Source organism: Centroberyx affinis, unplaced genomic scaffold (assembly GCF_046629955.1).
Source record: "Centroberyx affinis isolate AG114_WGS23_722 - 3 ecotype Tasmania unplaced genomic scaffold, CSIRO-AGI_Caff_v1 ptg001199l_1, whole genome shotgun sequence".
Taxonomy (NCBI): Eukaryota; Metazoa; Chordata; class Actinopteri; order Beryciformes; family Berycidae; genus Centroberyx; species Centroberyx affinis.
The window spans coordinates 1-440,239 of NW_027279721.1; the positions used below are offsets into that span (position 1 = coordinate 1).

General features: G+C 43.9%; 2 protein-coding genes across 2 annotated transcripts; one reads left to right on the plus strand and one right to left on the minus strand.

The window, feature by feature from the left end:
* The first annotated feature begins 94,271 nt into the window (after positions 1–94,271).
* auts2a (activator of transcription and developmental regulator AUTS2 a) lies at positions 94,272–403,818 on the plus strand. Its single transcript, XM_071524536.1, has 18 exons — positions 94,272–94,541; positions 170,082–170,294; positions 231,850–231,951; positions 303,203–303,232; positions 368,819–368,867; positions 389,871–390,459; positions 392,233–392,528; positions 393,860–394,098; positions 395,770–395,814; positions 397,821–397,916; positions 398,126–398,197; positions 398,387–398,416; positions 399,114–399,185; positions 399,343–399,484; positions 399,910–399,990; positions 400,109–400,192; positions 400,424–400,664; positions 401,128–403,818. The coding sequence occupies exons 1-18, from the start codon at positions 94,272–94,274 to the stop codon at positions 402,380–402,382; spliced, it is 3,906 nt and encodes a 1,301-aa protein (XP_071380637.1). The 3' UTR covers positions 402,383–403,818.
* An 11,519-nt stretch (positions 403,819–415,337) lies between these two features.
* Positions 415,338–433,636, minus strand: LOC139648419 (coxsackievirus and adenovirus receptor homolog). The gene is made up of 7 exons (XM_071524535.1): positions 433,573–433,636; positions 430,005–430,174; positions 425,447–425,651; positions 420,899–421,054; positions 420,348–420,470; positions 419,699–419,837; positions 415,338–418,543 (listed from the first exon to the last, which is right to left on the minus strand). The coding sequence occupies exons 1-7, from the start codon at positions 433,634–433,636 to the stop codon at positions 418,258–418,260; spliced, it is 1,143 nt and encodes a 380-aa protein (XP_071380636.1). The 3' UTR covers positions 415,338–418,257.
* Between the last annotated feature and the right edge of the window lie 6,603 nt (positions 433,637–440,239).

Consider the following 440,239-nt stretch of genomic DNA (forward strand, 5'->3'; position numbering starts at 1 on the left):
TACACTATTTAAGAGATGACAAGGTGGATTTAAATTAACTTGAATTTAAATGGATTTGATGTCATCCCCGGTGTTAGTGTTTAATTACATATAATTTATTCATCACACCAGCTGTGCTTTTATTACCAATGGTCACTGGCATTTTGCATTCAGCATTTGCCCTCAGCCTGGCTCAAACTGCAAACCCTCCACCCACCAGCACCACATTATTAGGAAAGCTGAATATGCACTGTGCTATCTTGAATGTAATTTGGGTGGCAAGGAGAGAATTTCTACCAAGATGCTATACCATGTTGTATCAACCATGTTACACTTTGAACTCCTTGAAGAGGAATCATTGCATAAATCAGAAATGTCTTTCTACATGCAACATATCTCCCTTTGCCTGCCAAACTCTGCATTATCCTTCCCATATATGCGCTGTGGTATCGCTGTGTTTGTACGCTCGTCTTCATCATTTCCAGGCAGTGTCAGATTTCCCTGTTTTGTGACAAGCTGAAAACCCACCATCATCTGCTGCTACTATGCTTCACTTTCCTCCTCATTTCTCCTCCCCAGGATTCTTCAGTCTTCCCCAGTGAGCGTTGTTTTCCATGAGTAAATAACAGCTTTAGTGTTGATATTGCTTTTAGTAGTGGCAAAATAAAGCATTAGGCACATTTTACAAAAAAACCCCCCACAAGTTTGAAGAAATCCTTGTATTTCACTGTTCATCGTAGTTTCTTCAGAACTGGTGCACCGTGCAACATTGCGAGGCTGGGTGACGACATCATCGGGGTTTCCTCAGCTCTTTGACAAGGGCCCCCGAGGAGCGTTGGTAGGGATCCGTACACTGGGAGCCCAGGGATCAGAGAGCTCCAGCTGGGCTCAGCAGCCCGCCGGCTCCCCTGTGACAGGCGGCGTAATAGTGAAGCCAGTTAGTTTTCTTCCCTAGCTGCATCCTCCAGTCCCATTGGGTCTGCTCTGGTGAGAGAGAGGGAGAGAGAGAGAGAATGAAGGAAAAGAGTAGAGATTTCAGAGCCACAGTAGACCGGACCTCCTGTCATCTCGGGGTCTGGCAATGTGTTTCTGATTGGTGGGGAATAGCGCTTGTCAACTCTCTCTGGGTTGCAGCGTGTGCTCTGTATGCAGGCGAGGTTGTCTCCCCCGTTGGCCTCATTGAACCAGTGCTTACAGATGGCTGGCCTAAAGCTCACCACTGGGTCCTGGTGTTCCCTTTAACTGTGCTGGTTAATGAGCGGTCCTGTAGCCCCTGGTGGTGCTCTGACCCAAGAACAAAGTTGGTGGTAATTGGCCGACTCTGGAGTGCTTGCGTGCGAAATAGGATTTGATTGGTAAATTGGTCTTTTGAAATAGACTAAACATGAAGTTTGTTTACAGCATTGCACAAATTAAGCCTAATGAATGTTTTCTTGGATTGAAACTAGCTGTGTGTTTGCGCAATAGGTCCAGATGAGGGGTAGGCGTAGAGCAAGTATCATTAGCTGTAATAAAAATATCCCATTCCATTTAGCTTTTGCTGAGCTCTCAAGAATCCAATTCCCACAGCACAAATGAAATATTCAGTAATGCTTTCAACTCAATTATGTGCAGCACACTACTGTATCCCGCAAGGTTTTTGGTATAGCGTGAGTCCATGCAGGCTGTAAGCCCTTTCCATCAACTCCACTGAAGAGAGCCGTCCCACCTTGTTCTTGCCTCACTTTGACAGTAATGCCTGTCAGGCCCACTGTCTACCCGTCTGCCTGTCATACGGGGTCGGCTCTGACCACGGAGCTAAGAGGATCTCCTCTCCTCCTCCCAGGCAGACTGTGGAGAGAGAGAGCCTTGCTCTTATCCTCTAAAGGCTCATCAGATAAGATGCGGGCAAAGGCACCAGAGAGTCTCTTTCCCCGGAGGAAAGGGATTTCACTTTCTTGTGCACTTTCTCCTCTGCTTTCTCTCCCTCTCCATTTTCCCTCTCTCTCTCTCTCTCTCTCTCTCTCTCTCTCTCTCTCTCTCTCTCTCTCTCTCTCTCTCTCTCTCTCTCTCTCTCTCTCTCTCTCTCTCTCTCTCTCTCTCTCTCTCTCTCTCTCTCTCTGTCTCTCTCCAGCTGGCTGAGGGAGAATCCTATCCTCCCAGGAGCCTAGGATAGAGAGAAATCTCAGTAGTTCAGAGTATAAACAGTTCCTGTTAACATTTGAGATTGTGGGGGCTTGGAGCCTCAAGCAGTTCAGTTTATATTTGAAGGAAATGGTTCCTAGCTACATTCTGTATTCTTAACTGGTGTCTGCTTATCAGTGTTCATTGATTATATCGTGATCAGAAATCATTGTGATGAGTTTCACTGAAGGTTTAGTTTGTATGTGCTAGGGCTGGGCAATATATCGATATTATATCGATATTGTGATATGAGACTAGATATCGTCTTAGATTTTGGATATCGTAATATCGTGATATGGCATAAGTGTTGTCTTTTCCTGGTTTTAAAGGCTGCATTACAGTAAAGTGATGTCATTTTCTGAACTTACCAGACTGTTCTAGCTGTTCTATTATTTGCCTTTACCCCTTAGTCATTATATCCACATTACTGATGATTATTTATCAAAAATCTCATTGTGTAAATATTTCGTGAAAGCACCAATAGTCATCCCTACAATATTGTCGCAATATTGATATCGAGGTATTTCGTCAAAAATATTGTGATATTTGATTTTGTCCATATCACCCAGCCCTACTTACAACTGAACATTTAGCCCACTTCGTAGAAAATACCGATTGCCATTCAGCCTAAAAAATACCGAGATATGATTTTTGGTCCATATCGCCCAGCCCTAGTATGTGCACCATATTGGTGCAATTAAGAGAATCCCAATTGTGAATTACTCTTTCCATTAGTACTGAATGCCTGGGGGATTTGCTAGGCATGTGCTGAAGTGCTTTTTTAAAATTTCTTTATGCATAAATGACAGAATTACAATGATACATCCTCAACAAGCTTTTAGAAAGTGTTGGCTCTCGCATCTACAAGGGGCTGCGAGTGCCCTACTGATCACACAGTAACAACATGTTGGGATACCAACTTCCATGTTTTCTGTGTTTTGCCTACCCAAGGCGATAGCACAAGGGACACTGACATCAGATCCCATCTATTGGTAAATGTCTCAGCTAGATTTGTGACTTTTGCGAATAGGGCAGCTGACAACTAGGGAGAGAGCATGTGACAGCTTGGAAAGACAGCAAACAGGAAGAAATGGACCCCACTGGGGCCGTCGCAGGCTGACAACTCATGGCAGCAGCATCCAAGTAGATTTGCTACACCTTTACTGATACAAATACACATAAAGGAAGAATACTCCTTGAGTCTGCAACAGCAGAGGTGAAAGATGACTCACAGACAGAACACGCAGAACCAGACAACAGCATGGTCATGATAACAAATAGGATAACAAATGGCAAAAAACTAGCTGAAGAGTAGTAGGGGGGAAAGAGACACCAGGTCTTCTGCTGGAGATGGAAGAGAGTAACAACACTAAAGGGGCTAAAAATACACCTGGTAAAGACATGCTTGACAGTCCAGGGGCCTTGCAGGGACCTTGCATTAATTGTTGCCACTTGATTCAGAAGTGCAGGAGGAGGAAGCTTGTTCCAGAGGGAGCGAGCCCTATAGGAGACGACTGCCTCCAGCTGTTTTCTTTTGAATGCATGGAGTGACAAAGAGTCCTGCATCCTGCGAGTGGAGAGTATGGCTAGACTTTGTCAGGATATCAGTATCGCTGTCACTGAGGAGGCAAGCATAAGTGCTAAAACACAAGAGGGGCAAGAGGGTCAGTCAGGTCAATTGGCAAAGAACACAGACAAAGAAAAAAGACCAGTGGAAAAACGTTAAGAAAAATGGCCTGGGGATACTGAAAAAGTGGGATTATATCAACAAAGATTTGAAACAGGCATTAGTCAATTTATGCGGGTCAGATGAGGATGAAGTAAAGAAAAAAAGGGAGGTATTATCTAAGACTATGGAGCAGGGGAGTTAGGAAGACCCAGGAAAAGGGAGATGGCACTATCAGGGCCAAAAATGTGAAGAAAAGTCAAGGTGCAGGGGAGGAGGGAGCTCAAACAGCAATGGAGGAAGTTTTCAGACAGCGAGAAAGAAAGAATGAATTTAGGATAGTCTGGGCTTCTAGAACATGACACAGCAGGAAGGATTTAGATTTCAAAACAGAAACACTATTTGTCTACTACAGTATGTGTCTCCTGAGTGTTAAAGTCTTCTTCAGTGTGGTAGACAGGATGACAAACTACTTAAAAAAGAACAAGCGCGCCGGCTTGTCTTTCTAAAGGGAGGTATACCAGGTTTCTGAGGGTGCTCAGAATACACAAGCATGACTTGACATCAAATCCGCTTTGTCAAATGACAGAAGAGAAATCTTTATTTTATGGACCTTGGAAAAGTTGTATTTTTGGACCCTGTAAATGTATTCATTTCAGTACCACAGAGTCTTTTCTGGGCAGCATTCTTTAGCGAACCAAACAAAAACCTGGCCTACTTCCAAGATACACAGCTATGGTTTGCAACACCAGAATTTACCACAGCATGGCAATTTTTGGAAAATAGCATCAAGGCAGGGTGTGCAATCTCCCTTTTAGCATTAACTGCTGCTTTCACTGTGGTAGTAATCATTAAGGCATTAAAACATGTTGTGGGTTGGGAAATGCTGCAGGGTGGGCTTTGCCTGCCATCAGTCAGGTCATACATGGATGATATGGTAACTACGGTATGACTGCAAAAGTAGCGCGCACAAAACGACTGCCTGCAAAGCGGAATCACCTCAAATTGCCCAGGATGAAAGTAAAGTCATGCACATCAAGAAGTGCCTATTGTTAAGGGGGAACAGAGAAAAGATTGAAAAACTGTCTCACAAAAGATTTGACATTCACAAGGAGGTAATTCTAATTTCCAACAGTAAGTGAGAAGTCTGTCAAATGTTTAGGGAGATGGCACAATATGAACTTTAAATACAAAAAGATAGTACAAAGTAGTGAGGAGAATTAAGGGTTGAGGTAGGACACAGTAGCTATTGAGTGTATAGAGATGCCACTGTTGTGAACGACAGGGAAATTAACTTAAGCTATAGAGCAAAGGGAAACAACATTGTAGCAGCAGCTCATGACAGGCCCTACACCAGCCGTGTCATCCTAGTCCACACAGACACAAAATGTACATAGAGTTCCATCTGAGGCCTGGCTTTTCTGTGGGCAGCTGTCAGAGGACAAGGCCTGAAAGCAGAGCTGGAGAGAGTCAAAACAGATGAGTGGCCAACTAAAGCAGGCTCGGAGACTTGGTGTCAGAGCAACCTGGGAGTCTCTCTTCCATCTGTTCAGATCAGACTCATTAAGTCGAACAAGGGGCCCTGCGCTCTTCCACTCAGCGCGCTCTCTCTATCTCTCAGCCTACTGCTGTCCAGGGGCAATGATTACATGAAGCCTAACCTTGTAGAAAATGACATTAGAGAAGGCATAACTATGGTAATGGCTCGGCCGCACGGTCCACTGGCTGTCAGTTAACCCTGGCCCAGATGAAAGCATCAGCTAACATGTGCATTGGGTAATGGCTTATGGTTTGTAGAACTTTTATTTCTTCATTGGTTGTTTATGTGTCAGATTTAATGCTGTGTGTCTCTATTTGAAAGTGAAGGTACAAACATATTACAGGGACTATAGTACAGTACAAGGATTTGTATGCTGCAGTAAAAAACTATCTTTCACACCGATTTGGTCTATACTGCAAAAAATCTTCATCTAAACAAGTCATTTAGTCTATTATTGAGGTCTAAAATTGAATAGTTTTAAAATAATTGAAAACATCTGCCAATGGGGTTAGATAATTCCACGTGTTTCCAATGCAAATCAACTAGTTACAAGAATTTTGTAGAATTAAGTCATTTTGTTGATAGTAGTGCAGTCTTGTTGTGACTTGTTTTAGGATATTCACAATCATTTCTAGAAAATTCCTGAAACAAGTGAAGCTGCATTTGAAACAAGTTATCTCACCTCATTGGCAGAAAAATAAGATTTGAAGGCTGAATATGAGACTAAATGACTTGTTAACATGGATGCTTTTTGCGGTGTATGTGTGTATGGATGGGGTTGCACAGAAGCGTGCACTTTGCTCCAGTACCATGGAGGGGAGTAACGCTTAATTTATCCCCTAATGGAAAGCATGTGTGCAGTGATAGGAATCAGCAGCATGCCACAAAAAGGTCGGAAAGACGCACTGTGTGCATCCTCAAAGATCGCAGCGCGCAGCGTTGAGTGGTTGCTATGTGGTTACTGAGTGAATACAAGTGGTCTGATTAGTCAGCTGTTCACAAAGCAGGAAGGCAGGACAGCGGAGTGCAGGAACGGATGTTTGTTGACAGAGAAAGTCAGGCTTCGTAGGAGGCTGTCTAGTGTATGATGAACGGAGTCTTTGAAGAGGTCAGCTGCTGGCGGTGATGTGGATGAAGTGACTCCCCCTCTGGGAATCCTTGGTGAACTCTGGATAAGAGAGATGGAGGAGAGGGAGTGGGATGTGATTGCAAATGTCCCCATGTTACTGGTGCAGGCTATGTACTGTGAGATTTTTACTTTATATTTTTGACGTTCTGTTCCATGAAGGACAGATACTTGCTGTCACAGAGGGTTGAACCTTAATCATTACACCACCCTGCTGCAAAAAACTTGGACAGTTTGGTTTTTGGAGATCATTGTAACTGAGCATAGGTATGTAGCACTGGTGTGTTGCAGGATTACTAATGAGAAAAGCTGGCTTCCCTGAAAGAGGAAAGAGTCACAGGAGCAAATGTGAGATCAGGTGTCTCCCATACATCTCAATGGGGGTTTAGAGTGAAGGGTGGACTGTTTCAGAATACTCAAGCATCTTATGAATCACAACTAGTACAAGTCCTGAAGTTTCAAAAAGCAAAAATACTGTGGGTGATTTTTCATTGTACTTAGTCTTGTCTGTTAAAATACAAGTGGGGCGATTGGAAAATGAAAGATACACCCTTTGTGTTTCAACAAATGGCGGCAGTAAAGAATGGAACTCCCTACACCACAAAATCTCATTAAGATTTACTGAAAAGATTGGATAATACTGCAAGAACGGCAGGATTAGAGCAATAAACAAAAATATTGTTAAAATGAAGTCTGAGATAAGATGATGATGTTGAACAAATCTTTACAATTAAGGCAATTTAATGGACAGCTACTATTAGTACTTACTAGAAGATTTGTATTATTTCTGAAATTTACAGCCTTGCATATATTTATATCCTATGCATCCAGTCAAATAAAATACATTGCATAGATTTAAAACAAAAAAACCCTCAATAAATGCATTTTTGAAATAGTTTTTTTAGCATAAAAAACGAAATGGGCAAAAAGTCAAACTGGTTGAGCACTGTTTCTTGTATGTGATACAGAATGATTATTGGATTAGGTTTTCACAATGAAAGCGTGTGAGTGACATCACTACAGATACCCAGCTAAAGGCAATATTGGTGATTGCCTTTGCGTGGAACTCAAATGAATGTGTGCATGTTTTTTTATTCTCTCTCTCTTTTAAATGAAAATATTCCACTCAAGTGAAAAATCGCCTTAAGCAGCATTTAGTGAGAGACCATCTGAGCATGATAGATTAGCATGGCTTTGACCCTTGCAGGTAGGGGAGCAGATTGGTACAACTAATGAAGCAGTTGGAAAGGCTTGTCTGGCTCCGATGCCTGTAGACACCTGGCTTCTCCACTGCACCGCCCCCCCCCCCTCCTCCTCCTCCCAGCATGCTAACGCTAGCCAGGGCTGGAGCCTCTGCCAGCTGCCCAGGAAACACCACTACCAAGGATCAGGCTATTGGAGACTTTGTTGGTATGAAAGGCCTCATACTACACAGCATGTAGTCGGCACCTTCCCAGGTCTTAAATGTGAGCCCCGTTCCAGATCAGATGATCATCATGCCTACGAGCCCAGGATCCCATTTGGGAGCCAATGGAAAGTTCTAAAATCCAGAAATCGGAGTGTGAGAACCCACATGCAAAAAATCCCATTCTAAACTGGTTCCTTCCTTCCTTCTTTTTCTGCATTCTGCAAATTGCATTTGTTGAGGGAATCTCAGAGCCTAATGAAGCTTGCATTAGTTCAGGCAGGACACACATAAGTCATCAGCTGACCGTCTGCTGATCCAAACAAACACCAATCACTTGTGACACTTCAAACAAGGAGGTCTATTTAAGCTGTCAGCTTTCCCTGTGGTTCCAACACTGCTGTTGACTGGTTGTGCTGTTTTCTCCCTCCATCACGTCAGCCTCACCTGTTCTGGTTCCTTATTAATCAAATAGACTTGCGATGGCATCTTCTTGCATCATGCATTATGTAATTTCCACATCTCAGTGATATGTGTCTTGCTGGGTTCTGCTTTGTATTCCCCTGTGGGGCTTTGATTGCGCTCCCCGCTGAATCTTTAGCATGCTGCTTGGATTCATGCAGGGAGCAGAACCTGTGCCGCCAAATACAAAAACCATTTATGCAATTATGGTTTTATCTTCATGATGAGAGTGTTCCCGAATTAAATAAATATTTTTGTAGTAGTCCTCAAAACTGTTTTTTTTTTAATGAAGCTTTTAGTTATAGTGAGGGGTTTCAGGTGACTTGTGTGTATCTCTTGGCTGGAGGAAATGTGAGGTAGGTTACACACACACACACAAACAGGCACAGTTTGGCAAGCAGCAGTGCAGAAATAACACAGTAAAGTGAAGAGAAATCCTGGTCATTCATGTCTGATCCCTGGCATGCGGGTCCGACCCAGTTGGGTGCCAAAGAAAATTTTATATTTCTTATTTTCAGAGTTGTGATCCAGCTTGGTCTGGGCTGTATTCTCTGGTTTTCAGGAGAAATGGATAGCCCCGAAGACCTCTCAGAATACATTTATGTCAGTGAGGTTTTAGAGTGAAGTGTGGATTGTTTCTGAATACTCAAGCACAGTGTGGAATAGCTTGGTCACTTATGGGTGGCTGTTGAGTGCGGCACCCCAAGTTTCATATAGGGTTAGGCTAATATATTGCGTTGATATTGGCCTTTTATTAATTATTGAATATTGGCAAGGCATGTCATCCCCCGCCGATATGATGGAGGTTTCTCCTTGACCACAGCTACATAAAAACAAGTCTGTAAAACCTGCAAATGAAACGATTTTATTTTGACATTTTATGAATTAATTGTATTGTTCAAAATTTTATTGGTATCGGCCATCAAATACCCGTATTGGTTGAAGCCTATCAAATAAGTAAAAATACCATGGGTGATCTGTCAGTGTGTTTTCTCTTATCTAATTGCACAGTGCAAATCATTGGGGAAATTGGACTGGACAAACTTCCTATTCTTAATTATCTCTGCCAATGAAATTAGAGGGTTATTGTTTTACTCCTGTCTGTCTGTCTGTCTGTCTGTCTGTCTGTCTGTCTGTCTGTTTTGTATCTCAAAAAATGTAATCCAAACAGATTTGGGTTAAATCTGGTGGACAGATAGCCCAAGGATCAGTTGATTAGATTTTGGTGGTGATCTGATTTTTCCTTTTTTTTTTTTTTAGCCATAACTATTATGCTGCGCTCATGTGCAGGTGGGAAAGTCCGTCATCCAGTACTTTCAAGTCGGCTGCTAAACAGCATTGTATTCATGTGCTGTTTTCTCAGAAAGACAGCGTTTGCGGAGGTTTGCTCTGTACTGACTGCCTTCTAGTTACTTTATGTGGTGCTAAAGAGCCAGGGTTGATGTTGGATGATCTCACTGTCATAGGCCTTGGCCATGGATTGATTATTTATAGTGGACTGCTAATGCCATAATGATTATGAAGACACTGACAGACACTGATGCTACAGTAGCTCAGAGCGGCCATGTGGACATTTTTTAATGGCCAGTATATAATATATGGAAACCCCACCTGCCCACTCTCAACTACGGCCTCCCTCTCTGTCCCCCACCTCCCACTTTCTTTTCTGTCGATGTGTCTGCGGTAGAGCAATTTTCTAATCAAGGTTTAATTAGAGAAGGGAAGCTCAGCGTCTCCCCTCTTAATGATCGACAAAGCAGCTAAATTGTCATGCCTGTGGAGTCTCTAATGGGAAAAGTTGAGGGGCCCTGGGTGGCAATGCAGCCAATGAAACAACAGCCTTGCAAGAAGGATCATGAATCTTCACTCTGAAGCAATTACAAAAGCTGCCGGAAGGACATTCTCCAACCATTCGTCCTCATAAAAGCCACACAGAACTCTTAATTGTTACTTCAATTGACTTTGTGGTGGGCTGTTTTTATAGGCAACCAAACCTCATTGAAATGTGAACTGTAAAAATCAGAGGAGATGGGGTGAGGTGGAAGGAAGGGACTGTGCGATCGTCTCCTTTTTGGTTGAGGAGCCGCATGAAACAATGTGACAGATGTGGCTGGAGTGGGGCTAATACCCGCTGAATGCCACTGCACTTTGGGTAATGCAAAGTAGCTTGACATTTAAGGAGCGGAGGCTGCATGTAATTGGAGCTGTGGCCTTTCTGTGGCGACTCTCCTCCCACTCTGTCAGGACAAAGCCAACAGGGCACCTCTCTGTGAAAAATACAGAGTCCGCTAAATGAACAACTAAGAGCCAAGTCAGGGCAAATTGGCCACATACCTGTTTTTTAATGAAAGGAGAAGCCAGACTCAGCGTGGCAATTTACAATGACAGTTCCATTTTAAGTAAGGTGCAATTTTTACATCTGGGCTTTGTGGTGGCTCTTAGTGGCGGGGAATCTGTGAAGCTCGTGGAAGATTAAAGAGTCACATCTAACATGGATAGGGAGCAACATCTCATTCTTGATGGTTAACCCCGCTAAGAACCTCAATCTAGAGGCTTTACTTAAGACTTGGCTTCGCTCCGTCCCGTTCAATTTGTCACCCCCAAAAGAGTAAGAAAAAAATGTAATTTCAATGACATCATAAAAGGGCAATAAACTGACATTAAATGGCATATTCATATGTGATCTTGCTCGTAAAATGACTGTGGATTGATTGCCCCTCTCTCTGGGGAGAAAGGGCAAGGGGCAGGAGAGGATTTACTGCCTTAATGACCAAGGTGACATAACGCTGTTCTTTCCCCTTGTCTGCAGGCTCCCACTGCACATATATCATCCATGAAAAGATGTAGCCAAGTGAACAAATCAAGGACAACGATCACAATGATAGCTAAAGTCATAATTTTATAGATGACATTGCACACACCAACACTGAGACTCCAGGCCGGTATCCAGAGGCCAGTGGTCCATTAACCCATTAGGCTGCTCCTTATCAACATGTACCTCCTGCCATGAAATCACCTGTTTCAGTGTAATCTTAATATGCCAATACAGAAAGAGCGTGATGCAGCAATATTATACACCCTGACTCTGCTGACATTCAACATGAGTGATTACTTCAAACCCATTTTAAAGCAATATTCATAGTGCCTGCATAAGCAGCTTCTCGAAACTCCATAGTCCACTGTCTGAAAATTTTATGGAATAGTGATTTAATGAAATACAGTAGGATAGTCAGTGGTGGAAGAAGTACTCTGATCCTTTACTTAAGTAAAAGTACCAACACAGCAATGTAAAAATACTCCACTACAGGTAAAAGTCCTGCATGAAAAATCCTACTTAAGTAAAAGTACATAAGTATTAGCAGCAAAATGTAGTTAAAGTATTACAGTAAAAGTAGTGGTTTGGTCCCTCTGACTGATATTTTATTATATATGACATCATTAGATTATTAATACTGAGGCATCAGTGTGTAAGCAGCATGTTACTGTTGTAGCTGCTGGAGGTGGAGCTAGTTTGAACTACTTTATAGACAGTTAGCTAGTTTAGTCCAGTGGTTCCCAACCTAGGGGTCGGGCCCCTAGATCGGGTCACCAGATAAATCTGAGGGGTCGTGAGATGATTAGGATGATTGGGAGAGGAAAGAAGAAAAAACAAAGTTCTGATACACAAATCTGTTTTCAGTTTTTGGACTTTTTCTCTAATCTTTGATTTTTGCTGAAATATTGGATCATTTGAACATTTATTGAAATGAAACCATGTGAGGTTTAGAGGGAAAAATCACTTCACTATTTGGTGGAACTGTTAACATCTCATAGCATCTGAAATGTGACCCCGACTACACACTGCTTTTTGTAAGACGTCAAAAGCCAAAAAGGTTGGAAACCACTGGTTCAATCTTTAACAATGTGTTGTATTTTAAAAGCTTGTTATATTATCCATTGTGTCAAATCTTCATCTGAAAAGTAACTAAAGCTGTCAAATAAATGTAGTGGAGTAGAAAGTACAATATTTCCTTCTGAAATGTAGTGGAGTGGAAGTATAAAGTAGCATCAAATGGAAATACTCAAGTAAAAGCACACGTATCTCAAAATTGTAAAGTACAGTACTTGAGTAAATGTACTTATTTACTTTCCACCACTGAGGATAGTCATGTAACATCTATGTCATGTTTGACAGAAACGAATGATGAGCCAATTTACAAGGCAGAAATTTCAAAATAAAAGTCCATTGCAATAGGCCTACGGATGACGATTAAATCAAATCTGCACAAGTAATGTTAGCTAGCTGTAATGCCTACATTAAGATCCCTGTAGCCTGTGTGACCAAACCGAACTGAGATATTGGTAACATAATGCAGTTATGACCCGGGCTGACCAGGGTGGTAGGTGGCACACAATTTATTTTTGTCCCAGAAGACATAGTCTAAGACATAGACGTCTACTAAACTTACACTTTTAAACCCTATGTAGCCTCATTTTAGCCTAGACATGTATAACCATTTAGACTAATTAATAATATTTTACACTAATAAGCGTAAAATTGCTCAGTGGGATAACATGCAGGGTCAACTCAAACAGGCACAAAGTTTTCACAATATGATATTATGAAAAAGTGAAAAATCTATTAAAGTTACTTTGGAAACTATTTGAACTGATATAAAGAATATTCCAATTTCACAAAATGATGCAGCATGATAAGATCAAATCTAGTGTTGAGACTAGATGTGTTTGGCCCAATGGTTGAAAAATCAAAGCTACAAATGAGCGTTCACCGTACTATATAAAATATATTGCTTTGCAAAAAGGAGGCTTGACCAGAGTCTGTGCAAAGGATATTTTGTTACTTGACCTTATTTGGAGCCAGTTTTAATTGAAACCCTCAGATGAAGAGCCATACTGTATATTCAAAGTTTTCTGCTGAATATTGTTTTTAAAACCCATCATCTAGAGAGTATGAGTTGGAGTGTTGTGTACATTCATACTTAAAGACAGTAGAGGCTCTGTACATTTACACAAATTGAATGTGCAAATATATCAGCTGTAACATTTTTTTCAAAATTGACTTGTATGACTCTTCATTGGGAGGCTTGAGTACCTGTGAATGCACAGTAGCAGCTCTGCTCACTGATGCTTTATGAAACCGCTGGGTAAAATACACAGTCATTTCCTCTGACTGTCTGGGTTGAGGGTTGTTAGAGTCCATGACCCTGTAATTCCCCCTCTCGCTCCTGGAGCAGCCCACCCAATTACACTTTTACAGACTGCTACTGACTCCCCCTGCTTGGCTCAATTCTTCTCAATTTCTCCTGTCTGTCAATACGAATTGAGATCTTGTGCAGATGGCCCCATTGTGGCAGTCAAAATGATATATTATATTCAACGAGTGTCATATCAAATTACCTGCGAGGAAACAGCTCATATAGCATGCCAATAAAACGTTGACTGTGTCCCAAGGCTGTCACTGCAATGAGTCCAAAGGGACTCTGGTAGGAGGATAGATGAACTCTGAGGACCATAATGAGATGTTCTCTGTATAGAGTGGAGTGATCTCCGCTCTGTGTAGCCATCACATAGCTACACCTCCTCGCTATCAAATCAAATGGCTGCCGGCTAATAAATTAAAACAACAGGCGGTGCAGCCCCCCACCCCGTGACCAAATCAATAGTGTCCCCTCTTGGCTGACAGCTTAATCGCCTGTACTGCCTGACCCAACAAAATAAAAGCCCATTGTGCTGGCCCAGCACTTTCTCTCCCCCCCCCACCTCTTACCTTGCTAAAGCCAATAAACTCCCCCCAAAAACTCCCCCTCCCCCCTCCTCCCTCCCTCCTCAATATACCAACACGTTGTCTCATTCAGAGGACAGAGGCCAGATAACGCATGTAATAAGTGCGTCCATCCTCTCTGTCGATGGAACCACCGATCCAAAGTAGGTATTAATAAAAGAATGGGTGCTTGAGTGAGGCAGGCCAATGATTTAGCTGGACACAGATATCGATAAGAAATTCAATAGAGACTGTTGTCAGAAGAAATCAGGCCTGCTATTGGTCCATTGTCCGCCTAAGGACCTCTGGCATGTTTCGCCTGATAGCGAGACAGAAGTGACCCCAGTGCAAAATCGATGCAGCCGCAGCATTCTAAGAGTAAGGCTGTTTTTTCACTCGACTGCCTTTTTGGAAAAACACAATCCAATCTGGCTTTTATTGGCCCCACAGTAAGTGTTAAGGTGATTGCCGCTGATCTGGTCTGTTGGTTAATGGACCACAAACCTCAGCCTTTAATATGTTTACTCTTTTTCAGATGGCAGCGCTCACAGGTCCATACCTCCTGATTTGTGTCTAAAGCTGTGAGGAATTCATGAATATGACCTGTCTCGAGTCAAATTACCACCTAGGTGTGAAAACATGCACATTGAGCCATCATACAACCGCCCATTTTGCCGTGTTTGTTTTGATGTTACTCTGGGGACCTCGAAGTGCGATGGATTAACATGCGTTGTGAATGCAATTGGTGCTCCTCCGAGTCCACAGATAAAAGTGCAGTCTGATAAAAGATGTTTACTCCCCCACGTCCGTCTGCCCGCCTTACGGTCTCTCGGCTTGTTCTGCTCCAATTAATACCCCACTAATTCTATAAATATAACAACAGCCTTAATTAGGCCTGCCTGTAATCTCAGCGCCGTGAAACGGATTGCCACAGGTAAAGAAACACTCCACGGTAATGACACTACATCCTGTTGGGAGGGGGGGAGGGGTGGGAAATGAAGTGGAGCGGTTAAATTGAAATACGATCCCAATGGAAATTAGCACGTTAAAACTGGCCTGAAAATATTTATGATCCCCATAGTGTGCAAACAGCTGTTTGTTTGTTTTTTTACTGTTTTTTTAATTACATACTACCACTGCCTCCAACACGCTGTTCAGAAGTGCATCACACATGCTGTACATGACTGCACACACACTCGCACAGATTGGCAAATACACATCAAGATGCACAGTATCTTGTTAGAAATACTACTTCAACAAATGTGTCAAAATAAAATACTGGTGGGAAGCAATGGATATAAATAAAATACAGATTTTATATTTTCAAAATACTGAAATTACATATTTGATATTGATTTACATGAACAAACAAAATCCTGATTGTCTCATGCCAAGTAAATAAAAAGTGATTGACACAAGAAAAGGTATGCAACCAGCGAGTTGTGTAAATTTGTCTTACTGCTCAATTAGGCTAGCATGCATGTATTCATATGGAAGATGCTGTTCATCCCTTTGGTCTGGATTCTAGGGGCCGTATTCACAAAACATCTTAAGGCTAAAAGTAGCTCCCAACTTGCTGATTTAGGAGAAACTCCTAAAAATAATGGCCGTGTCAGTCCTAATTTTAGGACTCCTAAATTTTTGGTCTAAGAGTATTTCACAAAGCGTTTTAGTGCTAAAACCAGCTCTGTGAAAAGTTAGGGGTAGTCAAGAGGACTCCTAAGTCACTAAAACCAAATCACAAACAATCCTAAAATGACTGCTGCCAGCAATCCGCCTCGTAATCGGGTCAACATTTTAGAAACATTTAATGATACCGAGCTTTTAAAGCAGTATCGCCTTAATCGCAAGGGTATTATGATCATAGTAGAGCTAGTCAGGGATGCAGTCACTTCACCAACAAACAGAAACAACCCAATAACACCAGAGATCATGGTTGTGACAACTCTATGCTACTTGGCCACAGGGAAAATGCAGCTATGCGGTGCAGACGAACTAGGTATATGTCAGTCATCTGTCAGTAGAATATCACATCAAATAATAAATGCCCTCTCCAGACCCCACATCGTCCGGCAATTCATACGGTTTCCTCTTGATGTTCGCCAGCTACAAAGACACAAAGTCGACTTTATGGCCATAGCTGGACTACCCGGTGTAGTGGGTGCTATAGATGGGACACATGTCTGAATTATTGTACCATCACAAGATGAACACGCATTTGTCAATAATTGATAATTAAAAGGCTGCTTATATGAATATCCGCTAATTGTTTAACGACAGACATGTAAGAGGCTGACAATTAGCTGCACATATACTTGACTAGTCAGTATATTATTCTTTGTTTCATGTTAAATCAGTGACACTTAGCCTACATTTTTATTTTAAAATCTGTATTTGAATATGGCAACATGATACCTCCTACAGTATTTCTATGATGAATTCACTGACAGAGACCCATCCCCTATCAGCCAATCACTGTTTCATGAAACACGACATCATCCATAGCAACAAGGTCAACCCCGCCCTTTCTCTTAGCTTAAGATTTCTCCACATTCCTTGGTAAAATTTGGTCTCAGCAGCTTCATGAATAGGTTTTAAGAGGAAACTCTTAGCTAGGAACTTTTAATGTTATTCGGGAGTCCTCCTAGTGGTAAGATAAAATGTTTTGTGAATACGGCCCCTGGTTTTGAGTGGTTGCAGGTTGGAACACCCAATGATATGAGGGCATGTGGGTCCTGAGATGCACCATCTACATCTGTAGTGAACCATAGCTTATCAGTGAAAAATGTATTGCTTATCAGCCTGCTATCCTAGCAATGAGCTGTTTAGGTAGCTCTTCAAGGGCTTTTTGGTTTTCTGCATACTATACAAAATACCAAAATACTCAAATGATCAGACGTATGTTATTGTAAATTACATGATGATTTGAATTACAAAATGTAAAATACAACAATATGGATACTCAAAACTTATGATTTATTTTCTTTTTCATCGATGACGGCTCATTTTCCAGAAAGGGGTGAGGCACACAACAGGTCAGTTATTAAGTGTGGCCAGTTAAAGTGTGAAACTAAAACACAGGCCTGGTGTATGTATTTATAAAGTCTCATAGACAGTTCATATATAGGTAACTGCTGTTCAACGCTAGTGAAAGTCAGCTGGACCCCTTTGCATCATCAGAATTGTGCAAATTGTGGAGATATTTTGCCGTTTGTGCTTCATTTAGCTGTAGCTACTGAGACGTAGCAGGTAAAGGGGGCTGTGTGGTCAATGACATGGAACATGCTGGTTGGGGTAAACAAGGTGAATGGTCGGCCTGCTGGGACCGCTACTATTCTCTACTTTAATTGAATTTAGAGACATAATATTCCCTCATCACCCTGGCCTTTTGCCTTTCAGAGTCAATTTAATTGAGTCTTATTTCATAACAATTTATCTGACAGACTGACAGAATGCATACTGCATACACCGTGGAGATCCTCCCATGTGTTGCCACCCAAAGCTCTTTTCATAAACTGCACATTGCATATTCATCAGTTAGAATTTGCCTTTATCTCTCAGGAATATCTGAATAAAATGCATTCTCTCTCTTCCCTTCCAGCTGGCCTGCTCGCTCTTGTGCCGGCTGAGAGGCAGGAAGGGTTTTCATGCATAGCGTGTTGCCCTCTGCTCTCTGCATGTTAATTCACCAAGGTCACCGAAAGTCCGTAGCATGTGCTATTTTGATCCTATAGTCCTCTCCAACAAGACTGGCCATCCTTATTAGGGGAAGCGCAGCTCTGGTGATCATGTGGTGATTAATATGCATGAGCAGGGAGGCAAGCAAGAGCCTCTGACTGCCTACCAGCTATTTTACCTGAGCCTACATGGGTTTTTATGTAAATGGCTTTCCAGCTCTGTATACATTATTGAGATCAACTGGGAAAGTCAGAGGACATATGCTCCCCCACAGATGTTGTTAAGTCTTAATGGGGATAGTGCTTAAGGTCTGTGCTGTCACAGTTTTGCCTGCGTGTAACGAGCTCCTCACATCCTTTCGTCTACGGCTCGATAATCTTTAAGTGATATTTCACTTAAGGAGATTTTCATTTTTTAACATGTGCGCCGTCATAAAGTGAATGTTCACCAACAGTCGGCCGCTTACATGGGCTGCTCTGGACTCACTTATTCGCTGTTAACATGTTGGTAACACTTTACAATAAGGTACACAAAAACGTGCGTAGTTACCAAGGAACGAGTAAGGAACAAATCAGGAACGAACTGCTAGTTAACGAATAGTTAACAGGGAGTTCCTGAATGACTCTGAATCAAGTACTATATAGTACATAATGACAAGTTACTTAAGAACAGACTATTAGATACCATGTTAATGAACCAGTATCTAATGATTAGTTCCTGGATATCTGAATGCACATAATGACAGCTTACTTAATGTATCGTTCCTGATTAGCTCTGAATAAGGTACTAAATGGCATGTAAACAATAACAAATCATTACTTCCTTATTACCCCCATATTAGTTTCTGTTTTTGTGTCCCCTCAAGTAAAGTAGTGCATCATACTGAGTTGCTACTAACAATGCATCATTATTTTCTGATTATATTACCATTACTTACCATTTCTGTGTCCCCTCAAGTAAAGTAGAGCATCATACTGAGTTGTTACTAGGGAATGCATTATTTCTTCATGATTATCTTACCATTACTTACCATTTTTGTGTCCCTTCAAGTAAAGTTGAGCATCACCCTTCCTAACCGACAGACAACTACTGATTTGTTCACGGGTATGCATCATTACTTAATGATTATGTTACCATTACTTACAATTTCTGTGTCACCTCAAGTAAAGTAGAGCATCATACTGAGTTGTTACTAGGGAATGCATTATTTCTTCATGATTATCTTACCATTAGTTACCTTTTTTGTGTCCTCAAGTAAAGTAGAGCATCACCTTATTAACAGAATAAAGCACCAACTGGTCCTCACCAAAATAATGCAGTTTAATGCTGTAAATTGTGAGCTGGCTAAATTGTGAACTATTTGGTTACTAAGTCATTACTTTATAATACCAATTGTCAAGTTTAATTGAGAATAGACAAGTGCATGACTAATACACAGTAGATGAACATTTTTATGCAATGTAATATCAAATGTAATAAAAATCGTATTAACAACAATCACCTACACAAATTTAAAAAACAAAATAACACCCATTTTACAGACATCAGAGATAAAAAAAAAAAAATACTAACAAAGTCTATGAGTTTTAGCCTTTTTAAACACAAACACAACAACATGTACACATGTGCCATCATTGATGCATTGATGCATCATTGATGTAATGATGCATTACTAGTAACAACTCAGTATGATGCTCTACTTTACTTGAGGGGACACATAATGGTAACTAATGGTAAGATAATCATTAAGTAGTGATGCATACCCGTGAACAAATCAGTAGTTATTTGTCGGTTAGGAAGGGTGATGCTCAACTTTACTTGAAGGGACACAAAAATGGTAAGTAATGGTAAGATAATCATGAAGAAATAATGCATTCCCTAGTAACAACTCAGTATGATGCTCTACTTTACTTGAGGGGACACAAAAACAGTAACTAATATGGGGGTAATAAGGAAGTAATGATTTGTTATTGTTTGCATGCCATTTAGTACCTTATTCAGAGCTAATCAGGAACGATACATTAAGTAAGCGGTCATTACTGTATGTGCATTCACAGATATCCAGGAACTAATCATTAGATACTGGTTCATTAACATGGTATCTAATAGTCTGTTCTTAAGTAACTTGCCATTATTCAGAGTCATTCAGGAACTCCCTGTTAACTATTCGTTAACTAGCAGTTTGTTCCTGATTTGTTCCTTACTCGTTCCTTGGTAACTACGCATGTTTTTGTGTACCTTATTGTAAAGTGTTACCAACATGTTTATGATGATGCCAAAACAGGAGTAGTCTTCTGCATGGCTCTTTTTAAAAAGTACTTCGCTTATTTGCAGTTATTAGTATCAAGTGTTGCCTGGGCATTAATGGTGACTACAGATTTCCAGGGGAGTTGGTGTCAGAGGTGAACTGTTCACAAAAATGAGGTGTGTGTGGGGAAAAGAATTTACCAAATTGAAGTATGGTCTTTAGGTTACTGGAGGTTTATGGTGCATGACAAATCATCAGGCGCGTGTGTATGGGCACAGGTCTATTCAAATATTAACACACCAACTCAATAGCTATCTTAATTGCATGAAATGTCTCACTCTGGCTCTTAATAAGACATTCATATCTGAAATGGATAGTAATGGCTTCAGGGCATGGTACTAAAATCCAGGACCTGTCTTCATCTGTGCTGAATGACTAAATTCTCCTGTATGATTCAGAGCCTTTTTCAAATGAACATTCCTGTCACTTTTTAAGATTTAAGTATAGTGTTGAATATATGATTGCGTTGGAAGTTTACTTTTCGTAGCATGCTACACACATAAGCATTTCAGGTCAATACACCTATTTGAGTTTGAACCACATTGCCGGCATACTTAACTCTGAACTCATCCAGTGCCTGCACAGCATTTTGTCTGTAAACATTCCCCAGATGGCGGAGTACCCAATGATATGATCATGGCCTGAAGCAACAGCCTTGTCTTTCCTCTCTCTCTCTCTCTCTCTCCCCCTCTCTCTATGCACCGACAAGAGGATCCATAAAGATAAGCATCAGCGCTACAAGGGCACAGGGAGGGTAGTTACATCAAAACATACATCACACTGTACTGCATAATCATATTTCATCATCAGCTGTGCTCATTTTACTCATCCTGTCTCCCCTCTGCACTCCCACGCATCAATGAACCCTTTTCTCATTTGTAATTGTAACCGCGGTTGTCGTTATTGCCGTCTTGTGTTTACCGGTGGGAGACTTCTGTATGTCAGCTTTTCAATCTCATTCACTACTTTTTCACAGGCCACCTTTTTACATTCTGGAATTAAGATATGATTAAATTAACTGGATTAATTCATATCTTAACTGGATATGATTTAACTGGATTACATTTACACCTGACATTAAAATACGTCTCCAGTATACACATTAAAATCATTAGAATTCTCTTTCCTGCAGCAAAATTCAGGTTCCCAAGCATGGCACCTCCTCTTATAATACTCTTTAAAATTTACAGTAAATGCCTCATATGGCTTGTTCCCCATCCATAAGTATCCAGACAATCCATTTTTGACAAGATGCATGTTACTATCCAAGCTGCCTAACATGTCTGATTTTGTGTAAAGTTATTGTGTTATTTCCATTTTCATATTTGCTATTCCCTTTGTTATTGATGTGGTCAAATGTATCTCTGACCATCTCCAGACATTGGCTCTTCAATGCGTCTCGACTGCATTTACAGCCTGATTCAATGTGTTTCGCTCTGTCTGATTACAATCCGATCGCCCAGGACGCCTGCTGTTCCCAGGTGTAAAGGGGGTCACGGACATACAACTTCGCTATCTGCAGCAGTAAAAAGGTTTGACCGGCCACTGCGTGGCATACAGTTATGCATCTCTGTTTAGATAAGAGCGCCGGAGTTGCCCCGGGCCTCTTCACCACCTCACTTCCTCTGATTCCCACCGCCATGTCTCACTGGTTCGGCTTATTAAAATGCAGAAAGGGCCACAGGAACACGGCTGAGCTCAGGACCTGCTCTCTGTCAGAGGCAGGCTTTGAATAACGCATGCAGCAGTGGGTTGTCTTTTTTGTTGTGTTCCTCTGGGTAATAAGAAATAAAATACAAAGAGATAGCATTTGGCCTCCTCACTTTGTAACAACCTTCGCTTTTCATAGAAAAGCTTTTTATTTTCTCAGGGGTTTGATCCATTGTTAGCTCACTGTTGGCTGCTGCACATTGGGGAATGTCTTTTGTACTGATTTGCAATTGCAGAGTCATTTTCATGCTGGGTGCTGTTTGTGTGAGTGTTGATGCTCGGGGCAAGGGATTATTGGTTTTTGAATTTACACCAAAAACTCTCTTATAAGTGGAGGGAATCATTTTTACATTACATTATCTAGGGTCCAGTACACAAAGAGGAATTTAATTGCTGTTGGTTCTCGGCTGGCAACTATTGTGTAGATCCCTAGAATTTAGGTAACCCTAAATGTTTTGTGTCTTATTCTCTCCTCATCACATCTCATTTGATTTGAATTTTGACATGCACTTTTCATGAGATTTGGATTCTAGTTTTACTCATGCAGATTGTTACTTCATGAATTATGTTGTCTTGGTCAGATTATTAATTTCAGTGGGACTTCTTGGGTAAACTAGAGATTCTATAAATTTAAAAGAAGTCCATATTAACTGGACTCGCATTTCTCAGCTTTCAGCCTCGCTCTCTCTCTGTCCCTCTGTGCACTAACAGCTCTCCTGGCCCATGATAAGAAATCTTTAAAAGTGGCCTGATGACATTGAGATCCATGACTGCGGTCGAGGCAGCCACACATGAACAGCCAGGCTGACATGTTTGGTCCATATCAGGGATCCTCTGGCAAGGCGTTTTCCCTGTGCGTCAATGGTGCCAGAGCCACAGCTCATTAGTTTGGATTATGGAGCTCTGCCAGTGAACAAGTCTCTTTCTCTGATGTAATCTGACTGCAAATACAGTACCGAGAGAAATGCCGAGGCTTATTATGAAGACTGCTCAGTCAAGATGCCTTTTTATTGTTTCAGTATCCATAAGCTCAATTTGTTAATTTGTTTATTGAAGTCCTCAAAAAAAATTCTCCAAATCCTCAAGGGTATTGTGCTTTTACTGTATACAATAGTTACCAATGCATATGTACTGTCTGGAAATGTTCTTTACATAAGAATTAAAACAGAAGAAAAGTGTTAGCATAGCAACCAGTGAAGTGCTTTATGGGAATTATCAGAACAGTTAGAAATGCGTCTTTGACCAAACAGATGGCTTGCATGAAACTACCCGTGTTATAATGTAGCTTTTTAATTTCAAAGTTGAGCGAACAGTTGTGAAGCAGAGAATATACCCATATGCCAAGAAAATCACCCTGAGTGCTGACGGTTAAGAGTTTACTCTTTACTCTCTTGGATCTACTTTTTGAGAAAAACTTCAAAAAACTACGGTTCAAAGTCATACGATTACCATACAGCAGGGTTTTGTGGGTGGGCTTTTGCTTTAATATCCTCCTGTTTACACACATTAGAAATATCTGTAAGGTTTTTTGGCTAGAAAATTGTGTGAACAATTGGATATCAGAGTAGATTATTAGCAGCCACAGACTGGTTTTGTTTTCCACCGCACCTCTGCACTCAAGGCCTCATTAAAGTGCTCTCACAATTGTTTTTGGCTAAGCTGCCACCGCCGACACTTTTGCACCCAATAAGCACTTTTTTTTTTAATATATTGAGCCCTGGGTTAAAGAATAATCATCCTTGTCTCATTCTCCTCCTCGTTTTCCCGCAAAAGGATTTCACATAGCCAGCTAGGAAGTACAGTGCATCGCTTAATTAACCTTTTGAATACTACGCTGTTTAAAATGCTTCAAAGTTGACTTTATATTGCATTGAAGAAGGGATCCAGGAACTGCCTGTTCTTTTGTTTTTCTTTTGTTATAGAGCGGTTCGCCTCTTTTTGACATTCAATGCAGCCTAACCCAACATAAAAACAGCACATAAACTCTCACAAGCATTTACAGTGACAGTTACCACGATGGAAAAGCTTTCAGGAGGACTTAATGTGTTTTTATGACCCATCCCCTGACATCCAGTGTGTCAACAGGTGATAGGTGGAAGCATGCTATACTGTAAGTTGCAGATTGGCGAGGCAGCTGGCACAGTCCCATGGGTGCTGCCACTCCACCTGGCATCTCTCTGGGGTTCCACCTGCTGTTCCCGGGGAGAAGACAGAGCGTCGCAAGGTATCGACTCTCAGTCAGCTCGGTGCAAAAGATCAAATTGCCGGTACAATCTGTCTGACTCAAAGGGGGGCTGACACTTAATCGGGTTCATTAGTTGTAAGTCACCTGAGACTGAGGCTGAAATGGAGATGGGAGGTTTATGGGAGATTTTCAGGGTGTTGTTCAAATGGTGGCGAAACCTGTGTGTGTCTGCGGATGCGACGGGGCAGAGCTCTCAGAGTGAGAGCAGAGAAAGCAGTAATGGCTTTTTAATAGTCACTCTGTCCGTGACCTTCTCTCCAAATTTCCTACTGACAGCTCTGTTTAAGTCTTCAGTGTGGCGCCGGCCCGAGCCAACTGATGGCTGTGACAGATGGCAGTACACTCAATCACTTCAACAGTGTGACAATACAGTACATGAGGAGCGGTTACAGCGGCTGCAGAGGGGGGAGTTCATCATTAATGTGACGTGTCAAAATGAGGATATACAAAATAGGCTATTGTTGGGGGATTCATATTGTAGTGGCACTCTGAGAATAGGTGTAAGAGATGCTTTAGCCAGTTTGTTCATGTTCATTTATTGCCTAAACGGCTGCGGCAGTGAATTTCGATACTGTTACCGAGCGGTTCATTCCCCTGCTTGTGTAGGCTATATAGTTCAATGCACAACATCTACGCAAGATACCTGTAGACAGGCGCAGCAAAACCCGAGACGGGTAACGAAATTGGTCCAATTCAGATTTTATAGAGCAGCTTTTGTTTTCTATTGTATTCCATTATCGGGGGGCTTGCTTTAGTGGCTCGGTGGCCACTGATTTTCTGCCAGAGCCCGTCACATTCAATAGGCTCCGGCTCCCCCTCCTTCCAGATAACAGCAGAAAGCATTTCTCAGGGCTTTTAAACACTTCTTGGAGACTTATCTATAGCCCTGATGGCCTGTCCACACTAATCCATTTCAGCTCTGCACCTCCCTTACCCTCTTATTGATAAAGTGGTACTATTTTATTAGACTTGACTCTTAGGGGAAATATCTTGTTTTTTTTATTTGGAATGGGTTTAGAGGGTACGGAAAAGCCATTTTAATTTTATGAGCTTTTATATCATAAACTCAACATCCTCCTTCCACTTCCCAAATATCGGCCGGGGTATATAGCATTTAAATAGACCCCAATAAAATTCTTGTTTAAGTTAATGTATCATTAAATTGAAATAGAATGGTTTATACAGTGTAATTTTTCTCTATTGTGGCAGAGGAAGGGGAAGAAGGGCCTGAGCCGCCATCAAATGCAGTGGCGGGTTTATTGACACTTAGCCAGAGAGGAGTAATTGGAGCTCTGAAGAGAAATGAGAGAGAGGCAGAGAGAGCGAGAGAGGAGGCAAGAAATAGAGAGAGAGAGGGTGTCTAATCTGTGGGGTGTCAGCCCAATGCCAGATGAAATCCACCACTCCTTTGATGAAGAAAGGCCTTGAGGTACAGATCTAATAGGAGAGAGTGGGAGAGGGATGGCTCCAATCTACAGGTCAATCCTGTCCAGGATTCCCCACCACTGAAAGAACAGAGAGATTATTAGAACTGTAGGCTCAAGAGAAACTATTTGGCTGAATTTGAACACCGCTTGTTGGAGGTTGAAGGTGCACCTACCTGGGTGGCTGTGGAGCCGATTTAGGGAAATTGTATCATTCAGGCAAATGACTCATTAAAAACTTGTCATCCAGTCAGGAAATACAAGCTATGGGAGCGAGGTCACGGCAAGGGGAAAGAAGAATTGGGTTGCTGTAAGCAGAGGAGGATGGAGAGGGCGTCCGTGGCCAGCAGTCAGCTACGTCTTTAAGGAGCTAATGCTGTTATCTCAGTGAGTGTACCTGTCACTAATCTGATTGTGGTCCTTTTATTCTCTCCGTGGCAGATTGATGTTGAATAATGAAAGGTGGTGGGGCCCAGACAAAACACAAGGCCACAGGGATTAGTTGCCGTCCGGGAGACATTGATTTGGTTTTAATGCCCACAAATATTGATGGAGTGGAGAGTGGAGGGGCTAAATATGGGCTGAATAAGGCTGAGGTTCTCTGTTTCCCCCATTGGAGTCTGTGGTCTTATTCAACCACCACCACCACAAAAAAAAAACATCACCAGCGCTGCGAATACAATAAAAAGATGTGTTATTACCGCTCTGCCATTTCTAATGCCTGCTGATTGTGGGTGGCCCTACCTGGCTACAGTGGAGTTGGTGTGTTGCCATGTTTGCACACTGGCTGGTAGCAAAGTAGGCACAGAGGGGGCAAAGATCTTTTGATGATCAGTGGAGCAAAAAAGGGAGAAAGCCCTCTGGAGGAATGGCTTTCATCTTCTCGCTATCTCTCTATCTCTATCAATCTCTCTCTTGTTATTATGAGTGGGTAGCAACCAGCAGCATCGAATATACTGAATCATAGAGGGCAGATCTGAACTCTATCGCATGCTGTACAAAAGAGGTTTTGTATTCAGCACGTATAAGCAAGCTGCACATCAAAGGTACTCATTCAGATCACTTCATTCGCACTATCCACCCGCAGGCCATGCCTCTTTGTGCTTGTTTATGCATTACCTGTGTGTGTGGTCGTGTGTACGAGCTTGCATTTGTGTGTGTCTGTGTGTGTGTGTGTGTGCGGTCTTGTAAAGGAAAACTGCCAGCCTGCCCGGGGAAACCAGTGAGACATCAAAGGTGGGGGCAATGTAGGTCACTCCCGGGGAAAATCTGAGGCTTCATGGAGTTAGGCCTCCATGCCCTTGAATGCCTCCATCCTTCTCTCCTCCCACTCCTCCCCAGAGTCAACTCAGCCCAGTCAATGCACAATACATCCAGGCAAACCCCCCCCCAAGAACGACGTGCCCCTGAGCAAAGGGCCGTTTAACCTGCGAGGAAATTGCTAATTACCATAGACTCGCCTCCCTTTCTGTCCAAGCAGGTGTAACGTTATTAAATGTTGTAGCTCCCTACCACCAGTTCTGCCGTAGTGCTCTGCCTGAGCCTCGGCCCCAACCCAGCCACCGCCTGCCTTGCACTCGTCTCCTATGGCGTCATCACTCAGCTCTAATGATGAGTCGATTGAACCGCGGCTGCGATGACAGATGCCCGTCAGACTCACTGTGTCTGACGGATGGGGAGTAGCTCTCGAGTCGACATGGGAGGAATTGTAAGAGTCCCCGTCTTTATCCGCCCACAAAACAAAGGGGTCACTATAACTGAGACTGATTGCTGAGAAATAGGTCGCTAACTTGAATGCACAGCAGATTGGCACTAAATCTAACAGAGAATATATTCTTCCAATTGCATTTTTATCTCCTCCAACAGCTGGCACAGGGTTTTTTCCATTCCATAAACTGTGGATTAGCATGCCTATTTCTCATGCCTCCACTGCTGTAAATCCTTGGGTTGATGAGATGAGGCACACCAATAAATTACCTTGACTTTGTTTTTACTTCCTTAAGGCCTTATTTTCTGTGAAATAAATAACTGCAAACACCTGCTAAATTGGCTTCAAAACTAGGGATGCACCTTTTTTGGGGCCGATTCCGATCAATGATTTTATAACAGTGTGATCGCCTGATCAGAAATATGATCGGCAATTGAAATTATGCATTTTATCCAGACTTTCTACTAACAGCGGCACATTGTGTTCAAGTGCACAGCCGACATAAACAGCAAAATTTCAATATTGTAAATACATCATAGTTTTCTTTATCCAAACATAGGTATTATGTGTTAGTGTGTGCTTGATGACTGGGGTGTTTACTCGCCTCTTGCCACCAGTCGTGCATGAAGAAGATTTTATTGAGGCAGCACAGGCTCTGCCTTCCGTCCAATACTTTTAAACGGTTTCTCATCAAATTCACAACACAATGTCAGAAATGAACATAATTGAGCTGTCAGTATTTATTAACTGTTGAAAATGGCAAATGAATACAATAATCTATCACTCTCAAAATGCTCTGTTCAGAAAGGAGCAACATGAAATGAAATGAAAAGTCTTTCTCTGAAATTAAAAGCAGCAAGGCCACTTAAAGAACAGATGGGCCCGTTCATTGTCAAACAAATATAAAGTCCATATTCATTTACTGTCAAATGCAACATGAGCATAAACAAAGAATGTACTTTTTTATGCTTCATGTTTTATTTATTTTTATCTTATTTATGACAATGCTGGACTCTTGAGTATGTTGTACTCTTTTATCATGTTTTGTAAAGCACTTTGTAACTTTGTTTTGAAAAGCGCTATACAAATAAAGATTGTTAGTATGTGATTGGGCACATCTCTAGTCAAGATCCACTTTCACCTTTCACTGTAAAGTCTTACTGTTGTACGAGGCAAGGACTCTTGAAGTCTCAATGTTGATTGTTATCCATGGAGTTAGTTCACCCACAGTTCTGATCAGACAATGGGTGCCAACATGGTTCTTTGTGGTCATATGGCAAAGATGTTAATGTGCAAACGTGATCTTGAGTGTCCAAACGTGGACCTTGGATGTGTTGTAGCAGCCACTTTGTCACAGACAGTATCAATCCCTCAGACTGAGTTTGAGCCAAGAAGTGCAGCCACAGTACTAAAGTACTGACAGTGCTGCAGCGATTGATTTACATACTGTTAATACCGGCGCCTCGGGTGGGACCTTGTGGTTCCACATGACAGTGAACTTGACACTTCAGTAACCGTCTGGTTTAGCAGTGGGCCTCTTGTCATCTCAGTGCCGCAGATACCTTGAAATAATGAAAGCTTCAGCTGACATCAAGGAAAAAAAACTGTGAAAGTACTGATCCGAATTTTGTTTGAAGATAAAGTTTCCCCGAGGATCTCCAGACTGGAGGAATAGAAACATCCTTTCATTCCGGTGCAAAATGGCTTTCTGTCTTCTTCCTTTTCTTTGGCAGGCTTGTTCATTTGGTTCCGAACAGATAAGAGGGCATTCATCTTTTGTCTCTGTAGAGTAATAAAATGATTAAGTCAATTAAAAGCCAGCCAAGTTTCTCTCTGTGAAAAAAAGCTTTTGTTGCATTGAATTATCAAGCCATAGCTCTCTCTCTGTCTGTCCGTCTCTCTCTCTCTCACACTCACACACTTTCATTCAGCTGTGTTAATCTGCGTAGGTACAAGAGCAGACCGTGTCCAACATTGACCTATAAAGTGATATGCATGAAAACAGATAGGGTTGCATATTGTTTGAGCCTTGACCATCTTCACTCCATTCCAATCCCTAAGCAGTTCTGAATGTGCTCCATCTGAAAAAAGGGTGAATGATTTGCTCCTTAAGGCTGTTTCAATTGAGATCTAATGGGATGGATGCTAATTATGCAGTTGCGGTAGCCTCACCCATCTAACTATGAGGAGGCATGGGGGAGTTACACCATGCTACATCACCAGACAATACCAGGAAAACAAATTGGAATGTAAGAGAAAAGGATGTGTCATTTTGCAAAGATCATTATCAGCCTACAACTATTTAAGGGGCTCCCATCCTTCGCCCCTGTCTGTCTGGCTGTCTGTCTGTCTGTCAGCCTTGCTGCAGTGACAGAGACGGGGCTGGGAGCCATCACTCCAGATGACAACAAAAGCCATCTGTCCCTCTGCTCATCATTAACCCTGCTGGCTGTGTCCCGGCCGCTGTGCTGACACAGATAGAGGACAGATATGGATGAGACTCCCCGCTGAAATAACTGGCAAAGCCTTGACACATCCCGGCACAGGCGGACGATTCCATCACAGCCTGGCACATTTTGTTGTAAGCAGCAACAGAACAATTCTTGACATTTGCTTTTTCCAGAGTGCTCCAGTGGAACTGCCTGTAGAGAACGTCTTCCAGGCTGATGTGGATATTTCTGTCAGGGTTTCAGGATTTCTCTCTCCATGATGTCAGCTGTACAGGATAAAGTTATTCTAATGAGTTTTATTACTTTATGCTGTTGTGATTACACATGATTGCATTATTATGCATCCATTATCTTGCATTGCCCGTTATCTGTATAAAAATCTCAAGGGAATCCAAATTGAAGGGCAGTCTACCATTGATTTAAACTATGCTGCTGAAATCATCCCAGTGAGATAGTGTGTTTATGGTAAGCCCTCATTGTCCTGCTCAGGCCCAAATCACTATCCTCCAAGTCTTGTTTCAATCCCTGATAAGTTATCTGTTTGGTGTAAGATCATCTCTGCCTAATTACTGTACTTGTTCTTATCAATCCATCCGAATTCATCCCTTCTCTCAACATTTGAATAGCTACACGCCCCACAGTGGTGGAAGAAGTACTGAGATCTTTTACTTAAGTAAAAGTAGCAATCAGGGGTGGGTAGTAACGCGTTACAAGTAACGCACATGAGTAAAAAAGTAATGAGTACTTTTAGTTCCTTTTTTTAAACTGTACTTCTACTCTTTACTCGAATATATTTATGAGCCAGTAATCTACTTTTTACTTCACTACATTTGCCATTTATACCTTCGTTACAACTAGTCTGCTCTAAATGTGGGGATTGAGTGTAGGGGGGGAGAGCGCGCGAGAAGCACCTCTACTGCAGATGCCAAGTTGCCAGCTGCCTGGAAGAAAAATAAGCACCACCTGTCTTTTGACCACGATGCGATGATGACGGAGCAAAACCCAGAACAAGAGGCAGCTTCCAACAAATGGGTATCCCCAAATGAAAAATGTAAATGGAGAGAAGTTGTCATCCTCTAGTTGATTGACTGAGGTCTTGTTACAGGGAGTAATACTACAGAGCAGAAAATCTGAGTTTTAATTAATTGTATTGTATTCGGTATCTACTGCATTTTGGGGCTGTAATAGGTTTGGTTACTTTGATAATGTCTGTAAATACTAGAGTTAAACAGACTTATATTCTGTTTTATAAAGGGCTAAGAAAGTTTTATCAACAAGCGCTGTTTTTTCATTATTTTGCACTGGCAAAATAATTAAAATGGAAAATATTAAAATGGAAAGTAACTTGTACTTTGAGTAATTTATTAACCAGGTACTTTTTTACTTTTACTTGAGTAGGTTTCTCAAATGGTAATTTTCACTTTTACTTGAGTCATTTTTTATGGGAGTAATTGTACTTTTACTTGAGTATAGATTTTCAGTACTCTACCCACCACTGGTAGCAATACAACAATGTAAAGATACTCCATTACAAGTAAAAGTCCTGCAGTTAAAATCTAGAGTATCAAAGTAAACATACTCATTATGCAAACTGTCCCCATTTAGAGAGTTATATTGTTCATAAATTATAGGAATATTAATACTGATTTATTGACATGCATGTACATGTAAGCAGCATTTTAAAGTTGTCAACGTGCTTTAGCTATACTTTTGAGTAGTCTAATCTATAACAATGCTATTTTATAGTTATTTTATAAAGATGATCAAATGTTTTAAATATAAAATATTGATCGGAAAAGTAACTAGTAACTATAGCTGTGAAATAAATGTAATGGAGTAAAAAATACAATATTTCCCTCTAAAATGTAGTGGAGTATAAGTACAAAGTAGCATAAAATGGAAATACTCAAGTAAACTACAAGTACCTCAAAATTGTACTTAAGTACAGTACTTGAGTAAATGTACTTAGTTACTTTCCACCACTGACGCCCCAGCACCATTAGATTTGAAATATGAATAAATTAAACTAGCACTTAAACAGCATGGTGCATCAAAACATGAGTCCTGTAGTGGAAAACTTCAGCATTGTAGACTGTGCTTTAAAATTGCAAATTGTATCTCAGTTGAATAGGGAGTCAAACTGCGAGTATAAGCCTCAAAATAAATCAACTACATGAAGAGATCTTTTAGCCAGCAGAGACACCAGCATGCCCCCCACTTGTTGATTAAAGCCCTTTCATTTAGTGTATTTACCTCAAATTAATTTTGATAGCCCCATTTAAATGGCTGAAGAAAAATGAGACCATCACAGTAAAAACTGGTTAATTTTATGTTTTGTTCTTTGTGTGTTTATTATATTTGTCCCCAGGTACGATTTGGCGCGAAATGTAGGATTGACTTATGGGACAAAGATAGAGCCTCAAGCAAAACAGAAATTGGACTCACTTTGAATTGCTCTGCTTGTGTGTACAGAAGCAAATACACAGACAAGTACAGATGCTGTACAGTCCTACAGCAGCAGCTAGCTAAGTGTGCAGCATCAACTGTTGTTGTAGTTGAAGTTACGATAGTCCTGGATGCCATGAAGATTTTGTGTGTGACACATTTCTCGTGATTCATTGCTACATTCATTAAAATTTTCAGGGGCCCACTTTTTTCTCTTGGCTGCTGAATTTTACTTGCAACTTGCAACTGTCATCTCAGCTAACTTCTCCTCACTCACACACTCATTGTGTATATCCACTTTCTCAGCCAGAAGAAACGGAAAACACACGTGTTTTGCACACGTGCAGTGTTGTTGCTTTATCTCCCCACCGTGAATCTCTCTCTCTCTCTCTTTGTCTTTTGAAGTCTTTCTCATTGTCTGTCTTTCTCCTCTCTTGCACAAACACGCATTTCAAAACTATTACTTGAATGCTTAATTATTAACGTGGCATGAGAACCTATGGAAGAATAAGCATGAAAAGGAACAACCAGCGCTGCCTGTGATGAGGAGTGCCCTTGATTGGCCATCGGTGCAGTGAACACCTAGTGAAGCATTCTCATCATGTTGCCTCTCCACCATATTGACAGCACTTGGCAGAAGGGCCTGAGAAATTGACTTGCCAGTAAGTGGAGTGAGGTGAAGTGTGTGTTTGTGTGTCTGTGTGTGAGAGAAATTCATGCACTTGCGTCGTTATATTGTGAGGTATAAGAGTCGTAAGAGGTTGAAAAATTTGCTACTATGATGAATATAAAAGCTCTCTTCCCCATTGAAAGCCTGCATCTACTGCAGGTGAGACAATTTATTCCTCAGAGAATGTTGCAATACATTGCCAGTTGTTTAATTGGCTCAATATAAATAGGGACAAAAAAAAAAAAGTCTGCTTTTAATTAATGCATTGATAATTTCACTCCAGAAAGAGGTGTCTCCGCTTTGCATTTGCAGCAACAAATAAACTGTGCTGGTGTAATTCCACACATCTGTTTATTGTATTTAAAACATTGTCTTTAATTAGATGCTGCCTATTGCCTGTCCTCCAACAATGTAGCAAAGGAAAAGAGACAAAAAAAAAACCCCAACAAAAAAACCTGCACACCTTACTCTGCTCCTGCCATTAACAAATTTATTAACACCCAAACCATTGGGGTGCTAATAAGTTCATATAGCCTATCGTGGGAGCAGAACAGACTGTGCGGGCTCCTGTTTTTCTTCCTCATTTTGGATTCTGTCCAGGACCTATCACTGAAGATTAGGATCTGGGTGTTTTCACTCCTCCTCACTAACTCTGAACAGGAGTATTTGATACAAAGGAATTCGGCTGTGCTACCAAGTTGGAGTACTGTTCCACCTCCATGCTGAGATGAGCAAACACCTAGCAGAAAACGGCTGTACTCTTTGTCCCATACTGTAGGTCTGGCCAGAGCCATGGGTGCACCGCGTTTAGCCCTCTGCGAGGCTCTCTGTTTGGCCCAGTTGGCCCAGTCTCCAGCCTCGAGCTGATCGGGGTAATGACCTCGGTGAGAGAGTGCAGCAGAAATCAATATGACAGCCCCAGGTGTTTATGATGTGTGGATACACTCTCTGGCCCTCTGGCTTAGGGAGGCTAGTGTAGATGGAGAAGACTCAGGTTGTTCATTTTTACAACTGTTATCTCTTCTGGTCTCAGAAGTGCTAAAGCTCTGCATCGTACCACTTGATATCATCGTCTTCATATACTCACCGCTTTTATGATGACTCAGAAAAGCCGATTGGAACAAGTGGGTGAAACTTGATAGAGTTCCAAATAAGAGTACAGTGTGAGTTGTATCTGTATCGTGCAGGAGCTCGGTGCAGACTGAACTCTTGAACTTATTTGCAAGGAGTTTGCCTCCACCGTGCTTGGCATTTTGTATTGCTTCCTCGCTGACAAAACCACAGAGTCAGAGAAGCAGGTCTGATTGGAGGATCTGACCCAGACACACATCAGTTGGAGAAACCACAAGCCTGACCAGTTTTTTTCACAATTACAAACAGGGTGAAAAGGTCAACAGAGTGTGGGCAGGAGGTAGGTCTGTACTCTGAGTATTTAGAGACTATAGAGCTATATACAGAGTGATATTTTTTTTTAAGCTATTGCATAACTGGGTCGCCTGCCAGAGCCCCCTGTCTTAGTGAGGAGCTGCGTGGCTGGCCCTCTTTGGCACTTAGCCAGTAGGTAGCCACAGGTCCTGCCCCCTGGTGGAGGCTGGCCGGACCTGCAGCTGGAGCATATTGAGCTGGCCGGCATGGCAGCCACCTAGAGGGAAGAGTGATTAATGGAACCAAGGGCTGGAACACCACCGTATTAGATCCTGGAGAGCTAGGGGAGTGCGGCCTCTGTGTGTGTGTGTGTGTGTGTGTCTGGAGTGCCGGGTGTCTGCGGTGGGGGAGCAGAGATTTCATTCCCCATCAGCCCCATCTCATCTCAGTCCACCTTTGTTGGTTCTCTGATTAACCGTGTAGAAATCAAAGTCAGTTGAGCAGTGGTGCTTTGACAATATGGAGCTCTATGCATACTGTATGTGATCCTCGAGATCCTCTTTGTCTTTAAACGGTGAATCAGCAGTAAATCATGGTTTTTGAGCTGTAACCACGGTTAGTGAATAGTATAAATCTTGTACTGAATGAACAGTTTTCGATTTAAGTCCTAAATCCACTTCTAGGGGCAGAAAATCATTGTTGCACTGCTCTCTATGGGCTGAAACTTGTTGTGTTTTTGCACTGCACTTCCCAGAGATCACTTGTCAAACAGTGAGTCCAGTACTGTGACGTCTTTTTCCTTGGATTTTCTGTTGATGCAGTTTGAGTTTCTGTAGGTGTCGCTCTTTTCTCTGTCTGTTCAGCCATGGTGGCTATCACTGCTCATGCTAACCAGCGAGTTCTTCTTCTGTTTATTCTGTGCACCAGAGGATTTTTCCCAGGAAAAAACCTACCCAACACCAGGTGTTTAGAAAAGCAATTGTGAAAGCTTTCATAAACTGGTTATAGGTTAAATCACTATTGTGTTATATCAGTCGGCAACAGAGAGTAGCAAAACAAAACCTCATTTATATGAAAATGTTGCAGATTATTTCTGCTAATGTAAGTAGTACATGAAGAATATTTGAACAGAAACTACTTAAAAACAAATCACTTTGCAAACAAAAACATATGGTTTTCGCTGTGTAGCAGTTTATTTTGATTTGATAGATTTGATTTGATTGATGTGATAGTGTGTTGTTGTTATTGCAGAGACAAGCCCCGCTCCGCCAGTAACTCCCAATGGCAATGTAATGATTGATGCAAATAATGTCTGTCCTCTTTCTGAACTTTCCCATGTGCACACTGGGGGATGTCAATCATCCTCAGAGTCCACAAAATATGCAGTGAGTGAGTCAAAACTCTGAATTTGTTGTCATCACACAGACATTTCCTGTTCTGCTCAGAGAGAGAGAGAGACAAAATGCCTGACTGGAAAGCCTCCCAAAAAGGATTGCAGGATATATTATAAACACAGTTATTTCCCCTAGCAAAAGCAAAATCTTATACTAAGCCGGAGTTGCATAATAAGGCAAACAGACTGCAGGCTACATATTTACACAAACAGGGGTCGTAAAAACAGCCCTCCTGAGTCATTTGTGCTCAGGGCAAAGTGCTCTCAAGGAAAGAGATTTATTTGGCTTCATTATGTTTGCATGGGGCGGCTGGCGCAGCAATCATTTGTATTAGACACTTTTCTGGCCCATTAAACCTCATTACATATTGATCCTGTTCCTCAAGATGATAACGTACCATTCATTTCCATCGGTTCACTTACCACCTTTTTATACTGCCATTGTTCATTAAATGTCATTGAGCGTCTGTTATTTAGAGATATGCACAGTGGGTTTTGGACTAGGTGACAACTCCCACTGTCAGGATACATTTACATTTTACAGCAAAGACACATTTTAGATTGTCTTTGACCCTGAAGGAAACATCTACTGTGTTTTTGGCCCGCCTTACTGTAATGTGTTGACTTTAGCTTATCTGGCAGTCACCTCTGCAAATGGACTATAAATTTGAACTAATAACTGCACAATGTGCACAGTCATGAAGAGAAGCTGAAGCTAGCCAGTTAGCTGTGTCTGACTTCTTCGGATTGAACAAAGGACATAGTGTAGTGATTGTTTTCGATTCGAAGATAGAGGGGTGCCTGACATAATTTATATTAACAAGAGGGTATCCGGTTTTACAGTGCTGCCTCTGCCAAGTAGGAGGGTTCCTATGTTTCTATATGCTGAACTCTGGACTGTATGTACATCTGGATATGTAATGGATACATTTAGGTACATTTCTGTACATATGCTCTAGACTATTATGTACATTTGCATAGTTACCCTGCTTGCAAAATCTCATGTGTGTCTGTGCACCGGAATGGCTGATAGCATTGCTCATATCTACATACTGTGGATGAAGTTCACACATACAGTGCATAGTCACATCCATATGTTACCTCCATCTGTGAGGTTTGTACATTTGCATATTTGCATTTGCCCTGGACAGTATACCTGGGTAACTGCAACACACCCTTGCATCTGTAAAATTCCTGGTAGCGAGCCGAAGATACCACTTATTCTCTGTACTTTTATTTATGGTAGCAACTTTATTTATTGTATTGCTATCTACATCTTGCTCTCTGCAGCTTGCTATCGCTATCTATATCCTAGTCTTTGATTTGTTTGATTTTTTTTTTTTACTTCAACTCTGCCGCTGCAACGATGCAATTTCCCTGCGGGGATCATTAAAGTTTCATCTCATCTCATCTCATCTAAACCCGTTTCACCCCCCTCACCCCCCACCCCCCACCCTCTTAAATCGCCCACTGGTTGTCCCTCACACAGTCGCACCACATCAGCTGTGTCCTTCAGAAACCTTGCTTTTTCCAAAGGTTCAGGAAATTCCGGAAAAAAAAAAAAGATTGAGTTTCGAATTTATACCCATTTTCTACAATATATATATATATAATTGCAGTGGTTTGGCTTTGTTCAAAGGTTCTGAAATATTTTCCACATGTAAAGAAAATGTCTGCTCTGGATCATAGTACAAAAAAAAAAAAGTCCAAGTATAGCATGGGTCCACATGAAATTGACAAATCTTTCTAGCAATGGCATTGACTTGCTAGAATGCACAATTTAAACAACAACAATTTACAAATGTCATTACAAAGTGCAAATAATGTAATTTTGATGGAGAGCTTGTGTCATTATGATCGGCAACTACAGCAGAATAAAATTTAGCGATTAATTTTTCTGCCTCACAATACATAGTGACATTTTTTGTATAGCGATATATTGAATTTCGATATATCGTCCCATCCCCATACAGCAGTATTGCATAATTGTGCTATCCATTGCATCACATTAAAAATGCAATATTCACTAGTCAATATATCGCAGTTTCAAATCCAATCCTATTGTCGTTTTCACCGATCAACTGGTACGCTCGCTGGTTTGCTCATATGGAGTTCTGCAGCTCGCAGTTTAGACAGAGAGAAAAAAAACTCAGACTGTTTTTAGGTTTCTGTCGCCTGCACTCTGCCCCAGTTGTACCAGCTGAGTAGTTTCCTCCTAGCCTGTCAGCTCACTTCACTCTCAACCTTTGTTGTTTATCCACTGCATGATCAGCTGCCTACGAAACAGCATGCAATGATTTTGTGTGCGTGACAGCGACATGAACACGGTGACAACCCTTCAGTGGTCCTTCTCGCTGTCACGAGGGCGAGGTCTCTGTCATAGGCCACCTGGCTTCCCTCGGGGGACATAATTTATGATGCTAATGAAATGTGAGCGCGCATCGGCCATCGGAAAGGGAGTGATGAATCCCCTAGACCGCGCTCGTCATCCATCACAGGCTCGGTGGAAGCCTACAGGAGGCCCGAGCCTGTTCTCCTCTGATTAATGTTTGGACTGATGCACCACCAAGATTATCTCTTTTGATTGTGTCATCTCTTTGTTATTGCCGCTGCAGGTTTTCTCCGATTAGATCATGGACTCCAGGCTCTTTTTTAATACAAAGTCATTGTGAGAAACGTTTGACTTTGCCTAAAGAGGAATTAAATCATCAAGCAGAATAGCACATCCACCGCTGCACTGCAAGACTGTTTGGTAGAGTAGAGACTGCACCAGATCTGTTGCTGCTATTCCCCTATTATTGCTCAACCTTGCTTATTTTCCATTAGAGAAAAGTTTAGTTACATGCCAATTATGCCAGATAAGTGCCATTGTTTAAATGCAGATTGGACCCATTTATTTCTCTCAAAGACAGAACATTTAAACCGACAGTGGGGGATTTTTGCAATTACATTTATCTGAGAATGTCCGTCGCTTTGTACACTGAAAAGTAATTTTGCTCAGCGGAGATTTGCTGCTACTGCTACAGCTGTTGAATTTAAACAGTCTTTTAGCCGTGTTTATTAAAGCCTAGCAGTGTTTTCTGTCTGAAAAGTTTTTACCCTCTAGAATGGCTACCTTAAAAAAGGTGATTCCAATATATGCAAATTCAAATGCCCCCCTCTATGTCTCTCTCTCTCTCTCTGTCCCTGTCTATTTGTCTATAGACAAATTTCATGCAGGAAACGATGCAACCATAGACACCAAACAGTTTGATGCTGCAGGGATAGTTTACTCTTTGCCTTGCGAGTTGCGAACATGTATCTTTGTCCTCATTTATACAGAGGGAAAATAGTAGTAATGTTCCTTTTAACTATCTTCAATCTAGATGCCTTTGACAGAGAGAGAATTAAAATCTTAAATGAAGACTGATATTGGTTGCTGTCTGATTGTCTTGTCTGTGATGTGCAATTAAATCAGAGAAGACAAAAAAGGAGATGCATAAAAGCTTGATGTTTATTCAAATATATAAGACGAGCTTTGGCGTTGACCCTGTCGCAGGAATAATTTATAGGGGATAAAACCCTATGAATGAATTAACTTCTGAAGGTCACCCTGGGGAGCCATAGACAGGGCCTTCACACTGGTGATGGAGGGGTGAAGTGGCGCACACACTGAAATAACAGTGAGGGGATGCATCAGGTAGGCAAATGTAAATACCATCCAGCAAGCAAGATCATTTTCTGATAGAAAGCCGAGCAGATAACCAAGTATGTGCAAAAAGAGAGCATGAGAAAGTGAAAGGGAATTGACTTATATACCAGTGACACCCCAGTTTGCCCAAAGACTGATCTTCCTGTAGAGATGACTATATTAAGAAGAGATAGCACACAGGAGATACAGACTAAGACCCAGGTTAGAAGCCACGTTGCCATAAGCACAATGGCATGCATTTTAACCTGCTGAGCCAGCCAAGATACCTACTTCAACATAGTGTGTGTCTGCAACCGCGTGCCTGCATGCTGGATACACTTGGACGAGTGTTTGGGTAATTGGATGAGAGCGGTGAACTAGTTAAGACTACTGTTTGAACACCCTTCTCCTCATATCAGCGGCTACGGTTAATCCGAGCAGCGCCGTTCCAGTTCCCCCCAGTGCGGAGCGGTCTCTCTCCGAAGTAAGTCTGCATGAAACAGCCACTGCCAAGACCCCCCCCACCCCGCTCCCCCCTCCCCAGCGCTGTCATCTCCAATAGCTCTCCGCCGCGCCGTGATGAAGTGTCGGGCCCTGGCCCCGTTGCCCTCCCCTCCGTACAGGCGGCCCGGTGAACCAGCAGAGTAGAGAAAACAGGCACAGCTGGTGCGAGACGTGAGGCAACACTTTCTGCAGCCGCTGCAGAGTGACACGTCAGCGGGGCTACACGCCATCCAAAGTAAACCACTTCTAAATTAATTAGCTGCAGCCGGAATAATAATGAGTCTACAAGTGCCAGGGATTTACTTTGTCAGAGTTAAAGGGGGCACTTGGAGGGAAATCTGTGGAGGAACAGAGCAAGTTAAAAGGAGAGGAGGAGGAGTTGACAAGTACCTGTGTTTACTCCTCGCCATTCTCTCAGACAGCGGTATTCGTGCTCGTCTTTAAATATCAGCCATTTTCCACTTATCCTCCTGCCTGTCTTGTTGCGACTCTGTCCCACTTATCACAGCTTTCTTATCTCGGAAACCCCTGCATTTCTTTGTACTTGCTTACCTATGCTAATATTGTTTCTGAAGATATAACAACCTTGAGGCTGACACTAATTAAAGACAGTGAGGGAAGAAAATATAACACACTTTCTCTTGTAAACAAATTTTAATGAATTCCTGTGGAAATGAGATGAAGGGAGGGGGAGAAAAAAAAAATCCCCTCATCGTTAATTACTCTAAGTTTCCTTTCTCTTTGAGGATCTTGTTTGTCGATAATGTAGCATGCGTCGTGTAAATGAACAGCCCTGATGCAGAGGAAGAAAATAAATGAACAGAGGGGTTGTGAATGCCGGTGCTGCAGTTGGAATCAAAGCAGGGCTTGGCACGGGAATCAGCTCCATCTTATTATTTCCTGGTCTGGAAATAGAATAGGCTCTGTAGGCCGTGTAGAGCTGAATAACATATCAGTTGTTTGGGTGCCGCCTGATAAAAGGGCTGGGTGGTGTGAGCATGTAAATGATATGTGAACTAACAAGCCATGTTGACTGGGAGATACACTTCAGATGTGTTAGTTTACGACAACACTGCATCCGCTGTTGCACCAGCTTTGGCTTTGTCAGACGAGGCTGTTTCCCCCCCCATCCCTTCCTGGCCCCAGGTCATGCTGTCTGTCAGGCACTCCGCTATTCATAACATGTACATTTTTGCTGTGTGGGTGCTTACATGGAGATTTTACTCACAATGACTTGTGGCATAACTCCATTTTCCAGCCGTCAACCACAGTCTGTCACCCTGCACAGAAAGTAAATGTGAAAAGTGTGTTCCTTGCTGACACATACATAACCACTTCAGGTTTGAATAGCTGGTGCAAAACACATTATTTAACATTTATTATCCAGCTTACACAACCAATTTTATTCCCCCCCCCCACACACACACACACACACACACACACACACACACACACACACACACACCCCCGCCAGTATATCTTACAGCAGCCCAAGCTGGGCTATATTGTACTAGTAATTATATAGCCAATTATTTCAAACGTAGGCATCTGTACCATAATTCTTTTTGTTTATATGTAAAGCAGCATGTTTGCCAAATATGCACAGCATGTATGCATATGTGTATACTTTGTGTGCTGATTAGTTTTAGATTACATGACATGATTATTTTTATCTGCACAGAGAGTAATATTATTCTGTGATTAAGAGCTGTGCCACTTGGCCCATCATGCCCAGACAAGGAGTGCCCACACATAACTCTTTAAAATAGCTTTATGTTTAAATACATATTTGATCAAACATAATTAATATAGACACTGTTAAAATTTGATTTAGTTCGAGTGGTTACATTTAAAGTTATTGCATTTTCCAAAATCCATCATCCATAACTCCTGATTGGCTCCCCTCACTAAAGAAACGCTAAAATCCTTTCCATCAGTCATTTTTGCAGTGTTTGAACTGACACCCCTACTGGAAAGACTCTACTCAGCAGATTTGCCTCATTTGAGTTGGAGGCACAGGTGTTGTCGCCCAATCAGGGTCCAGTGTTGTGATGGTTCTGCCTATCAGGACTTCAAATTGATTCAGTAAATACACTTTTAATTAAACTACATTTATTTGCAAAACATCATGAAGAACATTATAGTTATTCTGAACCACCACCTTTAATTGAGCAAATCCCATGTTGCTGGCACAGTGGGGGATGAGCCAGTGTGAAACCAGCCAGAAAACAGATGCTAGACCAGAGGGCCCACATGGACCCAACAGTGGCCTGGTAGCAAGTCATCACAACAATTAATAACATTACTGTAGCACATAACTAACGTGTGTGTCAAAATATTATTTTTCACACCCCATTTGCACAGTTTCCTTGATGGTCTGTGTCCTGTGGTGTAGAGAATTTAAGGGTCAGGGGGTCACGGGGGCTGTGTAATGGAAACAGATCTTTGTTGAGGCTCAGCCCACAAGGCTTAGGGGGTGTAATGCCACATTGCATAGTACCTGCGTCCAGAAATCCACTCAAAGCTAGGCAGCTAGCCCTCATGTGGTCAGCGTGATTACACTAATACGATTAGCCTTTGCTTTTTTATCCTGTCTGGATTAGAATATTGGACAGCTGAGTAGAGGGAAACATATTTCAGACCTGGTGATTTAAGAGATTACCAGCTCCAATCTGGCCGTACCCTCCTCCACACACACACACACACACACACACACACACACACACTGACATGCACGGTTGGTGAATGCATGCAGACCAGCATTATGCACTTATAAGCTTGATGAATGATGAATGAGAGGCATAATATCTCAACATCAGTCACCTAACTCCTGCTGTTCGTCGAAGGCAGACTGGAGCTCTGCTATGCTTTGCTTGTTTTTCTTCATTTTTGTGACACCTTTGGTAATAAGTGATCATTGCTTTCCACTCAATCTAGGCACTGGCCCAACATACTGTAATAATAAAGACGCTCAATGTAGAGCGCGCCCTCTTATTTTTCTTCTGCCTTTCAAAATGTATTCCAAACAAACCACTGTTGCTTCCGTAAACATAAAACGCATCACTTCCCGTGCAGCAGAGGATTTTTCCCCAGGAAAGCGGGACGCCCTTCTAGGTGTTTAAAACAGCAAATGTAAAAGCTTTCATGAACTGAGTCTAGAATTAATCACTATTGTATGGGATCAATTGGCAGTAGAGAGTAGCAAAACAGTCATTTATTTATATAGAAAACCTGCTGATTATTACTTTAAGGGAGTATTTGTGGAGTTGTTTGTTTGAACTATTGACTGACTATTGTATCTGGAAAAGAAGGGACTCCAATTACCCCACATTGTGTGCTGCTCCTAAACATACACTAAACACACACACAACCTGTTGTCATGATGTCACCCCTGTTCTTGCCACTGTTTGGCAGCGGTGTGAAACCCTGAGCTCCCTTCTCATCCCTGCCGCCCCAAACCAGCTCAGTACAATGCTGCTGATTATTGACTTGGCTTGCGGTTAAGAGGAAGTGACAGTGCGCAGAGTTTCTCGACAACACACAGCAATGCGGGGTAATGCCTGTGTTTGTAGCCCAGCGGGTCGAGCCATAACACTTACCGTTTAATAAGCAACAGCCTGCAGGGAGCCCTGGGCTTATTCATCCTCCAGTAGCTTTCTGCTGAACGCATGGCACTCTAGTGGGAGAAGGAGCGGACCAGTCAGCTGTGAGGACACAATAACAGGACTGGACTGGCCCGGCTGGGGTCCGATGTTGTGGCTGATGGTGTGGTTGACTGGATTGCACAGGTTAACCGCTGTGAGGAGTGCGTGTATGTGTGTGTGCGCTCGCCAGTTTTATGTGTTCATTCGTGTACACCGCCTGTGTCTGGATTTGACACCCTAGAGTGGCTCTTGTTCAGTTTACGCTACAGTGACGGCAGCTCCGTATCTGTGCCAGTGCCATAGACCGCATCAGAAGCTACATTGACATGTACATGAGTATCTATAGGCCACACTCCAGTTAAGGTCTTACTTGGGTTCAGCTGTTTACATGCACCTTTGATACCCTGAGATCAAGTATAGTTGCCATGAATAAACCAGTTAAAAGAATATTCCTGTCTACTTGTGGTGTCCCATCCATAGACAGAACAGTCCGCCAACAAAAAAGCCTCTCTTTGACTAAGTGGTAGGTTATTTCTAATAAGATAGAAATTAAAGAAATGATGATCCCAATAGTAATAGTAAGTATTACTCGCTGTCATGTTTTTTGTTGACATCAAAATGTTCCCATAATGCTGTGTGAGTCTAAGTTTGCAGTGAAAGGGATAAGATGTTTCCATGCCACAATAACTGATTTGTTAATTGCAGTGTGTGAGCTTAACTGGGTTATTCTGAAACCCACTTATGACATTTACATGCCTAAACATAGCCAGTGTTGCTGCCAGTTGGTTGCTGTAGTTACTGTAGAGGTGAGGGACTGGTGTGCTACTTTGGGAAACCATATACATCACTTTATAGGTTTCCCCAACACATCCCCTTGGTTAAGCAGCCAGATAACGGTTATTTTTTGCCTCATTAAATGATCAGTATTCACCGCAGAGAATCACTACGGGCTCCTCTCTTAGTCAACACATTCTTGCATTGAGGTCTCATCTCTCTTTCTGTCTTTGCTTGATGGCCCCCTATCTCTCTGCTTCTGTCCTCTTTCTTCTTTTTCCCCTCCGGGCAACGCCTCTCTCCTAATACGTGGATGTGATGGAAAGTACTTGTGCGGAAAGAGCGATGGAGCTTTAGCGACACAGCAGATGTAGAGTAAAAGCAGCTTGTCACACCAGGCACTTTTTCCCTCTCTAACAGATGGCAGATTTGCTATCACAAGTCTTTGTCTTCATATCAGAAGGAGAGATGGCTCCTGTCAAACACCCGGGAAAGGTTACGGGATCCTACAGTCTCGTTTCTCATTGGCGATATGGCAAGAAATCAAATCTCATGATTTAACCTAATTGTAATTATCTGCTGTAGGATCTATCAGATGTTCAGATGTACTGTACAGCATGCTGACAGAGCAGAGTCCATCGACCCTTTATCCTGTCATTTATCCTCCCCTCTATTTTCTTCATTCAACTGTACTCGGGTAGCTAAGCGCTTTCCATTTCCATCTGGACTAAAACTTGTTATATAAAAGATGTTCTTTTGCACTCTCCCTAAGGCACAATTCCTCTTCTCTTCAGAGGTTATTAGCAAGGATAAAGCACTACCAGGATAAATCCAGCGCCACCGTGACTTATAGGCCCTAATCCTCCACTTATGCATTGACAAGGCATTCCAAATACACAAAACGTATCTTTCTCTCTCTCTCACACGCTCCATCTGAAAGGATGGAGAAAATGGGACTGAATTTTCTACTGCCTTTTATCCTCTATTCTCCTCTATCAAGTTCGCTTTATCCTCGACAGGCTCTGGCGTGCTGTCCTGTTACATTTGTGGCTGAAATTAGATTAGCTTCTTATCAGATGGAGCTTATCCCCCATTGAGTTTCACCTTCCATGTAGGCGGTGTCAGGGTTGAAGCAGCGAAGCTTACCCAGCAGCTAAGAACACTCCAGAGAAAGGTTTGGCCTGGCCTATCAATGGAGGTATAGGTCAGTTGGAGGGGGGCATCCACTGTAGGCTTTCCTGGTATTCCTTTAATAGGACAGACTGAGCCCCACTCCAAATGAAACAATGTCATATAAACACTTCAGTCAGACTAGAGTAACTTCTGCCTCAACCAGGCTGAAATTTCATTTTGATGTGTGCTTGAGCCAGAGGATCAGAGAGATTCTCAGCTCTTAAAGGTCTCAATGCCAGTCTTTTCTCATGTGCCCGTGGATCATTGCCAAAATCTGCCTGAGCTGAAAGAGAACGGAGCTGAACAGAGGTATTGTCTGGGCGGACACCTGATGGAGAGATAGCTGTCTACTGCATTCTGAAACAGACACTGAAGAGTGGAAAAGGTGAAATACACAGAGCTGTAATGTAACCTTGTACGGGTCTGTCAGCTCAGAAGATGAAAAAGAAGACCATGAAGATGAAAAGGAAGACAAGAAGACAGCCAGGATGAAAACAAACAGGGTCTGGGAGCATAGCACCCACAGAATTTGTATTATCACTTTATCTACCTACCCAAGTGACGTAACTGCACTGATTATTCTGTAAAGCCCCTTTGCGACTTTGATAGATGAATGCTTTAACGCAGCAGTTACTCTCTCCACTTCACAATACTATTCTACTGATGCTAGTTAGCATATTGCACTGCTGTCACTGCGATACACCAAAGGTCTGCATTCACACTGTGCAGTAGGGAAAAATCCCATCAGAGAGAGCCTGGATGACATAATAAGGAGGCTTTGCTTGGATTAGACAGCCACAGAGCATCTCAGCCCTGCTGACATCACTGGGTTTGTTTACACCAGCACGGCTTACTATAACTCCATTGGCTTAAAGGTCCTAATCCCGTTGTCAGCATCCAATGGCACAAGACGGTATAGCCAAACATGGTCATTAAATGTGAATAAAACCAAATTTGTAATGACTAAACCAAACATTTCAAAAGCAATTGCCAGGAGGACTTCTGTATAATAAACTAAAGCACTTGCTCCATTGCTGTGTGATCAATGACACGAGTTTTACAAGACCATCTAATGACAGCTGATATAAGAATTGAATCAGTACTCATGGATGTAAGCTGGAGTATTGCTATCAAGTATTACTAAGGTGTGCCATGTTGAGCACAATGTAATATCAGTCAGTATGAGTACAATGCAATATCAGTTTAAAAATGGAGCATGTCAGCATATAAAGAGATAGAATTTTGCAACCATAAAACAGTTCAATTATGATTAAAGTGACGAAAATAACCGAAAACACTGGGCAGAAGAGGGACAGCAACAAATAAGAACATTATTCATAAACTGATATTTCATCAAGAAGATTAGCTGAGTTCTAAACTGTGAGGTGGAGGTGAGCTTATTTAAGTTTCATGCGAGTTAGTTCTATTCTTAAGTGCAAAAATAGTGGCGTTTCAGGTCTTTTCAGTGCCTGTTCAGCAAGGTGCATGAACAAGTTTATAAATAGAAACACCTTTTGGCCTGTGATTGAGACATGGGAGCCGGTTAGAGCTATTTGACAGAGATGGAACCATTTAGAAAATGACGGCACTAACAGCAGCAAGCACTACTCATACTGTTGTCTGAATTGTCTTGCTGGTGAACTCACTCAACATGCAACCCAAGCCCATTTTCTAACTCAAAATCTACAGGGAATACAAGAGTAGGTAACTACTCTCTATCAGTTGCATGTAGATCTGAGTTTATAGATCTACATGCAGTTGATCTAAGTTATTAAGTGATATTGTATATCACTAGGTCACTGACGCAAATATGTTGCTTTGTATTTATCTCCTGGAGACTGGTGGTATCATGCTGTCATTGGAGGTTTTACTTGATACTGGCAGAGAGACGCTCTGAGCAATATTTACTCAATGGATTCCGCCTCCTTTGAAATAGCCTTTGCGCTTCCAAAAAATGTGGAAGTTGTCAATAGCAGTGACGTTAACGGCGCTGCACAAGGCCTTTAGCTACATGTGCAGTGATAGCAGCCCGCTAAACATCTGAATCAAGACCAAGAATGGAAAGGGGGCCTGAAAGAAGCGAGCCCACTTGCTTCCATAAGCTTTTCTCTGACCCAATTAGATTAGTAAAATCCATTTTCTGTCTTTGAGTACTCCTGAGTCTGGTGTCATTAGAGCACACATGCAGGATGAAGAAGAATCCATTCCTGGAAGTGGCTGTTGTGAGATAGGTAGATGGTTCAGTCTGCTCTCCTGAAATTTTGTGACATGCCCAAAGCCTTTCCCTAAGCTTAACCAAATTGTTTTAGTTGCCTAACCTTAACCAAAACATTAACCCAAACCTAACCAAAGTTGAAAAATCCAAACCAAAATCTTTAGCTGAAAATGCCGTGTCCAATTTGTGCTATTGTCACAGAATCTAATTTGTGTTGAAGGAATGTAACCTTCACATAATTTGTGTCCGCAGCAGGTAAATCTGCGTTTCACAAATTTTGATGAGATCATGTTGAGATGGTTTCAAACAAAAAACGAGTGCTGCCTCTGATGTGGTCGAGAGGCATTGGAGAAAGGCTGGGCAGGCTGTGAGGCAGTGAGGCGGGCAAGCGGTTTGGTGTCAGGCGATCTGCGCTGGGTTAGGTGAAGATGGAGGAGAGTGTGGATGTCAGCCTACTGGACTGGAATGAAAGCAGCTGGAGGGAAAGGAGCTGAGTTTGAGTGGTAGCCAGGAGCAGGAATAACTACATTCTGCAGCACGACTGTGGCAAAGGTGTAGAACAACTGATCTATCCCAGGGCTGAGAAGTGAAGAGGTGTATTGGACCTGAGTGAGAGCAACGTCGTCGAGTTTCTCAACGGCTGTGTTCACATGCACGGATTAGCCCAACTATAGGCCATACTCTGACTGAGGTCTTATTCACGCTAAGCTGTTTACATGCAAATTTGATGCCCTGTAAATGAGTATCCCTGTGGCCATGAATAAACCAGTTAACAGAATATTCCCGGCTGCCAGCTATCCCCTCCCTCTTTGACTAAGTAATAGTAGGTTACTTTTAATACAGGGGAAAGAAATTTTGATCCTAATAATGATAGTAAGTACTGCATGCCACTATAATCTTTGTTGAAATCAAAAGGTCCCCATAACGTGCAAGTCTGAGTTTGCACACGGTGAAAACCAAAAGTCAATGGAGTAAGATCTTTACCTGACATATGGGAGTAAGCCAGGCATTTTAACCAGGTTTCTCATGGTCAGAGTATGAGTTTAACCGTAATGACTGAAATCCAATAAAAGACAGATTGATCAAAACCAAGGCATACATTTTTGATAAAAAAACAAACTTCCGGGCTTATTTTCTGATTCTCATTATCAATAATTGTAAACAGGAAAAATGACTTTCAGACAACACAAAAAATATTAACAAATACTGAAATACTAAAATATATTACAAATTCTAAATAAAATAGCATTTGTTTTAATGCAATTCTAATCATTTTTGCTGACTTTGAACACAGGATGCCATGTACAGTAGTACTGTAAATCTGTAAATCAAATGGAACATAATCGAAATAACACATAAAAACAATAATAACCCGGTAACACATAATCCAACCCAGTCCACCCATTCACTGTACATTTCTAACAGACATTCGTTACATAGCAGGCTGGAAGAGCTGCACACACAAACTTGCAGACACACACACACACACACATACACACACACACACTCACATACATGCCCTCGGTGGCTGATTAATAAGAGCACAGCCCAAGGCATTTACCACCACTCCATTATTCAATTTGATTATCTGGAGGAAATGATAGAGTATTAGAGCTTTTAATGACTTTGGCATCCCCTCGTGTATTACTTGCTGATGAGGACGGTTTTAATCATTGTGCTGCACTAACTTGGTCCAGAATCACACCAGCATATTAATGCAATGTGTTGAAAACGATACACAAACACAGGTTAAGGGGCCTCATAAGCAGAAAAAGAGCAACATGGGGATGCTAGCAAATTAAAATACATGATTAATACCCCGATACTTAGGAGGAGCTGGGAATTTGTTGTTTTGGACCTCTGACACCGTGGGCTGGTAAAATTATACTGCCTGCAAAGGTAAATAAACTAACAAACGCTGACACTGGATGCACAGATCACTCCCAGTTCCCAAGGTCTGACAATATACTACATTATACACAAGAATGTACAAAAACAACACTGTGTTTGATGAATGACAGTCACTGAAACAAGCTAAAAAAAAAAAGTATGCTTTGTACCTTTGTGTTTGTTTCTATCAGTGTTTCTCTCACAGTGTGTACTGCATCTCGGAACTGTAACAGGGCAATGGGAGTGGTGAGAGAGACTGCTGGAATTCTCTCTCTCTCTCCCTCTCTCTCCCTCTCCCTCTGATGTGCTGATATTCACCCTGGTGTTCATGCATGCAACAGTACATGACTGTACATGCCGGCATATATTCATGAATTTGTTGATGCCTGATTATATTTAAGCATACAGTATGTGCACAATTGTGTATGCTGCATGCGTGTGTGTGTGTGTGTTGAGGAACTCCTCATTGCTCCTCTTTGGATTCAAATGTGAAAAATAAAGAAAAATATTGGTGATATGGAGTTTTTTTTTTTTCTGAGCTAAACAAGGTTCATGGCATGGATCAACAGTGGACTAGAAACTTTGAACACCTTGTACTTTATTATAGTGTTAATGACCATATATGGACTATATGTTATGTTTGCCGCAATATTCATAGTATGATATTAATATTTGCTAGAATTAAGATCAGCAGTATTGTTAAAAGTAATACAATGTACCCTGTGATCTTAAGTGCCATGTTGTTTTAGTATCCAGCTGCATGCATTGAAAGTTGGACAAAAATTATATTTAATGCAGTTGGACACTTTCATTGCCTCATAGGACCGCCAACATTTTGTATAATGTATTAAGATTGTGATAAGTTATTACTTATTATTGGTGTTTAAAAAAGCAAAGCTGTCATGATCTTTTCTACTGACTGGACCCATGCAAGAGGGTGTCTTTGCTGCCTGCTGTAAAATCCTGGTCAGATGTCAAATCTCTACAAACAGACTAGCCAGGCAGAAGTATTGCCACTAATGAGGACAGGGTCACTGGGCAGAGAGTAATATCTGCCATAAGAGAAGAAGCTGGTGGACATGTACTGTCTGAGAACTTTAATTTTCAATTTAGCTCCCTCGCATCCAGAATTTCTTACTGAACTCTGCTCCATCTGACCCGATGGGGATCAAACTCTGAACTTTGTCGCTGCTAGTGCAATTCTCTATTGAGTTTCGCAGGACACCATATCCCATATGGTATGTAAAAAGAACACAAATGACATTACAGTTTGCAAAACTCATAGTACGTACTGGCACAGTGTATTCATTTAAGATTACCAGTTCAAATAACCACAGCCACATGTTTAATGCATTTGTTGTTTCTAACCTTTTTACAAAGGCTGTGAGTTCAAATTACTCTGTAATGAAATACAACATGCTTTACATGCATTGTTTTTTTTTTGTTCTTGTCCTTCTAGATGTATCTACTAATATATCATTCATAAATGCCACATCAAACCCTGGCACACCATGTTAACATGGTTGAACGTGAAATCACAGCTCACTGGTTCTAAACTCACAGGGGAGAATGTGACTCCCGTCCTCCTGTCTGGCTCCTACACATAAAACACACTCATCACTGAGGCTGCACCTCAGGCGTGTGCCTCCCATCATCATCAACACATCTGTGCAGTAGTAAAATGATAATGAAGCCTGGCACTGTGGCGTCGTAGACAGTATTGACTCCCTCTCCCTCAGGCTACAAAAATGACCGGTATGATCTGGAACTATAACGGCACTCTCCGACTGAATGTAATGGCAGGATAGAGGCCCGATATAATTGACTGAAGGATCCCTTGATTGCGTGAATGTGACATTCATTTACACAGGCAAAGTGATGTAAAAAGGTCATTTTGACAGTTCAGTCAGGTGGATGTGTTAGCGCAGTGACAGCAGAACCCTGTGAGGTTAATCCCGCCGTCACTCAGCGGGACAGCGGTGCAGGAATTAATGTGACGCGTAAATGACAGTGGTTTCCTAAAAAGGGGTGAGAATCAATTTTCAATATGCAGCAGTCTGGTTTGACCCGCACTGGCAGCCCCCCCCCCCCCTCCTCCCAGCAGAGTGTGAGAGTGTTAAATCCAGTCCAAGCGCAGGGCTTGAATAAATCTGCATTCAATTAACGGATTAGCCACTGTTTAAACATGGCTTCCTCTCTTTGCCACTAATCCGCCAAGTGGGTGTCTGTGAATGACACAATGTGCCGTTTCAGCAAGTTTGTATTTGAAATGGTTGGGAAGATGATTGGAGTCAACCGCACCGTGTGTGTGTGTGTGTTTGTGTCTGGGGGAGGCGGGGGGTGATTATCAAGACCTTTACCTGTTATACAATCAGGAGAAAATGGTATCATGTTTGAATTCCGACAGCGACGGAAACCCCAATGTGTTGAATTTGCCTGGTGATAAATCATTTTGGACCGCTTGGATGTTGTAATGTGAAAGAGCTGACTGAGACAGGGTGGCAGTTAAAGGGAATGTCAGAATACATACAGGTTATAAATAAGGATGTCTGATGAATTTTGGAAAGTTTTATAGTCGTTTGCTCATTATTTCTTTACACTGACACATTTTCTTCATCTCTCACTGTCTTTCTCTCTCTCCCTCACTCTCTCTCTCTCTCTCTCTCTCTCTCTCTCTCACACACACACACACACACTATGGCATTTATTGGCCATGCATACCACTGGCTGCTGCTCCCTCTCCATTATTCAACCTCCCACTGTGACGACATTTCCACCAGACCTCAGTCGCCTGTCATCAATACCTGTTCAGGAGTAGGTCCACTCCCATCAGGGTCCCCCCCCCCCCATCCTTAGCCCTAACCTCATCTTCTCAGAGGGCTGAGGAGGGCTGAGGCCGCGTCATCTCGGCCTCTCTTCTGCCCCACACTCATCCATCACCCCGTTTCCTCCTGCCTCCTATTGATTGGACATTACAGTGAGCCATGACACCATTGATCCCCCTCTTCAAGGGGAAAATTGCAAAAGGCATAGAGAAATCAGTTATTTTTTCATCCCCAGTAGAAAAGCTGTGGGTCAGACAGACTGCTATTCTACATTCATGTTCATGCGTTAATTTTTATGAATTTTTTGAGTTTCTGTTGGTGGCGCTCTTTTATTTGTCTGTTCAGCCATGGTGGCTTTTGCTGCCCATGCTAACTACCCAGTTCTTCTTCTGTTTATTCTTAACAAACTGCTGTTGCCGCTGCTGGAAACGTAAATGCATCACTTTCTGTGCACCAGGATTTTTCCCAGGAAAGACCTACATGAATTTAACACAGCAAATGGAAAAGCTTTCATGAACTGGCTTGAATCACTGTTGTGTTATATCAATAGGCAATAGAGAGTAGCAAAATGAGCATTTATCTATCTGAAAATGTCAAGGATTATTACTTTAAGATGACAGGACTGTGATATATTCAAGTGTGTCTTATGGCAGGGAGTGTGTGTGTGTGTGTGTGTGTGTGTGTGTGACAGGGTGTGTTGGGAGGGATGTGTTGGAATCCTTTAATCACCATGCCAATGTTAATGGAGCCTGCTGCTTTAGCCCCCAACTACAACAGCACTCCAGCTTTTCAATAACAGCTAATTAATGGGGCCCCTATCTACATCCCAGGATGGAGTTAAAAGTGTGTCACGTTCAATTTATTTCTTCAATAAGACACCCCATAGTGTGAGGAATGGAGACTGTGCGCGTGCACACACACGCACACAGTCACTCACTCACAAGGACACACATACACTCTCACACACACACGTATATATGTCTGTGAGGACACAAACAGTTCAGCTAAAGAAATAAATGCAGACTATTTTTGGCTGGCTCTCAACGTTTTGAAATGAGCTCTGTGTCACTGCACAGTACACACACACACACACACCATACCCACATGCATGCACAATGACACATGCCCATGCACATATTCTCACACCCCATTTTGACAGCTGACTTCACACAACCATACAAATATCCATTTGCTTGCATACATGCAGCCCACATGCATGTCCACACACGCACACACACACACACACACACACACACACACACACACTCTGTCTCTCTCTCTCTCTCTCTCTCCCCGTGTCCTCAGTGTGAAGACAGATCTCTTGAGCTGTAGCCGACATCATGTACTTAGCGTGTCATACAGATGTCACAGCGATGCTGCTCAGACTGCCAGTGTGCAGTGAAGTATGAATGGCAGAGCCTGCAATGAATTCCTCCGTCTGCCACAGTCAGCGGACCGTTTCACGCCCCCGCACCCCCCATGAATTACTGAGATAAGTGGCTTTCACAGGCCTTGTACGCCGCAGCGCTCCTCAGCTGATAAGAGGCCGTATCACATGCCTGGCGATAAAAGATGTTGCATGCCCCGTTCTATACAAACATGAAAAACAAGAGAAACAGCACATTATGTCGCCAACTTAAGTGCTTAATCTTTGAGGGTGTGTGGTAGAAAGACACAGAGAGAGAGAGAGGCTGAGAAAAGCAGTAAAGCCTAGAAACATCTTTCATCAAACCTAAATGGCTTGAAGGTCCCTTGTGCACTTAACTTCAGCACTGAAATTCTTCTGTACTCAGATGAACTTCCACAACCCCGTTATCTTATTCATGCTCCATATAGCTGCTGTGAGGCTCGGTCTAATTCTCCTGGCATTTGCCAACCTCCTTCTCTTGAAAACTCTCTTTCTAAACTCTCATAAATGATTGCCCTCACGGTGTCAGGCCAATTACTCTCTGTTGGCTCTGCGCTAAAAAAAACAAAATAATACTTCTAATAATGATAAAAAGTAATTGAAGAAGATAATAAATGCTCGGTGTCAGTAGTGGGCTGAGGGAAAGAGAAAAAAAAACGTTTGATGACTAGCTTCTTTCCCTGCCGCAGCTCTTGGCGTGCAGACAAGTCCGGTGCAATGACACTGTAATAGGAGCTAATGAAGCATTCATCAGGGGAGATAATCTGCCACCTAGATGTGGTGGTAATATTGATGATGGAGGACAAGGTAGCCACAACAACGCATCAGACCACCCACCACATCCCACCGCCCCCACGGGGAGGAAGAGTCCAATTAATTACCGACTGTGAGTTTAACGGCAATTAGAGCGCTTGTAAACGGGTATCCACTCCACTCCACTAGCTCCTACCTCTCGGTGCCTCTTTTCCAAGCCTCCTACTAGGAAAATGATCCAAACTTGACTTGAACAAACCTCTTGGAAAAATGCTGTAAGCATGAGTTGAGATTCAAGAACAGAAAATAGGGAGCGAGAGAGAGAGAGAGAGAGAGAGAAAAATTGTGTGCAGCGAGACATGGACAGAAGATCCCAGAGGAAATGAGACTGGATCTGTATTTAGGTGAAAAAAAAGAAAAGAAAAGAAAGCTATTTAGTCATCCTTTGGCAGAGCAATAGTGGAAACGATGCTGTTGAAGTTTGCTCTAACATTCAGATGCATCACAGAGAAATGTCTGTGGTGTAACATAATTAGATCATACTGTTGTTGTCTTTTTTGTTGTGGGTTATGAAATCCATCCTGTGTTTATGTGAGAGATTATGGATTGGCACAGTCTGGGCTTCCAAAAGGGGAGATAAAGAAGTGGCGGAGACAGATTGTGTTTTTTGCCCACAGGAACACAGAGCTGTCCCACCATAACCTCAACCAGATTTCTAGTAATGAGACGCAGCAGAGCCCAAGGAGGAAAAGAAAGTCAGTTTCTGTGAGTTCAGCGAGTTCATCATAGAGCCACAGACACAATTCTGCGCCTTTTTATGTGATTTCCAAATCTGCAAGTAAAATCCATATATCAGATTAGATTAAATTAGACCTATCATACTTTTGAGTTTAAACCTGCAATAAGCGATATCAGACCTTATAACCAATCCTGAAACTAACGTGTGCTATGTGGAGATTTCACTGAGACATAATGATATAAACCAATATCCACACAGCAGCCAGCTGTGTTGCTGTTTTCACCTGTTTTCTAGATCTTGTTGTCAAATTCTGCCCCGGAACAAAGCTCCTCCCGGTCCATCCACTAGCTTTTCATTTTTTTTAAAACTAGCTTGTCTCCTTCCTCGCTGTTTGAATGCAGCTCTCACCCCCCCATTCCTGAAAAAAATTCACGTTATGGCGGAATCGATGAAGTGAGTGAGTAAACTTGTTAAACTAGTGAACTTGCTACCTACCTCTTCACTTGTCTTTGTGGGACATGTAACCTTCAGCGGGAGAAAGTTCTGTCAAAGTGAGACTGGTAACCGGCTACACTTATCTGTTGGTACGGTTAGCTTAGCTGTTAGCCTTTATGCACGTTGCTTTGCCGGGTTTGTCCTTAGGGGCCTCCGTAGTGCAGTGGCTTTGCTGTGCTTTATTTACAAATCTGTTGCAGCTTCTGTCACCCTCTAGTGGTCGGAAAATCGCTTATTGCAACTTAAAAATTTTGACCTTTAATTATAACGTCCTAATTTAGGCCAATCAGTGTAATTTGTAAGGATATTTATGCAGCATGTTTTGTGTCAATCGGACTCATAGTATGGGAGCTGGGGCCTTTCAAAGTTAGAAATTTTGAGCTTTAATTATAGTGCCACCTTTAGGCCAATAAGAGTATTTTTTTAAACAGCAGAACACAGTGCAAAGATGCATCATCCCACCAAATTCTGTGGAAATCCGACCAGTGGTGCCTGAGGTATCACCTGAGATATCATGTTTGATGTGCTGACAGACACAACCCCATCCAAATCCCCCCCCCCACCCCAGGATGTGAATTGCATTGCAGAAGTGAGGAAATGTGCAAATGATACTCTATAACACAATTTGTGTGCATGCATTCTTATGACATTGCTTGCATACATCGGTACTGGCACAGAGTATATTGTGTGTAGTATTGCATGTGCAGTTATTGGCCCTCACCTCTAGCATATTAATATGGATCATATCTTTGTGTCTGTACCTGCACCGGTAGCCGCTGAGTTCTGCAGATGGTCTGTAATCTGAGGCTGTCCTGTCTGTGATGACTGAGTCTAAGACCTGTTTGATCCTGCTCTCCTCTGAATACAGTTTCTCTTTGAGGCGCCATCAGCCCAGCCTCTTATCATCTGGTTGAGTCAGAGCATGAAGGACTTCATTAATCCTCCATAGAGAGCTCCCAGGTGTTGGTTTCAATAGGAAGAGGTGAAACACGTGTTTTTGGCATAGAGTGGAGACATCTCCATGCCTCAGAGGTGTTTAGAGAGGAGAGGGATAGAAATGTTGATGAATGACTACAAGGGTCCAGGCGCTTTATTTTACAGCCCGCTAATTACGGTGTACCTAGTTTGTAACTATGGGGTACAAATAAAATAACAATGCTGTAGTTACAGGGTAACATGTATTTTTCATTTTATTATTTAACAGGAAAAGATTAGTACAGAGGAGACAGTCAGGATAGACAAGTTGTTTGTGTTGAGGGATTTTCATTTGTGTCCAGTTCTTCCATAGTTTGATTTACATTACAAACTATGATGAAAGACATAAGATGAAGCTGTGATGAAGCATGTTGACCTTGAATGAAGCTACATCAGGTGGCCTGATTGTTATTTGATTATTAAGATGTTGCCATTGCATTTCTTTCAGCATCCATGCAAATGGTCGCTCGACTCAATGCCCTTCATGACGATCGCCATGAAAACATCAACTGCATGTTTGCGAAAGTCCTGAATAAGGAGCAATACCTTTATGCTGAAGCCTCTAGTTTCTCTGGAGTGCCTGCTGAGCTCGACTGTGACCTTTCACCTCAGTCTGCTGTTGGTCTCGGCTCCAAACCTGCTTGTGGATTTGAGAGCCTCAATATATGGGAACCAATAGCCAGTGCAGCTTCATCAGCATGCAAACTTCTCTTGGATATGGACAAAGGAGACCTTCCTCCCACAGAGAAAGAGTCTCCTCTCATGACTGAAGTCACAGCGTTAGGTGCTGGAGCATCCATCCACCCAGCTCAGCATGTTGAGGCTCAGTCCAACCTGCTCCACCTTGTTGAGGCTCCATCCTATGAGGCTCAAACTGATGAATTCAAAATCATTGAGAGATTGAGGCTGCTTCAGCAATCCCCCATTGGTTTTGACGATGACTACCACCTGGAGGCAGTTGGAAAGAGATACCTCTATGCCCCTCCATGTGACTCATCTGGATTTGTGGCTGACTGCTGCTCACCCTGTGGATCCACTCTGGGCTGCCTGGGTGAGTGGGAGCCACTGGTCAAATCCCACTTTGACTTGGAGAAGGGGGGATTTGGTGAGGAGCTCCTCTACGCTTCATCTCATCTCTCTAGATTTGCAGTTGACTGCTCCCCACAACATGGGCCATCTCTGGACCATCTGGACAAATGGGAACCTCTAGTCAGCAATGATTCTCACCTGATGCAGTTCCTCTTTCTCCTGGAGGAGGAGGAACCTGGTGAAAAGCACATGAATGCTTCCTCAACAGTGATTTCTACATTTATGGCTGCCTGCGCTGAACACCATGCCCCTGCTCAAGATCATCTTGATGAATGGGAGCCAACTGTCAAAGCTGATTCTAAACTGATGCTGTTCCTCCAGGACTTGGAGAAGGAGGAAGAACAATGTCCTTTTATCATCAAGAGGGAAACGGTCGACTCATGTGCACAGATTGAGGCCACTGCTGAAAGCTCTGTCACCGTCCTGCATCAACCTGAATGTTGTGAGGGAACAGAAGTCACTGTCCTCTCTGCTGGACCTGACAATATCTCCACCTCAGAGGAGATTCTACCCGTCTCACCTGCTGAAAATACCCTGATTCACCTGCTTCAGGAAGGATCAACCAACCTGCTTCAGGAGTCCCAGGCTCCAGTCGACTGCTTGATAGCTTGACTGCCCTCTCACCTGCAGTCCACTGCTGAACGTCATCTTCCTATCCTACACTATTGAACAACTGAATCATTTTATTTGTTCAATACATTTATTTGCACACTACAGTTACAGTGTCTTTCTTCAAAACACACCTTTATTCCTGCAGTAGCCTAAAGCAGTGAAAGTGTAATGGAATTAGTAAATATATGTTGGCCATTAACATTTTCTATACCTCTATTACTAACAATATAATCAATATTTATTCTAAATGTGGCTGTTTTTTCACTGAGAGTCCATTTTGCTTTTAAGATACCACTTGTTTTCTGTAAAAAACAAAAAATAAAATTATTTTTATTATGGTAATGCTGTAGTTATTTTTTAAGTATGCAGTAATTACAAAAATATTTACACCACAACTACCTTATAAATCTCTCATAACTACAAAATTGTTATCCCTTAATTTCCGGACTTCTTGTTTTGTTACCCTATAACTACAGCATTGTTTTTTATTAGTACCCCATAATTACAAACTAGTTACACTGTAATTAGCGGGCTGTAAAATAAAGCGTTACCGAATGTACATTTGATTTATTTTTGTTCTAACTCCTACTGCTGCATATTGTGTGAGACTAAAAATGTAATTCACTGATGATAAATTAATTATAAGGATCTCAGTTGTATCATAATTTAAAAAGAAAAAAATCCAGTTTCACCCATATGCTAAATGTTCCAGACCTATCCAATGCTCAAAAACATGAAAACTTTTTTTTTTATGTGAAATAACACATTTAAGTGGCTGAAATGCAGCCAGGTGACATAACTGTAGCAATTTTTGGGAAGATATTTTTGTTCACCTAGTAGACCCGGGCCTTGACACCCTGCCAGATAGACTGGCTGAATAGTTTGCAACTCGCTGTATGCTTTGGTTGGAATGAACAATACTGCTGTAGGGACCAGACACTAGCCAAAATTTGTGCGATGTGTTAATCTAAGAGATGATGTAACAACCCTTCTCAATGCCACAAGTGTGCTTTGCAATGCAGAGTAGAGTAGGCAAAACAAGAAGTGTGGTGAGTTGCAGCAAGAGAAAGTTTTAAATTGGCTTAGACTAGTCACATTGCTAAGCAATCTTAGATCAAAATCACCTTGCTGCAGGGCAGAACAGACTTTATCCACTTAAGGATACTAGGAAGAAGAGGTAATACAGTTTGCAATATCTAGTGCTTTGTCAAACAATTAAAACATTTTTGGAAAAAACATAGGTATTGGATGAAGTAAGCAGGCTGAGGATTTCACATCGCCCAATTGTCCCTTTAACCAAATGTCTAATAAGGTCAAATGAATCCATGACCGTTCCTCAGTTACTGATCATGTCCAAGTTGCTCATCCAAAGTGGGATTCACTCTGTAGTTTGACCCTAGAAATCCTTTGAGATCCTGATAAATCTTGTGGCAGCGAGTGGGTATCATAACGTCTCTCTGACAAAGAATACACAGCTCCTGAAATCAATAGACACTTTTCCATCCAAACAGCAGACTGAGAGAAGAGACGGCCTGTGACTGAGAGGAATCTTCAGAGGATAAAATCAAAGCATCAGCTAAAAAATGCTGAGAGGAAAATGGCCGGGGATGAACTGGGTAAGAATTGCTCTAAGTTTGCACGACATTCACCTCTACTGAGCTGTCATCCGTTGACTTGTGGGGCTTAAATTATTAATTCATAACAATATACTGAAGAATGGAGCGTATTGGTGGTGAGCTGGAGAGAGGGAGGGAGAAAGAGGGAGCGTGTGAGAGAGAAAAAAACAGACAGAGAGAAGATATCGATTGCTTGTATATTAACTCAACTTCAGCACTGCTATTTCAAACTGAATTACTTTGCCTGTGCCCAAAAAGAAAAACAGCGAAAGCAAAACCATTCTATATTGATTTCATCTCGACACCACGTGTACAGCCGGCTTATTAGATCTATAATAATTAGCTGCTATATTAAAACCAGCAGAGTTGCATTACCATAACTATCACATGTAAGTCTGTGTGCCTGTGTGTGTGTGTGTTGCGTGTCTGTATGTAACTGCATGCAACCCTTTATCCTGTAGACATATTTGGCAGCAAGTATGTACCGCATGCCCCTCGTTATTAAGCCGCTTGCATCTGCGTGTGTGTGTGTGTGTGCGTTTATGAGTGTGTATGTGCGCCCATCAGCATGTGCTGTGTTAGAACGGAGTGCCATCATGATGTATCTGGGCTGGCCACCTGTCTCTGCGGCTGACAGGGGTGTTTTCTAATCTGACAGGTAATCTGCCCAGCAGACACGGTGACAAACGACTCCCAGTGACACCGGCACCTCCCCCTGCTCTCAGGCCAGGATTGAATCAGTCACACAGCCAAATCAGCCCGCAGGTACACAAAAAAATCTAATAGAAGCTTGATAGTGTTACCAAGAAGCACATGTGCACCCGTGTGGCCACTGTAGGCCTATTTACCGTTTAGATACCCCGCCTTATTAGTGGCAAGTAGATCCAGTATGATTATGCCTGATTTATATTGCTCTCTCATAAGAGAGAGGGGAAGAGAGAGAAAATATTCTCTTGGGACGTTTGATGTAAACTGTTAATTGAATATTTACAGGCAATACAGTTGTGATACATAAATGAATAGCTCAGCAGCAGCCTGTTTCACTTGGGAGTTCATTCCAGGATTCTCTTTCAATCCGTCTTAATGAGGTCACTCTGCTAGTCGTATAACCTTTCATTTTCTCTTTCATAGTTTATTGGGAAACAATGATCTACCTTTGCTGTATGAATGATGACCAAGACCTTACCAGAACACACAGCATATTGATGCAGCACATAAGTGAGTACTTGTGAACAGCCTTGGTGGGGCTCCTTTGGGAGAAGGGAAGCTATCTCATGTAAGGCAAATTGAACAAGGGAACTAGCGTTTCGCTGTCTAAATTTACGCTGTGAAGGTAAATTGCCCGAGGGGCAAGCACAGCCACAAGTTCATTTTCCCAATTATAAAATGGCTTGCCAACAAAAACTCCCATAATTTAGTAAAAAACTTGCTTGAGGTAGCTGTACCAGAATTTTAAAGAAATTGCTAGATATCTTGGTTTTCCTGCAACACCTGAGGGTTAGGGCTAGACTTCGATTAATGACTAATATCTAGGTTGAGTATTAGAGTATTTTCTTCTTATGTGGAGCACAAAAACTCCCATCCCATAATGAACATAAGAGGCAAAGGACGCGCCAATGGACTAACGAAGTGCTGATGTTGTTTTCTACAGCCAGGATAGCCATTAGATACATCCAACTGAGCAGACAGTGTGATCACCCTAACAAAGTCACAAAATTTAATGTAATGAGCTCGAACTGTGAAACACGGATTATGTGCTGTGGACACGAATAAGGTGAAGGTTACATTCCTCCACCACAAAGAGATTATGTGAAAATAGCACAAATACATGGCATTTGTCATGTGAAAATGTTAGCTAATGCTTACGTTTAGGCAAGTAAAACAACTTTGGTTAAGATGAGCCAGTTTGGTTAAGGTTAGAGAATAGTTTTGGTCATGGCTAAATAAGAAAATGTATTTAAAATGAAAACATCACTCACAGTAGAAAACTTCTTCACATGAGTTGGGAATTGAACCCACCCCAACCCACCCTCCCCCCCACCCCCTTCACACCCCTACCTTTCACCATTTCTACGTGTGTCTCCTCCATGTAATCCTTTTATGGTGGGCAAACTGAGTACATTATTTACATTTTAAGACATCGTGCCCATGAGACCAGGCTGCATTGTCCATTGTAAAAGTCCAGAGAACTTGTATTGATAACATAATGTTATTCTACTGCTGTTGCTTGTATAATGCTTTCTCACTACCTGTCAACTGGGATGAGGAAGGCAACATGAAAAGCAATTTCTATGCCTCAGAATTAATCAGAATTGAGCATTCAGGACAGCCGTTGTGCAGCAGGCAGAATGGCAGTCTACAGTCTCCATTGTAATGCTTCTTCCTCTTGCTGCTGTATGTGTTTTATCGTAAACCAGCTGCCCAGACAGGCAGGTTTAATCCATCAGTTCATTTATGAAGAAGCCATTACCAAATGTGGGCCTGGTGCGGCAGCTTGGCCTCTCTCTCCTCTTTCCTCAATCTCCTGTGCTTCGCTCTGTAAAGGCTTCTCATTTCAGAGTGCATTGCTCTGTCATTCCCTCAATAAACAGTATGGCACAGACAGAATGAGACTGGTGCCTATCTGATCTAATGTACCAATGCTGCCTGGCTGGGCTGAATTAACAGAGGCTATTCCAACAAAGAGCATTATTCTATTGATAGGGTTTCCCAGTGCTGACATGTGTTGCGCAGGATTACTCTCAGCTCCGTCTTAAATTTGCTTTGCTCATCTATTGCCGCTGTAAGATTGGTTATCTTCATTTACATATATGGCAAGAATATGCAGGCAAATAAGGAGGGGAAATTAGAAGAAAGGGAAGCCAAAGTGGTTCCAGGTGGTGCGCTGTGATTTTAACAGGGATGGAATAATTGGATGTATTATGAAGTCATAAAAGATTCATTATAGCCGCTATGCAGGAAATGGGATGATGGAGAGCGCTGTTTGTTCTTGTAGATGTGGATGTGCAAATCAGGTTACATATATAGTAGTATGTGGTACATGCAGCTCAACTCAGTGCTAAGTGGTTCTGTGACAGGTGGATTTTATGCCATGTGGTAGGTGTGTTTATATAAAACTCTGCACTTTGGGTGCGTACATTTTAAGTATGGGTGGCTCCTGTGGGAATTAAACCCCTAACCTGGGCAGGATTGGTGTCATACTCTACCCATTCATAGAGAATCTTTTTATTGTGTATGATGTATAGCATTAAACAGCAAGCCAATTCAACTGCAAATCAAGACTTTTTTTTTTTTTTTTTTTTTAAACATTGTAGATCAAACCAAGCTGTCAACGTGAAATGAACTCTACACGTAGAGCAGCAACATTTCAAGAGGTTCAGGAGAGCTCACACACAAGGTCTGCTGTGGAGAATGAGAATCTGCTGTTGTCAGAGCTGTGTTAGCCTACTTGTCTGTCTGGGAGCAACGCTGGGGTCATCTGTATTGGGTATCTGCCTAATTCACTTGTCAAAATCACTTAGATAGACATACATTGGGTGCCAAGTTCCTGTCCACATTGCAAGATCTTAAAAGGAGGAGGAGGAGGAAAAAAAAGTTGGGAAAGCAGGCATTCGTCATCAAGGAGAATGTCTCTGCTGTCTAAATGTATGGAGAAGTAAAATAGAACAAAGCATAAAAAAAATGCATTTTATGGTGAATATGTATTTAGCAGTTAGATCCACCAAGACCTTCCTGCACATGATCATTACCAGTTACTGAATACCCACCGTGAACAAGATTAGGCTAATATCTAAATATCCGGCATCTGTGGATTGTGAAGAATTTATGAAACCTAATTAAGTCTTGTCGGTTTAATAGGCATGGGGTATGTTCATCATTAGGAGACTCATCACATATTAATTAGCGACCTAATTGTACGTCTTCCTTCCAGCTTTGGTCCAAAAAAAGCTTCTGTATCCGAAAAATAACTGCACTGCTTCAGTCTGGAGCTTATGAAATCTCTTTAGGACGCATGTGGAGATGAGTATTATAATGGTGTTCCTCTGGGCAATGTCCATTGAGTGGCTCTCCCTTGTTCCTGCTGACTGCAGCATTGTAGCCTAAGGTGCCTGCTTTTATGAATCATAAAGTGGTATCGTATACTAACAAGCAATGAATGGAAGCACTTAGGTACATACTATTGCAAAGTATACTCGACTTTTAATACAAAATATTGTATATCCTGATGCTATTGTCACTGAAGGGCTATGTAGTTCAGCTAGCTATTATTTCACATATCTGCAGATGACTCGCATATGATTTTTTGTTTTTGTTTTATTAGACTATAAATGGTTCCTGTGCACTAGTACAAGCATAATCCAACACTTATCATTGTAACACAGCACTGCCATTGACAATACACCAATAGCTGCGTTTTTACCAAGGGGGGGGGGGGGGGAATAAACAAATGGTTATGAATAAAACCCCTGATCCCTGAAGGAGGGAGGAGGGGTTGACGGGGGGGTTGATCATGCAAGAAAACCTTTAAATCATGCCTCTAAGGCCAGTTAGAGCTGTTCACATGCGGGGCTCCACTCTCCCCTGTGGCACATTGATTTCCCATGTTCCCTTGAGCTAGGCTATAATATAAAATACCTCTTCTCCAAATACTTACTTTTCCTCAGGTGCTCTATCTGCAGTCTGTGTTTTTAGCTGCTTCAAATGAATTAATTTATCACCTTTCTAATCCGATTGCAGTAATTGTGTTGCATGTGGTCTTTTTCTCAAAGCAAAGGACTGTAAACTACTGGAAAATCACAATGCGTTTTGTCCATGTAATTGTTTGATTCTGTACTCAATGTATTTGATAGGAAGGGAAATATTCATCACTGAGTCATGGTTTATGAGAACATGTATGGTTTTATCTTACCTGTTACCTATATCGTATTAGGAATGTCAGACAATGGACAGAGTACAAATTCTGGTTTTAAAGCAGCATTCTTTCACTGAGGGAGAAATGAAAAACAGTGTGGCTGGATAATCTCCGGCTGCAGATGGAAGTTCCTCTCCACTTAATTAGATTGCTGCACCACTATTCTCCAGCAGGACTGTGCCTTTCAAACATTAGCCTGAAGAGTTTAGTAAGTGAAAGTTTTCCAACACTAGGAGTGCATCTCTTTCTCTCTCTTTCTCTCAACTACTCTCCCTGCGTAGGAAGGATCCCTACATATTCAAGACACCTTTCAGCATTTACAGATTGCTTACCGCACGCAGACAAGCATTTAACATATGAAAGAACCAGCTGTTGTGTTCATAGAGATGTGTATAAATCCTATTCAGTTAGTGGATGTTGATGTTGTCATGCTGCTGTGTATCAAAGCAGGAGGTTAAATCCCCCTAGCACTGGGCCCATGTAAATAAAATACTGTTACTATTGCTGACTACACCACACGGATATTCAGACATTTGTTTTCTTCCTCTGCGTGATGTATTATTGCATGAGCTATAGGGCAATACATGAACCTTTAGCTTCAGTTCTATGGCATGCCGCATGATTTTATAGTCTAATGGAAACAATAACTTTGATGTGGGGGTGGTATAAATAATGCATTTCATGAGCGAATGCACAGGGGATTGCGAAAGGTCAGGGAGAGTTTACACAGCAATATGTGGCAGATGGAGGGCAAAAACCAAGAGTGAATTATTTAAAGGGGGAATTGACAGTGCAGTGACAGAAGGACAATTCAGAATTAATCCAGTTTACTAACCTCTGCCAATGCATCCCAGGCATCTTCAAGGACCCAATAGCAAAACCTGATTTGATTTAACCTACTGTCAACTTTGTTTACATTCAATGTAGCTCGATGTATCCTTCACACAGCGGCTGATGTACGTGAATAGTTTGCATAATACTTAGCAACCCACTGAGCCGTTAAAGGCGAATACAGCGTCAATACTAGTGTACTAGTGTTTGTGATAATTGAACCAGCCCGCCCTTTAGCTGGCAAACACTTATCAGACAAGCACATTCACCAGCACTTGATAACATGCTGCATTGTGACACCAAATTCCCTATTGATTTCATGTGGCATGCCATGCATAGCATTGAGGAGAAACAAAAGCTGTCTGTCACACAATAAAATCTATAGCAACAATACGTCGATTCTGCTTGTCTGTGGAATAACTGCCCGTGCTTTTTCTCCTCCTATCACATAAAGCAGTGCAATACATTTAATATGTCGATGTCCTAGCATGAGCCCCAAGTGTACAGACTCATCGAGCGCGTGCCTTGTTGTAACTCGACTGGAGACCCTGTGTGTTTGTGCGCGTCTATCTCTGGTTGTACCTGCGTGTGTCCTTGTCTGCTTGAGGCTGCGACTGTGCGCCTTTAACTCTGCTGAAGAATTCTGGACACATGTCAGGTCCTTTCATGTTTTATGAGGGCGCCGGCCGAGGGCTTGTTCACAGCGTGAGCTAAAGGCACAACAAGGGCACCTGTCACTTGATAGCACACCTATTGTGCTTTCCTTTCTCCCAGCCAGGTCTGAAAGAGAAGCCCTTAAGAGATGGAAGGGGGGAAAGGAGCAGGAGAGGAGAGGGAGGTAGGTGGAGGCGTGTGGGGTGAGAGGAGAAAAGAGGAGTGGTCTTTTATCTCGTACCTCGCTCCCTGCCGTCTTGACAATAGACACAGCTATAATTGACCATGTACAATGAAAAGCGCGACCGCACCGATTGAATGGTGGCATATTTCAGACCAACAGGAGGGACTGTCTCAGGCGGCTAGGAGGAGCTTTCATATTAAGATCCCATGCTGAATGCTTTTTTCCCCCTGGCTTTCCATTTTAACATTGGACAAAGATATACTTTAACTGCTCCACTTGTAACATTAGGCAGTGTGATTTTAAAGCAGTAAAGGTAAATGTCTTTAAACATAGCCAAATATGAATTGCAATAATAACCAGTGGCACACATTCTATAGGGGCTGCTTGATATACAGCTCTGGAAAAAAATAAGAGACCACTGCAAAATTATCAGTTTCTCTGGTTTTACTATTTATAGGTATGTGTTTGAGTAAAATGAGTAAAATGAACATTTTTGTTTTATTCTATAAACTACTGACAACATTTCTCCCAAATTCCAAATAAAAATATTGTCATTTAGAGCATTTATTTGCAGAAAATGACAACTCAAAATAACAAAAAAGATGCAGTGTTTTCAGACCTCGAATAATGCAAAGAAAACAAGTTCATATTCATTTTTAATCAACACAATACTAATGTTTTAACTTAGGAAGAGTTCAGAAGCAAAGAAGAGCCAGGTTGAGATTTGCAAAAGACCATAAGGATTGGACCGTAGAGGACTAGAGTAAGTTCATCTTCTCAGATGAGTCCAATTTTCAGCTTTGCCCAACACCTGGTCGTCTAATGGTTAGACGGAGACCTGGAGAGGCCTACAAGCCACAGTGTTTCGCACCCACTGAAATTTGGTGGAGGATCGGTGATGATCTGGGGGTGCTTCAGCAAGGCTGGAATCAGGCAGATTTGTCTTTGTGAAGGACGCATGACTCAAGCCACGTACAAGGTTGTCCTGGAAGAAAACTTGCTTCCTTCTGCTCTGACAATGTTCCCCAACTCTGAGGATGGGTTGTTCCAGCAGGACAATGCTCCATGCTACACAGCCAGGTCAATCAAGGTGTGGATGGAGGACCACCAGATCAAGACCCTGTCATGGCCAGCCCAATCTCCAGACCTGAACCCCATTGAAAACCTCTGGAATGTGATCAAGAGGAAGATGGATGGTCACAAACCATCAAACAAAGCTGAGCTGCTTGAATTTTTGCGCCAGGAGTGGCATAAAGTCACCCAACAGCAATGTGAAAGACTGGTGGAGAGCATGCCAAGACGCATGAAAGCTGTGATTGGAAATCAGGGTTATTCCACCAAATATTGATTTCTGAACACTTCCTAAGTTAAAACATTAGTATTGTGTTGTTTAAAAATGAATATGAACTTGTTTTCTTTGCATTATTCAAGGTCTGAAAAAACTGCATATTTTTTGTTATTTTGACCAGTTGTCATTTTCTGCAAATAAATGCTCTAAATGACAATATTCTTATTTGGAATTTGAGCTGCTTTCTATTGGCACATTTCATAGCTTCCCCTCATTGCTGCTGTTGATTCCTAACTTACCATTCAGTTTTGGGTTTTTTCAGACATTGGGGCTACTGTTTGAAGTGATCATGTTTTAATATTTTTCTAGCATGAGAATGTGTTAACATCACCAATAATTTTACAGTGATACGAACAAATAAACAGCACATAACACCTTTAATATAGACACTAAGGTAGCATTCACACCAAGCATGTTTGGAGCGGTTTATTCAAACTCTCGATTGTTTTCTCCTTTTGTTCGGTTCATTTGGCAGGTGAGAATAATGACAGGTTACCCAAACTCTGTCCAATAAACAAGCTACTTGTGAGCCCATGTGACGTTTGTTTTCAGCATGGTCACTTGTAACTGCACAGTGTGAAACCAAATACAAAAATGTAACGAAGTCAACTTCTCCACTATGGTTTGAACCGAAAAATAAACAATCTGTAGGTGTGATTGCAGCCTTAAAAAACTATTATACAACACCAAAGTGTGAAAAGATGTGAAATAAGCTGCTTTTTTCATGGCAACTAGAGGAAGCTGGTTTGCGTTTCACTCACACAGCACATGCTTCATCGGCCTGATAGAGCCATGCTTGCTCTCAGCAACCTGTCACATTCCTTTAGATGTGACACTAGAAAGACTCCAAAAGCCAAAAGTTAGTATTCTGACCAATAGTACTGTCATCAAATCATTCTGACATCTCATTCACTCACTATGACAGCACCCAAAGGGCCAATGGGCAGAGTCCTGATATACCAACAGAAGAGATAAATCACACCCAGGAGCTCTGAGGCCGACCCGAGGGCAGTGAAACAATATGCAGGACATCTCTGTCTGAACTCAGCATGCTCATAAAGCCTGTGCAAATGAACTGATTCACTGGTCTCATCCTCTTTTGAAGGAGGGGAAGCTGCTCAGGCAAAGACTGAACACTTTTAACAAGAGGAAACTAGATGACATTGATAAGGAGGAGCTTTTTTGAGAGGCACTCAAGGGGACTTTTAAATCCCCTGACACGTGTTCTTGTTAGTGCATTAAAACGCTAATAGCCCTCGTGTTATTTGGAAGCCGCAGAGAAGCTGCAATGGGCTTTGGAGATCATTCCTGTGCCTTTCTAACCTAACAGTACATTATAGGGCCTGAAATATAATACGCAAGCAATGCGGAAAGCTCTCGCTACTGCCGTGAACGCAGCTCCCTCTCTCCATTGTAATTTTATCCAGATTGCTTTAAAGCTTTTATTGCAAATCATCTGCTTAGCTATTAGGCTGGGTTGTTACTGTGGCATTTATGGTTCATAAACAGTGTTTCTCTTTCACACACTAATGATCATTATACACTGTTAAAACAAAGTGTCAAAACACCATTTCTTGGCACTACATAGCTGCCACAACAAATGGTTTCAGAGCAGTAAGTGTAGTGGTGTAATAAAACTCTATGTGAAGTTCAGGACAATTCAACATCATACGCAAGTGCTACTGTATATGTTGCCCTGAAACATACAGTAACACCCGGTAGGATACATTATGATGTATTGTATGTATTATGACTCATCTTTGTTCATAGGCTTACTAAGATTACACTGCTGCAAATCCAAATTTATCCAAGCCATCATTTAATTAGATAGCAGAAATAATCTAATGAAGTGAATGCTTGTAAAAATTATTCTGCATGCTGATATGATTCATGTATTCAATAAGCTGAAGGCCATTCCCTTCTCTCTTTGGTAGTTCTAAGTGTGAACTCCTTTTGCATGGAAAAGAAAGATGTGTTTTTAACAATAAACAGTAGTTTTCCACATTGAGCATTCATGTGACTGAGTGTGTGCAGAGGCATAATAGTGTATTTCAGCAGCTGAGTATGCCCGTTTGTTTTGTTCTGTTTTGATGGGGTTTGGCTCACAGAGGGAATGATCTGGTAATGGGTGTCATCATGCAACAGAGTTAAAGAAGTCAGCTAAACACACTCCGCTGGTATAAAGACTATCCTTCATCCAACTAAAGACTGCGCTTTTGAATCGTCTTGATCCTTAGCCCAGGCATCTATCAAGCTGGCAGGCAGAGAACTCATGGGTTGTAGACTGAAGAGAGACAGAGAAGACACTAGTTCCTGCTTGGATAAGTGACAACTGTAACACTGACACACTTTGTCTTAATGCCGCATACGAAAATGAGTGATGTAAGACTGAAAGCAATATGCATTGTGCATGCATTATCCCTACACACATCCCTCACAACACACAAGCATGACTTTTAACTTCTGGATTTGAGTTACGGAAGGAAAATGGGCTCTTCGCTTTTTCTTTCAACCAGCGAAGAGGATTTATTTACTGTGACAGGTGCACATCTCTCTCTCTCTCTCTCTCTCTCTCTGTCTCCATCTTTCTATCATTTTCTCTCTCAGCTGTTCACATCGGGCTAGGTGCGCTGTCAGCTTGCTGCCGCATTGTGGGGAAAGCCTGGCGGCAATGGGATCTGTGTGAAGCTTCGCAGGCGTCAACAGGGAGCTGTGAGTGATCTCCTGGAAGAAGATTTAAACTCTGAGATCTTTAATGTGTTTCTGGGGAGGCAGGCAGGCAGGTGGGTACAGAGGCCCATCATCTCCCCCTGGAGATGGTGTGGATGGTGCCTGAAATGTGAATAAATTAGGAGCGAGGCGCTGTGTTGATGCTCCGGGAGATAACCTGGGAAAGCGGTGAGAGATTCTTCTGCAAATAGTTCCCCAAGGTGGGGAGCCGTGTGAGCAATAGCAAACTATTCATCTTTGCACATTTAAGCGAGGCATGGTTGTGGTCTGGGCTTAGGGCGGTGCAGCAGTGATTTATTTTCATCTTCTTTGCTTTGGGTTATTTCTCCCTTGCCTTTTCGTTCTTTTCCTCTGGGTAAATTGCAGCTTTGGAACAGGAGGCCAAAATGTCCTGTGTCAATACAAGGGCTGTGAAGTAAACTTAATGAAACAGCTATTAAACAAGGAAGCGCAGATACTAGAGAGAAAATCTGAAGAATAACATATTATCTTTCTGCCGAAAAGAAAAAAAAAAAAAGCCCAAAAGTCTCGTTAAACTACCGCCAAAATGCAAATGACCGCAAGGTATGCAGGAGACCTTATCAATAATGCATGAATTGTTCCCATAAGCAACAACGAATCAATAATATTCCCCCGTCCTCTGATCTTGGAGAGCTGTATCTGGAGTGCGGTTCAAAAAGAACTAAACAAAACCTTGCTTCACAATTAGAACAAGAGTGAAGGAGCATGACTTCAAACCGCTGAACCAGCCTTCAGTCTCTCTAATGTGACCCGAAGATGAAACCCAAAGATATTCTCTGATACACACAAAGCCTTCAAAAAAGATACAGCCTTCAATGTCTCTAATGTGACCTGAAGATGATAACATGAAGATACGCACAGTCTTTTAAACAGTATGTTACAGCGGGTTTTTGAAGCTGGGTTCTATCACCAGTTGGACTTTGCTCCTTTTATGTGAGATTCAATGGAAACTGAAAGTGCAGCACAAACATCCTGATAGATGTCCTAGGATATACCTGCAGTACGTTCGGGTATATTCATTTTCCCCTTCGCTGTCATCATAGCTGTCATCATCACCATCAATACCGCTGTGATCCCTCTCCTCAAAGTCAGTAATGTCTTGATTGAGAGCGGCTCGCCCCGCAGCAACACCGCTGTCTAATATTAACAGGGCGATCCTGTCGGAGCCATATGCTTCACATGCCTCACCTAGAGCTGTGCAGATGTTTAGTATGCGCGAGCTCGCAGTGGAAGACTGATAGCCGTCTGCCTCGGGCCTTTTAGGGTTTTTTTTTTTTTTTTTTTATACAGCCTCCTCCTCCATGTGTCCCTATCATCCTTAATGATTCAGCCAGGACCTGATCTGAAAATAAAATCCCACGGCAAGGTTTTGGAATACGGCGTTAAACAAGCAACGGTACATTATACCCAGGGTCAGTCAAAACCATTAGCGGAATTGGATCAATTTTTAGGTTCATTACCTCTGTGTGAATTGGATGGCCTCCTAGAACATTTCGCTCTCTAGACGCGTCCTGTTTTAGGCCAGGCAGCACAGGTGCTTCGCCCCGCCGTATGCATAATACACCACACAAATTATTTACTCAAAGCCATATAATTAATTGGCTAGATGCCTTCGCTCCGCCCGGAGTGCCAGCTCTCAGAAGAGATTGTTCGACTGCGTGGCTCCTCGGTAATAAAAAAAGATAGACTACATATTGCACCGATGTCATTACAATTCTGTACATCAAGTCTGAAAACGTGAAAAGTCATAGGAGAATATTTGGATAATACCATGAACACAACACAGTAATTGTCTTCACAGTTGAAGCTGAGGTTTTTAGATTTTGAGGTTTTTAGATTTTTTAGATTAGTTTTGAGAGACATGATGAATAATATCCACTGACTGAAGGTAAAATGAGATTAAAAAGGAATGTTCCATATACAGTACATTGTATAACAGATAATTAAATCTTCCTCCCGTTTTAAACACACGCTCTGTATGACAAATACACTCTAAGGCCTGTTGCTTAATATGTTACTGTTACTGAACACATTCATGAATTCAAACTACCTTTATGATTATTCAGACACAGTTGTCAAACAGCCAACTTAAGTTTGTTTTTGAATCTGAAATGATAACGGTGAAAAGTCATGTGGATGACTTCCGCAGGCAAGTGGCCTTTTGTTATTAGTGATAATGAAGTGACCTTTCCCCAGTGTCCTCACCTATTTTACCCACTGCCACCTAACCTATTATGTTCTGGGAATATCACCAACAAAAAAAATCCAGCTGTTAGGCATCTATGACGTCCATCGTTTGAAGCCTTCAAGTCTACGAAGGCAATTTCACTTTCATCACATTTGTTCATAAAGCAACTGTCAAGAAAAAGACTCACTCAGCCGAAAATTGAAAAAGTAAATGGTATTGCTCGCAGAGTAGTACTAATGGCGTGAGCGCAAGCATCTCCAGCATTTCATTTTTCCCCCCCAAAAAAATGCAATTCAATAATAGACGAGAGATATAACCATCCCTCTCTGTCATGACTGGCGGTCTTCATGATAAACACAATGACAGAGATTGCATTGCTTTAATGTCTGTATTGTAGATTACAGCTCATATCTCAGGTCAGTTCTTGTTCAGGATGACTTTATATGCATCGTTCATGCCCCAGTCATTAAAATCCCTGTGTGCTGTAATGAAAATAGTGTCAACATACCTTCAGAATTCATGGAAACTGAGCTGACATAGGCCACAAACTAAACAGTAAACACATCGCAGTGTATTGATCATCCCAGCTAATGTCAGCATATCTGAGGTATCTTACTCTGGTTTCTTCTATCTGGGATAGAATCTCACATGGGCAATGAGTATGGAGTATAATGGAAATATGCACCAACACAAAAATGGAATACTAGAGAAAGCTATTATCCCAAATAATACACAGATATTGCAAATCTTGTGGGACCGCAGTCGTACACATTGTTGCAACATTAGGTGACTCAGGCTGCTTGTTTCAGGCTTATTGCATCATATGTACTGTAATATATCACATAGATAGTGTTGCTCTCCCAGGGAGTGGGGCAGGGGGTTGGGGGGGAGGGGGGAGGTCCTTTGTATTGAGCATTACTATACTGTAGGTCTGTGCACATCTCTGCTGGGAGAGGGACCTTGTTAGTAAGTGTTTTACTGCTGGATACCTGAACAACCTTCTAAGACTGAGGAAGAAAGATTGGTTCCAAACTTGGGAACAAGATTAAGATGGTATTCTGCAGCGATTTGTACTGAACAAAAACCCCCAATGTGATCCAGTTAGATTACATCATGATGTAGATTCCATTGTACTTCGGAAACCATCCCAAAGGACTTTCTTTTTTGGGATTCCTGATTTTTTTTCTTTTTCTTTTTTGACAAGTAGAGGGGAGGAGGAACAAAAAGAGAGAGAGAGAGAGAGAGAGAGAGAGAGAGAGATGGGGATGTGGGCCCAGCTACACAGCATTACAATCTCAGCGCTGGAAATGTATGCAAAGCTATTCATGTGCTGCAGCTCTGCTGATCCACACAGATGCACAGCGGCACTCACAGACGCAGCAGCCTGGAAACAGCAGATCGACGTTCTTACACGAGACGTCGATTGATCGCGTTCGAGGGTGGGATGAATACTTCCCAAAGTGTTAATAGTGTTAGACAAGGCATCGAGGGGAACCCCATGCAAGCGCGGTTCAGTTTGCGCTTTCAGAACGTCCTGGGATTTTTAGGCTTTCAAGCAGAACGATTAATAATTTAGATGTGTGAGAAATGACACGAAAAGGTATGCTGGAGTCCAATCCCAGAGATTAATACGGACGGATTAGTAGCATCTTATTGGTTTAGTTCAACATGGGCAACAAATTGTGAGTCGACATACCCACAGGCAGATTTCTATTCTCTATCATTCTCTACTGCAGCGCTTCAGTAACGCTGCTCTTGGCTGTGTGAGCCTCCCTTCCTTGCAGTAGGTAACAGTTCGAGCGGCAGTCTCTGATTCCCGCCATCCTGCCATTGTGTTTATTTCCATATCCGTCAACCGCTCTCCCCGACAGTGCCTAGTTTGTGTTGGAGAGTGCTGCTACAGCCTGACATTTTCCTGTGGTTTGCCGCTCTGCAGGAAGCCAGATAGAAGGCCCCGAGATAAAACGATACGATGAGTTATTATTGGTGCGCACGTGTGGGTGAGTGTGTGTGTGTGTGTGTGTGTGTATTGCGCCGCTTTATACAAATCTCCGTTTTATCTAGTTTAGATCTACTTCGAACTCTGACATTTATCCTCACTGTATCTTTCATAGTCGTGCAGCATCCGGGATCGGTGTCTTCTTCGTTTTTTTCTGCCGATGGGCAGAAAGTGTTGTCAGCTTCACCCTATCAAAGCAGGGGTCACCGCGCCAAATAGACAAGGGCAACAGCCACCTTTTCATTCAGCTCCCAGCAGGTTGTTGACATGAATCAGTGAGCATACAGTATGAGCTGCTTGACACATGGTTAGCTTGGCAGAGAAGCAGACAGTGGTGGTCCTTTCCTATTACAGTTCAAACATCTAGTCACAAGTGTTTAGAAAACATATTCCAGGCATCAAAGTTTGACTGCCAAAATTACATGCTATGGAACAGAGAATTGTCAAATAAATGCTTCCCTGTGAAGTGTGTTAAAGGGATGTCAAAAGAAACTGTTTCAACTTGTGGGGAGTCGCGAAATTTGCCTATTGTGCCGCGCGGAATAGATTTTCATAAGCCTTCAATTGCAGACAAAGCTCTGGCCTTGCCTTTGACAGCTCTAAAGATGTCAGTCTCCTTGTGTTCTGAAGTGATGCAACGTCTACCAACAATATGCATGAGCTTCGTTATGCTGAGAAACCTGGCCTCCTTCCTGCTTCTGTGTTTCCTCCCATCTCTCTCTCTCTCTCTCTCTCTCCCTCCCTCTCTCTCGATCTATCTTTTCCTGACATAGCTCATTACTTTAGCAGGGCTGCTTAGTTATCACACACACACACACACACAGGCGCGCGCGTACTGTACGCGCACACACTCCGCTCAGTGGGCTATGGCGGCAGTGCTGTCACGCACGGGGGTGGGTAAAGGTTTGACAGCAGACAGCGGGCTGTTGCTTAACAGACAGGCAGTGAAATGCATGGCAGTGTAATTGCAATGAAGGGATAATTTGACATCCGCTTGGTTATGATCACTCGCAATTCTCTGGTTCTTGCTGAAGCCTTACACTGACACACACACACACACACACACACACACACACACACACACACACACACACACACACACACACACACACACACACACTGCATACAAACAAGGTGCAGAGGCTATGCTCTCAGCAGCACTACAGAGTTAGTTTAAGGTAAAGCCCAGTCATGTCTTTATGTTTTTCCCTCTATTTCTCGTATGAAATTCTCCCTTGTCTAGAGGATCATGATCGGCATCAAGACAATTCACAGTCCGTGCCTCTGTCCCACAGTGGTAGGTATTGTTTTTCCTGCGAAAGGTTTCACTTCTCATTTCATTGAGACTGACAGCGCAATTCATCACTCGCAGGTCTATGCGAATCCCTTCTTTAAACAATGCCAGTGCATCGTCGCTCAAGGACGAAAAGCACAAGCACCAGATACCAGCCAAAACCACCAATGGTTTTTTTTCTTTCTTCTTCTCTCTCTCCCTCTCTCTCATTCTCTCTTTCTGATTTATTTAGCGAAATGAAGCTGTCGTGCTTGTGCCCCTGTCTCCTTAGGCTCCTGCTCCGCTTTCATGGATGAAACTGAATAAAACATGACTGACATCTTGTCATCTCCGAGAGGACAGACTGAGAATGGGAAGGGAAATAGAAAATCTCACCTCTACACATTTGTCGGTATGGACATAAGAGGGGAAAATAACATGGATATGCATGTAGAGGGAGACTACACCTGTCTGCTCCAATGACACTTTTGCATGGATGTGAATCTACAGTCAGCACTTGATATTTGACGGTTGAGCTAAAGCACAGTTCATCAGACTTGTCTACCAGCTACCACCCTGCTGTTATCTCACTTATCAGTGGATTTCCTGAGCTTCTACATTAAAATTGTAGATCCTTTGATTGCTCGGCCGATTGCCTTGCCTTGTCTGATCTCTGTTAATAGTAATGCTTGATGTCCTGGTAATCACGCTGTAATCTTCTTCTGATCTTAATCCAACACTGATCCGTTCCCTTGTTGATCATTCTCTCTTTCCATCCCCAACCCATCTATGCCTTATTCCCTCTGGCTGTCTTTTCTTCTTCATCTTCTCTCGCTCATTTTTTTTTTTTTTGCTCTTCCAGATACATCAGATAGAAAGGCTTCCCCACACTCCCTCCCACCCCCCACCACCCCGCCCCTCACCCCAGTTGAAGTGGCATGATGTATGGCTTTACCCTGGGCCTTGTGGCCCCGCCGCCGTAGCTGCAATCACAGGGAGCTAAAGTCATAACCCGGGAGGAGGGAATACACTGCCAGCATGCTGCATACACATGTACTGGGCCAGCTGGATGCACAGGTCTTGTTCAGGATACATACAGGGTGCCGACTCTAACTGAGCAGCAGACAGACATTAGGCCTGTGTAAAGACATGTGAATGGGAAGACAACTGACCAAATTGGAATTAAATTGTGAGATTTCTTTTAAGCAAAAAAATCCACAGCTTTAGAGGAACAAAGTAGCACATCCACAAACATACTACTTTTATTTTTGGATGTGCTACTTTTTTCCTCTAAAGTTCAGTGTTTTTGATTAAGCACTCCAATCAAGTCTATTTTTGTTGATGCACACTTGCACCTCCACTGTTACTGTTTAACAGCTGTTGATGATGTTTCTTGCATTTCTGGGTCCATTTGGTATTTTTTTTATTCCCGTGGATCACTGGCCAAACGAAGACAACATGATGTCATGTCGAGATATTTCCAGCACAGCTGGAACAGCTCAAAATTTTTCTGCTATCCAAAACATCAACGGTAAATGTCAAGTTTTTCTGTCAGCCTCTCAGAATCAAAGAGCGAAGGCTTCTATCTAGACTCACCATTTTGCACCAATGTACAACAATCATACAGGGAGAAATCCATCATAGAAGAGGCAGATAGACCAGTTTCTCTACTGACAGCTGCCTCAATAGACCAGAATGCAATGCAACCACAAGACATGTGTTTTGATGAAGGAGTGTGATTCTCGCTTTTTCTTCTCTAGAAAAACTCTCTTACTATGCTACTCCTATCACTCTCTCCACCTTCACCTATAACCAACAGCTGAACGCAACAAGTTCAGACATGTTTTCTGTGGGTCGTCTAAAGGCATTCTGGGAAATCACTCGTAACTCAACTTAAGTAGAAATAGACAAGGCAGGTTGAGGGAAAGTGAATACACCAAAATTGTAAATTACGACACTTCATCACAAAATAATTCCTGGAATGTATTGGACTTCACAGACTGATAATATCTAACAGCGTAAGCGTATCCAAGAAAGGATTTTTCCTTTAAAAAAAACAAAAAAACAATTAAGATGTAGTTTTTCATTACAAATTTCTTGATGTAAAATGACTGATACAATCGCCAACTTTGCTGATTGCTTGGCTCTGAAATGCGAATCGCTCATTTCATTTAAACTCTCTTCAACAGCTGTGCCGCTGACCTTACAAGTCAGTCGGAGGGATTTCTCCGACTAGGGCAATTAAAAGAACAGCGGGACATAGATTTCCGTTGGCTCAGATAAATGTGGTAGGGAGAATTATAATGTGTGTGACTAATGGTATGCTCACAGTATTTAAGCATGGTTCTCATTAATATGCTAAGCAACCGGCGCTAGCTTTGTCTTCGGCGCTCCTGAGATCCATTGTTCAATACTGGGCTCAAACGATTTGCCCTCCCATATAGATGGACGTGCTCATTGAGATTTCACACATTTAAAATGACTTTTACAGGATATCAAATGGATACTGAACAGCCTCTTGGGCTGTGGAGAGTAGTTTCTCTAGATGGTATTCAGTGCAGGCACAAAGGTGACAGTGCAGGATCTGATACTGTAGGCGAGTGATTTGATGGTATCCAATGGTCCCCCAAATCATCCTTCAAAATCACATAGGATGAAACAGCCATAGTTAATGATGGATGGTTTATTGATAATGTCACACGGGGTTATTCATCCCCGTCAAGGCTGAGATCTGCAGACCTGAGCTGTACCTTGGCTCTGGCAGGCACATGACAACCTGCACTTTTTATTAACATATCTCTAGTCTATCTGCCAGATTGGATCACTCCGCCATCCATCTGTCACCAGCGCTCTATCAATTTGTTTTCCAGCCTGCCCGTTCAGTGCGGGTTGCTGTTTCCGGCACTCCAGTCAAATAGGTTTCTAATGTAACTGTCAAGATATTGTGGGCCAACAATCGATGCCCTCGCCCTCCTCAACGTATTCATTATGCCGTACGGGGGCTATCAAAGCCTTTAGAAGTATCCCATTACCGCTGGGCTTGCGAGACGCCTGCATGTAATTACAAGCTCTGTGTGATCACAACCTGCAAGCGCCGAGATAAAGAGCAGAATGCCACGTATACGTAGGATCTGAGACGGATTGCCATGGCAACCCTCGGCACTTTTTTAAAGAGTCGAAACTGCTTAATGAGCCCCAATTTACCGTGGTAAGTAATATTCAAAATCCATTTACAGCAAAACCAATAGCAGCATGCAAATTTAAAAAGCCAGACTTTACTCCAAATGTTAATAGAGGTGATTAGAGATGATTTCAGCGAAGGTTTGAAGCTGGAACTCTGACAACAACCCCTGTTAGGAAAGATTAATATTGATATTAATTTGTGGGTGCTGACACAAAATGATATCAATATTGGTTTGAAGTTGCAAATACCAGTATAGAAAATAGATAGTAGGTTGACTTCTTTCCACTTGAAATGTGGTGATTTGTGAAAATGTGAGTCGGCAGTTTGTGCCTAGTGACCTTTGAACATTCACAGATATTTTTGTCTCTGCTTAGAGCGGACATAAATTAATAAGTAGTGCATAGAAAGGAGCAAGCTGACAAAGATTAAAGTTGAATCAAAGAGTTTATAAAGTTGAATAAAAGAGCTAACAGAAAAGCTAATTTGCAGGCAAATTCTAATTATGGATTAATTACCGTGTTAACACAAGATGTCAAACTTTTTTTCCTCAAGATCACGACAGATTTTCCCGTTATCTCAAGATAACAAAAATGGTTTTATTGAGATTACGATTTAATTATCTTCTTATCTCGAGATAACAAAAAAATTGTTCTTATCACAACTTAGGTCATTGTCCCATGACGGCGTTTGCATGGCATGTGGTATAGCTTTCTGTGGCTGAGCTTATTGGATAGAAACCAAAGTAGTGGAAGAGGATAGAGAGACCACCATTGATCAGCACATTCGATTTTGCTTCCATCAAGGTCTAACACAGGCAGAAATTGCATTGTGCCTTTCTATTATCGATAACATCCACATTTTACTTGAACTGAAGTATTCCATCTAGATAATGAGATAATGAAGTCCTGATCTCAGGAAAACGAGGTCTTGTGATATCTTGTGATAACAATAATTAATTTGTGATCTCAGGATAATGGAATCAATCATGCAAATATGGCCGCTCTCGGCTTACATGATGTAGCAGTGATTTGAAAGTTTTGTTTCTGGCTGAAGTTGAGGATGGATCCGCCCAGTAATCATCAGTTTGTAAATAATTCATATTGAGTGCCACCAGAGGCCTGTAGTCCATGCAGTGCAAGTAAACACATGTTGTCAAATAAACATTTGTGCCCTTGAAATGCTCTTTTACACAAACAGATACAGTCATTATTAATAATGTATGAACACAGTTAAACGCATGTAAACTTGAAAATCCACATTGTTTTCCATGTGCGAACAGAAACAGGATTTCCACTGATTTCAAATCTTTTTCCACAATCCAGTGTTTTGCTTCACTGGGTGTCAATGTCCTGCCTTGCTTTCTTAGACCGAGGCCCTTATCAAGGCTGAACCACTTACATGGTGGAAAAAAAACCCTGTTGGAGACACTTGAGCATGGCGCTTTAGCTGCCTTGTCAGCCATTTTACCTTGTGCGATGCATTTGTGCAGATGACGGCGTGGTTATGAGGGTAATTTTTCATCTGATTTGAGAATTCCACGCTCGGTTCAGTGCAGAGCGGCCCGTGAAGCGCTGCAGTCTCCACCTTGCCAGCAGAAACCTGTGAACCGTGTACCAGCTCACTCACTCAGACAGCAAGGTCAAGGGAACTTGACTCTGTTACGGTATAACTCTACAGCGCCTTACCTTCGGGGTAAACAACTCATTTTTGCCATATAAAGATGCTGGATGGTTTTCACATTTTCCTCTTCTGTCCACATGATGATCCATGTGATTAAAAGACATTATTATTTGGGATTATTTGGGAAAACTCAAGTGAAGCATGAAGTCTTCATGGCTTTCTCTCTGTCTCTCCCAAGCTGCATGCTTTGGCATAACTGAATCTTTTCTCTAGGCTGCTCTTCCACTCTCATAAAAGATTTAACAGGATTTATGTTTCATGCTGTCTTTAGTAATTTTTTTAGCAATCGTTTGCCAATGCATCAGTTTGAACAAATGTTTTTAGGAAGTTTACGTGCGTGTGTGTGTGTGCATGTTGAGTTTGCATATGTATCCAGTATGTAGGTTTGCACAATGTACGCCATGCACTTTTATGCCAGCGAATGATTGTTTGTTTATTCTTCTTCCAGCTAATGTAATTGCACTGTCTTTGCTGTTATTTGATGCTCTTTTTATTCTCTGTTGGCACTGTAGGAACTGTAAACCTTGAAACATTTCTGTTATTAATCATTCTCTAGCTCTATATCTGGAAAAAAAAAAAAGTACAGCTCCCAATCAAGCCTTATTGCAAACTCTGGCTTGAACCATTTGACCTCATTCAACGATTATCTGGCCTCCATTCCCCGAAATTGGAATGTCAGTTGTGTTGAATGGAGGTCAGCAGCTTCATATTAGCCAAATGGCATTTTTAAATTTCTATTTAAATTCATTTGTTCTGCAGACAACCATAAATTCCACTGTGTCCCCAGATGACAGCCATTGGTATTCTGCAGCATCGGGATGGGGCTGAAGTTGTGAGCACATGCTGTCATCACAGAGTTGTCATTTATCTCAATAAAAAAGAAAGTGTGCCTTGAGAGTAGCCCGTCTAAACTGCAGCACGCAGCAAACCGGCTCTGTTGAAATGGAGATATTTTCAGCAGCTGGCATATGGAAGAGATCGAGACTGAGACAAACTGAGCCGGTGCAGATGGAGCTTCACGTTGTTCACCACCAGCATGCATTCTTCGCCGTCTCCTGGGAATCTGATTGGAGGAGGAAAGCTTGGCATGTAATAAAAATTTGGCTGGAACACTGTAATCGTCACCCTTCATAAGCCGCTCTTGATCGTGGGGGTTTTAGTTGGGGTGTGGAGAATGGGTGAAAGTGAAGAGTGTGGAAATTTGAGGATTGAAAAGGGCTCATTTACTTTGAATAAATTACTGAATTGATGAATTGATAACTCAAAAAAAAAAACACTCCAAAAAGCATTTTAAACTGGAGAAGGTATTGGCGCGATTTGGTATTTAATATCTTTCGGAGATCTGGAGGTTTCAGGTAGTGGGCCTTCAATTTCATGAGTCTGAGATAATCCTCATGAGTTCAATTTGCCATTGAAGACAATGAGGCAAAACAGGGAAAGTGGGTGTTTCTAACACAGTGTAGCTTTGCTCCAGTGACCTGTCACATCATCACATGTGGAGGCAGGTAGACTCACTGGAACGTATCGCCAAATGGTTTTATTCATGGACTACTGGTGCTGCAGAACAATGTAATACCCACAGCATGCAGTTTTTTTTATGATATACAGTATGTTTCTCAGTTCACAGGAAATGTATTTTCTGGGCTGTATGAAGTGTCATAAAGGTATGGACCTATTTAAAGGTATGTAAAGGTATGAGCCCATTTACAGTTTGCACTGGCCTTAGGAAATGCCAAATACTTAGAACTTTTTCATTTCAAGTAAGATAAGCACATTTAAATGTATCATGGATTAATGTTATTGAAGTGAGTGAGTTTTTCATAAAGTGAATTGTGATGGTTGCTCTTAAAAGCAAATGTGTAGTACAGAGGGCAAAAATGCTATCAGGGAATTGAAATCACTGAAGTCTTAGCTTTTATTTGAGCTATCATGTGCTTCTTGAACATTTAAGATAAGCAAGTAAGAGGTGATGGAAGCCGATCACAACCCTCACCAGCTATTTTTTGTGTTGTTGTGGTTTATACTGTTGCACTCCACATTGTTGCATTTAGTTTGACATTTGGTGTCCTTTTGATGACATATACTGGCACCAAATGAAATCCTGGGAAGAAGAGTATACTGCAGAGAGCACCAGATCATCCTTCTGATCCCCATAATCTGTCCAAATCCTTGGGAACAATGCCTCTCCATTATGGAAATAGAAAACATGAGCATTACAAGTTTTATCCCTTGGGCTGCCTGCTAGTCTGTGTTATTTGCGAGACCACAGTTGTTGCATAGACCACTGTTTTTATCACCGCTAACAGTTTCCATATTTACATTACATTGTGTGTTTATGGGTGCCTAATGAAACGCATGTTGTAAAAGCACAGTCACCCCCGAGGTTCCATTCTGATGACGCTGGCTCCTTCCATAATGGACTGCTCCTGTAGGTGGGCCAGTAAATTAATGGCTGTAAAACGTCTCATCTCCAATAATGCAAGCCGGCAACTCGTTGCAGTGGGAGAGAAATGAGAATCAAATGGAGTCATAGTGTATTCACCTCCCTCCCACTCTCTCTCTCTTTTTCTCTGTCTCTTAACCACCTCGCCGCTCATCCACTCCTCCCTATAGGACCCTGCACCCCCTGCAGGCCCCCCCCCCCCCCCCCCCCCCCCCCCAAAAAAAACATTTCTCATGTCATTTTGTCTTTTTACAATCCACTTCATTCGGAGGCTTACAGATTCTATTAGGGCGATCTTGTGTGCATGGCACGGTTGCTGCGAGGAGTGCGAGGGAGGGCTGCCTGGGAGGGGGGGAACGAGCCCCTAATACTAATAAACGAGCTCGACTTTGCCTCCCCTTGCCCTGTGAGATGTGAGGGAGAAGGGGGCCGAGTAATTGGAAAATATCCCTGCCTCCTGTTCCAGAGAGACCCCCCCCCCCCACCACCACCATCTCCTCAACCACCCCCTCCCTCCCACCCTCCCATGTATCTACGGCAAGAGGAAAGAATTGGTTCCTTGTTTTAGTTCGGTTCACAATTAGTTTGATTTCAGGAGTCCTGCCTCTGTGTGTGGGGGAGGGGGAGGGGGGGGGTCCAAGGTTAACAAAGAGGCAGAAGATGTTTTGTGTGGCTTTCTGCATGTCATGCAATCTGCAGAGTGGGATCAACGAGAAAGGCAGCGTGGGACTGGGCTGCCTGACTGTGTGCCTCTGTGCATGCAGAGGACACTTGCCCTGGGCTAATAGGGGCATAATGTCAGCGAGAACTCAGCTCACATCCAGAAAGCTACAAGAAAAAGCAAGACACAAGGGGAGTGATTAATCTCCTGCTATCGGTAACAGTAATGAAAAAAGGAGAACAACAACTCGTACCTTACCTCCTCCTATACTCCATGTATTTACAGTGGAAGGTAAAGAAGTAAGAACCGGGCAGAACAAGTGATCCATGTCTGAGGAATAATTTACACACCAGGTTGTACAAGATTGTAGCTTTAATTTGAGACTTTCATAATTCATGAACTTGACATTGTAATAGCAGAAATACTGCACCCCCCCCCCCCCCCCCCCCACACACACACACACACACACACAAACACACACACACTCCACGACAGGCCCTGTGAAGACCCTCCATGACTTCATTATGTTGAAAGTGAAACCACATGCTTCTATTAGGCCCTCCATTATACTTAACATAAGTAACACATGCTGAAATCATTCCCTTTAATCTCAACTGGCTGAACTTGATGTTGAACTTGTCAGCTCATGAATTAGTTAGAGCTCAACAACGTTTCTATAATTGAGGTATAGATATGCTATTCAAACTGTGAGAAGACCTCTTTTTTTTCGGGGGGGAAAAATACCCGTTCTTTGCAATGCGTACATTATGCGGCAACGGCATTAGTTTAAGACATGTTGTTTTTGTAGGTCAGCTATCATTTTCAATATCCTTGATGTCATTCTAGTTACTTACAAATAGTGTTTTACTTTGGTTCCACATTGCTCAAGGTAAACATAGCGGAGTGTCGGCTTTGTGTTATTTTCTCTTTCTATCTTCTTTGGTTTTTTGGAAGATGTTTTGGTTTATTTGCACAGATGACAGATATGGAAAATTACAGTACTCCCCAGTGCCGGGGGGGGGGGGGGGGGGAATCACAGCTTAAGTGCATTGACTTATCTATTGAAATAAAGAACACACGAGGAAATGATCTCCTCTTCGAGCTGAGACAAGTCATCCTTGGCATTTAAAATGAGGGGAAGTTCATAGAGAGACCTTCAGGTCAACTGAGATCACACCATGTATTAAAAACTCTCAAGAATTCAGCTGCTGAACATAATACGTTACTATTCATAATACCAACACGGCTCAAAGACCTGTGAGGATGGACCAGTAGATGTCAAATGCAAATTGTTATTTCTTCGGTCTTACTTTGAGGTCAGAATGTTCTCCAAAACCAGTCTGCTGTATCCTCATATATGAACATTTCCAAACATCTAAGGGAAACATATCTTATGCAACTGCCTACTAACTGTGCACTAACTGTTCCCTTGATCCAGCAATGTTTTTCTAGCTCTTGCAACATGCATGAGGTACAGCTGTAAAGATATTATCAGAATTTTTAGTCAGACCTTGTACTAATGTTATCAAATTTACATCCCTACAATATCCGCAATAGTGGGCAATAGTTATCATACATAAATAGTACGATGATTTCTAGAAATAAACTTTCCTTCCTCGTGTCTGTGATGCTGCATGCAGGTATCACCCAAAAGGACATTTTTTTTTTAATGATTTATTTATGGGTTTTTCAGGTTTACAAATCAAATACAGTATGGTAGCATTATATCACAAACAAAACACAGGTACATCTCAATACAACACATGGAGCTTCACAGTTACAACAAAAAGAGAGATTAAGAAACAATATACTGCCGAACAAACTAAAAGATAAATAAGTAAAAACATAAAAGAGGAGGAAAATATATATATATATTAAAAAAAGGGTGTATTAAGTAAGTTATGGTTAAAGAGAGGTCGTGGTGTAAATATACAAAGGTCAGATAGGCACAGTAGGTTGGTCAAGGTCAATACTAAATCAAGAGGGGAGAGAAGAGGTTTTTCAGTCGGGAGGTAGCTGGATAATTTGAATGCTATCTATATATTCTGAAAAGGGCTGCCAAATTTTATCGAACTTGGGTAGGGAGGCTTGTAGGGTATGCTTGATTTTCTCCAGCTGCATAAAATGCAGCACGTCCCCAACGCAACAAGAATGAGAATTCATAAGAATGAACTGCCTTGCCAATAGAGTTAAATATGCCACAAAATCCAAAACAATATTTGGGCAGAGGTGACTTGGCTGGCAAGACTCCAAACATAGCAACAATTGGGGAGGGTTCAATGGGGACAGAGGTGACTTTGGACAGAGTGTCAAAAACAGACTCCCAAAATGAAGAGAGAGAGGGACACAACCAAAACATATGATAAAGATCAGCAGGGGCCTGCCGACATCTATCACATGTAGGATCAATGTCAGGAAAAATCTTTGCCAGCCTACACCTAGACCAGTGTACCCTATTGTTTTATTGTTTTATTTAGGACCCTATGAACCACCTTACACTGCAGCACCCCATGTCTGGCACATATGGAGGAGTGGTGAACTCTGTAGAGGATAGCCTCCCAGGTCTTATGATGTAATTCTTCCCCCAAGTCCTGTGACCAAATTGTACGTAATGTGAAAGAATCAAGGGATTGTAGCATGGATATCTCATTGTATAAACATGTAATGTCACCTTTTATAATTGGATCTTGTTTCAGAAGTGAATCAATGGGAGAAATTGGGGGAACTGCAGGGAAGCCTGAAAAATGTTTGCGGACAAAATTACAGACTTGCAGGTATCTGAAGAAATGGGCTCTTGGAAGATCATATATATTTACCAGATCATTAAAAGAAGCAAATATGCCATCCACATACAGGTTACTGATGGTGGAAATGACCCAAAAGGACATTTACTGTAGAAATAGTCAACTGTGATTGATAGTGTGAGCCAGTGGAAGTACCGTGAGCAAAGAGGATTTTGACAGGTCCCATACATTAAGACCAGAGAGGCTTTTCTGTCCATGCTGTCATTATCACAGGTACAAGCCTCAGTCATATTGATCTTGTATAATCAATCATATTAATTCACATATCTGCTGTAAGGACAATTTCATCTCCTCACAGTATTCAGTGGTACATGCTGCTTCTTTCCTTAGCCTGACAGAGGAAACAGTGGCAACACTTTGGCACTATTCATAATTTAGGTCAACTTTTGAACAGGGGGTCATGAGGCACAATTTAGCAATTAATATGCCACCCGCTTGTCATGTATTAATATGCACTTTAAGGGCATTAACTAAGCAAGGACTATTGTTCTGCACTCAGTGCAAATAATAAGGGCTAGTATAGGGCTTGTAGGCAGACCTGTAGGGGGAGGAAAATGAGCTCATTCTTGTATTGAGAATCTCTTTGTTGCCATAAGTACCGAGCCATCAGAAGCAATTGAAATTGCATTATGTTCGCAGTGTCATCACATCCCACTTGAGTTTCATTCCTGAGGATAACTACAGATAAAAATGAACGTAAACAAATAAAATCAAGGTAAGAGATAAAAACAGACAAGCGTGAGATAATGTGGGGAATGTAAGCTTCTATTTGTGAATGTGATTCTCTAATTACCACCATCTGCTGTGCGAGTGAAACGTGGAGGAGAGAAAGGGAATGAAGCTTTGCGTTCTGTCTCGGCCAATCAAAGAACGCTGTACTAAATACGGGCTGTAAATGAGACACGCATTCTGTTTCTTTCAAAGGCAACACCGGTTGCAGAGTGGTTGCAAATTTTGGCCTGTGAGTTGACTTCTCCACAGGGTTTTATCCTATTAGAGGCTCTTTTCAGGGCTTGCATGCAGAAAATAATACCATAAAAAAAATCACACAATCTTCACAAAAGGCTGCTAAAATTTGTTGGTTTATTGGGAAGCTTTGAGGTAAGTGTATTTTCTAACACCTTCCTACTTCTTTTCTCAAATTTCCTCCCCCTCTCTCTTCACAGTTTATTTTCCTCCTATCAGTTATCTTTTCCATCGTAAAGCCCAGTGTGTGACCTTTACCTTGGGCGCAGATGGAGGTCAAAGGATCATTATTATAGCTGGTTAGAAAAGCTACATCTGGAAGGGATTAGCTTTGACCCTTTTGTTGTATTGAGAGAGCGCTATGAAGGCTGGAAACCACAGCTTTCCTTCCTCGTGGTCAGTAGTACTAATGTGTCCAATTAGATGGCCTGATAGCTTCATCTTCATCACTCACCAGCACTTTGATGAATGCAAGAATTGTGCCAATGCCAAAAATACATTACAAAAATCTGGCTTATTCAGATACAAAAACCCCCCCACTTGTGATCATTTATTTCTCTTTGTGCCAAAAATACCACACACTCCTTTGTTTCTCAGCGGAGCACAGTTAAAATCTTCAGACCCAGAGAGCTCGACGACAGTGAATGAAGCTGTGGAGGCAGAGAAAGTTAGGGCGAAGGTGTAATTAAAGCTGATTATGGCAAGGCAGAGGGGAGGGTAGAGCAGCACATTTGTCTTCCCTACCTAATGAGTGGAGGCCGGGAGAGCTGAATTAGCTGCTTCGCTGTCGTCTCTCCCCTGCCATGCCACTTTGTCAAAAGGACACTCCTCCTGGAAGATGAGGCAGGGTCAAGTGTGTGTGTATCCCCGGGCATTATTCTCACAGGCCAATGGGATCCCTCTTCCGCTGGGCACTGGGAATAGAGGCACTCTAGCAGGCTGTGAGCCACGCCACCCAGCCACTGCACCATTACACCAGGCTAAAAATACACAGCCTACCTCTGGTCTCCTATTCACAAAGGACCAGCCCATATCGCCACACTTAAACAGTCACTGACTCCTATTAACGTACAGTGTGATATGATCATTTTTCACTCCCTCTTTTATTTTGATCATTGTTATGAGGCTCTATTAATACAGTAACGGTACATTCAACAACCTGTTATTAAGCCCCCTTCTACCTTGCCCTGTAATTCATGTGATCACTATTGATGCTTCTCTTACAATACAAATTCAAGCTGTTGTGTTTGTTCAACAATACATGCTTTTGAGGCTGCTGCTTCATCCCAAGGGCATAAGTAGACCTAGAAATCAATACTGTTGGTGTCATGCTGGTATAATGAGTGACATCTGCTACAGGGCATCCACTTGGTACTGATGATGAGTCGCACACCACATATACTGTGAAACCACAGTAAAATGAGGGACAGCTACTGTAAAGTATTCAACAATGCAAAAAATCAAAAGTTGTTCAAATAATTAGCAAATTAAGCATTTGAGGTGCGTATCTCGGTATGATCGGATAAAGGAAATGCAATCGACACTGTTAAGTGATTATGGTTTTGTGAGCCAGTTTCAGGACTTCAAGCCAATTTCAGGACATCAAATCAACGCTGCTCTTTACGAGAGCGAGATGACCTCTCTGAGCCAAGTTAAACAGCTTTGCCTCCATAACATTGTGTGAATATATTCATTCCGACCAAATGATGCATTTTATAGATTTTGAATAACTACAATCTTGCATAATCGTGTTTCTCTCTCTCGGCAATAGAATATCAATACAGTAAATTACTCAGCAGTAATGAATCAGTTGCGGCATCCTAACTTTATGGTTATTGTTGGCCCAAGTGTGAAACATCTTCAGATCAATCATTGAGTATCACTGGGTATCTGGTATGAGGAACATTTGGTTTTGATTTGTTCTCACATATATTGTTTAGATAAAAAGAATGCAATGGGCACAGCAAAAGCATAATTAACCACACAATCCATAGATGGAAGTAATTTTCTGTGTGATTGCAAAGATGCTGTTTGCATTAGTATTGACTCAATGCAGAGAATTAGATGTTGTTGAACTAGCTCTTGATTGTTATTCTCATTCATTGATAGCAGGCAGCACGTATTGTCTAATTCACCCTCTCTGCTGTATTCTAGCAATGAATAATAAAACACTGAATAAAGCGTGAAATGGCTACACTGAAAATGTGAAATGCTTTACTCAATGTTTTATTATTCATTGCTACTGTAAGGTCAGGCTTCCCTGTCAGTGTTGACAGGGGAGATGAGTTAGTCGGCCCCCAGGTCTCCCTGAAGCAAAAGCTTATAGTCAGTGTCATAAGCCTAATGATAATCTGACACCTGAGCCAGGCTATACACAAAGGGGCAGATTTTCAGTAATATGCTATGTGGAATTTCATAAGACCTTCTGATGAGGGTGATACATCGGAAACTAGGTGACATTGCAGTATGGTGAACTGAACCACTGAGTAAATAAGGTAAAGCAAATATTTTTAGACAGACTATTCCACCTGTGATCTAGATATGAATGAATTACTTCAAAATTGGGATTCTTTTTTGCTCACTTGTTGCCTACTGTAGCCCAAAAATAATGATTCACCCCGGTTTGGTGTAGAAGCCTATTCATAAACAGTGTTGTTGTTATTACTTTTCCCGGTAACAAGCAGTGTAACGAATTGCTATTTGAATTTCAGTAACAATGTGACAGTTATTCAAAAATAAGTTATCACCCCCTCTGAACAGCACATTGGAATTTTATTTTCCTCATAAAGTAGTCCCCCTCTCTATCACTCTAAGGTAGTTTATAGAAATGTCTGAAAAGTTTACTCTCTCTCTGGGTGGAAGTGTTCCCACTGCTTTTGTTTTATTGAGTAAAATGATGACAAGAACATTGGACATAAACATAAGCTATATTATACCGCTTTATCCTGTTGCATTTTACTGAGTTGTCCTGGTTTTTGAAGGTAATTAAGCGAGGACGCCAACCGTGAATTTTGAAAGGTAGGATACATAAAGTATTACAGTTAGAAGTTGTGTTTAGACGTTTTGGTCCCAGGGAGTAATAGGTAATTTGTTTATTAATTTTAATTAAAGTAACGAGTAATAAGCAGCGCGTTACTTTGTTTAGCAAGAACCCAGCACAGGTGATAAGGCTGAGGTAAAACACTTAATTTTTTGATGTGTGTTGTGATGTGGCGGTAAATAAAAAGATGGGTGAACTATAACTTATTCTAATCATCACAAGGCAATAGTAATTGCCAACATGCACAAAAAATCCTTTATATTTTCAGAAAAGCATTTATTCATGCTCACCTGCTAGCGCCATTACATATATCAACTGTATATTACTTAAGAGTACTAGATGATGTATAGTATGAAATTATGCCCTAACTGTTTATGCCAGCCTAAGAAGGTGGACAAACTTCATTCCGCAGATAAAATGGTGGGTAAACTGACTTAAAGAGGGTTGAAGCTCCGCTACACTGCTGGTTGTACCTTCATTTCATGCTTGCACCTTGATTTCAACGCGTACCAAATGTCCGTAGACTGCACTTATTTGCGCCGAGGAGGAAGCGTGCAGCCTGTAAAGCGGCACTGCGGCATTGCCGTATCACTGCGCCCCGGTCCCCCTTCTCCGGGATCCTGAAGCTCGGATCTGGGGAGAGGAGGAGATACCCTATGGTCTTCCTTTGCGGGATTTATTTTGTCAGCTCAATTCCTTCTTGTGTTTTATCTTTTTAGTGACCGAAGGCCTGCAACTTGTCCGGACGGTCCTTCCCCACTTGCAAGGGTTTGCATTTCTTGGTTTTGCATGACGTGTCTTGGAGCAAAAAAAAGAAAAAAGAGGCTCGCTTTTGTTGTGTGTCTTATAGTGGAAAATGAAGCTTGGAGAGCCGGAGCAGGAGGCAGTGCCAGTCCGCTGCTGCTGTTGTGGGCTGGACTGGATTACAGCCTGAGATATGTACTGACAGCACAGGCAGACAAAAAGGGACTGTGAACGAAGACAGGAAAAAGAGTCTTTTACAGGGCTAGAAAAGCCAGGGCGAGTGGTAGAATAAATGTTTTTTTTCAAAAAGCGATATTTTAAGAGCTATTTGTATTGTATATGTGTGTCATTAGATGAGTGCTGGCACGGGGCATCAGGTTAAAGGGATAGGTACTGGGAAAAAAGGCTTAGGACCGTTATTGTAGTAAAGGTGGATTTGCCTTTTGGGTAGTTACAAGGCAAAACAGCTGCATGGAGGGAATATTTTGAATGGTTGCTGCATAGAAAGGTTGGCATGCTGGCTTGTTGGATGTGCCTTTGTTATGCATCCATTTGAGATGAGCCAAAATTTTTTTTGCAATGATTGTAATTGTGCATGTTTGCAACATTTGCCACTTTGCAGGATGCAGCAGAGTATTTGTAGACTGTGTTGCAGAAATCCAGATCAGCTACATTACATGGCAACCTGTGTCCAATGAGATAATGTAAAGTTGAAGATGGTGGTTGACTATGACAGATTGGTTTTGGTTTGTCTGGTGATGCGAAAAAGGTGTGTTCCTCTGTCTTTGAAATGTCCACCGGCATTTGGAGGTATGATTATTTAAAAAGGCTTTAGCAATGCCTGTAGTTTTGTTGATTCAATTCCCTTCCAAACAGGATACCATTTGTGTGATGTCATGGAAAAGAATTGATATTCTGGACACATACAGAAGCCATATGTGTTTTAGACTACAATGCCAGAGTGACTTTCAGTGGCTCTAGGCCTAGACTGTAGGCTGTGCCTTGAGAATGATTCAGAATAAGATTGCAAGCTGTTGAATCCTAATATCATAGCACTAATGTTATGACATAGAAAAGCAGCCAAATGCCTATGGTGTCAGACAGTGGAAGTATGACCTGCTGAGCCCTATGGTTAAGTGCAGGATGAGATTGTCTGAGGGTCTTGTCATCTGGCTTGTTTTCTTACCAGAATTCCCATTGTGAAACCTCAAGGACAGTGTGCATTCAATTAGGCTTGTATTCATTTATAAAGGGAGAGAAAGATTATAGTTTTTGATGTGTGAGGTGACAAATGAGTGAGATGCTACAGCTAAGATGATATATTGGAAATGAATGTGACAGTGAATTGAGATTATAAGGGTTGTAGAGGATATGATAAATGAGTTAACTTAGACATGTGTGCATGCTATGGAAAAGAGTCTACAAGCCAAAATCATTTTATTCAAAGACAACTTGCATATGGCTAACCTTAGAGTTAATAGTTGATAGTTCAGTTATGTAGACAGTGAGGAATTAATCAAATTATTAAATTTAATACCCAAGATGTAACACCATGCATAATCACTGAAGCTCAATTTGATATGTGTCATTATGGTACATGTGTGCAACTGAAATGCACTTTGATATGATTTAATTATGCAAATTGATGCAATTAGCTAACAAATAGGAGTAGGGAAAGTGGGAGGGGAGATTGTATTGACCTGTAATGGTTTTTAATACAACTATTGATTCAATTAAGGCTATATCTCAGGCTCAAAATGAGTGTAATTATAGTAATAGGACCAATGTTGAAATATGTTACTGATACAGTCACACTTTGCACTTACTTTGTATTACACTTAAAATTATGTTAGTAGCGACCATACAATTAACAACATTAAGTTCATATTGAGAGGCTCCAGACAACAAGTAACAAAGAGTAATATACATAATTAATTGAAGAAAATACTTCATCATTAAAAGGACAGTGTAGGTTACAAGCTTGGCAAAAGCTTTAGAGACACTAGTAAAGGAGCGCTTACAACACATAATCACCTCAGCCTAGGGCTTAATGACTTGGCAAAGTAAGAAAACACAATATAGTCAGCAGATGAGTCTGTAGCCGCCCTAATGAAACATTCATCTTGCATTATGTAGAATGGCAACAACCTTCTGTATAATATCCACCACCTTCGGAAAATGGTTCATTGCCTAAATGTACAGTTGAACTTGCTGAGTGAACATGTTGCAAATGCATGCTCTCTCTCTCTCTTCATCTTGCAGGAGGGAGAGTTTGCTGACTGTGGGTAGGAGGCGTAGATTCCTTGAGAAGAAAGATGTGGCGTCACCTGCTCACCTCACCATGGCGGGACGTGTTCACTGACCAGACATTTTCTTTAACCTGAAAAGCTCCTTCTCTGGTGGAATTGACAGCTTGGTTACATTTTAATAGATCGTTTTACACCTCTGTCATTGGATTTGATGGACTGCCTTTGGGGATCTTTGCTTGGAACCTAGTGTGGTTCAGTGACTTGATGCAGCTTCACGTTTTCTGCACAAGGCTTCATTCATTGGATATTACATGGTTACCTTGGATCTAATACATTAATATTGACATTCACTTGGATATTGCGGAAATTCTCCTTTGGAGTTCTTACACAGGTGGAGGTTCAGCAGTGCCAGTGGTTGGCCCTCGAAGGGCTTCATTCTCGACAAGAGGAGGGTTTATCTGGATGTTTTCTCTCAAGGACATGGATGGCCCTCGATCCAGTGGCCTCCGCAAAAAGAGGAAGTCCAGGTCGGAGAGGGATCGGGAGCGGAGATCAAATGGGATAAGGAACAACCATGTCCGGGGCTCCGTCTTCCGCTTCTCCTCAGATTCGGAACGGGAGGCGGGCAGGCGGCCCTCCTCGTCCCGTCCCAGACCCCCGCGGAGAAAGCGAAAGGAGTCTACTTCCGCTGAAGAGGACATCATCGATGGCTTTTCTATCACGGGCTTCGTGACGCTGGAGGCGCTGGAGGTGAGTGCTGAACCTCGGGGGTGCTTAAATGCCCGCTGCTCTCCAGCCCTGGGTTGAGCTTTGCATGGATGAGTGTCTCCAACCTTCAGTCCCTATTTCAGCATCCGGATGGGGTTGGAAAGCTCTTAACGCTGTGTAAAGATGTGTTTATTATTGTATACAGCTCAGTGCATCCCTTAGTGCGCCGGCCCAGCATTTGGCTCCCGCCTGCGTATTTGGTTGTTGTGTGAGCTGGAGTTCAACAGATGTAGCTTTAAATGTGGCGCTGCAGCCAGAGATTACTATCTATGTCACTGAGAGGCTGTTGTTGTGTATACCGCTCTGGACTTGTTTTCATAAGGGTTTGCCAGCAAAGGCTTACACTAGATGAGGGATGTGCATCTATAGTAGTAGTGGCTGTTGTTTCTTTTGCACACTTACTAATGAAAAAACAATTTGATCCATGTTACAAGGGTTTATTCAAAGTGGGAGTGATTTATTGTGCGCACTGGCTATCCATTTTCCTTTGAATGCACACAGGCTGCCTTCTGACTCTATAGCTCTGACTTACAACTAAGCCACTATAAAATACATATGCCACATCTCTCTGTAACAGTACTTGCATATGTAGGCTATCGGTATTAGCTATTGTTATTTTACAGTAAACACCAGCATTTCCCAGCAGAGAATTTTGCATTAGATATCACAGCATAATTTCTATTAATTGACCTCTGAGGACTTCAGAGTTTGACTTTACCTTGTTTCAACAGGATCTGATAAGGGTGTGTCTCTTCACAAGGTCAGACTCTGGGGTGTCTGGGAATGACACAGCCTGGCTTGCAGTTTGTAATGTTTGTGGTGACACCAACCTCTTGTGTGCTGGTCTATCTCAGGCAGATGTACTGTAGCAACTGTCTCCTATATATCCTTAAGTGACTCAGGTGTCTATGGAGTAACACTTTACACAGCTCAAGACTGTGCTTCACCTTTTACAATCATGTGTTTTCTCACAGTCACTATTCAGCAGTCATGGGCCCTTGTGCCAGTACCTCTTTTTTCTCTCCTTTTGTTTTTGCGTGACCTTTTTGCCTTTTTGTTCTTTTCATCAACGTTGTCTGCTTCAGTCTATTGAAGCGCTGGCATTCATGGTTTGAGTATCAAGTCAGACGGCAACTCAGAAATTGATGTGGGAATGTTTCAAGTGAGTAGCTCTCGAGTTTGACAACGCAAGGTCAGTATAGGTATATGAATAAATTGATTAAGAAAAAAAGATAGAATTTTTATCAAATTCATTTTCTTTGTTCAACTTTATTGGTGGCCTTTCTCATTAACCGTAATCTCCGTCTCTTTTAAACAATCTGCATTTCAGTTTCTTGATCGTAATCTTCTCAATTTGAACCTTGATTGCCCTTTCATAAGAACCACATTCAAGTCATCTTCACTAGGCTCAGGCCGTTTTATATTGGTATGAATTGCCACAAGTTGCACCACTTTTTGTAAGGGTGGAGGAAATTTTCCTTATAATATTACGACAATTTCCCCCCGGATATTGTGTTAATATATTGATGCCTAGTACTGTGATACTTTCGTTCACATTTCAAGGCTATTAATTAAAGGGCACATAATGAGGTTCTATCAACTGTTATGAACTTTCAGTGAAATTAAATGAAACTGGAAATAATAGCTTTTGAAAGGCTGATTGTAACTGATTTATGACTTAATACATACACTATTAGTATAAATGATTTTGACATTTTATTACCCCAAGGGATGTTGTTCCAGCTTTTTACTGCGGTCAAATGAAAAAAAAACAGAGTAATAAATCACATTATATTGCAGTATCAAATCAAATCAATATCAAATCAAATTTATTTAGAAGGCACTTTTTACAAAACTTGTTTGTCACAAAGTGGCTCACATAGTAATAAAAGGACAGAGTTCAATTAAGAACAAGAGAAAAACAACAGCATGTGCGAGTGTGTGTGTGTGTGTGTGTGTGTGTGTGTGTGTGTGTGTGTGTGTGTGTGTGTGCGCGCACAGGCGTGTTTGTGTGAGAGAGAACTCCAGGGCAACAGTAAGGCAGTATCATCTCAGTGGGCCCTCAAGCAGCGAAGTGAAGGAAGATCGCAATATTAAATTGCAATACTTGAGTTACTGGAGAGCATTAAATATGGCAGTTTGTCGTATTGTGGCCCAAGTATGATGACAATATCATATCAGGAGCTGGCTAGTGATTCCTATCCCTATTAGTCTCATGTGCCACTTGGAGTGTGATAACCAAAAGAAAGACTGACCAGTTGTTGTAGGATCTGCACTGTAACCATGACTCAGACCCACAAAACTCCTTCCACCATGTTGATGAACTGATGTACTCGGTCAGTTCCATACCTCTCTGTCTGTCCTCAGGCTGTCTTTTGCTCTACATTTCGCTAAACTCTCCCCAAACCTTTTCCTTGTCCAGATTCATCTGTTTTCCAAGGTCAAGATTGTGCTGTACGCTGCAGTAGTCTGCTCTTCAGACCGAAGCTTTGCATCCTCAACACATTTTGGCAAAAAGGCAGCAGCATAAATAGGCTTGATGAGCAAGTGATGTCTTTTTGTTTGTGAAGTTTAAAACTGCCTTTTCTTCTGCTTTGAGGGTAACAATAGAGGACAGTAATATCAAGCAGTGCAATGGTAGCCTAAAGGTTAGAGAAGAGGGCTTGTGACTGAAAGGTCAGGGGTTCAAGTCTCTGCCTGGGCCGGGGAAATGCAGGCATGGAAGAAGAATGAGAAACACTTTCCCCTCCATCAACAACTACCTTTGAAGTGGCCCTGAGCAAGGTGCCTGACCCCCAGCTCCTCCAGTGGAGCTGCTCAGGGGCCAACAATAGAAGACTGCTATTGTACTGGGCAGCTCTCAGGTGTGAATGTGTTCAACTGAATGAGTGTGAGGCAGGGTGTTGCTGAAAAAGAAAGAACACATTGCCTGGGTAAACAAAGGTTAAAAACATTGCTAATGATAAAAATCGGCAAATGTTCCCATGGTAATAAATACAGGTTAAAAAAAAAAAAAGCAATATGCTCCCAAAAGGCATCTTTGAAGATTGTCTTCTTGATGTTAGTCTCTATGTCTAATGACTCAGAGATTTCTTGAGGAGATATTTTAGTGATAAATATCAAGAAGGCTTCTGGCAAAATCACACGTACACCCACCCCATCTGGTTTTACATGATGGTTTGAGAGATGTGTTTTTCCTTCTCTTCCCTCTGTTTATCTCTGATCATGGACGAGGCGTCTGGGAGCTTTTGATATATTTGACCGCCTCTAGCTTTGCTGCGAGATTTATTCAGTAATTTGATCTCTTTTATTATAATATTTAATTACCTGATAGGCAAAATATTTCTTCAGTTTATTCAGGAATTATCATTTTGTAGCTTTTCTTCAATAGTAAATACTTTTCCTCAAAATTAAAGTCTTGTAATTTACATGTTATATTTGAATACATGCTATATTTTGCTATTCCCTTGCTTAGTAAGCCTGATTCTGAACTGGCGTATGCGGCTAACGTGTCGACTACAGTTCTTTCCCTGCGCTGCACTCCAGGGTCAAGCCATTCATCTGCATGCCTATAAAACAGCCTTTCGACCCTAGGTGGTTTGTTTGCCAACCCTTTTTTTGCCATAGTGAGCTCTGATTTATTGTTGGTCTCTGCCATACTGTGTTAACATGCTGCCGATATGTGAAACTTATCACAAGCATATCGCAGCACTAGTGGCCCTTTTGCTGTCGGGGTATAGTTAAATTCTGATGAGGTCAGACCTTGGAGATGCATGCTAGTGCTCTCCATCTGTCACCACAGTGCTGGAACAACACTGCTCCCAAGCCTGCTTTTCATGTGTGTATGCTGATATCTTGGCTTTGCATTTCTCCTATGTAATCTCTGGGCAGAAGCTTCCATGATAAGGTTCTTGAGATACTTGAATTGCCTTTGGTAGATGTTGTTCTAAAGGCATTTTGTTGTGCTGCATACTAGACTATTTGTTTGTGTGGTGGTGTAGCCATTTTTGGAATAAATTCGCCCATGCTGTTTACCATAGCTAAGAAGGGTTAAATAGGAAGTGGTTGTTGGACTGAGACTTGGCCATTGGTTGACACCAGCCAGTCAGAAAGCATATGGCCCCTGGCTTCTGTTGCTTGTTCGCTCTCTTTCTGATCAACTTGACCTCAGACAGTGGCCCTCATTCATCAAGCTATCGTGGAAAAAAGCGCAGAATCTACACTTGTCCAGGCTGGTTCATGAAATGTTCTCATGCCACCACCAAATTAACGCAAATTATATCACAGATTGATAAATCAGAGGCAGCCATGGAATGAGAACTATGTGGAATCAATTGATCATTTACATGTGGCACAGCAAAAGATCCAAGAAGTAGAAGTTGGCGTTTTGGTTGCGGAGGTTGCCACCAAGAGGAGTGCTTTATTTGGCGGTCTTAAAGTGGGATTAAAGGCTGTCATAAAAACAAAATTTGGCAAGCAATTGCATTATCTGTCAGCAGTGATTCAACTGAGAAAAGGACCCTCCAGGAGGTCTGTTTCTAAACTTAAATATGCGTAATTCCACAAAGATTCCTGTCCTAACCATACCATACTAATTCTGAGGTCAGAAACAAATGGTCTCATATTAAACTTGGCACCAATACAACTGTGGCAGCCTATAATGCACGTAATTGCAATACTTTTCCATGCGCACAATACAGTTCATTGAAATGAGCATACAGGTTTTCCTATCTTGATCTTAGGGCTCCAACAAAGATGGAATTGATAAATAGCAACTTGGCGGTGAAATGAGCGCACACCCACTTTAAGATCAGATTTGATCGTACAATGTCTTGATGAATGAGGGCCAATGTCTCCACCCACGGCCAAATCTCAATCTAGCAATGACTTGCTTTCCACGACACAAATCTACTTGTGTGCCAAGACACAAACTGACAAATAGCTGTCCACAGACATAATGTGCATCTGTGTAACTGCAAGGTGATACAGATACAGGAGTTGCATCTAAAATACAGAAATTGCATTTGCAGAAATTCTTTCGTCACACATTATACAAGTTAAGAGCTTGTGTGCAAATTGAAATGTGCATGTGAAACACCACAATACTTACAATATTTGCCACTTGTGACATACATATATGACACACATATCTCTCAGTTACAGGTTTTTAATGGATTTGTACCCCATATCAGAAGCATCACTTTGCAAAAGCCCTTAGCAAAAACCACCATCATGGCCGTAATACCCAAGATATTGATTTTGAAATGTTTTTTGCCTGTAATACCCCTTGAGGTGTGCTCTTGATTCCTAAAACTAAATTAGTATTTTCATACCTGCAGTGTTCAGTTTAATAACACTTATAGCATCAGCTGACTGTATATACTGTATATGTGTGTGTTATAGAAAAGCAAGCACAAAGTCATAGGCTACAGGAAAAACTTGGGGACAGATTAAATAGGCTTAGAATAGAATAAATAGGCTTTCTTGCCGCATGCTTCACTAGTTTTGGGCCATCAATAAAAGCTGATCTGTTCACTGTGACTTGAAAGATTTCTGGACTAATTGTCAGATAGATTCATGCATATTTGAACCAGTCCCTAGTATCAAGTGCAAGAAGTTGAGGTATAGCCATAAGGCGTGCTAACCATCTATTCATTGCCTATGTAGTTGGCTGGATTTAGAACGTTGATACAGAAGAGATGTACATTAATTTGATATGATATGAGCATGTTGGTGTATTAGTGTGATGCTAAGGTACTTTTACTTCATGCTTGATGTGATTGATTTGCTTGCTGTATCTGTTATATCCATTACCAACCTTACAGTTTCCACCAATTCTTTTTTGTCAGAGTTTATGCCCGGCGTGATGGTTTTCTTTAACCTAAACTCTTTCACTTTCAATTTGAGCATGAATTGCTTGTCAGTTTTCAGAAAAGCAATCTTGAATGTTTGGAGTTCTCATTCAATGCATTGAAATCAAAAGCACCCTGCAGCAGCTGTCCTTTTAAAAGAGGAGTTGTGGAGGCAGATTTTATTGAGAGAGGCACAAGGCTTGTGCAGCAGCCTATTACAGCACTTCAAGAAATTACTAAATTATTGAGCTCCTTATCCTCTAAAACCTTTGCTATGTTTCACCCGTTTTACTTGAAAGGGGTCCCGAACCTCAGGAGGCCGCCACTGACCAAAATTGATTTAAAAACGTTGCCTCAGTTAACCCACTGCTCCATTATTTCCCCACAATTAGTACTCTGATGTCTGTATGTATGTACCACCACCACCACCACACACTCCTAAATACTCCTTAACCCCCATCTCTGCATCTAATAAAGGCTTAATCAGGCTCCTTTCCAAGTCACGCCCCGCTTTCCCAACCTTAATTTCATTGGTGTTCAACATTATACAGCCTGATGTCAACATATGGATAAAGGCCGGACTGACTCCCATCTCCGATAAGAACGCCTCATCTACTTGCTCAGCAGGTTAACAGCAATCTATTACATGATTGACTGCCTATGATAATACGATGAACAACACAAACGTAATACCATGTAAATTGGTACATTTGTAGGGTGTATTTTCTTCTAATTGTGCATAAAAAAGGCCTGTAAAGATTTCTTGTCTGTTAATTCACAATGCCCCACAGAGCTCCTGCAGGTTTTGTTGTCCCTCTAAATAATTCCCCCTCTCCGCCTTAATTTGCTACACACCATAAAAGCAGAAGACAACAGATTCACCTAATACGCGAACAGCATACAGAATGGCACTGTGCACATAACTGCATAACACCACATAAGGGCGAGATTGGGAGAGCAGCCTAGTATTGGGATGGACATGCAGAGCTGACACAAGCATTTTGGGGGCCTGTAGGGTGGAGTTTGGACCGGTTCCTTCCATTAGTCACATCAAAATTGGAAAAAGAATACCATTTAAAGAGAATAACAATCAATTCTCACTTAGATGATCGGAAAACTTTGTGTGCGATTGGTGTAAGAAGCTCTGAAACGTATGTCAGATAGGAAAAAGAAGACAAACTATGTGCTAAACCTATTTTGCCTCTTATAATATATACTGCAGCAATTTGGGCCTTGGCACGGGCTTTGTCATGTCATGCCTGCCCGCACCAAACAGCATATTACTGGCTGCTGACCACCACAGAGTGAGGAGAATGTCAATCGATCACAAACAGCTCTAATGCCTTTCACTGCAGGCTTCAGATCAAATTGACAAAAAGTCCATAAGGGGGATATGTCTAAACCATGTGCCTACTGGAGCAGAAATGTTTTCATACGAGGCGTGGAAATCCTCTGTCTCCCTTTTACCTGCCATTTTCATATTCATTCAGTTTCATTGATATACCACTAGGATGTCGTTGGCTCCATTTAGGTGCCATTTTCTAATTTTGATTCCTGCTGCACCCATCAATCATTTAATTTTAGGCATGAGCTTCGCACCCGTCTGTCACACCCACATTGGCCTCGGAGATGTGACAGATGCATGCTGGGGCATAGTGGAGCATCATAGCTCATGGAATAAGTTGAGTCATGAGGGCCGGTGGGTGTGGGTGGTGCTGCTGTGGAGGGACGGGGTTCAGCAAAATGATAATAGGCTCATTGATAAGTTGTCAGACCTTCGAATAACAAATAACAACTACCTAATTAATGGCTATTGACATTTAAAGTGGAGCAGGAGTTAAAGGAGAGGTCTCTGGCCTCAGCTGAGAGGATCAACCGCGGTAATTATGTCAACAAGGGGTGTTCTTCTCATATCGCCAAATGAAGATGATGAATTACAGTTTAACAGTCTGGCATTTTTCTCTTCTTGTGTGCTTTTCGTGGGATGATGCCGTTGGCTTGCCAACATTTCAAAAACAATTGATTTTCTCTGGCACGGCCCTCTGAAGTCTGCCTGGAGGAGGAGTTGGAAGTGCAGGGAGAGAAGAACACATTGATTAGTACTTCATTGTAAAGAAGAGGCTAATGTGAAATCAAATGTATTGACAGGCTGTTTCCAAAAGCACAGAAAGAAATGCCATTTCAAACAATTAAAGAGGCGTAAGTATCAAGCCAGGTTGTCTCAAAGCTTTGTTTCTGAGAGAATGCAGGTTGATGAATAAGGACACATTTTCAGGGAGCTTTTTTATGACAGTCCTCCTTGTGCCAAGCTGCCTTGACAGATATTTCTGTCTTGTGAATAATACCACTTTTCCAGTCTTTTAATTAATTTTCCACCTTCCACCACACATGTGCTTATTCCAGCCTCTCGGCAGTAATGGCAGATATTCATTTAGCTGCATTTTGCAAGTGTCAGAGAGTGATGTATGGTATGCATTAATGTGCTGTGACAGCCCAGTGACTGACACATTAAATGAAATGCGCTGTCATTGCTGGATGTCTTCAACAACCGCCGCCAGATTAGATAATCCAGCTGTAGGATTTTTGGATGGCCTCCAACAACCGATGACACAAACGCACACATGCACACAAACACACAGATACTCATCAAATTCCCTTGACATTCCTGTGTTAGTGTGCAGTCACTTTAGAGGACGGGGAGGCGTTTCATGGGGACATGAACTGAGTCAGTGCCCTATTTAAAGCCTCATTGATCTCCTCTTACTAGTTTACATAGCTTGGCTGTCTAGTCGACCACTCAAGGAGCCAGCCTACTGTGGAGCTCCTAGGGGGGTGAGGAGTGGGGAGGGGGCATCACCTCCATGATATTTTTGTGCAGATATTTTTCTCCCTGTAGATTAATATCCTACAACTTATTTTGCCATAAATTGCCCCGCAACCTAACAGCATATGCTTTGTGGCTCTACACAGCCACCTTCTTTCCCAGCAGGTTTGTTACTTTTCTTGCCTTGGTTGGTACTTTGACACCCTTTCCATCTGTCACTAACATGCATCCTGGGTGAACGGATTGTAATTGGATAGAGCAACAGACCATAAAATCCAGGTGTAAATGCACCCAAGACACGTTCAAGATCTGATCACCCAGCTCAGGAGGTGCTCAGAGATGCATTTGGCCACATTAACAGCGCTAATCCACATATGGCAATAGCGAAAATGGAAATAAATGTTCACATTTGGATCTTACCAGGAGGTGCACTTGGGACCTAAATATTACGTGAGAAAGTGAAATCTGATTTCACTGTCTATAGCGGAGATGCTTCTTAATTCCAGGTAAAATTGTAATCCAGCTTCATCATATCTAGGCACAACCCGCATGAAAAGTAATGGGGGGCTTTTATTGATGTCATGATGCCCGGTTCAGCTCATAAATGCTTGAGTCAGGTGCCCAACACCGGTGCTGTCATCTCACATGTTGAGGGAAAAACTGACGTATTCATGCATTCATATGAACTCAGGTAAAACAAATAGTCCAACAGCAGGGGAAATGTGTAACAAGCAGCAAGACATACAGGCAGAAGCAATGGGTATGTGGGATGTCGGGGTAAAAGCGGTGCGATGACAAGTCTCTACACACTCCTCCAAACTCCTAACAGAATTACGATATTCTCCGAGACAAGTCTCCGACTTTATGGTTTATGGGATTGAATTTGGTATTGAGGATGTTAATGGCTGCTCAGGGTCAGTCTAGCTATTCTACTGTATCTCAAGTGAATAGTGTTGGCTTTTCAGCTGTAGGGCCTGCTAAGTATTTGGAGGATGAATATGTCTTCTTACAATACTGAATTTAAGGACAATATGACAGGACTTGACCAGACACTTTTATTACTTTGTATCAAGTTATTCAATTACCAAGTATCTATAAGAATACACCGTCAAAATTATTTTCTCTGCCCCGCTTAAAACATCATATTATTTCTGCTCAGTCTAGTGCTCAAGATTTTCCATTTACTGTACTGACAATTGGTTAGACATGGCACCATACAGCTTGTTGTATAATAGACAAGCTGGTTTCACTAAGGTCAGAAAGGAGGAATTATTTGTTTGCAGACAGTGTTTTCTAAAAGACTGAATGCTGCTCCAGCAGAGATGGAACGACTTTATGAATGACAAGCAACAGCAATGAATGCAGAAAGTCTTCCAGCAGCTTATGTCTACATTAAAGGGTGAAATACTCACCAAAAACTAATACAGCACACAGTGTACTTTTTCCTAATCTGTGGCTAATGGCACACCCGGAGCGGCTGAAGAACATTGGATTAATGGTTCCACAGTACTTTTCTAAGACCTAAGTCTCCCAGACACTTGTTAATGCAGCGCACAGCTATGAAACAACATAGCAGCGTATCTTCACCCAAGTATTAGCACAGAGGCAAATCACATCCTCATTCCCATATAATTGACTTGCCTTGGTTCAGAATAATAAATTTCATTGGTCTGCATGTCACCATCTTGCTGAGCCCAGGCCATTTTCTTTTCCCATTTCATTTTTGTCTTTATGCTGGCAGGCAGTGAGAGATGGGAGGAAAAAAGACAAATGTTTGCCGAGGCTGATTGTAAAATGCCATCCCTGAAGTAGAGGCATGGCCGGAGTCACACTCTCTCTTTTGTGTGTAATTGCCCCCATGATGATGCATTTGGACAGATTTTTTTTCCACTTGAGAGGAGACCCTTTTCATGCCTAACTGCACAGTGCATACTAATCGTGGTGTACTTAGGGATGCGTCTGTGTGTGTGTTTGTGCATGTGAGTGTGCGTTTGCACCACAGGGCCTGCAGACTTATGGACAGAAGCCTGTAGAGATCTCTACCTGCAGCTTTGAACCTTTGATCCCCTCTCTCTTCTCTGATCCTTCTTTCATAGCGAGCCAACCTACCACTGTTTCCATTTCCATCTGCTTCCATTTCTGCACTCTCAGATAAGCTTTGCTGAATAATTGCAGTGCTTTAGTTTCTTTAAAGAATTGTTGACACAAGCCAGAACGCCAAACTATAATCCATAATCACATGCTTCTGCCTTATTTAGAAAATTGGCATATTCCAAATATTTCAAAACGGCTGATACCAAACAGTTTGCTTTGGTCACACCACCTTGGTTATTCCTAGGCTGGGCTATGCAATGCAGGATGCAGTTGCATCTTTTCCAGGTCAAATGATGTTGAAGTGCTAATTAAAGGCTCCATGGCTGTGTCTCAGTATGATGTCATCCCCCCCTGCCTTCGCCTGTGGAGCGAACTGGTCTAGATGCTCAGCGGGAGGGTTCATCTGGACTGGAACTGCTTTAGACGACACAGGCACACCGGTCCATTAGATACAGTTTTTCAGTTAACCATGGCATGTACATGTTCAGCATCCACTGCCAGAAAGCTTTTGGGTCATCCGCTTTATGTTTGATCACTTCTGAAGCAGATGGAAACATTTGGCTTTTTGAAGTGGCATTTGATACTATACCCAGTGGAAGCCTTGGCATGTAGTCCAGCTAGCAGCAGTCTAATGTAGCCTGATTTTAGTTTTTCAGTGCTTCTAAACCGTTTTTTCTTCAGGACTCCTTGTGAAATGCAATGCCTCATCCCCCCACATCAACTCCAATCCTGTAGTGTTGGTGCCTGTCACGCAATAATCAGCATTTTTAGACCACTTTAGGGCAGAGATAGCAGGATTTCATGTTATTTTAAACGGACTTCAGATTATGTGTATAAATAAATGGATGACAATAGGCTATTTTGATGCCCCACACCACAACAGATCTTCGGAGCCCAGGTTAGGAAGCACCAATCTATGTGATTCCCTTGGTGACTTGACCTACAATGATATGTAATGCACCGATGTAGGCCTATGTATATATTTTTGTATTTTTTATACACCATCTTCATTTATTGCCTATAAAATACATTTTCTACAATAGAGCATGAAGGAACAGGCCATACCTACGATTCAATTTTCATGTTTACATGGCTAGAATATTAAACATGAAAGCCCAGGCTTAGGAGGAAAAAGTGAGGATGACAGTAATACTTTATTTGAAAGGCATGAATCCTGTGACAAATGCTCTTCCTGGGAATTCCTGACAAGGTTTGGTGGCACAGTGAAGGGAAAGCTGCAAGTGCATGTCTGTCTTGAGCTGTGTGCTGTGTGTTTGTGTGTGTATGTGTGGGTGTGTGTCTATGTGAAAGTGCTTGTAGCTAAGGGTTTGGGCCTGTCATTCATCACCTTGTTATTCTCCATATAGGATTGTTGCTATTTATTTCATCACTGAAGATGAATCCATAAACTCTGTGCGCATGATGCCTGGGTGAATAATGTATTAGGTACATTTTGGTTTGTTATTGCTCCAGCTATTGCTCTAATTGATACTTGAAGCAGAAGCGAAGTGATTTTTTTAAATATTTGAAAGTGATAAATTGAACCTCAGGCTATATTAAAGCAAAGCATTTTTGTTATCGCCAAACATATACAAGTACCATTTTCAAATGGAGGTATAGTAATGTTGGCTCATGACATCACAGGTATTTACCCAATCCTTTTCATGTAAAGCTGAATGAAAAGCCTTTAGACAATGAAGTGTGAAAGATCTCCCCCCCTCTCCTTATGTAAACATTTCATATGTCAACGTAGGATTAACCGATACATTGACTTTTGTCAAGGTCTTTGATCCACCTTCCTGATGAGAGGTTTCACCTCTGTGCCTCAAGTAGAACGTTTTCTGATGTGTGCCTACTAATGCTTTAGCCCACAATCTGTTCAATTCGCAGTACAAGTTAGCATTACACAAAAGTCAGGTAAAAACTGGCATGGTTGCTATAGGGAAGTTTCAAAAGCTCAAAGTTGGGTTTGCAGAAGACAATTGAGGATAGCTGTGATAGATAATATTTGGGGATGGGTGTATATGTGTGTGGGCCTACCATATACATGCCTATGAATGAGTGGCTGAGCAAGTAAGAGAAAGGGAGTGTGAGAAAGACAGAAAATATGTGCATGCATCAGGGTGTATGAGAGACAAAGATAGACAGCGAGAGTGTGTGTGTGTGTGTGTGTGCGTATGTGTGTGTGGGATGGCTACGCTCCAGAAAGCCAGATGGATCTGGAGCTATCTACCCCAAATGAAAACATCGGCTTATATTGTTTTCAATAAGTGCCATTCGGCTCATGTGCCTTCTGCTGTAGGGAAAAGAGAAAAGAAAGCTGGGATAACGGCAACATCACATCTCAAACAGCACATCTTAAGAAAAAAATTAAACCTGGATAAGTGCTTGCCTAAGGACGACTTTGCTTATGATTCGAACAACCATAGACTTGCTTAGTGGTGTAATTTCCCACAAAAAAATACTGTTAGAGAGTTGCATTCTGTGCAGTAGTTCCATTATTCACAGTTGTCAGAAGTGATCATCTGACAACTGTTTTAGGACCCTTTGTCTACCCTTCTGCTGTTTTTTCAAGTCTCCGCTCCTTTATTGTTGTGTATTAAGTAGTTTGACAGCAAAAATAAGTGGTAATGCTTGATTTCCTAATTCTGGAAACATCTTTGGTGCTAAGCGGCCATAGAGAGGCATTATCAAGGTAGATGTGACAATGTATTGTGATATGGTTATAGATAGGATTTGCTGTGTAGTCAAAATCCCTGTGTAAAATATCAATGGGATTTTCAAGAAACACCAAAAATCTGTGTTACACAGAGGTTGACTAGCTATACTACGTTTTGTTCCATGAAATAAAAGCAATTGAGGGATTGTGGACAGGCTAGTGATGAATTAAATATTAGCATGGCTAGGAATGAACATGATTGTTATGAAATGTGAGCTACAGGCAATGATGGCAATGCCCAAGCTCACCGAAATACGCCAAGGCTAATTAATAAACATTAAAAAGCAGCCAGCCAAATCTATGTAATTTCCTGTAATCTGTAAGAATGTGTGATGAAGCCTGAACATTTCGTTTTTATTGATTTTGAGGTGACATTATGTACTGTCTTTAGTAAGGAGTCCCTCCGGTCTTTCTTCTTCTGCTCTATTGCATTGGATAGAAGCCTCCTGGCCCATTTCATTATAGCTGAGGCAGGTCAGGGTATCAGGGCTATGGACGGCCTGTCTCTGTGACCCCCTCAGGGCTCCGGTGTATCGCTCACCTCAACCTGCACGCACTTCCGTCTATATGGCTTCGGTCCCCTGGTGGAGTTTTTTTTTTGTTTTTCATTGAATGTGTGCTGGAGTTGTGTAAATGCGAGTGTACACTGAGACAAAAGGTGCTCTTATGTAAATGCCAGCGCGGTCTTGTTGGTTTAGTACACCCCTGGCTGTGCGTGAAGCATGTACACACGCACACACACACACGCGCCGGCATGCGTTCGCACACACAAACACAGACGCGCACGCAAACACCACACACGCCCCCTAGCAAGGCAGGGTTTTAGGATGGATTTAGTTTTGCCAGCTAATAGCAGGGTATCAGCTGTAGTGTACAAGCAGTGAGTGGAAGCAGCCCGTAGGCTATCCACACAGGCCTTATCACTCAGCAAGCAGACCCCATGATAAGGTATTATGTTTTCACAATAGTCTGCTGTTTTTTTTCCCGTTAGGGCCTGTTTGTGCAGTTTTCCCGTGGTTCGCGCTGTAATAACCCAAGGCTGCTATGTAAATAGAGAAAATTACATGTGGGCTAGAGGTGGAACCGAGTATGTTAGTCGTGTTAAAACCTCTTGCGTCATTTCATTTGTATTGAAGGTACTGGTGCATGATTTATCAGCAGATTTTGAGTGACAGTGAGTGATTTCTAGAAGGTTGAATGTCTAGGTCTATGCCGTTTCGTTTACAGGATTTCACCCCTCTGTGATCTTGAGAGCTCGGTTATTTTGCGCCCCTGCTCATTTATCTGCACTGCAGGATCAGTCCTGATGGAACTGTGCCTGTCTGATCCTCCGTATGGATGAGAAGCTGTCTTGTCTTCCCCGTCATATCGATCTCTTTCACTCAGAGGTGTGGGGAGGACTTTGCCGGCTTCTGAAATCTGATGATGGAAAATTGTATTCAATATTGTAATTCCTCTTTTCCCCTTCATCGGCACAGCCTTGCACCTACTGGCACAATCAGATTCCTCCTTGTGTGATGTTTTTTTTCTCTGTACGATAAGGTACGTAGGCACAGGACAATCAAAATTCAGTTTTACACACTCTCTCTCGCACACACACACAAACACACACACACTCATTTGACAGACAAACTATACTCTCCACTCAACCTCTGCGAGGCCATTTTGGCTTTTGTAAAATCAGAACTGCTGGGGTAAGATTTTGAGTGTGTGTTTCATTTTAAACCGTGCTGTTACCCAAGGTCAAGGATTGTTGGCCTATTGTTGTTTTTTGTCATTTTCAATTTCAAGGTGCATAATGACCAGCGCATGAAAAAAGTGCTGCTCTGCTTCGCTTCTGCTTCAGCAGTGAGATGAAACAATCAGCATGGGTTTTCAGCATGGGCAAGCTACCGCTGCTGAAGATTGGCTGGCAGAAATATGTTGACACTGTTACTGTTGCTATGTGAGGCAGCAAAATGGTCAACAGTGGAGAGACTCACTGTTGTTTATATAGCCTATAGCCTGCTGCTGGTGATGAAAAGATGACATTTCACAATGCAATTCCAGGTTCTTTATTGATTAGTCGGCATGGATTGCTCTAATACAGTGATGGCAATATAAAGATATTGGCATTGGCAATATAAAGGTATGTGTGTATAGCTAAATCTTTATGATTGTAAGAAAAAGGATGAACTGACATTTTATGATAAAGCACTTTGTTGTACAAGAAGTGCTTTTATTTATGTATGTATGTAATACGTTATTATTATGTTAGAGATGAAGGCTGCTGAGCAATTAGGGAACCAGAGAGCTGAGATCACATTCAAGTAAACTGATAATTAATGAATATTATGAGTGATGGTTTGTTTTAATGAATGAATATTCATTTATGTATAGAAAATCATCATGTCAGTGCATGTAGAGAAGCAATGAGGCTTTTGCAGCCAGTCAGAAAAGCGAGATACGGTTGATTTAATGTTGTTCCATCATAAAAACACACAAGCGCGGTGGTGATTTGTTGGCTGCCAGTCTTTCCCACTTTCAACATGAGATGAAGCATCAGGTAGATGGATCAAACCACTCGCTTGTTCCAACTCCTCTATTGTTTTAAGTGATTAATCCAGGCCTGTCTTTGTGCTTTTCGCCTTGTCCCCAATCCGTTTCCTGTGGGGAACTGTTACAGAACTGCTTGCAGCTCCAAATACAATTTCTTTGGAGTCACTGTATACTCAATTTCCCACTGTTCTCGACTTTGTAGCATTCACAATCTCTGTCAAGTGGAAACTGTAAATGCCTGGTTTTGCAGTTGTTTACAAACCGCTTTGACTTATGTCTATATACAATACATAGATCAGTATGTCAGTGCTGTCTGTGAATATTTCCAGAGTAGGCTTCCTTCCAAACCTCACATTTATGGTAGATTTGCTTTATGTTTAATATAATTTGACATCTTTGAAAAAGCGTGCACTTAATCTGTGTCCATGTAACCTCATGCTCCCTCCTGGGTGGAAAGTGTTTTGTTCCATGCCCTCAAGGCACTTGACATTAGATAAGGCAGCTGGCATGGCTCCATGTGCAGTGAAAGTGATTTACTGCTGGCTCTGCAGCCTGTAAAAAATTCACAGTAGAGCACATATACAGTACCGTGGCGGAATAAATGCACTGTCGCTCATCATGTCTCCCATGGTCTGTACATTAGACTACAGTGTCACAGCGGAGTGCTTCTCTCTCTCTCTCTCTCTCTCTCTCTCTCTCTCTCTCTCTCTCTCTCTCTCTCTCTCTCTCTCTGTGGTAGCCCTGTTCAGAGTGTTGCACAAATGGCCTTGTAACTGCAGTACTGGGAGCAGGGGGAGTGGGGGGTGGAGGGGGGGGACTCCTGCTTGTCAACAGCTCCTCGGTGTCTGCGGGCCGTCGTCATCTCCCTCTCCCACAGGGCTCAGGCTTCAGCTCGACACTGGAGACCCGTGCCAGAGAGGAGACCCGTGCTGTCTGTCTCTCTGGCTGTCTGTCTGCCTGCCACTCAGCCTTTCTGTCCTCCTCCTCCTCGTCCTCCTCCTCCTCTGTGCTGCCTTTTCCCCCAAAAGGACTGCTGTGAAATGGAGCATTGATTGCACCGGTGCAGACGGAGCGTAATGCATAATATTATTGCTTTCCCACCCCCCCCACCCTTTCAAGGGTTAGACAAACTGATATATCGGGCCGATATTGGTAGAAGTAGGGGCAAAGTCCGAAATTAACTCCTGCCAAATGCCAAATGCTGGAAAAAAAATATTTTTGCCGGATAAATCAATGAGACAGTAATTTTTTGCGACAATAACCTTTGAATGCCTTGATCATAAAGTGGCCCTGCTGGTCAGCGTACACTCTCTCTGACCATGAGCAAAAACAATGGCTCTGTATCAAACAGGGTCTTGATTGGCTGCCTGGTAGCTGGCTCTGCACAAAGCAGTTGGGTCTAAACTTCTGCCAAACACTGTTGCCAACCTGCCGACTTTGTCACTAGATTTAGTGACTTTTCAGACCCTCCGGCACCAGATCTAGCTACTTTTTCAGACGATGGGGAACAATGTTAGTGTATTGACTCCCAAATTGTTTGGCAACAAATCAGTACGGCTGATGCCAATGCAGGTACATTTTTGCTAATTGCTTGTCTAATCCAAAGAGGTCTGATGAACGTAGCACTTCTCATACACAGCGTAGCTCCTCCCTCCTCTTAGAGCGGGGCGCTGTAGCAAATGTATTCGTATGCAAATTAGCGGATGACGTCATCTGGCGGCTGCTAGCGACTTTTTGAGCGGGCAATAGCTACTTTACTTTAAAGTTGGCAACACTGTAGCCAAAACCCCCCAAAAAATCCACCTGTTTCTCCACTGCCTGGACGGTTAACTAGCTTAACATTAGTTGAAACTTGTGTTATTCCCATTTGGTGACACATAGCAGGTGTGAGGCCACCAAAAAGAAAAAAATAAGACAAAGACAAAAAAGATCCATTGTTTGAGTAAGCAAGTTTTAGAATAAAGTTCTAAATCTGCTCATCTCTATACACACAGTAACTGATTCTATACACAAAATACCATTGAACACAGGAATTAATTGTTTTGGCCAGTAAAAAATTATTCTTGGCAATTAAGATTTTTTTTTAGCATACCAGTCCTGGCAGGCAGGTGAGCCAGAAAGTTAAATTGGGACGCTGGGTAGGGGGAGGAACTGGAGGAAAGAAGGAATTTGACGGCTCACACATCCGGCCTGGTTGGTCCTCTCTGTTCAGCTCTGCTCTATTAGTTCCATTACTGATTAGAAAGCTGCTGCTGCTGCTACTGCTACTGCTGCTAATAAATTATTGAACATCTCTGTTTCCTGGTGTAATTTTAACCTCAGGCAAGCACTGATAGATAGATATTCAACATGTTGGGTGTTTGTGAAATGGAAACTGTTTGGAGAAGTCATTATTTTTGCTGCACCGAATTGCCACCTTCTCACCTTAATTATTGGAAATCTTTGACTCTCTAGATTTGAAGATGCTACTTATAGGATTTTCTTAGCAATATATCGCTGTTAGTTGAAAAGACACATTTCATTGTAATCTGAAAAAGCAGCAGCCTCAGTGATCTGTTTCATGCTTTCATTTGGTCCAATTGAGGAGTTCCTGGGCTTAGTGTCTGCCCAAAAAATCCTTTTGGTAGATGATTCGGTTGTAAAAGCAGCAGAAGGAAGAAATGATGAAATATGCTGATGGAAAGTAATTCACAAGGGCTTTAGAATGTAGTACCAGTAGTTGTTATAATGATTAATTCGGCGATATATATTTAAAAAGAAGTCCTACACGATTAACTTAAAGTATAATCAACTCTAAAAAAATCTTTCTTGAACCGTTTTGTGCTGTTGCTGCCTATCAGATAGTGAGGACATGCTATCCAACAAGATAATCTTGATTATCCTATTCACATCAAATTGTTCTTCCAGTGCCATGTTTGTTATTCTGTTCATTAGAAGTGATAAACTGTTTGCAGTGGCATGTTATTGAATGCCAGCCAACTGTTATGGTTAAATGGCCTATTACCTCCCCCTGCTTCTACAAAGTGGCCCAATGAGAGGCAATATAGTTCCCCAGGTCATGTCTAGAAATCTGTTAATGATATGCACAGTGGAAAGAAACACACACACACACACACACACATACACATACATACACAACTGCACATACACACAGTGCATTCATTGCATGCCAAGTAAACAGCTCTAATATGAAAATTAAATTGTGAGAGTGCAACTATGCTGTAATATTGCTCTATTTCATACTAATTTGCTAACTACTGTGAGTTACAAAAGTATTTGATCAGTAACTCGTGTTTTCAGGCCTGGTGATTTCATGGCTCACCGTGACACCAGTTAGGACATGTGCTATACATCTTAGTCGCATTTCTTGAACTGTGGTCAAGCTGTGCAAGTGCCCAGGCCATCATGTTATGCGGGGTAGAAGTGAAGAACTGAGATTAAGGGGGCATTCTTTCTAAACTCTGTCATTCACAACTGTTTATAGGATGAATGAAGGCCATCCCTTTCAGTTTACAAAATCCCTATAGCCATCTGAAGGCGGCAGGACAAGGTGTGTGTTCCCTCTGCAGCCTATAATTTGAAGGATGTGGTGCACAAAGCGCTGTGCAATTGCACACACCTCATCCAAGGTGGGTACCTCGATTAAGTCTTGTGCAACCAGCACCAGGCTCTTGCAAAATAGCTACACAAACTACTTTCTGCAGTGCTTTTCAAACTGGTTGGCTATAGCTCGCTATTCTGCAAAGCTTCCAAGTTCATGTAAATGTAGTTAATGACTAACTGAATGCAACTCTTTTGTAGTAAAGTAAAACAAACTACAGGCAACCGACAAAATAACAGAAACACATTTTTATTGTACTACAAAGTTAGTTGTATCTGCACATATGGTTGTTGTGTGAAGCATTCAACCTTCAACAGAAAACTGTTGGTGCGCATCATTAAGCTCAGACAACACAGTGACAAGGATTTCAGTGTCTCCAGAAACATGGACATCATCTGCCGTTTGCAGCATATTTAGGGTGCTGTATATCGACGCCTTACGAGTCTTCACCTCCCGGACAAGGAAATCAGTTTCCTCTTGGTAGAAGCTTTGTTGGCGCAGCTGGTCTGGACTCCGCATCCATTACAAACTGTCAGTGCGCCGTGGTGGGAAGTGCACTGCTTTCAAAGGGAATGAGAGGAGCTGATTTGATTGGCCATGATTGACACAGTGGCTCTATTAGCCTGTAATCCATTACCACCATTAGACTCGATTACGGCTGCATGATATTGGAAAAAACTGACATTGCAATATTTTTTTTTCTGCGATATATATTGCAATATGAAAAAATACAGGAATTTTCACCAAATGACTTGAATAGCTCTATCAAGCCTTGCCCCTTTAAGAAGGTGGCCTTGTGGGTAACCTGCGCGGGTGACGTAGCAGGAAGTGAATGTGTTTTTAGCCGCAGCCAGAGTGAGTTGCAGGATGCTAAGTAAAGTTAGCATAGTTAGCGGGAAAAGAGCTTAGCACGTCACGGAGTGGCCGTGCATTATGTTCTCTGCTGTACCAAAATAAAGTGCCAGTTCTCCACTGCAGAGTTGGTCTGGACTTTAAGTAAAAAGCTTGTTACCAGCTATGAGCCAGGCTAAACTAAAATAAGCTAGCACAACACCAGAGGCTTCCCAACTACGGTTCGGAGCCGCGAAAGCTGGAAAGGTAACATACGCTACTCTTATAACAAACCCTTAAATCGGAGTAAATTATGTTATATCAGACAGACTTCTCTTGTAGATTAGTCATGGAAAATGAGAACCGTTCGAGTTTTCCTTTTGTATCAAGCAGCAAAAAAGTTGTAGCATGACGTGTTTGAGTTAATTTGCCTTACTTGACATCGCACGTCCTGCGATGTGACTATTGCACATCGCGATGACGATGCTGAAACGATACATCGTGTAGCCCTAGACTCGATATATCTGCCATGTGCTCTTCCCAGAATTCAGGTTGGCTCCAACTTGCACTGAGGCAATATGGACTACATCATTGGCTAAATTACTTAAAGTAAACAAAAGTTTGAGTTAATACATCAGCCTCAAGTCATCATTCTCTCGCTTCAGAGCTTCAGAATGAGTCTGTTTGACGTTATCAAGTTCCTGTTGAGAACTATGGGGAAAGTAGTATGGGGAAAACAACTGCCAAAGTCAACCATGCCTGTCCTGAGGCTTTGTAGCAGGAGCATGATGATTTGAAGCGTTATATTGAAGTTTTATAACTCTGACCCCCAGAAGTCAAGACTTGACTTGAGTAGGTGTTCAGCAAGGGCTTTTTTTTTTCCTCTCGGGCATTTTGCTCTGACCACAGCGTACTTTGGTTTGCGAGTGCATGAAAGTGTTTCACTGGTGGTACGGTTCAGAGAAGTGTTAAGAAAACAATCTGGCAAAGCTTCGCCTGGATACAGCCATAATTACAGGGTTATTATTTTCTTACCCTGCCATCTGTAAGCCAAAGCATTTGATATGTAATGATCTTTTTAAAGCAGTTCTTGGGATTGGATCCAGCGGGGAGAAAGTACTCCGCAGGTTTCTCCTTGTTTAATATAGGGGAAGCCTAGTCTAGAAAGGTGTCAAAATGATGGCAAGAGGTGCAAATTATTTTGGCTCTAAGGTGCAATCACGCCTAAGCAGTGTAAGGTATCCCCTAAAACACCAATGCTGTTTTTTATCATCATCATTTGGTTTTTAAAATGTAATCTAGTCTGGTAGTCTGGATGCTGAAACTGCTGAAACACGTATTACGGTTGCCAGATAGACCACTGGTTTCAAACCGATGTTGTTGTTTTTGGAGCGTCCTGGTGGCTTGGCGGGCCGAGGTGCACGTTGAACACTAACATTGTGCATTTAAATCTGACTGAGGAGCTGTGCGGTATGTTATCTGCTCTCTCCTGTCTTTACTCTCCATTTCATTCTGTCTGGTAAAGCAGAAATGCCTTTAAAATAGTATTTAAAAAAGAACATCCCTCTAGAGTGAAAAAGCAGACATTTGCGCCTGGTTTCAAACTGAGGACCTTTTGTCTGCTTGGCAAACACGATAACTATCACACTACATGAACTAGCAGCATCGAGCCACCCTCACCCTCCTCTTTTGTGTGGAACTTAAGCCTCTCATCCCGCTGTCAGCTGAGACCAAGGTTTGTACATTTGCATGCTGATTAGGACCGGGAGTGAGTGAGACTGAGGGTGGTGCACAAGTGTGTCTGTGTGTGTGTTGGGATTGTAATTGGGTGTGAGTGTTGGCCAGATTGAAAGCCCCACTGAGCAATTAGTTCAGCAGTGAGTGGCACTGTTAGACAATTTTCATTAGTTGTCAAGGAATTCAGCAAGTGAATTAGATCAAGAAACTTGTTTTATTTAAAGCAACCGTCAATTATGAGCTAAGAAGCACACAGTTTATCTTTAGCACCTAGAACGCTGACTACAGTATGGAAATTTATAAAACAGGGAATATAATGGCATCTGGACTATGTTGGTGAACCGCAATAGCATATTAGTTACAAATGTCAGGGAAACTAAATGAGTCGTGTCCCAGTCAATTAGTAGAACTAAGGTGTAGGCCTATACCATTCCCTTGCAAGTCCGCGTGTTCAAATCTAGCTCATGAAATGAAATGATGAAATCTAGCTCTTTCTTCCATCTCTCCTGTCACTGTACCCCAAAGCCAAAGATAGCTTAAAAAAAAAAAGGAATTCAGCAGCTACAGAGAAGGGTTCAGCGACCGCAGACAGGGGAGTGACACAGTGCTTCGTTTACCATAGTCTAATAAACTGTAACTGTCACATGATGACCTTGGTGACGACAGTGAAGATGGTGATGGAGGGGGTGTTGCTGTCCCCGCACCAGATCCGGGTGTTCATGCCAGTGTTCTTATCCTACTCATCCTGTCCATTTTATCTTTATGCTCCTGTTTGGTTTTCAACATTTTATTCTTTGTCCCTGTCCCTTCCCAAGTTTCTTCAGTTTCTCTCAGGTTTTGGTGGGAGTTCCTATTGAGTGTCTTAGGTTGTCATGAGGGGGTGTTGTTTTTTTCATTTATTGTTTCAGAATGCGGGCGTTGTGAAGCCCTTTGAGAAAATAACTTTGATTGGTAATGGTAATTTTGTCAGATTTTAAAATCACAACATAATTGCATAATAGGGCCTTAATATTATCTTGTTATAATGTAAGCAGACTTTTGCATGTAGTTTACTCTATCCAAGCATTATTTGGTTCACCAGAAATTTTGTCTTAGATCAGGTTGGAGTGTGAGTATATATTGACAGTGCTGAAGCCCAGGTTCATTAGGGGAAATGTACTGACCAGGTAGAACAATGCTTTATTAGTCCCATAGTTATGAAAAGTGCTCATCACTTTTGTTTCTGTTTGTTACATGTTTGACTAATTAGGTTTGGCTGAAGTTCATAATTAGGCCGATGAATAAATCCTTAAAGGTCAAGTTGAACTGGCTTATCTACTTGGAGCCATGATGGATAGAAGTATGGTTAATAGGGAAGTCAAACAAGAGATAACAAGAAAAGCCAAGTTTGACCACAAAAAGACTGATGAAGAAAAGTTAAACACTGGAAATATTAGATCTGTCCGGTAGAGTGTCGAAATCATAATACGTCTGCAATCAGGCTCTATCGTCTGTTCTGTGCCTCCTTCCCATGTGATGTACAGCTTGCCAATGACGTGAAAAGTTTAAAAACAGGTTTAATTGCTGTCTCTGATGGATGTATTCTAAAATGCTCTCTACCTCCCAAAACATCATACTTTTCTGAAATGTGATATAAGGCTTTTTCCTCCCTTCAAGTACTCCAGTAATTGACATTTAGCAGCTGCTTCTATCTGGGAGCCATATTTTCTCACAGAAAGTGAAAATGCCGAATGTTACAAGCTCCAACAAATACTCTATTTGTCCACAACTCCAGGAAAGTTCTTTATCAGTACAACACCTCCAGGTTTTATCCCTTAATGACATTACAGGAGTCGAACGTAGGAAGTGCTGGTTTCTAACATTTGAAGAGGGTTGTTCAAGTTCACAAATATTAACTGGAAAAAGATCATAAGACGGAGATTCATGAATTCTGTTTTAGGGTTGCTTGAAGCCCCTCATTCCTTTGCTTTCATTTAAAAGTGAGCATTGTCGATTTGAGCTGTATTTCTATGACAATAGCATTGTAACGTCTGCAGAGGTATACCCAGAGCTGAAAGCAAATTACTGAACACTAAAATAAGATCAAGTGTGGTAGTTGAAAGTCAGTGAGCCTGTGCTAATAGCTACTGTTAAAGGCCAGTTAAGTACAGTCTGAAATACAGCTACAAACTTCTCCTCTGTCTCGTCACAGCTCTGCTCTTTTTTGCTTATTCCCATCCATCCATCCATATGTCCATATACTTCAGTGCTTCTCTTGCTCAATTTACAGTGAAATCCACGACAGTTTGTTCCTGTACTCCGCTGCCACTGTAGCATAAGCATAGAGAGCAAAGTGGTGGTGAGTGACATGGAAAGAGTGTTTCATATTTGAAGAGTCATGTTGAGTGAGAACTCTTGAATGATTATGCTTAGCAGAGCTTTGCATGAGAGGGTGAGCTGTAAAGACTTGTCACTCCGCAGACAAGCCGAGAGGATAAATTCTTTGCAGAAATTTTGAAATGGATGAAACAAACCTTTTTCCAAACCATACATTCATTTACAGGACACGTTGTATGCCATCTCTAGACACTGACGTTCACTAGGAAATAAGTCTTCTTTTCGCAGGTTGTTTGGTGTCTGACGGTGTCTCTGGCTGCCTGCAAATTTGTGTGCATATTGTGCGATTGTGTACGCACACACTTTTAGTTGACGTTGTGAATGTCAAATCCAGCAAAGCTGGAGCCTGAAAGCCTGAGTTGTTGAATGTGCTTCTTGTCATACCCTGGTCTTTCATCTCTGGGTGTCGAGAGCTGCTTTGCAAGGGAAATTGGGGTTTGGCAGACAGATCTGTAAAATATAATCAGAGACGCCAGAGTTGGAACTAGTTAGCTTGCCTACAGTCTGCCAGCCCACATTCTGTATGCTGTCACCATCATAAATATTTTGTACGCCTCTCACAATATTGAAGAAAGCAGTAGAAATATAGCACTACTGCCTATTGTCGTTTGCAGCGGCGGGTATGTTTATGCATTAAAGCACAAATCACTGCATGCGGTTATGCTAACAATATGTTATACTAAATGGAGATTAAAGGAGAATGTGAAGTGGTTCATGGAAGTGCTTGTTTGACAAGCATAATGGTTTCATATGTAACCTAATCTGTATAGAGCAGAAGTGGATACTCTGAGACGCTGTCTAAAAATTGATTTCAAGGTTATTACGTTTGTTACAAAGATATTTTTACAAGGGCTCAAATCTAGTTTCCTGGACTTGCTATGTCTTTAAACAATCTAGTGCAGAGAATTTGGATCATGATCTAGCCTATATTGCTTCTTCCTAGGCAGGCTAATACTAGTTCATATGTGCTAATGCCTTCATAGGCCAAACCTCTTGAGACTCCACCAGTGTAATGATGTGCTGGAGGACTGTTGAGCCTCTGTATTAAATTAGCCTGATGGTCTGCAGTGGGAATGTGAAGAATCCTGCCATGCCTGCCTTAGATTAGTCCTGATACAGATACATACAGACTTCTTGTGTGCAGAGCCAACCTGTATCCAACATGTCATTAGCCACTCTAGACTGTATGTTCAGGCTGTAGTATTTGTTATAATGCTATTTGTATGTAAATCATAGGTCATCCAGACTCTTTGTCCTGTTTAGTCACTAAATGGCTGATGGATGAAGGGATTTCTAAAACATTCCAGCAGAACTGGTCATACCAGTTAATGGCTTGTAAGACATCATAAATACATGACAAATGAGGTTATGTGTTTTTATATGTAGATTACGCCCATTAGTGATGGATTCTGGAAATTTGGTGATAGCCTATGACCTCCCTTTTTGACTCCAGCTATTATGCATAACCTTCAACAAGCAAAATAATAGTGGGGCCTAATGGCCACTGTTTTCTCAGTCCAGGATTTCTCTCATATACATAACTGTTTTTCTTGACATTGTGCGTACATATTGAAATGTGCAATATGCTTATTATTAATGACTTATATTGTGAACTATATTGTGTAAGGAAATGCACATCGTCATTGTAGCTGTTTGCATGTTGTCTATTTGCTTCTGTCCAATAAAGGATTCAAGCATTTCTCCATTGCCAGTAACCATGGTAAGCTTTTTTCACTTGACCGGTATCTTTGCCTTCATGTCTAATTCTAGTATGAGAGACATTTTTCTCTAAAAATGTGATGGGACTTAGAAGCAGATGAGTAATCCTGCTGCGTAAGGGCAAGCAGTCAAATTTGCTTTAAGTGATATTTAATTTTGGTGGAACATTTTCACTTTAATAGCACCTAGTCAACTAGAGATATTGGCTGCCCCGGGTGTCCATATTCACTTGTTTTCATTTTAAGAACCTTGTCCAAAAATTGTATTTCTCACAGATATTTAAAGAGCAGCAGTGTGGTCCCTGATAAGATTATTTTTTCTATGCCCATGGTAGTCATTTTCAAGAAGTAATTTTGCCTTTATCTGTTTGCAATTATTGATCAAGAGAATTGAAAAAGCTTAAACTCTGTATTGGACAGCTGAAGATACAGGAATAAGGATTCACAAACTCATCTGGGGGTATGCATACAATATAGTCGACCAAATAGAAATCTTACTTGTCGGTGACAGACCAATGTATTACAGTTCAAATCACAAGAGCTGTTAGAATAATCTTTTATATTCCAACCTTTTCATTTTATGCTTTCCTACGTTTCCCTTTCCTTTCACATGCTTTACTATGTCTCGCCTTGGGTTTCTATTCTATTCTTTAATCTTTCATTTCAGACAGGGCAGCGTGTTGTCACCTGCCTGGTTCACATTCTGACTGAAGGCAGCCATTCATGACTGTTAGTGTAATTAGATTGCCCAGAGACCAAGGTTGTAAACTAAATAAATGTCTGGCAGATATTTCCCTCCCTTCCCTAAATACATCTTTTAGCAACAGTAATTGATATTGATGCCTGCTGTAGGAAGTGCTCCTAAATCACAGCCGGAGTTGGGGAAGGCTGTGGGTTTAGCAGTTCCAAATAGTGTGAGCTATGTGTGAATAAGTACCTGCCGTCTTTAATGATGTGTTGTTGCCATGTGCTCCTGCTGGGGAGCGCAGACCGGCCTGATGGATGAAGTGGTCTTGATGTGCCCTCCTGCAATCAGCTATATATGTGGTTTCAATCAATGCTTCATTACAAATTCTGATCGCTCTCCAGCAGCAGGGAAATTTTGGAGTGATTTGGTTGAGTTTGTTTTTCATGATTTGCCATGCATGCCAATGTTTGTTTAACAGTGAAAACATAATCAGTCACTCATACAAATGTGTATGTTTAAACATGTTTGCTATTCAATTTCACCTTTTAAAAATCGTAGAAATAGACTAGATTTTTTTTGCTCAGGGAAATAATTGTGTTATAAATCTGTCTCCCCTACGCATTCATTGTATGTCGCATTCACTTCATTCCAGCGCTCAAGTTGAGAAGGTACTCTATATTATTCACTGTGAAGCACACTCTTATTGTTGAGCTGTTTTTCACACACGGGTTGCAACTATGTGTTAATCAGTCTGCTCAGAGCCCGTGTTAAACAACACCCCCCTCCCCCTCCTGATTTGCCCTCCAAATGAATGGAAAGGCAAATTAATTTGTGCGCTCCGTTGCTTACGGTATCGACTTGTTTCCAGTTTGGCCCTGTCATTAGCGGCTGATAATTTGAGCAGGGGGGGGCGTTTAGGGACCAGGGCTCAGGCTGCGCCAACAGATCCATCTCATCTGGTGAGCAGATCAACTGGAGGACGAGTGAAATTGTTCCTTTTGGCTTTAACCAGAGGGTGAACGGCCCCACTCGGTCACTCAGGGTGTGTTTATGTGGTTTCCATGCCAGGTAGAGTTGGTTGCGGCTTGTGAGTGGTTCACAGTGACCCTGTGTCCTTACACTTCACAAAGGTTTATTTGGGTCCAGTCACCCTTACACAGTTTATTGATAGTCTAACCACAGCAGTGTGAAACAACATGGAGGTGGACCGGCTCTGTAGTGCACTGTGTTTGGCATAGGCCTAGTTGTTGTACCTGTTTTGAGGTTGGTTTTTTGACATTTTTTGCTTTATTGGACAGTTTACAGAAACAGGAAAGATGGGAGAGAGAAGATCCTAGTCTGGATTCAATAGGGCATTGTGGGTACATGGTATGCACTTTGATCAACTGAGCCACCAGGACTCCCCATGTTACAAGTCATCTGATAAATCATTGTTAGCCTGTGCTTACTTTGTCTATGATCATCACACTGATTTATGATATTGTGCAGTGGGATTGTATCTAGGTTCACTGTCATCGGCACTTTACATTAGAATAACAGCATCATCAACGTATGTGGAACACTCTGGATGGTAAGTGTATTGTAGCTTGTTGAGTTACTCAGAAACAAAAGCAATGTTCTCACACTAATGGGCTGAGGTTAATTAAATCACCTCTTTGTATGCCCTAAGGTGCTAATCTGCTCTTAATTGAACGGATTGCCGTAAATCAGAGGAAAACGTGCCCCTTGAGCTCTGAATTACACAATCCTCCCTAATAGTGATTGGATTTAGCAAAGTAATTTAACTCTTTATTGTCTGTTAGGTGTCACAGTATGGGGAGGATAAAAGCTTGGCTGGACATAAAGGTAATATATGGGTTTGTATGGAAGCAGCTTGTCTTGTTCAATTAAGAAAGACACACTCTGCTGGCCTGTGTGATTCCTTACTAGGTCCCAGTGTTTGCTAGCTGGCATGTCTGTTTGAGTGTGCTGTGGGGAGAGGAGCTACTGCTGGGCTTTGGGCTGTTTGACAGGATACAGAGCGAAGTGAGGAGGGTAGGGATAGGGAGGAGGAGGAGGAGGAGGAGGAGGAGGAGGAAGGGGGAGTTTGCTGTGGTAGCACATGACATTATTTGCTTTGTGGAAGGAGGCTCCCAGGGACGCTCTGAGAGGAGAGGAGGAAAAGACTGATGTTTGTTTTCCTAAGAGGCTTTGCTCTGTGTGTGGCAGAGAAGGCCCAGTCAGCAGGGAGAAGGAGACGGGCGGAGCGGCTGGCAGACAGACAGACAGACAGACATGCAGACAGACAGACAGACAGACAGAATGGCAGGTGAACGGACAAGAGAAGATAGAAAGGGAGGGAGAGGCTGACTGACAGGCAAACATACAGAGACAGAGAGAGGCAGACAAACTAACCGACACTCCTGACAATCAGGCGAGCTCCGGGCTCATCTCAGCACGCCCAAGTACAGTCAGCAAAGATGGACAGCTCATTCCCTACACTATCCGCACTGTGACAAACCTCTCCGCCAAAATAGAAGGGGAGAGAGAAACATGTTTGTTGCTTTCTCATCTTATCTGCAGACAAAACAGAGAAAAATGTCAGCTCACATAAAAAAAAAACATTCGCCTAGTCTTCCCCTTCCAACCATAACAGCAAACGATGCAAAGTAAATATCCACAGTGTAAGCACTTGGATCCCGGCGGTCTTTTCTGCTCTGAGTTTACAATAACTTGCATTATAGGGCTGCACAATTATGAGATAGTAATACAGATTATTTTGCTAGATATTGCGATCCTGACTGTCAATTGTGATTCTAGTCGATTTGGGGGAATTAAATTATTTTGCTGCTTATTTTATTTGTGGCGTCGTATAATCAACATATTAATCATCAGGAGTCCTACACAGGTCTGGAAAGTCTCTAAAAGTATGGACAATGAAGTTATGGATCATTTACAAGTCTTAGAAAGATTGATGAAAAAGTATACATTTTATATAGCCAGAGGTTTACTGTCATTTCACATACAGTGTGATGTTTGTTATACCTATAGTGATAACTCCTATTCTCCAACCACTGTTGACATTCATCATATTGAACACTGACCACAATCTTCAAACTGAAGGAAGAAGTCAAGGTCTAGAAAAAAGTGTGGAATTTTGAATGTGTGGGAAGTGTGAATAGTGTGATACTTTATTGATTGATCCCCATAGGGAGATTCTGTTTTCTCTTTCCTCCTCCACAGGGAGGTCAAAGGTCAGGATCGGCTACAGAACAGCCTCCCTGGAGCTGATAGGGAATCAGTGTGTTGCTCAAAGACTCCTCAGCAGTGTCTCTTCAGGACACTTCAGCAACATCGCTGAATCCTCAATCGCTGAAACTGATATATATATATATACGATTATACAGTAATTGAAGAATTGTGCAGCCCTATTGCATTATTATGAGTGTGGCATAAATCATGCGGAAAACTCCTTGTGCAGTGTGGTGTACAAACATACATGCATGGATGAACACACACACACACACACACACACACACACACACAGCCCATACATATGCTGTCACAGGGAGAGAATTGACCATTTTCTGCAGTAGGACTCTTCCACGCTTTCCAGGTAATTGCAGTATTTGTTTCGGCTGAGGGATAGTGATTCCTGAGATGTGTGAATTGCGTGTGTGTGTGTGTGTAATTCGGCTTGTGGGGTTGATGTCAGCCCCAGGCGGCGCTGCCTCCCCGTCCCGCCGAGCGTTCTGATTAGACTTTCAGATGTGTGATTCGATGCTTTCATCGCCGTGTCCCAGCATCCATCTGAGCGGGGTCCCCTCTGTCCCACCTCCCGCACCCCCGAGACGACTCCCTTCGCACGGCTTCTGTCATCGCAATCGCAGCTCGCTCTGGACGGGCGTGTTGGGGGACACACCGGCCCACAAGTTGTTGCTAAACAAACATGAACAATACGCCGCACGTTTTGCTGTGATTACACAGGAATTAGGCCGCATATGGTGTTGTGCTGTAATGACATCTCATAGAGTAACAGATGGGTTATAACATGCCTAATGCAATCATATTGGTTTAATATATATATTTTTTTTTATGCCCTACCACTTTAAATGGACAGTGTTTTTTTTCTCCATAGGGAATAGAGCAAGAATTAGCCCAATGTCTTTCCTTCTTTAATTCCTTTAATGAAAAATGGGTCAGAGAAATTGTAAACTCAAGAGATGTGTGTGATTACACGCATGCGCTTATGTACCCGAGTGTGTGAGTGTGTGTGTGTGTGTGTGTGTGTGTGTGAGAACTCCCAGCTATAACGCCTAAGTGGAGGAGCGGTGGCAGTAGTGCAGACCATTAGCATTATTGCTCTGAGTGTATGAGCCTGCTTGTCTGTGTCTGTGGGGGTGTACATGCCAACAACGGCTGCTGGGACACCTGCCTGCATTTGACAGCGCACATCACTCAAGTCAGTGAGTTGAATCTAAGGGCGAGGAGTGTGCTTTCAACACAGGGTAAAGTGTTTTGCTGAGGTCCCAGTGGAGGTCAGCTGGGACACGGTGGTCTCTGCGGAGCACCATCATGTTCCAGTAACACAGGTCTAGCTGGAACACAGATCCACGGTCTTGTTTTCTTGCCACTATTGTTGTTTACACTAGCTGGAAATTCTCACTCATTTTGCTAGAGGATAAATAATGCCCTGACAAAACTAAAAAAAAGAGTTTCCCAATTTAGAGGGAGTTGGCACCAGTGGATTTACTTAATTTACATAATCTGGGGTTTTGTTGGCAAAAAGCCACTGCATAGCAAACAAAACGGCCCCGTCGGAGGACCCTGAGCACAAGTGGCTGGAAACGAGGCAGCCTAACTGCTCTGCACTGGCGGGTTTTACCCTTCTCGTGAGTAATGGGATGAAATAAAATGAAACAGTTTTGGAGTGGTCTCAATGTACAAGCTGTTATGGTTTTCTGTCCATGTGGTGCTATTATTCTTAGGACAACTTATCCAGGAATCTGCTTTTTACTGTGCCCTCATGACAACCCTCGGAGCATAGTCAAACCAAATAAAATTTTGACAGACGCGACGTGTAAGTGCATTTGACTGTGCAGGGTGACGAGGTTAGCGTAAATCCCAATTACATTCGGCTGCACTCGGCTCGTAGCTAAAAGCGAGATTAAGCTTTGCTCCTCTCTGGAAGCGAGACCTTCCTCCCAGCGTTGTCCTCAAGTGCTCTGCTGATGAAATGTGGAGTCTTGCCCTCCAGGGGGACACACGCTGTAGCACTTGTAGTGTGAATTACACAGTTGGAGACAGAGCAGCTCCCATATGGACGGTAATTTCTATTCCATAAACTGTTGGAAAGCAGCGCAGTTGCCATCACAATAAGTTCACCCAGAGGTATAACACCAGCAGAGGCTTCTACCAGTATGCAAAAAACAGGCTGCTGTAAGCACAGATAGGCTGTATTGATTAAATAAGATTGATCTTTAAGGTTCCGAAACTAAAGAGCATTGCTACAGTTAGTAATGCTGTCGCTTTACACTGAAAAGTTTGATGGTAAATCGTCTTAATCTCCACTATTTCAAATGCTATCTACATGTATTTGGCATTTTCACAGATGGCATACAAGTCCATGAACCTACTTGAGATCATGACTAATGGCTTTAGTGTAGCTGATACAAATACAGGTAAATAAATTCGACTTTTTGGTCTCATTTCCAGCCATCTGTACTGCATTTGTCAAAATAAATTCAAATTTATGCAACTTTGAGGGTAGGGAAGGGTAAATGTTGAGATGGTACATTTTTCTAAACAGTGTAACATTTAACTGACCCTAACTGAAAATGCATGGTGAAATTATCATTATTAAGTTAACAGCTAAGAATGCTAATAGATGGTTTTTAGAACCATAAAATCCCAAGTGCATTTTGTTTTGACCCACCGAACACTCGCTGTGCAGCCAGGCTAAAGTAACCTTAGTACCTAAACCGCATATGCCAACTGGAGATCAACAGTGCTTACGCTTATTTATTTCTATTATGTAATGCTGTGGTGTATTTTGTAATTTAGATCTGGTGGGTGTGAGAAAAAAAACATTATGCAAGGTGCTTTTGAGGACAGTATTTTTATGTCAAAAAGTACTATACTTGGGAGGTGTTTCTTAAATAGCAGAATATGGCATTTCCCAAATATATTCCCAAACTGCCACATTGGAACACAGATCATTGCTGTTATTTGAGGCTGATGATACTTTAACATCCAGTTTATCACATGATTATAGGTTGACATTGGATGTGTTAGTAAAGTATGGGTCCTAGATACAGTATGAGTCTAGCATTCACACCATCATTGTGGTATAAATCTGAATAAGCTAATCAAGTATTCTCATTGCTGTGAGATAGCCTCAGAATACAAAGTGATCATTGTGAAGTAGTTAGTTGGGATGAATGCCCCTGCTTAACATAGATACCACATCATTTATTCATTAGCCTTCCGTGGCATTTTACCCTCTTAACTAAATTGCTACATTTATGTTGGATCAAGTTGAGTGAACTTATCACAGTAGATGTTTAACAGTATTGGCGGGTCTAACATTACATGGCTTCTCAGCCCTAATTAGCTCGTGGTTCTCCAAGCTCTTCTTCTACCAAACATGGTGCGCAGCGTGTCAAGTCGCTGTTGCACACATAAAACTGTCTTGTACAGTCACAGCGACCTGGAGCGTTAACTCATTCCTAATTGCAGTGTGATTGTAAACGATTCACGGTTGGATTGATGGGTCATTTACTTTATTTTGACATCGGTAATTACATACTGCATGATTATGCACGAGACAAAGCGACATGCTTGAATCACCCCAACGCCCCATAGACAGGAGTTTCACATGGGAATATTTATGTCAGATTATGTCAGATTTGCTGCAGTAGAAAAAAATGAGGTTCTTCAAATATAATTACAAGATTCTGTTTTTTCTTTTCAAAGCACATGGGAGCACGTTCATACATACATGCTGACACACACACACATACACAGGCACAGACACACTACAATCATTTCTGTAAAAATTGGCTGTTGCAGCCCTATCTAGATGCAGAAAGGCTTTGACTTCTCCTCTGCTCGCGGCTGCTATGCTCAGCCAGGAGGGCAGTGTTTGTGCCAGCCAGCCAGCAGATTACCAGACTGTCCTTCCTCAGCATTCAGTTCACATACTCTCAAGGACAGTGCTGCCTTGCCACCAGTAGTGTACCCTGTCTCTCTCTCTCTCTTTCTTGCTCTCTCTCTCTCTTCCTCTCTCGCTCCCTCCCTCTCTCGCTGCTCCCATCAGGTAGTGTGCTGGCACTACAAACGAGCCAGAAAGATTATATTCCATTAATTGGCGCCACTGTGATCATTAAGAGCTCATAATCCCTGAGTAACTATTGCTTTTTATGACAAGCATTTGGTTTGCCTCATTACATTGCCACTGTGTTTTGCCAGCATACTGCACAGATATGGAGGTGTGTGTCTGTGTGTGCTCGTCCAGTGATGATTCTCAGTGGTTAGTTTAATTATGCCTGCAAGGAGCGCAGCATTTCACCGGGCCAGCCTAACTCTCTTGCCACCGCTCAGCTCGGCCTCTCAAATTCTAGAGATTGCTGCATTCACACTGTGGCGGTATACGATAGATGATAAACCGGAAGTTCATTGTTTTCGGTTACATTTTCCCACCTTCTGTCTTCTGCCATTGCGCCGAACACAAACTGGATGTGGCAGAATGGATACAGTCACATACGTTGCTCTTCTTGCCTCCTCCAATGAACATAAAGAAGTGAATAAGCAAAAGTTTTCTTCGTGAAAAAGGTGTGACGCCGAAATTTGGTTCGGCTGAGCTATTCTAATTCCCTGCTCGGCTTCATATTCATTTACAGTAGGAATCAAATTTAATCATTTCTGCAAATTACAACCTACGAGACATTTTGAAATGAATTGAGATACTGAAAATGAACAGTAACACAATACTGCTATGCACACGGAGCAGTCAAACCTCTTGTTTGTCAAAGTCAACTTGGCAATGAGAAGGCAGTTTGACATTGCAGTTGACTGACATTCCATGATGTTGAGCAATACGGCTTTTTTTTTAGGCCACAGTGTGAACGCAGCATTTGTATTACTCGATATAATGATGGCAAAAGTGTGATATCTTGACCAGAGATTGTACACTGTCCCAGTTTAAAAGAAGACTAAAAGTTATTACCTATTATGATGAATGTTTGTGACAGCATTTAATAAAGATTGTTCTTGTAGTACACATAATGTTCAGAAGTGGCAGAAAACCAAATTCTCAGACTGACTCAGCCTGTGTGCTCTGTTTTAATGGCTGTTTTCGATGAGGGGCTGCCAGCTGAAGTTGCCATCAAGTTGCCGTACCTCATCTGTTCTTCGTGTGCTGAATGTATTTCAAACTACTGCTGTGTTTTCTCTCTGCGGTGACGAAGGGTCATCCTGTTATGATGAAAACAGCTCAGCGGCGTGAGTCTCCTGTTTCTGTCTCACCCCGGGCTCTGTAACTCTTCTAAAGACACAAACAGCTCTTTCCCCTCATGGGGACATTTTAATGGCTGCAAACCACACATCCATCTCCTCCTACATGTCACCTTCAAATAGGCTAGGAGACAGCGAGGGATGGAGGGAGGCATGAAGGGAAGGAGCGTGCTTGCTTTTGCGCGTGTGTGTATGTGTGTGTGTGCGTGCGTGTGAGGGAAAACAGGGGCAGTCTGGGTAGATTTTTCATTTCTGAGCCCTTCACCCTTGGCAGTCACAACAGACCATTTCATCTTCCTCTTCATTCATCCTGGATACAGAGAACCATGAGGAGCAGGGAAGCATAAATAATGCACTTTTTTACCACTGGGCCCCTAGACGATGTAACAATGCACATGAGCTATACAGTACATCCAGTTGATGATGCATTGGTCCTTTTTATGGTCAACCTGTATATGTTGCCATAACATATCGAGGGCTTGGAGCCAAAGGGGCGTAAGTGCGTTATAGTAGATTTTATCAGCTGCCGTTACCACATACTAAGCATTTTAACTTTTTGTGTTATCAGATTGAGCATTACTATAAAAACAATACTGCTAAAGTTTTAGTTGAATTATATTGTTGTAAACTTTTTTAAAAATGGCAAATGAGTGAAATACGCCTTTTTGGCACAAATATTGTCCCAATACAGCCATGCAGAATATGGGCGTATGTAAGTAAACAATTGTAAAACACATTCATTTTAATATAAATCTAGCAATTACACTTCAATCAACACTGAAATATAAAACAAGATCAGAATGAATATCTTTATCTTGAAGTAATGCTCAGCAACTTTCACCAAGGCCTTTAAAATTGTAGGCTACATGGAACATATCAAATTGATTGATACATTTGTTCTGTTAAAAACTTTTAATAAACCTTTTTAATAAACTTCTATAGACATAAGAAACTACTTTTGATTCTAAACTACTACTTTTTTTTTCTTTTGCTAGTATAATACATTTTTGTATGTAACCCTGGGACACATTCACAGACCTGTAAAACTCCTCATAACACTGAGGGAGTACTTCAGCTAACAGCAGTCTTACTATCAGAGTTCATCTTGACCAGTTCACACTCCTAACATTATAAAATAATATTTTGAATCTATAGGCCTAAGTATTTAATGGGAATATTAACATATTTACATTCATCTAATATTGACCTAGAATATTAATTAGGATATGAATAGGATACTAAAAATTATGTGATCATGCTGCCATGCTAGCATTACTTACGTCAGCATGTATTTTGAGTTAGAATACTCTACCCACAATGCTTGTTCAGTGTCAAAAATGGGGTTTTGCTTGGTGTCAAAAGGGCGTACGTGCAGTTATGCCTTTTTGGCAGCAAACAAAACCCAGTTTTACTGTTACGGCTTTCAGTTTTTGTTTAATTAAAACTTATGGGTCATGATTTCAGTTGTGTCCTTTTGGCACTGAAAAGATCTCACTGAGACCTTTCAGTTGATATATAATACTCATATTCGCCCAAAATCGCACTTACTTTGGCTCCAAGCCCTCAATATACGGATACAAGAGTTTCACTGATAAAAGGCCCACAGAGTGCAGTAGTAGCTGTGTTTCGGAGGTGTCTCACTGTGCAGAAGCGAGCAGTAATCTAATGGTACACTTTAGTGCCTTGTAAGCAAAGCAAGGAGCTGTTCAGCTAAAGACAGACATGACTATACTGGCAGACCTGAGATCCAATTACATCACATCAGCCGCTCATTCAAGCTAATGTGCCTGTATTTGTATCTTTGAATGTCACCCGGTGTCAATATATTTTGTGTAAACATTAAGTCGCAGCCTCTCTGTTTCAAATACGAGCTTCTTGACATAAGCGGTCCTGGAATCTGTTCAGCGATGTGGGAGGGTTCTCCAGATGACGACTTTTGCAGAGCGAGAATCAATCAATCTGCCAGTCGCTCAGCTGACAGCTTTATTGTGGGGAGAGAACAGTGTTTGAGATCCGCTCAGATGACAATGATAGAGACAGACAGGGGCAAATCACAGAAGGGACCGGGTGATGATGATAGTGGGGGGGAAGATGGAAGAGGCAAGGGCACTATATTTTAGTTTGCTCAGATTTATTCACCCCCTTTTTTGTGTCTTTGACTCTTTCTGGCTTGCTAGCTGTCACTTAAGGGTGTGTGAATGCCATCGTTGTATTTCGTTGTCACCACTTTTGATAAGGTCAAGATTTGAGATAGAAGTCGTATACTTGTGTATGATCTGTTATTCTGTGAATTTATGTTCCCACACTGATCAAAGCAGAGTTATAGTGTAATGTGCGTACATCATGTCTAATCAGGCAGATCACAGCACTCACGATATCAAGTGTTGTGTCACCGGACGCACAAATTATTTACAAGTATGCATGTTTCATGTTTTTTTTGGGGCAGATAAGCCTAATTGTGTAAAATGCTTATTTGATCAAAATCCACATTTCATTACAATAACATTTCCATAACATTATATTAAAGACCCAATCAGTTCCCAGCAAATATTTAGAAATGAAATAGGTGTTGATACAACAGCCTGCAACAACCGTGTAATAATGTGCCAAAATTAAATTTGAGATGACATCTCAAACGACACGATCAAGTCACCGGAAGTCCATTAATTTCCAATATAGACTAGTAGGAGTCTAGTTGGACTGGCCAGCTCCTGCACCGCCTGAGCAATGTTTGCTGGGTTGCTATGAAAGATTCCTCCCCTTATAATATACAGCTACATCTTCGCTAGCGCTCAGTAGCTGTTTCTTTTGTGTTAGTGTGTGTTTCCTCAGATGTAGCGAGCTAGTGCAACCCCGGTGGCTGGCAGACGGTGTTCTGTGGTGGCGAGTGTTTGTGTTTACCTTGGCAGACACCTCTCCGCTGCAGGCTGATGGGACCTGACTGTCTGGATTTGCAGGAGGGCCTTCCATTTGTCTTCATCAGGGGCTGAACACAGATAATGAGAAGGGAACGCTGCAGAAGAAGTGATTAGCTGAATTAAAAGGGCAATATTGCTCAATTAGAGAATTCACATCTGATATTCTTATGGCCTTGGACAGTCCAATAAATATTTGTGAACACAACAAGCTTCGCTTCAAAGCTAGAAAATACAGATCTGAGACTACAATGTGTCATACCGAGGTACATTTTGGATTTGTTCCATTGACAGTGATGAACCACGCCCACTCAGGGAGGCTCAGGCAATTGCTTGACTTCTGACTGTTCCTATCTACAGACTTGTTGAACCTCTATCATCAGACTGCTGCTCGCCTTAAAATGACAAATTTGAAGTTTGAATGACAAATTAACAAATGATAGAAGGTGACTAATGATGAAACCTGGCTTCAGCACTGTTTTAATCAAATGATAATTGGATCTATCAAGTCACTTGGCAATTTATCACTCAGTTCACATGCATTTTCATCTGTTTTTATCATTTCTTTTTTGATAAAAACATTGTGGAATTACTGTGAATTTTTACATTCAAATGAGTGATACATTAGAATAGTACTGTTAGTAGCAAACTAGAAAATGTCCTTACATTCTTAGAAAATCAGCATGCAAGGTGCCACTGCGCAGTCTTTTCCAATGCAAATCTCTATGGAGAGGTTCATTGGTGTGGCATCACAGATTAGAGACACTCTTCTCTCTTATTTGTGGCTTAAAAAAGCAGTGGTGAATGTTCAGTGAAACAGGACGAAGTGGCCAAGGGAACCGGCTAAACATATTTCAAGGATGAAAGTAAATAGTATTTCACTGTAAAAATGAAAAACCTAGCTAACTGTTTGGTTTAAAATCTCAGTCATTATAGCAACCGATAGCTAAAAACACAGTGATACTGTAGAAGATTGCAAATCAGTCTGAAGCCATGCGGGGGCTAATGTCATAGTGGACATAATGAAATAAAAATGAAACTGACAGCAAAGCGGGGCCCTATGGCTGCCTTGAGGAGTGGGATCAGGTTATCATTGCTTTCCTACATCTAGATGCAAGTTAGCAGGCTGTTACAAGCCAAGATGATTGTAAGTTCTGACAAGATTTTGTTACCTCCAACGTTTTCATAGGCTGTTAACACAGTACATTAAAGGAGCTTCAAACACTTGGACTTGTGTTTGAAGTGAATTACGATCTCTCTCACCTCAAAGCAAGCAATTTTGCTTCACTTCATAATAATTCAACACATGGAGGCAGAGACGGCAAACCCAGGAGTAACTTGACTATTGCAATCTCTTTTTCTAAAGAAAGCAAACAACTCAAACACGCTGTGTGGGTGCTTGCGAGTTTGTATGCAGCAAACCCCTACATCTGTGTGGCTGTGTGCATTCTTGTGGGAGTGTGTATCTTATTTTTTTGTGTGTGTGTTTGTGTGCACACACTCTTGAGAGCCCATCAGCATACCAAGTATCATCATCCCTCCGCTAAGGTCGCGACCCGCAGACTGCATGGAGACTAAAAAGAAATAACAGGCTGCTGAAAGTGTGCGCTCGGTCTGCTGCTCTATCCCTCTGGGAGCTGCCACACATGTGAATCCCTCCCATTAAAGCGTCCTCCTTTGTGTTTGTTTCTGTCTGCTCCGACGGTTGAACCCTTACTGTTCAGGTTCAAGTGATTTTACAGGCCCGGCTGGATGTAAATTGCACTCCGTTCCAAGACAAACACAGGTAATGAGCTAGATCCAGCCGAAAGCAGAGACATGGTCTGTGTCGCCGTTCCCACCCACTCCTTTTTGTGAGTGCTTTCAGCGGCTGCCATAGTGTTTGAATGGGTTCAGCTGATGGGGTATTCTCCAGTTAATCCACCCTCAAGACATCCATCAGTCCATCGCAGAGCAGTGGGGAAATTATCACAGACGAAATGGCTGGTAGCTACATCTCTCTCTCTCTCTCTCTCTCTCTCTTTCCCCCTTTCTGTGATTTATTTTTCACTCCTGTCTGCCCTTAGTAAAATCAGTGATGCATTGTTCGGCTTGCCAACTCACTGATTGATTTCTCCCTCTGTTAAGTTTTCTATTTGTCTGTCAGCCAGGCTTAGCGTTCCTGTTCCTCGATCCATACACTTGTTAAATTCCCACTCTCTACCAGCTTATGAGGCCATTTTGCCTTTGTGCAGGAAATAGGCTTTTGGCAATACAAACCAAGAGGAAAAAAAACCCATCTCATTCATAGGAGTGGAGGATAAATTGACACAGAAGGGAAATCACAGTATAGATGCCAAGTATTAACATTTTTATTTACATTCAAAGGCTAATATGAAAGCCCACAAAAAGATGCTCTCAAAAATGAAAATAAGGCTTTGGAGGAGCGTTTGAATGTCTGAAAGGCCTTCAGTTTCAGTTGACTCATGTCCTCTCGCTCAACTGTAACTGATCGATGTTTTGTTGCTCGTACGGATATTATTTCCCGCGAGCTTTTTAGACTGCAGTGAAAGAAATATTGCGCTATTGAATCAAAATACCCACAGTGCATTGTGCCCCTTGTGTCTCCAGCAGTGCTCTCAGGCCAATGAGACGGGTCTGGCCCTTGAACCAGAACCGTTGAAGTGGTAATGACTCTGGAGAGGGCTCTTCTTTGACCAGGGGGGCCTGCAGAGGGCTGGGGAGGCTAGGGAGCACCTGTACAGCACTGTAGGAGCCAAGGCCTGATAATATGAGACTGCTAGGGTATGAGCCTCAGGAGGGGGGAAGGAAGAGTGTGTGTGTGTGTGTATGTTGGGAGGAGGGGGAGGCGGGTATTTTCATTTTGTAGCGTCCCTCCCCCCCACCACATACGCCCCCTCCCTTCATTTTTCTCTCTCTCTGTCTGTCTCCCCTCTGTATCCTTGGACTGCTCCCAAGCCTCTATGGTGCTTTAGAGAATTTCACAGAGCTCTGTTTTTGTGTGTGTGGGCAGGCGAGGCGTGTGTGTGTGTGTGTGTGTGTGTGTGTGTTTTCTGTCAGTCCCATTGTTCTACTCACCTTTAGGATGCAGTACAGCTGTGGGCACATACACACACACACACACACACACACACACACACAAATGGGGGGAACTGGATGTGCCAGGCAGTGGAAAAGTGCTGAGCTTAGCCCGGGACACAGACGACAGGGTGTGTGTGTTTGTGTGTGTGTGTGTGTGTGTTGCCACCTACCAGTGTGCATCCTGTTATGTCTGACACGCAGGGACAATGTTTTGTCTTCCCTTTCCCTCCATGAAACACGTTGAGCGGCTTGACTTTAAACTGTTCTGTGTTCCAAGCACCTCCTACATCACGTTTGTCTGTTTTCCAATGTTCTCTGTCTTCATAGTCCTTTCACTTGCTTTGATCTTCACACAACAGCCTCGTACTGTGTGTGTTTGTGTGTGCGCGCTGCTTGAAAGGCTTCACCATTCATCTGTCTACAATACCAAAGCACCAAACGCTTGGCTGCATACAAAGCACACAGTTATTGGATATTGCAATTCCTCTGCGCTTACTTACAAATGAAGGATGTTGTGTTCTTTCAGTGAAGTGACAAAGTCTTGTCTAGTTTTAGAGTTTTCTAGTTTTTGAGTTTTCTTTATTATGGCTCGCCAGGCAGAAGGGTATGGAAAATGATATTCAGTGTTGTGATTCCTCAGTCCTCATCATTGGTACAGTCTCAGACCCTTGTATACAATGTAATTTCAAGTACAATGTTCTCCGCATTACAGAATAAACACAAGGTGATCCATAGTGCAGGATGTGGGAATGCCTTTGAAGCCAAGTTTCAACAGACCCAACACACACTAATGCAAATCAAATGCTGGCCAAAGGTTAATCATCTTGGTTGTAATTTCTTTCATTTGGCTTTAATGTATGGATTTGATCCCATTTAGGGTTTTTATGCTTCATTGTCTCAATTAAATAATCAAATGGTTCAGAATCTGGCAGTTGCCCATAATTCATTGCTGCTCTGCCATCTTGGGCCGGAGCCGCAATTGACTGTCATGTTAGCGGTGTAACAATTCACAGTTTCAAATCAATGTGCCGGGTTTAATGTCTAAGATACGGCTGCATCGATTCAAACAGCTTGCATTGGGCAAGGGAATCACACCTAAATTGCCTTATGTCGTTTTTTTTTTTGTGTGTCATTTACTCCTTGTGTGTTCCTCTCTCTCTGAGTCTATATGCTTGTCTGTGCCAGTGTTGTCAGCCCAGCGAAGGTTCATTCCCCCGCTCTTCAGTCAAAGAAAACAAACTTCCCCCCTTCCCCCCTTCCATGCTCCTCTGAACATTGTTTTGTCAAGAATGTCCGACCGACAGAGAGCAAATTTACGATGCACAAAACACCTATAAATCGCAAGTCGGGACCCACCTTGGGCTTTGCAATAAAGAGATGGTAAAACCTGATAAGTGTGTGGCAATATGCAAAACATGCCGAGCAGCAGTGAAATACACAGGCAGCGGTACTAACTTGTGACTCATTTGAAGAGACACTATGAACTCGCTGTGGGAGAGAGTGTCCCTACTTGCCCTGTTAGTGCTCGTGATGAAAAAGGTATCAAAATGTTCCTCCATGCTCCACTCGCCAACGACGATGTACGGTCAAAATCTTATTACTGAAGCCATTGCATATGTGAACATAGCAGCAAGTTGACTGTTTTCATTTTTTACTATCAACAAATGAGATTCCGGATAGAATGCTATCATGGCCATCAAAATGTGAAGCAGACCGTTTGAATGGTGATGAATACATCTTTCTCTCTCGCACATAACCGAATTGACTTATGCCTAAAGATTCCTTCTTGCGCCAGTGGCAAAGCTGTAGCAGAGATATAATGCACTATACTGAATTGCATTGTATTGCATAGAGACAAGGCTGAATGCGTATCGAATCGGACTCAGAAGGTGAGGAGAGATACACGCCCCGATCTCAAGTTAATCCACTTCTTTTGATTGGTAGAGTGAAGTACAGGCTCTTACTTCTGATTGGCGGAGCTGACTGCAGACGCTTGACGATAGGGTTACATGATTTGTGATTGGTGGAACAGGCTCTTGACGCTCATACAAAAACACCGCTGATATAGCAGGTGCAGGCCACAGTAAATTGGCTGCAGGAAGATGGAAGTGGTGATGAAAACTGACTTCAGTTTGTGCTGCAGGAATGAAAAACTGAGGCTGCATCTTTTTCTTACGTATATCAGCGGGTGAAGGGCGCATTGCCCCGTGGAATGCTTTCGGTAGTTTTGTTTTCTGCTGTATTAGTTCATATACAAAGGGAAGTGGAGACAGAAAGAATATTTGACATGCACTGTTGGCTGTTAAGTCGGATTCGAACCCACAAGGCTGCATTATAGTTTGATGTGTGTCATGCCTTGTAATACAGCAGGCTGTGCTCAACAGCAATCACACTAGCCCAATAACACCTGAAGCCTGATTTGTTTTTGTTGAACTGCAGGCGTTTCAAACAATTTCAGAGACATTTTCTGTTAATGGTGTCATTTATTTTAGTTTATTTGCCTGTCAGCTAAACCACTGTGAACACTTCTCAGACTGTTCTCTGCTTCTCTGTCTCTATCTGTCTATGTTGTCTGCCTGTCTGCCTGTCTGTCTCTTTCAATCAATGCCTCTTTTGTCCCTGTCTGTCTCTTTCTTACCGTTTCCCACATGCACACACTTTGTTTCTCTCGTAGACACGGTCTTACTCACCTGTTTCTCTGTCCCTCTTTTTCTAGCGCTCTACCTTTTCGCAGACCTCATTTATACTTTCTGTCTCAGGCTGTGGACTTTCAAGTGCCAAACAACAGTGTTGGCACACAGCATTTTCCACTTATCTCCTCTACTTTAGATTTTCTCGCTCTTATCTATCCCTGTTAAAGTAATGCTTTCCTGAAGCAAAGGGGAGCTGTTCTTGCCCAGTTTCACACCGAGGACCTTTTGTGTGATTGCACAAGGTGTAGTGATAATCACTTGCTTTGGCTACTACTTTTCTCCCTTTTTCCATTCACACCGTCCCCTCGCCATGTCTTTTAGCAGCCACTTACCTCTCTCCCTCCCTCTATCTTTTTTCCCTCTCTCTATCCGTTTGCCTCGCACACTCACCGACTCACTCACCGCACACTCTAACTGTGTCTTCTCTGTGTGACGGGTGTCTGACAGGTGGCCCACATTTCACCAAGACGGGGTGTCACCGCTGCAAAGTGCTGCCTCTCCTCGCCTGATGTATGGGGGAATACAGCGCCCCGACAAGCCATTAGTTATGCTCAGACACAAAGCGCCGAGTTCATCAGCGGCATACAATCACTTTGATAATTTGATAGCCGCTAACTATAGCGAGGCGAGTTTCTCCCAGGCTGATGCGCCATGCCCCCCCCCTCCCCCCGCCTCTCAGCTGGGGTAAAAGCTGTCAGATCCAGTTAGTGGTGACCTGGGGGAAGCTTGACGGACAGGTAGGGGAGGGTGGAGTGGACTGCCATCGGGGTCACGGAGCCCCGCGGCGTCCTCTGGCCGCATAGCCCGTCCTCCCAGGAGACATCACTGCCACAGAGAGGGGGAGAGAGAGAGAGAGAGAGAGAGCAACGCCTCAGGGGCAACCGCGGACTTGCAAGTCCAACAGAGTGACAGCTCCTTAAAACGTCTCCGATTCCACTTCCCCCCGCAGACGCAGCAGCATAACCCACAGGATATTGGTCGTAAATGTGGCAAACCCATATTTCCTGCCGGTGCACTGTATATATCAGGCCCGTATAGTGCGTTTTCCAGCAGTTTCTCGCGAGCCGTAAAAGCCGTAATTTCCTCGGCGCTCCTCAGCTTTCCCTTATCCCGTAAGCACACTCCCGTGAACATTAGTACTTTGAGCTAAATCAAGCGGCCAGGCATGCATGGTAGAGCCAGAGGGAGAGCCACAGCTAGTGCACACATCACTCTGAGTAGCTACCAAGACCCCCCCCATCTTAGACCTCCCACATCCCCACTGCAATCATACTTCTCTGTGGTCTAGTGGAGATAGGGATCAAGCCAATATGGGACCATTGAAGATAAAGGCGATAGTACTTTTTCTCCCTGATGTTTCTTCCAGCCGTTTAAGTGGGTGTTTCATGTTTCCGTTGAGGATGCTTTAGTGTGCTGTTGGATGTGGCACGCCGTTTGAGATGTTGGTACAGTTAAGAGAGGTGGTTTCCGCCACTGGGCGACCTTGAGGGTGGGGCGACTCACCGTCGGGCTCAATGAAATTACTCCGAATTGCCACCGCGCTCCGTCACTCTGTGTCTCTCTTTGTCTGCGCAGGGGTAAGGGAGATGAGCTGAAATGCATCTTTTATTCAGCAGAGCTCCACACAAACATTTTGTCACAATGAATTTGAAGCCACTGTGTGCCTCTTCAGCCTGCCGCAGAGGGAGATGGTGACAGACAAATGGCGCAATGACATGTTGGATCGGCTTACAAGGGCAAGGCAACGGGTTCAGTCTATAGGGTTTGGCGAGTGAAATCAATGCATTTTTTATAGTGATGATACCATATGCTATATTTAGTCTTAAATCAAATAGCCTTGTAAGGAAAGGGGAAGCATCCTTGTGAGGCCAGTAGAACCAAGCTGTCTCTGTCTGTCTTTGTTCCTTCTCTTTGTCTTTTCATCTCTCTCTCGCGCTCCCTGTCTCTCTCACTGTATTTTTGGATCTCCTCCCAGATTGTGTCTGTGGTCTGTGTAGATATATATCACTGTATATATCTCACACATTCCTGAGTCTGCATAACCTGTCAGAGTAATTGATTTGGCTGATTAATGGCAGGGAGAGTGGAAACTGTGCCGTGTAATAAAGAACCAGGGGAGTGGCATAATGATATTTTCCTCATCTGTAATATTTCATTAGCCAGGCTAATTGAAAAGGAACCTTTTTCCACCTGATTCTGAAGCACTGTACTTGTTGTCTGGGAATATTAATTCCCAGGCTTAACACAGATGCTTCACTCTGTCAAGATTTTTCATGGCCCTATTCTTTAAACAGAGCTGTTCTCCTTGCCCAGGCTCTCTCCTTATTCAAGCAGTGCTAAGTGTTTTGATTTTGATTTATTGAATGCTAAATGATGCGGATTGGATTGAGCACTTAATTGTAGCATGTATTTCTATTCTGCTTAGAAAGACATATGACATGTCAATCTGTTCGTCAATATCCAGTAGGCTACATCTTGTGCTCCCGTAATTGCATTCTGTTGGAATTTGATGATGAAGGGAAAAAAGGCGCAGCCTGAGCGCAGTCCCCAGGGACTGGAACACAATGGCTGCTAGAGATAACATAATTAGACAGACTGTTAACTAATGTTCAGATCTGCTAACCTTAGCAGTGCTTCAATGATTTATTTATGTTGACATACCTTCTGTTGTTAAGTGAGAGTGGGTGTGGCTACTGAGGAGGAAGGACAGACCTGAGAGCAGCTTCCATGGGAGGTAAAGGGACAGTAAGCGTGTTGTATGACCTGGATTGTAATACTGAAACACACACACAGATACACCAATAGATGGTTATTTTTGCTTGAATTTATTTTATGCAAATTGCTCGCTATCATTTCAGTTGACCTGACAAGGCTAAATGAGCCAAACTCTGTGTATTTTTAAACAAACCAGGGAGGAGTGAGCAAACAGACTCAGTTCTAGTTTAGTATTCAAGGAGTTCTTTCTCCTGAACTCCTCTTCCCACTCATACTCTCATCTTTCTCTAGGACACATCCCCTTTATGGCTATTATGGTTTCAATGTAGGCTTCATGATGTGAAAAGAAGCTAATATTGACAGAAGGCAGATTGGCCTATTATTGAATTTTAATAGGCTTATCATGGGATGAATCTGACTGGCTAATCAAGATTTGTTTTCAAACAAGAGCCTTTTAAAAACTAGCTAGCTTGACAGTAATCGTGGCACTTTATTCATCTCCAAAACAGTGATATTAGAAAATCACAAGGTGTTTTTTTGTTGCCTTGAAAAAAGGCACTACTGAACAATCAACATGTATTTTATTCAGTGATTTTACCACCAGTGATTTATACCACTAATGCCAACTAGCTTGTGTTTTCAAGTCATTAATAAACAATCCACCCAAGCGCAAACTATAAATCAGCTGGAGGCAGTTGGAGCTCACAGTGCACAAATACAGCCCGCTAACGAGCAGGGAGCAGGTTCAAAGACGAACTGAGGAAGTGGAGGAGTGCATTTCAACAACAGAGACAGATGAAGGGTGAACACCCTTGGTTGCATCTTTTGTCAGATGAACACAGAGGTGAGTGGAGATCTTGGAAGTGACCTTCCCTCGATATATATATCCCGTATTTTCACCTATACTCTCGCTTTGCTTCTGCTGTGACCTCCAAAAATGTCCGAGAGAAATAAATCTACAAAAGTCATACATTTCATCTAAAAATGGCAGCTAGTGAGATAAAATGCAATATGAAATATTACAAAAGAAATATTGTGATTTGATGATAAAAACTTAAACAATGTAACCATACGTGAGTGACCTCAAATTGCACACTTATGCTTTTGAAGTCCCCTCCTAATAATACCTTCTGCCACCTTGGGAAATAACATATATTAGTGTCAATTTGGAGGGAGTAGGAGGAGTGGAGAGAAGGGTGCAGGTGGTGAATACCAAACGGTTGGGGTGGATCATCATTGTAATTTGCTGGCGTAGTGTGAATGCAAGTGCGATTGCATATTCACATCACTCTTATACTCCATGGTGGACAGCTGCTGTGCAGAGTGGTTCTGTCGAACTATTTTCAAATACCTGATGGCAATCAATTAAAGTTTAATGAATCAATAAAATGCTGGTAATTATGTCATTAAATGTTGTTTAAATGTGTTTTTCAGCACTTGGTATGGAGTTGCAGTTCTGCTGTGGACACATTCCTCTGTTGTGGTTATGGCTGTTTTCCTCTGTATGATTCAGAGGCTTGTTATCAGTTTTGCATTTATAATTTCTGTTGGGAATAATCCCCCCCTAAAACACTAACACTTAAAAAAAAGGAGCTATTGGTGATGTACCTTGCATTTCCTGGCTCATTTTGTTGTTGGTATGTTTTTCTTATTCCCTTATTCACTGGCCAAACTACGTGACGTCACATCGAGATACTTCCAGCGCAGCTACAAATTTTTCATCTATCTAAAACATCAACGGTAAACGTCAGTCCCTTTTGCACCAACGTTCAACAATCATACAGGGAGAAACCCATTGTAGAAGAGGCAGAGAGACCAATTTCTCCAATGACAGCAGCCTCAATAGACCAGAATGCAATGCAGCCACACGACATGCTGTGTTTTGAGTAATGGGGGTGCTCACTTTTGCTCAGCTGGAAAAAGCTCTCACTCTGTTATCACGGTTGCTCTTTCCGCCTACATGTGTAACCCACAGCCGAAATGCTCAGGCATGTTCTCTGGGTATTGTTGAAAGGCATTCTTGGAAACATAGGAAATTACAGCAAAGTAGAAGTAGACGAGGCAAGTTGAGGGAAAGTGGGTTCACCAAAAGGTTAAATTACAACACTTCATCACAAAATATCTCCTGGACTGCATTGAACATAACAAATTGATGATATTTAGTGTAACAGCATCTGAGGGTGAACTTTCCCTTTAATGGTTAGATTCTCATTGATTTTGAGATGCACTTTTAGGCAAGACTGGGGATGTGACAAAGGGAATAACTTCTTACTTTCAGCTCCAGTTGGTTTTCCCCTGACCCTTCACCACACTCCAAACCTGCTCTTTGTTTCTAACTCAGTCATCTTCTGTTCTGCACTGGCAAAGGCCAGCAAATGTACACATAAGACAATATAACCAGAGCCAGAAGTCTTGGTTCTGAATGGTTTTGGATTGTGATTGGCTGAAGAAATGCAGACACTCGCTGGAATCGTGTCTGTCTTTATTCCAGCTGACAAATGACTTCAGCTATCCGTTTCTCTTGTGCTAGCAGAGATATATACGCTAGACTACAGTTTAGTATTTTAACTGTACAGTTAATTCTCTACTCGTTTATGGTTAAATGGCAAACCAATAATGTCAGGCATAATCCATTCCATTTCCCCTCAAGGACGTCCTTAAGAAGAATGGAGCATGGTTTATTAGAGCATGTTTCAGGCTTGTAGTTCATAGTGTTTTTGGAGCACTTAATAGGCCTCCTCCTCTTTCAGATATGTTAGACTCTGTGTAAAAGGTGTGAAAGCAGACAGATGGCAAGTATATATCAGACTGATTTATCATATGGAGAGAGAGAGAGAAAGTTGAAGGTTGAAGGCTGTTTTGTTACCCCACATCAGAGCTTCCCTCCCTCTGCTGCTCTCACTGCTATCTAATTAGTTCTCGGTGGCCTGAATTGGATTGCCATGCCATTCACTTTGACTGGCAGGCATAGCCGAAGCTGCTGTCCATTACGTTGTTTATTTATTCTTCACCTCGATGTGCCTCAGCTTAAAAACTCATCCCAAGTGAGCCAAAATCATGGAGCATAATGGCCCTGACTGTGTAAATGGTGCTTTAAGCATATTCGCCTGCCTTTCTTTATTTTAACAAGAGGAACAGAAATGGCATTTTGGCTACATTGTCGATTAGTTTGTTCTGTTAACTGTGTAAACTGTGTGAGTGGATAACATAAATTAAGAGGTCGCGGAAGGCAGGTTGTGTAAATACACTCATAATATTTGAAATTCCCCTCCTATTGCACACCGAGGTCTTCTGTTATCATTGGGAAATAACAACAAAGCAGACAGTAAAGGCCACCCTTGGGAGAGAGGGGAGGCGGTTGTGCTGGTGTGTGTGTGTGTGTGTGTGTGTGTGTGTGTGTATATGTGTCTTTTGGGGGCATGTGGATGACTGTGCAGTACTCTAAGCCGTGTGTTTAGCTACCATCAAGGGCTATAATTGGCCTAGACTCCAGGGAGAAGTTGATAGGAGAGAGAGAGGCTATATTTCATCTGTGAGTTTGTGTTATACTCCACAAGTGGTTTCATCTGTGTGTTTGGTGTTAGATGAAGGTTTGAGATATAGTAGCTTAAACTTAGCAGTATGACCGAGGTTGCTCTGTGGCAATGGGAGTCGGACACCTACAACGGAGATAAGGATTCAGTCGGAGCAGATTAGCTGGAGTGATTCACAAATGGTTCGGTACGTACCTTGGCGGGGCGAGGTCACAGTTAGGAGTGTTTTCGGTGCAATGGGGGGAAATAGGGTCAGTGCCGGCTGGTTGCATTCAATCCTGAGAAAATTGGCATTCATTTTCCTATTGTTTAGAACAGCAAATGTAAAAGCTTTCAGGAACTGCAGGTTGAATCACTGTTGTGTTACATCAATCTAGAACAGCGAGTAGCAAAGTAGACATTTATTTACCTGAAAATGTCACAGATTACTGCTTGCTAATGGTTGTCTTAATATAGCTTCATTGCCAGGTGTTAACGGAGGTCTTCATTGCCTTCAGAGGAAGCGGGGTTTGATCCAGTTCGCCCAGAGCTCAGACCTTCACTGCTAATGAGGGGAACTCAATAAGGTCAGGCTAATTGTTGGCAATGCTTTTGAGTGTTGATCAAGAGGCTTGGCGTCCTCTTTCCTTGTTCCCTACTCACACTTGATCTTTTCCATTGAAAAAGCAGCTTGTGTACGCTAACGGAAAACACAGCACAACAGTGGCTAGATTGGTGGTTACATTGATTGAGCATGTCATTGTAACTTTCACAGTGTGGAGCAGTCAGGGAAGAGGTTGTAATAACAGCCTGTGTGTGTTTCCCTGCTTTACTGAAGGATTTCGCCTCTCAGGCGTCTATATTGCTCTCAAGAGCATGGGAGTGTAAAAAATACCATCAGTGGCCATAAACTCTGCTTTGTCTATGACACTGTTGGACAAACACTCGTCTGCGCTGATAAATCAACCGGTTTGTCCGTTAAATGTGTAAATGAAAGCACTTGAGTTGAGCTATAGAATTACAAACTGAGTCACACACTCTCCTAACGACTCAGGGATGCTCTTAACACAAAAGATGAAGCGTATTATCCAACTATTATCACCAGATGCTTGCAATAAATATTTTAATTGCCTGTTTGTATATCCCTAAGTACTTCCATGGGATCAACCACTCCTGTTACATCTGGCTCACAGTAGGGCAATGCAGTGTCAGGCAACTGCTTTTTCAGGAGCCTCCTGTTCTGTGATGTTGTTGAAAAGTAGAAATTCTTATTATACCTGTGGTGTAAGAACCTCATAGGTGACAATATCAATGTGTTTTATGTGAGAATTCAGTCACAGAATGTTGTAAATTAATTAGATGTTGCATGTGCTTTAATGTCCAACTTGTTTTGGAAAGCACATTCATGGGGTTTTTTTTCTGTGGGTTGTGTGATAATGTGGTAATGAGAAAAACTGTGTAGGATTTAGTTTGATATAGTTTGATTTGTTGGTGGATCACATTTTATATGGCTGACATGATGACCTGCAGTGTTATGAGGGCAAGATGTCAATAAAGCTGGTCAGAAGAATAATTTGTTTAGAGCAACTAAGAAAGGTTAATTGAGGAAGGTGAATTTATAACTGACAAACTTCACACACACGGTGGATATACTTTTCTCTGAGTTGTGAACTCGAACACCCGAAGCATAATATGTACTGTTTGCAAATGAATTCACAAAATTCCTCCCAATTTTTCGAATTACACATCATGGAATATTGCGTTTTGTGCAATGTGTGATATCCATCTGTCTCCAGCATGCAACCCTTCCTTGTCAATCACTGTTGTGAGAGCAGCTCAGCCTGTGTCCCTAAGCCTTGAATCAGCCTTCTAATGTAGTTTTGGCAGGAGAGCTGTGTGTAATCAACTGACCTCCTGCTCATAGCACACACACGGGCTGACGTGCCAATACCCAGCCCAGCGCCATGCCTCTTATCCCATTCACCCAGGGAAGACAAACCTGATCCTCTCCCATTTCTCATTTTCCAATCACATTATCCTCATTCAATATAGAAACCTTATAATCCTATAAGCCTGCCTTCTCCTTCATTCAACTCATCTCATACACCTCACCACCGCCCCAGTCTCATCCTGTTTCTCTATTCAGTACTATATACTAAAGTTGGAGATACACTACATGACTAAATGCACTGTGAAAAGATTGGTCTTAACTTGACATCATGATTTTTTTTGTCTTTTTTGTCTTATTACAACACACAACCAAAACACACACAGAGGCATTTTTCTTGCCGTTGGCCAGCTCTGATATCAGCTAATTTTCACTGCAGTGTAATCTGTGTTATTTGTCTGTATGTGCTTTTACTTTACTTTGCTCTTGTTATCATTCTTGCATAGTATGGTGTAACAAATAGTGGCTCTTTATGTGTGATATTGTAGCTCATAATTTGGGAGGAAAATTAACAATATCTAAATATCTGCCCCAATTTTCTTTGGTGGTTGAAGATAAATGTCTCCTTAAGTATAGCTCACATATGGTTCTCAATTAGAAATTAAAGCAATTTGACGACTAAAATTTATTGTTGCATGAAATAAGTCGTCTTTACAGCTGTGCTTCGCTGTAGTATGACAGCAGCCTAAAATTCATAAAAGTGCCAGGAATTCACTTTCATAAACATGGAGCTCTAACAGATCTGAAAGGCGACACTAGCTGAGGCAGACTGGACCTGTTTTCTGGCACATATATACCCAGTGTGTCTTTTCTGGCAATGTCTCCCTCCTCCATTGTGAAGATGGTGAGCTTTCACTGAGTTTCTAATTACCAGTGGAGGGGCAGGTCTGCGGTCTCTCGTTACACTGTTAGCTTTAATGTCCATGGGCTATAAATAGTGCAGGTGTCGGCTCTCTGGTGAGCAGCAGCCTCTGCTCACGGTCTTTATGGAGGCAGGAAATAGACCCCTGCATGTGCACACACAGCATGCCCTATTGATTTAACTCAATGTTAATTGTGATGAGGCAACCTATGTTTGTGCCATGCAGTTTCCGTATGCAGAGGATTTTATAGCCCTCTTTATTTCCCTGAGAGAGAAGTGAGATGCGGCCTGGAATATTCCTTGACTTTGAATAACTTCACCTCAAATAATCCCAAACCTCATTATTAGTGTACAGTTGGTTTGCAGAACCCAGTGTGGCACTTTTTATAAAAAATACTTAGTCGCGTTTTATCAACTGACATCCTTTTGTGGCATCATCAAATCAATTTGCAGATTAATTTGGAGGGTTTCATTCTGAACCAGCACAGTATATAATCATTTTGAAAAGTAAATACATCCTGAAATTCATTAGTCAATATTTCATCCTCAAAAGTGTCACTGTTTTTATAATCAAAGGGTTTTGGTTGGCTGACAACTTCAACGGTATTCTATAATGAGGTGTACTTTCATGCTAGTGATCATTTTAAAAGTGAAGGTGTCACTTTTTTTCAAATGGTGGCTATCTTATTTGAGGAATCAAACTCTTCATTTGTAAAGTATCAATATGAGGTGCATGGGCAGGTGATACAGCTTTCAGAAAGCATTCTACTTAATAGTGTGTTTTGTATGGTTATTAGTCATGTCTAATATGTTCACGAATGAAAAAAGGCAGTAAATTAACCTGTGTTGCTTTCATGGGAGATGGAAGGTGTCTTTGTAATGATGATGATAAAAACTTGACTTTGAGGGGGTTAACACATCTGACATCTCATATCTTCTGGCTGCTGCAGAGCACTTCTTAGACATCTAAGTCAGACTGGGGGAAGATTCTCATTCGCTGCTGGTGGGAGCAACAAGTACTCAGATACATAACGAAGGACTGAGTGAGCATCAGTGCAGTTTAATGATCTTCTTTCTGTACCCAGTTGCTAAGCAACCTGCGCCGTTCTGTCTGAAGCCATGGCGTCCCAAAAGAAGCATCACGTCATTGGTCTGGAGTTGGATACGGGAGAGCAGAGGAATGATAGCAGGGTACGCAGTACCATTGGGCTTTAACCACAGACTTGTTTCCGCATGGTGGGTCTCAAGGTGCCCTCACGCTAAGTTTTCAATAGCCCCTCCGTATGCCTTGGAACAAATATTCCCATGTAACCAGTAGATGTGATAATATGGAGAGAGCTGCTTGTCCCCCGCCCGGTGGTCTGAGCATGAAAAAGTGACTGTTACTGTAGTCAAGGCTGGAGCCTATTGTGTAAGCCTGCTGGGCTAATCTAACAACCATTCCTCGGCTGGAGAGCCCATGGAGAGAGGCCTCTTTTGTTCAGATGCCATTAACCAAACACTGGTGTAGCATGGAGCGAGAAAGGGAGAGAATTACACCAACCGCTATAAGTTTCTCCCTCCGAAAGCGCTGCTCCGGCGCCTGACAGCAGTTTGGTTTTAGCGGTGAGGAGGAGAGAAACACATTCAGGACAAGAAGACTTCAACATCACCCACTATTCACTCCCTCCCCAAGTCAATTTTCTGCTGTGAATCACAGAGGTGGAGGGGGAAAAAAAAGAGAAAGCAAGAGGGAGCGAGCGCTGTTGCTACAAAGCCGCAGCTTGAGCGAAATCAAGCATTTCTGTTTCCCTTCTCGCCAAATCCCAGGAGAGGCCTGTTTTTCCTTCTGTGGTTGTTGTCCTGGCTCCACCGCATACAGAAAACAAGGGCATTTTTTAAACAACAATGGACAACAAAAGGATACACAGAAACTCCTGGAGAGTAATACACTTTATTGAGTGACCAAGTGAATGAGCATTGGTATACTTCTTAGATGACAAAAGCCAGAATTGCGCTATTTATCCATTTTTCATCTTCCCAGTCTGAATCAGGAGGGAATTCCAAAGGCAGCACATGTTATCAGTGCGTTCAGTATGGCTGTGCATATTAGGGGGTGTTCATTAAACTCATTGGGAGGGTTAAACTGGCAACACCCTCGTTTTTTTATTGTTTTTTTATTGTTTTTTTATTGTTTTTTTCGGTCAGTGCGCTCATTGCTGTGGTGTTTCTGCACTGCACTTCTCAGAGATCACCTGTCAATCAAACAGTGTGTCCAGTACTGTGGCGTCTTTTTCTTTGGATTTTCTGTGGATGCAGTTTGAGTTTCTGTAGGTGGCGCTCTTTTCTTTGTCTGTTCAGACATGGTGGCTATCACTGCTCATGCTAACTACACAGTTCTTCCTCTATTTATTCCAACAAACTGCTGTTGCTGCTCCTGTGCACCAGAGGATTTTTCCCTGGAAAGAGCCACCAGACACCGGATGTTTAGAGCAGCAAATGTAAAAGCTTTCATGAACTGACTATAGGTTGAATCACTGTGTCCTATATCATTCAGCAATAGAAAATAGCAAACATTAATTTATTTGAAAAGGCCACAGATTATTATTTTAACATGACATTAGGGGCTGAGACTGTCATGGTTGAATGTTTTCTAATTCATGAACATGGATTACCAGTTGCACAGTTACACCACTTTCATGTTGGAGGTTGGGGGTGGGGATTTGGCCCCATCATCCCATTTGGTCATTTGCATATTGCGAAGGTTATTCATTTAAGCATGCCACGGTGGAAAAAATGCCACCTGCTCCATTGTTGTTTCAGTCAGATGGCATATTTCTAGGGCTGAAATGAATGTTGAATATGAAAAAAATGTATATTACAAATGTTTCAACAAATTATGCTTATGACAATGTGTCATTGGGTGTCATGTTGTTGTCTCTTAACCCCAACATACCTAAATTATTTTTATTCTACTCTATTCTGTATTCTGCAGCTGCACATTGTTTTTGGTCTTTGCAATGTGAAAACAAAAAAAATTGACAAAAATGACATCTTCTTAAAAGTGATATTCTTGGTGAGAGGAGTGTGCTGATATAACCCCGTGTTGCCAGTTTAGAATTCTGGGTTTAGCTAAGTTGAATGAAAAGGAGACAACACAGCAGCTCTACCGTCACGCAAAATAACATTACCTATGGAGATCAATGTTGTTACATAACTGAGATGACAACATAACATAACATTTTGGCTCTAGATGAACAAATCCTGCCTTTTATCTTACTGTTTAAAAAAAGCTTCCTTTTTCATGTAAAACATTGGAAAACAGGACAACCTTATTGTCACTGATAGTAATGAATAGGTCTATTTTTCCTGTTAGGCTATCCTGTGTCTCTTTATAATAATTTGTTATCAAACAGTACAGTATATTACAGTATCTACTCTTTCAAAATAATAAAACTTGTAGCTGACATTTTTCTGTAGTTATTTAGATATTCACATTGGAATAACATTTCTGTGAAAAATGTAATAAATTCCAGGTACAGTGCCAGTATGCCATGGGCTTGTTGTATAGTTAATGTAGTCAGTGCAGTCCATTGAACTTGCACATAGGCACAGACAATGTGTGGCATGTTAACCACAGAACGTGAATGGATAGAACGGTCCTTCCACTGTTTGTCATGGTAATTTTGCTTGTACAGCATGAAATGGCAATTATGGAATTTTGGGGAGTTAGGAAGGGAGGGTTAGTTGCTATGGTGACAACGCAAGTCTAGGCATTAAGGCCGTAAAGTGTGTCACACTCGTTTAAGAACTGTGCAATGAGTCTGTTAGCAAACTGTCAAAACTCAACTGAAATCTAACGTTAGCAACAAGGTTAACGTAGCATTACCGGAGACTGTACTTCTCTCGCTAGCTCTTCTAGTCAACATTAGCATATTAACAATCCATGGCAGCAAGGCGGCAAAGAAGTTCCTTGGTACAAAACATCTCAACTTGCCGTAAGTCAGTTTACATGGAAGCTAGCCCAGTGGTACATTAAAATGGCCGAAGCTCCGACCATCCAGGAATGTTGTTTTGAATGGGAATGACCGTTCTATCCATTCAAGTTCTGTGGTGTTAACATACTGTATGCCACACCTAATTTCAATCTGACTCCAGCATAGCAATTAGGACTGCACAATTTATCAAATTAAAATTGAAAATGCAATCTGAACATGTGCAATATCTAAATCACATGCAAGCAATTTTTAAAAATAATTATTCTCGTTCACACACTACCAATTAAATTAAGGTTGTTAGCCTGATATGTCTGTTGGAGAATCCAATGTCATGCACTATGCACATACACAGCCAAGACTGACTTGATGGCCAATCAGAGGCCTCCTTATCAGTAGTTAACCAATCATTTCTGAAGGAAATGAGTGACACTGAGGAGGAGGAGGAAGGTTGAGGAGGACATTGTTGGTAGTGATATTACAGTGAGGTTTCATAAGTAGGAAATACTTTGGGTATTTCCTACTTATGTACATAATAATATTGTGTTTAGTAGAGGTGTTGCTGTTGAAAATACACTGAATGTACAAAATATTAGGGACACTTACTTTTCATGAAGTCCACTGATAAGGTGAATCCAGGCAAAAGCCATTATCCGTTATTGATTTCCCTCATTAAATCTATACCAATCATGGGCGGAAATTACAGGGGGGACAGGGGGGTCCGGACCCCCCCTTCCTGGGAAAAACAGCGAGTCGCATTGTCCCCCTCAATATATCATTGTAAACATAACTATATCATTTTAAATAATATAATAATATGCATTGAAAGCACTTGTGCTAATTATAGACGCAAAACAATGCGTTTTTAAGTTTTGAAAGATTGCGTCCCCACCTCATATGCCTCACAGGGGTTTGGTCCACTGCCTACCATCCCCGAACCCCCACACACATGAACCCCCACACACATGAACCCACACACACATTAGCCCTTGGTACGAGTGTCTGTGGAGCAATCTCTGGAAATGTGTCAGTGGTGACTGACCTCCAGTAAGTAGCTACTTTGCAAAGGTTAACTTAAAACAAAGGATGTGTCAGACATTTTTCTTTACTTCTACCACTCAATAGAATAAAACACATTTACAATTGTAACCAGACTACATTTTGTTCGCTCCATTACCTCGTGGTTGAATCTTGTGCGTCAACGTATTGGTACGGGGCAGCCGCGTCTCCCAATGCATGTCTGTCTATGGAGGCAGGAGGTCTATCCACAATTAAAATCATCATAACCCGCTGAATTTTCGACCGATTTTCAAGAGGTTTGTTACAAATGCCAGACGTAATATTCAAGATTAACTTACCCTAATACCCTTCATAATTAGGTTCTAAGTATATTCTTTTTTTCTTACTGCTTGTAAAATGGCTGCCACTATGTAATTTTGTTTATAATTTTGGAAATAAATGAAGACTTAATTCATAAAAAAGACATAATTACAACAAACACTATGTTAAAATATTAAGTATGTTTCTGGCAGGCTTCATAGCGTTCTGGACTTTTACACATTGACAGCAACACATTAGAGGTCTGCTTCTTCGGGAAAACTAAATCTAATTAAGCATATATTAGCTTTTGTTCAGTTAATAATAATAAATAACCTGCATGCTATGTGTGTGTGTGTGTGTGTGTGTGTGTCTATTTGTCAGCCAGCCAGGTCAGTTAAAATGGCAGAGAAAAGAAAAACAGACATCTGATCATTTTTCAGTGCACCGAAACGCCAAGTAAGTAGAAAGACCCCAGTAATATCAAAGGCAATTTGATAAAATCTTCATAAGAAAGGAATGAAGTGCTTATGGAAATGTTTCATAATGGACCTCTATATACATTTAATACAACAGTACTTTTGGCGGCACCTTTGATGTCCCCTTCAGGAATTGCTCATGAGAAATTTTTCTGTTTATTGTCCTCCCCAACAGTGAAATTAAATATCCGCCCTTGATACTAATCACAAAGGAGGAGGTGCAGATGGAGAGAAGCAGACAAGTTCGAGAAGGAGTTTTAAGCTTTGAGACGATTGAGATGTGTTGTACAAAAGGGGCTTCAACTCAATATCAGGAAGATGTACCTAATATTTTGTACATTCAGTGTAGCTTGAGCTATATAAGGTTATTTATTCATTTTTGTTAATTATTTCATATTTTTCATGTATTCCAGGTACAATGCCAGTATGCTGTGTATTTTTGACAGCTGTATTTTTCAGCAGTTGTTGAGTGCTTCATCCAGTAACAGAAAATGAACGTTTGAAAATAGCGTAAATGGTTTCAGTTATTATTATACTGGTCTATTTATTACAATCTATTTCAAGTAACAATATATTTTTTCCCCATTTGTGCAGCCTTAGCAGCAATCACTGTCACAGCAATTTTATGAATTAGTTGAAATTAACGGGCCGCACAATGCACTTTCTATAGTGGCTTATGAATAACCCCCATTATGCCTGGCCAAGAGCTGATTTCTTTCTTTGCTCAAAATGAGTGATTTGTCAGTCGTAGACAGCTAAACAAATTGGCCCGTTTTGTAGAAAGTGAATTTTCTTTGGTAATAGTGAATGACAGAATCCAATAAAAGCCCTGACCCGGTGCAGTCACTGTGAGCAATCCCTCTTTGCCTGTTTAAGCCAATGGCTCATTTGCCTTTACATCTGTCAGCAATTAGGTGTAATTATTTAAGCCGACGAGGGCAGCTTCAAAGGGTAAAATGCACCGCACAGTGCTGGACTGGGATTGTTTTCAGTACATTATTTGCTTTCTTGTTGTTTGCTCTCATCTGATCAGGACAATCTGCACTTTGTCTTGTTTGGCATTACGCTTTACTTATTCAAGTTGCCAACCAAACGGCTGGTGTACATATTATCTTGGTTCATCACACAGCACACAACCTGACGTATGCGTCTAGAATATGCTAACATAGGCTTCGACGACCCCGCCGCACCTCCCCATTACTGTATGTTCTCTTATTCTGTAGCACAGCAACACAAACACTGCTGGTTGACACCCTTCTGTGCCCATTAGAGGGCCACTCTGCCCACTCTGCTTACTCAGTGATTAACATGAGAAACCCCAGGCTGACAGGCTGGATCTGCTCCTCATGTTTATTTAATCAGGGTAAATGTTGTGGGTTCTCGCGGCTCACGCTGAATGTTTGTTTTTCATTAAGTCCTGTGCTTTGCTGGCGTCACTGCAGAAGGCCTGATTTGCCTCCTATTAAGATGTACTGAAAGAGTACTGAAAAAGCACGTAAACATACACGTACGCAGAGCCACACACACAAGCGCTCATGGATACAGATCTGTGGATACACATGGATGCGGATCTGTTGACTTTGGTGCCGCTAAGATCTCCTGTTGCCAATATGGCCAACGTTGCAACGCAGAAAGATACTTTTAGCTAGTTTTAGGAACAAGTCCAACCTCCCGTCTGCTCTGACAGGCTGTGTTGTATTGTCACTCTGGACATGTCCCATCCTCTGAGTCTGGTTATTGTGCCCACGGTGCAGCCATTTGATCGCTGTCTTTGATATGACGTGCGTGGCCCCCGCGCCGCTTTGTTTTATTCGGGCCAATCGGTTGTTGTGCTCCTCTCAGGACGACTGATAAGAGCGGAAGATACAAATGGAAGCCGGTCGCTGACATCTCCCCATTTCCCCAGCTCCCCTCGGTCCTGTCAGCGCTCCCGCAAAGCAATGAACTGACCGGGAATCTGTAGTTGTTGAGCAGCCAGACACAATCAGGAAATCAGATCGCCATACACAGGATATCCCCTTGTCTTTTTTTTTTTTTTTTCACCCTCTGACTCAAATGGAAAAATCTCTGCTATGATGAGATATGTGCCAGGAAATTGGCTAGGTGTTGTGTGTGTGTGTGTGTGTGCATCAGTGTGTATGTGTGCATGTTTTCAAGTGTAGGCTATTTTTTTTTTTTTTGTCAGGCCCCACTATTGCTGTGAGAGTGCTATCATGAACAAGGAAGAGGGAAACAAAGGCAGGTGAACAAATATCTTGTAGATGGTATGTCTGTGGGGGGAATAATTTACTGCCTGCCTGCAATGCTCTGCTAGCTTCAGACAACTCCCCCACCCCCTTCTGCGTACACTGCCGACATTGGCTTATCTACACCTGAAAGTGCTCACCGGCTGTGTGTGTGTGTGTATGTGTGTGTGAGAGCACCTGCATGCGTTCTGAGACTCTACAGAAGGTAGACAGACCTTCAGAATAGGCTTGTAGGAAGGAAGAACTGAACTGAGAGGGGTTTCCAGTTTAGAAGTTTGGTTCCAGCCTGCGGTTTCCCCTCCGGCTGCAGCTCCACAAAGATAATAGAGCGATATGAAACACTTGATGCTCCCAGCAGCTGATCTCATCTGCGGCTGTTTTTTTGTTAACTAGTAAGTAAGTGTCCCGTCCCTCCTTCCCTCCATTCTCTACACATCTGCTGGTTTCCTCAGCATCCCTCTCTTGTTTCCCGGGGAATGTGGGATTTCAAATCATTTAGCCTCCCTCGTTTAGCCTTTTCAAGCTGCCAATAAAATGCTCTCGGTAGGAATTATATGCTGCTTTCATGTCTGTTGGCACTGGGCATATACCGCTAGACTGCTAGGTAGTATGTGACTAAGCAGACTAGACCAGGAATCTCCTCTAGAGTAATGTCTTTTTTACAGATTGAGCTCTTGACTGCTCCACTTTCTACCGTGAAATATCGTTTGACATGTTCCTTCACTTTTTTTAGCAACAGAGTGAGGCAAAATGACAAATGATAATTCACCGTGCTGGGCTTGTCACTTACAAAATAAGATGTTACAGTTTTAAACTCGCATGATGATATTAAAATGCCTTACATACTTTGATGTGAGGTTTTTTTAATATATTTGTGTCCCTGCTAGCTGGCGAAAATGTGGTAAGCAATTGGAAAATGGATATGTTTAGCAACAAAAACATCAAAGTGGTGCACAAAAGAGGAGGGAGTAAATTGAGCAGGGCTGAGGGAGCAGCAAAGCTTAAACAGATGTTTTTTACTGCTGCTTTTTCGATGGATACTACTAGGTAGGACATCCATAATTCTGGCTGTTTGGGATGATTATGCAGAATGGAAGGCCCATCGGGTGAACATGTAATGAATGAGTACAATTTTCTGTTTGTTTTGGAGTGGAATAGTGGATTTTATGATCAGTGTAATGGCCACTACTCATATGACTGCTCTCAACGTGCAGCCAATAATCTCAAAGAATGTTTTCAGCTGCCTTGCCAACGATGATGAATGATGATAATGTTATGCAAATGTGTGATCAGGTGCAGCAATCATTCATCACCTACTGTCATGCCAGTAGGCCTATATTGGAGGAATGTGTTCCTGTTTTTTTGCTGATACTTGATGGATTGTTGCCATACTGATAAGCCTGTGTGTGTGAGCAAGTTTTATTAGTTTTGCTCTGTGTCAATATGTGCTTGCCGTGTCAATAGGAGGTTTGATGATTTGATCAGACAGATGAGGCGGCGGTGGTTGCATCGCTAGATTGAATCAGTAGATTTGTGTGTCTACCATACTGACCAGCAGTCACTGTTTGTGGGATGTGAGTAATCACACCTTTATGCTTGCTGCTATGCCTCTGCTTTATGTAATGAGGAAGTGTTAGGGTGTGTGTCTGTGTGTGTGTGTGTGTGTGTGTGTGTGTGTGCATTGTCAGACTGCTGGAGCTTAATTGTGTGTGTCTCTATGTTACTCAGCTAACACTAAAATATGAACATGGTCAGATCTCAGACTGAACAAACTACCTGAAGCCTGGAGCATTGACATACAGGTTTACTTGACTATCTAGAAATATTGACATCTTTGGCTGTAAAAAAAATAAATAATGCAAGGGATGAGCTGTATTCTGTGTAACATTCAAGTTCAAGTTCATTTATTTATATAGCCCTTTATCAAGCATGTCTGAAAGGACTTTACAGAGAATGAGCCTAACCAGGTCTAGAACATTACAAGCATTATTTTGGTGTTAGCACGCTCAACTCTGAACGAGAGCTAAGTCTATTATCTCGTCTCTCTCCCTTATTCATGTAGGCCAGTCATTTTCTTAACATTAGCTAATATTCTAACACTAAAATGCCCAGATTGGAAAACAGCGTGTCCATTAAATGCGACAGGAACGTGGAGAGTAATTGTTTAAAATACGCCCCTAAGTGAGAAACTGAACGCCTCTCTGCTCCAGCTTTGCAGCACTCTGCACTTACTGCTCTGATAAAATGTGTTTAAGCCTCTCACTATTGAGGCAGTGGAGGCTGTCTTTGTGTGTGCCGTGCGTATGTGTGTTTTAATCCTTTGCAGTGACATCATTTTTACCACACGCAGCTCTAATACTTTACTGTCACTACAGATAGTAGTTTGGAAATGAAGTATTTTGTGATACAGCTGTGTTGTGATAAAGCTTAATGTCGCTGTGCTGTAAACCATTCACCTCTTCATGACAGAAAATGGTTTTATTGTTGAGGTGACTGATGAAGGTAAACCATTCCCAGTGGTTCATGTAAAGCAGAGATACATGACACCGGATTGAGATGAAGATAAATTGAATAATAGGCAATCTACTTATCATATTCACCAAATCCAGTGATACCTTTGCAGGTCAGAGAACCTCTCTGGTGACCCAGCACCACCTCCGGCTCAGTCTTACTCGCCACACACAGGTTTAAGAGAAAAGGACTCAGGAGACATTCAAGTCCATCATGCCCCCATGGGAGGGATGGAAGCTGACACCTTTTTGGCTTGCAGCAGCAACAGGCTGCCCAGGCTGTCAGCCAATAATCCACTAAGGCCAATGCACAGTCTCTATGGGGATTCCGTTTGGCCTATTTTCATAAAGGCCGATACTGACTACGGTTGGTGGAGGCGGCACACCAGAGCTGAATACAGTTCTTACTAATGTTGCTCTTGCTGAATGATGAATTGATGAGTTGTTATTTTTTAAGTTATGTAAGCTATGCACAAAAAAACGAGAACATGTATTTGTGGCTGCATTTTTCTCCCCACACCTGGCAACCACCCAAAATGATCTTACCACCGCTCGGGGGGTCGCGACCCCCACTTTGAGAACCACTACTCTAAGGTTGGACCCGCACCTCAACCTTTCCACAACATTTAGCCTTAATCAGGCTGAAATTCTTCAGTGAAATTATGAGCGTAGAAATTCTGCTTCAAGGATTTTCTCCAAGGCTTTCTCACCTACTTTGAGAATGTGGCTCTAAATACAACTTGAGTGTTTCATTAGTTCAACAGACCTTGAAGTGTGTGTGTCTTCACTTATTGTGTTGTCTTTGTTCACCATCAGTAACTCGGTCTGTGTTTGGTCAGCAGGCTTGCGTAGCCTCTGTCACCTAAACCAAACAAAAGGGGTGAAGTCCTCTCTCATTCTCTCCATTATCCAGTTCCTTTTTCTTTCTTTCAGGAGCTGCAATCCTCTCGTCCATTATTTTTGTTTGGTCTGATTTCCTTGAGCTGCAGGTTGACTTGCTGGATGGACTGCTGAATGGTTTTGTGTTGTTTGTTTTTGTCTCAGTACATACCTGTTGTACTTGGACCCACAGAGAATATTGACTCCTGAGTCAGCTGTCTGTTGAAATGATGAGCTCCCGTTGCTCGGCCTCTTGCTGCTAGTGATGAGTCCAAATGGAGTTTGTCAAAATATCTCGAAATGGGCAGTCTTCGAAAATGACATGGAGACCAACCGACGTATTTCTATCCACAGCCCGGAAAGCAGCAGCACCGCACCATTTCCACTCAATGGATAGTCCTCTACCAAACTCTACTGTTTACAATCTGAACCGACTGATATACTTTCACCCCACAGCGGTCTGTGCTGTGGCAGAGAAAAATAGTTCCATGATTTCCTGATTAGTGAAAGTGTGCGTGATGGTGGAACTGTGTCATGAAGTCAGAGCTAATTCTAATTTATGTACTGTCCGTTTACTCTCAACTCCCCTGTGGAGCCTACAAATGGCTTTTTGTAGAGTAATTTTGACAAACCCCATTTGGACTGCTTGTTAGCAGTAACAGGAGCTCGCCGTGTCAACCGACAGCTGACTCAGGAGCAAATATTCTCTGCAGGTCCAACTATTGCAGGAATGTAAGACACAAATTATATATACACTAGGTCCAAAATTGATGAACTTATCCTTTAAACTTCCGGCTAATTGACAGTAGTAGTGCTAGACTGTATATGGATGTCCTTATGGTTGTCTGTTTGGTTGAATTTGTGATACTTACTGCACAGCTGTTCATAGCTCTGAGGACAGATATGGGTCGAGTTGTTACTCTAGCACTGTCTTTAATTCAAATAAATATCGAGCTGGGACCATGTGGAACATGGTCAAGCATTGTTGAGAGCTGCTCTGTCCTAACACTGAGGATTAAACTTAGCATTCTTTTATAGGCTGTTTAAATTGAATGTACTAAACAGTGCTACACCAGTGAAACTCACAGGTATTTTCATTTCCTCTTTAAACCAAACTGGGTGTTGTGGCTTTGCTGCATGCTGAGGAACGAATTGCAGATGATGTGGTGTTTATTTAGCCATGATATCATGTTACGATACGATAAACAAAGATTCATTATACCAAGGAGGGATTTAAAAGACAAAAATTGAAAGCATGTATTCTTGCATGCTAATTTTGAAATAAATAAATGAAACTCCTGATTGCGGGTCATTTAAAAAGTTGTTCCTTGTATGGAATCATGACCATTGCCTTTGGACCAACGTAGTTTGGCCAAAGATTGGTTGAAATGACATCACTAGTGTGCTCATTCCTACTCAAAAACTCCCAGTGGTAAGTTGAAAGTTGTCCTCCATGATGACAATGAGGATATTTATTAAGTGTTTGGTGGAATTTATGAAACTCAGTGATCCTTTACTGGCACAGGTCCATGGCTCTGAAGACAGGGAGTTGAGTTGTTTTTCTATCTAGCTGTATGCTTAAGAAATATCCAGTAGAAAAATCCATCAGGAACACAATACTGTATGTGCTGATGGTGATAGATTTTTCTGTCGTACTACCAAGCATTGAATTTAGCACTGTAATACAGGCTCTATTTTAAGTATATTATTGTGTCACCAGTGAAGCTTACAGGTGCTTTTTTCTTCTGTTTTTTGGCCAGGTGGCTTTGGGCTGTGTGTTGCACCCTGCGGAAAGAATTTAGGAATTTTAGGGGCATCAGAGCTTATTCAACCAAGTATACAATTTCAATTTTAGGTTGAAATCTCATCACTGGCTGCATATGATGGTTTTTTTGGTATTCATGTCTATGAAAGAAATGGAGAAACATCAAAGTATATATTTCCTGCACAATATAGAACACAGCTGCCAATGTACTGTTCAGTAAAATGATACCTTTGTCACCAGTCTCATGCACTGTATCTATTGATGCTGGATCAATGTTTATTTATGTCAAAACATCATTGACATTGTTGTGACATTATGAAGTTCTATGGCGGACATTTTCAGTGTACCAGCCAAATGAATGTTGAAGAATATCGACTTGAAGGGGAAGTCTTATGTGTTCATTATAATCCTTGTGGTTGAGGGTTAAAATAATTTTTTCTACCTAGAGAGAGAGATACTGTTTGTTGCCAAACAATATAGAAGTAGCCAGTGTTAAATGCAAAGTGTAAGACAAAACCTTCAACTGAAGTGCATGTCAATATCCAGTTTAATTATAATTGGGGCTTGAGGCCTCTTTTATAATGACTCATGGTCAAACACCATGAAACTTGACATGAATACTAGGTGCACCATAGGGAGCATGCACACCAAAGTTAATGCAAATTAATCTTAATATAGATGGATTTGGAGATTATAACTGTCACAATTTTACTGGATGGATCATTTTCGAACATTCCCATAAGGTTCTGAACCGCTGACAACCATAAATCTTAAACATTCCCATTTATTCGCTCTATTTTAACGCTGCTATAATCACATCTGTAATTGGTTACATTACCACAAAAAGCAGCAATGAATTACTTTGCAATGTGTTACACCCAACACTCATAGCTTGCTTAATGTTAATTTGCACCCACTGAAAATGTGATAATTAAGTCAAGGAGTCTCTAAAGAATGGGAGACAATTCAGTACTCAAGTTAACCAGATGGCTGGACATAATATGGGCTGTTGTCCTAGAGTATCCCACAAGGAGAGATTGTACTTATCAGTCTTTATTAGTATTCATTAGATCGCTAATTATTGTTTACTTTGTTTATTGTTGTATGGAGTTTGCTATTTTATTGTCAGCCAGACAGTTCTGAGACGTGTGTGTGTGTGTGTGTGTGTGTGTGTTTGTGTGTTTGTGTTTGTGTGTTTGTGCATGGTTGCAGATGCGCTTTCAGTTTGGTGCTGAATGCAGCAGTATCGTGGGAAGCCAGATTCATTAAGCCTCCGGTGCGTTGGAGTGCTCTCTCTCTCTCTCTCTCTCTCTCACCCTCTCTCTCTCTCTCTCTCTCTCTCTCTCTCCATGTCTGACTATTGCTATGTCTGCCACCCTCTGTCCCTCTCTCTCTCTTTCTCTCTCTCTCTCTCTCTCTGCTGGGAGCCCAGTTTGTGTAAACTAATTAAATTGTCTGACTGAGAGAAGTTGATCAGACTCTTTTGATCAGACTCTCACAAACCCCGTCTCTTTGGCAGCTTAAATGCCAGCAGGCTCTGGGAGACCAGAGAAGGTCCATCTTGTTAAAGCTACTACTGTAGACACAGGGAGTTCAGAGTGCTCCAGCACGAGGAGGGGTGGCTGGGGAGGTTCGCTGGGGCAGCGTTCAAGTGAGAACGAAGAGGAAAAGAGGGGAATCGCAGAGCCAAGCAGGGAGAGTGGGATGTGTGGACTGAAATTAAACCCCTTGAAATGACAGAGAGAGAGAGAAATGAAAGAGAGAGCTGATGGTTTTCCAAGAGAAGCTGCTAAAAATGTAATCAAATGCCTCCCAAATGGAGAACTCTGGAAAGTTATTGCAACCCAGTTTGAGAGGGTACAATAGTGCAAAAGCAGTGTTTTTTTTTTCTGATAATTTGACATGATTATTTTGAAGCATGCAGATCACTGATGGAAGTTTTTTAATGGGATAAAAATGTAAGACCTTACATGCTGCAATGATTATTCTTCTGCTTCTGGACTTTTAATCATTACATTCTGTCCACTCAGTTCCTCATCTTTATGCATTGACTTATTTCACTTGATTACTTAGAGCCATATTTTTCTTTTGGCAAGCTTCGCTTTCCATTGTTTTCATTCAAACCCTCCTTGACTGTGAAAGTGCCTGTGTAGAGTAGTCTTGCTGCTCCACATTTATTGCAAGCCCCAGACAAAGCACTGTAATTTGTCGCCTGTTCTGGAAGAGCCTCTTCACTCTTCTGTGTGAATTGTTAATGAGCTGCTTTGCCATATTCAGCAGGAAATTGCATCTAGCTCACTATATTAATCTACTGCAGGCAGCTTCTGCCCTTAGATAGTACACAACTTTGGAAAGACTTCAGCTTGAGTTGGCAAGCATGTCTGCTTATCTGCTCTGACAACAAATGAGTAGTGGAAGTAAGACTAAAATCACTGCAGCTTGAATGTAGACTAAATAACGGGATGTTTCACATGGAAAAAGCTGTATCTCATATTAGATGTAATAAATTCATTATTGACATTTTATCATTTCATGTAACAGGAAAATATTAACTAACTTCAGATAGGCTGTGAATTGTGACCTATTGTAAGAATACCTGCACACATGAGTTGCTCCAAAATGCCACAGTATGATTCATTTGTACAATGCCAGACAATCACAGCTATGAAAGCTTCTGGAGAGTGAGCCATATTGAGCAGTTATTTTCCTTTCAAAGCCATCACAAGAAGCTGAAATAAGGAATTTGTCTTGCCATTGTTCGGTGAACAAGCAAAACACATTGTGCATAATTTATTCCAGGCAATCAGTTGGTTTAGAGGCTTAGAACCACACACAAAGCTGGCACAATGGGGCCTCTCTCAGCCCCGTCATAACTTTGTCACTTATTTTCTGCACTGACAATGCATGTCATGTTGCATTATTTGCGTTGGATGAGTGTGGGAGGAAAAGGCAAACACGATTAGTTGACGCATGCACTAGTGTGTCTATGAGAGAAATGAGGCCTTTAGAAATGGTTTAGTGAGTCATTGCCGGCAGCACACCCACCAAACTCATTCGTCTGACACCACTGCAGAGCTCGAACACTGGCACTCAAAGGTAATGCTCTGCATACAGGCTAAGATGGCTTCAAGGTGGTCCGGCAGCTAGCAACTGTTGCTGCTTGAGACACTGTGGACATTTCTACACCGGCACTGTAAACATCTCAGTGAGAAATCTGTCGTTTTAAATTGTCTTTTAAACTGATCCTGTATGTCTATTGTAAACCAAACATAAGAGTCTCATATTAATGGCTTATATGTGGTCAGAGACAGCGTCTTGTAGGTTGGTGCTCAGTCCAGCTTGGAAGTGCCTTCCAGGAAAACTCTGATTGGGTGAAGAAATACAAACACCTAACAACCCCAAGGATGTTTTTTACCCTTTGGTTCACTGCCAAATGGACTGAGACAGAATGAAACAAAGCAGAGAAAGATGTCTCAGTATTCCTGAGACCAGGGTGCACAATGAAGTCTGAAGTCAACTTACGTAGCACAGTTATGGAGAATCTAGAAAGACTGGTTGTGATATGTGAGGTGCTACAGCATTAGTCTTTTTTATCGTTTTTAACACCACAAAGGCCATTCTGTTGATCCCTGTTCTGAAGCCAAGCAACGTTCAGAGGCGTAAGGCCTGCCCACTATTACTGTGTTGAGGGTTATATCCACTGCAGCCTTTTAGACTCAATGATATGAAACCATGTGGTGTAAAATTGAGAAACAACCCAAAAGAGGGCAAAACAGAACCAGTCTGATTTAGAAAAAAACACGTGTTTAAAGATAAAATAAGATAAGAGGATGAGGTCACCATCTGCTTTGTCCTGACTCAACTCTTGTGTCACTTGTCCCTGGTTTTTGAAAATAATTTCGCAAACTGACTACTGATTTTGGATTACGGACCTCGGACTATCTACAACAGAAATATTTGGCTTTGACCAATGCCTGGAGTACGACACTGATTTTCGGAAGACCGACTTGGACGACGGCCGGTGGCTGGCTAAGCTAACTAGCTAACTAGCTGGCTAAGCTAACTAGCTGGCTAAGCTAACTAGCTGGCTAAGCTAACTAGCTGGCGTTACAACAACAAAACGCCATGGGACCGATAAAGAATCCCGCAGATGAGGAAGTCGACGATATAAAAAGATCGCTCAACTTTATTTTTGACATGTTCGAAATAAAAATTATCAATCAATCAATCAATCAATCAAAGATGATGGGCCCTATTTAAATGATCCATAGCGCATGGTCTAAAGCGCATGGCGCAAGTGCATTTAAGGCGTGTCCAAATCCACTTTTGTTAGTTAAACGGCGGATAATCTGGGCGCAAAGTAAGGTGCACGGCGCAAAGGGGTTGTACTTAGTCTCTTAATTAATCATAGGTGTGTTTTGGGTGTAACATGAATTAAACCAATCAGTGTGTCATCTCCCATTCCCTTTAAAAGCAAGGTGCGCTTGCACCTTGGCGCATTGCTATTTAAATGGCGGATTCGGCAAGTTGGAGAAACGAACGTCCAAAAAGCATCTATATGTCATTATAGGCTGACATGGTGTGAATTAGTCTCAAGTAGCCTAAGTGCATTACAGTCTTTTAGACCCAGTTTGTCACAATTAAATCCGACAAATTAAAGGTGTTAGGCATTTGGACTGAATGTCTCAAGGTAATAAATACTGATGCGTTATGACGCACGGGGCGCATTGGAGACGCCGGTGCCAGGCGCAGCGTCCTCTACAGCCTCCTCTTCACCGCGGTCTCACACTGTCTGATCCCCCAAGTCAGAAAACAAGAATACAGAACTTGTCTATGCGTTTTTTATTCATATCGAATTAATGTGAAATGTTGAGTGTGTGGTTACGTTCACTCTTTCCAAAAACAAAAGGCAGATTTCCGATACCTGGGTCAGGAAGATACTGCGCCAACTGTCGGTAACTGTCTGTCGGTTCTGAAACAGCAGCACTATGTTTCTATAGGGCACATAAAATATGTATGTAGGCTATTGACCAATCAAGGCTGATGTGTGTGTGCATCGCATAGGCCTATGTTGTGCGTCGAGTGAAGGTAAGATGCCTTTGCAGTTTATTTTCATGACTTTTTGCTGGGCTGTGCTTTTTACATGTTTACTGTGTTATTTTTCTTGGTTGTAGGTTGAGTATTTAGCAATTGGCAGTGTGTGATGATGGTTAACGGGACATGCACGTTGCACATTTGGCATTGCGTAATGGTGAGAGAGACACATAGTTTTTGGCATCTGGCATTGCGTAATGGTGAAAGCATATGGCAATTTGGCAACAAAACGCATGTCAGGAACGAAGCAAAGTGCAAATTTTCATATTAGATTATCCTATTTTTCTATTTTGCATGGTAACGTTGTGTGTGTTTGTTTGAGAGAGAGAGAGAGAGAGAGAGAGAGAGAGAGAGAACTGACTGATGCTGTGGGTCATTGTGTGGCAATAACAATGGGCATCATATTATTCTTAGTTTTTGAGTTTGTATAATACAACAGATGTAGGCACATCTTACTATCTGAATAATGCGCACTTTAAATAGCAGGAAAATACTGTGCCATTGACTTTAGAGTTAGTTTTTGTTGGTCAATGACGCCTCAAGATATCAATGCGCCAACAATGCGCCTGACCACACCTCATTTTAAGACCAACACGCCCATGGGCGCCCAGATGGGCACAAGTACATTTGCTATTTAAACAACGTGGGCGCTGGGCGTGAAAATGACAACTGCGTCAGTCGGAAACTAACAACGACACTTGCGCTGCACTTTGCGCCGCTTTGCGCCGGGTGTAAGATAGGGCCCCAGGTCAGATAAGATCAGATCAGATGCAGCACCAAGGACATAAAAACAGTCTATGAAAATAAGAGCAAACAGGAGTGTTATAATTGTTAATGTAATAAATATCATACACCCAGCATCATGATGTCGTCTGTCGTTATTTGTCAGTTGTAACTTGTGTCTTATGTGTGCATTAAGTTGTTTTAAGCTGTGTGTAGTTATATGCTATATGTTATTGTAATCAGGGCGTCATTGAAAAAGAGAGCTTGCTCTCAACTTCCCCTCCCTGAATAAATAAAGGTTTGGGAGAAAATCTCAACGCCTAATGGTGTGTTGGATCTTGACCTTTCTAGTGTTAATGTGCCAAGGCATGAGTGGTGAGAGTGACACCAGATTCAAACATGCTTGCCTTCCCAGCCTTGAAACAGTATTTGGCAGGGTATTGACATGTCATTAGTGCAGTTGTGGCAGCTTCACACTTTGCCCTTTGACAGTCAGCTGTTATGCCGGCAGCTCAGCCTCCACACTGAAGTGTCATGGTGGCCTCACTGGCTGCTTCAGGAGCTTAAATGTTTCCCTGAGGGTGTTACACCAGCGGCTCTTTGGTCTGCAGCAAACCACAATGGAACAAAACAAGTTGCCCCGTCCAAATAATGGAGCCAATATGTTCCATAAGTTTTACCTTGGATGGCTGCGATACATTACACAGCGGCAGATGAGTTGTTCTATCGATCGGCCCTGTCAAACTGTATAACCCCATCTGTTTAGAAAATATCTTGCAATACTGGAGTTGTGGCTTATTGTATTGGTTTGTTTTCAGAATCCAATTTTCTCTATGAAGAGAAATGTCCTCCGGTATAGTGGTTGTGTGTTGACAGGCAAACTGAACTTCATGTTGTGATGTTTCTCGCTGCGCTTGTGCTCATCTGTTTCCCTGCTGTGAACATATGCCTTGAAGGTAAATACAAGTCCAGTAGAGGTTTCTGCTCATCTCCACCATGCCTCCACTACTTCAGACTGACCTTGACTGTCGTGCAGTATCTACAGCATGCTGTAGTGACATATGTTATTCAAAGTCACATTACCTTCCACTGCTCAGGCGCAGTTTGAAACTCCCATCAGTCTGACATCATCATCCATCACGGGGAATTTCCTTGTTCTTTTGAAGCAGTAGCCTAAGTTCAATAGTAATTAGAAAACTAGCGGTGGATTCTCAGACAGCAAAAACAGTATACACTGCTCCATCAGCATTTAGACGGCGGCGTATTGTATTGACTGATGTTTTGGCGCCATTCTTGTATGTATTACTTTGGGTTTGAAATAACTCAGTGATGATGAGGTTAAAGTGCCAGAACTGTCAGAAGGTAACAAACATGTAAGTTAAACACTGTGACAGTCTTGCAGCCTAATACCACACATTCATCCATTTAATCATTTATTTATTTAGACATACAAAATGTAAACCATTAATTGTTTTTAAAATTTTGTAACTTGAATGTTTAATATATTTGGTAAATATTTATTAGACTTATAAAAATATTTGTATAAAAAAAATTCTGATAGTAGTTCTCCAGTATGACCTTATCCTCACTATTGTTCAGTCCAAACCCCGCCCCCAGGCCCCCTAAAACAACCGGTCAGCTCTGTATTTTCATGCTGGTGAATCAGCAGTCCTACTGAATTGCTTCTCTATCCCAGTGGCCCAGGTTGCCATGGTAGTTAACAAGGCTCATTTAGGTCAAAGCCAAAAATACAACATTGACTCTGAGAGAGAAAGTGCACTAACTCTGAGATCAATTAAGGTCAAGGCTTTTACACCAAAGGGACGGGGGATTTTATGCATACTTCTGGCATAGTTGCACTATAAGCCCACCAAACAAGCTCCGCAATCTCTGTGCCCAGGAGGAACAGACTGATTGTGGCTGTGGATCAGATTGATAATTAGAGATCAGAGAAGCGCCAGATAGAGACATTAGTTGCAGACATTAGTTGCCATTTTGCATGATGTTTTTATGGATTTCAGAACTGAATGTATTAAAAATAAGTTGCAATAGTCTTCAATTTGCGTTGCTTTCACAAGTTGTGTGGCAGTAGAGGAATTTACCCAATAAGTTCCCTATGTCCAATTAAATATTGAGTTCCCTGTAGTTAGAATCAATTTTATTTATTTTTACTTTTATTCAGCTTTTTTTTCTTGTGTTTAACCAGGTTGTTTGATTAGAAACATATTCTCATTTAGAGTGATAGTGAATAGTAATAGTGATAGTGAAGAGTGGTTGCAGTGTGAAGGTTACATACAGTACATACTCATATTCACACCTGGAGGTGTCCTGTACAACAAAGTGGCACTTTGAAGTTTTGTTGTTAACTTTCTCTGCTCAGTTTTTCCTAGCTGGTCCAGAGGATTTGAAAGCAATAATCTGTGACATTTCCCTAAATGTCTGTTTTGCTACTCTCTATTGGCGACTGATAAAACACAATAGTGATTTAACCTATACCCTGTTCATGAAAGCTTTTACATTTGCTGTTCTAAACACCCGCTGTCTGGTAGATCTTTACCGGGGAAAAATCCTCTGGTGCTCTGATGCGTTTTATGTTTCTGGCAGCAGCAACAGCGGCTTGTTGGGAATCAATAGAAGAAGAACTGGGTAGTTAGCATGAGCAGAGATAGTAACCATGGCTGAACAGACAAAGAATAGAGCAAAATCCAAGGAAAAAGGACACACTGTTTGATTGACAGGTGATCTCTAGGAAGTGCAGTGCAGAAACACCACAGCAATGAGCGCTTAGCACCGAAGATGTCGCCAAAATAATATTAAAAAAAAAACAAGGAGCTCAAGGATTAATACTGTGAACTAGCGACCCTTTTGTCACAAGCTCACTTCTCTACCTACTAGAGAAAGGCCAGTTTACTGTTGTTTTTACTGCATGCATCCTGATGACACTATGTCTAAACAGAGTCCTTAGTGCTTAATGAGCACAAGTGCTCCTCAATTTGGAGAAAATTCTCTGAGCACTGCACACTGGAGAGCGGAGATTTGCTATCCATCAAAATGGGCTTTTATGAATGGGCATTGAGCAGTTTTTTTTTTTTTTTCAAGCAAAGCTCTCCAGTGTCCTAATGAGGAGGTTTTCTCAGGTATAGAGCTTTAATGAAACATTGGTTTGACTGTTGGTGAACCATATAATCGCAGAATTGAAATAAAAGCACAGAGATTCTTCAAGAGGGCGCGTATTACAGCCGATACACGCTGTAAAACGCAGCTGCGAGCGCCGCTGATAAAATGTTCTTTCTCTTCGGCTCTAATGTAAGCACTCTCTTTTCTGCTCGTCCCTCCAGAAGGACATGACGCTGAAGCCCCAGGAGCGGAGGGACAACCAGGCGGGGCCCCTGCACAAGAAGAGGCCCTCCAGGGTCCCCAACGGCCTGAGCCTGGAGCCCTGCAAGAACAATCACCACCACCACCAGCCTTCGGACCAGGAGAACAACCCCCGCCTGGCGCACACACAAGGCAAGAGGAAGAAGAAACACCTGCACAAGAAGCACACCATGGTACGTTTAAAGAGCACACTACACAAGAATAATCATATTGCGATATATTGTATATGGCACATCTAGCCGAATACTGTGATTGCGATATGAATTGTGATATGTGCGGATACAGCCTTTTTGACACACTGTAATTTCAGCACACACATTCCAAAAAACTGAGTGGGGGAGAAAATGAGATGCTAATACTGAGGATTTAGTCAGTGTGAATAAAATGAAAGATTTTCGCTGACATGCAACGTGATTTGTGCAGCAAGGGATTCTGCACAACTTCAGAATACCTTGTGTTTTTTTTATGAAGCTGAGAAAAAAAAAATGTACATCCTCTTGCCATTTGGAAATGACTGTCATCAATATAGTGACTTCAGTGTTTTTGAAATGATTGTGCCGCTCTGTTTCCTGCCTCTTATTTCAGTGCTCTCTGTTTTAGTGCAGTTTGTGTTTGATTAAATCTGTAGTTAAGAGAAATGTGAAACCACCTGGATTATGTTGCTGAATGCAAGGCACTGCAGTGGGTTTGTTCAGTTCATTGTTCAGTCTATAAGCACTAGAAGTAGACCTTAGATGTAGATGTTTAGCCTTGGTCAAAAGATAGAAGCTAGTTCTGAAGGTTTTGGTACAATGAGGATCAAAAGACACTTGACAGCCTCACAGACTTTTCACTGCCTATATGCTGCCATTTCTTACAGTTTCTCACAGTTTCTTACAACTAGGCTTAGGTGGTGTTTAATACCGTAGGTTTGTACTGAAGCTGTGTATAGGCATTGTACAGGAAAATTGAACTCTATCAACTCAGCTGTTAACGGCATTGATGCAGAATTCTCCAATCAACGTCAATTAGGACAAAATTGAACGGATTCTATAACTGTAGCTGGTTCTCAGTGGGGCCTGTATGCCTGAGCAGTTCAATTCAGATGTAATTAATTAAGTCAATTAATGTTGCATTGTTTGCAATAAGTCACAATAAGGCTAAAGATTTGTGCAGAGCATGCCATACCATTAGAAAGGAACAGTGACGCTATATCAATCTCCTGATGCAGCAGACTGGTGTCGCAGCAAGTCTCTTGATTAATGGAGTTATTGTCAACAATGGGTGCTTAAACGTATGACTTTGGTTTAAAGAGATTACCGCTGTTGGCTTTCGGGAGTGTTCAAGTGATTCAACATTTTTTAGAGCATTCTCAGAAGATTCGGTAGACCATTTCCAACACTGGCTGCCCCAGGAATTTATAGTCACTATCCATGTTCAGCCGCCTGTTACCGGTGATTGCAAACAAGCAAGACTGCTTGGTGAAAAATCTGAGGCAGAATGCAAATGATCACATTTGGATTTCGTGAAAGTAAGACTTGGACTGGCTGTACAGGATTAGTGATTGACTGCTGAACTTATGTTGCACTGTTTGACTGCATTAAAAAAGGTCTAAATGTTCTACCAATGTGAAATATAGCTTCAAGGGTGGAGTGTGTATATGTGTGCATGCTTGTACGTATGTGCGCGTGTGGCAAGGTGACAAGTTCACTAATGAATATTTATGGTGCACTGACGCAGTGGTGTCTCTCCACCAGCAAGGGCTATCTGTTACAGCGCTACCCACTGTTCACACACACACACACACACACACACACACACACACGCACGCACATGCAGAGAGAATCAGAGGTTATGGTTTGCCATTTCTCCAGTAGAGGGTCAGTCTTCCTGGGGGCTGCATTACTTTCAAGGGCATGTGTTTCTATGGGTTGGTACAGCAACACCACAGACATGGAAAAAACACTATTTACTCCATACTGGTTTTGTAGTGGTGATATGTGTTGGGGTTATGTTGTTTTGTTTTGTTGTTTTGCTCTCAGATTTGGCAGATTGAAGCGCAGGTTGTAGCCAAGAATCTGCTCGTTTTTTTAGGGGGAATTTGATTGAAATTTTGAGATTTTGTGGAGAAACTTAAGTTTACACTCTGTGGCTCCTCAAACAAATTTCATTTTGGAAAAAAACATTCTTGGCCCGCCACACTAAAACCAGATTTTCTATGCTGGTTGCAGGCTATACCTATTATACAAGTGGAAGACTGAATGCCAGTAATATTTAATATGCTAGACTTTTTTTTTATTAAACACTTTAGCAGTTGTGGTCGTGCTTTGAAAGGCTCCCATTTTCCACAGGTCACGTGGAAGAGAAGGTATAGAAGTAATGTAGTTTGGTGAATGCAGTATGACCTTTGCAGCGGGCCTCTGTTGTGAGGGTCACCACTGCTGCCTGTGTGTCATGTCTCTGCCTGTACTGGCTAATGGACAGATGGTGCTACCCGCCAGCTTCAAGGTTGTCTGACACTGCTGTGATGGCTAGTGTGCGCATACAGTACATAAATTACTGCGTGTAGGCATGTGTACATGTGTGAGTGTGTGTGTGTTAATCTGTGTTCATCTGCACCTTGTGTCTCGTTGTGTGTGTTAGATACTTTGGCAGATGGGCGTGTTTGGCTGTGGTTGTGTGTGTTGGTCACGAGTGGTGTTCAGGCTGTTGGCCGAGGGGGCTCACACATACACACACACACACACACACACACACACACACACACACACACACGCTTGCAGATGCACACACACGTGAGCACACACACACACATGCAATCTCATACAAACCACATTTTCTCTTCTCTCTCTTTCGTTCTCACTTTCTCATGCACTTACACACACACACACACACAAACAGACCACACTTTCTTTCTCACTCTCTCTTTCTCATCTCTCACCCACTCACATACATATGCGCACTCACACACCAACACACACTCATGGCATGCGTTGCCATAGTCCTATACACACACACTGAGGGTAACTACGGCACTACAGCAATAACAGTGGGTGTCTACATGCAAAGCGTTTTGGCAATGTCATCAATGTAAACTTTCTAAATTGCAGTGGGTCCCTTTAATCTCAATAATTGTCAAAATGAGGGTAACAGTAATATTGTAGATGATTATAATAACCTATCGTCTTTGGCTTTGAGGGCAACTAAAGCCCGCAGAGCTACACATTCACTTTCCTCAATAACGCAAAATTGTTTTTGTTCCCGGCAAGATGCAGATTTACCTATCGACCCTGGTACTCAATAACACCCTAATCTGTCACGCTTTATGACATATGCATAATTGAAAAGATCATCATCTGCGCCCTACGCCGCCCCCTTTTGTCCTTTCTGGGGAGAAGAGGGAAACAAGCTGCGGAGTTATCTAGCAGAACTATTATCTTTTCTTTGGCTTGGCTATAAATAATCGTTAAAGCATTGTCCTCCCACAAGGTTACACTTTAAATGTCAGAGGTCCGTCTCAAGGTTTAATTCTCCATTTAGGAAAGCTGCAGTCTGGGGAGAGCGCCTGTTATCTGTACTTTTTTTTTTTGCCTCCGACTTTAAGCAGAATGAGGGAGGGAATAGAGAGAGAGAGAGAGAGAGAGAGAGAAATTGGTGTTGAATAAAGCGAGAGGTGTTTTTCTTTTTTTTTTTTTTTACTCCCTCTTCCAGTCGAGCACACAGATTGCAGCAAATGTTTTCGATCTCTGGCACTGACCCAATGTACTGAACTCTGAGATATTGTAAGCTCAGGGGGGGGAAATAGAGAAATGTTTATAAGCGCCTCTGACATATCGCCTCACAGTGAAAAAAGAGCCCAGATAGAGGAAGCTCCGGTGGAAATGGATGAGAGTACAGCAGCGAGACACAAATTATACGACTCTGGTTCTACTCTTCGTTTTTCATATCGGACAGGGGGTTTTTCAGGGTTGTGTGTTTTTTGTTTAATAGTCACCTGTGACATTGCACTACTGGATATTACACTACCGGGTTTTGTAAATAGTATTTAGGGCTACATTTAGCGTCGCTGTAAAGAATTCAATCGGAGACCTTGAAGGTCAGGGAGTATTGAACTAACTATTGCTTTTCAAGGTCATTCCGCTCAAGGCAGTGTGTTTGTGTGTGTGAATGGAGGCTAAATTGGACATCTCAGGAGAACAGTGTAAGGCAATGTGACTGAGGAGATTTGGCATTCAGCCTAAACTCAACATTGTGTGTGAGTGTGTGCGTGCGTGCGCTTGCCTATTTGTGCATATGTGTGATATAACATCTGAATACCTGAATGTGTGTATCACAATGTGTGCTACTAGGACTAACTTTGTTGCTTGTGTATGAAAACTTGGAAGTGCTGGAATCTAGAGAGGTGTATTCCATCCAGGGGAAGTCAGGGAATTTGGTAAATTTTTCTTGGGGAAGTCAGGGAATATCAGGAAATTTTACAAATGGGCCTCTTTACAGGAATTTAGCAAATGCACTGTATAGCTTGTTTCTCACATTCATTGCATTAGATGGTTTTCAACTGTTTTCCTGCACAGCGAGCCCAACTGGAGCACAAACCAGATTGTTGATCCCTTCAGAACTTTTCTGAGCTGAAAAACAACATTAACAAACCAGGAAGGAAAAAACATCTTCGGTCTGTTCGCTCATGTGTCACAAGCCATATCTCAGACACCACTGAACAGATTCTGACAAAACTTGAGGAAATGATGCATTTCACCACTGCTTTCTGGCGCTTTTCAAAATCGGGGGGCTACAATTACAGGTCAAAACAAGGCGACGTATTTGTTACTGAGTGGCCCGGAGAGGGACAGCATCTTTCAAAGGGGGGGGCGACATGTTTGCTGTCACCTTGTCTAAAGATGGATGGATGTTTCCAGCACTGAGGTGTGTGTGTGTGTGTGTATGTGGCGGGGGGAGTTGTTCTGTTCTGGTAGTGCTCTGTTCTGTTCACTGATGTCGGAGTGGTGGCCTGTGGCGAGTGGCGCTTTGTAGTGGAGCTCTGGTGAACAGAGGGGCGTGCTGTGAGGCCCATCTGCTCTCTGGCACTGGGGGAGTGGGGGTGGGGGGGGGGGTGGAAGGGTTGGGGGGGTTGGGGTGGGAGGACTCAGGTCGGAGATAGAGAATGTTACCCCACCCCCCACCCCCCAGTCTGCCTGCCCACCTGTCTGTCTGTCTGTCTGTCTGTCTGTCTGTCTGTCTGTCTGTCTGTCTGTCTGTCATTACATTCAGATGCAATGCTTTGTTACACTTGGGTCACACTTATGCCAGTCAGCATGCGTTAAATGCATCACTTTCCAGTCAAGGATCATTCATTTATTAGTGAATCCGTAAAAGTAAAGTTTTGCAGCGTACATTTTTTTTTGCTCGCTCTATGTGAAGTTGCTGTACGGAAAACATTTTGTCAGCTGCATCAAAAGTTTATGTTGCAATGCTACAATCGACAACGACGTCCAATCAGTTCCATCTTAATATGTTTGCGCCACGATATCCTGGTGTAAAAACTCTGCACTGTTTGCAGTAAAAACAAATGGCTCATGGATTAAGTGTGATCCTGGCGTCAGGAGCTGTCAGCTGCTTGTGATATTGTACTAACTGGGACTGTAGGATGCAGAACGAGATAATGGGGCCAACAAGGAGTTTCTGTCTTTGAGCAAGACCGGCCCGCCGTTGCCGTTAATTGTTCTGGGAGCTGAGGAGGTTTTCATGTCGCTTATGAGCCTTTTCTATGTCAGTCTCTGGAATTATGATACCTCTTTGGCAATTAAGCACCCCCCCATACACTCCCCCCCCCCCCGCCACACACACACACACACCACACACTCACACCTCACCTCACACACAGACACGCATACACTCACTCACACACATACGCACCTCTTCTAGCACCTCTGATTCTCACTTGGTATATTATTCAGTTTCACCATTCACCTCTCTACATTATGTAGCTGTACGCGTGAGTGATGCCGCCTGTTCTCTCGCTCACCGTTTCCGGAGCTATAGTGACGCGCCGTGTGTTTTTCACAGCTCACACACATCCGCAGGACGCTCTGTCCTCTCTTTCCACCTGTCAGACAGAGAGAGCTTCAAGCCTGCCGCCGCTTTACAGTCGTCCCCTTTTGTCGATCACGCCTCAAAAACGGGGGGGGGAGGAAAAAGGGTCTGCGGTCTTCAGTCTTTGTCCCGGTGGTGAAAGGTAATTGCTGCGGAGACTGCTGAGCGGTGTCTAGCCCCGGGGTTTGAAGTCGGTTCCCTGAGAGGCTCCGACCGGGTCAGCCAGTCAACTGGAGGGCTCCGGTCTCTGGCTCCCTGAACCATCACACTGGAAAGATCCTCACACTGTCTGCTCTGATGGAAAACCCCTGCCGTAGGCCTGCCAGAGGCTGTATTACCATTCAGTGTCAGTCTGTTATTTAGTCTCAACTGCTATTTCAGCCTGCTGGTGGCGAAGACGTAATGAGATCAAGCTAAAAGCACTAATGGCAGATCTCCCAGGTCGCTCGCATTGTGTGTGTCTGTAAATATTTGGACCATAAGCGCCGATTTTGTCGGGATGGGGGCAAGCTCGGCGCCTCGCATGCTTTTAAATCTGCTGCGCAAATGTAATATTACGTTCAGCAATTTCAGCTTCGCGGGTCACCCATAATAAGCTTATCCGCTAAGCCAATAAGCGATTCAAAGAAAAGCAATGTCCTGATTGTCAGATAAGATGCTAAATCCATTCCGGTGGGGGGCCCCGGTTTGCGGGGATGATAATTGTTGCTGTCACAGTGCCGGTTTACAGCACTGGATCAAATCAAATCCAATCGTGACGGCTTGTTTTGTGGTCTTTGTCTCTTTGTGACACACACAGCAACAATTGGTAAACATTTTCATGCATGTGGAGGCTTAACAAGGCTCTGTGTAATTACGTGTGCGTGTGTTAAAACAGCTCAATACGGTGTAGTCATGTTTACTCAGAGAAAAAGGTGTGTGGCGTTCCAAGTGTCATTACCGCATTACAGTTAGACTTTTTACTACAGTTTATTACATTTAGAAGCTGGTGTCATCCATCAGCTGTTGACAGGGGTTGGAAAACTACAGTGTATATCAATACCCATGTAGACGTGTTGTTAGGATCTTGAAACATTGGGGGCTTAGCCCAGCCCAGAAATCTTTAGATTTTCACCCGGTAATTGCACCATTTTCAAGTTATTTCAGAGTAATGTGTAGCACCAGGTGGGTGCTACACATCGGTGGTGGATGAGTTGAGTCCCCCCCCCCCCCGATATGTGAAGCGCTTTGAGTACCTAGCGCTATATAAATGTAATCAATTATTAGTATTATTATTATTATTATAAGATGTGAGACACTGTGCTCTACCAAAAGGTTCCGGTCAGGTGCGTAGGCTGGCTTTCACAACATGAAATCAAAATAAACAAAATAGTGCAATCTGAGTTCTCATTCAACTTCGTTATTATTTTTATTTTCAGCAGCAGGAGTAAAACCCTAAGAAAAAATAAGAGCCTTGACGTTGATGAAGCAATCATATGCTAGATTGTATGTTGCCAATGCTTTATTCAATTTTGAAAATTGACCAACCCTCGTCTCATAGCTTCTGCTTCTATTGTGTGACAAGGGCTCCTTTTGAACTGTGACAAATGTGAACTGTGACAAACTGTGTTAACTCTGTGTCTTGTCTATCTGATGCTCTCCTCTTCTTCACCTCTCCAGTAGCTTTTTTAGTGTCTCATCTGTCTGTCTCACTCCTCATCTCCTCTGCTCTCTCCTCCTCTTCTCTTCTCCTCTCTCCTGTCCTGGTCAAAAAGGATGCAATCAGCATATGCCAACCAAAATCTAACCAAATCTCTCATTTTTTGATGTGATGATTAGATCATAAACACATGTTATTTATCAATTTATTTTATACATATACTTAACCAATTATTTGAACACACCAACCAATATCAGATTATACAAAAGCAAACCATTAATGCACTATTCTATCCCATAGGGGCTAAATAGTCATCAATGCTCATTATTCCATATGGGCTGACAGTCACACAACACAGCAACACTATTGGATGCCAGCTACAGGCCAATATTCAATGCAGCAACTGATGTACATCAATCAGCATTCTATTGCTATTATTACTTTCAGTCGCCAAATCAGTTGCAGAGATGCATATGCTTCATACATATGCTTCAGGGGAAATGAATTATGGCTCGAAGACTTATCAATTGGATTGGCACACTGGTGTGCCTTGGAATTAGTCTTATTTATGATGATTTGCATAGCTATAATCATATGTAAAGGTGGGCCCTGGAAATACTTGTTTTCATAAGTGGTGTGCCTTGTGACAAAAACTTTTGAGAACCACTGAGCTAGACTAGCTAGCTAGCTAAAGAGCCTCTTCTTCACCAGCCTGAGCTTGTAGATGAGGCAGTGGCACTCTCACGTCCGGACTCATCTGCTGCTACAGCAACAGGAGATAACTCTTCCTCCACCTCCTCTAGCCTCGCCTGCGCCTCGTTGCCTTCATCCTTTTTCTTTTTGAAAAAGCTTCTTATATCCATAGCCTTCAAGTCTTGCCTTAGTGAATTAGCTAGCTAGCTACCACCAGATGCCAACAACGACAAGCCCTGTAACCGGTGCGCTCTCTCTCTCTCTCTCTCTCTCTCTCTCTCTCTCTCTCTCTCTCTCTCTCTCTCTTTCTCTTTCTCTCGCACTCACACAAAATGCGCGCGTGCCAATTGTGAAGTAGATCTGCTGCTTGAATGACACACAGAGGACCCAAAATGTACTTGCGTTTTTGATCGATCGTTATCATATTATTTTCGAGGGCTTTAATGCATGATCGAAATGACAGATGAATAGATCCGGGGCTATTTTTTTATTATTCTTATTTTTGTAAAAAAAAAAAAAAATTTAAATTGAGATCCGGGGCTATTCATAAAACATTCGGGGCTGTAGCCTCGGACGCCCAGGCCTAACGACGCTGCTGCTGTAGACAGTGGTAGAAAAAGTACTTAAATCCTTCACTTAATCAAAAGTATCAATACAATAAAAGAAAAACACTCCAGTAAAATTAGAAGTTCTGCATTCAAAAGTTTACTTAAGTAAAACTATAAATTATTAGCAGTAAATTGTACTTAGTATGAAAAGTTTTCAGTAAATGTACTTAGTTACTTTCCACCTCTGGCTGTAGACCAAACACAGCTCACTTTGTTCTCCACCATGCACTTCATACACTGTCCTGTTCATAGGCTGTATTGGTGTGTAACGGTGATGCCATGTCATGTGTGCATGTGTGTGCATTTATGTTTGTGTGTTTGAGACAAGGGAGCTGCTAGAAATCCAGGACCCTCTGACAGGACACTGGGGCTCTGCAATCCGGCCCATGCAACTTAACACAGTGTCACCTCTCCTCTGTAGACCCCCCCCCCCCCCCCCTCCTGCTGGAGGCCCCTCTGAAAGCAACCCAACACCCCACCCACCCAGCCACCCACTAGCTGCGCCCCTGTGTGTACATGTCTGACTGACGGCTTGTGTGTTTACCACGTCGCCCTCCGCCAACCGCCTGTCTTTACCACGCGCCCCTGATGCTGTTTGACAAGTCTAGGCCAACATGTCTTTGAAAATGGTTTAATGTTTTTTTTTTTTTTCCCGTTTTTTTTTTTTTCTCTCTGCCTCCCTGCCCTGTGTTGAGAAACCTTTTTCTTTTGAAGTGTCACTTTTCTCTAAGGGAGGACAGGGGGGGAGGAGGGCGGTGGGGGGGGGGGTTTGGCTCCCTGCTTGCACGACTGTTAAACGGAGGCATTTTATTGCGCCCGTGCAGTGAAGGGAGCGGCGGGGGGACAGACAGACAGACAGCTCCTGACTGTCCAACCTGACGCTTGCCCCCCCCCACTCTTGACAACCCTCACAGTCAATTTGCAAAAAAAATTAAGCGGCAGCACTTTAAACCAAAGTGTCGGCCACTTAAAGCCCGGGCCCATCTAAGCTGTCAGTCAGCAGCAGGCAGCGGGCCGGAGGTGTTTTAAGAAGCTTTTATCACGGCTGTCCGGCCCCCGTCGTACACAGACCACTCCAGCGCTGCAGTCAGACTTAAGTCTAATCCAATCTGCTGCCGTTTTACGACACACAGGCCCAGAGATGAAATGCTCAAGATAGTTCAAGTCCGTCTGGATTTTGAAGTTTATTTATTTTATTTATTTTTTTCATTTTCTTCTCTCACCAGAGGTAACTTAACACTGTGTGGCCGTGTGAAGTGCTGTCTCCTCCTCCAGCTGCCCAGGGCTCTCTGCTGGCTGAAATATAAAAAAAAAATAAAAAATAAATACAACTTTCTGAAAGTTTCCGCTTGGTGAAAGAAAACACATTTTTTTTCTGTTTGTATTTGAGTGTGTGGAGAAGAAAGAGAGATTGAAGTGAGTGGGGAGACAGAGCAAAACCTTCTCATCACTTGTGTGTGTGTGTGTGTGTGTGTGTGTGTGTGTGTGCGTGTGTGTGAGTGTGTGTGTGTGTGGTGGCGGTCATGCACAGACCCACCACCTCTGTCCAAACTGCTTGAGCTTTGATAACGTATCTCACTCTCACAGTCCTACTCTTTCCTGTACATACACACACACACACACACACACACACACACGTACACAAACACACCGCTGAGCCTAGGCTTTTTTTTTTTTTCCCCTTATTGGCTGTTAAGTGTTAATGTGGAAATTTCAGCCATGTCTGAATTCACTGCATAATGGACCACCTGGGATGTAGCCACTGCACACAAAGCATACACACACATTCACGGATGCACACACGCACTATGCCCTCCTCTAAGTAGCAGTGCACTAATAGGTATTAATAAGGTGTATAATTGCCATAACCCCCTTCTCCGCTGCTCTTTGAGTTCAGAGGCAATTGCTCTATAAATATCAATTAGGCGCATCCTAGATTTCAGCCGGGCCAAGATACATAAGAGATCGGCTTACATCATGTAGTGTAAGAGGTGTATGTGTGTATGTGTGGGTAGCTGGGTGGGTGGACAGAGGTCTGCAGGTTATTGGCTATAGGTGAAATGCATGCTACACCTCCTCCCTCTCTTCCCCTCTCCGCACCTTGTTGCCCCCTGTAAAAGAGGAGGTCAGGCAGCAGGTGTTGGCTGGGAAACTGGAGTATTTATGGGAGCACCAAGGGTCCATGGAGTGAAATATGCCCTTGTGGGGGGCGACCTTAACATTTTAAGTGTGTGCTGCGACTAATCCAGTTTAAGAGGAGGAGATAGCGGGGGCCGCCATTTACCCAGTGTGCGGGAAACCGAGATATTTGAAAATAACAACAGTGTCCATTTCAATACCATCATAATATTTCTGCACCATATCTATCGAATAAACGGCCAAATGAAGAGCTGTTTGTCCAGTCACAGAGTATAGCAGTGCTTCCCGTGTGGTCGGAGACAGAATTACACTGTTTCACCTTGTGTAACTTTCGTTGTACTCCACCTAAGGTTAGGTAAGAAGGAGAATAGAACTAAATGGCAGGTGCAAGCGACCAAATCCCGAAGAAAAATGCTGCTTCTGCAGTTTGGCAGAATTTCGGATATCAACCTAATGAAAAAGAGAGCCAGCGAATTTAGATGAAAACGTCACGGCCAGAGATGGAAATACTTTAAATTGACTGCAATGTAAGGTAATGTAATTCATTTATCCAGTCAAGTGGAAGCCATTTAGTTAGTCATGAAACTTCTTGAATTTAGCCATTGTAACTTATTTGCTGTAGGATTATCTGCAATATGCTGATTCAGTTCCTATCTTTTGTGAATGTAATTAAGACTCTAGATACATGGAATAGTGTGGAAACAACTTCATTCCTGTCAGTGGGAGATGGTCTAGGTCTAGCCGCTGTGACCACATCAATTTTGGTGTAAAAATAAATAAATGTTGCTCTCTTCCAGCCCAGGAATCGTCTTCCTCCCCACTAGCCAGGCCCGAGTGGTGACTGAGATGCGGCTCGATTACAGGGCAGCTCCATGCCAAAACACACCCAGCGTTTTTTTCAAAGTGTGTCGAAATAAATCCGGGGGGATTTCCATGAACTGCCCTCCATCCCCAAAGTCCTTCTCTCCCCTGATTTGCTCCAGCTTCGAGCCGCTCCTCTCCACCCTGGACGCACTCTGCACTCTGGCCCCGCATCTCGATCCAGCCAGCATGTGTTTTGGATTTTTATCGTGGCCGTCTACCAGTTTTACAAACTCATGTTTGCTTGAGTTCTGACAATTAGTGCAGGCGGTGAGTAAAATAAGCATGTGAAAGTAAAAGTAAACTCTGTTCCCGCTGCTCCAGACAACACAGACACTCGTTTGCTCAGCGGTGAAGCTCTGAGAAATTTGTGAGAGTGCAGTGTTAGAGCTATTACGAGCAGTTTAATCTTCCTAAAATAGTTAATGTTAGGAATGATTAAAGCCAGCACAGCGTTCACAAAAAAAGAAAATGTTTCATCCTACTTGGATCATATCCAGATATTACCAGTGGAAATTTAATGAGGAGTTTTTGGATAAGATATAAAGCAAACATAAAAGCAAGTTAGTGAGCTATTATTTTCCCTCCCTTTTGCTTTAACTCTTTTTTTTTTATTATTCAATGTACTTCATTCTGTCCCAGTTTTGCACACTGCTTGTGCCTGTGCCTGTAATGAACTCATTTTCCTGGGCTGAACTTGGTTTTTTGTAATTTACCACAGCTGCTCAAATTGTCATTAACTAAATCGTCCTATCCAGCAGAGGTGATTTTGAAGGCTGATACTGATGCCTATATTGTTGTTGGATTGAAGCTCTCAATAGCCGATGTTTAGTGGAAATATTCGATATCTTTAAATTTGACCGTTTCATGCCAAAAATTCACAATGATTCAGTGTTTCTTTCAGAATGTTATTCTTGGCAGTGCGGAAAAGCAAAACTGAGCAACATTCAGACCATGATGTGATATGAAAACTCTCCATTGAATCCCATACAAATGACATTCTCTTAGGTCGGTTAACAGCTCCTTAAGGTTTCATACAACTGACCTGGACTAGCTTTGGGCAGGAAGGGAGTGAGGGAGGAGCCTCCATCATATCAGAGGTGGACAACATGAACAGTCGATTTTTCATAAAAGGCCAATATCTGCCAGGTGTATACACAAAGCCATGTATCGGTCTGAAGCTAATCTCCACATCATTGCTTATATCCTTCAAGACAAGGACAAGGACACTTGCCTGTTTGGCTGATGTGTAGGACGGCAAGATAATCGATGCTGCTGGGTGAAAAACTTGCTGCTCTAGTTTTGATGTGTTTTCACTGTATTGAAAGTTTACACAGTCCTCTGTGTACTATGAGCAGGTCCATGACCCCAAGACCCATAAAACGCCACTCAGTCCACCTTGTATAGTTTCAAAAATGCATGGTCATCAGTTAAACAATAAGCTTGGTTTTCTAGTATTCTGGAAAATAGACTTTAGTGGACTTACTTAGTGGAATACAAGTGTAGCATTTACATTGAATCTTGCACACAAGAACACAGACAAATCCAAAGTACTGTCTTTATTTTGTCCTTTACCAATTCACAAGCACCAAAAATACTAAAAACAAATTACTTGGCAAACTCAATCTGGCAGCTCATCCCAACTCTCTGTGCTTATTGATTTCTAAATAAAACAACAGCGACCAAAAAAACACTTTTGTTACAGTGTCCATTTTGTTATTATTTCCAACCAAAGCCACTTGAATGCGTCACAACTCATGTCCCCAACTCCCAAACTTGGAAGGAGGATCTCACAAGGAGCACTTGAAGGCAGGATAAGTAGCCCTTCATCATGCAGGAAATGAGAGCAAGGCTTTAATGAATGTGGTGAGCAATGGCTGTGTGTGCATGGGGGGGGAATTATCTGAAAGCTCATATTTGCGTGTGTTGAGTCATTGCTGGAAAGTCCTTATCTCTTTTCGCTTTTCATCAGATCCACATTCCCTGACGGGGTAAAAAGAAAATCAATCTCCTTCCATTCCCTTCCGCCTCATTTCCTTGGTTTTGATAACATGGTAGACCATATCCTTTTAGTCATTTGCCCATATAGCTTTTTCTGTATTCCCAGCGAAATGTCTCAGATTTTTGATTACTCCCCGTCCGATGGTGATGGTAACTTAGCACCATTAAATTGAGTGTAATAATGGAGGATAGCGTTCGCAGGATGTGAGCCATGCTGTGCCTGATAAGGGCCCTCTCATGACTATTGTATCATTACTATGTGCCATCTCCCAGCTAATTGTCTGTAATGTCATCCTTAGTTACCCTATCGTCTGACAACTGATCATGTCGGCAGCAATGCAAACCCGTGCTTAAGGCAGGGAATGTACACTAGGAGGAAGGGTGGCACTTCCAGAAATGCTTCCAGGTTTGGAACCAAAATATGTCGCTGCCCATTGTGTCCAGATTAGGGCAGGATCTTTTCAGGCAGGATTTGCCAAGTGTTGTCAGCTAGTTTTCTATTCCACTGTGTCATCTGAGGGCAGTTAAATCCCTCTCTCACATTGCTACATCTCCCATACATACATGCACAGGGATGCACACACAATTCCTCCTCCCTTGCTTTCTTTCTCTCTTCTTGCTCCTGCTCCCACTCCCTCTCTCTCTCTCTCTCTCTCTCTCTCACACACACACACACACACACACACACACACACACACACACACACCTACACACCTTATTAATGGGTAAATAGAGGCTGAGAGAAAGCAAACACCTGTGGAAGTCAGCCGACTGGGGCACTCATTTTACTAACAGCCTCCACTTCTTGTGAATAGAGCTATCACCCTGGAACAGCGGACAGGAGATTACCGTGACTGTGGGAAGAGTACTACATTTGTCTCTTTCTGCCCCCCACCTTGGTTTGCATAATGTTTGCATGGGAAAACAGAGGGCTGTTACGGTGGAGTTCAAGAGCACTCTGCAACCAGCTGTCATGGCGGCAGTTGAGCTGAGATAATATCCCCTCCTCTCTCCTGGTGGGATGGATGTCCTGCATGACGCGGCCCGTTGGAACCCAGATAAGGCGCTCTACATGACTGCTTTGGATACAGGAGTTAGACACAAGGCAGAGCCTGAACCTTCTATAAACCTACTAGAACACTGTATCATGTAATCACAGGTTGATTACATATGGTGCAAGATGCATTCGAGAAAAGTTGCTCTTAGTTTAGATTCTGTACATTCGTGCGGTGATATAGTTGTTTCTGAATACACAAATACACGAATACACAAAGACGATTGTTGGAGTTGTATGGAAATTCACAGTTAAGGTGTGAAGATGCAAAGTTGAATTTAAATACTGCTCAGTGTATCAGATTTCCTCAGACACTGTAAACCGTGATGAAATTTACGCAGCTATAGAGGAGTGAAGTGTCTCACTCCTGACTGACTGACCTGGATTTCCTCTTGATGTCCATGGCGCCGTGGCAATAGCGGTGTACTAAAAACAGCAATGCTCAGAATGTAACGTTTCTGCTTCACCATTGTCACAGTAAAGGCTTCCTATCATGTCACTGTATTGACCGGATCCTGTTGTTTTGATTGTCTACTGTACCAATTTCATGGTGGAGCCAAACAAGCTGTTAGGAGCCAGAGAGTGGAACCAGATATGAGAGCCCGGCATCTGCCAGATAACATCAGAACACGTTCTTTCCGTTCCATTTCATTTCATGCACTCAACATGCAAACACCCCGCAGCAAGTTACCATTATCCCTTTATTCACAGCTCATCACGCGCTCGCGGTCTTGGTGAACTCGGCGCTACACCTCCACTTGAATCCCGACAGATCTCAAGAGGAGAAGGGATAAGAGTTATTGTCCCTTGACCTTAAGCTCAACCTCCGCCGCCACTAGCTCTCTTTTATCAGACCAAGCCTCAGCCTTAACCAGATCTGTTTGGAAACTCCTCGCAACCTGGCACACAGGCAGGGCTCCGGGGCAGAAATGTAGTATTGATCCTCTAACCTTACAGGCCACTGGAGACTTAGGAGTAGAGCTACAGAACAGAGTTGCAATGCACTGTCAAAAAACTGCATGCACTTAACAGAAAAATACACCGTCAAATACACTTCCATTGTTAGCTCTCATCAATTTGTGATGTTCATTGCATTCCTGGAGTTATTTTGTGATTACCTAAGTGTTGTAATTTACTTTTTTGGTGTAGCCACTTTCCTTCAACTTGTCTCATCTACTTCTACTTCAGTTAGTGATTTCCTACATTTCCCAGAATTATTTTGAACTTGATGCATTCAGCTGCAGGTTATACAGTATGTGTAGGAGTTGCAGTAGCAATAGTGATAGCAATAGCAAGAGGTTTTCCAGTTGAGAAAAACTGAGTTGTGCCCCTCAAAACACATCAGGTCTTGTGGCTGCATTGCATTCTGGTCTATTGAGGCTGGTGTCAATGCTGAAATTGGTCTCTCTGCCTCTTCTACAATGGATTTCTCCCTGTATGATTGTGGAACTTGGGTGTAAAATGGTGAGTCCTGAAAGAAGCCCTTGCTCTTTGATTCTGAGGAACGGACACCAAAACCTGATGTTTACTGATGATGTTTTTCTTGAAGAATTTTCTTCCATCAAACTCCATTGTAGATGTGCTGGAATTATCTCAACGTGATGTCACATTGTGGGAATAAGAAAAATACACCACCAAACAGCAAAATGGACCCAGAAATGTAAGATACACCACCAATAGCTGTTTTTTAACAGTGCTAAAGTGTTTTAAGGTTTCGTTTTCCTTAAGTTCAACGCACACTCACACATACACCCACACTGGGAATGCGACTGTGAAGTCATTCTGCATCCTGAAAAACATCGGCTGTGTCCCCAGTGCATACTTTCATTCACATATAGTATAAAAGGGAACAGTGAAATCTGTTTACTGTCAAACTTGGCCCAGATGAGCAGATGGAGATGATTTCTCTGAGGAACCCGCAGGGAAGGCCAGACTCCATCCTTTCCTTTCCTCTCCCTGTCCCCTTGTCCCTCTGCCAGGTCTTTGCCACCCTGGGCTGAGGAGGTGGCAGTCTCCGCCAGGTTTTCGTCCTGCCCCAGGGCAGAGCGAGAGAAATAGCCATCTGTGATTTGCCCAGTCTCCAGGGCCTTGTCTGCCACGGGTTAGGGGAGGGATGACAGACACCAAATCCTTCTGAAACTATTCATACATTTCTGAGTGCAGTCCAAATCGCTGTTTGGACAAATGCATCTATTTGGCTCTGTACATACTCTGGACATCTGTTGTTGTAGTACTATATTTTTTCACATGTGCAGTAATGCTTTGGCAGTAAGTGATGCATGTACAACTTAGAACTTACTATGTATACTACTCATCTTGGGACCTAATGACAAAGACCATGTACTCAGCTCAGACAAAATGCATCCAGAATACAGCTCCTCTCTTTGTGCAGAAGCCACATCAACTTCCCTTTCAACAAAACTAGAATCACTCGACTCTGTGCTTTAGTTTATGGTATTGATTAAGTCGCCATGTCCATCTGAAACAGCACTATAGATTTTCCTGGAATAAACACAGTATGTCTAGACCATGTCCTCTGAGGCTGCCAGGAAAGATGGAATAACACGGTTGAATCCTGACCAGAATGGAAAAACCACAGCAACGGTACACCAACAATGGGTCCAGTCTCTCTCTCTCTGTCTTTCTCTGTCTGGTATTTTTAGATTAGTAAACTGGACTCGCAGTTCTCTGGAATGTGCGGCATGCCAGGGCCCTTCGGTGCTTTCGTGATGTGCTGGCACCCTCTGCTGCTGGCCGAGGAGAATGCCTGGGACCCGGTATATGGAGGAATCTCATTTAGGGTGTGCATGTTTTACCACTAGAGCTCTCCTTCTGCCGTCTGCTGCTCAGACTGTGGTATTTTAGAATTATGTGTTACATACTTTCTGAGCAGGCAACACCCAGTAAGGTTGAGCGAAGAGGGGGAGTTTGATCTCTGCCTTGGCCCGATTGTATGCCACTCGAGCCTCGTGGCTAATTGCTTGGTAAATATCTTGAATGCAAAGAGTGGCAATTGGTACCCAGTCTGTTATTGAGGGGGTGGGGGGTGACGGGGCGGGGTTGGGGGGGTGAGGGGGTGGCGGCTGCTGCTGGCATTGCTGAATAATTGACAAACATTGGCCACAGATGCTCGATTGAAAAAGGCCGCGCTCAGAACAAAAAACAGCATTTTCATTAAAGTACGTACCTTTGGGTTTTACCTTATAAGCCAATATGAGTTTCCTGCGCACTTCGTTTGATTAACTGGAAGCACTGAAGGGCACACACATGCTGACACACACACACACACACACACACACACACATTCTCTGTCTCTCTTACTCTCTTGTTACAGTCTATCTCAGAGCCAATTTGCTGTGATGTTCCCAGATGCAGGGGAACTGGTTGGCGATAATGAAGCTAAAATAAGTAGAGCTTATTATATAGTGGCACAGTGGAACTATACACAGCTCTCTCGACACAGCTGCACACACAACAGTCATTTCTCCAACAAAAATATGCCACTCGGCAGGGATCGACTTGCGGGGACACAGCCTTGTTAGTGTAGAAGCCTGAAGTGCTGTGTGTGTGTGTGTGTGTGTGTGTGTGTGTGTGTGTGTCGCTGAGATGGTTGCTTCTATGTAATGTAGAACTCTTGTGTATTAAGCGGGCGTAATGAACAAAAAATGTCGCAATGCAAAACTAAATTCTTTTGATTGTCTTCAGTCGCTGAAATTTCCTTGCTGATGTCGACAGATATTAACAGGGTTTGCACAGATGCTTTGCAAATCTTTGAAAATACTGTTGTTGATTTGAAATATTGTTGATGTTAGGAAAGGGTTTGAATGATGAATTACATGCTTGAAAGTTGTTTTAAGAATATTGCTGTCATCCTGATCCTCATCCACTTGCAAACTACTAGGCTATATAGTGTACTGTAACAATACAGGTGCTTCTGTCCTGCTCCACTGCTTATTACACTCTCTGCTTCTTGCACCTCTGCTTGTTATAATAGATATATAATATTTATGGTGTACTGTATTATACTATACCACAAATTAAACAAAAGACATGATACTTCAGTAAAGCTTACCATCAAATGGTATACTTATGTACAGTATGTCAAAACCTTGACAACAAATTATGGGCCAAAAATGAGGCACATGTATACCAAGCGTAAAGGGCCATTCCACCACTTAATTTCGTTAAGAAGTTGTACATTGCAATAGACCGCATTGGAATAGATCGCAGTACTGGACAACTTTGCCCCCAAAAGGGTAACTCTATACCAAACCCAACATATAGAAGCGCATTACTGTAAGTGGCTCACTTAAAAATAGGAAGATGTGCACAATTACTATGGAGCTTTAAGGCAAACAAGATGTGGGGGCAAGATAAACGTTTCTAGAGTGACATTGTGCTGATTACGCTGCAATTTATAGATAGCAAATTTGAGTAAGCACATAGAATAACTGTGTTGTCGTGTTGTGGCAACTTTCTTGCCACAACACAACTGCGATGAGCTGAAACCAGCTGCTCACTTGTACTGGAAAAAGCTCCAGTCAATACCATCAATACTAATCAAGTAGCTGGAGCTACCGCGGGGAGTCGTTTTTGGCCCAGTCTTTGGCTTCTCTCCCTACATAGAGTCCGCGGTGGCTCCAGAGCAACAATTAGCAAACAGCTCCACATAGCCTCAGCTGCTAAAGTTAAATTAACTGGATGGATGTTAATAACTTGTATTCAAAGTGGGATCACTGAAGCCTGGGGACGTCCTGAAAGTTGGCTCAGTCATTTTTTTTTTTTGTCTTTTTTCTGAGAAAAAGACATGCAGTGGGAATGGAATATGAGCTCTGATTGGTTGATTGACAGTTGATTTGCACTGTTGAACAACTTGAACTCCAAAGTGTGACTTAAAACCAAACTCAACACACAGAAGTGCGCTTTAAGAGGTAGATTTGACTGCTGAAGTACATGGAATAATGATGAAAAGATGATGAAGTGTAAGTTAGCAATGAATTGGCAAGATTACTGGCTGAAAAATGACAGATTAGAGTAGACTGACTGAACTGTGGTAGATGTGTACTCAAAGACTGCCTTCATTTGTTTTCCAATTAGTGAAAATGTAAATGTACAGTTTTTGTCACAATTAAAGGAAAATATTTGAAATTAAACAAAAATTTCTGTGGCTGTTTGGTGCCAGAAAACTTCAGTGATTCACACTGAAAGGGCTTGAAAAGTTATTAAATTTAACTTATGTAAAGCTGCACAAATCCTATAGTTGAACTGCAAATCAGACTGTACAGTTATTTCAGAATGTGTTTATGCATGTTTAATAGGACGAAACTTGATCTAAAGTACGTATAATGTCAATGCATTTCATTGTTCCAATTTCATTTTTCCAAACAACCTCCATTCCCAAAGGAGTTAAGGATAATTGAGATTCTGTTATATATGCAGTATATAACCTCTGATGTTTGAGCCCTCATCAAGCACATCTTAGTACCATTTACCAGTATATGCATTGCATATTTACATGCACAATGTCAGAGTCTCAGCAAGGTCTTCAGCTCCACTTTGTGCAGGAGGCATGATATACTGTCATACTGTAAAATTACACACTGCCTTCATGCTTTGAAGGGTTAAGGGCAACCATCATTAGTTTTGAAATACGGATTCGCCTTTGCACAAAAGGTGAGGTTCACACAGATCAATATGGCAGTTCTAATAGGCTCGATCTTGATTCCTTTTAACTGTGCTTTAGATCATTTTGATAGCCCCCCCACCCCACCCCCCCCCTCAGCTGCCGTTAACCTTGATTCAAGTGTCTTTGGCTCTCTGCTATCTCTTTGAGTTGACCCGCTAAGAGCTGGGGTGGAGACGGCTGCTTTGATGCCTTTATACTGCATCTGCCGTTTCTCCGAGACTCACCTCCAGCTATACAACACACTTACACACACGGCTGTCAGAAGAAATGGTGGAGAGAAACAAGCCGAGCAGCGGGAAGGGCGTAGTGCTTGTCAGGGAGCGTGCGGAGCGAGGATGCCTGCGTGTGTTTGTTTATGTGTTTATGTGTGCAGGGTGTGTTGTGTGTTGTTTTTCCCTGTTTCTAGGTATTAGTGAGTGATGTGGGAACCATCAGAGGCAGGCGGAGTCAGAGGCCGTGTACCGCACCGCTTCACTTTCATCCCGCCACACCCCCACCCCCCACCTACCCTGATGCATTCACCCTGTCAATGCTACACATGTAGTTCACGGGTTACGATCAATAATCTGTACTCTCCACCCCTTTCAAAGAGATGTGGCCCGGCCTCCACCAATCCACGGTAATGCCTTTGCTAAGGAGTGTGGGTAATGGGATGCAGTCTATTTTTCAGGCATGTTTCAGAGTTTTTAATGGGGCCGCTCCCACGTAAGAGCCCCTGCGTGGATTGCGGTAATGGGCAGCCAAATGAACAGGCATCCTCTCCATACTCTGGAATCATGAGTGTTATAGCTCTGAGGTCATTATCCCATGCTGACTTATCCTCCGCCATGGAAAAATAGAGCGAGAGAGAGAGAGAGAGAGAGAGAGAGAGAGACAGCTCTGAGGAATGGATTTCATTGCCTTTACATGCATAGCAACTCAGCCAAAATTGGTAGAGAGCAAATAGACATGCACTGGTATTTATCTGTGTGTTTCAGTGGTGTGGCAAAAAATCACTCTTGCTACCACAACTAGATGGAATATGCCAATGTTATCTTTAAAGGTGCTATGTGTGTCTAGCATTTTTAAACATCATTATATCATTGTCAAATTGACTGTGATACCTATAAACTAAACTAACTATAAAATAATTACCATAAACAAATGGGACCATGGTGGAGATGATTGGTAGCCTCTATCTCATGCCAGTGGTATTGCTATAGTGCTAGTGTTAATCAAAATTAAGACCAAATTTCCCATAGACCCCATTGCATCCTGTCACAAAGAGGATGTTGTCTCCCTTCCCTCTCCCTGATGTGGCTCTGCATGTGTTTGTTTTCAGCTTTACTGAAGAGCTGGAAGTCAAGTCAAGTCAAGTCAAATTTATTTGTAGAGCACATTTCATACAGAAAGCAACACAATGTGCTTCACAAGGCCAAGAGCAATACATGTATAATAAAATAAAATACGAACATACATATCATCATACATAAAAACATAAAAACATACAAACATACATATGCACACATGCGGAGGACATAGAAAATTTAAAGTGCACATAAATTCAGGTAAAACAGGAACAGACATTTGCTCTAAAAACGCAACATTGGTGTGTTAAGTCAAAAGACCTAGTTAAAAACAACAGTAAAAAGAAATGTTTTAAGTCTACTTTTAATAGAACTAAGCGTTGAGGCATCTGTCACTTGGCAGGGCATTCCATCTGTTTGGAGCATAAAAACTAAATGCAGCTTCTCCTGCTTTAGAGCGCACATGGGGAACAACAAGGAGACCACTGGCTGATGATCTGAGGCTTCTTGTTGGTTGATATGGCACAAGCAATTCCTTAATATAATGTGGACCAAGGCCATTCAGAGCCTTGTAGACAAGTAGGAGGATTTTAAAATCAATCCTAACATTTACTGTGGTTTTTATTTTTTTTTGTTCCCATTGCAACAAACTCTGAAAGCTTTTGGTCCGTTTGCGTTGGAAGAACAGCACTCTCTTCCTGTTCTGTGCCCTAAAGCGATTTCCTTTGGTGTCGTAAAGCAATCCAACAGATTTTCTGTGAAATCTGACCCGGTGGCACACAATATAAAATGCATTGTAGAGGCCAATATAAGCTGACAATCTTCTTGGCGATGGTCTTGTTTGTTTCTGGTACTGTTGCAAAATTCATATGGTAATGATTTTTTGATGTTAAAATGCTACACGCTGATAGAAAACAAATGATACACTGATGAAAGCCATGGACTGAAACGTCTGTGTCCATGTCTGTTTTCTGCTCCTCAGTAAACATTATTTGCCCTTTACACATGCGAGCCTCATGGTTTAATTTGGAAAATGCTACACAGCATAATCATTTAGTGCCCTGGCCTCCATCTTTGAAATTACTTAATTCATTTAATTATTTATTTTTCTACGGGCCCACATTTTCAAAATACTTTCTTTTGAACAAAACCTGATTTTTGTGGGCTATTACAAAATTTACCATGTTCTTAGTCCACTCATCTACAAGCCCTGTGAGCAACTTGTTTGATGAGCCGCTCTATTCTGACTGGTTGTGTGCGGTGCGAAAGGCTTCAACTGCATCTAAGTAGTGGTCTTATGCAGCTACAAAGTTTTAAACAGGCAAATCATGTAGTTTTCACTGCTTTGGTATTGCCTTTCATAACTTTATGTCATTTTAACAAGTTAACATAGGTAGTTGGCAAGTGCTTATTAGGTAGCATTAACCAAAAATATACCATCGGAAATTAACTTGTTGATCATGTTGCTCGCAGTGTGAACACACAGTTAGGCTGATAAGCTTTGGCATAACATAACACAGCCATTAACTTGTTTCCGTGTGGGGTGATAACAGTGGGTTAGAAATCTTTGATCAGTATACCAACTTTATCATAGTTCTTATTAATAAATGAAATAATTGGGGGTTTAAAAACCCTTTTGCTCTGGATAGCTCAACCTTGATATAATGAGGCCCAGTTGTACAGTATAATAGGTCACTGGGTTTTAGATAAATCTCTCAGGGATTGTCTGGTTGTTCATTGCTTATCCAACCCTCTCAAGCTTCTAATTATGATATTGCTTTTTTATTTTCTGTCCTTTGCTTCAGTAGATTTGTTCAACAGCTTGTGCTTAATCCCCTCGATATTTCTGTCTGGCTCCAAGACACACTCTTGTGCACAAGGACACACACACACATGCATGGAGACACACATGCAGAGCAATCACATGAGGATTTACGGAGGTGGGTCATATTCCATTTGAGTATTATGTTTATATATTGTAGAGTTACCGAAGGTCAATGTGATATTGCTTCATAATGACTGAGTTGAAACTCTTTATCCCACATTAACCTTGCAGCTAATCCTGCTTCTTCTTCTTCTTACGTTTTGCAGCATTTGCCTATTTTAAAACACTATTTTAGGCGATCTGAAAGCAGTGGCTTGGATGGCCTTTTTCTGGTTGATGTTAGTATCTCATGTGGTTGTGTCTAGTGGTTGAGTTGCAGATGACCCGAGTCCACCCTCTCCATGTCCTGCCTCCACTCAGCCCGTCACAGCTGGCTAAACACACCAGACTCCGGCACACATGTGGCTTGGCTTATTCTCCCGCTAGACGTTATTGTGTAAGATTTAGGCAGGAAAAAGTGTGTGTTTGTGCATGTCTGAGTGTGTGTGTGCATACACAAGTACCCATATGTGTTACACAGGACTGCACATCGCCAAGGATTATCTCATAGGCATTTGAAAGCTTATGCCATTATGCCGTGAAGTGCAGTTATCACATACAATATGTATTGTGATTATGGCTTGACCGATGGGTTTTTGAAGGCCGATACCAATACTGATATTTTTTATTTGAAGTTGCCAATAGCTGACATTTTGTGTTGATATTCAATATTTTTCAATTTGACCATTTTCAAACCAAACCATTCCAAAAATTATATTATAACAGTCATTTCATCTGAATTTGATTCTTTGCAGGGTGAAAAAGCCTCTGAAACAACATTTAGACCATGGGACACTAAAACTCTCTATTGAAACCCAGGACAATAATAATTATGAAACCGAACACTTAAGTATGAATGAATCACATTAGAATCAATTCTGGCTAAAGGTTAAAGGCATAGACCAGTGCAATATCGATATATTATATAATAAATATGTATATGTGTAATATTCAACATATCAGAGGTGGATGACATTGACAGGCTGCGATCTAATATTTAATGAAAGTCCAATATTGGCAAACCAAAATATTGGTATAACCCTAATTTTAACAAGGGTTACTGTGTTGAAAAACTTTCTCTCTACCAACACAAGCTATTTTCTAACATGACAATATCTTTGGTTCCACCTGCAGTGCTCTCTCACCTTGCGTGGCTTCTGAAATGAACAGTGGAAGGATGCTGTTAACGCAGTTGAAATTCTTGTTGTTAGTTAAAGACTTCCTGCGTGCTCACTTTCTCTGGCTGCCAGCAGTTTCCCTTACTTACTCTCTCATGACTCACTCAGTGATTTTCACCTCTGCCTTTCCCCTCTCTCACCCCCCCGTCCCCCTTACACACACACAGACATACACACACACACACACACACACAGACACACACACCATCTCTTTCTCTCCGGTAATGCTTCGGCTGTGTTGTCGTCCAGGTCTTGGGTGCACACGCGAAGGATTTCGAGGCCCTGGCTAGCTACAGACAACCCAGCAAGCAGTCCAACTCTGGTCCGACCTCCCCCACCCCCACCCCCCCAACCATCCTGTTTCTAAACCTTAACCCTCCAACCCCCCTCCCGCCTCCTCTACTCGCCCCATCCCAAGTCTCCCTTGTCTGCGAGCAATTACACTGTGTTTATCTCTGTTTCCTGCTTTCATCTGATCCGTTCGCCTCGCCGATGCTGGGACAGCTGGGTCTGTGGGCTGCTTCCCCTGTGGTGGAGAGGAGAGGAAAGAAGAGGGGAGAGGAGAGGTGAGGAGAGGAGAGGGGGAAAGGAGGAGAGAGGAAAGGAGAGGTGAGGAGAGGAGAGGGAGCGTGCGTGCGAAGGCGTTTAGGCAGAGAGGAGGTGGGCTGGAACATCACGGAGTTGGCATCGGCTCCTGCATCTGAAAGTCATTGGAACGTGGAATTATTTCCCCTCCTTTTTTTTTTTTTTCTTTTTTGCCTATTTCTCTCTGGAGCCTATTTTTTCCCCTCCTCAACTAGTCCCCCGTCCAAATCGCCTGCTGACTTGTGTTAAGAAATGAGTTCCAAATGAGGGGCTGGCTTGGGACTCAGACAGACTCTGTGTGTGTGTGTGTGTGTGTGTGTGTCATGTATGTACGTATGTGTGTAATCTGTATGTGCAATGTGTGTTTGCATGCTGGCATCCACCTGTAGCTGTCTTCACAGGCCTTTTCCAAGGTCACAGTTACATATAAACACATTGCTTCATATTTTGTTTCAAACAGCTCCTCACAATACTATTGGATTGTAAAGTTGGAGGGGAATAAAAAACTCTCCCATGGAAGCAGTTGTGTGAACGTAGTAAAAGGTGAATTGTACTGTCATGGAGGCGAACCAATGGCAAGGTTTTCTTTTTTCATATAAACACTTTTGACACATTCATCCAGAGTGACTGAGCAGGTAGGGGTTCAGTGTCTTGCTCAAGGACACTTTGACAGGACAGATAGCTGTTGATGGACAGATAGCTGTTGAACCTTCAACCTTGTAGTTATGGGACTGCCTCTCAAGGAGTGTGTGGCTTTTTCACCTAAACATTAATGGCAACCATTTTCCCATAGTTGTACCCATGCTTTTCACTCGAATCACCATTCCCTCCACTTGAGAGTGCTCTTTAACGCTCAAATCCATCATAACCATATCCAGTCATGTACACACACCACTGCTTGCACAGGCGTACGTACGCACATAGAGATACAGACACATGAATAGTTACAGTGCAGTCACAAAGATTAGTTACACACACACACACACACACACACACACACACACACACACACACAAAGGACACACTGTGGCAAAACTAGTACGAAACAGCTTTTCCTTCTCTCTCTTCTAATCTCTCCTCCTTGTATCCCCATCATGGCTCCCTTTGCTGACATTCTTGGACAGTGGTTAATTGATTTTACAGTTGATATTTAAAAGGAACCAAGCCACTAGTATGCAAGGATAATCCATTGTTTTTGCCTTAGCTACACCACAAATAAATCAGATTATTTCATCAAGTTCTTATTGAATCACAGTCCACATATGGTTTAAGCACAACAAATATATATATATATATATATATATATATATATATATATATATATATTCTTTCCTCTGAGTGATGATTTCAGTTCAGCAAACATTTCATTCCTTGCCAGTCAGTGCCTGGCCCTCCCAAAAGAGGAAATTCAGGTTATTACCGCGCCTCATGGACCTTAATTCCAGTTCCCGCGCTGCTTTACAGCAGAAGTCATCTGTGCCAAGGCAGCCTGGTGCCATAATCCCCAGTATTAGCAGGGAGGTGGTGGTGGGGGAGGGAGGTGGAGGGGGGACTAACGTGATTTCCTGGCTGTGGCCTAGATGGGACTCGGGCCTGTATTATCTGGCCATCAGAGAGACTCAGCTTCAACTCTAATATCTGTGTGTGTGGAGGGCAGGAAATGGCCTTTGTGTTGCCGGCCAATACAGCCTGCGGAGAGGAAGAAAGGAAACATGCACTGTGTCGTGCCATGTCGGGCCACTGCCTCTCGGTGCGTGCAGCAACATTAAAGAGAGAGAGGGAGAGAGAGAGAGAGAGAGAGAGAGGGAAGTCTAAGACTCCAGCAGACACGCTCATTTCACATGTGTAAACCCCCCTCTAACCGTTCATAATCCAGGTAGAGGCCCCTAAGAGACAGAGGGGGAAGAGGCACTGGGAAATGTGGCGGATATTTAAACAGGTTTGAAGAAGTCCACCCTGTTCATTCTCTCCCGCCGGTCTCTCTTTCTTTGTCTCCCCTCCTTGCTTACATTTGATTATGTAAGGGCCCGTGTTACATTCAATAGCGTAGAGCCGCATTAGCCCCCGAGGGCTTAAAAGATTAAAGCAACCTCTAAAAAGCATTTAGGGATGTGGAGAGAAAGTTTTCTGCAGGAGGACTCTGTGTTTTTCTCCTTCGTTCGTGTTCGCTCTTCTTCCGTGGCAGCAGGTTTAATGGAAAGTTGGAGTGGGGGGTGGAGGGTGGGGTGGGGGTGGGGGTCGAACATCTGGGCTGCTGTAGCTGGGAGAGAGAGAGAGTCTGCAGCTTGCTCGCACACCTCGGGCACCAGCTTAGGGCGTAGGGACACACACACACACGCAAAATTACTCACTTACACATGCCCACACGCACAAGGACACACTTGCACAAGCATATGCAGTCATGGATCTCATGTATGCAAACACAAGTACGCCCATACACAAATGTACATGTGCATGTACACACACACGCACACACACACACACACACAGGGTCCCTCTCTACCCCCAGGAGAAGCAGTGCCTGCAGCTGGGAAGTGTGTGTGCAGGCAGGCAGCTCCGGGGCCTGTGCAGGCTTCTTAAGCAGCTTCTCTGTTTGGCCCTGTGGGGAGGAGGCATTTAACAAGGAAGGAATCAAAAGAAAACACTTTTCCTATCGTCAAAGCACATGCACCTACCACTGTTTTAGATAACTGTCCAAAAACTGGAGGATGAAAACCCATTGCCCCTCCTCCTCCCCCTCCCCTCCTGCTCCTGCCTGGTGATAAAGCCATGCGGAAACAATGCTCCTTAACCTCGCGTTATTCCACTCTGCTCCCCCTGAACTTAATTGTTTTGATATGATCTCTTTGCATGCTGTGTTTAATTGTTCAACTACAGATCCAAGAGGATCTGAAGATAACCTTTTCATCTCTGGCAAATGCACATTATACTCACCGCATGCAACAACTCTCGCTAACACATTCATTACCACCAGAGCACCGAGTTCATCATCTGTACTTTCTGCCTTGTTCAAAGCTCTGTGTAGTGTCTGCTAATGCACACCAGGCAGTGGAACGGATACTCTGAGCTTCTTTTTTTTCTTTTTTTCTTTTTTTTTTTGGCTTTTTGTCCTCCAAGCTCTCACAGCCCTGTGATCCAGGCACAGTTATGGCCATGGGGGACATGGCCAAGCGTAGGCATGTGTGTGGGAAGTGAGCAGGCAGGCAGCCTGTCACTTAGCATTACAGCACTACAGGCTCCCTGTGGGTGACATGAGGAGAGAGGAGAGTGAGAAGAAGGGAGAGAGAGAGAGAAAGAGAGAAGAGGAAAGCGGAGGAAACACGAGTGGAGAAAACGATATACAACAGCCCACACACCAAAACACCACCCGCCCCCAAGCATCCCCAAGTCTTGAAAAACCTGCTGTTTGTTTTTCTTTTGGTTAGACCAACCACTGAAGATGAGCTGAGCCCAGCTGACAAGACTTCACTGCCGGTCTCTGAAAAGAGGAACTGAAGTGAATAGATGCCAAGAGACGGGAAGGATGGGTAGTAGTCTGTCTTAGTAGTCTTCTTAGTATTAAAGGATACGTTTGGTGATGCTTAGCCTACATATAATTTGTCTCTCACTGTAGTACTTGGACCCACAGACAATATTGACTCCTGAGTCAGCTGTCAGTGTGAGCTGAGCCAGTTGAAACAGTGAGTTCTCATTGCCTCTTGCTGCTAACAATGGGGTTTGTCAATATCTCTCCAAAAAAGCCATTTGTAGACCCCATAGGGGAGTTGGGAGTAAACGGAAAAGTTGCAAAGTACATAAATTAAAGGCAGCTCTGATTTCATGACACAATTCCGCCATTACGCACACTTTCACTAATCAGGAAATCATGGAACTATTTTTCTCTGCCGCAGCACAGACTGCTGTGGGGTGAAAGTGCGTTACTGGCAGCGTGATCTAGTTTTGTGGACCGTCAGGTCAGATTGTAAACAGTTGCACATGGAGCTGGGTAGAGTTTGGTAGAAGACTATCCACATTTATATTGTGAGAACAAGAGCTTCACAAGAACCGCATGGCACATTCAGATGAATACTGAATCGGTCCTTCTGTTAACTCGGTGTTCAAAGGTTTTCATGTACTATGTCATCATTTTAATAGAGTGCACCAATTTGATTTTAAGAGTCTTTCCGGTGAGTCATGCTTTAACTGAAAACAGGTCTTTTGGTCAAACTGTTCACTGTTCCCCTCACTTGCACAACAATAGCAAATGCAGTAGCAAGTCATGTCACTCAAAGAGAAAAAAATCACTTGTGTGTAGTACAGTACATTACTGTGTTGATTCCTACAGTATGGTTCTGTCTAAGACGTCTTATGTCAGCAACTGTTAGAATGTGACCTTATTGCGACAACTTTACTGTCAACGAGCTGCCAACACTCTTTGTAGAAACCAAAGCCTTGTTGTGCGACACTGTGGCTTGTCATTTATTTATCTTTTTTTCCCATTTGTATCTGCAGACCTAGATGTGTCTCTTTTCTTGAAGATTAATTCTCAAGTTTTGAGATGCCAACATCTCAAGTTTGCTGATGCTATGTGAAAGTTGACTATCAACCTTGTGACGATGAGTGTGTATTTTGGTTTTCATGGTTGTTTCCTTGTTTCCACTAGTCTGACTTACAGACTATCATCCCCGTCTTTCAGGTACATATGTTCCACTACCAAAACAGTTTGGCCCCGCACGCCATTTTGAAAAGGGCACCGCTACAGCGTTTTGGCTTAAGCACCACCCCCAACGTGTGTGATTGAGAGATACAAACAATCCAGAGTGTGTTTTTTCCCTCTTATCCTACAACGACAATGGGTTCTGCCCAGACCTTTCTCTTGTGCTGGCACAGCGCTGTGGAGACTGGTCTGGGCAAGCAAGACTATGTTTCCATGGATGCTAACACAGTTATATACTTGCCGTTACTGAGTTGATTGCTTTTGTTTATAACCTACTTCTGTCCTATGATTGAGGGATTGCCTCGGTGTAACTTGGGGGCTGCCAAATTTGGCTAATTCCCATGGGATAAAGGAGCCCATTCTAGCTGGCAGACATCTCAAGCCATAGTCAAGGATGACATGATTATATACACAGCAGTGTTGTGTGTATGGGATCTGGGCCCCATGTGCCGGGGAGAGTGGCAGAATGTAAACATTGGCTGGGTGGCCGAGCCTCCGCTCTGGATGTGGCCATTTTTAGTCCTTCTGCCTTTGCAGTAGGCTACTGGTTCTTTCAAGGTCCATAAGTGCAGCATGCTGCCCCCTGCTGAAACCCTGTTGTCTTAAACTGGCTGTGTTTACATAGTGATTTGTTGGATTGAAGAAATTTTTTCACACTTAAAATGCGGTTGTGCGATAGTGTGCATCGTCCTGTCAGCCAATCATCACATATATTGCTGGTCCCCAATGTAGGGGGGTACAGATCTTGAATTGAAACGAAGCTTTTAAATGCTCAAGGAAGGGGCATTTTGACTTTTTAGTATATAGTAAAAGTCCTTGCAGTCAAGAAAAAACTGAACAAGTATCAAGTGGCATTGCATTCCCAAGAGGAAGCAGTAGCATGAGACAGTCAAATGGGACAAAACCAGCACACCCTGAGGAAGGCTCAGGGAAATATCGGATGTGTTTAAGCTCTAAATACATTTTAAATCAGCTCGAGCAGAGTTTCTGTGCCGGCGTGTGCTTCCCCTTGTCACAGTTTCCTGCATGTGTTAGTCAAGGTGGTAATGGCTGACTAGCGTAATGGCTGCCTACTGTAAATACCTAAATCAATAACGTCCACGCTTAATCACTTAAATCTGTTGAAAATGCAAGGGTAAATTACCTTGACTAAATTAGTTGTGTGCAGTGTGCCTGAAAAGTCAAATTCATATAAGCTTACTTGTTGACCTAGTGTCTTGCACTAGGCTACATTTTAAATTGCCTTGAATTGGTCATTTAAGTTCAATAATGATTGACAAGAGAATTTCTACCACCCATTCAGTCGCTCAATCTTACTAAATGTATTGTCTGACTGTATGTGGTAGCTGAACATGAGGTTTATGTGCAGATTTTGGCTGTAAAATTTATTTTTATTTGTAATTTAACTTATTATAATTTAACTTATGATGGTTTAGAAAATTTTAAAATGCCTTTTTTTATGTACAAGTTAATTTTTTTTTTACCAACACAAATGAACAACACAAATTTGTTAGAATTCTGGGTCGTATCTGTAAAACCTTGGATTGCAAACAAGTGAGCCAGTGTTTGCCAGGTTATGAAATGGTGATACCAGATAGCACAGTAACAATAGGTACATTGTACAATACTTGTAAATATTTGAAGCTCTCATGCAGAGTTGAGCTGTATCCGATCTGATCTCGACATGACTGGATTTGACAGAGTATTTCGGAGGCACATTTGTTCAGCCGTCAGAGTTTATTTGGCTTGTGGGAACACTAAGCCTTTGGGGTCAGACCAACATCGGGGACCGCTGTCTGTAGAAATAATAAAGCAGACAGTGTTACTTTACAGAGGGCAGAGAAACGCAAGATTGAAATAGATACAGAAGGGGGTTAAATGGGGTCAGGCTGAAAGAGCTTAACGGTGCATAAAAGAGGGATAGAAAGGACCGGGGGGGAAGGGGAGAAGACTTTGAGTGAGCAAAGGGTTAGAAAATGGCAAAAGCAAGAAAAAAAGGAGCAAGAAAGGCAGAGGAAGGAGGCAAACGAAAGACAGCCGGACAGAGGAAAAAGAAAGTTAGGGGGGAAAGAGAGTGAGAGAGCGAAGGAGAGAGAGGGAGAAGGGATTGGGCGGCTGAGGGGAGGTTGGTGCTAGTGTTTAGGAGCTCGTCCAGTCAGAAGGAAAGACATTCTCCTCTGCTGGCATCTGCCACCGCTGATGAACACAGCTGAAGCCCATCTGAGGAGCTCTTCTGTCAGCCTTCCAAGCCTGTCACGCCACACACACACACACACACACACACACACAAACACACACACTTGCACACCACACATACCACACACACTGCACACCACACCACAAAGAAGCGGGAGGGAGAGAAGCGGTAGCAAGCTTAGTGACTTGAAGTGAGAGACCGAGGGAGAAAGAGCAGGCACAGAAAGACCAGTAGGATCAAAAGTAGCTGAAACGCTTGGTGTTTTTCGGTGTGGTCGTGCCGCACAGCTAACATACTGCCATCAGGCTTTGGAGGAGGACTTTGACTTTCCGCCGGCACGCTGAATCAGTCAGGGGCAGAGGTGAGAAGGATGATCAAGTCCAGTTGGTTCTATGTCAAGTTCAAATACAACGAGAAGGTAAGTCCACATGTTGTATTCTTTCCTGGCCTCATCCCTCAACAAGGAATTTCTTGGCAAACATCTGACCGTATGATATTGATAGTCCATGAAAATGTTGCATTATTTAGTTGGGCATGGATACTCTATATAGCTTTTCTTTATATCCTGCATGCCTACTCTCAGAGGGATGCTTTAAATTCATAGTGCAACTTGTGTTCGTAGGCCTATGCTAAAGTGGAGGTTAAACACTAATGTTCTCTGTGTAATTTTACCCATGGGAGTATTGGCTACTGGCTGCTGACAATGCTTTTCCTGTAAATATTTCATTGAAAGGCAGAATAATTCACTGCGAGTAGGCTACGTCTTGTGCCATTTGTTTAGTAGTATTGCATATTTCATAATTACTATGCTTGCTTCAGCGAGAACACTTCATGGCTCTTGCATATCCTCATTTTCTATCCAAAAATGTGGTTTAAGTCATTAAGCTGCAAAGCCATTCAACGTGGAGAAATGTGCAGGAATTATTTTTTGTTTACATTGTCTGATTATTGAGTTCGGTGCATTTTTTTTTTTCTAAACATCAATGAGAGTCTGAGGACTCTCAAATACATTCCAGATAAACATTTTCTTACAAATAATAATGACTCATACCGGCATGTGTAATATAAATAAGCCAGGGGCATGCTGCCCTTGGCATGCCTTTAAAAACAGATTTCTGTTCAAGCGTTAACTTCATAATATCTTAAAGCCCTTAATCCAAATATAAACAATGTAAAATGTTAGAGCGAAAGAAGCTTTGTTTGTTTTAGTTAAGGAAAAGGTGGTGAGTCGCATTGATTACACAAAATTTGAATTTATAATTCAATTTCCCATGGTCTAACAATTTACACACAATCCAACTCACCAGTGTTACCAGCTGAGGGCATGACCCTGTCCTGTGGTGTGGCACAGTGATGCAGTTTTAATGCAGTGAGTGATATCATCGTCTGAACCTTAGATCCTATACCCAGTGTAATGGGATTGAGCCTGCCTGACGAACGCAAATCCTGGGTATTGCTCCTCTGTGTGAGGATGGGATTACCTTGTGAAAACCAAGCTAAGAGCCAGCCGCTAGCACTTTCCCCAAATGTCCGCTGCTCGGCTAATGAAGAGGGCTACAGTTACAGTTACCCTCAAGTCAGTCAGTCAGTCATCCAGGCAGACGATCAGCCAGACGTCGGCCACCAGCGACCATTTAGTCAGTCAGCTGTCCAGCCATGTAGCCAGGCTCCCAGTCATGCCTTGTTTTTCTTTGTGTCACGACTGTTTCGGTGGTGACCCCCTATGCTGATCAGGTTCTCCTCTAAGCATCAGGTGTCTGCCCTGCAGGATCAATACAGCTATCTTATTACGTAAACATGGCGAAGGGGAGCTCTGTTTACTGCTGTTTATGCCTTACCTCTCACCGTCTAGTGGCATCATTTGGCACTTTGAGAAAACGCGGAACTCCGGCGTACACGTGTTTGACCGGCTTTGCCGTAATCTGGCCTGTTACGGTGGATAAGTGAGAATGTGCCAAGCGACCTCATGGGAGCATCTGTTGGTGCCCGAGGTGCTCCGTTTCCATCTGGACTGCCATTTTGTGCTTGAGCAGTCTTAAGGTGTAGAAGTGAGAAGATGGCTGCTCTTTGTATCTTTCAGAACCAGCCGCATGCCAGGCATCTTCCTCTATCTGAGTTCGTAAAGGAATATTTCACCTCTGCATTTTTGTTTGTTTTTCGACATGGCTCCATGAAGAGTCAACTTGTTGACTGTGGCCATCCCTTGAATGTAGTTATATTAAAGTCACACTGAGATGAAAAATGACTTTTTCCCCTTTTTAGCTCATTCTATCATGCCATACACCTGTTTCACAATTTATTCAAAACATTTTATTTTCTTGTATTTTTATACTAAAATCTTGTTACTTTCACTTCTTGGATGACGGAAAATCTGTAGTGATGACTTCATCGTGTACCAGGAGGTGTACATAAAAATTCCAACCAATAAAACTCCCATCAGATAAACTGATATCCCATTGGTTTACCAGTTGAATGATCCCTCCCTGCGTTATGTCCCTCAGCAGGACATATATCACTTTAAGGAAGCAAGATGCTTTCAAAATGTGGTTTCATTGTGACTTTAATCATTGGCAGTTTTCCAATTCTCTGTATTGATGATTGTAAACAGGCAAAATGCGTTCTCAAAAAAGACAAAGGAAAATGGAAAGAAATGTGTTAGGGACCATACTTTAGTTTGTGTGTTAAGTTTGGTGGTGTGATTGTTTCAGACAAGCTAAACAAAGGCTATCGATTGACATCACTAGAGGTAACTGGGACAGCAAATACCGGCCATTAAATTCGCCTACGCACTACTATGTGCCCAAAACTACGAGTGCCACGGCAAAGTGAAATATGGCTTCAGAACTCCACATCCCCTCCAAACACGCAGCAATTGAGACAAGTTAAAGCAACCATGACAACAGGATGAGTGTGCGTTGGCGGTATCTGGTGTAAAAGTGGAAGGAAAGAGTGGAGTGCCATGCTCTATTCCTTCCACTCGCTGCTCCTTCCATTAGAGTTGGGCAAAATGAAGTGTGAACATTTCCACTTCACAGTTGATCAAAAAAAAGTGGGAGGAAAATGGAGGGAATCGAAACGGAAAGAGGCGAGACAAGATGGCTGGGTGATTTGTTTCAAAGACGTTGGCAAGTGAAGAGCAGAGAAATAAAGATATAATGGTCGAGCTGATTTGTTACAAGCCTCGTTGAATCAGGGATATCTCTAATTTGCACTTGGATCGATTGCGGATGCTCCAGCCAGCATTTATTACAAAGATATGAAAAATTCATCAGCTGGCGCAATATTTTCTGGCTAATATTACAGCGCTGATCCCCATTTCTAGGTGTCTTGACTCTCTATTTTTCCTCTATGTCTGTGTGCCCAGTTGAGAGAGAGTCGCGTATGTACAAAAACAAGATGTGTGTGTGTGTGTGTCTATGTGTTTGGGGGTGGAGGGGGTGGGGGGGTGTAGCTGAGTGAGTGTTGCAGGAGAAGAAAGGCTTATGCATCCGTCTGCCTTCCCTGCTCCCGGCTGTCCTGCCTCAGCAGTAGCCGGCCTACGCGCGCGATTACGCGTGATTGACAGGCTCGCTTTCAGCAGCATGCCAATAGGAAGTGACCTTAAACAAGCACTGCCATTTTTGACAGAGTGCCTGTCTTCCCTTTTTTGCCCCCCTCCGCCGCCGCCCCCCCCCGCACCCCCCCGCTCTCTGAAGAGAAAGGGTTAGAAGGGCACGAAGCACGGCGGCTTCTGGGTCAAGAACCCGGGGGTCATCCGAGTCTGGGGAAAGGGTAATTGCTGCCCCTGTGTGTGGGCTCATGTCCCGAAGTGAGAGGGTATGAGGCAGAGGGAGGGAGGCTGGAGGTGGGTTACATTCCTCTGAGTGGAAAGAGAACACAGCACTGTAGTCCCGCTCCGTGCGTCTGCTCTGAGCTCTTTGTACTCTAAGCCGATGCCAGGACCCCCCAGCGGGCCGACTCTGGGGCCGCAGACCCACAGCGACCCGGCTGACTCACACTGGACTAATTCAATTTAACACACACTGAGTGCCCTGTGACTGGCACGTTGACTCTGGCCTCTCCCAGGGCCAGATGGCTGCACTCGGAGAGATACATTCATATTTTAGGCATTTGGCTGACGCTCTTCTGTAGGTGCAGTGATGAAACCCTCAGTCCATAATAACTAATTATCATTGTTCTAATGGAAGATTACAACTGACCTTGGTTACATCCTTACCTTTCTGTTTTACATGCTCATACACTATTATTAGTTAGTATTGATACAATTTGTTGTCTTGATCAATATATGTATGCTTGCAGTAGGCATTTTTACATTTCAGTATTCACTGTTTGATCAAGTATTTATTGATCATTTATTACTATCAGGTAGTTACAGATAAGCTATGCAATTATAATAGTCCTTCTAGCCATGTCTTATGAGAATGTAAAGCATAAATGGAATTCATTGCTCAGCTTACAAGTAGTAACTAGGCTGCTAGTTAAACAAATCTCTGACTAAGTGTGCATATGTTTATATATATAGTATATTGGTAAAGAGCTTTTCATGCTGTAAACATACATTGATATGGCACAGTGCACCCTCTCAGGTTTTATCTATACAGTGTCCCACGCATAACACCATGTTCATATTTGAATGGTGTGTTTTTTTGGGTAATCAGATTTTGTTGTTCAGACCATGTTTTCTATCAAATGGAACACATGAGTTATTACATTCAGGTGATTAGTTGGAATTCCTGTATGTTTATATCCCTAACATGTAATAACATATTTGTAACTTACCGTCAGCTTAATCACAGCTCCCAGATGCTGCACTGATGAGGACTGTTGGCCCAACTTGGCCGAACTGTCCTGGTTCCAGCCAAGACGTGGGTACGTGGAGAGGTGGATTGTAGATTCTCCTCTGTATTTACCATGCCTGTTCACCAGGCTTGGTTTGTTGAATAGTAGGGGGGTGACTATAATGACTATAATGACAGTGAGAACCACAGAGTGGGCCGTGGGTTGTCATTTAGGGTGACTTATTGCAGTCTCTGATGATGGAACGGCATGAGAGTCACATGCTGTGGCAACCTCTCTTGGGTGGTATCGCCCATTTCAAACATAAACCCAAGGAGAAGGTTTAAACCATCTCTATACATTACTACAGACCAATCCCTACAAAGACACTCTTGAAGAATATAATCCCCCATTAGGAGTCTATTGGCAGACTATTGTTGACTGGTTTGCTTGCTACTTCGAAGCTTGTGTCTGATTGTGTTCTCTGCTTCAGAGGGTTCCTCTGGGGTAACCAACCCACTGGCAAAAGCTGTTCCCTTCTTGTCAAATAAGGAATGAGTTGATCTGCATGAAAGTTTTATCCCTCTGCCCATCCGTCCACGCTCGGAGGACTTTAATGAGAGTTTATTGGAGCCATTTTAGCCAAGCCAGTTTAATTTATTTATGCTTAAAAGCCGGAGTGGTAAGAGGCTTATGGAACTTTTGACCCCGGCAACGCTTGTCGCAAAGCGGGCCCCGGCAGCTTTTTTCCAGAAAAGCTTGCTTACTTTACAGACACATTGAAATTCTAGGAGAGCGCTCCACAGCTTGCCGAGGGGATTACTGGTAAATCCCTGCAAACTCCAGATGTTTTCCCAGGCAGCACGCAGCGAGGAAACATCGCCCATCCCCTGTAAACATCTGTCAGACAAAAGCCTCTGCCACAGAGGAGACAACAGAAGCTTAGAGGGAGTAAAGTAGCTAGACTAGGCAGATTTTCACTCTGTTAGACCTATTTGTTCATGAAGAGCTAAGTGGTTTTACGGGGCTTCTCTTGCGTCTGCTTATCCTAAGCTTCAAAGTGCACTAGCATAGAACTGAGATATCTGGTGGCAAAACAGATGAGGAGGCTGTCAGGGCAAGACGATAATGACAGATTTTGCCTTGTCTTATATCCAGAGCATCTCCTACCCAAGAGCATTCCCTGGTAAGACCACCAAGGGAGACAGTCATCCTCAGTCATTTTTGGTATGACATCTTCAGGCACATACATTTCTTTTTTTTTATACAAATCTGACGACCAGATGCCAATCAAGCTCAGTTTAAATGATTATTGCTGTTCTGTATGAGGAGACTGAAGTACGGTGACAGAATTTCTGCCTCATCCTGTCTGATAGGTAGTGTGCCATGATACTGCTGGCATCTTCTCAGTCCCCGGGAGCAGTGTGTGTCTACAGTGTGCGTGTGTGTGTGTGTGTGTGTGATGGAAGTGGCAGCCGCTGCCGGGTTCAGGCCCGGGGCAGGATCACATATCCCCCTGCCATGTTTGTGTTAATTTGCTGGATATAAACACTGTGAGTGGGCCGTAACAAGGCAGCGGCTGCCTCTGTGTCTCTGGTCTCCCAGCTCCTCAGCAGAAGACAGAATGGTGAGAGCGAGCGGCTGGCCAGAGTCTGGATCACTGAGCAATTGCATGCCAAAGACGGAGAGAGAGAGAGAGAGAGAGGGAGCGAGCCCTCAGTGTAGCCACTAGAGACGGGCCTGACAGATGGACGGACCTACTGACAGGATGCCTAGCCAGCCGGAAAGACCGCGCTCACCCACACGGGCTGTATGCTTCTGCCCGTCGCCTTTTATCACCATCTCTCTTAGATGCACCCTAAAGGATAGAAAAATGGACTTGTATCTGTGTATATCCAACAGCCCTAACATAGAAGTTGCAAGCGTACAGTCTAGCTGCCGCAGAATAACATTTAGATACTCTCTACTTCAGTTCTCAAACTGGGGTCCGGGGACATGCAAGGGGTCTTTGAGAAGGTTCGTGGAGGGTTTACTTTCCCTATAATTTGATTAACTAGAAATTGAAGAATACTGGCTATTCTAATCATAGGTTTCACCCTTGCTCTTATATTTTAGATTATTTGCCTTGATGGAAAGGCAAAGGCTTTGGAAAGAAATTCATACATAGGCATCAACTTCACTATTTATATTTGTAAGGTAAGGAACAAATTTGAAGCATTTAAGCATAAGCCTTTGGATCAAAATGGCTTTAAGATAATGAAAAACATAGAACATTCAATCAGGTGTGTCCAAACTGTTGACTGGTAGTGTATTTCCCCCCAACCTACAGTGTAGACAGGATGCATGATGTGAAAATGTTTGAGACCCCCTGCTCTACTCGATAGCAGATACATGTCTGTACCCATGGCAGCGAGCGAAAGGTGCGTGTTCAGCTGCACGGGGAAAGTCTCCCTCGTTTTCTCCTCGGAGAAGTCCTCCCAGAGCTCATTAGCCCCAGTTAAATTCCCAGCGGAATGCCGGGGCCTGCCTGCCGTCTGCTGCCCGCTCCTGCACAGCTCCGGTTTCAGCCTGCTGGATGACTGGGCACGGGGATGGTTCCCATAGTTGAGCTGCCTCAGCCGCATGGGCAGACCCTGGTACCCTGCCTCAAAGAGCCCTCTGTTGTCCCACGCACGCGCTCACATGCAGGGCAGGGTCGCTTCACACACACACACACACACACACACACACACACATACACACACAATGGCGGGCAGGCAATCGGAGCTATGGGAAGGTCGCAGATTTATGGAAGGACAGATCACATGCTCGCAGACTGCTGGGGAGCGAGGCCCAACAATCGCTTTTTGTCTGAATGTAAAACTTGTGTAACTGTCTGGCAATACCAGTCTGCACTGGCGTTGTCCAAAGAAACAATCCTATGCTTTTCAGCACCCTCCCCCTGAGCTAGGCTTGGCTGGATATCTGTCTGACTTGGCCGGCTCTGTGGAACGGATCTACACACACACACACACACACACACACACACACACGCACACACGGACGCGCACACACATTCAAATGCACAATGTTTAGATCATTATTTTCCACCATGACATCGGGGAAAACATGTGACTCTGTTTATTACACACCATTGCATTCTGCACATGGCCAACAATTTGACAGCGTGACCAACTAGCTTTTCGTCCACTTAGCGGAAATCTACTGTTGTAAGTGTCCCAGGTCGGGCTTTATCCCTGAAAGTTTTACCCAAAGGGAGAAAGGAGGAGTGGAGGGAGAAAAAAAAGAGAGCGTGAGGGAGAGCGGGCCAGAGGAGAGTGCATATCAAAGAGAGCGAGCCATCTGTCAGCGCAGGCAGCAAACAGCTGGTGGAGGAGATGCAAGATGTCTGAACAAAGACTGACAAGATGGAAGATGACAGGAAACAGATTTCCCTCCCTTTTTACCCCTCCTGGAAGAGAAGAGGTTGACCGTCAGAGTGCTGTGATGTCTCGCAGTCTCCAGATGCTGGCTCTCCTCCTTACCTGTCTCATGTCTTCTCCTCTCCTCTCCTCTTGTCTTCTGTCATCTTAGCTTAACTTAGCTTCTCCTCTCTCTTCCACTCTTTTCCTCTCCTCTCCTGGTGTTGCTGATGGGAGAGGAAATGGCCCAAACTCCGACTGGAACACCACAGAGCGATGAGTTGGCAGCTTTACTGCTGGACCTGCTACCTTATACTGTAGCTTCACTCTGTTTGTTTTTGTCTTTCCAAGACTCGTTACTGGAGAGTTTCCTCAGTCCGGTCTCTCGCTGCTCGATTTGGTCGTTTAGATTTCTGCTGCACTGAACAAAAGAGAGAACTTCTCAGCTCTCACATGCATGCAAAACGCAGAGTTACTCTATTTCTACTGGAATTACCATGTAATAATTAATATAATGTATTATATGCTGTAATTATACTAATTATATGCTAGTATTTACTCAATGTGGAAGTCTTTTTTTATAAAAGGAATTTTGTGGGACCTGAATATCACATTCTGTGAATTATTTAGCTTTAGTAATTGACCTGCTGCAGCTTAAGTAGATACGCATCTCTCCGCTCATTTGCTCAGATAAATGAAGCAGTGTGAGTCATGTTTAGTTAGTTTTTAGGAAATGTGTACCGGGCCTTATGTTAATTAGTGTTGTAGCATAAGCCTTGTTACATCAGCTCTTCTCTCTCTACTTAGCACATTCTATTCCCCTTTGTGCCTTTTTTCCCCCCCGCACTGTTAATTTGAACAGAAAATGCAGTCTATTTCTAAATAGGGCAGTGGTGCACACTAGAGCCTGGCCGCAATCATTAAGCCCATTTTCTGCCAGCTTAGAGCTGTTGAAATGCCTGTAATGGAGGGAGAGAGAGAGAGAGAGAGTTTTTGTCTACTCTCTCTATCCACAGTGTAACGTGTTATGTGTGACATTGGCCGGCGTAATGCCGTAATGGCCCTAATTGTCTAATCACTCTAATATGTGGCTGCTGCTCTTGGACATGACAAGGGCGAGGCGAGCTAATAAACAGTGATTACTGTCACTTGAAATCAGCACACAGAAGAGGAGGGAGAAAAAAAAGTTAGCCGCAGGGGAAGACTTCCACATGTGTTTTTTTCTCCTTTTTTTTTCCTTCTCGTCTATTTTGTACTTGATGAGCAGAGGAAGCGCAGTGGCGGTGGCGCTGGTGGTGGCGGTCAAAGGTCAGCTTGTGGTTGCGGCACACACAAGTGATGGAATGAGAGAGAGAGAGAGAGGGAGACACATCAGACAGAGAGGGAGAGAGAGAGAGCTGTCATCTCCAGATGTCATCCCCCCGGCCGGTTAGATTGACAAACCGTCAGCCCAGCCAGCTCATACTCTGTGGAACAAAGACTTGACAAGGCAAAGCTTTCACTTTCCCCCCACCATCTGTCTATCTATCTATCTTTCTCTCTCTCATTCTCTCTCTCTCCCTCTCCCTCCCTCTCTCTCTCTCTTCGGCGTAGCCAGATATGCAGACTTAGCCGGCAAGGGAGTGCAAACCCGGCAACATTCACTAAAAAGTCTCTATTGTCACTGTGTGTGTCTTGTGAGATGAATGTGTTTGGAGTTGATGTTTTATGCACCATCTCCAGGCTATGAGGCCCTCATTTCACAGCTCCCCAGAGACCAGTTAACCCTTCATTTCCTCCCCAGAGCAACCAATAAGGACCACAGCAGTCGTGTTTGTGCGTCTGTGTGTGTGTGTGTGTATATGTGTGTGGGTGCGTGTGTGCGTGCAAGTGTGCGCTGTATCATCTATGTAACAGACTTTCTCTCCAGTAGTCAGGCGCTCTGATAGCCTCCATTCATTATTCAGTTCTACTCCAGCTGCACCACACCCCCAAGCAGCACAGAAATAAAACAAGGTTAAGAATTGGCATGAAATGTGTCTCGGTGGATCAAGTGGTGGTGGGTGGGGGGGGTTCGGGAGGAATGGGATGAGGTGGGGGGGGGGGCACCATCTTTTATTAATTGCCCTGGCGCTTAGACTGCGAGTTTCTCCGTGATCATTAATGCATGCGCGGAATAACGTATTTACATGTTCTCATGCATTATGCATGGGCAGGGAGGAGGCTACAGTGTTGTGGAGGACCCCTCTGCCCACAGGTCCTGTGTTTTCTTTTGAGCGTGCGTGTGTGTGCGCATGTATGTGTGTGCGCGCGTGTGTGTGTGTGTGTCAGCTGATTTGCATTCAGCCATGCTGTGTGCACCGCCTGCTACTGAGCCTCTAGTCTCCTCCATTGCTACAGGAAAGTGATGGAGCATTGGGCAACAAACAACATTGGCGCTGAGGGTGCTGACTGTCTGACACAGGCGGATAGGTCTCCGTGTCACCAGGAAGCCGCAACTGGATATGTTTGCTGGAGGAACATGTGTTGTAAGCGCACTGAAACATTTAGTCGCCCTCTTCCGCTTCCGCTTCTCTCCCATAATGCTGTACAGTACGATCCGTCTTCCTCTGTTGCCGCCGCGGTCACACACGTTCTGCAGGTGTTGTCGGCATTCGGCGCTTTCCGTTCACACTTGTACTGAGTGGCGGTCGCCGGACAGTCGAAATCCTTTACGGGGTGCGAGGCGAAAAAAGGCTAGAAAAGGTCAGCGACAGGTCGGGCAAAGAGCGGCGGCTGCAAGGAATTCAAGCAGGCTAGACTAAAACCTCTCTCTCTCTCTCTCTCTCTCTCTCTCTCTCTCTCTCTCTCTCTCTCTCTGTCTCACTCTCACACAGACTTCCTCTCTTTCTCTGGCGGGGTGGTGATTGATCAAGTCAAAGCACAGCTCCCCATCGGCCTATTCCCCTCCAAGATCCATCGATCACCGACTCACTCGCGCCCGTAGTTCTTGTATTTCAAACTCAACATTTCCATACCCAAGCCATTCCTATATTTTGTTGCTTATGTATTTTCTTGCATACTTACATTACTGCCTACTCCCAACTTTATCATCATATGTCCCAACTCAGCAGATATCCCTATTGATCGCTGGCTGGCCCCGCTCATTGTATTTGAACCTGTTTTAAGAGAGCGCTGTGTGTTGTTATTTTTTTGAAAGTGTGCAGCGTGTTGTAATTTGTCTGTTGTAATTGTATCAGACGCCTCCTGGTGTGGCTGGTCAGTGTGCTGCGTGCTGCCTCGCATTAGAACCGACCCTGTTGGGTAATTGGAATTGATTTAGCTACAATTTAATTAATCACACCGTTAAATCTCTGTTACTTGTTATGGACCCACACGGTGAGCATTCTGTGTGTGTGTGTGTGTGTGTGTGTGTGTGTGTGTGTGTGTGTGTGTGTGTGTGTGTGTGTGTGTGTGTGTGTGCGTGTGCGTGTGCGTGTGTGTGAGTCTTCAGGGTGATAAGTGGGCAGAAAAGGGAAAGTAACACATTCGCAAAAATGAGCAGAGCTGCACAACATCGAGCTATTAAACTCCTTCTTTATGAACATTCATCACACTGGGGCAAGCTTGTAATATAACTTAAATATTTTCTTAAGAAAAAAAAAATGTGCCCAGAAATGCATAGATTTCCACAACATGAGAGAGTTGAGTTTTCTTGTTACCAAGGAGGTTATGTCTTTGCTGCTGCTAGTTTGTTTGTGAGTCAGCAGGATATCTTAAAAATATTCTTAGGAATGGATTTTCATGAAATTTGGTAGACAGATCTGGATCTGTGATGTCAACCATTAGACAATGTATACAGTATATATATATTTTGTTGGCCATAACTATGAAACTTGATTGTAAATCCTAAAGGTGTGTTTGCAGGGTAAAGAAGTTGGAGAATTTCCTTCAAGTTAACACTGGTTTTGTCAGGTGGGAAAACACTGTAGAAGTAAGTGTTGTGCATTTTGTGTGTCCTCCTGCTGTCTGGGTGCCTTTGCACTCCTTGACTCTTTGCGATATGCTGCTGGTAATGTTCGCAAAACGGGGATCTAGGCTTGTTCCCCTGTTGCACTTAATGTAAGTCACTCGGCATAAGAGCGTCGTCTGTATGCCTAAAATGTAAATGCAACACGGTGTATTTGTTTGTGTGTGGGCCGCTGCAGTCGTTGCTGTGCTGTGTATTTTATTGTCTGGGTGGAGGCCTGCTCACTTGAATACCCGCTCACCCATGTCTATTGCAGCGGGAAGCGCCGACAAGGAGAGCACCGTCGCTGTTGTTGTTGTTCTCTTTAGGTTTATTCATCCTGAAGAGCGCTGGAGTGTGTTTTTGTGTGTGTGCATCTCTTCGCCTCCTTCACAGCGCCAGAGAAAACAAAGGCGCCCTCGCTCTTCGCGGGCCCTGATTGCAGTCATTAGGATGCACGGGCGCTCCCGGTGTGACGGGGCCTCTCCTCCAGGGGATTCAGCTCGTAAAGCGCCGCCGCTCGCCTGTTTTTAATAACAATCATCTAAAATCGCTGCAATTAGCCCGCAGCTACGAGGAGATGGAGAGCAGGAAGAGGGGAGCGGAGGGAGAGGTGAAGAGGGAAGGAGGGAGGGAGGGAAAGAGGGAGGGCGAGAAGCTCAGATTCAGTGAACCTTTCGAATGTCAGCTCCTCTTTCACATGGAAAATTCAAGAGGGCCTTTGTGTTCATCAATTATTAGCCATGAAAGTTAAAAAGATCCATTGTGTATTTTTAATCAGAGTTATATAGGGAATCTTTGAACTGATTCCCAGCCTGGCCTGGGGCTACAAGCAGAGGTAGCCTCCGCCACCCCGCACATCCCCTCCACCCACTCCTCCTCAGGTCTCTGTGCAGCTCAATACAGTATTATTCCAGCTAAGCCCAGGCAAGCTGTTCACACTGCTGCAGCGGCAGAACGGTGCAGCCACAGAGGCTGCCGGTACAGAACATACGCTGGTCTTTTTTAAAGGAGAGCGGGTGAGCGAGAGTCGACTCTCCTCAAATATTTAGGTTTACTTTTCAGGACAGTATGCAAAAAAGTCCAGAGAACAGAGAAATACAGAGATTTAGTATAATTTGAGCTATTGTGTTTCTTCCACCGAGCCACAGATTCAGTTAATTTAGCCACACACTGATCATCCAGTAACATCCAATAACAGAGAGTGTCAGATATCGAGCTTAACTAAATGTTTTTTCTCTGGTCTGGAAGCAGTAAATGGAGTATTTGACATTAGATTTGGAGTGTTTGAGGCCAATAATGTCCTTGATGTAGTGTCTTTGCCAGCGGCTAAACTGGCCTCACCATGTGGCAGAGGTCAATGTACTATATGAGCCAAGGTCAACTGCAGTTGGCTTTTACACTGAAAAAAAAGAAAGAAAAAAGACCTTAACAAGGCATTTAATCTTCAGTATTGAATCTTAAAATCTTATTTGTCTTAAAATCAAATTTTTCTTAAAATAAGTGGTGGTGGTGAGATAATTCCACTTGTTTTCCCAATGCAGTTTCACTTGTTTCAGGGATTTTATAGAAACAAGTGTCCACATCTTGAAACAGGGGAAGGACAGATCACTCCACTAGCATCAAGAAAACAACACTTGAATTAAAAATATCCACTAATATTACTTACTCACATGCACATTCTACCCATCTACTCTCACACACACATTCTATCCATCTACCCTACTACATCCAAACCGGGAGGCGTCGAACTAAACAGAGAAAACATGAAACAAACATCGTTATCCTCTGATCTGGTCGCCCTCTCTCCCCTTCAGCACCGCTTTGAATTTACTGCTCCATCTATTCATGTTTGCAGGTTTGACCTCGCCTTAGGAGGGGGCGCTTCAGAGGAAGCCATTTAACTCTGCTCACCCACAGCCTGTGGCCCAGGGGTTATGTGTGTGTGTGTGTGTGTGTGTGAGGGAGAGAGAGAGAGAGAGATATTCAAAGTGTAATGTATCACATATGTCTGTAAATGAAACGAATCTCAGTGTTTTTTCTCGTCAACTTTCTCTCGATACAGACTGACTTCAGAGAATGTAGCAGTCATTTCTATCATTATTTTTCAGTCATTTCTCCTCTTTCCTCCCCCTATCCCGATGTGTTGTCATGTAGCACCACCTACAGGTCAACAGGAGGGTAACAGGCTGGTCTGCTGCAGACATGGATGTGACTGAGGCAGCAGCAGCAGCTCTGGTTGTGGGTTGAAAATGAACTCTGAAAGCCAAAAAACAAAAACCCCCAAAAACCCCAAAAACTCCCAGTCACAAACAGACAGAAAAGTGCTGGACTCATTGTTCCTTCTTGTGGGACAGGGGAAGAAAGCGCAGCGTACACCAGAGAACCCAGCACTCTCTCAGATTCAGTCTTTGTTCAAGCTGTGCTGAATTATTTACTTGTGTGTTTAAAAGACGGCTCACGGGAATTTCGGCATTAGCTTTTTTTTCGGAGCCTGCGCTCAGTCTTCTCGGGCCTACAAACGCTCGGCTTCCTTTTCATGAGGCGTCGCGCGTACATCCGAGTACACAGGCGGGCGTAAATGAAGAGTTATCAGGGAAAACAAAAAAAGTTTTGAAAAAAGCATTGTTGAAAGTGTGCTTTTAAATACGCTGGATGCTTGTTTTAGTCTTGTTCTTCTGGCTCACATTTGCTCTCCAGTGAGCAGGCGGGGAAGTAAAAGCACTTCTCACCCAAACCCCCAACGCTCCCTAATACTTGTAAGATTGTACCCAGCTTTGCATGTTTTCTCTGCTTTGCTGGGCTCCTTTGGCTTTCGGTTTGAAAATAAGCCTTGTATAGTTCTCATTTGCATTCAGCGCGCTTCTCCATAATTTATAATACAAGTACCTTTTACAGTGCAAGAAGGTGTTTGGAACCGCGATGCCGTCTGCGAGTGTGTTCTCGCTTTGTAAAGGTATATCCCTCCCTGTTGTTTGTAGACACAAGCTTAGGAAATAACATTGTTTGCTCATTTGATACTATGAAATTCTAGCTTTTAGATTTTCACTCTGAAAGCGGTTTTGGGAATGAGATTTCTGAAGGTGTTACAGGCCATCTGGAATCCTTTAGCACGGTACTCACAGCCTTGACTGAGTTTTGTTTCGTACTCCTAAAAAAAAAAATCCCTTTCTGATTATTTGAGGAAGTCATTGATGTGTCTACCCTTACAGATTTCGCAAGGCTTATTTTTGGGTCATGGTTTCATGTTTTGTCTCAGGGAGGCTGTGTTTACCGTTCAGGTCCGTATTGACCTCCCAGTGATAGAACCCGACTGATATATCTGAGAAAGCTTTGAGCCTTCAAGGTTACATCAGCGCTTATCATGGATGTAGGCCGGCCTATAGTAAAGCAGAGCAGGTCATGAGTCAGAGCGAACACCATTAGCTGACCCAAACTTAATCCCACATTCTTATCAGCGAATGCACACACACTGAAACTAAAACAATATCTTACTCTTGTTCACATCTCTTTTCAAAGAGCTAGTCATTTCGCCCGGTGAGGAAGGGAACTTCTGAAGTTCCCTAGTTAGTAGTTAATCTTCTCAGCCGCCATTATGGACAAGGTCTTGTGATGTAGGTTATCCGCCTTTTTATTGCTCATTAGCTACAATTATGTGAGGGCTGCCTCCTTGGCTTGTTGTTTTTTTGGCAGGATAATTGATTGTGGCTGAGGAATACGCACACTGCGGCCAGCACCAGCAAATCTGCACTGATGTGTCTATGATCCCCGGCTCCTGGGTTGTTTATGCAGAGACAGCGTATGTAGTTCAAAGCCATTTGACACAAATGCTGCCACAGTGGAAACTCACAGAAATGCAAAGTATAACTCCCACATTATTTCCCTTTTTTGATTAGGCCTCAGTGGATTCTCACGCTCCTTGTATAAAGTCTTCATCTCATACTAGCCCATTTGAAATGATTACGCCAGTTTTGTTCCAGAAAATGCCTGAAGTTTCAAGTGATAAACCTCAGGCTGAGAACCCAATTTTCCTCAGCAAACTCGGAAAGCCACAGGCAGATTCCCACTCCTGCGGAGACGGCCTTTTAGATTGTGTTTTATTCATTTTTTGTGTGCTTTCACCAAAATTGCCACGCTGAGGGTTACAAAAATAATTTTCAGTGTTTCCTTGGGAAGGGGGGGGGGGGAGCCGTCCTCCCATATTTTTTTCTCTCTTTTGCCGTGGCGCGACCAGAGGTGAGCGCATAAGGGAGACAAACGATTCAGTATCAGCCGTGATTTCCTCAATAGCCCAGTGGGAGCGCGGGAAGTCGGGGTGCACGCAGCAGATCGGTGTGGCCCGGGAACAGCGGCCATGCTGTGAGCGAGATGGCTTTTCTCCGCGACAGTCCGACTGTGAGCCACGGGTCTGCAAATGAAAAAAGGGGGGAGGAGGGACACCGCCTTTACAGATTCGAGGCCCCTGTTGCCTCGCTGGGCATGTCTGCTGCTGCGGGGAGGCAAAAAAAATAAAAATAAAAAAAGCAGCAATGGATAAACAGACAAAGAGCTGCAGATAATTCCGCTGAAAATACAGTGGCACTATTTCCTGCTGCTTGCGAATTCATCAGGCCTCACGCTGCGCCACTAGTGATTTATAAATATATGCAGCTCATCTGATGTAGATGTGTAAACTCTGTGTAGGGTTATGGATGGCTGTGCAGACAGATTGTTTGCTCTGGGCCCTCTAGGCTCCTGGTGGGTGGGATCTGCCGGCACCATCTTACATTGTTTTCCACATGAGCTTTATTGAGTTCCCAATTACAATGCTGGTCCTCTTGTCTTGGGCTCACCGCTGTTGCTGAATTGACCTTGCCTTATCGTGAGGGAGTCATGTTGTGTATTCAGGCCAGCAGGCCTGTTAGGCAGGCAGACAGTGTGGCGGACCGACTCCCTCTCCCAGGCCCTGCTCCTGCAAGACCCTGTTTAACAGGCATCAGGCTTACACACTTAATACTTGGGAGGGGAGAGTGGGCTTAGCTCTTAGCTCTCATCGCAGCTGACATTGTATTAGGCAGACAGACAAGGCCAGACTGCTGCACCCTCATTAGCCTTGTCTGGATCGGCTATTCCTCCGTCTGACGCTAATGTTCAATGAGAAAGGTTACTTTGAGATTAACTGGAATGGGTAAGAATGAGCTGCATGCTGTACATGGAGAGCCATCTCCGCCTGGTGTTTTCCCAGGGCTTGCCTGGCTGCCTGAACAAAGGAGGACAGGGCATGGAGGAGGCACTTGCAGTAGGTGGAGCTCTTGTGTCGGAGTTTGATGTTGGAGCATGATTCACCTGCTTGTGAAGGGCAGGACAGCTGCCTCTCTCTCTCTCTCTCTCTCTCTCTCTCTCTCTCTCTCTCTCTCTCTCTCTCACTCTCTCTCTGTATGTGTGTGTGCGCACACACCTTTCAGATGGTAAGAATGACATTTATGCAAAATGCAAAGATAGCATATTACAACAGATTTACAAGCCCTCCATATACACACACAGGCACAGCCTTATAAACGTATAAACACATTTTCAGCGTGGAGCTAATTGACAGCTCTCGATGGGTGGTGCAACACTGCCAACTGTTCATGTTTACATTGGACCTTATTAGAAATTGTAATGGGAGTCTTATGTTCTCCAGCTGGTAATAGTTTATGTGTGTGTGTGTGTGTGTGTGTGTGTGTGTGTGTGTGTGTGTGTGTGTGTGTGTGTGTGTGTGTGTGTGTGTGTGTGTGTGTGTGTGTGTGTGTGTGTGTGTGTGTGTGTGTGTGTGTGTGTGTGCACGCGAGAGAGCACGCACACGCTTTATTTACTGCCTGCAACCGCACGCTACATTTCTCTCACTGCTCCCTGACACCTTCATGCACAGGAACAAACATAAATGTCTCCCCCACAATTCCTCTTCCCTCTGCCTGCAGTCGCTCCCTCTCCTCCCTCCCGCTCTCCCTCCCTCCCCTTTCTCCCTTGCGCCGTTTCCTCCCTGCAATCTACCGCAGGCCCTCCATCTCTCCGGCCTGTCAGCGTGCTTTTTCATTTGGCTTGTTGCTACAGGGGGCTCGGCGCTGGCAGATTACAACTCGGCAGCCAGTCATTTTCGATTTATCAGAGCCCCCTCCCTCTGTGCCTCCTCCCCCTCAGCCCGCCACACTCGCTCCCCTAGCCAGCATCAATCCAGACACATAGCAATTCCTCACCCCCCGCCCCCGCTCCCCTACCCCAGCCGTCCCAGCCCTGCTCCCTCCCACCTTCCCTATCTTCCTCTTTCGATCAGCGAGGAAAATTTAGCTCGCAAGCCCCGAGACAAAAAAAGAAATATTGTGGCAGTGGAAGCATTTAAGTTAGAGGAGGCAGCGAGGGCTGTATTATTACTTAGGCCTCTGTCACTGGTGATGACCCGGGAGAGTGGAGAATATCGATCGCATGTCACTCAAGGCATTCAGCAGATTGCATTGACAAAGCTTGTCGGGGCCTTTAATAGCAAGGTTAGCAGCCTTGGCTGGGGCCCAGGAGAAATCTCTAACTGTGCCCTATTTCATGGTGGCTTTTAACCATTCCCTGGGTCCAGAGAGCGGATTGATAACAGTAAGGAAGTAATTTTACTCTCATAATTGCCTTCCTGTGGTTGACATTTGTGGCCCTCAGCGCCTGTAAAAGAGCCTTTCCAAGAACAGGAGAAAGAGGGCCAGCATTGTCTGGCTGCACTTTGTGAAAGAAAATAGCTTCGCACTAACAAAGATGTGGTACACTAAACAAAACATGGTGGAGCAAAGCAAAAAAAAAAGGAAAAAAAGATGAAAAGGGGTGCACAAGTGTGATTTATGGGTTGAAGGAAGTCCATTACTTGCTAGAGGAAGCCCAGACCAAAACAAAAACAGAGTAAGGGCACGCCTTGCAAAGAGGGTCACGGAGTAATTCTTTTGCCCTGCCAAGATCACTGATAGCCCCTGAAAACACAACTTGTCGGCGGAGGAAAAAACGGACAGGATTTCGATCTCGCTGTAATTCTCAACATAAATAAGAGCACTAAACCACCTAAATAGTCTCTCTTTGTGCCAAGTGATGTGGAACTGGGCTGAAATGTAACAGGTCCCCTGTGCGTTGTAATTTGCCTTACACACAGGTGGGGAAGCTATTTCTACGAGCTGCGTAGTCATCGCTGGGTGCTGTCAGGTCTTGCATGGCAGGTAGCTATTTTCAGCTCTGTGTAGGCCTAAATCATAAAGCCGGAACAGATTCTCTTCAGCTGAGTCTTTCATTTCCACAATAAAGCAAGAACTTTGAATAAAGGAATCAGTGTTTATTTTGCATGGTTGGAGTCGTCACCGCTCAGATAAAATAGAATGACAATCTTCCATCTTGTGCGAAACTATCATTCATTGAACTACTACAGGCACCTGCCCTAGTTAGCTTTTCAAGCTTTTCAAGCTTTTCAAGTAGAAACAACTTTAGAAACTAAAGTTGTTCTAACTTTTTAAGTGATATCGCCGACTAAAATCTTTTTTTTTTTTCAGCTGAAAACCAGTGTGCATGGATGTATTATAATGGAGGAAATAAATCCTTGACAATTTTTTTTGAGTGCATATTTTATGACTTAGTCACTTCTGTAGTAAATCACAGCTCCATGCATCTTCTACCAGTTCACATCATCCCTTTGAATTTTGATGTGATCCCTTAGTTTAGTATATAGATATATTTCCTTCCCCTGCTCCAAATTCAGCTTAAGTGAATTCCCTCCCTCCACTTCTCCACTGCAAAATTAAGGAAAAACGACAAAACTTTGATCTCCTAGTTGTAACTAGGAGAATGTAACTAGAAATGGTTATGATTAGTTACAACAGTCAGTCCTCCACCTCCTCCCAATGTTCTAAATAGGGCAGACAACTGAAATGTCACAGTTATGCTGCTTGTATCTGTGGCTTTGGGAGCCCTTCTTCTCAAGGTTGGTAATGTTTATATGTCTGAACAGTGAAGTGAAGTTGTAATTGTCAGAAGATATGCTGCCTTCAAATTCTCATCGTAAGCTCACACTTCTGATTTCAGAAGTCGCTGAATGCTCAACAAATACAATTTGTCACGCGTTTAAGTGCTTTTGGTCAGAAATAATGAACAAAGTAGATCCTGGAACAAAAGTAGTTTTCTGGTGGCTGTTGTTTTATTTTAGAAATTAAGCCTCACAGAGGTACTGTGTGCTGCAGCAGCATAATGAAGAGGGAAAAATACGCATCAGGCATGTAATTATTGTTTTCAGTAATGTATCAACAACAAAACTGTATTAAATTAACTGAAGATAGAAACATAGAAGCATAAAAATAGTAATTATTTACATAGAATGTTAAACAATAACATATAATATTACAGTACATCACTTTCACCATCAATTGTTCTCTGTCCCCAAACGTTTCCTCTCGGCAACTTGGGTATCATATCACACTTTTTATCACTTTTTTGGATCGTTCATGTGTGCTTAAATCATGTTTATGATATTTCTGACAGCACATGAAGGCAGCACTGTAACAATGTAGAGCATGTTTTCTGTGATGCCCCCAGCCTCTCTGCTGCCTAGCAGCCCATTTTTGGCCACATTCCAGCTGCATTTTTATGGCCAGTTGGATGAAAGGGAATCAAGGAGACCGTCAATGTGATTCCATTGTAATGTTAATGGTAATAGTCTGCCATCATCGTGGCTACTTATGCACTATCATACATCAGAAATGTATGTTGTCGTATTATATTTGAGTTATTTCCTGTCATTGAAGTCATGATTACTTCAATTACACTCACATTGTTTGGCTGTATTTTTGTTTTCCCCTGGCATTTTGTTTTCTCCCATAACCAGTCTATTAAAGCAGCAAGAACAGATGTTTGCTGGCATAGTCCTCACAAAGCAGGGCTAAGTCACGCTGCTATTAAAGCACGGGTACCGTGGTATACTGTATAGTTTTATGACTTTGTCAACGACAGATGTGAATTTCAGGAAGGTGGCTAAATGAGGAAGTTTACAACAGGGATTAGTGATAACGGCACTGGCCTTGGACAGGCACCCTGGGTCAGCCAAAAAGGAAATGTATATTCTGACAGCAGATTTTACAGCCTCATCTAATCCCCCAAATAGCAGGGCAGATGGAGCCAAATGTGGGTAAGGTGAGACGGCCATCAGTCTTGTTGGTTTACACCGCCGCACCAGCCAAAGCATGGTGTTTGATAGGCAAGGCAGCCTGTTCCACAAATGGCAGTATCTACCTGCTGACCGGAGATCAGCTCTAACCAACTGACTCATGACCTCGGCTTTAACACCCATTGGCTTATTAGCTATAAGTTAATGAGACAGCACTGCACACATGCTAACATTCGATCACATTAGGCTCAGTTATCAGCCATATTCACTGATACTGTTAAGGTGATGAATGATGAGCAAAAGTGAAATAGAGGGATTTTGGCTCATATAACCTTTAAATGTTAATGTATGTACATTAGTCACTTAGTGCGGCCTGTGTCTCTTTTGCTACAGGTGTCATTGGTACTAATGCATGTATAATTTAATCGCAGTCGTTTAGCTTGTGTTGTGGCAGAGTGGATGTAAATGGATTCAAATTACATGTTTATTGAGTGGCCTTTTCTCTTAAGGATTTGAGTGGAATGTCTTTTAATTAATCTCCATTAGCCTATACATTTTTCTTGGCTTATTTACTGCGTTACTTCCAGCCAGCGACTCCTCCACGCCTGAGGGTTTAGCATAACGGCCCCGCGTTGACCTATTTAGGTCCTCTGTCTTTAATCGCCACAGCCTGGGTACAGCACTCTGCCATTTTGCAAATGTTTGTATCTTCCTCCTCCCTCTGAAAGGCTACAGTTCTGCATTTTCCATCTTATTTACTGCAACATGCGTCTGGCCTAGTGCTGTGCCTCTATTCCTGTAACGTAAAAAAAAAGCCCTCTTTCCCTAAACTGGAAGCGTTTGTCTATCATATTACCGCCACACATGAGCCGCGCACAAGGCTTGACCCAGTGTTAAGTGTCCGCGCTAAATTTCATTGCCTCCATCTACTGGAAGGCCTGCCAATATACTGGCAGTGAATTCCTGGAGGAAAATAAATGGCAATAAAAAAGAGAAATGATAGCCCCTGCAAGCCGATAGGAGAGGGCTTTTTCTCTGCTGTCTTTTTTCCATACCGCTCTTTATTGAGGCTGCCCAGCTCGGGGAGCTGTGATTTGGCACACTGGCTGTGGCTTTAGTAAGATGGGTCTCTGAAAGCCAATATTGAAGTAACGACTCAGTAGCACAGATTGAGGAGCTGGGGAATAATGTAATTAATTGCACGCAAATTTCTTTGATGAATAGTTATGTGGTGATGAGCACTCGACTGGGCATCTGGAGGTCTTAAAATGCCTCTCTCTCTACCCACTTCTCGCCCCGGCCCCACCCTCTTCGTGTGAGGCAGTTGCATTCTGGGAAGGCATCTAGTGACGCCGTGCTCTCAGCCTGCTTTCTGCCCGCTGTACATGGGGGAACGCAGGAGCTCGGCTCAGGGAATTGGAGGTGTGTAAAGTGGGCAGGAAGGTTATTTTACTGCCACGCTGGGGCACTATAACAAGATGTTCAGATATGATCTGAGAGAGTAGAGGTCTCCCGCTGCTCTTATATCCCCCCCACCCCCCCATCACCACCACCACACACGTTCCCTCCACCTGCTCAGTTCATTATTAAATCTGGGAATTGTCCCCATAACTCAATCCACCCGACTACAGCATTATATGACCATTTGTGAGAAGGGTGATTGCGACGCGGGGCAGAGGATGGATGTTAAAAGCATATTGATTTGTCTGTAATGTCGTCATAGATCAGAGATTTATGGCGATATATAAATGCAGCCACAAGCTCCCTTCTCCCCAGTAGCCTCCAGCCTGTGGTGGAGGAAATGGAGTCCTTAGTATGACTGATGAGATCAAGACAGTGCTCTCAACCACGTTTAACCCCCCTCCCTCCCCACATCCCCCCAGCCTCCATTTCCCACTCCTCCTCTTCTTGGGATACTCACACCCTGAGGCTGCTGTGACTAGTCCTCAGTGGCTCCATATCTTTGCTTTGGCATCACATTCCGGCACAGAGGCCAGAAAAGCCTCCTTTGTGGCCTGAGATTGGCCAGAATGGGTGCTTTCGGCCCCACTGATCTCCCCTCCGCTAGAAAAATGATGTCTGACAAGGTCGCCAGAGATCACCACCGCACAATGATGCTGGAGAATTGAAGGGAAATGGAGCTTCTCCACAGCTAGATAGGTAGACGCTAATAAAAACTGTTGCACCGCCATGCTGCACGTGACGTCTTGGCTACAGGCTAACAGTCGGCTTTAGGGTAAATATGCCAAGAATGTGCAATGTGTCACTTAGACGTCGTGACGAAAGAACACATCTGCGCTTCAGATAGAGAGACAAAAAGGGGCATTAAGTGTTATTTTGACGCTGCGCGCCTATGACCTCTTTACCACGCGCAGAGCTAACAGTAAACAAATCTGGGGCAGCGGGAGCGGGGCGCTGATGCTCAGTGACAGGCTGCGAGTGAGGGTGGCGGCGGGGGCCGAGAGGGCCGGGCGGGGCTCCTGTCTGCGGCGGTTAGAGCAGCTGGGCCTCAGAGCCGAGCGCGGGGTCAGAGCCCGGCCACGCTGGTGGGCTCGCCCACACAGCCGCTGTCAGAAAGATGACGAGTCCCCCTCTCAGACTCCATACAGGCCCCGACCGACCCCCAGCCCCCTTCTTCACGTAGCAGTCTCGTCGGATAAAGCCGGCTGCGAGTTAAGTCGGCCCAGCAGTTTCCAACTGCTGTTGTCGACCAGCCTAAGGTGGTTTCAGTAGATGGGCTCACTGTGAGGCTGATGTGATATAGAGGCTGGCAGGGACATAATTAGCGATGCTTAATGTGGTCTAATGTTTGGCAGCGGTGTGTCCTAGAGCTATACGAGGATGCCTGTATAAAGTCGACAGAAATTCTTCAAGTTGTTCGCTTTAACTGCTGAGTAGTGAAGCTCCCCAGCACTTTAATAGCCCTGGTATATAGACCTCTGAAGGTAGCATAAAGGAGATATTCAAAGAGTAGTCACTGGAAACCGAGGGGATTTGACAGTGCCGCAGGAAATAGACAATTTATTATAAGCAACCCAGCCTAGCTAGTGGATTATCTATAAAATTTTCATGGTTCTCCCTCAGTGGCAAGCAGCCATAAAACTTCCCAAATGAGGGACTTGTTAATTTACTTGTTAAAGCAAATTAAAAATTTATAAGCGCTTTTAGGTAAATGAGATCCTCTTTCATTGCCGCCCTAGTGGGATTCTCTCTGCCAGATCCTGAGAGGACAGGTTAGCTGTTCTGAAAGCCGCAGAAGAACAATAAAAGCCGTTAAATTGTTCCAGGTTTTATTACCGTCGAGCTCCACAGCTGCTGTTGTGCGTAACTAAGGGAAACCAGGAGCTGATGGCTACGGAATCCCACTGAGGCCAGTAGAGAAAACTGAGCCCAGTTCTCTCTCTTGTTTTTTTCTTTTTTGTGGGATGAGGGATGGGGGTAGGGGTGGGGTTGCCGGGGCGGTCTGGTTGTGTATGGCTCTGTTTAAAAAGGCCTTTGTGGTTAGAAATGTTAGCAGGCCTACTTTTGTGCTTGATTGCATTGAGTCTGTAGTGCAGCCCTTGAGAATAGGTCAATACACTTGTAAAATCCCGCCATGGCACTGGTGAGCACTTTTCAGTAAGTGAGAAAATAATTGACTCCACATGTTCAAGACAATCCTGTAATAGCTGCTAATGCTGTTTTACGTATTCGGAGAGCCGTATCAAATTAGGTATTTCATAATTTTTCTCCACTTATTTGGCAACAGATTGTCTACGGTCTCCATCATGTTGGAGTGGCTGAATAGCACTCTCGCCCCTCCGCAGCCTATAACAGCAATACTGAAATGAAAACATTCCACATTCTATTGATTTTGTCTTCTTTTATGAAGCCGTTTGTATTGTTAAGACAGCCATCTCGCGCGGTGGGGGAAATCTCAAGACAAGCTTTTGTGAAACTTGCATGACATTCAACAGCACCTTTGGTATTTCATGTGGCAACTCCAATAACGCTGCTGCAAACCAATCTATTCAGGCTCTTGTTTAGTTAAGGGTCTGAGTTTGAATACATATGTTGAGCACAGACAGGGAAGGTCCATTTACTATTCTTCGTGTAAGTTGTAATCGTAATTCAAGAGAGAGGAAGGAGGTTTTATGAGAACATCAGACGGCTGTGATAAAGGCCAGTATAGAAATGGCAGTCTTTTCACGCATTGTTTGAAACCCATACCATGATAGACCTTTGAAGAGGAAGTGATCAAGTGTTTTGTCACTCCTATATATCTATGTGTTTAGATGAAATGGATTATGAGTGCTGGTTATCCAAATTGTTTATATTAATTACCTGTAGCTCATCTGGTTGCTTTGTTATGAGTAACTATTTTGATTCATTCTAATCAGTTTTAGTTTTTAGTTTTCTGATGACATGGAGAAAAATAGTACGGTAAAACTTCTGACACTTGACAAGTAAAAACAGATGAGTCCTTATTGAAATACGACAGTCCTGAACAGTACTAGCAACAATGGAATAGTGATTAGTGACAGGTGGTACAGCACCTTGTAATTGAATAACATTATCAGTCTGTAATGATTAATAATAATGCTAATTGGAATTCAAAGATGCTAGTAAGGGAGGTAAAGATGATATAGCAACACTTAGCCCCACTTAGCCTGGGGTTCAGTGATGAGGCTGAATGTATTTAAATAAGAAAACAATTAGTATTAGTGTTAGCATTAGTAGCTATTGAATAAGTGCAAGTGTATAGTACTATTCAAATAGTGACTAGTAACGTTTTCATTAGTAGTAACTAAAGTATGTCTATGTTTTTTTTTTTTTTTAAATAATGATTTATAAGAAATGTTAAATGGTTTCTCATACATGCAGGCTGAATCATATCATGCTGAGGTTTCGGCTGCTCTCCTCCAAAGCATCATGCTGGCTGCTGATTGAAAACAGTTGTTGATTCTCTACTTCAGTAAATTCAGGCTGGTAAGACAGAGAGGGAAAAAAAACTTTATCCCCTAACACAGAACAGATTGCAGGAAAACAAGACCTCACTGTGTGGAAATTAATGGCAGATGCACTTACTAGTAGTTTAAATGTTTCATTAGATGCTAATGTCTCGCTGTGTCTTTAATTGTTGTGAAATTAGCCTCTGGAATATTAAAACCATCTGTTTGTTATCTTCCTGCAGGGCCAGTCTTTACCCAGGCTGTGCAGATAAGGCCATTAAATAAATGCATCCTTATGCCTCAACCTGCATCTTAATTAATGTCTTTATGTTATTGCATCAGCACAACACACCAGTCTGGGGCTCAGCACATGTAGGCATACATGAGTGTGCACACACACACACACACACACACACACACACACACACACACACAGTTCCTCGTCTCTCTGCCTTAGATCTATGCTAAATGCAGTGAAGTTCTGTGGCATTCATTACAGGATGCAAAACTAAAGCTAAGCTTAAAAGGCTATTAAATTATGGAAAACGGCGTGTGCAATGTAACAAGTGGGAGTGATCAGATCAGTGCTGTTATAGTAGAGGTCGTGGAGACAGCCTCCACACCCACACACATGGGTTTCTCATTTAGATTTATCATCAGACAGCAGGCCATTAAATTTCAGCTTCACTTTTTGATGGCACTGACCACCAGCATTCCCTGCATTTGCTTAAGACATCCATTAATCATTCCATTAAAAGAAATGAATCCATCATCTGAACCTCAGAAAGGGGAGAGGGGATGAAAAAAAAAAAAAAACACAATTCTCTGAAGTAATTTAAGGGAGCTCAGGGGGAAATTAAAGGGAACAAGCTGAGGGATACGTTTTCAAATAGCTGTGTAATCAGGTCCCAGGCTATGTAATCGCCCTGAAAGATGAGCTGCTCTTTATTGGAATGTCTTTATTAGACATGTTCTTCAGACATTATACACAGTTAAATTTGTGCAAGATTTCTGATTTCACGGTGTACTTTCCCACTGATAAGACGGTATGATTACGTGGTTTCACTACCGCCAAGTCAGGTTGATACCGGTTTGATTAATCTAAGTCAGCCTCAATAGGAATTTAAATCAGCGTGTAAGACAAATCACTCTAGCTCTCCCACAAGTTTCTTATTACATACTTACATTACATAAGCCTACCGTATATGAGTTTGGTTTTGGGCTGCTAATATTTAGAGCAGTAGTCGGCAGCGGCGGCTGAGGTCATTTTTCTGTGCGCGCATTCATACATGCATGAGTGTGCTGGCCCGCGCCGCCCGGTGTTGTCAGCAGGGACCCTGACTGGTTAATAAATATTATAGGTCAACATGTTTTGATGAAGGAGCTGCAGACTGGGGCGTAAACAGTGTCCCTCGCCCTTTCTTCGGGGCTCTATTCACGGGCCAGGGTGGAAGAGATATTATTCCCCTTTTCTCTCTAAAAATATGTAAACTCCCTTCAGACGAACTGGCATTTGCAAGAAAAAGAGAGAAAATGTGCCCTGGTTTTTGTGGGAATAAAATGTGTTGGAGGTAATTAGTGCTATCACAGCACTGGGTCCTGGTGCGTGCATGTGTGTGCGCGTGTGTGTGTGTGCGTGTGTGCGCGCTGGCATTTGTGCTGTAACTCCATGGTCCTGTGTGTTCTCTCCAGCCCTGTCTGAGCCCTGTGTGGCCCCGCACTCTTCCTCTCCTCCACATAAACACACACACACGCGTGCACACAAACACACGCACACACACGCACGCGCAGAGTCACACAGGCCCATCAGGCATTCCCAGTGCTCTGACTCTCTTATCGCGTTCAGCACTCCGGCGAACCCACCCGCCTTCCACCCATCATGCAATTCTCCCAAGGAATAGGATTCCTTTCACACCGCTAATGGCTACAGAAAAGGGAACATTTTCATTTTAATTATACGCTCAACTCAAGGGCTCTTTAGGTATTCCCCCACCCCGTGCCCTTTCATCCCACTAAATGACGGCCAATACCTGAAAGGAGAATATTGAAAGAGAGGTAAAAAAACCCCCAACATATAGCTCTGTCCCTCAAGAGTATAGGAGTGGGAGGGGACAAGGAGAGTGCAGTCATCTCCAAGTCCAAGTCCTCTGTGTGCGCTGCGCCACGCTCTGCTTTTCCTATTAGGTGGCAGAGCAGCCGTTTACTGCACTGTCCCATGCTAGCCCATAAAGCCGGCTTTTTATGTGCTTTGAAATGAAACCTGCACCGCTTGTCTGGTCTGGAAGGAGCAGCATGGGAGCTTCAGAGGACATCAATCGCAGACTTGGACAGGCAGTATAGACCCCCCCCTCTCTCCCCTCCACTCCACGCTCCCAAGAGTCTTTTCATTGTTCTCCAGATTTTGAAGGGCCTCAGATGCTCTCGGATTGGCACGTCCTCCTCTTTATTCTTAGTTTTTTTTTTTTTTTTTTGTCACTTTGCTGCATCTCTTCTGACAGAGTGTCTAGAGGATGACACTTGCTGAGCTCCTGCTGCCTCAGCATGTGGTGTCTGCTTGGAAGGGATAGAGGCTCCATTTGAAGGTTCTGGAGGGGTCTTTTGTCCCCGTTCCCTTTTTCCTAGGGCTGATAGGAGTTTCATACTGCGAGATCAGATGGCATCTATCATTGGCAAGCAGAGTGATGGCTGCTCAATAGGCCGCTCAATAGGCTCGGAAACATGACAGATTTACAGAGACGGCGCCGCGGCTCCTGCCAGTTCTCACATATTCATGAAGCGATTTCTGCGGGACGCCTTCCTCGAGCCGGGCGCCGTCCGCGTAGAAGCTCCAAACTGGCAATGTTGGTGCTGTGTTGCTCCGCCTTGTTAACCCGCAGTCTCCGTGTGCGTTCTGTTTTGCAGCTGAAGCCGGGCCAGAACAACTGCAAGGACAGCGACAGCGAGAGTGTGAGCGGAGAGTCCAAGCCTTCCGTCAGGAGCAGCTCCAGAGACAGGCTGACGGATGTGAGTATATTAACATTAAGTACAGCAGACATCGCTCACTGCATTACAGAACGCTACTACTACAACAGCAGCGGCCGTATACATCAAGCACCCCCCCCCCCCCCCCCCACTCCCTCTATGTGTTCACATCCTGTCCGGGCTATTGGTCCAATTTAAATATGTGCTCATAGTTTATCTAGTTTGTCTATTCAAAAATCACTTCAAATTTTCATGTATTTCATTCTCAGTGATGTTGCACATTAGTTTAGCATTTCAATTAAAGACAGAAAAATGTTGGATGTGATAATTGGCAACCAAAACCTGAAACTTTAAAATAAATGTCAATGTATGTATGTCACAAATATTTTTAAATACATTTTACTAGCCAGCTTTCCCACTGATTATTTTTTATTGAAGTATCTCATTGCTACAGTAGTTTTCCCTGACAAATCTAACATGACACACATCATCAGTAACAACCAGTCTTTTAGAAGAGAATATCCATTGTGTTTTATTTCACAAAGACATAACGATTTCAGCGGCACCAACACAATGAACAAGGTGAGGACTAGACACAACACAGACTCATTATAGTGACAACCAGGTAATTTACTGGCATTAGGCGGCGATATGTAAAGGTTATAGAGTAGGTATTCACAGGGATTCTACAGTTGTAGTTGTTTCCAAGAAATACTTTTATATACTTAATAAGATACCTGTCCAAGTGCATCTACAACTTTACTTACCTTTAGTCATTAGTAGTTAGTTAATTAGTACACATGATGTTAAAAAAAACTATTCATATTGATAAATGGCAAGTCATTTTCATTACCAGCAACCTGCCAGCACTGTAAACCAATCTTTTTTTTATTTTTATATTTAACCTTTACATATTGCCCGATAAAGCCAGCAAATTAGGTGGTTGTGACTATAATGAGTCAGTGTATGTTCTTTCAACACTGAATGTTGTTAGGTTCTGCCACTGTTTCATAACTCAGGACTCAATGTGTGTGTGTGGCCTTGCACCTACGCCACACAGACAAAAGGTAAGTGCTAATGTGATATTTTCAATTGTTCAGGATTTACTTTGGCCTTGTACCAATAAAACTCAGTAGCACACTCCACGCTAAACCTTCCACGTCTCCAGTGTGCTGTTGTTGTCTTTGGCATACTCCAGGTGAAGAGGACTATTTGCATCCTACACACACACACACACGCACACACACACACACTCCCAGAGGTTCTTTGCAATTGATACAAGAAAGACATCCTACTTACCCAGTGCCTTGTTCCTTGTGGAGGAGCTGAAGGCAAGCTTTAAATGACAGAAGAAAGAGCGTCTGTGTGTCCCTGTGCCCCGTGACATATTCCAAGATGTAAAGAGAGCAGGCTCGAGGGACCTCACTGCCACGCAGCCACCCCTGCTCTTCTCTTTGATTTGTGTGGAGAATCTACAGCGGAGCGATCAGATATCTGGCCATAATTAAAGCTGTCAGCTGGGAGGCGAGCTAGTCTTTGAGAAAGACATGGCCGAGCAAGGGAAGCAAAGCTGATTCTGTGTGTAGCTTTACGATGCTTGACCGGGCATGAAATGAAATAAGTAATTTGATGTTGACAACAGAAATTGAAATGATACTTACTGATTTTCGTGAGACTGCACTGTGGTGCCTCTTGCAGCACTAAACCAAGACAAATGTTAGTTAAACAATTGAAATTTGAAAAAGCATACTTCTGGATGATTAATGTCCGCAGCTGTGACTGCCATACATAAAAAAAAAAAAGCTTTCAATTTGTCCTCAGTTGTGCTGTGGTTAATAATAACTAAATGGTGAAAATGATACAGTGTTGCAATCCAATTTGCAGTTCATGCTTAATGTCTGAGTACTGTGTTTTCTTTATATTTTTTCTCTATAGGACAAGCAAGAATTAATTTAAAATACTATATGGTGCTGTAACGCATGCCTTTGAACGGCCTCTTCTGTGTAATTTCTTTACTCCATGACTGGATTTCAATTTCATAATCCTTTGCCTGAATTGGCGATCTAGTCCAACCAGTTACCGCCATTTAGATGCATCACCCTGACTTTGACTCAGATTGCACACTGATGAAACATGTTTCGCCAATTACATCAGGTTACGGTCTGCCCTAATTACCTAGTCACTTCTAGATACAAGGACTGTATTACCATTGCGTCTCATTCAGTTTATTCTGTTCAAATATTGTATATGGAAACGGCACCAAAAATGAATTTTGCCAATTATAACGCCATTTTATTTGGAAAATGTCAGGTTTTCTCAAGCAAAAACCACCTACTCCCTCCACTCTCCTTGTTCTTGGGACCGATCCATCCCCCTCTCTATAATCACTTCCCCCTGAGCTGGCCTTTTAGCCACTCTGTACACTCTGGAGGATTGACTGAACAGCAGCCCCAGCCCCCCCCCCCACACACACACACACACACACACACACCATCTGGTCAAGCCACCCCACAGGAGACTGTGCGTGTCTTCAGGAGAGCTGCTGAAAGCTGGGCTGCATGAAGACAGACTTTTAGACCCCCATGCCACTTTAGATGGTCACAGTGTGCGAGGCTTCATCTCGGGTCCCCACGGGTCCCCGAACAAGTCCCCTTCGAGCCACGCCGTAAAAACCCACTTCACACGTCGCGAGAGGTGCAAGCCGGAGCTTTCCCCTCCCCAGGCTGAAAGGAGGAAGGAAAGAAAAAGGGAGGGGGGTGTAAAAAAGATGAAGGGCGGGAGGGAAAAGCGAGGTTAGAGCAGGTGGAGGAAGGTCTGTTTTCTGGCCTTGGATTAGAAATAAAGCATTATGGATTTATGGAAAACAACTGTTTTGATTGGTACTTAGAAAACAGATTCTTTGGGCTACGTTCATTTTTTATGATTAGGGAATGCATTTTATATACAGTAAAGCAGTGCAGTAACAGTGTATAGGGAGGTGCGTGTCTGGGGGAGATTTTGATAGCATAAAGCCTGCGGTGCCTTCCATGCTATGACCATCCATGTGCTAGTTTCAAGTTTGAAATGTTAAGACTAGATTGGCTGTAACTCCGCACACAGTGCAAACAAACAGAAAAGCGTGGAAGTCAGGGAGCAGTGTGAGACAGGAGCTCGCTGTAACCCTGAGCATTCGTTAGACCAACATTTTGCTAATGGTGTTTGCTGAACACCCCCCACCCCCCCGCCCCACCTCCACCCACCCCTCCTTAGTGAGTGACTCCGCTCTGATGAAGCAGATGAACCGAGTTTTCCGGCCTGGCACTGCCTGGGAGGGAGATAGAGGCCAGGGGAGGTCAGGCCTGGCAACCTCTCTCTCTCTCTCTCTCTCTCTCTCTCTCTCTCTCTCTCTCTCCCTCTCTCTTTCTCTATCCCTCTCTCTTTCTCTATCCCTCTCCTTTCCCTCCTCACTCCGTCCTGCCAGCTCATTAAGGCCTACAAATGGCACATCAGCTCGGCTGTGTTTGCCTCAACCCCAAACCCCAGCTAAATTGGCAGGCTTAGCCGTATTTGCTCTGAAGCACCGGGTTCCCTTTTGGGTTCGTTTGAAGCCGACATGGCAGGCCTCTCCGCCGCCGACACTGCCCCCCCCCCCCCCTCCTCCTCTCCCCCCACCTCTCCTTCTCCTCCCCTGCACCCCCCCACCCACCCACCCTCTCTCTCTCTCTCTCCCTCAGTCTGGGTGGCAGGCATTCAGGCAGGCAGCCGTCCTGAGCGGAGGGAGTCTGCTGGATTAGGGAGGGCAGGGAGCTCGGGATGAATCACTCCCGTTTAGTCTCTGCGGCAAGGGGGTGAAATGCCATCATTACCCGGCTGCCTATCAAATAAATTGGCAATTACGGGCCTGGGATTGCGAGTAAACAGCACGTTACTTCTTTTTTTCCCCCACCCAAGGCTCTTGATGAGAGGCGGGTGCAATAGAGAGAAGCCCAGGAGCACTGGGTCAGAGCCCGCCAGCCAGCACTAGCCAGCCTGATGAGAGACACAAGAAACAGCCTGTAATGAATGCACCTCTATATTTCAGTGGCCATTGTTATAGTCCTATCCCTTCTTGCTTTAGTCTTGGCTATTGAGTAAATTCTGCCTGCTGTGTAGCCAAAACAACGCTGATGCAGTGCTGCCTAATGCCTTTTGGATAACCCTTTCATACAGTATACATTGTGGAATCCATTGCAGTAACAGTGGGCAGTGATGTGTGTGTGGATGGATATACAGTATAAAGCCTGCTGTACCTCCCATCCTTCACAGCTCATGTGCTAGTTCTATTGGCAGTTTGAGACGAGACTGGTTGTAACACTGTTATTGATACTAGCAGTTTATTGGTGTTACTCCAGACAGTTTTGCATGCTGGTTTTTCCAACAGAAATGAAAATGTGAAAATTGTGGGTTCCTGAAATCCATACTCGTGTGTCCTGGCTCCTCTCACATGAGAAGGTTTTCTTGCGGTGAGGTCTTTGAAAGTTGTTTTGTAATGGAACATCTGGAAGTGATATTGTTAAAAGTCGGGCCCATCATCTTCCCATGCTTTTGAAGCGGTTTCTGCCCAAACGGAGCTAAAGTCTCCCTTATGGCCAGTAAAACTGAACTCGGTTATTACTGGCTTTCTGATTAAAACATGACAATCTATTTGGGATCCTGTGTGCATGTGGTGAAACCATTTCAAATACTCAAATTACAGCTTTTGAAAACTGATTAATGTCATAAAATATAGTTGTTGTTTTAAAGATCACTATTATGATTAAATTTGCTTGAGTGTACGAAGACTGCACAGAATGTTTTGTTCTTAACCTCAGAGTACAGTCTTTTCCATAAGCTTCCTTTCTGAAGGGACTCTGGTTGTCCCATTGAACCGCTTATGTAATGTGACCAGAGCTGGTCTGCATTACACTGTGCCCATCCCACCTCCTCAGTACATTCTCCAATTATTTCCTGACACTCCGATGTAAATGAGGTCGCAGTCCCCCTACATGTCCAGATATGCTGGCCAATTTGCTCCGACACAGAACTTGTAATTGCTTGCATCAATTATCCATCTCTTTCTCTCTTTCTCTTTCTCTCTCTCTCTCTCTCTCTCTGCCTCTCAATAATTTGAAATGTTCCTTATTAGAGACAAGCGTTTAGATATGGAAGTAGGAATGTTGTACCTATAATTAGCTCATTATCATGGGATCGTACTCCCTGCTCAGGCCTTAGTGTGTGCGTAGTGGCACTGTGCAGCAGATGCAGTGCAGGGATTATGTGTCAGTCTTTATGATTGTTTTATGGCTTTACAGCAGTGATATAAACACTAAAGCCTACAGAAATAGAGACACAATATGTTGTATCCACATGTAAATACAGGGGTGGGACGGCGCACTGCAGTCACAGTCAACAAGATCATGTGAATGTGTACAGTAGGTAAGTAGGTAAGTTAAGTTTTATCTGTATAGCACATTTCAGAAACAAAGTAACTCAACCTCCATAGAAATAGAGATACATATGTCAAGAAAACATATAGAAAAGCATATCACATGTCTACACATGCCCAAACACGACCACACACACATGCACACCCACGCATACACACAAGGATAAAACTTGGTCAAAGGCTTTAGAGACAAGAAAAGGTTTAAGCCTGCTTTTAAAAGAGGTTAGTGTTGAGACACACCTCAGTACCTCTGGAAGGCTCCTCCGACAACTGGGAGTGTAATTGCTAAAAGCAGCTTTGCCAGCTTTTGATTTAATACTTGGAACAACTAAGAGGCCAGCCGCAGAAGACCTGAGAGACCCAGCTGACTCATATCGACTAAGTAAAGCTGAAGCGAGTGCGTCTTACCACTGAAATCTCATCATCATCCACCTCTGATGAAATCTAAAATTTGCAATCATTTTAAGCATGTAAGGTGTCAACAAGATGACTAGCTTTTTGATTTATGCAGTCCTGTGTCTGTTTATTCATGAGGAACACCTGGAACAGACAGTAGTGCTATCAACTTTTGCTATGGGCTTCCAATGGGCTTCAAATCCTATGCACTAGTGAAGAGATCATGTCCACAATGAGTTCTTCTCACCTTATTTTTCTGATTCATTATGCCAGGCTCTGTCACTCTCAGCTCAACTAGCTTGCCAGAGGATCTGGACACCAGAGATCACTTGAATTACCTCTACCTGTGACTCTAAATCGGCCTGATGAATAGGCTGTCTCCCAGGAGTTGGCCAGACATGCTTATTACCACCTCTGGCATTCCAGATCAAGCCCCTTTTTTTCTTCTCCTCTCCCTCTCTTTTCTCTCACTCTCTCCCATTTTCTCCCTCGTTGCCTGGAGTCGGGTTGTCAGGAACAGATTGTGACACTTTGTGACATGGCAGTCGGGCAGAATTATGCTGCGCCTCCGTCGCGCTGCCATTACCCCAACAGCCGAATGTCCGTCAGGGGCCTGCGAGAGGTCCCGCTGGATGGCATGTCGCTACAAGTGCTGGGGGCACGCCTGCCTCCCTGCCTGCGTTCACAAAGTGTTTAACTCAGACTCGGCTGGATCTAATCTCCACAAGTATAATTAGAATGAGCGGAGCGCAGTGTGATTGTGTGCAGTGACCTCTGAGCAGCCCTCAGGTTGAGAATGCATGGCACTAGTTTATCTCTGCTAATTATTTACCGCACCTTGAGGCCTTTAACACAAAGCTACTTGTGAGGCACAGAATATTGTGACCTTTACTGTAGTTGTTATTGTACACCCAGCAAAATAATGCTCCTTAATTGTTGAAATTGATACAGAGTGGTAAATACTGTACAGGCTGATGCTGACTGAATGCAATCCCTCAGTGCTGTGGATGATAGATCTATTCTCATGGAAGATTAATGGGCTGCAGAAGTGGTGTTGAATGTCATTGTTGAAGGTTGAAAGTATTGAGCGCCCGAATCCTATCCATATGTTTTCAGGAATGACATAAATAGGCTCAGCCGGAATCCATTTTGACTTATCAAGCGTAAACCAGTGCCAGAGCCACACGATACTTGCCAAGTATTCTGGCTCTGAGGCTTCCAATAACAAATCCTATTCCACATAATTTCCACTGAAATTGGCCATGGCCATGTGCTGCCACCCTGTTTTTGCTTGTGCCGCGTGTCCCCCAGCTCTTGGCTACATATTGCTTCCGCATTCCCTGTAACCCGACCCTGTAGCCCCAATTTTTGATGTCATACCAGGCTCAGGCGAGGGAGTCTCTCCTCTCTTTGTTCCAGTCTTTTCAGCGTGGAGGCTGTTCCGGTGGGGTAAGTTGAATAAGTGGAGCCCGGAGGAATCTCTACAAAGGTCTCACTCTGATTGGATGCATGCAGAGCCCAAGCAGAGAGCGCCGGTTGCCATAGCAATGGGAGCAATGTGGGAACTGGCTGTATGAAGGAGAAAGGGGAAGTGATGCTTTCTTTTGTGATGGGAGGTCTTCATCGACCGACATTCCCGTCTATGAATACACACTGGCCACCGCGCACGTAAACACGGATACACGCAGGCACACAAATGGCATTACATGCACCTTTTACCCCCCAAGGAGAAGCCGAGCAGGAGTGCATACTTCAATCACAATGGCCTGGTGGGGGTGTACTCGGGCCCAAGCTGGGAGCCAGAAAAAACACAATCAGACTCATCGGGAGTCCAGGACCATCTCCCCCTCATAAACATGATTACTGGCCATTCACGACTACATATCGCTTACCTCTCCTGGGCCAACAAATCATCCTTACCCCCTCTCCCAGCTCATCACAGGCACTATAAACACAGAAATGACAGAAATCTCTCCCCCTCTCTTTCTCTCTCTTGTTCCTGTAAATACAAAAATCGCAGAAATGTCACACTTTGCTTCCTTGCTTTCTTCCCTGCCTGTCTTCGGAGCAAATGTTTGAATTCTTTCACCCCTAATGCTCTCGCCATATGACTAACCACAAGGTGATGCAAACCTCTCCAAGGTTCATGTGTTTGTATTTGTGTGTGTGTCTATGTGTGTGTCAGGGAGTTTAGCTGCAGGGTATAGGAACTGTGTGGGAGGGTTGGGCTTGTGTGTGTGTGTTGTGCTGGGTCTTGTGGAGTTTGGTTGAGGGGCACAAGGGCTGTGAAAGCTGGGGATTACACAGGAAGGCCTGCTGGTTCATGACCCTGCTCCACTCTGTCATGTCTGTAGGCCAAACACAGCAGTCGAATATACATCTTCTCTCATGCATGTGATCCTGCTGCTCTCTCCAAACAATTCTCCATCACAGACCAGTGCACGCTTGGCTGGAGGCAGGTTTCCCCAGTTTGTAATGGAATAATATGTGTGATCAAGCCCCATGCTCCACTTTTCATCACTCACATCAGCTCTGTCTGGTTGATGTCTCAGATGACTTGTTTGTGGACAGTTGCCCAAGATGATAGATATATCAGAAGCTAGGTGATAGATATATCTTAATCTTAAAACTCTACAATGCTTTTTACCATGGTGCCGTGGTCTTCAAGAGCCAAATTCAGCCAGGGCAACCTGAAGAGAGACACTTCACTCCTCTATACCCGGGTGCTATGAAACTTCATCATAGTGTTGTACAAATATGTTTTTGAGCAGTATCTGATTAATAAAACAAAGTAAAAGTTGAATTATTGTGAAAGTGTTGCCTAAACTATATGTCTTCACATTTTAGCTGCAATTTCAATTCCTTTCTTCTTCCTCTTTCTTCTTGTGGTATGTAAATTATATTTATTATTATTTATATTTATTATTATATATTTTTTATGATCATAAGACAATACATACTCTGCCATTTTATAATAAACTGCATCATTCTATCCACAGTTTTCTATGTATGTAGGTAATATGCTATGAACTAGGTTTGCTGATGTTCGTGATCTCAATAGAAGAGATTAAGGCAGCTGATCACAGGCACTTAGATCACATTCATATAAACTGATAATTAATTAGATCTATATGTCATCACCACAAATGCACAGTAGCACTGTACAGAATAGTTGTTTTGTTTTTGGTTTTTTTCTCTCACTTACATGTGGTAATGTGACAACAACAACTGCTAAGCTGCAGCTTTGTTTGGGCGTATGTTATCTCGGACACTATTGCTAGCTACTGAGTCATCTTCTGGGTAAAAGATGCATGAAAAGAGACATCTGTATTTCATTATGAACATAATGTTATGATGGCATGACCATGCATACTTGACATTCCAAACAACCTAGCAACAAATAAGTTGTGGGGTTGAGAGAGGTGTGAGCTTCAAGGTGCATCCAGACACCAGATTTTAAAAATATTTTATTTGGACAAAGGGCTGTTATGTGATTATTGGCACAGTCAAGCTTTTTTTGTTTGTTGTTATCTGACATAATAAACTGAGGCCTAGTTTTATTAGTTAAAGTTAAATGCTCTCTCCACAAAGTCCACATTTCATACTCTGGTTTATCATCATTGTTCAATCCCCCCTGGATTTCCCCTTTGGTGATACAAAGTAATGCAGGATGGTGCAGCTACTGCTGCTACTGATGCCAAAGTTACTTTGGCTGTCAAATCTTCTATGTAACCTTATCTATGCACTACTAAACCATGTGTGTATGTGTTATCTTTAACCTGGCTCACTTGCTTAAATCCTGCAGTCACTGCATGAGGCTGTATTACTTTGTATTGGGGGGTTTTGCACAAGGAAAAATGGGGAGGACGGACAAATAAAGATAATGGTTAGGAATGGAAAAAACTGATGTGTGGGACTTTGCATTAAACCAAGAATGACAGGGAGTGATTTTGGGCTTACAGTCTGAGCACATTCAGCTAATATTATGTTTCGCATGTGCTTTGAATTGAGCCCATGTTTTTCCTTTTGACAGGCTACACTTTACAACACTGTCTGTGTGCATTAGAAGCTCTCTTTTTCCCTTGTGCTGGAGAAGGGCATGTTCTGTCTTATTCAAGGCCTGTGCGTCTGACAGGATTACTGTGAGGCATTGGATGTCACATCACTTCTATTTCAGAAGCCAGCGCAATTTCCCTTAAACCACAAGGCAACAGCCCAAAAAATAAATAAATAGATAGATAGATGGACAGACAGACGGATAGATAGAGCAAGAGAGAGATAGAGAGATAGTGCCACTGGAATTACAGTAGCAGAAGATTATTCCAGAGACATTATTTCCCTCAAGTCGTGGGCTTAAGTCAAATTTGGAAGAGAAATGAAATTGCCAGCAGTGAAAAACCAGACTAGGTAGGAGCTCATGAGTAGAGAAATAACATTTTCATTTGTTTCTGCTCCCGTGGGAGACGAGCAGGCTTTCAGTAAATAGAGACAGCTATGAGAAATGATTTTTTTGGTCAGCGGGATATTGTTTTAACGTGCACTTATCCATCTGCAATCTAGATGTCAGGCCCCAGGAATCCACAGGATGGCCGTTCTGCTGTTGTCTTTATGACACACAAGTGTTAGCCGCGTCTCGCCTCCAATTGTCTCTGTTAGTTTCCCATTTCCACCTGAGATTCGGTTCTATATGTGGTCCCTTTTTTTAACTCACTTTGTTAAGAGCAGCCAGCTGATGCTACTCTGTGGATTTTGGGCTTTTGATATGGAGCTTCGCTGTGAATTGAAATGAGAAATTCAATCCTGGGCCCCGAGATTGTCATCTACCCATGCAAAAGCGAGTGATTGTGAGTGGAGGTGCACAATATTATTTGTTCCACTGCAATAACAATGCATCAAGTGTGGTGCGTTTTACCCAAGATTGGCACTAAGAGTCAGTCTTAGTAGAAGACTCCCCCCCCCCCCCCCCCCATCCTTTCCCATTGTGTTTCTCTTTCTTTGTGTCTGTGTTTTGGAGGCTGGCTTGCCTGAGGTAAAAATGTGTCACAAGCCACTCCTTTGTTTGCGGTGTCAAGCTCTTCTTAACTTGTCAGATGCATTGCACCCAGAGCCCCTTGTCTTTGTCTTTATTATCATTTGATATCTTCACGTCTTTTCATATTAGCAGCACTGTACTTTAACGCAACTCCAATAACAGACAGCGCGCATACACTTGGATACGTGGCCATGGTGTATCGTATTTGTTAAGTGTTATCTGGTTTCAAAGAGATGTTCAGGGGATTATTAGGGGATTACTTCCACTTGTGTAAGCGGCAACTGTCAAACACTATGTGATGTATGATCAATGATCGAGTTTTTATATGCGTTGGCCCTCTATTGAAGTTTATTTATATGGTACATTACAATCCATGATTAATCTCCAGAAGCAAAGCTTTGATCCAGAGCTGTCAACTGTGATGTACTCCCAGGTGATTATGTCTGCTTCCCGTCATCCAGTATCAGCCGACACATAAAGCACTTGTCACATAGCCCGTTCTGATTATGGTCGATATTGACACAGGAATTGAATAAGTGTATGCAATAAGGGGATTAGTGTTTCCCAAGAGGCGTGTGTCCCCCGCTGCATTCACTCCTGATGAGGCACACTGAGCCCTTTGAGAGACTCGTTTCATACAGGCAAATCCCATCTCTGGCTGCATAATGTGTAAATAGAAAAGAGGGATGAAGATTAATCTGCTGGCCATCTTAAATGGAACAGCAGTGGTCTCACATTGAAAGCGGGGGTGAAATCGCGCTTGGGCCTTTTGTTGAAAAATGTTCCGCATTAATCAAAGATTCGCTCCACTTTTCATTGCGTACGCACGTCAGTCGACCCTGCCATAATATATTGCAGATCCATGCCCTCAAGATCTGGATTTCTGCTCCAATAAACTGACAAAAACACGTATGAAATTTGTCTCCTTCCTCCCTTCTGCATAGCTGCCATAATCGCTCCTCATGAGGAATTTGGCGAAATGAGAATTTCCAAGCAAGAGACTTGGCTTGAATGTATTGTTTTTTTAATATTAGTGATATTGGCTAAGGCAGCTGAGCAAAACAGTTGGTAATGCTTCAAAATGAGAGAACGGGCTAATGACACGGTAACTGCACAGACTCTTTATAGTTATTACCAGGTAATTTATTATTACAGCATTATCCAGTAATATGTAAACATTTTACAGTTGTTACAGCTATAATCAGAAAGTACAATGTTGATGAAACTACAACCACATAACAAAATGAATAGGGTTGGTTTATTCAGTTTCTAATCAATAATGATTGGTATTTCCTGAGGAACGCTTTGAATGTTATAGAGGGTGTTTGCTTAAAGGAAAAGACAAACTTTTTGGCTAACATGTACTTTAATCAACTTGATCAACTTCCCATTGCACAATGATGTGATTGGTAATAGTTTGACCTCTATGTGTTTAATATTTAGGGCACTATAGTGCTCTGGAGGTCAGGTAGAGCTAGCTCACACTGTCCGCTAACCACACACTTGTGCTAAAGAGTTACTATGAACCATAGGGAACTAAATTAATAGTGGTTGAACTTGCCAGCAGTCTTCTATTGAACTTATTTACCAAAACATAGGTACATTCCCAGTTTTTCCTTGATAATTCTTTCGTAGATGTGGGTGGAAATGTTGGTCCTGAGGCCCAGGTATGGACCCATTTAAGGATCAGTTGCGGTGGGTGTTGTAGTTTACGTATGGCTCTTATTTTATATTATGATACATGGGCAGTTGTGCTATAATTGCAAGTGTTATTGTTACCTTTTTTCAGGCTGGCTGAGCAATAAGACCAGATGATCAATTGTCATTGTTCTTTCATTTTTCTAGCTGTGGGAGCAATTTTCCATCTGTGGGGGGGCACCACAGCTAAAATAATGTAAAGGAAACACTTCATCCCTTCAATAACAAACAAACTATAGCTTGTAAGAAACATCACATAGGAAAAGAACATGGTGGCAAGCCATAACCAGCGCTGCCACTGTTGATGAGGTTTACTCTCAGTGACAGAAACAGAGGCTATTTGAAGGCTTCAGTGTTGGCAGCAATAATAATAATGATGTCATATTATATTGATCCCCATAGGGATATTCTCTTTTCACTTTCCTCTCCACAGGGAGGTCAGAGGTCAGATCAGCTACAGAAGAGCAGTCCTTGAGCTGGCAGGGCTTCAGTGTGTTGCTCCAGGGGGCTTGAACCCAGGCTCTGCATTTGAAGGACAGTCTCCCTACACAACCCTGCAATGCAATTATGATTATATTGCACTGGGTATATCTCCTTCAATTCAATGCATTTGGATTTGAATAATGAAACATCTCAACCATAGGGCAGCCAAACCATATTGCACCAAAATGACTGGATGCAATTAAATATTATCATATGTATTTTCTCAATCTCTTATCTCAATTTTACCATTACTTGATTTCTATTTTAAAATGTAGTGAAGTGTAGGTCAATCCATTGCACTAGCATTATATAATATATGTCCCTAAATGTTATAGCCACCATAAAACTTATACTGAACTGACTTTAATTTTGGAAGTATGATTAAGCTTAGAGTGCAAGGAACCAAAACCAGGTGCATTGTATAATCTTGCTTTGTGTTGAACTATATATCATTCAACATTACCATAACCCACGCTCAAAAACCCTTCAAAAACATTTATACATGGCATACAGTCAATGTACAACTTTGCGTGGTAATATGTTGCATCTTTTTTTGTGCATGTACACGTCCCCTTTTGTCTTAGAAAGCACATCACTGTATCAGACAGTGTGGCAGAGCATGGGTGTAAAATCTTTGGTAAACTAATTAGACTATCGGCTCTGACCTGTTTAAAGGGAGTCACCCCAGCTGTGTTTGGGTAGCAGTGAGAGGTCAGAGGGCAGCGCTGGGCCACATAGGACAGGGGATTGGATGGGATTAACCTTGGCCTGGCCCTTTGGCCCCGGGCCCGGCCGGCCCAGGAAGAGTGGAATTAGCCAACCCGGGCAGGGCCATCTGATTCCAAGCCCTCATCCAATTACTGTCTTATCTCCTGGCCAAATGAGATCAATGCATGGAGGGCAGGGAGACCTGGCAGGCTGGCGAAGGTGCGATAATCAGCAGTAGGGAGCACGGCACTTAACTCCCCTGTGTCCCTGAAAGAGCCAGAGCATGTGTTAGGAGCACCGCTCACTGCCATTAGCTCATGGTGCCTGCTGGAGCCTGACCTGCACTTTGCATGAGGACAACCTGGTGTAATGCATTTTAGGCTTCTTTGCTTTTTGTGCTCAAGTGCAGCACTTAGAAAGGTGAATAATGTGCATAATTACAGTTTTACCTCTTATCCTCATTGAATCTACCCTGCAGATTACAGTGGCTAAAAGGTAGTACAGAGAGAGAGAGAAAAAAAACATAATTGCTTTTTATCTGTATTGCATATGAAAGGCCCTTTTAAGCGTTGTACAGTGGTTAAGAACAACCCTCCATGGCTAATATAGTCCACTGTTAATTTTCTTGTCAATTAGGGGGAAAAACAAATGTTTGACGTTTGGAGGTGTAATTAAGAAAATAATTAACCTCTGTGTGCACCATAAAAGCAGACAATTTAGCTCTCTACCTGCACTTCTTGAAATGGAGTCATGTTTTGCTGAATGAGATTCTGGTGTAAAAAGAGGTCCTCAATTAAATGGAATATTGTTCTTTGTATAAAATTAAATTTTATCCTGTTGCAATTCAGGTCACTTCATTTAATTACATTTCTCTGCTCTTAGCAATTTTAGTAAAATGGAAGTGTCTTTGAACGTCTGTAGACTTCAAACCTTACAGATATAATTATAAATGTTTTACTTACTTTTCATTCTCTCCTCTGAGTAGTAAGTAACAAATTGATGTCAGACAGGTAATCCCCTAACCGGGATCTCTGATATAATGACAAACAATTACGCCTGCTGGGGAGAGCGGACTCGCTTTAAAATGCATCACCGAAATGGAAGTTTCGATGAAAAAAAGTCTTTGCGGGCTGAGGCCGGTGTTTATATGATAAAAAGCTCTTCATATTTATTCCTGGTGCTTCTGCCATGCCAGTGATTGTATGGCACCACTGGTGTGTCCCTTAGCCATCTGGAGGACCGTTCTGTGCCCGCAATACGGCCGGAGAGGGACCCATTCTGGTGGATTTACGATCGGCTATGTCTTCCCATGCTAGCGTCCTGGGCTGGAGTTTCCACTGGAGAGCAATAGGTAGCCCTGAAAAAGTGTCTGTCCTTCAGCTGTGGCCCCGCGATTGTACATCCGCTACTACCTCCATCCTCCATCCTCCTCCTCCTCCTCCCTCCCTGTCCCTAGCTGCTCCTCCTCTCCTCGGCCCAGTTAGATTAAAGTCCTCTTAAATTCACCACAGCAGGCCGGCCGCACAGGGAGAGAGGCTGGCATCGCGGGGGCCCTCTGACAATCAGCGCCCGGCTAGAAAGCACTAATGAGCACAGGGAGGGGAGCGGAGGGCGTTGGCGGCTCACAGACAGACAGCGGCGGCGGCGGGTTTAGGATTCGGGGGGTTTGTTAGGGAAGGAGGCGGCGGGCTGGCACACTGTTGGGCTGGGTCCGGCGCAAGCGCTGACTAGATTAGCTTCCAGGGGGCAGAGCGGCAGTCAGTTTGGGAAAATATCACAGCCCATTAGTTAGGAGCAATGAAATGGAGTCAACTTCTGGGACTCCATTAGGCACGCTGCGCTTAGGCAGACGGCATCCCTCGGCGTGATGTTGCTATTCTGGAAGGATTGAGCACAGAGATATAATTGGACTGGGGAAATCAAGCAAGTTTCAGTGGTCCTGGTGGGGCTCTCAGACAGAAAATGAGAACACAGGCCTTTGTATTTTCTCTCCCTCTCCCTGTTAGCTTTACAGCTTTTTGAAAAACAGGAGTGAAAAGGCAGCCAGTGTGCTAGGGTTTTTTTTTTCTTTTCATTTTTATTTCCCTTCCTCTCTCTCTCCCTCTCCCTCTCTCTCTCTCTCTCTCTCTCTCTGTCTCCCTGTCTCCCTCACTCTCCCGCTCTGCCCCCTCCTTCTGTTTCTCTTATTGGATTTTATCCCCTGCTTTAAATTCTTCTTCTTCTTTTTTTTTTTTCATTTGCGGCTCCAGCTCCGGCTAACCCTAAGCTAAACAATATGCATTTATTCATCCGCGTCTTTCTCTAAGCATTGATGAGACTGAGGATTGTGCTCGATAATAAACATGGCTTAGTCTAAGACAGGCTGCTTGCTAAGCCTCGGAAGGCTGTTTACTGCAGATCAGTGCCAGCTAACTCCACTAGTTTGGAATATAGAACTACATCCATGAAAGTAATGCTCAAGTATAGTATACCAGTTTTTATAGTTTTTTTATCCCCCACTGAAATGCCCTTTCTCTAACAATGATGTCTGGATAGCTGGCTGACATTTTGGTTTCATAGAGGGACATCTCAAATGTAGATAGAGCGGACAGGCCTCAGTGCTTCAGGTAATTGATGTGCAGTTTTTAGCACCATCATGGGACGTCTCCATCCCTCCAATTTCTAGCAGGCATGCCGGTTTGCCCAAAACGCTTCACGTACTCTGTCCCAAATAAAGGACATTTCGACAATTCTCCAAGTTAATATACTTCACAGTAGCAGTCCATCATATTCTTCTCATAACTTCATCTAGTGGCTGGTGAGTAATTAGATTCAGTCTCTGATGGTGCACCGCTGGTGTCTTCATTACTGCTTTATCAAGCACATGCTCACTGCTATTTATGCAATGAGTCAGTGACGTGTTACCCAGTGTGTTGCCCTTTTGAAAGCAAAGAAAAACGTATTTGCATAAATGCAAAATATCGCCACGAAGTAAGCCATTTATCAAGCACTTCCTTACCGTAACTTGTTTAGGGGATTGTTAAGAGATCAATCAGGATCTATCCATTTAGTCTAATTGGTTTTCCGAGGGATTGATGAGTATAATTAGATTAGAAGGTTAGAAGAAGATATATTCAGTTAGACAAGGAGACACTCAATCCGTTCAATCTCAAATCCCTGTGTTTTTCTTCTGCATGGTTTGGAACAAAACCCAAAAACATAGATAACCTGGCATGAAATATCAAGGGGTTGAAATATGCTAATATACAGTATGAGTCATTGAGATACCGCTCAACAAAGGCATCGCACTGCCTCTCTCTCTCACTCTTGCTCTTTGTCCTCTCTATTCCTAGAATTATATCCCCGTAGCGGGAGAGTGTTGACATTTGCGCGCCTCTCGGGAACACAGCACCGTGAATGTTATCAGCACCTTAAAGACGGCCCTCGGCCCCCCATACATCCCCGGTAGGCGCTTTCGGCCCCCCCGCCTCAAAGGGCGCACCCCGCCTCAACCTTCCACCCCTGACCTGTCTGTCGGGCCTGGAGAAAGAGCCCCTGACAGCTCCTTTGATGGTGATGGTCGGAGGAGGAGGGGTACCTTGTAAAGAATAGGTGAAATGGAGGGTAAAAAGGGGGCCAGCCATTTGAAATGTCTGCACCGCGATCTAATCAGGTGGCGGTGGCTGTGCCCCCTTTTTTAAAGGAGCAGCCACGGCATTACAGCTGGCTGTCCCTCCTGGGTCCCGGGCCTCACAGGGCGTCTCATGTCAGCCTCCCACCTCCACAGACCCCGCATTGCACACCCCCCACCCCACCCCCCTCCAGTAACCCTCTGGAACACATCATCCACCTCAGTCCCGGCTCTGGATTTATTCCCCCCCTAAAGCCGCCTTGACAGGTTTGTTATCTGTTCACCCGGTCGGCGAGCCCTGGAGAGTCGCAGCGCTGGCAGTTAGGAAGGGGAACGCTACAGGAGAAGCGGGGCAAGTAAATGTCAAGTGAACCGCCAAGGATGGATATTATAGCTTCTGGGTACCACAGAGAGAGAGGGAGAGAGAGAGATTGTCTGTCTCCCCTGTCTGTTTTACAGCCTGCCGCTCAAGATGGCAGTCTTCACTGGACTCTCTCCCATCGATTTCCAGCCTATCCACACTCTCCAGTTATGTGCAGGTTAAAATTATATGGTTCCCACAGAGCCGTGTTACACACTGTCCCTGACTATGGGTAAAATGGAAACAAGTAATGATTATCGCAAAACTGTGTTTTCTCTTGTTGTCTAAAGGGCTCCACACTGTTAAAAAAGCGGAGGGATATTGAGAAAAAAACAGATTTATAGTCTGAAGCCTTGGCTGCAGATGTCTTTATGGCTGTTTAGTAAACAAGCACAGTAAGGAGCTAAACAATAATCTTTTTCAATTATTTTTCTTTGTTTAACCATAGTTGTCCTCATGCAGTTGTTATAGATATGCATATCTGGGTACTTATGGGGTCTAGCTAACTTACTAGCAATGCTACTAGTCTCTGCTCTGTTTAAAAGTTCTTATTTTTTCCATTGTGCAGTCTGTTGGCAAAGGAGACAGACAAATATGTAAGTCACCATGGCTACCATCATGACAGGGTAACCATAATACAATATAGATGTTTAGTTTTGCTTCACTCACATCTAGTTTGGATTGGAATCTATGAGCAAGTGTGTGTTCACCACAAGTGTGTTTTTCCTGCTTGGCCCCACAACTTTGCATATCCATCATTATTATAATATACAACATATGGAAATCATACGTATCAACATAACAGATAATGTCAAGCTGCCAGATATTTTGTAATGCATGTATTGTGATTCAATATATTTTCATATGTCATGATTATTGATACAAAAATTACAGTTTGTACCCATGCAAATACCAAAACTAAATTTCATAATGAAAAACAGACGTGAACTCATTCGCTGACATGGAGCGTCTAACAAATAGTCCCTCATAGTGCCAAGCTGCAGTAACATCTGATGCACAGACAACAGTGTCATTTCATGGGCTTGGAATTATCAGCTTCTATTTAGGTGGAGTGCAGTTCTGAGATATTGAGACACTGTTATGTATGTTCTGATAACAGAACCTTATAATTCCAAGTTCACAATTTACCAACATTCACTGAAGGTTTATTGTATCCAACACCTCTATCCTTTCTACACTGGCAAAGTATTCATCCCCTTCAACTTTTACATATTTTATGTGCCCCAAGATTATTTCAAAATGAATTTAATTGGGATTTTCACATATTTTGACGTGTTGCCTGCTTACTAGCAAATTGTGACACTGTGCCTCATGGTGTTCATGAAAAAAAAACAGTATCAGACATGGCCAGCCATCATGTAAATACTGAGTAGCTAGGAAGAAAAGTATGTAATTAGCTAGGTTAGCTAGCAAATTTTGAAAGTGGATGTCACATCTCTGATTGGCTTCTCTCCAGACACCATTAACAATTTAGGAAAGTGGAAAAAAAACGAACTATAAAAGGAGTTTAGATGCAAGCCAGTTGAGCATTACTACATTAAACAAATTAAATAATGTATGAGTGTGCATAGATAGCTACCTGGCTATACATTTTAAATAGGAAATCAATTCTGTGCACCAGTGTATTGATAAGTATGAAAGGATAAAATATGCCGCATCAATATTTTTCTACTTAGCACTATTATCTAGCATATCCTCTCTGCAGTATCTACTACTCTACTTTATATTCTCTGTTTGTCCACCACATTCATCACATTTGAGCATGTTGAATAGTTTAGCTGTATTAAGGCACTTTTGCTGCAATTTTTATGCCTCCCAAATGCTATGCTATTTGGTAAGTTTAAGTGAATATTGTAATTGAGTAAAGTTTGAAAGTATTGCAACACTTACAGCAGTGTCATTAAACCTGTCTCATTCCCTCACATCCTCATTTCGACCACGTAATTTTGTAGAGAGGAATTCTCAGGTGTGTTCTGGGAATGAGTTTTCTGTGCAAAAGGGATTGGATTTTTTGCTTCTTGATTAACTGACTCACTAATAAGGCTTGTCACAACAGTTTCCACCCTCCGGACTCTCAGCAATATCTACACTGGAATTGTGGTGCAAGATCACCTGAGGTGATTTAGAGCCAAAACCTTGTGTGTTTTCTGTTCACTTTGTTTGGGTTCACGTATGTCCCTATTAAATATCCCCCTTCTCCTCAGACCCCTGATCCTCCTCCCATGCTCAGGGGGGAGAATGGAATCTAAATTGTGAGATAATTTCTCCGGCCTTAATTGCAAGGCTCCAGTGAAAGCCTTGCTGTTCGCTGCAATCCTTTTAGAACTACTTAAACGTTCCGCTTGGGTGTGGATTAGTGGATAATGGGCCCAGCAGGAGGCCAGGTACAGGCTATTGAAGTGTTCCTGAGATAGCCTTGGCGGGCCCCGGGGGTAGAGGGGGAGGGTTCATTGTTGGTGTGACAGGTTGGCTGAGTGGATTACATGCAGTTTAGGAGACTGTATTGGATTGAGGCTGTGCCCAATTATCCTCTTGGATTGGATTGCGAGTGAGTAACCTCCCATCCCAATTTACAGTGCACCAGGTGAGGCCTATAGAGTCCTGCTGCTAGGCGTTCCCAGAAACCATTAAGCTATTGAGCCCATAGAGATAAAGCAGTCATGTTTACAGCATGTGATGGCAAAAAAATCCCCTACTCCCCTCTCCCAACTGTGGACCTCAATGCAGATTAATTGAGCGAGAAACCACTTCTCCTACCTGTCAGTAGTGTTTATTTGATTCATAGCATGTATTGGCCACTATGTCGGTGTGTCATTGTGTCTAATAGAGATGATGTTGTCCACTATCACAAATATATTTGCAACGCCAAATACTGGGAGAGTAGAATGGTTGTCCCAGGCCTATCTCCTATTAAAAGCAGTAGGAGAATTAAATATAATTCAGCGAAAAGGTCACCAGGTTCACTGCTTCTGGCCACAAGTTTTCATTTAAAACATGCTGTTTCAACTCAGTAATAAGATCACAGTGTCCTCTGGTGCTTATTTCTTTGCCTTCCACTTTTAGCATCATACAGAGAAAAGTACATTATCCAAATGAAATTCAATCCCTTACCCCTAGATAGACTCCGGGGCCTGGTGAGGTAACATTGCCAGAAGTTCATTCAGTTATCATGCATGGGAATCTCAAATGCTGTTCTTGAAAACGTACCCGCCTCCCTCTCTCAAAACCTCTGCTGGGCTAATGGGGTAAAGTCTCATTCTTTAAAAAATCAAATCACGAGTTACGCAGTTATGCAGTAATTTGAGCCGCATGTGTCGCTGCTGCGGTGTATGAAAGCATTAAAGAATATTTGCTATCCATTCAATTTATGAGATGGAAAATTCTGCCTTGCCCCTCCTTTTCTCCAAGCGAAGCACACAGGGAGTTACTCTTTAGAGTTATTCTCTCCCAGGATTCAGCCTAATCTGTGAAATAGCTGCTTGACATTGGCGAGCCAGAAGAAGGGTTCATATCCTCGCCTCTTCGAGAGATAATATACATTTTATTTGATACAGGAGCTTTCTATTTTTTGCTTAAATCTGTATGTTGAAATGTATAGTGCAGTGTAAATCTTTGTGCATCATGTCCAGAGCTTTTGGCGGGGCACAGCTATATTTTTCCACTATCACAATTATGATAAGTAAAAGAATTGAGCAAAGGGAAAGTGTCCAAGTTTAGCCCCCCACTCCCAGCCCCCACCTGACGTAGATTCTCATATGGGGAGCTGTCAGAACTGCCTGTCGCCGTTTCGTTTTTTTCCCCCCCTTCCTTTCTTAACTTTTTTGCTGGAGACTTGCAAGTGGATAACAATGAATCCCTTGGCTGTGCTCATCTGATTCCATCAGGAAGAGAAGAAAAGCACCATAGCGCCTTGGGAATATGGTGCCTGAAAATGGTAATTTGCCAGCTCGAGCAAATCCTGGGAGAGCAGGGAAGATGAAGAGTAGACAGATTTCACTCGCTTTATTTATTAAATTTGATAACCGGTACAGGCCTCCAGAGAGGCAAAAACATTCTGCTGTGTGTCATTTGGAAGGAGGGAGGGAGTGGAGCAGAGAGCCGTCAAAGACAGCTTTCCAATCATTCAGTCAGTCTGACGTCAGGCATCAGTGGGTCCACAACTACCTTCATTTATGTGACGCTGCTCTCATACCTCTCTCTCTCTTGCCATAAACAGATTATTAAAAGGCGTAACATTTGGCTCCCCTGCAGATCTACCAGTAAATATTTTTTCAGCTGCTTTGTAAATAGTTTTCCAATAGGATATGACTCTTGAACTCCATCGGAGCCAAATGTTTTATTGCGGGATTCCATTTGTGAGTCCAATTCAAGCAGATTTGTTTTTCAAAGTGGTGGAAAATGGAGAAGTGAGTCAATAATGTGAATTGATTTGTATAGACCAAAAGCAAAAGCATCTCTCCCACACTTGATGTATGTGAGGACAGTACATGGCTACTGGGCCACCCTGGGCCGGCCTTATGGTAAAGAGGAAGTAAGCTAATTGATTAGCTGACAGGCACTGTTTGGTGTCAGGCAAACGAAGAGGCTACCTCAAGTCTCCTCTCCCCCAGGCTATTATTTAACACAACTGTGTTGTTCTCAGTTTCCACCCTTTGTCCGGGAAAAGCTCCATGCCCTCTCGGTCCTCAGAGGGCTCCTCAGGGACACTTCACACAACTCTGAAAGGAGGGGGGAGAGAGAAACATAGCCACAAAGCCATACTTGAGAGGTATCACTTTGCAATCTGCCTGTCTCCCAGCTCTGGCGTCTCATTTGTTCTGTGTGCTGATGTGCATCGGGGCTTCAGGGCAAGGTGATAGTCTCCGGGGACAAGTTGCTAAGGAAAGTTACCTGAGGAGATAAGACGGTGAAGGGGGAGCGAAAAAAAATCCTTTTCTAAGCTGTAGATCTTTGTGTTTCTGCTCAGACCAGAAGCAGCAGTTTAGCAGTACCCCCCCGGAAACTTGACTGCAGAGCCAGAGGTCCTTGAATGGGCTGCCTTTTGAATGGCCGGGGTCTTTTGAATGTGCTCCGTTTGAATGAGAGGTCTTTGACGGGCGAGGTCTTTGTGATTCTCCTGCGCTCCTTCACTGTTATCAGCAGGGCCGGCTCTGTATGCTGGAGGAATAACAGCTCCCATTGCCAGTGTTCTCTGATGGCACTTGTTTATGGATGGGCTAGAGGACACCCTTCATGTTTGAAATACTCATTAGTTAGTGTGTCTGACTCTGGTCTGTGACTAAAAAGCTTTTAGTTTCCCAGTCATGAAGTCTGGAATACTTTATGAAATATGTCTCCTGAATCTCACAAAAGTACAGTGTTAAAAGTTGTGGCTAAACTAAAACTAGCCCAGTTTATTATGACTGTGTATATACACAGGGAAGAGCGCATCATAGCTGTCAGTAGTAACTGATTGACATACCACACCTACAAGCAGTGGTAAGTTATTGCATATATGCTCAAGACTTAATCCCTCCCACTGAATTTCTGAGCCTCTTAATTCTTCAAAATATAGAAGCTCATATAGTTTTTGTAATTAACAAATCACAATTTAATCCGCAGTGCATGACAATTCAATTTGTTGATTGCCCCTCCAAACCCCCCCATCCCCCCCAGCCTCCGTCTATTTGGGAGCGAGAAGGAAAGAAAAATAATCTTGTTGAATGTATTAATTCAACATGATGAATCCTGTATTCAAGTCAGTGGAGTGAATAATTAAAATTAGCTGATAAAACTTTCAGCAGAATTACTTTGCCGAAATTGCTGAACAGATGTGTCATTTTAATGAAAATCCACAGCCAAGCTCCTTTCCCTTCCCCTCTGTCGGATAAAAATATTATTCCCACGGCACATTCTTAATTTGGTGGTAAATACACTCAGAGCCATCTCCGGAAGGGTGGGTGGGAGCGGGTGGAGAGGGAGGAAGAGCAACTTGTCACACTTAGTAACTTGATTTCTCCCCCTGCATGCAGTAACAGCTATCTACAGTAATTCGCGGCACTCCATTGTTGCAGCAAGTCCCAAGGAGGACTTATTAAAATGCAATAATCTCCCCATTTAAACAGAAACAATAACCATTAGAATTCCCGCAGATCTAAAACAGAGCGTAAGCCCCCATCTGCTGTGAATGATTAGAGTCTTGACGAGGGAATTTAATTTGCAACATTCAAAGATGGGAATCTGAGCGGATCTCTCCTCGGAGGCTCTCACCCTCATACTCATTTGCCTCTCACTTTATTTATCTATTTATTTATTTATTTAGCTGCCACTAACGTCACTCCAGAGAGAGGCTATTGGATGCATTCATGTTAGACAACGGCATCATTCACAGGGTTGCAGCCCTTTGTAGACCCTTCATGAAATGTTTTAATATCACATGCAGCTTTTGTGAAATGGATTTTTGTCCCTATCACCCAGCCATACAACGCTGAAAGGTGCTCTTGTGCTGTAGATTCTAACATGAAGGCATTGTGTGAATGGGAAAATGTCTCCTTTAGAAATCATGCTGAATGGCAGGATTGCTTGTAAGAACATCCAGACTGAAGAGACACAAGGTTAAGTTCTATACACCTGACTGCAGTTGCTTTAAGCTCTCTTCAGCCCTCTATTTTTTCTATTATTGCTGTTTGTTTGGCTGTAGCGTGACAGCAAACCTTGTTTATTTCTCATCGCAAGAGCAATGAAACATTTGCCGTTGTGCTGTTGGCAAAACGGACTGGTTTAATCAGCCCCAGTAGTGGGGGAGCAAAGTTGGCTCTCTGGAATACAGCACTGTTTGTGAAACCATGGTATTTCCCTATGGGGAATGTCTAATTCATAGTGGGGCTGGAGCTTTATAATGTTAATTTAGGAGTCAGGCTTTGGCTGTAGGAGACAATCCATCATTCCACACAGTGGCCCCATACTCCCTGACTTACTGGAGTTTTTGTCAAGAAAGCAAATTCTGGCCTTGGTTGCACTGTGAGGAGAGGGACAAAGCGAGCGAGAAGAGAGGCTAGTTAATGAAGTTTGAGGAGTTAAAGAAGAGCGAGAGTTAGTTTTGGAGAGTCTTGTGTTCCACCCCCTCTCCCTTCTTTCTCCTCGTTAATGAGATCCACAGTCGACTGGAATCAATATTCTTAGCAGTCTTCACAGACTAGAGCTCCAGCCTCCAGACAGACAGCAGTCACCTCTCCCACACCTGATGCAAAATTGTTTTTGTTTTTTTATTTTAATCTGGGGTCCACTTAATTGTTTTCCTATATTGTGTACTCCATTCACCTGAACTGACACTAGTTGTTTTGCTTATTTTCTGAGTCATTATTATGCATGTGAATATCTCATAAGTAATTATGTCCTGGCAGACTGAGTGAGTAACACAGGAGCTATCACAACCTCAGTGGAGTAGCACTGAGGTGGAGAAGTACTTTCAAAGGCCTTTTCAACAGCTGTCTCCAGCCATACCATAATGATAATGGATCACATGTCTTTTTTGTAAAGGTAAAAGTCCACATATTTCTCTATATTCAGCAATTGTGCACCATCTCTGAATTGTGCACTGCCCCTTTTGATTGTGTGACTTGAAAGCCAGCGCTCAGATCTTGATGATTCTTGCACAGGTGCACAGCTTACTGCAGGTACTGTACTCCACGGCTCGTTTTTGGGGCGGAGATAGCATCAATCCATGGAGGCCCACTGGCTCTTCATCATTTCAGATGACTGCCAAAAAGGAGAGCTGTGCCCTCCATACAGCACCTCAGCAGGCTAAAACGTAGCAGGTGCAATGCTAAATATATATTAAAAAGTGCCTTACTCTGCAAGTTGCCATATTCCCGTGGGCACCCCGCGCTACTGATCTCTCTGCCTGGTATCATCCATTTCTGGTTGCGAGTGTTCCAAGCGACTCCTAATTCCTGTCTCTGGTTAGCAGCGTGCCCCAGAGACTTCTGATAATGAGCTCGGAGGTTAGAAAAAAGTGGAGTGCCAGTCCCAGAAGGTGTTGTTGAGTTATGGATGGGGGAAAGATCCGCGGAGCCTCCAGAGACCCAGTTAGGGCCAAACCTTTGGCGGAAAGCATATTATTCCCCAATTTGAAAGGGAAAGCTGTGGCATTTTGAAACGCAGCTAATTGGCACTCAATGGAGGAAGACTTCAGAGGGAAACAAATGTTCATATTTAACTCCCAGCGAAAAATGCCTTTTTAAATGTGGCATAAGCAGCACGGCATTCAAAAGTTAATGAAAAGATACCCTTGACTATGTTTTTATCATCACAACTCAAATGACTACATATATATTTGCATACTTCTGATTGGTGATACTGAAATAGCACTAGCTCCAGCTAACTCATAATGAATTTGAAATTAATCTCACCTGCAGTCTTTTTAAATCAGTGCATTATATTGAAACTGACAATTACATATATATCATTTATCACATCAAGGGCCCCTTGAATTCTGGGGTTGAACTGTACAGCTGAAATAGGAATAAAATCACACACAAAGCTTTATCTAATTAATATAAGAGTGCTTCCCTCCCACACACAACACCTTTGTATCTAGCTAACTTAATTGATACATCTTACAGTATTCTAATTCTTAAAGACCACATAAAGTTAAAAGTGACTTTTTTGAGTTGTTAAGTGATAAGTACCAACGATAAATACTTAACTACATGGTTTCTAAGGATATTTACACTCAAAACAGCACAGCATCATTTTTCTTAATTTTCCTATAAATGCTCACCTCAGGGACATGACATTCTGATTTGCCTCTCTTAGCATATTATATACAATATGTTTGCCTTTACCATAGATTAGCATTCTGGCAAATTCAAAAAAGGCACAATGATCCCAGTAAGCTACAGCCAGTATGATGATAAAGTATCTGTTTGTCTGCCTCTTTGTTTTTATTGTCCCTCTGCTCAGATACTGTGTAATCGCTTGTTGTCGTGGAGCATTTGGGTAGCATTCACCAGTGTGATGCCTCCTCCCACTGTTTAATGCGTTTGACTCCTGCCCTGATTTCCTCTTTATCAGAGGAGCCTGTTTTGAATTTACCTCACATTACCACTTTATGCTGAAAAATACAGTTTGGACTGTGTTAAAGACTGCATGAAGAAATGGCTTTTGTTTGTTGGGTTTTGTTTGTTTTTTTCCTCTGGGCACTGCCACAGTCACCTGATCCATTTGTTCCAATTCACTATGGAGGTATATTAAGAAGATAAGATGAAACTTGAATGATCAGCGTGGGGAAATTGGGGAATTGATGTGACAAATCAGACTACAGTATAGGACAAATTATTTTCTCTTGTTCCTGGTTGTAGGAGACATGCAGGAGACAATGTTTTTGAATGCTGCAATTCAGTGTCATTTCCCTTAAACTGATTATTGTAATTAGATTTATATAAGTAATCTAATGATTGTGCTCAGAAATATATGGACAAAGGGCTTTAATATGTAACAGTATACAGTGGCACAAATAGCACCATGCCATCTTCTAATCTTGTTCATCAATTTACCGTTTGGCTGAGCTGAAGACAGTGATTGGATTTGACAGAGCTGATGTACTTTGTCAACGTTGGTTTTCTCCCTGCATGTCGGTCTGTGGCCTGACATGGCGGTAAATCCTCTGTGTCACAGTCAAACACTGTGATGCGGTTTGACGTCCGGTATACAGTATGTCAAAATCATAGAAATTACCAAGGTGATGGTGGAGGTGGGCCTGGGTCACTGGAAACCACACTGGATGTACAGGCAGAGAGTTGGGGAAATCATGGACTATATTTCCTGTGTGATGGGCCTTTATGTTCACCAGCATTAAAGCAGAAATGCCTCAGAGGCAGTGAGCTACTGTGCATTATACAGTGGGCAGTTTCAGCCAAGCAATCTGATAAAAGACTTGCTCCAAGCTGATAATTCCCAAAACCCCTGAGTTCTGCAATAGTGAAATCTATAACTATGAAAAATGTTATTGGTTGCAATGGTAATGTAGTAACCACCGAGCTAGTTAGTAATCCATTTGGCTAGCTACTATTTTGTATTCTTATCTGTTTATTACACAGCTGTGCTGACTACTCAATTCTGATTGGCCAAAGAACACATTCTGAGGTTGGTTATTTCAGAATAACAGACTGCTGTTTTACACTGCTATCGTTGCAGTTTTGCTGGGATGTTTTCTTTTTTTTTTGCAGAAGATTGTCAGGTACTTTAGCTCATTATAAAATCATTTTAAATCAATATTTTGTGTCAAATGATTAATGCCTTTGGTAAGGAGCCGTGTAATAAGCAGGATAACGTCCGCTTGGCGTTGGGTGTGGAATCGCCCTGTCGGGGCTTATTTTGCAGTAATAACCAGATGGCTGTACATTATCCCTTACATAATACCTTGAAGGAATTTGCAGACAGTACACTGCACCCTCTTGGATAGTCCATGTATTTCATCGTCAATATAGCGTAATGTTCCATTGCCTCGCAGTCATTATACCTTTTGTGCGAGTTATTAAAACTGTAATTTTAATTAGAATATATTCATAATCTTTTGTTTTTGCACAAACAACCATCTCAATCTCAAAAACTCCTTCATTAATTGGTTTAATTAGTGAGAGCACACATCTGCTTGCCGTACACACACACTGGACACTGATGCGTTAACAAAATTGATGGGAGATTGTTTTATTCAGAATGTGATACCCAGCAGTCTGCATTTTCAGAGTGTCCAACTGATAAAGTAACTTATATACCTAATAATTGGTCCTGAAAAGCCCAGTTTTGATCAAATTTGGTTAAATTCAACAGCTGTTTAGAGTGCTTTTCTGTACCCATGTTTACCCACCAAAGTGATTTGCTGAATTGAATATCTTAACACACAGCCTGACATCACCTGTTTAGTTAGTCGTTGTAGTTCTTTAAAAATATCCACTTGCTACCATGGTCTAACACGTTAACCCACTGTAACTATCTCTGTTTCCGCATGACAATAGTTTGTCAGAGGAGGCGAGCTAGCCTGTGCCACATAAAATACTGACCTTGTCTTGACCTAGAAGTAGCTAAATATACAGTGAAAACATGGTTTCCTTGAGTCTCTGAGCCAAAACTGTTAATGGTAATGAGTGAGGAAGCAGCTGTATAGTGGTTCCTGTGATGTATTAGTAGGACCAGATAAGTAATGAACTTTCTCTGATTCTTAAAGATGTATTCGGCCATCTGGAGTATATTCACCTATGTTTTTGAAGAGCTTGACTCCTAAATGGAAAATCAGTTTTGTGTTACTTTCTAAACCCATCACATAAAACTGTTCTATGATAATATATGCCACAGTTAGTGTCACTGTTATAATTTTGCAACACACTGTTATGCTCCTACAGTATATCCTGCAGACATGGAGGCTGTGGAGAAAGACACACTATTCTAGCTGGATTCCTGATTTAAGCGTTATATTCATAAATATGCACACATTCCTTGACCTCAGCATCAGTCACAGTAGCACATAAACCTACAGGCTGTGATATTGCAGAGGATTATTGTAAAGCTTAACTGCTGTCAGTCCAAAGAAAGATGGCTGTATACAAAGCATTTTTATATTCACCCTTTTACTGGTTCATTGTGGCAAACACAATTTAACACAGCACAAAGGACAATCTTGGTTTACTTTCAATATTTTGCAGTAACTTTCCAACGTAGTGACAATGAGGGGCACTTTCACGTCAACAAAGATCCTGTCATGTTGAGCATTTCATTGTGTTCTTACAGCCCTGTTTCTTTTCCCCAGCACAATAGAGCAATATAATTGTAAGAGACTGGCAATGTAGAAATGATTCACTGTATGCCGCCCTAGTAACAGCCATGTTGCTTTATTTCGACATAAAATTGCTCTTCATATTTCATCAGGTTTACAGCTTGATGGCTGAACAGAAAGAGAAGAAAGCCCATTAAGCAAGTGGTCAAAACATCTGATTGTATAATTACTCAACATGTTCTCTTAAATGGTAATTGAAGGTTTAGACAAACAAATATTAAATGGCTGCTTAAGGAAGGTTGTTGAATGTTTCAGATTTGGATGTGTTCCTTTATTCTGCTGCATTTTTCAGAGAGGTGTCCATGTCAATTTTTCAGAAAACGTGGTTACCTAAATATTACACTGGTTCCTTTGATGAATAATTCTTCTTGAATACCATCTTCTCCTTTAATGTTGCCTTTTCATATTCTACTCATCCTTTCTCTTTCAAGATGAGCGGAACAACAGCACCCAAATCAAATAGTCGGCATAATGGATAAATCGACTGACTGCAGCTAGTGTACCTCGACACTTTGCTGCTCAGCTACAAAACAGTTTCACTTTGTTGACTTACCTCTGTTTTGATGCGGTTAATTAATGGAGGAAGGAAATTGGAAGTGCTTTCTGTGAAGGTAATGTAGTGAAGCTCCGTGGTGGCTCTGCCTAATGAGGCTAATTATCTATTGTGGATGTCCAATCCAGACAGGCCTTTCTTTTGATTGCTTTGATTAATTACAACACACTGAGTGCTGCTCTTACAGCCTATTAGAATGGCAGGAAATGAAAAGCACTACAGCTAACTGGTGAAGTGGCAAAGGACTTGCAGCCAGGAGAATACTGAAGGACTGCGGCACAATCCTCTACATCAGCTCTTTGGATCCAGGTAAAGGGCCATTCAGTGGGATTATCACATGGCTTTATAGCCTTAGTTAACAAATTAGGCCCTTATCTCAACCACAACAGTTGCTGGGACTATTTCTCTATGGAGAAAGTGTTTGCCTATAAAATGTGTGTTTTCCATATTGTGTTTTCCAACTACTATGAAAAAACTGTGATGCACACATCTTTACAGCAGAATCATGTCATTAATCGAGCTGACAAATAATTGAGTCGCCATTCGCTTGGAACAATTTCTGCAACGGAAAACACAATATTCAGGTGGCACAACACCATCTGACTTTAATGTGTGTGTTGTTGAGCCATGTGTGCGCGTCTGTGTGTCCAGTGTGTATGTTTGAGTGGGATGGCAAGATGAAATGTGCCTTGGCATTTTCTTTTAACGCTGAAGTTTTTCCACCTCACCAAGGCGGCAGCGTCAGATCCCTGGGTCATTAGCTGTGCTAGTGTTAGCGCAGGCCCTCGCCTCCCCTCCCCTGGCTGAGCCCAGCAGCACACCACACATTACAGCTGGCACATCACTCTCCACTGCATAAATCTCTGCTCTGTTACACTCCCCTGCCCAAAATGTATTGGAGAGCCGTGAGTAATGTGATTGTTATAGTGCCTGGCCACCTTTCTGACATTCAGGGAAGCTATTTTTGAACTCCTCAAAGTCGCACCAACAGGCATTTAGATTAACACATTAGTGCGATTGGTTAGGAAGGTATTCTATCTGAAAAAAATTATGCCATTTTGACCATTTTGGAATAAATTCCCCCTCATTTTATTGCGATAATATATGTGTTTCATTATGCGATCACATGCACCCTGTAAATATGGCTACATAGTAAATGCCTAAAGGCTTATTCTCCCTCAGAAATCGACTGCTGCTGTATATGACTGGTATAAAAAGAAATGATCGAGGACAGTATTATTGCAAATCACAGAATAGATTATCAATCGATATCTTATTCCCTATGTGGACAGCTAGCTGAATGGTTTTACAGTGACTCATCCATGCATTAAACATCAATGTAGCAGAAAGTACCGGAAAATGTGTCAAGATTTATGCTCTTAAGGAACAGACCGACTCCACAGCCATTTGGCTCCAGCATAGTGTGGAAAATTGTAATGAAGAGAGGCAAGCGAGGGGAAAGAATTCTTGACCTGAATTTTGTTGGTTTGGTGACAATGAGAAAGATAAGTGGTTGTGACAGTTGTGAATGATGTTCTGCCACGGGCCTGTGAGCTGTGCTGTGGCTAAATTGACACCGTTGTCAAACACACTTTTCGCGACGCCCGGACCTCCCGTGAACCATCTAATTCGGCAAATGGGAACCCTAATTCTTCATTAATTCACAGGAAAAGGGAGATTTGGTCATGTAATTTTCTCCTCACTGCCTGTTTTAAAGATTCCAATAACCAAGCGTTTACAGTTGACTGAGCAAGAATTGCTCCCCCCTCCCCCCTCCACTCTTCTTCTACCCCCTCTCTCCTCCACTTTTTTACAACCTCGACACGCTGGCTGTGAAACCTAGTGATGCTTATAGCCAGACTTATTGCCATGGTTATCTTTAATGACTTTGAAATGTATTGGCCTCGTTAATAAGCAGCGGGGTTATCAATTCCTCTAATTAGGCCGTGCGCTCCCCGAAGAAATTTCACATTAAAGAGCCAAAAGATGACTCGGAGGCGAGGGACGCTCCCCAGCAAGAGGTGGGGGGTTACAGAGGGGGGAGGGTGGGTGTTGGGTGGGGGTGTTAGGAGCTAAAATTCAAAGTCTAACCCGGTCTGAGAGGATTAAGCATGAAATCATTGCAAATCATTGCCCCCCCTCCCCCATTCTACCACAACACCCCCCACCCCAACCCTTGCCACCACCACCACCACACCTTCTTCCTCTCCCCATGAAAATGACTGTTTCACTTACACATTATAGCTATCAGCGGATGTGTGTGTGCAGGGGGGGGGGGGGGGGTAATCACAGCCGGGCAGGGCCGGGAGGAGGTAATGGGACATGAGCACTGCTGAGGTGTGTAATACGATCAGGAGTTACTGTCACAGAGCACTGATGTGCATATCTCAGGCTGACATGTTGAGGCCGCGGCGAGGCCATTTGGGTAAGCTTTATGTGGCGTTCCAGGGGAGCTTCAGTCAGCTGCCAGCAAGGAATATTGGCCTTTTAGATGAAATGGATGCCTGCCTTCTGTCTTTGTCACTTCTCTGAGTCTGGGTGCTTGGCAGCTCTGCCTCAGTCAGATGTACAGCATATATACAAGGCTTAGAGTGACAGAGCCTTGTATTTATGTAGGAATGAGTGCAAGATCACTCTAAAACAAAGGATACCGTGCCATTAGTAAGCATTCTGAAGTGTAGATATTTGCGATGCAAATATTCGTTATTTGCTGTGTAAATATGGGCAGTACCAAATGGTATTTGATTTCCAAAGAAGTTCTGAATAGCTATTATTTACGCAATGGTAACATAAGTACACAGTGGCAGGTCCGTATTTATTGCATGACTAGTTTAGCCATCCAAGCAATGACTTAGCAACCAGGTTCAAAGGCATGAGAAGAGCAAGCCGTGAGGAGAAAAACATAGCCCTCTAAAATAATACTGAATTACAGTGTGTAGCCGTTCTTGGAAAATGTTAACATTTTCTTTCTGACCTATATCATATATACATTTGTGTGTGTGTACATGCACTTACAGTATGTGCATACGTGTGTGTGTGCGTGTGTGTGTGTGTGTCTTTGCCGGTGACTGCACACACATGTGAAAATAGAGATTAGCTATAACTGGCCCTGATTTATTTGTGCTGCGGCCCCAGCAGCCAGAGTGAGCCTCCTGCAAATTTATTGCCAAACGTCACTTTTACATGATGGGTTTGTAACAAATATCTGCTGCATATTGTTAAATTAATCTTCCATTTAAAATTAATGGAGTTAGACTCCCCAGGTTCAATGTAATTTGGTGTTCACGGGCAGCGAGCAACGCGGTGTGAATACGGAATGAGCTGAGGCCAAACGGCCTAATCTTCCATCACCTTGAACCTGAGAGGAGAGGACGCCTCATCCAGCAGTGGCTAATGAGATTGTGCTCACCTCCCGGGAGAAAGAGACAGGGAGGCAGGGAGGGAGGGAGGGTTAGAAAGATGGAGGGAAAGAGGATGGATGTGTTGAGGCACACCACGGCGGAAAACAGGCGAGAGGGATATGAAGTGAGAGAATGATGGTCCGAGTATAGGAAGAGGGCAGGAAGGAAGGAAAGAAGGAAGGAAGCAGGGTGGGAGATATATAGAGCGTGTGCTGATAGCAGCTCGCAGTTTTCCACCATGCCTCACTACTCGTCTTTTTTTCCCTTCGACTCTTAAGACCTGCGGTAGGACATGGCTGATGTATGTATGCGAGAGCCAGGGCATGTTGAGATGAAATGAATTCTATATCATTATTTCACAATCCTCACCCAGCCGTGACAAAGACAGAGGACATATTTCACGGTTAAGGATGCGCCACTCAGCAGGGGTGTCTGTCTCTCCATAATTCATAAAATGAGAAAAGGTTCCCCCGTGCAAGCCAGGCCATATTATTGTCAAAGAAACCGCAGGGAATCGCTTTCTAGTGCCACACAGAGACACGGCGTTCTCTACATGTCTGATGTTACATATAGGTTCATATTCCTGCTTCCATGTCTTCACTGGGCCTCAAGAACGATGCTGAGGGAAATTCGATAATGAATTGTGCTCCTCAATATAATATCAGAAGCACACTCATACATACCGGAGCTCTCTAATTCGTAGTTTTGCTGTGGATTCGGTGGTGTGTTGACTGTGTGTGCAGCACTTTGCCCTCCAGCAGACAGTGGCAGCAGTGTAAGCCAGCCCAGGAACGAGCTCTGCCAGCATTCAGAGCTCATATGGTTGGTTTTGGATGGGGATGCTGCTATCCGGGCCAACTAGGTGGATTAGCAGCTCTGTCCTGTATAGCGCGGTGCTCCATCCCAAGATTTTCCCACTGTAAACACCATGACATTCATAACAGAGACATTAATTCAATCTACTTAGGTGGAGAGTGAAATCCCTCTTCTGGATCGGGTGTGAATTCTGAATATTAGTGTAGTTATGGGTCAACAAAGTCTAGCAAAATTTGACCTCTGTATTTTCTAGGTTTTTTAAAAACTCAAAAATGGAATGTGGAGAAAAATATTGAATTTTCAACTTCCCTTTGAAAATGCATATATTATAGAAGTTAATACTGCATACTGTAGCCACCAGAATAGAATAGAATACAATTCAGAGTAGTAGTTCAATTTAAAATGTACTGAAGGCGATGTACCACATATATAAAAAAAAGCATATTTTGTTTCTTTTCGTCCATATTTCCATGTATGATTTTACTTTGAAAGTCAATAAGTTAAACAGATAGCACAAAAAGTAGCAGCAGGGTGATGTTATTCTCATGAAGCTCATCCATAAACAAACCACCAGCTCCATTCTGTGCCACAGTAGTTTGAAGCAAACTAGACCTTCACATACATTTCTACAATATCTTAACCATTAATAGAATAGAATAGAATACTGAGCAGTAATCTAACACAAAAAATGCATTTTAACATAATTAACAAGGTGGACAAGAAGTCAAAGGCTATTACTAGTCTAGAGACTGCACACTCATTATAAACCATTGTACAGCTTAATACAACATTTATACATTCTATTATGACCATTTATTAGTGCACTTTTTGGGGTTCTCTCACTAATTTCTTGATAATATCCACAAGCTTTCATGTATTGAGAGCTAAAATCCCAAATTATAAGGTATAAGGATAAAGTATAAGGATGACCTAACATTTGGACCAATGTCCATGCTGTTTACTTGCCCCTACCCTTGTTTTATAATCAGCTGTTAAATGATGTACTGATAATGTTTTTAATCTTCACTCAATTCTATATACGTCCACTCGCTTATATTCATACATTTTCATGAGTCTATTGATTAAATCTTTCTCTTAATCACCTACTCATTTCATCACACCCTCAACACTCTGTCCTTTGACTCCCTCTACTTGTTTCTCATTTTTCTTGGCTAGTACATACTAATTTACTCACCCACACACTCATTTGTTTGTCCATTCGTTCATTGATTCCATTGATCCATTCCATTGATCCTGTGCTCCCATTCTTCTCTTGCCCACATATAATCAATGAGCCTCTCTGTTTGCCAGTGTTGTTTAGTACCTAAGCAGTATGCTAAAGGCCTGAATGACACGTGATTTTATTCCCAAAGGGTTTGCTCCTCTCAGGCTCTACTGTGTTATGTAAGATTGCATTGGCTGGCGTTAACGTAATGGTAATAGAATCTCCCTCCTCTCAGCCCTTTTTAATAACACTGCAGCTAATGAAACCTAAGATGGCCGCCACTGCTTGCAATCTTTCCAGTTATGTATCCATGTGTCACAGTGATCTTCCTTGCCTCTGAGCAGCCACTTGGCTCAGCTTCATACCTGTCCTCTATGAGCTATGGAGCGGCTCACTGTCTCTCCCCTCCGGGGTTTACATATCAATGGCTCGGGCACCCAGCATTCAGCCGGTGCAGATTGATCAGCAAATAAGTTGCTGTCGACCAGCTTTAAAAAAGATTAAAGATTTTGCGCTTGTCTGTAAAAATGGATCTGCACGCTTCACTCTGATAATCACACCCCTCCCCTCGCTTTCGTTCTTCCTCCCTGGGCCGAGATGTATCGAGTGGGCTGTGGGGTTATAAAGTTCCAGCTGGCAACGTTTGTTTAATTACTTAAATCCGTTCGATCAAAGCTTTTCAAGCAATTATGTCAGTGCTTTCAAGGCCCTAACATGGCGATAAATGGATTAATTTTGCTGGACTCGCGCACAGCAAACAGCTCCCTTTACAGGGTCAAATGGGGGTCAATAACGAGCGCGCTCAATGCGGGGGCGGTGTATTGAATTTACGGGCGAACATGCATTGTGAACGGACACTGCGCAACAGTCCCAGGCATTAGGAGGGGATAACAACCACAAGGTCTTTCAGGTTACAATGGGATCAACACCGAGGATGGAGATAAGTCACACCAGCAGCTTTCAAACCAGATCCTGCTATCTCTCACAGCCTATGACAGGTCAGGGAGACGGATACCAACAGGAGGCTGCAGAGTGGTGCAGGACGTTGTCTCTCTCAGGGAACACAGGCTCCACCAAACCTCCTGTCAAACAAGCTCCGTTAGGTCGCTCCTGTGTGTCCGTGCCAATAATTGCGAGGGAGGAAATGTAACCATGTCCGTCCTTATGCAGCGCCATCAGATACTAGATAAGAGACACATCGAGACAAAGAGACAATAACAATGATGACATCTGAGATTGCGAGGTACGGTCGTCTTTCACTTCGCTCAGCTGTGCTCGAGTGTGATGTGTTGTTTGTATGCACTTTCACATACCTCGCACGGGCGTGTGTGTGTGTGTGTGAGGAGTGTGTGGGCAGCAACAAGATGGTTCAGGGTAGCAGGGTGTAGTGCCTGCTTTGTTTTTTAGGGCCCAAGGGCCAGAGAGGTGAGTTTGATGTTCTTCAAAGTGTGCAGCTCTTGAAGACTGGTATCACTGCTCCTGGGCAATTGTGTCATAGACAGCATGTAAAACCCTGCTCCACTCCCCATATCTTCAATAAGGATACTGTATGTTTACTCAAAATTGTACCGGAAACAAGTTAAAGGAAAGATGGCAAGGTCACCGGCCTTTCAAGTTTCTTCTAGCGTGTGTTTATGAAATCAAATACAGCAGGAACATGAAAGTACAATATCGAAGAACACAATTCCTGTGTAGCAACACGCTGTAACACAAGCAATGGCATTTAATATAGTTTTAATGTTGCTGGATTATGGAAGTAGTAGTCATTTGTGAACACCAGTTGTTGGCATGTTAATTTTTCTATAGTTAATATTCCATGTATACAATGCTAAGAGGGCTAAATCCATAACATTCACATCAAATCTCCTGAAACAAAACCATCCTTTTCCCAATTACAGTGGTGCTGTCAATGTGTGGACCAAGAGAGACCATGCTAAAGGCCTTGAGTCCCATAAGTGGTTACGTTTTTTCTCACCTTTAGTGGCAAGTGATCCCTTAACATCTGTTCCTGACAGTTTGAGTTCAACTTACTCTTACTTTGAATTCTTATGTTGTAGCTCCCAATTCATGTAAAGTGCATGAAAAATTCTCCTCAGAGAAGTAAATCTTCATCTGTTATTATCCAGCATCATGACAGTGATTTATTTGCTCCTGTGTAGGATACTTGCATTGAAATTGTTTCCAGAGTTCAGATTTCAGAAACTGTGATGTTGCTATTGTGAAGGCTTTAGCAGTTCCACAAATCCCTTATCATGCATTGGAAAACACATTATTCAGTAACTAGTCCAGGTTCCCCATCTACTCAGTGTGTTTTCTAGCAAAACTGTCCATGTTGTACCGCTTTGCAATAAAAACCTTTTTGGTGCCGTTGCATTTACTTGTGGAGTAAAGTTTTATTGTGAAGCACCATCGGGCAGCTGTAAATACAGCCTTGCAAGCAAAATCTACAATAGAACAGGGGGATGGCAATCTAGCATCTATGCAATTTCCAGTGCTTTTTATTATGACAACTTTTTATTAGGAGTTATTACAACTTGAAAGAAGAAAGGTAGGGATGTGAGAGGAGATGAATGGCACCAGACCATTGGATGAGAAAAGCTAGAGAGGTGTGGACCATAGAGCTAGGGTTTTCTTTATTTTAGTATTTTAAATTTTGTGATCGGAAACAATATGGGCTATTAAAAGAGACAAACATCTGACATGAGGAAAAAGCTTTGGCATGATTCTTTAAAGCATCCATTACCTGTTCTATCACAGTGAACACCTGCAAACAGGAGAGCCGTGCTGGCAGCCAATCAATAAATAGATGAGACGGTAAGGCCCACAGTTTGACCCCAGTATTAGAAGATATGAATAAATCTGAACTGAGGTATAGCATTACAGCTTCCCGCTCGGCCTGCCAGTTGTGTGATACAGGAGATTATACTATGGGTTTAGTGAATACTCAATTCTGATTGGTTGAAGGGGTGTTGATAAATTTGATAAACTATATCAAATAATAATATTTAAATAATTTAATAAATTACTGCTCTTTGGCGTAGCAGTTTCATGACTATTCTAAAGATGTAAGTGCTCCATACAGCCATCAGCTGATGCCTCTGCACCAAATACTGTGTGAAAAAAGATATTTTGAATGATTATCTGATTATGAGGATTATCTCTATCCATCTGCTAACAAAGCAGTTTATCGTTAAGAGGAGCAGCATTCATTCAGTGGGAGATATCCACAAAGTGTACGATGACCCTCTCGTATCATCTGATGCACCTGATGCAGCATCTAAGTAGCTGTAGCTGTTTAGAGGTGCAGCATTTATTCTGTTTGGTAAACCTCCAAAGAGTTGTGATAGCAGACACTCTTGGATCAGCTGGCGCCAGACAAGGAACAGTTGGTTGCCAAGCTGCCAGTTGTCAAGACATCTTTGAGGGCTCTCATGCTGAAAGTCAGCGGTGAAAAAAGCACAAATAATATTTAACACTGGAAAAGATCAAACTTTAGAAGGTGGCTACGGTGTAAACGGCATATTACACTCCGTGGGATGCAGTTATCAAAAAATATTACACAAAACAGGTGGCTAAGAACCCTGTAATGCAAACTGCACATTCTCACTTATTATCTCCTGCCTATAGCAGTCAGTGAAGCGTTCTGTTGATGGGATGGCGCCCTGTGTGGTTAGGCTTGCCAAGACAAAACAAAGACCGGTCTTTGTTGTGAAGAGTTCACAGAACATGCACACATTAACAAAAACTTCATTCTCCATCTCTAACACTAAGGTGAACTCAGTGTGTATATGTAAGAAAATGTCCAATTGGATAAATAAATCTAGTGTGGCGCTGGATACTTTGGCTTTGAAAGCTTTGAAATTTGGGTATGTCAGGTTTTGTTTTGAATTGTTTTTGAAGTGTCTTTTGAAATTCAATTGGGTATTCAAACACAGCCTTGGAGTTCAGAGCCATTAACAAGCCTATAGAAGTTCAGCTCAGCATGCTTTAGCATTTTCACTATAGTTACCTCTACTAGGTTCTTATATGCAATAGGTATTGTGTTCAAGTGCCTCACGAACGAGTGGGGAAATGTATTCGGAGGATTCTTGCTAGAGGCTTATACAGAGTAAAAGCCATACAAACAATCTCTGCCTTGTAGCCTCGTGGCTCATATCTCTGATGAAGGCATAACGTTTTTATAACTTGCTCTCGATGCTGGCACAATTTCGAACACCAATCTCGTGATGTGACGACGCTCAACCTTATTTATCCATTAACCTTCAACCTACCTCTTCCACCTCTTTCCTCCTCTCTCAGCATCACCTTTGGCTCCTTGTCCATCTCACATCTCTACACCCCAGGCTAACCTCAAGGGTGTTTTTCACGTGCTGCCATGTTGGCAGCGCCTCGCCCGTTTCACAGCCAGTCATCTGAGAAGTTGCCAAGTCCGTCCTGGAAGTCGAAAAAATATGCAGTCTTTTTGTCTTTAATGGGTGCAAAATCCTGTGGAAATGTCGCCACATGCTGTCCATATTCAGCGTTCTGCTGTTTTCTGAAATGGTTATAGATAATATTTCTGTCTACTTTAATGCTTTTAAGAAAAGTAGTACAGAATTGACCACATGAAAAATAAAAGAGAGCAGTGATGATAGAGAGGCTGACTTATATATAAAAAAAATCCTGACCAAAAAAAAAAAAAAGAAAAAGCTGAAATGTATCTCCTCTCTCTGCTGCAGCTTGGCTTGCACTGGCAGACATCATACTTAATCATATTAATCATATGATAATCATAATTAGGGACACATTTGTTTATTAGCTTCAGCAAAAAAAAAGAACATTGTTCTGTTTTCAATCTACATAGTGGAATATTCCTGCATTAAACTGTGTCCAACTCAAAAATCCATGCCACCACCGGCAGCAGCAGCATCTGTGTGGTGAGAGTCAGAGGATAAACTTGTCAACAGTGGCTTGACACTCCACAATATCCTCCATGGGAGCAGATTTCCTCTCAAAAGCCTTGCCAGTGCACATGGGGACAGAAGGAGCACTGCAACACCTCGCCCAGTGAACATATGACAGTCCCAGCTCCCATCAATTTTTATCTCATCAATTTTTCTCATTTACTCACTCCATCTCTTTTTCTCTTTCTTTTCCAAGCCTTACAACTTTTGATTTAATGACCTGTTTAATGATAGGCTCTTGGGGGAGTTTCCAAAGACTAAGTACAGATTCCCATATTGAAATGCAGGCTTAGTAGTGGCAGCCTCCTCTGCCAAGAATGGATTTTCCCTGGTGCCCTGATGGTGAAGTAGTTAAGCTCCTCCTTGTAGCCCATCCAAGTCTTTATGCTCAGCACTGCCTTTCTCTCTCTCATTCTCTCTTTTTCGCTCGGTAATAAAAAAAAGCCAAGAGAGGAATCACACAGCTTTGTGTTCTGCCCTCTCACAGATTTAAGTCATGGCTACTCTGGTTGTTTTAAATTCCCATCTTTGCCTTCCATTGGAAGTGCAGACATCTGTTCAGAAATGCTGTTCTGCTCATAAGAATACATAGCATGTCGGTCCTTCGGCATAGAGAAACCAGTGGAACTCCTGGAGAAGCGGTGAGGAAATATAAATGAGCAGGGCCTTGAACACATGCTGGATGTAAACTCCCCATAGAGGAAGAGGGTATTGCATTGCATGGTGTGAAGAACTTCTCCTCAGCTTACACTGGGATCAAAAGAAACAGGAGGAAGGGCCTTGAAACATTTATGAGTTGTGACGGATCTGACCTGGGGGAAAACATCCTTGCTCTGATTGTAGGACGTGGAGTGGATCTGCCGGGTCCAGAGATGCTCGGAGAGGCTACAATTAGACCGGGAGCCTCAGTGGTTTTCTTAATTTATACCCCTTGTCGCTGACGCACACCCCTGTCCACTGGAAAACACTGCAGCCTCCCCCCCAGTGAATAGCTAGCGGGTGACAAATAGCTCCTGCTTTACACTCCATTTGGTCTGAGGCAGCTGACACCCTCCTCCCTGTCCTCCCCGCTTCCATCCTTGAGCCTCCGTCATACCCCGCCCCTCCTGTTTCCTCTCCAGGCACTGACCTTTAGGATGATGCCTTTCCCAGCCTCCCTGGCCACTGGCTCCCCTGGGAGCTATAATGGACTCAGTGTTAATTGCCTGTTGAAGGACAGAAGCAGTTCTGCACAGCCTGATTGCAGACTCCCTTGAGAGTACAGCTGTCTGTTTGTGTGATTGTTGCTCTAATGCACCGGGTCTGGCAAATTCACTCAGCATGCACTTACTTGCGCACACACACACACACATTTACACACACACAGCCCACACAGATTACTAGCAATTTTCATACGTACAAATTCCATGTTCATGTTATTGAAGACATATTTTGGTGAGGGGACAGGCAACAGATTGGTCCCCATGTGCTCTCCATGCTATGTGGTTTTACTTCCCTTTTCCTAGACGGATGGTGCAGGCAAAAGACAGTATCATCACTATAAGTCTAGATTGGTGGTGCAACACAATGTAAGTTTTGATTCCTCACCTACAAGACTGTGCAAGATTTCACTGCATATGTGCCATTCCCCTATTTTTGACTAGCTGTTGAGATATTGTCCTCTCTTGCATCTTTCTGCTAGTGCTTGCCCCCACACGGTGCCACCAGTTGGGGTTCACATAAACATGGCCTCCCCCTGAGCCTGGGTGTCAGTCTAATTCATAGCCACGGCGCAGAGCCAGAGAGGAGAGATTTATCACCGGCTCTGTGGATTGATTTTGTATCTTTTATTCAGGGGAATTGAGCTGGATGCAAGGTTAACTCCCTCAGACCTCTGTGTCTTGAGGGTCATTGAATAATACTTGTCTACTGTGCTGTCATTTCCATGAATACATCCCCTGCATGCTACCAGCCTCGCACATAGCTCAAGAGATAAAAGCCTACAATACAGAAATGAGTGGAAGCTGCACTCTGTGGCACCACTTGTAATGTAATAGGTGAGTGAAGGGTATCATTCCGACCTGCCAGTATTTACAAGTGTACCTGTAAATAGCCTCAATCTGGCGTGCGACTTTAGACGTGAGGGTGTCCTGTCAGCCCGCAGAAGGAGAATGCTGACAAGCTCGGAGGTGAGCTTTTACGGAAATGTCATGAGGAGCAGCCAGGTGAAAACCCAGCGCTCCTCGCCCTTCCACCTAAAGAGCAGGCTCTACGCTCATGGCCCATGGCTGGACCTTGATCTTCGCGGTTTGAAGTTGAAAGTGGGTCCCATGGCCCTGGCGGCCAGAGAGCGATTCCTGCCAGATAAGGGCCCCCCTTCCCTTTCATCCCCTGTTCGTCTCTGAGCTGTGCTGTCATGGTGAGGCTGATTCGCATGAGCAGCCTGCCTCCCGGACAGGCCGGGCCAGGAGACGGCCATGCTCGCATTTATTTTGACATGCTGCCGAATTCCTGGCCGACTGCTCTCCGTCTACGTGAAATTTCTCAAGAGCGACGCATTGGATATTGACCATGACAACCGTAAACGTCTCTTCACAGCCATTAAAGTAATGATAATGTCCGTTTTGCTTTGTTACAGTACGTATACCAAATTGTGACTAATATCCTGTTATCGCGGCGGGGAGAGCCATATTTGTGTATCTGTTTATTTGACTCAATTGACCATTCCGTCCAGTTTTCATTATGGCCCCCACCCCCGGTGTCTCATTACTGTCTTTGTTTTCTGTGGATCCATTTGAAGAAGAACCACAGTAACTGGCTTAAAAGAAGCCAAAGTCAATTGGAGATGCATAATGTTTTCGAAATCCGTTCTGGTTTAGTGGACATGATAAATCATCTCCATTACACACGTGACTAATTCGTTTGAATTGAGCCGGCGATTCAATTAGCTGGTGTCTGATGGGAGGACTGGGGGAGGTAGACAGGTCCACCATGCTACATATAGCGGCATAATCACATTAAAAAGGCATGAAGGGGCTCTTGTTAGGACCAAGAAATCTCCTTGAGTTAGGAAATGAATAATTTGAGACGTTGTAGACCTCATGGGCAAGGCTGTAAATTAACTCCGTACACTGAACCTCTCACTTGTGGCCGGGTTTAGAGTTAGAGCTTGATTGCTTATAATATTTTGATGTGCAGAGAGAATGTTTATTTGCAGGAGCTGTTCAGTAATAATATGCTTCCACCCTGAGGAATGTAGTGCGTTTGTTTGATACACAGTCAATTCACAGTGGTCAGCGGGGTGGCACTGTAGCTCAGCGGTAACAATGACTGTCTCAAAAGGTCGCAGGTTCGATGAAATGTAAATGTAAAATTGGATTCAGAGTTTCAGTACATGCAAGCTTGCATCCTGCGACCCCATTATAAGAAGTCATTGTGTGTCTACAGCTATCGCATCTGTAGCCTGGTGCAAGGGTGACATTGGCGGCCTATATTATGCTGCACACCACTGTAGCATACAGATTCTGCTTTGCATTTACTAGGCTGTGAGACATGTATCTGCAGATAGATTTCAGTGGTTGTGCAGTGGCCATTTGTAAATCTGCTTTGTGCAGTGTAGGCATGGGGACTTTGAATTGTACTTTCCTTCCACACAGCTGTTGTGCAAAGAGGCCAATTTCACTATAAGTGTCCATTGAGATGAGGTCATGTCTTCACCTAGAATAACACAGAGTTCTGGTTTGAGGCCTCTAGAAACTGCATTAAAATTACATTATCTTCACTATTCCATGGTGGATCTTACCACCCTTGCTTTGCAGTAGAGAGAGCAACGTTTTGCTTTCAAGTAGTGATGTTAATGTAATGTATTATAGCAATTCTTGCTGCTACCTAAATTGATGTTTTGGGATTTGGGGTATTTTTTGGCTCCACATGTTAGGAGCAGAGGCATGTAACAGCTCTTGCTTGTCCTGAAATGGCAGCAGGGCTGTTTTCCAAGTTAAGTAGAGGGGTTAGGAGCTATGTACTGGGGCATTAAAGGGCATATCAACACTAAATCAGAAGCAGGTATTTTACCTTTGACAGCTAATGCAAAACACCAGCTTTGACATCACTGATTGGGGTGTGGCTAGAAGTGCAACAAGCCTGTAAGTGTCAACCCATAGAGAGCAGTGCAACAACACTTTTCTGCCTTCTGTGATTTAGTGTTGATTTGCTCTTTAAGTGACCTATGACTTTAATAGACATCTATTAGCGAGCAAGGAGTTGCAACAACATCGACGGGTCTCTGGCGCAGCTTACAGTGGCCTGTAATTGATGTAATAAAGTTTCACATTAGAGACAGGTAAACTAGCTAATTAGAGCAGAAATCCAACAGAATCATCAAGTGAAGAGGTAATACATCACACCACAAAATACTGTAATAATATTACTGCTTTGTCATTTGCTTTGTTGGTTTAAGAAAGAAATGTGTTGTACTGCACCTTTAAGTGTACTGACAGTACCTTGTATATAGACAGGATGCTCTTTGTGTAAGCTTATATGTCTTAGTAACAACCCTTCATCATTTGTGTGAGATGACTACCTGGTATCTTCTCACTAGTAATATGGAAAGAACCCACAACACGAGTGGGAGGAGGGTGAAAGGAAAAGACAGAATGGAAAGCAGAATTTGATTTGTTCCTCAATGACTGCATCCTTCAGGCCTTCACTTCCCTCTCCCCCCCTGCTCACAAGGCAAATTGCTGTAACGGTTGTCGATCAGGGGAAAACGGAGCAGGGGTTGGAGAGGGTGACGGGAGTTTTGTCTTCAATCAGCATTGCCACGCCTGTTTAGTTTTTTCTTAAAGCAGTGGCAGCCATCAGCAACCTCTCTGCAAGAACTGTAAGAAAGCTAATAGCAGGTGGCAGTAGGTGTGAAATGGGCCTTTGGACGCCGCAGCCGCGGAGAGGATAATGCAGCCATTCAGGCCCTCTCTAGCAGGGGCCCCCTTTGTGCCCAGAGCTGACATGCTACTTCACTGAAGCTCCTGAAAGGGTCCATTTTGTTCAATTTGTCTAAAAGCCACTGACTTATGTGACAATTTAAAGACTTTAGATGTTAAAGTTTCCTTAACCCACTGACTACTGAAAAGCTTTTTTGTGCTGCCCTGTGATCTGTCCGTCATTCTCACATGACCATAGGAAAAAGAGGAGGATGAAGAAAAGAGGAGTTGAAAGCAGCCGAGAGGGCACCCTGACGGGAGCTCTTTACAGATGACCAGGCCTCTCTGAAGCGGCCCAGATGATTTTGATTTTGTGGAAAGCGTGAGAACTCGAGGAGGAGAGGAGGCTGGATTAGGTTCCCAGTTAGCCACAGCAAATGCGGCCATTTCCACATGCGGTATGCATTATTCAACAGCTCTGATTGACTGGACCGACTCCACCGGCGAGGCAAATGTGACTCGTTAAAACCCCGAGGCTTCTCTGCACTTTTTATGAGGATAAGGAAAGACCATCACCTGCTGTGAGCACACTAATCCATTCTCACCTTCAAAAGATGGTTTGGTTGTGTAGAGCTTGGATGATTTGATTCAGATGGTCGCCTATCGTCCTGGATCATTTTTGACTATACACGGTTTCATATTCATCCTGAATGAACAATTCGCCTAGCTTAATGATTCCGGCCATTATTCAGTCAGTCTGCCATCTTTGCCAAATTTGTCAATGATTGGATTATATTTTAATCCTTAGTACACTGAAATTCTCACTTGTGGCCAGGTTTAGAGTTAGAGCTTGATTGCTTATAATATTTTGTGCAGAGAGAATATTTATTTGCAGGAGCTGTTCAGTCATAACATGCTTCCACCCTGAGGAATGTAGTACGTTTGTTTTATACACAGTCAATTTACAGTGGCCAGCGGGGTGGCACTGTAGCTCGGGGTGGCACTGTAGGGTTGCACTGTAGCCTAGGTCACCCCAAGATCTTTCTATCCATTTTCTGACTCATATACTCTCACAAAGCTACCTTAGCTAATGCTGTGGACAAAACGTAGTTTTTCCAAACACTATATCAACTACAGGACAGCAGGGCATACTGCAAAAACAGGTACACTTTCTGTAGTCAGTTTGTAGTCTTTCTTACCTTTTCACACAGTTGCTTTGTAATCAATGGCTACAAAATGATCAATGGGCACTAAATCACTTACAAGTCCAGATGAGTATGTATGCATAGCTTACACGTAGGTATTTCTTTACAATGGAGGATAATCAAATTATAACCTTAAGATCACATTGTAAGTCAAAATATTGGTCCAATTTACCCCAGTGTTTACAATCTATTCAATTAATCAGTTTTAGAGTGAAAAATAAATTCAATCCAATGAAATAAATACAAACAAAGCCAGTGGAGGGGAGACTCCCACAGGTGGCACCATTCTCCAATTCTGGACCAGGCCTTAAAATTGATATTAGTCTCCTCCCCCTCCCCCTTCAGAGTCAACAATGAGACAGTCAATAACGGTTATTGAGGAGGGCCCCTGTGCGGCCAAGCATCTTGACATGGATACAACCGCCCCACACACATGAAATGCAGATCATTTCCACAGAGCCTTGTCCCTCACTCTGGCTTTTGATTAATTATTACTGGCTCACCATGGAACTGTCCCTGATGCACATGCAGAACAAGAGCCACACAATGGAGGTGCACTGAACTGTTAAAAGCTATTATGTCTTTGAAATGAAATGAACATGGAGTCAAGGTAAGGCAATATACTGTGAAACAATGTAGCAGTCCCAGGTTTTAATAGTGCCTAGTACTCCGGGAGAATTTCTGGCACTTGGAAAAGGGCAACCAAAAAGGCTCCAAAAATAAACCCTGTACGGCTCAGAACAATGTGGAAAAATTATATTATTCAAATCAGAGCATCTGTTCAGCAAGTGCTTCATCTCCAATGCGTGGTGACATTTAATCTAAGAAATATTGTTATCACAATTATTGGCATCCTCTGTTGTAAAGATAATTAAAATGATCCTCCTTTTTTTTTTTTGCTGGGGAAATTTCAGTCTGAGTGAGTATATCTATAAATACAATCCATCTAGACCGCCAGGCTCATGGCATATATCTTTGAGATGCTCTGTCAAGCCTCAGCAGCAGCTGTTGGCATTTGTGGATCTCATTTGGCTTTTAGGAATGTTTCAGATTTGGTTACTTATTTATTTATTTATATATTTATTCACTTTGCTCTGGAGTACAGTGGACTAAATGGTAAATTAACCAAGTGTAGTTAAAGTATTGAGGTTCCTAGAGGTTGATACAATATAAATACAAATGTTCTGTCCAAGTCATTTCAGCTTAATTGCACTGGCTGAGCTTCTTTTTCAATATCAGGTTATGTCTGTAAAGTAGAGGTGTATTTTGGCATGTGCATGACATCTTGACATGCTGCTGGTTGTCTCAGAGAAAAGCACATGCACTAAGATTGCAACATGCTGTTGCTACACAGTGGCTAGGTACATTGAGTGGCATAGAATATTTCCCATCTGCATCCCCTCCAGTTTTTACAGATGCAGGTTTTAGAGGATCATATTATACAATGGCTCTCTGGTGATGCCAAATGAGTTGATATCACTAAAAGCTAAAAGCAGACCTCAAGTCCATTGCCCTAGTATTTATAATATTTCCTCTTGTGTGCTGCGTATATCCCGAGTAATGAGAATAGTATAGCTCACTAGTATATCTCGCTTTAAATTTCAGGAATTCAACCCTGTGTCCCAACGCAGAAATGGCAGGTGCTCCACTACACACATAGCTTTCTCACCTAGATAGTATATATGGTTTGTTGGCTGTTATTCTGCACACAGCGGCTGGTGCCTGGCCCACATATAGAAGGTCTCACGTAAGGCTAGAATGACCAAGTCAGATCCAGAAGTGCAATAGCTCTGCATTTCGTCACAGCGTCTCACTTCAGAGAGAGGGGGATATCTGCTAGGTCGTATGGTGGGCGCTCCACAGGTACACATGGTATAGTTGGCATCTGACTCTGCGGTTGATTCGATTTTGGGGGGATGCATTGATCTCTCCCTGCTCTCGCTTTTGGCTGGCGAGTGATACAAAACAGAGCCTTGACTGAAATTGAAAATAAAATCTATATTTACATTTATTCTCAATTAAAATGTTGCTATTCAATACGCGACTCGACTGACTGAACTATGGAAACATGTTTTTTTTTAGGTCACTGTCAAAACAAAGTGGTTATGAGTAAACATTCTGAATATTCCTTTGTCCTGGAGAGAGGTACATCATCCTCCTCCTCCTTGTCCCTCTCGTCATTCTCTTCAGTTAAAGCTATTCAGCCGAATAATTCAGTGTTTTAGAGCATAGAGCACACAGCGCCAGGCTAATTTGGTATACAGTGAGAAGTTATGACATGCTTTCTCAAAGTGCTAAATAGCTCATGCAATCAAAAGTGAAATTAGCCTTTTTCTGTTTTAGTAAATCACACAAATTGTGTCATTGATTAATTTCCTCCTCTCCGTACCACAGATACACCCATATGAATGATATGTGCCTGATTAATAATTCAGAGTCTACAACTGTGATGAGTGCAAAAAGTGCCAGAAGACATAGTTGATCTAGGTTGCAGTATCTCACTCAATGTCAACAGGTCAGATTGGCTTTTGTGGAACAAACCTGTGACCTTCCAGTTATGGGGTGATGTCTCTAACCACCAGGCAACCTTATCAATACTCCAAATCCACTGAGATGCAGAGGCTTTCATTGATGCCTGACAGAGCATCTCAAAGGAATATGCCAGTCTCTTCCAATCTAGATTCTTCATGTAATCAAGGATCCTCTATGCTTTAGAAGCGGAGTCACTCAATAGTGAAAACCTGACCTACCCTCCAGGCTGCATATGTGGGTGTTAACCCTCACGCATTCACTCTCCTCCACTTTTGCCTCAGACAAAGACGCCATAAGCATAGCCGTTACCATAGTAACCGATCTGGTACAGACCTGAAGTTGGTTTTCCCAAAAACATAATTTTTCTTGATGTTAATATTATATTTGGATTAGTGTAATTTGGTCCAGATAAACCTCAGATGTTTGTAAAATATCTGTAACAGCAATTTCTCTTAATTTTTCAATTAATAGCAATGTGTACACTGACAGTAGACTCTGGTCCACCATGCTTTGCGATGATGTTTACCCAGAAATAGGGTCTGAGTAAGAACTCACTGCTTCTGTTTCCTCTCAGATGCAATTTACAATGTATCCAACATCGTAATTCAGTGGATTTTCTGAACAATTGATCTTGATATATATATATTCTGACCACAGAATTGAGCTCATTAGGCTGCATACAGCCCAGAATACCATAGAATTCTTGAGTACAAAAAAGGAGCGTGTTGATCCTCACCCCCCCAAGCAATGCACTGGATTTCAACTTGATTCTACTTTAGTATGCTGAAAACATGCCCAATAACATGTGTTGCAAGGCAAGATGCAAGCAGTAACAGAAAACCACAAATTCCATTGAAATTCTATTCTGCTTTGTTCCTTTCAAAACATGGAAACTGATGTGCTCCAAATGCTCGATTTAAGCACAGTCCTGCTTGTGTTTGTTACAGGCTTTGGCTCATCTTTACTAAGGGTGTAATAATTCTGGAGGGCACTGTTACATCTATATCTGTGTTTGTGTGTCTGTGTGTTTGTGTGTGTATGTATGCATACATGCAGAATTGCTAAACTTGTTTAAGTTGGGTCTGAAAGGGTTAACTGGCAGAGACAGACCTCGCTTGCTCTCTGGATGTTGCCATTCATCTCCGAGGCAGAATTTTTCATGTGGTAATTAAAATTTGTAGGTCAAGTCTCCTATGACACCTATTTCTACTAATATCGGGGGAAAGCGGCGGTGTCTCTCTTTAATGCGCCTCTTTTGCCGAGCTGAGATTTAAAGGATGAAGGGTGACATTTTCCTCCGTTTTGTAAATTAATGCGATTGATCTGCCTAACAAGAACAAAGTTAGGTTTCCAAATACCGCATGATAAAGAGATTAAGCCTTTAAATGGCTTTCCAAAGGCGATCTTTATTGCACGGCCTGAAGTAAGGGCATTGAACTTTCAATTAGAATTTCTAATAGGCTATTGACTGGAATGTATTAAATGTTGCTACACAGCTATATAGATCCTGAGAGGGGATTTTTTCTCGATCCAGGGTACACGACCCCGAAATCCCTCAGAGCGAGATACACCAACATTCACCACAGTCACCTGATGTATGTAGCGATTGAGTTGAACATGTGTTTCCTCTCTAGCTCGCGCGGTTCTAATTGTGATTGCTCGATGTGAAGGTGTTTACTTTAAACGGCATTATGTCGACCCACCTTTGTAATCTATGGTAATTTCAGTAAAGCCTTTTGATCCCTGTATCCTTTTATACGTGGTCAGGATTTTTTTCTAAACTCTGTGTCAGCTTAGTTCATTCTTTTACTTGGCTAAGCTTTGATGTCGCTCCAAGGCCTTTTGTTAGTCTTAATTTCCGAGGTTCTTCGTTTCCAAGCATAAGGGCTGTTTCTAATTTTCTGTGATTGATCTCGGCGTCTAAATCCGATTTAATTGTCTCTAATGCCATATTAACTGTTGTCAAAATATTTTTACTTGTCATCCTAATTCAGTTTGCTACTCCTAGAACAGCATGGTTGAGGAGAGTTACATCTGTTTTTCATTCTCTCTGTATCCCTCGCTCCTCTCTCTCACTTTTTCCATCTCTCAACCATAATTTTCTCTGTCTGCTCATTCCCACCCTCTCGTTCTTTCTGTTACACAGACATTGTAGCTGCAGGTGATTATAAGCTTTGAGAAAGCTGCATCAGGATACAATTTGTCAGGGCCTAACAGCCCATTCTGTTCTGAGGGGTTAACATTCTGTTTGTGTTACAGTGCATTCAAACTCTAATTAAAACAACATTACATTCCCCATCTGCCAATCTCCCATAATCTTCTTTAATTGCAGTAATTAAACTATATTTACATGTGCAAAATACTTGTAATTTAGCAAATTGCACTCTACACTCTGCACATTTAATCAGTGGCGCTGCAGTGGAATGGAGTGATTTCAGTGTTTTGATTTCGGCGGTGGGCTGGTTCTGACGGGGTAAGTGGACCTCTGCCTGAGGCCTCGCAGAGGTTAGGAAAACAAGCCATTGGAGAGGTATTGTCATTGGGCTCTGATTGCAGCTCATGTGCCTAATTATAAGCCTGAGCTCCCTTGTGAAGCCAGGCACAGCTTAGGTATGTGTGTGTTCTTGTACGCGTGTGTGTGTGTCCATGTGTCTCTATGTACGTGTGTCTTCATCCAAGCTTTTGTGGGCCTGCGTGTTTGCACTGTAGCTCATTGTCGCTTGCCATATGATTGACATCCACCGTCCCCTTTCATTTATACAAAATGCAAAGTGAATTTGTTGAGGTGTAATTGCCACCCAAACAGAGCGAGAACCAAACTGAGGCGGTAAATACCTGGGAATTAAACCTGCAGCTGGTTAAGCAACTGCTGCTGTAATGAAAACGTCAAGCACCGGCTCTGGCTGAGGAGGAACAGCATGCTTGCTTTCAGATTAATGGTATTAGATAGGGATTAATCTAGAAGAGGGAATTTGTCAAGCTGTAGCTTTGTATTAGCATCGCTAATAAGCTAGCTTTATAATGCCCCGCGTGATGACACTATATTTCAGAGACTTGCTCGGCTCCTTGCGGTTTATTCAGTCGTTACTACTGAACACTGAGGCCACTGGCTGTCATTTGGGCTGGTGTTCAGCCTCAGTGTTTGCTCCTGCAGTTAAGTCCAGCCATTAAAAAAAAAAAAAGCCTGTGCTTAGGTTTATAACCTTGTCAGGCAGGTCAGTGTACCAGTAGTTTCTGGAAGGGGTGACTGGCTCTCTCTCTCCACTGTTGCTGAGCAGCTAGCATTAGACATGTCCTTTTGGCCTAATTACATTCCTGTCTGCCTGGATGGGAAAAGCCCCAATCAGGCCAGATGGAACCTCTGTAACAGCTCAGCAGTTTAGAGTCAGGGGTCCTGCCCCGGCCGACCCTCTCCCTCCAGCCGTTGGCAGGTGGAGGCAGGTGGAGGCCGACCTGGCAGGAAGAACCGCCGCTGAGGTAATTGGTGTGCTTCTCCGAGAGTCACCCCCCCCCCATACCCCGACCCCCCCTACTAGAGCCGCTTATTAGCTTCACGCCAGCAGTATGCACATCATTAGGACATACCACAGAGGAAAGTGGGAGAACTGAAGGGAAATTTTGCAGAAGGGAGCTATCCGCACCAAAAACGCGGTGCCTAGATTTAATGCTCTCTTGATTTCAATGAAAAATGTGCTTTGGGTAGTCGTCGTAATGGATGTTTCCCCTGTTCGTCCAACTGAGGATTTAATTGCTCATCCTATTACTGCTAGATTGTGACTGACACACAAAGGATGGTTTCATCTGCTCGGTTTGGAATATAAAAGGCAGTCGCGGCTCTCTGAGTTAGAGAAGAGATTTAAAGCAGAGCGGCGGCAGTAGCTGGGGGGTAGTGCAGTGCAAACGATGTCATAAGATGGACACAGCCCCAAATCCTCATTAGCCGACACGTAGTTCCTCTTAATTAGTTTCCATTCACTGTAATTAGCATGGATGAGGCTAATCATCTGATGTGAAAGCAATCTAACGCTTGGAATACAACGTCCTTGGCCTCTCTTTCATGTCAGGTTCACAGACATTTTTCTTCAGGTGCCGCTTCACTTTTATAGGCTTTTCTTGGAAAAAGGGGGCTGCATCTGTCAGGTTCTTTGTTTTATTTTTTCGAAGGCAGTGTTTTCCGTGTCCAATAATATGTTCAGCTGCACATCTACAGTGAGGCCATATATTAATAGGCGAGCGAAGGACCTGACTTTTTCCTCCTTTTGCTTCAAAGGCAAGGTCAAGCAGGAGGCAGAGGAAGATGATGTGAGGAAGGCCTAAAATTACACACAAGGTGGCCAACATGAAAGGCCTCGCAGGGCTCCCTGTTAAAAGCTCTTTCCACCATTGTTATCCCGACTCCATTCAACAGCCAATAATTCACTCTGAAGCCAAAGTGTATCCGTACATCAGGATTTGAAAGAGTCTTTTTTATTTTTGATGGACCTCATATTCTGGCAGTGAGATTATCAAGGCCTTAGATGAATAATACAAGAAAAAAGCGAGGATATTGCCAATGACAGTTTGTGTGATTGTGTTTGAGGCTGTTTTCTTTCTTACTTTCTCAACTTTGTCCTGAGAAGAAAGCTTGTTGTCTGTCCCTGATCAAAACAAGCATTTATGCTCCTGCCTGTGTAACACAATGGAGCAGGACCAAGAGAAGAACAAAAGCGAAGTGATCGAGGATTGCATTGTTGGAAGCGCACAGCAGAATGATTGATACTCTCTCCTTGCCTGTCAAGCCCTGGAGAGAGAGATTCCTCCCACTAATGTTGCATCTGCTGCCAATCGTCCTTTGTCTTATCGTCCTCCAGTGGTTGTAGCACTCCAAGCTCTAACCGTCTTCCTCTATGTGTCTTAGATGTTAAAGAAAACATGACTTTCTTATTTCTACAAATACTTACAGAACTGAAACAAGGATCATGGATTCCCAACTGGTATATGGGGGGAGGGTCTTCACAGGATATGAGCTTTTTATTTGATTTTCTCCCTCGTGGATTTTAGTCCCCTGCTATCTGTGTCTTTATTGATACCAAATCCCCCAAGTGATCCCTTCAAATCTTAAATGTGTATCCACTCTCCGCAAAATGTCCTTGCACCTAATCTCTTGGCTGCAGACTAAAGGATGTGAGCGCCGGCCAATCCTCAGACCCAGATCAGGATTGTGAGTCTGATTTTTCCCAGAATGCCGAGGGCATGCTCTCCCTCACTCAGCCCCTTCGAGCTGTAGATTGTAGCCTGATCTAAAGCAGAACCCTGTTTATCCGCTCCACTCAATGTTATTATGACATTGATTATTTAAGACTTGGAGGAGTTGGATGGGCTCACACTAAATTAGATGTGTACAGACCAGACAGTATCATATTTCTGGCGTTTCAACATCTTTCTGTCATTCCCTCATTTCTCTGTCTCTTATTATTTCTTTCTTGTGCTTTTCTCTTTTCCGCGGGCTGGATCCTTTTTTTGTGAAATGGAGTGTTTGGCATGAACTTTTGCCATATGCCTGTAGATTTGCCAAAAAAATTCAGAGCAGCTCTTTTCCTGCGCCAAGTATTTGGCCATCTGCTTAAGTCTTTAACCAGCAGCGTCCAGGGACTTCATCAAGCTTGAACTGTGAAGTCAAATGGTTTTCTTCAGCTCCCAAATCAAGCTATGCAGCACTGTGCAGATTTACTACACTGGCACTCGCAAGCAATCACACATATACTTTTATTATTCACTACATAGTCGCATTTATGGGATTTGCACTTCCAGGATTTTACCAGAACTGTTTTTATGTCATTAAAATTAGAATGTAGTAAATTAGCAAAGTAGTCTCTTTTGGATCCTTCTAAATCACTTTTAGGAATAACATTTAGCAGGCAGGATATATATTTGTGTTAGTTTGATAGTAAGTGTTTAGCATGTGTGAATGAAGGTGCAGACAAATAGCTAAAACAGCTGCAACAGTCAGTCCAAAAGACCTCTTTACTAGCTTTGACTCCCCCTCTCCAGTTTATATGGGCCACACCGCCGCTAGCAGAGCGAGGCTTTCAGAGCAGGAGAGCCTGTGCTGAAGAATGTGCTGCTCTTCAAACCAGCAGAGAAGAGAAGATAGCTTTTGTACGGGGGGTGGGGTTCATTATGCGGCGCGCAGGACACCATTATTAGCCCCATTACACACAATGACAGCCACACATTCATTCTCCTCTACCTGCTTTTTAAAGCCGCCCATAAATAATGAGGGCTCCAGCTAGCCTCCTCTTGGAGGAAGGGAAAAAGGTCATTATAGCCCAGGCCTCCATTTGTCAAAATTATTTCATAATCTCAGGTCGCGAGGAGGGTTTTTGCTTTAGTTAATTGTAGATGGGACCATTGAACATAAATTTCCATTAGCGATCAATTTGTTACTCTCTGCAGATTTTGACCTGATCTGCTCCACTCTGCTGTCTTTGTTGTGACCATCAGTGACAGTTGTAGACCGCTGTAGAGGCGCTGCAGCACTGGAGTGGTGACAGTCTGAAGAGTCACTACAAGAGTGTGTTTTATGAATGGAAGTAAAAGCACAATGTTAGTCCTCAGGCAAAGAACTCCCCTCAGCGTCCAAGAATTTCATAACATCCTACAACATCAATGCATCTCCTGTAGTGCCACATGGATTTTTTACATTGACAGTAGAGCGCAGCTTCGTCGGCGTACAGATTTGCCGCCACTCCATTGTGATGGCGAGGTCACGGCGCGGTCCTGGTTAAATGTGCTCTGACTGGTAATCGGTGGCACTGTGCAGTATAATTACCCCGGCTTTTATCAGAATGACCTCTCTGACAAACTTCCCCGGCGGAAGGAGACACCTGAGAGCTTCCACACTTCCTATCTGCCCTTGTTTTATCGAAAAGGCCCCGCCTGAATGGATAATAGAGCCCCTGTTCTCCCAATAGACGGATAATGGAGGGTGGAGTGGTCCTCTTTGGCAGACTACTGCCTCTTCCCTGCACTGGAGAAACCAATACCAGGCCTATCGGCTGATATATGACACTAATACACAGGCTGACTGGGGCCCTAAACAGAAAAGAGGGATTGTTCCGACTTTCGACTGGCTGTAGGATCCATGACTCACAGGTACCGCACTGTCTGGCCCCTGAGACCGCTCTAATTGCTTTACATCTGTACAAAGGTTTCTTGTAATCGGGCCTTCTGCCTCCATTTGTCTTCCTTTCAGTCTCCTAGTGAAGGCCTTAATTGGTCTTAGTGGGGCTTTTTTTCCAGTTAGCTCCCGGGCCTGAGCAAGTAGAAGACTTTACCTCGGGGGGCAGTGGGGTTTGCCGGTTGGTAGTGGTTGGGGAGGTTGCAGAGGAGAGGAAGTCAATACTTCTTTTACCTTTAACACTTTAATTAATGTTCTCCTGACAAGCAGTTTTTTTCCCATAGCCTCATATGGGGGGTTGAGCTCCTGGGATCCACACAAGAATCAAGACTTGTGGAGCTTTGTGAGAAAACCTCCCATGCAGTCTCTAGCGGCCAATCGACATTTGCTGAGAACCTAGTTCTTTTTTTGTCGATTGTCAGCGCATGTTTCTGTGTGTGTGTGTGTGTGTGTGTGGGTGTGTGTGTGTGTGTGTGTACTTGCAGCAGGAAATGTTTCTAGCTTGTGTGATGTAATGTTTTGGTGTTTTTTTTACCATAAACATGTAATCCCATACTTAATGTCCATAATTGTCACATTTCAAAGTAATGAACACTTCAGCTAAATGTAGCCAAAAGTACTGGTGTTGCACAATAATTCATTCCTACACTTGACTTGTGTTTTTGTGCTGAGCCTGGGACTGTGTTAGCACAAACATATTATGAGCCAGCATTTTCTTGGTTGTCATCTGTGCAGACAGTCCGACAAATACTAAGGGATTGTCTCTCGCAATATGTGCCATAGGCTTCCAATTAGCATTCGCAAATTCATACTGTGGTTGGAGGAAGTCTTTTTGTCAGTCATAAAACTCTGCCAGTCTCTATTTGCTTTCATTAAACTCCTCAAGAGTGTTTACTTGCAGTAAAGTGCAGCTGTTAGCCGAGGCAGATTCCCAGGGCGTAATGTGACCTAGCTCACTCTATCTGACTAGGCCCTGCTCACACTTGTCTCTGCCCAGAGATAACATCTTAAGTACACTGCTCCACAAACCACGTTTCACATCTTTAATTTAAGATAGCATGACCAGTTCCTGTTTCTGAACTTGCATCCCCCTCTTAACACAAGTGTGTACAAACCTTAACACAGGAGCTTTTGGACAAGCTCCAGAAATAGATGTATAATGCATGCCTACATTACCACATTTCTACATGTCTAACCAAACCCATAAACATACAACTCCATAAACATGTATATTTTTTTTGTATGTAAACACATTATAGTGTTGTTATATACAGTAATAATCTGTCAGTGTTTTGTTACTCTCTATGGTTTATTGATATAACACAGTAGTGAGCCAGTTCATGAAAGCTTTTACACTTGCTGTTCTACATACTCTGTGTCTGGTAGCACAGCAAGAGATGCATTTTATGTTTCCAGCAGCAGCAACAGCAGTTTGTTGGAATAAATAGAAGAAGAACTGGGTAGTTAGCATGAGCAGTGATAGCCAGCATGGCTGGACAGAAAGAGAAAACAGCGCCACCTACAGAAACTCAAACTGCATCAACAGAAAATCCAAGGAGAAAGACGTCACAGTACTGGACACACTGTTTGATTGCCAAGAGATCTCTAAAATCCCAAAAAACGATTTTGCAGATTACCACTCATCATAGATCTCTAGCCTTAGGATGTGGGTTTTTAATTGGATATTGATAAACCACTGAAACAGTGGCCCATGCAACAGTTTTTCATGGGATCAAGAGGTAAAGTCAGGTCAGTCACTCCGGGGTAAGAGACTTAACTCCTCTACACCTGTGTGCTAGCAAACTTCATCACAGTGTAAAGCACAAGAGAAAATCATTTTCTACTAATCATGTCTGTCGTTTGTAAAGCAGTATCTGCTTAATTAAATGAAGTCAAAGTTCTACTGTTGTGAAAATGTAACCTTAATTATGAAGGATCACACCATAGCTGCGATTTTTCACACAACTCCCACAGTCCTCTTCCATATTCAGAAAGAATCCTAGTATGCTGCGTATACTAGAACATATCAGTGTGGACAGGAAAAAAATATTTTTTGGAAGTATACAATTGGAAATACATACCCTGTCTGACATTTATACCTTATATTTGGACTTTTGTGTTTTGAAATCATTTTTACCTACCCAGCAGAACCACAAATGCGCGATGGGACGGTACTTGTTTTCTTTGATCTTTTTTCTGTCCATTCCAACTGTTTTGGATGCAGCAAGCTAACGACAGAGCGAGCCCATGTCGGGGCATGTGTGTGGTGCAGGAGGTCTGTGTTGTGAGCTCTCCTCGGCTGGGTTCTGCTCTGCTGTGCTCCCTGCGTTTCCTGCTGACTGACTGATATGGAGCTCTGCTGCCAGGGCTTAAATAGCAGCTGTAAGCGTCCAGCTGCTCCCTGCCACGCTCCACTTCTCCCCAGATGGCTCCGAGACGTTCCAGCAGCCCTCCGGAGGAGCGCTCATGAGGAAAGTGTTATGGAGTGGCTCTCTGAAACACCAGGGAGCCCCCCACCCATACCCTACCCCACCCCCACCCCTTCCTCCTCCAACCCTCGGGCCCCACGCCCAAAATCAGGGGAGGGCTGCCTGTGTAGCCTCGTTGGGCCAACTTGCCAATGGGAGGCAGCGCAGATGGTGGTGTCCGCAGCACGGGCCAGCATGCAGCAGGGCCTGAGGGTGGGAGGGGGGAGGGGGGGTCCTGGAGAGAGCACATGCCACGCCTGGCCCGGGATGCCACTGATATCCCCCAGGAGGAGCTCTCGCCGGCCCTCAGCAGATGACCAGCAGAAGTCTGGCAAGCTCTTCCCAGCTCAGAGATGGTGCGGTGAAATGTTGTTGTTTTTTTTTACCCACATGGGCATCTTTGATAAGTGGGTTGTTTCTCACTTTCAGAGTGCTGCCAACCCAAGAGAGAAAGTGTTGGGTGAAACGAGTGCATTCAAAGTCATTGTAATTTTCCTTGAACGCTTGGTGTTAATATATTACGCCTGCTGTAGTGCTCCAGGGCAACAGTCTCTGACCTTGGCTGTGTGTTAAAGTGATGAATGGTCCATTTCTCAGCTATCAACTTCACACCACTGGAGCAAACCGCAGGGTTCACTTCAACCGTGACATTGCCCACAGAGATAATATCATGTTTAACATACCCTGTACTCACACACTGTTCAAATAATTTTTTGTCTACATTCTAAGGTGGTGGGAATAGTTGAATGAGATGGCTGCTGTGTGACTGGGAAAAAAAAAATTCTGTAAGTTAAACCAAATCCATCACTTTCAGCTTACAGTATTAATTTGCTCCTCGGGGATCAGGTTCTTATCTTAATTCTTCAGTCAATCTGTCTCCCACATGTTTGTACAAGGACAAGTGGGTGATAAAGTCTTGACCTAGCACAAATGTAAATAATCATTTTAGGATTCACTGGTAGTTATGAGTTATGGTAAGTGGCGCGGTTTACAGCCATTTTACACTTTGTTTGTGCATTTAAACTGCACAATTTCAACTCAGATTTTTACCCCCCCCCCCTTCCTTGTTTCCTTCTCTTTTCCTCCACCTTGCTTCTCTCGATCTCCGCTCTCCTTCCTCCCTGTGGCCAGCGAGAGAGAGGGAGAGTGTGCTTTAGGGATGGATGGAGGACCCCTGTTGCTCCCAGCAGGGGGGGAGGCCCTGCTCCATTGCCCCCACTGTTATCCTTGCCGTGACAGGAAACATACATCATCGTGGGGCCCCTAATGCGAAACACATTCCACCACAACTTGATCAAAGCCAAGCTGCCCAGACAACAAAGTGCCCCTTAATGCCATATTTTGACCATATAATTGGAGAGTAATTACGGCTGACAAAACACTCCAGTGCTTTTCTCTCTCTCCCTCTCTCTCTCTGTCTTTGGGCAGTCGGAGAGGCCAGAGCGGGGTTGTCATAAACTATGTGGGATATTGTGTGCTGAGTTGGCTTGAAAGCTCTTGAGTGTAGCTGAGGGGAGGTCAGTTTTTATTGGAGCACATTCACTTATTCAGAAATACCGTAACGGCACGCATGGGTAGCGGTAGCCGGTGGCCTAGAATAACACCGGCGAACCACATGAAGGGGAACCCCTGAACAGCTGACCCTCACCTACTGACAGGATGCCAGACTCCCCAAAACGCTGTTTGCCCCCAACTCTGCCTCTGACAGATCTATCCTGCTCTCCCTTGTTGTCTCTGACAACAGTGTAAAGGATGGAGGTTAGCCGAGTTCCTTCCCATTTTGTCAAGCTCCGCGGGGTCCTAGCCGGCGATCAACTAAGCTGAGATGTTTGAGGAACTGAACCGAACAGGGGTCCCGGCTACCAAGTGTTTAAAACGGGCCGAGAAAGGCCTTGGCAAGGGATGTGGTTGAATATTTCTGTGAGTGTTGGCAGCAGAGGCATACAACGCACAAGTTAGAAATCTTTTCAGCCAAAAAAATCAAAAGACAAATCTTCGACAAAGTCAAAGGAGTGGATTTATTTGATGCAGATGTCGACATTTTGTTGTTTTTGTGTTGAATTGGTTTGTCCTAGATTGCCGGGCTATCATTTTTATCCATGGGTAGCAATGTCTTTCATTCTGAAGTCCACCCCCCCCACCCCCCCTGCTGGGCCAGTCAATATGAACACAAGAGCCTTGGGGGCTGAGCTCTGTGGTATTCTGCTGTATAGCAATCAAAGGGAAAACACAAGAAACACTGGAAAGCATTACAGTTTGGCAAAAGCCAGGAAACCATGTTAGGGAGTCAGAGAGCAGCTCTGAAATGAAATGAAAATAGAAAAGTTGACATAGAATCTTCCACAGCAACCACTCACAGCTTGACCTAATGTTGCAGTACAACTAATGGTTTCAAGGAGCTGAACAAACCGGCAGGAGTTAAGACCTTTAACTCTACATCTCTTAATTGGACTTAAGAGGATCTTTGGCCAACTCTGCTATCCGGGAGCTCTAGTTCATTTGAGCACTAATTGAGCCATGCTTGTAGCCGTTATCCTGTGGCAACCTGTGTGGTATGGTCCTGCATCTTGACACACTGCTCACTAACGGAAAGTGACAGTCAAAACCTGGAATGGTTTTAACACTAAAGAAGGCCAGTGGATTTGGAGAATGTAAGACAAGGCCAACAAGCCTTTTGGAAGTGGAGCTATTTCAATTCTAATAGTCAAAACAGAAGTCAGTTGACTGTAGCTTGGCATTTTTAGTGTTAACAGGATTTTCTGCAACTACTTTGTTTCCCATGTAATTAAGAATATTTTACAGTATGTTCCCATGCTCGGTGTTGACTTCGCCATGTGCTTTTTCACCATGTGATGCCCGATAGCCAGATGATCTTTTGTCTTTTTGGGTCGCACCATGAGTGTACATCACCTATACCTGGGTCCAGGGAGGTCGGGTTGGGTTTTGGTGGGCCGAGGGGGGGGCTGGGTGGTCGGGTCAGAACTGTAACTGTGCTGCCGGTGCTGTGGGAGGTGGGATGTCAGATGGCTGGTCCATGGCTTGCAGCCTGCTATCGTGCTCTTCCACTTAGCATGCTAATTAATCCCAACCAAAGGGCCGTGTCAGTCACCCCATGCTCCGCCAGGGACGCTCCCACTGAGCTCATCCTGCTTTAATTGAGCACGTTTTTCAGGAGCCCGCTGTCCCTGGGATTACATTAGATCCCTCTAATTCACCCAGCCTGCCACCAGCGCGGGCGGAGTGAACGCGGGAGGGAGGGAGAGAGATGAGACGTGGAGCTGGGAAATGTATAAATAAACCAAACAAACAAACAAAAAGCCAGACTGAGTGTTTATTAACACCCCTGGGATGAAAAAGGAGGTGAGTGCAGGAAATCATTAGCGCAGGAGAGTCAAACTAGGCTCGTTTGATCTCGCTGATGGAGGAGCAAATGTAATTTAGCGCGCTGCGAGTAATTTGTTTTAACAGTTAGCATGGGTTCCTTTTAATTTCATTTTGCCTTGCATCAGTCTTTCAAATTAAATATTTTTATTTTGTACAAAGCGGATCTTTGTGAGCCTCGCAGCTCAAAGTCTAGCCCTCAACAACAACTAATGTTTATTCATCTTTGCTTGTTTGCATGTGCGGTAGACAGAATCTTGACAGGAGTACGCAGCGCCGGCTTTTATTTGACTACTTTCTGTATAATGAGGCAACTCTGATGTACGCTGTGACAGCTAGCAAATCATAATAGGAGAATAACAAAGTGTTTTTGTCACTGCAACTCTAATTATTGGGAAGATAGTGCTGAAACGGCTGCATCTGTTTTGGTGTGTCACCTTATGTCTTCGTTCTACTGAAAGTTCTCGACTATGCAAGCTGTTTAATTTTATAAAATCAAGAAAGCAGTTTCCTACTGAAGTAACTCAACAGTTCCCAACCAGTAATATCCACCATCCACTAAATAAATACCATACACACACCCACTAAGTAAACTGTCAAAGTAAATTTGCCAATGACTTCCAACTCTCAAGCCCGACTATAGGAAGTGGCCCTCCTCTTTCACATAACAGTTCACAATTTACTCCCCCGCTATCATGTTACCCCTTTTCCTATTATGCTGCGCCATGTCCCCCAGATTGCCGCGCAGGCTCTTCCCCGCTCGATGCTCTCCACTTAAGTTTATCTAGGCCTGTCAGGGTGTTGTCAGTTAATTGCTGCTATCACCCATGACACAGGAGAGGCCTTCCCCTGCTCCGGGGCCAGCTAGTCTCAGCTCAGGTGAGTGGGGAAGAGAGAGGAGTCTTATCAGGATGAGATGCCTGGGACATTGTTGCTCTGAAGCACCTTATCAGGCCCGAGTTCACATTGCGTGGAGCCTGAGCACCTGCTCTCATTGGCAGCGGAGATGGGAGATGCCCTCCTCTAGTAACAGAGAGGCAGACAGGAACGGGGCGGATCATTTCGGCGACGGGCTGAAGCTGTGGAAACGTGGGCGGCCATCTTGGATACGCGGGACGTGTTCACTCAGACACCTGGTGTTCTGATACCAGACTGCAATGCCCCGTATTTTAAAGAGATATTAGAAATATCTGCTAGTAAATCTGTTCAAAATATGCATGTATCTTGTGTTGTGAGCAATCATAATCGAGTAAGTACATTTTTGTTTATATCATTCAGTGTTCATTCAAAGATGAATAGACAATTTCTTCATAGATTAACCCATCTCTGTTGATATAATACATACAAATATGTCAGTGTTTTATGTAAGCTCTCAAACCTTCCCAAAGGGCTGCATTTCTAGCTGCCATCTCAGGCTGATAAACAACGTGTGCTCTAATGTGAGCGCACTGAGGGAACTCTGTGCTATTGCGTATCTCAGCTGTGTCCCTGGCAGAGACTGCAGGGGTTGTTAGCATTGACAGCACCGGTCTTTATGGATGAGACTTCCAGGCAGATTGTTGGCAGAGCTGGGCAGTTTCTCTCAGACTGGTGTCAGCTGGCTGCGAGCCTCACAGCCTTCTCCTCCTCCTCCACCTCGCTCTCCTTCCCATCACGGCAGACCCAGAGAAAGAGCTTTATGGAGCCCATAATGATACTTGGTGAATGTGCAGCATTGGGGCCATTGTTAACGGCAGCAGCTGCGCAGATAGCCTGGATGATGGAAAATCAGTGGGACCTCATTTTGGTTTGCCAGTATGAATATTAATGGCTCGTTTCCAGGCCATGGCTAATGATGAGGAAAATTCCCTAATAAAAACTTGATGTGATGGGCAACGACCCACGGGGTCACCGGAGACAGTCAAAGTTAATAGTGTGCCGTCAGGTGTGAGGAGTTAAGTGATTAGAGGCACAGAACCTAATCCTGATGTTTTTCCCCCCCTCAGTTATGAGTCAGTGTGGAGGGAGAGCTGGGAGGTGAGGTGAGGGGAGTGGATGAGGTTTATATCCCTTGACAACAGAGGGTTGGAGCCCGTTGTCAAGCACACATCCAACTACATGCAAACCATGCATGGCACAAGTCTTACTGGAGGTGGGAGACAGAGCTTATTTTATACATAAGGAGGAAATTGCTACATTTGTTAAATTCCCTCAAGGTTATATGGTGGACTGTTTCCACATGAACAGAATGGCACCATTGTGTGTAGAATAATATTATCACATTTCACTGGTTTTAATAGGTTAGCATCTCGGGGGTGAGTACAAGGCAAAATGTCTTTTCCATAGGCTTGAAATGATTTCTGCTTCCATCTTCTACAGTAAGCTGTGCAGAATTCTCTGGTCATAACATTTGCCCATTTCCCTCGCAGCTCTTGTTCAGAAACGTAGTTTGTCTTTACAGTGTTCAGTGCATTCTGCTGCTCGAGGAGCATTCCACACACAGTACAGAATTGATTATTTGTATGGCTGGATTGCTGTAATGAAGATGCCAAATCGCATCAATTCCAATGTCTGGCATGTGGGGTAATTAAAATGGCACCAAGTGGACCTGCCTCGGGGGAGTCGCCATAATGGTGCAAACAATGCAATTTGATGTATGTAATTATCTCAAAATCCTTCCATTAATCTTTGATTAATCCAGCATCTGCTTTGTGCCTCAGTCCCCCTTTGGCTTATGGAAACAGAGTGCAGAACTGGGGTGAGGTGAGGTGTGTGTTTGTGGGTGTATGTGCAATCGCCCACACTTGTGTGCTGCAGCTGTGTCTTGTGCTTTTCCATTTCTATCAGATAACCAGTAAATGCTTCCCACCTCCAGGCGCCCTGGAGCCTCGCCTGTAGCTGGGAGAACCACGTTGAGATGCTTCTCGAATCAGAGATATTGAACTTGGTGCTTGTGTAACAAATGGATTTTTAAGAAAGCAAAGTGCTGCACCTTTCTTTTCCTCCTCCCCCAGCCCCTGTCAGGTGTGTATGTGTGTGTATGTGTTGGGTGGGTGGGGCTGATCAACAGAGAGCTTTGTCCTGCGGCAACATCTGTTTGTGCCAAGCACCAGTTCAGGATTACACTGGCACATGTGTCAAGGAAGGTAGCTTCACTGATGGGTTACATTAAATGTCTTCGTCCACTCATACATAAAGTAACATACACATACACCTCCCATCTACCCTCTGAGCATATCTTTTTATCCCAGGCACCCAAAAGTGCGTGCATGTGTGTGTCTATCAAACAGTATTCTTTTCCACTTCTGAGCTCACGCCTCAGAATGGAGTCCCTTTACAGACATTACTGAGCCAGCTCTCTAATTTGATGTTATTGGTGTTGTTATAATGTAAACCATTAGAGATTTAACAGTATGGAAATAATAATAAAAAGAGTCAGGTCTAGAAAGTTCTCCCTCTCAAATATTCTTTCAATAAGTCTGGGCAGAGTCCAATGAAATAAAACATTAAAAGAATGCACTCCAGAGTATTGAAACCAGAGGTCATAGACTATAAAGTTCTTATTATTTTATGGAAGGCTTCGTTTTCTGCCCTTCTCCCCCCATCCCTCCTCGAGCTCCGCTATCCCGGTGACTGGAATCCAGAGTTTGCGGTCAAATTGAATGTCGTCTGGATAAAGTTTTACATTTGAAGGGAAATTGCATTCAGATGTTGGCCTGCTGCATTTGGCCCATGCTGGTCATGTGGATCAGGCCCGGTTATATTAGTCCAGACAGAAGTCTGGTCCTCCCTGACGGGACATACTTGGCTGCTGAAATAGGCATTTGCCTTATGTCACTATATAGACTGTCTCAAGTTTTTTTTTTCCCCAACCATACTTTTATACGACAGTTCGACATCAAGCAGATGCTGTGGAAATTAGATGTTCGATGTCATCGCCACAGAAACCCTGCTTATTTTAATGATCTGTCCCAGTCGGACATGTCATGTTGAATTTCCTCCCACTCGCTGAACTTTTAGGTGTTTTTGCAAAGCTGTCTTTTAAAGATACCTTCTTTGTGAAATATGATGTTTTTTCTGGACTTATAATTGAATTAAAGTAAACTCAGAGGTTGTTTGAGGTTGACTCCAATGTGAACCCACTTATGCTCAGTGTATGTTTGGTCCTCTTCATTTAGGCTCGGTATGAATCTAGTTGAGTCAGCCTGTAGCAGCAGTTGACCCTGTCTTAGGAGAAGGGGGCTTATAACAGGAGGAGGTCTTAATCCGGGGCAGATCATCATTAATACCATAATTCGCAGTGGGGGACAGCGCTGCGTGAAGCAGGTGATTGAGCTTAGCAGTCATGTTGATGTTTCTGGCACCGCTCGTCGCACTGGAGCACATCCGATCAGCAAAATGGACGGCCCGCATTCACGCTGCCAACAATTGTTGAGACAAAATAAAACATCCCTTTTATTTTATTCCCATTTTTATCTCTGCAAAAGTCACAATCTGATGTACAGATCTTGCCATCAGTTTCTTTTTCTCTCTCTGTTTTGTAAGAAACTAATTTGTGAGCGTATTGTGACGGAGCCTGCTGCTCCGGCTCTGTGTGCCAGACAGGTGCTGTGTAGCAAACCCCGAGCTCATCAGTCTCCTCCTGCCCGGGTCTATTTGTTGTTCCTCAATTCACAGTGGCGGGACTGGCAGACTGCGTAATGTGTGGGTGGGAGAGAGAGAGAGAGAGGGAGAGATAGGAGAGGGGGAGGGGGGTGTGGGGGATTTGAGAATGAGTATGGCACACTTCCCCATCTCGCCATCATGGTCTTCCTCCATTCCCCATGAATAACGCGGCACAGCCCCGGCCCAGCGGCAGGCCCGGCACGCCGCCATATCGAGCCGCGGTGCAGAGGGAGGCGCGCAGCTTGGCGAGCCTGGGCTGAGCCGCATCCGAGCCCCCCGCGCAAACCCCCCCCCCTCCCTCCCCCGGCCCACCCCCAACCTGCGGAGAGGAGCGCTGGGCTCCAAGATGGCAATCAAGGCTTGATTTGCCAACACATTTCCAATGATTAAAATGTAATTAGCACAAGCGAGCACCTCCTCCCCAGCTAATTTCCACGCACGCTGTGACAGGCAGGCGGTCGGCGGCGCCCAGGCCCCAGCAGCAGATGGAGGAGGATGCAGCGGGAGGGGAGAAAACCATTTTGCCATGTGACTGTTTGCATCAGAAAACCATCAGGACGTGCAGCTATATCCGGAAGGAGGGGGGGGGGGAGTGAGGAGCCCTCGACGACAGCACATCAAATTGGCACCGTCAGAGCTGACCCTGGCAATGGCTGCCATCCTTCATGCTGTCTCTCCAGCTTCGAGGCGTGCAGGCAGCTTGGACCCCCTTCCTGGGCTTTAACCCCTTCAGCCGTCCTGCAGAACAACCTGGCTCCGGCTGATAAACAGCCATCGTCCTCCTCCGGTGCGACGGGGCCCTTTAATGAAGCCCATATCAGCCGTAATTAATTCTGGGGTCATGGATAGCGACCAGCATAACCTGAGGCTAATGTCACTCATGGGGACGGCGATACGCATCCACCGCCGCTCCAGACTTAAGAAGCTGGCATTTGAAAGAATATTAGATCAGAGGCAACTTGTAACATTGGAGACGGGGGATTGGAAATTATAATAAGCCCGTTAAACCCACCCTGTTTGCCTTCAGAATTATCGTTTATGCATGCCATTTTTTTCTTGATTGACTTAACATCTGTTAGTATTTGTGGAGCAGTGGATTTCCAGAACTGCAGAGTTAGGTTATGTTGGAAAAGGGAACATGGCATACTTGTCTTGCACGCATCCTTGTGTGATGTGGTTACCTCTTTAGCACAAACATTTTTCTGCGGGTAGCTTTGGCAGGAGCTATTGGTGAACCCTGCTGCTACAGACGATAGCATAGCTGCATCATTTAGCATTCGGCCCATGGCTCCTTATGTTCCCCATCTATTGGGCCAATATTGCTCTCAGCTGGAGAGGATTTAGGACAAGAATAATTTACTCCTACTTTCAGACCAATATAAACAAAAGCCTCGATGCTTGGACAGAGCGTAGGGAAATTTGTAAGAGCACTCAGCCAAAAGGGAGGCCCGGGTGAGAGCAGCGGGGCAATCAGAAGTGCTCCGGATACAGGCCAACATCAACAGCTCTTAGAGCTGAGGCTAATGTTTGACATTCCTGTGTTACTTAAGCTAAACACTGGGGTCTAGCTGTACAGTATAATGCTGGGCCTGTGTAAATAGCAGTGGGCCTGGGTAGAGTATCACTTTTCTTTGTCAGCCCCCTCCCAGGACTAATGGTTTCCTTATTCTACATGACTGCTGCTTTAAATAAGACCCATTTCCTACCTCAGCCTGTCAGAGAGCTGACTTCCCTGATCTCAATGGCACCATTGTTGTTGTTTTTTTTTTCTCTCTTAAATATTAATATGTTCATTTTTGTCAGTCGTTTCAAACTTCTGACACATTTCTTTTCATTAGACATAGCCTCCAAGGGTTGGGTATAAAGTATTTTTGACATTACAGTTACCCATAGCTCTGTAGGTCTATTCATACTCACCCAGCACTAGCTATTCATATTACCCATGATCATAGCAATAAGTGAATTTCTGAGCTCATGCTCACCTCATAAAACAATAACATACCCTAGTTATTAATGATTAGGCCTACCAATCATACATAGCACTTCCAACCTCCAAGTGCAAAACCAAGGCCAAGGCTTTCTGGCTTGACAGTATCCAGCTTTCCCTCTCTGCCTCTGTTTCTAATGTACGAGTCAGTAAATAGAAAGTACAAGGAGAGAACATTCCAGATTTGCAATGATTCTTCTTCCCCGCCTCAGGTTGCTTTATGCATGAGGCTGAGCATTAGTTCACTATGATCACTTATCAGTGAGTGACAGCTCTGACTTGTTTGTATGCCTGAGATGTGTTTTTATCTTTTTAGCGTTATCATTATTTGTTGCCTTTTGCTCCGTGTTCGAGCAGCGGGTGCGAGGGAGCTTTGGCGTGTGCGCTGTAAGGACGTTCAAATTGCCTGCCCTTGCCTGTCAGGCTTGATCTCGGGATTTTTTACTTTGCTCATTATAAAGGTATTTCCATTTTATTAAGTTTTCCCTTTTTTCCACCCTTTGTAGCTCTGGGAAATTTGCATACCTCTATTCTCAGAGAAAAAAAAGTAATGACAGCAATTTCTTTTCTTTTCTCTCCCCCACTAGCCGTGTGAGTGCTTCGTTTAGTGGCACCTGCGAAAGCGACAGGCGCAGGGATGAGAAGTGAAAGAGAGCAGTTGATTAAATCATCATCAAGTCGCAGCGCAGAAAGTCAATTCTGCTCGCCGTCTACAATGATATCCTTTTATCTTAAAGTAATGAGCTATGGCACTTTTGCATCGGGTAATACGATGAGTTCCATTAGCATGTTCCATTTGCTTCACAAGCAAGGGCAAGTCATTCCAGCCGGCTTCTATCTTGGCAATCAAAGCAATTGGCTGCACAGTCAGGGAACAGGGAAGAGGCGGGAGAGAAAAAAAATGGAACAAGAGAAAGAAAGGCTGGTAGTGTTTTTTATGGATCACAACACAGTGGAAGAAACTAAAATGTCGACCATTATTTGAACCCCTTGCATGCCTGCGTTCCTGTGTGTGTCGTGTGCACAGGCAGAGAAGCAGCTAATGAGTGCTTGGTCGCATTACTCTTGTCACAGTCTGAGGGGCCTGAATACATGGAAGCAGTTGAGACGGCTAATACAGCTCATCAGATCCTGTCTGCTGCTGCATTAGTCCTGTGTGGGAGGCTGCAAGAGAGAGTGATACATGGGCAGACAAGCCTATTTATCCACATGCTGGAATAAATGTGCATAAATGTACACAGTGTGCAGCTTTTGTATTACACCGACAGTCACGTGTAATCAGAATCTGCACTCTTCTTCCATTACCCTTATTTATTCTTCCAGCTGACAGTCTATATATGGCTGCTGGCTCTGTGCACACTGTATTAAACCAGGGGTGGAACGTTGGGGGTGGGGGAGAGAGAGAGAGTGAGAGAGAGAGAGAGCGGGGGAGCGTATGAGGAGTGTTTGCCCAGTGCGTTTATTGCCTCTGCATAATTTATGAGCTGCTGGAGCTGACCATCATGGCAGTGTGCCGCGGGCGGCCCCTGGGGCCGTGTGGGACAGGCCTGTAAATTGGATGCTGTGCTCCTGCTGAGCTCGCAAGGCCCCTCTTTACCGTCCAGCCCGAGGAACAGACCAGCCACGAGCCCAGCCTGCTTCCTTTGAGCTCTGCAGGGCCCCGGATCAGCAAAAACCAAGAAATAGAAACGAAAGAGAGCGAGAGGGAAAAAAAAAAAGAGTCTGGGGCCTGCTGTCGCCCACTCCCAGGGCTGTCAATCACTTCACACTGGCAGAAAGCTCAACCCCCTCCCTGCTTTAATCGACACCGCCACCACCACCCCACCCCACCCCACCACCCCAACCCACACACACACACACACACACACACCCTGCACCAACCCCTGCCCATATTCCCCCCCAGTGCCTTCTTCATTACCGACTCCAATGCTTCTCCGCACCTCAGCCATATGCACAACTTCGAGGGCCGCCAGTCACCCAGCATCACACTAATTAGTTGATAAAGAATTAAGTGGACCTTGAAATTGAAATTGGAAAGAAAAAATGAAATCCAACCACTTTTTTCCTCCCTCCGTCACAAAGTTCCCTTCCTCTTCTTGTCATTTCTCCATCCTCAGCCTCAAGCAGGGGAGCACACATCATGGAATTATAATCCTAGTGGCGGTTAGTGTTTTGAGATTCCAGCTCCTGCTGAATTTTCACATAGTTTTCAATGTTAACAAGGGCACGGCTGCTTATGTACAATTTGCTCTCGCCTTTGTTTCACATTTCACTGCTTGTTTCAGCTAATGAAGTGATCTGATGACATTGAGGCGCTGAATATGAAGGCAAAACTAATCTGTGTTCAGTTCCCTATTAAAGAGCTGATAAGATTTGTCATTTGAAAAGGTAAATTAGATTATGACGCTCGCATGCATGGGAATCAAATCCAATCCACAGAAGGGACAGTTATACAACGCGGCTGTGGTCAGATGATTCCTGATTTTAACCATGACTCTCTCTCCTCTCTTGCAGTGTGACAGCGAGAGTGACCAAGAAGACAAGGTAAGACTCTATCATTTAGTTTCCTCCTATACTGTTAACCATGCACTTGAGAAAAAGTGGATCCTTTCCAAGTATCTCTTATCAGCGTGGTTTCAATAAGATTCAAATATTAGACTTTCTTTAAGAGTGCAAATTTAATGTAATTAGAATTAAACATCCTGTTAATAACTATGAGAAAGCCTTAATTAGCTGCGCATTAATTATAAATGACTTAATGATGTGCAAAATCTAAATCGAACTGTTCTGGCTTTTTAGGATTGAGATTACATTTAAATGAGACTGCTATGGCAGCAAGGACTGGGGTATAGGCTTTCTCTGGTTAAAGCCCAACAGTGGCGTATCTACAGTATGGAGTAACACATATATGCCACAAAGCTGTGGATACCTCAGAACTAACTTGAACACCTTTGTTTTTGTACTTTGTTCTGATATGATTACATCTGAATTTTACCCTACTTCATCATCACCTCATTTCTGGTACACTCTTATACTAATTATAAACAACACAACCCTCTATAATTAAGTTCTTTATTGCTTATTTCTACTCCTATAATCTCCTGTGTCTATGAAACATCAACAATACCTCCTACTGTCATGAGCCGTGGCATCTCAGTGTGGCACAACACCATCCTTTACTTGTAGGTATTCACATGGTTTCAGCGTGCTCACAGCGGCCATATTACCCAATGACTTCTAACTAGAGATCTAGATCCACTCTAATGATTTAGTAATGCCATTTGCTTGTGGTGTTTAGACTGTGCAGCAAATTGAGTCATTACTCAGTGTTGTCGATTTAAATTGCTCCTGTCTCGGTGGCAATTCCTTTTTGTTTCAGGGAGAGAGAGAGAGCATGGTAAGCTGTAATCCCCCCAGCGACTGTATTAATTCACCCTGGCTCACGTTACGCTCCTGATGAACAGCGCCGGCTACACCTTCCTGTCATTGATTAATTGTGTGTTAAAGTAACAGAGGAGTGAATTAGTAAATAGGGGACCCCTATGACAGGGGCTGACTCGCGCGTTCTTCCTCGGTGTTAGGGAGTAATTGGAGCTTCCGCTCAACACTGTTAACCCCCCCCACCCCCCACCCCCAGTCCCAGTCACCTCTGCCACTATCTGTTCCTGCCAGGCGCCAGGCACGCTACGCCCACTGCCACCGTTGTCATTTGCATTCTGCGGATGATGCGGTCTACTTTACAACACCACAGCAGAGAAGGAGGCGGGAGAGCAGAGTCGTTTTAACGGGTCAAATGTATTCAGATGAGGACAAACGTGGCTTATTTAGTTTCCCTTCAAAAGCAGGAAATGGAAAAAGTGTTCCCGGGAGAAATCACGTTCTGCCTGGTGTAGAAGGCCTCTGCCGTGTCGACGGGAGCTGCCAGGCTCTGATAAGAGACAGCTATTCGCATCTCGGGTTGTTATGTGTGCAGTCTGTGCCTGTGCGTGTGTGTGTGTGTGTGTGTGTGTCAGAAAGACAGCCAATGCTGTCAGAGCGGTTGCTCATTACAAAGTGACCTGTAGGATGGGCCCTCTTCAACATGACATGTTAATGGCATGCTGGGAGACAGGCAGGAGGCAGGCCCACTGCAGCCACTAGTCACATCACACCAGTATTATTAGCTCTATCTGTGTTGTCATTAGCATCTCTGCTAAGGCCCCATTACCAATGTTCTTCCCTTCTCTCCGCCAGCATCCAGCAGTCCTATCAGAGCTCAGATAATAAGAGGGACAATGTGTATACTTGTGCTTCTTTAAAGGGCTGCACTATATTAACATATGGCTCTAGTAAAGAAATACTATGCGTATGTTGAATATTTAATAATTGAATGTAGTTGATCGAATCATGGAGTGTGTGAGTGATTGCGTGATTATGTCTGCTCCTTGACTTCACCAGTATCCACAGAAACTGCAGTTCTGTATTTTTTGTGACACTGTATAATGGCTCATCTCGTTCTCATTATCTCGCATGTGTTGAATGGGATGGTTCGCCTTCTTTTCATCCTGCACTTGGTGCTAGCTCCAGGGACCATGTGGTCTCTAAATTGGCAGCGGGATGCGAGCGAAAAACACCAGCTGAGGGGCCAAAAGCCTCTTCTCAAAGCTTTGGCTGGCCACCATGTCCAGTTCTGTCTGTGGCTATCACATAGCTTGGCCCCAGTTCCACTGCTGAAAAGCAGACAGTCAGCGAATTGTGTCATTGCACTCTTCCTCCCCTCTCTGTCCCTTGGTGGAGGACCCAGGCAGGATCAGGTGGTTCTTTTTATTAGGGGTAGGTAGGACTGGCCTGTTCATTTGGAGCAGCTTGAGTCCAATTGTGACGCTCCCTATTACTGGCAGGAATGAACATAGGGAAGGGCTCCATAGCCTAAGGTGCCTTTCATGTGCATCCGCCAAAGCCCCAACAACATTGCCCCACTTCATGGTGTAGTTAACGCCAACAGGTTTTCCACCATCTGAGACCGTTTAGGGGGGCTGATGAGGGTAAAGTGAATGTGAAATGGCTGCAGTCTTTTACCGTTAATGTGCACATGTTTATGTATGGGCTTGTACCATCTTTCAGCTCGGAAATATCTCTCTCAATCCCCTTGGGAAAATGAGATTACACATGTACAATGTTTTTTGTTTTTTTATATATATATATTCCTGTACTTTCAATGCACCCTGCCTTTTATGAAGGTTTTCTCTAAAAATGTTTGCATTGAAACATTCATTTCATAAAGTTAATCTTCCAGATTATAGGCTTTCTTAATGGCGATTGAACGTCTCTGTTCTGTGCCTCGTTTTAGTGGTCTTTGTGATATTGTCAAGAGCGCCCAGGCACTCATTCTGTCCAGGCTTGCTAATACTTAAGTGATTTTTGCCAGTAAGTGGTACCTTGAAACTGCCAGTCAAATCTTTTTATATGAATATTTGCCAGTGCTCAAGTGCTTTTTCAAGCTTTAACTGTGCAACGATTGGACTACTTAGCCCTTTTGTGAAGACAATGACTCCTTGCTGTAATCTACAGGACTTTATCATTTCATAGCCCTTTTATTTCTCTTCCACTTTCCCTCGCCTCTGAGCCTTTTTTATAGAGACCACACCTTTCCTAAGTATTATTTACTCGCTCTATCAGCAGCCACAAGCTGTAAATGCCATTTTGAAAATGCTTTGTGTCTTATTAATGGCCATGCAAGGGAGTGCTGTAATTTGCTGTGCTTTGCTCTTATTGGAGGCGAGGGATCTAAGTGGGTGCTTTAGAGCAGCCGAGAGAACCTGTTTGTCCTTGACATAAAATAAAGATCTGAACTGGTAATATATTTGCTGTTTCTCTTCCTTTATTGTTTTGCTGTGTTTGCCCTCAGGCAATTACAGCAGAGGAGTCGTGTTTCTCAATCACTCGGCAGCACTGTACATAAAACCATTTTATATCCCCCCCCCCCCAAGAATCCTCCCCCTTTCCACCGCAGTGGGAAGGATGAGTAATAAAAAGGAGAGAGCGACTTGTCAGCGTTAAAAGATTATGTGTTTTGCCCCCTCCAAAGGAAGAGAGTAGTGTTTACAGGCTTGAGTGGGTGCTTGCTAGGCCGAGGCTGAGGCTGATTGCACTAGAGTACCCTGTCAGCCAGTGATTTGTCATGTACTTTATCATCCTTGTCACTCCGCAGAGCGTTGTCATAGGTAACGTACTGCCTGCCCCCTCCCCCCTCTGTGCTTTGTACCCAGTCGGTGTAGGAAATTTGTATTTACTTTGGGGGAGTGTAATTTGTTCCTCATGGATAATATGACCCTTAGCGGAGCCGGATCACGGGTTAGTTGAAGTGATATTTTCCGGTAATGGTAGTCGTACATCATGGCTGTCAGGCCGGGTTAGGAGGCGAGCACATTACAGCTCCATTTTAGCACTGCAGGCATCTGGGATTATTTTCCATAACCAAGTATGACATGACCGCTCTGCGGAGTGCATTAAATTTTTACTAGCTTTTCTCCCTCCCCCGGCAACTTCTGTGGCTTTTCCCCCGGTCTGGGTCTCGGGGCTGCCACAGTGATGGATACCCCCGGAGTCCCAGTAGCCCTGGCCAAGGTTAGCGGGTGTCACAGACCTACACCGCTCCCCTCCATCCCATAACCGGCAAATCCCCGCTCCCTCTGAGGCGCACACACCGGCCCCACGGCGTCACCGCAGCAGCCCGCCTTGCACCTCCACTCGCCTCCGCACACACACACACACACACACATACAACAGACACGCAAACAAAGAGACAGAGAAGAGGAACAAGCGTTTATTCCCCTTTAACAAGAGGCCATGAAATGAGTTACTGTGGATGTGAGGAGTACAGAAATGATTGCACCTTGACGTTTGTCACCCCCCCCCCCCCCGAGCAATTTTAACCGAAGACAAAGAATCAGAAAAGCGTCGCCGACGGACAGATAACAGATAGACGGAAATTCATGCACTAAACGCCGCCTCACCCCTCCCTCCTTCCTTTCCTCCCTCACTTCTATGAATAGAGATTGTCCTCAGACACAAAACACAGCAGCGAAGGCAAACAGCAGCTCTGGAGTTGGCGATTTTTTCTTTTCTCTTCTTTTCTTTTCTTTGTTTTTCTCTTCTTTTCTCCCCCCCCCCCCCACCACCACCACCACCACCACCACCACCACCTTTCGCTTCCCCTCTCCTTGGCAGCAAGGTCAGCAGTGTAAATGCCACCTCTTGCCATTGACAAATGGTCACCCCCCTGTCTGGTAATCAGTGGGGTCTCGGAGGTGGGCGAGCAGGCGGAGCTCATTAGGGCGCCACAGATGAGAAATTAATGTGGAGATTCCAGGCCTGGCAGAGAGCCGTGCTGATGGGCCCTGGGTGGGGGTGGGGGGGGTGGAGGGCGGTAGGGGGTGGATGGATGGACCCTGTCTGATGGATGACCGGGTCAGCAGGCAGCAACACTCCCCAGACACACACACACACACACACACACACACGCCTGTCCTCCCCCCTTGTAGCCTCCCCCTCTCCCTCCCTACTCCCTCCCTTCCCAGCCTCCCTCGTACTGCCCCCCCACCCACTCACCCACCACCCACCCACCCACCCACCCTGCCCTCCTCCTCTCCGCCCAGCAGTACAGTAATGACACTGCAGAGCGTTAAGCCACGAGAGAGGAGAAGGTCAGAGGAGAGACATTTCACCCCCCTGACTGACACACTGGTAATTAAATGGAAGCAGCCTAATTGACACAAATCCTGCATCCCCCCCTTTTTTTTTCTCTTGGAGTATGACAGTGACAGGGGGTGAAACCGTCAGTGAAAGCCTATTTTGAGATGTTTTGAGATGTGAAAATGTGAGAAGTGAAATTTGCTCAAAGCATGGGCAGATAATTTTTTTTTTCAGTTGTTCTGTGAGTTTAAGTGCAATGAAGTTGTCAAACAGGCTTCTTGTGTCAAGCTGTAATTCTGGTTTCGTGATTATTTGTCTTATAATCATAAAACCGGCAAAATGTCAGGCGAAAACGGCTAAATTATCTGCCAATGCAGTGAAATGACTTCACTTTGTCTATCTTGAAATAAGTACTCACATGGCAGCTGGCATCATGAAATCACATAATAGATTATCAAAACATGGTGGGATAAAAAAGACATTTCAGCACAGAGCGAGGTAAAATTGCCCCAAAATATGAGCAAGTATTTAAGCTTGACAAATCTTCATGAGTTCAAAACAGAAACAAAAACAACCAGTGGACAAGCTTGTGTTGTTTCTGCAGCGTAGCCACAGACCGGATGAGCTGCGGCGGCGAGCTGAGTGTCAGCAGGCTGCCTCGCCTCCAGGGCTCTGACCCTCCTCCATCCTCCTCTCCAGTCACTGTGACCCATTTACAGTAGCTGGCTCCAGAGCCTGTCCCCCATGGTCCTCAACACCCCCCCCCACACACACACACACCCCCTTCCCCTCCCCCGTTGCCCCAGCAGGTAAATCCTCATTCTGTCACAGCACATCTCCGCTCGCTAACACTCAGGGTCTTCAGATGTGGACAAGAATCAACACGTCATTACTGTGGTCTCTGCACTCTCCACTCTCCTCTAAGCATTTATGATTCATATCATCAGAATTGTATTGGGAAAATGAAATGGGCCTTCCACGCATCCAGAGGAAGGTTTAGCAGAGTTCCCACGGGTCTTGAAAATCCTTGAAAGTTTGTGGATTTGAAAAAACAATAAAATAAGGCTTTAAAAGCTTTTGAAAATGAGTGAATGGCCTTGAAAAGGATTTTTTTTGTCTTAAATCATCAATACGCCTCAGCTCTCTGGACCACTCTCCTTCACATCCTGAGGAAAACCGTATGATGGATATTTGTGTTGATATACTAGCAGTTTGAAAATGTCTCGTCTTTCCCCAAAACAGACCAATGTTATCTCCTTGAATTTCACCAAAAACCCCACTTTCACCACCAACACACCCAACCCCATCCTTTGATGTGAGAGCACCCCCCCCCCCCTTCCCTCCCCCTCTCCTTCCCTCCCCCTCTTATAAATCCAATTCCATCTATCCAGAGGCCCAGTTTCTGTCAATTGATTGATAGACAGATTGCACACACACAGATGGTGAAAATATACAGAGGAACATTGGCATGGATGGATAATCTTTTTTTTTTTCCATTTAATTCTTACACCAGTTTACATGAGAAGCTGAATTGCCTCTGACTATTTGCATAATCATATATTATTGGCAATCAATATGCATGCAAAAACGGTGCAAATCTGATAAGGCATCTCCAGTTTAAAAGGCAGCCTGGAGCTCTGCATTTATCAGGCTTGTCTAAATTAATAGGGGACCTTTCCCAGACGCTTTAGGAATTTGTATTAATATTTGCTCCCTGGTCAGAGGAAGCCGACTTCTTAGGAAAGCTGTGGTTGAAAAATGAGAAGGATGTTGATGCTGTTGATGATGACGCATCAGTACCATGGCTGATTCAGAAATGTGCAGACAACCAAATAAACCCCTATTCACAACCAGGTGGACTCTAAAACACGTATTATTTTAGCCTCCACAGAGGGTATTTCTTCTTTCAGAGAAAAACCAAATAACCCGCTGATGCTTTCTGATAGCCTTCAGCGTGCAGTTTTGGTCTCGAAACGTGGGGATTGCAGTAGGTTTGACTCCTACCTTGAGACGTGATATTATACAAGCCCCAGTGTTTTTCACTTGCCTCTAGAGTGCTCAACCTCACCATTCATTTATAGCCAACAATAAAAGGTAATAATGCACACGTTTGAATAGGACAAGGTTGCCAAGTCCTTGAAATTGAATGGGAAGAAAAAAACAGTCACTGCAGTGAATCATGTTTCAAAGGCAATGATTCAATTCCCAACGCAAGCTGAGAACACAGGGAATGGAAAATAATTCAATCAGCAACAAAAACCATAAATACGCCGTTTGACTGAGATGTTCACTCCCGTGGAAAGAAAAAGCCATTTCCATCTTTCCTGACCTGGAAAAGAAAAATGTCCCAGGCAAATTGTGTACATATATCATAGACTTTATGAGATTGGCCACATGCAGAGAGGTTTTGCTGTGGAAACAAAACCAAAGCGAGGGAAATATTAAGTAGAGTATATATACAGGAAAACTATGTGCATAATACAGCAGATCTTTTCCACTATTGAAATTGCACACACACAATACAGCAACCAATCTACGTACATGCAGGGAAACTCCCTGTATCAATAAAATATAGATGGCATGGGGTATTACTCTTGGTAACTGATTGAACTATTGCAGTAGCCATCTGCTAAGCACATCGTTAGCTCTCCCCATATTTCACATAATGTCACTAATGTTATTTTAACAACACTGCCTGAAATTGGTCCCAGCTCTATGCCAAAAATAACACCTACGCTGCCAAATATCTCCAGTCAAACTAAATGGCATTAATTTTTAATAACATTGACCCATGTGATAACGAACTTACTCCATATGGTGCCATTTGTCAGGTGTAATGACGGTAACAAAACGGAGGAGTGCTGAGTGGAACAGTGTGCTGTGGCGTGCTGCGTATGTAGAACCTTGTGGGTCATGTTAGGCCGGTGGATTTGTGGCCGATCAAGAGTGAGCAGTGCCCCGGCTCCTCAGGTGTCTGTCCTCATCTCTATTTATGAGGCAGTGTTGCCAGTTACCGGTCTTTAATAATGCATGCAGTCAGACCTTGGGTTCAAACCGGTGTCTCTGGAAACGGGCTCCTTATGAAAAAAAAAACCTGTTGTTGTTATGCAGGAGCCCCTCTCAGTGCCTATCTCGTTTCTCTCTCTTCATCCCTCGCTCTCCCTCTCGCTCTATCTGCCCCCTCTCCCTGCTGAGAGTGAGTTCTCCGACACGCCAAGGTTAAACTTTCTCGCTGCGCTCGGCGGATGTCAGTCAAGGCCCGGCTCACCTGCACATAAGCCCCCCCAGCGACTGGGCCAGTCACTTGCACACAAACCCTCTGCCCCCTCATTGCCCTTTTGTCAAGCCAATGATTTCTGCAGGCAGCTCGCTTCAGAATTGACTGGCTCCCGGCTTTTTCTCTTCCTCCTCTCCACAGCAACCTCAGCTCACCTACAGAAAATGGCTTTATCCCCGCAGCCAAGGCAGCATTTCTCCAGCAGCTTTTTTGTGTGTCCGATGGCGAAAGCGAAGCTAATTCATCGAACCTCTGGACTGTTAATTATCCTGAAGTACTATACATGGTCATTTGGGGTACAGACTGTAATGCAGTGAGAACACCTGTGATTGTGATATTGCATTATAGTAATACTCCTCCTTCAAAAGAGCTGCAAACATACTTTTCTACATTCATGGATGTAATCAGTTTCTCACATTGTTTGTTTTTTTGATATTCCAGCTTCACAGTGTTTTTTACTGCCACCTCTTGCTTGATTGATTGACTAATCATTATTATCACTCATTAGTGGCCTAATTGGCTAAAACATTTTAGTTGTGTATGAGTTATTTCCAGGGAAATTATAAGTGCAACTCCGGTATAACAACAATAACTATACATCCGTCTTATAAAGTGGTGAATTTACATGTACATGATTACATGATTGCATTCAGCTGCATGGTGAAAATAATGTGGAAAATACTGATTTGTCAAGTAAACCAACTATTGGATTGGTCAGTGTAATCTGGTTAGTCAACTAACGGCTCTGCTCCACTACAGCCATCGGGCGTCAGGCATTGCCATCAGCCATCGAAGGAATGATTCCTTTACCAGCACTGAAAGATGCTCCACTGCTCGCGTTGCGTTGCGTCCGATGGCTGTTTGTAGTAATGGAGGGATCTAGAGTGGTAAGATTTATCACTGCACAGCACAGTAGTGCACTGCATATAGCTCACAAGCAAATGACCGCTGTAGAGGGCCATATCCCTAATCTCCTGCTGTGTAAGCCCATGGGAGGGACTGAGTCACTGCAGAAGAGGATCCTAAATGAGGCAAACTGAGAGCAGGCCTGTCAGAATGACAACGCTGTCCCAGCATGCACGGCGGCAGCCACAAACAACCCTAACGACATCAGGGGCCCTGAGGAGGGGCTGTACGCTGTCGGCTCCTGGGCTCAAGTCTGCCTGCCCCCCCCCCGCCCCAACACACACACATCCTTTCCATGCAACCGCCACCACCACCACCACACTGCTTGTTAGAGGCAGTGTAATTAGGTGGCTATGCTTGTTGCAAGTAGCCCAGGTCACAGAGGCATGTCCAACCCCTGTCCTGATTGCTCCTCTGGGATTTATTGACAAAACACAAGGAGCATTGCATGTTGGGCTCTAATTATGTGTACAAGACATAGACGGCCCCGGGGAAATTAAATGAAATTCCCCAGCTTGATGGGTCCTCCACCCTCATGGGATCCATTCTGTTTCTTATTAAGCTCAGCCATTGTCTGGCTTTATGAGGCTGCTGCGTTGAGCTAGGCACCAGCTAAATGCTTTTAAGTGCCTCTCTTTTCACAGTGGCAATACATCAATGACTCATGATGGAAAATTGCCTGCCGATTGCGATCTACATTGAATAGAGTGTAAGCAATAAAGAACCAAATATATTTAACTAATGCTTGCTAACATTGTAAATATAGGGTGTGAAATGGAACACCTGCATGCTGTTTCAATATGTAATCAGTTTCCTGTCACTGCCGCTTGGTCCAAACACATCTAAACACCTCTGCTCTAATTCCCCTGGCCCAGATACTGGACAGGAATTGATAGTTCCCTGCTTGTGCAAATGAAGTGATAAGGGGTCTCACCCAGATTACACAAGGCCTAAGTGGCGCTGAGAAAGCTTATGGAGATGAATGAATTCATGAGGCTGCCTGACAGTTTCTTAAGAAGCAATGTAATAAGGGATAAATCAAACAGCTACCATTTTGCCTCTGAATGATTTCAAATTAAAGCCGAGGGAGATGGCAGACCTCCCGGGAGGCGTCTGAACTTCAGTATGGAACTGTGACCGACCCGTATGTATATTTCTCTATCATTAGAACACCCTAATGGCTAATGTACAAAAAAGGCTGCATAAGCAGCAAATACTCCATTCCTTTTGATTCAACTCAGTGGGATATAAGCTGTCTTTGAATTGCCAGACTGTGGGGGCAGGCGCAATCCCAGAAGTCTGCCCACTGATCATTCTTACTGTCATTAATAATTCAGCATATTATGTTGTATGGCGGTAGATCTTCCCAGGACTGTTTTGGAGAGATCTATTGGCTCTAGGTCTAAAAGCTGTACCTCCCTGTTACACAGATAATTATTGAGTGATAGCTACTATGTAAGCTGGTTAAAAAATAACTTCACCATGAACAAGTGGAATACTGTATAGGCATATGTCAAGGCTGTTATTGAGATATACTGTGCATCATTATATGGCTCCTTACATTGCTCCAGTAAACTATGCACACAATTAGGCCAAATTCTCCTCTGCACCGCTCTCTGTAGATCTACACTGTCCACTGTGATTATCCTCCATTGATTGCTCCTATGAAAGCTTGTCCAAGCAGACACCAAAAGCCTCAGACAAACACAGGCCTTTATGAAGCCGGAATCATGCATGGAAATGTCAGGTCACCTCATTGATATGACCCGTTCCACAACAACACATTGCTCTCTGGTCAATTAAGCATGGGCAGAGGGAGCACTATATCAGCCCATTCCACCCAGTCCCACATGCCCCGTGGCTATGCAGCCAGCCAGCCTCGCTCGTACAGTGAGCACACACACTCTGAAAATATTACGGAGACCAGCATTCAGAGAATAATTGGCAGAAGATGCAGATGTGCTGGCTGGCGTGCTCCAAGGCCAGAGAAAAGAATGTGATGTGTTTGGAATGGCAAGTGGAGGTGAGTCATACTGACAGCGCCGGCCTTAATGATATTTCTGTTTGGCAACGCTACACAACCTGGGGAGGGAGACTGAAAGAATGTCAGCGTGCAAACTAATGCGAGGATGGCATTTTGGTCTTAGCCTTCATGCGTTGGCTGGTGTTACGTGATTTAGTATCTACAGTCGCGGCCCAGACACCAATTTCATGATGTTTATCAGTGCCAGGCACAGTGTTCATCCCTCATCTTATCATCTGGCCTCTGTCTATCCTCCCTTTCCTAAATCCTCCCCCTCGTCTTCTTACATAGATGCACACAGTCACGCTTGTGCACGCGCAAGCACGCGCACACACAAGCGCATATGTAAGCTCACACAGTGGTACGCACGCATACAGTTCTAAATAACAAAGCGAAAGACGCGTGCCCTTTGGGTGGTGAGATAGCTCATTACCTATGAGCGACCTTCCATCTGCACTCATGGCTGCTCTGGGAGCCATTATGATTATGATGGAAATCTCACAAGCCATTACTGGGAGACAGCACAGGGCTCACTGCAGACACACTAATGGACTCATTTGTAATTGGGAGAGAGGGAAATGACTCTGCGAGCTAGCAGTGGCTTTGTTTGATGGAGTATGGAGGAGCGCATACTAGATTTGACAAATGAAACGGGGGTTGTTGTCTTTGTGAACTAAACTGCTGTCCTTTCTTTCCCCCAGCACACAGACGCCGCTACACACACACACACACACACACACACACACACACACACACACACACACACACACACACACACACACTATCCTCCCTTTCCTGTGTCAGGCAGTGTCTTAACCTTCAGGAGCCTGCCCATATTCTGTGTTGAGGACGCTTGGGGTTTAGGGCAGGGGGCGTGGATGGATCCTCAGGGCCCATAGGAGGTGCAGGGAGAGTTGTTAAAGCATACATTTCTGAGAGGTGATAATGGTGTTGACACTGACTGGGTGGGGGGGGTGGGTGTGAGAGAGTCGCCTCCTAAATCTTGGGATTAAGGGGGAAACCCTAGCTGAGCTCACAGCAGGTTATTCAGTCATCAGGGACAGGAGCACAAGTGGAAGCCTTCGTGACGTTCGTGTGCAGCTTGGCGGGGCATTTTGTGTTGGTTTTGCTTGTTTGGCGATTCATCAGGGACTAAACATGAAATCCGTATTGATCCGCTCTCAGTGTTTACAGAGACCCTGTAGACCATTTTTCACTCCCTAACTTATCTCTTTTTCCCACAGTTTTTATTAGCAACATCTGGGAAGTAAACAGCTGTGGTTTATTTCCTATTTCTAATTATTTTTAATTGACTGAGATTCCTTGTTTTCTATTTGCATTGTCCCCGCAGCTTTGCTACATACTTTGGTTGTGATTTGCTTATTATGGCCCAATTCCAGGCAGAATAGAATAACCATCCGCACCAGTGTGGTGAAAATTTAGTCAAGCCGGAAGAATATTTGTTTAAATCAATAACAATGACAATAAATACCCAAAGAAAAGCTATTAGCAAAAAAATGTCTGGCTTTTAAACCTTGTAAAGTTCTGGTATCACGAAGCACGCCAAGAGATGATGTTAGCAAAAATATTTAGTGCTTCGACCACATAAATGCCTTGCACCACATTGCACATATTTCATCCATTATCTCAAATCGATTTAATAAAAAGCTAGAGGCAAATTGTTGACTCAGTGGGCTATTTTGACAGGACCAAGAATTAGTTGTCGCGATGATTGTCAGTTGACTGTCTAAACATCATGGTGTTTTATGTTCAAGAGCTCAACCTAAGCTTCTGCATACTGCATCATATTCTGGATGGCAGTATCGGTGTGCTGTTAGTCCACATCCTATCTATTAAACCAACAGGACATTTAAATGTGTGTTTATACAGGGGAGCTCCCCCACCATGAACCTGACAGGGATGAATCAGAGAGAGATGGGAAGGAGGTAGGGGAGCGGGGAGGGGGGCTAATAAGATAGTCCTGACCTGGGTGATTTATAGATTCATTTGTGTGCTTGTTTAGGAACCTGATCTGCATTATTCATGCCCGCAGAGGAGCAGTGGTGAGGACATTAGCTGGTTAACCCCTGCTCAGGTTAGGCCACATTATTTTAATGGCCATTGCGAGGGCAGGCCTCTCCGCTCCATTGTCAGAGAGAGAGAGAGAGGGAGAGGGAGAGGGAGAAAGAGGGAGAACACAGCTCATTTATTCCAACCAAAGAGCTATCTCGCATATACAGAGAGCAGGTGTGGCTGGGGTATTATTATTCAATTAGGTCTGTTAATGGTAAACAATGCACAGTGCTTTAATGCTCACAAGAGGAGGATAATTGGTAACCTGAACGCCCGGCGACTTTTGACTGCCACGCGTTCTATTATTTATTTGTCGCACGCCACCTGTCACACACACGATGCGACCGCGGCGTATCGTGTTTTCTGTGCATGTAATTACTATTCATCTCCGTAATGATCATGCCTTGTAGCCATAAAATAGACTGCACCGGCGTTGACACGGGGCCACATTTGCCATCATCTCTGTAGATTGATGTGACAGTTATTAGTGCCGCATCAGTCTCCACGCGTGAAGCTGCCACAGGATAGAAAACCTTGACTATAACACAGCTTCGGTGTAATTGTGATGTTATATACCTTCCGGCTTTAATAAGTTTCTAGGCTGAATGTTGGTTTTTTTTAGGTTGAAAAGGTTTTTATTCATCATTCTCCTTCAAGTTTCTCTGCTATACTTCAAGGAACACTTAGTTTGTGGCATTATCTCTCTCACACACACACACATACACACACACACACACACACACACGCACGCCTAATGAAGAATCAGTATAATATTCCTACAGAGACATACAGTGTTTGTGTCAATTATAGTGACCTCTTCATACTGTTATTTTTATCACCTATGGTATCACTATAAAATCCCCATAATATACCCACAAGGGACATTTTAGGGCTTATAGTTTTGTATAATATCCTTCTAAAAATGTATTATAGGACCACTATGCTGTAGCTGTTTTTCAAAAAGACACTCACACACACACACACACACACACACAAGCTCAGGGAAGGACGCGGTGTGATAATGTTCGCTCCATCTTCCTGTTGTTGGATGATCCACCTCTCTCTCTCTCTCTCTCTCGCGGCTCGCTTCTCGCCCCTCTCCTCACTCGGGGGAGAACGCCATCATGCATAAAGAGAGGCAGGCGGAGCGGCGGCAGCATATGTCTGCGGCGGGCGGATGCGGCGCTGACAGGCCGGGCTTATCGTCTCCGCCGCTCTTCACTACAAGCGTGATTACCGCTGACAGCTCCGACTGCTGATAAAAGCGGGAACATTAAAGAAAACAGAGGAGCCGCGCAGTCGACGCACCAGTGTTTCTTCTCATCACTTCTCCACCCTCCCCTTCCCCTTCCCCTTCCCCTTCCCCTTCCCCCCTCCAACCCAACCGCCAGCGCCGGCGCTCCAGCAGCTCCTTCTACTCCTCGTCTTCTCCGCCGCCCCACGCCAGGGTGTCAGAGCTGTCGAGAAGCGGGAAGTGACATCACAAGAATTTGCCAGCAGTCTCGAGGCTCATCATGTCAGCGGCAGCCTGTCTCGTGTCAGGCTTCCCCCAGGCAAGCTGTGATCCAGCCCTCGTCTCCGCACATCAAGACTCCTCGCGAGAAGGGGGGGGGGGGGGAGAAAAAATTAACAGAATGTTTTTCCATCTTGTTAACTGACAGCATCGTTTGTTAGAGCGCCGTCCCAGAAAGTGGAGTGTGTGGAAGGGTTTCAGATTGGCAGAGGGAGGAATTGGCAAGTGAAAGTGTTGTGAATTATTGAGTTTGGATGAGGTGTCGGCGTTACCGCGTTGTTTTGCGTGGGTTTCCAGAAAGCCTCTGAGGTGTGATAGAAGAACAAGCGTGGAGGAGTGCTTGATTAAAAAGCTGTGGAGATTGTCGGGCATCTTTTTCCCTGGCTAGCCAGAATATTTGTATGTGTCTGTATATGTGTGCACATATAATCGGCTTTGAACATCCAAGTTCAAGAGAATGGTACAAAAGCTGCCGGCATCTCTCGTTCCATCCAGCACTACTTTTCAGTCTGCCAGAGTGAGACAATCCCTCTTCGAATCATGGAAAATCTGCTCTATCTCCTGTGTAAATCTCCATCTCACAGATCTGGCCCTCTGTCAGCTCATTTGGATGGAGAGAGGGGCTGCCTCGGCAAGGAATGCTTTTGATTCTCTTTTCATTTATTTGAACTGATCTGCTGTGATTAAGAGCTCCGTGTCTCATTATTCTCTTTTGGAGAGGAGCGGGGCATTGGCTTTTGCCAAAATATTTGAATGATTAGGGCCCAGGCACGGGCCATGCCAAAGCGACGGGAAGCATTCACTCTGCTTATTAGATTCACTTAAATGCTGTTGTAAATCATTGCTGCCAGTGGGCGCTGCCAGGCCCAGGCTCAGGCCCAGGCTCCAGTTCGAGAAGCTTCCACTGCCAATGCCAAGGCACAGTGTAGAGCCACTAGAGGCAGCTAAGAAGGCCGTTGGTCTATGCTGCTGTTTGTTTTAGTTCTGCCTCTTAATATAGCAAAACGGTTGTTTGAGCAGTTTTGGATTCGCTCCCCAGATGAATATGCAGCGGATCAAGCAGCTTTGAGACATGGGTGAGTTTGAGAAAGCTGATCCTGTTGAACGGAGGTTGAAACCACCAGACAGCAGCTGGAGATGATTTCTGTCTCTGAGCTGTTATTTCTTAAGACATGAGTAATGATGACTTCAACTTCAAGGCACGGAAACGTTTATTAATACCAGGACGCCATCTCCGTTGTTTAGCCAATCCAGATCTGTCATTTAAGAAACAATTGAAGTGTTAAGAATGTGGCAGATCATCGCCTGACTGATTGTGGCCCTGAGACTGAATGAGTGCGATTAGCACTAGAGTTGAGCCCGAGTATTATTCTATTGTTCTGTCAATTTTAAGATTGCTGAGTGAGAGAAAAGAGGAAAAAACAGACAGCTTGCTGAACACTAGAGGAAAAATACTGGCTTTGGTCTTTCAAAATACCCCTGGAAGCTCAATCAGGCCTTCAATTTTGGCACATTGTCAAGAGGCAAATGCAACAAATCAGAACATATTGTTCCTCAGGGGGGATAATAGGAGCCTCAGAACCAATTCATGAGCTCCGCTGCTCTACACATGCCCTCTTGATGACAAATTGACTCCATCACTTTCTCATGTGCATCATCCCAGTCAGCATCTCTCACGGAAAGCCATCTGTGGTGATACGGCATCCTTATTTGTCCTTTTTTTGTAACGTCTTTCGCAAATAACATGAAGTATACGTCATGTGCCGGTCTGCTATGGTAAAGGTCAGTGGGTTAGGATGGGTGAGACGTATGAGGGAGAGGTCCTCCACCCTGAATGGCCTATAAACACTCACCGCCGGCTTTGGCTCCAGCACAACTTGCCCTTAAATAAATGCTGTGGTCCAGAGGAAGACAGATGAGGATCATGAGGTGTGACTGGGGGAGGAGTTGGGGGTGGGGGGTGGTGGGGGCAGCAGGGTAGGAAGAGGAGGGAAGGGGACAGGCAATTTAACAGGGCTGTGACTCCGGAGAGGGGGGGGGGGGGTTTAGATATATGGCACCCAGCCAGCAGAGCAGTGGAAAACAGTGGTCCAGACTAATGATCCGCAGCCTGATCGTTATGGCCCCCACAGAAAGGATTGGCACAAGGCGCAGTCCCCTGGAAATCAATTCCCAGGAAACGCATGAGTACTAGCTGTAAATCACGGGAGTACGGAAGGACGGATGGAAGGCACAGGGGATGAAAGAGGAAGGCGGTTGTGGAAGAGGAGAAAGGGGTATAGGTGGCACTTTGAGTGGATAGATAGAGCATGAACACTCTTTCGATCATAAACCCTGAAGGCAAAATTACTTCTGCCCCCCCCCCCCCCCCCCCCCCCTCTGCCCCCCTCGGCAAAAGCAAACCAATGATGTGGCTGTTCCAGCCCCTTGCCCCTCTGCCACCCCTCTGCTGGATGGCTCCATTGCAGGTTGAGGCTGAGGTTTTCGAAAAAGTGTTCTCAAATTGATTTATATCCCCCAGCAGAGCCCCATCAATCCTAATATGAAACTAATGAAATCATTGGGTGTTGAGGGGAAAGAGGTGTAGGGGTGTGTGTGTGTGTGTGTGTGTGGAGGTGGGGGGGGTTGGATGGGGGGTCGGGGGGGTATAAGTCACTTTAGAAACATATCATGATAAAGAAGGCATTGATCAAGGAGAGTCCAATGATGACAAATGCCATAGCTCTGCAGGAAAACAGCCCAAGCAACAGTAATGTGCTCCAGTGCTATCAGCCCAGCACAGGCCTCAAGGCTGCCTCCAGTGAGACGGCTATCTCACTTGGCTTTCGGCTCGGTTCACAGGTTTCACCTTAATTGTTGCTTTTGTGACAGATTTTCATTTTACATTATGTGCAACACTCAGATTAAGATGGTTATTGTAACACTAACTGTGGGCTAATGTAGTGAAAAGCAGAATTGAAGAGAAACCCTAACCCATACACACACACACACACACACACACACACACACACATACATCACAGAGAGAGAAAGAGACAGTGTGTGTTGCACTGACAGTTAATCAGGCCACACCTAAATGATGTATCTCCTCCTGTGTGTAAGCTGAGGCTCCTGCTGCTATTCAGGCTGTGGTGGTAGCTGGTATCGGTTGCAGCAATAACAGATGAAACCAGTCGGCTTCTTTTTTTTTTTTTTTTTTTACTATTTTTTTCCCCCTCTCCTACCGTTCTCCTCACTTCATTATGCAGGCAGCCTGACGCTATTTGACAGAATGTGCTATCTGCAACCCCCAGCTGCAGTCCCCCTCTTGCTATCGTCGCATCGCTGGCAGCTTAACCCCACTGCTGCCTGCCACAGAGAGGCAGGGAGGAAATGATGATTCCACTATCTGAAGAGAGAGAGAGAGAGAGAGAGAGACAGACACCTCTGTAGATGTCGGATATTTTGGCACCAGAGGTGTATCGCTGTGTGGCAGGGTTTTGGCACAGCTGCCATACAGGTACTTCCAGGTTACGCCTAAATAGCTCGCATTGCTACGAGTCTGTGTGTGTGTAAACATTCCAAAGTTAATTCGTACCATTTGTGATTCCGTTGACAGATGAGAGAGACAACTGTGTGAAAGACAACATGGCGAACGGTGTGACAGGCTAATGGAAATAGATGTTCTCTCCTCAGATTTGATAATCTAAAAATATGTGGCTTCTGTGTCAATGAACAAGCTGGGGACGAGTGTGCACCCCGTTTTTTTTTTTTTTTTTAATGTTCTCCATGTGTATCTACTGTATATCACCATCAACAGCACACACAAACAGTCCAATTTAGCATGTTTATTGGCTTCATAGAAGACTTGCATGTGATTTGTACCGTAGCAGCATCAATTGCATTTGAAGATCCCAAGAGGCGCGTATCCAGGGAGATTTAATGAAAATGAAGACAAATATAGTAGTCTTCTCTTGTTTCTCTGACATGAGAGTGATTGTGTGCATAGTGGACTGTAGTGCAGCCGGCACAGCCGAGTGTGTATGCGGTCTGGCTCCACATACTTCTAAGAACACCGCTCCCAGATCAGTCTCCAGAGAGCCGTAAATGAGCTTAACGAAGAAACAAACAAACGGCTTTAAGGGTGAGCCTCGGAAAGCTGCAGGTCTGGAAAGCGCAGCATATCTAATTTGTAGGTTAATGTCGTTGTGAGCTTATTTATCTGGGTTACGCTCTGTTCTAGATAATTACAGTGCACATGTAGACTTAGGGACAATGTCAACAAAGGCCTCGCCTGTTTCTGGAAGCTGTAGCTTTTTGTGTTTCTGTCCGTTTATGTCATGGGAGCGTATTGTAGAGGCCAGTGTCGCTGTCAGTATTTCAATGTTATACTCATATTGGATGGAGATCAGCAAAGTTGACCTCCATCATTATTTCATTTACTGAGAGTACCATGGTAATATGTACTCATAAAGGTGAGGATCCAATAAAGCATATGATAATTGATGATTGTGCTGTAAATCCTACACAAATAGCCACTTTCATTGTTTTTCGAACCTTGTTTGTAAAAACTATTTGCTTACCATATGCACATTGCGAGCACTAATGATGCATGATGTTGAATCAACGGCATTGCTTGCTGGTGTATTGTGGGTAGCAGCATAATGAGCGTGGTCTGAGATTTGCCAGTGACAGGTTTTCATTCCCTGGACTTGGCTCTGGTCTGTCTCTCCCTATGCGTGTTAACTGTCAGGTGTTGAGAGCCAGACTGCCGTTGATGTTTTTTTTCCATGCTGTCTGCTTTTGATTCCTTTTCCCAGAGGTGTTTAAAAAAGCGGCTCGATTGTTAGTGACAATCAGCCGCTCTGGCCCTTTTGAGCAGAAGGTTTGATTTAATCGTGAGGCTGTCATTTATTATTCTGGAGCGGCAGCCGCCCCTGTGAGGCCTGGGCCTGATCAAGCGCCTCGGAGCCGTCCCCGAGATCTCTCTCTCCTTTCCCTTTTCCCCCGTTATGTCTAAATCCTCAATACAAATCGCAGTGTTTCTGCTCTCCCAGTGGGGCCTATTACTGCCTGTGGGGCATTAAAGATCATTAATAGTGCTGTCAGAGAAAGAGAGGGAGAAGGGGAGCGAGGAAGAGGGGGAGCGGGGGGAGTGGCAGTGAGTTGCTTAGCTGCTCATAAATGGGAAATTAATACATCTGCTTCATTAATGCTGCCTCGTGTTTGATGTTTGTTAGCTGGCAACTTTAATGATGTAGGTTTGAGCCGACGGGGCGCTTGACTAAATTTGATTCCTCCAATTAAGTAGTCAGGCTTCTTTTCTTTTGGGAGAAAATGGAAGAAAGGAAAAACTGCTGCCTAATTATGGACTCCAAACCTTCAGTTTTGTGGCTCCCTCTCTTTTTTCTCTCTCTTTCTCTCACTCCTCCTCTGTCAGCGGCTGATTGCGGCGACACGTTCATCAGCCTTGGCCTTCGCCAACTTGTTTACCGTTCACTAATCAAGGGGAAATATTTTAATCAGCGCCTGAAACTGTCTTAATCATTAACATTAGCAAACGGTGTATGTTAATTGCTATATAGCGCAAGGTGATGATAGTCAATCTTAAGTGCAAATGATGAAATTACCACTATCAAGGATCTAGACATGAGCAAATGCATCTTAATCGCAGCCTTGGATATCGAACATGGAGGAGACATAAATAGTTCTCCTGACAAGCTTTTTCTTACAGATGAATTCCAGTTCACCTCGCATAAAAACACTTACAGCTCATGAAAAGAAGAAGAAAACGGTTTACAGACACAAATATAAGATATCTTAGATAACCACATTCATGCTGTTGACTGAAGCTCAAGATGTGATCGAAAGTTTGGAAAGAGTCATTATTATGTGTCATTATATAAATATCTATGCACTAGGATTGATCACAACTTGTCATTCATAACACATATGGAGGAGCTTACTAAGCTATTAAATTGCAGGAACAAGCCATGTTTCTCTCATAAAGGCAGAAAATTAATTGTCCAGTTAACGTTTATTAGCTATGGTGACAGCCACAGACACCGCAACACACCACGCTTTATCACAGCTGATGATTTCTGCACGTGCAATTTATAGATGAACTTTGCTTGGTGATTCCTCAATGTCAGGAAGGCTTAACACTGCTTATTATTCATATAAATCGTCTTTAACAACTTCCCATTATGCCTTCCCATATTACCAGATGAGAAGCCAGAAATGGCTAGATGCTCAGCAAGTTGGAAAAGCAATCAGCTTTTCAGTTCTATACATCCAATAGAATGAATGAATTACGGAAACTCCATTCAGTAGTACAAGGCATCAATAGAGGTATATATATTGTTTTAAATTTTTTATGATTGTGTCTTTACTTTGTTCTTTTAGTCCTCTGTCTCTTTTTGAGCATTTTTTACTTATTTTCTTTTTATTATCATGTTTGAAGGGCTCTTATGTAAAATTTATTTCTACTATACCATGATATGCTTTAGCTTAAGCTGTTGATCAGTAGAGCGCCATGACTGAAAACATCAAAGTCTAGTCTGGTCAATATTGTAGAGGCTGATGGTGCGGGGGAAACAATTGGTTGATCTTTCCCTCTGACATTAAGCATTGATGGAAGTGCAGACATTTGAACATGTATTATCAGCATGGCTCAAACAGAATTAGATATCACCTCAGCTTACTGGTCCTAAGAACACTTGTTTGCCTTCAAAAGAACCGTATTTCATGCAAGCTTGGACCCAGATCAGCCGCTCTCTCTCACCGGGACCTCTGGCACTCATTAATGGGCCTTTTTATGAATTATTTCATCAGCATTTAAGTGGAGCTTTGAGGTCTTTGAAGGAATGCAAGATGTAAGCAGTGGGAAGGCAAATGATGTGGAGTTCTAGGGTTTGGCCCCAGTGTACTTTCATCTACCTCAGATAGCAGTTTAGCACTTCAACAACGCTTATAGCTGCTTAAAGTAATAATCCGCAACATTCCCATATAAGTACATCTAAATTTTGCTTCTCTCTGTCGTCAAGTGATGTAACACAATTGTCATTCAACCTCTGCATAGTTCATGAAAGCTTTTACAGCTGCTGTTCTAAGGAGCTGGTGTTGGGTAGGTCTAGGGAAAAATCCTCTAGTTAGCATAAGCAGTGATAGCCGCCATGGCTGAACAGACTGAGAAATCAAAAGAAAATCAGAGGAAAAAGACGTCAGTAGTGACAGTACTGTTTGATTGACAGGTGATCTGTGGGTGTGCAGTGCAGCAACACCACAGCACTGAGCGCTTAGCAACAAAGATGGAGACTAAATAAAATATCACAGATCTCACTGATTACCACTTTAAACAGTATGTCTAGGTCAAACGTATGCATGTGCTTGAATTTGCATGTGTGTTTGTGTTCGATTGGGGTTAGGTATCATCTCTACACATAGGCAGGGGTTAAAGTGGGCCTTCGATTAATAAATAAATAAATCTGATTGGCAGTTTCATACATAATAATGTCCAGACAAGACAGAGCAGCACCATGCAGCAGCAAGTTATTCAGACCATCTGAATAGCGAGAAATATACCCCCCCCCCGAAACAGGGTTCCCCCACCTGCCAAATCCCACTTTAACCCCTGCACATGACTTGTGACTTGTACCAGTCATCTCCTGCCCTGCTGGCCATCTTGTCCCCCCCCTCTTTTCCCCCGTGATGTCATACGAGCCGCTGGGCGACACCTTCCTCGCTGCCCTAGTCCACCGCAGCGCAACCGCCTAGTCGTGTTAAGATTACAGTCAGTCCATCTGGCCGCTTTCTCTGTTTGTTCAATTATTCAGCACATCAATAATCACAGTCTCGGTTCTATAGGAGCGTGTTGGCTAGGGGCAAGGTATATGCAGGCCAGCGAGCTGGGGAGAGCATCAGAGGATCGGGCCTCGGGCTCTTCAGACCTGGGTAATGATAATAGTCACTCCTGAGCAAACCGCCGACTAAGCACTTTATTCTCTCCTCCCCCCCTTTTCCCTCTGATCCTTGCACATACCTGGCCCATCCTCTGCTTTGGATAGCAAAAGGTGAAATGAAGTTGAATCAAAATATATGCAAAATGAAGGCACAATGGCGGTCCGGGCTCCAAATCTTAATCCTGGAAATTTTACGCTTTGATGCTACGGCAAAGTTAACGAAACAGTGCACTGGTTTTCTAATGTATTTTGTTTTAATGAATCCTGGCTTGGCTCTAAAACAAACTTGCCTGACAAGAACTGATGGTTGGTCAGAGTGAATGTGTTACTGAGGCACACAGAAAACTGCCATAGTAAACACCAGCATGCAGTGTCTTAATAGAGCGTTGGGCCACAACAAACCAGCTTCAGCGCTCCTTGGCACAGATTCTACAGGCATCTGGATCTCTACTAAAAGAATGGGATATTCTTCCACAAGAAAACATGTCATTTGGTGTTTTGAGGGATGGCGGTGGAAAAACACTATCCCAGGCGCTGCTCCAGAATCCCCAGAAGTGTTCAGCTGGGTTAAGGATCTGGTGAGTAAGGCAGCCATAGCAAAATGGTTTACATTGTTTTCAAGCCCATCAAGCCTATCAAGCCTTTCAGTGACCACTAGTACCCTGATGATCAGGGATTGGCGGTCATGGAAGAGACAACTGTGGTCAGGATGCTTCACCATGGGATGAAGGTAATCACTCAGAATGGATTTCTGTTCATTGGTTTTTCTTTCACCTCTAAATGGTTGAGCGGACCTAAATCAGGCGAGAAAACTACACCACACCTTCTTCCAGTTTACTTTACATCCCTCATTTACTTAGGTATTGTTTGTAGTTTTGCCGGTTATCTGCGTGATACATGTAGTGTTAAATGGAAATTGTGCAAGACAGCCAATAAACTGTGATTTCAAACTGATGCGTAACCCACATCCATTACCAATGTAAATGAGCAGCTAACTTTCCCGTTTGAACGGGAACAAAGTGCAAAGCGGGCTCGCAGGCACGCTGAGGGAAGAAGAAGGGAGCAGAGATGGGAAATGAGAGCCGCACACAAACAAGCCATTATTAAACGCATTTCTTCTTTATGCTGCTTTCTGAAGAGCATCAGGCCTAGAGCACTTTAACTTGCCAAAAAAACAAGCGCTGTTTTTTTTTTTGCGCTTTGAAATCGGGAGGTAAGATCAGCTCGGGATAAAAAGCTCAACACACAGGAAAGCAGAAGGACGCTTTATTTGTTTACCGTGCGGCAGGCCGAGGGCGATAGTCAGACTTCTCTTCATCCACAGGAGAGCTCCTGCTTGGCGGCGGCGCCGACGCAGCACATTGCCTCCCACCAGCATCGTGCACAGCGCCATCTGCTAGGACCTGTTGGCTTGTTTGTTTTCCAGAGCAAACAGCAAATCACTTCTTTCCTGTTCCTGCTTTTTACCATATGCCACTGCCTGTGTATCAGAGCGAGGCATGTATATTAATGAAGTTAATCAAAGACACGCACACAACCACATCTGCCAGGGGAATTTTCAAATGATCACACCCGCCGGTTGATTCATCGCGTTGCCACCCCCGCCTGTCACCGTGGCCACCTCTCGATGTAGGTGTGACAATTATAAATGACAATTATATTATCTATGTGGAATATTCAGAATGCTACGCAAATTATCATTGCTTTTTCTTGGCATACAGTGTATGATAAGGGACAAAAATCCTCTTCCTGGTACGTAAAATCGTCTGTGAGAAACCTTGTTATGGGCTCCCTGCTATTATGGCTCTAGAATCATCATTGCCATGTAGGAGGGAAATAAGCAAATATCATACTTGAGTGAGTAAACATACTTATAAGCTTCTTGCCTCAGATTTGAAACTCCACCAATTAGCATGCTGTGCTTATACTGTAAAGGCAGCTGCATATGTGAACACATGCTCACAATGATCTGCTACTAAGGTCACAGCAGCAGGTGCTGCATTAAAATCTGACTTCCAACCAGAAAACCATTTTCTTTTGGGAGAGTTTTTCCTTGCTTTCATTGGGGGTTTAAGGTTGGGGGGCGGGTCGTTGTCATGTATTGTTTCATAATGTGTGAAACTGATTAAGGGTTATAGAAATAGACTTGAGTTGACTTTTTATACGATACTTTTACACTAGTAGTAGTAGATGTGGATTTGATTCCTGCTAATGAACTACTACTAGGTCCATTATTTATTTGGAAACAACCAACCCTAAGCTTGAGACGCTTGTCATTAACACAAAAAGGACCAACCTTTCAAAACCCACACCTGCCTCACTGAAATAGTTGTGTAATAGTGCATACAGTTACTGACACCCTGCCCATAGCTTTCGGCACATTGGTAATTGTAATTGGTAAATGTGGAGTAAACTGTGGAGTAGTGTGTAAAATCAGTTATGAGGAAAGAAAGAAACATTCACACGTTTGGATACCAGCACTAAGGGGCATGCAGTCTGGTACTAATGAGCAATTTTTTCAGTGGATAAAAAATAGTCCAGATTTTTTTAATCAACTTCTGCACAAATCCAAGAACATGGGCTTTTCGTACTGAAATATTTAAGAAAAGATGTGGAAGGAGAAGCATGCTGCATGTGCAATGCTGAAGTAGTTTAATTGTTGTAATCTCAGTGTTATAGGCCTACGGCACCTTCAGTGTTAATGTCATTATAAGGATCTGAGCTGCTGCTGTTGCCGCCATGTTCTGTGTACAATGGGCTCTTTGTTCTGATCTGTATACAAATAATAATCCTAATCTCTCAGATTAGAATATTTTTTCACTGCTTTTCATATTCATCATTAGCATTCCACAAACACAAACCTGAAACTCAATAATTCCATTCAGATATGAGAAAATGAGAAACACAGGACCTTTGAAAAGAAATGTCACTCTCCAATCACATTAGAAACCAGTGCTGTGCTCCTTTCATATGATAGAAGTTCTTTAACACGTTTTAATTATCCTTCTTATACATGAAAAGAGGTTTGTTCTTTAAATTACTAATTAAAACTGTCTGTGGAAAAAGACAACTGCTCCTTGCATGAATCTATTAAGTTCCTTTTACTCTCACCCTGGTAAGAATTGTGTGTCAATATTACTGGATTGCACTGCTTGTGTTGATTTGTTCCTACTTAGCGCATAATTACACTTGTGGGTTTGCTGAGAGGAACTTAATTTGATTGTTCAGCCTGTCACTCAGTATGACAAAAGACAAATATGAAATGACGCATATGAGGTCGTTTGATTATCGGTTTTGGTTTGGACGTAATTGAGGACATATTCCTGAAGCTCAGTCCCGCGGCTTTCAATTCTCACCTTGCCAACTTCTCAGCCACAACTCCACTGTAATGCATCTTTAATGCGTCTGTCTGCAAGTGGTTAGTTTTGTTTTGGACTCTGTTTTGTTTTCATGCGGCAGCTGTTTTTTTCAGAGGTATTTGACAAGGCTTTCCTGTCCTGTCTGGTCCAATAAAGTCTGCCGAAATACAGACAGGGATTCCCAGGGCTTATGGGCCAGCGCTGGACCCATGTGTCGATGCCTCGGGCTGTGTCATGCATGATTTAAGCTGCTTTGTACATGCCTACAGGAATTTTGGAGAGAGGAGGCATCAAAACACAGTACACAAATCTGGCAAGGCTTAACCCCACACCTTGGTAGATATGGAGCATGAGAGGGAGAACGCTCTGTCTGTCTCAAGGTCTCCTCCTGGGCCCCAGCTGATGAGTCAGTCGGAGGGTTGGCAGGTTTCCAGGAGCCAATTTTACCACCCCTCAAGCCCCAAAAAACACAGACTGATCTCCTCCCACCACCAGGGTTGGCTCTGGGCAGCAGTCTAGCTGAAGGCGATGCTCTGATCAAGCATGGTGTTGGGCTAACATCCCCCGCTCAGACAGGATATACTGCAGGCTGCATGCTGCAGTCTGGGAGCCACTGACCTTTTGTTAACTTGACTGATTGGTTTATACTTTTTCCGCACAACATACTTACTGACATCTCCATCGGAAATACTCAGAAACCCTGACTGAAGTCCTCTCATGAATTGGTGGAGGAGTGTGTTGCCTTGCACACACACACACACACACACACACACACGCACACACACACACACTTAGTTCTGACTTTCTGTTTGTCTTGGAAATGTTGAGGAACAGCCCCATTCTGCAGCCCTGCAGTCTTGGGGATTTTTAAGGACAGGCCGATTCGTAATGCTCACACACACACACACAATGCACAGTAGAGCTTTGGTTAAATCACATTCCCCTAAAGTGCGACCCACATGAGCCAGTCCACTTGAGTGGGAGCCCGCAGGCTGTCAAAGAGAGATAGATAACATCACCCCGCACCCTTGCCCTCACCCCGTCGCCCCGGTCCTCGCCTCCGCCTCCGCCTCCACTGCCGGCATCTCAGCGCGGTCGTCTGCCGCCGTTCCACGGCGCCCCGGGCCAGGCCACATGGTGAATCAGCCCACATGGTGGAACCCAGGGCCAAGGGTCAGGATGAGCCAGTCCAGTAGACATTTATGACACCCCCACTGTCAAGACCCCGTGGCATTTAGTCTGCACCACATTAACAACTCTGGCCGTCGGCTGAGGAGTCACGTCGGAACAAAAGAAGGGCATGTATTGCGAGTTCGGAGAGCATCCAAGTAGACATAGCTGGCTGAAAGCGATGTTTGATTATATAATTCATCTTTTGTAACTTGCACTTCTCTGCTGTGCTCGAATAATTGTGCAGTGATAGCAAATCAAGATTTTCAGAGTATTCAGGTTTTACAATATTAAAGCTACAATATGATTTTGCGATTTTAAAATTGACAGAATTGCCATGTGACACTTGTCATACTCAAAATGCCATTGTGTCATTTGCCATTTGTCAGTATGTGGTAGCTGAATACTACCACATAAGTATTATTTTTTCCTGCTAAAATTTCTAGCTAACATGCGTGACACAATCCATGTCATTTTGGTTGTTGTGAATTTGCGAAACATGCTCAGTGCTACACTTCCCATAACCAAACCAATGTGTTACTTACAGTATTTTCTAACTGTTATCGTTTCCTTAAGTGAAAAACAAATTTCTTTATCCATCTAACTCGCTGAATTCCTCGACAATTAACCCGAAAATGGCCCAACAGTGCCGCTTGCTGGCTGATGTGACAGACGGCAGCGATACAATCACACAGTGAGTTTTAGAAATAGTCTTTGTGCTTTACGAATACCCGACGCTTTTGGTTTACAACCTGTTCTAGTCTTTTATAAGCATATTGTTTCAGGAAATTAACTGGAGGCTCTTTTTAACACCGTGGTAAAGGCTCGTTAAACAACCCAGATGGTGCTCTCTAATGTCATTCTAATAATAGCACGGTGTTTTAGTTATGATCACCCCGAAGGCCTGTGCGCCTCTTCCCCACATCCCCCCCCCCCCCCCCTGTCACACACACTCATGCACACACCCTCTGCCCCTGCTTTGACAGGCTGAGCAGAACAATAACCACGCGCCAGCTGATGCATGATCCATGGGTTTGACCTGCTGACCCCGAGACACATTGTTACAGCCTGTTTACATTGTGCAAATTGACAAATGTTTTCATGAGGCCTCTTAGCCGTCTGACACATCTTCACTTTATCGTCCCTCTCCCTCTTCCTCGCTCGCCTTCCTCTGTTCACAGCAAGTCCTCTCTTAAGATAAGCTGTAAGCTGAAGGTAACAGGGAAAGATCCAGGGATGAAGGCGAGGAGGAGAGGAAGGCAGGAAGGAGCCGGAAAGAGCGCATTCGTATTCCGCCCGTGTCCTCAGACATTAGGAGGGCATCAAGGTGCAAATATGAGTCAGACAGCTCTCATAATGAAAGAATCGAGGCGCATTATGAAATAAGTGGAAGTGACCAACGAAGAGAGACGCGCCACTAGCCGCTTTGAATTCCAATTACAGGCACCGACAGAGAGCGAGGTGCCTTTTAATGCCTCCCAAGGTGTTCCGGGGCTCGGATACAGAGACCGAGTCTCCGTTAAAGGTCAGTGTGGCAGAGGCTGGCAGGCCGCAGAAAATAGACTCAGGCTTCCCCACTACATCAAAATGAAGAGATCTGCCTACCACTCCTCAGATAGATGAATACATACCAGCTATTCACTTTTTCTCCCATAGTATCCTATGGAGGGGTGGCAGGGGTGAAAGGGAGTGGCGAGGACCACTATTGAGGAGAGTGGATTATCTCATGAAGGGAAATCAATTAGAACGTTACGGTGGACTGTGAACATTTATCCATTTAGCTTGACCACTATTGAATTTCCATGATGGGCTTTGACTCTTCAGAGGGAGAGATCAGAGTTAATGGCGATTGTTCTGCACTCCTCCAAATGTATTATCTGCCTTATTCAATGAGAGACACTTCATCAAACCAGATAGGGCCCTGCGGCCTATTGATAGATGGGCTTTGTGTGGGGTTTGAAGGGGGAAAAAAAGACGAGGCATGGGGGTTGAAGGCTGAGGGAGCAGCGGGAGGGGGGTGCGGGGTGTGGGGTGTGTGTGTGTGTGTGTGGGGGGGGGGGGGGTTGTCACAGATGTCCAGCCCTTTGAAAGAAAATTAAACAAGTACCTCATTAGCCAACGCTCCAGTGCTCCCTGGAGGTGGCCACTGAGCCAGGCTTTTTAATGAGCTGGGAACTTAAACGCTGCCAAAGTTTACCCCGGCCTTGCCTTTCTCCGTTAGGCCACTGGGAAGAGCCGTGCCCTCCCCTCCGCCCCCGGTCCCCACCACCCCCCTCCTCACCCTGGCCCTCCTCTTCCATTGAGGGCCGCTCATGCAGAGGAGAGAGAGGCACCACGCTGATTCCCTGCCTTTCAGCTCCGGAGAAGGGGATAATGCTGTTTTTGTACCACGCATCCAGAGGAATTATGTGCGCTAATTTGATTAGGGGGAGATTTGATTAACTGGAAAATGAGGGCTTTGCTTAGACTTTCACACGCTTAATTTATCCCTTGCAAAGCAGACGCAACATTGTGTCATGAAACTCAGAAGGCATATGAGAAGCCCATTCACTAGCTAGATGGCCCTTTCAGACTCAACAATATCGAGGACTGCCACGGTTCAAATTGGGATAATCAGTTTAGAGCTTTTTGCCTGGCCTTAGAATACAAATTGCATTTGGCATTAACAGTGAAAAGGTTCAAAGGATAATGAGATTAATGTAGTAAGGAACTGAGCTATGGCAAAAAATTGAAGAAGAAGAAACTGCAGAACTAGATGTATTATTGCATGAGCTGGTTGTTATTATTTCCCCCCCTATGATTTGTGTTTATGTGATTATTGCTGTAGTTGCTAGGAGATTATGATAATGCTCCAGCAGAGAATGTCAATCAAAGATATGTCAAACACTGTATTAATATACTATGTATTGTAGCTGCCTTCAGCACATATGCACTGCATGTGCATTTACATTTCTGTGCAAAGTGAAAGGGGCTATTATTCTATGATGCTTTGAATTCACTTAGTGGTTTTCGCTTGTCTCTATGATCCCTTTGTATACTCTGGAATGGCCACAGGGACTGGAGGAGCTGAATGCTTTGCTTTTGCTCCTTTTAACATGCAGCCATGAAGGTCATATTACCGCGCGGTGATGATTACATTTGAATGAAAAGCGACTTCTTCTGGGAGAGAGGAGGAAAAAAAGAGCCACAGGCAGACTTGATCTTTTTTTCTGATCTAAAACCCTACACTGAGTGACCTTCCCCTCTGTCTGGCTGGATCTGCGGTTGGCGGTTCTCTATTTTAAACAAATAGCTCTCTTTTATTTTACACTGGGATTGCCTGGATTACCTTTTAATAAGGGCTTAGCCACTCCAGCACAACATCCCAGGCCCAGCGCTGGGCTGGCCGGCACTAGCCCAGCCCGTAATTATCCACAGCAAACTAAAGGCCCTCGCTCCTTCAAGAGCCCATGTGAGCTGTCTGTCTGATTTTTTTTTTTTCTTGTTTTTGTCGTCTGTCACGCTGCCAGGGTGGAAGCTTTGAATTGGGACACTCTGGAAGCCAAGAATTTATCTAAAAAAAAAAAAAAAGAGCAGAGATGAGAGAGGGAGGGAGGGAGGAGGATGGGGAAAGATGGAAGGATAGGGAGAGAAGTGTGGAAACCCAGACAGATGAGCTGTCTCCTGTTGGACTTCACTCCATCTTCCCCATCTGTTCACCCCAGTTTTAATTAAATCTACTGAGATGAGGATTTTTCCCTCTCATGCCACCTATCTCAGGCTCTCTCCCTCTGTCTTGCTCTCTCCTCTCGTTCCCCTCTCCCTGCCTCGCTCCCATGCTGTACTTGAGTGCAGGTGGGTCGATGCCAGCGTCCACTCATCTCCCCACCTCGCTGCCAGCTGCTAATGAGAGCGAGCCAGGGTGGCGCGAGGCCGCTGCCAGCCATTATGAGCTGTTAATGAGGAGGATTCGAAAAAGGCCCCGGCCCAGGCCTGCTGCCATCAGCTACCGCAGCTCGCCCTTTATCTCCTGCATGCAGACGCACGCATAAACACAAACACACACACACGTTGTGTTACTTATGCGCACATACCATGTACTAACAACAGTGAAATTACACTTGTCGCAAATCAAATCACACTGTTCCCTGCCACCTCCACACAATGTAGCACAAAGCAGCACATTTTAATGAGCTATTCCCTAGGTGATGTGCTCATCATATTTAGTTGGCTAACCTCACACAACCTCATGCAGGAGTCCTCTCTTCCTTGCTATTGACACGTCCCTGGCAGACTACTCCCCTATTACCATAATGGCTTTCACATCCAGTACATTTCTCTGGGCCAACCCCCTGTCAGCCATTACTGTGCGCTTCACCTGCTCTTGGCCAGGAAAGAGGTGTCTGCTGAACCTGTTGGCCGTGTGACGGAAAGGGCAGGTTGCAGGAGCGCTGTCAGCACATTGTCTCTTTCCCCGCTTGGCACAGGAGCCCGAAGGCTCAGCCTGCCCCGGTAACTAACTCTAATGCAATGCCTCAACTCCCAGTGCCTGCTTCTAATCGAAACACAAAGCCTTAAAGGGAGCTGAGGGATTAGGTGAGGGTGCCCCTGTCCCTCTTTGGCATCGGAGCCAGATCCGCTCATTGTTATCTCTCCGGTGCACATCTCCCTCCAAGACTGCAAGGGGGCGAATACTCAGCCATGTGATGTTTCAGTTTGCTTCAGATCCAAATCCTATTTATATCTAATTCGAGTTTAAGGTTGTTTGTGTTTGCACTGCTTTTTGTGTTCTTGATTACATCTGATAATATCCCCCCCCTCCTCCGACACACACACAAGTCCAAACAAACATCTCTTGGCCTTGTATCCCCTGATTCTATTGCCTTGTCTCTTCTTCCTCTGATATAATTTTCTCTTCCTCTCCCTTCGCCTCACCTTTCTCTGTGCACTGTGCAATCCGCTCTGCCTCTGAAATGCAATTATCTATCTTTTTCTTTGTCTCACCAGCCTACGCGAGACAGCCCTTGTGCTATGGAGAGGTTGTCGCTCACTTAGCGCTGGAGCGCCTATCACTTAATTTGCATGGTGGCGAAGTGTGGCAGCACTTAAAGCCGTGTAAACGCTTTAACAGCTTGCCGTTTGCAGTGCAGATAAGAGAAGGGCCAGGTTTTTAGCAGCACCTCGGGTTAAAAACAGCCACGTCGCACCTCTTGAGCTGAGGCCACACTTTCACGGCGGGTGAGAAAGCAGACACTGTGGCATTATGGGTTGTCACCCGTCTCCGTTGTGTTTAGAGGCCCAGTCTGTAATCTGCAGTATGGCGCCCTCTGTTCAGACGCCAGAGCCTCACGACTGACTTTTGTTTATGTGGTGATGAATTTTTTCACTCAGAAATGTATTGTATGAGCTTTTTATTGGAGGGCCGACAGTGGGGGACAACTCAACACGAGTTTCACATGTATTCTAAGGTTGTACATCTCATCACACGTGTAATGTTTTTCTAAAACTTAGCTGTGTTTTGACTTGTCTAGTTATGAAAGCTCTTAAAAAGTTATTTTCCATATACAAATCAAACTCTTGACTTAAACATACAGTATGTGAATATGCCCAAAATTTAGATGGTAAAATAAATTCTGGATGGTAACGGTGTCAGGTTTTTAAAAAAAAAAAACAGGCGGAGAAGACCAAACTGTAGATGTATATTTTCGAATGTAGCGGGATATTTTGCTTCTTGCAGACAAACCTGAAAACATCTCATCTCTACTTTGAACAGTGGGTAAAGTAATTAAGGCCTCCTCGTGCCTATCTTGTATTGGCTGTGTGCAACATTCCTGTCACAACTGTTATATCAGTCGGTGGCAAAGCTGACTTGGTGATTAATATCAAGAGTGACGGGACAGAGGGAGAGATACTTCACACCGCAGTGACAATAAAACAAGTGTTTTCATCCTTCCACAGAGAGGCACCCTGGGCCTAACAGCCTGCACGTCACATGATCAAAACCGCCACATTATTAGCCGTCGGCGCCATAGCTTTCTCAGCAAACGCCACACGCGTGCAAAGTGTTGAACGCGCATAATTAAGGTGTCGACACAAACGAGCGTCCGTCTTGTTTGTTTTGGATGCGAGCTGACAAGGAATGCAACAATGTTGGCGCCTTTTGCGTTTCAGCTTGTTAAGAAGATGGAAATGGTGTAAATATAGTGTGAGGCATCCTTGAGAAATAAAAGTGGACTAGCATGGCAACACTATCGCTGCACTCGTGCCGCTGGGTCTTTGATCCACCTGGAAGGCAGCGTGTGTCTCGAGCCGAGTGTTTGGACCGAGGATGTGGTCAAACTCTCCACTCTCAGCTCCACCTATCTGCATTAGTGGCTTTACTCTGGCGGAATAGAAAGTTAAGGCCAAATGCTTTTTTTTTTTGTTTTCATATCGAGGGAAACTTTCCACGGTTATAGGCATTGCGCTGTCAAGGCCTTTCCTCTTTTCTTCTTCACTGTCTCTATTAAGAGCTTATATTGAAAAAGCTGTCTCTGCGGGGAAAAGGCAATAGTACTCTTAAACACAAACATCAGCCCTCTTTAGTTCCATTATTTTTTTTCCTTCTCAGGAGGATTTCTTATTTACCTCAGGGGTGTGTGTGTGTGTGTGTGTGTGTGTGTGTGTGTGTGTGTGTGTGTGTGTGAGAGAGAGACAAAAGAGGAAATAGTGTGCAAATATTGCTGCCATGCTGCTATATTAGTTTGCCATTATACTATGAGGGTGGAAATTAAGAGACATGTAAACAGGGAGAAATGCAGTACCTTGCCAACATTATTTGACAGTGAAAAAACACTAGTGTTCCAACGCAGTCAGACAATTTCCATTTGTTTGCCTGGGGCTTGCATTCTTAAAAAACTGGATGTATACTGTTTCATTTGATCGGCAATGGTTTTAGAGGTGCAAAAGTTTAAAGACCGTTTAAACGCTGACGTTCCACAGCACTCCTCTGTTCATGCCTCACAAGTCTTTCACTCACTAGTTTTTGCTTTCTGGTAGTTTCTCGCTTTTTTTTTTTCCTCTGGTCTCCTTTTCAAAGTAGATAATTGACAACAACAGCAGCATGAACCCCAAACCCAGGCCCATTACAGCTTCAAAGCTTCCTCACGTCCAAAGGAGCTCAGCCTTAAAGCCCTTGTGCTGCGTCTGGGCTGCTTCAATTCCTTTCACACACATCGAGAATCATTGATTCTTTAGTCGATTGTTCTAGTCTAGTCATCGGGAAAAGCCTTGCCTGTTCTGTCGGTGTGTTGTGTGCAGCTGTGAGTGCGTGTGTGTTCGTGTGTGTGTGTGTGTGTGTGTGTGTGTGCGTGCGTGCGTGTGTTCCTCTGTGTAAATGAGTTCCAGCTAGATTTAGTGGAGGGTTTTAGTACTAGGCGAGGCTGAGCCCATGGCACAGCCAGAACAGGTTGAGTTTCAAAGGGGCTTATCAGGGGAATTAGGCAAGCCTTTGGAGTTTGAGCGTAGCCTAATTCCTGGTGACCTTTCCCTGGCTCTGGTTTGACTTTTTGTGGTGATCAGCAAGTGCTCTAACAAGCTTTTCCGTCTGTGTGGCTGGGGATTACTGTGGAACAGCCGTGCCCTCCCCTGCACTCACAAGGAGCCATCTGTGGTGGAGGGAGAGAGTGAGGGAGAGAGAGAGAGAGACACACAGAGAGAGAGAGAGTAGGCAATAGCCTGAAGGGGCATTGTCATGCTTGTCTGTGTGTTGGTGAGGATTCTGCGCTTGTCAGAGTCTCCTTTTGTGACAAATTGGTATGTTTTGTTCTGCCATTTTAAACTGCCAGGCACCGGCAACCCTTTCAGCCTATTATTCAAGCATTCATGGACATTTGAATTATTTTTCTTTTTTTCAAAGGGGGGTCTCTTTACTTTCTTTTTTTTCTGGAACATCCTCTTGATATTCACTTCACCTTTTCTTCGGCAGAGGGGCTAGGATTATCAATACTTGTGGAGAGGGCTTAGTGGTTTTGGAGGTAAGTGTACACTTTCTTTTATCATTGTTTTGATTCATCTTTCCTTGAACCTGATGGAAATGCGCTGCCTCGGCTTGAATGATGAGAGCGTCCAGGTGCAGAAACTTTTTCCAGTCAAGGCTCTATCAGTCCAGGGAACATTCCTGCACATACAGTAACATTTCAACGTCAGTGTTTTCTCTGAATCAAATGACTACAAGTGCAGAGGAAGCATAGCGTTTAAATCAAGCACAGCTTTACATTTCTATTTTGTGTTTCAATACCACATATATGCTAATGAGATGTTATGTCATCTGATTGCGTTCATTATCCTTCCAGAGATGATCTTTGTTCAGAAACCCCTGCTGTGTTAACAATTGAATTGATTGCATTTAATCAGAGCGCCTCTGAATTAATTATTGGAATAGTGAATGTCACATCAGTTGTAATTAAACAGTAGATAGGCTGTTGACTAAATGAAATAGATAGCAATGCTTATTTTTCTCATTATACTTGTTAGTTCGTCTGAACTACTCAAGTACATCGGTGCTTGACTGTAGGCCGCGTGGTATTATGAGTATTGAGATGGATCTGCTTTTTCTTCACTTGACAGCAGTCAAGGCTTTATTTAACCCGTATAGAGCTGTAGCACAGTTTTTCCATTATATTTAAAAGAAAAAACATTAGGCTGTTAAAAGTTAAATATTGCTCTTTCCATAAAGATATTACTTCTATTTACAGTGAGGTGTATGGTGCCACCAAGTGAAAGACTGTGACCCCATTACTGGTTTTGTTTATGTTTTGATTCACTGGATTTCTTAATCCTTAAGTTTACTGACTGGGCTGTTCATACAAGGACTGACAGTACGAGGCAGCCAAACATGAATTTTAAATGCGTTTAGAGGTCGTACGAGGTTTGTTTACATTAGTAATGATCATCAACATGGAAATAAAACTGTATTTTGATTTTGATTCAAGAAAGTTGTACAAACATTACTCTGCTGGTTTAAGTCAAATTCTTAAAGAATTCTATTTGAACTAGCAAACATTGCACATAAATTCTGGATTGGCGCTCTCAAGTGCACAGTGTTGTATACTTAAGATTAGATTTAGATTAGATTAGATTCAACTTTTAACGATCCCCATGGGAAAATACAGTCATCACAGCAGTAGAGAATAAGATATAGATAAGAATAAGCCAAAAAGAGAGTTCTCAAGTTCAACAAATCATTGCAACAAGCGAACATGTTAAAAATAATAATGCAAATGCATAAATTGATAAATGAAGACATAGCATCTTCAGTGATCGAGTCACAGGTTGAAACGGATGTGCAAGTGTGCATCGCTAGCTATTCACATTATCATGCGTACAGATGCGAAAATATACAGAAATACTGTATGTCCAGACATAAATAAGCACCAGAAATCTGGTGTCCTGTAATTCTTTTCAAAGAAAGAAAGAAAGAAAGGAAGAAAGGAACACATGAGGGAGGGAAACTTACCTCGCCAGCGACGCAGAGGTGGCTCTGCCCAGGTAATTGCCTTTGCAGCCAGACAGAGGTGTCTTTCATTGGTCCTTGGCCCGGCTTCTCTGTGGATCAGTATCAGGGGAGGACGGCCCGTGCGCTGTGTGTGTGTGTGTGTGTGTGTGTGTGTGTGGGGTTCCCAGCAGCCATGCCAGGGGGCAGTGTAGGGGCAGCCCAGACCCGCCGTGTCCCTTTAAGAGACGTGCGGAGAGAGAGCAGCCGCGGCATCATCATCATCATGCAGGAGGCATCCGGGTAGCCTCTCCTCCCTCTCCACTGCATTATCATAAAAAGTGATTTAGGACTGATTGATGCAAATGGCCCTCTGTTCTTTTCTATCATTAACGGGCCCTTCGCCGTGGCCACAGGCGGTGATTAAAGCTGTCATTTCCAGCTACTCATTAAAGGAGAGCGCCGGGCCATGGGAGGGATTCAGAGAGGGCTGGAGAGAAAGAGAGGGAGGCAGGGAGAGAGAGAGAGAGAGAGAGAATGGAAGGAGGAGGAGGAATGGGGCCATTTTCTTCCTGAAGAAGTGCTGTCTGGTGAAACTGCCTGTCTGAAAAAGGGAGGCCCGAGCGTTGTTTTCATGATTGTCGTCCCCCCCCCCCCCAAGTCTGGCTCAGACAGAGAAAAAATTCTGCGGTCAAAACCCATTTTAATAGCGATGTTTACGATTCCCCTATTGCTTTTTTAGTTTAGGCTGCTTGTGAAAAAAGCAAGCAATAACAAGTCAGTCAGGTTCAAGTCGAAGTCACTTTACAGTTTGTATTAATTTTCACATTTTGCGTGGAACAAGGAAAAAAGTTATGACGCACATAGACAGTAAAAAAAAAAAAATTCAATACAACTCTGTTTTATATTTCTGTTTTGCTGCTGGCTATAAATCACAAACAATGCTCTCAAAGAAAGTGAAACTGTTGACAAAACAACCACAACAACCCCAGATAGTGAAGTGTGTCTGCAGCCACCCCATGACTCCTGGCAAAGACATTACTCTGTGTGTGTGTGTGTGTGTTGCCTGCACATACACTTGAACGTGTGTGTGTGCACTTGCCGATAGGAACCTTATCTCATCTAATGGGGGGGTTCTTGGCTGTGAGGCAGTGAGATGTGAAGCTCCAGCTGAGCTCTCCTCTGCAGGGGCCCGCAGTACCACAGGGTCCTGGGGACCTGCGCTAATGGCCTGGGGAGCCCTTACTGCTATTGTGCCCAGCAGGGCCCCCGCACACACACAGCCCCCCAGCCTCCACCCCCCACATCTCCTTAATCTTTCAGTATGACTCAGTCTCCCTCTGATCACACGCTGGGAATCCGGTCAGGGTGGGGAGGAGGGGGGGAGGGACATGGCTTACAGCGAGGGGGATTGTTTTTTTTTTGAGGATTGGGGAAGACAATGAGAGGGAGAAGATGTGTCTTCTTAGTGGCAGGGCACTGGGGCACTAAGCTCCAATCAGAGAGGTCCATCGATCGACATAATTCTGTAGCGAAGGTTTCCTGGCCCAACATGTAATACCCTCTCCAGAGCCGCCCCCCCCTCCCTCCCTCCACCCAGTGTATAGGGAAATTCTACTGAAGGTTAACCCCTCCCTCTAGCCGCCGGCTGATCTCAGAGTAATCACTCTGCTCTCCCACTGCATCCCCCGCACGCTGCCAATGTTCTCACTCCACTGCGTCCAACATTATCGCCCGCACACACAAGGAAAGAGGAAAAAAGGTCGAAAATGGATTGCTGCCCTGTCCTGCCCGGTGGGGACAAGCTACAGGGGTGAGTGTGGAATTGTAGGACTTCTGACCTTTGACCCCCCCGGTGCTCAGTGAGAGCCGCCGGTGACTTTTCTTTCTGTCAGAAGGACACAGTGGATCAGCGAGTCAGTGCTGCGCAGGAGGCCTTGCAGGAGTAGCAGTGCGGCTCTCACATGTAGATCTCTTGTGAGATACATTAGGAGCAATTAGTCGCCAGATGAAAGCCCATTAATTACTAGCCAAAGGCAAACAAGCACAAATATTTAATGGGAAATTACTGGTGATTTAAAGGCTTATGCTAGGCAGTCTGATGCATTAGTAGTGGTGCAGATGTTGGCTCCTCTTTTGTTGACATCTTGCTCCTTGACTGTTGGTTACCAGACATGAAAGACAGCTTTGTGCATTTTCTTTTCTTGTTAAAGGACAATTCCAGCGTGATTTGAGTTTTTGCTCATTCTTTATATTTGCCATTATTTTATGTTAATTGTGACAGTTGTACATGCACCCCATTCACTATGATTAAAGATATTTAAAATCAGTTTTGCCATACCTATCGGGCTTATTCACTCCCATTAAATTCCAACCGGTATAGGAAACTGCTAATTTACCTCTAATTTGTCCGGTGAAGGCAATTCATCACTGTGAATGAGAAGCCGACAATTGTGTTTTGCAAAGTTGCATCAGAAATTCAATATCAGGCTATACATTTTCACATTTTGAAATAAGTTCCAGTCACTGTTTCATATTAATGCGCGCCTTCAGGAACAGCGCGAGAGGCGAGACGAGACAGGAGGACGTCTTATCAGAGGAGCAGACAGAAAGTAAAGCCTGATACACACAGGGCTTAAAAATTGGCACCCTCTTCTTTTCTGGGAATATCTCATAATATTTAGACAGCGCTTATTTCAAAATATTTACTTTAAAAACAGCTAAGACAAGGGAGAAATAGCAAATATAACACGATAAAAGCAGTGGAAAATGATCTACAGTGATGTAAAACAGTGAGGGAGTGCAGGAACTGAGCAAAAATTACAATCACACTGGAATTGTCCTCTAAGTGTTGTTGAAAGTCATCATGCTTCACAGAGAGGTCTTCCATGATGGATAGTGGTGCAATCAGCAGGCTAACTGGGTTGGATGTACCTGTGTTACACCAAGTGCCACCCTCTGAGAGAAGAGAGGCCATGCTTAAAGGTACAGGAGCCCATACTATGCATTTTCATGACTAAATAACAGCAGCTCTTCGGAGACGTACTCCAACGCCAATCTCCTACCTGTGTTTATTGCCCATTAAATCAGACTTTATTTTTATGGAAAAGGTTGCCGTAATTGCCTTTTTAAGAGCATTGTGTAGGCACACATGGATCGGTGAAGGAAAACCACTCTGGCATTGTCTATCGGGGGCCTAATGGTGCAATTAATTTTGTTCTGTCTGTTCTGGAGACTTTCAAGGAAAATGGATTTTTTTCCCTCCCCACTTGCTCTCTAAACTGGTTTTAATGAAGAAGATAAAGTGGTTCCTTGGGTATCTCATAGGCTCCCAGCAGTCAGTTCATTTGACATTATTCTAGTGTGGCTGAATGGAGCTAGCAGCCTGCCTCCTCCTTAGCTCCATGTTGACAGGCCAGCAGCTCCCTCCTAGGGCTGCTATAATGAGCAGCTATCTCCCTCCCAGGATTAGGGCCTGGGACCGGGGAGGGGCCATTACACAGTCAGCATTGGTAATGGAGGTAATGGAAGGAGAGGACCAGGCATCCGTCCTCCGTTTTCAGCCTGAAACCCACCTTAACCCGGATTATGTCATATGTCAAGTCATGCCACACTACTGTTCCAGCCTTATCTGCAGTGGGCTTAAACCCTGAAGGTGCCCAGGCAGCTGACAGTGGCATTATTACTCTCTAGCATATGCCTGCAGGGCTCACCTCTCCAGGGAGGCTGTGCCTGTAGACTGCGGTGCCCACCAAGGGGAGGGGCTGACAGGGTCTTTATGACTAGAGACACTCTCTCCAAGGACCACTCAGGAATAAATTAGCACGGCCACAGCCCTTCTGGCATAATGTGATTGGACATGAGGGAGGCGGCCCCACCCCTCATCGCTCCCAGAGGACAAGTATACTCAGTGTTCCACCTTATCTTTGCTGAGCATTAAAATACATGATTGCACCTCGGGGGCATGCACAGAATCTGTCCTTTGTGTGCATTCATCTAGCCATCCGCCCTGCAATCATAGATCATAAACCCTGCCTCTGAACCATTCCAAAGCAGGATATTGTTTGTAAGTTAATAAACACGGTAGCTGATCTTGTAAAAGTTTTTTTATTGTCTTCAGAGCCATTTGTCTCCTGTTTGTTTGCTGGCTGAATGTGATCCAGGAGAGAAAGAGAGGAATGGAGGGAGAGAGGAAGAGGGAGAGTGGCTTAGTGTAAGACGCTAAATCCCCAGCTAAAACACACAGCCCTCAGGTGGTGCAGCTTCTTAACCTCAGCCTGCCTGGTCTGATAAGAATGTTCCTTTGTTGTTGGCTGGAGAGTAATGTAGACTAGCCAAAGGCTATTAAACCGAGCTTAGCCTGAGAGTTGTTAATCAGGAGATTTCATCACCCTGTTGTGTGTTAAGAACAGAGAAACAGCCTCTTTAGGCTCTGGAAGCTAAACATTGTTCACAAACCCACCCAAAAAAAACAACACAGATCTTTTTGTTTGCGTGCTCCTATGGTAACATCCCATATTATTTACCTAAAGGCAGCGTCATATTCCACTGGTTCAAATCCACTCTCAGCCTGACACCGTCTGTGACCTCCACCCGATATTAGAGAAATTGTTTCACAGGAATTCGCCACGGCCTGTTCCAGCTGTTTTTATGTAAGTCAAGCTCCCAGCTGCCAGTGATTACTGCTGCGGATCGTGCCCGGAGCTTTGCCGACAGTTCCCTTTTGATTAGCAATTATCCTGAAAAAAGCAGAGGGAAACTCGGACACACGGGAGAGCATGTTCCCAACCTGTTTTTCCATTAAGCAGGATTCTGTCGGGGCAGCCGAAGGTTGCTCCGGTTCACTAGGGTCCGCAGTACCACTTGGCTTTGATTCCCCCATGCTGCCCAGATGTTGGGATCTGGCCCCGCACTGCCCCATATGGTTCCACTCACTCGCCGGGGGAGGAAAATAAATGGTTTGTTTTTCTATTGTGGTCCCACTCATTACGCACTTATAAAACTGGCTTTTGAAGATTAGAAACTTGTGCCTGCGTTGAGCCAGATATAAGCTGGCATGTTAGCGTGGAATGTGTGGCTTTTCCTTTTAAGCTCATAGTGTTTTCCTCATTTCAGTTTTATTCTGACAGGAACACAGATTAGTACCGGTGTACTACATCCTCCGGTCATTTTGGCAGTAATTTTAGCTGTGTCTGGTTTGCTTTGAGTGTTCCCAACCCTGGGGCATCAATTCACTAAACCTGACAATATGGCAAAGCCTGCAACAAATGTCTTTTGCCACAAAAACTTCCAAAATAGACTACATTTCTGTGGACAAGTGGAACAATGTGTGATGACTGCCCAGATATTATTTAGTCAGTATGATTAATCATTAGACCTAGGTCACCAAACTCATTTTAGAGGGGACATTGGTGCTGAATGCTCCCCTATGAATTTCTGTTTTTAGATATGGCTTCCTAATACATTTCTGGCAGATGTTGCTTCATTTTTGCTCTCCATTATAATGATTAATACTACAAAATCAAATGTGGACTCAGGCTAAGGTGTGGCCCTTGACACCCATAACCCAACCCCTGCTGGCCCAATGCCCCATGGGGGAATTTCTATGTCCATTCTTTTTTTTCCTTCCAAACTTCTGCTTTTAACTTCTTTTGACTGACAACAGCTTTGTTTTGCTCTCCGGTGTTCCTGCCTGTCCACACCAGCACCATCCAAGCTCCCACAGTTCTCTGAACACCCAGGGAAGTGTTGGTGCTATTGGGTAGCAGGTGTTCCCAGCTTCCCCTGCCCTGACCTTTCAAGGGTTAGCCGTCTGTCAGTGGGAGACGGGCCTATAAGTAAGGCTCAGGTCGCCCTCCTTACCGAGAGGTCACACACCATACACGCCATGAAAGGAAGAGAGCGACTGGAGATGAGGGAGAGGAAGATTGACTAGAAGAGCCTTCCCTTCTGACACAGAGCCTCTTCACTTTTCTTACCTTGGACTTTTCTCAGTTCCTCGACAATGAGAGCACATCTGGCAGCCCCGCTTTGGTTTTGTCACAGTTGTCCTTCACTCTTGAAAGGCATCGCCTGGGAGAATAACAGCAGAAAGACAGCCAGTGTTATCCTTCACTTAGTTGGGCTGGACTCAACAAAGGATTCTGGGGAATGTGGACATTTCCTGGAGTACAGCTGGAGGCAATGTTGTGCAGATCAATATAACATTACGCTGGTGACAGAACTCGGTTGTTGAATGGAACATTTGAAGGATACTGGCTGGTGTGATTGTTAAGTTAGTGATGACACTGGCATACAGAGCAGATACAAAGAAACAACAGCAGGACGTCAGGAGTGTGTTGACATCTTTGTTTACTCCATTAAAGCTATTGTTTTTAGACACCGGGCCTTTGGTACACTCTGCTCAACCAAATTGACAACTCCTCTCTCGAATTAGAGCGCCTTGAGAGAAGCACAGAGAGGCGGATAGAGGTAGCCTATCTTCATTAAACGTTCCTTAATTGGCTTTGTAAGGAATAATCTCCCCATCTCTCTGAGCTACTTGGTTGGCAGACAGGCCGCGTAACAACACCGCTCATCTGTCAAAACGTCAGCAGGATCTCACAAATGAAAGCGACACATGCCAGCAAGTTGTTCAACACTGTGTACAAACACTCCAGATCACACTTCAGTAGAAAGGCCTGTCATAATCCTGTTTCAAGGAAATTAGAGTTTAGGTAAACACAACTGTCATGAGCAGTGTTCCTCCTAAAACTTGTTTTTTTTTTCTGCTTGGCTTCTAATCTTTAAAGGACTCCAAGCTCTGAATATAGGTATATTTCCCTTCATCACATGGCTTATCTGCCATTGTTGGTGAAACGCTGACAGTATCCGCAAAAGTCGAAGACCCCGGAGCGCTTGCGTTGTCAAAATGAAATGCGGGAAGCGGTGTTGTTGCCCACCTGCACAGCACAAGCAGCGCTCCGGGGTCTTGCCTTGATGTGTGATAGAAGCGCGGCTCCATAGAACCAAGCAAAACATACAGCGTGCCCTCGTCTCATTAACAGACAGCGGCGTGATCTTCCATGTCCTTCACTGAGGCTTTATGCAGTGACAAGCGCCCACCGAGGCCCCAGTAAAATAACAATGAGCGACTTGCCAGCTTGTCAGTCTATTTGCTCCATTTCCTGTCTCGTGGCGTGCTCCGTCTCTGTAGGCCGCACTGTATCCTGGAGCTTAATAGACTGTAGAGGACTCAATTGAAAATGTGAATGTGCCCATCAGAATGTGTAACCTTGCTCGCCCTAGGTATTTAACACAGGACGTCTGGCGGCAATGGCTTGGCGGAGGCATGTCAGGGACAAATGAAAAGCTATTACTGGAGACATGCCTGTGTGTGTGTTAGCTCGTGTGTGCGCATGCGTGTGCGTACGTGTGTGTGGACTGTGCCTCCCAGCCATCCCCGCAGCTCCCTTAGATTCCGGCCTGTGTGTCAGTCCAAGCGAGAGTGACATGTGATGGCGTTCTTTGTTTATCTACTCCGGGGCCGCGCTCTACATGTCTCTTTGTGTCGCTGTCACCAGTACAGTAAGCACTGGAGGAGGGATTGAAACACGGTAATAACAGCGGAGACGTGTTTGTTTGTCAAGACAGTTCTGGCTCTCCAGGCGAGGGCATCGCTGGATTCATGAAACATGACAGCTGTTTAGATAGGGAGGAAAATGGAGAATCAGCCTTCACAAACACTTCTTTAAAAGGACTCGGCGCTTAGCATTTCACACACGCTCACACGCCGCGGTGCCCTTTAAATGTACAATAAGGCTGCGAATATACTGTACCGGTATACAATCAACACTTGACTCCGTGGCAAGATTTTGTTACGGAGGAAATAAAACCGCATAAGGCCTAGTACAACACAAAAGAGACACGCAGAGGTCAACTTTCATTTCTCTTTTCCTCAGTAGCCATTTTCTAATAGAGGTGTTAGAGCCTCACTGCTGCACCAGAGACCTCCTAGGAATGGCCTATGAATTTTGTGCAGTCCAATATCATAGTTCTGACCCATAGTTTCAGGGATCATAAGCACTAAAAGGCTAGCGGCATTTTTGATAGCTCATAATCAAGCTTTAGTAGATGCCCCAGTCTTTTCATGTATAAAGCACTAGATATTTTTACAGTCCAGTATTGTTGGCCTGTTCAGTCCAACAGGAGCATTTTTGCAGTTTAGAAGCCCTAAAAGGCCTATAAAGTCAGAAACAGACACCAGGGTCAGGAGGCAGTAGTTAATAGCGTTTAGCACCATTAGCGTTGGCTAGCATTAGCATTTTGTGTGCTTTTCTCAGGACTGTAATCTCCATTCACTCTGTTTCTTTTTACATTGTGAACATAAGCATTAGCTCAGCGTTATGTGCCGCTTGTGTATTCTGAGTAGCAATGGCAAATAAGTAAGATGAGTGACTAATGTGGATGTCCAATAATAGTGGTGAGTGACTAAGGGGGAAGTTGTGTCTGAATAGGATGTATGCGGTAGGAAACCAGACAGTCTTGCTGGCATGATGCACTCATGTCTGCATGGAGTGTCGTTGTCTGTCGCAGACATCATTAGCCCTCCGTGGGAATATCAACTAATGGATTTGTGTTAATGTATGAACATATTTACGATCCATCAAGCACTCAGACTCATCGGACCCCCGTATGATTTATCACTACATTAATCCCCAGGAAATACGGCCCGGCTCTCTGCGTGGCGTTCCGCGGGGCCCGGGCGTGTCGGGCCCAGGGTGGCTCCGGAGCGCTCTACATGCACAGTTGCACGTAGGGGGAAGGGGGCACACGAGCACTTTGCTTTTAATGAGGATAGCATTGAACACATGCGTTCCCCCGTCATCGCGCTAAAGAGCTTGATTGCAGATGCCGAGGCTTCCGACGACAAAAACGACATCTGTGAACATCTGCTTTGGAAATTGGAACTGGCCTCGGAATGGAACATTGACTTTGTTTTCCGTCTTGGTGGACCAATTAGGGCTAACAGATTTACACAGCCGGATCAATCTGAAAACAATAACGGCATCACCGTTATTTCTCTCGTTTGATAGCACTGCGGCTCCAGAGTGCCCATTAGCATTACAGAACAGCAAGCACCCTGACCTCCGCAACATCTTCGCTCCATCTCATGCACTTCCCTAGAGACGCCTCTGCCTTTAATCTAGAGAACACACAAGGCCGCGCCTGTGTGTGTGTGTGTGTGTGTGTGTTTGTGTGGGTGTGTTCTCTCCCTTGCTTCCCCCTCCCCGGAATCCTTGCTACAGTTAATTAACAGTTATTAGTGTTAGCGCAGAGCACCGGATAAGATGTCACAAATCATCAAGTCTCTAGGTGCAGTTCCAGCAATTAAGAGCTCTGTCGCACCTTCCCTCTCCACAGTCATTTGGTACGCATCCAGGTTCCTTTTTAGACCTGAAAGCACTAATCAAATCATTTCTGCTCCGAGATTTTGTCGCCATTATTTCAAGCCCTAACGACGTGAGGCTCACAACCTCCCCATCCCCCCCCCCCGGCCCCAACTTTTATCTGGAAAACAGTGCGAAAAAAAACACTTTCCCCCAGTGCTGTTACCAGGGAATAATAACTTGAAATGCTGTGCTTTTTCTTTCCTGAGAGCACAGGCTCTATTTAAACCCAGCAGACTTTCTATACCTGGAGATGAAGATGTAGTGCTAGAATATACTGCCAAGTCACGTGCCTGTGTGCCTGTGTGTGTATGTGTGTGTGTGTTAGGGATGGATGTGTGGAAGTTGGCAAGGGATGGAGCAGCAGATTAGCAGTGTTTAACTTCTGATTTCAGTGTAAGGTGTGACTTCTCTGCTCCGATCAATTTGTCATCCCTCTAAATGGAAACTTAATTGCATCCGTCTGAAGGAAAGGGACCTTGAGTGCTGTTGGGCTCATCGTTTTCGGCTCCCCCCATCCTTGCCTGCGCCTTTTCTATGTTTTATCACTCATCACACTGGCTTTTATTTGTCGGCTTTTCTTTTGTGACTGACATCAGCTCTGGCCGCTTAATGCTCTTGGCCCTGAAGTGTAGTGTAGTGAAGTGGTGCTCAGCAGAGGCAAAGGGGAGCCCTGTTGAATGAACACTAGTCTCTTGATAACTTAGCTGCATGAGAATTCTTACCACCGCTGTTCAGGACATAATCTGTGATGGTTACAGTGCTCTCACTATGAAACAATGCTGCACATATAATCACCCCGCTTTTTTGATATTGTAGCTGCACAAATCAACAGACCAGAACAAGTGTTGCTTTTAGTATTAAGTAAGATGATTTTAGAGCAAAGTGTCCAAGGTCTGCACTGTGTGTTGTGTTGAATTCCACTCAACCCAGCACCCGAGACAGGATGTGCATATAACTACTTTGAATGGAGCTCCACAAAGCAGATAGTTCAAGAGACCACATTGCAGCTCCAGTAAGTTGTATTGCAGTGATATCATATTAATACAAGCTTGGTATACAATGGCTTCACGCTATATGAAGCATAGATTGCATGCGGGTGCAGCTTCAGCCCCTCTAACTATGAATCTGTGTGACCCCTCTTTAAACTGGTCTGCCTGTATACAAATAAAATTCTTAAGTGATTGTGTAGAAGGATTGTTATAAAAAAGGCTTTGTAATGCCATAGGACAGGCTTTCATCCTAGACAAAGCAAAAGCAAAAGCACACATACAATCCAGTAAATAATTGCAGAATCGTTGCCATACTGTTTTCTAGGCCTGGTTATCATCTGCCTCAAGCCTTTAGCCCAACCTAGTCTGTATATGCAGTTTCTGTTTGCAGCACAGACTTAATTTAGTTTAGTTTAGTTGCAGAGTGATAAATCATGGAAGCAAAGGGATATAAAAAAAAAAAAACCCTGATAAAATATGATGATAAAAATACAGAAAGAACAGGTGCAAATTATTAATTTGTGCAGATGAGTTAAACATCCCAGGGGTTTATAAAAGCATCTCATCTCAAAATAAAGAAAAAACAAACAAAGGAACAACAATAAAAGATGACAATCAAGATGACAAGCTCAGATGCAACTGATTTCCATAACTGGATCTGAATGACAAGAGAAGAATTGTGGAAAGTCGTAGGACAATAAGCTCTATGAAATGCCAAGGGAAATAGAAATAAAATAAAATCACTAATTGCCCTAATGCAGGAACTGAAATCAAAGGGTAAGTCAGTCATTCACATAGACTTATAGCCAAGACTTTCATCATTCTGTTTTTTTTACTGACTCACTAAAGCCTTCGTAGATCATATTAATAATCTTCATACTAGGCTAATTAAATAGGCTAGTCTGTGTGCCTCTAAACTCTTTGATCCGAGTAGAATGTTTCTGGCATATTAACCCAGTGCTATTTGTTTTTATGTGTTCAGTAAACACGGGATGCTTAGTGTGTTGTTCATTAGTTCATTGCAAGCTTGTCTTGTGTTGATTATATGAATGTTGTTTACCTGATTGTTTACCCATGTTAAATAGCATTGTTACCTAACCAATTCACTACAGATTTCTAGATGACAGCACAAGGGTAACAATTTTATCAAATGATTTAGTACTTACAAATACAGTCTTACATGATTACATATATACATTTTATTTTAAAGCACTATTTAAGCATAGTTGTACACTGGGTGTTCACACATTCATACTATCGTATATACTGTAGCATCTCTCTCTCCCTCTCTCTTTCTCTCTCTCACACTCACATTCACACACACACACACACACACACTCTCACACAGAGCTTAGTGTTGGCCTTCCGTGTGGGAGGCAGCAGGTGTCCCTCTCACTCCTCCATGTCCAAATTTCTCCTCCCCGGGGCCTCTTCTGTCAGGTGTCAGCGAAATAAACACAAGTTAACGGTTGTTAGAACTGACACGGGAGCTGCCATCGATCAGCAGCCATGAATCATAGACCGGGCAGAGAGAGACAGTGTGCTTCAGAAAGACAAGGAGAGAGAGAGAGAGAGAGAGAGAAGCAGAGGGACGTAGCTCACTGTCGACAGGCTGTTGATGTGACTGGACTGGACTGTTGCCTCTGCCTGGTTTTCATTAAAGCAGAGGAGGAGAGCAGGGACCTGCAGGAAGCATCAGTCTTCAGGTTCTGTGTGTATGTGTTATGTCTGTCAGTCTGTCTGTCTGTCTGTCTGTCTGTCTGTCTGTCTGTCTGTCTGTCTGTCTGTCTGTCTGTCTGTCTGTCTTTGTGTGTGTGTATGTTGAGGGTTGGACACAGAGGGTAGCATACTGTGTAGCTACATTAGCAACATTGATAGCTATCACTACTAAGAGAGGGTGATAACAGGCCTTGGTGCTCATGGGGGCATTATTATCCTGGAGTGATCTGGACTGAGGGGGTCGGACAATAGGTTTACACTATGGGTGTTGAGGTTTGGCATCCCAACAATAAAAAATGAGACAATACTGCCCATACCCATAGTATGTGAGGATAAGGCTTTATATAATAGATTGTGTATCTGTTGTGTAAACATAATGCAACACAGAATTCAAATGCAGAAAATAGCAACTCAATACACTGTCATAGATAGACCTGGCAATAGATGTGATGCTTTTGTGGCCTAACCTTTACCATCTAGCTTGCAGAACAAACCAATATGGCCTCCCTTCCTACCAAGTTGCACTGTATGTGTATGTTTGGCTCTATTGCAGGGCCGTGTGGCAGGTCCAGCTCTCTCAGCCTTTATGATATATTGTAAATGAACTGAGTTCAAGAGGTGTAAGCCATTGAACGGCTACTGTCCTAAAGAGTGCTTGCCCTTGTTTCATGTTATTCTTGCATGGCTAACAGCACCTCTATTTTAGATTTTTTTGTCCAAAGACTGGTTGAGTCAGCCTTTGTTTACATCTAGTTTGCTATCTTCCGCATTGTGTGTCACACCCTTAGTGTGACACACAGTATTTCCACTCTATCTCTGGTTTCTCTATGCTTGCTCCGCTAACAAACCATTCAATGACAAACTGCTAATTGACATTGATAATAGCATAATGCTAATGTTTAACGGACTATACAACTATTATACAGTATTATACAATGTCATCATTTTTGGCAATATCAATGTATAAGTCAAAACTATACAAAGAAAAACCAAACTTGTGTTTATGCTAAGCTAACATAGCTAGAAGACCCTCAGGCAGCAAGCCAGAGACAATGCAACACCTCAGGCCTCGCTGGGCCCTGGTAGGAACATGCATGTTTCAAAATGCTTAACATTTTATTAACTTCATTGAACTTGAGCTTAAGTGTATTTTGAGGATTATAAACATGTTAATAGTAATGCTGTGTAGGGTTACAGTGTGTGCCGCCATGTTGGCGTGACGTCAGATAACTGCATATAGGAAAACTCAGAGCTGAGATCTGTTATTAGGAATTCAGATTTTTTGACATCTCTGAAACGCATAATTTGGCTAATTAACATGGCCTTACTCGCAGGATAACATGACACAGCTCCCAACTCCTCTGTGCTTTCTACCCGACTGCCCCTACCTCTGCATGCACTGTGTACATCTATTTCCAGAGTGGCTCAAATGCCAAGACAAAGTCAAGTGAACAGTGGGAGATATTTTTTCCCCTTTTCGTTTATGCCTGTGGTAAAGTGAGCATTCCCTTGGAGGAACAAGTGAATGTAGCGATTGAATAAGTGGTTGCGTGAAGGAGGTAGAGAGAGGGAGAAATTGAATGAGGTAGGGTAATAGATGATGGATGCACTGATCTGTCTCATTATGAGCAGTGGTTTAGACAGTAGCTGGTGGTTCGGGCTGCAGGCAGGAGAGAGCAGTCACCTTCATCTCTCCCTGAGCAACACATCAGCCCATGAAGACATATTTCATGTCTTATATAGTAGGCCTTCAAATGGGCACACACTGTGCATGTTCCACACAAGTACAAATTCTCTACAATCCCACAGCGCCATATAGACCTAATTATATAGTTTTTATGAATAGTTTATATGAGCTCCCTGGCTCCCTAGTTGATTAGCTGCCTTAATCTCTTCTGTGGAGAATACAGTCGCAGTGTGCTACTTGGCTGGTTAGTTAATGCTAGCAGCTGAGCATTTAGCAAACATAGCTTACAGCATATTACATACGGAAGCACTGCTTATACAATATTAAATGCCAGAGGATGTATCGTCTTCCAATCATGAAAAGATTCAGCTATATATATCAGCAAACATCTCTGTATCACTGCAGACCATGCAAGCTAATTGTGATAAAGAAAGTTCCTGTGGCATGTGACATTAAATCAATTTGCAGAGAAGAGGATCATGGAGGCTGTGTGAAAATGTGTAAATAAGGTGTGAAGATTCATATTCACAACAGCACAATTGTTACTTCCTTTTATTAAGTTGATAGCACCCAGTATAGAGGAGTGAAGTGTCTCACCCTGATTGACTAACTTGAATGTGCCAGATTACAGTGGTACAGCTGTGGTAAAATCAGATAGAAAAAGACATACATGTACCCAAATGTGCATGCAAACACATGGGCATAAACACCCACAGGGGGTGCCCCGAGTCCAGCAGTGCTGTTGTGCACCCCTCAGCCTACTTGGCCTCATGGCTGCACTTAGTTTGCATGCTCTCTCTCTCTCTCTCTTCTCTCTCCCTCTCTCTCCCTCCCTCTCTCTCTCTCTGTCTCTCTGTCTGTCTGTCTGATGAAGGTCTCATCAGCGGGTTAGCCAGACGCTGAAGGAATGGTTTCCTTTTCCCCTCATTACGGCAGGCACTGGAGAATCACCGAGCTTCAAAGCTGCTTGATTGCATTATCAGGCATTTGGTGAAACGCAGGCGTAATCTGTGCCATGTGACAGCGAGCCAGGCCAACATAACATCACTGGGCTGGATGGTTTGAGACACTGACATACTGGACCTGGATGGCCGGTGGACAGTGCAAATTGAAACTACAAATGAGATAGTACTAGATAGTAGATAGTGAATTGAACTTGTCTTGACAGTTTATTTATAGATTGGAAAAGCAGAATTCTGAAGAATCTTGAACATTTATTGACCTCAACCCTATTGGGCTGCTTTATTATGGATTGCGTAATGCTATGTTATGTCCAACACATCTGGTCTGTGATTCCTATTGAGCTATATAATGAAAATATGGACATAATGTCAGTTATTAACAAATCTCTTTTCCCACCATTTGCAATAATGGTTACAAGTAGCCTAATCCGACTCTTGTGTTATCTTGGAGTGCCTTGTTTGTTCTGTTGGTGGTTTTGGAGGTCAAACGCCGACACACCAATCACTGTTTATCACTCTAACGATCATTATCACAATCGGCCGTGGATAAAGAGCTATAAAAGAATTGTAATTATCACCATTTTGGAAACGGTAATTATGGGCACCATTAGCAGCCGTCATTATGTTTAAGTGGGGCCACGGTCCACTAAACGAGAGCTCATCCGGCTCCTTTTGTCTTATCTCTTCCATCGCTTCCTCAGCTGGAGATGTGAGGTTTCGGGGGTGTAGTGAGCGGGAACGCCAGGGGACGGACTGGTGTCAGAGCCAACTCAAACAGGGGTGTCTAGTCTGCCGCTTCCCAGAGGCCAATGGGACAGACCTTCATACATCTTTAACCAGGCCTCACAAATGGCTTCTCCCCACTGCGGTTCAAATCACTGCAGACAGCGAAGAGAGTGGCCTGGCACTTAGAGCTTTCCACTGCCACATCTTCTATCCCTCTCTCTGTCTCTTTCTCTCTCTTTATACTTCCATCCAACCTGCAGGACTGACACACTGATTGGAGTTAGGTAGGAGCTCATTGATGTTCATTTTAGAACATGAGAGGCCTTCTTCCTCTGTCCTTCAGGTAAGCCAAGCATACAAAGTGCTCAGTATGTACTTAAGGAACAGTAGTTCAGTGAGGGTTGAAGGACAGTTCACAGCTTGTCCTGGGGAACAGTGAAAGCAGAGCTTATTTAAGATGAAAAGGAACAGTAGGAAAGTAGGTTATATTTTACAATCCTTGCTGACAGACATCCACCTGGTATTCACACATTTCAGTGGAGCGTATAAAGACGTAGCGTAGCTTTGGCTGCAAGCAGGCTAATGTTTGTATTAAGCAGTATGTGCAGTATGTAACGGTGGACTCCTGAGCGGCGTCTCGCCACAGCTTTCCTGTGGATGAATTAGTAATGCTAAAAGAATCCATGTCGTCTATCTAAATGCTGTGTGCAGCGCTCAACCTGGTTAATATAAGGAGCTGCTCAATTTTTCATACCCACGCCCAGTGTAGCCTTCAATTTAACATGCGCTTTTAATCCTCAGAGTGCTAAATTGCTTTTTAATGTCGAGGAACACGGTGTTTTTCGGAGTAAAACTCGTGAAAAATGCATCAGCAATATGCAGAGCAAATCAGATCCGATGCTTTTCGGGGTAAAGGAACAAAGCAACACCACAGCAAAGAGAGAGAAACCAATATGTTGTTTTGACACATCCGTCACCTCGGGGGTCTCGGGAGGACACCTCCCGCAGGCAATCAAGACGTGTGTGTTTGCGTGTGTGTGTGTGTTTTCGTGTGATGGTGTGATTAATTGTGTGTCTGTTTCCACACCTGTGCATTGTGCATATTTTTTCCTGCTACATATATCACCACAGCATGGCACTACATAGGAAAACATGCTAGTTGGTGTGTCGTGTCTGTATGCGTGTCCCTCTGTGTGTGAATTCATAAGCGGCGTCAGGTGCTCTTGCGCCCAGAGCTTTAGTGAAGTCGGAGTGGGTGACAGGTGTTTGCAGGTCTGCCTCGCCCTGTCAGATTCCCCTGCAGACCAGAGGCTTTACTGGAGTCAGAGCCTGGACTCCATTGAGCGTGACTAAAAGACCCTCCTCTCATATCCTTGGTCAGAGAGTCTGCGAACTCTCTCTAAATGACTTCCTGAGGGCCAACCGCCCTCTGTTATCACGCAACAATGTGGTCATCGGAGCAGACTAATCACTAGACGGCGCAGGAAAACACAGCCAGTGCAATTCAATTCAATTCAAAACCTTATTGTCTCGTAAGGGGGAATTAGTTTGCAAACACGGTTTACCATGAAGGCACACAATAAAAACACATTGTAAAAAATGTAATGAAAACACATTAAAAATCACCACATCACACAGCGTACAGACAAGCATCCATTAATAGGACCAGACAGGGAGTTAATTTCTTGATATAGTGCAATAAACAGTCTCTCATCAGTGCAAAATACAAAGTTTTTATACAGACGTACAGTGAGACGCTACGTTATTTCATGTGCAAATTGAGCAGTCTAATTGCAGTGGGGATAAAAGTCCCTGGTTGCTTTACTCTCGGGTTTAGACTCTGCAGAGCGATACCCAGTAAACTCTCTCAGTTAAACCCATTAGCGCAGAGCCCGACGCCTGCTTGGCCGAGGCTGTGTGATCATTGTGGACCACAATATTGTTCATGCAGCCTTTCATCAAACTGAATTAAAAGCTTTTTTTATTCAACAAACAGCTTACCCCTGTGTCAAAGGCAGAACCAAACACTTTACTTTAGGGAAAAATGTGTGTGTGTGTGTGTGTGTGTGTGTGTGTGTGTGTGTGTGTGTGTGTGTGTTTACACATGTGCACCCAAGCATGCATGGTGGGGTCAAGCTGTGTGAGGTGCAGCAGCTTTCGCCCTGGATAAGCAACACAGCCTTTCCCTGTTGCCAGTGTAAAATCCTCTTAGAAGCTGTGTGTGTGTGTGTGTGTGTGTGTGTGTGTCAGAGAGAGTGAGGCAGACAGCAAGCTGCCCCAGATCATCTTGTGGAAGCTTGGTGTTGGTAAACACAGTACATGGTAAGCCCAGTTGAGACAGGCACTGATGATTGGGCTTAGCGCTAACTGATTCCCGGGTGGCCCTCAGCACTGACGGTCCCTGTGGCCCCAATGAGACCAGGTTGCACACACACACACACACACACACACACACACACACACACACACAAAGAAACTGCAGCGCTAGGTCCACTCCACACAGCATCATTCCCCCAACACACACACTCACACACACTTTATGCCTCTCCAAGTATCGCCCTAATAGCAAAAACAAACCGTAAGGTGGATCGTTCAACACAATTACATAAACAAACACAAACAAACACCCGTTTACAAAGTGGCACACACACGCTCTCAGAGAGAACACGCTCTATCTGTGCCCCGGGAGCCTGGGTCCACTCAAATAACCCCGCAGTGGTGAATGTGCCGCTGTCAGGCAGCCAGCGGGGCAGCCTCACAATGTGCACATTTAGGACCCGGAGCCTGACGGCGGTGCAGAGTTTGTGGAGGAAAAGCATGGAATGTGTCCCGCGGGCAGATGCAGGCCCCCTCTCAAAGGCATCTCTATTTCAAGCAAGACAAGCGGGGCCTTATGTCACGGTCGCCGGCCCCGGAGACGCATTTCCAGACTGCCGCGCCAGCACGCGCCCTCGTGGAAATCTACCGGCCCGCGCCACACGCTCCACTCGCTATTTCAAAAAAGCATCATTCACACACATGAGGAAGTATGCGCTGATCTGATAGCGGTGACGGATTATATAAGAGCGCAGCCGCGGTTGTTTTAGCGGCGAGCCTGAAAGCGCTCTTTTTGATCCCTCTGACGATAATGAACAGAAATAAGGGCGTGCCGCGTTTTGATGTTCCCCCGCTTTGATAGCATCTCCTGTAGCACATACTGTACATACGACACGGCGTAAAGTAGACCGTCAAACCCGGTGTACTTCAAGTGAACCGGGGGAGAGATACGAGCCGGCGGAGCAAGCCCGCGAACGCGCCGGCGCCAAAAGCACGACAGCCGCGCTCAGGTCTGTCTTCAGCCGGTGGCCTTTTATAGATAGTGACAGATAAAGAGGCCTGTGATCTCCTGAAGCACCAGGCACCGGTGTTGATTACCATCCCCGCTGATAACGCCGCATGTTAATCATTGTAAACATCATGTTGTGGCTTTGACACAGTTAGGCTTATCTGTAATTGCTGTAATTGTTACTAGCGTTTAACGAGATCGTCCTCCAGATATGCAAAGCGCCGACAGGGCTGGGGAGCGGCAGAGGCTCGCTCAGATCTGCCTCGCCGATGTGTGTGTGTGTGTGTGGGGGGGGGGGGGCGGGGCGTCAGATTGACACTAACCCCCTCTCTCGCTGCGCTATTAATGAAAGGCAGCCACGGGCCAGAGCGCAAATCCGACGAGAGGGGCTGGAGATGAGGGGGTCATGAAATATTTAAATGTACAGGGCTTCAAAGTGGAAGAGGCCTCCCCTCGCTTGTCAACAGACAGACCCCCCTGCAGCCCGGGCCGTGGCCCCGGTCTCCGGCCCACAACCGGCTCCGCATGTAGGTCACAAACCACCGGCTCGCTTTTCCTCTGCCGGGACGCCACCAGGGGAAAGGGAAGGGGATTCACAGATGAAATCGCTCCCTCCTGTTCTCGGAGCACACACACACACACTCACTCACATGGACGCACACACACATGCACATACACACTATCTACCTCTTGTTCAACCAGTCTCCCATGTTCTAGTATTACAGAGAGGGGGAGATGAGCAGGGAGGCAGAGGCGACGAGGTCAGGGAGGATATCCCAGCGCTGTCTCGGTGGACTCTTGACATGTTAAAACACTCTGTCACATGATAGAGGCTCAAATCCACACACGCACACACACACACACACATCCAACCACAACCCTCCCGCCTCTCCCTCCCATCGCTCAGCCCCCCCACCTCCCCCCAGCAGGGAGGCTACTGTAGGCAGAACAACGGCCTTATTTAGCTCCGGCCCTGTGAAATGCAATTAGAAACCCCTCCATGGCCAGCGGGGGCCCGGGGATGAGATGGAGGGAGAGAGACAGACACAGAGAGAGGAAAGAAAGAGAGGGATGGGGGGGGTGATGGGAGGGAGGGGTGGGTGGGCGAGAGAGAGAGAGAGAGGCAGAGACCTCCCTGCTGTCTGTCAGCCTGCTGGCTTTTGATGTCCGCGGCCCATCTCGTGTCCCCCTAGAGAGCCTATCATCAGGCCCCCACTCCGGAGCTGTTGAGCATAGAGAGGAGCCTTGGAGAGGCTTGTTTGAGAGGAAGGTGGGGGGTGGGGGGGTGGAGGGCCGGGGCCTGTCTCCGTCGGTGCCTGACAGAACGGTCTTGACGGAGCGTTTCAGAGGCCTAATCCCTCTGACCATACTCCTCCAGCCGGGCGAATCGCTCAGGGGTGCTGCAGGAGTCCATCAAAGGTCAGACAGATTTTAATACACCGCCTTACTGGTGATTTCCTCACTGCTTTTCCTGTAGCCATTCCTTTTTTTAAAAGACACAGCAGGGCCTTCCCCCCCTCTCCCCTCCCCTCCTCTCTCTCTTTTTTTCCCCTCCTTTTCTCTTCTTCGTTTTTTTCCCCCCTCTCCTGCCTCCCTGTTTGGCTTTTTCGCTCTCTCTCGCTCTCCCCCTCTTGTCTGTCTCTCTTTTCTCCCCGCCGCTCTAGTCCTCCTGTGTTTTTTTTTCTTTTTTTTTTTTGTTTCTCCTCCGCTCTCTCCCTCGCTCGTTCCTCCCCCTTTATCTCCCTGACTCCCCTTTTCTCCTCACTCCCATCGCGGCGCTGAGAAGAAAGCAACAAAAGGGAAAATATTATCCCTGCCAGCGCAGTTGCTCTTGGTTGGTATTAAGTCGAGGCCTCGTGGGGGGTGCGAGCGCCACGGTTCTTTGGTTGTTGATGTCTGCTGGGTCTCCGCGAATATAAAGACATGCAGATTAGGGGGGAAAATTAAAGCTGGGGGTTCGTCATGCAGTGGGTATCTGTTAAGAATATTTTTGTCTGGGATGTGGCTCCACTGTAGAGCTTCAGAGAGGAAATTGAGGTCAAATTTTGAAAAGTCTAATAATCCCCTTTTTTATGAACGCTGTTGCTCAACGCGGTAACGTCGAAGAAGCATATCAATGAATTCGAATAGTTTTCATCTGAAGATTATTTCAGGACAAGCAGTAATTTTGTGAGCGTCACCCCATAGCGCTGAATCCCATTTGCAGTGTTGTTCCAAGTCAGCCATGGAAAGCTGCGCATTAGTATACATGGAGGGACGTTACCAAGATGGGGAGATGAAGGTTGTTTGTACACATCACAAACATAAATAAACTGTTAAAATGGAGCACATGCAAAATTCATAGTCAAAGTGAAATGCTGTTAGTCTTTGTATCTAAAGCTCAAACAATGCATTTTTCAATCCATTAAATCACCATGTAAACAAAATCTGTATTTGAGTGACAGTGGTATAAAAGGGGGCAGCATACAGATTGGGCCTTTAGAATAATTTGGGCTTGTATGTTTGATTTATTCAACATATTATTATACTAAACATTAAGTGAAAATGTTAAATAATCCCTGATGTACACTTTTGTATGTGTATGTGTGTGTACATATATATGTGTGTGTGTGTGTGTGTGGGGCGGGTGGCACATATGCTCCATTCTGTTGGAAGGGGAGGGAGTGATTGACTGGCCTGAAATTATCCACGGCATCGCAGCCCACAGCCCACATTCCATGGCAATGTCTATAATTTAGACAAAAGGGTCTCCCATTTCTCCTGTGACTGGGCAGAATAGGGCGGGGGGGATGCATTAAGGATGTAACCAAAGCATTTGAGGAAGGTTAAACCAATTTTCTTGTCTGCATTGTTTTATAAAGCGAGTCCCATGGTAGCGACATCGGACTGATGGCCGGTAAAGTAGGTTTGCTCCCGCTGACAGGCCAGTTCTTATGCGCCGCAATGTCAACTGGATCTGATTATTGCCTACCAGATCCAGATAATGTCTACCATTGATCAGGCCATTTATCTAGAACTCCTACGGCCCCGGCTGCTTTCAGAGACCGCGGGGAGATAAGCAGATCCAGATAAGCAGATAACACAGTCTCTACAGGCTTTTAACATGAGGAAGAAATACTTTTTCCGCCGTCCCCCGGCTGACATATGATGTGAGTTTCATATCTCTCGGCTCAGGAAGCCTTATTACGGCAGAAAGGATCTGCTTTTAGAGGTCTCGTCGCCGTATCAGATGGATGCTTTTATCCCCACGTCCGTCAATCTCCCTAACTGTTCCCAGAATGCCAATCACACCCCGTGCGATAAGCGCGGGTTTAAATAAGTGGGGAAAGATATGCAAAATGGAGCCTCTCTCTTTTTTGGCATTGATATTTACAGGTTTGATATTCAAAAGCGTGTCTGTGGCGATGCAGAGGGAAATTGCCAAGTCCCTAAAGCGTTCAGTCTCCCAGTCGGGATATTTGACTGGTGAAATATACACAGGCAAGACTGTTGGCTCTCCCAAAGGCTTACATTACTACTTTTGGGATACTGTTTTCCCATTTGAAAGCTTGTAAATCTATAGTTTTTTAACGCTGCATTTTTCTTTGTCTGTGTGTGTGTGTGTGCATGCACGCCCGTGTGTCATCCCCAACATTAATACTAGCAATGAGTGACAGATTAATTTATGTCTGGCTACGTGTCTGAGGAATTGGGAAGAAAGGGCCTGTCAGTGCCGCTTGTCGGGAGGGGGTAGAGATTAGAGCCAGTTGTCATTGACAGCCCAGTGCAGGCTCTGGGAGATAAGGTCGGATGTAATGACTGTAAAAAAAAAAACAATGGAAAAAAAAACATCCTCACTCCGCCTTCAAATGGCTGGGAGAAGAAGAGGTGTTGGCAGTTCCGAGTGTGTGTGTGTGTCTGCAATAAGAGAAATATTTCTCAGTTCTTGGATGGGTATTCCAACATTCAGACATTTCACCCTAGATAAGCAACTAGGAATGTGTGATCTCATTGCGTCACATTCCTCTGAATAAACCAGCTATCATACAATAAATCCATGTAAACCATTTTATTGGCAAAATTGCATTAGTTTAAATCGTATACATGTTTTAATCTTAATCCTACTAATCCCAGTAGTCGGATTATAGTATGTCTGTAAACACAGCCACTGGACCATGATGAAACCATTATCTTCCCGCTCTCACATCTAGACCATGGCATCAACTGGCCTGCCTGTGGTACAGCGCCACTCCTAATAAACATATCCACATGTTAACATATACATATGAAACTCATGACTGTAGTATTTAAATCAAATTATTATTTGAGCAACAAACAAAGACCAAATAACCTTTCGAACTTAGAAAATATGAATGAACACTCCCGATTGACAGGTGGCTGTGATATAAGCGGGATAAAATTATTTCAGGTGTACGTCCAATGATTTGAATGGACGATGTGTCAGGTGTTTATTTCCCATTCAAATCCCTAACATACACATAGTAGGGTGTTATCCCCTGAATAAATATATGATTGTCAAATATTGATAATGATTTGGAAAAATAATAAAATATCAAATATTTAAGAAGTGTTAGAGGACAGCCAAAGAGTCAAAAGTATGCCATCTAACTCCAATGGAGATACTCAGTGGCCAACAGTAGAAGCGTCTGTATGTTTGTAATACTTTCTGCCCTGCAACTACTAGCCAGACCATTGTTGTAAAGATAATGTGTTCTTTGTCAACTTGCCTGTTTGAATAAGAGGGTTTTATTTTAACACAGATAACTTAGATTTTCCCCTCAGCCCTTTGTCTGGCCCAGGAGTTATCTCATCCTCATAGAGATGTCACTTTTAGGTGGAGTTGTTTCTGAACCTGAAGTACCCTACCCAGCTGAGATGACTGCTATTCTCCTCAGATGACGACTCCGGTCAGTGTCGTTAAGAAGAAAATTCTCTTTCCACCGCCTCGCCTCCACATCCTATTCTACTTTGAATAAATGAGAAAAATTGGTAGCCCCTGCAAGCACAGGAGAGACAGAGCTCAGAGTCAACAGGCGAATTTAATAAGAGCTTTTACCATATTACATTGCCAGCACTCATGTTACACTTATCAGTAATATTTTAAATGAGGGGAGATTTGGCATAATGGCAGGAAGGCTCATAAAGGAGAGCCGGTCCCCTGTGATTGTAATCTAGGAAAGAGTTCCTGTAAAATTAAACCGCGGTGGTGGGGGGAGTGAAAAACATGCCTCTGGTTTCTTTGAAGTGGAGAATCAAGGTCCAAAAAAAGGAATAAAAGATGACAAAACGTCAGCGTGAAGCTGATGGTCTATAGACAGAACTTACATGCCCAGACAGCAATTACTGGGATACATAGCATGAATCCAGACGTCGTGTTTGATCTCAGCACTTCATTCTCTTGCACAGCCGATGTTTTTCCATATGAAATTGTTCTTTTTTGTGCGTGTTCATCTCTGTCAGCGTTTCATTTGAATTAAAAATAATGTGCAGTGAGAGATCCGGATGCTGATTGTTTGGCGGTGCGGCTGTAATCACAGACTTGTGGTTGCTCTCAAATCTGATAATGACCGTTTAGGATGGGGAGCGGCAAGTCGCTCATGGCTGCCGCTGCACAGGCCCGTGAAGGGGACTGGTAGCCATTTTCTGTTGGTGGCAGCAGCGTAAATACATATTCTGCAGGCAGCCATGTAATACATTTGAAGCCAAACCATGATAAGCTCTTGATGTTTCATCGCGTTCGCCACATCAAGCATGAGAATCCTTGTGATCTAATTACATATAACCACATGTTAGTACATTTGTAACTAATTTTAGATATGATTTACTGGTTTCCTGTTATCCTTATGCAGCCCTTTGCTGTAGCTATTCACTGTATGTACAGTGGTGTACAGCTGCATAATTACACTGTAGTTGTCAACGTTGTTTTCCCATAGCCTATGGGCAACTTGACGGCCTAAGATTAATCATGTCATTTAAATGAGTCATAGTTAAATGATTGATAGGGTCTATCAATTTTTCCATGTTAAATAATTAACTAATTAGAAAATGAAGAAAACAGAAAAAGAAAAAGGACATCAAGGCCACATACACTTAAGAATTCATTGTTTGTTTTCTATCCTCTTATGTGTGTTAAATATGCATATGCCTATTAAACACAAACAAATAGTGAGGCTGAACGGGAGCCCCTGACCTCCTGAACATGTTAATATAGGCTGGTCTTTCTCCCAGGCCCTTTGTGAGCGGAGGCTTTATCCTCTGTAGCCGGACCGAGTGGCCGGGCTTTAACCAGCCACCTGAGGCCACTCCCTCCCACACCCCACGGCACTTCACATTCTTTGTCTCGTGTGTCATCGACGCGTCCCCGAACAGCCGATGTGTCCCGCTGAAGTGGCCTTGAGCAACACACTGAGCGCACACCTACTGACTCATTGTAAGTCGATCTGGAAAGAGATTGTCAGCTAAATGCCTGAAATGTAAATGTAAATACTCCTCTAGCCCACTTTATCCTCTGTCCGGATGTGGCTAAGCTCCGCCTGACATTCAGCCCCACAGAGGCGGTAGATACAGAGTATGAAGTGTCAAGTTAACCAGACAAATTATGAAGCCAGACTGAGCATCTGACTGCAGCGATGGTTTGGAGAGAAATGTGTGAGGATTTGTTTTGCCATTCTGGATCTCGGGCAACTGTACACCCCGTGTCCCACGCCTTCGTGTTTGCGTGGCCAGACCCAGCCAGTGGACCCTGGTTCTCTCTGTTACCGAGGGACGGATTAGCATCCCAACTATGAGCTAAGACTGTTTTCTGCTCTGTGGTGGCTGGGGCTGGGCTGGCAGGGAAAGACTTTCCAATGTGACTCTATTGTAGATCCACTGACCTCCCAGCCAGCGGGTTAATGCTCATTAGGCAAGCTATAGGATGCGAGGGTTTGCACTATTAAGAGCATTTTCCAGGAACATCCAGCATTAGAGCAAGGTTGCTACTTAATGTGGGGGATCAGAGGAGGGGTGAGCACTGCCTTCAATCTGAGTCTTAACAGGACAGTGTCCCCTCAAAAAACCTGTGATCCTCTTAAAACAGACTCTGTGGTGTCACCATTGCAAACCTGCTCCAAGTTGGCAGGGTGGCCTGGTGAACCTGAACCCTGCCAGCTCCAGGGTTACTGTTCTGTCGTTCTTTGGAAGGGGGCAAGCGAAGAGAGAATTTCCCTACAGAGCTCAATAAAAGCATCACATGATTATAAACTTGGTAATCACGCTTTATGTCTGCGAGGTACAGGAAACTGGATAAGCTGTGGGTCTGTCTGGGTGGGCCGTGGGACTAGACGCTCAAATTGAAGGCTATCTCAATGTCTGAATGACCCAAAGTGCTGTTTATAATACGCGGCTGACCTCCCTCCAGGCCAGTGCAGCGGGAGTTGATCCAACAGGAAGACAGCGCCTGTGGGCTGTGAGGAGGTGCATGCTGCTCATAAAGGAGCGTTTTGTTTTTCCTCCCCTCACGGTAGCAGCACCCTACTGGGGAATTCATTAGCGGCTGACATCATCTCACTCAGTGGAGACTGAAAGAAAGAATATCATTCTGTCTCAGCTCCCTCCCTCCTTTCTCTTCCTCCTTTCTCTTTCTCCCTCTCGCGCTCTCTCTCTCTCTCCCTCCTTATCTACTTCTGGTGCGCCACTGTCGGTCTTTCTGTGCGCCGTTTACGCAATTCACGCCGCTGGAATCGTATCCCGGGGTTTTCGGAAGCGCAAAAACACGAGTGCGTTTGTCTTGTGAAGTCTGAAGAAGCAGGTTTGAGGTTGAACCCAAGTCAGCCTGGAATCAGGAAGTGGGAGGACCCGAGCGTCCAGGCAGCAGCAGCAGCACTCGGGCAGTCAGTCGTTGGATGAATGGGAGTTTGTCTGGTGCTTGGGAGCGGATGAGGAGAGGCTCTTGTGTATCTACGACTGGGATCCGTCAGAGAGACCACGGTAGACAGGCGCCGCAGCTGAAAACATAACGAAAGCGGGGTTATACGTTACGAATTTTTTGGTCACAGCTTGTGTGATTTTTGTCTCCGTCTCTGTCGCCACAGAGGAAACTGGCTGTGCGCTTTGTTGGATCGGTTTGCTCCGTCGGACGCAGCCCCGCTCTGCGCACCGACACGCAAACCCTCACGGATCCTGCTTGTTCCCCTCTCACGGATATTTCCGACAGGAGAATATATGTGAAAAAGATTAATATTGTGTCCCGTGCAAGGAAAGAAACGTGGATCAAGGGATTTTTTTCGTCGCCTCAGTGCTGTTGCTGAAGCTTTCCGTGGCGAGACACATGGTTCCCTTTGTCCAAAAGGCGCAGTAGCTTTGTGAGCGGCTTTGGATTTTTTTTTCTTGGAAAGGCTTCTTCTCTCTCCGCATGGCTGTCCTCAATTTAAACGGAGTAGACTTCGCCGCCTCTTGTGTGGATTATATTATTTGAAAAGCAGAATGTGAAACGAGGCCATATTTACTAGACCGCGAAAGTAATATCCTGACTTGTTATTTGCCTTCTTGCCCACCTTGCCACATCAAAGGTATGCGCGCTGGCGTTGAGCCATATATAATCTAAGATTTATGTTGATATTATGTGAATATTCTCACGGAACCAGACTAATAATTGCAAAAATATGCGCTTACTGAGTAGAATTTGTATTGCAACCATTTTCGTGCCACTGTCATTTATTCTGCGGTTTGCATTGTTTACATTCTGTCAGTATGGGACTATTGAATAAATACAGTACTTTTATCACAAATTCATAAAGGTTTTGCTGTCCAACAACAACAATAATTTAGTCATATGCATTCGGTCCATTCCCTGTGTTTATTTTGATGGTGTAGTCATAACATATAATATTCTCATGCAACCTTATAATTGCTGCCATGCATCGGAATAAAAACGCACATCTCTGCGCATACAATTCACCTGTGGTTGGACATGGGTCGGGAATATTCCTGTCATTTAGGTTTTTGCATCACAAGAAAAATATGCCTGCTGTCAAAGTGTGAAGACGCATACCATAACGGCATGCCTTATTATTCAGAAATCAGCATTAAAGAATTCCGAGGCGAGTATCTAGCATGAATCCCCAAAGCCTGTCATCAGAAAAATGCATTTTATTCAGAGAAATGTGTGTCAGGCCTCGTCTTCTTCCCATGTGCAGGTTGACGGGTGTTGTCCTATTTCTTACCAATCCTTGCAACCTGTAGTTACTTTGTAATATGATACTCTTCTACCTAGACGTCGATGTTGACATATTGACTTCATATTGTCACCTAAATAAGCTTTTATTATCGAATTCAGTTTTAAATCCTGTCACTGCACATTGTCTTGTAACAGTCATGTTGGTGCCCTGCCTGAGAGCCTTGGAGAGGGAACTGGGCTTTTTGGCATAGAGCAACAGTGCCATCAAGTGGCGTGGACATGAAGTGACACTTGTTTGGCCCCAGTCAGATGGCAAATATTGTACCTTGCTGAGTTTTGGACCATGAAGCCCACCTTATCCAGACAATCATGGGCATTAGTTGGGTATGGCAATGCATGAGCATGTGTCATGCCTTAGCCCCAGTGAGTCCAAATTTGATATTGCAGTTTTTATCATTAAAATGGAGAGCAAAGATCTAGCAAAAATTGTCAGAAATGTATTGGGAAACCATATCTAGCAAATCTCACCAGGGGAGCATTCAGGACCAGTCTTCCCTCTAAGCTGATAGTTTGTGACCTAAGTCTAATAATTTATCACATTCATTCACAGTCATCAGTCAGTGCTCCACTTTGTCTACAGAAATTCTGGTTTGGAGGTTTTGGTGGCACGTGATATTCAGGATCTTATACCATTTGTGAACTGATATTCCTGTAAGCATTTTGCTAATGACATTTTTTCTCTCTTCCAGGTCTCCGATGCTGGCTCAGAGAAATTTTTCAGCACAGCTGCAGTTAAAGGTATGAGTTTTGCTTTGTGTTTTAATGCTTTTCACACTGAAATGCTGTCAACATTAGGCTTATTTCGCAATTCCCTTGACTGTGTAAGCATGTTACAAAAATTACCTTGGTGCAGTGATTGTCAAATTTCTGTATAATCATCTATAGTACACAGGTGTGAACTATTGGTCAGTGTCAACTCAACACCTAGATATGAAAAAAAAATTAATCTGCCATTACCCATCAAATGGAATCAATACAATGTGCAAAATGAAGAAGCTAACCAATCTTGCAGATTGTATACGCTTGATACTGGCCTTTTACTTTAAATGTATCTAACATTTAACATGAAATGGTGTTTCTGTGGATTAAATAATGTGGCTTTTTGTTGACCTTTTGTTGAGAATGTGCAGAAATGCGCCAGGACTTGTATTGTAGCCAGAGGAGGAGGAGGAGGAGGAGGAGGAGATGGAGGAGGATGTACTAATGCTGCAGGGAATGAAGTGAGGGCAGGAAAGGCATCTGTTTATGGCCCCAGTGTGCCAACACCACATGTGACCTCATTATCAAGTCACTAATTTGCTGTTAAAAGCAGCCCCATTTTCTCTGGCTCAGGGATAATGGAGGTGCCCCGTGTGAATGGACATTCCTCTGTAATGGGGGGGAGTTACCAGGCAGGGCAGGGAGGAGGCTCAGAGACAGGGGTTATGACCCCTTCAGAGCAGTGGCACAAACGGGGCCGATCGGTGCTGATAGGTCCTTGTAGCAACCCCCCCTCCCGTCCCTCTTCTTCCTCCACTTTCCACCGCACAGACCTCCGAACACATTTCCCACATTCTGGCCTTTGATTCCCTCCAGGGCTTGATTTGTGGCGTCCATCGGGGGGCTCAATGGCCATGCTTGACAGGGAGGTTTCCTTTTGAAGGCTCTTCTCTGTGGGCTGATTTGGTTCCCTTGAAAGGATTAAGGCCCCCTTTGTGCGGCCTAAATCAACAGAGGGCCGCCCTCTCTCTCCTTCCGTGAAAGGACCTGACTGGGGAAACAGTACACAAAATACGCTTTCTCTCTGCTGCATGGTAGTCCACTCTCTTGGCCCCTATTTCCATTTAAATATCTCCTCTTTTCTTCCCTTTTTACCATCTCCGTCCCCTCCTCCTCTCCTGCCATATGCTAATGCCTATTGCGATCGCAAAAGGCGAGTAAAAGAATCCAGGTGCAGGGAGAGCGGGGGACCACTGGTATTTTTATGGCGGGTGGTGTTGAGATTAAAAGAGCTGGGTGGGTTTTTGTTGGAGGGGATTACCAGCACTCTAATGCAACCAAACCTCGGGACAAGCAACAGCTCTAACAAAAATAGTGAGAGGAGGCTCGTTTGTGAGACGATGAGTGTCAATATTTGCCCAAGGGCAGGTGCAGAAAGAAGTCTCCATTTGTTTGGCGGTTTGCGCTTTCTTGTTGGTACACATTAAATGCTTATTGGGCTTAGGGTTCAGCATAGGGCTAAGGAAGCCATGGCAGTGAGGAAGCTAAATGTCAGGCCATGGCAGCAGAAACAACACTCCAACAAAGCAGCAGCTAGTTTATTGTACTGAGGGATAGTTGTTCATACTATGAGATAATAGAGTTTGCAAAACCTCCTGAGTGTTGACTTCCACAGACAGTGGTTGAGAAATACAGCTTTAATCACAATTCAGGATGATGTAATCTATCATCAGGGTCTGAAATTAACACACACCAAGCACCACATGCTGTTAAAATTTGTCTTTGGTGGATAAATTAAATTGAGACAAACTACTTGATTTCTATGCACAAAATAGCATTGAAAAAAGGTAGGGTGTCATTTCTATTAACATGTATTATTTTGGCTGGTAAAAATGATTCTTGGCAGATCTTTTAGTTTTAGTTTACCAGCCCTTGGCAGGTGAGCCAAAAAGTTAATTTGAGACACTGTGTCATTATTAACAGCATTGAGATTAATTAGAACTCAGGCACGAAGACACATCCAATACACCTTAAGACAACTGAGCGTGAAGAAACCCCATTGTAATTCAGCTGCTGATGTGCAACTTCGGTAATGACTGACAGCTTTTTTTCTGCAGTAAGACTGGAAATCAGCCTGGGGCGACCTCAGGTCCCTTTGAAGACTGATGGCTCTTAGTGCTGGTCCCTCATCTTTTAGTCTCTCAGCCTCTTCACCTACTCAATAATTATCATGCATTTTCTGTGCTCCTTCAGCAGTCACAGTGTGTTTTTTTCTTTCTTGCCCTGGGCCTACACTGCATTTTTAAAGAGAAAACCCAGCTGATGAGAATGCGGCCTTTGTTATTTCAGACGTTGATTTGTTTCCTCCCCCTCGTGTCGGCTTCACCTCAGGGCCATCACTGTCTGCTGTGCATAGCTGCCGTCTGTGAGGGCTAGAGCCACTGCCTCTCTCTTTTTCTCTCTCTCTCTGCTCAGTCTGGGTTCAGTATGCCCAGGAACGGCTTTCATTAACTAAGAGTCATTAAATGTTAGCTCTAATTACCGTGGCTGTCAAGGCGCCTGCAGGTGTCAGCTAGCTAACCCGATTCATTTACTCTGCAGGAGAAATTGGACGGAGAAGCCGGGCGTAAGCACCAGTCAGAAAGCCGTGGCATAGTCTATTGGCTACCGGTGAAGCAAACGGCTTCTCCAAAGTCTTAAGCTGCTTTCAAGGTGCCACGGGTGGAAATCGGTATCCAAGCCTTGTTAAGGCCAGCACTCTGTGTGAGTGCCATCTGGGGAGTGGATTGAAGTGTCAGGCTGCTGGGCTGCACAGACACCGATGACAAACCAGCACATCGTGTCACCAGAACAGCCTGCAGACAGATCTATCAAATGATTAAAGCCAGGTCCCAGGGTGGTAATATCTTGTCACCCAGTTACACTCCCATCCTTTATGATATTGTCAATCCCCAAGCCTTCCTGGAAACCCGGCTAAGTCACTGGAGAGCAGAGCTTAAACACACTGTACATTGTTTGTTGAGCACAGACCCAGCAGCAAGTTTAAGATAATGCTGGATGACATTTAAAAAATATTGCAGACCCATTTATTAAGAGTGGACTTGTAATCACTCTCAGCTGCAAACTGTTGAGTCTTATGTATGCTCGTAACTCTCTAGACAGACTTTTTAGGGTTAAAACTGAAAACCTATCCAATGGAAAATTCAGTAATAAGTATCAAGATATAGTAGGCAATATTGTCATCCTACTTACAAATCATTTTAATACGAATAACTGCCTCTTATGCACACACATTATTAGTTACCAAGGTCACATTTAACCCCCAGTTACAATTAGAAACCACTTCATGACATCATTATTTAGTTTAAGGGTGTAGCGAAGGAGCACTTGAGATTTCTTTTTAAAGCCTGGTTGGCCTGGTTGACATATTGGAGAAGCGCGCCTCTCTTGAGACGTCTCCTGCGGCTCTGTGCCTGTGACGCCGAGGCTGTGAGTTCAGTGCGGGGGAGAATTGAAGTGCACAGCGCAGTGATTCTCAGTTTCCCCCCTCAGCACAACGCTGATTTCACCGCGCTTTACTGGAGTTAATGTGAAAATGAAGCGGTGCTACAGCGAGACCCGGGGCTGACGCCAGCGTGAAGAGCGCCGCCGGTGAAGTGCGCCGGGGCTCGAGTGCGTCTGCCACCAGGGGAGAGAATAATGTGCGATGTGGAAGGTGTAATTTGCAGCGCTGATGGCATTGTTTAAAAAAAAAAAAAAAGAAAAAATAGCGGAAAGAGAAAAGCGGAGGTGAACTTTTGTGGCAGATATCAGAGCTGAAGAGCTCCCTGGATTGTCATAGAGAGCTCTGCTGGCAGCAAAATGGCCTGTGAGCGTATTACTGCTGTGTGGGAGGGAGCTGAGGGCTTGTTTTTCTCTTTCTGCCTCGTTCTCTCTCATCTCTCTCTCACTGCCTCATTCTCTCTCCCTGCTTCCTGAGAGGAGGGCCGGTGATAGAGCTGTGTTACTTCTAGGCTGTGGGCTGCCACCTGCGGTAATCTCAAGTGATATAGAGAGCAGCAATCACACCACAAATCACCCAGGCAGCTCCCTAACTCATCCAGTGGACTGGAAAGAGAAGGTTGGCCTTTCACAGCACCAGTGTTGGTTTACCGCCCCAGGCTCCCTCCGCTGCCCTCGCGTTGACCTCTGCCGTCTGTGTGGGTTTGTGTGTCAAGAAATCAGGGCCGCCTGTGGAACTTGACCTGATGCGCAGTGGAAAGATGACCTGACTACCATTGGCCTTTTGTGCGTTCCGAGGAATAACCGCAGTCAAGGACAGTCTGTTTCCCTGCGAGGGGACGGGAGGTCGCGGAGAGGTCGCTGCCCCCTCCCTCCAGACATAACTGCTGGAACAAAGCGGTGTTGTTGTGGCTCGAACACAAGCTTAATTCAAATCAAAATGTTCCCTGTGATATTTAATATGGCTGCATATTTGGAGAAGGGGATCTGAAGGATTCGGTTAAGTCTGAATGATGTATCGCTGGAGCGGATTCCAGGCGTATCCCTAGTGGTCTTTACTTCTGTTAGTTACCCGTCTCCAGCTAGGAGCGTTTAATGTATCTCTAAGGGGTAAAGGAAGCTCAATATCCTGTTCTGCGTGGAGGGAAGGCGCCCACCCCACCACCCCCCACCCCCTCCCCTTCTCCATGGCTGCGACTACAGAGAGAGAGAGGCTGTATTTCATGACCATGAAAGGGGCCGCTCCCGCCATGCCTCATCTGCTGACACAGCCAAACAAAGGTTAACAAATCAAGGGTAGCACTGGCTGATTTACTGCCTGGCTGTTGCAAACAATGGCCCAGCCCCCATGTCTATAGCTCACATCGGCTGTGTGTATGTGTGTGGTGTGTGTGTAAGAGAGAGAGAGAGAGAGCTGTAGGCAGAGAAAAATGGCAACATTTCCAACTCTGCATATTTCAGAATCACGTTTAGCTTATTGCATTGATCACAGCTCATTAGCCCTGATCTCAGCAACAAGGCATTAGTCTCCCACCTCTTAGTATCTATGTTTAAACAAACCTAATGCTAAAATGTCTTACTACAGCTGTATAAGGCAGGCTTTGTGCTGTTAATGTGTGTAGTGTTGTCTATTGATAGCCTCTGCATGCTTCATATACAGATTGATAACACAATGTTCATAGAAGAAGAGTCTTTTTGTCTCATATTCAGTCACAAAATCATATTTTTCTTAGAGCAAGTGAGGTGAAATAGTTCCAGATAATTTTCTAGAATAAGGCAGATCACTCCAGTAGTATCAAGAAAATGACAGCTGATTTGGATTGGAAACAACTTAACAAGAAATAAGATTTTAATACTCAATACTAAATGGATATTTTTGGCACTGTGAACAAAGTTAAGGCAGAGATTTTGTCTCAGTTTGTCAGTCAAGTTTGTAACTATGCAAGAATTAGTGTGAACGGATCACTCTCCATCATGATAAGTATGTTTTTCCATAATTCTAATCTTTTTTCCCTCACATCATCCCACAATCACCTGTTAGACACGCTGAACCCCCTTCGGCTGCCGCTGCCTTACTGAATGTGATCTGAGCGCCATCTTATGAAATTCTTGGCACATTAGTCAGTCAGGTAAACATGCCCAGCCCCGGGTCTAGGTGGTGCCCACTTGGTGGAAACGCGTTGGCTGAGAACGCGTTTTGAGGCTACCACTGTAGCTGGCGGTGCTGTGAACGGGTCTGGTGGTGCTCTCGAAACACACACACTCTCACACAGGGCCAATCTCCCTCCATCCCCTCCAACAACACAAAGAGGTCATTCAGAGTTTGTTCCCCAAGTCCCGAGGTTAGAGACTAAGTAAATCCATCCATCTTAATGCACTTATTTCAGCACCAGGAGAGCTGGAGGGGGACTGTGTAAACACTCCTATATCCGACATGCCACGCTAAACCCAAAGAGCCTGGAACCCATCAGGCCAAAATTAAAGGTCTACATCTCAAACACAAACATTTAAATGGGCTGCACTCCAGAGATCAAAGTGAAAGGGCCTAGTTTTCCTGCTGGCCCCCCCTGTGTCTGCCACACTGAGATATGTGGCGGTTTAGCAGTCAGGCTTGAGTGGTGAGCAGCTGTATACTGTACATGCCTGTTTCTCTCAGGTCTCTGAGGTAACAGGCTATGGCATATACTTTGTTGGTCTAGGTAAGGGAGAAAGATTTATGTAAGCGTGCTCAGTTTATTCAGAAATCTGTCTTCGGTTACAAAGGAAATATTGAGGCCGATGATGAGAAAGAAACATAGCTTCTCTTTGTCTTAGTTGATGAGTAAAAGCCTCGCTCTGATAGGTTGCTTTATAGGGTTGCCATAGGCTTTTTCTTTTGTACAATCATTTTGCACTGCAACTTTGGGAAACATACTCAGCGGGCAGAGAGAACATAAGCAATTTCATAGGAAGGGACCATGTGAGAAAGCAATAGTTAGGTGAGCAGTCTAAATAAATGCAGATCTCAAGCCTTTTTTACTAGGCATCTTCCTTGTGCATGTGTTTTGAAGAGGCATCTTCAGTGTCAGTGTGTCATTGACGTGTGTGTCATTGACAGCGGAGATGTGGTAAACTGGTGGAGGTGATGAAAGCACCAGTCTCCCCATCTCAGGGGAGGTCCTGCCCCCATCAGCACCACCGGCGTCCGCTGATCCGATGTGACATCAGCCACTCTCCTGCCAACGGTGCCGCATTAACGGGGTCAAGGCACACACACACACACACACAAACACACCACCTATCAAGGCCCCGGCATTCCCAGTGCACTGTTGGTGTGTTCAGGCCAATTATGCCGGTGTCAGTCTTTGGTCCCTGCGGTAGAGGTGACATTGCCAAAGAGAGAGAGTGGGAGAGCAGATCTTTCTAATGAGGCCTCATGGTGGCTTAGAGGTGTGTGCGTGTGTGTGTGTGCGTGTGCATGATGTGTGAATGCATGTGTGCGTGCGTAACAACAGGAGTCCTGGTTTGGAATGATGTACCCTTGCTGCTATGTGTGTCAGCTCTAAAGCTTGTTTAGCAGCCAAGGCAAGAGCCAGGCAGACTTTTCCCTTCCCAAGGTCTTCCCCCTCCAGCCATTTCCATCTCCCTGCCTCCCCAAATCTCCATTTTTTTTTATTTTTTTTTAAAGTAACCACCGCTGCTATGATGTCATTCCAGCAAACAGATTTAGATGCTGGTGGATAACTTGAAGGCTCGAGCCCAGAAAGGCAGCATAGCTGCTTTGCAGACACATGTACTAAAAGGAGATGGGATTAGCACAGTGGAAGATTCTCTGCTTGCGATTACTGTTCGCTGTGAAGCGCTTCACCCCGACGGTGCTGCTGTTGCTCTGAGCAGTGTGAAGCAGGATTTGGTCTTTTTTTATATTCTGTATACTCCTGATGAGCATGGTGAATGGAGATTCAAAGTTTACAGAACCACCCATTGTGAATTATATGGTTTTGGAGATCTTATTGGGTAGAACAATGCCAGAGGGCCACCCATACTAAAAATGTATGCACTTGTGGTACAGTTACACACTTTGGCATCAGCTAAGTGCTAGATGTAAATATGAATGTACTTGGATTCTTTGGCCACTGCCTGCATATGCTTTTTCCTGCATGAAATAAATGGCCACCGCTGTAATCTCTGCATAATCCTCAACTGTGACTGTGGGAATCCCACAGTGAAAAGCTGAGAATCAGACTTTGTGGTTCACATACTGTCTACTGGCCTTATGACTATGCTGTTTTTCAAAAAAGGGAAGATGTCAGTGGAGGAGCCCATCTTTCTAGTTCCTTATCCACTCCTATGATACCAGAGAAAGGCCAGTATTGTGGAACTGAAAGTGTAAACACTGGGGCTGTAAGGAAGAGGACAAAATTGGACACAGTAAAAGCCGGAGCCCAGCCAGGGAGAGAGAGAGAGAGAGAGAGAGAGCAAGACAGAGCACGAGGACTCTGACCAGAATTGATGAAAGCAAGGCTTTAATTGCTCCCTCAAGAAAAGAGGTTATCTTTTTTTTCCCCTCTCGCCCTCTCTGATTCTCATAAATATGCAGGGCAGAAATAAAGCCCTGATGAGCCCCAGGGCAGATTAGAGCAGACTACAGAGCAGGATCCTGGTTTGTTAGCAGCAGCCCACAGATCCCCTGCATGTGTTTCTGCTCAAACAGCCCAGCGCACCCATCAATGCTCTGCCTGGCTTTCATTTGTCCCGACCTACGTTTCATTAATTTCCACACGCTACTGACTGGATGGAGTCGGGTGCTGGGAGTGCTGCGCTGTTGTGATGGAGTGTGTGATATGGCTGTCAGACCACCAGTGCAACAACGCCCCCTAGTGCTGGTGTGATATTGGGATATACTGTGACATCTGTGGAGAGAGGGCAGAAAGGACATGGTTAATTTGCGGTGGGTGAGGAGCATGTGTGTGTAAAGTTATATATATATACTGGAAAGGACATTTTAAAGCATGTGCATTTGATATAAACAAAGCCTAACGAACTGCAAAATGTTCCATTTTATCACCAACCGTTGGTTCAACTTCTCTGGCTTTTGGCCACGGTTCTTAGAAGCCTGCCCAAACCCATCAACGTCCACCGGCCTGTCGCCATCTGTTAAAGATTAAGCTGCTCCTGGCGGGAGCTATTCGATTTCGGGGTTCCAGCATCCCTTCTTTATTCCACGTGTCAGGTTTTACTGTAAACACTGTCGTACAAAAACCAAAATCCCAGAAGGGATTGCTTTTTCAGGCCTTTCAAGGCGAGCGCAAACGGGCCGTTGTGGCGGTACGGGCTGCACGTCTGGTTTAGCTCTTAGCGTGCCGAGACGGGGGCTCCGCCGGGCCAGTCGGAGGTGAAGCTGGGAAGCCGCGCTTGGAAGCTCTTCCGCTAAGCCCCGCGCTCGGCCAGTGTGCAGTGTGATGTTGTGATGTATGAATCCCCCGGCCATGCCTGACACTAGCGGGCCTGTCTGAGCCCATGCCTCCGCTGAGGAGGAAGCCGTGGACAGAGGCCGCATTGTTCCCCCAAAGTAACTCAAGCCCAGGGCAGCCGCTGCCCAAAGGGAGATATCAGGTTGTTCCCTCCCTACCGTCACCACAACTCCTAGCTTAAGCTCTGGGGCTTGACGAGGGAGTAGAGAGGCAGCTGACTGTTTGGACGACTCGGTGCAGTTCAAATAAACAGCCCAGACCCCCCTCTCTCCACCAGCCTCCCTTACACCAACCCTCCCTCTCCAAGGGTTGCAGTCCCACAGCCATAGCTCATCACCATCAAGCTTGCCAACTTCCCCTTGGCTAATTTGCGGCGTTATTTTGAAAAGCGCGTAGATGTGGCTGCACTAAAATGAGGTTTCCAGAGAAAGAGGGCTAGTGAGCGGAGAGAAGAGAGTGAGAAGTTAAGCCTGGTTACATCTCCCCACTTCCCTCTGTGGTAGAGCGATAGGTTTACCACACCATCAGCAGACCACACAGCGTTTCCAGGACAGAGGGAAGCAGGGATGAAAGTGTAGAGTATAGAGAACAGAGGAGAGACGGCCATTAACAGTTCTGTTTCTGTGTCCGCCCTCCCTCTCCCTCCACCCTGGGTGTCCCGCTAATCTGACTGCAGTGAAACCTGAGCAAGGGGTAATGAGACAGCACTTGACACGCTCACATGCACGCACGTACACAGACCGGCTGCTTCAGTAACGCGGCCGAAGATTTAAAAGGAGAAAAGGCTACATGCAAATTGATACTTCACCAGATTCCCAGACACTTGATCTCCGCATTCATGTTATTATCCCACTGGAATGAGTCTTTCTAATATCATTTTAACACTCTGCGCGGGCTATATTGAATCTGATCCCTGCGAACCAGCTGAATGTGTGGTGTGGGTGTGTGTAAAACCAGTTGGCCCCATTTGGAACAGAGTGAAAGAGGCCCAGACTGATGACTCTCCGGGGACAGATTTCTCTTTCCAGCCCTCCATGCCTCCCTCCCCAGTGAAATCATGTGGTGTCAGTGTGTCAGCTCGAGCTGTCACTCTCCTTATTGCAGCAAGTCAGTTACTCTTATACTCTGCCCTCTGGCTAAAGAAATCAAGAGAGGGAGGGGGGAGAGGAGAGAGCAGGAGCGAGAAGGAAAGAGGGCTATTTCTACACTCGACACAACAGATGAGCGGAGCTTCAGCGGCCCTTAGTGTTAGTGGAGCGTCTCAAAAGAAAGAGGGTAGAGAGCGGGAGCCGTCTACCACTTCAGAGTTGCCAGCTGTACAATTAGCGGTCACCCCCGCGGACCGGTTTGGTACAATCCGCAGGGCTTAGCTGACAGGCTGACGGGGCTCCATGGAGGACAGGCCAACACTGAACAGATCCAGGCAGCGGACGTAGCGCTGCAGTACACACACTACGACCAGGGTGGCATTGGACCTGTTGACTGGTAGAGTTTTTGTGTGTTTGTGTGTGTGTGTGTGTATGTGTGTGTGTGAGAGAGAGAGAGAGAGAGAGAGAGAGAGGGGAGAGGGAGAGAGAGAGAGAGGGTGTTTATGAGTGGGTGTGGGTTTTTTTATGAGCATGTGACTGTAATTGAGATTTAAGCATGTCAGCGTTTGAAGTTGTTGGCTCAACAGGCGATTGTCTATTGTTCCCCTAAGCTGCCACACTGACTGACAAGGAACACATGTTGCAATAGCAGTCAGTGTGTCGTGACGCGCGTTAGTTATTTTAACACGCAGCCTGAATTTTCACTACTCTAGGATTCCAGTTGGGGTTTATTTAAGGCGAGATTTATGCCCGTTCTGACTGAGCAGCAGCTAAATCAATTGAACCCATGCATGGATTCGGGTCTAGACAAAGTGATTTGACACATTAGTTCCATTTTACAGACATTGGACACTGTTCTGGAAAAATGCTACTCCATTTTCTCGATACGTTGAACTCTGCCGTGCTCAGAGAAGCTGTTATATGCATTTATTATATAAACGGTTGAGTTGTTAATTATGATCCCTAAACATTCGGAAACATTGGAAACATCCATGTTTCAGCCGGCGTACTTTCTCACAGTTTTCTCACTGCCTGTGGTGAAACTTTGCAGTCCATGTGCTAATGTGATATGGGGGGGGGGGGGGGGGGGGGGGGGAAGTTTCATGGCTGGCTGGGGAAGAGAGACGCTGACTGACATGCAAGGGACTGCGGGCCTCTCAGCAATCCCCATCCCTCTCTCTCTGGAGAGCAGCATATGCACACAAAGAAGGGCCACCTACCATTTCTCACTCTTCACTAGTAGAGATATCAGGCCTTGTGAGAAGTCCTATCAGCTGGCTTACTTACACTTGACATGTTTGAGGTCAAACGGTCTGGCTCGCTGCACAGCTGCCTTGTCTCGCGGTGTAGTTTTACACCGCCGTGACAGGCAGCGCTGACCAATTGCCGCAGACCGGACGGGTCATCATTACACGCCGCTGTTATTTCAAAGCCACCGAGAGACCGGGCATGACAGCCGAAAGCTGCGGAGGATCCGTCAGCCGTGGGCAATGAGCGTCCCCCTGAGGCCCGCGCTGCACCGGCCCCCTGGCAGGAGCGGTCTGGGCTTCACACCCCACCCATCCCTCCCATCCCACCCCCCCGGTGCTCACCTGTGCCAATGTGCCCGTCATCGAGTCCCTGACCCAGGTCTTCTCCCATTACGCTCCCTCCAGCCTGACCTCACACCCTCAGGGATATATAAAGATTTGTTCTCTAAAGGGGCCATAGCTGGCCTTGCTGGGGGGGCTGGAAACAGGACACTCTGTTGCCACTGATCCCACCGCTACCTCGCACATCCACATTTGCACACAGAAAGAGAGGTGGCGGTACGGGGGGTGGGGGGGGGGAGGTGTTCCAACATCTAGTGCTGTAGAAGCTGTCTAAGCAAGGAGGCAGCAGATTTTCCGCATGCTGGTGGGGTGAGAAGCGAGGAGTGCGGGGCTGTGAGAGCGAGAAGCAGAAGCAGTTAAGAGCCATTACAGGAGCAGCTGTAATCAGAGCTACTGTGGGTGGAGGAGTGTTGCCGCTGCAGCTCTCTGTTAGTAAATGGCTTCATTATGACTCAAGAGAGAAGAGACAGAGCACATTGCCCCTAACAGACAGAATATGAATGGAGCAAGGATGGATACTAGGAAAGGTAGGAGATAGGACGGAGCGAATCTCTCTCTTTCTCTCTCTCTCTCTACTCTCAAGTTTTTGTTTTTCTACCTGTCACCCTCCTCTACTTAAATTTCCCTCTCCCTCCTTTTCTCTCTCGCACTCACTCATACTGTAAACATGTGTAAGTGCTTGTCCTCTGTGGTCTGGCAGCCTCTCTCCCATGGCCTTGCATCTGTCATAAGAGCTCAGAACATTCAGTGGCTTGCTAAGCCCAATTACCCTAGATTGCTACCATTTTACGGGGGATCACAGACACAGACAGTCTATCTTAGAGAGAGGAGTCAGGGATTTAACTCTCGGTTTACCACACACACCACGCGCAGTGACATCACTGTTGCTCATATGCATATACACACACACCGTTTGTATTTATATACACACTCAGTTTGGCTTCACAACTTGTAATACAAAATTCACAAACAAAATAGATGGGCATGAAATATAGATGTTAAGAGAGGCGGCTTAACACTCTCCCTCGCCTCCTGCCTGCTTTTGGCCTTTTCCTCAATCACCGCTCGTTAAAGCGGCGGTTCGTGTTACTGTGAGGTGATATCAGTGCACTGTGGTATTCTCACTGAAAGACTACACATGTCATGCTCTCATAGCCAGAATAGTTGGGCTGCACACCCTAACCCCCGCCTTTATTTCTGTTTAGCTTCCCACTCCCCTTCCCGGCCGTTCCCCCCGGGAGTCTAGCACTAATAAAACAGCTCCAGTCCAGGACCCTCCACGCGGCGGGACGTCCAAGCTCTTGTAACCCAACACCCCTCCCGTCTCCAACTTTAGAGGGCTGCTGACATGATGGAGAGCCTGGGAGGGCCAGCAGGGGAGCGTCCGTCACTGTCAGGCCCCGGGGCCCCAGGCTCCCATCTGGGGCATGTCCAACACGCATGCCTGCGTGCTGTGAACGCATTGCTGTGGGGTGCTCCGACACTCTGGAGACACGAGGGGGTATCGCAGAGCGCGGCGCTGCTGCTCTCGGAGCGGCTAATGCGGTTAAAGTCTTCAAACCCGAGGAAGGGAGGGATAAGGAGGTAATAGACTGGGGATTCTCCGGGGGCTTTGGCTATGAGATCAGGGAGAGTGCTGCCCCGGCTAAGGTTACCGACACAGGGCTTTAGCTTCCCCCTGATATCACAAGACCAAAGTACAATTCTTAGCGGTTCGACTCAACGCCATCACATTTCCAAACATTCGATTAGCCTGTAGGTTTTAGGATAGCGGGCGAGCTGCTTGAGAATCAACCGCTTCCTCCACAAAGCTCCAAACAGGCAGCCATGTAAAGCCTCCAGAGAGGTGCATTGTGGGGCCTCGTCTCGGCAGATATAAACACGAATCCCTCGGCCGACGCGCAGACTGTTTTGGTGCTGCGGACTGTCTCCACATTCGGTACCATAGAGGGACAATTAGGGCATTAGGGATCTCGCACACACCTTCCAAGCCCCGAGACAGGGGAGTTGAGCTCAGATGTCTCCCACTAATATGAACTCCAGGGTTTTCCGCTGCCCCTTCTGGAGAGAGAGCAGATCCTGAGAGGAGAGGCGCTAGAGAGAGAGAGGACTCTCCTGAGTGTGTGGTTCAGACACAGAGGTAAAGAGAGACGACTCGGAGGGGGAGAACAAAAGGAAAGACGCCATGTTGTGTATTGGCTCGGCGGGTCTCAAGGCAGTGACAGTGGACTTTGTGTGTGTGAGTGTGTGTGTGTGTGAGAGAGAAAGGGCTCTGACAGGGACAAGCGGCCTGGTGTTTGTTGTTCCTCCTCTGTGTGGGAGAGAGATCTGTTAAAGATGTCTGCCATTAACGCGACTGCAGGCTTCATTAAGAACAAATAAACAAAGCCTACTCCCTCACCAAGGAGGTCTGTGGGGAACATATGCTGTCTGCACCGCTCCTGAGGTCAGACAATCGTCAACACTTGCTGCTCAATTACAACTCTAATTTTGTTGCCAAACAAAATATGGAGATAGAGGAGGAGTGACTTTCTGGTGGGGTTTTTTCTGCATGGACTAAATGGTTTCCAGACCAAGGCCTGAAGCAAAATTGTCTTTTTTATATTTTGACTAACTGGAGACTTTGAATAGTTGAGACTGTTTTCGAGGGGGGATTTTATTCCGAGAGCATCTGAAAGTGCAGAAGCCCAGCTCAGCCTCGAGCCCATCACCGAGGGAGATCCTGATTGTAATTAATGTTTACACAGACATACAAATGCAAGATGGAATTTTCAACGAGGAGGGCCAGGAGTCCTTGTTCAGCACAGTGTGCACTTTAATTGATTCAACTTGAGCAAACAGTCTGCCTCCCCCTCTATTTATTTTTCTGTTTTCCGAAGAGGAGGAGGAGGAGGAGGAGAGAGGACGAGGGAAGGAGACGAAGTGAAGGGGGAGAAAACCGTAGCCTCCTCCAAACAACGCCGCCATTGTTTACGCGCCTGATTGCGAGTCCAGCTGGAAGGCTTGGGTTAAAATCACCCGCCCACGCGTTTTGTTTTTTTTTTCATTTTTTTAATTTGTCTAGACCAAATTAATCTGTTTCTCATGATTTCCCCGGCTTCGTGGTGTAATCTCTTGAAAAGGCGGTGCGTCGGCTGCAGGGCGGCAAAACTGTTGCCCCTCGAAGAGCTCGGCCGCGGCGACGTGAGCGGCTCGGGCCTGATTTTGCTTACCGCCGCACAACAGGGAGCGAGATGGAGAATGCCAGACAGAGAGGGAGAGACAGAGTTGGAGGGAAGACGGTGAACGAGTGGGACTCTGAAAGGCTCTGTCAGCTGTGACAGACAGCGCTGGGGTTTAGAGTTGTCAGCGCTTCTCCCTAGATAGGCAGGTTTTTTTTTGTTTTTTTTTATATATCACAGGCCATAGATGCAGTGCTAAGCGCCTGCGGGGTACACTCTCCTTCCCCCACTCGTAGATGCCAAGCGAAATATCGCCATGGTAGAGTGTTTTTCGATTGTCAGTCCATCTAAACTAGACAATAAGTTTGTGTTGCTGTTATTAGCCTGTTAGGATAAAATTACAAATGTTAACTAAACTTTTGGTATTTCTGCCTTTATATGTGACAGTCGATAGTAGAGAGAGAAAGATGGGTGAGAGGGGGTTGGGGGGTCCATAGGAAAATTCTCTCTTCTCAGAGGTCAGAGGTCAGGGTCAGCTGCAGACCAGCAGCACTCCTGAAACTGCTAGAGATTCAGTGTCTTGCTCAAGGACACTTCAGCAGGGCAGTGTTTTGCCGACATGGGGGCTTGAACCCATGTCCTCCAGTTGCAGGATGGTCTCTCTACCCACAAGTCACCACTGAATACTGATAGCAAAATATCAGAATTACTCATTTAGGACTGCAAACTAATAATGCTACATGTTTTGGTTTAGTGTTGCAGGCAATCCAAAATTGCTAATTGTTTATGTTTTGCATAAGTATTCAGCGCTGACAGCCAAGTAAGCATCTGACAACATTCTTAAGATTGACAGGCCAGTAATTTATAAAACAAATATTTCTGGTTCTCATTTCAAAAACACTGTAGTGCACATCTTTGACGGCTTAACAGTTAAATATTAAAGCGCTGTCTGAAAATAACACTCATACAACTACATATCGGTTGCTTAGCATCTGCTTTCTTTAGGTACCATTGAAGAACTACAGTATATTGCTTGGTGGAAGAGGGACATTTAATTATTATTTAATCATTATCCATTAAAAATAAAAGTTTTATTGAGCATTCTTTCTTTTTTAATGCAGCTGTGTATTACTGTATTGTATGTCATGTCTTGCCTAATGAGGCCTCTTAGCTGTACTAAAATCACTGTAAAGCACATTGCCTCTCATTGCTTATTGCTTAAATATATATTCGATCCAGTTACAACAATAATCTAATAGTCTTTCTGACGGGCATCTGTTACGGGGCAACAAGAGTGAACCCAGCCTCTGGGAAATTCACCCCCCCCACCCCCACCCCACATGTTAGAACTAGCAGGTTGTGTTGTCGCATGGCACAGCACAGGACAGCTCCTCCAGTCAGCAGCCACAGGTTACCTGTTGTTGCATCATCTAGTGCCCCCGGGTTCATAAGGTAGAGCTCCAGCACCCATCCCAAACCCCCCCATCACCATGTCTCCAGACCTCCCTCCCTCCCTCCCTCCCTCCCCGGTAGCACCTGTTTCCTAGAAGCTCTCAACAGTTGCACAGCTGTCGCACAGCCTCGCCGCTTTCAGTACTGTAACACATACCCGCCCTGTCTTTATGGGTGTCACTTTGCTTTTATAGTGAATAGAGACATCGCTAAATAGCAGTAGGAGTATTTTTGCTGTTTTTGTGTCAGTGATGTGGTAAATATAAAGGTGGTTAAACTATGACCTCCAGTTGGTGATTGTCATAAGGCATCACAACTAATATTAATAGAAATCAATTATATTTTCAGAAAAGCATTAACATTTTTTTTTCCCCATAAAAGATCCTATCCTCATAACACATCACTTTGATGCTACTTACTGTGATGTATTTTATGAGTTTACCTCAAAGATTTATGCCAGCCTATAAAGGTGGGGAAATGCTATTTCTCAAATAGAAAGGTGGGTAAACTGAGTTTAGGTGGGGTTACCCTCCACTACATCCCGGGTCACAGCAAAACAAAGAAGCTGCAGCTCCCACATCCTGCCAGTTATCATGCAGGTCTCTCCTAAATGGGCTGTGCTGTATGCTGGTACTTTGACAGTGAGCGGGCCGGACAGCTCCCTCGCCTCTGAAGCACTAGCATCAGCATGTCTGGCTCAGCCCTCTCTGCACTTTGCCTCTGCTCAGCGCACAACGCTGACACACACACACACACACGCACGCCCGCACACGCACTGGCCGTGGGTCAGTTGTCAGGCTCGTGGTTCCTGCTATGTGTCGGGTTGTTGGTTTTGTGCGATTGGAGCTATGTGACCCCTGCCTGGATGCAATCCCATAAGTGAGTGTGAGGGTTTAGAATGCGCAAGGGTGCTATTTTGAGGAGGATCGGAGGGAAGGGATGACGGAAAGGGACGGAGGCTTGGGATGTCCCAGAGGTCTCTACAGCCATCAATTTGTCAGGATGTCTCCAGAGTGTCACACCCACCCCCACCCAGACGAGTTAGACAGAGAGAGAGAGAGAGAGAGAGAGAGAGAGAGAGAGAGAGAGAGAGAGAGAGATATTAGCAGAGTAGTTTTGGCTCGAGTCGGGCGCTAATGTATTTTTCAAAAGGACAGGTGCTGGCCTGCCAGTCGCCCTTTTAAAAGATGATGTTGTTGGCACTTGTTTGTTAATCATTTATATAGGCCAGGCTGTATCCAGTGATGACATTGAAATATAATACGCTAAATTAATCCTCTTATATACTGCGGTTATGACCTAACTCCATATTAAACTACCTAATGTTCTGCATCTCATTTTGCCAAGCCTCCACATCTCCTCCCCTGTGTATCACAGTCAAGTGCAAAGACTGAGAGATTCAAGGATTTGAGCCAATTGTTTCTATAACATGGCTGCACCTTGTTGAGGAAGGACCATTAACAAACCAAACAAAATGGTCCACTGCAAGACAGGGAAGACAGTAAGGCAAGATGAAAAGCATGGAAGAGGCCTGCATTCCCAATTAACTTGTCTAATATCTAAAGCCTTGTGTCTATTATCTCAGTTTGTAGTGATAAGGTGTAAAACAAAAGCACATTTCTTTGTTGAACTGTGTCATATTGCAGCGTATCGCCTTACATTGCGTTGTGTTGCATCACACGGAATCAGAGCTGTACTGTATCTAATCATTACAAGGTTCAGTGCATCTCGCCGTGTATTGTAGCTTTAAAAATGTAGCGAGATACAAATCAAGTTGGTGTGAGGCGGAGAGAGAGTGGTGGTGTGTGTAGTTTAAAGCGCTGTGGGCTCACCCTGGGATAATGAGTTGTCCTCCTAAGCCCCTCACCAGGTCCCCCGACATCCAGCCTTAATGAAGGGCTTTCCTACGCACACACACACACACACACACACACAGCTGACCCACACAAAGCCCTCCTGCACTACCCCCTTCCTCTCTCAAATCTGGCCGCTGGCTTTTGCCCCCCTGACCGTCCTACCCACAGGCCTCATTCCCCATTCTAATACCCCACCAAGCTCCATGTTCTAGTTAGAAACCCAAGTAATGCTGAAATGTTGAGGAGGGGGTGAGAAACGACGGGGCTCTGTGCTTTGAGAAAACAAGCGGGAGTTGCGCTTATTTGTTTCCAGGGATGAAGGAGACTGACAAATGAACCCTCGCGGGACAGACGCCAGCATATCCTCCTCTCCTCTCCTCCTCCGCTCCTCCGCCCGGCCCCTGAGTCTTCATTATGGCCAGAATAGACACCTTCTTTTTAGCGTGTTAGCACATTCTCAAAACAAGCCCCGGACCTCAGGGAGGGAGAGGTGGAGGGAGGCATCGGAGAATTGGGGATTTCTCCTTTCCCCGTCTGCTACGGCGGGGTTGTTTGCCAGCAGCGGTCTTTGTTGAGCGGTAATGGCATTTGTAAGTGGAGAAGATTGACACGGATGTGTGAGATGGATTGAAGAGCCGCGCGGCTTTCTGCACGTCGTTCATTGATGTGCGTGAGAGGAGAGGGGAAGAGAGATGTGCTTTGTGTGCCAACTGCCAAAGAAGAGATTACAGTTTCTGTGTAATGGTTAGTTAGCCTTGAAGACTGAAGCCTCTCTGATTGCATGCGGAGGGTACTTTTCTTGTCCGTAGCTGCCCAAAGACAAGTAACCGAGACCATTTAAAAAAAAAAAAAAACTCTGCTTCAATCTGGCAAAGTGTGTCTTTTGTCTCCGGTCAGGCTTGCAGATGTCCCAGCAAGCTCTCCCACACAGAGCAGGAGTCAATAGCTGTTATTGCAGATATTGATTGTGATCTTGAACCAGGCATTACCTCTCCTGACCCTTAAGTACAATATCACATGCACCTGCTAATACCCCTCGATTAAGCATTCTAATGCTAATGGATGGGGTTTCCATAGAGCCCAGCTTGTTCAGCCACTTCCTGCTCCCAGTGGAGTTAGCAATGGTCTGGACTTCCCGGGGAGGAGGGGGAAGGGGGGGGGGGGTTGTCAGGTAGAACTAGGCCCGCTGCGAGAGGCCTAGGCCTGCCAGGATGCACCTCTGCTGCGCTGGCTAGTGCCTCAGCCCAGGGGAATTGGGGCCCAATCTAGCGCTCTTTGCCAGGGAAAGGATTTAGCTGGCTGCGCTCCGGGGGAGGAGGAGCCCTCACTCCTGTCCCTGTCCCCCACCTCCCCCCTCCTCCTCCCCCCCCCCCTCCTCCCAGAGGCCCGGAGAGAGTTAATTACAGTTTATGTATGCACTGTCATCCCCCATGAGCCTCTCTGCCTCTGGAGCACAGAGCAGCCAAGCTGACTGCTGATGTCTGAGCACTTTGTTCTGCAGGAGGAGGAGGTCCCCGCAGAGAAATACTCTGGACAGAGCTTATTAGCTATCGTTCTCTGAGACTTCAGCATTGCACAGTAGTTATTATTCATTCTATCTTTGGACAGAATGGTAGAATGGAGCCAGAGATTCCCACTGGCCGGTAATTGCTGTTTTTTTTTTTTTTTTGGCCGGCAGAAATGATGAAAGTCCAGAAAATTTATCCTCATCATCAGAGTGCAGCAGTTAGTCTGTCGCGTCGCTACAGGGGGTCTCTCCCTCCTTCTAGCTATAGGCGATCATGAATGAATGAAGGAAGCACGGAAAGTGCTGTTATGCTGTACTGCCCTGTAATGGGCGCTAACCGTTTTCACTCTCTGTCAAACTGCGGACAGCAGTGTTTCCAAAGATAAACATTATTTTTCACCTATAATTGTGCAGTCGTCGACTGGATAAAGCAACTTGTTGATGGGGTTGTTGGGGTTGCTGAGTTACAAACTGAATACTGTGGTGCTCAGGAATTGGCTGCATCTTGAGAATGTACATGCATCTGTGTCTTTCTATATGCCCAATTATTCTCTTGTCCAAGGTGTTTCAGTACCATATTTGTTGTCAAATACTTCTCAGTCACACCAAACCTTATAATCATGCTCTTAGAAAATATTATAATCATTCTTTTTAGTGATAGTGATTAGTGATACATTTGACTGGAATACTTTTGAGGTTCTATCATCCAAAAAAAGTAAATAATAGTGCAAAAATATATTGTTGTGTAGCTTATGATATAAACAGATTCAGCCTGAACAAGAGAAATATGTTTTGGATGTGTAGTTTGTCCCTGGAGACGGTGCTACTGGGTGCATGAAAGGGCTAGAAAATGTGTGCTTGTATTGGCACAGATGCTAGCCCCAGCAGGGTGTGTCAGTATGTGTGCAGGAGGAAAAAAGTGGGTACCAGTTTGTGGGCCTATCAGTCAGCTCAAAGCACTGCCACACAAACACACACACTATGCACAGCAGCGGAGATGGCAATTAGAAAGACAAGCGTCTACAAAAGGCCCATCGCTCACACACTCCCCAGCAGCATCCTCACAGGAGCTGGAGACGATGTTCATCTGTAGACTTCATTTATGCAGGGGAAACGAGCTCATTACGCACACACACATACACATGAAGAGCTGAGCATCTGCGCTTGATGTCTGTACTGTTGTTGTGAACACATGTTGGCGTTTCTGAGAACCTTGATGTGGTCCAGTGTTTCCATGTTCAGTAGCTTCCAATCCAATCAAGTCGCATGTCTGTCATATTCACCAGATCAAATCAGTGGATCTGCTCTCCGCTGTTTTCGCCTTTAACTTATTGTTCAAATGAACCACCAACATGAACAGCATGGAGATTAAGAACTACTGCTGGAGACAGAGATTTTCATAGTGCTTGTTTTTCTCTTCCTGTTTCCACAGTTCCAGATTTCGGCATTGATGTGCTCTCCACCAATGGCAGCCAGGAGCCTCACGGCCCAGGCCTCCTCAAGGTGTCAGGCCTAGAGCGCAGTCAGGAGCGGAGCCAGGAGAGCTGCAGGGACCCCCAGCCCCCTGCGCCCAGCACCCCCAAGCAGCCTCCGCCCCCACAAGTCCTCCCCCTGCCCTTGCCCCTGCCCCTGTCCCACCCCCAGCCATCCGGCCCCCAGCCCCAGCCCTCGCCTCCTCGTCGTATCCAGACAAACGGCCCCGCCCAGGCTCAGGCCTCCGCCCACTTGCCCCCACGTTCAGAGGCTCCCCCCAGGCCTCAGACGCCCGCAGCCCTGCCTCTCGCCCAGGGCCAAGAGCCCTCGCCGGCCCCCCCTCCCCGGCCCCAGCACCAGCCCGAGCCGCTGTCCCACCCCCGGCCTCCGCCGACGCCCAACCTTCACCCGCACCCGCCGTCGCCCGCCCTCCCGGCCCACCACCCTCACCAACAGCACCCCAGCCAGGCAGGGCCCCACCGGCCCCCCTCACGCTGCCACCCCCGGCCCCTTTCTGCCTACAACGGCCTCAACCTCAACGGACACAGGTAAGACCGGTTTCTGGCGGCCTTCACCGCCTCACAAATCCATGGATCAGTTTTGTTCTGAAAAACATTCACGTTTCTGGTGTCCTTATGCGCTCTGAGGCTGAAAATCAGGTGCAGTGCGGTACAGACAAAACCTCCACATTCACACACTTGAAAATACTAGACTATCTCTTGAGCTGAAAGTACGTATGATACCCGATCAGTATGTAAATTGCTATCTGGGAGAGCTGAAAGTCCCCGAGCCAAACAGTAGCACTGATTGTTAACAGGGGGAGTAAAGGGCCGCGCTGAGCCATAAGTGCCTGTGATTTATTAGCCACCCACATTGTCATCAGGGCTGCGTATAGATTCCAGCCCACATCAGTTATACCGGCTATATGCACCTTAGTTTAGCCTAACCCTGAATCAATACCACACTGCTTTTATTTTCTTTATAATGGAGCATTGCTACATAAGAACCGGGGTCCTGTATCTTTCTCACCGTCTTTGTGATGCAAGAAACGGTGTCTGGAGTATTTTTCTAGAAAGAGTATTCTACTTTTAATCCAGATTATTCCGGTATGACAAAAATAAAACATAGCTAAATCTGATCAGCAACCAAAAAATACTTGGGGCCAAGATGACAGTTTGCACTTTTACATACGTACATTCGCTCTGCTCATCCTACATCCATGTAGTCCTTGTAGAACCAGAGGTCGCCATTTTGGTTAAATAATACTGTATTTTTCATTTGCTGGCCATTTTAATGCCATATTTGTAACATTATAGGTACACTATCTATCACCTGCAATGCACTTCCTAGGTAGTAGACCAATGCTACATTCTTAAAATGGGCTCAAAGTTGTAATATTCTTCCTAGAAAAACACTTCAGAGGGCTGTTAATTTTCTCGTGTCACGAAGAACCCTCGACGGGATTCCACTTTGTGCGTACAAATTTACCATCGTGAAAAATAATAACGATGGAACCAATGCAGGGCTAAGTTTAGTCCGTTGTGTCCTATATCTATAGCGGAGCGCCGAGGCCTGCGGAGCTCTCACCATTAATTCAGGGCTCCAGGATAGCTCCTTCTGAGCCCACTCAGTCCCAACAACAGCTCTGCCTCGCAGGCTCTCAGGAGTTGGCGTCGCCTGCCTCTCTCCATGCCAGCGCTGCCAGTCTGCCAATGCGCCAACAGGGCCTGGCACCCGCTGTGAATAATCACGGCCGGGGCCCGCGACGAAGAGAGAGCGCTGCAAATGAGCTTTTAGGCTTAGTGTGTAGAGATGCGGAGACGCGGGCTCTGTGACTACCCCCGGGGAAAACCCACACACACTACAAAAGGCTGTTTGCTTACACATGCACAGACGGTTTCTCTCTCTCATCCCGTTTCCGATGCACATGTGCGCTACCTGGCTCCGGAGGAAGTGCCTTAACAGGAGCTGTGTTCAAAGACAGATGCTCGTTCCGTTATGCTCGCCAGCGGTGGTTTATTTGCATCCGAGGGTGTTACAAATGCAGTGTTTTCTCGGCTCGCGTTCGCCCTTATTTCTGTCAAGGCACGAGAGAGAGGGAGGGAGGGAGGGAGGGAGGGAGGGCGTTTGTGTACACGAATGGAGAATGGTTGAGGTGTGAAAACACTGTGTTGGGAATTGGAATGTCGGAGCAGATGGAGATGAGGGGATGTGGAGGAACAATTGTTAATCTCGACTGATCACGCCCGGCTTAACCTGGCTCCTTTCTCCGTCTTTCTCTCTCTCTTTTTTTTTTTTACCCCCTCTCTCTCTCTTTACAGCAGCAGTCGGAGCAGCACCCCAGGCACCAAGCCCCACGGGCCCCCTGCTGCCTCCCTGCACCTCCCCCACCACCCACCTCCTCCGGCAGCAGCCACAGCAGCAGCCTCCACCTTCCCCCTGTCTCTGGCGGCGAACCAGAGCGCCCCCCACGGCTTCCCCCCTGCCCTGCAGTCCTCGCCGCACCCACATCACCCCAATATGTTTGCTCCTCCAGCTGCCTTGCCCCCACCGCCACCACTGACGTCTAGCGCCCTGCCGGTCCCCGGACACCCCGCCGCTGGGAGTGCCTACTCAGGTAAGCGTGGGCCACGCCGCCCCCGTGTGGCGTGGCAGGGGATCGCGCCGCAGACGGCTTCGACAGACAACAAAAGCGGCAGGGTCTACTTATTTTCGGCGACAGTTGCGTCAGGTTCCCAGGCCAGTCGAGTCATGTGAGACGCACACAGGGGAATAATTCCAGAGCAGCGACGATAGATGTTAAAGCGTTTGAGACGCAGAGACAGACGGGCAGACAGAATGTTGCCCCGGTGATAATTTAAAGGACAAACGACCGTGAGTCCAAGATTGTCCGGATACGCCCCATGCCAAGGGTTTTGTGTGTTTATAGCGGTGCGGACAGGTCAAGCTCTCACTCTGTCTGTCAAGCTCTGATTGATCGACTCTCTTCACACCGGTAATACGCGCAAGCCGGTCATGCCATGTTATAAAAGCGATTACAGACCCTGTGCGCTCCATTCGGGCACAGCGCTGTCAAGCTGAATGTCAGGGTCAGTGTGGAAAGAAGGGAGGGGGGGGGTTGGCTTCAGCTGCATTCCCAGTACTTCCATTTTCACCTGGAACCATGTTCATCTGCGAGAAATCAATTTGGTCAATACGGAACGGACCGAGCTGGATTTCGTTCAAAAGATACTAATGAAATTTTTATGAAGAGAAAATTCCATCTCCGCTCCCAGCCCAATAAAGTCTGAAATGAATGCAGAAAACAGTGCGCTGAGTCACCGCGGAGTAGGGAGGATACGGTTACTCCGGAGAAAACATGATCTCTAAAGGCAGTTTTTGCTGAATTTAGAAGAAAGGCCGGTGATTACTTGAAATTCACCATTTTTCTTGGAGACCTCCTCGGGCCACACGAAGGTTGAAGGCTTTATTAGAGCAATGGATTTTGTCGTCTCAAAGGGGCTTTAGTGTGTCGAATGTAGGAGTATTTGACAATTCCAGCAGTCAGACGTGCATAATCACCATGAGCCTCTCCTACATTTAAAATGATGTGCTGATAACCGCAGCCATTTCCTAGTTATTTCCTTTTTTGTAATTTCGACATGGCTCAGTATTTGATGCTCTAGACAAAGTGGCTCTCAAAGTGGAGTCCGGGGACCTTCGGGGGTCCTTGAGGGGCTTCCAGCAGGACCCGGCAAAATGAGAAATTAGTTTAATTTCACAGTAATTTAATTAACTAGAAAATGTCTTAATTAGAGAAAGAATGACTAGTCTAATCAGAGGCTTCTCTCACAACGTAAAGTTTAGACAGTGTCTGTTTGGAGTTTGTAACATGAGAATGCCCCTTTTTCAAACCCACATCTAATCCCCCACCCCCCTCTCTCTCTGACCCCCCCCCCCATCCCACAGAACAAGACCTTTTGCGTCAGGAGCTCAACACCCGTTTCCTGGCCTCCCAGAGTGCCGACCGCGGCGCCTCGCTGGGCCCGCCGCCGTACCTGCGCACCGAGTTCCACCAGCACCAGCATCAGCACCAGCATCAGCACCAACACACCCACCAGCACACCCACCAGCACACTTTCACGCCCTTCCCCCACGCCATCATGCCCACCCCAGCACCGCCCATGGTGCGTACCCCCGCCAGAAATGTGAGGATAAGTAGAACACACCTGTGGGGGGTTGGGGAGGGGGGTTGGGGAGGTGGGTGGGGGGGTGGAGGAGGCCAATGGGGACGGAAACAAATCGTATTAAAGGAATAGTTCACCCCAAAAATGTACACTACCAGTCAACAGTTTGGACACACCTGATTGAATGTTCTATGTTTTTCATTATCTTAAAGCCATTTTGATCTAAAGGCTTATGCTTAAATGCTTGAAATTTGTTTCTTAGATAAATATAAATAGTGAAGTTGATGCCTATATATGAATTTCTTTCCAAAGCCTTTACTATTATTCTAAAATGTGGAAAATAGTAGTCGAGTTTGCTAGCGCAGCTCCATGTCAGCCTTCTCCAAAACAACTGAAGTGGCCGAGAATATAATGTTTAGATTCGAAAATAATGTTTTTAGTGAAGACTTACGGTAACTACTGGTGTAAATGTAGGTCTTTTGGACTCACAGTGCAGTCGTTTGGCTTGAGAACACCTGAATTATGCTGCACAAGCTGTTTGGAATAATTGTATGCCATTTTTTGACCCAGACACTTAAGTTGTTTTGGAGCAGTCTGACATGGAGCTGAAACTACCCTCATTTCAATTGAAACACCGAAAATTTGGGGGTGAACTATTCCTTTAACCAAAGAGTTTTTGTATGTCTTCTATGCAACAGTAATGAGTTTGACATGTGTATAAGAGAGGGCGGGCATGGCATTGAAAGTGTTTTTTCTTTGTGGTTGTGCGAGTGAGGATTTTACACAGTTACGCATGTGTGTAAGCGCACCCCCGTTTTCTCTGCTATAGGGAAATGTGGGTTTCTGTGGCGGGCTTTCAATGATGACCATGTGTGTCCGTCCACGCCACAATGATGCCTTTATTCTCCCAGAAAGCCTTTCTAGTGTTTTCTCTGGCATACCCTTGGACTCCAGACTCAAATGCAGTTATTTCTAAATTGGCAATAACTTGCCCCGAGCAAGTTAAATTCAGAGCCAGCTTTTAGAACATAATACACTTAATTCATTCTGAATTTAATGACATCATTTGGTCCTGTTTGGGGGTTTTTCATTACGGGCGAATGCTTTGAGTTAAGAGTCCCGCTGTTTGTCGGGGGAGACCACAGGCAATGGGTGGCGGGACCTAAAACTCACACACGCACACTCGTATGGCGGTACTGTAACTGCCTGGCCCACAGAGGGTTCGCTTGGCTCTGATGATACCTCAAAGGCAGCATGGCGAGGCCTCTGACAGCTAATGAGGCCATAAAAAGGCTCTTTATGGCTGCAGTGTTTAGTCTTGACTGGGGAAATGTTCTCCCTGAGCCCACATTGCACCACTAAAAGGAGACCAAATGAGACACAGAGCCCACACTGGTTTACAAGGTCTTCAGATGCTCACGGAACGGGAGGGCATAAACAGCGGGGGCCGTACTGAGGCTGAGGGGTTGGGTTTTGGGAAGCGGTTGAAGTTCAAGGCTCAAGCCGACAACATCTCAACTCTGAATCATGATTCTGATCTCTGAATATGTTCCTTAGTCCTGAAATATACTCTGTGATGTATTTCATGTTGCCTGAAATGATCTTGAAAGGGGCCAGTCTCAACCCTGTTATATCTGTGTAGCTTAACATTCTTCTTCACATGTACTTAGCTCTGTTTCATTTCTCCTACAGTTTGAAAAATACCCAACAAAAGTTGACCCCTTCTACAGACACAGTGTGAGTTTCCCTACTGCGTATTCTGTGCCTGCAGAGCACTTTGTTGCATTATGCCATTCCAGCCCATGGTGTTATAGCTCTGTATGTGTGTGTATGTAAGTGTGTGTGTGTGTGTGTGTGTGGTAGATTCCATGCAATCGCTCATCCACTTCTTAATGGATACTGTAAGCATCCTAGCTGTACTATTTCACCCTACAGCCCCGGCAAATGCTGTGATTAATGAAACAATGCTGCATTCTTAGATGTTGTAGCACAAGATTTATTGTATGTGCATGTAATGGTGAAATTGTTGTGCATAGAGATTAATACTGTGTGCAGAAAGGAAGAGACAGTAGCTGCATTTCAAAGGAGATTGTGTTATTGCCAGAGGAATACTGTATCTTTGTCTTGCTTATTACACTTCATTTGTATTTGTCTGCTAACAGGCGTGGCTTTCTCATTATTATTACTCACTAAAGGGGACTTACACTCACTGAGCACTTTATTAAGAACACCTTACTAATACTGGGTAGGTATCAGCTTTCAGCTCAGTGTCAACCGGCTACCAAAGTGACATCCACCTCAAGGTTGGACGTGTTGCATTCTGAGATGCTTTTCTGCTCACCACAGTTGTAAAGAGATTATCTGAATTACTGTAGCCTTTCTGTCAGCTCCAACCAGTCTGGCCGTTCTTCTCTGACCTCTCTCATCAACAAGGCGTTTCCGTCCGCAGAACTGCCGCTCACTGGATGTTTTTTGTTTTTCGCACCATTCAGTGTAAACTCTAGAGACTGCTGTGCGTGAAAATCCCAGGAGATCAGCAGTTTCAGAAATACTCAAAGCAGCCCGTCTGGCACCAACAACCATGCCACAGTCAAAGTCACTGAGATCACATTTTTTCCCCATTCTGATTCTGATTCTTAACTGAAGCTGCTGACCTGTATCTGCATGATCTTATGCATTGCACTGCTGCCACATGAATGTCTGAGTGGATAATAGCATGAATAAGCAGGTGTACAGGTGTTCCTTATAAAGTGCTCGGTGAGTGTATTTTAAACATTGTACACCCACTTTGCTGAAAATTTCAGACACCTGCTCTATTGTTGTGTGTGTGTGTGTGTGTGTGTGTGTGTGTGTGCGCGTGCGTGCTTGCACAAGTGTTTCTCTTCAAACCTTAACCTTCAATTACTGTCAGGCTATTCAGCTGTTGTATGCAATGCCTGTCACTCAGAGCTGAGAGGAGTCTGTGCAGCAGAGATTTTAATAGTAAAAAATCACATGCTGGTATTCAGACCAAACGCAGGTCAAATACTATTTGCAGAATGTTCTTAGTTTGTTTTAATCTCTTAATTGCTCTTGCTGTCATTAGGGTAATAGCAATTAGCCTGAACCAAAGACAGTGACTTTTTAAAGCATGATGCACTAGGGACACACGAGATGCAGTATATCCTCAAAAGCTTCTAATAATAAAACCTGGCAACCCACGGAGCATAAATAGTTCTGTTGCACCGCCCGTGTTTAAAGTGAAGCACCTGCACCTCCCAATCCAGAATATGAATAAATTCCTTACTTCCACTGAAGCTAGTGTGATTGACAAGAGCAATTATACACAGCAGTTCAGTTACGACTCGCTGCGTAACTTACATCCTTATTTCTCTATTAAATAGTTTGATGGAAGCTTCAAGAAATTGCTTTGTTTACAACATTTGTTTTGCTTGTACTGCAACAATCTAGTTTTCATATGAAAGGAGTGTGTTTCATTGGGAATGAGTAGGGAGTATTTTTTTTTAAAGACGCAGTTTGTGAAACATGTAGATGCTGATTTGTACCTTTCCCATCTAAACAATCCTGAAAAAGGCCACTGATTCACTGCTGAGGTTTCACGATGGTTTGTTCATAACCTGGCATCCTTCACCGCAGCCCACTACTTTCCGCCCATCACCGCCGCTTATGCAGCTGTTGTCCTGTATCACGCCGACCTACCAAGCCATCCTCACGCCTCCTCTCTTTCTCCTCTTCTTCCTCAGCTCTTCCACTCCTACCCGCCGGCCATGTCTGGCCTCCCGCCCGTCATCCCCCCCACCGGGCCCTTCGGTTCGCTGCAGGGCGCCTTTCAGCCCAAGGTAAGACAACACGTCAACACAACACGCTCCCACTCTGACACTCAGATCAGGGAGTGGTTCAGAATGATGGACTCTGCTGTCAGAAGCAAACTCTGCCCGTCTCATCTCTGCTTTGAAGAACAATCGTGAGAATCTGAGGCTGAACCTCAAACCTCAAACTGAAAAAACACCCGGGTTTATGTTTTTGTTCTGTGTCTCTTGCTCTCTAGACCTCTAATCCACTGGATGTGTCCACGAGACCTGGAGCCGTCCCACACACACTCTTACAGAAGGACCCCAGGGTAAGGGCACACACACTAACACACAACCTTTTTAAACGCCCATGTGTTAATTGCTCCCGCAATGCTTGATTTTAAAGGGAAACTTTAACATTTCAATTTATTCAATAATGAATGCCATGCATGGAGCCTAATTAGAAGTGCTTGATTGACAGCAAAATAACGCAACCTCTCTCTCTCTCTCTCCTGTAGCTAACAGATCCGTTTCGGCCCATTCTCAGGGTGAGTGTTTTCTTCAATGTTGTCTCTTAGCCAGAGGCAGAGTGTAGTAAGATTTACCACAACAACAAAGAGACTCATTTTGGAGCACAATGCAGCCTCTGCTCATGGAAATAGTGTTTTGAGACACGCGGTAGCCATGCAATGCCTGACAGTCTGTCTGGTTACATGCTTTCAAACCAGACCATTTGAATCTCCCCTACCACACTCCTAAATCACCATAGTAGACCATATCATACCTTGGTGTAATTACTGTAAACAAATGAGACCATGGTCGAGATGATCAGTAGCCTCTATGTCACACATTTCCCATAAACCCTGTTGCTTCCTGACGCAAAAAGGATGTTGCTTCTTGCTCGGTTCATGCTGGAAGAACACACCCTCATCTTGTTTTGTGCCATAAAGCAATCTCCTTTTGTGCTGTAAAGCAATCCAGCAGATTTCCCATGAAATCTGACCCAGTTTTGGATCAAATGCAGCGTAGAGGCTTTCAGAGGCTGCCAGTCTTCTTGGCAATGGTCTGGTTTGTTTGCAGTAATTATGCTAATGTAACAAAATGAATATGGTAATGAATTATTGATGGTAAAATGCTACACATAGTGCCTTTTAATGTGTATATTTTTGAACATTCATGCCATCATTTGCATCTCTCATTCAAAAGTAAGGTTTTGACAATATTGTTTTTGTGTTGTGTGTGCAGAAACCAGGGAAGTGGTGTGCCATGCATGTCCATATCGCCTGGCAGATTTACCACCACCAACAGAAAGTAAAGGTGAGGACTCATCTGGGCCCTGGTGCACACACACTCACACACACTGCCTTCTTTTCATTTTGGATAACAGCATGAGCTAAAGCCTGAAAAGCTGACTTGTCCCATGCGGTGCAAAGGGGTTTTACATGTGTCTGTCTCTCGGTCTGGCGTCTTCCAGCAGCAGATGCAGGTCGACCCTCACAAGCTGGACTTCGGCCTCAAGCCCGAGTTCCTGAGTCGACCTCCGGGCCCCAGCCTCTTTGGTGCCATCCATCACCCCCACGACTTGGCGCGGCCCGCCACGCTCTTCTCCGCCGCAGGTGAGCGTGTGTCACAGCTGACACCCAACACTAGTCGATCACTCTGTCCGCAGAGTGAGCTATTTTTAACACAGGGGAGTGAGGTGGACTAGATGTTTTTATACATTCTATGGATCTGAGGGCAGAGTTTGAATTCTAATTTGTCATTTTAAGCATTTATGCCAGACTTGGGTCAAATAGTATACATTTTTTGTTTGTTTTTGTCTACATACAGTAAGTGCCAAACTGATAGGCCAGGACAATATAAGGAGTGGCAGAAGGTTTGGATTATGACAGTGTTTGGAAATTTAGTACATCTTTATGTGATCAACCACTTACCTAACCCTGTCTGAACAGAATTTTTAGCATCTATTATTTGACGCAGGTGTGATATGCAGTCACTGGTTGATAGTTGTTTCTGACGCCTTGTGCTTCTCCCTCATCAGGTCCGACACACCCATCGGCGGGTCCCTTCGGCCATCCACCCCACCATCCCGGAAACTTCCTCACCCCAGCGTCTCACTTAGGTAAGAGGACCACTAGCCTTACTAAGTTCAGTCCAGTCCCTCTCAGGACGGTACTGCTCTGTAACAGGAGGGTAAAGTTGTGACTGTATGCATGTTAACGCGTCCTGTCTCCTTGCAGAGCCTTTTGGGAGGCCTTCGTCATTTGGAGGACTGGGCTCCCTCAGTTCGTCAGCCTTCGGCGGACTGGGAAATCCTGCACTAAGTGAGTTTCAGCCTCATGATCACTTTAGAGCTCTGCTGTCTTTTACTATCATGCTCTCTGTGTGTGATCAGCATGCGTGATCGTTTTAGGAGCACAGGAATATTTGTTACATCTATTGCCTGGGTGCTGTGACCGAACACACAGCGCAGAACTTCACACCTCACCTCGGTAGCGAGATACGCATTTAACTTGCGTCCCCCGTTTGTTTTCCACGTGTTGAATCCCTCACAGCGCCGAACTCGGTCTTCGGCCATAAAGACGGCCCCAACGTACCGCAGCACTTCAACAACGGCAGCAACAGCGGCCACCAGGAGCCGTGGAACCGGCTGCACCGCACGCCGCCCTCCTTCCCCACGCCGCCGCCCTGGCTGAAGCCCGGAGACTCCGAGAGGAGCGCCTCGGTCAGCTCGCACGAGAGAGACCGGGACTCGGACAAGCGGGACTCGTCGGTCGGCAAAGACGACAAGGACAGGTGGGTGTTGACACCGTTCCAAAGAGATTGCTTCTTAAGATCTTTGTGTATGAAACGGTATTAGTTTTGAGGCTGGAAATCGTCTATGTTGTTAAAATATTATTTGATGGCAGGAGGCAAAGAGGATTGGAGGGAGGTGAACAGGAGTTTGGGTAAATTTGGGGATTTTTATCAGTGTTTACCAGCTAGGTTCTCTATTAGATTAGATTTTTTGTTATCTTTCTTTTTATTTTCTTTGTGCTGATACCCAATGAGCAGTGAAATACTACTGTGTGTATTGTATATGTATAATCTTTTTTTCCCCATAAGGAAAAAAAAAATCACAATAGAAAATCTTTTGATGAAATTCAGGTAGCTTGTTTTTTCCAAATTGGATGTATATAATTTGGAATAAAAGAGTTTAATAGCTCTCATTGTTAATGTGTTAGATACTGATGGTTGAACCTTTTCTGTGTGTTTCCAGGGACTCTGTAGAAAAGCGTCACTCGAGCCATCCGTCCCCGGTCCCCGTCAATCCCATCAGCCTCCTGGGCCACAGCCGCGCCCCTGAGCACCACAGGAACCACCTGCCCCCCGCCTCCGGGGAGCCGCAGAGGGACAAGGACAACAAGGCCAAAGACCGGGAGAGGGAGCACCCCGACTCCTGGAAGGACAACGGCACGGACGAGCACAAACTGAAAGAGGGCCAGCATGGCGACAAGGACGCGCCCGTCATCCACGATGGCCGGGCGTCCGAGGACAAAGCGCCCAACAGGGGGACGACGTCGCCCTACGTCCGTCAGACCAGCCTGGACCGTCCCAACGGCGGCCTTAGCAGGGAGGTCCTGGAGAAGAAGGGAGAGCTGTCCTACGAGCACCAGAAGAAGAACAGCGAGGTGAAGGTGAAGGAAGAGAGGAAGGAGGAGCCGGACGGGGCGGTGGACCGAGTGGAGCACCCCACTCAGGCGCCCCCCACGCCCAACCTGCACCCTCCCTCCTCTATGCCCATGCCCATGGGCATGGCGGGCGTGCACCCCATCAACAGCATCAGCGGGCTGGAGAGAACTCGAATGGTGGCGCCCTTCATGGGTATCAGCCCCATCCCGGGGGCCGAGAGGTTCCCCTACCCGGCCTTTCACTGGGACCCCATGCGGGACCCGTACAGGGGGCTGGACATCCACAGACGGGACCCTCTGGCCAGGGACCTGCTGCTGAGGAATGACCCTCTGCACCGGCTGGCGGCGCCGCGGCTCTACGAGGCGGAGCGCTCGTATCGGGACCGCGAGCCGCACGACTTTAACCGTGAGCACGCCCACCCTCTGGCCCTGGAGCAGAGGAGGGAGCAGGAGCGCGCCCAGCTGGAGGAGCGCGAGCGTCTGCACATGCTCAGAGAGGACTACGAGCACGGGCGCCTACACCCCGCCATGCACCACCCGGTCCTGGACGGACACCTGCCCCACCCCGCCCAGGGCCTCATGGCCCCCGGACTACCCAGCATGCACTACCCTAGGGTCAGCCCCTCGGCCGCGGCGGCCGCAGCTGCCGCCGCCGCCGCAGCCGCCGCTCACCAGAACGGCATCCTGAACAAAACGCCGCCCACCGCCTCTCTGAGCGCCCCGCCCCCCCTCATCCCTACGCTGGGCGCCCGGCCAGGCTCGCCCAGACGGACTACCCCCCTGACCACAGATATCAGAGACAGACCGGCCTCACACGCCCATAAAGACATCGAGGCGCGGTGAGCGGGGCGGAGCCGGGCCCTCGCCACACACCGGACTCCGCGGCCCTGCAGCCCTGTGCCTCACTAACACTGAACTCACACCAAGCACTTAGCCTTGGGCAAAGCAAGACTGTAACATAGCTGTGAATAACTTATGTGGGCAGGAACACGGCCACACGACAAATTGTTTTTGTACAAAACTACAAATGAGACAGTAATCATGGAACAAAAAAAAATTTTGATTTTTCAAAGATGTTTTTTTCCAGTTTGCTCCTGCTTTTTGTGTGCATTTTTTTCTCTTGTATAGCGAAGGGATATGGAGTAAATGGAAGGACGAACAATTTTGGAATGTACAGGTACTTCAGCACTGACAGACAGCAGAGTGTGTAGATAATGTGTACAGTCGCTGTGCTCACTCCGTATGGATAAAAATCAAGGTACAAATATGCAAAAGGGTGTTTTGAAAGCTTTACTTTGAACAAATGTAAATAGAGGAGTATTTAGGAGGTGATTCAGAATGTGCTTTTTGCAGATTTCTTTTCTGTTTTTGTTTGTTTTTTTGGGTTGACGCAGCTGATTAACATTGTACCAGAAACCACCAACCCCACATTCAACTATGCAACAAACGTCTGGGCTCCCTTTCTGAAAGCTGGCCTTCTCACCACAACCGACTGTGTACCGACAATGGTCAAAGCTGTATTCTCTCCACAACTCGAGACTCCAAACATTTGGTCCACTATGGCTGATGCAAGCTTTAACTGATCCACACAGGGTTCACAGATAACAATTTGGTGCCAATGATAGTATAGAAAATGAAAGTACTGCAAAGGTATTGGGGATTTTTTTTTTTTTAAATATGATATATTGTGGCGACAATCCTTGAAATAGTTAATGCAAGTATTGCATTTCAGAGGATTTTAAATGTAAGAAGTCAGCAGCACAAAAGTGAAGATGATTTTTTTCTATTTTTTTCCAGTCTTGTTCTGGAGAGAATGCAGCCCAATAAACAACATGACAGCACATTTGCCCTATTGAAGGAGTGTAAAGTACGTGTTTTGGAAATAGGTTCTGTTGGTCAAACAGTGTATTAAAGTGCTATCCTAAGTTGTTGTACCTACAAAATGAAAAGACAAAAAAAGCAAATCTAAACTATGGACAGTTTGTTTCTAACGAGCAGAGATCTATTTTAGTAGTCCACTGAAGGTTTAGTTGTGCGCTTCAAACTCTGTGAGATCATGTCGTGCAGTGTTTTTTAATCCAACATTAAAAATGTCCACCGGAGCCATAGTGGTTAGTCAACGCGTATTGCAAAAAGATTGTTAAATGAGAAACCTTTTTTTGCTGTTTACCATGTACGGGGAAAAAAATGAAGTCTTTCTAGATTATGTACAAAAATGAGAAAAAAATGAAGCGACTGAATCTTCAGCATGCTCCTCATTTAAACTTGTGTTATGTAAATTGTGCCATGTTATTAAAAAATGTGTACTAACCTTGTCTATGGGCTTTTATCCTGCCACCCACACTGAATTGAGTAAATACCATAAGCTATATCTATTCTAGATACTCTAAGTATATACGTATACAAAATCTCCAAATAAGACATGCATGGAGGATAAACTACTGTGGGTACAAAGTATACCTGAAACACACAACATATCAGCTGTATCATAAGTGTTTTAGGTGCTATTAATTACACAGTTCAACAAAATAACAAGCTGTAAAGATCTTGTCAATTCATAGATACAGTCGTGCCGCCACTTCAGTCATTTCCATGTCCTTCGATTACATTTGATCATTTGACTGAAGAGCCAACACATGTAAAATATCTTAATCCTTAGATTTTTGTGGCACTTTACTAAAATTTGCATGGCATCATTTAAGCTATTTAAAGGAAACATTATGCATCACACCACATCAGCTACTTGGTTCAATAACCCTGGTTTGAATATCAGCAGCCTTCATTGGTGAATCATGTCCATGGTGCTTGTGTATTCATCAGAGGATGCTGGAGTTATCGACGTTCCCATTACACTGAATAACCACAGCATTCATGCACACCGTCTGATGGATGTTTACCACCGCAGCGGCCAGGTCACGCATCAATCAAATGCTGGCTCAATCTATTACTGGTGGGAAATGTGTGTTGCCTGTATTCCCCCCTGTCCCAACAAGTGAATGCCTCCAGCTCCTGGGACCAGCTCTAATTTTCCAATCAGAGCTGTATACAAAAAATGCTGATAGTGCAGGATATGTTAGTTCAGGCTTCTGACCAGGAGAGGGCGCCAAACTGCAAGAAAATACAAATACTTGGAACATAACGGTTCATAACGGTTGTAAGTAAAGGTATTATGATGATGATGATGATGATGATGATGATGATGATGATGATGATGATGATGATGATGACTATTATTATTTAAGTGCTTAGCCCACACTATCACATAGATATTAAAGACAAGTTCCTCATCTCTCTCAACAACAAAAACAACAACATGGGATTACTGACTCCCTTGGCTTCCGGCCCACGCAGCAGCTCGGAAACCACCTAGAACACATTCAAATATGTAATCTACTTTAGTCATGCATTTCCATACTTTGCATCACAGCTTCTCTTTTCTTCTCTTTTCAGCCAGAGCCGCTGGCTGGCTGCTCCTATCAGCTGTTTCTAAGCCCTGACCGAGAAATCCTAAACTCCCTGAGTAAAACTGCTTGTGGGTGTTGCTACAAATCCTTCTTCAGCCGGACGTAAGCAGTGCAGCTAGTTTAATATATCTAAGCTTCTTCCCTTGACAAGCCTCATCTATGACATCCTCCCATGGCACAGAGAGAGACACAGTCCACTAGGTGTTATTGTGTTCATATGTTTTTTGGAGGGAGAATGCAGATGGACAAGGCTCCCAGCAGTGAGCAATAAAGTGAGCCACAACATCAACCATACTGTATATGCAAATGTTTCCCAGCAACAAGTTCATCAGATTTGCTAATACAAATAGACCTAGTGGACAGAAACAGCAGCATAAGGAAATGTTGTGGCTGGAAATGTTGTGGCTGAATTCCAGAAACCACAAGAAGCACAATACAGTAGGTATCGATCATATAAAACCTGCTTTGATTCTACAACTATTAACTCATATATATCCTATTAAAATAGCTGCAGAATAGTCATAAAATAGTGACAATATTTGGTGCACAAATAAGAGTACCATCAACTAAGTGTACTCACACCAAATTCAATCTAAGCCATACAGAAAAGGATCAGTCATGATAACTTACAGAATCAGAATCAGTTGAAGTTACTGCCTGAAAGGAACAAGGAAGCTGCTAGTCACAAAAAGAGGCACAACTCACTCTGTTGACAGACAGCAGCTTCTGGTTGGTGAAGTCTGACTTCTGATAGTTGATGGAGCTTCAGTGCAAATGGGATCCGTCAAATGCAACTTTGAATGCAAACAACACACACTGAACAATGGAGGTAGAGGAGTAATGAGAAAATAAAAAAGGTATTTTTATCAAGCAGGAAAAAAAATATTGATGAATGAGTGGTTTACTTTATGGATCAGGGAAGCTTCATTTACTGTAAATCCTGATTCTGATGCACTTGTTGCCTTGATCAAATAAAGTAATGTATGCTGTTGTGTGCTGTAGTTACTCAAGTTGTAATTGACTATGTACACTGTAAACCCAGAGGATGTGTTTTGTTAAACACGACATTCAGGTGGAGTCAGGTAGAGTCAGGTGGAGTGTTTTGGAAGACAACACTTCCTCAAAGGAGAGAAATCATCACAGGTGGGGGGTGATTCCTATAAATGCCAGTCCAGATTAGTGTTAATGGTGGCCTTTAAAGGATAGATGAAGCAAAACTTGCAACATTCCATTGTGGGAAAACTCATTTTTGACCTTATTCACTTTGACCATTATATTTGTACAGTCACTACCACGTCCCTCTAGTCTTGTAATCTGCTTTTCCAGCACAAGGTGGCATCAACACACAGTCTAACAGTGTGAGGTGAGACAAAAGAGCAGGAACTGGACGGATGCTGTGCAGCAGGTCCTCTTCTCCCTCCTGTGACATGAGAAAGGAGAACCAGTCTTGCAGGTTGACACCCTCTGACCGGCTGTGTGGTATTTGTCTGGCTGGAACTGAGCACCGTCATCAGCAACATACATGCTGTCAAACTGGAAGAGCAACATGGCGAGGAAAGGTGGGAAGTAAACACTCCCAGGGTGCCTTGTTCCTGTTTGACTTCAGCGAAGAGGCAAATAAATGCACAATCCTCTCGTCAGCTGGGTGAACTCTGAACACATGAGCTCACATGATACGGGCAAACAGGAACATCTGACACCTCATCACTACTGTCAACAAAGTCTGTTTCTTGGAAGTACCTTTCGGGATGAGGATCATGTCCTGTGAGAGGAATAAAACAAGCTGAGGAAAGCCTGAACCATCATGAGGCTGGTTTACACCCTGGTTTAGTAGTACAGCGCTTCGGCTGGTACACCACGGGGAGAAAAAAAAAAGCAATTACGTGGGCATGCTCATAGTCTTTTTTTTCCCCCTGCTGACAACAATTCTAATCACATCCAAAACAAACTAAAAATAAAAATACTCGCCTGTTTCTAAATGGGAAGGCATCCCGTTCTCAGCGGTAATGTTCCCCCCGGTGCCTCCACTCCCCCGGGAGAGAAAAAAGCCCATAAACCTATAAAACACAGGCCCTACCATTACTGCTGTCGGCTCTCCTGCCGGGATTAAGTTGATGCTGAGAATGGCCGGCCTCCAATGGGAAAGAGGGCCCTCTCACGCAGAGTTCATTCATTCATCATTAGTTAAATCGTTTAAATGGGGGGTAACACGCATGCAAGTTTGTGTATTTAGCTAATACTAAATTCTGGAAAGGATGAGATCAAAAGAGCAAGAGCTGGCCTCAAAATGTGAAGCGCTGCATTAGTGCTGCAAGTGGATCCACCCCTCTGCTGAACCCCCAGGAAATTAGCATAATGCCTTTAGACTTATGTATCCAATAATCTTTCACACTGACTTTCACACACAGTGGGAAGAGGAAGATGAGCCGGTCTGGCTGCACTGTACAGTGTTTTACATCTTAGGTCCCCATTTTTATTGGGAAGAGGATGAAGCGTCAGAATCTGCTTCAGTGTAAATTCTCACAGGATCAGGTTGACTGTAGCTGTCCGTCCTCAAAAACAAAGAGGTGTTTGCTCGACTTTACTACATATTCCTTTGATCCTCCCACACCGGTGTTCATACAAGTATTGTTTGATGTTGGAGATAATTGAGAGGATGACTTAAAGCCTCGGGCTCTCAGGATAATTCCTTGCTGTACTGCTGGAAGTGTAGAAGGCAGGGATTTACAGTATAGATGTTTGTCCTTGAAGCTGTGTGTCAACATGCCTACAGCCGACGGAGGAACAACCCAACACTCTCTTTAGGCGAGAGCACAGAAAGAAATGCTCTGACACGGTCATGACCTTCAGAGACAACACAGTCACTTTTACAGTAGACAGCAAACACCAATCAGAAAGAATGAATACTACAGTATTTCTCCATAATAACATTTCTGGCCATAACACTCTACGATAGAAAAATGAGACTTTATCAGCCAAATATTAAATGAAATCCTCTAACATTATATTATCGAATAACATTTCATCATTTTTAGCTGCGACAAGTCATACATCAATTAGGACTTCTGGATATAATAATGCTGTACATGGCAGCTATGTGTGTCACGAGGTACAACGTTTTCCGTATTCATCAAGAACCGGAAACTTGCATGCTTCCATGTTCTTTTCCATGTTATGAAAAGGAAGGGGGAAAGTATCTGTAGCCTTATCGTGTTATTGAGTCCTTCATAACTAGATATTGTGTAGGATTTTACTCTTCCTGTTCCTTATCTGGCTGTTTAGTTTCAGAAAAGGCACTCACAGTTTGTCACGCTGGCCCAGTTCTTTTCTAACCATGGAAACAATGCAGTTTATTGCTATAGGTTGGGATGGTTTAGGATGACCTTCTCATCATTAGCTGTGAGATTCAGCTCCACCAATGCAAGACAGATGAACTTTAATCATTGGAGGAGGTGTTTTTCCTGCACTAGAATAGAAACTGTATGTCTACCGCCTTGCTGCTTATTGAAAGTCATTTCATGGATGGAACACGGTATACCGCAAGTCCCTGTGGAATCAGGAATAAAATGCATTAGAGTATTATTCTATCCTGTTGTTAGACAGTTGTAGTCGACGTTAACAAGCTCTCTGACTGCAAATTCTGTCTTTTGTTTCGTGTCTCGCTCCGTCTTGAGCTGCTGCGAACACGGACACACAGACACACTCCGACAAAACATGCCTGCAGGTATACAGATAAATCACATACTGTGCTTTACCTAACACAGGGGTTCCCAAAGGTTTTCATATCAAGCGCCGCCAAACAGATAATATAACACCACCGACCTAAATTTGAGAAGATTTTGTCCTGTGAACCCCATCGGAGAAGATTTTTGTTGTTAGATATGAGAGAATTTTATAGGTGGGTGGGGAGATAAAGACAGAAACCTTGGATCTCACTTTGCTAACTGCTAGAGAGTCAAATAATAGTGAAAGTATGCTATTCCTTATTTTGCTGAGGACCCCCTGGAAAGACCAAAGACCCCTGGTGGTCCCCAGACCCCACTTTGGGAACCACTGACCTAATATATTGTACATGCACTCTACAAATTAACAATACCACCCATCAACACCATTTCTGGAACCCTCTATGCCTTCATAGACAAGAAAACACATACATACATAGACAAGATTAACTTAACTGGAATGTTGACAGATGCTGCAAAATGTCATGATCATCAGAACATAAAATTTGTCTTAACGTGGCAAAAGAAATCAAAAATACAGCAGACAAATCATTGAATTTCTATTCACTATTCACTGAAGTTCATTCAATTTGCCTGCAATTCAATTCCAGCACCAATTTTGCTCCCTGTAGACTTCATCCATACAAATTGCGATTCACGATTTCTATGGGAATTTAGCAGCAATTTACAAGTGTGCTATGAGGCAGGGCAGCAGCACCCCCCACCACCCACCCACCCCGGGAGCAAACCCCATCCTGAGCCTCGGCCCCATTTAGAGCGAGTGTGACGGCTAGAGTGCTGCATGGAGGGGAGGTTTCAATCTGCGAAGGTGGCCCGAGGTACGTGTTCAGCATGGAGAAAAGACTAGGTCTAATTGCTTGGCTGGAAATAGCCTGTGTGTGTGTGTGTGTGTGTGTGTGTGTGTGTGTGTGTGCGCGCGCGTGTGTGTGTGTGTGTTGTGGAGGGGGGGCGGTCTCCAGCCGAGGGAAAAGGGATGGCCCCATCCTGTTAAATCAGCACCCTGACCTCTGCCCTCACTGTGGCCACTCGGGTGCTGCTACACACACCTCGCGCTACTGCGTATGAACACACACACAGATGCAGTACGAACAAATGCGGTGTATGGGCAGACACGCTCGCTGAGACACACACACAATTTATCACTGACATCACTGCTGGTAATAACAGAGATGACCCCAATCACAGAGGGAGAAAAAAGGAAACTCGGCCCCATTCCCTCGCCAAGGCTACATTTTATCGCCGGCCTCCATTGTACCCTGCTGATGACATGGCATTGGAGGTTGATCACCTATAATCGAGTCCAGCGGAGGTGCAGATTAAAAGTACAAATCACATTGTAAACGACTGAGACGAGCTGCACTATAACCTCCGTCCCTGGCTGCAGAGGGCCGAGAGCTCATCTGAGTTTCCCCTGGCTGCGGTCTCACAACTGGACTCAAGGATGGAGAGAGAAGAGATAACAGAGCGCACTGTCGGGACAAAGGATCAAAGGAAATGGGGCGTGTGTGTGATGCTAGACCACGGAGAGAGGATATTAAACCAGGTGTCCTCCCTCTGAACACATGTGGCTGGTTCTGACCCTTCTTGTGTTCCCTCCCTTCTTAAAGTCACAGTGAAAGCATTTCGAAGCGTCTTGCTTCCTTACAGGAATAGTTCACCCAAAAATGTCATTATCATGTCATTATGTCATTATCTACTCACCCCCATGCCGATGGAAAGTCGGGTGAAGTTTCTTAGTCCACAAAACAGTCCTGGAGCTTCACAGCAAAACAGCGTTGCAGCATGTAAGGTGCAACCGAAGCTGCTGGGGACTTGTCTTAAAACGTAAAAAAAACAAAAAAAAACCCGAAAAAAAACAACATAGAATGGCTCCATACAGCTCGTCCGGCGTAATCCAAGTCTCCGGAAGCCCCGAGATGCCAAGTTGACTTGAAAAGACGTCATTTACACCATTTTTTTAGCCGAAATCTTCACTGTAGCCGCTGAGCTCAAAGCCGCGTTCACGTTAGCATGCACCCCGTCTGAAGTGGGTGCACGAGCTCGAAGGTGCGTACATGCGCCGCTAGACGAGATCTACGAGAACTCGCGATCTCTCCATACTTCTGTGTTTACATTGCTACCCAGAAGCTAGCCATACGCAACAGAGAGAGCTCTGCTGAAGTTGCAGCAACAAGTGCCTCTGTCGGATCTAACTTGACATTTTCGGCCTTTGATCTGTTACCTAACTGTTGTAGCTTCTTTCAATAGCGCCGATATATAAAACGACATATCTTTCTGTTTCTGTTGTCAGACGACTGCGCAACTGTGATGAAGAGTCACAAAATGCTAACTGGCTAACGCTAATTTCTGTACTGTTAGCATTGTGTGACCCTTGATCAGTCGTCAGACAACAGAAACAGAAAGATGTGTCAGTGACAACATCTGTATTGTGTTATACATTATGTTGAAACACAAAATAAGTGATCACAGACTGAGTGATCACGGCACTTGTGTTTCTTCTCTTACACTAACAGCAATAAAAATGAGGAACCACAAGATACAGTTTAGGGTCTTTACTGTTCAAGTGCAAATTCAATCACACAGGTATCCCTACGCTGACGTATCACTTAACGTATTAAAGGTATACTGACCATTGTATCACTTAACAAAAGTAGTGCCAAATGCCTATTCTAAATACTGAAATGTATTCTTTTTCCAAATACATAACAGCACTGCAACAGAAATTTGGCTTTATAACATTGCTGGCAACGGTGAGAACAGAGCTATACCCTGTAGCCATGTTTGTGAAAAAGGTCAATAAATTACTATACATACCTCAGTCCTTTGTAGTGACGCGGCCGGCACAGCTGTCGACTTCAATAGAAGTAATTCCGTTTTTCTTCCCTGGATTTTTGGACGGTAATCCTCTGGTGAAAAGTGTTCATTACACACCTGGACTGCATGGAGGGATTCAACGGAGGAGTTGAGATCCAGACGAAGAGCGATTAGCCACAGCCGTAGTCTTTCTGGGTCATGTAGTGGTAGTTTGTGAAAAGTCACCGATAAGTCCTGCGATGAAGAACGCACACGAAATCTCACACGCTTGTCTCTGTTGAAGCATCCAGGAAAAGAACACACTTAAACCATCGTTTTATATATCAGCGTTATTGAAAGAAGCTACAATGGTTAGGTAACAGATCAAAGACCAAAAATGTAACGTTAGACAGAGGCACTTGTTGCTGCAACTTCAGCAGAGCTCTCTCTGTTGCTGTGAAGCTCCAGGACTGTTTTGTGGACTAAGAAACTTCACCCGACTTTCCATCGGCATGGGGGTGAGTAGATAATGACTGAATTTTCATTTTTGGGTGAACTATTCCTTTAAAGTGACGTATTTTCTATTGGGGTAGGACATAATGTGGGGAGGGATCAATCACAAGTGTAAACCAATGGGATATCAGTTAGGGAGAGAAAGGCAGTTTTATTTGATGGGAGTGGGAGAGGGGCGGGATTGTCCAAAAATCTGATCCGTTTTATTGGTTGGAATTTTCATGTACGGCTCCTGCTACACAATGAAGTCACTAAAGATTTTCCAAGTAAAAGTAATGGGATTTTGATATAAAAATACAAGACAATAACTTTTTTTGTCATTTTTTTGTCCGAAATTGTCAAATAGGTTCGTGGCATGAGCTAAAAAGGCGAAAAATTCAAGACGTCATTTTTCCATTTGATTGTGACTTTAAGCGCTCTCGTCTCCTCCGCGCCATATGGCAGCCGGCCGAGGAGGAGCAGCTCTGATGAAGTTAATTTTCCACACGCAGCGTGTCTCCTGTGGTAAGCGCTAAGTGCTAACGCCACACGCAACGTTCAGCAGCAACGAATTAAAATGTCACATCCACTGACGACTGTCACCTTTACTGATCCATGAAGCTCACCGGACAAAGTCCCCCTCAGAGAGAGAGGGAGAGATCTCGAAATAACATGATGTTCTCGGACTGAGCGAAATCTCACATGGATCCGCCGACTTTCCCCGCTTCTCCCTAGAGCAGAGAAGGGGAAGGTCATTCATCAAAAGTCACATATTAGTCATCAAAATGTCAGCGGGTCAAAACGGTGACCCGAGTCGATGCCGAGACGCGGCGGGCATAGAGGTCGGCCCGTAACAGATGACTCCATATCGACCAAGAGGGAAGAGGGGCGGCGGGGGCTTTGGCGTACCAACGCGAGATGAGGACGACCGACAAATGAGGCGCGCGGCAGCTGGGGGAAACCTCAAGAGAAATCTGGACTGTCTGCAGGCCGCACCAGGCGGAGAGGGTTGATTGGGGTTGGGGTTTGGGTTTGGATTCAGTCCCAGTCCTCCACCGCCTCCTCCGTCTCCAGCCATAACACGCAGGTTGTTCAAGGCGACGTGCGGCTGAGTGCCGTGACTGTTTGGACTGTGACACGCTGACGTTGTGCCTCCGTTTTTCCAATTCCTTTTGATGTGACATGGCACGATGACTGTGCATTTAAAGTTCAGACTGTCAGCTTTAATTTGAGGGTATGTTCAGCCGTAATCAGATGAATAGTTAAGGAACTACAAGCCTTTATTTACCTGCCCCTCCCATCCTCTCATAGATTAGACTAGTATATTCAATAAAGCAAGAAAGTATGCTGAGTCCTAGATGCTATAATACAAAAAGGCTGCAAAGACAATTTAACATTTGAACATAAGGACTCCAGTGTTCTTTATGGGTGATAGACTTCTAAACGTCAATTTGCACAGTAGGATTTTTGATTCTGTACTTAAATAAATATAATCTTTATACTTTTTGGGACCTGAAAACAATGGGGATCATGTCCAAAAAGGCTGAAGTTCTTCAATCATTCATCGGATATGGCTGTAAATCTTACATTCTGCACTTTCACATCATAATCAGTGTGTCACTTCACATCCAGAGCACTAAAAGAGCCAAAACATTTATGTGCTGCTGTGCCAGTGGAGCCTATGGAACTCACTCTTCATGCATATGCATGTTCCACTACCCAGAATTCCTCTGCGACCCTCTCCAACCTGACTGAGGATTCTAAAAACGGCAAGAAGCTTCAGTGTGACAGCAGACGACACAACTGGAGGAGAGCGACTTTGATGAGACCCGTGCTTTTAGAGGGCCCTTTTGTTAGCGGTGAGCGAATCACGCCTTACAAGAGAAATCATCCCGCTAGCAGCCAGCTTAAGACTGTGTACAACCAGATAAGGTTGCCAAGGAAACCCTCCTGGAGAACCAATGAGCGCTCTCCTCCATACCAGTCTCCCTGATCTGTGCAAACAATTAATACCTCACCCAGGCAAAATGGGAGGGAGCAGAGGAGGTGGGAGGCAGGCACAAATCCCCAGGTGCTTAGCACAACACCGCTCTCTCCCTTTCTATGTGAATGAGGACAAGAGGTTAAAAAAAAAAAAGTGTTACAAATGGAGATTGGACTGGAGGACACTGAGGGATGATGTATGACTCATTGTACATTAATTCAATGAGAGGAGAAGAGCACATAGTCCATAAATCTAATCTGCACACGTGCAACGGCACACGTCACTAATGTGTTTTTAATGAATGTTTTCAATGCACAGCCATAAAAGTGCCATTATATCCCGCCATGTCCATTTGCTGGATGGCGCTGGCATCGCTACAGCTGAACAAACCCGGTGCACAACCCCCCATGTGGAGCTGCTGGGGAGTCATTAGGATCCTTCTTCGACTAGCCACAGATCAATGCTCTGGGGCCTTATCTATTACTGACATCCAATTATAGCTATGGACGTCCGCTTAGCGCTGCTACTAAGTGCTTTAGTCTTTTTTATTGACCACCTGTCAACTGCCTGCACACAGCGGAGCTATTGGCTAATAATCAGCAATCAATCCATTCACATGTCAGGATCACGGGCACGTTGTCAAGTGTATAAAAAGAGAGAAAGGAAACAGTGGTCAGGGATGCCTGGATAGAGAAAACACACGGACATGGATATTTACACTAATGCATTCATGATTCCTCCCACAGTCATTAACTTGGCATTTCACAGCATTAGGCATAGTTAATTAAAAAGCTAATTTTGTACAACTTTGATTAGTGGTGGCTTGCAATTAAACTAATTACCAACCACATTAACTAAGGGAGGAAATTGGCTATAATTGAAGAGCTAAGCAAATGTTGACTGGCTATGATGCGAGGGACAATATGGTACAGCAGGGGAATGACAATGAGTCAATAAGAGGCCGACGGGACGAGAGGGAGACTTAACCCCATTGGTAGTCGAGCTCGGTCGGAAACCTTTGCGTGTTTACGCTGGAGTTGTATGGGGAAGCGCTGAAGAAGGCGGGCGGCGACCGTGCCTGCCTGCTCCATTGATTAATTACAGTCATTAAGTGGTTAGAAAGTCACCTCACCTGGTGTTAGGGGTGAAAATCACTGCCTGATTAAAATTAATCACAGTGGAAGGCTGAAGGAGGCCGAGTCCCTGGAGGGCGAGCCTGCCGAGGAGGAGCGAAAATGAGTTTTATTTACGCTCAAGTCAACAGCTGCTACTGCTTCTGGGGTAAAAGTAACCAAAAAAAAACATGGCTATTTTACTTTCATTTTGTGGACTTTTATTATTCAAAAATACAGCACAAAAAAAATACACACACGCACACACAAAAAGAAAAGTAAATTGGTTTTCACGCGGTGTGCAAACCCCAAGGAGATCTTCATACAATATTAGTACGCTGATTTAAAAGCTACAGTTAATATCATTAGTAGTACTTGTCATTAATGTTCTGAGCGGAGAGAGGGACGGTACAACAGGACTATCTCTCTAACAGCTCTGTACAGTTTGTCAGCAGGTGAAAGTCTAACTAAAATACTACAGGGGCCCCATCCAGACAGCAAACTCCCCCCTTCTACAATGCCCTTGCTCACTCACACACACACACACACACACAAACAACACATACATACACACACCAGGGTTTAAGGAGAACTGACAGATTTGATTCCTTTGTCTAGGCGGGCCCGGGTCTCACTTTCCTTGGTGTAAGAAAATAGGTGTGACATTAAACCTAAACCTGCCACAACCAGGAAGTAAGATTTCTACAGCTGTCACCTCCTGTTAATCCCCAGAATACACACACACAAACACACAAACAAACACACACATAATGCCAGGAACTCCCAACTATACCGGGGGGGCATTTATACTGTACTGACAAGACCCCAGCGCCCCTTCTCTCCTGTTTTAGATATAGATTTGCCAAGCACAGCACTGCAGAGCATCATATATACATACAAACGTCATCATCAATATTACATCATTCGACTGTGTTGTGATTAGAGATAGTGTTACTTTGACAGGATATTTATACATACAACCAAAAACCATGTTTGTCATAAAATAAAAAATAATAGCACATCAAGTAATGAAGTTTAAATAAACCTTAAAAAACATGAATCAATGTTTTGGAATATAAAATAAAAGCATCAAGACAGTGCTAATGGTTTCATTAAGCTGTGGAGAAATTTGTATGGGGCAAGTGGGTGGGGGGGAAACTATAACCTTGAGCGGACCAAGGTAACAGAAAAACAATCAATAGGCTCACTGCGTACTGATGATCATAATCTAGGTCCAGTGACAGGGACACCTGTGGAAGCGGTGGTACGCTAAGCAATCTGGCTCCACTAACATGACCACCTGGACTGTGGCGGCTGTGTTGTAACACAACTCAATCGGGACAACAAGGCACAATAGAAGTCATTAGAGTCCAGCCGCGTGGGCCGCACAGGGACGAACTGAGGGGCGGTGAATAAGGCTAGATTCATACGTCGCTGCAAAGACACTCATCGGAGGAAAAAGAACACGCTTTGCTGACAACATGAGATGGTCGGGCTTTCTTACTTCTTTCCAAACAATAGAAAAATGGGCGTGGTTCAAGAGCTGCAACAGCGCAGCAAGTGTTCTTTTTCACCAAACGAACCGCTTCTTTCTGACGGTATGAATCCCTGGTGAGACTGCATGGACTAGCCGAAGTGAATGAACATAGGCATAAGTGTAGCACTGACAGACTGCAAGGTAAACTGGAACTGTAGTGTAAGCAGACGCAGAGCACCGGTGATTCAGCATTCTCAGGCTGATCACATTTGTTCCTTCATGTGTTGCGCTTATGTACGCAGGTGTTGTATCCTTCATTAAAAAGTCCAATTAATGCCGCGGGAGCCGCAAAGGGTTTCATATTGACCACAGAGGGAAGGTTAATCAAGATATTGGCTCCTTGTCATGCAACTGCAAATAAGGAGGATTAAGTACGTCAGACCTTTGGACTGGGGTTACGGATTCTACAGATGATAAATTAAGACTGGCTGCTGCAGTCCTGCTAATAAGGTGTGTGTGTGTGTGTGTCTGTGTGTGTGCGTTTGGGGGGACATAGATGTTCTACGGGGTCAGAGGGGTTGGGGGCCTGTTGCCAGTCAAACACAATCAGATGTGATTGCTCAGTGAACCTTGCTGTCCGGCGCCCCCCTATTTCCCTATACACTGCCTCTTCGAGGGGGGGGTGGGGGCTTGGTCTTTTGTTTTTAAGCTAGGCCAAGAAACAATAATCCTCCAATCACAAGATGTGGTGGCCTGCACCTCCCCCTCACCACCAGCCAATCCTGTGCCCTCCAGCCCCCGCCAAAACCCAGACTGGACAATTCAAACAGCAAACGGTTCAACAACAAATGGCTGACCTAAATGCTCCTGGAGCTCGGACATCTGACCAGTGAGATCGGACATCTGACGACTTTTCAAATTACTGAAAATTCTTTGTAATAACAAGTCTGCCATCTTCCATCTCCAAATCCACAGGTCATCGTTTAACAATGAATTCATGGAATTAAAAACATGTAAGAAACTAATATCAATGATTCACAGATGAGATTGATTGACAAATGTGTTATCATACTGTTGTGTGGGCATTTCATCAATAGACAAGAGCTGAACTATACATTTCCCAAACTCCCCTGCACATACCTACACACGCATCCACGCACACACAGTTGTAATTTTATACATACATGCATGCATACAGCTGTACAGCTGGCCAATCAGGGGCCTGGATCTGTTTTGAACATATTTCTACGGAAAGGGCCATCTAGGTTAAAAAAAAAAAACATGCATTCAATTATGTACAATATAATCTGTATATTGACCATTCAGCTGTATATCCACCCTAGAATTACTCTTTTTTTCTGTGAGAAAGTCCAGGAAGCAAAATTCATAAAAGTATTTTTTTGTCTTCGGTAAAAAGTTAATGTGCTCTGTTGTGATTGCTGTACTGCTCCTCTCCTCTTCTCAGCACCACACCAGAGCCAGGCCTTCATAACGGGGAGTATCCTCCCATTTGTAAATAGTGAAGAGCTACAAGTCAGGCTAATCAGCCCATCCCAGCCCTTCCTCCATCTTCATTGGCTTGTGTCCTACCCCCCCATCCCCATTCCCTCCCCTCCTTGCACGGTCCCTTCCCCTTTATGAGAAGGGGGCAGGTTAGACGATGGAGCCGTCCCTGTTTTGAGCAGGGATCATGACGGGGATGGCCCCCATGCGGCTCAGGTTGGGGCCGGCCATCTTGGGAGCAGTGGGCGGGGGCAGCGGGGCGTGGCTCGGGGGCCTCTCGAATTCCTCCGACGAGGGGATCTTGTCATACTGGGGCTTGAGTGCGTACTCGTGTAGGTTGGAGGGCGACATGGAGCCCAGGGAGGAGCGCTGGCTGCCCACGCTGGTGAAGCTGCGTGCCGTCGAAACGCGACTCTTAGGAGGAGGCACATCCTCCCTGAGGGGAAACACAGACGGGCAGCACAATCAGACAAGACAAGATTTTGAATTCACACAAGTCAGAGAAATGGAATTAGAAAGATGATTTTCTTAAGTGCTACAAACCATAATGACGTTTGATAGCACACAGGTAAAGCGGAGTGAAATGTCTGGCACTTGACTGACTGACTTGAATTTGCCTCTTGAAGCCCACGGCACCGTGGGGAAAGCAATAAATACAAACTCTTAAGACTGAACCACGAGTCTGTGTGAGAGCAAAACACACAAGCTGACTCAATAAAAACAAATAATTGGAGTTTGCTCTTGTATGATTGTTCGGGGCAGTGCGTGCTCTGGTCAGCCACACAGTGACTGTGTAACAGCCTGCAGAGCTTGAGCTGAGCAACCAAATGCAGCAAAACCCTCTACTCCCTCTGCCACCACATTAACAACTAATAAGCAGCAATAATCCAGTTAAAAGCTCAATCAAACTGAGCCTGAGGGGCCAGTGCTTGTTTAGTTCACAGCCTGTTCATACTACAGTGTTTCAGCAAATGTGTGTGTGTCTGCGCGTATGAGACAGAGCCAGTGGTCTAATCCTCTTTGTCCTACAGTGTGAGTGGTGCTACATTGTGGTCTTAGACAGATACAGTCCAGAGCAGAGCAACAGTGGGCCCAGGGGTGGGAGAGAGGCCCTGTGCTGGATGGATAGTTGATGGTGGGGGTTGGGATGAGGTGGGTCTGGAGGGGGATTGGGGGGAGGCGGGGGGGCAGCCAGCAACAGACACGACACTGGATCCACAGAGCAAACAAAGCTTTCAAACTGATTACCACAGCCGTTTATTTGAGGAAGGGTAAAAAAAGAAAAACGCTGATGGAGAAAAACCATTTTCATGGTCGTTGGGGCTGTTGGAGAGATGTTGTATGTCTGTCTGTGTGTGTGTGTGTGTGTGTATGTATGTGAGATGACAAGAGGCCAGTTGACATGACGGAATGGCAGTTATAATGACATGTATCCCATGGCATTTCAATGCTTGCTTTTTATCCAATATTTCATAACCAGAGAAATATTACTCATTATATGGTGGAGACTACAAAGTATCATACAGCGCTCCATCAACGGTGAGCTTTGTGTATCTGTGAGCGAGCTCTCATTTATGTTTAGGGAGCGTACCTGATCTCATTACAGATTTCCTTCTCGTACTTCTTCCTGTGACGGGCGCGGCAACAGCAGAAGAGGATGATGGCGATGATGATGAGGATCAGCAGCACGGCAATAATGGCCCCTGCGATGATGCCTGCAGTGTTGGGGGCTGGACAAGACAAGAAAAAAGATTGGTGTGGGAGGTTTGGTGAACCTAGTTTGGGTAGCAGACTTCAACATAACTAAACCATTTCAACAATCAAATTTACTCTTCATTTCTAAATGCAAGGGTTAAATAAGATTGTTCTTTATTGGTTCAGGCATTGAGGGGGGAACCGCGCAGTCACACTGCAAGCACCTCAAACACCCGGTCGGCAGAAGTCCATTCATTTTCTATGCTGAGCTGTGACAAACTGGCAGATGTTGACTGCGGTCACCTTCGTCTCCTATTTGTTGGCGAGGAAAAGTTGGATACAGCTGAGCTTTGGCTGTGCTAGCATTGCTTAATGTACCACCTGTTGCAGCAAAACCATTGGCACAACAACTAATAATTAGTCAACTCAAACTGACCAATGGCCAAAGTTTTTTGGTAGCAGTCTGACTGCAGACCGACAGTTGTGAATGTGAAACAGGCCCAACAGGGACTGGTGCTTGGACATGAAGTGAGGTGGGCACTTACGTGGTGTGATGTTGAGTCGCAGGACACACTCCTCACTGCCAACACGGTTGTTGGCGGTGCAGCGGTAGGTGCCGGACGCGCCGGCAGATGCGTTCCTCACGTTCATGGTGCCTCCCACAGGGTCTGTAGGGAACGATGGGCAAGGATGTTTCCAAATACAACCACTGCTCTGATTGGTTACAACCACATCATTGAAGAGTTGACAAATCGTGAGTTTGGAATTATAAACTTCTATGTGCCTTTTTGTTTTTTAAAATCAAAATTGAGTTATGCACATATTTTGAATGTTACTTTATGCTTGCGTGGTGTTATATATTTAAAAAAAGAACATTTTGGGGTAAAATACTTTAAAAGATATAAAGTATGTTTTGCCAGCTGGTAAATCAAAGCTTTGATACTCAATATCTCAGAACTGCACTCCACCCACATAGAACATGATAATTCCAAGTTCAAGAAATGTTAAATAGCCATGACACCAGTGTGTATGACCTTCAAACGTCACTTGCAGTTTTCTGTTTGTTTGGGAGTGTGTGTGTGAGAGAGTCCATTACCCAGCACGGCGGACGCGGGCAGCAGGTTGCCGTCACTGGTCTTCTCCCAGGTGTACTGCAGGGGGTTGGTGCCCTCGCTAGATAGGCACCTCAGCACAACGTCCTTGCCCTCTTCGGTGGGGCCTTCGGCATAGCATCTGGGTTTGGACGGCTTCACTGTGGAGAGACAAAGAGCGGAGGGAAGTGGGGGGGGGGGGGTTGAGGAGTTGAGAGAGGGGAGAGGAGAACATGAAATATAGCAGACACACCCAGGTGGCCACATTAGCTTGGAACAACACAGTCCCCCTCCCCACAACCCCCTGCACCCCTTATTTCTCAATCTCTGTAGGCAGGTTGATTGTGTGTGTGTGTGTGTGCGTGTGTGTATTCCTAAAGTTGATTTCCCCCTTGCTCAAAGCAGCAGTCATCAGCATAATGAGAGCAGTAATCACAGTAATTGATACAGCTGCTGTCATTACAGGTGCTGTCACTCAGGATAATGGCAATGAAGAAGAGAGGCGTGTGCCATCAGACACACATAGACACACATGTACACACATGTACACACATATGCACACACACACACACACACACACACAGGCACACCCGCACACACAGAGTGTTCAGGGTAAAGGACAGGGGCAGAGCTTTCTATGTGAAAGCTGAACGTGTGCTAACATACTCCTTGTTCAGTCGGTGTGTTGGCAGGAGATGAGACGGGGGAATTTGAAAATAAACAGAGCTCCAAATTAAAAGCAGACCAACTCCAGAGAAATGCAAAGGGCAGACACACAGTCAGCCAGGCGCTGAGGGAAGAGAAGGGGAGGGAGAGGTGGACGCTATGAGGGGGAGGTGTGGACAGAGAGAATGTGAGGCCAGAATCCCTAGATCCAACTCTGTACTGTGTGTTCATTGCCAGAAAGCTGACATCATGATGTGGTAATGGGTGCTGTAACAACAAACCCCTGGAGTGGGGCTGTCCAGATCTGAACCGGAGAAGGGGGGGGGGGCTTAGCGGGCACAACCGTAAGGATTAACACCAGACAGACAGCACTGAGCGCTCCTACTAATCTAATAAACACACATGGGGGTCAGGATGGAGGGAGCGAGACAGAAAGAGAGAGAAGAAAAATTAAGCGAGTGGTGATGGACGGATGGAAGAGTGACGGGGGGCCAAGGCTGCACAGCTCCTAACTCACTGGCCTGCTCTTTGCCGGTGTTGTGTCACACACACGCACGCATACACACACACCTACACACACATCACACAACACGCAGTAAATGTCAGAGAGCTATGACATTTTGAATGCCTCTTTTAAAGGTGAAAGTCAACGCGACACATCCAAGGGCTTGTGACACGCAGCTTCTCGTATTAGGACCGCTGTCCGATGAGCAGATTTATTTGTTTGAAAGATGAGGTCAAAGAAGAGAGCGACTACGCAGGCTGGAGGACCGCAGAGAGATAACGGGGAGCGTGATAGGGGCGACCTGGCTCTGTTAGGATATAAAAGAACAGCGAGTGGAGATTTATGAGCTGTGCAAGGCTATCCTATGGACGAGATAAGTGGAAAGGGATAGCTAGATTGCGGTATTCATTGTGGTTAGGAGGCGGAATGAAAGAGTGACGACTGATTGTTGAATGGTAAAGTGAAACGCGACCGACTAGTGGGCACTAACAGACAGAATAAAAGAGACTGGCTGTTGAGCTGTGCGGTGAGATCCTGAATGCGATGAGGATTGTTTGGACTTGTACTTGTTTGTCAGAGCTAACGTGATTGGCTGTTACGAGTATAGATGAGGTCCAGTCAGAGACGGTGAATGGTTGTGAGAGCTGCTGACGTGCAGCGCCGGACTGCAGGTGGGCACTCTCCTCCTGTTAACTTCACTGTCCAGCCACGACCAAAACAGAATACACAACGAGGGGTGCTACCTCCTGTACCGTACCTGGACTTAGGACAGAGTACACCGTCTGTGTGTGTCAGCATGTGTGTATACCTGGATATCAGAGCGTGCTTGGCAGTGGTTGTGACGAGGCACAACAACACCCCAGTGTGCAGTTTGACACGTGTGTGTGTGTGTGTGTGTGTGTGTGTGTGTGTGTGTGTGTGTGTGTCTGCGCGCACACAGGCATGCTTGTCCCTCCTGTTCTTGAGACCATCTACCTTGTGACAAGATCAACCTGAAGGTAAAATGCAGAGCAGGCAAGATGTCCTCCCCTCTCCTTGTCACTGTTTCTCCGCCATGAACCCCCCTGCCCCTGGGGTCAATAGCTAGCAGCCTGTCAGCCTCTGTAGCCTCCAGCAATCTCTCTCACTCACACACATGCTACAGCTAGTAAGGTCAAACTTTCTGTCCGCAGTTCAACCACAATGGGAGTTGCATTTACATTTTAGTCATTTGGCTGACGCTTTTATCCAGAGCAACTTACAATGACTGCATCAGTAGAAAAAGCTTCAATTTCTAGATTACAAAAATTACAAGCAGCCAAAATAAGGACTGCAAATTCAGAGTGATAGTGCCTTGACAGTAGATACTACGAATTATATCAGTGACCCTAGAATGATGCTAAGAATAAGGGCTGAGGAGAGGGATAGAGAGGATTTTGTTACTTCAAGACAGGAGCCAGAAGAGCATGAATAAGAGGAATATATGGGAAAGGGAATGAGAGATGAGTTTTTAAGCTTACAATGCAAAAGATTTTAATAAAAAAAAGTTTTAGTGTTTTTAGTGTGTCATATTAGATTGTTACTGAGTAAAGTAATTGACAGTATTGATAGTTAACATACCTGTCTATTTACTATTACTTTCTCTTTTGTACAGAAGTGGTTTGTCTCAACATTATGAATTAAATAAGGCAGTTTTGATGGAAATGAAAAACAACATTCAACAATTCAACAATATCATGAGATTGAAAAAATCTTTAAAAAAAAAAAAAAAATATATATATATATATATATATATATATATATATATATATATATATATGAAAACAATTTTCATAGATGCTGATTTTTTTTTTACATGTAATAACCCAACAGTGCATCAACATTTTTTCCCCTACTTCTGTTTAACGAGTCTGTTGATGATGGAAACAAGTAAAACCAATATTTATCAGATATTGTAATCCATTGTCAACCTATAAATCCTCAGGAAGCAGCTGGCAACCTCTGGCTACATTCCACCAGAAGCTAACAAGCTTGCCAACTTTTCTTACTGATGAGAAATGTGGGTCTATCGCAGGGAGGAGGAGGAGGCGTCACTGCAAATTCACAAGTGACTTAAAGCGTATGTAGCAGTGGTGACTTACGCAGTGACTAATGTTTGGATGATGTTTTCCAGTCAAATCAATTTTTTATGTAACGTAGCCTCCCCAAGGGCAGTGTCGATGCCTCTTTAGTCAGCTAAAGCCCGCAGCCACTGCTGAGACAATCTCTGGCCATTCATCTCCTTCATTAGAGATCAGAGAAAAAGCTTAGTGGTGCAACAACACGACTGCTGAGAAACCGGTTTGTTTTTCAATACCTCAAGTCCTCCTGGTCCTGTTTGTTTTTCAATACCTCAAGTCCTCCTGGTTGAACTTGTTGGTGCAGTGCAGTGACTTTTGCACACATGATATGTCAACAAAAGCACCCGCCATTTTCTAAAGCTCGTCCTATCTAGGTGAAACTAATTTGATAACGCTACAATGCAGAGCTTATCCCATAACACTGACTGGTAGCAGCGCATGTGGGTGTTTTTCCATATGCAAATACCAGGCGAGTTTCGAGAGGCAATTTCACTTTTGACATCATTGAGTCAGCTGACCAACCAGCAAGGCCAGTGTGCGTGAGTGTGTCTAAGTGTTTGCCTAGGGAGTGAATCAGCTGGCTTATACAACTCTGATGTGTCACCCGTCTCACCCTGTGCAATAAAAAGCCCGCTGAGCCTATAGGTCAAAACCAGACTCCATTGCTAAGGTTTTGACACATATTTTAAAAAGACAGGACAACACTCATTTTCATTTTAACAGAATTCAATGACTACTTCTGAAAATTATTTGTATTTCAGAGTATTTGATCAATTAACTTTCCCATTACAATCTATGGTGTGAATTAGGGCTGCACAATTATCACATGCCAAGATATTGGCATATTAACAATATTGAAATATTCATTTCATGTAGAATGTGCACTGTAGTTGAAAATACAAAGTTGATAATATGCAAAAGGTGCAATAAAATAATTTTGTTTCTCAAATCACTGTGATTAATTATTAGTAATTATTCATATTTAGTGAAAAGAATCAGTATTATCAGTTTAGACATGATCATGGAGTGCCTAGCGTGAATATAGACTTGAATCACAAAGGGGGCAATGCTCTACAGCCTGTGGGAAGGTTAAACACACAATTTTAGAGAGGATTACATCAAAACAGCCAGGGAGGGCAAAGGGCATGTGCTTTGGTACATTTCCTCTGTGTAGAGAGAGCGAATTTACCCTGTGACAAAAAAACAGACTGCTAGCACCACAACATATTTTCAGCACCCAACAGTGAAGTCGATTGTCCTTCTGTAGCGACGGTTCCACTCACCCATGACAGTCAGCAGCATCTTCCTGCTGCGAATGCCGGGAGCCTTCTTCACCTTGCACTGGTAGGTGCCCGTGTCCGACGACTTGAGCCCCGTCAGGTTGATGGAGGCGTCGCCGTTCTTGGGGTCGGCCGAGTTGAAGTGGGCGCGACCCTTCATGGCAGGATAGTAGTCCTCATAGGCCCTGTCACCTGAGTACAGGATCACCTGGAGATGGAAGGGGAGTAGAGGGGGGAGGAGGGAGTTTGAGTTAAGAAATTGGCCTGCTTTGAATGATGTACTGTATCTGACTTATCTGTTTATAAAAATGCAAGGCCTTCTGCGAAAAAAAAATATAACAAAGGCCTTGAAATGACAAGCCTTGCTCACTGAACCAACAAATATATGAAGAAAGAGAGAAAGGGAGTGTAAGTAGTTTCTCTTTTATCTCCCCAACGCCCTTCAGTCTGGCAGCCTGTGCTGTTTTGCCCTTTCTGTGCTGCAGAGGTATGGACGTGGAACAAACAAAGCCACCACTGTGCAGTCAAATCAACACCTTCTGTGTCAACAAAGAGCCGTAGCCCCCAGTTCTAGCCACCCCCCCCCCATTCACACACACACACACACACGCAAATTTTGTCTGGCACCTGAAGGCAACAAGTAAATGCCAGGAGATGAAGGCCAGGTGGAGCCAACAAGAAGCCTTATAGTAGCTGGGGTACCGGAGCAAGGAAAAAAAAAAAAAACACAACCACAAGAAAAACAAGAAAAAGGAGGGGAAGAGACAACCAAACAACAATGAAAAGAGTTCTAATTCTCTCTCATAGACATGGGCATATTCTTCCCCATTTCCATGGAGACAGTCGTCAACGGGCTTTTCTGTGCCACGATCAACATCAGGCGTATGCAATACCCCTGGGTGGAGTGGAGGAGAGAGGAAAAACTGAACATGGCAGGAGGAGAGAAAGCATAATGAACCCATCAGAGGAGGCAGAGCACTCAAAGGAAGCAGGGGAGGAATAAAACAAAGGGAAACAGAGTCAGTGGGGTTCTGGTGTGTGGAGAGCAAGTTGCCTTGCTGCTCCGTTTCCAACTGGAGGGCTTGTTTCTGGAGCTCCGAGGCAGGCGCGCAGGCAATGGGTGCTATGTAGGCTACATCTTGTACTTATTAGCCATGTAAACAGGTAATGCAGGCAACATTCCACCTGGTTCTCAGGGGAGGGAAACCAATCCCTCAAACTTCAGCGGGGATCAGAACATCAGCAGTAATAACATTGAGATGAGACTGCGGGAGGGGAGGAAATTAAATTGCCCCGGGCACAGACAGACAAGAACTCTCTCACTCAGGCTGAAACACTTCAGACGTACAAAGATGTGAGTGCATACATGCATACACACACACACACCTCGAGCAAAAACTCCCCAGAGCACGATAACCTTGCGAATCATAATGGTCCAATGAAAAAAAAAAAATCCCATAAAGAGCCTAGGTAATGAAAATCAAAAGGGCAAATGACTAGACAAGCTGGCGGGGCTGGAAAGGACAGAGGAGCACCGTTGTCTATGTACAGTGTTTCATAACAGGTAGGACACTCAATGTTACAATCGCCACCTGGCCTGGGTAGTCTCCGTGGACAGATTGTGCTGCAGAGGTAAAAGACCTCTATTGTAGTGACAGGTAGGAGCCAGACAGCAAGAGCCAGCTGAGAGTCGGCCAGGCTTATTTCCATGGAACACATGTAAAGATGAGGTCATTGTCATGTGATGCTGTTGCTCAGGGAAGAGGGAGGGGCGCAGATAATTTGAGAGGCAAAGCAGAGAGCTGTGACACCTGTATACTCTAAACAACCTGCCGAGCAAGGAGAGAGCAGTGTTGTGTCGTTGCGCTCCCACAGAGGCTTTTAAGTTGAATGACTCTGGAGTGCAGCTGCCACATGCTTTCACAGAAACCGCTCTGCTCCAAACTGCTTCTCAAGGTTAAAGCAGAATCACTACCTGAAAATGGATTAAGCGTCCCTTCATCGCTGTGGCTGGAGAGAGAACTCAACAAACCATGGCCATGTGGAAGCGTGATCATAACTGGTATGTGACAGACGATCAAGACAATTTCCGCCAAACAAACAGTGTCAGGGGTTTTGTCAAATCCTCCAAGGCTTTGCCAACACATACAAATTCACGTGGCAATGACTTCAGCAAACAAATGGCTCCACTGCTTCATTAAAGGACACAACAAGTGATGGCATGACATGGGATCAAGCAATGCATTCCGAGATATTTTTGTGTGCGACTCGTCATTCTATTCACACATTTCAGATTTGGTTTTCATAATTATTTCCCTTATTGTCATCACAGTGGTGGTAAATACCCAGGGCACACCCTCCTTTCAGCCAATCTGTAGCCCAACCATGAGAGCCAAATGCAAATGACTGTTGCTGTAGGCATGCCTGGCATCTCTCATTTAAGCCCAACAAAGCAACCTGCATTAGCTATGCTTCGTCACCCTCAAAAAGACCCTGATGATATGTGGGCTATGTCAGATGAAGAGGGCCATTCCCCACTAGATCTAGGACTCTATACACAATGCTGTGACATTACTTCTGATTGCATCAATGCAAAGAAGATACAGATGGAATACGTGGTTCATTGCTATAAACAAATTTCTTGTGTTTATAAGTGGGGGGTAACACATGCTCTAGATTTAGGTTGAAAGATCCGCCTTTGGGAACTGTGGATACAGATCTGTAAGCATCTGTAAGCAGCCAGGCACAACACAACCCATCTCCCCACTTGCAGCGACAGGGCTTGTAGTTGCCAGGTGTATGGATATGTGTCCTGGTGCTGCGGGCCAGCTCTCCACTACAAAGCCGGAGCTGATATTAGCTGTTTGTTTCCCTCGAGGACAGCTCTCCCTGGATTTGCTCATCTGAAGCAATGTGAGCAAAGGTTCATTATCGTTTCTGGGCATCTGGGACCCTCTGGCGATACATTTTAGCCTTCCTCCTCATTTGCTTGTCCAGCCTAGTAGCCCTGGTCCTAGCAGACCAGCCTAATCCTATCGGGCACTGTCACATACACTAAGTAGCCCCTTGGAATTAATAGGCCACTAATTACCGAGAATTTACTCTGCACATGACTTCATATCAGTCTAAGACCGCGAGTATGTGCGTATATAGCAAGCAAAATCTGGTAGGTCAATGAGAACGAACCTGTTCAGAGAGAGATGTTTGTCCGTTTTACATTTCTAGAAAGGTTTGGTGACATTAAGGGTTGAGCAAATGGGCTTCAGCGGCGTGGCATGAAATAAAGAAAATAAACCATGAAACCGGACTCAATTTTGGAACATTCGATATATTTCTACAGCTGCATGCAAACACAAAGAGGAAGAGGCCCTAACAGGGAACCACCCACATTGAACTCTGTATTCACTTGGAGAGTCATCGAGACACTGAAAACACAAACTGGCAGTACAATAAAGGCATTATCATAGAAACCATTACTAAATTAACCCATCCCCCTCTTTCCCCACTCTCCCAGTTAATGATCAGTGGTTCCAATTCTGAATAAAAACAAAGTAGGTCAAAAACAAATAGATGGGTGCAATTGGTTCCCATCTCGTGGCACAGATCCAGACAATGGAGAGAGCAGTGAACGGAGGATGGAGCTCTGCCTGGCTGAGGACAAGGCTGGGTGGGTCAGCGGAGAGACAGGAAGGTGGGGGGTGGAAGAGAGAGCTAGGCAGAGAAGCCTAATGATGAGCTCCTGACCCATTTCTCGCATGCGGCCAAAAAACACCAAGGCCCCGGGACACAGTTAGAGAAAAGAGAAAAAAAGAGAGGAGGAGAGGGACGAGGAGGCATGGCGAGGGGTGAGGGGTAGGGGAGTGGTGAGCCACGGGAGAACGCCACACCGCTGGGACGGTCCATGGCGAGAGTCTGTCTCTATGGCTGTGAACGCCCCGAGGGCATGTGGAGTTCCTGTGAGGCCCATGGCTGAGGGCCATGCTGGAAAGGGAGGACACTGGCTAGGATAAAGAGAACTCCCATCGTTCCCACTGTGTGTCTGTGGGAGCACTACAGAAACAAATGCTCAATAGAAAGACATGTGGCTCAGGTTACTTTCGCCTTGTATATGTTTACTTTGTCACAATGCAACACATCCACCTCGAAAATACACGCCTAGCATAGAGTATGTATTGCATTTCATCTCTTGCATCACACACACACACACACAAAAAACACACACCAACACAAATTAACAGGTTAGCGCCAAACCACACACATTCTGACCATGTGAGGGACTTTATAGGGCTTTAAATCTATGCAACAAGTTAAACATTAACTGCTGTTTTTATAGCAATGTTGAGGAGAGTGTGTGAAAGTTTTTCCAGAGCCACACACAGGAGACCAGACTGGAGAAGTTCCATTCAGTTAGCTAACAAAAGGCAAGAACAAAGCCTGACTTCTTCAAACGCTGCTCAAATGACCATGCTCAATAAAAGTAGTTAAGAAGCAGATTACTGCCAAATTGCACTACCAAATTCTACCTTTGAAATAACACTGCATTTTCAAGGTCTTCACATACCACTTTGTCCTCTTTCTGGTTGTCAGATGCCAGCAAGCTCCATTCAATGTCCAGAGGTCCAGAGTCCTCAGGGGCCAGAGCGAAGTGGCAGTCCAGCTTCACGCTCTGACCGCTGGCCTTCTCTATGGTAGTCGGCCCTGTGGACGTGATCTCCAAACCAGAGGCCGTGCCTGGATAGAGAGGAAGAGAGAGGAGGAAAATAAACACCATGAACACCGCAACATGAAAATAAAAATCCATTCTGTCTGAAAGTACCCCTGTGGTTTACAATGGCCTACAACATCAGAGTTTTTACTTGCCATTTTGTTGAATCAAGGAGTTCTGTTTGAGCGTTGTGCAAAATCTAAAAAATACTAACTAAAAACTAAACTAAAAAATATCATGGATTGCACATTCATGATTTTGGTGATAGAAAATGTACCCGTTACACACATAAACCTAGGCTCAACAACATACTAAGTACGCCTATGCAAGTTAATGCATTATATTTTTATGTGGGCTCTTTTCAATGTAGTAAATGTAGCAGAGCTTACTTAGCCTCTATTGTTCAGTTTGTGTGTGGTCTATTGGAATGAAGGCCTTGGCCTATGGTCCTGCTTATTATCTCCATATAGAGAATCGTTTTACTTTCCATTTACGACCACTTACACTATAAAAAATAAGGGTGCTGACGTGTACAGGTTCTTAGAGGTATTATGTAGTCCACTTGAAAAAATGAGAGTCAAATTTGTACTGCACTGTAAAAATCATCATATACTGACAATCCTGCTTTTCCTGCTAAACTGTAACGTGATTTAATGATCGAATTGTGAGGTCGCTGTTTATTTCAACCTCTTGCAGATAGAAAAGGTTTTTTCAATGTCATTACTTAGTTTGAAACACAATGACAATTAAAGCCAAGGATGTAGGCTGCATTATGGTTTGATGCGGTGTCTCATATGGTGCCAGGCACTGCTCTGCGTTCACTCTATAGCAACAAAGATGAACCAAGACACTCATAATGTCATGTTATTTTTACAACTGCAACACTTCTAAATAAATTCTAACAATCTGCTCCTGGTAATAATTTCATTCATATTAAATTTTGGGACAATATGACAGTCCTCATGGGGAACGTTTCAGTCTTCCACTCAGACAATAAATATGTTTGTTTACATCTTGGCAGAGAAGCTGAGTATTTCTTCAATAAAATGTTCATAATGTAAATCATACAGTGAGAAAGGAAACTAATAAAGCAGAACATAGCTTAGCTGAAGGAATGATAATAATAAGAAAAAAAACAACAACACTGTAGCCCATCACCGAACTAGAGCGGATTCTTAAGCGTTTATTCTTAGAACGAATAAACATAATTTCCTGGTGACATCAACTGGGCTAAGATACTCCATTGAATAAGAGATTTAAGCCCCAGCAAGGAACACAGTCCATAGAGAATGGAGTTGTCACATGCTGCCTCGACACATTAAAATCCTTCTGACAGCCTGCCACCTTCCACTCAGCGAGAGGGGGAAAACAGCTTTAAAAAAAATCATATCACTACAACGTGCTGCTGTTGAAGAGTGCTGTAAATGTGCAAAAGACACTTAACACATTGCACAATTTGTACAAAATACAATGCAATTGTGAAATTTTCTGCTGAAAACAAATGAGCCTTTCCACTGCATTCTCGTGTGTACACAAAACCTAAAAGTCCATGACCTGAGCTAACCAAGATGTTGTTGGAACCAAATGAAAACAGATCTGTATCCCTCTTTTCGTGCACTGCTTTTACACTAACTGAGAGGTGATGTTGACGTCCGTGTGTAAGGATGAACCAGGAACCAAACCGAGCCATTGTAAATGCATTTCTAATGTACAAATGAACCTGTGTTTGTTTCTGGAGAGTTTTATTTTTTGGAGATTATAAGGTTTCCACAAAACACAAACAAATGAGTCTCTTGCCCTGTTTCTCTCCAGCTACAACCACACATACAAAAAAAGCATGCACAAACACATGCACCCAAAACACACTCACACACACACACCCACAGTAAGGGGGCTGAACTACAGTTCAAAGTGCATGACACATGCTCTAATCTGGACAGCAGAGGGTTTGGACTGGGGCCACAGGCAGCCCTCGAACTCAGCGTGAGCTACATCAGTGGGGGCCCTCTTCATGTTCTGCCAGGCCACATGTTCAAAGTAATTTGCACCCCCCGCCACCACGACCACCACCTTTGTTTTTTAATCTGATGGCAGGAGCCAGCCATGAAGGAGCGCAGAGCAGCCCATGGCGCTAGGTTTAGTTGTGCTGTTGTCTTATCATTCAAATATTCATGTAAGAAATGAGGGAATCTTGCAGTTGTTTCCACTGTAGACATCGAGGGCTTGGAGCCAAAGGGGCGTAAGTGCGTTATAGTAGATCTTACAGGAGAACCAAAACAAATTTGATCAAACTTGGATCACCTGCCGTTACCACATACTAAGCACAATATTTTAACTTTTTGTGTTATCAGATTGAGCATTACTATAAAAACAATACTGCTACAGTTTAAGTTGAATTATATTGTAAAAATGGCAAATGAGTGAAATACGCCTTTTTGGCACAAACATTGTCCCAATACAGCCATGCAGAATATGGGTGTATGTAAGTAAACAATTTTAAAACACATTCATTTTAATACAAATCTAGCAATTACACTTCAATCAACACTGAAATATAAAATGAATATCTTTATCTTGAAGTAATGCTCAGCAACTTTCACAAAGGCCTTTAAAATTATAGGCTACATGGAACATATCAAATTGATTGATACATTTTTTCTGTTAAGAACTTTTAATAAACCTTTTTAATAAACCTCTATAGACATAAGAAACTACTTTTGATTCTAAACTACTACTTTTTTTTCTTTTGCTAGTATAATACATTTTTGTATGTATCCCAGGACACATCACATATTGATGTGTCCTGGGACACATTCAAAGACCTGTAAAACTCCTCATAACACTGAGGGAGAACTTCAGCTAACAGCAGTCTTGGGGCGTGTCCACCAAAGCATTTTTTCCTGAGGCCAGCGTATTTTTTGAATTGTTTGCAATGGGAGCGCCACGTATTTACACTATGCTACAAACGGCAGCAGCGTGATGAGGCGCTGAGCGTCTATTCTGCGCTGAGCACGTGCACATTTGGCGTTTTTTTCTGGTCACCGAGAGTTGAAAAATTTTCGACTTTGGGTAAAACGCTGCGCTCATCACTGTCACTTTTTACCCAGCCGTCCAATCACAGTGGAGGAGGGGCGGGACAAATACCACAAAGACCAACCGTCACATCCTAGATGTACGATGACAACAATGGAGGAGAAATTAATACTGCTGGTCTCTGAGTCACCATGTCTGTACCAGATTACATCCCCGGACTATCACAATATCAACATGAAAAATAATGCTTGGAGGAACATTTCGTTCGCCATGGGTCTATCAGGTAGGCAACAGTCAGCTAGAGTCAGCCAGCTGATCGGGAAAAAAGTCCAAAGTAGCGTAGCTTGCTAATCGTAATTAAATTTAATTATTATCCATCCTCTCTCCCTACGTGCTTCAGCCTTCCCTTCATCCAGAGCAAGGGCCAGAGCAAGTACTCTACTTTGTGCCGACATGTTTACTTCCGCGGAAATTCCGTATCATAGCAACCAAAGCGTCTCAGCTGAAAAAACGCTGCCCCTCCAAAGCGCTCTCAAGCGCTCCCAGCTGGGCGTTTTCAGAAGAGTTCCTGGCTTATGGGTCATGATTTCAGTTGTGTCCTTTTGGCACTGAAAAGATCTCACTGAGACCTTTCAGCTGATATAAGTTAACAGCCAGGATATCAAGTATGCAGCTGTGGAGAAAGACAAAATAACAGTGAAAATTCTCCTCAAAATCACCATGGCACATTCCTCTGAGAAGAGATTGCCTTTTGTAACAATTCAGTAGTGAGACAGAGAGGATGTCGCCAGCACTCTGTGTAAAGGAAGTGTGTAGAACCTGTTTCTCTGGCCCTCAGGGTGTGAGGGTGTGAGCTACAGGTGGAGGGACCTGCCTCATCTCATGACCATCAGCTCCGTTTCAGCACCAAACCTCACTTCCCTCTGGCCTGCGGTAGACAACTCTATGAAAATACACCACATCTCTCTCTCACACACACACACATATATATATAGAGTGACAGTCTCAGTCACACCCACTATTGTTGAGCCACAGAGCCTGTAAGCATTTGATATGGTTGCAGAGCACAAGCATAGCTTTATTCCCCGACCGCTAGTGCTGCAGCTGGTCGTCTCAGCCCACAGATTTTGACAGACGCCCTTGATGAGAGCGATCCATCGCCTTGAGCAGAAGCGAGTGAAACAGGGAGCAATAGAGACAAAACTGAGATACACGTCTATCACTGTCAAGATAGATACAGAGCTTGGCATCTGCATGACAGAAAGCTGTGTCAATTCATCAAGCACTTAAGGAAGCGGGGGCATTTTTGCAAAGTTGCAGAGAAAGGGGAGAAAATTGCATTCTTCGAAAAAGAAAATATTTAGCTGGAACAGTTTATCACAGTAAATGTTTCCTCTGACGTGTAATAAGGGACACTGCCTGGTGTTCCTATCGAATCAATGACAGACCTCTGAGACCTTGGGCAGCATTTGTCTAAATTACAGTTCAGACAGAGGCCTCTTCCAATCACCGCCACACAAATGGGAAAACACAAAAGTGTCATTTCATCCTATCATCTGTTCCAGTGGCTTAGAGATTTGTTTGCTGTAAATCTGCCTGGCTAACAATGGCTCAGGTGAGAGCCGAGCCAGGACTGGAGAACATAGATAGCTTGAGTGTGATCTAAGGTTGATTCAACATTCAATCAACAAGCAGAATTTAAAACCGGACTAATCCAGCCACTGCTGAAAGTATATAGCCCAGGAGAGGCATTTTGGGAAATGCATATTTGAGATTATGTGAGTAATTTCTTCCTCAACAAATGAGTCACTGTGAAATTGCAACTATCATGAGGCAGGTAGAAAATATAAAGTGTCAAAAGATACAGCCAGCGACAAAGCATTCAAGTCATATCAATGATGCAGTCTACATGCCACAGCTTTTAAATGTAGGCTTTTACATTGATCAACTCCCTCGACAGTGAAGGCATTTGTGAGAAAAATGCACCACACTTGTACGCTTCCTGTACAAGCACCCAGATGGCCATCGTTTTGATGCAATGCAAATTACTATAATGGAGATACGAGCTCAGTAAAAATCCCTTTAATCATTTTAATAAACAGGCAATAGAATGGGGCCTGTAATTGTATCATTTTGAATGGGGGAGGGCAGGGTAGGGAGAAAGGAAATGAGCCCTGACAAAGATTATCTGGCTAGATAAACCCAGTCAAATCAATCGCTAGCAAGTAAACAACAATGCAACATAAAGCAGAATAAAGAGTGAAGAAATGATGAAGAGTTAGAAGTGAAAACTGAAATGGGTGGACGGATTCAAACCATTCGAACTGTTCTGTGGTGTAACCATGACGGCTGAGACAGTATTTCCACATAATTGGTCAGAACTATCATCACCTACCAATAGTTACCGGTGGTGGAGTAACACAAATAACCCTGTTGGTGTGCTCCAAAAACACGGCTGGCTGACAGTTACTTATTAACACTAACAGCACATATTGTACATACAGCCTGTGAACCCTGGAGCATGTGACTTGGGGGCGGGAGTTCTCCTGCTCTGCTCCAAGTCTCTACCATGGTGAGAGAGTGCTCCATATAATCACTAGCTTATATAGGGTGGCCTTCACTTTTTATTTAGAGTAATGGCACCACGGCAAAAGTAAACTGGCCTTCCTCCTCAAAGGTAATATAATAGGCTGATAAGAGAGCCCATTATTACAGTCCAAGGGAGAAGGGACAACTATGAAAAATAAGCTGCTGGTAAATGCAGTCACGCATGCACACAGACACAGACACAGACACACACACACAGACACACACACACACACACACACACACACACACACACACACACACACACACACACACACACACACAATCCTTGAGCTCAGCGCCTGCTGCTGCAGTGAGAATGCGTGTCCTATTGTGCGTGTGTGGTACGGGAGCCGAGCAGCGGGGGAGGGCACACTGGCTAATTAAAAAGTCTGCCTTAATAACTAATCACGGCTGCCAGTGTCTCCCCCCCCCTACTCTCCACTACGCTGTCTGACACAGCACATCCCAGCAAGGTTACTGGGAGACCGGGAATGAGCAACAGGAATGTTGGGGTGTCAACGTACCCCACCCTATACCCCCACTGCCATTCACTCACCCACCCACCCACCCACCCCCCCACCTCCGCTCCTGCCTGCCTGTCCTCCTCCTCAAACACACCCCTGATTGTGGTGTGCCAGTCCCATAGGCCTCTGATTCTCTCCAGTCCTGCTGATTGTAGACCCCCTCTCCCCCACCCCTCCTTTGTCGCCATACAATGGGGAGTGAATCCCGTCTCCTGGCAACGGATCCCACTGAGAAGGTTGCCGTGGTGCTTGAGAGACAGCATGAGAGAGAGAGAGAGAGAGAGAGAGAGAGAGAGAGAGAGAGAGAGAGAGAGAGAGAGAGAGAGATAGAGAGAGAGAGAGGGGGGGGAAGGTGAAGAGAGAAAGAGAGAAAGGGGTTGAGTAGGTGGAAATAGAATGGGGATTTCTGAAAAGGGGAGTTAGCATGTTACTCCAAGGTTTAAAGCCTTTCTGAAAGGGGCCTCCAGCTGCAACTCACCATGGTAAGGTATCTTTATGAAACATCCAGTTGGTTCCATAAAAAAAAGAAATAACTTGCCAAGGTATAAATATACACAGGCATGGTTTGACACCAGATTATACTGCAGATCTTTTAACACCCCATGAGCAAAAATACAGCCTTAGTTCTACAAAGGAAGCTCTACTGGCCATTCCTAGATCAAGATGATCAGGCTTTCGCGGTTAGGACCCCTACAGTATGGAATAGCCTGCCTGAGGACATAACACTATTTTTACTCATTGTCCCTTTTAAAATTTGCTTTTATAAATGTGCATTTGATTGTTATTCATATAAATTTGTGTATTGCAATTGCTGTATTGTAATAGTTTTTATTTGTAGTGGTTAGGGTTAGTCACGTCAACTTTAAACTGTGATAGTTTTGTTAATCTAGTAGTCTGTAAGGATCACTATTACTATTTGAAATGTATCAATATTTATGTTACGTTTAAAAATGAAATTATATAGTTAATAAAAAACTGATATTCTGTTGCAACTTATCTTTGAAACACCTGCCCCCCCCCCCCCCCCCCCAAAAAAAACAAAACAAAACACAAAAAAACCCAACAAAACAAGCTAGCTTCTAAATGCTAGGGATTGAGAAAACGTGTCTCCAAAGCCAGCAGAGATTAGTTTCGCAGTGACATGTTTACAGATTCCTACGCATGGATAGCATTTATGCAAAAGTGATTTGTCAGAGGTCTTCCAGACAGACATGAGGTTAAGCTGTGTGGCGGAAGGAGTAGTTCCAGCAGACAGTAATAAACCCTGAAGCAGAAGACAGTTTGACGACCTAACCTCTCCTGACCCTGGTGCTAGCCAAGCTAAAGACCCTCCAAGCCTTGGCTGGGGCCATAGTGGATCATAAGCCTCTTTCCCCAGCTGCCCTTTGACCTTAAGGAGCATCCTTGGGAGTGGACACTTTGAAAAGCCACATCTTACCAAGGGGAGATAGAGGCAGAAACTATTTCAGGCTCACACAGCAACAACAGCAACCAAGAAATAGCTTGGCTGGCTGAAAGAACGACAGGGTGAATGACTTTGCGTCGGCGTTTACTTTTCTTTACCTTCTTAAAAGTTTCTCTTGATGTAAAACGTGCTTGCATTTGGTAAACCACAATGACAGCACTAGTTCAGTATTTTGGTCAAATTTGAGAGCTACGAACAGAAATATGTACAACAACAAATGAGTGCATTTGACATTTGACAGTGGAGGGTGGTTTTGAGAATCACCAACCAAGGTAACAGTTGGTACACTGCGATAGTGCACAGCACACCAATCCTAATGAGGATGCATGCCGAGTTCACATCCATCTCTCAAAAACAACACTACAAATGGAAATACTTTTAGTCCTCCATGAAATAAAAAAAACCCACACCATAAAACAAGCTTGAAAAGGAAAGAGTTATTTTGGGCTGACTGAAAAGAAAGTATCTTGCTTATTTGAGAAAAACAAACAAACAAAAAACAGTGACAGACCGTTTGAAGAGCGTGGCACACTTTCCTGGGTGGGCAATGATGATGAGATTAACAGTAGTGGATCATCATTACAAAATGGCAGTTGGGGGGCCCTGGAGTGAGCAAATTAAACAGCACTAACACTCTTCCCCACCATTAACATGCAAGCCGATCCCCTGTGGCCATGCCGAAGTATATCAATTATTCTAGGCGTTGCAGAGGAGAACTTCATGACTCGGATGCTGCTCAAAAAGGAAATTCTGAATGCTCACCCCAATGCCCCTGCTGGAACTATTCAATTTGAAGCAATGTGGGTGCCCCGAGAGCGAGCAGGGTTCTGGTTTATTTAGTGTTGCAGAAGGCTGGGGCTGTTGAACCACACTGATTGCGCTGTAATGCAGCCTGAAAGCTCCACTTGCAACACAGAGCTGCCATCAATTCCCAGTGCATATGACCTAAAGGCAGTTTAGACATAATTGAACATTAAACGATGAACGGGTGACAAATGACAGGCGTTTTACTTAGCCGCCAGAGCATTTGACAGCTTTCTGAGGGGCCTATGGGGAATGCGGTTAGTGCAAGTGTTGTGAGCGTCCACAGGCTACCAATTGCCACACGCATCCAAGTACAAGACTGACAATGATTCCGATCAAATTACTTCAACATGGCTCTACCTCCACTTGTGAAGGCCTTGACCTTCCAACAACCCTGATATTTTTCTATATGAAATGATACTGCTTGCCCAGCAGCTGCTTCTGGGACAGTACATTACATAACAGGCCACTTCCAAAAAGCTTGTTTAAGGGGACAATCTTCCTTCAAAATCCTAATATTTAAAATGGATTTGGGATCACACCATGGGTTTGGTAAAAACTGATTTCTCTGAAAAGCTGAACAGGTAAAGGAAGTACAGGAAGGAAGGAAGGAAGAAAAGTGGGAAGGAGGCAGGAAGGACAGAGGGGCAGGACGAATTCACACTGCCTCATTCCTTAATGGCCGGTTAATCAAAGGTAAAGGGCCTTTACAGTGGCTTCTTCGCGGGGACTCTCACGCCATGGCCTTGGGAAGTGTAGTGATTATTTATAGGCAGTGCATTACCATTTTACCAGGTGTAGGGCAGTGGATTTAAGCAGCTGCTGCTTGTCTAATCCCTCTCTGCCACACTGACTCGTCCTGGAGCTTGACACAAACCACTACCACCAACTCCCAGCAACTACCTACCCTACATCCATTCCTCCCTCCATCCCCCAGCCCTCTGAGAAGAGAGCTTATTTATCTAAAGCACCCTGAAGAGTCAGATAAGAACGCCCCTTCACCAGTGTTTCTGAAACCTGTGGAAACAGACACACACACACAGAAAAGGCCTGTGTCCTATAAGAGTCGTTGGAGCCCAGGGTACAGTGTGCTGGCGACAATGGAGGGCTGGCTGTGCTGTGAAGCTGATAGGCGCGAGGCCAGTCCAGGGAGCAGAATCACAGATAGCCTGCTGATAACATCCTCATGGGAAACAACAACAACAAACAAGCCAGTATAGCTGTGAGAGGAGGAAATTAAAAAGGAAAAGACAAAGAGGCAAAGGAGCATGAAGGTGCTGAATATGAGGTGTCTCCAGGGACGTGTTGCCTTGCCTTGTTTAGAAAAATGCATTTCTTTGTAGATGTAGTTGGGAGGAAGAAAGGATACAAACATGAAACAGCTGGAGTGTTTTCTTCAGTGAAAGAAGCCGGTGGAGTAATTACAAAATCATGTCATCCTCACTTTGCAGGGGAAAAAAAGTTCCCCGCAAGCAATTACTAAATGCTCAGTGCAAGCAGTGCACATGATTTGTGAAGTATTAAAAATAGAAAACGTGCATTCACACACATACATACAGCTTATCATAGTTCATGGACCTAGAAGGATGAGGCTGAAGCAATTAGTCAAGCCACCAAAGTAGTGTGTGGCATCTGAGGATTATTTCAAACCAAGTTGTAGTTTAAACCACAAGAGG

What these genes read in the sequence shown, in the direction of transcription:
- auts2a (XM_071524536.1), top strand. Translation starts at nt 94,272, where the DNA reads ATGGATGGCCCTCGATCCAGTGGCCTCCGCAAAAAGAGGAAGTCCAGG. An exon ending in CAGCACAGCTGCAGTTAAAG is followed by an intron (nt 368,868 to 389,870) that starts GTATGAGTTTTG and finishes CTGTTTCCACAG; the next exon opens with TTCCAGATTTCGGCATTGAT. An exon ending in TGCGTACCCCCGCCAGAAAT is followed by an intron (nt 394,099 to 395,769) that starts GTGAGGATAAGT and finishes TTTCTCCTACAG; the next exon opens with TTTGAAAAATACCCAACAAA.
- LOC139648419 (XM_071524535.1), bottom strand. Translation starts at nt 433,636, where the DNA reads ATGTCGGCACAAAGTAGAGTACTTGCTCTGGCCCTTGCTCTGGATGAA. An exon ending in TGAAGGGAAGGCTGAAGCAC is followed by an intron (nt 430,175 to 433,572) that starts GTAGGGAGAGAG and finishes CTCTCTATCCAG; the next exon opens with GCACGGCCTCTGGTTTGGAG. An exon ending in GAAATCTGTAATGAGATCAG is followed by an intron (nt 418,544 to 419,698) that starts GTACGCTCCCTA and finishes GTTTCCCCTCAG; the next exon opens with GGAGGATGTGCCTCCTCCTA.